The sequence below is a fragment of the Lissotriton vulgaris genome, chromosome 2_1, assembly GCF_964263255.1.
Source record: "Lissotriton vulgaris chromosome 2_1, aLisVul1.2, whole genome shotgun sequence".
NCBI lineage: Eukaryota > Metazoa > Chordata > Amphibia > Caudata > Salamandridae > Lissotriton > Lissotriton vulgaris.
In genome coordinates this window covers 1,843,546,323-1,844,123,038 of record NC_141687.1, presented here as the reverse complement: position 1 = coordinate 1,844,123,038, position 576,716 = coordinate 1,843,546,323, and the positions used below count along the sequence as shown (strand labels likewise).

Sequence of the window (576,716 nt, the reverse complement as noted above, 5' to 3'; positions counted from 1 at the left end):
GGCGCGCCTGCCCAACAAAGTGTGGTTCCCGTGCATGGATCTGGCTGTCGAAGAGTAGGTGCGCAATTGCCATTAATGCAACATCACAGGCCAGGACCCCGCCCCTCACCCAGTCATCACCGAGGAGCCATGCACGGAACCGTGGACGAAGCTAAGCATTGATTTTGGATCTTTCCCAGACGTAAGGCACACCTTAGTGTTAATAGACTCACACTCTCGCTTTCCCGTGGTGGAAATAGTGCCGTCCACGGCGTTCACCCACGTCAAAGCAGCGTTATACCGGACATTTGCCATGATGGGCCTACCCTCCGAAATACAGTCGGACAACGGCCCACCCTTTCAAGGGAAGGAGTTCCAAACATATTTGGGGACAAGAGGCATCCGCCACAGGAAGATCATGCCTCAGTGGCAGCAGGCAAAAGGCGAGGTCGAGAGATTCATGCGCACGCTAAGCCGAGCCCTTAAAATCGGAGTGGAAAGAGGAGAATCGGCAGAGGAATGTCTGTCGCAATTTCTGAGTGCATACCGTCAACGCCATACTGCACCACAAAATGCGCACCATCACACCTACCGTTCAGGAAAGCTTCCAGAGACTGTGTACCAGCCAGCCCCTCCTGGCGCCCGCCGAATTTGGATCAGAATGCCACACAGCTGAGCAGACAATGGGCCAATGAGAGAGCAAGCCAAGCCAGGAGAGCGAAATCCCGGTCCCTGGTAGTGGAGGACAAAGTGATCCTGAAGCACCGACACCACAACTGGAAGTATCTTACCGCATATGAACCCGAAGTGTGGGAAGTCGTCAATGTTCGGGGCACTATGGTGTCAGCAACCAGAGGCAACAGAGCTGTGACGCGGAATGTGTCCTGGTTCAAGCATGCTACAAGAAACGGTGAAGACGAGGAGTCCGCATCGGTGGGTGAAGATGGCGTGGCAGGAGGACAGAACCTCCTGGAGACGCCGCCGAGCCAACCGAGTGTGGACACTCCCTTGTGCAAGATCAGAGCAAGAGGCCACCGAGGGCAATGGAAGCACGACAAACCCGCCCCGGGATCCGACAGAGAATGCTGGAGGAGATAGAGAATGTCAGCGGAGTTGGAGGTATAATCTCCTACCAAACCCCACCCCGAGCCAGCGGATGAAGGACTATGCCTGGACACTGGGCGCAGTGCAAATGACCCCGTAAGGTGGACCTTGCATCTGTGAGTTTGGAGGGATGTACTGACGGAGCCGGTATAAATAAATGGGCGCGAGGCCGCTCGTGGTCTTCGGCCCGTAACTATAGCCAGTGTCTCCATTGCGTATTTGTACATCAGTGTAGTTTAGGCCCCACTCTGCGGCCTAGGTGTTCCCTACCCCTGTGCTACGACGCTACAGCTATTAACCTGTACCCTCACCTCCTCCCAGTATATATTTATATATGTGTTTAATTTAAAAAAATAGATGTATAATATAGAAATGTATTTATATATTATACACATGTTAATTTACCTTAATTTTAATGTAGTTATCTTGGGGTGTACCGACTCATGTTGTTGTTATTCATGCCTGTGATTTAATTTTCTGCGATGTTGTGGTGTCAATAAAATGCATTTGCAACCGCATTAAACTGATCCAGGGTTCGCCTTCATCCCTTCTACCAGCCAGCACTTCTTGGTCTGATACCCTGCTCCAAGAGGTAGTAGCGAACCATTGAAATGTTGAAACATTGGTCTATCTTCTGTACATCCTGTTGCATCCCGAAAACTGATTCTTATTCAAGTTGATCAAACGTTACAGAGAGAGTTTAGAATGCGTGGTGCACTTCTTTAGGGCACAAAATGTTGACTTTACCTCTGGGCGCAATTTTCATAACTTAATTTAGTCACATGATCGTCTTCATTTGTCTTCGGCAGACCCTTACTCGCATATTTGGGAGTCTCCGTCCCAGGACAGAAAATAGTCAAGCTTTTGTCTCAAAGGTTTTGCATGTGTGTTGGAGCCTGTTAACAGAAATCTAAACACCCGTCTTTTACACCAAATATTCTTGTTCCCCAAGCGTATAATTGTTGTTTTTCTCTAAAAATGTAATACTTGATCACACAAAGGAGCCCCAGATTAGCCTGGAGCTGTATGAGCATCATTCACCCTGTACACAGCTATTTAAATAGTATATGAAGGCTCTTTTGTGCTGAAATGCTTTCCTTAGGGATACTTATGTACACTAGTTTTGCTACTAAGTCCTGTAAGTATCTATCTTCTATGTAGTATTTGCATAGAAGGATCCTAGCCAAAAGGCAGCAGAGGAAGTACAGTCATGTCTTACATGCTACTGTATTGTTTAATATAAAATCCAAGGAAGACACATTTATGTATGCGGTATATCTGTAGCGCAAATCTTCGCCACCTTGTGGAAGACTGTCACAAGGGCCGGTGTTGACAATTAAGTGCTGAGTACCGGAAACCACCAACTCATACTAATCACTGCCTACCAAAAGAGGCAGTGGAGCGATGTAAAGGGTCAAAGATACACATTAAGTCAATTAGTGATAGGAGAGGTAACTAGTTTGTGAACTATTATTGAATTGCAATGTAGTGTTCTTCAAAGAGGTGCGTCTTCATCTCTTTCCTAAATTGAAGTCGAGATGGGGCGATCCTGATAGATATAGGGATTTTGTTCCAGATCCTGGGTGTAGAGATGGAAAGGCCTTCTTTTTTCTTTTTCTACACTCAAGTCTGCAGTCTGTTTCACAATTCATTATTGGAAGATTAAAACAAAACAGCGTATAGGAGAAGGCGAAACAGTAATACTATACTGTGCAAGATGAAACAAAGCGCTAGGTACATAGAATTTGGTGTTCACACAAGGCAGGGTCCCTTGAAGGGCCAGGAAGGACAATATCAAGGATGACATGCGGGTCTACCTCTGTACACAAAATTGCCAGCGGGGTGTGTTTGGGGGGAGGGGAGGGGGCAGCAAAAATGTAACATGACAAAAAGAAATGAATAGAGGAAAAGGAAAATGGGAATCCATACTCGCACCTACACGCCCGGAGGAAAAGGGAAAGAATAGGGAAAGGAGGAGAAAGCGAGGAAAAAGATGAGAAGCAAAGGAGAAGAGAGGTGTGGAAAAGGCAAGAGTGTGAGAAGAAAGTGAGGGAAGTATGCATGCACACTCCAGGATCATGACCAGATTGGACCTCAAGGGCAGTCTCAGGGTGATATAATATCTGGTCACCTTTTTGGGGACAGGAATGCTCTCAATTAAGGGCTAGTGGGCTTCATCCCGGAATGGCACCCAAGTGAGAAGGAAGTTTTTATACTGTAGGTTATAGATGCCCGCTCAAAGTAGGCTGTCTGGTACATTGTAGAGAGCCATTTATCATAGTGGGGGTGGGGGGACGCCAGTAGCGAAGAATGTAGATCTTAGCCATGGTGAGAGCCATATGCTGTAGACAGCCCTGGAGGTGAGAAAGGTCCGGGAGGTTGGTGGATCATGTAGAAGGATCAGGGGACGAGGCAGGGGTGACATGATTGGTAAGGTCTTACTTAGCGTGGTGCCGACTGCCTCCCAAAAGGGTTGTACCGAGGGGCAATCACAGAGGACATGTATCAGATCATATCAGTTGTGGACATAGCACCAGCAATTTGCATGAGGTAACAGGCCCGCTGTTTTACGGGAGTCCAGTGCCAGTCATGCAGTGACTTAGAGACGGAACTTCAATTGTGCCTCCCAAACCCCACAATCTAGTACCTCCAGAAGGTCCAACTTATCAAGGTTACATATTTTGATCTTTATAATGTTTAGAGTGCTGGGGTATAATGATATTGTAATGCCTCCAGAAGGTCCACCAAATCCCCCAGTTCATATTCTGTTTGAAGTCTGGTTTGCCATGTGATATGGAGGCTATTTAGAAGGGGCAGCGAGAAAAGATGATGGCTCAAGTGGCTATAGAGGGGAAGTGACCCCATGTTCTAAGGGAGGAGACTATAGAGGAGAGCAGGAGGACCCAGGGTGGCACACCCAGGCGACGATTGTGGCAATGTCGGAGCTGCAAATATTGCCAGGATTAATGGGATAGGAGACCAAATTCTTTGTGGAGTCCCGCAAAGGATTTAAGGGCACCCCTTTCAAGGACTTGATGGAGGCTGTAGAACCCCCATTTTCACCCAAGACCGTTACGAGAAAATTTCCCCTATGGGCAATACCTTCGCATAAGACGTATCTGCAGCAAGGTGGAGGACTCTCGCTCTCAATCCGGGGAATTTACAAAGAAACTCCGCAATGCGGTTAACTGGAAAGAATCCTGAATAAGAGCTGCAAAAGAGCAAGGAATCAGTCCAGGGAGGTCCTCCTTAAAGACTCACCCAGAAACACTGAAGAAGTTGCACTAAGTTGTGTTACTACCTATAGCGTTGAATCCAACAATATCTCAAAATCCATCAGAAAACATTGGCGAATTCTTGAAAGTAACAACTTAAAATGGGAAACACCTTTATTTTCTTTCAAGAAGGTAAGAAGTATCAAGGATACTCTAGTACATATATGCCCCAGGAAAACTGACACTGACGAAGAACCAGCGGTACTCAACGCTTGGGGTTTACCCAGGATTACAGGTCATTTCACCAGCAGATCATGCAGCGTTTGCCACCTGACCACATCGACAAAAACACTGGATCTGGAGAGTGGCAAGACATGGACACAATGCACACACACAAAGTGTAATTCAACTAATGTGGTCTACCTGATTACTTGCCCTTGCGGTTCAAGATACGTGGGTATGACCACACGAAAAATAAAACAACGGGTGTGTGAACATCGTAGCGACATTTGCTGTGAAATGAGTACCACAAAGCTGACTGAACATTTCTTACAGTCAAACCACACTACTAACGACATGCGTTGGACTGTGATTGAACAAATAAAATCTGGTACCAAGTCCTTGCAAATATTGTTCGAAAAGGAACAACGTTGGATTTATCGCCTTTCTACACATGTGCATGGACTCAATGATAATATACCCTGGGGTACTGTAATGAGGTGCTGATATTTAACTAAATTAAACATCTGGACTATCAGTCTGATAAGTCCATTACCTTCTGTACTGTATTTTGTCCATGCTTATTTACTGACATTACGGCACAATATAGAAATTTTTCAATATTAAATTTGCTGTTGAAACATCGCAAGTAACGCTGTAATATGTACAACTTTTAAGGTGAAAGGCCCATGTTTATCTCCTGATAATACAATTTATTTGCATGAGATGAACAATAGCCAATATGAAATACACTAGTAAGATTGTACACATAACGCTGTAATACGTGCCATATCAGATATTGTGTGCCGTGCATGATATCACTACGAGTCATCCCGTTCACCTTCCATGCTCAATGCTTAATCATATATAAATACTAGAAATACTGTATTAATATGCCCGAGCCCATCGAATTAAATGTCATCCTTTGTCTAGTGTTTAAATAGATAGATCAGGAAGACCTGCCCGATACGGTCGACATTACCATGTGAGAATTATTATTGAAGAATCGGCTTCTAAATAAAGCTATGGATGTTGAATTAATCGCCCTGCCTGTTAACATCAAGGTTAGCATTACAGCCTTCGTGTCTACATGCAAACGGTAACGTCATTACGCTATGCAGCGTATGGCACGCACGACATTCCGGCCACTCGGCCGTTCGCTTCCTTCAAATGCACCCCGAGCGGCCACCAGGGTATCGTTGGAAGTAACACCTTTGCCATTCTTTATCTAACTTTGTGTTACATATTCTCTAATCCTGACAGAGTGTGACTATAAGTCACCACCCCCACGGGTACCCATGACGTGAGGCTACTTGATACTTCACGTAAGACTTGCTTTTTAGGTCTCCTGGCGTTTAACAGCGCGTCAGCGCTGTGTCCGCCAGGAGATCTTTTGTCAGCGACTCGCAGTCCCAGGAGACAGGCCAGGTCACGCGCATCCTTCCAGGCGATTTGTAGCTGGAACGCGCGCTGTGGCCTGGCGCTGTCTCCTGGGAAGCGCAAGCACAACACACGCATGCGCATACACACACACAAGCGCCCATGCACGCACGCACATACATACATACAGAGACACCCCCCCTGACACATACACACACGCGCGCACACACACACACACGTGCACCGAGGCCCCCCCCCCCTCCCTCCCTCCCCCGCCGTCACCGTCGCACGCATACATACACACACGAGCATACACGCACACACACGAGCATACACGCACACACACACACACAAGTGCACCAAGCCCCCCCCCAGCCTTTTTTTGAACTTACCTGGCCAATGTCGGGGACTCTGCTCAGCACGCGGCGCCCAACCTCCTGCTGGCGCGGCCCCGGGGCTCCACACCGCTCACAGGAGCCCCGGGCCGCGAGACGCAACGACTCCGCCTGCCTTCTCTTCCGCTCTGAACGTGTCTCCGCCCCCGTCACAGGCGAACGTGCCTGACTTCCGGGGCGGCCGCGGCGGCATTCCGGGGGCATACTAGCTAGCATTGTAACATTGTAAAGTCTATGGCAGTAGCCAAAGCCTGAAACCAAATAATTTCTCCTCTTCATAGAAAAGCAATTGGAAAAACCGAACGTGGGTCCGGAAATGGTTTGGCCATTTTGCTGATGCTGGGAAAATATAACGGAAGCCCCTTTTAGTAATTCCACCGCTATTTTCTAATTACAAAAGTTAATGCCATCATGGCATTTGGACACGGTTATTACAAGATGATTTTTGGGATAATCAAAGAGGCCACAGAAAGAAAAACAGTTTATTTCTGGTAATGAAGAGTAGTCACTCTACATGATGGTGAAATAATTAATATTAGCTGAAGTAGCCTGCACTTCAAGCACTAAGCAACCAGAGGCTACACGTCCAGTGCAGAGTAGTGAGTGCAGAGTAGTGAGTGCAGAGTAGTGAGTGCAGAGTGCTGAGTGCAGTGTAGTAAGTGCAGTGTAGTGAGTGCAGAGTAGTGAGTGCAGAGTAGTGAGTGCAGAGTAGTGAGTGCAGAGTAGTGAGTGCAGAGTGCTGAGTGCAGTGTAGTGAGTGCAGTGTAGTGAGTGCAGAGTAGTGAGTGCAAAGTAGTGAGTGCAGAGTGCAGAGTAGTGAGTGCAGAGTGCAGTGTAGTGAGTGCAGTGTAGTGAGTGCAGTGTAGTGAGTGCAGAGTAGTGAGTGCAGAGTAGTGAGTGCAGAGTAGTGAGTGCAGAGTGCAGAGTAGTGAGTGCAGAGTAGTGAGTGCAGAGTAGTGAGTGCAGAGTAGTGAGTGCAGAGTAGTGAGTGCAGAGTGGTAATGCAGAGTGGTAATGCAGAGTGGTAATGCAGAGTGGTAATGCAGAGTAGTGAGTGCAGAGTGGTAATGCAGAGTAGTGAGTAGTGAGTGCAGAGTAGTGAGTGCAGAGTAGTGAGTGCAGAGTATTGAGTGCAGAGTAGTGAGTGCAGAGTAGTGAGTGCAGAGTAGTGAGTGCAGAGTAGTGAGTGCAGAGTAGTGAGTGCAGAGTGGTAATGCAGAGTGGTAATGCAGAGTGGTAATGCAGAGTGGTAATGCAGAGTGGTAATGCAGAGTAGTGAGTGCAGAGTAGTGAGTGCAGAGTAGTGAGTGCAGAGTAGTGAGTGCAGAGTAGTGAGTGCAGAGTAGTGAGTGCAGAGTAGTGAGTGCAGAGTAGTGAGTGCAGAGTAGTGAGTGCAGAGTAGTGAGTGCAGAGTGGTAATGCAGAGTAGTGAGTGCAGAGTGGTAATGCAGAGTAGTGAGTGCAGAGTAGTGAGTGCAGAGTAGTGAGTGCAGAGTAGTGAGTGCAGAGTGGTAATGCAGAGTAGTGAGTAGTGAGTGCAGAGAAGTGAGTGCAGAGAAGTGAGTGCAGAGAAGTGAGTGCAGAGAAGTGAGTGCAGAGTAGTGAGTGCAGAGTAGTGAGTGCAGAGTAGTGAGTGCAGAGTGCAGAGTAGTGAGTGCAGAGTAGTGAGTGCAGAGTAGTGAGTGCAGAGTAGTGAGTGCAGAGTAGTGAGTGCAGAGTAGTGAGTGCAGAGTAGTGAGTGCAGAGTAGTGAGTGCAGAGTAGTGAGTAGTGAGTGTGCAGAGTAGTGAGTGCAGAGTAGTGAGTAGTGAGTGCAGAGTAGTGAGTAGTGAGTGCAGAGTAGTGAGTGCAGAGTAGTGAGTGCAGAGTAGTGAGTGCAGAGTAGTGAGTGCAGAGTAGTGAGTGTGCAGAGTAGTGAGTGTGCAGAGTAGTGAGTGCAGAGTAGTGAGTGCAGAGTAGTGAGTGCCCAACCCACTCGCGGTAGCTTGCCTCGCTTTATGTCTCTCTCCACACGCCTAGCGGCCGCCACTTCTCACCTCCTTTGCAGAGTAGGCCTCAGCTAGCTTCGTGCTCCATCTACCAGTTCGGGCCGAATTTGCAATCGGCACCCTGGGCAGTTCTTTCAGGGCTTGCGGGTAGGTCTCTGTGCCCCACGGGGGGGTGGGGGGGAGAAACACCAACCTCAGCGAGCAGCTCCGACTTCACCCGATGGGCACACCAGGCCGCAGGTTGCCTCGTGGCACGGCCTACACCTCCTCGGGCTCGCGTGATGTTCCCAGGCGGAATGTCAATAACTCAAACTTTAATGCTCCGAGATCTATTGCACTGCAAATGCTGGTGAGGTGCCCTAGGGGGAGGAGGAGGCCGTTGTTTTGGGTTTGCGGACAGTCGCAGAATCGAAAGCAGACTTTCAGTGAGTGTTTTTTTCATTTATTTTTTAAATCGACTGTTATGACTATGCTTTTGTCCCTGCCTGTTCAGCTTCATTACAATAGCGATTGCGAAAGCTATCAATTTCAGTGCTACTTTTTCTTGCAGCATTTACCATCTTTATACAACAATTCAGAGTTTGATAACAAATTAATGTAACACATTGTAATATACAATGCCAATAGCTCAAACTTTAAAGCTGGGAGACCTATTGCATTGTAAATGCTTGTTAAACCATGTTTTTAACCCATGCTAAAAAAACTGTCCTAACCACTGACTGCAAGAATTTTATAATTTCTCTTACCTGAATGATGTAGTCATGTTCATTGTGTTTTTGAAAGTCACCTACCAGTAATACCTGTGTAAGCGTGCAGGGATTGAAGCGCGCCCCTCGTTTTCATGCTCACATGCTATACAGTTAACAAGCACACCTATAGAGCACCTGTGTAGCACAACGTGTTAGTGTCTAAAAAGTCACTTTTCACTGGCACCGATATATCATCTGATCTTTATCAGCGACATTGCTGCACTCTGAAGAGCACTAAGCAGCGGCATGAGGCACTCTGGATCACTATCAAGCACTTGAGCTACTATGTATTACATGCCATATGATTGTGTTGTTTGTCTGTATGTCTTTTTGCCTTCACAGATATTTACGGCTTTCAGAAATCCTGAAGGTTCAACCAACAACCAAGAGTTTATTCGGTTCATTTCGCCACAGGTTAGGGTGCGCTTTAGCTTGCGCATACTGCAGTGGTGTGCTGGTCCTGAAGAATGCTTCACTAATAACCTTCTGAAGCAGAAACATGTTGACCACTTTTCCTTTTTCACAGTAGGATGTATCTGGTCAATTTAGCCAGTTATTGAAAACATCCAACGCACTTATTTTTATTGGTGTCTAGTTTTCCACCATTAAAATCTTTTGGGGATAAAACAAAGGCACCTTTTAAATCACTTTTTCCACTCACTTATTGCACTCACGCCTTGCACCAAAAAACCTGCTCAGCTGTAATCACTCGGCCTCTCTGGTGGGAACCCAATGATGAAGCATGTCATCAACTAGGTTAGTGATTGAGGGTTCTATTTAAACAGGAGTGTTTTCTGTTGCTGGCTCTTTCTTTTTGTTGTTGGTTGCACTCTTTCGTTGTTGAAATGATCCCCGCAGAACAACCTGCCTCACTGTTCAACATCTTGTTACAAATACGGATGTCAGAGTTGCCCCATAACAGTGCATGGTCATGAAGAAGAGGATCCACACCGAAGAGTTGGTGGGCCTGCTGCCACGATTTGACCATAGTATGCAGTATTGAGTTGCTGGGGCTCAGCATAAGTGTCCCACTCGTGTAGCGTGGTGCAGTCCCTGTGGACAACTCAGCAGGCTGTAGTCTGCAGTCTGATAGTATCCTTGCTGTTGGTGTGCATAGAACCATCGAAAAATGGCGAGCCTGTCTTCAAGATAAGCAGGGGTGCTTTTACCAATGGTTTTGCAAAATATACAACTGGTTTTGAAGATGCTGCAGGCCAGCAAGGGAAGTCAATTGAATTCCATCAGAATGGGGTGGTGTTCATATTTTTTCATGGCGTGAATGAGACGTGCAGCAGTGTGCAACCTGTTCTTAAGGGGTGCCAGTCTGGAAGACCTTGGAGCAGGGCCAAAGCTGATTTGCATATGGCTGAAACTATTCTCCGGTAGTACTGTGGGCAAAAAAACATTAGACTTGAATGCAGTCATGTGTAATTACTTGTGGCTGAGATTAACTCAAGCCTTCCATTCATCACTTTTTTGTATTCTTTATTATTCGTGAGTAGAGGCCCAAGCTGCTCTATACAACAGATGATAATAACAGGGGACACTACTGAACCCTTGGGGCTCTGCAGATGATGGTGATCTTTTGGTACTTGTAAGTGTCCTTGTGAACAAGCTGGTGGTGATTGGACATGAAATGGGAGAACCAGATAAGGACATTGCTGTTGGGCTCCATTTGAGACTTCAGTGTGCATATATGTGGGTTGAATGGTCGACTATGTCACAAGCAGCTTAGAGGCCCAGAATTCACAGGAGGCAATGGCATCTTGATATGTGGTCGGAGGACATCGTCTATGATGTTTAAGGTACCAGTCTGCATGCTGCAACATGATCTGTAGTCAGGTTACTAGTCATGTAGAAGAGGGTTAGCATTAATTTAATCTTGGAGTTGAAAAGACTGTTTTTTTTGTTTAAATCTTGCGATGAAAGGTAGATGAGTGTGGGGCTGGTAGTTAGCGTTACCATCCAGGGCCTAGTATAGGTTTATTTAGGAGCAGGATGATCTGGCCTAATTTGAGAGTTTCTGGACCCCTCTAGTGAGGGAGGCATTGATTCTGGAGAGAGTCTGTCCACAGAGAAAGATTTGATGAAGGTACAATATTGTCTTCATAAGAAGTAGCTTTGACAGAGTTGAGAATGTTGGCGAGTTCTGTAAGAGATGGGGCTGAAGAATGACCATTATGAGATACTACAGGAAGGGGTGGGTGTAAGAGATCAGCTGACTTGGTGTTATAAGTGTACTGTGGATCTTCTGTTTTTTTGTTGTTGTGAATAATAGGTCAATGGCAATTTATTTTTCTGTGGAAAGAGCAATAGGTGGGTTTGACAGGGGGTTAATACATTGCTTGATTGTCTTGAAAAGCTCTGTTAGTTGTTTCACTGATGGTATTGTCATTTTACTTTGCTTTGACCAATGTGATGAGCTTGTTGTATGTTGCACTGAGAGACTGAAGTATCATGAGGTCATCAGAGGTTCTGATTTTCATCCATTTTCTTTCCGGTCGGCCGATGGATAGTTTAATGTCAGTAAGTTCCTTAGAGAACCAGGGTGCTGAAAGCTTTGGCTTCTGCAAGTGTGTTTTAATTGGGGATGTGGTCCAGATAACTTTTCCAAAAGGTGTTGAAGTTTAGAAGGGTGTTGACATTGGGTGTGTAGCTGATATGGTGAAAGATCAGTTCAAACATTGGGTTGTCTATTGAAAGGTCTACGAAAGATCAGAAGCTTTCTTCTTCTTACTTGGGTTGTCCTTAGTTTGTTGGTAGGATGCTGAGCAGGAAGAAATAGGAATGGCAATCAATGTGGTTGAGCCAATATAGGCATATGGGTAGTTTGCACTGGATTATTGGTAATGTTGAGAAGACAAGGTCGAGGATGTAGACTTTGGAGTGTATTAGTTGTGTGACATGTGGCACTGCATTGAGGGTGATGAGGAGATTGACAAGAGAGTTTCTAGCTATTGAGATTATCTTCTGGAAGGTTGAAGCCAGCCAGGAGGGAGGTGTAAGTATTTTGGATGAATGAAGTGACAAGGAGATCTGAGAATTCATGAATAAACTCTTTGTTCTGCCTGGAGGCCTGTTAGGTGAGATGGAAGGTGGGATTCTGAGTTACAGAGAGAGAAAAATGGCATATCAACAGCTCAATGGCATTGAGTTTTACTTGTTTGCCTATGGTGCAGGACTAGAAGGATTTATGGATGACAGCAAGGCTTCCACTATTCTTATATGTGCAATCCATACAATGCTATAGCTTATAGAAAGAAAGGCTTTCAAGATGTACAACGAAGTGGGGTGAACCATATTTCTCAGATGAAGAGACCATCAATATTGTGATAGGTGAAAAGGTCTGAAATGTCTGATCTGTGGAGTAAAGCAGAGAAAGTGTTAATGAGTATGAGTTAGTTGAAGGCAAAATTATCGGGGATGTTTAATTTGCTTCAGAGCCCGAGTTTGGACACTACCACTAGAAATAAGAAGCAACATAAATCTGAAAAAGCAAGCATTTTTAAACTTTACTCTAGAATGTTTAAGTTAACTGATGGATGGAGAATGGTCTTTCCTGATGAAAGAAAATTCGCTTGTTTCTCAAATAGATATAAAAATGCAACCAGTATTGGGTTTTTTCTGACTTCCCCTGCAATTAGGTTTAAATGATTAAATATGCTACCAAATAGGTTTTCAGATCATTCGGGATTAGAGATTGAAATTTCTGCATGTGAACCAAAGATGGGTTTTTAATAAAGTTTTTTTAGAAGGTAAGAACTGGATAGGGACCTGCAAAGCTGAGATTGAGAACGTCTGACAGCAGAATAAAGGTACCACTTCTATGACCATGGTCTGGCATGCCATGAAAGCCTCTTTCTTAGACCCTCTGATCTCCTGATACATATTAGATTATTTGGGGCAGATTAACAATAACTGGCGCATCCCTGCAGATCAGCAGTGAAGCACCAGTTATTTTGCATGACGTTAGGAACCCCTTACACCACCATGGATTTGCCGTATTTACAATGCGGAGCACCGTGGCACAGGGAGAGACAGATGCGTGACGCATTTGTTAGCGTATAGATGACGCAGTGCTGGAGTCGTCACTAGAGCGACGCAACTACAGCACTGCTCAGGGGCATCCTATACTTGCAAAGCTGCATCACTCCTTACGCCTGCTACAAGCAGGCGTAAATGTTTGACGCAGCATGGACGTAAAAATGACTCTGTGAAATCTTGTACAGCTTCCTGCGACTTAATGCCCACCCTGCATACATTATACCCGACGCAGGTATAATGTAGCGCAGGGCTTTACTACGTGACGCATCTTCATGATGCGTCACGTTGTAAATCTGTCACAGAATGGCGCAACAGCAGCGTAAAAGTGCCACAAGGGGCTTGTAAATCTGCCCCTAAATCTTTAAAAGAAGAGAACATTTAATAATGAATATCAGGAATTTCTAAGGGTCGGGTCTCGAGAAAATAAAATGACCCTTGATGAGGCAAAATGGGTGCTTTGAGACTGCTATTATGCTAAGAATTGTGTGCAGAATTCCACCTATCTGCAACAGATTTATGAAGGGAGATACATGGCATGGCAAGCTAAGGAGCACTACATACCCAGTGCAATGAACATAATTAAATGTCCTAAGACAGGTGCTATTACTACCTCTAATTTTGAGATCGGGAATATTATCTTGGATCATTTTAAGGATATCTATAGCACATTGATGCAGACCGGAGGAATTATAGGATGTTTTTAAAGGATATTTTAATCCCAGTTTTATCAGAGGAGATCCGGCTTTTTATGGACACTCCATTCTCACTGCAAGAATTGGCGGTAGTAGTGAAGAACATGCCTGGGGATAAAGTAGGTGGGCCAGATGGGTTCCCATCTGAATTTTATAAGATTTTTGTAGATATTTTCAATCCTTCCCTGTTGGAAGTAGCAAAAATTTTTCTGAAAGGTGGATAACCACTCCTGTCCTTTCAATAGGGGTAATGTGGTGTGTTTTTCTAAAAAAATTACAGATGATCTAGATCAAGATTCCTACCGTCCTATTACACTGCTTAACGCAGATTATAACATTATAACGAAGCTATTTGCAAATAGGTTGAATAAATTAGCACCCAGATTGATTCAGTAAGATCAGAATGGCTTTCTTGCAGGGTGCAGCTCAGCACGAGTTTAATAATATGTGTGCCACAAAACAGGTCCATGGAGCGTTTTTTTTTTTAATTAGATGCAGAAAACTACTTTTTCGAGTTCTGGAGAGTTATGGATTCTCTTCCCATACCACAGGAATTATAAGGAAAAGGTATACTAATGGAGCAGCAAAATTAATTTTAAACGCATCTGAAGCCAGTGTATTCAAAGTTTTACGAGGAACAAGGCAGAGCTGCCCCCTCTCACCTGTTCTTTTAGCCTATTTTATTGAGCCTTTGGCACAGGCCATCAGACAAGATGAAGGTATAAAGGTGCCTTTGTTTTAAATGTCCAAACATTGAATCATATGCTGATAATTTAATATAATTGCCACTTGGGAGGTTGCTGCAAAAGACAGTGTTTGAGATTTTCTAGACCTTCCATACTTTAGGTGATATCAAGTTAATAAAGCCAAGACAGAAGGTCATTCTCTGTGGCTGTTCAGTAGAGAAGCTGCTTCCTGAATCTTAGGCTTGCATAGACACTCAACCAAAATATTATCTGGGAGTCCTTTAATACAGAAGATATTGGTGGGTTGTACGATACGAAGTATATGCCTCTTTTCAATTAATTGAAAGAACTATTAAACAAGTGGATGCTATTACTCCTTATGCTTTTGGTAAGGGTAGCTCTTATAAAAATGGCAGTTCTCCCCTAAGTCACTATTTTTTACTTGCAGCAGTTCTCCGTACTCTTGGGGGCATATTCTCAAGAAAGTGTGATAACCATTGCAAAAGTAACTTAATGCAACTTCCAACATCGCAGTCTATCACAGGATAATTACGCTGTGTTAACAAAGCATTCTCAACACGACGGTACCATGTGATAGTCTCCAGGTAACTCGTCATCTGACCGCATTAAAATAAATATCACGCCACAAAAATGCAAAACGCAAATAATCTTGCGATGAGGCCAGTCGCGATACAAAAATCAGCGAAAACCAGCCACAGGCCTGCAATTCACAAGCGTCAGGTGGGATAAATCACCATAAAAGTAGGAAAAAAACAGACAAACAAATGCCAAACAACAGCGAAGCACAATGGATGTTGCCCGAGAAAATACGGAGGAGAACCCGAACCCCACTAGCCCCCCTGAGGACCTGCCTGGACCTCAGGGTCAGGGAAGGCCAAGGAGAAGAAGAGTAGGAAGAAGTGGTTCAGTCCGCAGGAAAACAGGATCCTGATAACAGAGGTGGTTGAACACCATCAACAACTGTTCGTCAACTCCACTGTGTCATTGGCAACCAAAAATGGACTATGGCAGTCCATCCTGGAAAAGGTGAATACAGTGGGAGTGCTGAAGAGGACAATGGAAGAGGTCAAGAGGCGCTGGAATGACGTCAAGCGCAAAACCAAGCTGAAACTCGCCAACAACGGGGAGGCAGCAATGCAGACTGGAGGTGGGAGTCCTGCACCACAGGTAGATGACATGGAGGAAATGGTGTCCACAGTCATCAGTGGGGAGACGATGGCTGGAGTCGGGGGACTGAACACTGCTCAACATGATCGGACACAACAGCAGCAGGGTGAGTAACGACCAGGGACTGGGGGGACGGCGGGAGATGGGCACAATGGCACCCATTCACAATTGAGCTGAGCACATCTGTGGACAAACCATTCTCCAGCCCTCAACCCCCACCAAGAGACCAATGTACCCAAGTATGCAACATCTCAGCACTGTATAAGCACAGAAGTCAAAGGCACGTCGCAGGAAAGGGATAAGGGGCAGCAAAATCAGAGCAGCAGGGGGCACTCCCCCAAAATGCAGCAAACACACATAACATGCAGAGCACATCAACACTGACAACAATGTCCACAACAGAAAACACAACACAAATGGTGCCGACTGGGTGTAGCACTGGCCAATCACAATTGGCATTGCAGGGAATTGGGAGTTAATAATGTACAAGTACAAACACACACACGTCTGTTGTCGAAATGTCCACTGTCCCCCATCAAATAGGCAGCTCCTCCCAAACAGCCATAAAGTACACAGTCTGTATGTAAACATGTACAATGCGGCACCATACATGTAAACACATTGGTAAATTGCATCTCCCCTTCACAGAGCGAATCAACACCTCCTGCAGAGCAGCCTGACCCTCTCGTCTCTGATGACGAAGAGGACCACCACAGCTTCGACTCCAACGTCCTTCAAGAGTTCATTGACAGCCTTGGCAGCCCACCTCCAGGACCAGGGCAGCCAACCTCCAGGACCAGGGCAGCCCAGCTGCAACGAGGATACCCCACCCTCTGCACAGACTACACAGTAGGCAGCACCCATCACCACAGCTGCCTCCCAGGACCCCCACAAAGAACACATGGCCTTCCAACACCGTGTATTGGGGTGCCAGGAGCAGCTGGCTGAACAGGTGCAGGTGGGCCTTGACCGCATGGCAGAGAAACTAGATGCCATACGTGGGTGTCTAAGTCCCACCAGGGACTACTAACGGATACTCACAGTCCACTCCATGCTCTCAATTTGAGCTGGTGCTTTCCGGTGCTCAGCGCCAGCACTTAATTGGTTTCCGGTGCCCGGCAGCAGCACTTAATTGTCAACACCAAACTTAGAACAGTCCATCACATGGTTGCACTGCTCATCTAATTTAGAGATAAGCAGTACAACGGTAGTTTAGGACTACAATATACATTAAATTGGCTAATACCTTCCTCCCCAGCCATTCCTTTAGCTTAGGGGACCTGGAATAATCTGAAATGTCGCATTTACATGTGAGAGAGATGGTGAGTAGTTGTTTTGGCAGTGATGACAAGGGCAATGGGTGGCGCAAGCTACAGTGGCCTCCTGGTCAGAGCTGGCACTTAATATTTTACAAATTAAGCACTGACCATGGCTGACATCGCTGGAGTCCTGACTCAGAGAATAGAACAACTGTTTACTAAGAGTGGCTCTAGCGATGTCACACAGGAGTTGGTAAACATGCGGAGGTTAATGGAGACCATGGAGCAGGCGAATGTCGAAAGAGCGGCTACCATGGCTGCACACCAGCGAGTGCTAGCTGGGTTCCTCAATGACCTCAAAACCATCCTCATGGAATTGCTGCCACAAGGCCTGGCGCTGGTGCATGCTGCTGCTACCACTACATCCACATCTCTGCACCCTGAAGTGTCAGTGCCACACAGTGCGGCAGACATTCCACCTCGGCCCCTGAGGTGTCACTGCCACACAGTGCTGGAGACAGAACACCACCACCACACGTGAGGCACATGAAACAGCAGAGGACGAAGATGCGGATGAATCTGCCATCATGGTAAGAAGCACGCAGTAGCATGCATCTCCCCCAGTAGCATGAATCTCTCCCATAGCACCTGTTTCTGCTTGGTTCTGCCCTCTGCATCATCACTTTCAACTGTCCTCTGATGCATCTTACGACATTCACCTTGGACCTCCACCTGGACTGCCATATTCTGTTTGCTCACCAATGACACAGCAACCAGACTGCGGACTGAACACTTCCTCTGCCTTTGGACTTGTCATTCCCAGACGGACTCTGGCTGGCACTCCACGGGCCAACATTGTAAAGTGGGGTTTGCAAGGCCCTGTATCGCTCCAGATGCAACACTCCACTGAATGTGCATTAATCACACAGATGTGTTGTGTCTATGGTCTTTTAAGTGTGGAAGTATGGATGAATGTATGGTCAGTGAATTCCTCTTACGTCCATGTGGCTCATGTCGTTGGACTTGGGTCACAGGGTGACACATTGCTGAATGTTGTCCATGTGGCGCCGACGCAACAACAGGGTCACACGCATTTGTTACTTCCTTATCCAGCCCCGTACAGAACAACGCCCAGAGCCCTGGGGTCATTGTTCAAACCCTTGCGCTGGAGTGGCATGTACCAAGCCAGCCTACTTCGCTGACGCTCACAAGGGGAGACGGCACAGCTACATGTCCCAGGTCTTCCCTGTAGGGATCTGCTGCTCACAGGTCTAGTTGTCAGCATGCCACAGCCACTCCCTCAAGCCTGGTGTACACCCACACCACACCCATCCAGCACACGCGTCACAGGACATGTGACCTTGCCAATAAAAAGGGGCAGGCGCACGTGCTCAACGCCATTTCCAACCTCTCTCGGGGTGTATCCTTGTGGTGTGCATGTAGGCATGGGGGCCCAGAGGCCTGCAACATCACATTGCGCCGGCCTGGAGGTGTCATGATGGTGTCCGCACCACGATACCCAATCATAGAGGGTCCATGACTTTCGGGGCACCGACTTGGTGGCACCGGATACACTGCGGCCGGCACAGGTACACCGTCACGGGACGGTGACTTTCGGTGCACTGAGGTAGGTGCTGAGCGGGTGTGCAGCCTGCAATGATGCGCCGTCCTGGCTGTCCGGACTGCTCAGGTTTTGTGTGCCTGAGCGAGCGGACAGCGGGGGCCTACCGCCATGTGGCATTGCCTCCTGGATCACAGAGTTAGAGGCACCTCGAGGGCTGAGCGGGTGTGCAGCCTGCGATGGTGCCGGGTGAACTGGTATGTCCACTGCTATGGCGAAATCAAGACCCAGAATCAAAAGTGAGACCTGGTGGCCTGCGGGGAGGGGCTGCATGATGTGGAGGGTGCCATGTCTGCGAGCCCCGGGCTTGTGGCTTGCAGTGGGACATGGTGAGCCCTCATTTCTACACGCCGGTAACGGAAGGTGAGCAGTGAGGCCTGGGTGCTCAGGGGCGGGCATGCTAGGGTGCGGGAGGGGCTAGGGTGCAGCTGGCTGGGTGGGCATGCACTGCTGGGTCCCGGGACGGGCTGGGGTGCAGCTGCCTGGGCACGCAAGGAAGGACAGACGAAGATGTTGTGTGCAATTGTATGTACTTTGCAATTCATGTATCTGGCCTCTGTTTCAGATGACGGATCTGTTTCAGATGTGGGACCTGGTGAACTGCACTACATGCCGGCATGTGGTTGGAGACACACCGGTGGCAGCAGGTGAGCAGTGTGGCATGGGTGCGCAGTGTCGGCGCTCTCTCTCCCTGTCCATCTCTTCTGTTATTTGTGTCTCTCTCCCCCCCTTCTCTGTCTGTCTATCTCTCTATCCCCCACTATGTCCGTCTTTCTTCCGCTCCCCCTCTTTCTCTCTCTCCTTCCCTCTCTCTCTGTCCTTTAATGCAAGACACACCTTCTCATCATGATTTTTGTCTTGCAGGCTGTGACCTACGGATTGTCCTGATGGGAGCCACCATGTCTTCCTTTCTGTTCAATGTTTATTTGAATACATTTCATTTGTTGATTCAAAGATGAATGTGTGATGCTCATTTTTGTGACGACACATGTCACAAGATGTGATAGTGCAAAATCAGGTGGATTATTTGGCACATGATTCCTTGTAGTTGATGTGGCATGTCTTTGGTGGAGGGAGGGGTGGTGCCCTGTGGGGGTTTCGGGGAGTGGTGGCGGTGGGTGTTGCGGTCCTGTTGGGGCTCCCAGCTGCATGATGAATGGCTCCATGGCATCTGTTGCCCTTCAGGTGTGATTCTGGGCTGGGCTCCCTTTTGTGGTGCAGGTTGTGGTCTGACTTTACACCAGGTTAGAGCAGGTGTTAATTTCCTGCTGCTAATTCGCCTTATCGCATGTTCTGTGGTCATATCGCCTATCTGGCTGGTCGTTGAGAATGTTGCAATGTGGTGTTGTTGCAGCTTTTTGCATGGGAACGCCTACTCTGCATCTCATTAGCGACAGTTGTGTAGGCCATCTGTGGCGATGTTTTTTGCGGCTGCTATTGCAGGTAAACTGGTGCTATGAGCTGTTAGCACTAGCTTGTGAATGGGGGTGATACATTTATTGTGACTTTGGCTGCGATAAAGTGCAGTTAACTCGGCGATAACTCATTGAGAATATGCCCCTTGATTTTTTAAAAAGGTTGATTCAATGATCTCGTCATTTCTGGGGATTAAATGCAGCTCAAGAGTAACGTTAGAAATTTTATATAGTAATACGGGGGATGGAGGGTTAGCTCTCCCTAGCCTGAGAACGTATGTTTTTGCACACTATGCTTTTAGAAAACCCTGTTAATTGGCTATTCTCTGGCAGGACCAGAGGCGAGGATTATGCTGTACTTTCCTTTAGTCCTACAGCCAGCAGTATTCAACATAAACATCTTTTTCGTTTTTTACAAAAAACTAGCATTCCCAAGATGCCTTAAGCAGTCCACAATGTACACCAGTCAGCTCCTTCCATTACTCCTGAAGGCGTGTGGTTCCCGGGTTAACCTCCTCTTTCTTTCCTGCTGCCAGCAAGTTAAGTAGCTTTTCCCTTTTCTCTCGTGATTTTTATAAGAAGTTCTCTGAGGATATTAGAGTGTTTCTATTTTACTAGGTATTGAAAGGTGTGCTGTTGTGTATTTAGACGCTGCGTAGCTGCGTTGCTTTGTGGTGTTTGGGCTGAGTTTACATTGGCAGTTACCACGACCGCGGATCGTGCATTGGCTTATTTCCTTTTTCGTTGTGTGGCGCTGTATCACCGCCCGCGTTTGCTTTTCTTTTTTCGCGCATTTGATTGTTTATCTCAGCGGGGCAGCAGGAGCAACGTCGGATTAGCTCCGCCCACGGCTCAGGACTCGGTGCAGTGCATGTCGACTTGCGGGGGCGCAGGTGCGAACACAATGATCTGTGCCGCTCCTGTGGTGGGCATCATCGAGTTTTGTTCGGGCACGCGAGTCCCTTGCAGTTTCAGCGCTTCCTGCACCGGGAACGGTCTGTGGAACCCGGACACCTGCTAGCAGGTCAGACCTTTCTGTTTGCCACAGCCTGACACCCATTTGGGTCAGCCTAATTGCCGTGAGGCAGTTTTTGCAAGCGCCGCAGTTAATTTACCACTTGCTTGCTATATTGGGGGCGGGCCCAGACCTTTTCGGCACCCAGTGGGTTGAGGGTGAGTCGCCCCTATTATTTTGACCTACCGCCGGGTGGGACAAAATTTAGTGCTTTGTGCTTGTTAACATCAGCTATCGTTGCCATGCGCCTATATATTTTTTGCACGCTCTGCGTTCGTAAGGTCCATTAAACTTCAATGAAGGCGGAATATCGAGTCATCCCCCTGGATGACGAATTCTGCGATGCAGTGGATACGTCTATTCACCGGGCAGTTGAGGCAGCGATGGGGTCCTTTGAACGGTGCATAATAAAGTATGCTTACGCTATTCAAGCCAAACAGGCCGAGAAGACCCAACGCGCAGGATAGCGCAAGTCATTCACAGCGCCTGCGCCAGATGCGATTGAATGCTTGAAATCAGCGTTCTTGGCAAAGTCTCAGCAACTGAAACAGGAATTTGCCACTGACGTGCCAGAGGAACCGCAGTTCACCCATGACGACGACGACGATGATGACTCGGCTGGGGATTCTCTGGACGAGGCAGGCCTGTTTGCTCCCTGGTGTCTTCCTGCTCTCCCCTCGGAGCTTTCTTCTCAACCCAAAGTGCCTTCAGATATGTTGGTACCGGAGGACTTGGTCCACCCAAGGTCCTCGGCCTGGACCCCTCTGCGAAGGTGTCGGCGTTTGTGGCCAGTAGACTGAGAAGGAAGTCAGGGCCTACCTTAGGGCAGAGTGCCCTAGACCAGCCCTGAGGTCGATTCCAAAAGGGCGACCTTCTTGCAAAAGTACGTCAGAGACCCGAAAAAAGGCATTGATCGTTCCTGGTAGAACTGCTAGGATAAGCTCCTGGACATGACTGTGCCTCTAACAAAGATATTGGAGCTGGCTGAAGAGGCAAAAGTGTCAGGTTCAACCTTGTCCCCGGACCAGATATCCAACTGGGCCCAACGGGCTATAATCTTTTTGGGTAATGAAAATTGCGGCCTCTCTATGGAGAGGCGCCGCTCCTTCTTGCTTAAGGTGGATCCTAACCTCATGGATTTGGCCTCTTCGGAGGTGGGCTCGGTAGCCCAAGGTGGCTTATTCGGGGATCCTTTCATTAAGGAATTGACTAAATTTGTCTCAACATTCACCTCTCTCGACAAGGCACAATCCTCTATCAAGAGGGTTTTCAACCCACATGTTTTTGTCAGTGTCGGTCGTGGCAGAGGGCGCTTGGCCGGCAAGTTCTTCACCCAAGGCCCTCAGAGAGGTGGTAAGAAGTCCACAGACTCAGGACAGCAGGAGTTCTTCCAATCTAGTCGAGGAGGCAGAGGTCGTGGTGGCAGAGGTCGAGGCCAACAGACGGCAGCAACAGGTGAGTGTCTCCCCTTCACGTCTACCCAGGGTGGGGGACAGGCTGATTCTTTTCGAGAGCAACTGGAGAACCATTACTTCAGACGCCTGGGTGTTACAGACTGTTTAAGGTTTTCAGATCGAGTTTTACGGGACGCCCTCGGAGACGGTTCGGCCCAGGCCGCTGGTTTTCGCTCAGGACACAGCCGCCCTCATCGACAAGGAGGTGGCCGATCTCTTGCGGAAAGGAGCGGTAGTTCCCACATCCTTACTCCCGAGGGGATTTATCAGCAATATTTTCGTGGTGGACAGAGCGGATGGCAGGCAACGCCCTGTCACAAATCTGAAAGAATTCAACCAATGGCTCGTTTACCAGCACTTCAAGATGGAGGGTATCCATCTTGTCTGTGATCTATTGCAACTCAGCGACTGGATGGTGCGTTTGGACCTGAAGGACGCATTCCTGACGGTGCCAGTCTATCCCCCACACAGACTGTTTCTGCAGTTTCTTTGGAGAGGTCAGGTTTACGAGTTCGCGACTCTGCCTTTCGGACTTTGCTCCACCCCGTGGTGTTTCACGAAAATACTCAAACCGGTCGTGGAACGCTTCGGGCGAGGGGCCTTTGGCTCATCGTTTACCTAGATGATATGCTGCTTCTGGATCAGTGCCCCTTACGGTTGACAGACCATCTCAAGGAGGCATCCAATTTGCTGCAACACCTGGGGTTTGTCATTCACGACAAGAAGTCTCTCTTGGTTCCGTCCAGGCAGGTCACCTTTCTGGGTTTCACCATCGATTCAGTGGCCCGTATCTTGAGCCTTCCCCCCAGGAAAATTGTCACAATTCGCAGAGAACTCAGACGCACCCTGGCTCGAACCTCCCCTCGCTTCGGCAGATAGCGAGAGTAGTGGGCCTCTTGTCCTCGTTGATACAAGCCATATTTCCAGGGCCACTCCACTACAAGGCATTACAGCGCCTAAAGGCCGCCCATCTCCGCGAAGGTCTCCAGTATGCGGATCAGGTTCCCCTCACGGAAGAGGTGCGCAGGGAGATGCGATGGTGGCTCGACCAAATGGAGGCCTGTAACGGCAGAGCCATCTTTGGTTCCGAGCCGGATTTGGTCATAGAATCAGACGCGAGAAAACTTGGCTGGGGTACTCGCTGCGTGGACTCCTTTTCCGGAGGAAAGTGGTCTGCCACAGAAAGTCAATTGCACATCAATTGTCTGGAATTGATGGCGGTGTTGGACTAAGGACAAAGTCTGGGACAATGTCCTTCTCAAGATGGACAATGTCGCTGCAGTGCGTTATATCAACCACTTAGGGAGCACGAAGTCCAAAGTTCTGGCGGATTTAGCCAAGGATTTATGGACCTTTTGTCTTGCCCACAATATCTCTGTGACGGCGGAATATGTCCCGGGGTGGTCAATGTAGTGGTGGACAGACATTCCAGGACGTGGACGGACAAGAGTTTGCGGCAGCTTCAACTGCAGGTTTTCCAGCAGTTGAACGACGCATGGGGTCCGTTCTCCGTAAACCTTTTTGCGTCCAGACTGGATCCCCAGCTCCCAAAGTTTTACAGTTGGAGGCCGGACCCTCTAGAGACAGCGACGGATGCGTTCCTGCAAGACTGGTCAGTGGATGTAAGTTATGCCTTTCCCTCCTTCGCGATGATCATGCGGCTCACGACTCGGTCCGCATACAGAAAGCGCGGGTGGTCCTGGTAACTCTGTATTGGAGGTCTCAAGTGTGGTTTCGGTTCTACTGGAACTTTCTTGGGATTCTCCAATCCTTCTACCCTGCGATCCTTTTCTCCTGAGGGATCCTCAAGGTCTCCCTCACCCCCTCCTCCAGCAAGGTCGAATGCCCCTTGTGGCCGGGCGGATTTCAGGCATCGCTGGAGAGTCGGTGGCCTATTGCAAGACGCTCAGCGACTGCTGGGAGCAGCGTGGGCAGATAGCACTCACAAATGGTACAGGTCAGCCTGGGCTCAATGGGTCAGTTGATGTGTATGGAACAACCTCGATCCCATGGAATGCTGTAGACATCCTCGATTTCTTGGCTTCTCGGACGACCCGGGGTTTTGCTTATAGGGTGATTAATTCATACCGTTCAGCAATTTCAGCTGGTCATATGCCAGTTAAGGGCCACCCTTGCATCCTCTGGTGTGCAAATTGTTGCGAGGTATTCGGCTGACGCTTCCTCCAGAGCCGAGGTATTCATCTCTTTGGACATTAACAAGGTTCTTCGCTTGTTTAAGTCCTGGCAATCTAATAGGTTTTTGTGCAGGAAAGAACTCTCGGCAAAACTGGCAAAAGAGGGAGTTGTGAAATAGGTTGGGATTTCATGAAGGGAATACCGAGCATAACAGAATGCGATCATTGCAAACAAAGATGGATTATTCCATGCGTTACAGGGAGGACAAACAAGGAGGGTAATAGCTTGGAAACCTTCCAGAATTGGAATTTGGGATTGATCAATAGCAGATCACTACCAAAACACACAACAGAACTCCGTCTATTGATAGAGGGCTCTGAATTAGATGTCTTGTTTTTAACGGAAAGTTGGCTTAATGAACATTCGTCCCCGGATATAGCCATGGCATTACCATCAGACTATGATATATATAGGTTGGAAGATTGGGCCAGATAGGAGGTGGAGTAGCTATTCTTCTAAAAAAAGAGTATAAATGTACTACGGAACCACTAGTTCTGAAAGGCTGCGAATGTCTCCTCTTTTCTATACAACTATCCCCTACATACACTCTTTCAGGCCTTTTAATCTATCCCCCCACCAGGTCCATATGGGGAGTTTTTAGAAGAATTACCCGAACTGATGGCTAGTCTGTTACTCAAGAAGTCGTATATTACGGTACTTGGTGACCTAAATCTTCATATGGAGGACAACAATCAACCAAGCGTAAAAAGACTTCTAACAGACTTAGAACGCCTACAACTGACTCAGCTGGTAGTATCAGCCACACATGTTAAAGGTCACTTGTTGGATGTGGTAATCTCCAATGACCCTGACCTGGCAGTAGCCACCCCCATACCGGTACCATGGTCAAATCATCATTTTATCCCTTTCAACATACGAAAATCAGGGAATGGAAATAGAGGCACCACCTCTAAAACTATAATAATGAAAAGGTGCTGGGGATAAGATCAATCCAGTAGTATGAGGAGATATCTTAATAAAATCCACAGGTTCAAACTCAGAGAAGGTGGATTCGGTGGATAAATGTTATTCACAATGGGAATCTTGGATTACGCAATCCCTAGATATAGCGGCTCCTAAGGTTGCCCATAAACCCAAGACCAGAACGCGAGCAGAAGGATGGTTTAAACCTCAACTATTAGGGCTAAAGAAAAATTGTAAAAAAATTGAAAGGGAATGGAGAAAAAATTATGATCCCCAACTCAAACTGAAGTATAAATTAGCTATCAAAAATTATCATAACAATATTAAATTGAGTCAAGCAAAATTTTATGAGGAAAGATTAATGGTGCACAGAATTCGGCAAGGGAACTGTATACAGTTATCAAGACCCTGAACAACTCACTCATTAAGAGCGGTCCCTCCGATACGTCAGAGAAAAGATGCAATAAGTTGGCCTCATACTATCTCTCGAATGTCACAGACATTTATAGCTGTTTCAAAACGGATGGAGACTATGAAATAGAACGGGAAATTAACGTATGATCTAGCCCTCTTGCAACAGGTAGTCACTGACTTCCCGTGTATGGAACAGAAGGAGTTAAGACACCCTTTTAGAGACAGTGAAGTCTGGATCGCCATTGGATCCAGCACCTCCACATATTCTTAAAATAGTAGCGCACATTATTGGACCCACCTTATTGGAGGCTATGAATCTGTCACTGGAAACAGGCACAGTCCCAACAGCATGGAAGCATGCAGTGATACAACCCCTATTGAAAAAAGCCAATACGGATCTGTCACAACTTGGGAACTTCCGCCCCATCTCCCTACTACCATTTGCTGGTAAATTATTGGAGCAATACGTTAACAGACACTTATCAGAATTTCTAGAGAGTAATCATCGCTTACACCACTCACAGATGGGATTCAGGGCTCAGCATAGTACAGAAACTGCCCTGTTAGTGGTGGTAGAGGAGCTAAGACAATAATTGGATCAGGGGAAACCAGCCGCATTGCTCTTACTAGATCTGAGCATGGCTTTTGATACGGTGGATCATTGTATATTATGCAGAAGGCTCGCAGACATTGGGATTAGGGGACGGCACTGAAGTAGGTGACTTCATTTCTCAGCAATCAAACATTTCAGGTACAGGAAAATGCAATCTTTTCCAAAACTTTTCCCCTGAAATGTGGCCTCCCGCAGGGCTTGTCATTAAGCCCTACACTTTTTAATGTCTATGTGGAGCCACTTGTTAAAATCGGATTGGAATTTGATATATCCATGACTTCATACGCTGATGATACACAGCTGATCATTTCCATTGATCCAAATAATTGTAAGGACTTTGAGAGACTATCCTCTTGTCTGGTAAAAGTGAAAGACTGGATGACAGCACGCTGTTTAAAGTTAAATGGCGATAAAATGGAGCTATTACTCCTTGGGAATAAAGCAATACCCAGACCTATCATAGACTGGCCTGCATGTCTAGGCAAACCACCTATTCCCGGAGAAACAGTAAAGAACCTAGGTTTCTGGCTTGAAACTGATCTTTCTATGGCGACTAAAGCCAAGAAGATCGCAGCAATGTGTTTCGGACTTCTTAAAAGCCTACACAAAATCCTAGACAGAATTCCCATACAACTACGGAGGACAGTGGTGCACTCTCTCGTCACTTCGCGATTGGATTACTGGAACTCATTGTTCTTGGGAGCACCCACATATGTCATTAAGAAACTCCAGGTGGCCCAGAATGCAGCTGCAAGACTGCTGTGCAACATTCCGGTACGGGAATCAGTGAGAAAGTATTTACTTAAATTACATTGGCTCCCAATAGAGGCCAGAATAAAATTCAAGACACTGGTCATTGCTCACACAGCACAGCATAATCAAGGCCCAAAAGAATTAAGAACTTAGTCTCGCCCTATATCCCGAAGAGACAGCTGCGGTCCAGCACAGAAGACTATTTAAAACAGACAAAGGTTAGGAGAGAAAAATGGGGAGGATGATCTTTTTCCCCTAAATTGTGGAACGGGTTACCATTGGAATACAGACGGATTGACAGGGAACTTCAGTTCCGCAAAGAAATTAAGACCTGGCTGTTCAAGCAATATCTTTAAGGCCTGGCCTGTCTGTACTTAGCATCCGACCGCTAGCGCTGGAAAGCCCATGGGTAGCCATGCGCTTTATAAGTCCCCTATAATAATAATAATAATGCTTTTATGCTTGGTCTCCTGTCGTAGAGTCTCCGACGTGCGGGCTCTGGATATCTCAAGCAGGGTCTACACCCTCAAGGGGTTACTTTTCGTGTGTCTCGTAGAACGAAATCAGATTCCAGAATCATTTCCTATCCAGCGTTCGATCACTCCCCTAAGTTATGCGTGGTCAGATGTCTCAAGGAATATGAGTCTATGACTGCAGAGACACGCCGCTGGGTGAGCGTCAGTTATTGATTTCCTTATGTAAGCCCTTCAAAGCAGTTTCACCACCGACTATTGCGTGCTGGGTCAGATGGGTAATGCAAGAAGCGGGCATAAATGTCTCGCAGTTCGGCACCCATTCAGGGCAAGGAGCCATGGCGTCCAAAGCCTTCTCCCTGGGGGCCAGGTTGGAGGACTTTTTGAACGCGGCTAACTGGTCGTCAGACTCCATGTTCAAGAGATTTTATTTCAAGCCAGTTGTGGATATGGCCTTGCTGGTGGTAGATAAGCTTTGAAGGAGCATAATCCTCTCCTCCGGTCCTGCCATAGAATGAAAATTTTCTAGTAAACATGACGGAATGTTTCAATTCTATTAAGGACGTGGAGGCGAGGATTATTCGCTCCCAGGGCTCTAACGAACTCCTGCTTCCCGCCCGGGTGAGCTTCCTTTGTAGGAGCGAGGCCTCGTATGGTATAAGTATCTTTAACTTTATTGTTATTAACGTTTCTCATGATGATGTATGCTTTTCTTGTAATCCTTATTGTTGGTTGGGTTTGTTTCTTGCTTGCTTGTTTCGTTCAAGGAAGCCGAGACATGGCTTCTGTTTTCTTTCAGGGTCTGATGGAGCCAAAAATGAGTGATGGTTTGAGTACTGGTTCTGGCCGCAGTCTCCAAAGAGGAGGTTAACCCGGGAAGCACACACCTTCAGGAGTAATGGAAGGAGCTGATTGGTGGACATTGTGGACTGCCTAAGGCATTTGGGAATGCTAGTTTTTTGTTAAAAAAAATGTTTTAAAAAGATTTTATGTTGAATACTGATGGCTGTAGGAATAAATGAAAGTACAGCATAATCCTCGCCTCCACGTCCTTAATAGAATTGAAACTTTCCGTCATGGTTACTAGGAAATTATTCAATCATCTGCAAACCGATCTTATAGATCTATTGATTACAGAGAAAAATATTCGGGCCCCTTACACTCATTGAAATATTGAAATCTTCTTAAAAAGTGAGATACAAGACTCTCCAATGTTTCTTTTTTGTTTGGAAGAAAAGCACTTTTTTTTCTTAGAAGATATGAACTCCACTACATAAATTCAGAACCTACTTTAGGACACATCAAATAGGGGAATGGGACAAGATAATGAGTTTGTAAAATTATAAGACTTCATGTTGAGGGAAAAATTGAAAACTTGGGAGGAAATTGAACCACTTATTGTTAGTAATAAAATATTGCTCCAATGGTCATATAGAGCTATCTACTGCTATTTACATCACATTGTAATTGGATTTATATAGCGCTTACTACACCTGATGAGGCGTCAAAGTGTTTTATGGCGAGTAGCACACTACTCCTGAACCCAAGGTAAGTAATTAGAGCAATGGTTATTGTGATTAGTAGTGTGCTCTCAAGAAAAATTGCATTTATTTACTCCAGATACTTTGTTATATATTAATACCAGGTAGGTGTAATCACTAGCGGGGCTATGTGGTTTCAGGTGAATGGTTGGTAAAATAGATAGGCTGTAAGAGATGATTTAATGTTAGATTACAGGGATAGCGATTTAAAGAGGAGAGGTTGTGCTCTATAAAATGAGGCATCAGCCAATTGCAGAATTAAAATAACAAGGATTGAGGGAGAAGGGCATGAAAGTGAGAGGAAGCAATACTCAGAAATAGAAGGTGTGCCGTGGATGGAAGGTAGGAAGAGGGTCACTCTGAAGAAAGAACAGAGAAGAATCAAGTGAGAGTAAATCAAGGTAATTTTTTCATGCAGTGTTTAGGAGTATGGTGAGAGAAGGTTTTCTGAGTTAGCAAGAAGTCGGAGAATATAATCTGTAGAGAGTAACATTTTACATAGTTTCCATATCCAGACAGCTTAAACATGCAATTCCAAGAATATACATTATTTAGGCATTAAGAGCCCTAGATATTGCAAAGAAATGTGACGCTTAATTGAAAGCGCTCCAGTGTCCCTGAACTGATATTGCTTTATATAAAGCTGTAAAAATAAAATCAGTATGCTTAGAGAGGGTGTGGCGCAATGATCAGAGCTTTCTGTATCCAGAGCTGGGGCCCAAGGCATCGACCCAACATCCTGTGACTCTGGGCAGATCACTCCATCGCCCCGTGCCTCCAAAAAATGATGTGTCCCTGTGCAATGCAACTGGTGCTCATGCAAAGCGCCCCAACGGCATGGGTGTGGGCGCATAGCCGTACCATTAAAATATAAGAGGGCTGGTATGAGAGACAAAGGGACGCTGAAATGGTTGCAGAGGGTGCCCTTGAAGGGGGCAGGGGGAGGTGAGATGGCATCCGAGTTGATTAGCTCCTTCCTCCCTCCAGTCTGAGCCCGGCTCAAACCCCCTTCGTAGGTGTGGAGGAAGCCCTGACACCCAATGTAAAAGAAACAGGGAACTAAGTGGGGACTGGGACAGGAAGAGTGGGCAACACCCCCGTGAGTGCTGCATATTCATAGCCTCTGGAGTCATGGGGGAGGGGTATTAATCCTTTCCAAATGGATCTCAGCCCCCTTGGCCTTGATCGGAGGCCTCGCCCCCCTGCACTAGGTCTAAGCGGCCCCATCTGTCTCCTGTCGTAAAGTTGTGGGGTGGGAGGTGTATTCCAAAAATGACCTCAACCCCTAAAGTTGAGGCCCAGTAGCCCCTCGTTTGCCCCATAGCCCTCAAGCCCCTCCTTCCTGAATAGAGTCCGACAACCTGCACTTGCATTTCATCCACAGCGTACATGTCAACATTTGGAAACAAAAAACAGAGAGATTTATAGACAAACTCATAGTAAAATAATTACCCCTTTAACTTGTATTCTTAGGTGTGGAGGGGGGTGGGGTGGGGGGGGGGGGGGGAGATTAAGAGCGAATAACATAATATAGCACACTTTTTAGCTCACAGAGGGGCATATATTTACACGCCCCTATTGCCTCCACAATGTCACTTTTAGCGACATTGTGGTGGCGATAGGGGCTTCGCCTTATTTACAAGGCAGCGTTAAGCCACTCAACATGCTTAACACTGCCTTGTAAATAAGGCACCCCTTCACGCAGTACTTAGCGTGAAAGGGGAGGGCAATGGGTGTTGCGGTGGTCGTTCCACCGCAACACCCATTGATTTGACGCTGCCCCCTATTTACAAGGTTGGTGTAAAGAGGAGGTAGCGCCAAAATGAATACCAGAGAAACTTGGTCTTCAACAGGCGAAACAAGGAGAAATGCTTTATTACTCTACGTTTTTGTTGTTTCTATGTGTGCTGTGTTGTGCAGCACACATAGAAACAGCAAATTGCCATTGATTTTTTATGTGCAGGTAGATGACCCTTCCTGCACAGAAACAATTTAAAAAAAGACGTTTTGTAACTTCGTTGTGTGCTTCTTAATGCAGCACACATACAAGTTGCAAAACGTCATTTATTTAAAGATTATTTATGTGCAGGAAGGGAGACTTTCCTGCACATGAACAATCTTCCCCTCAATACAGACACACTTGCACTGTGGTGGAAGGGTGCCCAGCAATGGCGCTAGGCTGCTAAGTTTAGCACTAGCGCAGGGGGAAGCCCTGCGTTTCTGGAATGACAGAGCGCAGCGGTAAGCCAAGGAGTCTAACATAATTCCCCGCAACTTCATTGTAAATATGCCCCATAATGTGCCTAAATTGAATAGTTCTATCCAATGGGAGAGGCTGTGGCTTTAAGGGCAGGGCAATGTGCTGAAGGTAGCAGCAGTGTGCGCTTCCTTCACACAGAAGAACAGGTAACCTACACCAGCACTCACCGAGAATGTCCTGCAGTTTACTCTCTATTCTATCCGGGAGACACTTAGCCCATAATTCCACCTTGTACGGCAGCCTGATGGCTGGTGTTTACCCATCTCAGCCAGCCAGGAGATTCTTCTCTTCATCGATGGACTACTGCCCCAGTGGACGTGGACGTCGTGGTGATGGTGGACGTGGTGATGGTGGTGGACGTGGTGATGGTGGCTGATGTAAATGTACAGGAATTTATATAGCGCAAATCACCAACCGGTTTCCAAGCGCTTGCTTAGGGAACCCGTCCTGGTATTCCCCTGTGAGATAACCATGGCAAGGGTATCCGCAAGGTGAAAGACAGGCATCCCGCCGCGAGGGGCCGTTGTGGAGATTAAGCAAGCTATTGCCCAGAGTCGCAGAGTGTGAACCCGTGAATCGAGTAGACACCGGAGCGAGAATTGTCGAGTCCATGGACATTTTAGGACTCAAGATCCCGCCGAGCCGGGAATTGAACCCTGGTCCCGGGCTGACCTCTGCTTCCAGGTCTGCCTCCTCTAACCAGTGAGCCACACTTCTCCACGATGTGGTGGTGAATGTGGTGGTGGGCGTGGTGGTGGATGAGGTGGTGGTGGGTGTGGTGGTGGTGGTGGACGTGGCGGTGGTGGACGTGGGGGTGGTGGACGTGGTGGTGGTAGACATGGTGGTAGACATAGTGGTGGACGTGGTGGTGGTGTACAAGGTGGTGGTGGTGGTGGTGGCGGTGGCAGATGTGGTGGTGGTGGACCTAGTGGTGGTGATGTACTTGGTGGTGGTGGTGGTGGATGTGGTGGTGGTGGACATGGTGGTGGAGGTGGTGGACAAAGTGGTGGTGGTGGATGTGGTGATGGACATAGTGGTGGTGGACATGGTGGTGTGGACATGTGGTGGTGGATGTGGTGGTGGTGGACGTGGTGATGATGGTGGGCGTGGTGGTGGATGTGGTGGTGGATGACATGGTGATGGTTGTGGACGTGGTAGTGGTGGATGTGGTGGAGGTGGACTTGGTGGTGATGGACATGGACGTGGTGGTGATGGATGTGGACGTGGTGGTGATGGACATGGACGTGGTGGTGATGGACATGGACGTGGTGGTGATGGACATGAACGTGTTGGTGATGGACATGAACGTGGTGGACATGAACGTGGTGGTGGATGTAGTGGTGGACGTGGTGGTGATGGTGAACGTGCTGATGGTGGACGTGGTGATGGTGGACATGGTGGTGGTGGATGTGGAGGTGGTGAACTTGGAGGACGTAGTGGTGGTGGATGCTGACATGGTGGTGGACGTGGGGGTGGACGTGGTGGTGGACGTGGTGGTGGTGGACGTGGTGGTGGTGGTGGAGGACGTGGTGGTGGAGGACGTGGTCGTGGAGGACTTGGTGGTTGAGGACGTGGTGGTGGAGCGAGCAGCGGCCATATGTTTGTAATTAACGTGGCCGCGCCGCTGCTCTCTCCCGCAAGGTGGATGCCGCAACGAGTGCGAGTGTCCAGTCAGTACTCCTGCTCATGCACAATCAACGCTCCTGCCTCGTCAATTCCGCTGTCCCCTCCCTTCTCCTGCCCATCACTTTTCCTGCCCTGTTCACTTCTCCTGCCCTGTTCACTTCTCCTGCCCTGTTCACTTCTCCTGCCCTGTTCACTTCTCCTGCCCTGTTCACTTCTGCTGCCCTGTTTACCGCTCCTGCCCTGTTTACCGCTCCTGCCCTGTTTACCGCTCCTGCCCGGTCACCGCTCCTGTCCGGTCACTGCTCCTGCTCATGCCTAATCACTGCTTCTGCCCCATCACCTCTCCTGCCCGGTCACCTCTCCTGCCCGGTCGCCTCTCCTGCCCTGTCGCCTCTCCTGCCGCCTCACTTCTCCTGTACCGTCACTTCTCCTGTCCCGTCACTTCTCCTGTCCCGTTAGTGCTCCTGCCCCATTCACCGCTCCTGCCCCATTCACCAATTCCTGCCCCATTCACCAATTCCTGCCCCATTCACCGCTCTTGTCCCGTTCACCGCTCCTGCCCCGTTCACCGCTCCTGCCCCGTTCAACGCTCCTGCCCCGTTCACCACTCCTGCCCCGTTCACCACTCCTGCCTAATCACCTCTCCTGCCCCGTCACCTCTCCTGCCCCGTCACCTCTCCTGACCCGTCACCTCTCCCGACCCATCACCTCTCCCGACCCGTCACCTCTCCTGACCTGCCACCTCCCCTGGCCCGTCACTTCTACTGCCCCGTCATTACTCCTGCCCCGTCATTACTCCCGCCCAGTCACCACTCCCACCCGGTCCCCACTCCTGCCCGGTCACTATTTCTGCCCACTCACCTCTCCTTTTCTATTGCCGCTCCTACTTTTCCTGCCCCGTCACTGCTCCTGCCTGTTCATTGCTCCTGCCCGTTCACCGCTCCTGACCCATCACTTCTCCGGTCCCATCACTTCTCCTGCCCGGTACACTGCTCCTTTCAGTTCACTGCCCTTATCCGTTCACTGCTCCTGCCCGGTTACCTCTCCTGACCCTTCACCTCTCCTGACCCGTCACCTCTACTGCCCATTCATTACTCCTGCCCCATCATTACTCCCACCCGGTCACCACTCCCGCAAGGTCACCACTCCGGCCCGGTCACCACTCCTGGCCGGTCCCCACTCCTGGCCAGTCACCACTCCTGGCCAGTCACCACTCCTGCCCACTCACCTCTCCTTTTCTGTTGCCTCTCTTGCCCGGTCACTGCTCCTACCCGGTCACTGCTCCTGCCCCGTCACTGCTCCTGTCCCATCACTGCTCCTGCCCCGTCACTTTTCCTGCCCCATCGCTTTTCCTGCCCCGGCACTTTTCCTGCCCAGTCACCGCTCCTGCCCGTTCACTGCTCCAGTCCCATCACTTCTCCTGTCCCATCACTTAAACTGCCCGGTTCACTGCTCCTATCCGTTCACTGCCCCTATCCATTCACTGCTCCTGCCCGGTTACCTCTACTGGTCATGCCTAATCACCGCTCCTGCCCCGTCACCTCTTCTTTCCCGTCGCCTCTCCTGTCCCGTCACTGCTCCTGACCCGTCACCTCTCCTGACCCATCACCTCTCCTGACCCATCACCTCTCCTGCCCAGTCACCTCTCCTGCCCTATCACTTCTCCTACGCTGTCACGTCTCCTGCCCTGCCACTTCTCCTGCCCGTTACTTCTTCTGCCCGGTCACCTCTCCTGCCTGGTCAACTCTCCTTTCCTGTCGCCTCTTCTGTCCTGTCACTACTCCTGTCCAGTTCACTCTGTGTACAACATTGACAAATTACACAAGGGGGCAAATTCCCCACAGTACTTTGTTTGGGGAAAGCTCCTCTGTAATCTGTAACTCCGATCTCACTGGCACATGACATGCTAAAGGCAGAGGGCGGGCGCATTGTCATTCGAAAGGGGATAATCAGCCTCAATCGGAATGACAATGGGCCTGCCCACAGCCTGTGAGAGCTCAGGGAGGGGCTGCTGCAGCCTCTGGAGCTCATGTAAGCTGAATGCAAAAATTATCATTTTGAAGTAGGACTATTCTTGCCGTCCCGGGACGATTTTTTTAAAGAAATAAGTAGGGGAACAGACTGAAATAATTTTTAAAAGTAAGGGCACGCCGTGCCCTCCCGTTCCTGCCCACTTCTACCACTGTACACAACTATATCTTACCTAGTAGGATTCAGTGGAACATATGTTTGGGCCCAAGGGCCTTCCGGACATCTGATAGAACGCGGGTTCACCTGCCCAGAATTTTACCATACTCACCTGGGCCCATAAACACTTACACACTTTGAACAGGTAAACCTACGCTTTAAACCAGTAAATATTACTTTTTAGGACCTATACCTTCTCTTATCAATCCTTGTCACCGGTACCTAGAGTCCTAAGGGATCAAGGGAGTTAGAATAATAGGCAGTATGTAATCATTTTCACTCATAAAATAACCACAGACTCTGGAAAGATTTAAACGCTTTATCTAATTAATGTTTTAAATGTCAATGTCCATACTAAATTAGTCAAGGCTTGATCAATCAAGAATAATATCAAATCAAGATGATGTGAGAGTATCATGAAACGTTCTTTAAGCATTGAAATAAAGAAAGGGTAAGAAAAGGGAAATAGCACAATGACATATCCCTCTCAGCTTTATATTTACCTAGAATGGTGTGAAGACCAACCCTGCCCATGGGCTGGGATAAAGGACAAGACCCCGAAAGTGCAGGTGCCAACAGGATAGAACAGGTGCAGAGCAGAATCAGGATAAGTACGGACCAAATTGGATCAGGACAGGACCACCGCAGGTCAAGACCGGCACCCACAGCTAAAGTGCAACGCCAGAGTCACACCCCTCTCTGCAGCTAACAGTCGGACCCTGATTTGGTTAGCGAATCTTCTCCCCCAGGAACCCCGATTGGGTGATCGAACTCCTTCCGATTTACATTTCTACGTAAAGGAACCTCAGAAAAGACTACATCAAAATTAGAATAATAATATTGTAATTTTCCAGTTCTACAAAACAGACTAGCTAAAATACTGCATGAAATACCATAGGTCAGAGGTAAATGATGGTAAGTGACCCCTTCAGCTACTGATGTGGGCAACTTCATGCACATTGATTTCCATAGCTTCTACATAATGTACTAACAGGTTAGCAAATACATTTAAATGAGTTCTATTTCTAGCTCTTTTATAATGTAAGTCTCCCTCATCTGGTGATTCTAAATCTACCCCAGGTGGCTTAAGACTAACTGCTTTCTCATGTGTATGTATATCTACTGTCTTAGGTGAATCTACTTGCTCAGGTATATTAGTGTTATTTAGCATTTCTTTGCACATTAGGTAAGGTATCGCTAATGTTATTCAAAACCATATTATAACTACTATTACTATACTACATGTACTTATTCTACAGCATGTCTTTAAACAATTTCTTTTCGGTCTTCCATTAACATTATAATCAGCCATTTCTGACTAAGGAGATTTTATCCCCTCTTTGAAACTTTTCACAGACTTTAACCTGTGATTCTTTTCTCAAGTTGGTCTCACTTCTTCATCAGTCCGATCAACAATCAGTTCGTCCTCACTTAGTTCTAGATTCTCGAAATCTTCAAGTATGACATAGGTCCACTCAGGTCCATTGAACTTGTTATGCAGTCTTTTCAAAAGTGGACTTTTCCTTCTGGTTTGCTCTGTGGACGGTCCAGCTTGGCTTGATATTTCATTTACTTGCTCTGGTTCTTCATTTATTGTTTTAAGGTGAAATTCCAGCCTTTTAACAAAACCAGGTCACTTATCTCCCTGTCTGAGTCTTTTAGCTGGCACTGTGCATCTCCTACGCCGACGACACCCAGCTCATCCTCCCCCTCACCAAGGACCCACACACCGCCAAAACCAACCTCCACGAGGGAATGAAGGCCATCGCTGACTGGATGAGGAGCAGCCGTCTGAAGCTGAACTCGGACTAGACAGAGGTCCTCATCCTGGGACCCACCCCCTCAGCCTGGGATGACTCCTGGTGGCCGACCACACTGGGAACAGCACCAACACCCACCGACCATGCACGCAACCTAGGATTCATCCTCGACTCCTCCCTCTCCATGTCCAAACAGGTCAACGCCGTCTCCTCCTCCTGCTACAACACCCTCCGCAGGATCTGCAAGTGGATCCCAACCAAAACAAGAAGAACGGTGACACAGGCCCTCGCCAGCAGCAGATTGGACTACGGCAACACACTCTATGCAGGAATCCTAGCCAAACACCTACAACGACTACAACGCATTAAAATACGCCTCCGCCCGACTGATCGTCAACGTCCCCCCGCCGCAGCCACATCACCCCCACCTGAGAGAACTACACTGGTTCCCCATCGACAAGAGGATCACCTTCAAGCTCCTCACCCATGCACACAAAGCACTCCACAACGCCGGACCAGCCTACCTGAACAGCAGACTCAGCTTCCACACCCCCACCCGCCAGCTCCGCTCCTCCAGCTACGCTCTCGCTGCTGTCCGTCGCATTCCTACGTATGACATACGGCGGCAGATCCTTCTCCTACCTCGCCGCCAAGACCTGGAACACCCTCCCTACCCACTTTCGGCAGACCCAAGACCTACTCGCATTCAGAAGACTCCTCAAGACCTGGTTCTTCGAACAGAGCAGCACCCCCATCCCCTCAGCGCCTTGAGACCCTCACGGGTAAGTAGCGCGCTTTACAAGTACTCTGATTGATTGATTGATATGCTCTTTTATTTTCATTCAGTTGTGGCACTACTTGTTCTCTGTCTACTTCTGAATTCCTCTCTATCTGACTAGGTCCAGGGCTTACTTTAGTTTCTTCTGCCTGGATACTAATATGGCCTTGTTCAGGAGTTTGCTGTATTTGACTTTGATTTTGTTTGCCTTCCTCTTCATGAACACACTTTTCTACACCTATCTGGTCCTGCTCAGGTCTTTGGATGTCTTGATTGTCTTCTGCCTGAGCTTTTGCCCTAATACCTATCTTTCCCTCCTCAGACTCTGGAGTACTGGCTGGATTTTCAAATGTCTGAGTACACCAACCTATCCCTATCTGGTCCTCCTCAGAATCACTTTTGACTTGGATTTCTATGATCTGAGTACCTTCTTCTATTCCTGTCCGTCCTCACTATCACTCTGTCTATCTAAGTAGGTTTGACTTCTGGTTCTCACAAAGTCTGCAGGTATGTCAACTACTGGAATCCATTCATCCTGACTGGTGCTCGGTTGTTCCTCATCAACTACTTTGAGATCAACTTCTTGAGACCCCTCGGCTGCACAACCTTCAGCTCCTACGTCATCAGGTTCAGTCACCCTTTTGGTGTGACTCACGTGGATCCAGTTTGGAATTCCCCTGCACTTTACAGCTGTGGTAGTAACCAATATCACTTGATGTGGCTCTCCCCACCTTGGTGCTAGGCAAGATTCTCGAGTATGTTCTTTTAGCACTACCCAGTCACCTGGATTCAGGTCAGGTGCTGGAGTTGATTGTCTGGCGACAGTATCTTCCCCAACCTGGTGAGGGATAGAACACACTTGGTCAGCTAGTTCTTTGCAGTACACAAGCACTAAATCATCAGAGATATTTACCAGCTTGTGTCCTGGTACCCATGCCTGCCTCATTGTTCTTCCCATGAGTATTTCATGGGGACTCAAGCCTGTGTTTCCGTCTGGAATGCTTCCGAGTCCCATCAGAACAAGAGGTAAAGCATCAGGCCACTCCAATCAGGTAGATTCGTACATCTTTCCCAATCGAGACTTGATTGTGCTATTTAGTTGTTCTACCTCTCCAGAAGCCTCTGGGAGGTATGCACAGTGTAGCTTTTGCTCAATTTGGAATGCTTCACAGATCAGACAAATAATTTCATGATTAAAATGAGTCCCTCGGGCTGATTCAATCGTTACTGGAAAAACGAAACGTGGTATGAGTTCCCTCAGTAGTAACTTAGCTACAGTGATGCTATCATTCCTGCATTTAGGGTAGGCTTCCACCCATTTTGAGAACAAGCAAACAATGACAAGGACGTACTTTAGTCCTCGGCAAGGGGGCAATTGGATAAAATTAATCTGGAGTCGCATGAAGGGACCTTCTGCCTTTCCAATCTTTCCTGGCAACACTACAGTTCTCTTACCAGGATTTATTCTTTGGCATGTTATACACCCTCTGGAAAAGACTCTCTGCTACATTCCTTAACCTCGCGTTAAACCAACTCTGTCTGAAATGTCTAATCATAGCATCTCTTACCTATGTGTGTATTTCCATGATACATCCTAGCCATAGGAGCAAGCATACAATCTGGTAACACAGGTCTCCCATCAAGGTAAACAATAACACCATCCTCAGCCCTTCTCTGACATACTATTTTCTCCCACTCTTCATTTTCCTCCATTTCTGCCTCATTTTGCAAATCTTTCACTTCTTCCCATGTTTTTACTCTTCCAAGCAACATAAGTTGGCAGCTGTTTCCATGTGCATTAATTTTCTTATTTATTGGCATCTTATGTTTGGCACAATGCTGGGCTAGTTGGTCAGCATATCGGTTACCTGCTGTCACTTTGTCATTTCCAGATGGGTGAGCAGCACACTTGACCACAGCCACTTCTTTTGGCAATTGAATTGCTTCTAGTAAGTCTTTTACATAATGTCCATTCTTAATAGGAGTACCTGAAGAAGTCAGAAACTCCCTTTGCATCCAAAGTTGGTCAAAGTCATGCACAACCCTGTAACCATACTGACTGTCAGTGTTTATGGTTACTCTCAAATTTTCCCCAAATTTGCAGGCTCTTGTCAATGCAACTAATTCGGCTACTTGTGTGCACTTGACTCCAGGTAAATAGGATTCTTCCACTGGACCCCACAAAGTACACACAGCATATGCAGCACTTAATCCTCCTTCCTCATGTCTCATGCATGAGGCATCCACAAACAGCTCAATTTCAAATGTCAACAATGGCTCTTCTCTTATGTCTGGTCGGGCTTTGTACTGTATTCTGTGAGGTCGATGCAATCATGCTCGACTTCCCCTATCACTTCTGCGAAGTGTGAATCAGGCAACAGTGTAGTTGGATTTAAAACAGTGCATCTGGCAACGGTCACGTTCCCTGCACCTAGAAGAATTTGCTCATACTTAGTCATCCGACTAGGAGTCAAATACTGAGTACGTGTTCTGGTTAACAGAATCACCACTGAATGTGGAACATACATGGTTTTAGGGTGAAAAATATGCCACAGGATGTCTCATTAAACCATGAGACATCCTGTGGCATATTTGAACAGACAATGCACAATTCTCGCGTGCATCACAGAATAATGCAAATTCTTTCGAATAGTCAGGCATCCCTAAAGCTGGAGCTAAGCAAAGGCAGTCTCTCAGCTTCATGAAGGCAGTCATCCCACTCTACTGGGTCTTTTGCTCTTTTCATTGTCATTTGTATCAGAGGTTTAGCTAGGACTGCAAATCCCACAATCCACTGCCTGCAGTAACCTACATCTCCAAGAGACATTCTGATTTCTTTCTGCACCTGAGGTAGATTCATGTTTCTAATTATTTTGATTCTTTCAGAGGTAAGTCTTCTGACACCTCTTTCTATTGTGTACTTTACCAATGTGGTGCAGAATTGCAACTTTTCAGGTGACACTTTATGCCCTCCTTCTGCCAAATGATTCAGCAATGCAGTGGTATCAACAACACAGTCATTTTGAGTCTTAGACGCCACCAATAGGTCGTCTATATATTGCACCAGGACAGACTGCGCGGGCAATACCAGAGATTCAAGACATTTTTTCAATATTTGATAAAAAATCTATGGACTTTCTGTGTACCCCTGAGGAACACGGGTCCAAACGTAGACAGGGTAGACAGGGTCGTCTAATTTAAACGAGAAACTATATTTGCTATCTGGATGTAATGGTATGGAGAAAAATGTATGACACAAATCTATTACAATGAACCATCCGGCGCCCCACGGTATCTGATATAAAATCACTGCAGGATCTGGCACAACTGGACAACATGGGACAACAATTTTATTAATTTTGCGTAGGTCTTGTACGACCCGATATTTCCCGCTCGGTTTCTTTATGCCAATTATGGGTGAATTACAGGGACTGCTCATTATTCCCTGTAAAATGCCATGTTCAACCAAACGTTTTATTTCTACTGCAACAACTGCTTTTATTTCCGGGCTCATTTTGTATTGTCAAATGTTTGGGTAAACTGCACCTTCTTTCACTGTCACTTTTACCGGGTCAACATTTGCCATTAATCCTACATCTTTTCCAGTGAAATCCCACACTTCAGGATTCACTGTACGCTGCAATTCTTTTGGGAGGTCTGTCACTAGCATCTTTTTTTTTCAGTTTCTTGTTTGGCCAACATTAATTTATAAATTCCATCTTCGTCTGGGGTTTTCAACACCACTTGGGGTGCAAAAGATTGTGCAATTCATTTTGCACAGCAAGTCCCTACCTAAAAGGTTCACTGGACTGGAGTCGCACACCACATATTTGTGCATTTCTTTAAAATTCCCTAATCTAATCTCCATAGGTTCTGTAACAGGGATACTAATTTGTTTATTAAAAGCGCCCACTACATGGATCGCTTCTCCCGAGAGGGGTAGGTTTGGAACGTCTGCTGTTCTTACAGTAGACATGGGTAGCGCCGGTATCCAACAAAACGGTAACATCATTTCCCTCAACTTTTCCCTCAATGTATGGACCCGACTAATCTACCGGCAAGGATGCGCAAAGCACACACTCCCAGTCCTCCCCTCTCAAGCAACGTCAGTAACTATCTACTTCAAAAAATGCGTTACTCAAAAGGAATTGTGATGTCATGGCGTCTCTCCTTCCACTTCCCTCCCAATTTTTGGTATCCACCTTGTAATTTGCTTGGCTCCCAGAATCTGGCATAGGTGCAAGTGGTAACTGGTTCTGTATTACATGTTGCTGTGGCTTCCTTGACACCTCATTCTGCGTCTGTGGATTCAAATTATCGTTTTGTACAGGATTATTCAATACAGCCTTACACTCGTTTCTCCAATGCCCCATTTTTCCGCACCCATGACATGGAAATTTCTTCTTGGCCTCCTCCCTATTCATTCTACCTCTTGGTTTACCTCCATTTCCATCTCCTTGATTCTGATTATTTTTCAATTGATTTAACTGAAGTTCCTGTTGTTCTGCTAATTTTACTTGTGCCCACATTACCTTTTCCTCTAAATTCTTTCGTTTATTGTCAAGTTTGTCCCCACAATATTTTTGCATACTTAAGTATTTCATTTATCGGCTTGGTCTGCCAACAGATTCTATGATCTTTAATCATTTGCGAAATTTCTGTTTTTAACCCTGACACAAATCGATAAATAAAATGCGTCATGTCTTTCGCATCAATGCTTTCCAAACCACTGTACTGCTTGAATACCTGTAAAAGGCGTTCATAATATGCATGTACTGATTCATCTTTATTTTGGGTAGTTCTGTATTTATTTATTTTATTTTAAAAATTTATAAAGCGCAGCTTATACCCGTGGGTGTCTTGGCGCTATAACTTTACTGAAGATCCCAGATTGGACATGTATCTACCATAAAAAGTGTTGTACTGAGCAGTTTATTGGTCAAATAACCGGGTTTTTATCAATTTCCTAAATTGCAGTAGCGATGGTGCCAATTTTATTTCCTTTGGAAGCGTGTTCCACAGTTTGGCAGCAGCGTTGATAAAGCTTCTGTCGCCCCATGTCACCGTCCTAGTGCGTGGCACTGCCAGTAGATGTCTCTGTTCGGAGCGTAAGGATCTTTTTGGTAAATAGTAGCAAAGTTTCTGTTTGAGAAATGCTGGTCCAAGACCCTTGAGGGCTTTATAGGTGAGACACAAGGTTTTGAATCTAATGCGATTTCTCACTGTTAACCAGTGGTAGTTCCTTATCGCTTGCCTGGTGGACTGAAACTTAGGAATGCCAGCTAGTAGCCTTGCGGCAGCATTTTGTATAAGCTGCAGTTTGGCCACCACCCGTGCCTGGGCATTTACAAACAATCCATTACAGTAATCAAGTGATGAGAGCACTAAGGAACTCACCACTGTTTTCCCAGTACTCTCCGGAAGATAGGGCAGGATTTTTCTAATGATCTTAAGCTTGTGGAAGGCAGACGACGCAACCTGGTTGGCATGGTTGGAAAAATTAAGGTTTTCGTCGAATATGATTCCTAAATTCCTGACCTTTTGCACAGGTTCTGGGGGGGCTCCGAGAGGAGTCGGCCACCAAAGAGTGGACCATTGCGGCGATAGTTTTCCAAAGATCATTACCTCGGTTTTCTCCGAGTTGAGGCGCAAGCAGTTCTCAGACATCCAGTCCTTGATAGCAAGCATGCCTTCTTGGAACCTGGCGGCAACCTCCTCACCATCATTCTTAATTGCGATCACCAATTGGGTGTCGTCAGCGTATGAGGTAAGGCTCATCCGGTAGTTCTTAATCACCCTTGCTAAGTCCGACACATAGATGTTGAAAAGTGTCGGACTTAGGGATGAGCCTTGCGGGACGCCACATGGGAGGGCGAGCTCAGTGGATTGGAATGCGCCCAGAGTCACTGCCTGCGTTCTGTTGGAAAGAAATGAAGCCAAAAGCTCCTTGGCCTTTGAGCAAATGCCCATGTCCTCGACACGGTCAATCAGGACAGCATGATTGACCGTGTCGAAGGCCGCCGAGAGATCCAGCAGGACCAATATAGCTGTTCCTCCTAGGTCCCTAATGGTTCTGATATCATCGGCAGCCTTAATGAGGGCAGTCTCTGTTCCATGAAGTTTCCGGAACCCAAACTGAGACTCATCCAGGAGGTTATTTTGTTCAATGTATTCAGCTAATTGGATATTCATTGCTTTTTCCACTATTTTAGCCAGGTAAGGCAAGCTGGCAATGGGTCTGTAGTTTTTGAGAGTTGTTTTATCTAGACCAGTTTTTTTCAGTAGAGGTTTCAGCAGCGTGTTTTTTAACTTATCTGGGAAAATCCCAGATTGGAACATGGCGTTGCAAATGGGAGTAATGACTTTGCTCACCACACCAATTACTGGGATGAAGATTTTAGGGGGGCAGGGATCTAGGGATGAGCCTGTTTTTACCTGTCTCATGAGATCTTCTATTTCCTGATTCGTCATATCCCTGAATCTAGTAAACGAACAATGCGGGCTATTTTTGGGTAATTTAGGATGTATACTGGTGCTAGATGTAGTAACTGAAAATTCTGCATATATATCGTTTACTTTTGAGAAGAAGAAACCTGCTAGATTATTGCAGAATTCCTGAGAGTGGGGAGGGTTCAAATCTGCCGCTTTCCCTGCCAGAGTCTTAACTACTTCAAACAGTTGTCGACTCGAATTTTTTGACTTATTAATTTGTTGCTCAAGGTAGTTCTTTTTTTCCTCCTGAATCATTTTTTTGTAGATGGTGAGTTCATCTTTATACTTGGCTTTGCCTATGTTGTCATATGTCTTGCGCCAGGTTCTTTCCTGGTTCCTGCAGATCTGTTTTTGCTTTCTAAGGGTCTCTGAGTACCACGGTGCTGAAGGCACCTTTCTGTTTTTTGATGTGGTTTTTAGTGGAGCATGCATGTCCACCGCATTGCCTACCCAGTTGAGATACTGCCCCACTGCTTCAGTAGGGTCAGACTGAATATTCGGGCAAGTCTTGGATAAGGACATCTTAAAAGTTTCATAATCGATGTCCTTCCATACTCTGAATTTATTTTGAAAAGGGGCCTGTTTAGCAGGTTTGAGTCGTTTAGACGGTAGGTGACAGAGAATAGCATGGTGATCTGTCCATGTGAGAGGCAGAATTTTAGATACCTCCAACTCACTGATGTTGGAAAAGATAGCATCCAAAGTATGCCCAGCGTCATGTGTTGGAGCTTTTATGTGCTGGTTTAAGCCCAGTGTGTGACATTCTGCTAGTAGCGATTGTGTATCCGCCTCATCTGTCTTGTCCAGATGGAAATTTATATCTCCTAATGCCATAAAGGAATCCTCAATGGCTAGGGGTTCCAACCAGGAGGTGAAGGTGGAAAGAAATTCTGAGCGAGGTCCTGGTGGCCTGTAGATAAGCACTCCCTTAAGGTTGTGTGAAGCATTCAGATTAATGACAAAGTGCAGCGCCTCACATGCCGGCGATGGTACCGGGGAAATTCTAACTGGGAAGATATCTCGAGTAATAATAGCCAGGCCTCCTCCTCTTTTTCCCCCCTGTCTGTCCCGCCTATACACCTTAAAGCCGTCCGGTACCGCTACCTGAAGGTCGGGCTCGGATGTGTCATCCATCCAAGTTTCGGTTAAAAAAAGGATGTCTATCGCGTGGTCCCCAATTAGATCAGCGATATCCTGCCTATGCTTAGCCAAGGAGCGAGCATTGATGAGGGAGATAGATATAGTAGTATGCTTGGCGGAGCCATTAGTCAGATGTTTAGCTTTGTCATTATTTAGGGGAATAATGGATTTGCAGCCCCTACACTCAATTTTAGCTTGATCTGAAAGATTATCTAGATTGTGGTGACTACAAGTCGTCAGTTGTCCGGGATTCAACTTACGTATTTCATCACCGGAGTAAGTAGTCCTTTCAGTACCCAAAAACACAGGGGGTATGGCGCTGGGCGCGTGTCCGGCGCGGACGGGCGCAGACGGGCTTGCCTCTGGCGCGCCTCCGGCGCGCCGCCGGCGCGGACGGGCGATGTTATTGTTTTTATACATACTTTGGGCGGGGCGGTAGGAGGGTGGGAGGGGCGTCGAGCTCTCCGGCGAGCCTGCCCAATCTAAGATGGCTGCCAAAGTTGTGTTGAAATGTTCCCTGCGCCTCAGTGGATCGACGCTGTGGAAAGGGGGTGCCCAGCGAAGTGATCTCGCTGTAGGGGTGTCAGGGAAGTTTTAAAAGCGCTCCAATTAAAATATCATACAATTTTTAAAACAATTAGCAATCAATCGTTTTTAAGGTAGAAAGGTGCAAGAGAGCACAATAAACCTCCGGCTTCCGCCTCAGAGGGAAACAGCAAGAGTTATCTCGCGGAACCGAATTACGCCCTGTTAAATAACCAGGGAGGGCGGGAGGGGCGTCGAGCTCTCCGGCGAGCCTGCCCAATCTAAGATGGCTGCCAAAGTTGTGTTGAAATGTTCCCTGCGCCTCAGTGGATCGACGCTGTGGAAAGGGGGTGCCCAGCGAAGTGATCTCGCTGTAGGGGTGTCAGGGAAGTTTTAAAAGCGCTCCAATTAAAATATCATACAATTTTTAAAACAATTAGCAATCAATCGTTTTTAAGGTAGAAAGGTGCAAGAGAGCACAATAAACCTCCGGCTTCCGCCTCAGAGGGAAACAGCAAGAGTTATATTCTTGTCCAGTCAGTTTCTTTTGGGGGTACCTTTACTTTCAAATATTGTACTACTTGATTATATTTCTTCATAACCTCATCTGATGGGGCTCCTGTCTTTGGGTCTCTAGGGTATTCATCATTAGGCCAATCAACCGCTATCTTACATTCTGTCCATAGCTCCACAGGAACCACAATGTCAAATAACACATCTAAATCTTTTAGCAGTACTTTTGAAACTTTTACAAATCTCTCAACTTGTCTGTACCACTCTACAGGTTTCTCTCCGAGTTTCGGGAAATCATTTGTAAATGATCAAATATCTTGTCGGGACCATGGGACATGCACATAACCCCTCCTGGTACTTCTCTCATCGGGTACAACCTTTCCACTTTTTCTGGTTCTTTTAATAAATATTCATTTGCAGTATTTTTCGCTTGGTCCTCCTCCTTTTTCTTTGCCCATCTAGCTTTCCATTTATCTAAATCACCCCACTTGTGCAACAATGATAGTAACTCCTTAATCTGCACTTTACGTCCTGACACATTCATGTTTTCTAAATCTTTGTCAGAAAATTCAGCCCGGTAAGGTTTCTGTAAAATTCGAGTTTCCTTTATATTTATTTCCGTGTACCTGACTTACCAATCCTCGAGAACAGATACCTAAGATCACCATGGATCAGGAGCTAGTTATGAGGTGCAAGCAGAAAAACACCAATACCATGTACATTTATATTTGTTTATACTTTTGTAATAACCACAAACACAAGAAGTTTTTAAAGCTTTATCTAATCCTCAAATTCATTAATATGCCATGAGAATGAAATTCACACAGATCAAAACATCTATCATCAAGATTCGAAAAATAGTGTAACTATGAATCAACATAAGGATCATCTAATATCCGGGAAAGTTAAAGGAAATGGGAAAAAGGGAACACGCTAATTTTGTCTAACAGATTTATCACGTTACTAAAGGTGGGTAAGAACAAGGGAACATTCTACTAAGGCTAATTTGAATATACCAAACGTTTTAAAAAAAGGATACTTTTCGAAATGTACTTATTGTCTATAGGAAGGGTAACAGTGGAACATACTAGATATGTAAAACAGTTCAGTGTTTGAGTAAGGGTAAGGAGAAAATAAGGAACATGCTAGAATAATACTTTTCGTGAGAGTCAAATGTCAGAGAAAAATCACATAGGCAAGTTTGCTTTATTAGGAAAATCAGAAGAGAAAAGATTTAGATAGACAAACACCCACAATTATTATATTTACCTAGGACAGAATGAAGACTAACCCTGGCCACGAGTCAGTTGGGAAAGGCGGGAAAGGACCCTCAAGGACTTGGAATGCCAGCAGGCGAGCAGGTACAGCTCACGGACACAGTCAGTACAGGATCACCCCAGGACTTGGATCGGGACTGGGCTCACCAAAGGGTACAACCAACACCTGCAGCTTCGGATGCAACACCTGCGCTACGCCCTCTCTGCAAGGAATCTGCCAATAACCCCGATTGGGTTCTCGAATCTCCCAGCAAAGTGCTTCGCCAGCACTTAAAGGTTTCTCCACCCCAGACTAAGTTTGTGGAAATTACGGACAGAGTGCTCCGCAGCTCTCTGTATTAATCACCTATAGAGTTCGTAGGGTCAGTGACAGGTCGGCTATTCGGACAAGTCGGACAAATTCTCTGGCTAAACCTAGGCCAGTTATACTGTTTTCGGGTCGATGTACCACCCACAAATGTTGCAAGTGAAAGGGTCCCCAACTTCGGATTGGACAAGAGGGGCGGTTAGGTCATGACACCACCTATAATTTGAACTTTCCCATAATAAATATTCAGTTTTCAAACCCACCCCTTACATTCCAGTTCCCATGGCATGGAAATTCAGAGCACAATAAGGCACACAAAAATTATTGCAACATGTAGCGAGTTCAGGTACAAATCGAAGCCTTCTCCTGGAGCATGGGTCACTTTCTCAGGAGCATCTTAGCTTCGGTAGCCAGCTGGCTGAGTTCCACTGCTGTACGACTCGCTTCTCCTTCATCACGTGGTTAGTACCACACGGGCTTCAAAGATGGAGTGGCGCACCGCTCCCAGGCCCACAAAGATCGATACATGAAAAGTAAGCGAAAACAATTTAGAAACACAGAAAAATTGAAGACACTGTATACCATGATTGGCTATACTACACCCCTTACTTTATAATATCTATAGCATTAGGAGTTAAGCAGAACAAAACAGCTGTGCAAAAGCAGCGGTGGCAAGCGAAGAGCATGTTAGAACAAAGCGGCCATATTTAGCTGTACTGCGCATGAGCGAAAAATTCCCTCCAGAACTGCGAGTGCGTCACATCACATGGGTATGACCAACGCATGCGCAGACTAGAATCCCGCATAGCAGCGACCATTTTAGCTGCAAGCGTAGTTAGGATTAGTAAACACATAGGCAAGCATCACTGGGACACCCGCGTGTAGTGTAAAAGTGCAATATTAATAAGACAAACGTGTTTATTATGACGTTAATGTTTATTCGAGGTTCATGAGTTCAGCAAGTAGCATAACGTGCGAATCCTTGCTCCATCAATCCCCTCTCTGATGATATTTACTATCATCACTATTAATGGAACCAGATGCCAACTTTATCTTTCACATTGTATATGTATATGTATGTATAAAAGATTTTATTACGCGCTCTGCTACTACAGAGTATCCTGGCGCGATATGTGAACTAGAACAGAGCCGAACCAAGGAAGAAGGGAAGCAACTAGATACTGAGATTAAAAAGGTGAGTTTTTAACCCCTTCTTAAATTCTGCCAGTGTGGCTGACGCACGCAAAGAGAGCGGCAGGGCATTCCAGGATCGAGCTGCTTGGACAGAAATAGATTGACCACCCAATCTCACATATCTGATTTTAGGCGTAAACATCAGAAGGAGATTAGCTGATCGGAGTGCACGGCGAGGGGAATAAAACGTGAACCTCTTGTGCAAGTATTGTGGTCCGTGTTGATGCAGGGCACGGAAGGCCAGCACCAGAGATTTGAACACAATACGATGGGCCACTGTAAGCCAATGGAGCTTTCGGAGATGAGCAGAAGCGCTAGTTCTTCTCGGGAGATGGAATAAAAGTCGGACCGCCGCATTCTGAATAATCTGCATTCGGTTGATGAGATATTTAGGAAGACCGCTAAAGAGGGCATTGGAATAATCCAGCCTATATAGAATCAGAGCACGCAGAACCGTCTCTTTTGCTTCCCTATGGAGCAGTGGAAGGAACCTTTTTAGTGACTTGAGGGTCGCAAAACAGGTCGCCGTAAGTTTTTTTAGATGTACTTCAAACTTAAGATCCTGTCCGAACCAGACCCCCAAGTTTTTGGCCGGGCCTCCAAGAGAGCTGGGACAAGCAAAATCAGGCGGCCAAATGAGATCCTTAAAATTGGCCGGAAAGTTGCCATAAAACAACAGCTCTGTCTTGTCCTCGTTGCATTTAAGTTGGGCTGACAGGAGCCACCGAAAGACATTGGATAGACAGGAGCAGACGACACTAGCATCTAGGCAATTCTTAGGCCAGGTAAACAACAGCTGAGTGTCGTCGGCGTACGCCATTATTTTGGCTCCCCACTGCTCAGCCAGATAGATCAGCGGGGTCATATAAACGTTAAACAACAGGGGGCTTAACGTCGACCCCTGGGGGACCCCTGTGCTGAGCTTATTGGGAGACGAGGCGTAAGGAGGCATCCAAACTTGCTGCGTCCGTTCCGACAGAAACGAGGACAGCCAAGCCAGAACCGCGCCTGACAGTCCCACCTCTGCCAACCGATTCAGCAGCAGAGCATGGGGGACCGTATCGAAGGCGGCAGATAAGTCCAGCAAAACCAGGACCGCTCTGCCGCCTCCGTCCAGACACTCCCTGATGGCCTCCGAAACTTCCACCAGAGCCGTCTCGGTGCTGAAAGCCGCCCTGAAACCCGATTGAGCCGGGTGCAGGGCCTGAGAGGACTCAATAAAATTATTCAGCTGCCTATAGACCACCTTTTCACAGACCTTCGCCAGTGCCGGGAGCAACGATATCGGACGATAGCTGGGCGTGGCTAGAGGGTCCAGGCCAGGCTTCTTAAGGAGGGGAAGCAATTTCGCCTGTTTCCAGCAAGGTGGCACTGAGGCAGAGGACAAAGACAAATTGACCACCTGAGTGGCCTCCTGATAAACCAAGCTCGCAGCTCCCCCCAGAACCCTGGCGGGGCAAGGGTCAGAGGGTGAACCCGACTTTAGTGACTTCAAGATGGCCAGCACGTCCGCTTGCACAGCTGGCTCAAAGGTGGTAAATTGGCTAGTAGATTGCTCCCCCCCAGAACAAGCGAAGGGTGACAAGGGCCGAAGAAGCCCACTGGAATTTTGGAGCTCCTCTTGAATTTTGATGATTTTATTATCAAAAAAGCAGGCCAGTTCTTCACACCAGAGATCGGAGGCCGGAAGAACTGGTAAGGCAGCACAGGGAGAAAGGAAACTCTGAACAAGGGCAAAGACTTCTTTGCCATTGTTGTCCGCCTTCTCTATCCTTTCTGAGAAGTACCTACTTTTGGCAGCTTTAATTTCGGCATAGTAAACCTTCTGCGCCTTCCGCAGATCACTCTTCAGATCAGGGCGGAATTCACGGCGCCAGGCTCGCTCCAGTTTTTTGCAGCCGGATTTAAGTTCCCTGAGAGCGTGGGAGAACCAGGGTTTAGAGGGCGATGACCTGACCCGTTTACTGCCACCTTTATTGGAGGGCACAACGGCGCTTTGTTTAACCCAAGCATTGAATAAATCCACTGCAGACTCTAGGTTAGACGGCAACGTTGGCCGGTTAGCCAGAAGCGAATCTGAGAAGGTGGTTACATTTATTCTCTGGGCGTGAGCTTGAGGGGCAGGCAAATCCCTCAGCACTTTAGAACCTAAGGGCCAAGTGAACAAAATTAAGGCATGGTCCGACCAGGTAACCTTCATAGGGGGTGACATAGTGATCTCAAAGTTAGAGCAGACCAAATCTAACCAATGACCAGCCTTATGAGTGGGAAAGTTCACCCATTGTGTCAGGTTCGCCAGCGCAAGGACATCAGCCAAACCCCTTGATTCAGGCAGATCCCCAGTGTCCATTTCTACAAACATTTTGTTGAGCCTTTTTTCTGCATCCTTATTAGGATGGTAATTCTTCATTTTCTTATAAATCTTATTATTCAGCTCTTCCAATTCAAGCTCATCAACAATCCGTTTCACTCCTCTCTTATTCACAGCATACTTCTTTTTGCATTTCTGACATTTACAGCAAATTATTATTATTATCACAATAAAACTTATTCCTGCTATTGACATCAGTATTTTACTCACAAGACTTTTACCTATGTTAGAAAACCAACTACCTACAGAAGACAGACCATCAGTTAGTCTCTTCCAGGCACTGTCAACCTCCAGTGGTTTGAGTTCCTTTTCCAAATTAGTTATGTTCCTCACATATTTCTTAATTTCAACACTCTTATCAGGAATGTAAGTGTAACAATGTTGCGCTTTCATCATTGTACAGACTCCGCCCTCTCTTGCCAATAAGGTATCAAGAGCAAGTCTATTTTGTAAAACCATTGATCTGATCGCAACCATGTCAGTATTGACCAGCAGGAAACCAGCAGCAGTGTCAGTAGATAACCGATCCACCACTGTAGACAATTTGCAAATTCGGTGTGTATTCAGAACCACTCCCACTCCAGGTATCAATGCACTAAATATATCACCTATAATTTCTCCTACACTTTCTCTTCTACTACGCACTAAACCATTAGTATTTTCATTGCTTCCAGCGGCGTCATTCACATGGTATATTTTCGGGAAGACAATGCCAAAATAGCAGCTTCCATACCAGTGACCCGGCAATTTGAAGTAAGCCTTGTTTGCACATATATAATAAATTCCGGGAAACACAGGTTCTGACCCATTTTTGAAACCCCAACCTCCAATTACCTTATAATTGTGTTCGCATTCACTGGAACCGATGAATATGTTATTATAATAACTGGTCTTTTCTCTATGAAGACAAAGTTTCCCCTTTCTTTTGAAATCCAGTAACAGTGCAGCGTTCTCTTCACCATTTAAGGTGCTTTCCATGTTTTCTGCCCATTTAGGAGTTTTCTGTCTTTTATCATTTGCCTTTCTTTGGAAACTTTCCCTTCTTTTCTCTGCCATGTTTAAAAACATTTTCTCTTGTTCATGTAATGAACAGGTCAAGTTATCTCTGTGTGCTTCACCTAAATCTATTTCACCTATAATCAGAAAGTATTCTCCCATATAACGAGTCACGTCACTCTTGGTGTGTACAATGTTCAGATTTCCCTGAATAGGAAGTTCAGAAAAAATTACATCAGAGTTAGAATAGTAATACTGCAAAGTTCCTCTATAAAATAAGCTTGCTAAAATACTACAGGAAATTCCATAGGTTAGGGGTAAATGGTGATAGGTCACACCTTCAGCTACAGAAGTGGGTAGCTTCATACAGACATAGCAGTCTTCTATTTCCATGGCTTCTACATAGTGTACTAAAAGGTTCACAAATATGTTTAAATGTGTTCTGTTTTTGATTCTGTGATAATGTAGTCCTCCCTCATCTGATGCATCTACGACCATTTTTGTCCGTCTAAGACTAGATGTTTTCTCGCGTCTTTCTACACTTCGTGGTGTCTCTTCTGTCGGCAGCATTTCTGAGTCTTTTGTCACTTGTTTAGTAGGATACAGGTTAGAGTCCTTACTGATCAGGAACGGTATTGTGATTGTTAGTCCTATCCATAATATCAGTACTTTTGCTACACTACACAAACATATTTTACAGCATGTTTTACAGCAATTCTGTCTAGGTCTTCCATTCACATTTGAATCAGACATTGTGGCTTAAAAGAAGTTTTCCAACCCCTCTTTGTAACTTTATACAGGTGGCTTACGCAGGTTAACTTTCAGGCTGGGTCTTCTTCTTCGGAACCCTGATCAGCAATCAGTTCGCCATCACTCTCGTCACTTATCTCGAGTTCCTCAAATTCCTCTAGTACCCGGTAAGTCCATTCGGGACTCCGATATTTTTCGTTTTGTCTTTTTATTCTGTCACTTCTTCTTTTAGGCTTGGCTCCAGCCTTTTCTTTTTCACTGGAGACCCTTTTTCTGTCTTCTAGCTTTTCCTCTACAGTTTTCAATCTTAGTTTCAGCCTTTTTATGTATTTTGGTTCATTTTTCTTCTTTTTAAGTCTTTTAACTGGCACTGTAATCTGGCTTTCCTCACGTGCTCTTTTATTTTCGTTCAGTTGTGGCACATTTATTTCAACGTTTCCTTCTTCCCTTCCTATCTGACTAGTCCCAGGTCTTACTTCAGTTTCTTCTGCCTGGTTTCTAAGCTGGCCTGGTTCAGGTGTATGCTGATTTTGACTTTCGTTTGTTTGAAGTTCTGTTTCCTGAACACATTCGTCTATTTCTATCTGATCCTGTTCATGCACTTCGAACCCTTGATTTTCTTCCGCATGAACTTCCGCCCTAATTTCTAACTGTCCCTTTTCAGTCTCTGGAGTTCTTGGAGGTGTGTCGATAACCTGCCCTGTCCCTATCTGACCTCCCTCCTCATCAGATCTGTCATGGATTTCGATTATCTGATTATCTCCTCCTAGTCCTGTCTCGTCCTCACTATCCCACTCTCTATCTAGGTAGATGTATCTTCTGATTCTTATTGGATCAAGAGTCAGATCATCTGCTGGGACCCACTCGTCTTGACTGGTGCTCCGCTGTTCGTCATCAGCTATTTCAGGACCCACGTCTGGAGACCCCTCAGCTGTACAACCTTCATCCTCAGTTGCTTCTTCTTCTGTCACTCTCTTGGTATGCCTGGCATGGATCCACTTTTGCACACCTGCACACTTCACTGCAGTTGTGGTGACAAGAATCACTTGCCTCGGTTTTCCCCACTTCGGTGCTAGGCAACTCGACCGGGTGTGTTTCTTAAGAACAACCCAATCACCTGGGTTCAGATTATGGACTGGAGTTGTTGGCCTGGCGACGGCGTCTTCCCCAATCTGGTGAGAGATAGAACGCACTTGGTCACCCAGCTGCTTGCAGTATTCTAGTACCAAATCATCAGAAATACTTAGCAGTTTGTGTCCTGGTACCCATGCCTGCCGCATCACTTTTCCCATTAGTATCTCATGGGGGCTCAGGCCTGTTTTCCGGTCTGGGATGCTTCTCAGTCCCATCAGGACAAGGGGTAAAGCGTCTATCCAATTCAATCCAGTAGAGTTACACATTTTTCCCAGTCTTGACTTTATAGTGCCATTCAGCTGTTCTACTACTCCAGAAGCCTCTGGATAATATGCACAGTGCAGTTTTTGGGTAATTTTAAATGCTTCAAAGAGCTGAGTTATTACGTAATTGGCAAAATGCCCACCTCTGTCTGATTCAACTGTGACCGGAAAACCGAACCTAGGTATCAGTTCCCTTAGTAACAACTTGGCTACAGTAATTGCATCATTTTTCTTGGCTGGGTAAGCTTCCACCCATTTTGAGAATAGGCAGACTATGACAAGGACGTACTTCATTCCTTCTCAACGGGGCAACTGTATAAAGTCAACTTGTAGTCTGATAAAAGGACCCTCTGCCTTTCCAATTGTACTTGGTAACACTACTGTTTTCTTCCCAGGATTAAACTGCTGACAAGTTAAGCACCTCTGGCAAAGCGCCTCTGCAATGTTCCTGAACTTCGAATTGTACCATGTTTGTTTGAAAACACGAACCATTGCATCTCTCCCTATGTCTGAGTCTCCATGTATCAGTCTAGCCATAGGAGCAATCATGCTGTCTGGTAACACAGGCATACCATCAATACAGACAATGACACCATCTCTATTTCTTGGTCGACAACCATTTTTCTCCCATCTTTCCTTTTCTTCTGGTTCTGCTGCCTGTTGCAACCCTTTCAGTTCCTCCCAAGTTGATACATCCTCAAACACCATAAGTTGGCAGCTGTTTCCGACTTCCCCCCAAAGTGATGTTCAATGACATTTTGTTTCGTGCACAATATTGGGCTATTTGGTCAGCATATCTGTTACCAGCTGTCACATCGTCATTGCCAGATTTGTGAGCAGCACACTTGACCACTGCCTATTCTTTTGGTAACTGGGTTGCTTCTAGTAGGTTCTGTACCACTTTTCCATTTCTGATAGGGGTACCCGAGGAAGTCATGAATTCTCTTTGCAGCCACAATTGGCCGAAGTCATGCACAACCCCGTAACCATACTGACTATCAGTGTATATGGTTACTCTTTTGTTTTTCTCATTTTTACAAGCTCTTGTCAATGCAACGAATTCGGCTACTTGTGCAGACTTTACTCCAAATAGGTAGGATGCTTCTATTGTTTTTTCTAGAGTGACCACAGCATAGGCAGCACTTAGACCTCCATCCTCATGTCTTAAACATGAGCCATCTACAAACAATTCACTGTCTTCTATGGGCAACGCCGTTTCCTTGATATCTGGGCGCGGTTTTGTGCTATATTCAGTCAGATCAATGCAATTATGCTCAACCTCTTCCCTGACTTCTGCAGCCAGTGTATCTGGTAATAGAGTTGCTGGATTCAGTATATTACATCTATCGGAGGCGTCCCCACGCCTCCGTTAGATCCAGAGCAGGTGTACCCTTCCGTACCCATCCCGAATGTAGCCGCGCCAGTAGACCCAGTGGGTTCAGTCTTGTCCGAGATTAGGGAGGCGCTGAAAGCGTTGGCCCCGTGAGGCCCGGGACCAGTAGTTACGGTCCCCCCGGCCCCGCTCCCACCGCAGCCGGTGGCCGCAGTGGCAGCCGTGGGCGATTCGTTAGATAGCTTGCTGGCATCGGTTTCCACATTAGTGGGCCAACTATCAGCTCCAGAGAAAGTAATGGAGAGAGTGAGCACGGGGACGGCGGCACGGTTGCAGGACATTCAAAGGCAGTTGGCCCTCGTAGTCGAGTCGCGCAAGGCGTTGCATAGTGTAGCAATCGGAGCCCATCCCCTTGCGACAGCGATAGCTGTAACACCTACAGGAGGTAAGCCTGGTGACGCTACAGCAAGGGGCAGCGAAGTGGGGGTTAGTCAGGGCAACCTATTGTTATGTGTTTATCTAGGTTCCTGATCGATACTGTGACCTTATGCCCCTATTCGGCTATAAATCCATTTATTCCCTATATTGGCATAACCGTTCAAGTGCGATTTTCAGAAAAGTCATCTCTGGCCTCACACGAACAGAGCCACATTCCAGCATAGCTCTCTGCCACTTCCTTTGCGACCAATTAGTGCAATGACAGGGCAGGAGTCATTATCTGATATTCCTAGATTAACACTCCGAGTTCTTCAACAAGATAAAAACTCAGCAAACCTGGAAATCCCCTCTTGCTGTGTTTTGATTAGTAATGGAACTCTAATGAGCAACTGATAACTATCACTTCCTAGTGACATCTTTAATTGACGTCTTATGTCCAGCAAACTTGCGTCAAACCCGGCACCTGTCAGGTATAAATATTACCAACGTTGCCTTAAGCAATAGCTCGTTGCTCGTTGCCTGTTGTTAGCTGTCTGCAAGACCCCGTGTTGGTGAAGCTAGCACCCTGTCGCTGCAGACTGCTGTCCCCTTGGTGGTGAAGCTACTGATACCATTATCGCTGCTAAAGCGCGAACGATGGTGCAGTACGCTTAGGAGCTGAACAGCCGTCCCTCTGCGAAGACATCCAGCAGATTCCAGCTGCCGCGGACGCTGTCCCCCGCCTCCTCCTCCTCGACGCGCTGAAGAGAGCCTCTGCCTTTCTCCTGCAGAGAAATCCAGCTCCAGCGTTTCCGGTCTACCCTTGCGGGTGACTGGGATACCGAGTGCCCCCTGAAGGAAATACCAGACTTCCATCATTCTATTCAGAGGTATGGTGTTGACTAAACCCTTAGATGAGAATTCTTGAAGCAAACCTTGGCAAAACCAACTTAACTTAAAGCTACTTACTTACTCCCCTTCCACGTGTTAGGCTTAGGTCAGGCACACTGGGGTAGGCGTAGTTAGAAGCACCAGTTGAGTATTTTAGCCTAATGTATATATGACTGTATATATGTTTTATTACTTTTAAACCATTGTATGGCTAAGAAACCATATCAATGCTTTTACAGTTCTATTTCGCAATCCTTATCTTACTGTACGTACTTACTTTTTATAATAACAAGTCTTGCAATTGTGGCAATACATTTCTCTTGTACGAGAAGAAAGACTGTTCAATAAATGTTAACCTTTTATTGACAAACGCCCGTCTCTCTATTCTCTACATCTCGTGAAAGTAAACTGCACTAAACTGACTGAGTGAAATACATGTCTATTGTTTCACACGACCCTAGAGATTGACTCTTGATCTGAGGAGCAAAGTTGTCATGTTGCACGGTTGTTGGAAAGCTGAATCCCTTCTTGTCTGTGCCAGGGAAGCTGATCACTTCCCATGCAGAGAAGAAAGTTTCCAGTGACCTCTGAGCTAGTTGGTAACACACCCAATTAAGTTTAGCATAGTCAGTGGAGGCCTGGAATATCCGCAGTTCCACGTCGATACTACTGTTTATGTTATTCCAATGCGCAGGACCTAGTGGGAAACTAGGAACTACACTACAGTATTGTCCCAGTCAGGGATGCTAGCTACGCATGTGAGCGGGAAATGCGAGAGAAGATTTGGAAGGGGGCATACGTAGACATATTCTCCCTTATCAGGCCAAAGAGAAGAGAGGAAGATTACAAAGACAGGGAGGGGAAAGAGCACTCCTTCCGAGATCGGAGACCTAGGATTGAGGAGACGATTACCAATTGGTTGTGCGGCTTTCATGTTTATATGACAGTGTTGTTGGAAAGAAGGCCAGAGTTGGCGATTCCGCTGGTGTTTTATACCAATAAGATCGTGAAGGCTCACTCCACGCATGGGGGTTCAGCCTGGTTGACATATGATAGGGAGTTTCGCTGGGCGAAGGAGGAAAACCCCTCCATTTGTTGGGACCAGGTTGAGGTCAATGCTTGTTTGGAGAGCGTGAGCACTAGGGAACACCCGGCTAGGCAGCCCTTTCGGGCTTCTCAGGGAGGGCCGGGCGAGAAGAAAGGTACATGCTGGGCATTCAATGGTAAAGGGTGCACATGGCCCCCCGGGCAGTGCAAGTTTAAGCACGCATGCGCCTACTGCGGTCACCCGTCCCATCCCGAACCAAAGTACAACAAGAAATCTAAAGACCGGGGGGGGAATGCCTCTAAGGATATCAAGCCTCCCCAAGTCTAAATTGCCTACTCCTGTTGATATTGAGAAGCTGATCTTTTGGTTGGACAGGTATCCAGACAGGGCAGCTGCGAGGATGTTGTTTGACTGTTTTTCCAGTGGTTTTCGTATCCCAGCATTGCATGTCCCCCCTATTACTCAGTTTATGAACCAAGTTTCAGCAAGAACTCATCCATCTGTAGTGGCCACAAAAGTTGAAAAAGAGCGGGCCTTAGGCCGAGTCGCAGGCCCGTTCCCGGCTCCTCCTTGGTAGAACTATGTGTGCTCCCCTCTGGGAGTAGTGCCCAAGAAGGAGCAGGGACAATTCAGAATGATCCATAACTTATCTGCACCGAAGGGTACATCTGTAAACGATGACATCGACCCGGCAGTGTGCTCAGTGACGTACTCGTCCTTTGATGCCGCGGTTCATAAAGTGAGGAGGTTAGGCCGTGGGGCGTTGTTAGCGAAAACCGACATTGAGTCAGCATTCCGCTTGTTACCGGTACACCCTGAGGATTACCATTTGTTGGGCTTTCAGGTCCATCGGCAATTTTATTACGACAGATGTATGCCTATGGGTTGTGCGGTCTCCTGCAAGTACTTTGAGACCTTTAGCTCCATGCTGCAATGGGTGTTATCGCAAAAGTCAGGATGTACAGATGTGGTGCATTACTTAGACGATTTCATGGTGATGGGGCCCGCATCGTCGGATGCCTGCGCGATGGCCTTAAGTCAGCTGGTGACTATGCTAAAGGATTTTGGGGTGCCGCTGGCACCGAGCAAGACAGTCGGCCCGACACGTGCTTGTCCTTCCTGGGCATCGAAATTGACACAGTAGCGGGGGAATGTAGATTGCCAATGGATAAGGTTAAGGCCTTTTCCCTAGCCATTGAGGTTGCCTTGGCGTGTCCAAAGGTGACGTTGCACCAGCTACAAGTGCTAGTGGGTCAGCTGAACTTTGCTTTGCGTATCATTCCCATGGGACGCCCTTTCTCGAGGTCTATAGCCAGAGCGATGGTGGGTCTTACCCAGAAGCATCACCGGGTGAGGTTAAAAGCAGGGGTTAAGGAGGACCTTAAGGTGTGGCGCGACTTTCTGGCAGGTTTCAACGGGCGAGTGGTATGGCCCGCGCCTCCGGTGTCCAGTGTGGAGCTAGGATTATACACCGATTCAGCTGGAAGTGTTGGTTTTGGGGCAATCTTGGGCCCCGCCTGGTGTGGGGTGGTTTGGCCAGCGGAGTGGCATTTAGCAGGTTTGACTAAGAATTTGGCCTTTCTAGAACCTTTTCCCATCTGGGAGGCAGTTACGGTTTGGGCGGAGCGCTTCAGGGACAGGGTTGTGACCTTCTGGTCGGGTAACATGGCAGTGGTTCAGGTCATCAATTGGCAAGAAGCGACTTGCCCACATGTGCTGAGGTTGCTAAAATTGTTGGTGTTGGCATGCTTGAAATTGAATTTGACCTTTAAAGCTGCGCATATACCTGGTGTTGATAACCATGCTGCTGACGCTTTGTCTCGTTCCAAGTTGCAGGACTTCCGGAGGTTCCACCCGCAGGCGGAAGAGCGCATGATGACGTTCCCTACGTCACTGTGGAAAATTGGAGCCCCACTTTAGTGGGGCTGGTAGGTGCCGCTCTGTGCGACCGCACCAAACGTGCCTATCAGTCACAGTTTAATGTTTACAGATCATTTGTGGAACAAGCTGGAGAGGCTAGGATCTTCTCAACTGAAACAATGTATGCCTTCTTACAGGTTCAGCGGGATCAGGGCAAATCAGTGTCCTATGCTAGGGCCTCCTTGGCAGCGATAGGCTTCTTCGCAAAACTGGTGGGGGAGCGGGACCCTGGGGCTTCATTCTTGATCAGAAAGGCCTTAGCGGGTTGGGCCCAATTGGACGGGCCACGGCGGGACTGTCGTAGGCCTCTGGATCTCCTGACCTTGATTGATATTTTGGGGGTACTGCCTGGTTTTTGCCAGTCACCGTTCGAGGGAATCATGCTGGGGGCGGCATTCTGCCTGGCCTTCCACGGGGCCTTTCGCCTGGGTGAGATAGTTGGGGCCTCCAAAGTAGACCATCAGGGAGGGTTGCAGTTCGGGGATATCTCCCTTTCCTCGGGGGGCCTAGTACTGCGGTTGAGACGTTCCAAGACAGACCAAACAGGAAGGGGGGTCACCATCCATTTGCTGCCAGCCCCAGGGATAGCGGCCTGCCCCGTATCCCGCATGCAGGCGTACTTGGCCCGACGCCCAGCTTGGGGGGGGGGTCGGCTCTCGTCGTCCACAAAAACGGGGATTGCCTGTCCCAATATCAATTTAAGGCAATATTTGGGTTGGCTTTGGGGAATCTGGGTCTGGGAGCAGTGGGCTATTCTCATTACTTTAGGATTGGCGCCGCAACTTTGGCGGCCGGGGCCGGTCTTGCCCCAAACGTGGTGAAAGGTGTAGGTCGCTGGACCTCTGACTGCTATAAGCGATATGTGAGGCCTGAATTGTTGTAAAAACATATGTGCGCAGTGTCTAACGGCTTCATCTCTCTCCTTTCTGATTAGTATGCCCGCTTTCGTGGTATGGATACTCGGGCACTCTTTCGTGCGTCGCGCGGCGGTGTGCTTGCAGCGAAGAGAGGTGGTGAAACCGACCGCATTGGGCGAGACCGAATTCTTATGGCACGCCGTTGGAGGGATGCGTATCCGACACTTGAGGCGGATCGTCGAGGAGCTCAGGGCACGAGAGCAAAAATCGCCGGATTGGATTATCCTGCATTTGGGTGGCAACGACATGGTCCACAGAGGGCGCTTGGCTGTCAAGGAAGCCTTACTAGCAGAGTTTGCCTGGCTGGGGCATGAGTTCCCATCGACGAAAATAGTCTGGCCTGGCATGATATCACGCAAGGCTTGGGGCCCAGGAGTGCGTCCTAGATCTTTGAACGTCTCGGTGAAGCGATTGAATGGCGAATTGGCAAGGTTGTGCTCAGTGAAGGGCCGCTTGCGCTACCTCCAGCACCGGATGATTTCCGGAGAAGCAATGTACCACCAGGATGGGGTGCATTTGTCGGACTATGGAACTGATACTTTTATCGGAGAACTTTGGTCATTTATTCTGAACGCAGGTGGGGAGGGTGGCAGACCTGTGGGCCTTGGCCACTCTTGTGGCGGAGAAGAGACCTGCGATCAGTAAATAGTGGCTGAACAAGATGGATGGGAGCCCGCCTGCCGGGCTCCATAGGCCAGCTCTGAGGGGGATATGGCAAGCTCTCCTCTGGGAGGAAGTGACCACCGGCTGGGGAGGCTAGGGCGACAGATTTCGAGCCTCCCGGGCGACCCCGGGCAGCCTGGTGGTCGAGAGGTGGGCCCCGGTAATGGCGGACAAGGATAGAAGGGCGGGACCCACCACTCTAAGGGGCAGGTGCACGTCACTTGGCGTAGGATACCCAGTTGCGAGATGTGAACCAGATGGTGTTCCTCCCTTAGGGTTGGGAAGGTGATGGAGCTGATATGCTCAAAAATGAAATTATGTTATAACTTGTGATTTTAGATATGCATGTTATTGCTTGTCATGTTTATACAATGTGGTGAATAAACATGGCCTTTTTAAACCCTACCTGAATCTCTGGTGATTTCAAATGTGGGGATCTTGCATGTCTAGGGTAGTTGGGCGGCGGGGGCATATCTGGAGGGTACGGGTCCTAAGACAAGCGCGGAGAATCACGACGCGCGCACTTTGGACCCGGCCTCTCCGGACCCCGCCCGCTCCTGGTCTCTGGTGGTTGGTCGGGCGGATGGCCCAATCGGCGTTCGTCCCACCCATTTCCGGCCTGGCGATATCGTGTGACCCGGGGGTCAGGGGGTGGAGACTCTGGGCCTATTTAGGGTCAACTCCCTGTGACTGGGGTCTCTGTTCCCGCTATCACTCCTGGATACCTGACTGCTCACGCCGGCACCTAGCAATTTTCGTAACCCGGGCCGGCTTTCCGAAACTCCGACCCACCCGTCCCTTAGATTAATGGTTTGAGGGGCGTTCTGCGGAGAAGAGAACTGCGATCAGTAAATAGTGGCTGAACAAGATGGATGGGAGCCCGCCTGCCGGGCTCCATAGGCCAGCTCTGAGGGAGGATATGGCAAGCTCTCCACTGCGAGGAAGTGACCACCGGCTGGGGAGGCTAGGGCGACAGATTTCGAGCCTCCCGGGCGACCCCGGGCAGCCTGGTGGTCGAGAGGTGGGCCCCGGTAATGACGGACAAGGATAGAAGGGCGGGACCCACCACTCTAAGGGGCAGGTGCACGGCACTTGGCGTAGGATACCCAGTTGCGAGATGAGAACCAGATGGTGTTCCTCCCTTAGGGTTGGGAAGGTGATGGAGCTGATATGCTCAAAAATGTAGTTATGTTATAACTTGTGATTTTAGATATGCATGTTATTGCTTGTCATGTTTATACAATGTGGTGAATAAACATGGCCTTCTTAAACCCACCTGAATCTCTGGTGATTTCAAATGTGGGGATCTTGCATGTCTAGGGTAGTTGGGCGGCGGGGGCATATCTGGAGGGTACGGGGAGTTTCGGAAAGCCGGCCTGGGTCACGAAAATTGCTAGGTGCCGGCGTGAGCAGTCAGGTATCCAGGAGTGATAGCGGGAACAGAGACCCCAGTCACAGGGAGTTGACCCTAAATAGGCCCAGAGTCTCCACCCCCTGACCCCCGGGTCACGCGATATCGCCAGGCCGGAAATGAGTGGGCCGAACGCCGATTGGGCCGTCTGCCCGACCAATCACCAGAGACCAGGAGCGGGCGGGGTCCGGAGAGGCCGGGTCCTAAGTGCGCGCGTCGTGATTCTCCGCGCTTGTCAGAGTTGCTGGATTCAGTATATTACATCTAGTGATAGTTACATTTGCTGCACCCACTAAAATTCTTTCATACTTAGTCAGCCGACTAGGTGTGAGGTACTGAGTCTTGGTCCGGGTCAGTAGGATTACTACTGCATGTGGAACATACACAGTTACCGGATGTCCCATGACAATGGATTCACTCTGTTCAAGACTCATGCAAGTTGCAGCTACTGCTTTCAGACATCCAGGTAATCCAGCAGCCACTGGATCTAAGGTAGCAGAGAAATATGCCACCGGACTTCTAATTAGACCATGAATTTGGGTCAGGACTGAAAGTGCACAATTGTCTCGTGTGTCACAAAACAAGGCAAAGTCTTTTGAATAGTCAGGCATTCCTAATGCAGGAGCTGAGCATAGACAGTTTCGTAATTTTATAAAGGATGTCATGCTTTCATCATCCCACTCGACTGGATCCTTAGCTCCTTTCTTGGTCATTTTTATTAATGGTTTTGCTAGAACTGCAAATCCCACAATCCACTGTCTACAGTATCCTACTACTCCCAGGAACATTCTGATTTCTTTCTGGGTATGTGGTAATTCCATGTCTCGAATTATCCTAATTCTTTCTGAAGTAACTTTCCGGATACCTTTTTCTATCTGGTGCCCTAGATATTTCACTGAGTTTTTACAGAACTGTAATTTGTCTGGCGATACCTTATGCCCTCCTTTACCTAGATGATTCAACAATGCAATGGTATCAGTAGCACAGTCGTTCCGACTCTTAGACGCCACCAAGAAGTCGTCTATGTATAGGACCAAAACTGATTCTCCAGGTAAGACTAATGATTCAAGGCATCTTTTCAAAATCTGATTGAAAATAGAAGGACTTTCTGTGTACCCTTGAGGAACACGATTCCAGACATAGACATGACTGTCGAATTCAAATGAGAAAATAAACTTGCTGTCAGGATGCAATGGGATGGAAAAGAATGCGTGACATAAGTCAATGACGGTAAACCATCCAGCATTCCATGGAATTTGGTACAAAATCACTGAAGGGTTTGGCACAATAGGACAACAAGGAACCACAATCTTGTTTACCTTGCGTAGGTCTTGCACTACCCTGTACTTCCCACTAGGCTTTTTAATTCCAATTATGGGCGAATTACAAAGACTGCTCATTACTTCCTGTATGATGTTTGCTTCTAGCAATCTTTTTCTTTCGATGGCAACTCCTGCTTTTACTTCTGCATTCATTCTATACTGCTTGGTATTTGGGTAAACTGCATTTGGTTTTATGGCTATTTGAATCGGGTCTACATTTGCCATACCTCTGGTATCACTGTCTGTTGGAGCTCTTCAGGTAAGTCTTGTATTGTCAATTTCTTAATTTCTGAGTCAGGCCTTAATAACATTAATTTGTACAGTCCATCTTAATCTGGGGTTTGAATTTCAACGCCTTTTGGTGTGCAAAAGATGGTACAGTTCATTTTGCACAGCAAATCACGTCCCAATAAGTTCACAGGACTAGAATCACAGACAACAAATCTGTGCATCTCTTTAAAATTCCCTATCGAAATCTCCATTGGTTCAGTTACTGGGGTACTAATTATCTGATTTGACACGCCCACTACTTGGATAGCTTCTCCCGAGAGGGGTAGGTTTGGAACGTCTGCTGTTCTCACAGTAGAACGGGTAGCACCAGTGTCCAACAGAAAGGTGACGTCATTTCCTTCAACCTTTCCTTCAATGTATGGCCCTGTTTGGTCTACCGGTAAGGAGGCGCTCAGCATGCACTCCTCGTCCTCCCCCCTCGGCCCCGTCAGTAAGATTCATCACAGAGGAATGTATCATTCAACAGGAATTGCGAGGTTGCTGCATTTCTATCCTCCCTTTCCTTCCCATACCTCAACCTCCTCATTCTGCTGAGCTTTGCTCCTGTAATTAGGTCTAGGTGCACGAGGCCACTGATTCTGTTTTACCTGTTGCTGAGTCTTTCGTGGCCCCTCTTTCTGCACCTGTGGATTTAAATCATTAATTTGTACATTACCATTCTGTAGCATTGGACACTCGTCTCTCAAGTGCCCTATGTGACCACACCCGTGGCAGGGAAATTTTTTTCTGGCTTCCTCTCGACTCATTTTAACTCAGGGTTTCCCCTCCTCCCCCAGAGCTAGTGTTCGGGGTATTATTATTCAATTTACCTAACTGCTTTTCTTGCTGTTCTGCCAATTTCACTTGAGCCCACATGACCTTTTCCTTTAATGCCTTTCATTTGTTTTCCATCTCATCTTCACAATACTTGGCGTACTTTAGGACCTCATCTATGGGTTTTCCCTGCCGACAGATTTTATTATCTCTAATCCACTGTGAGATTTCAGGTCTCAATCCCAACACGAATCGATAAATAAAATGGGTCATATCCTTCATTTCAATGTTATTGATTCCACTGTAGGTCTTGAATACCTGTAACAGTCGTTCATAATAGGAGTGAACAGTTTCATCACAATTTTGGGTAGTTCTATCTATGCGAGTCCAATCAGTTTCTTTGGCTGACACCTTCCCTTTCAAATACAGTATTACTTTGTCATATTGTCTCATCACCTCCGGAGAGGGAGCTCCGGTTCTTGAGTCTCTTTCATACTCTTCACTGGGCCAATCAACTGCAATTTTACATTCTGTCCATAAATCTACAGGAACTACAATGTCGAAGAACCCATCTAGGTCCTTCAGGAGACATTTTTCAACTTTGACAAATCTCTCGACCTGCCTATACCATTCAACGGGCTTTTCTCGTAATTTCAGGAAGTCATTTGTAAATGACACAATATCTTGTCGGGACCATGGTACATGGACATACTTCCCACCTGGCACTTTTCTCATGGGATACAAAGTCTCTGCCTTATCGACTTCTTTTAGGACATATTCAGAAGTCCTTGGTCTAGCCTTACTGTCTTCCTTTTTCTTTGCCCATCTGGCTTTCCATTTTTCTAAATCTCCCCATTTCTGTAATAGATTCAACAATTCTCTTATCTGTACCTTTTTCCCTGACACATTCATGTTTTCTAGATCCTTATCCGAAAATTCTGCCCTGTAAGGTTTTTGTAAGACTTTGGATTTGCTAACATCTATTCCCATATTAGCTGCGGTGTCCATTCGTTTCTCATGGAACACTCTGGTGTTTCGGGTAAGGCTTTTGCATATAAACAGTAACTCTTCCTCACTAAAGGTGTTCAATCTGTCTAATCCCACATTTCCAGCTATTAGTTCTTCCAGCTCTATTCTTAGCTTGTAAATTTCTAATGGTTTTGGCTGAGGAGTTTCCTTTTCCAATTCTCAAGTCCATCGGTCTAGCTCTTCCGGAGTCACTACTGTGGTGCTTCTAGTACCTGAAGTTGTTTCTATCAGGACTTTCTTTGCCCTAGTCTGAGTTCCTGTCCGTGGTACACTGCTTTCCAGTTCCCTTATGGGCAGATCCATCAGGGAGATCACAGATTCCCATTCACTTGCCTGATCATCCACTAAGAGAGGCTCCTTTTCTGGGCTGCGCTACAGCTGGTGTAATAACTGGTGTTTTTGGACTAGCCTGTCTATCCCCATAAAGAGGAACAACGGGGCCAATAGTTACTGGAATTGTCAGAGCTTCAGGACTGGGATTTATCTGAGCTATTGTATGAATGAGTTCATTTCGCTGTTTAATTAAGGCTTCCTTTTCTCGTTCGTGTAAAACCCTGTCAATGGATGTGTCGTGTAACACTTGCGGAACTAAAGGAGGATACAGACTCGGGGCAGTTGGGACTGTCATAGCAGATCTCTCCTCACCGAATGGCCTATAATTTGGGTTAGTTGTATCAGGTCTACAAAATCCATCTTTACTATTTTGCCTATTACCTATACCTGCTGTATCTGTTTCACTGGCACTTCTCCTTCTAGGATGTCTGAAGAATGGGTTTTTCGAACTCAGGGACCTAGAATCCTCATCATATGGGGGTGGATTTTTCATAAATAAATCCTCCAGGTATTCATCTTCCGAATCACCCATAGCCATTAAGTGTCGGGTTTTCTCTGTCCTCGACCATCATATTCTGTCTCCACTGTTTCATCTTTTTCTCTTTGGTCTCTCTCTGCATTTTCGGGTACCATTTACTTACTCCCTTATCCATTCTGGGTCTGTCTTGTTCTAAGGCCTCAATCTCCCATTCTTCTAAAGCCTCATATTGCGTTATTCTTGGTCTGGGATGTAAGTCATTCATTCGGGTCCTCAAATTAAACAGAATTCTACTATTAAAGGTGCCATCTAAGGGAAATGCTAAGATTCCATCTTCTTGGGTATACTTTACCCAATTCTCCAACCATACGCAGGTATGATAACCTTTATCAAACATTATAAATGATGCGGGAGTATTAGGTGGTGGAATAATTACGCCTTCTCTAGTTTTAATGGGCTTGTCCTTCTTGAAATAATTTTTGACTTTGTCAGCAAATGACATTTTCCTCTTGCTTCCGTACATATTGTAAGGTCTGCCTCTTAGCATCTGATCCTTGCGAAAACCTAAATGTTGTGGATCAGGTAAGAATTCGGGATACCACATAGACTTCGTAACCAGAAGCTCCGTGGTTAACTACGTCTTTTGTTTACAAATCCTCTTCCAATGCTTGCGCGTCTTTTGGCTCTTTCACAACCAATCAACACTGTGATTGCTTCTAGTACCTTAAGCTGTTTCTATCAGGACTTTCTTTGCCCTAGTCTGAGTTCCTGTCCGTGGTACACTGCTTTCCAGTTCCCTTATGGGCAGATCCATCAGGGAGATCACAGATTCCCATTCACTTGCCTGATCATCCACTATGAGAGGCTCCTTTCTGGGCTGCGCTACAGCTGGTGTAATAACTGGTGTTTTTGGACTAGCCTGTCTATCCCCATAAAGAGGAACAACAGGGCCAATAGTTACTGGAATTGTCAGAGCTTCAGGACTGGGATTTATCTGAGCTATTGTCTGAATGAGTTCATTTCGCTGTTTAATTAAGGCTTCCTTTTCTCGTTCGTGTAAAACCCTGTCAATGGATGTGTCGTGTAACACTTGCGGAACTAAAGGAGGATACAGACTCGGGGCAGTTGGGACTGTCATAGCAGATCTCTCCTCACCGAATGGCCTATAATTTGGGATAGTTGTATCAGCTCTACAAAACCCGTCTTTACTATTTTGCCTATTACCTATACCTGCTGTATCTGTTTCACTGGCACTTCTCCTTCTAGGATGTCTGAAGAATGGGTTTTTCGAACTCAGGGACCTAGAATCCACATCATATGGGGGTGGATTTTTCATAAATAAATCCTCCAGGTATTCATCTTCCGAATCACCCATAGCCATTAAGTGTCGGGTTTACTCTATCCTCGACCATCATATTCTGTCTCCACTGTTTCATCTTTTTCTCTTTGGTCTCTCTCTGCATTTTCGGGTACCATTTACTTACCCCCTTATCCATTCTGGGTCTGTCTCGTTCTAAGGCCTCAATCTCCCATTCTTCTAAAGCCTCATATAGCGTTATTCTTGGTCTGGGATGTAAGTCATTCATTCGGGTCCTCAAATTAAACAGAATTCTACTATTAAAGGTGCCATCTAAGGGAAATGCTAAGATTCCATCTTCTTGGGTATACTTTACCCAATTCTCCAACCATACGCAGGTATGATAACCTTTATCAAACATTATAAATGATGCAGGAGTATTAGGTGGTGGAATAATTACACCTTCTCTAGTTTTAATGGGCTTGTCCTTCTTGAAATAATTTTTGACTTTGTCAGCAAATGACATTTTCCTCTTGCTTCCGTACATATTGTAAGGTCTGCCTCTTAGCATCTGATCCTTGCGAAAACCTAAATGTTGTGGATCAGGTAAGAATTCGGGATACCACATAGACTTCGTAACCAGAAGCTCCGTGGTTAACTACGTCTTTTGTTTACAAATCCTCTTCCAATGCTTGCGCGTCTTTTGGCTCTTTCACAACCAATCAACACTGTGATTGCAAATATTCTCGACCAATGGGTGTGCGGCCTTTTTGCGAGACGCGGTCCCACGCTCCTGCACTCACCCCTCCCTTACAAATACCAGCTCCGTTACACACCCGCTGTTTCAACCAGTACCAGCGCGGCACGGAGTGACGTCAGCGCAGCTCTGCGACCAACTCCCTCCTTCACAAGGTAACGGAAACTTTGAATTTTTCTTAAAGTGCAAGTGCTCAATTTAGTTTACAATTATAACATTTGCCACTGTACGTGAGTGTCTAAAAGAAAGATTTGTTTCACTGCAAGTAAACTTCTCTTGTCTACTTTTCATACACTACGGATAGACCCTTCCGCCTACCCTTCATACAAGCATTAGAGAACCTGTTACTTCTTTTGACTCATCCACTCTTTCCTGGATATATACTAAGTCTAAAGTTTCACCAGCGAACTCCTTTGCTATCACTCAAGCTCCGATGAACCTACTACTCCTTTCTCGTGTGACCCTTACTAGGAAATATCACAACTGAAAATTCAATAGCGGACTCGTTGCTATCATTTATTCAACTGCTCATTCAGAAAGCCCTAATTAGCGCTTCCAGTTCTACCTAACTATGCACTAATTTTCCTCAAACTAGTGACCTCACTGCCAAGTGGATTCTCCTCACCACCCGCTATTCTGCTCCCGGGGATTTTTCCAGACAACCTATAACAATCACTAACAAATGGTTAATATAATAAAAACATCATATAGCAGCATTTCATAAAAACAATTTAAACATTTCATAACATTTCAAACCAATATTTTTGCAGTCGATCGATCTCAAGAAAAAAAATATTTTTAGCAGCACATTTAAATTTTCACGGTTTATCAACAATTAACCTATCTACCTGTCTCAACTAGTCCTAACCATCCTCTGCTACCAGAAAATTACTGATAGAGCGCGCAGGTCACCCGACTCATATTTTACCAAATATACACTACTGGGCCCATATCGTGTTTATCACTATATTTCATAAATCAGGTAACCTACACACTGCTATCAGTAATTCGAGTTTCCTTTATATTTATTTCTGTGTACCTGACTTACCAATCCTCGAGAACAGGTACCTAAGATCACCATGGATCAGGAGCTAGTTATGAGGTGCAAGCAGAAAAACACCAATACCATGTGCATTTATTTGTTTATACTTTTGTAATAACCACAAACACAAGAAGTTTTTAAAGAGTTATCTAATCCTCAAATTCATTAAAATGCCATGAGAATGAAATTCACACAGATCAAAACATCTATCATCAAGATTAGAAAAATGGTGTAACTATGAATCAACATAAGGATCGTCTAATATCCGGGAAAGTTAAAGGAAATGGGGGAAAAAGGGAACACGCTAATTTTGACTAACAGATTTATCACGTTACTAAAGGTGGGTAAGAACAAGGGAACATTCTACTAAGGCTAATTTGAATATACCAAACGATTTAAAAAAACAATACTTTTCTAAATGTACTTATTGTCTATAGGAAGGGTAACAGTGGAACATACTAGATATGTAAAACAGTTCAGTGTTTGAGTAAGGGTAAGGAGAAAATAAGGAACATGCTAGAATAATACTTTTCGCGAGAGTCAAATGTCAGAGAAAAATCACATAGGCAAGTTTGCTTTATTAGGAAAATCAGAAGAGAAAAGATTTAGATAGACAAACACCCACAATTATTATATTTACCTAGGACAGAATGAAGACTAACCCTGGCCACGGATCAGTTGGGAAAGGCGGGAAAGGACCCTCAAGGACTTGGAATGCCAGTAGCCGAGCAGGTACAGCTCATGGACAGTCAGGACAGGAACACCCCAGGACTTGGATTGGGACTGGGCTCACCAAAGGGTACGACCAACACCTGCAGCTTCGGATGCAACGCCTGCGCTACGCCCTCTCTGCAAGGAATCTGCCAATAACACCGATTGGGTTCTCGAATCTCAAAGCAAAGTGCTTCGCCAGCACTTAAAGGTTTCTCCACCCCAGACTAAGTTTGTGGAAATTACGGACAGAGTGCTCCGCAGCTCTCTGTATTAATCACCTATAGAGTTTGTAGTGTCAGTGACAGGTCGGCTATTCGGACAAGGCGGACAAATTCTCTAGCTAAACCTAGGCCAGTTATACTGTTTTCGGGTCAATGTACCACCCACAAATGTTGCAAGTGAAAGGATCCCCAACTTCGGATTGGACAAGAGAGGCGGTTAGGTCATGACACCACCTATAATTTGAACTTTCCCATAATAAATATTCAGTTTTCCAACCCACCCCTTACATTCCAGTTCCCATGGCATAGAAATTCAGAGCACAATAGGGCACACAAACATTATTGCAACATGTAGCGAGTTCAGGTACAAATCGAAGTCTTCTCCTGGAGCATGGGTCACTTTCCCAGGAGCATCTTAGCTTCGGCAGCCAGCTGGCTGAGTTCCACTGCTGCACGACTCGCTTCTCCATCACGTGGTTAGTACCACACAGGCTTCAAAGATGGAGTGGCGCACCGCTCCCAGGCCCACAAAGATCGATACATGAAAAGTAAGCGAAAACAATTTAGAAACACAAAAAAATTGAAGACACTGTATACCATGATTGGCTATACTACACCCCTTACTTTATAATATCTATAGCATTAGGAGTAAAGCAGAACAAAACAGCTGTGCAAAAGCAGCGGTGGCAAGCGAAGAGCATGTTAGAACAAAGCGGCCATATTTAGCTGTACTGCGCATGAGCGAAAAATTCCCTCCAGAACTGCGAGTGCGTCACATCACATGGGTATGACCGACGCATGCGCAGACTAGAATCCCGCATAGCAGCGACCATTTTAGCTGCAAGCGTAGTTAGGATTAGTAAACACATAGGCAAGCATCACTGGGACACCCGCGTGTAGTGTAAAAGTGCAATATTAATAAGACAAACGTGTTTATTATAACATCATCGGCTCCCACCACAAAGCAGTGTCCGGTATGTGATGCAACGGAGGAAACCGACTTGCATGTGGCTTTTTTCTGCCCAGCCTACAAGGTAGGAAGAAAATACTGGCTTCTCCCGTTGATAAGGAATATGGGCTGCAGGGAATACGCACCTATGTACAGGATTTTAAAATCTGATATTTCTGGCCCAACTGTTTTTGCTTTAACAAAATTTCTAACCAATGTTTGGCATACGCGTAACCGTATTTTAAAGGTGTTGGGTCCCTCTTAAAAAATCCTTTTAGATGCATTGTTTGTATAGCATTTTTTAGCACATGTATTCCAATGGTTTTTATTTTTTTACGAAATGATTATCTGTGATTGTATATGTGTATTGTGTATCTTTCATGGCCAAATGGCCGAAATAAAGATTGGAAATTATTTGTATTTGTTTATTATAACGTTAATGTTTATTCGAGGTTCATGAGTACAGCAAGTCGCGTAACGTGCGAATCCTTGCTCCATCAATACTTCGACATATAAACAACAATTCGTCCTCACTGATAGTGTTTAACCTGTCTAATCCCACATTACTAGCCATCAGTTACTCTAATTCGACTCTTAATTTAAAAATATCCAATACCTTCGGCTGGGATTTTGGCTTTTTTATGTCTCGGGACCATCTCTCTATTTCATCTGGGGATACTACAGTAGCACTTCTTGTACCTGAGGATATTTCCATCCGTACCTCTCTAGAAGTTCCAGGAGTGTTTTTCCTGACAGAATCACCCATCGGTTCCCTTATAGATAAATCCATCAGGGAAATCACTGACTCACATTCACTTGCTTGATCATCAACTATCAAGGGTTCTTTTCTAGGTTACACTACATGTGTAGTCAAAACAGGAGGTTTGGGACAGGACTGTTTTCTCCATATAATGGAACAACAGGACCTATGGTTACTGGAAGGGTCAAGGCTTCAAGACTACTATTTAACCTTGAAATTTTCTGAATTAATTCACTTCTCTGTTTATTTATGGCTTCTCGTTCCCTCTCCTGTAACACTTTTTCTAATGAGGTTTCATGAACTACTTGCGGAACCAAAGCTGGTTTTAAGAACGGTGCGCTAGGGTAACTCTATTTGCTTCTTCATGGTAAGGTGGCGGACATTTCATTTACAAATCCTTCAAGTAGTTATCATCTGACTCACCACAAGTCATTCCATTTTTCGTTGTCTCTGTGCATTTGCTTCCTGACGCTTCCTCTAAAGTCCTTACAGGATATAATCCTTCTACTAACATAGACTGTCTCCATTTGGTTATCTCTTGTCTCTTTTGGAAATCTGGGATAAAATTTACTCCAATTTCTGTCACTTCTGGGTCTATCTCGCTCGAAGGCCTCAGTCTCCCATTCCTCTAATGCTTCGTATTGAGTTAATCTAGGTCTGGCATCTAACTCATTCATGCGTTTTCTCAAATAGTACAAAACTCTACCATTAAAGGTACCATGTTCTGGAAATGCCAAAACACCATCATCTTTGGTATACTATGTCCAGTTCTCTAACCACACACAGGTGTGATAGCTCCTTTCTACCATCATGTATGATGCAGGCGTATTTGGTGGAGGAATAATAATCCCTTCTCTAGTTTTAATTGTTTTGTCCTTTTTAAAGAAATTCTTAATCTTTTTAAATAGTGACATTTTTCTCTCTCCTCCGTACATGATATAAGGTCTCCCCCTTATGTACTGCTTGTGCGCAAAACCTAAGTACCTCCTATCAGGTCTATTTCCTATAACTGTTGGATCTAAATGCCATATATAATTTGCACCAATAAATTTAATAGGCAGCTACACTCAATTGTTTACTAAATGCTTCACCAATACCAGCGCGTTTCTTGTTTTCGAGAACCAATCAGTGTTCAGAATTCAAATAACTCTTGACCAATGATTGCGCGGCAACCAATCAAACCTCCGGGGATGCATACTCCATGCGCGAGTGAAATAAAGAATGTCATGACGTCAATGGTTACATTAGGCAAATACAGCAAGTTTAAACAGTAGCAATATTATAACTATTGAACTGCTGCACGTGTGCACCCCAGCAGCACGTAGATGTATTATCCATTGATATATTACACAAACTATTAGTGTTCATCTGTCCTTATAATGAGCAACTCACTGTAGTAGCCTATCAGAGGCTAAATGTTTTCCTGAAAATCCATTTTCAATGAACCTTAATGAGCAGTTTCAAGAATGAATTGCAATATCAGATTTGAAAAAGAAGGTATGAAAAGGAAGGGAAAAAATGCAGCCTGATAGGCTTTCATTGAAAGGTGAGAAAAATAGTCCTGTCTAAGAATACAGGAACTTCTACTACCCATTATTCACTTTACTGAAAGTTACCTCAGAAAACAATTTGTTATGGTATATTGGTGATAGATTTATTTACATACTTGCCGTCCAGGACCCAAATGTACCCATCTAGGGAGGCAGTACGGTTGTTTATGACTTTAATGAAGATTCCTATGATCCAGAGCTATGACTACAAGTAAATAACATTTTCTTTTGCATTGAAGAATCCACATTGATAGTTATAAATACTAGAATAGAGGAGTAAACTATTTTTATCACCCAGAAGTTGGCATCTGGACAGCAGGTAGATTACAGAAAGAACATAAATCCTAATTCTACAAACGGTAGGTTCACAATGAAGAGATTATCTGTTTAAACAGATTTCTCAAAGTTTCTTGGCACATTCTTGCATCTGCTTGAGTATCTGAATCTAACAAGCATTTGCAATGCAATAGGTCTCGCATTATGAAAGTTTGAGCTATTGGTATTGTAAATGCCAAATTTTTGTGTTGTATTTAAGTGACTTACATGTATTGCTATTACAAATAACAATGGCTTTTAATTTTTTTAAATATTTAATACTTAAATAAAAGTTATTGTAATTTATAATGGCGATAGCTTAAACTTTTGTAAATAACTTTTGTGAAGATTATGTTCAGTGTATTTTATTGTGACGAAAATCCAAGAACAGAAGTGAAATATTAAGATCTTTTTCTGACATTTGTAATAAAGCTTGAAACATTGAGAGAACATATTTGAACCAGTGATGCTGTGGTGGTGCTGAGTGATGCTGTGGTTGCGCTGAGAGATGCTTTGGTTGCGCTGAGAGATGCTGTGGTTGCGTTGAGTGATGCTGTGGTTGCGTTGAGTGATGCTGTGGTTGCGCTGGGTGACGCTGTGGTGGCACTGGTGACGCTGTGGTGGCGCTGGGTGACGCTGTGGTGGCGCTGGGTGATGCATTCTTGGCCCTGAGTGATGATGTGGTGTTGCTGAGTGATGCTGTGGTGCTGCCGAGTGATGCTGTGGTGCTACTGAGTGATGCTGTGGTGCTGCCTAGTGATGCATTCTAGGCCCTGAATATTGTATTGTATTGTAATTGCATTTATATAGCGCTTACTACCCCTGACGAGGCGTCAAAGTGCTTTTTCAGCGGGTAGCACGCTACTCCGGAACCCATAGAGGATTAGTGTTGAATTAGTATAGTGAAACATGCAAGTACATTTTAAGTGGTGAATAGGTTAGTCAGTTATTTGGATTTGGAATGATAGCAGAAGGATAGAGGAGGACAAAGGTTTGTATTTATTTATCGCTCGCTGACGCATGCTATTCAGGAAGCCTATAAAGGATTAGTGGTGAATTAATATGGTGAAATATGAGGTAATTTCAGTGGTGGATATTATTCTGTTACTTGGAGTGAGAAGGATAGTGGATGGATAAAAGAGGAAGAAAGATTTGCATTCATATAGCACTTGTTATCCCTGATAGGTGTTGAAGCGCTTTTCTGGCGAGTAGCACGCCACTCCGGAACCCATAAAGGTTTAGTGTTGAAAATTAGTATAGTATAAATATGAAGTAATTGGAGTAGTAGATATGCTATTCAGTTATTTGGGCAGAATATTAGTGTAGTTGAATATGGAATGTGGAATTTGAGAAGTGAACATGTTAGTCAGTTAATTTTGATTGAAAAGGATAGTGGAGGGATAAAAGAGTGAAGGTTTTTTTTTATTGTCTTAGCGGTAGGAAGAGGCTTTTGGATGAGTAAAAAGGAGTTTTGGAGGGAAGGAGTCAGAGGGGAGTTTAGAAAGGTTTGTTTTATGGGATCGGTGTAGTAAAAAGAGGTGTCAGATGATGCAAGGAGGGAGGGGTAGAGCAGGAGAGAGTCTAGAAAGGGTTATTTTGGCGATCATAGTAGTGGTACGGGGTTTGGGATAAATGAGAGAGTGGATGTAGAGGATATATTGATAGATGTATAGGATGAGAGATAGGGTAGTGCATTAGAAGGAGTAGTAGAAGGAAGTTTGAGATGAGTCAGAAGGTTGGGCTAGAAGATATATAGAGCGAAGTAAAGGCTGAGAAATAGGCTAGTGCATTGGAAATGCTTAATTAGAAGAAAGTGATGAATATATAGATCCATAAGTACATTGAAAGTATATAGATACATAAAGGAAGTAAGTATATTTAGATTAAATATATTGATAGAGGCACAGGATGAGAAATAGGGTAATGCATTGGATATGCTTTTTCAGGAGAAAAGTAACAGACACACAGATACAAGTACATGGAAGGTACATAGATGCACAATGGAAGTATGTACATGTAGACCAAAGATGATTTTTATTTATTGATGAATATTATTATTAATATTATTATTTTAATTTTATTTTTTCTCTTAACAACATCATTATTTTACATGTTTTATAATGTAATACACAAAGATAGGTACATATTTATATTGAAAACAAATTCTTATATACACAGGGATATGCTGTAAATTTATTTTTCCATATGGTGCTTATGTGGGGAAGAGCCAGATCTTGAGTAGTTTTCTGAAGATAAGGTGGTTGTCGGTGGATCTTATGTTGGGGGGTAAAGGGTTCCATAGTTTGGCTGCGATGATGTGGTGTTGCTTATTGGTACTGTGGTGGTGCTGAGTGATATGTTGGTGGTGCTGAGTTTTACTGTGGTGGTGGTGAGTGTTGCTGTGGTGGTGCTGAGTGATGCTGTGGTAGTGCTGAGTGATGCTGTGGTGGTGCTGAGTGATGCTGTGGTGGCCCTGTGTGATGCTGTGGTGGCCCTGAGCGATATTGTTGTGTGCTGAGTAATGCTGTGGTGGTGCTGAGTAATGCTGTGGTGGTGCTGAGTGATGCTGTGGTGACGCTGTGGTGTTGCGGAGTGATGCTGTGGTGCTGCAGAGATGCTGTGGTGGCGCTGAGTGATGCTGTGGTAGCGCTGAGTGATGCTGTGGTGGCGCTGAGTGATGCTGTGGTGGACCTGAGTGATGCTGTGGTGGACCTGAGTGATGCTGTGGTGGACCTGAGTGGTGCTGAGTGATGCTGTGGTGATGCTGAGTGATGCTGTGGTGGTGCCGAGTGATGCTGTGGTGGTGCTGAGTGATCCTGTGGTGGTGCGGAGTTATCCTGTGGTGGTGTTGAGTGATGCATTCTTGGCCCTGAGTAATGCATTCTTGGCCTGAGTGATGATGTGGTGGCGCTGAGTTATGCTGTGGTGGCGCTGAGTGATGCTGTGGTGGACCTGAGTGATGCTGTGGTGGCGCTGAGTGATGCTGTGGTGGACCTGAGTGATGCTGTGGTGGACCTGAGTGATGCTGTGGTGGACCTGAGTGATGCTGTGGTGGACCTGAGTGATGCTGTGGTGGTGCTGAGTGAATCTGTGGTGGTGCTGAGTGAATCTGTGGTGGTGCTGAGTGAATCTGTGGTGGTGCTGAGTGAATCTGTGGTGGTGCTGAGTGATGCTGTTGTGGTGCTGAGTGATGCTGTTGTGGTGCTGAGTGATGCTGTGGTGGTGCTGAGTGATGCTGTGGTGGTGCTGAGTGATGTTGTGGTGGTGCTGAGTGATGTTGTGGTAGTGCTGAGTGATCCTGTGGTGTTGTTGAGTGATGCATTCTTGGCCCTGAGTGATAATGTGGTGTTGCTGAGTGATGCTGAGGTGGTGCTGAGTGATGCTGTGGTGGTGCTTGTTTATGCTGTGGTGGTGCTTGGTTATGCTGTGGTGGTGCTGAGTGATGCTGTGGTGTTGCTCCGTGATTTTGTGGTGGGCCTGAGCGATATTGTTGTGTGCTGAGTAATGCTGTGGTGGTGCTGAGTCATGCTGTGGTGGTGCTGAGTCATGCTATGGTGGCCCTGACTGATGCTGTGGTGACTCTGAGTGATGCTGTGGTGACTCTGAGTGATGCTGTGGTGACCCTGAGTGATGCTGTGGTGGTGATGAGTGATGCTGTGGTGGTGGTGAGTGTTGCTGTGGTGGTGCTGAGTGATGCTGTGATGTTGCCGAGTGAAGCTGTGATGTTTCTGAGTGATGCTGTGGTGTAGCTGAGTGATGCTGAGTGATGCTGAGTGATGCTGTGGTGGTGCTGAGTGATGCTGTGGTGATGCTGAGTGATGCTGAGGTGGTGCTGTGGTAGTGCTGAGAGATGCTGTGGTGGTGCTGAGTGATCCTGTGGTGGTGCTGAGCGATGCATTCTTGGCCCTGAGTGATGATATGGTGTTGCTGAGTGATCCTGTGGTGGTGCTGAGTGATGTGGTGGTGGTGAGTGTTGCTGTGGTGGCGCTGAGTGATGCTGTGGTGGTGCGTAGATATTGCCCAACCCCTCGTTGTTTAAAAAATATTCTGAGGTCAGACTGAATTTGTGGTAAGGGGCATATATCATAAACTGTGTGGACAGAGTGCGAAATCAGTATAATGTAATATATATAGAAGTACTGAGGTCAGAGATAGAGAATGAAACAGCAAGGTAAGAGCGTCTGTGTAGGTGCAAATAAATAAATATGCGACAAAGACAGAGCTAGTTAGTATTTGAGGAGAGCAATGGAATAGAAAGATACCCAGAAGGAGGAGAAATGTTGACAGAGAAAAGAGAAGAGAGAAAAAAATAGAATAGAGAAGAGAAAGAAAATAAGTAATTGTGTGTGTTTGTGGTCGAGAGACAGGAGAAGCGAGAGTGAAGGTAGGTACGTAAAGTAACTTTTCTTAAAAGAAGAAAGAGACGGAAAGAAAGATTTTGAACTCGACCTACAGGGCAGGTGTCAAACAGGCCACATCACAGGACCATTACATACCCACTTTCCAGCAGCAGAGGAAAAGCATCTGCCTCGACACCGATGCAACCTGTCCAATGACCTAAACTCTTCTCTGCAGTAGGGCGGGAGGAGGTCTGTAAGGAACATGAAGCACTCCAGTGACCAGTCAGGCCAACACAGAGGCGCTTTCGCTGTATGCCCTGTCCCATTAAAGTAGGCAACTTTCCTTGAAGGCTAATAAGAAATGTTTGTGGGGATTGGGCAGTAAGACGCAAGTCCCCTGGAAAAGTGCTGAGGGGTAGGGTAGTGTGGAAGACTTTGCGACTTGGGGCAATGACCTTTGCTATGGAGAGTAACCTCCGCTTCAACACCGGCAAGTTCTTAGAATATACAACCCAAGTCAACTGACCCAACTGCTCATGGATGCATGGTGTGGAAAATGGAGTAGGAGAGGCTCAGTGGAGAGCCTACCCCCTCACTTGTGACCCCAGATTGACCTTCAGATCAGAAAGCAAACAAATTACCTAGCTGCTCGTTGCCGCATTCATGACCCTTGGGAGGGCCAGAATTAGATTTATATTGGATGCAAGCCCAATTTCTTGCTTATGTAAGAGTTTGTAAAGTGCATTATATTACCCGCAGTGCTTTATACATAAACATAGAAGTGCAGGTACTCACTTATCAGAATACCTATTTGCTCTTGAAACCTGCACGTACTCTCCTGTTAAACGTATTACAGCAGTGGTAAGAAGTGTAAGTACGTACTCTCCCGTTAAAAGTATTGCAGAAGTGGTAAGAAGTGTAGGTACTCTCCCTTTCAAATTTAATTTAAGAAGAGCAGTTACTCCGAACCTACCGGCTTAAAGCACTGGAAGTACTGTAAATGTAAACTTTTGGGAACCCTTTCGTTATGTTAACTGTTAACTAAATGTTTCATAAATTACGGTTGTTTCTTTTAATCGAATACTGCAGAATATTCAAACCATATAGTGTGCACACGTCCAACGATCTGAATAACACACGATTGCAGTAAGCACATTATCGGGGGAGAGAGAAAGCAAATAACCACGAAATGGAGAAAGTGGAATGGGGGTTACATATGACAGAGTATTAAAAGAGACGGAGGGGAAAAGTAGAAAAGCAACAAAAGGATAGGAGTGAGAAAGAGTTGAGGGGAAAGGGAAAAGATGAACAATTAAGGGAAATGTGATAAAGTGGAAGCAAGTAGTAAACAAAAAATGTGCAGAGGCAAAACCTCATACAGAATAAACAGATTAGAGAAAGGTCGACAACCTGGGAGGAAAAAATGAGTAATTCCCTTGCCACAAGACTGTAGCAGCAAGTTTTCTCAGCTCAATGCTGTTTGGGAGGTGGGAGGGGAAGTAGGAGAGGGGGCGTGATCAGGATGAAAGCGCTAGCGGGTGCATGCTGGCAAATGGTGACCTGCAGAGCGCGTGGATGGGAAGAGCGACTGTGGGAGGTGAAGTAGGAGAGTGGTGGTGTCCGATGTGCATGTGGAGGAGGGGGAGCGGCAGCCTTTGAAGTGTAATGCGAGGCACAGGCAAATGGTGGTGTGCGAGCGGCTTGCTTTCAAGTCTGATTGGGGGGGCTGGGGAGCAAATGGCGAGCGCATGCCCGTCGCACATGCACTGGCGATAACCCGCATTCCAAAGCCCTCTTGGTAGGAATTTCTGTTGCCCCTCTATAGCTCTCGCCAGAAATGCCAACCGCATTGGCAGGCGAGACCTAATAAAAAGTGTCTTGTGTATGTGCGGATGGACTTCCATATTGCTGCCAGGCAGATGTCAGCATTTGGTATATTCCTGATCCAAGTTGTCTTCCACCAGTATTATGAGCCTAAGGCTTCCCGGTAGAGGGTTGTTCACTGGATGGTAGCATAATGTGATACATATATCCATCTTGAAATATATTGCTTGGCTTGGAATATTGTGGGCCTCGGGCAAGATGGCGGCTGCGTGACTGCTGTGAGAGTCGCTCCCTTGCCATGAACTAAACTGACTGCAGAAGAACTCCATTCTTCAGAGATAAAGCGTTTTTTAAAGCGGAATCCAAAGTCGATGTATTATTGGGTACATCATAAAGGCACTCTGGAGAGCTACACGAGTCTCCGGATGAGCACACTGCCAAGTATTGGAGCCCTTGTTACATGGACAGTAAAAGTGCTTTGTATCGGCGCGCAGTTACTGAGGCATAGTACGTGCCTCTGTCCCAAAAGGGCTCTTCGGATTCTCTCCAGTGCACCGAGAAGCTCAGGTGGACCGGGCAGGCGTGAGATGCCCCCCAAAGCTAAACCGCCGGTGAAGGACGGCGCCGGAGTAAAGGTGATCCTGGCAGCTCAGAAAATGGGAGTTCTGAGAGGCGGAGACGCTGCTCTCATGTTCAGCCAGGAGGGGGTGGAGATAGACGGCAGGAGGCCCACCGGTGAACAGCGTCCTGTCGACCCGGCAACCAGGCCCAAACAACAGACGGTGCCTGGGATGTTCTCCGGACAGGTAACAGGTGGAATGCAGGTAAAATCCCTTATTATTTAACATCTACGTCAGTCCCCTGGCTACCATCGTGGAGGACGCTGGGCTGACTATTTTTTCATATGCAGATGACACCCAAATTGTTTTCTCCCTTTCCAGCAGCAAGTGTAACAGTGTATCGATCTAGAAGACCGGAGTGTCTCGTGTGGCTGAGTGGATGCAGAGGCATCTCCTCAAGTTAAACGGTGACAAGACCGAGATCGTCATTCTGGGGAAGCATAAAGATCTTAGGGGCCCGCAACACTAGCCCAGTGACATGGGACCCCTCCCCCAGCCGACCTCTGTGGTTCGCAACCTCGGATTTCTTATAGACGACAAACTCTCTATGAGGCAGCAGGCCACTAAGGTGGCCGCCATCTGTTTTGCCACCTTGAGATGGCTCCAGAATATTCTATGGATGCTGCCCCATACCACCAGGAGAACCGTTGTCCAGGCGTTAGTAACATCTCGCCTGGACTATGGTAATGTCCTCTATCTTGGTGCCGACGCTGCTACCATTAACAAACTCCAGGTTGTACAAAATTTGTCGGCCCGACTTCTCTGTAACATCCCGAGGAGATCATCGGCCTCACAGGCTCTTCGCGATCTACACTGGCTCAGGGTCTCTAGCCGTATTAAATTTAAAGCCCTGTGTTATCTTTTTAAAATAAGCAGGGTTCAGCCCCAAAATACTTGCAGAGTCTTGTTCAACCTTACAAGCCTAGTCGCACACTAAGATCTTCCGCCAACTGCGACTTCGTTGTTCCAAGGTTCAAACTTGTAAAGATGGGGGGTCGGGCCTTCTCCCATCTAGGCCCCAAATACTGGAACGCGCTACCTATCGCCTTGAAATCAGAGACCGACTTATTTTGTTTTCGGAAAAAATTGAAAACTCTACTCTTTCAATAGATCTATCTGCCGCTCTAATTGGTCTATGGTACTGTTGTTGCGTCCTTCTTTCTACTTCAGTCTATCCCTTGCGCCGGAAAACCCACTGCGGGTAGCTGTTGCGCAATATAAATTCAAATAAATAAATAAATAAACCCCCAACTAGAGGGACAACTGTCAGCAAGATACTGGATGGTGGAATAGGCTTAGAGACATCTGAGGGAGGCTTGTCTGACAAATTAAAAATGATATCCAAATTACCTCATGAGGCAGTTGTTTCAGAAGTTCCCACCACAGATTTGTCTAACACAAACATTTCTAACGTAGAGCTTAAGGAAGAAATGAGAAGGGAGGGAATGGAGCCATAGATAGAATACAAGTTAATATTTTAGAAGTACAAGGAGGGCCTAACTTCAATGATTACAGTACTGTTTCCGCAAAGCCCATCAGTAAAAATACAGGAACTCTAGATGGAGAGTATTCCTTGACGGATGAGTCGGAGCACACTAATGCCAGTGATCTCGAGGACACGGAGCCCGAAGCTACAGGGAAGTACAGTGGCAGTCCCCATCCAAGACTGGATACTCAGAGGAGGGCACCACATCGAACTAAGAGAAGGAGCATCAAGGGATTAGTGAAAGATAGAGGCTCAAAGTCTGATAATAGTCAGGCTGGCCAACTACAATGGGACTATTCTGCTATCCAGTTTGGGATATAAACCGATGAAGAAAATATAAATGAATCTCTGCTCAAGGACTCTAATGCCACTGCGGGCAAGACATATACTCCTCCCTCTTTGGGATTAATAATAATAAAACCACTTTTAGAGCGCATGGTTACACTCAAGACAGTGTGTCCCCGCGCTTAGAAATGCTACTGCTCCCCGACAAGGACGAGGTCCGGGACTGGCCTGGATCCAAGGCTACAAAGAAGCTATTATTTGCGTGGAAAAAGATGAGTTTTTAATTTCAGTCTAAATCTAATTTCGGAGGGCTCCATGCGTAAATCAAGAGGAAGATTGTTCCAATGTTTATTTACTAGAAACCGAAAGGAACCACCTCCCATCCTAGTCTTGCGGACGCGAGGAAGTTGGAACAACATCGCTCCGGCAGATCTTAGGTTTCGGGTGGGACGATGGATGGTGAGAAGATTTCGCAGGTAACTTGGGCCTTTTCCCTGGGCAATGCGATGGGCGAAACAGAGTGCTTTAAACTTGATTCGCTCCTCAATAGGGAGCAAGTGAAGTTTAAACAATGCTGTTTTTCCTGATGCTCTGCGCGGAAGGTTGAGCACCAGTCGAGCGGCAGCATTTTGGACGCACTGCAGTTGGTATAAGCCTTTTTTGCTTAGGCCTAGGAGAAGAGCGTTGCCGTAGTCCAGATGTGGCGTGACTAGGGCATGAATAAGTGTTTTCCTGGCACTAATGGGGAGCAGGTCGAGAACTTTTCGGAGTGTATTAAGTATTCCAAAGCATTTTCCCGTGACTTTATTGATCTGATGCTTAAAGGAAAGCTCCACGTCCATCATGATTCCTAAATTTCTGACTGACTCCGCCGGGAGGGGGATCGTCCCTAGTTCTGTTGGCCACCAAGCCTGCGACCAGGCAGAGGGGGACTTACCAACCACTAACAGTTCTGTTTTGTCGCCGTTAAGGCGCAGGCAGTTGTTGTTCAACCACCCTGCCACAGAAAGCATGCAGTTGGAAAAGTTAGTGGCGTCCTCTGCCTGATTGTGGGTGAGTCTAATTATTAGTTGGGTATCGTCAGCATATGTGACGATATCCACTCCAAAAGCTTCCACAATATGAGCTAGGGGCTCCATATAGAGATCAAACAGCGTGGGGCTCAAACTTGAGCCCTGTGGAACCCCATGTCTGAGCTTGCGAAGGGAAGATTTGTGAGGGGGGCAGTACACCTGAAAGCTCCTGTTTTCTAGAAAGGATTTTATCTATTCCAATGCTGATCCCTCTACTCCCATGTCTGAGAGGCGAGACAGCAGCGTTGAGTGCAGCACGGTGTCAAAAGCTGCACTAAGGTCTAATAAAACCAACGCTGCCATCTGCCCCTCGTCTGCTAGTTGTTTCAGACATTCTGTGGAAAAGAGAACCGCCGACTCTGTTGAATGGCCTGCTCTGAACCCTGACTGTGTGGAATGGAGAAGGAAGTTCTCCTCAACAAATTGCATAATATACTCTACGTTCAAACAGATGCAGGCAGAATCCCGTCAAGAGCACAAGAGGGCACAGTTAGCAAACAAAAAACTCCAGGGGGAGATCCGAAAAGTGACAAAAGTTTGCTCAGAAATTGCGGAGCGTACTACTGCCTTAGAGGAACATGTGGTAGGGCTGGAAGCTGGGGTGGAGAGCAACGATCAAAAAATCGTTGAAATATTGGATGTGGCTAGATTCTGCCTGTTTTGGCCATAATTAACAGAGAGCAGCTTCATTTTTTCTCAGGTCTTTTGTTTGATCGAGGTAGAAGAAAAGGACTCGTCTAATAGTGAGTTTCTGTCTTCCAGTTCGGTAATGTTCCTTTCCAGTTGTATCAATCTTGTGTTGGCGGTAGAGTGTTTTTTAAAGCAATTCTGTTTATGGTCTTCCAGTATATTAATGCCAGACTCAGTTTCTGAGATTCTTGAGCCCAAAGAGAACATTTCTTGTCTTAATGCTCCTTCTGCATGGGTTCCGTGGTGGGTTCGGTAGATTGTGCAAGCAAATTTAACATGTCCAGTTTCTGCATAATCAGGTCTAGTGATGCAGAGTTGTCAGATTTGTTTTTTTAAAGGAGAGTCATGGGGGTTCTGTTTGGTTAAATTTTTGTGTCGGTTTTGGGTCTTTCGATCCTCTCATATCTCTACTGTCATGCGGCTTTGGGTCAGTCAGCGTATGCTAAAAGGAGTAGAGATTGTGATGTACTGTCTGTAACACTTACAGTGCTTACAAGGATGGCTTGTAAGCTATTTGTGTCCTTCAGATATATAATGGCAGTAGGTAGATTGGTATATTCAGACGCTCCGCGGTTTGCAAAATAATCGCAAAATCAGCACTTTTGTAAAAAGGCTACACTTTTTACAAAAGTGCATGTGAAATCAGGTCAAATTAGTACTTGGGCAGCAGAAAGCTGCAGCCGTCCTGTCCCCTGCAAGAAGAGCAGAAAGGAAAGAAACAATGGAGACCAGATCGCTGGCAGGTGAGCGGAGTTAGAGGTGCTTGCCCAGAGTGTATTAACTTTCTGCACAGGCAAGTTAGACCTTCGACGCACCGTGGAGTACAATACCTGCATTACCTCTACGTCCATCTTTTTCGACCCAGTCATAAATAATAAGGTATATTCCACTGACAGGAAACAAAACAGGGACATCTTTTAGACCCCACCCACCCTCCTACCAGGGGCTATAACCACATAGCCAGCAAAAAGAACTTCCTGTTTTGTTTCCTGTCGGTGGACGCTGTGGTAATTGCTGAGCACTTACCTTGCTACTGGATGTCCTTTACTTACCTCCTTTGGTGGGCTCAGGGGGTGCTGTTGTACCTTCGTAGGAGCAGCTGGAGTTGGGACGTGTGGCTTCCCGGACTCCGTAAGTGCAGTGGTAGAAGTGGGCGGGATCGGAAGGGCACGGCGTGCCCCTACTTTTTAAATTCAACACAGTCCGTTCCCCAACTTCTATACTTTAGAAATGCGTCCCAGGATAGCAGGAATGGTCAGAATTTAAAAAAGATTACGCGATCGTTCAGCCCTGTTTGTTAAACATTAAGGAATGCGTATGCAGTTGCCACGAACGCCTCCCCGTTCCCCTCTGTGTCTGGGGGCAGGGGCCTGCAGAGCAACACAGTAGGAGCAATCAATAAATCATCACGCGAAAACAGCTACCTTTGGTGGCCCTGCTGCTAGAGTGCGATTTACACCTCATATTGGGGCCGATTATGATTGCGGTTTTTCCGCATCCTCGGGGCCGGCGGAAGCCACCGCCGGCCCCGAGGATGCGGAAAAACCGCAGCGGACTGACCAAGGACCCACCGCCACATTAGGATGGCTGGTGGGTCCTGGTTTCCGTCCGCAGCTTTTCCGCCGCGGTCGGCTTACAACCGCGGCGGAAAAGCTCTGATATGGTGACGGTGTCTCTCAGACACCGTCCGCCAAGTCAGGATGGGCTTTTAAAAGTGCTTTTCCGCGGCGGGTTTTCCGCCGTGGAAAAGCATACGGATCTTCACCTAGGGGGCCCGTTGCGGGCCCCCTAGGTGAAGGGGGGGTGGGGGTGCACATGGGGGGTACCTATGGTACCCCCCTGCATTTGCATGCAGAAAGCGGCAGGCACTGCGCGGTGCCTGCCTCTTTCTGCATGCAAATGCAATGCGTGCATTTTTAACATTGCCGCGGGTGCAGCTTGAAGCTGCACCCGCTGCAATGTTAAAAATAGAGGATGTGACCGCCAGGGTGGCGGTCACATCCTAATCGCACAGGAGGGGACTCCGCAGCCCATGCGGACGTCCCCTCCTCCTCAATGATCGCGGACGGACGCAAGTCCGTCCGCGATCATAATCGGCCCCTTAGTGAGGAGCCCCCTTGCCTGCCCCCGCTGTGACCAATACAATGGTCACATCAGTATGCATTGTAGGCCGCACCCTTGACCTCATCTGCCCTTTATTTTAGGTTTCACAGAGACTGAGGATGCCACAAGGAAAGAAAAAGCACACCAGTGCAGAATTCCTGTCAGACTATGCCCAAACCTTGGTGCTCTAAAAAACAAGCATTTGCAAATGCGAGACCTATTGCATTGCAAATGCTTGTTGAAGTTGATGTAGGTGCAGAATAGAATTGAAGTGCCAGTAATACTGCTGACATTTCTACCTACCAAAACTGATGCACTCTAGGATGGAAACCTTACACCATTTGGAAAGTCGTCTGTGGGCCACCAAAGCTCTACAATGCCATATCAGGGACAGATAGCATAGGCAGCCACAGTTTTACCGGGTATATCTATATTTCCACTGTGCCTACATGCCACACTTGGAATATATGCCCCAGTTGCTGCCCTCGTTGGAAGGTATGTTCAGGTCTCTCTTATAAGGTGTGTTCCCAGGTATTTCCTGTAGCATGTAGATGCTTGTAATATTGCCCAAATAAGGTGCGCCAGTGTCTCTCTTTCCATCGCATGTTATGCTTTGTCTTTTGTTTCCCCCAAACCACTTATTTTGGCCTTCCAGCCTGCTTGAGCCCCTTTTGTGGAGCTCTCGCCTTGCCAACCTGTGGGCAGTCTTTCTTCAGGCTTGAGAACTCACCTAATGACAACTGATAACTTGGGAATAACTCTCTTCCCTCTTACCAAACTGTGCATCAGCAGGCGCAACCTGTAAATATATCATTTACTCTGACGGTATGTTTCTCACTCACCACATATATAATGTCTTTGTATGCGTGCAACTAACTGATACATTTAGTAGAAACACATTTCGACACTCTGGCCTGCATTGCCCCAGGGAACCAACAAATGTGAAACAAAATACAGAGCAAAGTTACAGTAGCTGGCATTTTATGCACATTTACATCGAGGAAAATAATCACATATAAAATTTGAGGTGTGTTTAGCAATTCAAAAACAATAGCTTTGTCATTTTAAAATCACATGAATAAACTGCCGCTAAACTCGAAAGGGCCATCGGAATAGTCATAGTTTTGAAAGGTTTAAGGAGGTGTGGGGAGACTGATATTAAGTGAGCGTGCAGATGGGTCACACACTGAAATTCTTTGAGGACATTTTGGGTTGATTGCTCTTCATTCAAAGGGTCATAAGCCTAGTATTCCACAGATCCCATTAAGGTTGTAGTCCATGATTTTCCTGCTTGACCCACAACTGTCCTGTGATCTGTCTGCCCACTTGCAGATGTTAGGGTCTGGGCCTAGATCGCAGCTACTTTGCGTCCATAGATTGTTGGGCCCCAACTTGGGTTGTGTGGAGTAAAATTGCCTTGAACCCTGGTGCTTATCTGCTAATTACAAACTAAGTACAAATTTACAGATCCGTATATGGGCCTGTGTGCATTCACCATGGGATATAGACAGGACCACTGGAATTATGCGACAAGGATGGAACAAATTATGCAACTGGGTTGACTAAATTATGCAGCAAAAAAAAGGCATGTTACGTTATGCGGTGTAAAACTGCACTTTTTGTGGCAGTTTTACTACAGGATTATGTCTTTTTGTGCATGTTAATACTTGGGAAAGGTTCCACCTCCTTCCTAAGAGTGTAGCACTCAAATACTGAAATAGACAATTAAAAGGTGACCAGTCAACTTTTACGAGGCCCCCGACGTACGCCAACACGTCTCCGTGTTTTTTTAGTACATTTTGATGCGTTCCCGATAGAAACAGAATTTTGTTTTGATAAAATCTGCAAGTTATGGATTATGTGGCTAATCCATAATTATACGGAAAAAACACACCCGCAGAAATGCATAGTTCAACCAGCTCGGGATATAAAGTCGAGGTCAACTACATTAATACTCAATCCAGTTCATTTTTGCTGGCTACTGTAAGTATGTGATTGTGCTGGTGTGGTGATTTCCCTCATAATTATGAATATGCTGCACTTGCATAATAATTGACCATCTCCGGCATAATATACAGGTATGACCCAAATCAATTTTGTTTCTAGCTCGATCGATATGAGATTCGTAGGAGAAAGCACCCAATATGGTGTCGCAATGTGTTAGATATATTGGAAAGATTAACCAATAATTTTTAGGTACTGATTGCTGCATTCGCATTATATTACACTGGTACTAACTAGTTGAAATTTACACCCTGGCAGTATTCATTAGTGTTAAAATAACAGCATGGGAAACTAATAATGTCACAAGATGAACTGTGTTACACCGCATAATTTCTCATTTTAATTTAGACAAGAATGCTTTATAACCCCAAACTCCTTCACCCCTCTATGCTGCTGTATCACCATAAGTCAGATGAGTGACGTCTTCTGCTGTCCTTCTGGGACACGCACTGCTTTCTTAACGCATCTTGGTCGCGGTTTGCAATACTTATAGTCACCCTCACTTGCTTAGGGAGACCAGCAATAGCCTGTAATCAAATATATTTAAAGGTGGGCCCACTGGGGGATAGTGAAAACTAGTCCAGCTGTATTGGTATAAACAATAAATGCATTCTGGGATCTGTAGTGCTAATATTAGCACTGCAATTTGGGCCTGCTTGTAAGTCCGTAGCGCATTGTGTCTAAGCTTGAATATAGGCGTGGAATTTTGGTGCCATTTTACCTGAAATTCACTATTTTTTATCATCATAAAATATTATTGGTCAAATGAATGTTATCTTCCCAGCCCAGCTGTGAAACCGGAATACATCGATGCTAAGAAACCCTGCACGGAGTGCAATTTGCAAAACGCACAGATAGAGTATTGCGTAACATTGTAGCATTTATATAGTGCTTTTACCACTCTGTGTGTGTAGGGGTGCTGCAGCATTTGTCCGCAGGCATGCCTGCCAGGCTGTGTGGGAGGCGGGGCTTGCAGCTGGCGAAGATGGTCGCAGCCTAACAGGGCTCCCGACCCCCCGCCCGATAATCCGTCCTTTTCTCCTGCCACAGCTCTGGGATCCCGCCGAAATCCGGGTGAGCCCAGAAGATACTCCTGTGCCTGCTCCGGTCGAGGAGGCGGGCTGCAACCGACACTGGTAAGGGGACGGACCGGCGACGGAGCCTCAGACTGCCGGATCTCAAGATGGCGGCGATCCCGTGGACTGCGATATGCCGATCGCTGACCCGCCGGCCCATCCACCCCTGAGACCTGCCAGCGAGGGCTGATCCGGCACCTGGCGAAGACCGGAGGAGCGAGCGGCTGCCGCTGGAACCCCTGACCCGGAGCTGCGCTCGTCACCACTTCGCGGCCCCAGCGAAGCTCCTCCCCCGCCCGGAGAGGGACAAATTGACGCCCCGGCTTCAGAGGGCCTACAGCGGCCGGAAGCACCGGGAACCGGGCTGAGCCGCTTTTCTCGCCTTCCCTGGCCACCTGGGTGCATCGAGCTACGGGGGCTGCGGGGGCACCGACTGCAAGCAGCGGCGACGCTCTGGATCTGCGGCAGCGCATCGCGCTCTCTGTAGACACTGGCGCTGCTCCTCCCCGCCTGGGAAACTGCTGAATCGACGCCCCGGCTTTCGGCGGCAGGGGGCGGAGGGGGGCGCGTGGGAGCTTCGAGACCGGCCCTGAAGTGAGGAACACCGACGCGGCTCTCTGGAGCCGAGACCCACGAGGACGGGCTGACTCAGGTCCGCCGGCCCACTGACATTGCCTGAGACTGGAGATGCTGGGGACACCAGCCTAACAACCCCAGCGAGCAGACACGAGGTCCACAGTGGGGAACACACACAGAGTGAAGGGCCCCCGCGTCTCCCCTTGGAGGAGAGGACGCCCATCTGGTGCCCTGGGTGTCAGCCCTGCCTAGGGAGCCACAACCTGAAAAGCGTCGGGCCCCCGCAGACTACACCTGCTCTTTGGCCACCACTAAGAGGGCCCGGACCAGCTCGGCAGAGACGGCGGAGGGCCGACACCGGTGAGTGACATACTGGGGGGACCCCTCCGGGTCTAGCCCTCGGTGCTTGCACGCAGCGGCCACCGGGAAGCGGGCACTTGCGCACACACCTTGAACGCTGCCTTGCCCCCACGGACGCCGACTTGGGCACTCATCATTGGTGGGGGTGCGGAGGCGACATCACCTGGCGGCCCCAAGGGTCAAGATAATAAGGAGCACTGGGAGCTGCCCAGAGGAGAGAGATAAGAAGCAGGGGCCTGGATATCTGGGGACTGCGGTGGGACTGAGGCCCTGAGTGGGAAACTGCGACTACTCCTGAGTGCACCGGCCTGTCGGCCCCTACTGACCGCGAGCCGCTTACCTTGCTGGTACGCGTGCCAACCACCGCCCTCTGTGTTGAACAGGCCCGGGACCGCGAGCAATAGCGCAAAATGGGCAAACCCAAAGGCCCGAAGGGAGAAGGGGGCACTAGCTCAGAGGCTCCTGACGATACACTACCGACCCCACCAGACCTACAACAGATGCAGGACCGAACCCTAGAAGCTATCGCCGCCACAAAAGACGCCCTACACCAGGACATAGCTCAAGTGGCCACGAGCCTGGGTCTACTGCGAGCGGACCACGAGAAATTGTCGGACGGGGTCAAGACCACGGAAGCAACCCTGAAAGAGCTGGTTCCCGCGCAAAAATCCATGGAAGGCCGTTTAACGGAAGCCCTAGACCGAATACAAGCACTCGAGCGGGGGGCGGAGGATGCAGAAAACCGCAGCAGACGCAACAATGTACGCCTCGTAGGCCTTCCGGAAAAAAAAGAGGGCCCTACCATTGTGGACTATCTGACTACCTGGCTGCAGACGGAAGTAGCACCTGAGGGACTTTCTCCTTTCTTCACCATTGAAAGGGCACACCGGGTACCAGCCAAACCACCCGGTCCGGGACATTCACCTCGACCAGTAGTAATCAAACTACTACACAACAAAGATAGGGACTGGCTACTGCAAAGAGCGAGAATGGCGGGCCCCTTCCAAGTAGACAATTGCAGGGTGACGTTATTCCCGGATTATACCTTCGAGACCCAGAAATTACGAGCCTCTTTCTTATCCATCAAAAAAGAACTGAGGACGGAGGGCCTGCAGTACTCGCTACTCTTTCCGGCCAGGCTGAGGGTGGTAGTAGATGAGAAGTCCCTGTTCTTTCCTACCTCAGCGGACGCATGGGCCTGGTGGGACACATACAAAGCCGGGACACGGATGAGAGAGGAGGAAGAGCGGCTGCAGCAACCGTTGCGAAGATCTCGAAGGGTGCGGGGCCGCAAACGAAAGACTGGGAAACCAACGGTCTCGCAGACGGAGAGTGAACGGAGGGCCGCACTACAGGCAGTTATTGACTTATCGGGCGCTGTCTTGACTCAATCGGAGCGGGCCTCTGGCTCAGAGGCTCGGACAACGGACTCAGAAACAGAACTTTCAGAATTTGGCAGCACGAAAGGCCCGGAGATCACACCGCAAACTTCGGGGGAGATTGTCGAAGGCTAAGAGTGCTCTGCCATCCCAGTACTACCCTTTGCTGATGGAACTTGGGTGACTTAGCGGCCGGAGCAGACAGATCTTGGACGATAATGTTGTGAGTAACACTGTTTTGGGGGCGGGGGAATGGGACTGAGGTTCAAGAATCCGTAGCCAGCTCGCGCCTCTTAGGGCCCCATAAGGCCTCCGCAGTGAAGACTGCGGATTAGGTGGGTAGAAGGGCACGGTTGCCCACACATGGTTTGGATGGGAGCGACTCTAGCACAGTTAGGTCCTGTTCTGGGGGAGGGAGGGGGGCCTGAGGCAGTTGGGGTAGCCAGAGGCACAGTTGAGGGAGGGGGGAGGAGGGTTATTTTTGCGGGGGGAAGGAATGTGTCATCATGAGCGACCGGGGATACAGATATAGTGCACAGTACCACACTGCATGGGGTAATGACTAATACAGGAATGATAAAGTGTGTGACTTGGAATGTGAGAGGGCTGCACACCATGACCAGACGAAACCAGATACACGCCTATCTAGTCCGCAGGGGGATCCATATAGCGCTGCTGCAGGAGACACACCTGACGAAACAGGAGGGAATAGCACTGCAGCGCAGGTGGAGGGGACACTTGTTTAATGCTACATACTCGGCCTTCGCTAGGGGGGCCTTAATTTGGGTAAGGGCGGGTACCCCGTTCCAGGTCACTCGGCAGGTGGTGGATCCAGAAGGGAGATTTGTGGCGGTGGAGGGAACCCTCAGAGGGCGCCACATAGTGCTTTGCAGCGCGTACGCACCCAATGTAGACCAGGCTGCATACTTTGCGCGGCTCTCTGGGGAACTGGCTAGCTACCTTGCAGGCCCCGTTCTGTTGGGGGGGGACCTTAATTCGGTAGTAGATGTTGACCTAGATAGGTCGCACCCTCCGTTACACTCATCCCCAGTACACAGACCGGCGAAGTGCAGGTTAGACTGGCAGGGACAGTGGGGATTAACTGATGCTTGGCGCACGCAACACCCAATAGGGCGAGATTACTCATTCCACTCCAGCCTCCACGACCTCCACATTCGTATAGACGCCTTCTTGTGCTCGTCGCGTGTGCTCCCTGCAGTAGCCCACACCGAATACCTAGCGCGCACGATTTCGGATCATAACCCCCTATTATTATCGCTTGACTGGATGACTGAAATCTCTAAGGTCCCGACATGGCAGCTCCGACCAGACACACTAGATGACCCACCATTCCGCGAGGCGTTGGGGGACAGAATCGAGCAATATTTTACGGAGAATGAAGGGTCCACCGACTCCAGAGCCACGGAATGGGACGCCCTTAAGGTGGTAATCCGAGGGCACTGTATCGGAAAATTCGCGGGGGCTCGCAAAACGTTGTTAGATGACTTGGACAGAGCGGAACGCAAGCTCCGGGAGGTTGAGTTAGCATGCCCAGACCGGCCTGACCTCCAGGGGGACCTCTGCGCGGCAAGAGAGGCGGTGGCGGTAGAACTGGAACGCCTTCGCAGTTATGATTATAAGACTTATCTGGTGAAAACGCACGCTGAGGGGGACAAGGCGGGGACCCTGTTGGCTTGGCTTGCCAACCTCACCAGACGCAGCCACCCGATTCTGGCCATTTCAGAGGGGGAAGGCCGCATGCGTACCACGCAGTCGGCGATCCTAGATAGCTTCAGGACCTATTATGAACAACTATACAAGAGCGAACTCGGTGACAAAGAGAGGGATATAGCTGCTTTCCTAGAGGACCTACAGCTGCCGCGGCTAGACCAGGACCAGGCGAAAGCCTTGGGTGGCCTGATAGAGCTAACGGAAATTAGAGGCGCAGTGAAGCGAATGGCCCGTAATAAGACCCCAGGTCTGGACGGACTACCGATTGAGTTCCATGGGCGATACATTGATCAACTAGCCCCGCGGCTTCAAACCATTTATGCCGAAGCCAAGATTAAGGGACGACTACCATGCTCCATGCGCGAAGCTTTAATGATTCCCCTACTGAAACCGCGGGGAGAGAGTACCGACACTGTGTCCTACCGTCCGCTGTCAATGTTGACCACCGACTATACGATTCTGAGCACAGTGCTGGCAAGCAGACTATTGCAACACATGCAGACACTGGTCCATAAGGACCAATCCGGGTTCATTCCCAAGCGTAACACCAGCCACAATATCAGGAGATTGACCCGCCGATTGGGCAGCCCACCGCCGGAGGCAAGAGCTTCCCTGGTATTGGCAGTAGATATAGAGAAGGCTTTTGACAGCCTGGAGTGGGAATACCTCTATAGGGTGCTGCGGTGCTTTGGGCTCGGGGAGGGCTACATACGATGGACGAAAGTATCATATACTGAGGCGAAAGCAAGAGTGAGAGTAGGCACCCTGATATCGGACCAATTTGAAGTGCTCCGTGGCACCAGGCAGGGCTGCGTACTGTCTCCGCTGCTCTTTGCCTTGGCAGTGGAACCTCTTGCGGCGATGGCTAGGAGGGGCGACTACTATGAGGGCCTGGCTCACAGTGGAACTCGCCATTTTATCTCGCTGTACGCGGATGACCTCCTCCTTTTCTTGGAAGACGCCAATGAGGCAGTGTCGGGAGCGGAAAGACTCCTTGCGCGCTTCGGGAAGATATCTGGCCTGAGGGTTAACTGGGCCAAGACCTGCCTGTTTCCCCTACGAAAGCATGAGATCCAGCCCTTCCTCCGGCCATTACTTAGATGGGAGCCTGACTGTTTGGAATACCTAGGAGTACATATTTACCATGGAGAGGCAGACATGCTAGGAGGAAACGTCGGACGCTGTATCCGTGCCTTAAAAGGCAATATGTCCTTCTGGGCCACTCTCCCGTTATCAGTAACGGGCAGCATATCTCTGCTCAAGATGATAGCCTTACCCCCATTGCTGTATTACTTCCGGACCTTGCCTGTTTGGATCCCAGCTGCGATTTTTCGACAGCTGCGATCAATGATTATCTCCTTTTTGGGGGGCACAGGCAGGCGAAGAGTTGCACTGTCCACGCTGATCCGCCCGAAGGACGAGGGAGGCCTGCCTGGCTGTCCCAGATTTTGAGCTCTACTACCTGGCAGCCCAGCTCCAGACCCTAACGCAAGAAATTGCGAGAGTGTACCGCGGTCCAGAGCAAGACCGAGACAGCGGCATCCCCCGACATGTGCTAGCCTTCATAGCCCTGCGACAGAGATTACCACTCAGAGACCTGTCCTTAGAGGAGAGAACTCTCCGCCTGTGCTGGAACCGCTCGTCGAGGCGTGCGGGGATTAAACACCCATAGGCACCCGAGATGCCTCTGGGCATGATGACGGCACTCCCGCACGGGGGAGATTGGTCGCACCTGCAGGGCTGGGAGGAGGCAGGGTTGCAGGTGGTGGGAGACTTGTTCGAAGATGGAGCATTGGTCCCATATCAGACGCTGCAGGAACGTTTTGACCTCCCACGAGGCGACTACTTATTGCATGCGGCAGTAGTGCGAGCCATACAGGGGCACTGGGGTACGGGGCTCGTGGAGCCGCCGACAGCCCAGGCCTGCCAGTACACTATGATGTCGGCAGGCACCTATAAGGCGGTTACGTGCCTATATTCGAGAATGCTGAGGGAAACACTGCAGCCGCTGACTACTCTGAAGGCCAAATAGGAATTAGACCTACAGATGGAGATCCCTGACACCACGTGGCTGCAACTGGTGGGACGGGCTAGGAAGAGCACGAGGAACGCACGTTTCCAGCTAATCCACTTTTATATTCTCCACAGGGCCTATCTTACTCCAAGTAAAATACAGAAATACTTTGGGGCGGAGGAGGCCGCTTGCCCACGCTGTAATACATTGGGAGCGGATCTGACACACATGCTCAGAGAGTGCCCCCAACTACAGGAATACTGGAGGGACATTGGCGACACCTTGAACGAAGCTGCAGACAGGGACCTTCAATATACTACGGCCGTCAGCATTTTACACTGGTTTCCGCACACACCCAAAAATAAGATGTCGAGCAGGTTCATTGATATGGGCTTCCTTTTGGCCAAACGGGAATTGACAAAGGGGTGGAAATCGAAAACAGGCCCGACACATCGGAGATGGCTCGCTGAGTTCTTGAAATGGGCGGCGAGCGAGAGCACGATTAGGTACCAGTTGGCACGTAGAAGAGCAGACGAACGGGCCTTGGAGGCGGCTATGGAATGGGAACTCTTAGTGCAAGCACTGCGAGATAGCACATTAGATGAGGAGGAGGATGAAAGAGACGCGACAACTGATGCCACCAACGAACACAGGATGACAGCACCAGCACCAGTCACACTCACACAGTAGATAATTAAGACCTCTTGCTTGCAGTCATACAGACCCACATTCCTGACCGGGAGCGATTGGTGACACTTTGGGGGGGGGGGGGGAGATCTGAAGGGAGCGGGGGGAATCTTTTACCAGTAGTGTAGTTGAGATGTTCAGTTATAGACACTACAGGGGGGAGGGGGGGATAGGGTCAAAAATTAAAAGCAGACAGTGGATCCCCCCACATGCACCGTACAGTGACTGCCGATTGTGAGGACTGCACCGATTTGTGATTTTTGCCGCCCGACCTCCGGGTCGTGGGCTGAAAGGCTGTGTACAATAGGTGGGGACATGATAACGAGAGGGGGGATCTCACACTAATGATACTTATCATGATTGACATATTATGTGATTGGATCTGCAATAAAAACGGTTTGATAAAAAAAAAATGCCTGCCAGGCTGTGTGGCTGATAGGCAGTCACGGCCAGCATAAATCGCGGGGCGTGGGGAATAGTGTGGGGAGGGGGTTAATGTAATAAAGTAAATGACTTGTCTCCAGACACGGACTTCCACAGCATGCCTCCTGGTCTCTCTGCTAACAGGAAGCAGCCATAGGCAACCATCCTCTCTTCCCCTAAGCCAATCACAACTCTGCAATAGCAGCATTGTGATTGGCTAGGACGCCATTCTTACACACGTCTAAGAGGAGGTAGTTTTCTTCATTGAGGCTGTGCAGCAGCCTATATGAAGAAAACGGAGAGTGCTAAGGCTGGTTTGCTCGGCCCTGGGGCAGACCAAACAATCAGTGCCCATAACATTGGGCTAGCCACTCCTCCCCGAGCTGCCCGCCCACAACCAGGCATACCCTTTTTTTTGCTTTCTCGCAGTGCAAAGCAGAAACGTAAAATGGTATTTGTACCATTTTACATTTCTGCTATTCGTACTGCGAGAAAGAAGTTGGGGGGCGCTCCGACGCCCACGTGGAAGAGCCGTCCCTGCTGATAGGGTGTGATCCTTGTTTTGATCCCACATGTGAAGTGCTTCCTTGTCATGGGTGATGACCTCAGAAGTGCGGTTACCCAGTTATGGGATGCAGGATTTAGCAGTGTGTCTAATGGATGAACAGTGAGAGAAAAGTAGCTTAGCCAGTGCCTGTTTTTATTCTGATGTTAAGAGTTTTGTTGTCATGTGTCAAATCCCTGCACGCACACAAAACTAAGGGGCATATATTCGAGGACCATGCATTCTGTTTGCACCACGGAACTTGGTAAATGCACAACGCAAATCTCCAAGTCATATTTATGAAGCCACTCATAGCCACTTTGCATAGCTTTGAATGGTTTCATAAATATTGAGTAATGCGACACAGTGCAAATCGCTGATTTGCCTTCCTCTGCACAAGGGACATGTTGCGGTGGGTGTTCCCATGCAACTCCCATGGTTTATGATGCATTCCTAGATTTACAAGGACTTGTGCACCTGGGAATTTATCAAAATCCTACGCCTCCCCAAGGGAGGCACAACAAGGAGAAGAACAATAATTACTTACCTGTAAACGGGTGGTTCTCCAGTATTGGTGTCTTTCATAGATTCACATGCCTGAATCATTCCCCGTCGTCGGAGTGGGAGTCCCACGGTACATAAAAAAGCAATAAAATACCATAATACATATAGCAAATATCAGAAGTACCCAACCAGGAAGAAAAGTAACACCAGCTACAGTAGAAAAAAACCTTCACAATCGTGACTATCCTAGTCATTATGTATTAGTCCAAACTGCAGCCAATCAGGCGACAGCACCCACCAGAATGTTCTCCCCAGAGGCTCTGGCTCTCAGATTTTCTCGCACAGGAGTGAAATCCCATAATGCCTGAGTGAGTCTCTGGGGGGAGGCGGGTGGGCTGCATGTGAATCTATGAAAGACACCAATACTGGAGAACCACCTGTTTACAGGTAAGTAACTATTGTTCTTCTCCAGTATTAGGGGTGTCTTTCATAGATTCACATGCCTGAATCAGAATAGTAAGCAGTACTCCTAGCATAACGCTCGTAGACGTCAGAGTATCAAATATATATATATATATATATATATATATATATATATACACAGTATAAATGAATAACAATAATCATCAACATCTGAATAACATCTAAAGAGCATAGAGGAGGAGGCTCACCTTATTTGAAAAGATTGCGCAGCACTGCTCTTCCAACCGAAGCATCTGCGTCGTCTGCTGAATCTAGACAGTAGTGTCTAGTAAAGGTGTGTCTGCTAGACCATGTAGCAGCTCTGCAGATCTGTCGAAGAGGCACACCAGCAAAAAGGGCAGTGGAAGAGCTAACCGCCCTTGTAGAATGTGCTCTTGGCAAGGCCTGTAAGGGTCTACCGGCCTGCTGATGACAAAGTCCAATTGTAGAGGAGACCCATCTAGCAATGGTCTGTTTTGAAACTGCACAGCCCTGGCGCTGCCTGCCATAAGCCACGAACAGTTGGTCTGTCTTGCGGATGGCAGAGGTTCTTGATAGGTAAAACTTAAGACATCTTTTAATATCCAACGAATGCAGTGCTCGTTCAGCCGGAGACTGTGGGGTTGGAAAGAATGTCTTGAGGACAACCGGCTCATTCAGATGAAAATCCAAAGGCACTTTTGGCATGTACGTTGGATTAGTACGTAGTACTACCGAGTCCATGGTGAATTGGATGAAAGGCGATCTAGATGTAAATGCCTGAATATCGCTAACCCTTCTAGCAGATGTTAAAGCGAGTAACAATTACACTTTCCATGTTAAAAATTTCAGGTCCACCTTATGGATCGGCTCGAAAGGGTGACGCATGAGCTGAGTTAGTACGACATTCAGATGCCATGTAGGAGGAGGTTTCCACACAGGCGGAAACATACGAAACAATCCTTTGAAAAATTGCTGTATGATCCGCACGGAAAACAAAGAATTTGATCCATCTTGAAGAAATCTAGAAATGGCAGCCAGGAAGACCTTAAGAGTAGAATGCGCCAAACCCAATCTGGCCAAGTGCAAAAAGAAGGGAAGAATTTGCTCTGGTTTGGCATGAATGGGATGAAGACCATTAGACTGGCACCATGCACAGAAACGCCTCCACTTAAATTTGTAGGTCTTGATCGTAGATGGAGCTCTGGCTTTCGCCAGTACCTCCTGGCAATCCTGTGGAATGTTTAAGTGTGCAAATTCCATGTGCTGAGGAGCCAAGCTGACAATTTCAGCGAGTTCGGGTCCGGATGGTACACCCTGCCCTTCTGGGTGGAGAGAAGATTCGGAATGCGAGGAAGTTGGATAGGGTTGCATTCCGAGAGAAGGAGTAGCTCGTGAACCAGTATTGCCGGGGCCATCGTGGAGCAATCAGTATCAACCGGCATGGCTGCTTCTTCATCTTCTTGATGACTTTCGGGATCAGAGGTATCGGTGGAAAAGCGTAAGCGAATATTTGATTCCAATTCATCGAAAGGGCATCCCCGCACGAGTCCTTGTGGGGAACCCAGCTTGCAAAGTATGGGCATTTCCGGTTCTGGTGCGTCGCAAACAAGTCCAGATCCGGATGCCCCCATGTCTGAAAGATGCAGTCTAGAGATGGTTGATGTAGTTCCCACTCGTGAGTGCAGCCTGTGGATCTGCTGAGAGAGTCCGCTAACACATTCACGATTCCCGGGACATGGACAGCTGACAGATGGATATTGTGAGTCAGGGCCCAACTCCAAATCTCTTGTGCCTGTTGCGACAGCCGGGTTGATCTTCTGCCTCCCTGCTTGTTTAGATAATGCATGCAGGTGGTGTTGTCTGTCCGAATCAAGACTGTGGCGCCTTCTAGGGTCGCCTGAAAGGACTTCAGGGATAGAAAGATGGCGTGCAATTCTAGCCTGTTTATGTGCCATCTCATTTGGATTTTGTTCCATTTTCCGCTGACCGTCATGCCTTGGAGGTGTGCACCCCAGCCTGTCATTGAAGCATCTGTCGTCACTATGAACCTGGGCTCTTCCGTGAGGAAAGAGCATCCCACTTGTATGTTGCAACCTTGACTCCACCATTGAATCGCTTCTCACATTCGAGGTGTTATTTGTATGATATCCTCGAAGGACCCCGACACCTGAATCCACTGGCGACTGAGCTCCTCTTGCAAGGGCCTCATCCGAAGACGACAGTTGGGGGTGAGAAGAATACAGGAAGAAATCATCCCGATGAAGGACTTGAACATGCGCACTGAAACGCACCTTTTTAACAACAGTGCCGCAGCCAACCGTTGTATCTTTTCTTGTCTTTCCTTTGAGATAAATACTTGGGCGAGCTTGGTGTCCAGTGTCGCTCCCAAGAAAGTCTTTCTCCTTGCTGGCGTTGGGTGCGATTCCTCGAACTTCACTGAGAAACCCAGGCTTTGCATCATTGACAGAGCTTTTTGAATGTGAGTTTTTACCATGTCGAAAGAACTGGCAATCGTCTAGATATGGATATATCTGTATCGACTGCAACCGAAGGTGGGCTGCCACCGGGGCCAGTATCTTCGTGAACACTCTGGGGGCTGAGCGCAGTCCAAATGGAAGAACTTTGAACTGGAAGTCCCTGCCAGCCACTCTGAACCTTAGAAACTTCCGGTGCCTGGGAAAAATTGGAACATGGAAGTATGCATCCTGAAGATCGAGTGTTGCCATATACTCTCCCACCGAAAGAAATTGGAGGATTTCTTGAAGTGTCAGCATCCTGAATGACAGCTTTTTGAGGAATTTGTTGAGGGCACGCAGGTCGAGGATGGGTCGCCATTCCCCCGACTTCTTGCGAATAAGGAAAAAGATTGAGTAGAAGCCTTTTCCTTTCTGATGATGAGGTACCCTTTCTATTGCTCCCTTCCGAATCATAGTGTTGATCTGGGCAAACAGCTCCTTGAGATGTGCTGGAGGCGGTTCTCTTGGGGGGGGAGTTTGGAGGAGTTTTTACGAATTCCAAAATGTGACCTCTGCCTACCACATCCAGAACCCATTTGTCTGTGGTAATCTTGAACCAATTTAAGTAATTTTGGGATATTTTTCCTCCAATTTGGTTCGGGTTGGGACAAAGTGGCGGCAGGATGCGTTTCTCACTTCTTATTGTCTCTTCCGCGATAGTTGGATTTTCCTCGAGACTGAGAGAAATTTCCTTTTCTCTGTCCGTAAGTCTGTTGACGATATGGCTGGTATCTTTGGTTTCCCTGGGCGGAAGTATAGGAGCGCTGTTGGTTATAGCCTCCTCTATTAGAGAAATTCCCTCTTCCTCTTGCTCCACGAAAGGAAGACTTCCTGTATTGTAAAGTGCCCAGCGAACATGCTGTCTCAGTATCCTTCTTGATGGCTTCCAGAGCATCGTCAACATGCTTTCCAAATAAATACTCTCCATCAAATGTCATATCTATAATCCTTGTTTGGACCTCCTGCCGAAAGGATCCTTGCCTCCTGAGAACAGCTGCACCCGCTAGCTGACGAAAACCTGTGGCAGCAACGTCCACTGCAGCATCAATCATCTCAGACGAGACGCACTCTCCTTCCTGAAGGATCTTCTTTGCTTCAGCCCGATCTGGCTCGGGGAGTTTGTCCACATACGGCGAGATGTCCGACCCCATCTGCCTATCGTATCTCCCTAATATGGCTAGAGAGTTAGCGGCTCTAATAGTTATAGCTGCAATTGTAGAAACTTTTTTCCCGATAGAATCTAGACGTCGCCCGTCCTTGTCTGGCGGAACAGAGACCTGAGATGTTGGGTTAGAAGACCTCTTTTGCGCTGCCTGCGCTACCACAGAGTCTGCTTTCGCTTGTCCAATGAGGAACGCTGGAGATGAATTTGGCGCCCTATATTTTTTATCCACTCTCGGGAGCACTGCTGGCAAAGAATTTGGCTTGGACATGATCTTCAGTCCTTCCTTCCATATGAATTCTATGATTGGAATGGTCCAACTCTGTTTTTGTGGCGTAGACTTGAAGTCATACAAGAAGCAGTCTTCTTGTTTTGACTCCATAGTTATCATGAACCTCCTTGTTGCTCTATCCATGATCTTGTGGAATGAGGCAATGTCCACAGGAGGTGACTCTGATGTTGTAGGTTCTGCCGGAGAGGGCGTGTTTTATTGTAATCCTCATACTCCGACGATTCTAACCTATTGTCTAATTCTCCTTCTTCTTGCTCCTCATGATCGGAGTACTCTTCACCTCCTGTTTGAGGAGCTGTGACTTGTGACGCAGACAATGCTGGACGTCCTTCCTCCAACGTCACAGAAACAACTGGCTGTGCCTGCTTTGAAAGCGGCGTCGCTATTTTAGGTCTTGGCGTAGATACCTGAGAGTCACCTGACTCTGAAGGTGGGAAACGCCTATAGTAGTCGCTGAGCATGTACTGTAGATTGCGAAATAATTCCTCAGGCATTTGCATGCCGGGAGCAGGCCTGTCCTCATGTGATAAAGGCTCCGTTTCATGCATATCTTCCTCCATATCTTGAATTTTAATTTGGAGGTCAGACGGACTTCTGGCTGCTCCAAAGTTTTCATCTTCATAGGATCCTTCCTCATCCGAATCCAAAAGTTTCTCTGGCACTACTAGCGAAGAAGGAATCGCCTCATTAGTAGCCCTTTTCTTTAACACCGTAGCTGTAGTTGCAGGTGATGGTAGCGGTATCCCCGATGACTGTGCTGACCAGACTTGTAAGGTATTGCAGCTTGACAGTGGTGGCGTCGATGGGATCTCCTCCGTCGCCGACGAACCTGCTTTTTGCTGCTGAATTGTTTGCTTCGTCGACTGTACCATCGTCGACGATTGATCTATCTTCGTCGACGACGACTTTTTAGATGATATCTTCGTCGACGAGGTCGTCGACGGTAACGTCGTCGACGGGGACGTCGTCGAGGTCGTCGACGGTAGCTTCGTCGACGAGGATTTCATCGTCGACGGTAACGTCGTCGGCGAGAGCTTCGTCGACGAGAGCATAGTCGGCTGCAAAATTTTCTTCGTCGACGGGGAGCCAACCGTCGACATCAGATTCGTAGACGAGGAGCTCGTCGACGGTACCTTAGCCGTCATCGACGGGACTATAGTCGACGACGAGATAGGCCTGATCTGCACATGAACCAGCGTAGGCGATGAGGCCGAAGACATCACTAGAGCTGGCTTTGGTGAGGAGAAAGTCATAGTGCAGGTGGTAGACGTGGCCACATGAGAGGAAACACAATACTTTTTTGACGTTGAAATTGTCAAAGGTGGCAACTGAGGAGGCACAGACGTTGAAGATTTCTTGGGAACTGCAGATTTCTCAGACTTCTTAGAGGGCGTACTATCCATCTTAACAGGTGGAAGAGTCTTTTTTGAATCACTAGGCCCAGAAGAATCCAGAGAGGATTGGGCCTTCTTTGTCACCTTCGCCCTTGGAGATGAAACTTCAGTTTCAGCCTTCCTCTTAATATAAATTAGTGAAGAACCAGAGGCCATGCTTCCTACCTCAGACAAAGGGTCCTCCTTGTCCTTGAGTCTGTTAAGCCACAACAGCAGTCGTCCTTCTCTGTCGCTGATGGTCTTAGGGGGGAAGGTCCGGCAGATCTTGCACTCCTTTGCCTTATGGTCAGGATAAAGGCAATATAAACATTTTTTGTGGGGATCTTCTTTGAATAGCCTTTGCTTCCCACGAGAATCACAGGCCCTGAACAGGGATTTAGAAGTAGACATCTGAAAAACTTGAAGAAACTAACTAATCTTGAAGAAAACTGAGCAGAGCTCAGGGAGACTCCCTTCACACGACATGCGGTAGAAAATCGGAGAGCCTGAGCCTCTGGGGAGAACATTCTGGTGGTGCTGTCGCCTGATTGGCTGCAGTTTGGACTAATACATAATGACTAGGATAGTCACGATTGTGAAGGTTTTTTCTACTGTAGCTGGTGCTACTTTACTTCCTGGTTGGGTACTTCTGATATTTGCTATATGTATTATGGCATTTTATTGCTTTTTTATGTACCGTGGGACTCCCACTCGGACGACGGGGAATGATTCAGGCATGTGAATCTATGAAAGACACCCTTAATACTGGAGAAATGTCTATTTCTCCCAGTTTTCTCATTCTATTTGTGCAGCACACTTAGAGAGAGGAAAAAGCCTCTCAGGATTGTTTTTGTGCAGGAGGGTGACCCTTCCTGCACAAAACCAATACTGCATGCAACAGGGTGCCTGTTCCATACAAAATCCCTATACCTCCTTTTTTGAGTAGACTGGACTTCTTCATCCCTGTTCCGGTGTCGAGAGTTGCGGATCTGCAGTGGAGGATGTATTCTGTGAATCTCTCCAGGGGTATGTGGCTGCACCCTATCCTGCCAGAGGTTGTAACGACAGATGCGGGTGCGTCAGGTTGGGGGGCAACTCTGAGCCAGTAGACTGTGCAGGCTTGTTGGCAAGGCTCGGACTCACACCAGTCCTCCAACTGAAAGGAACACTATGCTGTGGAGCAGACCCTTCGGTTCTTTCAGGATCGTCTATGTTGCAGTCCGACAACACCGTGACTGTTGATTACATCAATCATCAGAGCAGTACTCACAGTCCATCCTTGAATCTTGAGGGATGTGTCATTGCGAGTTGGGTAGAGCTTCATCTTCTGGCCATTTCTGCTCATTTCCTCTGGTTGCTCATCTTCACCTCCTGGGAGTGTCTCTTTCCCTACCTGGACGATTGACTTTTGCAGGCCCCTTCTGCCTTGGTGATGTCTCAGCATCTGTCTTTGACCATTCATCTGGGGCTTGGACAATGTTGTGGTGGATCACTGAGTCGAAGGTTTCCGTCCTCTCTGACTTTGTGCCTCTCTCCCAGGGTATTCCAGTTAAGCCCATGATTGAATTGTTCTCTTCCAGGACCAATGCTCTGCTTCCCCTCTTCTGTTCCTGGTTCCAGAACTGGGAGCTTGGGGGTGGAGGCCTTGTCTGTCCTGTGCCGCCCTTGGTTACTATATGCCTTCCCTCCTTTTCCTATCATCCCTGGGTTTCTGCTGAATGCACAGAGGGTGGGGGTGCAGGTGGTGGCTGTATTGCTTCACTGGCCCAGGAGGTCTTGGTTCCTATTGTTAAGGAGTCTGGCGGTGGGTCCTCCTCCTTGGATCTTGCCTCGCTGCCGATCTCCCCTGAGGTCTGCCAATCCTTCCCTCCTGGTCCCTCTCACTTTGGCGGTCTGGAGGTTTAACAGCTGTCTCTAGGGGGCCGGTGTTGGCTTGACCACATTATTACTGTGATGCAGGCCTCCCGTAGGTCCACTATCTTTTTATTCTAAGGATTGGGCTTCTTTCAACTCCTGGTGTTCTGAGCTTGGTCTGTCTTCTACCTCTTTCCCGGTCGCTGATATTCTGCAGTTTTATTTGGATGGGTTCCAAACATATTATGCTTTGTCTACCCTGAAGAGCCAGTGGGCTTCTATTCGGGCTTTCCGGGATCCGGTTTCCCTGCCCGATTCGGATGGGTTGTTGGTGTCTCATTTGTTTCAGAGTTTCTCTCTCTCCTCTCCTGCTCTTCCTTCATCTGTGCCTCCGTGGGATCTTTCCCTAGTCCTGGGTGCTCTGCAGTCCTCTTCTTTTGAGCCTTCGTGGTCTGTTGATCTTAAGTTACAGGTCTTTTAAGGTGGCTTTTCTGCTGGCCATTACCTCGGCTCGGAGGTTGGGTGAACTCACTGCTTTGTGTTGTTCTCCTCTCTTCTTGAGGTTTATGGACGATGCTATAGTCCTCTGTTTAGATCCTAGTTTTCTGCCTAAAATGCATTCTAAGTTTCATACTTCTCAGGAGTTGATCTACCCTTCTCCTTCCTCTCCTGCTGTTCGACTGTTGCACACTCTTGATGTTAAACATGCTTGGACCGTGTATGTGGACCAGTCAGTGGCTTTTCGCTCTTCAGACTCTGCTTATGCCTGGTTGTTGGATCAAGTCTGTAATTTCTTTGGCTTATCAGGGCTCTGGTTTGCCTTGTCCCTCTGGGGTACAGGTACGCTCTGTGAGTGGTGTTTCAGCTTCCTGGGATGCCTTTCTGAGGGTGCCCCTGGATGAGAGCTGTCGTGTTGGGACTTGGGCTTCTGACTCTACTTTTGTGAAGCATTACCTTTTGAATTGTGCCTTGAATGACCGTGTGATTTTTGGTTGTGGTGCTTTGCATGCTGTGGGGCCTGTTGCTCCCACTTCATTCTGTTATGCTAATAAACACTTCACTTTGGTGTGCTTCACACCTGTGTGCAGTCTGTTTTGTTTTGTTTGTGCTGGTGTGCCAAAGGCCTTTATGTGTTTTACTGCTTCAGTATGCCTCATTAGGTATGACTAGGTCGAGGACGAGGGACAGCGAGGTAATGCTCTGATTACTGACCGGTAATCCTCATTACTCCTAGGCCTACTCGTCCTCGACCTAATCATACTTCCCACCCACCCTCCCTGATTGAGGCTGTTTGTTCTTGGTACGCCAGGAAGTGCTTTCTGCTGGCTATGTGGATATAGCCCCTCACAGGACGGTGGGTGGAGCCTAAAGCATTTCCTGTTTTGTTTCCTGTCAGGGGAATACACCTCATTAGTTAGGACTGGGTTGAGGATGAGTAGGACTATGAGTAATGAGAATAACCGGTAAGTAATCAGAGCAATACTTCTTACATCACTATTCTTCCAACTCAAAAGTCATCTTCCCTGTAATTGGGCTAGTGAAGGGCCTGCTTGTGAGGAGAAGGGGGTAGTGGTGGGTGGTAGGTGGGGGCGAGGCAGCCAGTCAGTATAACCACATGTTCAACCTGTTGTTTACTACGCAGATATAAAGTGCATAAGCAGCTGGGAGAGAATCAAATTACAGCAGATCATGGGGCAGGCTTGTAAGCACGTCCGGTAGCGGGCGAGGGGAAGGGTTGATGCGACTTGACAGGGTAGGGGTGCCTGCACCCTGTTCCGGGGAGACAGTAGACAAGAAGTGGGGAGCAGCGTTGGGCACTAGCACATATCCTTCTCTTCTTGTTCAAGGACCCAGCAGAGCATGAAACACACCTTGCGTCATAATTGTTTCAAGCATTGCTGAAAGCAGTGGTGTGCTGAGCAGCACTGCTGGTGGCGGAAATGCTTACAGCTGTTGCTGAAAATGATAGCCACACTACTTTCGTCGTGGCTGGTGCATTAAACACTAACGTTTTCTGCATGATAAATGCTTGATGTAATATCACTTCTTACCAATCAGAAGCCACGTTGCCTTGGAGACTAGAAACGAGCATTGGCAAAGCCAAAAGGTCTGGTTTTAGTGTACCAAACAAATGAAAAGAGGAGCATTGCGTGCATTGTATGCATAAATGTTGTTTTATCACATTAAAGCCGGTCCTACTGACTTTGGTAATGCTGAAAAAAAGTAACAAAAATACTGCTCTCTGTTTTGAATGTATGTAAGAGAAAAATAACTGAACATGATAAACAGCACAGTTGTTTCTTTTTCACAATCTCCTCTAATCTAATGGAAGCACTTCCTGATTGGCAGAATGATACATTGCCAGCGAATAGAGGATATTATGTCTTTTCTCTGTGGGCAATAAAACAGGTTGGCCTTTATAACATGTATTAATACCCGGCAGGACTTTACGTACACACTGAAGAAAACAGGTTAAAGTGACGTTATAGTTGGATAAAAATGTCATTTTAACTAACAATTGTAACTAAAAATAACTCACGCCCACAATGCACAGCTGTCAATGATGCAAGTTCAGATATTGTATCGATTTTATCAATGATCATAGAATATGTAATGAGGAGTGATGCAATACATGAGGTCATATGCAGTGCATGGCGAGGGCAAGAGTTATAATTACTTTAGTAACTATCTATCTATCTATCTATCTATCTATCTATATCTATATATATCTATATATATATATATATATATATATATATATATATTGCCTTTTACGCTTGCAAGAGTGTCTGAGACTCTTACGGGAGAGTCAATTTAAAAATAGAGAGTTATGATATGCCCCAGGACCTTTATTTCCCTTGGGCCAGCTCGCTTCCATGAGAAAAATGTTGCTGCCAGCCAGTACAGGACTCAGGGACTTAGCATAGCAAACAAACACTCTCATACACTTTAAACATGCTTATTTGAAAGTGGAATACTCTGCTAAAACAGTTGCCATTGATTAAGGCTGAAAAGGAATGACCAATAGTAAAATAAAGGGCAGCAAAATTTAAATGTTTGTGCTGCAAAACTTGAAAATCTACGCCGCAATATCCTGGGGGTCTGTATATTGCTGATGATAGAGGTCAGAGTGTGGTGGGGGCTCTTTGTAAGGTTCTGATTCACTTTTGGAGCTAACTTGGAGGAAGAACCCTGGAGTTATGATCAGATTGTGAGACTAAAGACATGATGAGTAAATCTGTAGCTACCATTGGGAGATAAGCACAAAGTGTCACGATATATAAGCGGAACCAGATGCAGGGGTTGTATCTCTATGTGCTATTCTATCTCCGTGTGGCAGCTAGCCGTCATTCAAGTTCCCCCAATCGGACTCCACTGATTGCACTTTGGTGGGCAGTACAATATTAGAGAGGCATACAGGGAAAAGATACAAAGCTTCTTGAGTGAGGTCTTATGGGGTATCCCGTGGTTCTACTGAAGAACACGCTGGAATCTGGCATGCATCATGTCGTTGGCCATCTTAAGGTCAGGCACGAGGATGGACTTCTCTGCGTGGGCATTAAAAAAGTTGACAACTACTGTGGCAATGAGTAGATATGCCAGGAGTGTCAGTCGTATGGGGTTTTTCGTCCTGTTACTCATATAGGCTTGTCAGGGGGCATTCATCCTTTAGCAATGGCCATTTTGCAGTGTACTGGCTGGGGGCCCAGATCGTGTGCTGGCTGGGGGCCCCTCGTGAAGAAACCGGTCCTATGTTATCTGCACTGGCTGCACCCCAACTTTAGCAACTCAGGGATGTGTCATCATGAATTGGAAACGTAGGTCAGTGGCGATACAGGCCGATTTGGACCACAGGCGTGGGGGAATTCGCTGTCTAAGTGGTCATCTTGCTTGGGTGATAACTATGCTCTCCATCCTCAGCCCATATTGTTATGCAGGTTGGACCTCTGCACCAAGAACTTCCCCCTAGTGCCACAAATCCTGGACCACAGTGTGCATATCAGTTTCGTCAAGGCACTTGACTTTGTCCCTGACCGTCTTCTGTGATCATCCCATAAAATTCCAAGGACCATAAAGACTTTGTCTATTTTGAATTCGAAAGTATCCTTAGCGTATTGATCATTGCCAGAATGCGGTCAAGTTTAAGGCCCATCAACTGTGACCCAGACTTCCCCCTGCTTGCAGTTGCCATTGTGAGTTCATCCCCGTTTAGGAGGGGAGCAGTCTTCATTGGATCTGCTCACCCCATCTTTGACTGCACGATTCATGCCGATGATGGACATTTAAACTACGGTGGGGAAGGGTGCCACAGGATGCTCCCAGGGGTGCACTAACAAAATCACGGCTTCCCCTCTATCAGGGTGATCCACCTTAGTCCCAATCCTACATCAGGCACCCCAAGAGTACTACAGGAGCCAGTGACAAAATATTGTTACAGATGCAACCCAATGTCGTCTGAACCCTCCAACAGCAATAAGCAGCACCCCGTGGGCCTAAGGCATGCCACAGTGTTGTCTTGGAATACTCGTGGTCATGGCAGAGTCCAGCGTGTAGTAGTGGGAGCCTGATTCAGTAGGCTCAACGTGGGGAGTTCTCACCCAGGAGTAATGCGGCATGAAGGGGCCCTCCCAGCTGGAAGGTACTCAACAATAGTGTGGCGCAGCAGAGGTTCACTGATCTCCTTCCTCGTCCCAAAGTACGGGCAGCCAAAGACCACATGGGCGAAGCCGCCACAGCGGCCCTCTGCCCGGGAGAGCACAGGGCAAGCACGAGTCATAGGTAGAGGGCATTGCAGGCCTTCCCAGACAGAGCACTCCACACTCTCCAGTCGCCAATGTGTCTGCCTGGTCCTGATGCGGACCCTCACACAGGTTCTCTTCCACAGTAAGCAGATTGGAAGTCGAAACCGGTCAGGCAGACAGGAGCATGGACATCAGGAGGCCAGGCCCTGATCACGTAAATGACCAGGAGCATCTGCCTCCCAACTCGGCCTCGACACCATTCCCCTCGCCGCGGCCTTGGCAGACCTCCACAACAGTGAAACAGCAGTAGGCATCCAGTGCCGGTAGCAGTAGAGCCCTAATATGCAGGATGAATGGTGGTTTCAGGGGGGAGAATGGGCCCGGGAGCTCCTTAGAACACAGCCATCTTCATGCATTATTAGCCACTCCCCCACCAGCCTCAAAAGCATCATAGACAACAAATGGGACATGGCCACCCAAGTTAACGCTGTAGCCTTGTCCTGTTTCAGCACTCTAAAGATGCTGAATACATTCTTTGTGTGGCTACAAGACAACACCCAGAAAACTCAAAATCACCCAAGTCCTCATTATCAGCAGACTAGACTATGGGAACACCTTTTATGCAGGTATAATCAACCAGCGCACAAGACTGCAGACCATCCAAAAAGCAGCAGTCAGACTAGTTCTTAACCTCCCACACAGAGTTCACATCACACTCCACCTTCAGGAACTCCACTGGCTCCCGATACACAAGCGCACACACTTTGAACTCCTTGCCCACACATACAAAGCATTCTGCAATACATGTCCTGCCTATCTGAATAGGTGCATTCACTTCCACCACCCTTCCAGACACTCAGCTCTGCTCGTCCCTCATTAGTTCACACCCCATGCACACACACATAAGCAGAGCAGGATGTCGTGCTTTCTCATACCAGGCTCCTAACACTGGGAAAGACCTACCACAACACATCGAGTCTCCTCTTCTCTTCTGGACTTCTGCAAGAAGCTGAAGATCTGGCTCTTCGAGTTTTAAGTCCTCAAAGGCTGGTTTCACGTATGAGCTACATATATCCTGGATAGCTTCACAGGTGACAAGTGCACCATACATACACAAATAACTTACCAAGGTGAAGACAATAGGATCTACGAATATATACGTCTACACAGTATCCCATGGCTGCACATTCTATGGAATCAACTGCTACACTAACAATTAAGTTAGAAATCAATGAATTGTCATGCTACATTCAAGCAAAGTCTTGCTACCGCGGTTTTATCAAGTCATTTGTAAAGGATCGCATGTCCTGGTATACTTCCCTCTAATACCTTCTGAGGCGTGATATTGAACTTTTACTTCTTTAAACAGGTAGCGGCTGTCACAAAAACTTTTCTGGCAGTAGCATCCAGACATTTGCTCGCTTGCTCTGGTTTAATGTAGTTTCCAGAGATGAAGCATGCCTTCTTCTCACCAGTTACCATACCTGAATCCGGCTTGGTTTCCGTTTTCATGAAGTCTAGTTCCTATTGTAGTGTCTTATATTTTTCCACTAGGTGTGGAATGGCAAACTTTATACTGACAGGAGTAAGAAACGTTTCCTCTGTGATGTCAAGTAGGCCAGATACTTGGGAAAGCAACGGTTTCATAACTGCCTTGTCTGGAAAGTTTCTAGAATTACAGAAACTGTAAGATGCAGAGCCGTCAAAAGAATGTTCAGTTTAGCTGTTCCCTTGATAAGTACTTCTTGAAAGGTCGCAAAGCCTTCAATGGAAGAGACAAAATGGTGACGCAGCTGGCGAAGTTAGCGTATAAGATTAATTAGTATCATCTGAGTCTTTAATGGGAGACCAGGAAGGTCCTTTTTACCTTTCTCTCCTTTCTGCAGTACGATGTGAAGAGGCTGAAGAATACATAAGAGATGATCTTCTTTTGCGTAGTGAAGAAATTTAATTTGGTCTCGATATCATTTTTAGAGGCAACAACTATAAGGATTGCAAACAAACCTGAAGTAGATCCTCAAAGGGTTTTTTTGGCCAAATAGGCTTGAAAGAAAGTGGATGTCGATCTGGTGTGATTGGATGCAGCAGAGTCTTGCGGAAGTTTAGGTAACAATTCAGTTTTTTTGGGGTCAAAGATGAAGTTGAAAAACAGGGTGTCACATCAGGGGACACACCTTGTTGATAAGGTGATGCTAGTCGCAGTGAATGTAGAAGCAACATCGAGGCTAAAGACGTCATTGATGGAGATGGTGTACCAGTCATAGGTATTAAAGTCGTAGAGGATGGGGACACTTGTAGCCATTTCAGAGTTGAAGGGGACTTAGAATAAGTCCTATTGCATCTCTTAAGACATGGAGAGGTGTGATTGTGATCTGTCTTTAATGTCAGTGATGGGAATCCCACGGATATCAAAGTCGAAGCTGATTTAGATGCTGTTCTCAGCGTTGCCTTTAACGTCGAACTGTGACCAGCTTTCGTCGGTGAGCGTCTGAAGACTTCAGGTGTTGACATTCTCTCAATAATGTCGCTGAGAAGTAGACACTGAACCCTCCTTCAATGAACTGCAGGACAGAGGCAAAACCTTTGAAGTCAATACCTTTGCCGCCACTATGCCGACCCTTCTGAGAAGCAGGCTGTCTTTCAGAGAACGAATGAGAGGATGACTCTTCTACTTTTTTTTCTTCCTCCTTCTCTCCTACACTCTCCTGTCCGGCATCATTCGTCTGAGTCTGATGCCTTCTCAGTCCTTCAAAGTCCTGTTGGAATATATATTTTTTTTTTACACAGCTGTCACAGTGCTTGACCGATTGTGAGACCGGCAGACATACTGCACCGACTTTGTCTGTGTGTGTGGGGAGGGGGGAGGCGAGGTGGTCAGAGACAGCCTTTTCACTCCCAAAGAAGGGACATTTCTGAAAACAAAAATATATACCTAAGCTGAAAGCAGCATGTAATTACTCAACAGATCAATGTTAAAGACAAGACTGAAAATTATAAAATTAAGTTTAGTTATCAAAATTCAGTCAAATAATAGGTGTGAAACCCCACTTGTTCTCTGAGATCCTACTTACAGGAGCAAGAAAACAGAAATAGCTCTGTCAGGTAACTGCAAGCACAGTGCATCAGGGGTAGTGGAATCACCTGGACTCTTAAAGAGAGAGGAATTTTTGTCTCACCTTTCATTGAAAGCATATTGGGCTTCATTTTTTATTTCCCTCTCATACACTTTGTTGCCTTTCTGGCATATCAGATACAGCAATGCAGGTTTGAAACTGCTTATTAAGATTCATTATTGAGTTTCCAGGAAAACTTTTAGTCTCAGATAGGTTACAATAGGGTTTTGCTCATCATAAGGACAGATGGACACCGACACCCTAAATGCTGTTTCAATGGACAATACATCTATGAAAAGTGCTTTGGGGTCCATGCATGCTGTGGGGAATTATTCTAGCATCCATGATTATTAATTAAAGTATTACATTGCAGTATCTCCTTGTCATTTTTTCCCTAGAGTTTGAGAATGCCTTACTACTAAAAAAAAATGTGCAATTTTTTGCAATATCATTTATCATATATACACTGAAAAACAGCCTTTGACAATCTAATAGGGATTGTCCTCTTAGCAGTCAGTTGCATTACTTTTCCTATTTACAACTGCAGAGACTGAGGCTGGGTTCGCTAACATGTCTCTTGTTGTGGAAACAATAAAACTTGACACTAAATGTTCCTTTACAAAACAGGGTCTGGGCTAGGCACTCATTGTTCCTTCTCTGGACTCAAACGGAAATGTCAACATCAAGTCGGTTTATGTAAAAAGGGTTCTATAAAATCTTCACTGCATGTGTTTAGCCCCTTCCACACTCATGACGAGCTGGGCTCGTCATGGTGTAGCCTCCTCGCACACTGATGACGAGCCCAGCTCGTCATAAAATGCTGTAAATCAGAAAAGTTCAGCACCGGGGGGGAATTGGTGCAGCGGCGATGTGGTTAAGGTGTCTGAAAACCATTTGGTTCTCCTGTGTTTTGTGAAGAAATACAGAACTTACCACCTCTACTTAATGAATTAAGAGTAACAATATTACAGGGCAGCCTTTGCGGAGGACAATTCCTCTACAAAAATGTAAAACATGGAGTGAACCATTCCTAGACACTGAAGATGTTCAGACTCAATGTAAACTCTAAAACTTTTGAAGAGTAAGACCAACAACAAACTGCTCAAAAGTGGCGAGTGACTCCAGACACAGAAATATAATCAGTCCAGGAGTAAATCATACATTTTCTGGAATAATCTGGAGCTTAACAAAAGAAACCCTTTTGAGGATAACAGTACAATGGGTCTTAGACTCAATTCGGAGTCATGAATATATTTGTTCATAAATACTGCTAAAGAAAAAGGTTTTGGGTGGAGTCTCATGGTCCATTGATTGTGATTGTCTAACCTCAAAAGCAATTTGGCACAAAATGCACAATGCTTTTTCTGCAAATTTTCATTCACGAAACAGGGCTCTTTTCGATTTGTAACTATTTCATGTTATAGTACATTTCAGAAGAATTATCACTTGACCAAGCCGAGGTAGCAGTTTCAGGATGATCCTCTACTTCTAATTCCAGAAGATCGTGCAAAGTCAGTGCAAAAAGAGACATTGTCCTCATCTATCTCCCTGACAATTGTGGATTACAACAATGCACAATGGTGTCATTGTTAGGGGGTAGACAGCCAGTAATGATGCAGACAGTAATATTCTTAGAATTGCAAAATCTGAAAGGAGTGAACTCCATTTTGGAATGAGGTAGGAAAAACTGAAATAACACAACAAAGTACACAAAACAAGGCTAAAAATTAAAGTACTAAACCTTAACCCCTTCCGTGCTCCCGTCGGATTACCTCGCGGGTGCTGCCGTCGGCCGAGCCCCGCCCACTCGTTAGAACGCCTGCACCGCAGCGGAAAAACCGCTGCGGTTAAGGCGTTAAACCTCTCAAAAGATAAAGAAAGGAAACATTTAACATAGGATAAAAACTTTACTCTGAAAATAAATGAATAAGCAAAAACAAAATACGACAAAAGTGAAAGAAGTTGCATTTAAACAAGCATAAACAATCTACACAAAGTGGACAAAATAGTAATATTAAGAGACCCTCCTGTCATTACATCAAATGGACCCTAACAGCCAATTGGGTACGGATCTTTCAGTCTTCATGAGGAAATATTTAAGTCCCCCATCACATCACCAAACATTTTCTGTAAAATGTGCTCTTAGATTTTACCTCCGATAGCAGGAGATCTTTTAACAAACACAAAAATGTACAAGACATGTTATGTTTGAGATATATTTTAAGGACGCTTTTAAAAAATGCAGTGAATACGTTTACATATTTTCCCCAGAAAAGCTACGGTAATCAAAAACAACAAAAATGTTGGTTTGAAAACACAAGTTATAATACAGAAAAACATTTTCTTATGTTGTAGGAAAGAACAGATGACAGAAAGGAGTTATATATACCCCAGACAATAAATGTGGATTTCCAAGGCTTTCTACGTCACTTCTGCATTACATTTGATCATCAGCCTCAGCAATGATTAAGGATTTATACCAACAAGCCTACTCTATGAAGCTGCTTTTTGATTTTCCAGTCATATGTTATAAAGAGTTGAAGGACAAATGGTGATCTTAGCACTGAATACAGTGAACAGTTATCAAAATATCTGGAGGAACCAATGCGCCATATTCCCTTGTTTGCAATCACACCAAAACCAAAATAAATAACTATGATTTTTAGAACTTCCCATGCTCATGACGTAAATCATACTTTTGTGAATTACAGGAAGCAGCTCATAGCCGAGTGTTCTGCTACTGTAAGCACATCTGCATTTTGTGAGGTGCAGCTTTTACTTTCAGCTGTTTAATCTCCTGATACTGTTTGTAAAACGCCCATCTATTTCTTTTGCAATAACATCAAAAAGTCTGTCATGCTTTTACACAAATTTGCCAGCCATGTCACTTCTATTGGGATTAATTCCAAGTGGGGATTTGTGCATTAAAGGGGTACTACAGTGCACATTTATTTCTTCTTGAATTGCCCTAGTACTTGGAATCCATAGTTAAGTCATGATGTCTTCAAAACTCCACATTATAAAAAGCTGCCACAGAGCCTTGATAGAATACACATAGTAATATTAAAACATATTAGAAGAGAAATGCAAAAATAAATTGGATTACAAGCTTACATGTTATACAAAAGACATGTTACAGAAGCTTATGTATGGATGTTGGCTTTTTACAGCCAATACAGACACGGCTTAATGGAGTGTCTTGGAAGGTAATTCCCATCTCACAGAGATAAAAGGAACATATTTATCCCTATTGTGCATTTGAGCATACGTTTCTTGCCAAAGTGTTCAGTACAACCAGCTGGATTTCACAAAATACAGTTTGTTGTTTTCCTCCACTATTGGTCACATTCTCATAGGAAGCTGCTTTTTACACCACTAGAGACTTAAATGAAAGGACGTGTTAGCATACTACTGTTTTTCTTGTGCAATTCCTCTTGGAGGCGTTGCATGATGTGGTGCTCCGAGTCATTGCAGCCTTGCTTCAAGGGCATTTTTGTCTCTGATAGGCTTTGGTGCAGATACCGGCTTTGGATCCATTGTTGTCTTTGACCCCGATGGCTTAGGCACCCAGGCTATTTTTAGATCCAAAGGTGCTTTGGACGCCAATGGAGTCTTCAAAACAGAGGCTAGCTTTGCTACCGGTGTCGAGAATATCTTCGGCCTCCGCTGCGTCTTCGGACGTGATGGGGCAATGCCTGCACACCTGATCTTTCAGGTAAATGTTAATAAACAATTGCAAGCCACCATAAAAATCGCAACAGTACAAAATTTATAGGCACAAACCTTGTCAATAAAATTGGCAAACGGCATTATAGACAAAGTTATTTAAAAAACTGGACATTAAAAATCTATTGATTACATTAAAAAGGTATTCTGGACACTATGCCCATACATTATAAAAATTCCATAGCCAGCAAAGCATTTGACAAGACAATGCATTTCTACTTAACAACACAATTATATGTTGACAATACCTCAAAGCCATGAAAAATCATGGTGAATAATACATTTGGTCAAAAAAGTGAAGACTTTTAGGCGAACTACACAAGTTGCCCAAAGCATTAACGACTTATATTAGGTTTTAAGAAGAGATGTAAAATAAAAGTTGCCACTTGATACAAAAGGACCAGTGAGTTAATGCGCGAGAGATGTTAAACCTCCCCTCAGCACACTGGCAGGTTTATTCCTTGGTTGTGCTAGACAACCAGGAAATCTGCCAATAAAACGTATTTGGCACGTGTTTTCAATGATTTCATAGACCATGTGCCTCTCTGAGGTATTGCGCCAATTCCTCTGCTAACATGAGAATAAGTTTTGCATGTAGCACACTGCTTCTGATACGCCTCTAACAGGGGAAAAGAGATGTTCAGAACTGAAGGAGGCGCTGCAGTAGTACTAGTCACAACCATAAAGGTCTTTAACCCTTTTAACAGTTTGTGTAGTACTACTGAAACATCTGATGCTCCCAGGGGCAAGAAGGAAAAACCCTGTCAATAAGAAAGGCCTGATCAACAGCCCTCTCGAACAGGGATTGGTACTAATGCTGTTATTTTAAACAAAACTAAATCTAACAAATTGTTAATCTTTGCACTAGGCATCTTTTTAAAGTAGCACAAAACTGTGCCCGATTTTGACTGAAGTGCATAAAGAATTCTTGAGAAGATGTGGCTATTAAAAAAAATGCACTGCGGTATGATGCACTAGTAAAAATCAAGACTCCTGAGTAAGTGAGCCTGTCTTCTGGATGATTGATCTCCACTTCTGCATATGACTGTCAACCAATCTAGACAAGGCTATATGGATAACCAGCAGCACAATATACGGAGTATGAGTTTCTTATTTGACGCAAACGCCTTTCCTCTTGATGAATTAAATGGCCCATATTCATGCCACCGAAGTGCTAATCTCGTGTTTGTAAAGTGCCATTAGAGGCCACTAGTTGACATCAGCATTTTCTCAAAGTTCAACAATCAATAAATAGGACATTTGTGAGCACTTTGCATTGTTCTAGTGTTTTGTTTCATATGTTTCAGCCGTGCTCATAATTCACACCCAAAGAAAGATCCTTTATGATTCACTGGAGCAACGGAGGTTTGGGCTACCCATTTGTGTGAGAACTTTGTCTAGCCATTGTAAAGGTCCATTGAGGTGCAATTCAATCCAACATGGGGTGCTGGTCACAGTTTGACGCCTACAAGATAAAAAAAAGTGAAAACGTAGGGTTAATGATTAAGGAAAAAAATCTGTATGCACAAGCCTTTAAAAAAACAGACATCTTTGTAAAAAGACTGAACCTATATGAGATGCATGCTTGAACTTTAAAAAAAGTATTCTCATCCATCAGGTTAGCATTTTGATTAATGCGTTCTCCGACACAACCTCAAACCTAGCTGCACCCATGGGTGGTACCTGCTTCTATTTTAGATTGTATTTTGTTTTCCAGAAAATAAATCCATTTTGAGCCAATATGGGAGGAAAAGGTCAATAGCCCTTAAAACCACCTATGGAAACCACGACTAAGAAGCGTAATGTGTTCTGTTCCTCTACATTTATGACAGCTGGAATCAACTGTGTTCCCCTAGGAGCATTAATCGAATCAACATCTTTGCTTTCATGATTAATTATTTAACCTTCAAAGAAAAGCCAACATTTGTAGTAAGGAATATATTACTTACATTGTAAGTATCTGTTTGTCGCTTGTGGTGCTATAGATTCTCATGTTCTGTTTACTCCACCCATCTAGTCTTAAACCTGGACTTTACGTTTTTTTCTTTGAAGAACTTTTTCGAGCCACAAGTATATAGTGACTCTTCCCCTAGCTGGCAATGTGAATGGGCACCAACTTCATGTTAGATTTTTCTCAGCACAGCGGGTAAGAGTACCATCGAGTGTTGAGTACAAAGAGTGTGATGCTCATGCGTATTGCAAAAGGAGCTTAAATAGTAGATAGAAGAGATCTGAGATTAGAGCATATGCTTCCAGGGTGGGGCAGGAGTATGCGAATCTGCAGCACTACACGCTACAAACAGGTGCTTACATGGAAGTAACATTTTATGTGGGTAGCATGTGTTGCTGTAGACATACAGGCCCTATATAGACTGTAAAGCACTACCCTTCTACAAGTGGTGGCTAGCATGTGGAAGATACAGATCTGAAATAAGGTCCTCATAATAGTTTTTGGTGAATGGTTTGTGGGGTTGACCAGCAGGCTGATTCACATATGTCAGCTAGGGAAATGTTCCCTAGGAAGGGCACAGTCGCAGCCTTTTTTCGTGTAGTGTGTGCCCTGGGTTTAACAGGAAGAGCTGTCTTGGTTTTGTAATAGCAGGTCTGAATGCATTTAACTTTCCATATAGCAATACCTTCTCTGGATATAGGTTTGTGAGGCTTAGTGAAGAACACAAAGGGTTGGTCTGACCAACGGAAAGGCTTACTCCTGTCGAAGTGATATATGATAATACATGAGAGCGCATTGCACTGTTCTCTGTTACCGAGCCTGGTTGGGGAAAAAAAGACTGGAAGTTTAGAAGAAGAAGAGGGAGACACCTTGGGCAGGAACTTAGGGTTGGTTCTTAGTACTATGTTATGTTATATGAATTGGAAGCGCGCACGGATACTTAGTGTCCCGGCGCAAACTTGAAAAGGGGACCAGAACAGAGGCAGAGCTAAAAGAGAAAGGTTTTTCACTTTTTCTTAAAAGTCGCTGGATCTTGAATGCCACTCAGAGCTAGCGGCAGGGCATTCCATGCCAGAGCCGCGTTATGGGCGAAGGAGCTCCCTCCAAGCCTTTGACGGTTAAACCAAGGGATCTGTGCCAGGAGTTGCGAGGAAGAACGCAGATGTCTCAGAGGGACGTAAAAATCGAACCTCTTCTGTAAGTATATAGGTCCTAGGCCATGAAGGGTGCTGTGGGAAATAGTCAAAATGTTTATTTTATTCGTGCCTCCAAAGGCAGCCAGTGCAGAGTTCGTAGATGAAAGCGCACACTGCTCCTGCTGGAAAGACCCAGCAGGAGTCTGGCAGCAGAGTTTTGAACTACCTGCAGTTTGTTCAAGAGGTAGCCTGGAATTCAAGCTTATAGTGCATTGGCGTAATCTAGGCGGGAGAGGATCAGAGCGCAGACATCAGTTTCCTTAGCAGGTCCAGGAAGAAAAAGAAGACACTTCCTCAGAGATTTCAAAATTCCAAAGCAAGTCCCTGCCAGCCGCTTGACCTGGATCGAAAAGGTCAAGTTCTCCTCGAACCACAAACCCAGATTCTTGGCATGGTTACCCTTGGTGCTAGGCAGGGGGTAACCCGGAGGCCACAGCTTCTCTCTGAAGTTTGCAGGAAATTTGCCATACCGAAGGAGCTCGGACTTCTCCTCATTGCACTTAACCTGCGCCTGAGCGAGCCAGTGAAAGACAGAGGACAGACATTGTTGGACAGAGAGGACAGAATCATCATCCCTTCCCTAAGAAAACAGAAGCTGGGTGTCATCATCATAGGCTATCACTTAGTCCCTAATTTCTCTGCCAAGCAGACCAATGGGGTGACATAGATGTTAAAAAGAAGGGGGCAAAGAGGCGACCCCTGCGGGACACCTGTAATCGCTGGCTGGGGAGCAGAGGCACAGGGTGGCAGCCAGACCTGCTGCGACTGGCCTTCCAAGAAGGACCTGATTCAGCCCCACATAGATCCGAATATGCCAATCTGCAAGAGATGATCAAGAAGCAAGGAGTGAGGCACCGTATCGATTGCCACTGATAGGTCCAGCATAACCAATGTCACCCTACCGCCGGCATCCAGACACTCCCTGATCGTTTCCGACACCTCCAATAGTGCGGACTCCATGCTATATGAAGCACGGAACCCAGATTGAGCTGGATGGAGCAAACCCATAGCCTCGACATACTCAGTCAGTTGGTTAGTAACCACCTTCTCGCACACCTTAGCCAGACTGGGCAGGAGCGAAATCGTGGGGTAATTACCGGGAAATGAGGGGTCCAGGGAGAGCTTCTATAGGAGGGGGAGAATTGTAGCCTGCTAACAGGTCACTGGGACCAGAGCATCCCGCATGGAGGTGTTAATGATCATATTGATTTTAGGGTTCATAATTTCCGCAGCTGAAGCCAGGAGTCTGGTAGCACAAGGGTCAGAAGAGAACCTGATTTCAAACCCTGTGCTAAAGAACCTGAATTAAATGTTCCTTTAATGCGAGTGCTTGCATTCGCTAATGCAGCTGAGAGTGGTTATTGCAAATGTAGAAGCCACTTTCCAGGATAGGTACTAGAAAGGGCAAGAGTGGAGTGCTTCTGCATTTTTGCAAAAGCTTTTATTTAGCTGTAGCTTTTGTGGTTAGTTTGGTCTATGAGGAATCTTCTCAAATGAAGGTGGAGTAAGATGATACTTAATTGGCTCATTTGAACTAACAACATATTTTTCCAAAAGTGACTAAACATGAAAGTGCGTTTGAGTCGATCTATTTATCAACAATGCAAACGCTCTTCAACTGGACTGTGGCAAAGATGTACTCAAGACAAGAACACATATATTGAAATTAATTAACTTTAATAAAATGGGTAATAATTTATCTGTCTACCCTTGGGTAGCACACCAATTTTTCCACCAAAGGAAAGGACTGAAGAGGGAACAGAAAGGTAAGCCTTTCTACACATCAAGTTTTCTCACAGGGGAAACCCAATAAACCCTTGTAGGCTTGGGCAGTTTATGGTTCAAAACATAAGGTGCTACAAGGGACTTATTTCAAAGACGTTGACTCTTAGTCGACGAGTGGTATCTCAATTTCACACTCTTAAGTATCCAGAGGATATCAAATTTGTTTCAAACACAGCATAAATGCATGGAAGGTGGAGATAAAAATAGAGCTAGAGAAGGAAGGTTTGTTCAGAAATAAATCTTTACTTTGTAAAAGTGACAAGGGATGTAAACATAAATCAATTCAAGCAAAAAAAGTCATGAACAAAGAAAGACAACAAATTTTTTCTATGGTTCATAACCATGAATATCAGCTCCAAATAATTCAAGCAAACAACCCAAATTAAACAATAAAACGTGGTTGTAAGTTGGCGTCTAACGACAGCATTAAAGGAGATGATAGCAAGATGTCGACGTTTCGGTCTTTGTTGTGTTCATCGATAAGACCATCATCAGGACGATGTTATGTTTCAATGCTGTAAACAACTCCCTATGTAAAAAAATATCAATTGTTATAGACCAATTAAAAACAAGAGAGCTAAAAATCTTAGAGATAGGCTAGTCCATGCGTACAAGTATAAAAAAGACTCTGACATAGTGGACAATATGCGACAATTGAGTCCCTTACAGGGACATTACAAATGTAATCATTGTCTGGCCTGCAACACTACTTCCAACATCAAACAATTTGAGTTGAACAACAAATGCTATAAACTCAGGAACTTTTCAAACTGCAATACGACGAATGTCGTTTACTGCATTCAATGCCCATGTGGCATGAGGTATTTCGGTAAGACAACTCAACCTATCAAAAAAAGAATCCTACAACACCAATCGAGGATTCGCTGTCATACTGAATATGCTCCACTGGTGGAGCATTTTTCTCTTAAAAATCACACTGAGAATGATTTTCATTGGTGGATTATTGAAGTGATCAAACCCAATATCAGACAACCAAATGTTGATCATCTATTAACTATCAAAGAGCAACGCTGGATTTGCCTAGCCGATTCTGTCAAAAGGGGCCTCAATTCCTACACAGAATGGCACGCGTTGGCACGCCTTAGCTAAGAGTAGTAGGCAAACTAGAACTGTTCAATATGTCCATCGAATGAAGATAATCAATGTATGTTTAATCAATGTATGTTTGGTGAATTATATGCACTCTGTGTGATGATCGTTTTTGTCATCCTAATATCAGAATTTCTCTGCACTTTTTATTTGACCCACTGGATTAGATTGATTCCCATTCCAGTATGGCCCCCGCCTTTTAGCCATACGATATGTCCATCGTCAGTTTTTGGCATTGCAACCAGATCCAAAATGGCGACTTCCTTAGACGCGATCAACAGCCGACTTTTGCGATAAACAATTTGTTAATTGCTTCATGCTCCTTGCTCAACTAGATGTTTAAATCGTTTATTCACATTATTTAACATTTTAGAGCTATTTAGCTAGAGAGCATTTTTTTCGCATGTTATTCACTTCCGGGTCAGCCAGTATAAACAACCCCGACCCGTGGTTCAGTCAGTGTATCGAGACGAACCGATGGTGATTTTTCCGTGTTGCTCGAGTTTTTCTCCGAAGTAAGTACCTTTACAAGCTAGATGCGAGGTTTTGCGCTTTACATTAGAATCCATAGACGTTCAGTACAGAAAAACGGCGGCAGAGAATAACTTTTAGTCTCAGTTATATAAAATAAATGTACCCCTTTAAAATAACTTTGCTGAGTTTCAATTTTCCTTGACTTTATTTAAACCCGTTGAGCTCCGTTACTCTTACTTACTTAGTACTCGACCTGTTAACAACTGCGCAGAGCCTCATTTTTCTATCAGCGGCTTTTTGGTTACAAATACTCGTAAAATTATTATTTCTACGCGTTTCTTACTGGCCTAATACAAATCAATTTCATTGGTTGCAGATAGAACAGTGCATTATTCGGCCTGGACTAACCAACACATTCGAAAAACGTGGGCTTACATCCGCCTTGTTGTGAGGTAGATTTATTTTAGTCTAATTTAGCTTAATTCAATGCACCTTAGGTCTTCGCCATATAGACTGATGGGGTCTTTTTTCTCCCTGTAGATTTTTTCTCCCTGTAGATTGCCTCACAGACCGCTGGAACACCTAAACGCGGCCCCCTCTAAATACTCTTTGGTATGTCACTTGTCATTTATAATTACACATGCCCAGAGCTCTAGTTTAATGCTCTATGTTGTGAGATGAGAATGTGATTTATGATGACAACCTCGATTATATTTTTGTGCCATTATCTTGTTTTCTGGATATAAAAATGCAGTCTTGTTCCTAAGTACAGAGGATTTGTTCAGAGCTGTTGTAGTGTAATCTTTTAATTATTGCTAACTCACGATACTGTTGTTTTGCCTACATGATGTGCATTTCAAGAAGTGTGTCATTTGATCATTTGTGAAAATGTCCTGAAAAAGATGTCTTGATACATAAGGAAGAATGTACATGTACAAGTGAGTCCATCATGACACTGACTAAGGTTAAGTCTTTTCCAAGTCTTTGAATGATACAGAATTCCTTGCTTTTGATTCACCTAGTTGAGGTTATATACCGTTTTTTTTTTTTTTAAACTAAGATTATTTATAAATGTTTGATGGAGTGATTTAGTTAGGTTATTATACCTAATATCCGCACAAAACTTGTACTAAGTCATATTGACTGTTCATTGATTTTTAGACTGGATGGAGGTATCACCGGGAAGGGGTTGATACTGTCCCTAATTTTTATGTTATATGTGTCCAGAGCTTTTGTAGGGTTCATGAAATTGTCAATTTAATTTGTTTTTAATTGGTCTATAACAATTGATTTATTTTTACATAGGGAGTTGTTTACAGCATTGAAACATAACATCGTCCTGATGATGGTCTTATCGATGAACACAACAAAGACCGAAACGTCGACATCTTGCTATCATCTCCTTTAATGCTGTCGTTAGACGCCAACTTACAACCACGTTTTATTGTTTAATTTGGGTTGTTTGCTTGAATTATTTGGAGTTGATATTCATGGTTATGAACCATAGAAAAAATTTGTTGTCTTTCTTTGTTCATGACTTTTTTTGCTTGAATTGATTTATGTTTACATCCCTTGTCACTTTTACAAAGTAAAGATTTATTTCTGAACAAACCTTCCTTCTCTAGCTTTATTTTTATCTTCACCTTCCATGCATTTATGCTGTGTTTGAAACAAATTTGATATCCTCTGGATACTTAAGAGTGTGAAATTGAGATACCACTCGTCGACTAAGAGTCAACGTCTTTGAAATAAGTCCCTTGTAGCACCTTATGTTTTCTACACATCAGTCACACAATGCAAACAAGAGGAAGATATTGAGGATAATAGTAGTACGTGGTAATCTTATACACATGAACTACTTGTGTGTCATAAGGGGTCTCCTTGATTACAAGTAAATGTAAAATATGAAACTGTGAAAGATCAGTTTCAGGAAGGAGGGACAAAGGATGGGTTTCCCAGGAAGGTGCTCACTAAACTATGGATATATGGCCCCATCTCTGTTCTAGTCTTGGGACACGAAACAGTAGTTGGGTACTGGTTCGCAAGTTGCACAAAAGGACCTTTGTTAAATTTCTGAGAAAAAAAACGTTCAATATTCAGCAATAAACCTTTTATGTATGACACAAATTATGCTTTGGTGTACTGATATCATTATTAGAGGCAATCAGCAATTTGGTCGAACGTTCTCAGAATAAATATTGCTTTTTCGGCCAAATTCTCAATATGGAGCAGCTGTGATGCAGCAAATGAGAAATCAAAACATTTTTCACATGTGAGTATCTTTATGAATTTAAACAGAAACTGGCTGTCTGGATATTTTGAGGTTCCTATTCCTGTGATTTTTGTGGCACGCAAAAATGTCCACACAGTAGTGTTTTGTAAATATGAGTGGTGTTGACCAGGTAGCTGCCTTGCAGATGTCTGCTAATGAGAGGTTACATAGAAAAGCCCTGATTGCCCCCTTTTTGAATGTAGAGCATGCCCTGGCCGGTACCCTGAGTAAACATGTAGGTTTGATCTAGCAAGTCTGAACACACTCTATAATCTATCCTGCAATGCCTGCCCTGGAAATTGTATGTCCTTTGAGGGGTATAGCAAAACCTAAAAAGAGCTAGTTAGTTTTGTGGAAAGATTTGGTCCTGCCAATAAGGAAAATGGCAGCCTACTTTACATTTAAGGTCTGTAGCATCCTTTCCGCTACTGAATCTGGTTTCATAAAAAATGAGGGTGGCTCAATAGTCTTGTAAAGTGGAACTGTGAGACTGACTTGGTGAAGAACTTCAGATTAGTTCTAAGGACCTCCATGTCCTTGTGTATTTGACTGAAAGGCTCTTGAATGCTGAGTAATTCTAACTCGTTGACGAGTCAGAGCAAGGTTATTGGTACCAAAAAAGCCACTCTCCAGGACAGAAACTGTATTTTGCAAGAGTGGAGGGGTTCAAAAGGAGTACATATGAGCCTTGTGAGACCTAATTAAAGGTTCCACTCTTTGCTAGGCATTGTGGTCCGCTACTGCTTTTGATCAGCCATTCACTTGAGTTATGGGAAGATATAAATGCTGCCTCTGCGGAGAATCAGGACCACCACTGCTAGACACTTCGTGAACACCCTGGGAGCTGTAGTACCTCTAAAAGATAGGACTTTAATTTGGCAATGTTGTCCACAAAACCAGTGATGGGAAGTTTGGGTGAGGATATAGAAATCGGTGCAATTCACATCTAACGCAGTCATGAAGACCCCTAGACGGAGTCCTGCAGGGTTGTCATATGAAAGTGATCCAACAGGATGTTCAGTGGTTTCAGGTCTAGAATTGGGTAGAAAGAAGGAACTGTCTTTTGGAATGAGGAAATAAAGAGAGAAAACACCTCTGCCTCAGAGTTTTAGTAATTTGAAGTTTTTATATTGAGTCTAGGCGCCTGGACAGGTACTGAGGCACTTTACAAGGAACAAAACAACTTACATCAGCATGAGTAGAGGGAAAGAAATGGGATGAAGAGAAATGGGATGGAGGATGGGGTGTAAGATAAAAGGGGGAGGGATGTAGAGAGATGTAACATGGGGTCAACAAAGTAAAACAGATCAATAAAGGTAACATGAATGGAGTAGGAGACAGCCAGAAGAAAATGTGTGGGCCATGAAGAAACAACTTTACTATGTGGTTGCCCTAGACTTGGATACTCTCCTTTGAGGTATGATTTAAAAATATAAGCCTTGAGGCCTTTCATGAAAGACAGAATACCATGGCAGCATCTTGGGTCAAGGGGTAGAGAGTTGCAAAAACTGGGTGCTGCAACTGAGAAGAACTACTTTAGAGCTAAAGAGAACTTGAATTTAGGAGTTTATAAGGTTAAGGAGGTTTTGCTTCTTGATAGTTTTGAGCCTCCTGAAAGAATGGGGAGATTGGATAAATAGGTAGGTCTGTGGTTGTTAAGCTTTTTAAGTGATGCATACAATCTTGAACTGTATCCAAACCTCAAGTGGGAGCCAGTGGAGGTTTCTAAGAACTGGGGTTTTTTCTCTTTGATAAGTCAAGCGGTGGAATTGGATATGGTTTCAAGAGGGGCCAGTGCTGATGAGGATGGCATTACCTGTGCCGACGATACAGAGCAGAGGTGGTGCCCAGGCACATTATGGACAAAGGGAGGAGTCATGGCACATCCCATAACTCAATAATATCTTCGAAGAAAAACAAGCTGTAATCCCCGTTCCCAGAACTATATATCAGGCGTAAGCAGAGGATATGTATCTACACCCACACATGCTTTGAACCTTTCTTTAGCAAGGATAGTAGGAGATTTGTAATTTTCACTACAGAGTTTATCAGTGGAACGAAGGACATTTCAGAGTTAAGTAGTATTCACAGATTATTTACAGCTTGTGTATCAACCCTTGGCTTGTCCCATTTTTATGGCTTGTTGAAGGGAAGGTCTGGATTGCTACAAGCTTCACTTCCAGGAGAAGGGTCTAATTTTCTCCCCACCTCAGACACAGGAAGATACCCTTCATCCATCAAAATGTATTTGAAGCATTGTGTAATTTTTATTTTGGTCAGCTCAAAATCCCTCTCCAGCCGTAAGACATTCGAGTGTTGTCTGCAAACAATTTCACTGGAGGTGGTATAGGCTGATGACCTGGGCAAGAGAGCACATAAGGGTGACTGTAGAGGGGCGTGAATAACTTGAGTCTGAAACCAGCAAGCACAGGTCATCTTTAGCCACTGAAAATCCCTATTGTTGATTTGTTGGATAGATTTCACTCATGGTAGGAGGAGGTAAATGGAAAGCAGACACCCCACCAAGGTGGCTTCAAGGATTCTTCTCACTCATTGATCTGGTTCAATGACTTACTTCACCTGATAACAGAGAAAGCAAGATAAAAACACAAGCCTACCATTGATCAACTCTAAGCTGGAAAGAGTTTGATATTGCGTAGGAACTCAAGTATAACATCCATTAATGTAAAAAAAAAAAGGGGGGGAGGATCAAGACGAATAAGAAGGACCACCAGTGTTGGAAGAACATTTGTCAAAACCACAGTTGGACACAGGGACACTAAAGGAACTGGGACTGCTGGCAATCAACAATGGATGTTAATTAAGGTGCATGAAAGTTACATATAATGTAGGTTTGCTGAGCACATGAATGCTCAGGTGGCACAGTATGTAGAACCTGCGCTAGCACTGCCATTTTAAAAAATGGCACAGATTCAAGATCTAGTAGAAGTCAAAGACCTCCTGTTATAATCTTTCCAGCAGAAAAGATCAGATCAATATTGCAGAACATTTCGGTAATCAGGTTTATGGTGCACAGGGCTAGAAACTGGGACTGAATGATTGCAAGCACATGTGGGGCGAGTTCATGAGACAGTGATGGTATCACAGTGGGACCTGGGGGCTCCTGAAGTTATCAAACTGTTTTAATGTTAGAAATGCAGTAGTGTTGGATTACGGGTGTCAACTGATCGATTAATACAGAAACTCTCATCTGTAGGAATATTTAGCAATGTTTACTATTTTACTTGAATGCATACTGGACTAAAAGTCATTCTTACAACTAAAGAGTCCAAATCATGAAAGATGCAGAAAAGTAGTGAGAAAAAAAGACTGCGGAAAAGGGCATGTTCAGTCAATGTGAGCAAGGAGTAGTGGAATGATGGAACACTAACTCTGAAACAACATTGAAATGTTGCTATATTAACAGATACTACTTCATGCTTAGTACGACATACGACATATAAACGGCATTCATTTAGTCATGCAAATCTGTGTAATTCATTGCATTAGATGTTTTTTTTGTTTACAAAAACCATGAAAGGTTTACCTGTACTCCGCGCCCCAGCCCTTGACAAAGCTCATTCGTATTGTGCACATACGAGTCAGCTGATATACTGCCTCAAAGCCCTGATTTACAGACTGGGAAAGGAGTGCAGCAAATTCCTGGTTATTGAAAATCTTCAAGTTACATCCTTTAAAGAAAAAAACAATGCATATTAGCATAAATAGTTTAAAAGAAAATGAAAACTTAAACGGTTTGAAAAGCAAAGTGCAGCTGCATTAATATGTGAACCTTGCAGACCTTTGTCAAAGGCTTGCACATACTAAAAATTGAAGTAACAAACATCTATGTAGCAGCGTGTTTCCTTGATACTATCCTAAAGCAATAATGTAATGCACGTCTACAGCTTTGAGATCATGTATCAGTGACTCAGAGTATGAGTTAAAGGTATTTTAGTAAATATTACCTATACTAAGAATAAATGGCTACAATCCTAAAATCCCTAGAACTAAGGGAAAACACTAAAAAATAAAATTCGAACATTAGAATATTTGGGTACTCCATTGAAGACAATAAAGTGGCTCAGGGGCTGCTATTAGCACAAGGGGGAAGGGAGCACGCTGCTTCTTATCCCCGGCACTGGCCTCCTCATTCCATTTTGGTCAATGCAGTACAATTACTTCAAAGTTGCTGTAGGTTTTCACCAAAGTTGGTGCAGGTAGTGCTGTGTTATCTCTAGATGCGTGTTTCTGGGTTTAGCCGTCCATCAGTAGACAGCAGAAGTAGTAGACAGCAGAAAAAAATTATCTGGGGTTGCTGAAATGGACAAGTCTTCACAGGTCACAGTACCACTCCACAGGCACACAGGTGCATCCAGGTAAGCTCAGCAGCTCAATGGCTAATGGGAGCCTTTCAAACACAAACCTTCTGCTCCAACTCTAATGGAACTTAATACAGAGGATTATTCATCGAGAGATGGTACACTTTAGCACTCCCTTGCCCTTCTTCGCCCTAGAGAAACCCACAAACAGCTGATTGTCCACACAATGTTTTTCGGTAACAATCCAAGTAAAAGTGCTCTATTAAAGTCAAAACAATGGAGTCTTTCTTCCTCTTTCAAGAGATGAGGCAGAGCAACAAAGAAGATCAGAGGAATGGTGGACTATCCACCATGAAAAGGCCTCACCATATTTGGTAGGAAAGCAACATGAGTTCCTAACACTGGTTTGTCTGGAAAAAGGTGATGTTGGGAGGCTGGACCAAAAGGGTCTGTAGCTCACACACCTGTTGTGTAAATGTTATTGCAACCAGGAAATATGCTTTGAGGGTGAGCAGGCGCAATGGACAACTATTATTATGCACATTTGAAAGTGCATGGCTAGACCAAAGGGGTTTCCCTGTGCTAGAACAACAGAAAGGACTAAAGTAGAAGGATTAGAAAAAACACGTTTAGATGTTTTTTAATCATATCTGAAGACTTACAGGAACCAAGTGAGGCAGGCAAAGAATTCTATAGTTTGGGGCCCACATAAGAGAAGGAACAACTGTGGTATCTCCCGGCCTGGGGGAACACCTTCTTACTCCTGTTCTTTTCCCCCTTTCCTATCCTTTGCTGTTGGTTCTTCCCTAACCCATTGTTTGTGGGACAATGATGGTCATGGAATGTTGGAGTGAGGGGATTCTATGTCGAACCAGATCTTTTGACTGGGTGTGTTTGATTGGTTCAGATGCTCCGTCCATTACCACCCCCTTTTGTACCGCTTTTGGCCACCATAAGTGTGGCAGGGTATGCTCAGACGTGAGTCCCTTGCTCACTTTGCCACTGGATTCAAGCAAGCCGGGCTGAAGACGGCTGGAATGCCAGAAACCGGTCCTGGGAAGCTTGTTTCCAGTCCAGGGAAGGCATGGCTTGGCAGTTTGGTCTGGACTGTTCCCATGAGGCACAGGGTCAGACTGATTTGCATATAGCCATGTCTGAACTGGGGTGGCAGAGTGGGCTAAAGAATGGTGATGGATTAAACCCAGATCTTTTGACTGGGTGTGAGTGTTTGATTGATTCAGATGCTCCGTCCATCACCACCCCCTTTTGTTCCACTTTTGGCCGCCATAAGTGTGGCAGGGTATGCTCAGACGTGAGTCCCTTGCTCACTTTGCCACTGGATTCAAGCAAGCCGGGCTGAAGACAGCTGGAATGCCAGAAACCGGTCCTCGGGAGCTTGTTTCCGGTCCAGGGAAGACATGGCTTGGCAGTTCGGGCTGAACTGTTCCCATGAGGCACAGGGTCAGACTGATTTGCATATAGCCATGTCTGAACTGGGGTGGCAGAGTGGGCTAAAGAACGGTGATGGATTATACCCAGATCTTTTGACTGGGTGTGAGTGTTTGATTGATTCAGATGCTCCGTCCATCACCACCCCCTTTCGTACCACTTTTGGCCGCCATAAGTGTGGCAGGGTATGCTCAGACGTGAGTCCCTTGCTCACTTTGCCACTGGATTCAAGCAAGCCGGGCTGAAGACGGCTGGAATGCCAGAAACCGGTCCTCGGAAGCTTGTTTCCGGTCCAGAGAAGACATGGCTTGGCAGTTCGGGCTGAACTGTTCCCATGAGGCACAGGGTCAGACTGATTTGCAAATAGCCATGTCTGAACTGGGGTGGCAGAGTGGACTAAAGAACGGTGATGGATTAAACCCAGATCTTTTGCCTGGGTGTGAGTGTTTGATTGATTCAGATGCTCCGTCCATCACACCCCCTTTTGTACCACTTTTGGCCACCATAAGTGTGGCAGGGTATGCTCAGACGTGAGTCCCTTGCTCACTTTGCCACTGGATTCAAGCAAGCCGGGCTGAAGACAGCTGGAATGCCAGAAACCGGTCCTCGGAAGCTTGTTTCCGGTCTAGGGAAGACATGGCTTGGCAGTTCGGGCTGAACTGTTCCCATGAGGCACAGGGTCAGACTGATTTGCATATAGCCATGTCTGAACTGGGGTGGCAGAGTGGGCTAAAGAACGGTGATGGATTAAACCCAGATCTTTTGCCTGGGTGTGAGTGTTTGATTGATTCAGATGCTCCGTCCATCACCACCCCCTTTCGTACCACTTTTGGCCACCATAAGTGTGGCAGGGTATGCTCAGACTTGAGTCCCTTGCTCACTTTGCCACTGGATTCAAGCAAGCCGGGCTGAAGACGGCTGGAATGCCAGAAACCAGTCCTCGGAAGCTTGTTTCCGGTCCAGAGAAGACATGGCTTGGCAGTTCGGGCTGAACTGTTCCCATGAGGCACAGGGTCACACTGATTTGCATATAGCCATGTCTGAACTGGGGTGGCAGAGTGGGCTAAAGAACGGTGATGGATTAAACCCAGATCTTTTGACTGGGTGTGAGTGTTTGATTGATTCAGATGCTCCGTCCATCACCACCCCCTTTTGTACCACCACTCCTACACTGGCATATCCAATGTCTGGTACTAAATAGGTTGGCATGTAATATTATATACAAGTTAAAGACTATGACAGTCTTAGTCCAGCCCCTCAATTCTATCCTGAACATAACAATTTTGCACTCACAACCAGAGAAGTTGGGGGCTTGAGTGAAGAAGACGGAGTTGATGTAGTGGGGGCATGTAGGAAAGCTGTGGAATCTGCCATTTAAAGGCTTTAAAAAAAAAAAAAAGTTTTTATTTTTAGGATCTATTCATTTGCTCTAGGCTTGTACAATGATTGTTATGTCCAGTGGGTGCTACTAATTCGGTTAAAGGAGTAAAAAAAAAAAATCATAATTAAGATGACGAGTATCTATTAATCTGCCTATCACAGAATGAAAACTAGAGGAATTATTGTCTCCGTACATCTGCTACACAAACATGCAGGGCTAAAGTAATTTAACATTTTCAATAAACTTTATTTGCACTTTTTTAGAAGCAGCACTTTTTTTTTAGAAGTTCTTTGGGTTGAAAGTGTGACATAAAGTAAATAGATATACAGACAAAGAATACTGTTTGCAATTGTTCGTGTATTTCTACACAAGACTGAGAACTGTATAAAAGATGTTTGAGCAGTTCGTTACCTGGAGGAATCTTGCAGACGGTTGCTGGATGCCAGCCGTATCGTTGGTTACAGTTTGGAGACTGAACAAAAATGGCACTGTCACTGAGGCACTCAGCAAAGACTTCTCCACCAATGTAATACAGCCGCACACCTCGTCCTGGGAACATAGTAGGGATTCAGATTACAAGAGAATTGATTTTAGAAGAAACTCTTGAATCTACGTATGAATTTTAATTATGATTTTGTTTTTTGCATAAGACTATATATACACACACACATAACGAGTGGTTTTAATAACACCGAAGGAGAAAACACAATGAATTAAGTTGTCAGCTTGGGGTCAACTTTTGACTGAAATTACAGTATGAGCAGTTGACATATGAGAGCATGAAAAAATTACAGAACTATAACTTTATGGCGAATGTTACTCCTCATTCAAGATCATCATATTCCCAACAAAAGTGTATCCTACCACTTAGTAATTGAATTGGGAAACTGTTTCCCCAAGTTATTAATCAAAATTGTGCAAAGATGGCGCCACATATATGGCCATGCAATCTTCTTGTGCCCTCTTCTTCTATGCAGGTTTCAACTTCAGGCAATCTGGCAAAGTATATTGGTGTAAAGACCTAATGAATATCATCAGAATTGGTGGCATGGGTAGCCTTAGACTACAAGTAGTCGAGTGAACATATAATTATGATACCGCCCCCACTTCCTGACCTGCTCCATTTCTCAACCAACTGGTAGATTTGTTAGCGGAGGAAGAAAGTAAGGGATGAGAAAAAAAAAAACTAACAGTCAATATTTTTCGCAAGAATCCTTAGCCAAATGTCACATTATTAGTAGAGGGTGCATCATGTGCATGAGACTGGAACTCTTCCACAATCACGCAGGCTTGAAAGTCGGGGGGCTTCCAGATATTTCTAGGCCATTCAACCTTCATTAATGTAAGTGGTTCCACAGGTCAGGCTGCTATTCACACAACTAAACCTGCCAGAGCCATGTGATCTCCTGTCTGCTGGTCAGTCCTAGACTGTTCAGGTCCATTCATCCATCCTGCCTTTTGAGAGCTAGTTTTCCCATGCTTCCATACTGCATGCGTGCTTCCTCATCCAACTTTCTGGTCTTGGTAGAGTTAGAATCCTCTGAATTTGGGCAAGTGGTCCACACCTGGAATCATAACAAAGCTTGATAGTGCTGATGAGATACATACTTCATTTATAAATATTTGTAAAAAAATTTTGATAATCAATTTTTATTGATTTTAGAAAAGTCAGCAAAGAAAAACGATACCAGCTCTTAGTACATTTGTGAGTGCAAAAAGTGATCTTCTAGAATGTTCAATCTTCTACTACCCCGATCCACTTGCCCCACACTCTATGAAACTTCTTCGGGTAGCCTCGGGCCGCATACATGGGTCGCTCCTGTGCAGTGCACCAATCCACCCTCCTGCGCCAACGCGCCATTGTGGGACCAGTGGGGTTTAGCCAGTTGGCCGCAATATCCCTTTTGGCCACCATCAGAGCCGTGTTTAAACAAAGTTTCTCAGCTCTGGAGCCATCCAGTCCCTCGGTAATACCCAGGAGTACGTTTATCGGGCTAAGGGGAATCTCCCAACCCAGAACCTCTGTGAGTTCCCGTGTTACCGAATCCCAATAGCGCGTGATTGTGGGGCAGAGCCATACCATGTAATAGTCAGCCTGGGGGTATCCGCAGTGGGGACAGGATGCATCAGATCGGAGCCCAGCGCGGTGAAGACGCAATGGTGTGAGGTAGGCATCATAAAGGTAGTATATTTGAACTAGTCGGAGTCGTGCTTAGGCTGTGACCATTTTGGGAGCTTTCAGCGCAACCCTGAGCTGGGATAGAGAGTTGGGGGTGTTATTTGTGAGGGAGCGATAGATGCGGGAGATCACCCCTTTCCCCAAATTGCCAGTCATAACCTGGGCTTTGGGTGGACTATATTCGGGTAAGGAGGTCCCCTCTGAGATGTGAGCGAGGAGGGCGTGGCACAGCTGCAGGTAGTGGTAAAACTAGGAGGCATGGAGGCAGTACTGAGTTTGTAGGTCCGGGAAAGCACGTATGTGGCTCCCACCCCAGACATCCCCTAGCTGTGAAATCCCAATAAAATCCCAATCTCTAAAGCCAGAGAGAGCGGCAACGTCCCTGAGCCACGTTCCGCACCACAGTGGGGTATATCGGGTTAATTTGCCCGACCAGTTTGTGTGGGGCAGGGAGGCTTGCCAGGCCAGAAGCACCCCACGAGTGAACTCAGGCAGAGTGTGGGAGATAACGTTCCCATATAGCATCCCCTGAATGTTGGAGAAATCCAAGTTATGTAGCTCTAGGCGGTATGCCGGGTCCGACCAGCCACCATTAAACCACGGTAAGAAGCAGAGTCGCCAAATAATATAGATATAGGTTCCTCATTCCTAGACCACCGTCAAAGGCCGGGATCCGGCACTGGGTTTGGGCCAGCCTCAGTCTCCGACCTCCCCATAAGAATTTGGTGGCATAACCGTCGATCTCCCGGAACCATGACCATGAGAAGGAGATGGGTGTGTTCTGAAACATGTAGAGAAATCTTGACAGAACCATCATTTTAAAAAGGGCTATTCTGCCCATAGGGTTCAGTGGCAGTGTTTGCCATTTAAGGAGGTCAGCACAAACCCGTATCACTAGAGGAGTGATGTTGAGAGACCAGGCGAGGTCAGGAAGGAGGGCCACCCAGATCCCCAGATATTTGAACGACTGCTGGCGGAGAGGAATCAACGACTACCAATCAAAGCACTCTCTCGAAAGATGGAGAGGGACAAGGACCGATTAGGCCGAATTAAATCGGAGGACGGAGATTAGTTCAAAGAAGTGTAGGGCTCGGAGGCACCGAGGTCCCGATCGAGCTGGATCTGACAAGAATATCAGAACGTCGTCAGCGTAATGGGCAATCTTATCATCTTCCAGGCCGGGCCATTGCCATCCCGTGAGAAGCGGGTCAGTGCTGATAAGAGAAGCACAGGCCTCCGTTGCTAATGCGAAAAGGAGGGACGAAGGGGGCACCACTGTCTTGTGTCCCTCCTGATGGGTAAGGGGCGCGAAAGGGCGCGATTGACCATCACCTGGGCTCTTGGCTTACAACAGAGTGTCCTGACCAGGTTGCGAAAGGGAGTCTCAAAACCCATCTCCGACAACACTGCCTCCAGATATCGCCAGTCCACTGAATCAAATGCTTTCTCGAAGTCCACGAGGAGCAAGGAGAGATAGGGGGTCAATTGTTGCTGATTCGCAAAAGCGAGGTGGAGACGTCTAAGGCAGTGCCTGGTTCTCTGGGAAGGCATAAACCCACATTGGTCAGGGTAGACCAGCTTATCCAGATAGGGATGTATGCGGTTAGCCAGGACCAAGGCGAATATTTTGAGCTCCGAGTTAATGACGGAGATGTGGCGATAATCAGAGCAGTGGGCCGAGGGAGGCTGAGACTTAGGAATCACTACAATGGTGGCCAGGTCCGTCTCAGGGCGGAAGGAGCCGTGGTCAGCCGCTTCACGATACACCTCTAAGAGGTGGGGAACTAGCGTATCTCGATAAGACGCATACAACTCTTGCAGGAGTCAGTCTGGCCCCGGTGCCTTACCAGCGGCCATGCATGAGATGGCGTCATTAATTTCCTCCGGGGTGATCGGAAGACCTAGTTCCCCTGCCTCAGATTCACTGAGCTGCAGAAGGGGGAGCCGTTCATGCTGGAGGAGTTCCGGGAGTGTGATATCTGGAGGCTGCACAGAGTTGAGAGTAGCGTAGTATGTGGTAAAGCACTGGGCCACCGCCACGGGGTCGGTTGGCTCTCCCCATGTGAGTCAATCACCTCACGAATTATACGATTGGTCATAGGGTAGGTGGCCAAACGATGCAAGAGCTTCCCATTTTTATCTCCCCACCCGCGCTATATATTTATAAATAAAATAATAAATAAGTACACTCCTGCTACAGAGAACCTCCACAGCAGCTTAGAGGCCTCTAGGGCGGCCTGCTTGATCTCATCCCTCAGAAATGCCAGTTTCCGTACTGGTCCTCTGTTCTTTCCTCTGGTGGTTGGGTTTCAAACAGGACAGCCTGGGCCTCCAGAAGTGTGAGGCGGGAGTTCTGTTTTGTACATTGGACTTTGAGTTGGCATTTGGCAAAGCCGCGGATGGTGCCCTTACTGGCCTCCCATAGAGTGCCAGGAGATGATACCGAGCCCTGATTAGTGAAGAAGTAATGGCGGCGCTCGTCCCCTATCTGTCTCGGGAAGTCTTTGTCCTGGAGGAACCAGGTGTTTAGCCGCTAGATCGGGCGGGAAGACGCCGGGAGGTTGCCAGTCTGAATAGATACTGGGGAGTGATCTGATAAGCCCCTGGGAAGGATGGTGATGGCCTGAATCGACCGACAGTCCAAGGCTGGCAGGAAGAGTTAATCTAGCCTGGCATGCGTGTGGTCGGAGGCTGATGTATGAGTGTACATATGAGTGGTCGGTGCCACAGCTTCCAGGGATCTCCGAGGCCCAGAGTAGCAGCCCAACTCGAAAGGAGGTCAGACTGTGTAACTCGGGAGATGGAAGGGGCCGCATCAGTGTCAAGGCCTGGGTCCATAACCACATTGAAGTCCCCACCAACAACTGTCGTGCCCGGGGGTAGGGCAGCTACTAGCGAGGAGCTGAAGCATGGAGGACAGCAGAGGGGGGTGGGAGTATACAGCGTTTAGGTTCAGGGACCGGTCTCCAATGTTCCCTTCCAAGATAACAAAGCAGCCCCCAGGGTCATGTATTACTTTACGCGCCACAAATGGAAGAGCGCGGCCTATCACGACCGCCATCCTCCATGATCCTCAGGTAAAACCAGAGTGCCAGATCCCACCATAGCCCTAGCACGCTAGAAAGGGACAGTGGTTGCCTACCAGGAGGGTCTCCTGGAGCATCAATATGCCCACAGTGTGCCGCTGGGCATATCGCAGGACAGCAGTGAGCTTCCCCTTATCTAAGCAGCCGTTAACATTCCAGGACATAATATGAAGCAATGCCATCCGGGTATAGCTGTCAAACATTGAGAGACTGGACGAATGGTCGGACACCGGGCTTGGGCAATAGGCGAGGTGGTGGATTTGTGCGGAGTAACGGGTGCAAATGTACAGCATCGATCACTGCGTGTTCATTTCGCAGCTGAGCAGAAGTGCTGGTGCAATAAACAACAAAAACAAACAATACAACTCGGGACAACAGTCCTCCACTCCCCCCCTTCCGAACCCCCACCTTATTCTTCAGGAACGGAAGCATCTGTCACCCTAACAGTGGAGAACCAAGAGAGAACCAAAGTAGAATGCTTAGGAATGGGGATTCGTGGAGGACCCCTCCTCATAGCAGGATGAGCATCATCAAGTCTAGCGGGAATTGAAGTAGTGTTGAGCTGATACGTAGTCTCCGGCTGCGGAGCCAGGCATAGCAGGCAGAGACGAGCTCATGCGGGCCAGTGAGAAGCGTTTGACTACGGGAGAGGTCTGTATCCGGCAGGTCCAACCGCGATGGCCGAGGCGAGGCACCCCCAGGGTCCAAGCAGCCAGAGCAGCCAAATCTCCGCATGACCTGGGAGCCCCCGAGGAGCCGCCCAGGTGTCGACTGGTGAGAGTGGCCCAGTGGTGAATCCGAGCGCGCTCGCCTCTGACCGCCGCATCTGCGTGAGCGGTTGCGTAGCGGTCAGGGAGTCCGGGCATCGCAGCGGGCGCCTCCAGCTGCACTCATGAGCGATGAAATCCGGTAGTCGACCTGTGGGCCATGTCCATGCTTCCTCAGGAGTATCAAGGAAGAGGATCATGTTGGAGAACACAACTCGCAAGCGCACCGGGAAGAGGAGCCTGTATTGTATGTTGAGAGCGCGCAACTTCTGCCTGACCTCCCCAAACGAGCGGCACTGACCCTGGACCTCGCGAGTGTAGTCGGGGAAGGTCATGATCGTATGATTGTAATATTTTAGGTGTTGCTGCTTACGGGCCTCCGCTAAAACAGTTACGGTCTTTAAAATTGAGGATTTGATTTTGACCGGTCTGGGGGGTGACCCCGGAGGCGGCTTAGGAGCAAGTGAGCGGTGTGCCCTCTCGATATCAAACCATGGGGCGAGGGAGCCCTCGGGGATCCGTGAGCGCAGCCACTTCTCAACAAAGTCTGCTCTCCGGCCCTGTTCCGCACCCTCCGGAAATCTCACCAGGTTAAGGTTGTTGCGGCGGGACCTATTTTCTGCATCCTCTGCCAGCCGATGCAGCTCCTGGGTGTGAGACTGGAGACGAGCGACTTGGCCTTTAAGTTGCTGAACCTCATCCTCCACTGCAGAAATGCGGGATTCGGCTTCTTTAATCCGGCGGTGACTTCTCGAAGGTCCTGCCGGATGAGGGTCACATCGACCAGGACTTCAGCAATCTTGCCCTCCACGGAGGATTGCGAGGCAAGAAGGATGGTAGATAGGTCCACAGTCCATGTACACTCCAGTTGCTCCAGAGTCAGTGGAGGTGAATCGGTCCATTTTAGTCTGGGTGGCAGAAGTTTTGGTTGGCTTGTCTGGACCCATGGCCATCACCCTGTAGGGCAGGGGGCCCAAACGTGTCACCTACAGAGGGGCTACTGTAATGGGGGTCCACGGTCAGCGCCGTAAGCCACAGGAGCAAGTCAGCAACAGGGGGGCAGTGGAGGAGGCCCTCTCCCAGGACCTCACACCGCTCAGTGCATGCACCTCACACGGAGGCAAGTTACAGAGGCCTGGCCTCAAGGTCAGCAGCAGGGACCTCTGTATTGGAAGGCCCAAGGTCAGCACCAGGAGCCACGGGGCAAGTGGGAGGCAGGGGGGCGGTGGAGGAGGCCCCCTCCTAGGACCTCATGCCGCTCGTTCCATGCGGCCGGTTCCACCTTCCTTGGACGTTACTGCAGACCGGACGCAATGTAATAGAGGCCTGGTCTCGAGGTCAGCAACAGGGGCCTCCGCATTGGAAGACCCACAGTCAGCGCCAGGAGCCACAGGAGCGAGTCTGAGGCAGGGGGGAGGGCGGTGGAGGAGGCCCTTTCCCAGGAACTCACACCGCTCGTTGCATGCAGTCGGGTCCATCTCCCCTGGGTGTTACAGCACACCGGAGGCAACATACCAGAGGCCCAGCCCGAGGTCAGCAACAGGGGCCTCTGTATAGGAGGGCCTGCGGTCAGTGCTAAGAGCAAGTCGGAGGCAGGGGGGTGGTGGAGGAGGCCCTCTTCTAGGACCTCACTCCGCTCTGTGCCAGCGGCCGGTTCCACCCCCCTTAGGTGCTTCTTCGTGCCAGAAGTACTTTCATGGCCCCAGGCCAGGAGTGCTGAATCATTACTGAGGCCCAACAGGGGTCGGACCGGCAACGCGGGAGCATGGCAGGTGAGTATTAGCATCATTGGCCGGACTCCATGCCGCACAATCCAGGAGCCAATCTAGCTGCCCAGCAGTCAGCCTAAGCACATGGGGGGCCTTTCGCAACACAGACCTAGCCCCCCCGCCGCGGGGCACTCACCTGAACTCCGGGTCCACCGTGCACTGGATCCCAGATAGTCGCTCCGGCAGACGTGTAGGCTACAGAGCGCCCGTCGCAACCGGGCCCCAACCGAGACCAATCTCCGTCTCCCGCTGCCCGAAATGGCGGCCGGTCCCGCCGCTGCACCGCAGGTGAGCCAGCGGACCAGACCCGGGTGCCTCCGATTGTCGCAGGTCACGGCCAAAGCCCTGCGCCAGGGAGACCGATACCAACACTAAGCGGGCAGGAATTTGTCTGCAACAGGTCGCCAATGCAGAGTCTCTGCCGGCCTGGGGAGGGGAATGCAGGCAGGCGTCAGGTAGTGGCCAGTCCCCCGCTCGCCCGAGGAGCTCTCCTTCTAACTGTCAATGGATTGTTCGCTGAGTCCTCAAAATTCGTCCCCGCCAAAACGGACACACTGGCACCAGCCCGGGCAGCTCTCTCTAAGAAGTTTGGGTGCCATGACTCAGGGCACGGAGGCCGCCATCTTGTAGGTGAGGGACCCGGCAGGTCAAGTTCGAAAAAGCAGAATCACTGGTCACCCTATGGCCGGAATTGCTGCCAGGAGTTGCAGCAATGGGTTGGCAATGATTCTTTAGGCTGGATGGCTGCAGCGACAGACGAATCTTGGGCGGATAGCGGAGGGGTCCAGGAGCACTCTCATGGTGCGACCGCCATCTTGGCTCACTAAGCCACACCCCCAAAAATATGTTTAAATGTAAAGCAGTTCTCTTGTCCCTAACCTTCCAACCAGTGTTAAATCCGTGGAGGGCACAATCCCCTGTGTGGAGAAAAAAAAGGCACCTCTGCACCAGCTGGATCAGAAAGATCCTCCAGAGGTGAAATATCAGAGGAAGTCTGATCCACAGAGAAGTCAACTGAACACTTTGGCAGTAGCAAAGCAAGAGTAGTGGGCTTGAGCTTTCCTCTGTTGTGCCTCTTCTTTGTTAGGGGAATTAGTTACAGAAAGAGGAATCACAAGTAGGCTAGTGGTGAAAATTAGTCCTTACCTTGAGGGTCTGGTAGGACATCTCTAGCTTGAAAGCAGATTGTGGGGTAGATGGTACTATTCGTCTGGAACTGTAAAAGTTGCCCATGACTGCTTTGATGTTATACTGTAGGAGCACCTACTCCACTCAGCGTTCAAACACATTATTTACTTTCAGAAGAAGGTCCATGTCCTTGTTAACTGTGTCGTGCTTCATGTCCAAATATATCTGCACTGTTAGGTTTTTAAGTTTTAGTATGGAGACAAAAGTGGCTTGATTTTCTGAAAGAGTTCCATTTTGCAAAGTCACAAAGATAATTCACAGACCAAACCTCATGAAGAGGAAGGAATGAGATTCTCTTGGTTCCCATTTACATGATTCGTGAACTGGGAAAGGTAATTCAGGAGCCAGATACTGCAAACATTTTTAAAGCGACAAAGGAATCACAAGCTGCTTGCAGCTTAACTTCAGAGAAGGGGAAAGGGCAAGGGCACATTCAAGGGTTGAAAGACTCTCAATCCCCTAAAAGACGGATTAGAAAACAGAGTGCAGTTTGTGAACCAGAGTATGGTTTGTAAACCTAGGCTGGTAACTTAAGTGTCAAAAACAGTTCAAAAACATGGCCCACACCAAACTGAGTCGAATAAGGCTGATTGACCAAACTACTACCATGCAACGATGTTTGTTATTAGTGGTTCATGACCTAGAGAACCCAGTTTATGAACAACCAAAATATAAAGTTGCCTACCTTCAGTAAAAAAACTCTTTCCAGGCTTATCCTTCTGGACGATTACTTCTAATTCCAGATTAGGCACATGAGAACAAAAACAGTACCCTCCCCAAGGCGAGGCCTGTGGTGTAGGCTCAAGCCAAAATGTCTTGCATAACCGAGCAGGCACAATTTCCTTCCTGTTGACCTGGATGTCAAGACAATAGTTCTTTGTGAAAATATGCACAGAATCCCACAATGCAGCTGGGCAGATGTAATGGATAGCACCTCTCAAGCTAGAGCAGAGATAGCAGCCTTGGTAGAATGAGCTCTGACTCTCTAGGGGCTGTTTCTTATCCAGTGTGTAGCAGATCCTAATGCAGAAGATTATCCACCACAACAAGGTCCTTTTCTGCATAGCCTTCCTTTTCTTTGCACCAGAGGACCCAACAATAAGGTTTTTTAATCAATGTTCTTTCTTCAAAATAAATCAAGCTACATCACATGGGCATAATATAACCATAGGGGTGATGCCCTAAACATTGGAAAATATGAATAACAGTAAGTCCAACAGAGAATGGAGTATTTTCGTGGCTCGGTTGAGGTGGAGGCATTAAATACAGTCTTACTGAAGAGAACAAATAGAAACAGTAACTAGCCTGGTCCAAACCTGAAAGTAAATAAAATGAAAAACCATCATGTATAGAGCCAATATGTATATAAAGGGCTAGGGCCGATGCCAGTGGACAGGGGCAGCCTCCAAGTGAGCGGTCTGGGTCTTGGGGGGAAACTGAGCAGGGTGTGGGGGGCAGCAACAGGGAGTGCTCCAACAGTTGTTTAATGAGTGAGGTTGTTGATCTTGGCAGGCATACGAGTCACGCTACTGGAGTCTCATATCATCTTTGAGTCATATTCCTTAAACAAGAATGCTCTATTGCAGGTTGCCCCATAACCTGCAATAGAGCATTTTCTTAACCTTCTGGTTACTTCCTTCCTCAGGGAGACTGACTCCACTTCAAGTACACCGAAACATGTTAGCATGATGGTGGTGTACTCCAAGCAAGGAGAAGCCCTTCAAATACATGGTTATTGAATAGAAAGCTAGAAAGGCGGCTAGGTCAAGAAATCTACTAGTTATTTGGCAGATTTAGGGTGTGTAGAAAGTCTCAGTAGGCAACATTCTAGACTTCTAAATCTTAGCAACCAGTGGTGAATGTAAGTATAGCAGTACTCCTGTAGATGCTTACAGCTGGATAACCTCAGAATGTGTGTTTGATGTCTGCTGCAGGAGCAAGGCAACAAGGGCAGCCAGGATTAGCAGTTATATACACTTTACTCAACCATGCTGGGATTAAGTAAGCATGGTGCAGAATGTTGTGTTTAATGTACTGAAATCTGACATTACATTAAGTGGTATGGAGGTGAGAGAGCTATCTATCCCATTACTTCTGCATAAATAGATAGCCAGCCTCCACCTCCCATTACGTATGCTGCTCAGCTAGAGGAGTTTACGGTCTGACGGGGATAGAGCTCTAAGAAGCCAAGAGATAATTTTTCAACAAGCTCCTATAGTATTAAGAGTGTCAGGTGAAGAGTGGGTGGGTGGCTCAGTGTCGATTATATCCCATATTGTACCAAGTGCTGCAATGAGGTGTCTGTGTGGTAAAATTGGGCTCCGTCATGCCAAATTGCTCAGCCAAAGGGAATTAAGACTGTTGTGAAATAAATCAGCCACACAGTGAGCCCTGAGCTCTTCCACACCTCATGAGTGGATTGTAATGCTCCCTCTAAAGCAATGGAAACTGCACAAAGAATCCTACGTGCATAAGATATGGTGTTGAGTGAGACATTCAAGCCCTGCGGCATCTGTGCAGTTTACTGGAGTGTTTAAACAAGGCAACTTTGGGTGGAAAGTGCTGCTGAACTGCTGTTTATGTAAGAACCCCACCTCGGACAGATAACAGGCAACCAACCAACAGGAGGGCCCTGCTAGATAGAAAGTCTGAGATGGCTATTCCTCAATTTTCTGTGGGAAGCTTCATCTTGGATAGAAAAATCCCACACTGTTCATTGTTCCAAATCAAATCACCCATCATGCCGTCAAAGGAATGGAAGATGCTTCTGGGTACGTGTATCAGCAGACTAGACAAATAATAAAGTAACCTCTGCAACATTACCATCTTTGTGAGGGTCACTCAGCCTGGGACCGTCCAAGGTGGGAATTTACAAAATGTATTCTGTGCCCTGCGTAAGGACCCTAAGGACCCTACCGTCAGTAAGTTCCCATCACGCTGCTCCTTATTGGAATTTTATATATCGATACAACAGTTTTTGAAGGTAAGCTCTCCCATTTAACCAAAGGCCCGTCTATTACTATGTAGTGCCTGAGGCATTTGGGGCTCAATGAAACAGGCAACCCATTGTCCAGTTAACACCAACGTCACAGGACATCATGAAGATGTCCAGCATCTGTGCCACAGCTGATACGGGGATGCTCCACTCTTGAGCCAGCCGACGAATTGAAGAGCCAAGGGCACTCTATGGAATGCAATTAACAAGAGTAAGAGTGGACACCTTTGTTGTGTACCTCAGTTTATGGATCTGTTCTTACCGTGGATAACGGCTGCAAATACAGCAGCTTAATTGCATTATTTTGTTGCTGAGACCTATTCTTTGTAGCACTGTGAACATTTAACCCCAATAGAGCATATCAAATACGTTTTGTAAGTCTAAAACTAAGCAGATAGCAAAGGGCCACCTTGGCAGCCCCTCTTCCAGCAGGTAATGTAAGCAGGTAATGTAAGCAACATATATTAAGGGATGCAGACCTGCGGTAATAAAACCATTTTGGTTGGGATGAACCAACCTAGGCATAACTGGCAACTGCCTAATCACTAGAATTTTACTTAGGATCTTTTAGTAAATGTGGGTGTACTTGTAAAGCGCACTGCGACTCCATGGAGTATCCTGGCGCTGAAGACCGCTGGGGAACCCGTCCTGGTTTTCCCTGTGAGATGGTCCCGTTCTGGGTATCTCCAAGGTGAAACCAGGCATCTCCAGCGTCTGTGGGGGGCCATTGTAGAGATGAGGCAAGCTTAATGCCCAGAGTTGTCGAGTGTGTTCCCTGGTTAGAGTAGGCACCGAGGAGAGAATTATCGAGTCCGTTTTGACCCTGGTCCACGACCCTGCCACGTCGGGAATTGAACCCTGGTCCCGGGCCGTTCTCTGCTTACGGGTCTGCCGCCTCTAACCAGTGAGCCACACCACTCCACAGTCACTAGTCATTGTTAAGGATCTATAAGAGGTGACTTCTAAAAGATTGCCGACTACCTTTGGTAAGAAAACTAAAAGTCTCACGCATGGAGGGAGACATCACACCTTCGTGCAATGCTGAATTATACAACTTTGCCAATTTTGGAGCTAGGAGGTCTACATAGGTATTGTAACACTTAACTCAAAGGCTGTCCAGGCCAGGGCATTGGCACGTCACAAAGTAGTAAACTGCACCTCAAATTTCCTCTTCTGTGATCAGGCCCTCAGGGAATCCATGTACTCAGCAGGTATCCTGAGGAGAAATATTCCAATTAGGAACTTGGTGATGTGAAGTAGCAAGGGAGAGGGCTCAGGGCTATACAAGGCACAATTGTGGGAGTAGAAATAAGTATGGATAGCTGCCTGCGGTCGAACTATGTTGTCTAGGGTGAGCCGGATGGCAGAAATAAAGTTATAGCTGTATCCTGTTCAATCAACCAAGTGAGTAAGTGACTATATTTATCCCCCTCACTGCGTGACTTTGCAAAGGTGAGCTCTGTAATATATGCAGGGTAGTGATTCAATCAGGTGCCCATGATGTACTCTAGTCACTAACAGCACTGTTATTGCTGTGCCATAAGTAGGTGTAGCCTGTTCTAAATTTCCGAGGCATTGTTCAAGTTCCCTCCAAAATCATTATGCAGGCTTCTAATTACTGTTCATATACACTGCCCTTTCTATATTGTTCTAAACACATCCCACTTGACGAGGCTAGTGGAGGTTGTGCTGCTATTTTCAGAAAAGTAGTGTGCTATGGCCCTGAAAATGTTCTCACAGAAGACCGGATTCTCCAAGGCAGAGAGCTGCAGTCTCCAGTTTGGGCCTGGGGTGATATGCATAAACCAAGTAAGATGCAATATTAAAAGATTATGACACGAGACTAACCTGTCAAGATATTCAGCATTAGACGCCAGGAGGTGCAATGTAGTTGGACAAAGAAAACAGCCCAGGTGGATGTGGGAAACAATCTTTACCATGCATTCATTACCACACATTACCATTACCGTCACCATAGCCATGGCAATGAACGGGTACGGATCACAGCGTGAAGATTTCAAAGTGCAGTGCTTTATTGCAGAATTTACAGCATCAAACATTTAGGTTGAGCTGGAGAAAGCATTGCGAAGCATTGCGTCCAGCTCGACAACTAATGCTGCCCGTCTCCTGGGAATCTGAGACAGGGTCGGGCACGCACGGCGATTGGGATCTGTCCAGGCCGGCGCCGTGCCCATCTCCTGTCTCAGATTCCCTGAAGTGCGCAAACACACACACACACACCCACACTCACGCATGTGCACACACACACACACGCACACACACGCACATACACACACACACATGCACGCACACACACAGCCACCCCCAATCCCCCACTCACCTGGCTCTTTTGTCGCGACACCCCTGGTATCTCCGCCGCATCACCTGGCCTGTTCGAAGACGGGGACACATTGTAATGAGCCCCGCAGAGTCTCGGTGTCAGTCAGTGGTGTGGGGTGTCCTGGAGTCCCACGCGCGCCAGCCCTGGTGTCCATGCGCAGCATCCGTCACTATCCGGCTGCCTTTGACTGGCTAGACTTCTACTGCCGGTGGGCGATGCCTCGCCGCGCTAAGCACCGCCTTGTTGTATCCTAGCCATGGAGATTGTCTCTCCGAAGCGTAATATGCATCCAATTCTGTTTTTCTACATGAGGTGGGTGTGGAGGACCAGGTGTAGCGCTTGGATCTGTGAGGCGCTTAGAAAAGTGGGCTCTTCGAGCTGAGCCCTGTGTCAGCCACGGGATTAAGCGCAACTTCATCCTTCTTTCGGTGTCTTTAAACCTTGTATTATTAGAGGAACAAAAAAGAGTGTGGTAATGAAGCCACGTATTTAATTCAGCAGAGGACTTGCAATGCTAAGCGGTGCCTACACGTGTGAGAAATGAATGCAGAAGGCTCGTGGCAGGGTCCCCCGAGGCTGGGAGTAAATGTATGATCAATGAGAATAAAATCTTGCAGAACTGCACCCCTGCCTTTCAGATCTTCCTGCGAGTATTGCATTGCGTCTAGGCGCTTGGCCGGCAGTCTGAAGCTGTCCTAGCACGCCAAGAGGAATGTCTCTGGCCTGCTTATGATCGCTCATATCCCGTCTCCCGTGTTTAGACTTCATTACCTGTGGCCCAACGATGAAGTCGATTTCATCCATATTGCAAAGCTTTAATGTCCTGTTGCCTCGAGCTGTTATTTCACGATGGGATCGGGTTTAAGGGGACAGTGGGCATCCACAGCGATCTAAGGGGATGGAGTAACAGTGTAAGTAGTACGGGGTTAAAAAAACAACAAGTAAACCGTACATGTCTTGTGGAATATGCCCGACCAGGCGTGGGGGATTCCTGGTGACTGTCCCCGAGCAAGTGTGTTATCCTGGGCAACGGGGCGCACCTCGAGCGCTCTAGCGGAGGTGTAGGGAGCCCAGACCGGGCCCTCCGGATGAAGATGCGCCGGGCGGACCCTGGCACTCCCGCCCTGATGGAATATTTATTTGTCAGAGTGGAAATTGTCACTGGACGCCTCGGAGGCGCCGCCCTCGGAGTGGGGTCAATACTCGCATTCTCCTCCACGCTGTGTGATTCGATATAGCGCCTTTCGCCTGATCCTCTACCACGGCGGTCTTCACAGCAAGTTCTTGGGTAAAGCCACTTCAATGCCCTATACCCAGATTATACCACTTCGGCCAGGCGTTGATTATTTTATGTTAATCCTAACCAGCTGGTTGTGTGTGATATGCTGCTACTACACACCCTCCCTCGCTTCAATATTGGAGAATGTCGATGAACCAGAGGCCGGTCTGGTTTTGCGACCTTGAGCTCCCACTTTCAAAGGTCGAATTTGAATTCCAAAGGAAAGTTCCAAATGCTGCCATCAGCACTTAACGTGTTGACATTCTTGAAGCCCGAGCCGAAGTAATAAGCAGAGACTCACACGGAAGAGGAATGTGCCTACATGGTATCTGATCGGCGCTTAATCAATCAATCAATCAGTGACACTTATAAAGCGCGCTACATACCCGTAGGGTCTCAAGGCGCTGGGGGGGGGGGTGCCGCTACTGCTCGAACAGCCAGGTCTTCAGCTTCTTCCTGAAGGAGAGGTGGTCTTGGGTCAGGCGCAGGTCGGACGGGAGGGAGTTCCAGGTCTTGGCGGCCAGGTAGGAGAAGGACCTTCCTCCTGTAGTCGCTCTTCGGATGCGGGGGACGGCGGCGAGGGCGTGGTTGGCTGATCGGAGGTGGCGTTTGGGAGCGTAGAAGTTGACTCGGCTGTTGAGGTAGCTCGGGCCTTGGTCGTGTAGGGCTTTGTGTGCGTGGGTGAGGAGGCGGAAGGTGATTCTCTTGTTGATGGGGAGCCAGTGAAGGTCTCTGAGATGTCCGGAGATGTGGCTGGATCGTGGGATGTCGAGGATGAGTCTGGCTGAGGCGTTTTGGATCCGCTGGAGTCTCTTCTGGAGCTTGGCGGTGGTCCCGGCGTAGAGGGCGTTGCCGTAGTCCAGTCGGCTGGTGACGAGGGCCTGGGTGACGGTCTTCCTGGTCTCTGTGGGGATCCACCAGAAGATCTTCCGTAGCATGCGTAGGATGTTGAAGCACGCCGAGGAGACGCTGCTGACTTGCCTGGTCATGGAGAGGGAGGAGTCCAGGATGAAGCCCAGGTTTCGTGCATGGTCTGTCGGTTTGGGTGCGGTGCCCAGGGCGGGAGGCCACCAGGAGTCGTCCCAGGCGGAGGGAGAGGAGCCCAGGATGAGGACCTCCGTCTTGTCCGAGTTTAGTTTCAGGCGGCTGGTCGTCATCCACTCGGCTACCTCTTTCGCGCTACCTCTTACACACCACGCTTAGTGGCACGCCATCTATCAACCAGTTACGGGTGAAAGGAGGCGCTGCCCTAGTCGGCTTGAAACTCGTGCACTTACTGCTTTGGATGGCACACAAATGCCTTTTTTTGCGATTTTATATAGCGCGAACTGGACCCGAAGGTTTTGGAGCGCTTTATACGAGATCCATCTACGTTAGTATACATTATAATTTTTTTAGTAGGCACGGGGGAATTAAGGGGTTTGCCCAGAATCACAGGATGTTGAGCCCACACAGACTCGAACCTAGTTCCCCAGGTCCAAAGTCGGAGGCTCTGACCATTACTCCACATCCTCCCACAGGTTTGATTTTATTTGGCAATCTTTGTGAACCACTTGTGCAGAGCCAGCCCTCCCAGGTTTGTGATGAGGGCGGGCAGCTCTCCACTATCACATTTGTGTGACACTTTGCACGCCCAGAGACATTTGAAGACATTTTAGGGGTTTTATCCTAAACCCCCTTTGAATCAGTGCACCTGAAAAGATATTTAGCAGCCGCACACTGAGTGAGTTTAAGTGTGATCACACGATTGTCACTGAATGCGAGCTCCAATTCCCTTACCACCCCCTGGAGTAAGTCCAGACTGCTCTCTATGCAACTTCCGAGCGACAGCTTAGAATAACAAGCCTGGTGTTCACATGGATTTAATTAGTCTTAAGCTTTGAAACGCCAGTGGTAAAAATCATTATCCACCAGGCATACTGCGCAGCAACAACCTGGTGCCGCAGGCCCTGGTCCAGTGGGTAGGTTTTAGCCATGGAACTAAAGCACCTGCCATCTCATCTCATCTTTACATCTTCACCTAAATATAATGGAAATCAACATAGGATTCTAAAGGCTCCTCCTCACAGTGACATTTCCCTGGGAAGAGTAACCCCATGGCTTTGCTATCTGACTCGCTACCCCCGTTGTGGGCTAGTGGACTAGTTGGAAAGTGTGAGCTCATTAAAGCCAGGAGGTGCTGATGTTTCGAGGGCCACCCCTGCCTATTCTCCTCCCACTCAGGGTGGAGCTTGTCCCATTCTGTTGTGCAGATGCAAAGCGCTGCATAATCCTGGAGCTTTCTGTACAAACAGCACAGCGCCCCTCTGCTTGCACGGTGTGATCTTGGACCTGTAGCGTTCCCGATGTGGCTTAAGGTGTTATGCTGCTGCCTGGTGGGACCTGTGGGGTTCAAAAGTGCGATATCACTGCAGCCTTTGGTCCCTTGCTTGCCGTTGTGCGATCTTCAGCCTGGCTCAATGTGTGACCTTGAAACTGTTTCTCAGGGCACCCTCTAATCTCGAATGTGCTGTTGTGAGATCTTAGCCCTGCTCCTGCTGCAGCACTGTGTGATCCTAAATGTTCTTCCTTGTGTGATCCCAGGCCTGCTTCCCAGGAGGCTTGGACCTCTGCTGTCACTCTGTGTGACCCTCGACTTGTTCCCTGCCTCTACATGAAGATGATGAGTGAAATCTCCATCATGGTGGCCTATGATGCTCACGTTTTCAGCCAGATCTACGAGGAAGACATCCTAAGCCGGCTAGTGGCCTTGAGCAAGCCCAAGCCAGGGGTAGGTGATGTGCTTCATGGGTGATTTTTTCAGTGACTGGTAAAGTCTCTGTGTGCAGTGCATGGATTAGGTGAGATGTGCACAATTCTTACAGGTATCGGCAGTCTGTCTCTCTCTTTCTTTCTCTCTTTCTTATTGATTGGGATTTGCAGTCATATGTATAACGTATTATCAAACCGCAACTACAGTTCCCAGAAGTCTAAGAACACTCCTAGGCTGGGTGAGCTTCTCGCATGGACCTGGATTCTTGACAGCTTTGTTTCAGGGCTGCTACTCTATTTTTTTCTGCTACCGAGTACATTTGTCTGGTCTTCTCAAAGGGTCTGGGTGCACGCTTTTCTTTTCTTGGAGTTTTATTAGTGTCATGTTTCGAATTTCCTCCTACCATATCGTGCTCGCCCTCTGCTTCTTTACTTTTAGGGAGTCTTCTAAGAGCTCCTCATGCACTTTGACTGTAGTACAGGGGGGCTCGGTGGCCAATCGCAATTTATTTAAAAAAAAGTTTTCTATAGTGCGAACATGACCACCAAGGGTATCGGAGAGCTTTACAGTTTATACATCAAGAAGGATACAAGAGGTAAAAATAGAACACCAACGAAAAACAAAGAGAACAGTCTTGTAGAGTTGGCCGCCCCAGGGAGCCTTGGGAGCGAGGTCTCGAAGGCAGACTTTTCTTCATCCGTATCGTTTGCTTCCATGAAAAGACATTGGCGGGATTCACACTATGTAGCGAAAAAGGCCATAGGAAGAATCTTTTTACCCCCACAGAGCTGCCTGCTTAAATTTCTGGTCCATATCTATAGCGGGGATACTACAAGCGCCAAAATTCCAAGGTGCCGTAGCCAGGGAGCGAGGGGGGTGCTGGTTCTTTGGTTCATATTAGTTGTCGCTCTCAGCCCCTGAGTAAATCCCGCTCCCCCTTCGACAGTCCCGCCAACAGGAGCATGTAGAATGCAAATATTCCAAGAAGCAGGTGTGTTTACCTCACCCACGTCCCTTGGGTGAGCAGTGTGTTATCTCCTACAGAGCCCTGCATAGTAACAATACACAGAAGATGAAGCCACTGGTGGGGTGTGGGGGTGATGCTGTATATGTATGTTTGAAAAAAGTAGCAGTCTCTAAGATGGCGCTCGCTGCCGACATCTTGAAGGTCACAAGTTCTATCGCCCTCCCTCTATCTATCGCCCTCCCTCTATCTATCACCCTCCCTCCCTCTATCGCCCTCCCTCTATCTATCGCCCTCCCTCTATCTATCGCCCTCCCTCTATCTATCGCATCATGACAGCATCACTCAGCACCACCACGGCATCACTCAGGGGCACCACAACATCACTATGCGCTACCACAGCATCACTCAACGCCACAGCATCACTCGTCGCCACCACAGCATCAATCTGTGCAACCATTCAACAACAACTGGTTCAAATATGTTCTCTCAATGTTTCAAGCTTTATTACAAATGTCACAAAAAGATGTTAATATTTTACTTCTGTTCTTGGAGTTTCGTCACAATAAAATACACTGAACATAATCTTCACAAAAGTTATTTACAAAAGTTTCAGCTATTGCCAATATAAATTACAATAACTTTTATGTAAGTATTAATTATTAAAAAAATAAAAGCCATTGTTATTTGTAATATCAATACATCTAAGTCACGTAAAGACAACACATATTGCATTACACATGTTCTAGGTGTCACATTTGCGAAAGTTAAAACTATTGGAATGGTAAATGACAAAGCTATTAATTTAGCTATTTTCAAAACCAACACATAAATACGAAATTTGTCATTTACAATACCAATATCTCAAACTTTCCTAATGCGAGACCTATTGCATTGCAAATGCTTGTTGGTATTTGGTGTAAATCTGTTTAGTAGTTGTTGAGAAATGTAAGGGAATCCAAATAGGGATATCTGTGTCAACGACCATTTCACGAATAATAATGAGCTTGTGCAGGGAAAGGCAGAGCTCGGATTGGCTGTCAAATCTTCAACCAGGAAGTGTTGACAGCCATCTTGAGTCCCACAAAAAAAATGTGAAAAAATAAAATAAAATAAAAAATAGGGGCAGGGTAGGAATACCCTGACCCCCAAGCCTTGGTCTTGGGTTCCTAGAAAGAACCTGGCACGGCAAATATGCATTTTGTTAACATTTTTTTATTTTGTTATTTTTTTTTTGCGTTTTTTGTTTTGTTACTTGAAATCATACAATAGCAGTTAACACAGCCGTGTTACAGAACACACCTGACATGTCTCAGCAGCTGTCCATAGACAGTGACAGGTACAGTGAAGTGAAAAGGATAACAAAGCATAAAATAGCGAGGAAAAACATGGTAGGTCATTAGAGAGATGTTCAATAACAACTGTTCGCCAATCCGGTACGTCTGCTCCCTCACACTATATCACCCAAGTACCTGGTCATGAATACCCACAATGTAACATCAGTGGTATAGGACAAAATTAGGTATGTTTAAAGCACATTGATTACACTAACATAATGTGAGAGGTTATCTGCGGGTATCGTTACAGATATTAAACATAGGCCAAGGCCCCTCACAGTGTCAGCCATATCCGAAACATTTATGTGGAACCAAAATGTACGTAAGAGAAACTAAAAATGTAGGGGACTAGGAACTGGGCGATAACAAACTAAAGAAAGTGGGGCATAGATGGGTGCAGGTGTGTTTGTCTCCGTGTCAGTAGTGGGGGTCTTTCAACGTCGCTGGTTGTATCTGCGGCTAGGGGGGGGAGAGGGGAAGTGAAAGAGAGAGGAGACGGGGAGGGGGAGATCTCTGAATTAGAAGGGCGCATGAGAAGGAGGAGAGGTGGGGGAGGGGGAGGAAGGTCAATTCACCACTTAGAGGTAAAAGGGCAATCAGGTAATGCCACTCTGCAGGCAGGCTTGGTGATAGGCAGCCATAAGAATTTTGTCTAATAACAATTTGCAGCAAACTTAAACACAAACAAACAAAAAAAAGTGCGGGCTATGCGCTTGTTTTTTAAATGGCCCCTGGGTGGGCCAGGTCCAGGGGACATTATTTAAAAGAAGGAGTGGAGGGGCACACAGACCCCCCACATGGGCTCTATAAGCCCCAAGGACCACCACCTCCCTGGGGCTAAGAAACACCTAATGGGATGGCCCCACAGACCCCTCCCAGGCCCCGGGGACCTCTTTGTGGCCAAATACTTTCAAAACAATGGGGAAAGGGCCGCACGGCCCCCCTCCCAGGCCGTTCTTGGCCCTGGGGTCTACCATCTCCCGGGGAGGGGCCTTGAAAATAAAGGTCTGAAACGAGCAGAAAGGCAGAATAAAGGTCAGAAATGAGCAGAACGAGGCAGAATAAAGGTCAGGGCAAGCAGAAAGATACAAAATAACAGGCAGAATGTGCAGAAAGAGGCATAATAGAGGTGAGAAATGAGCAGGATGCAAAATAGATGTGAGAAATGAGTAGCAAGAGGCAGAATAAAGGTCAGGAGTGATCAGAAAGAGGCAAAATAATTAGACGAAAAAGCAGAAAGAGGCAACATAGAGGGTAGGAGCGAGCAGAGAAGAGGCTGAAAAACTAGGAGAAAACGAGAAGAGGAGGCACAAAACCGAAGGCAGCAGAGAGTAGCGGACTGCAGGCAAGCTGGACGGGAGGGTGGTCACAGGGAGCTGGCATGAGAACCTGCTCCCGTGTGGCCCCCTACTTTTGTTTTACTGGACATCCTCTGATAGACCCCACTCAGAGATTCACACACCCACTCACAGCCCCACTCAGACACCCATGCACTCACTCACCTACCTATACAGCCACTCACAAACTCGCTCGCTCTCAAAGCTTACAGTCAGGAAATGAAAAAAAATGAAAACTTTGAAATTCACTGAAAAACAAAGTTACAAGGACGTTACAGTCAGGAAACATAATTTTAAAAAGCATCGAAATTCACTGAAAAAAACACAAAGGTTAAAGTGACTTTATAGTTAGGCTCAGATTCCACTTGTACAAACCATCAAAATTCCGCAGTTATAGTTACCTGTACTAACTATAACTTACGCCCCGCAATGCACATCACTGATGACATCATCCATAGACCCACTCACACACTTGTGGTACTGCTTGCTGCAGTACCACATGGCGATGGTGTTGTCCGTTAGAACCTGCACCAGCCTCCCACTGGTGATTGGCAAATATATAGCATGTAGCTCAAGAATGTTGTTGTGGAACTGACTCTCCAGGCTGCAAGTTCTGACAGTAGGTTTCAACCGGAATGTGGGAGAGGCCTGCTCAACGAGGGTAGTCTCGAAGAACGCCAACTGAGCCGTATCCGTATGGCAGAGTCAGGTGAATCTCTCTGAATCTGAGCGGATGCAGGGAGTGCTATGTATGCCGGATTGGTGATGATTGCACGTTCCCGGCAGGGAGCTACCTCAAAGGACATTTGTCATCTTGGGACATTAAACCTAGCCCCAAAATCTACAAAAAGTGGATTGTCTACCTGATGTTTCTTGGTTCAATAGTTGTAAAAACACAGGGCCCTTTTGAGGTCAAACTGATGAAACCTTTCCTCCTATTTCAAGGGATGAGTATGAACAAGGAATGCTGGTAGAGTGATTGATTGACCAATTTGATAAGGAGTCACAACTTTCGGTAGAAGGACACCTAAGTGCTCAGTACCAACCGGTCCTGAAAAAAGGTGGTGTAGGATGTTTGCAAGGAAAGTGCCTGCAGTTCACTTATGTGGCAAACTGACTCAATCGCAAGCAGCTACGCATAAAAAAGCGTACACATAAGGAATAGCAAAACCAAGTTAAGATACCATTGTGGCATCACAAACAGTTCAGGGGAAAACCTAGATGTTAAACCTTTAATAAACCTGATCACAACAGGGGATTTAAACAAGGATGGCTGGCGCAACAAATGTAGAAAGGTCAAAATGGCCCAAAAATAACCTTTCACAGTGCTGACTACAAGGCATTGCTGGGCAATGGACAAAACCACGAAAATGACGTTGGACAGTTTTGCCTTTAAAGAGTTAGTATCCCGGGAACCACGCCAATTTACAAATTTGTCCCAGCGCCTGGCATAAATTGACTTCGTTGATAGGCGTCTGATGTCAAGGATGACCACCACCACTTCAGGTAGTAAATTGAAAGCAATCAATTGCTGCTACTCAGTCTGCCTGTATAAGGTGTAAGGTTTAGAGATTCTGGTAGAGGACCCTGCCCAGACTGCTAAGAAAAGAGTTCCAGCTGAGGTGGACGGAGGCTCATTCTGAGGAGTTCCAGTGTCACACTCTCCAGGCCCAAACGCAGGCCACTATGATGACTTGGGCCCAGTCAGCCTTGAGTTTTTTCAGAACTTGAGACAAGTGAGACAGTATCAAGATGGTGTACGGGATTCCCGTATTCTATTCCTAACGAGGGCTCTTGCAAACAGTCCAACATGCAACAGTGTTGACGCAATGTTTGGCGGAGGCAAAATAGATCTAGCCAGGGCACTCCCCACTGGTGGAAGATTCCCTGTGCTACCTCTGGGTGTAGACAACACTTGTGATCTGCCAGAAAACTTCTGCTCAGTTTGCCCACAAAGGTAGTTGCCAACAAGGAAGATGTCCTGGTAAAGTTGTACGAGATCTCAATGAAAATCCTACACTGTTCGATTAATTTATTTTGTCGACCCATTGTTGACTAATTTTGCTTTAAGAATGCCTTTCATCAGACTGAAGACCACTTCAGGGGTACCTCCCCTTGACCCCTGTTCCTTTTTTAGGGCCCAGTTTCCTGCGTTCCATACCCCACTTCTCTGCCTTTCATGACCCCTGTAATACCTCCCCTCTTGTTTTATGCCAGTGTTTTTTTTATAAAATCCTTAATCCCTCTCTCACTTTGCTCCAGTTTTTTTTACAACCCCCTTACACTTCCTCCCAAAATAGCCTTCTTTACACACCTCCCACTCCCCCCTTCGGCTTGTTTCCCATTTAGAAATCCATTACTACCACTGCACTTGTTTTAATAACTTTCTCCTCGTACTGCTTAACTCCCTTATTTTACAAACCCCTTACTCCCATGTACTCCCTTATTCAAAACCCATTACACCCCTTCCACCTCATTCTCTAAACACTCTACTCCCTTTCTCAATAACCAATTTCTTCCCTCCTACTTCGCTCCCTTTTATTACAAAACCACTTAACCCCAATCCTTCAATATTTTTCTAACAAGCACCTTACTCCCCTACTGATTTACTCACTTTCATTTATTTCTTTACTACCTCATTACAAACTCTCTCATAATACTTTATTAGAAAAAAGAACATTTACTTCCCCTTCTGCTTCACTTCCATTTATTCCCCCCCTTACTCCCACTTTATTGCCTTTAACAAAAAAACATTGCTCCCCTCTCTTTGTTACCGGTATCCTCTATACCAACCCTTTTCCCTCCTTACCTCTTTGGCACATTGTCCTTTCTTTTTTTCAACATTTACCTTTTCCAAGAAAATATTATATTTTAATGGAAAAGGTATTTGGTCATTTTAAGTTTACCCCAACATAAGGTTTCAGCAGGTTGTTTACCAGATTGACTGTCTTTATTTTAGTAATGTGTCAAAATGGCGGATTTCGCCATGCGCTCTAGCAACGTTCAGAGACGTCCCAGCACAAGAACCAGAACTCTACATCACCATACTCGCTGCAGTACTAAATGGCAGTGGGGTCTGTGACAACCTTTACCAGCCTCCCATTGACAGGATGAAGGAAGGCTTTAAGGGTCAGACAAATGGCCTGCAGCTCCAGAATGTGGATTTGAAACCGACCCGCCACTGGAGGCCAAAGGCCTTTGACCTGCTCCAACAGGTGCCAGTCCTCTGGAGTAGCCCTAAATTTACAAAACTGGTGCATAAATTGTTTTTCAACTCTCAACAGCCACACGATCATGCTGTAGCTCTACTGTCTTGAAAGTGGCCCACAACAGAGTGCACATTTTTGCCCAAGAGGTGGAACCTATGCAAGTGCATGCCCATCAGCAAAGCCTGCACATCTCTGGAGAACACAATGGGATTCATCCATGGTACCAAGTGCCCTGCCAAGACCATCTTCTGTATCCAAAGATGAGCAGATTACATACTTGGCCGCATCCTGCCCATCCCGTATCCTTTGGGTCAAAGAGTCCCTAAATCTATATGGGACTGCCAGCAAGATCTTACTGCCCATGTTCCAAAGGGCAAGGGGGTGTCAGACAGAAGGACAGACTGTGTTTACAGACCACAACGACAGACTGGGAGACAAAACATAAATTGACCAAAGTCACCAATCCTTTTGGATTCTGTATCCAGAAGTAAGGTTGGAAATGAGTGAGGATTCATCTTACAGGAAGAGGTATGTACAACAAGGTTCTCTGGATTTGGGTGCTTTGTGAGGAAATCTGGGTCACCAGGCGCAGGTATATGACATCTGTCAACCTGCCTGTTCAGAGGCAAGCTAGAACATGGTAGCCGACAGAGTATCTGTGAGGGCATATCATTTAACTGAATTAAAGGCTCAGATGTTAAGGACACAGACTATAGAAGTACTGTCAAAACATATGTTTCTGTCTCAATGGAGGGTAGCTGTAACTCTAGCAACTCACCTACCCTCCGAACTATCACTGTAAATGAGGCACTCTCTTCCATTTTTAGTCGATGTGGCAAGTCAAGCTCCGTCTCAGGACAGGAATCAAGTGTTCTGTAAATCAAGGTATAAGCCCCACGCGCTATCATCATCATCCATATCCTGGGGTGCACACTGCTCTGACACAGTATCAGAGTCAAAACAGAAAAGGTAATGGAGCCTCTGCTGATAGCTGTGATGCAGTAGAGAAACCGGGTTAAAGACAGTCTGCAGGACAACGGGTTGTGCTTTTGTTTTGTAGTGAAACATCGGTTGTGCTCGAGACAACGTCAGCTTCGTGTTCAACATGTGCGTTGGCACCGCATCATCCTCTACCACCAGTGGTTTTGGCACCGGCATATGGGTGTCAGGAACCAGCGATGAAAATGAGGCTGGAGTGGAAGTCTGTACTGGAGTCAGTATGGCTCGATAATGTGCTACAAAGAGATTGACCGGGTCAGGGGGAGAACCTCTGGCGGTAACCCACCTGGAGGCCCCTCCGGTCTGTGGGTCCTAATGGTATGCCAAAGTGAGCTGGAACACACTGAATATTTGCAACATCTCCTTTTTGAAGGCTGCGAACTGCTGCGGTGCCGACAATGAGCCGGGGAACTCTGGATGCTTCGAGACCAACTGAGGAATTGTTTTTGTGACCTCAATGGAGTGCAATTTATATCTTGACACCATTACAACTACTCCTTGGAGTTGGGGTGACTGGATGAGGCTAGGTTCCTCTTTGCTTTTTTATGCTTATGTTTGAACTTGGACTTCCCAGAGGAAGTGGAATGGTTGCAGGAATGGCTCTGTGACTGCGACAGAGACCAGGCCACTGACTAGTAACAGGAGCGAGACCTACACAAAGTTTGCAACTTGTTACTTGCACTTATCATATGACTTAGAACTGCGTCCTCATCCCAAGCACCAAAGACACACTAGGTGCCGGTCCGTGAACGACACCTGCTTCCTGTTGTCACAGTAAAGCTTGAATCTCATTCTCTTCAGTGAGGACATTGTTCCGTAGCACACTTTGAAAGAGTTCAGAAGTTGTCAGAAAACCACCTAACTTAGCAGTGGACCTATGGATCTGTGTCGGAAGTTATGGAAAGAAAATAACTGAAGTCAGTGAGCAGGGGTGGCCCTTAACTGCATCTCTGGCTTTTATTTACGGGATAGTATGGAGCCAATGCGAAGTTGCATAATACCACCGTGCGGCAATCTGTTGCATTGCTACAAAAAATATGTAGACATATAGTCTGGCACCAGGGTAATATTGTAAGGAGAGGAATCAGTTGTTAGAAATATCCATTAGAAGCCCTTGTGCCTTCTCTTTGGAGCAAGAATGGCGGCATGGGGTTGAATCTTGCTACACTTTCTTATGCTTGGACTTACCCTAGGACTTCGAGATGGAAGTGGAATGTTTGTGGGAACAGCCCCGAGACTGGGTGTGCAGCCTGGAGAAGGAGCAAACAATAATTCAAAGACAGATATATTTTGGGAGTAATAGGATGTAGGTGTTGGCGATAGTCTTAACTGGCCAACTTTAATGTAGAATTTGAGGGATGCGTATGCATGTGTGTGATTGTGGGTTTCAAGTCCAGTTGATGAATCAACCTGTTTCTGCTCATTGCCGATGCCCTTAAACTTTAATAATGTAAACAAGATACTTTTTGGGGCCAAACCACTAGATGTTGGTATAAAGAGCTGTCTGTGTACCTAGAATAGGCCTCTGTTGCAATACGCATTGGCAAAACGAGTAAGTCTTGCTTTTATTTAAACTAGTATTGCCAAAGCCAATAGGTCCGTCTTGCAACTGAACATTTGGCTTTAGTATTGCTAATTCAAATTGCGAGCCCAGTTCTACAAAGACTTTTGCATATATCAGTCACAGTTTAAATAAAGAGAAAACACAAAATAAAGAGAAAACACAAACATCGTTGGATTCCCATGCCCACAGTTTTAAAAAGCTGTGATCAGCACTACTGGGACTACAATAACTTAAGCTGTTAGTAGAGGTCCTTTGAGTTAGCGAAGTCAAATCTGTAACACACTGTACTACTTTAAGCCAGCCCTTGTTAGAGTTTTCATAGGCACCCCTGGCTGCCAATCCAACTCCATTTTAGGACACCAGAGTATTATGAACAAAGGCCTTTGGCATGGAAATAGTCCTTATTAAAGCTGGATGCAAATCCTCTATGCTCTGGAAGAAGTCACTACAATGTTATTGTAAGTATAAGCAGTGACTGTATGTTAAAGCTACCTCTATTCTGTATCTAGAACAGCACTTTAGCCATTTTCGAGAAGGTATTTGTGTAAGGAATGCCCATAAGCGCAAGCAGAGCAACTGTCAGCACGGGGGCCAGCATTCAAGCAAGGACAGGGAGCATGGACTTGTGGTATAGGGGCATGGGGTGTGGGAGAGCAGGAAACAAAAGTAAGTGAGAACAGATGGAAGATGCGGAATGGGAAAGGGAAACTGAGGTCCAGATGGAGCAATGCAGACAGAGAAAGCAAATGAAGATGGAGGCGGAGCAATGATGGAGGTCCAGATGGGCCGAAAGAGAAAAGAGAGCAAGTTTAAATGGAGGCTGTAATGAGGACAGCGAGTGAGGGAAACAGAGGGATATTAGAGGGGAGACCAAGTTTGTGGATGAATGTGGGTGATGGGGAGTGATGGATTTATGAATGAGGAGCAAAGTCAAAGTAATGAATGAGAGATGTGTAGAACTAATTCTTCGAGAGCATCACCAAAACCTAAGTGGAACAGTAATAGATCAATGTAACATTCCAAGAAATGGGTTGGGCTTCAAAGATAACACACCAAATGTTCATGTGAGCCTGAGTTTCTCATCTGTGGGACCACACTTAATAAAATGGGTGGTTGATGCCCAAATGGTGTGGCATTTCAGAAATCAAGTTCTAGTTGATGTAAGATGCTTAATCTTTACTTTTTTCTTAGTATATGAACTGTATCCCACTAAAATAACTTGGAAATAATTGTTTAATAATAAATTTAAATTCTAGCTCCTCAGCTACCAAATTTAGTTCATGCTCAGGAGAAAAATGTTGTATGTTTACCAAGAATCCCGATATCGCTAACTTGCCTATGAACCTGCTTGTTTATTCCATAGATATTCCATGGCGATGGTCCATATCAGCCAGATGACTAGTTTGGGACATACAGAGTTTGAGTTTGGCTGCAACGAGGGTAAGACATTTAGTGAAAACTTTCAGGACTATACTCAGTCTGATGGTACTGCTTTGAACTGATCGAGCTGATCGCCCACTCAAAATCGAATTTACTTAGTGTGTCATATGACTGACACGTGGCAATAAGCATCCAGGAGGTCAAACTGGAACAATAGAAAACATGTCGTCAGAAACAAGTCACCAGAATTATCAGGAGGCAGGTTTCACTGGAAAACAAATTCTCATGTCCCTGTGGACAAAAGCTAGAGTAAGCACTACCTGGTGTCTGTAAATATGTATGGGGTAGTTGTAAAGCACAAACCTAGCCAAAAAGGCAGAGAAAAGTGGTGCAAGGTAGCTGAGTAATTAAAGCCAGGAATCTTCGCATCTTTTTTATGCAGCATCAGGCTTCAGTCACCAATTTGAAAAACATCTGCGACAATTAGAACAAATAATAGATTTTTGCATCTCTGAAGCCTTTCTTGCTTTAACAATATATGTAATGACACTTTGGTAGGAAGCTTCTTTGGGTCTCCACAAACCTTTGTTGGGTGAACTCACAGGATCAAGATCATCCTACTGTCAATTCAGATGATGGAACATCACCTTCCTTTACAGATCATATGAACAGATCCCATCAGTACTTTAGGTCCAAGCTTGAGGGAGGGAGTCCCTTCTGGGGTTAGATCTATCTCTGGCAACATAAATGCAATCCACAGGTGTTTTGATCTCCTTTCTGTATGAACTAGGATAAACATAGGTGGGGAAAAATCAGCTGGCAATAAGACTGTCACTAAACCTTGTGGACAATTGTAATGGCAGATGTCTTTGAAAAGCATGCCATGATCTTCTAAGATGATCTCAACTGCAAATACCAGTGTGGCTTTGAGGGTTCTTTCGACAACATTATTGATTCTGGTTCATCAAATTGTCTCAATGATTCTAAAACGCTCAATAACAATGGAAGCACTGTAGTAGAATGGGAGATGGATGATGCTGACAGAGGACCAAAGTAGCCTGTGAAGCAGATTCCCAGCAGAAACCTTGGCTAGGGATGAGACACCCCTTGTTTTCTTGAGGGAATATTTAGATTTTCGTTTCCCCCCTTTACTTTGACACAAGTAGGAACTCAGCATGCAGAGGACAATAACTGTGAAGTGAAGGGATCGCAGGAAACAGGACTTCCTTCCTGGTTAGAAAGAAGCCTGCCTTCTTTCTATCAAAGATCGTTCCCTCCAGTCTAATGTAGACTTTACAACTATGTATGCCATGCTTTCAGACGGAAAAAAACAACCAGTGCTTTTGAAAAGAGGGTGGCAGTGGTTAGAGATGGAAATATAAAGCTTATTAAAATAACAACCTAAATCCTTATTGAAGAATAAAACAAAAGGATGGAGAGCAGCTGAGGGAACAGACAAAGCCCAAATGAAGACTAAGTGGCGGAAGTACAGTGGCCTTCCCCAGGTATCACCAAATTCGTTGTGCAGCATCTTCAGTAATGTGTTTATTCTTACAGAGAAATAAAATTACGTCATATGTTTTTTGTTTCCTAAAACATTTTAATTGTAAATATTTTTTTTTGTGATCAGGGACATGGAACGGTTACCAATTATAATGAAGTTCCCACGGTGTAGAATTATGAACAACGTTTTTTTTCACCGACACTAAAGTCAAAAGGCAAAAGAAGCTCGGCTAAGACGGTGTTCCGCTTTAGCGAGCAGTGGCTGGATATACACACAAAGGATCATCATGTGAACTCCAATGGGAAAAAGAATAAAGAACATAATTTGTTTGACAACTCGAGCCTGAAGTGAAGCACGATGTTGAACAATTAACAACAGCTACGCTCCTCTGCCTAACAATCATCTGTCTTTTGTTACCTTCGCCACAGCTGGTCCCAATTCAGCTTCAAACGAAAGCACAAGCTATTTGCCATTCTCGTCAACGAACGAGGAAAGCACACAGACAGTTTTTGACATGATCTTAAGTCCTTACTTATTGTGTACAAGCTACCGAATGAAACATTCCCAGAAGGTTGCCTATTGGTTTGCTGTGCAGTAGCAGGCTTTCTTAAGAATTATTTGGTATTTGTTCGATTTTTAAAATGCTTTTATTTTGACTTAAAATTTAATTTTGATCAGTCAAACTAATTTGCCATTTATGGATCAGTGCTACTTTTGAATAATGCAACATAAAAAAACTAGCCATTTAGCTCCAATTCTCGTTTTATCTAATTATAGTATCTGACATTGTTACCTTAAAGTCAATACTTAAATATGGATCACACAAAACCTAAAAACTTCTCCAACATGCCAAACCAAGTTCTCCTACACTCAATATGTTTAAAAACAGCTGTTTAACATTTCCAGATACTGCTCAAATCCCATAAACTCACCTGATGACTGTCAAATAATAATATAGAAAACAAAAATGGGAAAACTATCCACTATAAAGTGCAGTATCTATAAACCTTTCAACAGACCATTCACATAACTGTCTTCACTGTCCTACCTATCATCAAGTTACTTTAAATCTACAAATCAACACACTGAAGCCGTAAAAAAAAACATTGAAGAAAATACCTCTTTTTAACTCTGTTAAATTCAAGAAAAACATAGAATATAGGGGAAAAAAGCATCTGCTGCCGTACATTGTAAGGATATTGCAAGTAATTGAGGAGTTTCATAACCATATAGAGGAAAAAGGCCAAAGGTCTGGTTCCTTTATATGGTTATGGAACTCCGAGGTGATTCGCATTATACTTGTGTACGGGAAGGGGTACTTTATTCCATATAATACATGGTCACACTATCACCTTTCTCACAAACCACTTCAAACCTTGGTGCATACCTCTTTCAGAAAGAGAGCATTTTTGCAAAATGAAGAAAGAAAATAGAACCTCTAGTGCAAAATGAAACATCAAAAAATTATTAAATATTTATTGCAAAAATATATTAGAATCAGATCAATACAAGTCAGTTGTTTTTTTTCAAACAAGAAAACTGCAGTTATGTTATGTTATATGTTATGTTATAACCAATTTATAAAGCGCACTCAGACCAAGGTTTCATGGCGCTGTTTTGAGCAAATGTGAGTTAACTGTACTGACGTGACTTCTGAAGGGATGGTTACTCATGTGCCTGTATGAACAGCCATGTCTTAAGTAGCTTTCTGAACCGAAGTAGATCGGGGCAAGAACGGATTTCCCATGGGAGTGAGTTCCATAGTTGTGGTGCCAAATGTCCAAAGCGACACCCACCATGTCGTTTGCGTTTGAATTTTGTGCTCACCAGTAAATTCTGATGTTTGGAACGGAGATCACGGGTTGGAACATACCTCAGTATCAGATTGTTAATAAAAACTGGGCTATAACAATTTAGAGATTTAAATGTGAGGCAGGCGGTTTTAAAGGTGGCCCGCTGAAGCAGTGGGAGCCAATGGAGTTTTTTTTTATCAGAGCTCTGGCCGATTGCCACTTAGGCTGCTGATAAATCAATCTAGCTGCCTGGTTCTGTACAAGCTGGAGCCTCTTGATCTGATAGGAGGGGAGGCCTAGATAGATTGAGTTTGCATAGTCTAGGTGGGATAAGACTAGGCCAATCACAACTTGTATCAGTGCTGCCTGGGAGAGTAGGTGGTGTATCTTTTGGATCTTCCGCAGCTGGAAAAAGCATTTAGATACAACCGAGCCCACTTGAGTGTTTAGGGACAGATCTTTGTCAATAGTCACCCCTAGGCTTTTTACGGAAGAGGAGGGTTTAGGGAACGTCCCTAGTTCTGCTGGCCAGTAGTGAGGCCCCCAGGAGATACAACTATCTCCTATCAGTAGTACCTCGGTCTTTCCGGGGTTCATTTTAGGTGGTTGTGATCCATCCAGTTGCGGATGAACACCATGGTGTCCTGAAAGTTGGAGATTGATTCAGTGGAGTTGTCTATGGTAAAGGAAAGCTGCAGATCGTCTGCGTAGTTGAAAGTCGTTACTTTCCTCTGTTTTAAGGCTTTAATTAGGGGGAGTAAATAGATGTTAAACAAATGTGGGGATAGGGAGGAGCCCTGGGGAACCCCACATGTAATATTCAGCCCTGGCGCTGTAAAATTTGCCAGGCGAACAGCCTGTGTACGATCCTCCAGGAATGAGGTGATCCAACTTAGGGCCCTACCTTGAATGCCTGCACGCTCGACACGGTCCAACAAGATCTTATGGTCCACCGTGTCGAACGCGGCAGACAGATCAAGGAGAACCAGAGCCTGGGGGGTACCGGTGTCGGCCTCCCTGCGGAGCTCGTCCAGGACTGCCAAGATGACCATCTCAGTTGAATGCCCTGGGCGAAAGCCAGCTTGATGAGGGTCTAGATGTTCGGTTTGTTCTATAAAGGCAGACAAAGATTTTGCAACATGTGCCTCCAAAACCTTAGCTAAGTAGGGAAGCAAAGAGATGGGGCGATAGTTAGATGGCTCTAATAAATCGGCGCCAACCTTTTTTATCAGGGGGACCACAGTGGCACCTTTAAATGATTTTGGGACACAGCCTTGAGTAATTGATGAATTTAAAAGGGATAGAGCAGGTTGAGGAATGGTGGAAAAAACTTCTCTCATAATATATGGGGGGCAGCAATCCCGGGGGGATCCAGATTTGACCTTGGACATCAAGGAGATGAGTGAATCTGCATTGATAGTAGGGAAACAGTCCATTGTATGGGTATTCCTGACAGAGTCAGGGGGGATCACAGCTGACGGTGAACATTTGATGCTGGCTTTAATAGCTGTGATTTTTTCTAGGAAGAATGTGTTAAGTTTATCACATAGTTCTTGAGTGGGAGTTGGTTTAGGTGAGACTCTGTCAGGGTTGGAGAGTTCGTCCACAATTGAGAAGATCTCTCTCGATTTGTTAGTGGGCGTTAAAATTTTGGAGGAAAAGTATTCAATCTTCGCTACCTTAATGGCTTTGTTGTATTTTGCTTGTTCTTGTTTATAGAGGAGCTTATCTTCAGGGTCATAGCAGGCTCTCCATTTCCTCTCTTTCTGGCGAAGTAATAGTTTCATGTCCTTTAATTCAGGAGAGAACCATTTATGGGCTTCTGCTTTCCAGTTAATTTTGATCTTTTTAGGGGGGGCAAAGTGATCGCTTGCTGTTTTTAACCAGTCATTGATCTGTATGTCAAGGAGATTCACATTCTGGGCTGGACTAGGAGTGGATCCGGCCAAGAAGGTTGTGAATTCAGACAAGTCCACGGATTTCCAGCATCTGGCAGTTCCACCTTCGACCAAGGGGGATCTAGTTCGCATTGCCAGGGTGAGGTCAAACGTGACCAGAAAATGGTCAGACCATATACATGGGTGTACCTTCGTGGCAGAGATGATGGGGTTTGTTGTCCAGACTTGGTCCAATATATGGCCCTTATTATGTGTTGGCCTGAGGATATGTTGTGTGAGATTAAAATTTGACAAGAGGTTAGTAAATTCCAGGGAGTGAGGTCCACCGGTTTGGTCCCCAAAACCAGTAGTTGAAATCGCCGATTAGCAAGATATTAGAGTACTTGGTTGCTAAATTGGCTATCTGTTCGCTCAGAGACATGGGAAAGAGCGGCATAGGCTGAGGAGGCCTATAAACAACTACACATATCAGTGAAGTGTGATCCGAGTCCAGTTTAATCACTAGGTTGTCTACGCTAGTTAGATTGAGGGAGTCGATAGACCTAAAGTCATTTTACGATGAATAATGGCAGCCACTCCTCCTCCGGCTTTTCCTGAAGGCCGGTCAGCGTGTAGTATGTAATAGTCGGTCGGGAGTGCTGCTAGTATATCAGGGGCAGAATGAGGGGTTATCCATGTTTCGGTCAGAAACAGGATATCAGGTAAATCAGAGGAAAGTAAGGTGAAGATTTCCAGTTGGTGTTTGACTAGGGAGGTGTGTTTAAGTAAAACACTTTGAAGGTTATATAATTAGGGGTAATGGTTACCTTGTGGTTCCTTTGGAGACCTTGTATTTCCGGAAATGTGTCACGTTGTTGTAGGAGTCCTAGACTGTCGAGACGGTTCCTAGAGATTTGGTCTAACCGATGGTGTACTCCATGTATGTTGCATACTTCTATAGCGGTGTATTTCAATGACGGCACAGCGTGCCCTGCCCCTTGCCCCGTACTGGCGCGGACGGGCGCAGACGGGCTTGCCTTAGGCGCGCCTTCGGCGCGCCCGCTGCGCCCGTCCGCTGCGCTCCCTGAATGGGGGGGCCATCTTATACTAACGGGTGTGTGAGGGGCCGAGCACTAGACCGCTCGCCCCGATTCCCTATCCAAGATGGCGGTCGCCAGGAAAACGAGGCAGATAAGAGTATCCACGCAGCGTTTAATCGGCTGCAGTGGGTAAGGGCATGGGCTAAGAGCGAATCAATAAATTCCCAGCAATAGTAATTTTAAAATGCAGTTTTTTTAGTGCAAATAAGAAATAAAGGTGCAGTTTTAAAATGAAACGTAAATTCGGTCACAACACACCAGTCCCGGCTTCCGCCTCAGGACAGACACTGGCACGCTCTAAATCAGGGAAACGAGTGCTTTTAGCAGCGTTTTTATGCCAAAGGAAGCGTGAGGGGCCGAGCACTAGACCGCTCACCCCGATTCCCTATCCAAGATTGCGGTCGCCAGGAAAACGAGGCAGATAAGAGTATCCACGCAGCGTTTAATCGGCTGCAGTGGGTAAGGACATGGGCTAAGAGCGAATCAATAAATTCCCAGCAATAGTAATTTTAAAATGCAGTTTTTTAGTGCAAATAAGAAATAAAGGTGCAGTTTTAAAATGAAACGTAAATTCGGTCACAACACACCAGTCCCGGCTTCCGCCTCAGGACAGACACTCGCACGCTCTAAATCAGGGAAACGAGTGCTTTTAGCAGCGTTTTTATGCCTAAGGAAGCGTGAGGGGCCGAGCACTAGACCGCTCGCCCCGATTCCCTATCCAAGATGGCGGTCGCCAGGAAAACGAGGCAGATAAGAGTATCCACGCAGCGTTTAATCGGCTGCAGTGGGTAAGGGCAAGGGCTAAGAGCGAATCAATAAATTCCCAGCAATAGTAATTTTAAAATGCAGTTTTTTAGTGCAAATAAGAAATAAAGGTGCAGTTTTAAAATGAAACGTAAATTCGGTCACAACAATGAGGAAATATAAATATTGGTCAAGTTGTGTTCCCTAGCGTGTACCCCACCGTCTCCATGTACGAGTTAAAGTGCATGTAACTTCCCTCCTGAACCAGCTATGAAGACGCAAATACATTTGCGTCCAACGTCAACATGTCCTCTTTCAGACCCACCCTGAATGGGTTGGATAGCCCGTTCCTAAGTATACTATGCCAACGTCTTTTTGCAGTGTATTCTACATGTTTTTCAGCTCTGGCAAAGTAGGCCCAGAATATCTGCCATCGAGCCTTTTCTCCCTTCTGACTCTGGGAGCCTCAGACCAGGCTGCCCAGGCTGCCCCCGTTCCCGTGAACTCTGCCTTACTTCCAGCGCGTTCAGCTCAGCCTGCTGCCTGCCAAGATTGACTATAACCTTCGAGTTATCTGTTCCGCTCCTCGAAAATACATTCCTGCCTGCTAGCTTCAGTAAACATACCCCCTCAGCTACAGGGCCAAAGGGCCGACCTGTCTCCGTGCAAGTAATTCATAGCTTCTGTTGCCATGCTCCCATGGAAGGCCCATGCCCCCACACTTCTCATACAGACACTCAGGCGCTTATACACGCACTCACAGTCAGTATAGAATAGCTTCTGCCTTGGAGACCTTTCTGCCCAGATAGCTCAGTTCCTAAACACCAGATATCAGATATGATAGAAGCACAAGTTGATCTGACATGCCAGACTTCTGTCTCTTTCCGTCAGTGCAAATGTCAAGCCCCCTGCACCCTCCAGTTTCACGTCCATCACAATTCATGCAGCTGCGCGCGCATCCAAGCTTCCGATTTCTGCTGACATTGCAACATTTCTGTTTAGTGCCACCCCTTTTGTGACACCTATCTGTGACGTTTTCCAGCACACGCCTAGTCCACGCCTTCTGATTACGTACTAGTAACACGTGGCTACTGTTATCTTGTCTTCTCTCAGCTGTTACGCCTACTGTACTGTTTTCCATGTCATGAATTAAGTATATAAGCTATGTACTGTCAATAAAATGTAGCGCGCTCTCTCTATCCTTTCTTCCACCCCTGTGGTGGGAAGAATATGATATCCTGGTCTAGACCATTCCTTTTTAAGGAATAAAACCCCTAAGAACTCTAACACCACGGACTCTGTTTTCTTTCTTTCTGATTGAGTTATTATTGATTAAGTACTTACCTGCATAGAAATTACGACGGTAAATTATATATTTACATCATTTTGGCGCCCGAACAGGGACCCCTCCCCCACCTCACGCGCCGGTTGGTGCGTTGTAAACTCTGTCCCCTGCCATCAGCTAGAAGGAAACTACGCGTACTGGCAGGATTTCCTGTATCTCCCTCTGGCCCACGGAGGTGACGAAGATTACGATCAGTACCCAGACGAGGCGGTGAGGAGTGCGGAGGATCCCGACCAGAGCCCAGCCGAAAGAAGCAAGGTCCGAGGTGTCAAGAGGCCCACCAGTTTTCCGAAGTTTTCCGAAGTTTTCCGAGGTTTTCCGAAGTTTTCCGAAGTATCGAGTCCAGTCGAGTTTTCCGAGGCCTTCTGTTTCCGTGCTTCCCGGTGAGTACCATCGCTGGGACGTATCTAGACGGGTTTGGGTACACAAGTCCGGTCTGCACTGTTTTAGACAGTGTATCTGTACTGTTTAGCAGTACATCCGATATAGGGGGTAGTCATATATGTTTTCAAAATGTCTTTTCATGTGATTAATGTCGTGGTATGAGTGTGACTGTTTCCTAATGTGCATTTATGTTTTCTTGTATAACTAGCCGTATTCAGTATTAAGTAACAAGGATCGAGCATTCAGTACCAAGTAAACAAGATGCCGTTTTTCAACAAGTTAAAGCAGATAGGAACTAGGAAAGGGATACTAGAGGAAGAAATTCCTATCCCCCCTAGGGACACCCCAGGTAACTTTATGTACAACAAGCATGGCATAGATGCCATATTATACCTCGATTTATGGGCTGACTATACCAAGCATCTAGACGAAAGACACAGATGGCCCGTTACCGGAACATGGGATGCCGAGTGCATCATGAAGGTAGAGGAAGCACTATGGAAAAAGAAAGCCAGACAATCTCAGAAGGACGCCATAGAGTTTTGGCGTAAGGAATCACATAAACGTGCTGAAAGAACATTACGTAGAGAAGATAGACTTAAAGAATCAGAGAAAGCCCAAGAAAACGAACTAGTTACCGAGGGGATCCGAGTAAAAACTGAACAGATAGACCGCGCACGAAATAATCTCGTAAACGGTATGTATCTCGTGGCCGAGGGTTCACCTGAGGCCATTTCAGAAATACCGAAAGACCTACCGCCCCCATTGGTTCCAACTAAAGTAACTCACAGGACTACTAAAGACATATTCCTGAACTCCTATCTAGAGGATGTAGCACCCGCTTACACCAATCTGCCTGTCCGCGCCCTGCCTAACGACGGGGACGGGGGTGGTAACCCGCCCCAAAATCATATTCTACCAGTATCACAACAGGTTTCCCCTGTTCCACCAGCTCCACCACTTCCCGTACCTAAAACTGATCCACCGAAACCACTTCTACCTGATCCCACTAAAAGACACATTCAAGTTCAGGTACAGACTCCACAAAGAACTAATGCTCAAGCTTCCACCACAGGGGGTGCTACCGGGGGTCTTCACACCCCGCCACCGACACGCAGGTTACCGCTTGGGGACTTGCGGAATCCTTTTTCGTTCAAATCACCCCGTCTTGACGTGTTTAAAGAAACCATTTCAGTTTGCAGATATAATCCAGTACCCGGCAAAGACGATACAATGGTGATGGCATCATTACGGTTAAGATCTGCTACTGATTCCCTGCTGTGTTATGCAGGAATGAAGGAGCGCCTAGATAGAATATATGAGTTCATTCAGACTGGGAAAGACCCGACAGTATTAAGGATGCCATGGAGCGTCAGAAAGTTGACATTCAAGCACAAATACTACGTTTTTTCATAAATTGCCTAATAAGAGAACGAGATAGGCCTGGGACCGACCAGAGTGAATTAGATGCATTAACCAAGTGGGGTCAGAATATATCTGAAGGAAAACACGATAAGGGGACTTGCATAGCTAGTATGTACAAGAAAATTAGAAAAACAGTGATAGGAATACACCAAAAAGAGAAAGAGAAGGCTTCCTCCGAGGGGGAAGAAGAATGTGAAGAACCAGAAGAAACTCTTGACACTATAGCATATGTAGGTAAAGGAAATTACCTTAGGAAAGGCATCCGTCCAGAAAGCAAGAGAGTTCTTTTCTGTGCCTTAACAAACCCGAATTCTGCTGAACATCAGTTCCAGGAAACTGATAGAAGGCTTCGAGATCGAGTAGGGTACCATGTACTCAATTCTATGGATGAACAAGAACTAGCCCGGTCAGCCATATCATGGGCCGAAAATCCAGACATATATAATGATGACACTGTAGCACAGACATTTCTGAACCTCTCCCCAGACGAGCAGAAATTAGCAGGTGTATACATGATTCAGCACCTTCTCATAAAGTACAGACATCAGCATTCGGATCCAGGTCCCTTACCCGAATTACTAGAAGCGCTACTCATGGATAGATGGAGAGGTCTAAGTACCAAATTCATTCAAATAATTCTAGAACAACGCCGTAGATATGACACTTTCATAAGCTCTGAATATGTTCCTGCTCCGCCCCCAGAAAGAAAAACGTATCACATGCAATGCCTGGGTGGCATTGAAAGTCAGAACCCCTTACGAGAAGTACACCCAGTTATGGGTACGGACAATATCTTGAAGCGTGTATATGTACACACGCCATTGACCAAGTTAGAACTGTTAGAGATGAAGAAACTAGTCCCGAGCCATGATAAAGACCCTGCAGGTTTCCACAGAGAGCTTAAAGACATGTTACTGATGGGGGATTACACATATGATGATATCATGAAAATGTTAAAAGTACTACTGCCCACGGGCATCTACGAGAAACTAAAGGAAAAAGAATGGGAGGTGGGAGACACAAAGATTGCATGGGCAGAGATAGAAGATGAAGAGAACAAACGGGTCCCAGGGGTAGGCCTTGGGGACAAAACTAAAGCATTACCAGGTTTAATAGTACAGGTTCTGCCACGATTATTGGCAACTAGAAAAGAAGACTGGGATGCAATCTCAGCATGTAAACAGAAGCCCGACGAAGATACTAGTGACTTTTATTCAAGATTCGAGAAATGTTTTATTATTAATAGTGGTCTTAAACCAAGTAGCGAATCGTACCCGCATCTTTTTGTATCAAAGTTAGTCGAGAATTCCCTGTTAGCAGTTAAGAATCGTGTATACAAGGTGGAGAGTACATGGCAAGCAAATACGCCATCTCAGATGTTACAAATGTTACAATACCATCAGAATAGAATTAGAGAAGAACAGGATCAAGAACAGAAACGTATGAAAGACACAAAAATGAAAATGTTAGTAGCCCAGTCGGTCCATACCGACGGGAATAGAAAAGGTACGACCCAGACAGGTCACGCCGCAGCTCCCGTTAAAGGGACATGCAACTACTGCAAGCAGCCAGGTCACTACGTACATGAATGCCCCGTTCTGAAACATAACATAGCAACAGGTAAAACTAAGGAAAGGCCGCATCCGCCTAGACAAGACCATAACCAGCATCAGTCTTCACAGAACACACAGAATACACAGCCTATGCATGCTTCTCCACCTCCAGCACAGACAGTAGCGGTATCACAGCCACAGCCCATTGCCGCGTCCCAGCAAGTTTCACAACAGATGTACCAGTATGCCCAGTCCGCTTACCCTGATTATCAACGATATACATGAAACAGCCTAAAGAGGGAATTTGGCTTGCCTCTTATTGAAATTCCTGTAGATCAAGAAGGTCCTTATGTACACAGTCAAGTATTGGGAAAAGACAGAAAGTTTTTAATTGACACAGGGCCAAGCCGCACCACAATAAGTCATAATGAAGTCCCAGGGGCACCCCTCTCAGGCTCACAGAATGTTTCCCTTGGCTTTTCAGGACAGCCCATTGTAAATGAAGTATCAGAACCAGTCCCCCTGGCTGTGGGTCCATTATCACGTGTTACAGACTTGTTACTTACAAAATCATGTCCAGAAAATCTGTTAGGAATTAAAACATTGAAGGCTCTAGGAGCTATAATCTGCTGTTCCCCGGAGGGAGTTAGACTCTTTCTACGGGATTTCAAGGGTCATTATGTTTTGCGAGAATTCGATGTCAGATTGAAAAATGTACCAGACCACTTGTGGGCAAAAGGCCCAACTGATGTAGGTTGTATGCATATCACACCATACCGTGTTACACTCAAGACAGGAGTTGTACTACCCCGAATCAGACAATACAAGTTACCACCCGATGCTGTAGTGGCTTTACTGGAAATCATTGAAGAGCTTATAGCACAAGGAGTGGTCGTAGAGACCGACTCCAATATCTGTAATTCACCCATTATTCCGATTCTTAAACGTACTGATCCCAATGCACCGCCAGTATATCGGCTGGTGATTGATCTTCGAGAACTGAATAAATGCATTATCCCACAGTACCCTGTGGTTCCCGATATCTCATCCTTATTGACTGCTATTGATTCAGAAGCAACGTTCTTTACTGTAATTGACCTCAAGAACGCCTTCTTCAGCGTGCCTATTGATCCAGAGAGCCAATATCTCTTCGGATTCAGTTTAAATGGACGCAGTTTCAAATTTTCACGCGCACCTCAAGGATTCACAGAAAGCCCCAGCATCTATAGCCAAGCACTGAAAAGACAACTTGATTGTATCACAATGCCAGTTAACACCGCATTACTGCAATACGTCGATGATCTGCTGATCACCGCACGAAGTGAGCCCGAATGTGAACAAGCATCACTGACAGTTTTGCATTTTCTGGCCGACAAGGGACACAAGGTGTCTCCTTCGAAGCTACAATTCTGTGTTCAGCAAGTTGTGTACTTGGGTCACTTGCTGTCCAAAGTGGGGAGACAGCTCACTCCCGATCGCATTCAGTTAATTGCAAATATGCCACAACCGCAGACACAAAAAGAAGTGCGGGCCTTCATAGGCCTCACCTCGTACTGCAGACAATGGATTCCTCAATATGCATTTCTAGCTAAACCACTCATTCAGTTAACAACGCAGGAGGCAGCAACCTCGACTGTCCTTCCTTGGACTCAGGAACATACACAAGCCTTTGAGGAATTAAAGAAAGCATTATGCCAAGCACCAGTTTTAGCGACACCATGTTACAGCAAACCGTTTACACTTTTTGTTACAGAACGTGATGGTACAGCGTTGTCTGTCCTCACCCAAGATCAAGCAGGTTCACATAAGCCTTGCGCTTATTTTTCAAGTACACTGGATTCAGTAGCCCAGGCACTCCCTGCGTGCTTAAAGTCAGTAGCAGCAACAGCACTAGCAATCAGACAGAGCGATTCAATTGTTTTAGGCCATCAGTTAACCGTACAAGTTCCACATTCTGTTGAGGTTCTTTTAAACAGAACCCAGACTCAGCACTTGACTATAGCACGACTGACAGGTTATGAATTAACGTTATTCCAGCCACACATAGAAATCAGACGCTGCAGCATTCTGAACCCCGCAACACTGTTACCTACAATTATGACAGATCCAGCCCCGCATGATTGTATAGAAATCATTAATGCAGTAACAAAGCCACGACGAGACTTAACAGATGTCCCACTGACAAATCCAGACCTGACACTTTATGTGGACGGTTCATGCATGAGAACAAGTACAGGAGAATTAGTGGCTGCGTATGCAGTGACCACTGAAACTGAAGTTAAAGAAACACATCGTATTGACACACTGTCTGCTCAAGCAGCAGAGCTCATTGCTCTGACCCGAGCTTGTATACTAGCCAAGAACAGAAATGTTAACATATACACTGATTCCCGTTATGCGTTCGGAGTCGTACACGACTTCGGAATGTTATGGCAAGAACGAGGTTTCCTGACCTCTCATGGTGCCAAGATACAACACGGTCCCCTCATTCAAGCACTGTTAGAAGCAATACATCTGCCCTCAGGCATATCCGTCATGAAGTGTAAAGCACATACTAAGGTCACAGATTTTGTTTCCCAGGGTAATGACCTGGCAGATCAGACAGCGAAACATACAGCATTGACTCACACTCAGACAACTGACATGACAAAGACAATAGGACCAACAAATTGCATGACAGTTAGGGATCCCGCACTAGATGTTATCGATATTCAGACACATGCTACCCCAGATGAAATAAAGAAATGGATCGAACTAGGAGGGATCCAGACAGATCAAGGTTGGATGACGAAGGGAAAATCTACATGGTTTCTCCCTGACTCTATGGTTCAAGTCATAATCAATACAGCACATAGCCCAGCACATCTAGGAGAAAAAGCAATGTTAGATAGTTTACAGAATCTCTGGAGCAATAAACACTTACGAGCAGCAGCAAAACAGAAAGTGCGTACTTGCATGATCTGTTGTCAGTTCAATCCAGGTAAAAGCGTCCCTGTAGAGCAAGGTGGATTTCATCCTCCCGATCATCCTTTTGAAGTCCTCCAGATGGATTATATCCAGATGGACCGTTGTCGGGGATTTAAATATGTCCTCGTAGTTGTTTGTGCACTGTCCCGTTGGACCGAAGCATACCCAGTCCCAGATTATACTGCTCCGACCACTGCCAAGCAGCTGGTTCGTGAATTCTTCCCACGATACGGCATGCCTCGTGTCGTGTACTCAGATAACGGGCAGCCATTCTCATCCGAATTAATGAAGCAGGTTTCCTTGCTGCTAGGATATCAGTGGAAATTCCATTGTGTCCGACATCCCGAAGCCGCAGGCCTTGTAGAAAGGCATAATCAGACACTAAAGACACGTCTTGCTAAAATATGTCAAGAGAAAGGGGTCGACTGGATAGTCGCCCTGCCAGTGGCACTGTTCTACATGAGAATGGTTGCCCATTCGAGATCAGGACTATCCCCGTACGAAGTGGTCTTTGGTAGACCACCGAATATGTGGGGTACGCCTATTCCTAAAAGAATTACCGATGTTGATTGCAATATGTTGACCGATTACCTTGCCTCCTTGATGTCTGCACTCCAATCATGTCGTTCACAGGTTGCCGCTGCCTTCCCTGACAACACTGATGTAAAGCCACACAATGTCCGTCCAGGGGATCTGATCCTTATCAGGAACTTCGACCGGAAAAGTCCGTTGGAGCCCCGCTGGAAATCGCCGAAGACCGTTCTACTTACTACGAGGACAGCGGTGAAGGTTGAGGGCAGGAAGGGGTGGGTCCACATGAGCCATGTTAAGCTGTGTAATGAACTGAAATCCGACCCAGGCTCATCCACCCCTTCCAAAGACTGTATCGAGCCCAGTGACTTTGAAGTTTCCAAACGAGAGAAAACTCCTCAAGAGGAATACAGACTCAAGCTTCGGTCTAGCAAGTCAGACAGTTTAATTGTTTAAGTCCTCCCCTAGGTGAATCGGTTAAATAGTTTCTGACATGTATCCCCTAGATCGAAATAGAGAGAGAGAAAGAGAGTTCAAGAAACGTACATACTGCAAATCACTGCGTAGTCACTGTATAGTGACATTATTAATCATGTTTTTTCTAAGTATTCTGATAATTGTTGCAAGCGTTCTTCTCCCTATCTATTGCCCTATTTTCAAGAATGGACAATCTGCTTACAATGTTTCTGCTGAACACTCTTTTAGCGAGTTACCTCCACACGAACTCTCCTACAGACTTGCGCTGCGCAACAACACATTCATTAGTATGCTGCATCATTCCCATCAGACTAACAATGCTACAGACTGCTGGATATGTGGCCGACTCCCTCCCTACCAGAATTACAAGGGAGCTCTGCCCCTCTTTCCGTACCCATTCACTCACAATGGCTCCTGTGGGGCATGGTTTAAAATAATTAATTCCTTAGATCCTGATATTGCTGTTTTCGATGGGGGCTGGGTTTGGGGAAACTTGAACTTAGTCCTGCTCGACGTCTGTTACCCTGATAAGGAGGGACTCCCCACTCGAATAGGAACTGATCTAGAAAATGAAGTATATGGATTAGGTAATTACACAATTAGCCTTATGATCCTTACTGTTGAATCCGAGGCTGCACCAGTACTGCCCGCTATGCTAGTATTACCAGTCACTGGTAAATTATGTGTCAGAAAGAAAGGTTCAGTACACTTAGGTCATAGTAAATGCACTACTGTGGTCGAATTCAATGATCATGGTAAATCGTCCTTCAAAGCTATCAGTCACTCTTATTTTGTTTGTGGTCATACCGCATACATACGTCTGCCTCCAGATTGGGATGGTACTTGTTATATTGCATTCCTTCTGCCACCTGTTTTTCTAGCTCCTCCTGATTACCACAGAAACACAAATCTAGTAAAGAATAGACTCCGAAGAGATCTTCCGCTTGTCGACTATACAGAAACGGCATGGGAACAGTACACCGATTTTAATAAGGGATTCTTTTTCTTTTTAGGCCCCGTTCAAAACAGTAAATTAATACGTAGATTAACTAGAACACTTGAAGCTGTAGTACATGAAACTGCCTCCGCCTTAGGTAACCTAACAGAGGAGCAATCTGCTATGCGGGTTGTTGTCCTTCAAAATCGTCTTGTTATTGACGTCATCTTGGCAGATAGAGGTGGAGCCTGTAAGGTCATCGGGTCAAGTTGCTGTGTGTTCCCTAGCGTGTACCCCACCGTCTCCATGTACGAGTTAAAGTGCATGTAACTTCCCTCCTGAACCAGCTATGAAGACGCAAATACATTTGCGTCCAACGTCAACATGTCCTCTTTCAGACCCACCCTGAATGGGTTGGATAGCCCGTTCCTAAGTATACTATGCCAACGTCTTTTTGCAGTGTATTCTACATGTTTTTCAGCTCTGGCAAAGTAGGCCCAGAATATCTGCCATCGAGCCTTTTCTCCCTTCTGACTCTGGGAGCCTCAGACCAGGCTGCCCAGGCTGCCCCCGTTCCCGTGAACTCTGCCTTACTTCCAGCGCGTTCAGCTCAGCCTGCTGCCTGCCAAGATTGACTATAACCTTCGAGTTATCTGTTCCGCTCCTCGAAAATACATTCCTGCCTGCTAGCTTCAGTAAACATACCCCCTCAGCTACAGGGCCAAAGGGCCGACCTGTCTCCGTGCAAGTAATTCATAGCTTCTGTTGCCATGCTCCCATGGAAGGCCCATGCCCCCACGCTTCTCATACAGACACTCAGGCGCTTATACACGCACTCATAGTCAGTATAGAATAGCTTCTGCCCTAGAGACCTTTCTGCCCAGATAGCTCAGTTCCTAAACACCAGATATCAGATATGATAGAAGCACAAGTTGATCTGACATGCCAGACTTCTGTCTCTTTCCGTCAGTGCAAATGTCAAGCCCCCTGCACCCTCCAGTTTCACGTCCATCACACGTCATGCAGCTGCGCGCGCATCCAAGCTTCCGATTTCTGCTGACATTGCAACATTTCTGTTTAGTGCCACCCCTTTTGTGACACCTATCTGTGACGTTTTCCAGCACACGCCTAGTCCACGCCTTCTGATTACGTACTAGTAACACGTGGCTACTGTTATCTTGTCTTCTCTCAGCTGTTACGCCTACTGTACTGTTTTCCATGTCATGAATTAAGTATATAAGCTATGTACTGTCAATAAAATGTAGCGCGCTCTCTCTATCCTTTCTTCCACCCCTGTGGTGGGAAGAATATGATATCCTGGTCTAGACCATTCCTTTTTAAGGAATAAAACGCCTAAGAACTCTAACACCACGGACTCTGTTTTCTTTCTTTCTGATTGAGTTATTATTGATTAAGTACTTACCTGCATAGAAATTACGACGGTAAATTATATATTTACATCAACACACCAGTCCCGGCTTCCGCCTCAGGACAGACACTCGCACGCTCTAAATCAGGGAAACGAGTGCTTTTAGCAGCGTTTTTATGCCTAAGGAAGCGTGAGGGGCCGAGCACTAGACCGCTCGCCCCGATTCCCTATCCAAGATGGCGGTCGCCAGGAAAACGAGGCAGATAAGAGTATCCACGCAGCGTTTAATCGGCTACAGTGGGTAAGGGCATGGGCTAAGAGCGAATCAATAAATTCCCAGCAATAGTAATTTATTCCCAGCAATAGTAATTTGTGCAGTGGCTTGGAATGTAATAATAATATCTTTATTTGGATATAAAATATCCTTAAAAGAGCACCTCGGAAATACCAACAGCAAAACACATTATTAAAAAGGAAAAAGGAAACACGCCATAAAAACAGTGATTAGATAAAAACTTCCAAATTACATTAGGGGGCTTCAATAGCATATGAGTGATTAAAAAACAATGTGCAAAACAGCAATGTCAATATGGTGTTAAAACACAAGAGGTTTGTGGTACTAGCAATTAGCAATGTTGAGCTAGTGGATACAATCTAGTGTTCGACAAATAGCAGCAGTTTATGATAAGGTGCAGTCAGATGAAAACAGTTTTGGCAGCATAAAATTAAGTGCGATTTAGTATAGACTGTTTCTTAAAAGAAAAAGGCATTGGCGGGCCCTTCCGGTTACTAAGTGAAATTACGGTATGCATGACGTATAAAAATTGTAAGACCTATATTTAAAGCTGTATTTTCAGGAGTCAGAGCTGCGATAATTGCCTATCTACAAGTCCGAATTCCCAGCCTATTCCAGTCAGTTTTCAGTTTACGTCTGAGCTGTGACATAAGAGCGGGGCAAAGACATACTACATGCTCCAAGGTTTCAGCCGTCTTGCCACACCCTCTGCACAATAAATCCTCTGACGTACGACGCCAAGAGGGCAAATCTTTTAGAAATTGCCAGTCACCCAGTCTGACAGCCATGAAGCTAAGTTTTAAGTACAAGGGGTAAGTGTAGGACAGATAGAAAGCGGGAAATATCCGCCCGTAAGAATTCATTATTGCCCTTGCATGTCTGCGTTTAGCGAAATGAGCTTTATCAATAATTAGGGACCTCATTCGGGTACGTTTCTTAATGCTGGTTTTAAATACTGTCTTGCAGGGATTGAGGTCCCATAGGTCGCCGGCAGACATTTGCTGGATGGAATCCTTAAGAAAACGGCCGTAAGAGCCACCTGGGTTTTTCTGGGAGATATCTAACCAAACTAATGACTCCAGTGAGCCTGTGTCTGCTTGTCTAAATTGTGGCACAGATTTAGATACGTGCCAATGTTAGAAATTTCATAGTTTAATAAGCCCAATTCTAGTCTGATCTGTGCGGCAGAGGCGGTTTTAGGCATGTGGAGGACTTTTTTAAAATAAATTTTGGTCATATGTTGGTTTAAATTGGTATTTAATTTTCCCCTAAAAATCTTAATGCCAAACGACAGAGTCGGCCCGATTTTTGCTCTCATAACTTCCAATAGTAGTGATAGACTTGGGCCAGACAGATTTTTTGAAAGCTTAGAGAGGTTCACTTGAAGGTTCATGGCTTTTACTGAAATTTCATTGCGCTGTTTGGCAAAGTTACCCCTGGAGTCAAAGTTGACCCCTAAATATTTATATGCATTTCCTGTTGAAAGGCTCATGTTGTTATACAGCCATCCTCCGCCGAGGTTACGTTTTCTACCAATGATAACCACTTGGGTTTTCTTTAAATTAACCTCTAAGGTATTCATGGTGGTATAGCTGTGTAGTTTGTTTAATAGCCTTTGCAGCCCCACCCGTGTGAGACTGAAAAGGGCCAAGTGTAGAAATATGCAGAAAGATTCCAGCTTTTCTCTAACTAAGGTATGCAAAAAATAAACATGTTCTCAATGTAAGCTAGAAAAACAGAGCAGAAGAAAGAGAAGCATTGTTCAGTTGTGTTGCTTCAAACAGCTGCTTCAATTATGCTCCGCGACCTGCCTTTCAACCTTGTCTGCTGGCTCTGGGAGCAGGCATTATGATTTTAGAACTGGGCTGCAATACCTTATAATAGTTGAGTTATGATGTCTTTTCTTTATAATCAGTGTCTGGGTGCATCGCAAGTCGCTGATCATAAAGAAATTAGAAACTGGTGTTTATACAGGGATTACAGAATCACATGTATTATAAAGAAATTAGAGATGTACATTTTTACAGAGATTGCAGAATCCCATGTATTACAGTGGCATCATCCAAACGTAGAATCACTTTATTATAGTTTTGTCAGCTAGAAACACTAACAAATGCTTGGCAGTCACAGGTTTTGCTTGTTTGAGGCCAAGTCAGGAAGATGCAAATAACATTCAAGAGCAAGCTCTCTCAAAAATGGCATCAATAATGCAGTATAAAATTTTTGGGAATCTGAATTACCGATATGCCGTCTTGTGAGTTCAACAGCCGCATTGCGATTGACGTTGGAGAGTAAGCCGAGGCAAAAACGCTCTGAATTTGAAGGATCAGTGAATCCATCGACAGTCATAGAGGGCTGCGAAGCATGGAAAGTCTCCCCCACTCGTACATTTAGTTCATAATAGGAGATAGAGCACCAAAAAGCAGGCTCGCAGTATGTTACTGGCTGCAGATCTGAAAATAATTTGAAGAATTAAGAAACCTTCTGGGGCAGACGGAAGTTACAGAAAGCAGTTTAATCACAGAGAAATGTAATTCCACCAACAGCAGGAACATGCCTACCCTTACATTTTAAAAGATATGATACCATGTTCAGATATGTATATTAACCTTGAATATAGGCTTCATCCTTAAAGCTAAAGTCACTTTCTTATAGACAAGCTAATCGCAAATACTTACCGTACCTATATTTTTGCCAATTGCCGGTCAAAGCAGAGCTTTTCACTTTGTAAAGGTCTATGGTTTTGTCCCAGAATAGAAGTAAGACTTTATGTAATACTTTGAGCTGCGTATGTGGACCTGTGCCTCATACAGTTTAGCAGGCGCCCCTCTGCTGGAAGATGATAGCAGGTATCATACTGGTTTATTAACATTGTCTAGCCACTTTCGTATGAATTGCTCCCAAAATCTGCAACAAAGTCAACATTTTGAATTGGTTCTACTGTCCGCCCCAGCAGATCTATTAGTACAGGAAAGCTTTTCTCTTTTCAGAAATAGAAGGTATCGACAGTAAACAACCCCATATCGTTTTCTTCAAGAAAATCATTTAACAATAAAAGTTTTGAATATCTATGTAATCCCCTGAAGTAACTATGACAGATTATTTATGTGGGGAATGTATAGGATGGCAGACAATCTGGGAAGAATGGCTTTAAAGGGAGGTAGGATTATCTCCACGATATACTAGTCTGGGTTCAGAATATATAACTTAACTAAACCTCAATGAGGAGAGCAGGCATCAGTGTGGCTTTCTCATAGCATCCATGGTCAGAATAGATGTAAAGGTTGTAGAGGTTATGATCGAAGACCGCCTGAAAGATCTAGAGACGGCTTCAGGAGTGGACCCCGGACGCAAGGGAGACTTACAGGTGTGCAACATAGAACACGCAGAACTACTAGAGACACTGAGAGTCATTGATCACAAGGACTATCTGAGACGCCAGCAGGCGGAGGCGGACAGATCTGGGGCCTTACTAGCTCGCCTAGTCCGAGACAACCCTGAAGCCCCAGTGATTACGAAAGTTAGAGACGGGGAGGGCAGAGAGGTGACCACGCAATCTGATATTAACACTGCATTTAGGGTTCACCTGGAAAGGCTATACGCCCCTCCCCCAGGGGGCGGTGGGGATGAAAGGATGGAATTTCTGAGAGACCTCCTGATCCCAACCCTGACCCGAGAGGTACAGACAGAGATGGACGGACCCATTACGCAGCAAGAAATTAAAATAGCTATTGGCTCCCTTAACCAGGGCAAGACCCCCGGCATGGACGGCCTGCCTGTAGAATTTTACCAGACCTACTCTGCAACGCTAGTACCCATTTTAGAGAAAATGTATAAGACAGCTTACGAAGTGGGTCACCTGCCTGCCACGACGATGCAGGCCTCAGTGATCTCCATACCTAAACCCGGCAGGGATACCCTTGACTTGAGTAACTACAGGCCCCTCTCAATGCTCTCTACAGAGTATAAAATACTTAGCAAAGCTATCGCGCTGCGCCTACAGTCCCGTCTCCCTGCTCTAATACACCCAGACCAATGTGGTTTCCTCCCGGAGAGGAGCACTTCCCAGAATACGAGGAGGCTCCACGCCCTTATGTCAGCCACGCCAGCGGACCTTCCCCAGGCCGGTTGCATTGCCCTGGATCTCCGACAGGCGTTCGACTCCCTGACGTGGGATTTTATGTTCGAGGTCATACAACATTTTGGCTTCCTGGACTCCCTAATCAAATGAATCCGTCTATTATACACGAATCCGACGGCTAGAGCGCGCACAGGCAGGTATATATCCAACAGTTATGACATTTACAGAGGAACTCGGCAAGGCTGCCCACTATCGCCTCTACTGTTTGTACTGACACTCGAGCCCCTAGCAATAGCACTCCGGACCAGAGCGGGCGAGGTGGGTATCTCCATAGGGGGAACACATAATTTGATATCAATATACGCCGACGATATTTTAGTGTAACTATGGGATCTGAACGGGAACCACTCATCCCTGGCAACTATATTTGCCCACTTTGAGACCGTATCTGGCCTGGCCATTAACCCGACGAAATCCCTAGGTTATTATTTCCGCGAAGGGCAACGACCCCCTCACGTACAATTTGGCGACTGTCGGATTCACATAGAGCTGTCTACATTTAAATACCTGGGCATCAACGTATATAGACGACAGGAAGATCAGATTGAGGGTAACCTGAGGAGGGCCATTAATGGCCTCCGAGGTAGTGTAAACTTTTGGACGTCCCTGCCACTATCTGTCATGGGTCGGATAGCAGTTTCAAAAATGGTCATGATCCCCGCATACTGTACTACTTTGGAAACCTACCGGTCCTGCTCCCACAGCACATATTCACCACACTGAACACGATCCTAATCACTCTCATATGGGACCCAGGGAGACGGTGAATAAGCCTCAAGAAACTGCAACTGAGCACTAGACAGGGCGGCCTAGGTGTACCAGACCTATGAAGTTACTACTACGCAAGCCAACTGCAATGGCTATCACGATGGGTGGCGGGTAAGAATTTACATGAGATTGATTTCACTAAGGACCAACTAGCACGGGAAGAATTACATTCCCTTCTGTTACCCAGAGCCAGGATCCCTCAAGACTGCCATCCCCTGCTGCATACTGCCTTAATATGCTGGAGGAAGGCATTGGCATATACAGCAGGGACCACACCCTATGCAGATAACATTCTCCTGTTAGGGATCCCAACATCGCAAGGACGCCTGAAACAACGCAGGTTACAGCCCTGGGCGGTGGCGGGAGTGGATAGAGTGGGAGACCTGTTTGGAGACGACACTCTACTGGACCACGCCTCCTTTGCGCAGTCAACGGGAGCCCCAATGAGACTGTACTTCCTGCATGCCACAGTGACACATTATGTGCGCCGTACATGGGCCCGCAGCGTAGCAAACCGGCACAACATGAACTAGTGCATCTTCTCCATTATATGGGGACAGGGGGACACTTAGTTAAATGGCTCTATGTGGGCATTAGGGAACACGCTGCTCTGTCTCTTAACACGCTCAGGGACACCTGGACACTAGACACGGGAGAGGCTATGACGGATGGAGCCTGGAAGATTGTCCTGGAACATCATAGGAGGGTGTCCAGAAACGTCAAATTCAAATTCATTCAGGCTATGATACTACATAGAGCATATCTCACCCCACAGAGACTCCATAGAATGTTCCCTGCCTCCTCCCATAGATGTCCCCGATGTCAGGGGGATGAGGCCGACCTTCTTCATATGCTGTGGGCATGCCCGAGGATACGAAGATATTGGGGGACAGTCCGGCATACACTGCACACTATCACAACTCTGCAGATCCCGGAGGGAGCACTGCCTTCCCTGATAGGGCAGAGGAAAAGGACCAAGACCCACAAAGCGCAGCTGAAATTCTTAGGCTTAGCACTCTTACTAGCAACTAGAGTCATAACTATGAGGTGGAAATCAGCCAGACCCCGAGTGTAGAGGTATGGCGGTCTGATTCGCTAAAATGGGGCAGGGCAGAAAGTATGGTCCTGCGTAGAGAGGAGGAGAGAGGGCTCCGGAAGCATCCGATTGCACAGGACTGGGAGCGGATGCTGGTAGAGATAGAGGAAGAGGATCTCCCATGACCAGTAATACAAGATAGGACGAGGGAGGAAAACAAAGTGGGTATATAACCGCCGGAAGTACAGGTTAGACAGCCACTCAAAAATGCAATACTGGACAGAATACGGTTGTCAGGCCAAGGTTTACAGTGCCTCACTGATGGAGAAGCGAGGAGACACAGGGGGTGGGAGGGGGTTGGGTGGTATGGAGTTTGTTTAGAGGCGATACTATCATAAACTGCAATGTAATTCTTGTTATAATAACTCTGAGATAGACTGAATTGCTATATAAGGAGGGAAAGTTACATGTATATTAGCCGGAAGTTAAAGGGAGAAAATGTGAAAAGACTGCTGAACGATGATATGAATAAGTGTAAAATGTAATAACTGATACAGTCACGAATAAAGAGTTAAAAAAAAAAAAAGTTGTAGAGGTTATCCCTCAACACCTTTTTTTGTGTTGCTTCTGAGGTTAGATTGGAAGTCATTCCGCTGTTTGTATGGAGTAGTCTGCATTGTACAATACCACTGACCTGTGTAGAAAGGCACAGAAATAATTAAAAGCTATAAAGAAGGTACTCTGTTTGCCCTTGAGTCTGAGCAACCGTATTTCTAAATACACAAGAATCGTCAAAAGAGCTTAAAAGTGAACTTACCCGTTTCCTGCTGTTCTGATTTTTATTTGTGTCATCTGAACCCAGCTTATCAGGAACCCATCTTCCAGAGACAGGCTTCCATGTCCTCTAGAGAATGAGTAGAAGTGAAACGTGGTGTTCTCTTGAATGAAGGGAATAGATTCACTGAAGGATGTGAATAGATTCACTGAAGGAATTACATTTCGCAGCAGTGGACTGGGGATCATCTCTCCCCATACTCGCCAGCCACTCAGTTGGTCTTCTTTATAAAGTTAGCCCACTTTCTAACTGTGCCTGGCCTCAAAATTATATGTGGCCAAAACAATAGAAAGTAACGGTCAGGGCATATTTTTAGAGCTCCATGACCAGTTTGCACAATGGGGAGAGTATGCAAGAGAAGAACAATAGTTACTTACCTGTAATCTGTGGTACTCCAGTACTGGAGAACAACAGATTACAGGTAAGTAACTATTGTTCTTCTCAGGTATTGGGGTGTCTTTCATAGATTCACATGCCTGAATCAGAGTAGATAGCAGTACAAGAGAAAACAACATGCTCGTAAGACGCTTACAGTATACAGCAGATATGCATGCAAGGTAATAACCAATAACACGTTAGAAGCGTCTAAACAAGAGCATAGAGAAGGAGAGAGAACAGAGGCTCACCTTATTTGAAAAGATTGCGTAGAACTGCTCTTCCCACCGAAGCATCTGCATCACTTGCTGAGTTCAGACAGTAGCGTCTTGTAAAAGTGAGCCTGCTGGACCACGTTGCAGCCCTTCAGATTTGCAGAAGGGGCACACCAGCGAAAAGAGCGGTGGAAGAGGAAACCGCCCTTGTAGAATGCGCTCTTGGTAAGGACTGCAAGGGTCTTCCTGCCTGTTGATGACATAGCCCAATTGCTGACGAGACCCATCTGGCTATAGTCTGCTTGGATACCGCGCAGCCTTGTCGCAGTCTTCCATATGCCACAAACAGGTGGTCTGTCTTGCGAACAGTTGCTGTCCTTTGAAGATAGAACCTGAGACATCTCCTGATGTCTTAAGAGTGTAAAGCTCTTTCAGCCGGTGATTGTGATTTGGAAAAAATGTCTTGAGGATCACTGGCTCATTTAGGTGAAAATCCGATGGAACTTAGGGCATGTACCTTGGATTAGTACGTAGCACTACAGAATCTGAGGTAAATTGCAAGAAAGGCGGTTTTGAAGTGAATGCTTGAATGTCACTTACCCTTCTAGCTGATGTTAAAGCCAATAGCAAACAGACCTTCCAAGTAAGAAACTGGAGATCAATCTTATGGATAGGTTCAAAGGGGTGACGCATGAGTTGGGCTAGCACCACATTCAAATGCCAAGATGGAGGTGGCCGTCGAATTGGTGGAAACATACGAAAAAGACCTTCAAAAAATTGCTGGATTATTCTTGAAGAAAACAGAGAGTTCGATCCGTCCTGACGGAATCTGGAAATGGCTGCAAGAAATACCTTTAAGGTTGAATGTGCCAAACCCTATCTAGCCAAATGCAGAAAGAAAGGCAAAATGTGTTCTGGTCTAGCATGAATGGGATGCAGATCAACAGCTTGACACCAGGCACAGAAACGCTTCCATTGAGTTTGTAAGTCTTAATCGTTGATGGTGCTCTAGCATTAGCGAGAACTTCTTGACAATCCTGAGGAATGTTCAAGTGGGCAAATTCATTGTGTTGAGGAGCCAAGCTGATAATTTCAAAGAAACTGGGTCTGGATGGTACACTTGGCCCTTTTGAATTGTCAGGAGATTCAGTATTTGAGGCAGCTGTATCGGCCTGCAGTCCGAATGGAGGAGAAGCTCGGTGAACCAATATTGTCGGGGCGACCTTGGAGCAATCAGGATTAGGCGACATGGTTGTCTCCTCATCTTCCTGATGACCTTGGGGATTAAAGGAATCGGCGGAAAAGCGTACTCAAATATCCGACACCAGTTCATTGAAAGGGCATTCCTGCAGGAGTTCTTGAGAGGAATCCAGCTTGCAAAGCGTGTGCATTTCCGGTTCTGATACGTCACAAAAAAATCCAGGTTGGGATTACCCCACTCTTAGAATATTTGATCCAGGGTTGGTTGATGTAGCTCCCATTCGTGATTGCACGCAGCAGACCTGCTGAGGGAGTCTGCTAGTACATTGGCAACCCCTGGAACATGGACCGCTGACAGATTGATGTGGTGATCCAGGGTCCAATTCCAAATCTCCTGTGCCTGATGAGATAATCGGGCCGACCTTGTGCCTCCCGGTTGTTCAGGTAATGCATGCTAGTTGTGTTGTCTGTTCGAATTAGAACTGTAGAACCCTCTAAAATAGCTTGAAAGGATTTCAGGGCGAGAAAAATGGTTCGTAACTCAAAGAGGTTTATGTGCCATTTTTTCTGCTGTATGTTCCATTTGCCACTGATTGTCATTCCTTGAAGGTGGGCGCCCCAGCCCTCCAGAGAAGCATCTGTGGTCACGATGAATCTGGGCACTTCTGTTAGGAATGCACATACCGCCTGCAGGTTGCACTTTTGCATCCACCATTGAAAGAGTTCCTCATCCGAGGGGTTATGTTGATCACGTCTTCGAATGATCCTGCTACCTGTACCCACTGAACACTGAGTTCCTCTTGTAAGGGTCTCATCCTTAGGCGGCAGTTGGGGGTGAGAGGAATACAGGACGAGATCATCCCTAAGAAAGACTTGAACTTGCGAACAGAAACGCACTTTCTTGTTAGTAATGCAGAAGCCATCTTGTGAATCTTCAACTGCCTTTTCCCTTGATATGAAGACTTGGGCGAGTTTTGTGTCCAGCGTCGCTCCCAAGAAAGACTTTCTCTGTGATGGAGTCAGATGAGACTTTTCGAAATTCACCGAGAAACCTAGGCTCTGAAGTAGCGACAGACATTTCTGAACGTGCTGTGAGGCAAGAACTGGCCTTGATAAGGCAGTCGTCCAAATAAGGATAAAACTGAATTCCTTCCAATCGCAGGTGGGCTGCCACTGGGGCTAGCATCTTTGTAAAAACTCTGGGGGCTGACCATAGTCCAAAGGGGAGGACTTTGAACTGAAAGTCCCTGCCAGCCACTCTGAATCGCAAGAGCTTCCGATGTCTGGGAAAAATGGGCACATGTAAGTATGCGTCCTGAAGGTCGAGTGTTGGCATGTGATCCCCTTCTGAAAGAAACTGGAGGATTTCTTGAAGCGTTAACATTCTGAAGGACAATTTCTTGAGGTATTTGTTGAGAGCACGCAGGTCGAGGATGGGACGCCATTCCCCCGACTTCTTGCGAATCAGGAAAAATCTCGAATAAAATCCTTTTCCTCTTTGATGTTGAGGTACCCTCTCGATTGCTCCTTTTCGAATCATAGAATATATCTGGGAGAACAGCTCCTTGAGATGAGCTGGTGGTGGTCCTTTTGGGGGAGAATTTGGAGGGGCTTTGACGAATTCCAGAATGTGACCCCTGGATACCATGTCCAGGACCCATATGTCCGTGGTAATCTTGGACCAATTTGAGTAGTATAGGGATATTCTTCCTCCAATTTGCTTCAGGTTGGGTAAAAGTGGTGGCAAGATGCGTGTCTCACTTGCTCTTGTTGTTGTCAATCCCTCGATAAGAGGTTTTTCCTCTTGACTGAGAGTAATTGTTTCTCTTTTGACCATACGTTTGTTGTCGGTATGGTTGGTATCTTTGGTTACCCTGCGAGTTGTTGTAGGAACGCTGTTATGAATAACCTCCTCTGTTAGAGAAATTGCCTCTTCCTCTTGCTCCACGAAAGGAAGACTTACGAAATTTTAGAGATCCTAGTGATCGTGCAGTCTCTGTGTCTTTCTTTATAGCTTGTAAAGCCTCATCCACATGTTGTCCAAAAAGGAACTCTCCATCATAGGCCATGTCCATGATCTTAGACTGGACCTCCAGGCGAAAAGATGTAGATTTTAACCATCCCTGTCTTCTCAGAACAGCTGCACCGCCAGCTGTCTGAAACCTGTGGCTGCCACGTCCACTGCAGCGTCAATAATTTCAGATGAAACACATCCTCCCTCTTGTAAAATCTTCTTGGCTTCAGATCTATCAGGCTCTGAAAGCTTTTCAATGTACGGCGATATGTCCGACCACCAGTGGCGGCTGGTGACATTTGAAAGTGGCGGGGCGTAAAAGTGGTGGACGGCGCACTGTGGCGAGCAAGAGCAGCCAGCAAGCATGAACGCATCAAGGGTGCACCTCGCACTACTTCACATGACCCTTCTCCTGATGCCTGGTGGGACAGACATTAAACAGACTAAAAATAACCTCGAAATAAAGCCTAGAGTTGCAAATGTATATCCGTGATCTATAAAGACCTGGGCGCCAGGCACGAACAAGACTGGGACTATAATCACGATAATGGTTTGCCAGTCATGCTTGACAGCACGACGCGACACTCAATACAAAATTAGGCAGCTGTATTTTTCCTTTTTCAAAAATAAATCCCAGCATGGCACACATTGTTTTCTGTATATATTTATATGTAAATCGCAGCAACAAAAACACGGAAAACTTGAAGCCTTAAACACAGCAATTCACACTCCGTACACAGACACGGTCTTACTGTGAACAAGGACCTTGATTCTCCACAATAGGTCTGAACTTTTTCCTTGGCAATGTGCGCACCTAGGATCCGAGGGAATTATTTTGCCATTGTGACACCCTCTCATAGCCCTGCTCAGAAGAGCAGACCAGACACGTCCCCGCTAAGGCGCTGAAAGCACAGCAACGCCAATCCCTCGCTAGCCCATTCCTCTATGATGGCGTGTGAAAACACAGCCTCGGGAATTAAGTATTGGCACTGTCTTCCAAGCATCCTTGGCATAAATTAAAGCCCTGCAAATGTAAAGAAGTGATCAAACGAGACATCTATGTGCCGCTCTAGAGCTTTCACTTTCCCCACAGTAAAATGTCACAAGCTCTTTACCGGCAGAGAGAGACCTACGGGAGGAGACACTTTCAATAAATGTGAGCAATTTTACCACACAGTCGCGGCCGGCAATACGGGTGGGGGGGAGGGGGGTGGGGGGGGGGTTGAAATTGTGTTGTCGCACTGCTGAGGGGAGGGATGGGAGGGATGGGGGGGAAACGGGATAATTTTAAGTAAAATAATAAAACAAAGGAAGGTAAGGTAACTTACCTTACCTTCCCGCTGGCGCCTTCAAGTTAGTTCCAACTCCACACGTCCCGACTCCCGCCCTCCTGTTCTACTCGTCACGCAGGAAGCCAGGCAGCCTCCCTCCCCTCTACCACAGCACAGCGCTGTGATTCGTTCGGCCGGCTGCCCCAACACCACGTCATTTCTCTGTATGCTGCAGCATACGGGAACAGGGTGAGTGGGAGGGGTTACTCGAGGGCAGGGGGGAGCGGCTTGCCTGATGTTATTAATACAGTTAATACTGTCTGTGTGGACAGCCTCTCAGGCTGTCCATCAGACAGTATTGACAACAGTGGGGAAAGCCACTCCCCCCTGCACTCGAGTAACCCCTCCCACTGTCTCAAGAAGGAACTCCTGCTTTCTCTCCGTTCGAGAAGGCAGAAACAAATGGTAGTTCTCTACTATTTGTTTCTGCCTTCTCGCACGGCGAAAAAGCAGTGGGGCGGCGCCCAAACGCCCCCATGGAGGATCCGCCTCTGCCGACCACATCTGCCTGTCATATCTCCCAAGTATTGCAAGGAAGTTTGCGGCACGAACAGTAGTTGATGCTATAGTTGAGACCTTCTTTCCTATTGAGTCGGGGCATCTTCCCTCCCTATCCGGGGGAGCAGTGACCTGCGTAGATGGATTTTGGGCTCTCCTCTGAGCCGCCTGGGTAACCACAGAATCCGTTTTTGCCTGGCCAATAAGGCATGCAGGTGACGTGTTAGGCGCCCTATACATCTTATCTACCCGAGGTAGAACTGCAGGTAGAGAGTTTGGCATCGCCATTACCTTCAGACATTCCCTTCCAGATAAAATCCATTATTGGGATGGACCAACTTTGTTTTTGTAGTAAATTTTTAAAATCATATAGGAAGCACTCATCCTGCTTAGCCTCCATTGTGATGAGGAACCTCTTTGTTGCCCTGTCCATGATTTGGTGAAAGGTTGCGATGTCCATCGGCGGAGAATACGCCGTAGGTGGGCCAGCTGGAGAAGGAGTTTGTGCCTGATACTCATCCCACTCCGACAACACTGACTTGTCGTCCACTTCGCCTTCTTCTTGTTCCTCTTCCGGAGTATTATCACCCTGCGTATGATGAAATGGCCCTGGCGAAGGAGGTATTGTAGGTCGTATCTCCGTAGTTGGCAGCGGAGAAGCTGGTCTTGGAGGTCTTAGTGTTGTTGTAGATGTTCTTGGCACAGGCGTAGAGAAGTGAGAATCACCTGTTTCTGATGGGGGAAATCAACGATAATAATTGCTTAACATATATTGAAGATTATGCCACAGGTCCAGCGGCATTTGTGTGGTAGGCGCAGACACAGGAGCCCGACCAGAAGGCTCAAGAAATTGTTACTCCTCATCCTGCAGTTTTATAAGCAGCTCAGATGGGCTTCTGGCTGCACGGAAAGTGTCATTTTCATAGGATTCTTCCTCCTCAGAATCTAGTAATTTGTCTGGCAATTTTAATGAAGAAAGAGTTGTCCAGGATGAACCACGCCTTTCTAAAATTGAAGCTGTTGTAGACTGTGAGGGCAGCGGTATTGTGGATGGTTTGGCTGACCATGCCTGCATTTCCGTACAGGTTGACAGTGGGGGCGTCAACGGTGCCACCGTTGACAGTGAAAAACCTGTATTCAACTGTGGAGCAAGAACCGTCGACGGTAACATTGTCGTCAACGATGATTTCGTCGACGGTAACTTCGTCGACAAGGATGTCGTCGACGGTATCTTCGTCGACGAGGATGTCGTAGATGGTAGGGCTGTCTTCGTCGGCGGCATGATGTTCGTCGACGCTTGAGTCGACGACAGAGTAGTCGTCGACGGTACCTTCAAAATCCTCGTCGACGGTGGGGCGTCGACGATAGATGGTACTATCTTCATAGTCACATTACTTTGAGAGGCTGCTAGTCGAGCGGTCGCTTTATATTATTCTACCTTTTTAAAACTTTGAATTACTGCAAAACATTTATTTCCCTTGTGTCCGTTCCCCCCTTGCACATAGCGTTTCACGGATCTTAGCGTGACGCTATTATTTTTAACTAGATCGCTCCTACCCTCACTGCTCATTTGCACACTATCGAGGCAACATTTCTTACGGTCCCCACTTCTTGGGTGGTGCCTTAGTTGATTTTAGGATAGAGGCTCACCGGGTCCCGGGCTCGATCCGGTTTTGGCAGCCATATTAGGTGGGTCATCATTACGGCGAGCGTTTTAGTCGCCCCTACAAAAGGAGGGCTCAGCTACTAGGTCGGGAGATAGTCACGTTACTTTGAGAGGCTGCTAGTCGAGCGGTCGCTTTATATTATTCTACCTTTTTAAAACTTTGAATTACTGCAAAACATGTATTTCCCTTGTGTACGTTCCCCCCCTTGCACATAGCGTTTCACGGATCTTAGCGTGACGCTATTATTTTTAACTAGATCGCTCCTACCCTCACTGCTCATTTGCACACTATCGAGGCAACATTTCTTACGTTCCCCACTTCTTGGGTGGTGCCTTAGTTGATTTTAGGACTGAGGCTCACCGGGTCCGGGGCTCGATCCGGTTTTGGCGGCCATATTAGGTGGGTCATCATTACGGCGAGCGTTCTAGTCGCCCCTACATAAACGTCCACCCATGACTCCGCGCAGCGGACGCGTTCAGCGGGCGCGCCGGATTCGCGCCGGAGTCACGCCAGAGCCCAGCCCGTCTGCGCCCGTCCACGGCCGGATGGGCGTCGGGCTGGACTCTATGCCGGTTTGCATTACCAACAGGGTGAGCTATTCTCGTAAGGACCTACTTACTCTCAGACCTGCGAAAAACTCACAGTGCAACTACGTCTTAGAGACAGACGGACACTTTAAAAATTGTGCACTCTGTTGCCCTTATTCTTTAAAATTGACCGAGGCACCGGTCTCATACCCTGGCTTGAAACTAGCATTATTGAATTGTAGGTCGCTTCCCAAACATGCCCTGTTAATTAATCACCTCCTCCTTGACCACGAGCTAGACATCCTGTTTCTTACAGAAACATGGCTCACGACACATTCGGACTCGGATATGGTCATGGTTCTCCCTCCGGCTTTCTTATTCAGTCCCAATTACGCCCCTCTGGTAGAGGGGGCGGGCTGGCTATTCTGCACAGAGACCATTTTACATGCAGAATTAGCGATGCACAAATCATGGACTCAGAGAGTTGCCACTTTTCAATTCAATTGGCCCCTATCACCTCTCTCATGGGCCTTTTGGTGTATCACCCCCCCCGGGCCACTTTGGTCCTTTTGCCAGCTCGCTGCTAGAATCCATCTCAGCTCTGGCCCCCTCTACATCCAATTTCACTGTTCTTGGTGACCTCAATATTCATTTTGATGATCCCCTTGACACGGGGGCCGCTGATTTGAGGTTGGACTTGGCCGCCTGTGGTCTTCAATTGGTTAATAATGGGGCCACCCACAATCAGGGCCATTTGTTGGACCCTGTTTTTACGAATGTCCGTTCTATCCAGGCCAAACCCCCTTGTCCCCTCCCCTGGACAGACCACTTTTTGGTCTCCCTCTCCTGGCCAGGGGATTTCAGGAAACCTCATAAGCCCGTTACTTATACCCAGGATAGGGCCTGGTCTAGGCTCTCGATTGAGGATTGGTCCAGAGCACTGGAACTGACGACTCCCGCTCCTACTGCGGACCTTGTTTTGGCTGACAGCAACTTCAGGAACTGGATTATCGGTTCACTTGATTCCATTCTACCTATAAAGACCCGAGAAAATAAGAGTGGGAAGATAGGCTCTGCCCCTTGGTTCAATTCGGAACTGAGAGCCCTCCGCAAGGATTGCAAAAAATTGGAGCGTCTGTGGAGGAAGGACTGGCTTCACACAAAAAAAGACTCCTATCGGACGGCTGTTAGAGCCTACAAACTAGCCCTGAAATTAGCCAAGGCCTCTCACTATGATGATAGGATCAAAAATGCCACAAACTCCTCGAGAGAGACCTATCTCATAGTTAAAGAACTCTTAAAGATTCCGCAGCCCCCTACATCGGCCCTGGCTTCATCGGATAGGAGTATGGAACTCGCGAAGTTCTTTGAATCTAAAATTTCCAATATTTTGACCTCACTTCCTCAGCCATCTCAGCTATCTTGCTGGGATAGCGTGGCTCCTGAGACTTGCTCAGCAGAGGCTCCTCGACCACAGCTTAATGCCTTTAGGGCTGTATCATTGGATGAACTTGATAAGACCCTGGCCAAGATGAGAAGTGGCTCTCCTTGTGACCCCGCTCCCATGAGGTTTTTGAAACAAGTCGCTCCTGAGATTGTTCCTTCAGTCCTGGAGCTGATCAATTCCTCACTATCACAAGGTTCCGTCCCTCCTAGTTGGAAGGGGGCGGTAGTTAAAGCCCTAATAAAGAAACCCCAGCTGGATCCGGCCGATCTGGCCAATTATAGGCCGATCTCGCTCTTACCTGGCATTAGTAAAATCGCTGAAAAACTGGTTAATGTCCAGTTGTCCCAGTTCCTGGAATCTAACAAACTCCTGCGTTGCTCCCAAACGGGGTTTCGCCCTGGCCAGGGCACAGACACTGCCCTCCTCGCTGTCATCGAGGAGGCTAGGTGCATTTTGGATTCAGGGGAGATCAGTGGCAGTGATCCTCCTGGACCTAAGTGCAGCCTTCGGCACGGTGAATCACCGTGTCCTGATCCATCGGCTGGCCAGGGTGGGGCTCGGGGGCACTGCCTTAGCCTGGATAGAGTCATTCTTGTCGGGCCGCACGTTCCAGGTCTGGGATGGCAACTCTCGTTCTGACCATCTTCCCCTTCTAAGTGGGGTGCCCCAAGGCTCCTCACTTAGTCCCACCCTTTTTAATGCATACATGGCCCCTCTGGAAGATGTGGTTGCCCCCTTTGGTATCAAGATTGTGAGTTATGCAGACGACACGCAACTGGTTGTCTCTCTCTCACATCTTGACCAATGCTCAGATAATCTGCTACACTGCCTTCAGGAAATTCATCTTTGGATGTGCGATTCCTCACTCAAACTTAATGGGTCTAAGACAGAAATTATGCTGCTGGGGAAAAAATGGACAGCGATTCCACCATCTGTCTGGCCCGATCCTATGGGTGAGGTTTCCGCTCCCAAAACAGAAATCAAGAGCCTGGGGGTCTGGCTCGAACAGGACTTATCCATGAAAATCCAGGCAAAAAAAACAGCAGGAACTTGTTTTGGACTTTTACGCTCTGTCCGTAAGATTCTCCCTCTGCTTCCCCCCTCTGTCCAGGAAGCTCCTAGTCCAAGGATTGGTACTTTCACGACTGGACTACAGCAATGTGATTTACTTAGGGGCCCCTGAAGACACTCTTGGCAAACTTCAACGAACACAAAACGCGGCAGCCAGGATGTTGATGGGCCTTTCTTCTCGAGCCTCTGCTAGACCAGCGCTTAAAGCCCTCCACTGGCTTCCTGTGCGAGAGAGGATCGATTTTAAGGCTATGTGTATCGCCCATAAGCTTCTGAATGGGCAAGGCCCTCCGATTTTAGCGGGTCTGGTCACCCCGTACAAAGCCTCGAGATCTCTGCGCTCGGATAGTGAGCGACTGGAAACCGTCCCCAAGTTTAGGAAGGTACGCACGGGAGGCCGTCGCTTTTCTGTAAGGGCAGCCGCACGCTGGAATTCGCTTCCCTGTGGCCTGCGGCTGGAATCCTGCCATTTGCGCTTTCGCAAGCAGCTTAAAACCTTTCTTTTTCCTAAATAGGTTCTTTTTGCTTCCTTCTGCTCGTTTCTGACTTTTGACTTTATAGCGCGGGGATGCCTCCGGGTCACCAGGCGCTCTATAAATCTCTAAATAAATAAATAAATAATAAATCTTCGCCGACGAGATGGGTCGAACTTGGACCTGAACCAACGTCGACGGTGAGGAGGCTGTAGACATCACCATAGCTGGTTTTGGTGAGGAGAAAGTCACCGTAGATGTTTAAGAGGTGGCCACATGAAGCGATGGCGACGGTGAAGCTGTATTTGACGCTGAAGAGGTCAAAGGAGCAGTCTGAGGTAAAATTTTATGAGAAGCTGCTTTGGAAGATGTAGATTTTCCAGATTTTCCTTGAGGGCGTACTAGGTCCAGATTTAACAGGGGGAGAAGCCTTTTTTGAAGTAGAAGGCACGCCAGAATCCTGAGAGGATTGGGCTTTCTTCAACACCTTCGCCCAAGGAGAAGCTAACTCAACCTCAGCTTTCCTCTTCCTAGAGGATATAGAAGACCCCGAGGCTATGCTCCTACCTCAGAAACGGGGTTATCCTGGTCCTTTATCTTCTGGAGCCACAGGAGAAGACGACCCTCGCTGTCCCTGAAGGGTTTTCTGAGGAAAGGTTCTGCAGATTTTACACTCCTTCACCTCATGATCTGGACACAGACAATATATGCATTTCTTGTGAGGATCCTCCTTGAACAGCCTTAGCTTTCCACAAGAATCACAAGCCCTAAAACGGGATTTATAAGTAGACATCTTTAGAAGGTAGAAAACCAACCAAAGTAAGAATAAACTGAGCAGAGCTCAGGGAGACTCCCTTCACACGAAGTGCAGTAGAAAATCTGAGAGCCTGAGCCTCTGGGGAGAACATTCTGGTGGGTGCTGTCGCCTGATTGGCTGCAGTTTGGTCTATACAAAATGACTAGGATAGTCACGAGTGTGGGAGTTTTTTACACTGTAGCTTAGGGCTACTTTACTTCCTGGTTTGTTATTGCCAAGATTTTGGCTTTTCTATAGGCATATTATTGCTTTTTTATGTACCATGGGACTCCCACTCCGACGACGGGGAATGATTCAGGCATGTGAATCTATGAAAGACACCCCAATACTGGAGAAGTTAATTTTATTGTATGTGATATTTATAAAGCTCGGCTATCACCCTACAGGTATCTAGGCACTATAGTACGTGAATCATCAGTCAGTGGAAGATGCCAAAAAAGAGTTACAAAGAGGTGCCCTCCTAACTATCACATTCTAGGGAACAGCCACATTTTTAACCCTTTTCCTTGAAACTGCCTAATTTCCAAAGGAAGGCTGCTCCAAAGTTTGGCAGCAGCAGATCTGAACGCCCTGCCTCCTGACGTGGCTTTGCGAATTTTCGGAGCTCTCACCAGACAGGCTGTGGAGAAACAGAGACAACTTAATGGAGTATACCACACAAAGGTCTCCTGAAGGGGTTTAGATCCAACCCCATGCAGAGCCTTGAAAATCAAGCAGAGGGACTTAAACGGAATCCTCTGCCTTATTGGTAACCAGTGAAGCTCTGCAAGAGCCAAAGAACCTGATGCACACAGCGGTCTCACCAGTGCTAGTTTTGCCGCAAAGGTCTGGCCTCTTTGGAGACGTTCAACCAAAAATGTTGGGGCCTCCAATAGTAGTCCACCCTACTAAGAATGAGATTTCCAATGAACAACGCTCTGGCCGTCTTGGACGCCAGCAGAAGGATTTTTCTCAAGGCTCTGATCAAAGAAAAACAGTTCCCCATCACCGTATTTACATGCATTTCTTGGGGTAAGTTAGCATCGAGCATAACTCCTAAATTACGTACTGCTTTGGCTCGAACCAAAGTTGGGGCAGCTGAAGGCCAAAAATTATCAGGAAAAGGGGGAGGAAGTTTCTCCACCGGGCAGTGGAGGACCTTAGTCTTATCTGAGTTGAATTTAAGCGAGTTGGCTCTTAGCCACCGAGCAGTATCATGCATAAAATCATGAAAAGTCGCTAAAGAAATTGACTGATTCCCCTCTAAGGAGAAGAAGAGCTGAGTGTCATCAGCATAGTTCACCAACTTCACACCAAGTGCCTTTATGATTTCAATCAAGGGTCTCATATAGATTCTATAGAGAATAGGGCTAATCGCCGATCCCAGGAACACCATGGTGGACATTGGAGAATTTTGATTGAAATGGCGGAAGAGAAACCGCCTGACACCTGTCGGAAAGATACAAACTGAACCATTCTAATGCCTTCCCTGACACCCCAACCTCTTCTAGTTTGGTCAGCAGGATGCCATGGTTGACCGTGTCGAAAGCGGAAATACATCTCATTTGTTTGTTCAATTGGAACACCAGAGTCACGCTGGAGAGCTGTGGAACTTCACTACTAGGGCAGGAAGTCAATTCTGCACCTTCTCCTCTTCTTTAATTATGCAGACTAATTAGCCCTTCCAAGGTCTGCTAGGCCTCTTCGTGGATCTAGCAAGGGACAGTTCCCATGAAGCCCATCTGTTGGAAAAGTCATGAAAATCCTGCACCTTCACTTCTCTCCAAAACTGATCAGTGGTTACTGCGACTGAGAGAATTTAAGCGGTGTCTTGGTAGCAATTGCTGTATGGGATTTTTTGCCTTGCACTGATTAAGAACCCTAGTAAACAAAAGGAATCCCTGTCCTGTCAAGATGGGATTCAACATCTTATCCTGGACTTCCTGAGTGAATACGAACAAAGGTATGCAGTTCAGCCTATGAACCGATGGCACCAGAGTCATACTCATCACTCTGGGTCATACTGGTCCAAGAAGAAAACAAGTTACTTACCTGTAACTGTAGTTCTCCAGTATTGGAAGCTTTCATAGATTCACATACCTGAATCATTTCCCAGTCATCGAGACGGGAGTCTCCGGTACATAAAAAAGCAATGCTTAGTAGTATAGCCAACTGAAAAGAGGCTTAGGCCAATTTCTCTTTTGCAACCCATAACCTTTGTTATGTAAAAAAAGACCAACATTTTTCCCTTAGCCAATCAGAGCTCCTCACCCTCTAGAACCCTCCTGAGAGAACCTTCTGCCCCTCAGATTTTCAGGCACTTGTGCTATAACACCCTTTGTGCCTAATCTGAGGTGAACCTCTCAGGGGAGGAGGGTGGGCGTATGTGAATCTATGAAAGCTTCCAATACTGGAGAACTACAGTTACAGGTAAGTAACTTGTTTTCTTACTCCAGTATTGGAGCTTTCATAGATTCACATACCTGAATCAGAATAGCGAGCAGTAAAACATAGCACATTTTGTTTTGTCACCTACTTCTCCCAAATAGGCAACACATAATCTTCCCTCAGAGCAGTATTTGTATATAAATATGCATAGACAAATTATTCATAAATTATATACCAGACAGCATACAACAATAAAATGTGCTTCTGTTACCAACGAAGGAAGGAGGGATGACAAAGAAGGCTCACCATTACTGGAAAAGGTTCCTCAGTACAGCTTGTCCCACTGCTACATCGCCTCTCGCATGAGCGTCTAGGCAGTAATGTCTGGTAAAGGTATGCGTACTCCTCCAGGTAGCCGCCCTGCAGATGTCCTGAATGGAGACGCCTGAAAACAGAGCAGTAAAGGTTGACACCGATCTTGTTGAATGTGCACGAACACGCGCACCCAACGGCTTCCCCGCCGCCTGATGACAGAATTGAATGGCGTTTGAAATCCATCGTGCAATTCCCCGTTTTGACAACGGGAACCCTTTCCTAGGGGCACTAAAAGCCACAAACAATTGTGTCGATTTTTTGAAAGCTCTTGTTCTTTGCAAATAAAATTTCAGACAACGCTGAGCATCCAGAGTGTGGAGAGTCCTCTCTGCAGCTGTAGATGGTTGAGGAAAGAATCTTTTAAGGATCAATGGCTCATTCATGTGGAAATCCGTTGGTACTTTCGGAATAAACTTCGGATTTGTTCTGAGCTCTAACCTGTCCTCTCTGAATTGCAGAAAAGGTGTTTGCGTTGTAAGTACCTGTATCTCTCCCACTCTCCTGGCTGATGTTAGAGCTAACAATAGAGCCACCTTCCAGGATAGGAATTTTAGATCAGTTTTGTGAATTGGCTCAAATGGTGGTTTCATCATTGTGATAAAACAATGTTCAGCTGCCATAGTGGAGGTGGAGGCCTGATAGGTGGGTAAGCTCTAAACAACCCCTTCATGAATTGTTTTACAATCCTTTCCGACCACAGAGACGGACCCGATGAGTTTCTCCTGTATCTAGAGACCGCCGCTAGATGCACTTTAATTGAGGCATGGGCCAAACCTGACTTTGCCAGCCGTAGTAAATATGGGATGATCTGATGTGCCTCTGCCCACAGAGGATTTAAGTCGTTCTCCTAACACCACAAGCAGAATCTTTTCCATTTCATCTTATATGTTTTATTAGTGCTTTCAGCCCTTGCTTTTGCCAGGATCTCTCTGCATTCTGCCGATATGTTTAAGTGATGAAATTCTCTGTATTCAGGAGCCAGGCCGCTAATTGCAGTGATGTCGGGTCTGGATGCTGCACCTGTCCCTGAGCCATAGTCAACTGTGCTGGTATTGGCTGTAGACGTATCGGTTCTGTTTTTGATAAAAGGAGCAGTTCCGTGAACCAGTGCTACCTGGGCCACCATGGGGCTATCAGTGTCATCCTGCACGGCTCCTTCTTCATCTTTGTGAGCACTCGCGGTAGAAGGGGAATTGGCGGAAAAGCGTAGACAAAGATGCCTGACCATGCCATCGAAAACGCATTCCCCCACGATCCTCGTTGGTGATGCCAGCTTGCAAAGTATTGGCATTTCTTGTTCTGAGCTGTGGCAAACAGATCCACTGTCGGCATTCCCCATTTGCCAAATATTTCCAGTAGTATGTCCTGATTAAGTTCCTACTTGTGACAGGTTGTCTTCTGCCTGCTGAGAGTATCCGCTGTCTTGTTTGCTCCCCTGGAAGATGTACAGCTTTTAGAGTTACTTTGTGCCTTATAGCCCATTTGCATATCTTCTGAGCTTCTCTCGACAGGGAGAGTGATCTTGTGCGCCCCTATTTGTTTATATAGTGCATCGCGGTTGTGTTGTCTGTCCACAATAACATCGATCTTCCTTCTACTCTTGGCAGGAAGGCTAACCATGCCAAACCTATTGTCCTGAATTCCAATAGGTTTATGTGAAGGTGTTGTTCTTGTTTCAATTGGCCGCTGACTTGTAAGTCCTGGAGGACTGCTCCCCATCCTTCCAGAGAGGCATCCGTGGTAACCACTAATGGAACTGGTTCGGTAAGGAAGGAAAGACCCACCGAGATTTTGCTTCTGTGAGTGCATCAAGTTACCGCCTGCAACATTGGTTGCGTGACGTTGATTTTGTCCTCGAAGGATCCCTTTGCTTGGTACTTGGTAGATCTAACACCTCTTGTAATGGACGCATTCTCAATCGACAAAGGGGAATGAGTGGTATGCAGGAAGACATTGTCCCAAGAAGCGATTTGTACTTTCGGACTGAAAGACACTTTCTTCTCCTGAACTCCTTGGCCAGAGATACGAGTCCCAATTGTCTTTCTATGGATGGGAATGCCTTGTTCTGTGACTTGTCTAGGATTGCACCTAAAAACGTGATCCTTCTGGATGGTTGAAGAGACGATTTTTTCACATTTAAAGTCAGACCCAGATCTGCAAACAACTCCATGCATGCCGAAGTTGAAGATTGAGCCGCTTTCTCTGATGTCGCCTTTATCAACCAATCGTCTAGGTATGGGAATATTTGGTGTTTTTGTCTTCGCCAGACATTTCGTAAAAAGTCTTGGGGCAGACTTGAGGCCGAACGGTAGCACTCTGAACTGGTAATGGTCCCTGCCCACTGTAAATCTAAGATACTTTCTGTGGGAAGGATGGATGGGGATATGAAAATATGTATCCTGTAAATCTAGGGAGGTCATTTGGTCTCCTGGGTTTAAGAGTAGCCGAATATCTTGGAGTTCACCATTCTGAATGACTGTTTTTTGAGGTAGGCATTTAGAGACCTTAGATCCCGGATCGGACGCCACTTGAGAGCATTCTTCCAGATCAAGAAGAATCGGGAATAAAATCCTTTTCCTCTTTGGGAGTTTGGTACCGGTTCTATTGCTCCCTTTTGGAGCATTGCCAGAATCTCCAGACGCATCTGAGATAGATGTCTGACTTCCTGATACGTAGGTGGTGTGGCAGGAGGGAAGTGTAGAAATTCTAGAGTATTATGTGGAGGACCCATTTGTCCGATGTTATCCTCTGCCACTGATGTAAATAGTGAGTTACTCTTCCACCCACGGGAACATTTGGAGGGGTTGGAGCATATGAAACTGAACACCGAAGGTTGTATTGTCTATTATTGTAGTATTTACCTGGATGACCTCCTCGTCCTCTGGGAGCAGATTTAGAGTAGCTTCCAGACCGTCTCTGTCCGTACTGCTGCCGGTATTGCTGTGATGAGGTAGTATTAGAAGGTGTATCTCCCTTGTTGGTATCCACCTCTGTAAGATGGTTGTCCTCTTCCTCGAGCGCCTGCAACGTACCCAAGGCCTTCGCTGTATCCGTGTCCTTCTTAATACTTTGAAGGGTTTCATCTACCAGACATCCAAACAAATCCTCCCCATCAAATGGCAGATCCAGAATCTTATTTTGGACCTCCGGTCTAAAGGCAGTGGCCCTCAGCCAACCCTGGCACCTTAACCCCTTAAGTGCTGCGTCGGTGCGTTGGCCGACGGCAGCACTACCTCCCCAGTGCTGCGCACGACCATTGGACGTCCATTCAGCACTGGTTCCAATGGACAGCGCAGCACTGGGGAGGGATGTTTAATAGCATCTATGAGGTTAAAACTGCAGCTCCTCCTAGGGAGCGAAAGGCTGTGGTAGCGATGTCCATCGTGCAGTCGATGACTTCAGCTGAAGTCCTCTCACCTTCTTGCAGAACCTTCTTCTACTCCTGTTTACTGCCTTCCGGAAGGAGGTCAACATATGTTGCTATATAGCACCACATTTGCCTGTCATATCTGCCCAGAATGGCAAGGGCATTAGCTGCTCTGACTACGAGAGCTGACATCGAGCAGAATCTTTTACCTGCAATGTCCAAAAGCTGTCCATCCCTGTCTGGAGGCGCAGAAATAGGCGCTGACGGGTTCTTTGATTTTTGTTGCGCTGCCTGCGAAATTATAGAGTCCGGTTTAGGATGGCCCAGCAAACACGCTGGTGCGTCCGAGGGCGCCTTATACTTTTTGTCCAACCAACCATACATGGTATGGATCCGACTGATTTATGATAAGGCTCTTTCAAATCATTCATTTTCAATCTTTATTTCGGCCATTTGGCCATAAAAGATACACATATACAATCACAATGGATCAGCACATTTACAATATAAAACAGTGGAATTACATATTGCTAAAAATGCCTTAAAACTGTAAATCTTAAAATTAGGAGGAAACCAGCGTCTTTAAAATGCGGTTGCGGGTGTGCCAAACATTTGTGAGAAATTTTGCCAATGCAAAGACAGTTGGGCCTGAGACATCAGATTTTAAAATCCTATACATTGGGGCATATTCCCTGCAGCCCATGTTTCTAATCAGTGGAAGAAGCCAATATTTCCTCGCAACCCTGTAAGCTGGGCAAAAGAGGGCCATGTGTAAATCAGTTTCCTCCGTGGCGTCACAGGCCGGACACTGCTTGGTAGAGGGAAGGTGAAGACCAGGAGCTAGTAAAAGATCGAAAGGGCAATGTACCGTATCTCCATTGGAGAAACAGCTTTCTGGCAAGCACTGGGGAAATGGCATCCAAAACCCCCTCAAACCCATATAGGTCCTTACTTTGTACAAATACAGAGGATAATGACCCTTCAGCCTGGCTGTCTAGGACCCTAGCTCGTTTTTGTTCATGGTATGCATTGGCCAGGGATCTTTTAGAAATGTTAAGTGCGGCATTGGCAGGATCAGTCCATAAATCAGAGAACCCCAGTTCCATACAAGTATTTTGGATGTATTTTATCCAGGGGATCCGAAGCGCTTTCGGATGGGTCAATAGTTCCATCAGTTCCCCCCTATAGGCTGCAAGATCATTACTACTCCACAGCCTACGCCAGAAGGCTATGGGTCTCAAACCTATTTCTTCGGCTATTGGTCGTAGGCCCAGATCAAGCCTCAAGGGGAGGAGCGGGGTGCTGGGCAGAAGCGCGGCTATCTGTCTGATGAAATTATTCTCCGTTAGTGACAGACTACGACAGGATGTGTGTCCCCACAGTTCCGCCCCATACATGGTCGCTCCCCTGGCCTGGACCTTGTATATCTGGATGAGAGACCCCAGCGGACGGTATGAGGAACCATTCATCATCCGGGCGATGCCCCCAGTAGTTTGTGTCAATTTGAGGTTTGCCCTACTCTGATGGGATCCCCAAGATATAGTTTCATTAAGAGTCACACCGAGGTATTCGAAGGTGGAGACTCTCTCGAGCCGCGCTGCTCCTAATAGCGGGTTCGGCCGCAGTTTTTGGCTCGGATTCAAAACCATAAACTTAGTTTTGGCCGCATTAATTTCTAACCCCCTGTCAGTGCAAAAGGCTACAAATGAATCGAGGATCCTCTGTATCCCCATAGGGGTCCTAGATAGCAGCAGGGTGTCATCTGCAAACATAATTGCAGGCACCATGCTACCATTGAATTTGGGGGCGTCGGTGTAGTCAGTGGCATTTAGGTGGGCGATTACCCCGTTGACGAAGAGGCAAAACAGGGTTGGTGCCAACACACAACCCTGTCTTACCCCTCGGTCAACGGGGAATCTTTCAGTGAGTTCCCCGGACCTCCCACACCTCACTCGAGCATAATTGTTGTGGTGTAGCCTCTGCAAGATTAATAGGATGTCCGGGGGAACGCCCATCTCTGTCAGGACGCTCCAGAGTTTCCCTCTCGGCACCAGATCGAAGGCGGCCCGTAAGTCCACAAAAATTGTGTTGAGACTGCCGCCCTCGAATATTGCTGCCCTCCAGTAGATGATGTTCAATCTAAAGACCTGGTCCACTGTGGAAACTCCCTTCCTAAATCCCGCCTGGTAGGGACTAAGAACACCCACCTCTTCCGCCCAGTCCTGCAGCCGATTCAACAAAACCCTGCCAAATAGTTTCTGCGCTACATCAATTAGACTAATGGGTCTGTAGTTGGCTGGGAGGAGAGGCGAGCCCTTTTTGAAAATGGGCACCACCTCCGCCCCCAGCCAAGTACTATGGATTTCCATGCCGCTAAGAACTCCGTTAAAGAGAGCGGCAAGGTAGGGGGCCCAAACAATGGGCTCCTGTTTAAACAGGTCCCCGGGTAGGCCATCCAATCCCGGCACCTTTCCCGAGGAGAGTCCTGCTATAGCAGCAGTAACCTCGCCCAGTGTTATTGGATCCCCTTCATAGTCTGGCCACCCAACCCCAGTGTCAATAATAAATTATCCCGGCTCAGAGCTGTATAGGGACTGGAAATGTGTCTGCCACACCCCTGGAGCGATGTTTGGCTCAATTGCAGATTTGAGATTTCCCGACCCTCCACTCACTATCCTCCAAAACAGGCGGTGGTCTTTAATCGCTAGGGCCTTAGTGAGTTCTTCCCACTGGTTTTCCTCCCATTCGGCTTTAGCGTGGGCAACAAGTTTCTTATAGGCCTGTCTGCTTTCTCTTAGGTTATCCCCCCTAGACCCTCCTTGATAGATCTAAGGAGTTCCCCTTTTGCCCTTCTGCATGCTGGGTTATACCAAGGAGATTTGCATTGCCGCCCCCTACTTGGTTTCCGTATATTACTGAAGAGGTTAGGGGCCGCTGCTTTTATGAGGTCCTCATGGGCCTTACATAGTTTAGCCTGGGAGTCTTTGTTATTCGCCTCGGTCTCCAAACCCCCCACAATTTCCAGGATGGGAATTATCCCGTCGTAGAGCATGGGAAGTTTCTTTTTACTTGCAGCCAAATGCTCCCACCTGATTCTTCTCCTGCTATTTTCCAGGAGAAGCACAGGTTTGCTCCCCTCCAAAGCGGTCATGGGAGTATGTAGGCCAGGGTGAACAAGGTCGAGCTCGAGTGCATTATGGTCACTATCTACCCTTTCCGTTACCCTAAAGTCCTGAATGGTTGGCCACTTCACTATTTGGGCCTAGACATAGTCCAAGCGAGACTCTCTTCCCACTCTATTATAGGTGGTTCTGCTGGGTACGTCAGATCTCAATCGCCCATTACAGGCTCTAAGTCCGAACTTTAGGGTGAGGGCTGTGATTTGTAATGCAAGTGGGGTCCATGCCTTCGGGGGGGGAGCTTCAACCGTGGGCACTGCCCATCTAGCCTCTTCTTCCATTGAGAATCCCTCTAAAAGACCTGGCAATGGCTCAAAGTGAGAATTAAAATCCCCTACCACCACATAGGATAAATCACTGGGTAGCTCAGACAGATAGTTCGTGAGTTCATCTATGGTCGGTGATTCCTTGGCAAATCCCACAGGCCTGGAATAGATGTTGATTAAGACAAGTTTAGCTTGGTTTGGCCAAGATAGTAAGACCGCAAGAATGTCATCAGAGCTGACTGGTAGCCGTGTTGCCTCACAACCTAGGTGGGAAGCGACCCAAGTTGTGAGCCCGCCTGACGGGCGGCCCTTGCCCTCCCACCTTGCTGGGATAAAAAACAACTGATAGCCTTGGTGCCCATAGTCTTCTCTTGCCCAGGTTTCCTGAAACATACAAACGTCTCCAGTCTCAATGTAGTTTGCCCAGTCGGGGTCGGCCAATTTGTTAGCCAGTCCGGCAACATTCCACCAGATTAGTCTCAGATGTTCAGGAGTGTCGGTTGCCGTGCCAGAGAGGTGGCCAGAGACGGTTTCAAATATAGGATCAGTCAATGGTTCAGGAGCATTGCCAACAGTGGGGGCGGGTGGCTCAGGGAGTCTGGGTGAGCCATTATCCAGGGTCACAGGGTTGTAAGTAGGCAGTCAATCGACCCCATCCAGACCATTCAGGCAGTTAAAATGAAAAAAGGGTGTATCAGGTAATTGGAAATTTGGCCGTCGGGCATGATCTTTGCATCTGTGTCTACGTTCCACCCTTGTCCATTCTTCATGCGGTAGATCATGATGCATGCGAATTGGAGGGAAGAAAAAGGATACTGGCAGGGTCTGGATGGTAGAATCCAATGAACGATTCACCCCTTCACAGATATGCAGGACTGTACCCGGATCTTTGAATGTTACTAGAATGCAATCCCCTATTATTGTTTTTCTCGTCTTCCCTAGCCAGGGAGCCCTTCTGACCATAATGATCTCATTATTAAAGTGCAGTGGTAGGGGTCGATTCCAATTCAGCCATTTGATGACTTTTTTCTTCAGGGATTGGAAATCTTCGTTTTCTCCTCTTTGTAGTGGAGGGGCACCTGCTAACACCACCGTTAGCCTATTGGCTTCTGGAGGCAAGTCTGGTCTCCGTGGTCTTGGGGCGGGCCGAGCCGGAGAGGGAGAGGAAGAGCTAGCAGCTTGGGGGAAGCCAGAGTTAGTCCCTGTCTGTGAGCTAAGAGGGGCAGGGCCTGTTGGTTGTAGAGGCATATTGGTTGGGTTGTTACGTGGTGCCGGAACTTGAATAGCCATAAGTGGCTGCAAGGGGGGGGGCAGTGGGAGCGCCCTGAGGAGGGACTTTGGTAGGACCCTGCGAGACTCCTGTTTTTGGGAAGTTGCCTGTCGAAGGATTGGACCCCGCACTTTTGGATTGCTTACTAACTAAGGTGTTCAGGGTAGTAAGAGATGCCTCTAGAATGGTAAGCCTGATCTCGACTTTTTTCAAGCTATCACTAATGGGCTGCAAGAGTCAGCGAAATAAGAATTCTATACTCCCTGAGGTTGTAAGAGAGGGGGCTATATTAGTCGTGTTAACCACTAAGTTACTATTAGTGGTAACTGTGTTGGTATTTGAATCCTTAGAGGCGATATCGATAGGCGCCATGTCGTTATCCCTGCCAAGGGAGGGCACGGTTTTATGTTTTTTACCAAAATCTAGATGGGATAGTTTGGATTTTCCCTGCCCCCCCTCACCCCCCCTTGTCTTCCTTCTACGTTTACTAGGTGGAGGTCCGTGCAGCTCCACCACTACACTGTGCTTTGGCTTGCTTTTCTTATTTTTGTTCAGTGGCGGGGTTTGGGTGACCAAGTCCACTGCCATATGGGATGACGAGGATGGGGTGATTTCTATAGTCTTTTCAGGCAGGATACCAGGGATGTTTGGGGTTTCCCGTAATAGTAGGGGAAAGTCCTCTGCAGTTGGTAGATTTTGACTATCAGTGGGAGTACCCTCCTCTTGGGAAATGGGATACGGGATTATCTCGGTCAGGGGTCTGCTCATCATAGATTCGATTGAGCGACGACGCTCCGCCCTACGCCTCTCCAAGGAGTTTTCTTTGCCTCCATCTCCTTTGGCAGATTTCAAATAATTGTCCAACGTCCCTGTGTTGCTTCCCCCCGCCCTTGAAGGGGTTTCCCAGGGTGCCGGTGAGGGCATCTCCGTATTCAGTTCCTCAGTTCGGCTGGAGTTGGGGAGAATCAAATGGAAGAGGGTTGGCCCAGCCCAGCCTCTTACGGCCGCTGACGGCCACAGACGGTCCCGACGGCCACAGACGGTCCCGCCCTTGTCCCGGGCTTCTCCCGGCACGCTCCCGCTCGCTCCCGCGAAGCGGAAGCCCTAAGGACTGTTATACACTATGCAACTCTGTGATGGGCTGATAGGCGGGGGCGTGGTCAGAGGGGAGAGCAGCCCAGGTGTTACGAGTTGGGCGCGCAGGGACTCCTGGACACTGGAGTCCCTGCCAGAAAGCTCGCAGCCCCGCCGACGCACTTGCCTGCCCCGCGCTTCCCTCTGCGATGTCACAGGCACTCAGCAGAAGTCCAGGTGTTTTTTTCGAGCGCTGCGGGACCCGCGAAGCGGGTCCGGCGAGGCGCTAGGCGGCTCCATGGTGGACAGGGCACAGCAATCCACAGTCCTCTCTGGGGCAGAAGGTCAGTTTCACGCACTCCACAAGGGTCCCAGTGAGCAATGGGCCGAGCCCGCTTTTGCTCCGTTGGCGGGGGGCGTGGCCAGCGGGGAGAGCAGCCCAGGTGTTACGAGTTGGGCGCGCAGGGACTCCTGGACACTGGAGTCCCTGCCAGAAAGCTCGCAGCCCCGCCGACGCACTTGCCTGCCCCGCGCTTCCCTCTGCGATGTCACAGGCTCTCAGCAGAAGTCCAGGTGTTTTTCTCGAGCGCTGCGGGACCCGCGAAGCGGGTCCGGCGAGGCGCTAGGCGGCTCCTTGGTGAACAGGGCACAGCAATCCACAGTCCTCTCTGGGGCAGAAGGTCAGTTTCACGCACTCCACAAGGGTCCCAGTGAGCAATTGGCCGAGCCCGCTTTTGCTCCGTTGGCGGGGGGGCGTGGCCAGTGGGGAGAGCAGCTCAGGTGTTACGAGTTGGGCGCGCAGGGACTCCTGGACACTGGAGTCCCTGCCAGAAAGCTTGCAGCCCCGCCGACGCACTTGCCTGCCCCGCGCCTCCCTCTGCGATGTCACAGGCACTCAGCAGAAGTCCAGGTGTTTTTCTCGAGCGCTGCGGGACCCGCGAAGCGGGTCCGGCGAGGCGCTAGGCGGCTCCTTGGTGAACAGGGCACAACAATCCTCAGTCCTCTCTGGGGCAGAAGGTCAGTTTCACGCACTCCACAAGGGTCCCCAAATCATAAAGAAAGCATTCTGCCTGAGTTGTCTTCAGAGGCAACTGAAATCTTTTTGCAGCTCTCTCCATCAAGTTGTGGAATCCACCAATATCCACTGGTGGAGAATCCGCTGGCTGTTGTGTGGGTGATGCCGGAGATGGGATTAAACAGTCATCCCATTTATTGTGGGGCTCCGTTAGCTCCCCTTCTTCATGATCGTCCTCATCCGTGGTAACTGGATCCTGGTGATGTTGGACCTGAGGTGTTTGTGGAGTAGTGTCCAGTAGCGATTCTCTGCTGCAGACTGGAGTAGCCAGAATAGAACGGGGACGTGAAGGAGGAACTTCCTGAGGGACTACTGATGGAGGGAACCTCTTCTTATAATCTGCCAACATGAACTGTAAGTCCATCATCATGGAGGATGGCATAGCGACCATCTCTTCCTGAAGTCCTTGTTGGAAATGATGCTGTGAGAGGCTGTGATATTCTTCATAACCCTCTTCATCCTCATCCTCTTGACATTTCACATGGAGTTGTGATAGGTTACTGGCATACCCAAAGGGCCCCTCATCCTCCTCTTCATCAGATTCTTCCTCTTCCAAAAGGTGTGATGGAACTAGAGGAGTAATCTTGCTCGGGGAAGTCACTGCTGGTGTAATCGTCTTCTTTTGTTTTTCTGGAGTTTCTCGCCGTCGACACTATCGTTGACGTCGTCGACACTGCAGCAGAACCATTCCTCGCCGACGACATAGTAATAGTCTTCGGCATTCCCGTCGACGACCCTGTCGTCATCACCATCGACGATCGCGTCGTCAACATGGTCGTCGTCATCACTGCCATCGTTGATGTCGTTGTCGATGTTACCGCCGTCGACGCTCCCGTCGACGATGACGCAGTCAACAGTATAACAATCAGTGGCAGTTTCTCTACCTCTGTGGTCGTCACCGTAGACGATGATTTCTTCGTCGACACTCTCGTCGACGATCCAGATTTTTTGCTTTTCTCCTCAAGAATACTAGAGGATGGTTTCCTGAAGAATTCTTGGACCAAAGGTGGGGTCTTTGGAGGCTCAGAAGAGGCTCTCTTGGAAACTTTCTCTTTAAAAGTGTGTCCTTTGCTCTCCTTTTCTTTTGGCTGAGGAGATTTTGAAGGACTATGCCCTGAAGACCCATGAGTGGTCTTTTTTAGGGCCTTCTCAGGACGTTCCTCTGAGGAGTGAGCCTGAGGAGATCTTTATCTTTTTTTAGATCTCCTAGTTGTAGAGGAGGACTCCTGGTCACTATCACTAGAGACCACCTCCTTTCTGGCCTTGATCTTCTGAAGCCATATCAAAAGGCGTCCCTCACGATCTCGAAGGGTCTTGCTAGAGAAAGTGCGACATACTTTGCAGTCCTTGGCTTGGCGGTCCAGATAAAGACAACAAGTGCAGTCTTCATGTGGGTCATCAGTGTAGAGTCTCTTCTTAAAGCAGGTGGCACTTGCTCTAAAAAGACCCTTCTTCTCTTTCCCATTCTACAGAATGTAGATGAGAACAGCTCACAATAATCTCAAATCCAAGAGAAAAAAGATAGAAATCAAGTACCTATAAAGCTGGATATCCAGAGTTTGAGCAGAGCTCAAAGGAGACTCCCTAGCACAACGTGCCCGTAGAAAATCTGAGGGGAGAAGGTTCTCTCAGGAGGGTTCTAGAGGATGAGGAGCTCTGATTGGCTAAGAAAAAAGTTTGGTCCTTTTTTACATAACAAAGGTTATGGGTTGAAAAAGAGAAATGGCCCTAAGCCTCTTTTCAGTTGGCTATACTACTAAGCAATGTTTTTTTATGTACCCGAGACTCTCGTCTCGACGACAGGGAAATGATTCAGGTTTGTGAATCTATGAAAGCTCCAATACTGGAGTAAAGAGTTTGCTAATGACAAATACAAGAGGTGCTAGAAAACTACTTCAAACTTCTTGAGAGAGGATGTGTGTATTGGGACTTGCACTTCATATTCTGGTTGGGGTTCGCCAGCAAAGAATCCATATTAGTCAGAGAGAGGTCTAAAGAGGCCTTTTTCCAATGAATCAGACTTGGACTATGGAGGCGCAGAGATCATGTATATTGGACATTTGGTCTTATTGAAAGTCACTGAATCACACACGAGTGCACAGAGGTCTGAAGAAAAGCAAAAGACCTCCACAGCAGACACTATATTTGCTACACAACATTTTGTGCTTACCATATCCCTTTACGAGGTTGAGTAAATCTTGCAAACATCTTCGCAACAAAGAAATGTGGAATAGACCCCTCTACTTCCCAGATGATGAGTCTGCCAGGTTAAGTTCCTTTTTTTTTATTTTATTTTTTTAATATTTTTTATTGAGAATCCATGAGGCATAATAAGGAAACAATATACATAATTGAATGAAAGAGGCAAGATACAGCATAAACAAAGCACCTAAATTAACAAAAGAAAGGTAATGTAGAGGTCGGTTGTCGACTTACATAACTTAGTGTCTGACAGAATTTATTCTTATACATCAAGGAATAGTTAGTGTTTTTGATATAAATATTGTACAGTTTATGCCGGCTACAGCAAACAAATAAAAGATTAGAACAGAATATAACAAATAAGTACAATGCCGTAGCCATAGTCCTAAAGATCAATCAGTATACTACAATCTGCTAGCACGCCAAGCGGCTACTGGTGCCCAGGTCTTCATCCCCACTTCTCTTAATTTTTTCCCCTTGATTTCATACAGAGCCGCCTCTACATTATGTATTCCCAGTAGTCTAGACAGCCACATTTGGAAGGTTGGGGCCTCAGTGTCTTTCCAAGCTGCAGCAATTAAAATTCTAAGTACAGCTGTGGAAATAATAATTAAAGCTTCTGTCTCAATATCTAATTTCAGTTTGCTTTGGCATCCTATAATCATTAGTGTCAGACACAGGGTTATATGAGCATCTAGCAGTCCCGCCCAGAATGATTCAATCTCTGTTTTAATTGTTTGCCAGGTTAAGCCCAAAGGAGAAGGTCGAGCCACTCATAACGGAAAAGAATAACCTTATGCAGGCAAGTAATCTTCATATCACTACTCTGAAGCATTCTCAGTTTCTGCATCCCAATCATGGGATTTGCTGTGGCACCGATAAGCAGAAGAAATGATAACTGGTCCGCCCCAGTAATACGGGGAGTGTATGGGATTTAAGCCCCAGTACCTGTGAAGTTAGAGACACCAGAACAACTGTAAGTTACATTTGATTTTGGGTACTGGTTGATTAGAAATAAGGTCCAGCAAAGGTAGAGTAGGTACAGGAACATAAATGCTACCACAGAAACGGGTAAAAAGCACCAGCACTGGAGAGATGAAACTGTTACAAACTCTGTGCTCTTAAGTAGGAGCTCCTCCTGGAAGATCAAATCCAACACTCCGGTCTGATTGAATTGCAGACAATTCCTTGGTCTTATGTCCATGTTGATGCTGGATGGGATCCTGAAAGTAGAGTTGTTCATTCCCAAGGTCTATAGATAGGCATGACACCCCCCAGAAAAGCACTTCTTGAAGATGAAGGAATTGAAGACAAATCCTCAATGGAAGTCTAACAACGCCTCTCAAGGCAAATACTCATAATTCCATGAGTACTGGAATCCAAAATCAGTAACCCCCTAAGGGGCAATGGAAGTATACAAGTTCTACTCCATTGAGTGAACAATGTTAAGACGACGGACTCGAATTGATCAGAATGGTCCCATCTAACAAGGGAGGCTGCCAGGGAATGAAGCAGGCAGGGGGAGTCACGATTCAGTTAATTTCCCAGCTCCTTCTTTCTTGAGTGAGTCCTCTTTTTTATCTTGGACTCCCTGCTGGGGCTTCTTCAGTATGAATGTTGAGAACTGGGGGCATTGAGGGCTCCTATTCTCCTACAACATTGAGCATACACCATTGGTGACTATGTTACAAATGAGAAAAAAGTATTGAAGACACCTGGCGTAGACATAAATCTGGGATATGGATGCCCCAGAGATCCACCTCAGTGGTATAAGGTAATTTAGGCAATCTCTCAGGGTACATTTTGGTGTAAAACTGGTGAATTGATAACTTTAAGCAAGCTCTGTTGTGAAAATCACATGCACAACTCATAGTCCCCATGTAAAGGACCGAAATGCAGGCAAACCGTCTGCTGGTATGAGGGTTAGTTACTTTATTTTCCCTCACCAAGAGACCAAAAAACTCCTGTATCCTAAATACTGCTAAGTACTTCACCAGTATTTTTGTGAAGATGCACACTCAAAGAGTCACTTAAGGTAAGAGTGTGGGGTTCTGATACTTAATCACTGAATGTAGAACTTTTGAGAGTTATCCTTGGAGAAGTGTAATTTGCTAGAACCATTTTCCGATAACCCTAACTTGTCGAACACTGCAAGTAGAAAAACTGACAGGCGGGACCAAGGGACTATACTCAGTAATCTATGCTCAAATATGACCTGGAACCATGCTTGCTCCTCTACTAAGGGCACGCATTTCTGTGCAGCAAAGGTCGAGCCTTTGGTGACTTCTTAAAGGACAGGCATGCCTAACAGGTTACAGTATCTGTAATAGGTAGAATGTGATTGTCGACTAAAACAGTTATATACAATATCACTCATACTGGGGCACTGGGCTTTGGAGATTCACACAGCCTTTCGTTTTTTAGTAACTTGCTTGCATCAAAACACTCCATGCAACCCTTAAGAGAAGACCAATTTTACACAGTGCTGGACGTACAATCTTGGCACCTTTTAAATAAAAACATGCAGCTGTTAGCCAAATAATAATTTCAGCAGTACCATTAATCTTCGTATAAATGTATCTTACCGCATTCAATGATATTAGAGGTGGGAACAAATTAAGAAAACATTAGACCAATGTGAAGAAAACAAGTTACTTACCTGTAACTTTGGTTCCCCAGTATTGGTAACTTTCATAGATTCCCATGCTTTGTATCATTCCCCCGTCGTCTGAATGGGAGCCTCGGTAAATAAAAAATACCATAGCAGTAAGTACAAAGAGAAACTAGGCCTAGGCCCCATCTCATTTTGTAGCTTGTCCACCTCTTTTTGTAAAAGAGACCAAGAATTCTGTAACAACCAAATCAGAACAGCCTCACCCCTTAGAACCCTCCTGAGAGAGCCTCAGATTTTCGTAGCTGTTGCGCAACAGCCACTATCTCAGTAAAAAGGCCGAGCTTTCCCAGGGGAGGAGGGTGGGCACATGGGAATCTATGAAAGTTACCAATACTGGGGAACCAAAGTTACAGGTAAGTAACTTGTTTTCTTTCCCCAGTATTGGAACTTTCATAGATTCCCATGCTTTGTATCAGAGTAGCTAGCAGTAAGCCCTAAAAGCACATTTTGTTATAAGAATATCACTATCTTGCTACATAGATACTCACATTGGAAAATCATATATATATATATATATATATATATATATATATATATATATATATACACACACTTGTTAAATTAGCAAGGACCTCTCTGCTGGAGTAGCAGGTCGCGGGAAAAAAGACTTCAAAATCAACGGTTCATTCAGATGGAATTCAGGCGGAACCTTAGGGAAGAACTTTGGATTCATCTGTAGGATCAGGACATCCCGCTTGGATTGTAGGAAAGGCTCCACGATTGTCATTGCCTGGAGTTCGCTAATCCTTCTGGCTGATGTCAATACCAACAGAAGAGCTAGCTTCCAAGATAGGAATTTCAGGTCCGTTTTGTGAATGGGTTCAAACGGTTTTCTCATTAGCTGAGCCAAGACCAAATTAAGTTGCCAGACTGGTGGAGGAGGACGGACTGGAGGAAAAACCCTGAACAGGCCTTTCAAGAACTGCTTGATAATCCTAGCGAACCAAAGCGAAGGACCTGAAGACGTCCGTCTGAATCTCGAGATGGCTGCCAGATGAACTTTAACAGAAGAATGAGCCAACCCAGACTTAGCCAGCGAAAGGATATTTGTCAAAATCTGATGCGGACCTTAAGTGTAAGGGTGAAGATGTTTCTGATACCAGAGGCAGAACCTTTTCCATTTTGCCCTACAAGTTCTGTTCGTACTTGGAGCTCGAGCTTGAGACAAAATGTCCCTACACTCGTCTTTGAGATTCAGATTCTGGAATTCCCTGTACTCAGGAGCCACGCTGTCAAGTGAAGCGAGCTCGGGTCCGGATGGAGCACTTGACCCTGAGACCTCGTCAACAGAGAAGGAACCGGTTGCAGGCGAATTGGACGGTCCTGAGAAAGCAGGAGGAGTTCTGTGTACCAGAACTGACGGTGCCACGCTGGTGCAATCAAGATCATTCTGCACGGCTCCGCCTTGGCTTACCTGATCAACCTTGGGATTAGGGGTATCGGAGGAAAAGCGTAAAAGAATGCGCCGTGCCAGGCAATCGAAAGCGCGTTCCCCAAGGACCCCGGATGGTGATCCCTGCTTGCATAGAATCGGCATTTGGTGTTCTCCGGAGTTGCAAACAGGTCTATGGTCGGGGATCCCCAGACCAAGAACACCTCCTCCAGAATAGTTTGGTCTAACTCCCATTCGTGAATGATGGATTTCTGACGACTCCGCGCATCCGCTGTTATATTGAGCGAACCTGCGAGGTGTTCTGCTGTCAGAGCAATATTGTGAAAAATTGCCCAATCCCAAATCAGTTGAGCTTCTTTGGAGAGAATCTGTGATCTTGTCCCACCCTGCTTGTTGATATAGTGCATGGCCGTTGTGTTGTCCGTCTGGACCAGCACTAAACAATTCTGAATTCGTGGCAGAAAAGCCTGCAAGGCCAATCGAACGGCTTTGAGTTCTAACAGGTTGATGTGGCACTTGCGTTGAACTGGATGCCAGTGACCACTCACGTGCAGTTCCTGGAGCACCGCTCCCCAGCCTTCTAACGAGGCGTCCGTGGTGAGAACCATGGGAGACGGAGGAAGCGTGAATGTTAATCCTTTCGCGATGTTGTCTTTCACCAACCACCAGCCGCATGCTCCTTTCATTGCTGGAGTTACAGTGAACCTGTCGTCGAAAGAGCCCTCCGCCTGGTACCATTGCTTGTCGAGCTGCTCTTGTAGTGGACACATTCGCAGCCTGCAATGTGGAATCAATGGTATGCAGGATGAGATCGATCCGAGCAGGGACTTGTAGAGCCGTACTGACCGGGATTTCCTCTTTAGCAAGAGGCGAGCCAATAGCATCAATTTGTTTTGACGTTCCTCCGTTGGGCAAGCCTTGCAGCGTTTCGTGTCCAGAATGGATCCCATAAACCTTGCTGACCAGGATGGTTGAGGAACCGATTTGTCCTTGTTGAGCTGAAGGCCCAGGTGGTTGAACAGTTGGATGCAGGTCGTAACGGCCTTGGAAGTTCCCTGGAAAGATGGAGCCTTGACCAGCCAGTCGTCCAGGTAGGGAAAAACATCCAGAGATTGTTTCCTGAGGAATGCTGGCACCGGAGCCAACACCTTTGTAAATATCCTTGGTGCAGACCAGAGACCAAAAGGAAGTACTTTGAACTGAAAATGGCTCTTGCCTACTGTGAAGCGCAAGTATTGTCTGTGAGCTGGATGGATCGTCACATGGAAATAAGCATCCTCTAAATCCAGAGTCGTCATGTAGTCTCCTGGATTTAGCAGACGAAGAATATCCTGGAGAGTGACCATCCTGAAGGATAGCTTGATGAGATAGGTGTTGAGCTCCCATAGATCTAATATGGGGCGCCATTTTTTTGTTGTTTTGCGAACCAGGAAGAACTTGGAATAAAACCCTTTCCCCCTTTATGAAAGAGGTAAAGGTTCTATTGCCCCCTTGATGAAAAGTTGTTGGGCTTCGAGACGTAGCAGTCCCAGATGTTTTGGGTCGTTGGCACCAGGAGCTCTGTTTGGAGGAAGATGTTGAAACTCCAACGTGTGGCCACTCTGAGCGATATTCAGGACCCACTGGTCTGATGTTATAACCTTCCAACTGCTTATACAATGAGAAATCCTGCCCCCCACTGATGTCATCAGAGGGGTAGGAACAGTAAAAAGAGCGGTAGGCCGCTATTGTCGTTTGGCGTTATCCCGTCCTTGATGACCTTGACGCCCTCTCTGTGGTTGGCGAGAGAAAGACGCCGACTGGCCTTGGCGTTGATTGGAGTATTGGGGTTTGTAAGATTGGGAGGATTGTGAATATGATGAGTACCGCTGTTGGTTTCCACCTCTGTATGAGGAAAAACCTCTCCCTCTCGCACCTTTGAATGGAACTTTGCGGTAGTTCAAAGACCCCAAGGACTTCGCCGTATCCATGTGATTTTTGATGCCTTGAAGGGCTTCATCCACATGCTTCCCAAAAAGCATTTCCCCATCGTATGGCAAATCCAAAATCTTGTTCTGGACCTCCTGGCGAAACCAGGTTGCCCGCAGCCAGCCCTGGCGCCTTAACACAGCTGAACCTGCCAGGGCACGAAAAGCAGTAGTCGCTATGTCCATAGCACAATCTATTTCCTCTGAAGAGGAACGCTCTCCTTCCATCGGAACCTACCTGGCCTCATCTTTTGCTGCCTCTGGAAGCTGATACACAAACGGGGATAAATCACACCACATCTGGCGATCATACCTGCCCAGTATGGCAAGAGCATTAGAAGCTCAAACTAGGAGGCTAGCCATGGTAGAGAATCTTTTGCCCACATTGTCCAGACGTCTCCCTTTCTTGTCTGGCGGTGTTGTAAGCGGTGTCGATGGGTTTTTAGACTTGCTTTGCGCCGCTTGGGAAATGACGGAATCCGGTTTTAGTTGTCCAATTAGGCAAGCTTTATATTTCTTCTCCAGCCGGGGAAGAACAGGGATGACTGTGACAGGATTTTGCATGACCTTAATACCTTCTGACCATACATGCTCAATTATTGGGATTGACCGAATAGACTTTCTGTAAGGTTCTTTAATGTCATAAAGGAAGCAGTCTGTCTGAACAGTAGTAATCGGCAGACCAAATCTCTTAGACGCCCTCTCCATAAGGTTATGGAAACCTCCAATGTCAGCTGGAGGGGAGGTGCATCCGGATCTTGAAGGTCATCATCATCATAACCTCTATCTGGATCATGAAGAGGATCTTCCTGAAGATTTTCATCAGAGGAGACATCGTCATCTTGAATGGTCACAACCTCCTGGTAACCCTCTCTGGGTTCTGGTTCTGCAACCCGTGAAACCACTGGCGTCACTGCCGCCGCAGGAGTAGTAGGAATAGATGGAGAAGGAGGACGCTCCTGTTGTATTGCAGGTTGCGATGGAAACCTCTTCCTGTAACCCTGCAACATTAACTGTAAATCCGAAATTAAAGAAGGCGGCATTGCCACCATATCCTGACGCACTTTCTGTGGAGGCCTGTCCTGCTGGACATATTGGCGCCCTGCATTGTAATATTCCTCAGAATCTGTATCCTAACACTTAACTTGTAAGTCCGATGGGCTGTAGGCATCCCCATAAGGACCATCATCCCCCTCGTCGTCAAACTCCTCATCGAATAGCAGAGTGGGAGGCAAAGGTGTTACTCGCCTAGGAGCGGTCATCTCAGGGGTTATTTGTTGCTTTCGTAAGGAAATGCAGAGTTTTTGGATCGTCGACGACCTTGACGGACTCGTCGTCGACGGAAACTTTGGCGTAATCGTCGTCGATGGAACCGTCGACGGGACAGTCGACGAGGAATGGAGCTCGTCAACGGAGTTTTCGTCGTCGACCGAGTTCTCGCCGTCGACAGTGTCGTTGACGAGCTAGTCGTCATCACCATTAAAGCTGCCGTCGTCGACGTCGTCCTCACCACCTTCGCTGTCATAACCGTTGACGTCGAGAATGTAGACACCATCGTCGACGAGCAGGAAAGAGGCACTTTAAACGTCGACGAAGCCACCGTTGACGGAGCCATACGAGAACTCGGGTCTTTCTTCGAAGCTGTCGTCGACGTACCTGCTGATTTCGTCGTCGACGGACTTTGTTTCTTGTCAGGCTTTCCTTCCAGAGGAACAGTAGAAGGATTCTTGCCTTCCTTCTCCTTTTGAGATGGTGGAGAAGTAACAGAAATATTTTTTCTCACTTTCTTGGCTGTGTCCGTCTCCGCAGCTTGTCCCAGCCTCTCCTTTTCACCTCGGTGAGGAGATTTTATGGGACTAGCCTTTTCAGACCTATCAGAGGTCTTTGGTAAGGCTTTGACAGGGGGCTCAGCAGAAATAGAAGGGGATGACCTACCCCTCTTTCTGGATCTTCTGGAGGACGCAGCTGATGAAGAGTCCTCATCGTCAGATGAAATAACCTCCTTACGTGATTTCATCTTCTGCAGCCAAGTTAACAAGCGGCCCTCCCGGTCTCGCAAGGTCTTTGTAGATAAAGTCCTACAGATCTTACAATCTGTGGCTTTGTTGTCCGGGTCCAAGCAGTAGATACAGTCATCATGCTTGTCTTCCACAAACAGTCTCTTTTTAGAACAAGTAGCACAAGCTCTAAATAATGCCTTCTTCTCCTTGACAGACATTGCAAATTTGAAGAAAAAATTTAAAAGTATCCAAGTTGAAGATAAAAACTGAGCAGAGCTCAGTGGAGACTCCCTAGCACAACGTGCGGTAGAAAAATCTGAGGCTCTGAGGCTCTTTCAGGAGGGTTCTAAGGGGTGAGGCTGTTCTGATTGGTTGTTACAGAATTCTTGGTCTCTTTTACAAAAAGAGGTGGACAAGCTACAAAATGAGATGGGGCCTAGGCCTAGTTTCTCTTTTGTACTTACTGCTATGGTATTTTTTATTTGCAGAGGCTCCCATTCCGACGACGGGGGAATGATACAAAGCATGGGAATCTATGAAAGGTCCAATACTGGGGCAAGTGATACGAATGCCAAATTAAATAAAACACTGATGCTGAGAAAAAGCATCACAAACTCATAAAATTTGATATATGACATCAAAAGGCAAAATAGGTTGCTTGGGATGGTTAGTAAGTAGTATCAGACGATTACAGGCAGCTTTTTAAAGCATGTGACCTTGTCTTTAAAATCTAAATCACTTCAAATGAAACAAGTGCAAAAATACAAACTTATACAGCAAGTCATTTGTTAGCTGCAGATCTAAGTATTCAATGTAAATGCTTACCCAAGTTGCTGTGTGCTGGAGACACAGGATTTGGGGACACATTAGGGGAACCTGTTAAAAAAAAGGAAAAAAGGCGATGCTGTAAACTGCAGTTTTAGACCAAAACATTGGCTGGAAGGAAATGGAAGCAACGCACGCATTTAGTCGTCACCTGTATCCATGCTATGGTTCATCTGGTGGTCACTTGTTTCTCCATCTTCGCTCAAATAACCAGGAGGTGGAGTCTCTGAAAATAGGATAGACGTTTAGTTTCTCAGATGATTTGACACCTATAGAAGACTTATCAGATTTATCAGATTCTGGGGTCATTGATAGTTTAATATTATAGAGATTTTCTGCTCAGGCATTCCCTCATAGTCTCCTCTGAAAATCAACTGAAGTCCAAAGCAGTTTGTAAAGCAACACCCACACCCCTCTAAAAAGGCATATGAATGGAGTCGGGTTTACAAAGTTATGAAACTGGTACTTCAACGCATGCCGATTCTACATCAGGAGTCACATAATTTTTACTACATGTGAATTTAAAAGTTAAAGTTTAATATTACATATACAAAAAAGTGATGTGTCTACAGGCTTTATTGCTGGCTATGGATAAGGAAGCCTGGGTTATAATCTTGAATTCTCCCCTTGATTACATTATGAGAGTCTACGCATAACATTTTATCTTAGAGTCAGGTTACTGCTTGAACAAAGAGCTTTATAATACTTGGAAACAGAAACTACTCTTTGTCCCTCAGCCCCAAAATGTGAAGACGTCACACAGCAGAGTCCCAGACAATAAATGATCTAGCACCAGACAGAATCATGTGAGGGAATTGTTACTCCCACTCCTAGGCTTTACCATGTGGTAATCGGATAACTCTGTACCATCAGCTGCTGCTCTTCAATTGAAGAGGCAATCCATATTATAGATAGTGCAGAGTTGCGGGCATGAAAGATGAAACATTTAACTGATGAGTTAGAAGACTATGTTGCCACCTACTCTTGCATGCCGAGCACTTCGAGTCCTATGAACTTTAAGATTCCTAAGCATCAACTATCAATAGAAGGAAAAAGTTCATCATAGAGAATGGGGCAATTGGATAAATTCAGCAAACCCTGACCAAACTCAGCATATACCTTGGCGCTACTTTTCAGGGAGTAGTTTGCAAAAAGCATGTGGAGTAGTAAAAGTGATAGCTTTTTAATTGTATCAAAAGAAACAGGTCTCCAATATTAGCTCAGATTGCATTATGTTCAAATCAAGGAACGGTTTCCATGGTACACCATCCACATTTCTGAGGATTGACTTTGACAGATAATGAAGGGAAATCACTGCAAGACAAGCACCGGTACCATTAACTCATCACTGAAGGGTTGCACTATGTAAAACTGTCCAGAGACTCTAATGTTAAATGGTTTTATGGTGCTTAAAAACGATAAGGCTATTTGGGTCAGAACTTAACATAGTTAGTGTTTCTTAGTTTTGTCTGTAGTACATTTTTCATATGTGAATTAAAGTACTTTACTTTCATAACGTGAAACCATGATTGTGCACAGATCTGATATTAAGTGTAAACTGTGTCTCGAGGCCCTCATTACGAAATTGTTGACATTAAGTGTGGGGATACTTGGGGAAAGTGAGCGGGATTGGAATCTGATTCATACCAAGTGATTGACAATCAGGAAATTCCTGTCAGAGGCCAGCCAATGCCACAGCCAAAGAACCTCCAGACAGAGGGCACGAGATCTCACACTGTCCTGCTTTTTGCTATGCCACATGATGGTCATGTTGTCTGTCAGAATCTGGACAGACCTGCCCATGATCGAAGGCAGGAAAACCTTGAAGGTTAGGTAAACGGAAATTAGGTTCAGAAGATTGAATGGTTTCCGCTGATCCTTTTAAGATTAGAGGCCTCTAATCTCCACCTGGTCCAGGTGACCTCACCAGCCAAGAGTTTATGAGTCTGTTGCCACTGTGACCCTCGGAATGATGTCAAGTTGGTCTCGGTCATCCATCGCTGAAGGTCACGGCTGCCGCGTACGAGACATGTCTGTGATCCAACAAACACCCCTGGTGCTGAGCACCACAGCTTAAGATCTCACTGCGAACCCACATGGCCCAATAGGCATGAGGTACTAGCACAATGCAAGAGGGCAGAAGACCAAAAAGCTTCAGAAGGGCCAGTACATGGGCTTGTGAGCCAAACACAGGCATCGTATTTAGAATGTCCCTGATTCACTGATGTGCAGTAAAAGTACACTGCCCCACCATGTGCAGAATCGTTTCTATGAAGAAGATATGCTGCACAGGCTGATAGGTAGGACTACAGTTTGTTGATGGAAAAACCCAGAGCAGTCTGCAATGAAACTTTTGCAAGTAGGTGGTCCAAGACTAGCTGCAGAGTTGGCACCTTCGGGAGTCAGTTATCAAAGTACCCGAATACATGTATTCCCATCCTGCAAAGATGAGCTGCAACTATCAAAATTATCTTCATGAACACTCCAGGGCTGGGGAGGCAATGTAAAGCTGAAAGGCTGAACAGTGAACTGCTAATCCTCCACCCTGCTTGCGTCCTGGAGGTAACACGTGTGGCCTTTCAGTATTGGAACACAAAAGTACACGTCCTCCACATCCTAAGACCCGATCTATTCTCTGGGGACAGAGACTGACCGCACCTGAGCAAAGGCCACCATTTTTATCCTGTCTTTCTGCAGGTGAGTGTTCAGACACCTGAGGCACAAGATCCACACATTGCAGACTAGAATGTTGTGTCAGAAAGGGTCATCGGCCCCCAGAAGCAGGGCTGTGTTGGGGTGCAATTGGGTGGCTTCCTAGAGGATCAGAACAAGACTTGCACTAAGCCAAAGTCAGGTAATCAGTCATTAAACATATACAAGGCCTCAAAAGTAGAAGGCCCAGATTGGAAAATGTCCAATAAGACAGGCTTTATTGTCAACAGTAGGTAGCTGCATGCCCAAGACCTCCATAGTCAACTCTACAAGAGGGGGATGAGGGGTTAACAGAAAAATATGGTCATTGTCAAGCAGGTGCCTCAGGCACCAGTATTTTGTAAACCTAAACAGAAGCCTGTACAATGAAATGGGAGAAGCTATTCCACCTTCTCATCATTGTGCTGGTAGGTCTGCTTATGGCTCTGACTGGTGTCTGAATCTGAGAAAAAGAGAAGTAGAAGCTGTAACAAGGAAACAGATTTGGAGTCTTCGGTTGAGCTTTTGTAATTTCATACTGAGATATAGGCCAGGAATGCACCACACTCAACTTCACATCCGAAATTGGAACTGGTATGGAGACAGGAGCCAGTGCAAGGAGGGGATCTAGGAATATCTGACAGGGCCTGTGTCAAGGTTGTTAAAGCACAGATTGGTAGTGGGTGGCGGGGATAGATTATGGTTCCGTTTGGGTCAGTCAGGGAAAGACCTGTAGGCAAAACCACGTATTCATGCAGAAAGTGGCTTTCTGTGCATTTTGAGGCTGACTAGTCCAGCACGCGAACACATGATTCACAAAGTACTTGGCTCACGCACAGCTGCATGACACTTACCCTCCACCCATTGAAGAGAGTGGCCGGTTGCCTCAGCAACCGCTTGGCCGTCACATTACAAGGCGCATGGCTACTACCTGATCTACACTAAAGCTCCTTGGCAGACATCAATTCCATGATTGATTACTTGCTCTCTGCCAGTTAATTTGTTGGTCTGGAGCCATGACTTGTTTTCAGCGACATGTGACCTTGTTGTTTTTCCTCAGGAGGCCTTTACACATATGACAAAACGCATCTACATACCCATAGGAGCATGACCAATAATTACACAAAGCTACTTACCAACTTACACCTGGAGGAAACTGGTTCACCATTAATTGGACATTCACACTCCTTCAGTCTGAACATCCAATAGGATGTCCACATAGCAATTCCAATACGTGGACATCCTGATATTTAAAGACTATACAACAAGGATGGAATGCATCTGAATTGTGTATGAATACAGGCTTAAAATCGCAGAAAAAATAAACTGGGATTTAAATACTCTGTATTCATTTCAGAACTTGCTATGTACGAAGATTTAAATGCTTTGTTGCCTTGATGTGAAGGGACGTGTGCTTTATTACGTTATATAATCATATTTGGCTAAATAATAATATTGGTCCAAAAAGATTATGTAATTATTGTGGACTAAGCAACTGATGAATCTATGCCTATGCAGGACCCCTACATGTTATAGGGAAAGACCCATAAGCAGAATTCTTGTTAGAGTCCTCAAACTCTAGACGGGGAAGACATTCCCCTAGCACAATGTATGATTTTTAGGTCTCGTAGAGAGACCTTTTCCTATCCATCTACTTTTTTATGATGCAGATTCTCAACAGTTCACGAGAATCACGTGACCGCAAGCCTCTCGTGAACAAGCTCGCATTCCATCATCAAAGGCAGCCCAGCCAGCCCAGCCTCACTCACACAGCTTCTCCCAGCCATATGGTCGGTCGAGTTGCCCACCCCCACCCCCTCCCTCTCCAGCGCCTGCCTTCTGTGACTCGCATTAGATCATCAGAGGCATCCCAGCCCAGCAGGCAGCCCACCCCCCTCCCTCTCCATATGGGCAGCCCACCGCCTCCCTCTCCAGCGCCTGCCTTCTCTCTCGCATCGCCTCACTGGCCCGTTTGTTACTTGTTAACAAAGGTGCGAATTTAGGCTTATCTGCGTACTTGCTCCAAATGAAGTGGTTTATTGGGCCGCTTTTATTTCCAGTTTACTTCAAACATATGCGTGAATATTGCTGTAGACAACGAGTAAGACCAGGTCCTGAAAAATGACATCCATGCGCAGGTTTGTTACATACAGAGAAAAACAATGAATCTTTTTAGAACTGATCTTATGAATATAACAAAGATGCAGTGGCCTCACTTCTCCTTCTTCCACTGTTAACACAGGACTCATCATAAAGCTTTTCCAGTTTATAGCTGCAGATTTAAGCAACAATCCAAACAAGAAACTGAATATATTTGACAACACTTTGCCTTCCGTCAGCAGAAACTTTAATTATCCAGTGCTCAAAGGCTTCTGCTCCCCCTCACTCCCTTTCCTCCCCCCACTCGCTGGCCACGTCAAACGCGAGAGCTTTAAAGGGGCTTGCTTGAAGGCAATCTGCTTCACCGCCCCCCTGGTGTTTCTGGCTTTTCTCGCTCGCTAATCAGTTTTTTTCCCCTCCCACCCTTCCTTTGATGTCCGCCGCGTGTGGCCTCTGCCTGTCGCCTAACACGGTTGTTGGTATACCACTTCTCACAAAGCTGCATTTACAATTCTTGTTTAAAATAGGAATTGAGCTCCACCTACATTACCACTTACACCATTTAAACAGTCCTGAAATATGTATCACCAGTGCATATCTTTAAAAAAACCAGGAGCTTGCTGAACAAAAGTTACCACCCCAGACGATTTTTAGTCACTACTCTGGGTGGAACCGTTTATTTGTGATTGATCTTCAAAGCGCCACATGTTGCGTGCAGAGTGCTTCAGGGTGCTGATATCGAAAAACCTGGGTTACAATTTCAATAACTTTATGAAGGCACAATAAGTTATTTATTTTGCTTTTTAAATAGACATGGCGGATCTACAATGAGACCACGTCTGCTCCAAGTAAGTTATTTCTGCCCCCTCAGAATAATTCATTCTGATCCTACGTATTGTCCAATTCCTTCCATTTTAAACTGCTTTTTTTTATTTCTCTCACTTCTTGTGAGTGAAGGTTTTAGGTAGTGCACATATTGAAGGCTTACCCTTATTTGGCACTTAAGAGTGAATTTTGTCATTGATGCCTGCCAAGAACTTGAAACTGTTGTCTGTCTCCCGAGTGCTATAGCATACTTCACAATGCTCTTCTCTGAAGAGAAAGCGATCCTTTCATCTGTGTTCTGTATTTATTCGCTTCACCCTCTCACTTATCTGTTCGGAATGTACTCTCCACTTCCTGGTTTCTCCTCATCAATGAGTAACCTCTGTGGTCCATGTTCCCCGTGGAGGCACATCTTGAAGCATTTAGGACAAAGACCGTCGGTCTGCAAGCTCCCGTGGAGCCTATGTTTACATTCCGCTGTTCTCGGCGGGAGAGGAAATTACTAAGCAATGCTACCTTTATCGGTGGCTTTCTTTTCTTTCTTCGTGTTTGAGCCATGAAACGCACACTCAGCCTCATCGCAGACCCTGCAACTGCTTCTATGCGCTTCTCAGTCAGTGATCAGTCAGTGCTTTAAATGGACAGGCACTATCAGTTCCCCAGTACCTGCACTTTTTTAATTTGGAAGGAATAGTACCGGCACTTCTTAGCACTGCTTCGATGCTTTTAATGGGAGTGTACTGTCTCTTCTGAGCAGCAAACAGGTACTCTGGGAGAGGGAGCCTAAACAGTTTACTTCAATCATATGTGTGAATATTGCTGCAGACAACGAGTAAGACCAGGTCCTGAAAAATGACATCCATGCGCAGGTTTGTTACAAACAGAGAAAAACAATGAATCTTTTTAGAACTGATCTTATGAATATAACAAAGATGTAGTGGCCTCACTTCTCCTTCTTCCACTGTTAACACAGGACTCATCATAAAGCTTTTCCAATTGATAGCTACAGATACAAGAAACAATCCAAACAAGAAACGGAATATATTCGACAACACTTTGCCTTCTGTCAGCAGCAACATTAATTATCCAGTGCGGTTCCCCATGTCTAAGTAACTTACCGTATCCGCACAAAGCTGAGGTCCTACGAGCAATGGGCATTAACTGCCATCGCACTACCTCACTACCTCACTCTCTCTATCTACCTCACTAACTCTCTCTCTCACCACCTCACAGTCTCACTCTCCCTCACTACCACTCTCTCTCTCACTACCTCACTCTCTCTCTATCTCGTTCGGCCTACCTCACTCTCTCTCTCTCACTACCTCACTCTCTCTCTATCTCGTTCGGCCTACCTCACTCTCTCTATCTCACTACCTCACTCTCTCTCGATCTCACTACCTCACTACATCACTACCTCACTCTTTCTCTCTATCTCACTACCTCACAACCACACTCTCTCTCTATCTCACTACCTCATTACCTCACTCTATCTCACTACCTTACACTCTCTCTATCTCACTACCTCACACTCTCTCTATCTCACTACCTCACACTTTCTCTATCTCACTACCTCACTCTCTCTCACTACCTCACTCTCTCTCACTACCTCACTCTCTCTCACTACCTCACTCTCTATCTCACTACCTCACTCTCTCTATCTCACTTCATCACTACCTCACTATCTCTCTATCTCACTACCTTACACTCTCTATCTCACTACCTCACACTTTCTCTATCTCACTACCTCACTCTCTCTCGATCTCACTATCTCACTCTCTCTCTATCTCACTACCTCACTCTCTCTCTATCTCACTACCTCACTCTCTCTCTATCTCACTGCCTCACTACATCACTACCTCACTCTTTCTCTCTATCTCACTACCTCACAACCTCACTACCACACTCTCTCTCTATCTCACTACCTCATTACCTCACTCTCTCTATCTCACTACCTTACACTCTCTCTATCTCACTACCTCACACTTTCTCTAACTCACTACCTCTCTCTCACTACCTCACTCTCTATCTCACTACCTCACTCTCTCTATCTCACTTCCTCACTACCTCACTATCTCTCTATCTCACTACCTTACACTCTCTATCTCACTACCTCACACTTTCTCTATCTCACTACCTCACTCTCTCTCACTACCTCACTCTCTCTCGATCTCACTCTCTATCTCACTATCTCACTCTCTCTCTATCTCACTATCTCACTCTCTCTCTATCTCACTACCTCACTCTCTATCTCACTACCTCACTCTCTCTCTCACTACCTCACTCTCTCTCTCACTACCTCACTCTCTCTCTCACTACCTCACTCTCTCTCTCACTACCTCACTCTCTCTCTATCTCACTACCTCACTCTCTCTCACTACCTCACTCTCTCTCACTACCTCACTCTCTCTCTACCTCACTCTCTCACTACCTCACTCTTTCTTGATCGATCACTCAGCACCACCCCAGCATACCTCAACACCACCCCAGCATCACTCAGCACCACCCCAGCATCACTCAGCACCACCCCAGCATCACTCAGCACCACCCCAGCATCACTCAGCATCACCATAGCACCACCACAGCATCACTCAGTGCCACCCCAGCATCAATCTGCGCAACCATTCAACAACAACTGGTTAAAATATGTTCTCTCAATGTTTCAAGCTTTATTACAAATGTCACAAAAAGATGTTAATATTTCACTTCTGTTCTTGAATTTGTCACAATAAAATACACTGAACATAATCTTCACAAAAGTTATTTACAAAAGTTTAAGCTATTGCCATTATAAATTACAATCACTTTTATTTAAGTATTAATTATATAAAAAAAATTAAAAGCCATTGTAATTTGTAATATCAATACATCTAAGTCACGTAAATACAATAGGTGTCACATTTGCGAAAGTTATAACTTTTGGCATTGTAAATGACAAAGCTATTAATTTAGCTATTTTCAAAACCAACACATAAATAAAAAAATTGTCATTTACAAGACCAATAGCTCAAACTTTCCTAATACGAGACCTATTGCATTGCAAATGCTTGTTAAATTTTGAAGTTGGTAAACTACACCAACAAACTTGGGACCCAAGCTTTGGATAAGTGCAGAAGGACACAGAAAAACAGGTACTGTTCTCAGCACTTAGGGGGTGGTGCCCATAGAAAGCCTGGACAAAATCTCAATTATGCCAGCATAATTTCAGTAGTTTCAGGATTAGGCATTTTATGAAAAATTCAGAGAATTACACCACTTGACGTAATTCCATGCCATTCATGGTAAAGGTTTACTGCAAATGACGCAATTTTACTGCAAGTGCACAGGAACAAAAGAACCTGAGTGGCTGTTTGCTGTGCTTTTATTTAGTGCGTCCTTTTGCCAAAAATTGACACGAGAACGCATTTAATGCTAAAATATAGCATGAAATCACCGATTTACATTATGTGTAATTTTACCATAATTTTGCGTAATTATGCGAAAGCAAATTTCATGAATTTCACACAGTCCTAGCCTACATGCTGCTCCATGTTGTCATACCTGGAGGCTGTGAAGTGTTCAACGGAACCACCTGCTGGCTAGTCACAACCAACGTAGAAGATACAACTCTCCGGCTTGTTCCCTAGGCACATTCTGAAGAGAGTGCTGCCTGAACACTCAGATACGGTTATTGGGACTTGTACTTTGCCCGAAATACTCCTCAATTCAACCTATTGCACTTTGTGAACTGTATTCGATACAGGCAGCAGAAGAATGTTAAAAGTGACCCGATAACATGTTTCCATAATAACTGACTCGAGCCATTCGCAGCCCACATTAAGCACAAGGCCTGTTCTAAGCACACATTGTACATTTACTGGAAAATGAACTGCACTACAACAATTATTAGTTCAACTGAAATGTCTACCTTGCATTGTGAAGACACAGAAAATTGTGTACCTGGATAGTCAGTCAGGTCTCTCGTGCTCTTTTACACATTCCTCTAACCTGTCTTTTTTATTCCAAGGGCAGCAAAACAGCAAAAGAACAATCAGAATCAATGAGTATGCTAGGCCGGTAAACTCGGCTCCATTCACGTTCAATGAATCGGAGCAGAGTTTTTTCCTCGCTCGTGCTCGCCAACGATGAGTTGTTGAGCGCAAGCGAGGAAAATCCACTGCTAGACCACTTCCCAATGAGATTTCTCAAAACGGGCAGTCACGGATGTTCACGACTGCCCACGTTGTGAAATCTTCAGTTAGCTTTGAGGAAGCTGTCGGTCAAATAGAAAATCTACTTGAGCAGTAGAAAGCAGAGCCCTTTTGCGGTACACATGGGGCTGTTTGCGCTGATTATTCAACATGGGTCAAACACCCAGAGCCAAAAATCAGCATGAACGTCGCGATCTAACACACTTCATCGCTTGTGGAACTTAGTGGTAGCATTGCAGAGTTTTTTGTTCCCTTTACACAGAACTCTGCCCAGGCCTATCAATGAGTAAAAACAGCAATGAAGAAAATGGGAATACATTAATATAGGACTCCCCACCTCCAATCCCTCCAAAAGAAATAGTACAATTATCTCTTACGACTTGAGATGAAGGGTGGCGATTTGAACAGCCAGGAAGACCGGCGAGTGGATATTCACCAGCCGCCATGACTGGCGGTTAATTGTGAGTCCATCATGAGTCCAGAGAGACAGAAGCTGAAGGGTAGATTTAAGGCTTTAAGAATTTAAGATGTTAGAGAGTTAGAGTGCAGGAGTAGGATACAGCTACTTTTATGACTATGGCTACTCCTTTTATGTTGACTCTCACCCTCCCTCTCACACTAGAAGTATTTGACTAACACCAGCCACTCTCAGGACAGACTGGGAGAGATATTCACATATTTGTGGGAGCCCTCAGGTTTGCCATTAATTGGGACAAGTCATTATTTTTCCTGTTTGAGGGGGTAACAGTGCGAGGGTACGATTCCCCTACCATTAAGTGGGGAGACAGTCCATTTCAAATACCTGGGCTCTGAATAACACCCACTCCAGACTTATTCAATGAAGCAAACTTTGAACTCCAATTTAGGAGACTAGAACAGGAAGGGAGGCACTGCCAATCTCATTGCTGGGCAAGGCAGCAATGTTTAAGATGGTAGCGCTCCCGAGATTTTTATATATTCTCCAAAATAGCCCATAAAAGATTCAGGAGGAATTCTTTACAAAACTCGACTCACTGGTCAGGTCTTTGCTCTGGGTGGGAGGACAACCCCGGATAGCCTTGAGGGTACTCCAGCAGTCAAAACATGAAATGAAATGAAATGAAAATGAGTTTTGTAAAGCGCAGAATAGCTGCCCGGAGGCGTCCCAGCGCTGAAAGCTAACAAGTGTTATCAGTAGGGCTGAATACAAAAGGACAACTATTTATTGAACAGAAAAGTTTTTAGATGTTTCCTAAAAGAGGTAAGGTCCGAGTTGGACCTGAGATGAAAAGGGAAACTATTCCACAATTTGGCCGCATTCAGAGAGAAGGAACGACCTCCTGATCTAGACCTTTTAACCTTTGGCACAACAGCCAGTAAAGCATTAGTAGACCGGAGCTGTCTGCTGGGAAGATAGGGAGTAATTAAAGGGTGACTGATCAATGGACCAGTTTCCCAAAAGGATTGATGGGCAACACAAAGGGATTTAAAACTAATACTATCTTTCACCGGAAGCCAATGTAATCTTATCAGTCCGGCCTTCACAGAGGTCCTACGGGGGATTTGGAGCAGAGTCCGAGCCGCACAGTTCTGAATTACCTGCAACTTATTTAGTGTGGAATATGGGGCCTCAAGGTAAAGCGCATTTCCAAAGTCCAGCCTCGCAAGTATCAGTCCCTGGACCACAATTTGTCTTGCCTCAAACGGTAATAATGGAAGAATCTTCTTCAGTACTCTAATGAGGCCAAAACAGGTGGCAGATAATACAACGGCCTGATGGTCGAACGTCGGGGACTTTTCCAACCATACCCCCAAGCTCTTGATGGCATCCCTGGGGACTGGGGGGGTGCCCAGGCACGCTGGCCAGATCTGATTGATCGTAGATGGTGCTAGATGTCCCAACATCATGACCTCTGTCTTGTCCCCATTAAGTTTAAGACAAGACAGGGTCATCCATCTACTGACCTCGCTCAGACATCCCACCAGGTCCACTGTACCCACAGGGTCTCCAGCCCGCGTAAGGGAGACCACCAGCTGGGTATCGTCCGCGTAGGTAACGATCTTAATACCATACGGACGAACGACCCCAGCCAGTGGTCTCATATAAACGTTAAACAATGTCGGGCTTGATGAGGAGCCCTGCGGGACTCCGCAGTTCAAAGGCCTGCTTGTGGAGATGGTTGCTCCCTCAAAGACCTGAAATTGTCTACTAGATAGGAATGAACAGATCCACTCCAGCGCTCCTCCTTGAATCCCAATTTCCCGAGGCGCTGCAACAAGATAGTATGATTTACAGTGTCAAAAGCGGCACTGAGATCGAGGAGGATGACTGCCAACGATCCTCCCCGATCCAAGATGCCCCTTGTTTCCTCCAGGACCGCCAACAGAGCCGACTCCGTCCCATGCTTGGGGCGGAAGCCGGTCTGCGAGGGATCAAGGAGACTATTTTCCTCCAGAAAATTGGTCAGGAGGCTGTTGATATATTTTTCCAGTAGCTTACTGGCCCAGGGGAGCAAGGAGATTGGACGATAATTACTGAGATTGGTAACGCTCAAATTAGGCTTCTTAACAAGTGCCTTCACCCTGGCTTCTTTCCACTTAGGAGGAACTATATTGGTGGAAATTGAGGCATTGAGTACCTTCAGCATAACCGGAAGGATGGTCTGACTAACGGTCCTTAAAAAGCTAGGGGGGGCCGAGTCACTGGGGGAGCCCGATTTTACCTGGGTCATTAGACTGGCTAATAGGTCCGACTGCAGCAAAGGGAAATTCTCCAGTACTGGTGATTTGTTATCTATTACCTCATGATTGGGGAGGCCAGAGATGGCTACCTGATTCTTTGATTGAATAGTTGGAAAAGCAGAGTAAATACAGCCTATTTTGTTAAAAAAATAATCTGCCAGCTCATTACAGCAAACTTGTAAACCATCACTGTTTATAGGGGGCTGGGGAAGGACAGTAAGACTTTTTACTATCCTATATATTTCCCTCGAATTGGACCTAGCATCATTGATCTTTTGCGTGTAGTGCAGGGATTGAGCTTTTTTGATCTCTAGCTTATAGTCCCTGATGGAATTTCTATATGCGATTTTGTGGGGATCTGTTTAGCCCAGACGCCATTTTCTCTCCAGCCTTTTACACTTACGTTTAATCTCCCTAAGCTCTATGGTATACCAAGGGGCTGACGTCCTAGATCTTTTGGTCCCTGATTTTACTATTGGGAGAATAGTATCCAGTGACTGAGTTATCCAGCTATTGAAAGTATCATTTGCTCCTATAGGATCTGTAGTGATTAGGGGGATTGTGGCTTGAAGTTCGCGAGCCCACTCATCAGTTGACAGTTTCGGCCAATCTCAAGCCTCCCGTAATCCTGTCAAAAGAACAGGCGGTTTCGGGATGCACCAGGTTAGCGGGATAAGTTGATGATCTGTCCACGGAAGAACAATAGGGGGCTCTGTCACTAGACCCGGGCAGTTGCTAAATACTGGGTCTAGTAGATGTCCTTTCACATGTGTGGGTGAGGAGACAAGTTGAACCAGCTGTAGTGCAGATAGGCCCGCAATTAGTTCTTGGGCAGCGTGATCAGCAGTGTTTTCAAAGTGCATGTTTAAATCGCCCAACAGCGTGAAGTTGGCCGATGTAATAACCAAATCTGCAATTACTGCGGGCGCAGAGTCTAGAAACTGTCTGACCGAGCCAGGGGGGAGGTAGGCCAGGTTAGGTGATAATTCCAAATTGAACGACACGCTTTCACAGTCCAAAACATAAGGGGGGTATTGCCCTGCTCAACGTATGGAAATAGTATGAGGTGGTGCAAAAGAGTGTGGTTAATGAATGTGCGTACGCAGACTAGGAAGACCTGGCGTTCAGACGTGATAGATTGGTAATGGGAGGGAAGAGCTACCTAAACACACTATATGGAGGTAAAGTATCACCCACAATGTGCTCGGCGACAAGTATGGTAGTGAGTATGTGGAAAATTCAGACTATGGAAATGTGGTGGCAACACCGATTGACTTAGGCCAGTGACAGCGCTGCAGTGTTTTTCAGGCTGGGATGCAATTGGCTTATCTACTTTGCCAGATGTATGGGACGCAAATGAGGTGGTCCCATCCCCCCACCTAAGGCAAGAGCACCAAATGTTGGGAAACAGTGGCTTAATTATGAAAGGCTGCGCCACGCCCATAGAGGCTGTGTACCGCTAGAGGAGGAAACACAAGAGGACTCGCCACTGGAGACTAGGCTCCTAGATGGGCGGGTGGATAAGAAACTGATTATACTGACATATTGTATACGAACGAAGAACACCCAACCTACTCTAATACCACTGCAAGATACATGGGAGCGGGACCCGAGAGGCTTTGAGGAGGAAGACTGCAGGGATGCGCTGTTTTTCCTGCAACTGTAGCAATGAAGGCCAGTTTCAGATTGATCCAGAAAAAAATCTTACATAGGGTATACTACACGCATACTTTGCTACACAAGATGGGGCGAAGAGATTGTGCAGATTGTAGGGCACCTTCTTGCACATATTCTGCAGCTGCCTCCGCATTCAAACATTTTGGGAGCAGATAGCCACATCACTGGAAGAAACCACAGGGGTTTCACTGTAACTGCTGCCCAAACTGGTAACCTTAGGGGTGTGGGACCCAACTGACCACACAAAATATTTAAAAAACTACAGCTAAGTATGTGATGCGTAGTGGCAAAACATGATATAGCACAGAGATGAGGTGGGTTGGGGTCCCGGGTCCCTTCCTCCCCCTACGCACAGTAATTTGGAAACAGGAATTGACTATTTTTAAGGTTATAGAAAAAGAAATTTTTTATGGATCAATTTTATTTATTAAATTTGTAAGAAGATGGTACACAGACAAAAGCCTACAACCCCAAGGTGCCGACAGCATGATTTTATTAAAGAGAAAAGTGTACCCAGCTTTTGCCTACAACCCTGAGGCCGGTTGCAATTCTGAAATAAGCTATAATTATAAAAGATTACAAACCCCAGAAACAAACCCTTCCTAATTCTTCTGGAAGTGTAAAAGATGGATGTTAAAGATCAGCCACATCCAAGGTCGACGGGAGATAGAGTTGTTATCTCAGAGATGTTGGATGGAGATATGAATAGGTGGAGGATCACGTAAGAGCAGCACACGCAGTAGCTTCTAAAAGGAGGCGCAGGTCAGTTCGTTGAATTCTGTAGATAGGATGCGTATGAAGGGAGCCATTTTGTATCGTAATCATCTTAACTCTGATCTAATGTGAGTGATATTTTTTCCATTCCTAGGATAAACCAAAGTTTGTGCAGCAAAGCCATGAACTGAAGGCTCTTATCAGTTCCCCCAAAAAGCAAGAATTACATTGTGTGCCGCCCCTAGTGCCAGTGCCATGTGCTTTTCCTGGCATAAATAGAGGGGAAACATCAATGGATTAGGGAGCCCAAAGATCATGTATTTATTTATTTATTTTATTTATTTTACAGCATTTATAAGGCGCACAGCTACCCACAAAGGGTTTCCCGGCGCCGAAATCAGCAAAGACACAGGGCACAACTGGAGAGAGAGCAGATCCGAAGGCAAAGATTATTGATCAAACAACCAGGTTTTCACGCTTTTTCTGAAACTCCTGTAGTTTTCTTCTTTGCGTATTTGGGTAGGCAGTGTGTTCCAAAGAGTTGGGCCCAAAAATGAAAAGGATCTTCCGCCCAATCTAGCCCGTTTATACCTTGGTACCGCAAACTTCGCAGATGTAATTGAGCGAAGATTGCGGTTTGGAAGGTAAGGCTTGGCAAGGTCTTGAAGATATTTGGGAGCAGTCCCAGCTTTAATTTGGAACAAATAGTTCAGGGTTTTAAAGCGGATCCGATTTTCGACCCTAAGCCAGTGCAGGTCTCTGAGATGTTTAGTGATTCTGGCATATCTGGGAATTCTACAAAGCAGTCTGGCCGCAGCATTTTGTACCAACTGTAGGCGTCTTATTACTGCTTTATTTGCACCCAGGTACAGGATGTTGCCGTAGTCAAGCCGAGATGTCACTAAGGCATTGACTACGGTCTTCTGGGTGGTCGATGGTAACATCCAGACAATTTTACGTAGCCATCTGAGAATAGTAAAACAGATGCCAGACACTTTATTAGCTTGCTGCACCATAGATAAGCTGTCATCAATGATGACCCCAAGATTTCTGACTTGGGTGGCAGGGGTCGGGAGCTTGCCCAGTGAGGTCGGCCAATGGGAATCGCTCCAGAGATTTTTACTGTTCCCTAAGAGGAGGATCTCTGTTTTCTCCCCATTTAGTTTAAGTTGGTTGGCCGACATCCAGCAGAAAATTTCATGGAGGCCTGTTTTAAGTGCAGAAGAATCAGACGAATCGGATTTAGATAATGAGAATAGAATCTGAGAATCGTCTGCATAAGTCATCAAAACAAGACCAAAGTTCTCTGCAAGGGTGGCTAGTGGGCGAAGGTACAAATTAAACAAAAGGGGACTCAGGATAGATCCCTGTGGTACACCGTGCGGGGAATAGAAAACATCCGAACAAGCCTCAGAGGAGGTGATCTGGAAGGTCCGGGAGGATAGATATGATTTGATCCATTCTAACGCCTTGCCCTCGACACCACTCTCCCCCAGCCTGCAAAGCAGTCTGGAGTGAGAGATGGTGTCGAAGGCTGCGCTTAGGTCCAACAGGACCAGTGCCACCGTTTGGCCATCATCTCTGAGCTCTTTAATTTTTTCAGTGACTCCGAGCAGGGCAGTTTCAGTGGAGTACCCACTCCTGAATCCGGACTGAGAAGGGTGAAGTAGTTCATTATTTTCCACATATGTGGAGAGAGCTTCATGAATGTGCTTTTCCAGCATTTTGGAAAAGGCAGGAAGTAACGATATTGGTTGATAATTGGCCAATACCGTAGGATCGGCGGCTGGCTTTTTCAGCAAAGGGCTGACTATGGCGTGTTTCCATATCGCAGGAACTGAAGCCTGTTCCATGGACGCGTTGAGTATGTCCGTAATGGGCGTCAGGGTAGAATCCTCCAGTTGGCTGATAATACTGATGGGTATGGGATCACGGGGAGAACCCGATTTGATAGCTTTAAGAAGTTTCCTCGTTTTATCCGATGTTAAGGGGGGCCAGGCTTCGAGATGACAGTTTCCTTTAAAGCTTTGAGAGGTATCCTCTTGGTTATGAGAGGTAATACTGTTTTTATTAATATTAGAGACGATCTTTTCGATCTTTTCAGTAAAGAAGGACGCCAAGTCTTGACATTGCTGAGTACTAAGAGGGGGAGCCTCCGCTCTTGTGTTTTCTCCAGCCAATTCCTTCACCGTATTAAAAAGAGTCTGGGATTTATTAACCGCTGAATTTATAGTCGTGGTTACATAGCATGCTTTAGCTTTCATGCATGCCGAGTGATAGCTGTTTCTGGCCCTACGGTAGATCTCTTTTTGGTGAGCCTCATAGTTCTTACGCCACTGTCTCTCCAAGTTCTTACAAGTAGATTTTTCTTTCTTGAGGGCCTCTGTAAACCAGGGGGCCGGGGGACGATGTACTTTTCCCTTACAGCGGGATAGGGGCAGGCAGGCATTCACTGCATCACTTAGCCATGTTTGTGTAGCCTCAGCTATGCTTTCCATGTCTCCATCAAGACATGGGAGGTCTTTGTTCAATGCACTATTAAGGTCATCTAGATTTAATCTTTTCCAATTTCTCCTCAGAGATTCAGAAGAAGTAATAGAGAGAGATTTAGTGGGTTTAAGAGAGATAGCGAAGAGTATGAGAAAATGGTCTGACCAGCAAATAGGGATAGTGTTCAGCCATGATAATTCTTCCATATTAGAGATGATAGGGTCAAGCAAATGTCCTGTTTTATGGGTAGGACCCTTATTGCGCAGTGTCATATTCAACGCCAAGAGATCGTCAATGAGGTTTTTACAGTTCGTATTAATCTCATCCTCCAAATGGAGATTCAAGTCCCCGAGTATTGTAAAGTTTTGAGCTTTTAAATGGTGAGGTAAAATAAAATTTACCAAATTATCAGACCATGAGGGGTTATAAACTGGTGGTCGATAAATCAGTAAACCAGAAAAAGTGAAATTGGGGCTAAGGGTAATTTTAAAAGATGCTGCTTCGCAATTGGGAATATCTGCAGGTTCAAAATTGCATACAAAGTCTCTGCTGTAAATAATAGCTATGCCCCCTCCTGTTTGGCCAACGCGATCTCTCCTTACAATAGCATAGCTCGCGGGGAGTGCCGTAGCAACATCAGGGCCCGCACTATCATGGAGCCAGGTCTCTGTGAGAAATATCGCACTGGGCTTCTCTTCCATTAATAGATGGAAGATATCTAGTTTGTGTTGTGGTAAAGAACGACAATTTACCACGTAAAAAGTGAATTTATTAGAACAAACTTTCTACCAGGGGATGTTATGAGGGATACCATGCGGAATATCAGGATAGGGCTGGAAGTTTGACAGGGAAAGGGAACATGTTGGGCAGGTCTGTGTACCAGCACACAAGGGATTAAGAGTTGTACATTTGTCGTGTCTGGCAGGGCGTAATGCTATTAGAGACTCGCGCGTAAGCATCATACCTGAGTAATAGAGGGGCAGAGTTCTGAGCCCTAAGTCCCGGCCTGGCCCGGACGGGCACAGATGGGCTGACTCTGGCTGGACTCCGGCGAAGACGAGGCGCGTCCGCTAAAACGCGTCTGCTATCGCGGAGGACAACTGTTTCCTTTTATGTCGGAGACTAGCGCTCTCTCACCGCGCTGTCCCGCACTAAGATGGCCGCCACAGGAATCCCTAATGCTCGGTGCCTTGCCCTAACTCGGCAGGTATCGAGCGAGTGAGAATTCAATGGAGAGTGTGAGTCAGCGCCAATAGCTGAGCGCTAGTAAGTGATTTTTAAATGAAGGCTGGAAGAACAAGTTACTTACCTTTGGTAACCTTTTTTCTGGTAGATACAGTATCTGCCTGTGGATTCCTCACTGAATATCCCCTTGCGTCAGCAACATTCCGAAATTCTTTTTGTAGCTTTGCGCCGACGTGGACTTGAACGTCATAGAGACAAGGCATCGCTCGCGACTCTGCTGACGTCGCCGACGCCTACAATAGGCCCACGCCGGCGTGATGACATCAGTTCCCTTTTTTCCGCGTCATCGACGCTAACAGTTTCGGGATACTCAGTAGCTTTTGGTAACTCTGTTACTATTTTTCCTTGTTCTCTTGCCTCTTTGTCTCCTTAAAATGTCCACAAAGAAGACCGGATTTAAGCCCTGCAGGGAGTGCGGGAAGATGATGTCCATTACGGATCCGCACCAAGACTGTATTTGGTGTTTAAGCTCCGACCACGACGTGGATGGATGTTCATCGTGCCGAAAAATGAACCCAAAGGCCCTGCAAGAGAGGGAAACCAAACTTCTTGTAGCGAAGCTGAAAGCCGAAAAAGGTAGGAAGACTTCAAGATCCCGCTCGAGGAGGACGCAAGGAGATATTCACAAGGTGAGGAATCCACTGGCAGATGTATCGATCAGAAACCTAAGAACAGGTATCTTGAATGCATTATCAATGTCTTCCAGCACCTGATCCCAGAAACGTGAAAGTTTGGAGCAGTGCCATAAAAGGTGAAGTAGCAAATCCGTCCCCCCACAACCCCTCCAGCACCACTCTTAGACAACTCAGGTTGCCATGTACCGAGTCTGGCCGGAGTCAAGTAGCAGTAGGATATTATCTTATATGCGGTCTCCATGCTTGAGATGTTATGTGCAGTATGGTGTGCACTGAAGTATATGTCCGCCCACTCTCCATCAGAAAGAGGCCTGACAATCTCATCTTCCCACCGTTTTTGCCCTGGTGAGTGGGTGATTGTCTCCTCCCTTTTAAGGATGGCATCTATTTCAGTAATTAGTCCCCTATCGTTATCTTTCAGGACTAACCATTTTTCAAAGGAGGTCAGGGGTCTCTCTGGATTGGGGAAGACAGCGGGCTGCAGCACCCAATGCAAGACTTAGAGGTATTAGATATGATCCACCTCTTCCAAGTCATAATCTGCTTTATGCTGATCAAAGGTAATTATCCCTTGAAGGTCAACAGACATCCAATTCGTTTACAGCCCCTCTTCTGCCAGTGACAAAATCAATCATTCTGAAGTCCTGGAGTGAACTCTTGGCTATTAAGAATTGGCATCATCGGGGAAGGGAAGGTTGTTAGGCCAGTTTTAACCACCACATCCCATACACGAAAGACAGAGCACGTTCTAGGGGAAGAATAGAGTCCCAAAGCTTTGTGCCACATAAAAAGCCAGAGTTCCTTCCAGATATGGGAGCCGGCCACTGCCTGGTCCAAGAAACATCAAAGGTTCTCAGTAAGTGGTCAGCTCCATTCCACTAGGAACCTCAGTTGCGAAGCCTGATAAAACCGCAGAAGGGAAGGCCGCCCTTGCGTGTTAAATGGTAAATAGGGTATTTGTGTAGGCGGGGTACGTCCTCCCTCTATATAAGCCTGTTGATATCTATCTGCAGTGAATGAAATTTCGGTGGAGTCAGTGGTAGAGCTTGTAAAAGAAAAAGAATGCGCCGTTAATATGGTCATTGTAATGACTGCTATTCTGCCCAACCCGGAGAGGTCCTGAGGTTCCCAACTGCTTATGTCTGCCTTAATGTGCTTGACTTAGGTGTTATAGTTGAGGGAGATGGTTTTAGGAATAGAATTTGCAAGTTGAATTCAGAGGTAGGGAAGTGAGGATGAGGCCTATACAAATGGGAATTGGGCATGCAGTGTGACCTCAGTCACGAGTGAGTCCGAGAGAATCAGCATTTGCGATTTTTGCATACTGACCTTAAAGCCAGAAATGGTTCCAAAGGTTTGGAGCGCTGGGAGAGAGGTTAAAGTATCTGAGACTGCCAGAATCACATCATCAGCGTAGCGGCTGATTAGATGTTGTTCACCCCAAACTGAATGCCAGAGATACCTCGATGTGGATGTATATGTTGGGTCAGGGACTCAATGTTTAGGGCAATAAAGGAAAGGTGACAGAGGGCAACCCTGTTGTGTGCCCCATTGAACAGGAATGGATGAGGAGGAAAGCCCATTAACACATACCGCAGCCCTAAGGCAGCTGTAAATGCTCTTGACCCACCCAAGAAAACGGGCGCAGAAGAGTTCCAGAGTCCTGAAAAGGTATGGCCAGTGGACTTTGTCGACCGCCTTTCAACCTCAATTGAAAGGAGAGGGGCCTCCTGCTGTGTTTGACACTTTATCAACCAGATAATAGATACGGCAAAAGTGGGCTGAGTCGGTGTGCTAGGATGCTTGTAATAATTTAGCAGACATTTAGAAGGGATATGAGTCTGTAAGATCCACACAATGTTGGGTACTTGCCTGGTTTAGTGATGACCGATATGGAAACTTCTAACATGGAATCTGTAAGGGAACCAGTGGAAACAAAAGACGAGTTGTGTGAGGATTGAAGCCAATTTGCACAAAATATTTTATAAAATTTAAAAGGAAAGCCATCAGGTCCTAAGTTTCATGAGTTTAAGGCGGGCGATAATTCAAACTACTTCGTCAATATGTACAGGCTATCTAGGGATTTTGCGGTTTGTGGCGGTAGGGAGTGGAAGGTAGGAAGTGAGATTATCAGAAGGGTCGACGGATGCTCCAATTGGTTCTGCGTAAAGAGATTTGTGAAATTTTGAAAAGCTTCAGCGATCTGTGAATCTAAATGTACCTCTGTAGTTGGGGTGGGGCGGATTACCTGGATGGATACAGTTTGTATCTTGGCCCTTGGGCGATGAGACAACATTCTTCCACAGCAGTTGCTATCCAGAACTTATGTTCCAGGCGGACAAGGGCATATTCTGCTCTATCCAAGTCTAAGCATTTAAGGAGGAAACATGTTAACTCAAGAGCACTCCAGACCCGTGGGGCCTCAGTGTATTTGTGAATTGGCTCTAGTTCCATGACTTTCATTATGAGAGTCTTCTACTTCTCATTTCAGAGACAATTTTCTGAGGCAGATATGCCAATGAATTGCCCTCTGACCACCAATTTCAAAGCTTCTCACAGGGAGGTTAGTGCAATCTGAGAAGTGTCACAGGCCTATAAGTAGTCGACAACTGTCTTTCATACAGCAGTAACCGTCGAGGTGGACTGAATTAGTGAGTCCCTTAGGCGCCAGTGTGCGGAGTGTTCGCTTGCGAAGTGCAAATGCGTATAGTGAGAGTTCTGGGTGCATGGTAGGATAGGGGTGCAATAGCGGAATCACCAACTAGTGTCAGAAGGGCATGGGTTGTTAAAAAAGAATCAATCTGGGCATACGTTTTATGCGCTTCGGAATAATATGTGTAGTCCCTAATGTCAGGGTGGTTTACACTCAAAACACAAAGGAGCTAAGAGGGAAAAAAGGACAGGGTCGCCCTCCACTCATAAACTATAATTCAAAACAAAGACCCAGTCCGATAGCGTGCTATTATAATAGTGACAACAAGGGGAGTCTTTGTTTTGAATTATAGGGTGGTTTACACACCAGAGGTAAGCCAGTCTACTAGCTAGCGGATACCCAGGGGTGAAAAGGCCCCAGTTTGTTCTGAGCATTGGGCAGAGCGGCCCAGTCATTATCCATTATTATTTAAGTCACGCCAATCAAAATAGCCACATCTGGAGTCTGAAGTAAGAGGATAGGGCGTTCATGATAAAAGCTTCCTGTTGGTTGTTTGGAGTGTATATATATTTGCTAATGTGAATTGAAATGAAATATACCAAGACGAAGTCGATATGCGATAAATCGTCCCTTTATCTCAGTCACTTTGGAGATTATGTCACCCTTAAACCAAGTGGAAATTAAAATAGCTAACCCACCTCTTTTTGAGGAATTGGAGGACCACAGCGGTCGTGATAACCAGCGAGATTGCATGCAGTGTACATCCATAGATAATAAATGTGTTTCCTGGAGTATGCATATATTGCTGTCAGATCGCTCTGGGGGATGGAAAACTGTTTCAGCTAAGATCACTCAAAGAGGTCTGCACTATACTTGCTATTACGGTTCGCGACACAAAAGTTCACCACAACAGCCCACCAAACAGCAAGAGGTGTAAGAAGTCCCATTGCCAACGTACAAGAGACCCTTCTGTTGGTGTTAACCATGACCCCCCAGCCATGGCGAAAGAGAGACAAGCTGTGCTTCAAACACTGTCTGTGGATAGTGAGAAGCCTGAGGGTCCTGACGTCAAGGTAATTCCTTCTCTACAATTTTGTTATTTCAGGCAGTGGGGGGTACCATGGTGGCGGGGATGGAGGGTTGGCCGCCTCACACGGTAAGGACAGCCTAGAGATCCTGCTCTTACTGAACTGATGTACTCTATGCTTTTGGCTCTACCGACTATGTTGACTATTGTTGTTGATGGACGTCTTAGATTTGTTTTATGTATAATTTTACCTTTTTCTCACTGTTTTAGGGGCTGTCATTCCTTCTTCTTGCACAGCGTTACTCACACACTTTTGGGCTGGGTTTGTTGTCGTTTTTTTGCTTAGCTTCCCATTCAATGTTCCCACTTCCTCTTCTCTGTGACTTGTTTGACCCTAGCACTCCTGTGACGGATAGCTGTGAGAATTAAAATCACAAGCCTCAACATTAAAGCATCCTCCTCCTGGTCCTCCTCTTCCTCCTGGTCCTCCTCTTCCTCCTGGTCCTCCTACTCCTCCTGGTCGTCCTCCTACTCCTCCTGGTCGTCCTCCTACTCCTCCTGGTCGTCCTCCTACTCCTCCTGGTCGTCCTCCTGGTTGTCGTCCTACTCCTCCTGGTCGTCCTTTTACTCCTCCTGGTCGTCCTCCTACTCCTGGTCGTCCTTCTACTCCTGGTCGTCCTTCTACTCCTGGTCGTCCTCCTACTCCTCCTCCTGGTCCTCCTCCTCTTGGTCCTCCTCCTCTTGGTCCTCTTGGTCCTACTCCTCCAGTTCTCTCTCTCTCTTTCTCTCTCTCTTGATGGAAAACAGTTTTCCATCAAGACAAAATATGTTCCTGAATGCATGGCCCCAGGACTATGATTTACGATCCTCGCATAGGTGAGCTGTAATGGGGCAGATGTCACGACGTTTAAGAGTTATCGCGGAGAAGTCCATGATTAACACAGGTGTATGACCCCAAAATTGAATTGGGTGGATCTCCCGGGCCTTGCAAAGGATATTCTCTTTCACATGGAAGTCATGAACACAGGTCAGTACATCCACGAGGGGGTGTTATCCGGTTTCGATGGACCCACGCGGTGGATGCAATCAAGTTTTAGAACTGTGCCCTCAGAGTCTCAGAATGTGGTGAAACAGGGCACCCACATTTTCACTGAGGTCGAATTCTTCAGTGTGAGTCAGGACTCCTTTGATATGCACATCATTCCGCCAGGAGGGATTTTCAAAATCCTTGGCGTGGGCTTGTAGATGGACATGTTGTTCCTTCTAGAGCAGAACTTGTAATCATTTGATCTCTTAGTCTTGTCCAGTTTCACGGGCCCCCATTAGTGAACACCATGTCACCGATCTCCTCCTTTTTCTCCAACTCCCATAAATCGTCAGAAAGGTCCTTCCTCACCACATGTAAGTCATTGCGGAGAGATGAGATGAATGCTTCCAAAAAGAACCTTGTCACAGGCCCCTCTTGATCCCCCAGGCTCAAAAGTGTGGCCCACATCCTGCATGAGTGATTTGTTATCGCCCGTATATCTGGGAGATTTTTTGTAAGCATGTCCTGAGGGAGCGGTCCTTTTTTGACCTGACCACAGTCATGATGGCTGGATGTCAGGAAGGACGCCAAACCAACTTGGACCGTTAGTCAGGATTTCTACGGCACTGACCGGTGAGAACTGTAGACCCCTCGAGAATGGGGAAGAGTGTGAGGAAGAGGCCTTGTGCCGCTCCCTGAGACTTGTATGGCGACTGTGCAAAACACATAAGTGGAGATAATTCACTGTTTGCTACTCTCCAATCACTACTTGATGTCCAGCTAGAATCCTAGGTCTGTGAGGGATTAGCTTTGTTGGATTCACGCCAGGACAGCATGGAGTCAGGTGCATAGAGCATTTGAGAGGCTATGGTGCGCCTTGTGTGGAAAACAACTGATAGGCCAATAGGGTGAATAGGGTGCTAAAATTCGGTCCAGGGCCCCCCAGGAAAGGCAAGTCAGTGGCCAGTGAAGAAGAACTGGTGGGTCAGAGGACAGAAGTGAACTGTTGCAGTAGCCCAGGAAATGTCAGAAGCCTACACAGTTTTCGTCTCTTTATGTCCCAATAAAGTAGAGTAGCAGTCTCTATACCCCCCTCCTGATTTGGTAAGCTGGATGACTCAGGACCCGCTTTGGTGGAGGATAGTGAACTCCCAGGAACATCAGCAGGATCACAGACAGTGCCAGGCCAAATGCAAGTCACAGAGCAGGGAAAAGTATCTGCAGAGTAGGCCACCATTTGAGAAGCTGTCCGGTGGTAAAATCAGGTCCGCTGCAGGGGGAGGGGTGAGTGTGAAAATGTGTCACCGGCTGCCTCAGATCTCCGTGAGGCTCTGCCAAGCCCGGGTGGTGGGGTGGAGAGGGTGGAAGGCATTGCCTACTCCTCTTATGTGCCTCTGGGGCCAAGTACAGCACCTCTGCAAGGACCACAGAGAATGAGGTGAGGTATGCCATGTCCACCACCCACATCCAATAAGCAGAAGGGCCCTGGGTGCCCACTTACTGCTTGTCCAGAGGTAGGCCCAAAGGCCGACTCTTCTGTTTCGGGTGTCCCTAGGAGGCAGCATCCATCACAAGCTCGGCCTGCTGGGCCTCGAGCAGTAGCCACTAGCTTCCACAGGACGCTGCACAGGTCCCCAAGTGTGGTATACTCTGCTCCACCAGCAGGGATAGGTGCGGATGGGCCGATTATCATCGCCTTGCTGCGGCATCCGCCATCTTGCCAGTCGGAACAACAGTGCAGTCCTCCAGCCCGCGGTCACCAGTGTTGGTTCAGGGCTGAAAAGGGATGTCAGCAGGATCAGCAAGTACCATGGCAAGAGTCTGTGAGCGATCGGGGGATCTCAACGAAGCAGAAAGGAAGGGTGCTATGCATTCAATGATATCGGCAGAGGTGGAGAGACTAAAAGTGTCTCACACCCACCTACCATCTTGGCCACGCTCCTGAATAAGACATTTAAAAAACCTGAGGGTGTATGAAAAAATTTGAGAAAATATGGGGAGGGTGCAAGGGAACCGAGGGGCGTGTTTGGTGGACCAGATAATAGGGTCTTGAGGACAACTGCTCCAGCCAGCCTGGACTTCAGGAAGGAAGGCGTTGGAACAATGATGAAAGAAATTTGTGGACTAATTATGACTCTGGAGCAGAGGGAGATCTAGTGGGGACTGTATCTCCTTTTAAAGCGGTAAAAAAAAAGTTCTGGTACCACAAAATTGACGAAGTCTCCTGTTTTCACATAGTCAATGCGAAGAACTTTATATATTTTATTGATAAAATTGATAACATGCACACGGACCTTCAAAGAATAAATAAACCCAATATTAGAGCAGAAGTAGCAGAATCATCTAATACCAGAGAGGCTCTTGTTATATCCGATTCCTTAGGAAATCCTAGCTCCCCTCTCAAATTGTCTACCTGGGCCCCCATGGACTTCTCCTCTATTAATCGCCTGCTTTTAAATACTAAATCTAGATCCCCAATTGATCCTTTACCTCAATAGATTTTTGTCCAGCTGGATCCCTCCATTTTAGTAATGATAATGGAGCTTTTAAAAGCCTCTTTAAAGGATAGAATAGTCCCACATGGATGGAAACTTCCTATGGTCCTTCCCCTCCTTAAGAAAACCAATTACGATCACTCCATCCCGTCTAACTTCCGACGTATATTGCTGCTCCCCACTTATGCAAATATTTTGGAAAATCATGTTAATAGCCAGCTGACCTCTTTTGTGGAAGCCCAGAGTTTTCTTCACATCTCCCAACCTCTTTTGTGGAAGCCCGGCGTTTTCTTCACACCTCCCAATCAGGTTTTAGAGCTGGTTTTTCTACAGAAACCACACTGTTGAGGGTGCCAGAGATGCTAAGGCATCGCTTAGATGAAGGCAAAACTGCTGCACTTATTTTATTAGATTTCAGTCCCGCTTTCAACACAGCATCTCATAATATCTTGAAGAAAGCCGTACAATGATTAGGCTTAGAGGGTATGGCGTTAGAATGGTTTTGCTCCTCTCTTAGGGATCGGACCTTCCAGGTCTCTTCAGCCATGGCCTATTCGAATTCCCATACTTCCCCTTTTGGTGTTCGCCAGGGCTCAGTGCGGAGTCCGCTGCTATTTAATATATACGTCCGTCCATTAGCAGAGGTGGCAGAAAAAGCAGAACTGTTTCTGTTTTCCGATACGGACGACACATATATTATCTTTTTTTCTCTCCTCATCACAAGGACACATGCCCTCGGATCTTAACCTAGGACTGAGCAAAGTGGCCGCATGGATGCAAAATAACCTGCTCAAATTAAATGGTTACAAGACAGAAGTTAGGATCCCAGGCAAAAGACATGACCTCTGGGGTCCTCACATTAGTCCTATGTATTAGGCTCTCTACCCAAGCCAGTGAGCAATGTTCGGAACTTGGGTTTCATTATTGATGAACACCTATTGATGAACCAGCTAGTGGCTAATATCTCTTTCACCTGCTTTGCAGTCTTGGGCTGGCCAAAGAAGATTGTATTGCAGATTGCTCTCCCAGTCCAGAGAACTGTGGTCCAGGCTCTTGTTATTTCAAGACTGGACTACGGCAAGGCCCTCTATCTGAGAGCAGATAAGTCAACCATCCAGAGGCTACAATTAGTTCAGAATGCAGCTGAAAGACTACTGTTCCGATTGCCCAAAGTTCTCTTCCGTGCCAGGGTGTCTCCATGAGTTACACTAGATATTGGTGTTGAATCGGGTCAAATTTAAAGCGCTGTGTTATATGTTAAAAATCAAAACCGGTTTGGCCCCAAAATATCTACAAGATGTGATGAAGTGGTATGTATAGTCCTCTTCACCCCCTACGTTCTGCTATGCAAATTAGTGTTGTTGTTCCTGAAATCAGACGGGCCCGCATGAGAGGCCGGTCATTAGCCTATCTAGGACCGACCCTATGGAATACCTTACTCGCTATTTTGTGAGGTGAGACCTCGCTGCTCGCTTTTCGTTAGGGTCTCAAAACTTGGGGGTACAAAAATTAGTTTGATTTAGAACATTCTTTGCTAGCCTACCTTGCTCGGTGCCGGGAAACCCTTTGGGGTAGCTGTACGCCCTACAAATTCTAAATAAATAAAGTACATATCAAATACTGCAGAACGAGTGTATAATGGCTGTCATAATATGTATGTTTATTGTCAGAAAATTTACAACAAACAAAAAATATATATAAGATACAAAATACAAAGGCTGTGGCACAAGATGGATAGTTCAATTACATTTGACCAAAATCACCAGTCAAAAATCCATGGACTTGAAGCAAGCTCAGACATTGGGCCTACACACCTCCTAGTTAAAGGCAGGTTGTGCAAAAGGTTTTGTACAAAAGGAGTCGTTTGTAGAACTTTGACAAGCAAGATAGGTATGCATGGTAAAGGACAAATGATTGTGTGAGCCTGGAATAGGTCCTTTTGAGGCCTGTGACCCGACTGAGAAACAATAGTTCCATCTCAAGTTAGAGGAGCCCTAGGTGTGCAGGTTCCAGGACTGTCTCCATAGCTCTGAGTAGTGGTTTCATGGTTTGTATCTAAGATCCTGCTCTGTGATAATATCTCTCTTTGCTGCTGCTTCTGTCGTAGCTCCCGTTTGGTTGCTACAGGTTCCTGCTCTTCCATAATTATGGACATTGTTCACTCTTTCAAATGCAGTAGGACTGCTTGCATAGAATCCTCAAGGCGGCACCCTCTATGTGGCTAACACTGCTTTGACGAGCATGCACTATTCAGTTTAGTGAAAGTAGACAGCCAGAAGCCGGCCATGTGTAATAGAAACGGAAAATATGTACTTGCTGAAGGATTGTTCGGCTTTACTACAGGTACAGAAAAAAGTCAAGAGTCACATTATGAAACAGTTAAGAGATTGCCATATTTAAAAGTACACTAAAAAGTCATACTACCTCCTTAACAGAACTTGGACTTCTCAGCAAGTAGGCTATACTTTCTAGCAACTATACCAGAACATATACACCTTGCTGATATGCATCAAAGGAGAAGACATCATCACTTCTCGCCAAGACCATGTAATAAATAACAATAGGCATGTTAAGCAATTGGCAAATCTCAATGTGGATCAATTAACAATGGTTAGACCTTATTAATACTTTAAAGACCACTATGCAAGATGATTTTGAGATCTTACATTAAGATCCCTTTTGGAAAATAAAATGCAAAACAGCACATTAAAATCACATTGGACCAGGTTCATTGGCCAAAACATAATCATCTATAAATTCCACTTAGAACCTCCAATCACCTTCTCTCCATGTGTATCTAGCTCTCCTTTTGCTCCTTTAGCATCTCTCTTACTTTCTCTATTCTCTCCCCATTTCCTAAACTCTGTCCCAACTGCCTCTCTCAACCGTTTCTTCCCACTATCCCCCAATATTTGCTGCTGCATCCTTCTTCCCACTCCTGTCTTTTCTGCTCTATAACTTGCTTTTTCTATTTACCATCCTTTCTTTCAGTCTTCTCTTCTGTTATAGAACCTCCTTTTTCCATCTTCTCTTTTATATTCTCTGTACGTCTCAATATTTTTTATTCTCTCTCTACCGGTCTTCTCCATACGTATGGTAACTGAACCTTGCTCCTGGCTGTGTATGGAGAATAGTAGCTCCTGCCACTTTTTTAACCACTGCATTTTTGCTGTTCCCTACAACCAGAGGTCTACCACCTTGGGGGCCTCTTGGATCTGAAGAAGTTCCCTACAATCATGGAACAAAGAAGTTAGTGCAATGTGGTCATCATATTGCTACAGTTTCTTGTCAATTCTTGTTTGTAAAGACATCAGCCTGAATTAATTTGGAGGATATGAACTGCTTTAGGGCAGACATGCTTTAAGGTGGATTTCAATTAGTCATCTATAGTACTCGAAAAGAAAAGGTTTCTGGTAAATGCTTCCCACGAGTCCAGAGTCAGATTTATTTTGTTTAGCGGTATTGCGTAACATGCTGTATGCGTTGACATTACACAGCAAAACAAAAGTGAAAGGAGGCTGTGCTAATGAAATCTGCAAGGATCGACAAATGTCCTACCACACACCGTTCCTACACTTTTCTCAATAATAATAATACCCCACTTGGGTGACTGAACTATCGCCTGTAAATGAAAAAGCTCCCTATGCAGCCGAAGACGCAATGAAACATCAAGATTTTGCCTTGCAAATTGACCCATTCTGGTGCTGTGGATAGCTGCGGTATTTATACCCGAGCTAAGTTGGTACCCAGGAAAAACTGCCAGGAGCAGACATCTCTGAAAACAAGGTGCCTAGGGTAGTGTTGGTTCTGTAGCTTGCAAAGACCCCAATATCTTGTTTTGACCCAAACTTTGGCCAATTCACAGGATTTCCTCATATTTCTGTTATAGAAATTTCAGAAACCTGAGGATCTAGAAAATTCCTACCACCAAGCATTTCCACCCTTCTCACAACAAAAACGCTACCCCAAATATTCACCAAGTATTATGCATTTAGTACATTAAATATATAGAACCTCATAACAATTTGTTATGACCAAATTTGATAAAGATAAAGCAGAATCAACGGAGTCGATACATTTCAAAAACAGATTCGTACTACACAGATCTCAAATCATAATATAAACAAACCAGAAAATGTTAATCAATTTTCTGTGGGGATGTCTAGAAAGGTCAAATTTAACACGTGCTTTCAGCCTCAGATCCCCTAATTATGTTCTACCCGATATTTGGTTCAAGGAGATGAATCCTCAGCATATTGGCCCTAGCAGGGCTATCCAGATATTAAACACTTTTTTTAAGTTAGTCTGCTATAGAAACCCTTTAATACATTGCAGTCTTTTTCATGTCATTTATAATTAGATTCACACTACTGCTAGTTAGGGTACCTGTAGCAGTCTACAGCAAGCAAATTAACCTAACAAACTATTGGGATTCTGCAACCAAAATAAAGATCTATAGAGCAGATATCATTATATCACCAGGCTATTTTTCACAACAGGCCAGTGCAGGCTGGAGCAATGTCAGTCAAATGTAAGTCATACCTGATTTGTGATGACTCTGCCCCAGCACATTAGGGTAATCAAAGTACTATGCCATATTGGAATCTGGAGTTTCCTGATTGGACATTACTTCTGAAAGGCTGGTAGGTTTAGTGAGTGACAATTACTTATGTATCAGGAATAGGAAAGGACATGACAGTTGATGGATTAAGAACAACAGGACTAATGTCCTGTACAGTTGTACAATATTTTCACGCACAAATTCTTGTTTGGCATTTCATATGTGAAAGGTGAAAAAGGAGTTCAGCTAATGCTCACGGCATTATTGACCTCTCAGCTGTGACTTTGAATTAGTGATTGTACCACCTTTCACTTCAGCTCCTCCACACACAACACTGTGGCGTCCCTTGGGGGTCCACCATACCTCCTCAATTATTCAACACCGACATACCCCCCTACCAAACCTGATTAAATCATTCAACCTAACCTGTGCAGATGACATCCAAATCAATTTTTAAAAAGGATGGTATGGAAAACCACTACAATTTAAAACTTGATGACTGGCCTTGGGCCATAAACATATGGATGATAAATAACCATCTAAAGCTAAATACCGTGAAGACCGAGATTATGATCTGTGGAAAATGTCAAAAATATCAGACTGCCGCCTTATGGCTCAAAGAACATAAGGCCCCTCCAACAATATCAAGAGAGTCAGATTCCTAGGGATATACTATGGTTTCAGACCTATGTTTAATACCGCATGTTAACATCAAACAGAGTGCCTTCTACATAATAAAATCACTATTTTTCATCCTTCCATAACTTGAATACCAATAGAAACTGCAAGCCATCTTCACCCTCGTAATCTCCAAACTTACGCCAACATCCTATACCTTGGTGCACCCGTATTCATCATATGCATAATACAACTCATCCAAAATGCTGCTGCAAGACTTCTCTGCTTTCACCTGAGGGAACAAAGGACACCCAGGCTTGCAATCATTCCACTGGCTACCTATAGCAAGACGGGCAATGCTCAAGGCACTTTGCGCTGTCCACAGAGCCTACATGGAAAGGGACCACAATACCTATACATTAATTCAAGCAATACAAACAAAACAGGACTCTGCGCTCCAGGCTTGCATCACTTATCATGCCTCCTTACCATAAGAAATCCGTTGGAGGCAATGCTTTCTCAGCACAAGCCACAAAGCTCTGGAACTCACTAACTGCCAGCATTTGAACCATTCAAGAGCATACACTTAAGAAGACAGCTGAAAATGGCTATTTCCAAGACACCACCAGGCATTCTGGCAACCGAACCCTGAAAGATAGGTGCACACTCAAACTCAATCATCAGCTTACAATTCACAGATTCTAAACAATCCAGCCTTGAAACTACTTTCATTAGGCAGGTAAGGATTAGTTACTTACCTGTAATCCTAGTTCTCTTCCAGGGGTATACTCATTAAAGTCATAAGCACTGAATAATCTCCGCCCATGAGCGGGAACCCGGAACACATAACTAAATACATATATATATATATGTGTAAATATATAACAAGAGTACATAGTACTAAACAAATTATACACATATACATGTATACACTAATATGTAGCCCAACCATAACCTATAGGCTAATAAAGCCATAATTACATATTTTCTGCAGAATGAAAATAAACCATAGATAATGCAAGAAAAAGGCAGGAGCCTAAAATGCATTCCACAGATAGAAAAAACTTTTATTTTCATCAAGGAAACTGTAATAAAAGGCAATTAGCCTTTGTAGGCTGCATAAAGAAATAACATCCCTGTACAGAAAATCGGACTGGCACCTCGCCTTTAAGGCCTCAGAGAATCTGAACACTTTGCCTTTAAGGCGCTCCCATCGTGCCCCACAGGTGACAGTTAGGTCAGTTCTTTTGTAAGGTACAATAAACCTTGCAGGTATCTGCATATATAAGATCAAAACAAACATATTAAACCATAATGCTACTGCTCGCCCGGGGAGGCGGGAGGGTGCTTATGACTTTAATGAGTATACCCCTGGAAGAGAACTAGGATTACAGGTAAGTAACTAATCCTTCTCTTCCAGGGGATGCTCATTAATAGTCATAAGCACTGAATAGAATAGCAAGCTCATACCTACTTCAAACCAAGCGAGCAGAAAATAGAAATAATAACAGTTTGACACACATATTCTAGCTAGAAGAAACAAATAAATTCCTGAGCGATGCCTGACCAACCCGAGCATCAGCCTGTGTGTCTGAGTCAAGACAGGAATGGCGAGTAAAGGTATGAACTGAACGTCCTGTAGCTGCCTTACAGATTTCTGCCATAGAAACATTTCTAAGGAGAGCTGTAGTGGAAGCTTTCCCTCTTGTAGAATGAGCCTTAGGTCTTCCTGACAAAGATCTGTTTGACAATTGATACGATAGGACAATGCAAGACATAATCCATCTAGATATGGACCTTTTGGAAGCCGCAGAGCCCTTATTAATAGGACCATAGTTGATGAACAAACGGTCTGACTGCCTCAAAGTCTTTGTTCTGTCCATATAAAACTTAAGAACTCTTTTAAGATCTAAAGAGTGTAGAGCTCTTTCAGCAGGATTGGTAGGATTTGGGAAACAAGCATTGGAAATGCAATAGGTCTCGCATTAGAAAAGTTGGAGCTATTGGTTCTGTAAATGACAATTTTTTTAATGTGTTGGTCTTGAAAATAGCCAAATTAATAGCTTTGTCATTTACAATGCCAATTTCAAATGTGACACCTATAGCATTTGTAATGCAACATGTTTTGTATGTATGTAATTAAATGCAAAAAAAAACGAGAGACACAGCCCGCAAAAAAATTGGCGCGAAATGAAGACAAGGCACATGTAAGTGAGGGCAAGTTAGACCTTTCAGTGCGTCTAAACACTAAAACACACGATACTTTAGAGACCTAATGTGTTCTAAATTTGGAAGGAGCAATGTGTTTGGTTTCATGGTGTCAGGCTTGAATCCTAGTGGGTCCACTTGACCATTATCCTTCAGAGGTCGGACAAACATAGTGCATTGAGTTGGGTAATTGGAAACGTCTGTTATTTAATTTAACGCCAAGACACCCGAAGCCTGAACATGCGGTGGGCAGTAATTTAGGCAGCTAAAGAAGAGATAGCGAGGGGTCTGTTTACAGGGTGAATGGGGGGGCGAGGCCATCTAAATGAAGGATTTTTTTCCAGATAAGGAGAACAGGGTGGGTGATGACTATAATCCAATAGGCGGTCCCTCACATCGGGTCTGTGCGTTACGGGGTTGGCACCATTCCGACAATACTCAGACTAATTTAATGTTACAAACATAAGGAGAATACAGTTTAAGAAATGGACATAGCAGCCAAGGTTTTGGTTTGCTTAGTGTGACATTTTCAGTGGGGTGAGTGACGTGTTAGCCGCTGTGAGTGCTGCTGTCTGGCGGCAGGGGTTGGGTAGTGAAGTGGGTTTGTGAAGCGCTCCGACACCTTCGGGTAAAGTCTGCGCTATATAAACAAGTTGTGAGGAGCCTGGAACTAATAAATAAAAGGAGACACGGCCTGGCGGCCGTGAAACTTAAAGTACTGAGTCAGAGCGTGTGTGCAGGGAGAGAGAGGAGAGGTGCTGGCGGCTGGGGAGGGGGAGGAGAAATGCGAGTAAGGCTGTGTGAGGGGAGAGAGAGGGGAGGTGCTGGCGGCTGGGGAGGGGGAGGAGAAATGCGAGTGGAATGGAAGTGTGGAGAATACGGGAGAGTGGGTAATGTAAAACAACAAGGCTCAAGGTGTTTAAAAGCTCTGCCCTAGGAATATCAGGCTTCAGGCGTTAGTAGAGTTTGTCAACCTGCTGACACATCCAGGCCCGATACACGAACAAAGCGACAGTTCAGAGAGAGTGCGCACCAAACCTCCCACCCACCTCTGAAAATGTTATCTTTTCATACTTCTCATAGAGCGTGCATGATAGGTGTTTGCGGAAATCAAATTTCAAAAGAAATATATCAAAACAAGATTTGCTATGCAAAGCAGGTACCTGTAATCTGCACTGACACGAAACGCCAGGACTTGCTTCCTGCTGCTCGTGTTTCAGCTGCTGTGGTGTTTTTTTAGCTGATAAAATAGCTGACTGCGGAGCGTCGGCTACAGAGATGTGTGGGATCCAAACGTCACAGATTCAGATCTTGGCAGGGCACATTCGGGATCTCATCCTTCCGGTGATCGCTCAGCCAAATAACTTGCAGTATAAAAATCTCTAGAGGCCCGACTCGCAGATATCTTGTCTGTGAATATATCAGACTTGTTCTTCACATACTCCTCGATTTCGAGGTTTAAGTCATACAAACAGAGCAAGGAGTAGTGAATCGATATAGAATGTTTAACTGTTGTGCTTGACGTACAAACTTCCAACACCCGCCAATTGAAAAATCTCACATGAACATTTTATTGGAAATTAAACATATATATTTTGTAATTGTTTAAAGTTCCTCTTGATGACCGAAGCCAGAGGCCACGATTGCTTTGCCCATATGGAATGAACAGCAACACGTGAAACAAGCAAAGGACGAATGACTCACAATCCAAACAAGAAAAGTAAAATAAAGGGAGACACGGCCGTGAAACTGCAGGGAGAGAGAGGGGAGGTGCTGGCGGCTGGGGAGGGGGAGGAGAAATGCGAGCCTGGCGGCCGTGAAACTGCAGGGAGAGAGAGGGGAGGTGCTGGCGGCTGGGGAGGGGGAGGAGAAATGAGAGCCTGGCTGTGTGCGGGGAGAGAGAGGGGAGGTGCTGGCGGCACCAAGCTGGGGAACAGACGGCGATTTACTGGCGATTTGATGCTGTGCACGCGCATTTTAACTCATTGCACTTGCGCATTGAGCTAAAAGCGCATATGCACTGCATCAAATCGCCAGTAAATCGCAAGTCTAGATAAACTTCTGTTTAAGCCCCTATAGTCTCTCTCCGCTCAATGCGCATGCGCATTGACAGGCGAGACCTAAAAAGTCGGTAATGTTATAGTCTGATTAATGTGAAAATCTGACACAACCTTGGGCAAAAAGAAAGGATGCGTCCTGAGTAGCACTCTATTAGCATGAAACTCAATGAAACACAGAGCCTGGATCTTGCTCACTCTACGAGCAGAAGCAATGGCTACAAGAAACGCTACCTTCCAAGTTAAGTGTTGCAAGGAGGCCTTATGTATAGGTTCAAAAGGAGCACCCATTAACTTAGTTAACACCACATTAAGTTCCCAAGGTGGAGAAGGGGACCTGACTGGCGGATACACCTTTCGTAAACCTTCCAGAAAATCTTTCAATACAGGCATCCTAAAAAAGGAAGTCTGAGTAGGCGATTTCCTGTAGGCCGTGATTGCTGCAAGATGGACTTTAATAGAGCTAAACTGAAGACCAGACCTAGCCAAATGTAATAAATAAGGTAGAATCACCTGTTCTTGACCATGTATAGGATCAAGACCATTGTTCTCACACCACAGAAAAAATCGTTTCCATTTAAAACCATATGACTTCCTTGTAGAAGGTCGCTTCGCCACCTTAAGGATATGCATACACTCTGGATTCAACTGCAAGTGTCCATACTGGATGACTTCAGGAGCCATGCTGCCAGGCGTAGGGAGGACAGGTTGAGGTGGAACACTCTCCCCTTCTGCTTGGATAGAAGATCCGGGCGACACTGCAACCTCCTGTGTGGCACTTCCGACAACTGAAGGAGATCTGGAAACCACCATTGGCGTGGCCACTCTGGGGCAATCAGAATTATCATGGACTTCGTTTTGTACATCCTGTAGATTACTGTTGGTATCAATGGGATCGGAGGAAAAGCGTACAGTAAGTTCTGACACCAGTCTATCAAAAGGGTATTCCCTTGAGACCCGACCTGGGGAAACGTGGACGCGAAGATGGGGCATTTTGCGTTTCCCGCGTCTGCGAACAGGTCGATATCTGGAATTCCCCATGCTTGAAAAATACTGTTTGCGACTTCCTCATTGAGGACCCAATCGTGAGCCTCGACGAAGTCCCTGCTGAGGAAATCCGCCTGAGAGTTGAGGGACCCGGGCAGATGCACCGAAGTAATCGACAAGTCTTTCCCCAGTAGCCAATTCCAGATGGTCTGGGCTTCCAACCACTTTTAGAGTATCATGCTCCGCTTTCATCTAGGCATGAGATCCAAATAATGTTGACCCATTGAAAGGCAGATTAACTATTTTCTTTTGGGCATCTGGCCTAAGGCCCGTGAGGCGCAGCCATGCCGACCTCCTGGAGCATTTGCCGTGGGCATACCCATGCACTGCAAGATCCGGAGAATCACCCGCCGCACTTATACTCAACCAACCAAACCACCTTCTCCTTCAAACTCAAGGAAATCCTTCTGATCTTCCATAGGTTGCTTCTCCGCAAATCTAGACAGAGTCCAATAGGAGGCGATCATAGCGACCCAGTAAAGCCGCAGCACTGGCCACTCTGACTGATCCAGCTGTGTTACACATCCTCCGCCCCAAGGAGTCCATGTTTTTACTGTCTTTGTCTGGCGGAGCAAGTGAGACAGACGTAGCCGAGTAGGCCTTCCTGGCTGCCACCACTATAAGAGAATCTGGAGGTGGATCTGTATGCAGAAAAAGAGGATCCTGATCCACTGCCTTATACTTCTTTGCAATTCTTGAAGGCCCGGAGCCCACCGTAGCTGGCGTCAAGAAGGTCTTCATTGCTGGTTCCAACAAACCAAGCACCAACGGAAAAAGAGGTTTAGCAGACGATTTATGATGTAGCGTTTCAAATATGACAGAAGACTTCACAGGAGGCACTGCCATCGTTACATTGAATTTGCTTGCCCCACGGCATAATACCTCATTGAAAGTTCCCAGATCATCCACTGGAGATATCCTGGAAGGTGGTGTTGATAAGATCGTTGGTGAATAGTCTCTAGAAGACGAACTCGATGGAGAGGAAGAGGCAGGAGATCTATGCCTTCTCCTAGGAGTAGGAGACCAATGAGACCTACTGCGCTCCCTAGAATGCGAACGCCTCCGCACCGGAGATCTAGATCTTCTTGGAGAACCACCAGCCGGTGGCCTTGAAGATGCCAAAGTAAGAGGCCTGTCATTGGGCCCTGGCTGCATCTTCCAATGGCGTATGCTTTCCAGCCATCTAGGAGACATGTTCACAGGAGGCGTTCTACGCACCGGAGGGCCCTCCGCGGTAACCTGCACAATCTGAATTCCCATTGAGGAAGAAGACGCTGAAGAAGAACTCCGAATAGACTGCGAAGATCTTGAAGTCGCCTCTCTGGGAACCAATTGCCTGTCCCTTGACGTTGAATTTCTCGACGTCGAGCCAGAATGCACCATAATAGAAGATTCTTTATGCAGAGAGGCTCTTACTACTGAAGACCTGTCCACAGATGTCCTCGACGTCAGGTCTTTCGACGTAGACCTTGGAGGGTCAGCCAAAGCTCTCGACGCCGACTCCGACCTCGACAAAGACCTATGAGAGGTCTGAGAGGCCGATCCAGAGTGTCTCGACGCCGACCGTGAGGCAGGTGGCGGAGGCCTCGATGTCGACTTCCTCGACGTCGTTTGCTGTTTCAACGTCGACGGAGCCCTTTCAAGCCTCGAGCCTGAGGCATGTCTCGATGTCGACCCATGTCTCAATGGCGACTTTGATGATCTTCTTTTCTCAGGTCTCTGGAAGTCGATCTCACTCTTCCTCTCGATGTCGATCTCACTCTTCCTCTCGACGTCGACTTCACTCTTCCTCTCAACGTCAACCTCACTCTTCCTCTCGACCTCACTCTCTCTCTCGACGTCGATCGTCTCACTCTCGACGTCGTCCTCACAGCAACCGACACCAAACGCCTCGACGTCGACAAGCTTCTTGACGGCGACCTCGATATCCGCTTCGACGCTGACTTGTGCCTTAGCGGCGATAACTTCGACATCGATGTACTTCTTTCCACTGGTCTCGACGTCAACATACCCGACGGCGATCTAGATTTCGAGGTTGAACTCACTTTTTTTTTACGTCGAAGCTTCCTGATGTCGTTTTTTCTTGCTTTTACCTTCAGGAGAAGCAGACCTTAGACGTTTTGATGAAGAGGGGGTCTTCCAGATGACAACTCACTTCTTGCCCCCTTTTCATGATGCCTTACCCTCTCGAGAAGTCCCAAAAGTCGAATCTTCTCTCTTTCCTTTAAAGTTCTTCTGGAAAGCTTGAGGCAATGATAACATTCTTCCACATCATGTGTGGAAGGTAGGCAAACCACACAAACAGAATGGGGATCGGTTTTGACATCTTCTTCCCACAGGAAGGACAGTTGTAGAGTAAAGGTGGCATAACTGACCAAACAATTCTAGAAGAATTAGTCAGAAAGGGTAGAATATTACCACCACCTGCAAATACTGTCAAATAAGATGGGAAACAAACTAATTCTGACGGAAAAACAATCAAATTCAGCAGAGCTCAAGTTCCAGGTTCCTCACAGAACAAGCCGGAAAAAAGAACTGACCTAACTGTCACCTGTGGGGCATGATGGGAGCAGAGTTCACCTGGAGGCCTTAAAGGCAAAGTGTTCAGATTATCTGAGGCCTTAAAGGCTAGGTGTCAGTCTGATTTTCTGTACAGGGATGTTATTTCTTTATGCAGCCTACATAGGTTAAATGCCTTTTATTACAGTTTCCTTGATGAAAATAAAAGGTTTTTCTGTCTGTGGAATGCATTTTAGGCTCCTACCTTTTTCTTGCATTGTTTCTATGGTTTATTTTCATTCTGCAGAAAATATGTAATTATTGCTTTATTAGCCTATAGGTTATGGTTGGGCTGCATATTATTAGTGTATACATGTATATGTGTATAATTTGTTTAGTACTATGTACTCTTGTTATATATTTACACATATATATGTATTTAGTTATGTGTTCCGGGTTCCCGCTCATGGGCGGAGATTATTCAGTGCTTATCACTATTAATCAGTATTCCCTGGAAGAGAAGTAAAGGACTGCTGGGGTATTATATAGTTATGTAATTTCTAACATAACATTTTAGGCCCACACTAATACTAATGCCATGCCACTCAGCGGTTGGCAACTAACTGTGACTTACACTTCTTACTTTCACATAAGACATATTTGGTATGAGGGCTGTTCAACACCAGTACTGTGCAGCGAATAAACCAGCCATCAATAAATGAACAAGTTTGGAATAACTAAAGAGATCTGTCACACTCTGTGGGTCTATTGTATGGCTTCAATTTAGTCCACAACTGCAGGTCCAAAGGTTTCGGATTAGATAAACCAGTGCTGTAACTAGCTAAGCAAACTATAATCATAAGAAATTCCATAAAGTGACTTGCAGAACTGTTCAAAGCTGTCAGTGTACTAAAAAACCATAAACTACACGTCTCTGTCTCTCACAACTCATCATACATCACACTGCTAAGAGCTTTGTCCCTTAACAAGATAACTGCACCTCAGTGGTTATTACACACAACATGGAAACACTTTCCACAAAGGACCACAAAACAAAGACTATACATTTTCAGTTTATAAACTTTATTTCGATTTAAAAAATCACAAAAGTCATCACAGGACAACACAGAGACTAAGTTGGACAATACATCATGTCGCTATATCAACACACTTGAGTATGACTTGGACATATAATACTCATTATTAAAACAAAAAATAATTTAATACAGCTCTAATACGCTACCGTAACAGCGGCCTGGAAACAAATTTTCCTTTTTAAAAGAGCATCAAATCTATACAATAAAATTTATATACAATTAGAAAAAATATTAAATGATGAATAAGGGAGGAAGTTTACCTATACCTCCCTTCAGTCCAACGAATCACCCACACCCAGCCCAAGAAATTGGCTGTGGCAATCACAGTGGGACCATCTACTGCTGTTTTACGTAATCTGAAAGCCTCACTGTATACCCTAGTCCCCAAAGATAAACATAAGGGTTTCAACCAGCATTGCCTCGGATTGTTATACGCTGGACATGTAAACAGAATGTGGGCCACAAATTCAACCCTAACAGGGCAAAAAGGACAGTTGCTATTATTTGCATGCAAATTAGAACACTTCGAAGCAAAAGCCTTAGTGGGTATTGTTCCCACTCTAAACTGGTGGAATAATTTTCTGTCACGAGTCGATGTGATTAGATCCCAGTACTGTTTACATTTTGGTTCAAATTTAATTTCAAGAAAGGTGCTGGACAGGGTAAGACTTCTGGAATCTGAGAACTGCCAGGAATAAATCATGTGCCAGTAAGCTGTCTTTAACTCTGTTTTACTGGGAAACTGAATTCCCATGGGGAAGTCCACAGTCGACTCAATCCCAGCTCACAGAGAATATTTTTTACACTCCTAAACCACTCAATTTTATTATTTACATCCATATCCTGAATTTCTAACACAGCCAGGGCATAATTGGCTAGCTCGGGAGTCACCCAAAGTCTCATTCACTATGATACAAATCTATAACGGGCTACATCCCTAATGGAATGAGACCCCAAATCCAAATAAAGGGGGATCAGTGGGGTAGATTGTGGCAGGCCCATTAACGATCTTAAGAATTTATTTTGGCCCACCACTAAGGAATCCAGTGTTGCATGCGCCCACAACTCTGAACCATAGAGGATTGAAGCACCAATTTTGGAGTTATAGATCTGCAATACTGGAGCTATGGGTTTGGTATAGGAGCGTCTATTCTCCCTAAGCAACACACCCGAAAGTTGAGCATGTTTCACCATGAGGCAGTCTATTTGCGGCTTCCAGCTAATTTTTTTGTCTATGGTTACCCCTAGATATGAAAAAAAAAAAATCGCTGTTTGCTCAAGAACACCTTCCTGCATCCTAACTTCACCGATGTATTTGTTAGAGTTCTGGAGGACCATAAACTTCGTTTTGTCAACATTGACAACGAGGTCATGATCCGCACAGAACTCCTCAAATATTGACAGAGTACGTTGGAGGCCCTGTCTCGTTCTGGAAAGAATAAGAGTATCATTGGCGCACATTAGGAGTGGGATCTTTAATCCAGCTAGACTTGAGGCATCTGTGGGCAGTTTTTAAAGTATTTCAAAACCCCATTTATATATATTGAAAATAGGGTGGGTGCGAGTACGCACCCCTGCCTTACACCCTTCTCAACCGAGAACTTTTCAGTGGTGCGGCCTGCCTTATCCCACCTAACCTGGGCATAATTATCTGCATGCAATTTGACAACAAAAGCCAAGATGTCCAATGGCATACCCAACTTTAAAAGACTGTGCCACAGCTTAGAACGTGGAACTAGGTCGAAAGCGGACCTAAGGTCCACGAAAGCTGCATAGATAGAACTTCTCCCCAGGGTAACAGTGTGCCAGTATATGAGAATGAACCTTAAAACCTGGTCCACTGTACTGATACATTGTCGAAACACTGCTTGCAAGTCTGAGAGGATATGACATTCCTCCATCCATGCCTGCATTCTACCTAAAACCACCCTTGCCGCTACCTTCTGAATGCAATCAATCAGGCTTATAGGCCTGTAATTCCCTAGTAGGGAGCGATCCCCCTTTTTAAAAATAGGAAGGATTACTGCACCTGCCCAGGAACTGGGGATCTCCGCTCCCTTATCGATAGCATTCATTAAAAGTTGAATATACGTTGCCCAGGAGTCCAGATCTTGTAGAGTTCTGCAGGTATGCAGTCAAGACCTGAAGCCCTACCTTTAGGGTCCTCGAGAAGAGCGGATTCTACTTCCTTTTTAGTGATGCAGAGGGAAGGAGGAGAAGATGGCACTACAAAGGTGTCTTGAGCTCCTGGATCATTAGCGAATTGAGCTTTGAAGTGGCGGACCCACTGATCTGGTTCCACGTGATTTGTGGGAACATTTCTAGGATCCCCACTCCCCCATTTCACCAGATGCCAAAATCTCGTCATATCCCTCCCAGAGCATGCATTAAGTAGTTCAGCCCAATGAGCTTCATCCCAGGCTCTTTTTTGCTGGGAGTTTGCTGCCTTATATGCCTGCCCTTTCTGTCTTATAGAGAACTGTTCTTTACTCCTAATTGCAACTGACAAAGCTCTATATGCCAAGCGACAGTTGGAATTATACCAAACTGCAGCCTTGGTGTTGGGTGATACGGAACCTTCTTTATTTTTCATAAATAAAAAAACGTTTCAGTTGATTAAAAAGATGCTCATGTGCCTGGCCAACTCTAACCCAGTGTACCCCCAATTCAGAGTCTGTCTGAAGAGTAGCTATAGTATTAGCCACTTAGTTACTCAGGGTTGAGTGCAACCTTGGCCCACTTAAGACGACTTATATCATTTGACAAATGACCTTCCAACGAAATCTGGACAGTGTGGCAACTCTTAGTCATGGTTTGATTCTATAGCCTGCATAGAAACTAAAAGAGGATTATGGTCACTTTCAGGTCGGGCTTCAACCATCATGTCTAGCAATTTAGGCCAAAATTCCTAATTTATAAGAAAGTAGTCTATGCGACTGAAGCGATGCCCACTACTATATGTTGGCATCCCTAATTTATCAGACATCGTGCGACCATTTGCTGCTCTCAACCCATGTTCCTGACAGAATGCTTTTAATTGGAGTGCTGCTCTGGTCCAAGTTTTTATGGGTGGCAGTTCGAGGTGGGATTGACCACTGGTCATCCTCCTCCACACTAAAAATCATATCCTCACAATCAAGTGGTTCATAAGTGCACTTAAAGTTCCCAGCTATTATGATGTTCCTATTACCTCTGTGATTTGTTAAAAAAAACACGCCTTCCTGCCTTGCTGACACCTAGAGTAAACATTAATAAGTAAAACATCTGGGGATTGCCCTGTGATAGCTTAACAATGAGAATGTCCCGAGAGTCAATAGCAATCTCCTCTAGCTTGTAGTGGTGGAGCTGCCTGACCTACATTGTCAAGCCTCCCTTCGGTCTGCCCCTTTCACCCTGTACAGCAAACTTTTATTTGGGGGCCTTGACCGTACATTGGCAAATGGAAGGCTGGAACATTATCAGTGGAGTTACAGGGATGAAACGTGCTAATATGACGTGCCCCGGGGGTTAGAAGTGTACCCATACTACGAATGCATGACACTCGATTGCCCCTACCTTGCTCATCCCTTCGGGGTAGGGTCTTTCTGATGAGGATCGGAGGACCCAGTCAATCTATGTCCTCCAGATTAGTGAAGGATTCAAATCTATTAAAGGTTGGGACAGAGTACTCGTACATTCTCTGAGCAGGTGTTACAATATTACAATCAGCCCTTGATCCAGCCCGATCAAGGATTGTTTTAACTAAATGGGGGGACCCAAAATTCACCACCACACAATCGCCTCTGCTTGTTTTCTTTGATTTCCCTATCCACGCGATCCTACGTGCCATTTTAAAACCTCCTAATAAATATCCTCCCAGCCCTGTTTTGGCATTTATTAGATGGAGGGCTTTATTCCTAAGTGAAACCCAGTTTTCCTCAATGCCAGATTGGAAATGAGGTACATTTGTGAGTACAATGGTATAGGGCGTAGCCTCGGGGGGGTAGATTGAGAAATTCATTACAGTTATGACTATTCATACCTCCCTGTGGCATGCTTCTAGTGGTACTCCCGGGTACTTCCCTCCTATGTGAAACTATTGCATTGGAAACTAGTAAGTTACCCAATGTCAGAGGGCGCCGACAAAGGCTGCTGGGAGTTGCAGTCCTTCTCCTTGTCCCCCCTCGTCCCGACCAACAGTCAGGAAACGGCACAGCAGGAGGTGCGGCGATGTCGTAAGCCCCCGATGGCAGCAGCAGGTAAGGCGAGAGACACACTATGAGCTTGATAAAAGAGCCAAAGACAATACTCTTCCAACTACACACCATCCTATGTAGTGTAGCTTGCTGCCCATGTACATAAGCATGTCAGTACCACACATGGGAGAAGTGCAATACAAATGCTACAATATTTACCATTTGAGCATCACCAAGATTTGTTTTCATCCTATTAAAATCTTTCTTTTCATCACACTGCAGAACTACAAACCAAAATGTGCATTATGTCAGTTTTCAGAACTGATGATATATGTTGAAATATGTGTACAGCTCATTTGCAGGTATTTAAATTTTTGGGAATTAGAAACAAATTATATCCTACAGTCTTTCTTTTTTGTACTTCCTGTAAGCAGGGCCACGGAAATTATGCGATTCTGAGGCTGCGTCAATTTCTGCATAATTATGTATTTTGCCACATTAACTAGATAATCCATCATCTGCTGCTAATCTGATTTTAGCACAAAAAAAGTGTTTCTGGCTGAGGTCGAAATTGACTACAAACACTGCAAAGCGTGCAGCTGCACAGTAGAAGGTCCTTCACAAAGGTTGACTGGCCACCTTTCTGCTCCTTACAGCTGCATTTGGATGTGAACTGCTACTAAGGATTTTTCCAGGCAGAGCGAATGTGCAACATGACAGGATAATGATATTAGTAATACTATCACAAAATGTACCATTCAGCTGTTTAATTTGTTTTTTCCTGCAGCATAATTTAGTTAACCTTATTGCACAATTTGGGCCTCCCCTGCTGCATAATTCCAGTGGCTTCTCCCTTACCCCAGCAAGATTGCCACAAAGTTCACATTACAAAATCCTCTCACTTTGAAGTCAGAGAAAGAAAAGTAAACCTCTCCACTTAAAAGAATAAGAAGTAATTTGTCAGAAGACATAGCCTGACATTTAACCTCTGAGCTTGAACATGCAGCAAAAAAGAGCATTTTTATTGTTCATTCACTTTCTGAAAGAACTCCAGCATGTTGTTTTTCCCGATTAGACTGTATACCAGCGCTTTCCAAACTCTGTGTCAGGACACGGTACTGTGTCGCCTGCCATGGGGAGTGTGTCACATGAAGACGCTGGTACTGCGCATTATAAGGTCTGTATCAGTTTCTTAAGGACCTTGCAGTTCATCTTCTCCAAGCTGGTTTTATTAATGTATTTATGCTTTTACACAGCACCAGCTAGGCCCAAGGAAAATCGGAGAGCTTTTCACATAAAATGCAGTACAAATAGAAATGGCATATCGTTCACCAGAGATACGCGGAGAAAGGAGAGGGAGACCGTTAAGTGAGTGTGTGCGCTGTGTGCACCCAAGGCACATGCTCAGTACGGTCCGCAGAGGCGCCTCTGCTACTCATTCCCGGCAGGAGTGTTACCTGGGACGAGGAGGAATGGCGGGGGAGCACATTCTGGTGGCCGCCGGGCTCGGCTGCCTGTCTGAGCCCCGGTGGCACAGAGACAGGGCCGGCGCTAGGCATGGGCAGTGTGGGCAGCCGCCCAGGGCCTCGCGCTCGGCAAACCACAAGGGGCCTACACAGGGGGCCTCGCGCCCCCGTGAAAAATCACACGTTCACAGCTCACTACAGGGCCCCCTGCCTCACCTGATCACATTACAGGTGGGGGAACGTGCAAACAGAATGGGGGGCGGCACAACAGCTGGGCCAGCAATTATGTTGGCTCTCAATGTCAGGGGGGGGCAGCGCCTCGGTTAAGTACCGGCCATTCTAGGCTCTGTTTCTGCATTTTGTTTCCAGGCAACAGAGGCCCCTTAGTTTCTTTCGAGCACCAGCCGGACACAGGTAAGAGGAGGTGGGTGAGGGGAGGAGGGAGCAGCCAGATCAACTGGCTTTTGTTATACTTCGAATCTTGGTAGGGCAGTGTCTCTTATCTTAATTGAGCAGAATGTTTGAGACCAGAGGGTGGGGCATCTTGTTGTGTTAAGCAAAGGTGGACAGGGGCTGGGCTACCTTGGCAGGGAAGCAGCAGATAGCACAGGACTGGGCGCAGAATATAGGCTCTGGAACCAAAATAAAAGAGACCCCCATTAGCTTATCAGATAGCTGAAAGTGTGACTCGTTGTACATCGGAGCAGTTTTGAACTTGTAAATCCAAGTTGTGATGGAGTTTTGCACTGTATGGGAGACTGCACGCATGTGTGCTTGTTGCAGGCAATGTTTGAGGTACTGGGGAAATTAACAGTAAAATTCCTCCAGACCTTAAAACTGACCCCAAACACCAAAATAACTGGTCCGCTTACTGACCTGTTACACTAGCCCTTCTGGCACTGCTAGATTGCCCTGGTGGCCAGTCCGACTCTGGCAGCAGCTGCCGCATGTGCCGGCGATATTCGGGATTCTTCAGGGAAGCACAGAGCCTAGGTGCCTCGGTGAAGTAGCTGCTCATGCACACAGACTGGGGTCAGGGGCAGAAGGTAATACAAACCTATAGGGCCCCTGCAGAGTGTGTTAAGGGGCCCGAGTCTTGCATATCTCATATTTATTCATTAGGCTTGGGTAGGGAGGGGGGTCCTGAAGGGTTGGGGCCCGCGTTAGGTCCCCTTATCAGAGGCGTGGGGGCACACCTGTACAGTTCAAACGTTTCACCCACAATAGAATGGATTCCGACCGGGAAAGAAACAGGGGTATTTACATGGCGCCCTCCAGCGCTGTATCCTGAATGGATAAAATGATTTCATTTATTTTGTGGTAAGCTTTTTGGAGGGCTTGACGGCGCTCATTCGTATATTACTCTGATGCGAGTGACTTGTTACAAATAAACCTCTGGGTTCGGAGAATTTTTGTTCTGGTTTATGTGGTCGTGCATTCCACCAATCCCTCTTCAGAACGGCAAGTACTGATTTTCTCTCCCATTTGCTCATTTTTTTCTTATAAATGTCAATTCTACACAACGCGATTCCGTTGCGCATTAGAATCTGTTACCCTTCAATAACCCTCATTGTCACTCCTTTTTATATTTAACGCTTAAAGACGTATTTGAGAGTTTGAGTTTGTGGGGTACGTAGAGACGGGCTGAGGAATAGGTTAAATATGCTTGGTATGTTACATCCCAATTCGAAAAAAAAAAGTAGGCAATTTTGGGTACGAGATGGTGTTACAAATTTGCTTTTGTTTAGAAGATAATAAAAGCTAAACCAAGCAATTTATATCAGCTAATGCTGTTACTCAGTCCAAATGAACTATTCTTGTTTATTTTCAGAGGTTAAAATGGCTGATGTGGTCCTGCTGGCATTCAGATGAGTAGTGTGTAGTTACAAACAGATCACTGTAACAAGTGTTTTATGGCGGTGGGCTTTCTAACTTGTATCAAAACTTGTGACCGAAAGTTTACACACAGATCTCTGCAGCAGGTACACAAACCAGGCTAGTTACCCTACAGGGGTTGTACCTGTAACCTGTATTATGCATGGTAGAGCAAAAGACACAAGATGATGGACGGAATGATGCACAATGGCAAAACATTCACCCCAGTCACAGATCTGGGTATAATCCATAGTTGTTTTGCTCACCAAGCCACCCCAGTTTAAACATGGCCATATGTTATGTTATAAAGCCTTTTGTTATGCGCTCTATTACTCAAGAGTATCCTGGCGCGGTGAGTCAAAAGAGAAAAGGGGCAGCCAACATAACATACAAAGAAATTACAGAGTGATATTAAACAGATGGGTTTTAAGTCCCATTATATGCAAATCAGTCTTGACCCTGTGCCTCATGGGAACAGTCCAGCCCGAACTGCCAAGCCATGTCTTCCCTGGACCGGAATCAAGCATTTTAGGACCAGTTTCTGGCTATTAGAGCACACCTCTGCGAGCCGTATATCAACTCCTAAGCTTTAACTGGGCATGCATGTTTGCGTTATGCATGATACACAGATGTTTGCGATAGCACTCTCCGCACTGAACATTTTTATTGTGTATAGGTGTTTTATGGTGTTTGCACACATGCGTACCTACATGCAGCCAGTACATGAGCGCCAGGAGCACTGTTATGGGTATAGTATGTTGTGACCAGTAGGTGAGACTTTAACCCAAAGTAAACTTGCCGGGATCAAAATCGGTAAACGTCACTTAACCTCAGTTGCTCTGTAGCAGGTGCATTATCCAACCAAGACATTTTATTGGCATGAGTACGCATTGTGTGAAGTTTATACACACACATGCATGCGCATCCCTGAAGCAGGTCCAGGGTCTAATCGAGGAAGCCAACACCATGCGCTGCGTCTACATCCTGGACCCCTAGTTTGCTGGCTCTTCCTGTTATAGCATCAAATGGTTTCTCTAGTTCTATCCATTCGCTCCAGTGGTTTGTTTAGGAAGCTTTCTTGAAATAGAAAGAGAAAACATGGTACAGAAATATAAAAAGGAGCATGAAGTACAAATCCAGATACATGACCTTTCCTGAATGAATCAATATCAGGGAGCCACTCAACAGGAATAATCTAGAAAGTTGGAGTTACTCTATTTATGTTTCACTGGAATTGTGGTTTTATGTGTTCATTCTCTCAACGTTGTTTGATTGCAATATTTCATTGTATCTACTTTTTATAATAAATTGATATTTGCTCACCTGTTTTCAACCCCCTCTACTTTTTGTAAATGTTACTGATATCCACATTAGTTAGCTTCCGTGATGCCAAATAAGATCAATAGTACTGCGATGTCGCTTTCTGTGATGTCACTTCTTGTGACGCAATATGCAATTAGGGGGGCCTCGCATCTTCCCTTTCGCCCGGGGCCTCAGAAGGCCTAGGACCGGCCCTGCACAGAGACACACAGGTGCTACTGCCACCATGAGAATCGAGCCCTCCCCCACTGTGTGGCCTGACTGACCTGCTGCAGGGGTACACCGTGAAGATGCTGCGCCAGCTGGAACCGGACCTGGTAAAGTTTGCTGTACTTCAGTTGCTGGATGGCGGCTGCAGGCAAAATTCACACCAACTTCGAGCAGTAAAAAAAAAAATCATGAGTATCACTTCCTCATCACATGATGATTCTCTATAAATAAATGTGTGTGAAGTGTAGGTGAAGGTAAGCGGGTTGGTAATGGTAGAATTGATTTTTTGTGCTTTGTATTTGTGCGTTTGAGCTGACACTACACTATTACCTGTACAAATTATAAAACGCTCTTCATGGGCAGTGGCCAGCGTCAGATTGGTAACAGGGGTATTCGGGCAATGCCCGAGGGGCCGGTGTCCGAGGTCAGCTGTGGGCTGCTTTTTTGAGCAGTCTGGGGGGCCATTTGGGCGCTGTCTCTATTGCTGGAATGCAGCCAGCGGCCCAGTGGGTGTCTGAGTGGCCTTTCTAGGTGCAGATGGGGGCCCATTACCTCCGTTTGTAGCAACAGGCAGAGGTATCACTCCCTTCGCTGGCCGCCCCATTAATGTGTGCAGTAGAAGTGGCCTCACTTGTGTCACCAGTGTAAACTAACGCGTGCATTGTTTTTAACCCCCCCACCACCACCCTCCACTCCTAAAGTTTTTTTAGAACATTACGCCAAAGCAGTGATTTGAGGAGTGATTATGCTAATGCGGGCTGATTTTTTTTGGGGTCGTGCCCGGGCCGATTTTTAATCCCATTCCAACCCTGGCAGTGGCAACTCTGCAGCGTGCTTCCCTGGAAAAGCACGTTTTTCAACAGTTCGCACACAACGTCAGGCAAGACAAGAATGTCAGAGAGTTACCTCAGTTACTACAAATGTCTATTTTTATCCTGTTGCCACGTGACATCAGAGCCACAGGAACACGAGTCAGGTGGGAAGGAGGAAGTGGATCCACAGGTAAAAGTACAGTCCCTCCCAATGAGGAGCACGTTATTAGGGACTGAAACAATATCAACCTTGGTCTGCTTAAGAACTTCGCCCTAAGAGCCGAAAACCGCTCAGCTCCCACAGAACAGCCAAGTAAATTCTGGAAGACCATAAGGTCCCTTGAGGGCAGCACAATCACAGCAAATATATGAATAGCCCTCATGGCATTGCTTTCAGAATTGCCAAAGTTTAAACTCGGGTCGCTTGACATTGAAATGCTGGTTCACTTTTAATCGAAATGCTTTGGTCTTATATTTTTTGCCAGTCACAAGAAAATGATATTGGAGTTCAGGACAGGCTTGTGATACTTCAAGTAGGGCAACTTGAAAGCTGAGAAATACAATCAGTTGGGAGTTCTCTGGCAGTGAGTTCTGGAGCGGGTGGTGGCACCCTTCGAGTGCTGGTGGTGTGCAGCTGGGGGTGTACAGTTCTAGCTACATACCTAGTTCTGTTCCCAGGGAGGAAGTCTCTCTATACATTTTGTTATTTACAATTTATAATCTATGATATATGTATTTGTCCTAATCCCTTATATGCAGTTCATTTAACCTCGGGTGTGCTAGTAAAACTGAATTATCGTGTCGCGAAATGACACATATCTAAAAATGCAGTTCATTTAACCTCCGGTTTGCTAGGAAAACTGAATTACCGTGTCTCGAAAGGATGCTTGTCTAAAAAGTGTGTCAACAACATGAAAAGTTTGGAAAGCTGTGCTGTATACAGTCAAAGGGGAATGCAATTCATTAGATAAACGGAGTTTAAATTGAGTTTCCAATAAATACTGTGCCAGGTGCCTTGGTCATTTGGGAGGACCAGAGATTAATATGGGCTGGCCCGGCTCGGCCCTCAAATGAACCTGGACACATTCATATTCAAGACATTCATGGTGTGCCAAACCAATGAAACCTGACGCTCCACAAAGGTTGACCTCATTGTTTTCAGAATGTGCTATGGGTTCCCTCATCTGTCAAAAACTACCTCCATTGTGTGAGGGCCAGCATTTTATCAATCATGCATGCCCTTCATATAATATGGGTGTCCCCTTACACCAAACATAACCTACAATATGCTGTGTCAGAATTTTAAAAAGCCACCTATATAACTTATGTTAGAATTAGCTCTAGTATGTCATGGCCAGTATTATGTTATGGTTCCCCCCACCCCTCAATATGCCATGGTTTAGCTCTCATAAGTCAAGAAGTATCGCCAATGAGCTAGTGCCACAAGCGCCCTCATGCCATAAAATTCCTCAAGTATGCCAGTATTGTTCCATTGGTGCCTTGTATGCTAGTACCAGTATTTTACGAAGGGTGACCATTATGGCAGGAATTAACTCCAGCATGCGAGTGCCAGTATTTTCTCACAGGTGTTTGTCCTGCTAATAATTGCCTCCAGTATGCCAGCAGTTGCTTTCCTATGTGCCTGTAATAAGCCAAGACGCCAGTATGCCAGGGCCAACTGAATGTAAGTGAGCAAGGGTAAGAATGCAGTGTCTGCACTCATTAACACTATCTCATTCATTTTCACTCACATTCATTCACAACCACCGGTGAGAGATCCTTCTCCCACCTCGCCGCCAAGACATAGAACACCCTCCACTGAGCCTACGACAGACCCAAGACCTGCTGACCTTCAGGAGGATACTAAAGACCTGGCTGTTCGATCAGTAGCGGCCCCCCACCCCAAGCGCCTTGAGACCCTCGCGGGTATGTAGTGCGCGTAACAAATGACTCTTATTCACTATCTTTTCACTCTTACTCACTGATGCACTCACTACCGGTCACTGATTCTCACTCACATGGTCACACATACAGATGCTCACAAATACACATTGTCTTGCACACAGACTCTCACCCACAAGCATGCACACAACATATATTTATATTTTCTTTGTTTTCTTTCTTCTACATACATCAACCGCAACTTGAGCTCTTGTTCCAGCTCCATTATTAATACATTAAAACATGGGCAGAAAACAAGGGTGGAATACCAACGCCAATAAGAGTAAGTAGCCTCAGTCTTTTTGGCATGGACTTTGCTACCTCCGAGGCCAGGAGTCACAAGGAGGAAGCCAGGGGTCAAATGACATCCATTCAGGGCTTTAAGTGGGCCGGGTCTCAAGGGGTCTGAGCACCGGGAGTTGTTTAAAAGAGTCCTCGAAACGGGTCTCTATCGGGCTCTGTTTTGAGTCCTGGCACAGGCGGTCCGTTTTTTTCCCCAGACTGCAGAGACAGCAGTTTACGGTCAACGCAGTCCGGAAAAAAGTGCCAGGGCACAAAACAGCCAGTTAGAGACCCGTTTCGAGACAAGCACATGGATGTGCGCTGCCCACACTGCTCACATCTCACTAATGGAAAAGTTACAGCATCATGTCATGCCAGGTGAGCTTTGTGGGGGAAGGGAAATCCTTTAGAGAGAGTCATTTTCTCTCTGGATTTCCCTTCTCTTTCTGAAACGCAAGAGCAGCAACCTTATGGTAGGGTCACCAGGGCTTTAATTGGAAGCTTTTTCAATATTATATGTAACAAGATATAGTTGCAGCTTATTTATCTTATGCAACTAATAACCATTGACAAAGCCAATAGTCCTTACTTGTTGTAGGTATGATGTTACTTAAATGTGTGGTTTTCCCTGCCCATGATTGCCTTCATTTAGTGTTTTGAATTGTGGGATTTGCAGTCCAACTTCTGTAGTTTGTCCCTCTCATTCCTTGGTGACAAATCTGTTTTCCCTCCAAATGTCTCCTTTGCTCTGTGCTTAGGCCTGTGTGCTGAAACAGTGCACCCCCAGCCACCATTTTGTGTTCACAAGCCAGTGAGGCCAGCCCCCTGCCCCCCCCCTCCCAGCAACAGGGATTTTCTACATCAGAGGGTGCTTCTGTGAGCTGTTGAAACTGTATTTACTGGGGCCTGTGCACTTCGTTTTTTGGCCAGCAGGGGGAGTAAAGCTTTATTCAAACAGTATTGTTAGATTTCGAGTTAGTGAAGCCTTTACCTGCTGAAGTCCAAAGTTGTGGATTGAGTCGGTCTGTCTCCTAGGAGATTCTGAACAGGAGCAAGCAGCTGCCCAGACCCCACCCCCAGGCCAGCAGACCATTGGCTATTCAGCTACCAGGAGAGCCTGAGCCCTCCTCTCACACCTGCCCAGGCCCCTGAAGGCCTTGCTGGGTGCACCCCAAATCATTCTCCTCCATCCTGTGAGTTGCAGCCCACATGTGCCCCAGATTGCTTTGAGCAGAGTCCAGGAAGTGGTAAGGAGACAGACTAGTGCTGTCTCTTCCCAAGACAAAAAGTTATTTAAAAAACGATTTTCACTTTGTGTTTACTGTCTATGCCTGTGGTTGTTACAGTTAAAAATTGTAGTTTTAGCCTGCCTGTAATTGCATATTTTATCACCTGTGTTGTGTTTTAAATGTGTGGTTTTCCCTGCCCATGATTGCCTTCATTTAGTGTGTTGAATTGTGGGATTTGCAGTCCAACTTCTGTAGTTTGTCCCTCTCATTCCTTGGTGACAAATCTGTTATCCCTCCAAATTTCTCCTTTGCTCTGTGCTTAGGCCTGTGTGCTGAAACAGTGCACCCCCAGCCACCATTTTGTGTTCACAAGCCAGTGAGGCCAGCCGCCCTGCCCCCCCCCCCCCCCCCCAGCAACAGGGATTTTCTACATCAGAGGGTGCTTCTGTGAGCTGTTGAAACTGTATTTACTGGGGCCTGTGCACTTCGTTTTTTGGCCAGCAGGGGGAGTAAAGCTTTATTCAAACAGTATTGTTAGATTTCGAGTTAGTGAAGCCTTTACCTGCTGAAGTCCAAAGTTGTGGATTGAGCCTGTCTGTCTCCTAGGAGATTCTGAACAGGAGCAAGCAGCTTCCAACTCCCTGGCCAGCAAACCTTGTCTGAGGTTGCTGGGACCTTATATGGTGTGCTGATGGTTGGCACAGGTGTACACTGATTGGTGGTTGTATCTGGTGTTTCTATTGGGTTAGGGTTAATGTCCTCATTGGCTGGGTATTTGAGGGTTCTGATTGGTTTCTCGGTCTGTGATTCAATCATTGCAGGGTTTGGACTAGGGCTAGGGTTCGGATTTCTATAGGAAGTAGGGACTAGGGCTTTCCTATGTTATTGGTTGTTGGGAGTAGGGTGAGACTAGGGCTACGGTTAGACCTTTAATTGGAAGTAGCGATTTAGTGCTTCTGGTGTGATTGGTTGTTGGACCAGTTGTGGGACTAAGAGTAGGGTTAGGCTTTCTATTGGAAGTAGGGACTAGGGCTACTTGTACCATTGGCTGCTTGGACTTGGGTTGGGACTAGTGGTAGGACTAAGGCCTTTATTGGATGTCGAGATCAGGGTTTTTGAACTGATTGGGTGCTTGGACTAGGGTTAAGATTGGCTGCAAGGTCCTGGTCTCCTATTGGTTCAAGATGTTAGGGCTAGTGTTGTGATTGGATAGTGTTAGGGCTAGTGTTCCCATTGGCTGAAGGGGTCACCTGATTACTAGGGCTACAAAAAGGGCCAGGCTTAGGGCATCTCAGCCCGGGCGTCGAGGCTAAGGGTGGAGAGGACAATGGTAGTTGCCTGTTTGGGCCTGTTAAGGGTGGAGAGGACAAGGGTAGTTGCCTGTTTGGGCCTGTTAAGGGTGGAGAGGACAAGGGTAGTTGCCTGTTTGGGCCTGTTCGAGACTGGTCGGGACTAGGGCTTGAAATGCTGCCCTTTTTCTCTTAAAAAAAATAAATCCTTCACTCTTATCCCTCCACTATCCTTTTTCTATCAAAATTAACAGACTAACATGTTCACTTCTCGAATTCCATGTTCCATATTCAACTATACTAATATACTGCCCAAATAACTGAATAACATATCTACTACTCAAATTACTTCATATTTATACTATACTACTTTTCAACACTAATCCTTTATGGGTTCCGGAGTGGTGTGCTACTCGCCAAAAAAAGTGCTTCAACACCCATCAGGGGTAACAAGTGCTATATGAATGCAAATCTTTCTTCCCCTTTTATCCATCCGCTATCCTTCTCACGCCAAGTAACAGACTAATATCCACCACTGAAATTACCTCATATTTCACCATATTAATTCACCACTTATCCTTTATAGGCTCCCTGAATAGCATGCTTCAACAAGCTTTGTCCTACTCTATCCTTCTGCTATCATTCCAAATCCAAATAACTGACTAACCTATCCACCACTTAAAATGTCCTTGCATGTTTCACTATACTAATCCTCTGTGGGTCCCGGAGTAGCGTGCTACCCGCCGAAAAAGCGCTTTGGCGCCTCGTCAGGGGTAGTAAGCGCTATATACTGGATGCAATGACAGAAACAGCAAAATACAAGTTGAGCGGCACACTATACTAAACAAAGATTTTTAGCGCAAGTGTTTAAAAGCCACGCCCCTAATTAGTGGCCACGCCCCTTTGAGAGACACCCCCCCCCCCCGTTTTTTCATCCCACTTAAAACCCTGAATCCTTGCTTTACGCACCTAAGTTCGATGAGCTTTTCTGGGAAACAGCAATGACAACTCCCTTTCTTCATTGAAAAAAATACAGCAGAGTGGCAGCTGTAAAAGCTTCCCACTCTCACCTAACAGGTACAACTTGGTCAGCAGCAGTGTAAGATTTTTTATTCATACAACGGGTCCAAATCAGGCAGAAGCAGTGTAAACTTCACTTCGTCACAAAACCGGTACCGATTGGTAACAGTAAACAAGGTTCTCTCTTTACAGATGGAAGTTGCAGTACGAGAGTTCCTTCAGATACGGCACAGCAGCAGTAGTGCAAGTTTCCAGTGCTCGCAGAGCATGGATATTAAAGGCATCAGCGGCATATAGGTTATACACAGCAGGTGCTTAATCCACTGAGGTGAGGGTATATATAGATGAATGAGTGAGCAGAAATGTGAGTGCTACCACCACTCTGGAATCATTCTCTGTCCGTACACTTGCTGTCAGTCTCTTTCAGGCAGACTGGTTGCACTCACAATACTGTCAGTGATTTTTCTGTGCTATTAAGAAAGTCCTGCTGCGGTTAAGGGGTTCTGCTGTCATTGATGTAACTCCTGTTGCCATCACTTTCAATATATCTCAGTGCGACCGTTGTCTGCTGGTCGTTGCTGCTACTGTCACTGCATGCAAACCTTGATATCATAACCTGCAAGTCATGCTGCAGTCACTATTTGTAAATCCTACCGTTGCTTCCACTTGCTCAACATTTGCCAATGGACATTCAATTCCACAGCGTGGGGCCATTGCTATACCTTTACCGAGCCCATCCCTGCTTGTAATGTAAAAGGTTACATGCCATCGGGTACGTGTGTTCATATTTTACATAATAAGCAATCGAGATAAAATACTGCATAGTTACAGACATAGGCAGTTCAAAACGACGTATCTTTGTGAAGGAGCAGTGTGCATATGTGTGCCTACTGCACAAGTAGGATGATGTGTCTAATATAAACAAAGGCTATTTACAATGAAATATAAAACCTAGTAATTTACTAAGGTGAGTAATTGTACATTGGAGTTAAATTAGAAATATTGGAAATCTGCATCCCATCTACAATATTTCTAATTTAACTCCACCTCTGCAATAGGCACACATACGCACACTGCTCCTTCACCAATATGCGTCGTTTTGAAATGCCTAGGTCTGTAACTATGCGGTATTTTATCCCGATTGCATATTATATAAAATACGCACACACGTACCCGATGGCATGTAACATGTAATAATGTCTAAGCCATGTTAGGTCTGCTTACGTTTGCCTAACCAGTGCCATGTCCACAGTTGCGGCTTCATTGCCCACAATCTGGATGCACACAATATGTTTATAGGCGCTCACCCCTTGCGATCCTCAATTAGGGTACAATAATATCATGCAAACCCACTAATGCCGGATTAGCAACTCTAACATACCGGCTCAAACACAACACATTCGGCCAGCAGTAGTCTGTCTTCTATGTTGAGCTACTGCTCAACCAGCGTGAGAATCACGCTCGCAGGACGCAGATAAACACGTCCGCGCGGTTAGACCTGGCAGCTGTCAGTATCCCGGGCGGATTGCGTACGCAAGATATTTGTACCCACAGGTAAGGGAACCCAGGATCACGTTGTAACCCTTGATCCTCCCATCACCCCCTTGTAACCTTCCGGTATACCAGTTCTAACCCTGGGTTTTTTAACTCAATTTCCACTCCAGCATTAAGTGCCTTGGAACCAAGCCAGTACCTTACCCCTTCAACAATGGGTAAGTGCAGCATGGCTTTGATCTTATCTGGTTAGAAGTATAGTCATGCGCTTTAACACGCCCCAATAAGCCCCTTTACTTACAGATGAGGACGCTCATTGCGCCAACTGAAGTGGAGGATTCCCCAAATCCCACACAGGATTAGCGGGTAAGCCAAGTTGTGACTGGTCTAAACGAATAAACGAAAAAGAACATTATGTGCACAACCCTGACCACTTCCCTTTACCCAGCAGGTGTGTGACACAGACACCACATCTGCACTCAGGTGGCCCCACACCGTCCTGAGGAAGACCCGCAGGCCGAGGCACACAATTACCCCTTGAGCCCCAAGACAGGTGGAAACGTCGACGCCCATATTCATCCCACCTGGACCACAAGTCCCCGACTGTAACGTGCCACACAAGAATTTAATTGTGCATTTTAGAATCAAATGTAAATTTCTTTTTATGACAAAAAAGACTGAGAATTTTGGATCACTCTAACAAATGAACAATTTTAACCATTTCGTTTACCACATTGTCCGAATTCTGTTCACGCTCCCCACACAAGAGGACTCCATTTTATTGCACGCTCCCTTGGAGCAACCTCCCCCCTCTTTTCCTTCTGTCCAATATCGTCCATCGCAGTAAGGAATATTCTGTTGCGTTAAAAATGATGGAATAAAAACTGTTGTAAATCAAATATTCCTTGGTTGTTGCATTTTGATAGACCGATTGTATCAATTACTATGAGTCAATAGGTTCAGGGCTCAGGAAATAATTTGTCAAATAATTATTGTAGGTTGTGATTTGTTTCTTCTACTGAGAAAGGTTCAGGACCATTGTTTTTCATACCACATAATACACAGGTCCATGACCACTGGGTCACCCCATTTTCATAATGGCTGTGACGTAAAAGAGGCAATATGGGTGGCCATAGTCATTGTCTAGCAAGGCCAAGTAAAGGCAAAGAGCTTGATTTACAGTTTGGGAGATGGGTTACTGCACCACCAATGTCACCAATATCCTGTCTACCTTATGCATTATATCCTATGACACTTATAGTAAGGCAGCTTGAATATCAATCACATCTGTGATGGAGTAAGTCATCCGTCAAACTCTAAATCTGGCCCAACGTGTTTAAAGGGCAAAAACAAAAAATTTGCATGCTACCCTTCTGATTAAAAAAAACCCTCCCCAGCTCCCTTCAGTTCTCTTTAATACCGCTCTCATAATATAGATATTATTCTTTTTTTTTCGGTTCATTGTCTCAGCTGCTTCTTTTTTCTCGTTCTCCCTCCCTCTTGTGTTCACAACTTTACTTTACTTTCTCAATTGCTTGTCTTCCTATTGCTTAACCTTCAATTCTCTCACCTCCATGTCACTCACACACTTCGTTCATACCTGCTTTTTTTCTCCCACCCTACTCTTACGATTACTGTCACACTCTTCCCATTATCCCCATGTGTTCAATCCCACGGTCTCTCACGCATCTAATCTCTTATTTCACATCTTCTATGCCTATCTTCCTCTTCGTTACATTGGCCACTACAAGCTTTTTCTGCTACCCAATGTAAAGACATTTTTCTTTGCCACCGTTTCCAGCAAAGCTAGAACATCTACTGCTGATACGACATTACCTCCTAATGGATTTAGTAGCATCCCAGGTTAGTATTCTCTTCCCAAAAGTGTCCTTCTATTCCGTATATTTGACAATGTCCTCTCTTTCTAAAACTTCCTCTCGTGAACTTTCCCATCATTCATCCTCCTTCCTCTTAAAGAAGTACGCACCCACTCCTCCCCTCACCTCCCTTTTCATACCTGGCATACCCACCTCTCACACTCTCTCGTCTCATGGTTTACATTGGCACCACATCTCTCTCCTTCCCCTAACACACTGTTCTCTCCCGAACTCTCGCTGTACTCTAGTCTCTGACCATCATCTCACCTTCGTACCTCCTTCTCACAACCTTCCAAGATTCTACTCTGTCCAGCTCATCCCATTTACCGACCCCTCTCTCACAACTTTCTTCCTCAAGGATATGCTTCACTCAAACAATGGTAACATATAGCTTCTCCTCTCGCTAATCCTCGTTTCCATCACAAACCCCTATTACTTGCTCCTTACATCTCTTGTTTGCTCCTGTCTCACACCTTCACTTCTTTTACAATCTGTTTTTTTCTATCACACCCCTCTTTTTTTCCTCTTGCTCTCACACACCAAGAATTGTTGTGTCTTTTTATGCTTCCTATTACTGGTGCAAATATTGTGATCATTTTCCAAATTTACATCAGTGACGCTGATGCTGTGTACAATAATTAAACAATATTGACTTTAAAGGCAGGCTTCTGAACCCTGAAGAGAATATTCTATGTTGGAATGTAGACTTAAATCAGTTCAGTGACGATTTCAAACTAAAACATGGCATTTAGAAGTGAAAAAGAAGCACTAATAAAGGTAATTTACAAACTGCTTTATGTCATGCTGATCCTTTTTTTTTGTAAATTATATTTAAGAGTATCAGTTATCTGTTAGTGTAATTGGAGGAGCTCAGCCACCTGTTGCTGAAAGCCACTTCTAAGTATGTGTGCTGGGGGTCGAAGAAGCGTTGATCAACAAAATCACCTCACCTAAAGCTGTATTTTTGTGACTAGCTTATAATTTAACAGCTGGTGAAAACCCAGAGTGTGTTCTTTTTTAGAGCCACAGGAGAGGAGCTTAAGGGAATATGTTACTACCTTTAAATTTGTCGAGCTAAAAACCCTGACAAGGTGAATCTTTTCCAATTTGCAACCAGAACTGACCTAAGACATCTGAACGCTCTCCAAACATGTAGAATGGATTTCACCATCTTTATACAACGAGTCTTTCATTAGACCAGAAGGGACATAGACATTAGCTGAGAAAATCGAAAGTGAAGATTTATTCCCATCGCTCCATGGCGAAGCAAGTGTTGTCTATAGTCTAGGCCCGCTGTTACCAAGTGTAAATACTCCGAAAAATATCACCCTGCCTGGTCATGCAGAGAAAGCACTTGGTAGCAGGGGCACGGATTGTCTCTCGGCTTGACCATGTCAACATGATTTATTTGGAATTGCTTCAGAAGCGGATTAGCAAATTAAAGCTAGTCCACAATTCGGGTGCGTGCTTGGCTTCTGGCTGCTCGAGGTTCTATCATATTGGGCTAGAGGTGGGCAAGCCACTGAAAGCTTGAGTCAGGTTCGAGCCTGAAGCCTTGCTCTGGCTCAGCAAGAGGCCTCTTAGGAACCTCGATCCATTATGAGCCGAGCTTTGATGTGGCTTCAGTCAACCACCATTGCTCAACCCTCATGCACAAAGATTTAAAAATAAAGTCTTATCATTTTAGTTGAAGAGGATTAACAGATACTCCTATAGTGGCTTATTTGCACAAAAAGACTGGATTAATAGCGGCTCAATGCTTAACGAAAGTGTGTGATTTTAAGCGAATACTTTATTTTAACGATCTTCCTTTTTCTTCACCACCGCATATGAAAGCACATTCAAATACGCGAGTTGAGCACACCAGCTGTACAGAAAACTATTTTGTTTGATTTAATAGAAAATGTTGTTTTACCTATAAGAATGTGTGCTTCTTAGCTCAAAAATGGCAGTATCGGCAGGATGGTGGTGGGGCAGGATTGGTCTATGTTCATGTTTAAAAACTATCACTTTTAATAGGAACTTCTCAGTGCAGTGTTCTATAACGTGACATATTTATGAAAACGCCTTAAAAAGTGTTTGAAAAAAGACACTTTATGAACTGTGAAGACACTTAATCATATTTGACAAATGGAGTTGTATGATTTTTATTGTGAAATTTTCAGAGCTTGGCCCTCGGATCGGCTCTGGCCCAGCTCGCCCCATTAATTTGTAGGCTCGTTCCCCTCTATATCGGACCCATTTTGTAAACCTCTACTAGCTACCTACTAAACAAAGAATTCAGTTTAAAAAGCTTTGCCATGTCCACAAGCTCTTATATTGTGTGGACCCCAGTTTCATGAAGAAGCGGCAAGGGAGCTATCCCCTACAATGACGTGGAGATCTTCGGGGTGTCGTTTTAGAACGATTCCTAGAATTCACAAAGTCAGATGAGATGGAAGCAGTTTTTTCCTGTGTGTGCGCCCAGACTTTGGGATACTTTACCCAGTCATCATCTATGCGCTGTATTATCATTGTTAAAGACGAAGTTTAGACGAGGCCTGAAAACCTGGCTGTGTGATCTAGCTTTCCTCGGGTGTTGTATGTCTCCGGATCTCCTCCTCGTGCGCCTACAGTCCTTTAGTGGTAGTGCGCAATACAATGAAGCATAATATAACAGTTCCATCAGGTGGTTTACACAACACATCCAACAGCAACTCTCACGGAGCGCGAATGACTGCTGTGAGTGGTCAGCCTCGGGCAAAGTATTCTATTGCCCGATCTGAAGCAGTCGGCTGCTGTCAGGGACCCCAGGCTTCAAGGTACCCCGGATGATTTATTGATGTGCGGTCCATCTCGCCACAAGCCCTCTCACTGCTAGTTTTGCAACCTCCTTTTGTGCTCCTGTCCTGGAGGCTTGGACCCGTCCCTAAGTGAGTAGCAGCAAACTTTGATCTCCAGTCCCTGGAAGACGCACGCAGTCAAGAAAGCCACCGATTAGCAGTTCTTCTGTAATTTCATTACCGAGCTCGGCTCTTGCAGATAGTGTCGCGGCGGACCAGGTTGTTTCTAGCCCTAAAACTTCAAAGGCAGCGAGCTGTATGAAACGAGATGCAATTCAATTGCCTTCGGCTTCCTTTATTGCATCTGCACTTCCGATCTGATTCCAAAGTTCCACTGCCACTGGATTTACAATCGGAAATGCCGGCCCAGTAGGCCAATATGACAATTAGGCGGTACGTACAAGGCTGTCGCTGCAGCAGAAAAGAATGATTCCCGCCGAGATTAAAGGGTTCCTGGCTGGCCATGCTGGTTACTGCAACCAACAGGGTAACAGCATTATTGGTTCAACATCTCAAATACTTTATAATTAAACACAACATTGTGTTTTTAGAAAAATGTTTAAGGACTAGTTGAAGAAAACGGGATCCTCGAAAAGCAAGGGCCACAGTTTCTCCTATTAGGAAACAGCAAAGACAACCTGGAGTCTGGAGCGGGGCTCTCGTGACCTGCCGTTGAAAAGTAGCACTGCGGGCCTCCATGCAATCGCCCTTTTAATCCGCTGCCTCATCTGCTACAGAACTTGAGGAAAGCAAATGTGGGCCAGAGACAGAATGATTGTAGCCCAAGCAGCTCTTGATTTTGCACCGATGATTCAAAACATCTACAGGAAACACACTTTCGCCCATTACTTGAGTAAAGACTAAGTGGGGGCTACAAGCACGCTAAAGTAGTACCTGGAATGTAGTTGCTTTGTGGTTCAATTCCTGCTGGAAAATTTGTGTTTTCGGGAATCGAATGGCTGTAGTCGTCCAATGGGGGGAATTCAGCCGGAATTTCCGTGTGTCTCGGTACCAATACAGGAGGTAGAACTGTAAAAACAGAAACAATTAAACAAAAGGCAATTGGTCAAATTAAAGACCGACAAAACGCATCTATGAGTATAAATCAACATACATCAATAGTGTTTTCAGCCAAGCAACCGTTGCGGTTAAACAAGGCTACACCGAGGTCATCCTCTACTATCAAATTCAAGGGAAGTTGATCCGAGGTCAAAATATTTTTTCTTAAAGAATCAATAGAGAATATAATATACTGTGTAGCACATTCATCTTAATTCGATTACATTGTAAGCCTTCAATAGAATCTATCGTTGTGCTTGAGACAGTACCCCTGAGAGCACAGCAAAGCCGAAACTGCAGAGAGGGACACTTTAGCAGGTGTCTTAAAACGAGATGAACATCGAGAGGGAAAATCAATCAATCATTTGTACAAGGAGGCACTGTCACCCCTTGGGGTACTAGGCGCTGGGGTTCGAGGTCTCAATCGAAAAGCTAGGTCTAAGGAAACAGCAGCAAGAGGGAAGAAACGAGCAGGAAAGACAAAACAGAAGGCAGAAAAAAAACGAATGAGCAGAAAAGTCAAAATGAGGGCCGAAAAACTAGCAAAAAGGCAAAACAAGAGGGCAGAAAAGGCAAAACCGAAAGAAAAACGAGTAGGAAAGGCAAAACAGAGCAGAAGAGTGCAAAACAGAAGGCAGAAAACGCAAAACAGAGGGCTGAAAAACTAGCAGAAAAAGCAAAACAGAGGGCAGAAAAACTAGCAGAAATGGCAAAAGAAGAGGGCAGAAAAAGAGCAGAAAAGGAAAAACAGAGCAAGAAATTAGCAGAAGAGGCACAAACAGACAGCAACAGGCAGCAGAGGGAAGTGAACTGCGGGCAAGCTGGACAGGAGAACTGTTGCAGGGTGAATTGGTATGAGGACATGCTCATGGGGGTCACGCTGTGGCCTCCATCAAGTAGGTCATGGGGAGGGCAGGACACTGGGTGGCAGGAGGAGGGAAATGGTGGGAAGAAAAAGGCAAAACAGAAGGCAGAAAAAACAAGCAGAAAGGCAAAAAAGACAGCAGAAAAACAAGCAGAAAAGGCAAAATAAGCCACGTGGGTTGCAAAATTGAGACTCCTGAACAAGGAAAGTGCGATCTTCCTAACAAGATTAATTGAAATTAGATTCTGGGGGCGTGAACCCCAGCTAACCAAAGTTTTGTTACTTTTGACCACAGAAATCATTTGGAGGGGTAGGATTGACTAGGCTTATGGACTGCCTGGTTGACCATAGAAAGATTTAAATTTACAGTATCCTTTCAAATGTGAATCTACCTGGGCCCACACATTAATTGGCCAGGAACTCTAAACTCCCCAAATCTCTCCCCACAGCCACTTGTTTTCTGGAAAGCCAAAATAGGTTTATTCTCTGGTGCTCCAAATCATGTCTCTAGCTCGGAATCACAATCTATGCTCATCTGCACCATAGCTCTTTTTCGAGTATAAGACCAGCAATCATCTGTAGGGTAAATTCTCTTCAGGGAATATGAACCCTTTTGTTGGGTTCACTAGTCAGGGATCCCAAGAACTTGTCACTAGTAGAAAATGCTTGTGAACCCCAAAGCCTTCTTCATTATCAATGTCTTCGTAGGAAACCCACCCAAAGGTGGGTACAGCAGTCACTCACCTGAAGAGACACCTTTGACAGTCCTTCCTTAAACAAACCCTAGTTGTGCACATTTGCATGCACCTCAAGTTGCTGTGGCCCTTCTCTTAGAACAGACCACCCTGTTCCCCCCCGTCCCTTTGCCTTGGATAATGACATGCTACTCATGTGAACAGATACTAATTTATGCTTACTAAACAAGTTATTTTTGGTTAGAATCTTTTTACAATTATAATAAATGCACACTGTTTTCATTGCATGATTCTTGTTGTGCGGCCACTTTAGTCCTAGTCTGGCTCCAAGTAAATGCTAGAATGTTCTATGTGTTAAGCTCAATGCCAGTGTCTTCCCATAGGGTCTTCATCCTGCACCTGATGTAACTGTGGCAGAAATGTGAGTGATGCTTTGCTGCCAACGTTAATCACCTTAGTCCACTGTACACTTTCCTTGACCCAGCTAATGGGAAGATCAGGGGAGCTGACTGGAGTGAGGGGCTGGAAAAGGATTTTACCTAGTTTATCTTTTCATTTCAGACATATTCAAGACTTCAGTTAATTCTTTATTGTTTATGAGTAGGAGGGGATACATCATTTCCCTGCAATAGAGTATGAACACTCTCAATATTTTTAGAGGCCGAGAATATTGATCTTAAAGTGTATCTACCTGTGGGGAGAGAAAGGAGATTAAATGTGTTCAGTTTTGGTGTAGTGGCACTTTAGCGCCACTGCTTTTTAGGTCTCGACCTGCGTAGGCTGCGCTTGCCCAGTCTCGCCCGCGAGATCTTATGTTTCTTAGTGTGGGGCTTTAACCCGCCCCTCTTCTCCATTGGCTGGCTTCCTAAACGGAGGCCAGCCATTGGAGAAGAGGGGCGTCTGTATATTTAAGCCCCGTCTTTTTCGGATTCGGGGGAGTGTTTTTTCATCTTCTTTCGCTCCTCCTCCCATTGGCTGGAATTTTACATTCCAGCCAATCGGAAGAGGAGAGAAAGAAAACACGCCCCCCCAATCGGAAAATTACGGGGCGTTTCTCCGAGGCATTTCCGCTTGACCTGGGAGAAATATGGTGGTCCTTTCCCCCTTGCGCTGTTCTTGGGGCTCTCTGAGTGTCTGTCCCTCGGGGCCCGGCTTGTTTTTCATAGTAGCATTCATCAGAAGATTCACTTTCTACTTTCCCCTACTGAGGCAGCCATGCAAAGACAGGAGCGCGCTAAAACAAAAAAAGCATAATAAATAAGCCCCTTGCGCGAGATAGCCGGCGGCGCACGGGCCTTGCACAGTCCATACGCAGTTACAAAGGCCAGGCTGGACCCAGAAACAAACCTCTCATCTGTACTAAGGAAAGTGGTTCGGTTTGGCGCCCTCTCGGGGCTGAAAGTGAACTGGGCCAAATCAGTTGCTTTTCCGTTAACGCCGGTGACCAGGCCTTTCGAGATGGAATACCCACTGAAGTGGACCACAGACTCGGTCAGGTACCTAGGAATACAGCTCCACACAGATCCGGACGTACTGGTTAGGGAAAACTATGGAGTTGCGTATGCAAAGTTAGTTGAGGATGTGGACGCATGGTGCAGGCTACCATTGTCCTTAATGGGCAGGATAGCCATTATGAAGATGGTGGTTCTCCCTAGATTCCTGTTCCTATTTAACAACATTCCGGTAGTACTGTTCAAGGTCTTTTTCAGACAACTAACGCAGGTGCTCATTAAACTGGCATGGGGAGGTAAACAGCCTAGAGTCTAGTGGAAAACCCTAATGCTTCCTTATGAAATGGGGGGTCTGGGTGCGCCAGACATGGAAAGATACTATCGCATTGCGCAGGCAGCCCATCTGCATACATGGATACATGGCGACCCACGTATTCCACACGTTACCCTTGAACGTTTATTTGCGGAACCTTTCCCTTTGCTGGCCACTGCTTGCCTTCCGGTCGACCGTGCCATCGGCCAACTAGACTCCATCAAATCCACTAATCACGCATGGCACGCGTTGACTCAGGCGCGGGACTGCGGACTCTTGTACTCCTCACTAATGCCGACGGACTGGGCGGTGTGGCTGGCACCATTGCAAGAAAAAGGGGTCACAGTGGCACTGCAGGCACTGGGACTCACAAAAATTTGCTGATGGTGTGGCTAAAACCTGGGTGCAAATCTCTCCCTCGCAGGCGGGGGTTTCACTCTTACAGCATTTCCAATTCCACAGAGTCCGGAGTGCATTACTAGATTTATTGGGCCCTGATATGGAGGAGCCACCAGAGATCCCTGAGCTCACTTACATAATTTACTCCCCGACATCCCGCAAGCTGGTCTCTAATCTCAATAAATTAGGTGTCACACAGAAACAGTTCCAGTTTTCCAAAGCTAGGTCAGAATGGCAGCGTGACCTGCAAATACAAATAGATGATGAGATGTGGAAATACTGCTGCACTAGCACTAGAAAACTGTCCCTCAACGGAAGGCACAGATTGGTACACTTTAAGTTTATCCAACAGGTTTACTGCACCCCAGAGAGATTACACCGCTACGGGCTTAGGCAAACAGCGAAGTGTGAGCATTGTCACGCCCAGGTTGCAGACTTTATCCATATGGCGTTGTACTGCCCGGGCGTTCACAGATTTTGGACAGAAGTTTTCTCGGAAATCAGTCTAATCCTGGGCTCGGAGCTACCTCCAAAACAGGATCTAGCGCTACTGGGATACTCCAAGCCTCTCCCGGCCGCCCAGCGACGACTTGTTGATATGGCCCTTCTAATAGCCAGGAGGGTGGTCGCCATGTGTTGGATGAGAGGCCCGTTACCCACCAAGAAGAGGTGGGCCGGTGCTCTGCTTTACTGTTGTACACAATCGGAAACTTACAGTGAGCTGCTCCCGCCCAGGAGCCGCCCTAAAAACTTCTGGTACCTATACCAGACTTGCATACTCTCGGGGGAGGAGGAGGACCTTGAACAGGATGAGGCACTAGATGCCCCGGAATCCCTAGGGGAGCGGACGGAGCAGGAGCTATGGGGGGACTAACCACGGAACGGGATTATACCTGACTCCCTGGACCAGGCGGAGAGAGACACCTGCTAGCATGGGGACTTAGGAGCTGGAAGCACTTACATCCTTGAGGCCTCATGTGGGGGTGCTGGGCAGGAATCAGTACTATTACACACTGCGGTTCCTCAAATGCAGGTCGGGTTCTGAGGGTGGGACAAGCCCCCAGTGCTGGATGATAGTGGGAATTGAACAGCGGATAGCACATGCACAGATACATTCATAAGGGAGCACAACTGCTGGCATACAGGGGGGTGGGGGTTAGTTGGGGTAGTATGTTTTCTTACGGTTTAAGAATCTTATGATGACTAGACTCTCGGTATGTGACACACTAGGACAGCCAAGTCATGTGTATGTAGGGGTAAATACGTTCTTGTACTTACTATTTGTGATGTGTATAGTGCTTTGTATCTGCAAACGAGAACAAAGGGCCCTTCCTCACCTTGTGAATTGACTGCCGCCGGGCCCCCGGGATGCCGGCTAAATGGCTGTGTTACACATGACTACACTGTGATGTTGAGTAGTGTGTCCTCAATTGCCCACGCCAGTTTTTGTGCGTTACATGCCGTGTACCATGCTTTATGAAGAATAAAGGTTTTTTAAAATTAAAAAAAACAAAAAAAAAAAAAAACAAAGGCCAGGCTGTAGCCTGGTGCGCGTGGCTGCGCCGCCAGTTTTTTTCTCCCTCCCCTCTCTCCTCTCTCATAGGCGTCTCGCGCCCCCTCCTTTGCAATCGCCAGCGCCCTCGCACCGCTTCGCCTCGTGCCGGTATCGTTCTTCCCTTCGGAAGGCTGGCCCAGCACCCTCGCCAGCTCGCGCGCTCCTTCTCTCCCTCACATGACCCGAGTGTTTGTACCAGTGATCAGCAGCGCCGATACCCCGTGTCCCTGCGGCCCGAGGAGGGAGAGGGCGGGCCGCCTGCCGCCCTCGTGACTACTACAGCCTGACAGCAACCAGGAAATAAGAGGCGCCCGACCGCAGCGGGCCCAGCGCCCTCTCGCGCTCCCCCTTCCAGAAATTTCCACCGCCCCATACCCACCCCCATGGACATGCTGGATCCAGGCCTGGACACCAACTCCAGGGGAGTGCGGGGGAGGGCCCACTGAAAGCCTCTGGCGGAGGGAGGAGGCTGACTTTGTGAATAGCAAGCCGCGGGAGCTTTATTTGTGTAGCGTAAGACAAGGGGGATCAGCCGTGTATATCTAAAGAGAGTGATTTATTATTCTCGCTTATAACGCGTCGGTGTCATGCAATGGGGAGTGTAGCATGTACGTGCACACTGTAAATGCGTAGAGGTGAATAGTATTGTGTGCACTCACAATATTGGTGTACTATATTCTATGGGTTAGTATATGTCTGTTCGAATATAGGTACTCTATATACACACGAAAGTTATTTGTACGCAGGCCTGCACAATCTGTATATATGAACTAAAATAATATTTCCCCAAGTGGTTTTACCGTAATGAAAAATGCAAAACAAATACGCAACAATGTTTATGGTAAGTATTCTGAGAAACAATTTCACTGTTGTAGTGTCTAGCGATATGCCTGTTTGCTCCTTTCGTGAACGCTCTGTGTGTGTGGGTGGCGCTCTGTGTGTGTGTGTGTGTGTGTGGCGCTCTTTGTGTGTGTGTGTGTGTGTGTGGCGCTGTGTGTGTGTGTGGCGCTCTGTGTGTGTGTGTGTGGGGGGGGCTCTGTGAGTGTGTGTGTGGCGCTCTTTGTGTATGTGTGTGTATCTGCTAATACTCTCTACTACTCTCTAATGCTCACCTATTGCCATTGTAAATGACAATACCATTTACTTATGTTTTAAAAAATGAAAAAAATGCCATTTGTAATGCCAATAGCTCTAACTTTAACAAAGACGAGACAATTGCATTGTAAATGCTTGTTTATTACCCCAACAGGGTAATATTGTTCCTCACATTTTCTATCTTCACTAAAGAGGGTCTATCACGCAGCATCATGTCAGTGAAGATGGATGTCAGGATAGTGCACTAATCTTAATTGAAACAAAGGCATCAGAATAACAACTGCACAAGTGTTTGAAAAGGATCTACTCGTTCCTCGTAAAAGAAACTGACAGAATTCTCTCTTTCAATCCACTTTCCTACAACCCTGCTCATTTTTCATTCTCTGCTGCAATCCCAGCATGGCAGCAAAGAAGGGAATAATTGTGATCGGAAAAAAAATCCATCAATTTGTCAAACAATCACTGGTATCAGACACATGAAAAAACCAACCACAAGATCGGTGGCATCTGCTACAAAGTGGTTCTTATGACAACCTAATGGCATCCCGAAGATGGGAATTACCTCAGTCACATCCTGCCTGCCAACCAGAAAATGGCTACTGCCAGCCATTAGAACAGTTACAAAACTCAGGATGGGGTAAGTGCAGTGGATGGCACTCGTACATATATCGGTGGAAAAGTCCCTGTGGCAGCACACTGAGGAACTTACTTTTTGTTTGTTAATCTGGAATGCACAGAAAAAGCTAACAGCCAAGAATTCCTGGTGGAAAAGGGGCAGCAAATATGTAGCTTGCTGTGTTTATTGATCTCCTCATTAAACCGAATGATTAAGAAAATTTGTTATGAGTCACTCTGTTTGAAAAGGGGCATGCTTAGTCTACTTGCTTGAATAAAATAGAGGACTTTCAGAAAAATAAGTTTATATATTTAGAAAACCTTGGGGGAGAAAACACGACTGTGTGGGATTTCAAATGTTATTTCCTAAAATATGAATCATCAGAAAAGCATGGAGGTGCCAATGTTTATGGGTATGTGCTCTCACCTGGGGTCTCCACCCGTTGATAATGATATGGATTTACACACACTTCATCTTTCTTCATGTTGAAGGCATACTCGCATAATTCCACAGCTCGTAGCTCATGATGGCTATGGAGGTCTGGCCATCGCCATAGCCGGCAGTATATTACATGAGGCAAGCCCTTCCTGTGTGAGACCTGTAGACGCCCATCTAGTGACCTGTTAAAAATGCAAAATGGGAAGTGAATGTTCTTGAGCAAGAGAAAACAAATAATTTATCAACAGATGCATAGAAAAAGACGACAGGTTTTCAAAATAGTGACACTTGTATTTTTATACTGTACATCGTAATACCAACTTTTGGACAATGCTGCCACCTTAAAGTGGTATTAGTAGCAGATTCTCAAATATTTTACATCACAAAAACTTCATACAGCTAATTTTATGCATGCAAGTCAATCCAGGCCAGACCACAAAATCCTATTATTTCTCTTGTGCACAGCATGATATAACCATTCCTGGTAGCTCAGGGAGTTTAATATGGAAAAGAAGAGGAGACTTGAGGTTCTTCAGACATGTAGGAGTCTCTGTGCCCAGTGTTGACCACATAAGTTCACTACTGCACCCTTTATACCCATCCAAGTTGAATGGTCAATGTTGTGAAAGAGCAAGGAAATCCAGTATGCCAGAACTGCAAATCCAAAGCAGCTCGTCTAGAACGTCTCAGACTGCTTCCCCCATGATAGCCACTTTTATGTGCATCTGTATTAAAACAAAACATTCCCGGAGTCTGGTACAAAATCAGACATTATGTTTGTGGGTAACAAGTATCGGAGCACCCTACTCCATTTTAAATGTACTGCACTTCAGAAATGAAAGTAATGTGCTCCAGCTAGAAGGATAAGTAACAGTTTGAGCAGGTTTATGTGCAGTGTTCTCTAAAGCACCGTTCAAATGATTGCACACAGAATGAACACAAGATCAATCACTTCAATTTAGAACTGACGGATACATTAATATAACTAGCAGAAAAGAGGAGAGAGAAAAGGCCACCAGCCGACACCCTTCCTTAAGTCATCGGGACACGGAATAAAGGAGTTTTGTGGACATTACATTTATTTCGCATGACAAGTCTGAATTCTGAATGAGTCTCGAGAAACAGGAGCCACTGACACACAAATGTCGACAATTGGCATGTAAAATACCTGGAGACCATTCATCTTCTATTACCATGTGGCTGTGAGCGCCTCTCGGAATCAAGTCGTTGATTCCTCGAAGAAATCACTTGCTGCAGAAAGGGCAACAGTCAATGTTGCCCTGTGTGGTGCAAGGTGACCCTCATACACTATTGCCTGCAACACTACATACCTGCTAATTTCTCTTGGTTGATTGCATATTCTAGGTTAAATGGTATCATGCAGTCCTATGTAAGTATTTAACAATACTCAGCCCCTTGCACTTAGCTAAGTATTCCATGAGCTCATATGCAACACTACAGCTCCCATACCTCCAATGCATATACAAGGGTAAATAGAAGGCAGAATGAAGGTACTGGAGTTTAAAATTCTAAAATCTGCATCCCGAGACAATGTTCTAAAGAGGGGAAAATGTTATATGAGCATTTGAATCATTCCATTCTAAACGTGCAAGACTGGGTTCAACTTCAGGTACTCTGCACTGGCAGACATCACCTCAAGACATCAACACAACTTTACAGATGACAGGCTTTTTTAATACTCGGTGCATGAAATTGCGTAAACTCTACACGTACTTCATTTGTTCACCTTTCTCCCTTTAGCATTTAAATGTCTTGTAATCGCCTGATCTACAGCATTAAAGAGCTTTACAAAAAAATAACAAAACATGTCTGCTCCCAAGACCCTCGCAAGAGATGACAAGATGCATATTTCGTAAATTCCTCAGCAGCGAAATACTCTACATTCTCTGACTCCACCAGAGAAATGTAGCCAGTGCTTAATTTGAGGCGGTGGGTGTCGGTGGGAGGCACCGGCACTTATTTACTCATATAACACAGTTTAGAACGACGGAGAAAGAGAATGAATGCAAAACCGCAGCAACGAGCAGAAAAGGGGGAAGTGGCTGGGACTATCTGATTGTGGATGAAAGACCACCAGCCTTGGTATTCACCATGCCGATGTTTAATTGCACTGGGCGGCGACGTCTGAGCAGAGCTTCGGCACTGGCACCATTTATTTCACAAATTATGGAGGAGGGTACCTGGGATACATGAGTTTTCTATCCCGGATTAAGACAACTATGGTGGGCAGAAAGTTGGAAGCTTTTTGGGAGGCATGCTGCTGGCTGCATTTATGTAACGAAATCATTTGCATTAATCCGTGAGTTGGAAGGAAAAACTCGCCTCTCTTCTAGGGCTCAAACAGCTGCTAACTGTAACAACTAACCAGACAGAAAACAAGCATTGATAAATCCAACAGATTTCGCCTTTGAGACTTTTTGGATCTGTCCATGCTTTTTGCGCATGCTGTACAGCATAAGCATAAATGGTGATGGAATGCAGCATGAACAAAAGGGGAAAAAGGTGCAATGACATGGCCCATCTCATTTTGTAGGCATGCATATGTTTCACGGTTTAAGAGCTCAGCACATGTGCTTTACTTTATTTACTGATTAGAGCTGAAGTAAGAAGGAAGGGGTAGCGGGAAAGGTGGAGGAAGGGAATAGCATCACATGAGAAAGGTGGCAACAACGAGGGTGGGTGGAGACCCACTTAAGAGAGAGAACAGTAAGGGGGAGAGGCACATGGGCAAGCGCAACACGCAGCGTGAGGGGAAGAAGCACATGAGGGAGACAGCTGGAAGAGACATGCACTCTCATGGAGTGCTTAAGAAAAAAAGAAACAAAATTGTTCTCTAAAAGTGAGCAGTGAAACGACATAAGAAAAGCGGCATTGGTCCAGGGGAGGGACAAACACAAGATGGACTACACAAGCTATAGAACAAGAAACAAGCAAATGAATGTGATAACAAATCCAACAAATGGTAAGGAATTGGTGGGCGTTAAGCCCAATGAAAGTTCTTGGTAAGTGGACAATACTTCTTTTGCAATCGGACAGTACTTGACCTCATCAGGATACCTTATTAGTAAGGTAAACTGGCATTACACCACCGATGGGGATGTGAGCTGGTGCTTTGTTGGAATTCGGTGACATGAGATACATTCCTAGAAGACGGATTTATGGACTGCTGTCACCTGCATGGGATGATGTGCAACAAATTGGGGCCAGCCAGTCTTAGTTTATCTAGGGTAAGCCCCTCTCTCTTAAAAAGGTAATTGCACAATGAGTCAGACTTTTTCCCTCTGGTAAACGTAACCACCAGGGTCGGTCCAAAGTGAGTTAACACTAAGTAAAACCACCCTGAGGCTGCCAAGGGATTACAATATGTCATGATTTGCTTTTCTTCATCGACTATCAGATCCAGCTCTCTCGTTATTATTGCAGCCAGCTATGTTGCATAGAAATGGCACTTACAGGTTGTAGGTAACCAGGATAGTTTAACCGAATTCTGCTAAAATAAGAATAGCAGAGCTGGGTTCGGAGCTTGATTATTGTAACTCAAGGAATGCCTTAAACAGATATACTAGACAATCATAAACCAAAATTAATGCTCTTAGATGCGGTTTCTTTCCTGGACAATGGCAATGTGGAAGTTCTATGCAGCAATGCTATGGATGAACAGAGCTCTGCAATGGCAGATTTTAACAGGAGCTACAGATTCAGTCACCTGCACTGCGGTCATGCTGAATGAAGGATCCGACCCTTTCCTAATTGCCTTGAAAGGATTGAGCAGAAAGATATGTGGTGCAAACTCCGCAACTTCATGATACCGATTCAGCAGCTTGAGTGGAGGCAAGTGTGAAGCTGTTCTTGCAATAGAAAGAACTGTACTACAAAATAAAAGCACTCACATTATCTCGAAGGGCACTTCTGCTTCAGAGACAACAGAAACACACACACTGGATTACAGCAGAGAGATGCGGTGGCACTAAAACTAGGAGGAAAAGGGGGCGCTTTAGCACCCCCAGATACGCTTGAAAGAGTGCCAATAAGGAATGAGCAAGTAAAGAAGCCAATGAAGTGTTTCTTCCAGCAGGATTTGCTGTGTTTTCAAAGAAAGGCTGACAATTGAATATCGGACTACATCTTCCGACACAATGCTGCCAATTCGAGTAAAACTGAGATCTGTTTTAGTTTCCTTTTGTCGACCGCCAAATAAAGGAAGTTTGTAACTGTGATCTATGATCACAGGCACTGGGGTACAGAAGTGTGTGAAAGGAGAAGGCTACATCATGACGAAGAATTTTTAGCACACACATAAATACAACACAACACTTTGTTGCTTTACAAACCAATCTCTGCAGACATTTCTAAATCCGGAATCATTCATGATTAACTATTTGTGGGCTAAAGTATACCAGGATTCTTTAAGCTGACTTTCCTCTCCCAATAAAAAGTTAAAATCTGCATTAGTATTTCTCGGTTTTAATTACATATGTTTTCATTTTGAATTAACCAACATTGCAAAACCAAAAATGACGACAGGCCATTATGTAAATGTAAATAAATGTAAATGTACATGTATTTATATAGCGCAAATTACCCACATCGCAGGCATCTAAGCGCTTGCTTAGGGAACCCGTCCTGGTATTCCCCTGTGAGATAACCCCGGCAGGGTATCCACAAGGTGAAAGCCAGGCATCCCGCCGCGAGGGGCCGTTGTGGAGATTAAGCAAGCTATTGCCCAGAGTCGCAGAGTGTGAACCCGTGAGTCGAGTAGGCACCAGAGCGAGAATTATCGAGTCCGTGGAATTATTGAGCCCAAGCCCCGTCGAGGCTGGGAATTGAACCCTGGTGCAGGGCCGATCTCAGCTTCCAGGTCTGCCGCCTCTAACCCCTGAGCCACACTTCTCCACTGCATCTGCAATTGATCAGTTAAAGATCACCGAGTTGGAATGCTAACTGATTCACAAAGGTAAAGCAGTCCAGTGCGACAGCAAACCCCTTGGGAATTATGTCGGCTGCATCAAGGTGTGTTTGGGGAGGGGAGGAGGTGGCGGGTAGTGGGCTGGGACTGAGCAGCCAGTCAGTGTCCAGAGGAATTACTACATGATACTCCCAATATCTTCCCAAACAGGAAGAACATTTTTACTTACCCTATAAAAGCCTATACGTAGTGTGTAGTGCTGTAGATTCACATGCTTTGCATACTCCTGCCATCGAGTGTTGACCATGGAAATTGCACCTTGATTTGATTGAGTTTCAAATCTCAGGATTTTATATGACTCCTTCCATTGTCCACAAAGCATATGGAAGCAGACTCAATTTAAGACTGTTTTTTCGACCAGTCAGTGGAGTGGAGAGTAAGAGCGATATGATGTGCCCTTAGCCAGAATAAATGGATGAGTCCCTACTATGGATTATCCGGTGAACCAGACGACATGCAAAGTCAATACATTTTCTTTAAACAAAGTGATTTTAAGGTTTTTGCAAAAATAATCTGCTCTGCTTTTATTCAAGAACAGGTTGAAAGTATTCAAATGACTCAGACTCGGTTTATGAGAATACCTTCCCGTATGCTTATCGCACTTCAAATTAATAGCTAATTAACGAATGCTTCTTGAATGGAGCTTCCAGGGGCATCGAGGGGCCAGCTCCCACAGGCATCGTGGGCATGTTCAAAGATCACCTACGGCTCGGTACAGAAGACTTTGGATTTAATGTGGGCTTTCCCAGGTGCCAACAGAGTGCTAGTAAGCCATATCTGATGTACACAGGCTTTTTTAGGTACAGGCTCAGTGTAGGTGTCTGATTTTGTACTCCGTGTAGTTCATCATCCAGAGCAAAATGGGTAGATTATGGTGCAGTAATCCAACTGAGCCACATCTAGGCTTCTGATGAGAGTTACTCGGTGGCTACTTTAATACCATACAGCACAGAGTGAAGACCGTTTGACCAGAGTTAAAGGTTACCCCCAGATTTTGTATGTGCACAGAAATTAGTAAAGCTAGCCTGGGACTTAGCGGCAAGCCTGAAAGTATAAAGTGTTAGTCTATCTTTCACTGCAATGTTCCTGGCTGAAGACCTGAATTTTAGAATGGATATTGTTGGCAATGGCTCTGCTTTCCCCAAAGCAGACCACGGCTTCAGTATCCATTAGATTCAATCAACACAATCTGCTGGTTGGAGCCAGCATTCAGAAGGGGTCAATTAGGAGCTGTGCAGGACAGAAAATGACACCTATTTGCTTGTATTGATTTAACTGAAATGCCTCAGGCTCAGTGCTTAATTTGGGCCGGTGGTTTCCGGTGCTCAGCACCGCCACTTAATCATCAACTCTGCAGCTTTTCCTGAGCACCAGTTAAGGACACATTAATTTACTGGAAGAGTAAGTGATTTGCCCAGAATCACAGGATGTTGAGACAACATGGAGACTCGAACCTGGTTCCCCAGCTCTGAAGTCGGCAGCTCTGGCCATTATGCCACACTCTCCCCACTTTCGTGATTCGTAGTTGGTTCTGTTTTAGGCAACGCTAAAAGGAGGACTGGACTAGTGCAAGCTTCCTCCTTACAAGAGGCCTGATGCTTATTTATTATTTTATTTTTTTACACATTAACCACTGCTCAGGCTAGAGGCGAGAGCAGAGTTAATGGATGGGGGGTAGGTGAAGGGTAGAGGAGGAAAGGACCAGACAAAGGAGCTCGGCAAGGAAGTTATTTTGTGGAGGCATAAATAGAAAGTCTTTTCCACAAGGTGCAAGAAGAGCTGGGTCAACATTGAACAAATTGACAACTACCAGGTCGGTGCCATGCTGCTCTTCTCGCCGACATAATAGAAGTAGAGTAAGTGTCCCTTCACCACAATGTCTATTTTACTTCGAAATGTCAGTAGTTTGGTCTGCCCTGTTCCCATGATGCACTGGGCCTGGGTCAGACTAATTTGCATATAGCCAAGTTCTGAGCTGGGATGGTGCAGTGAGCTAAAAAACGGTGATGGATCAAGCCCTGATCTTTGGACTGGGTAAGAGTGGTCTGCTTAATTCAGACACTCTGTTCATCACCACCCCCCTTTTCTGAATCATTTTTGTCCACCATAAGCGTGGAAGGGTATACTCAGATGTGAGTCCCTAGCTCATTGCACCATCAGGATTCAAGCAAGCCGGGCCGAAGGCGGCTGAAATGCCAGAAACCGGTCCCCGGTAGCTTGTTTCCTTCCCAGTATAAGAATTGGCTTGGTAGTTTGGTCTGCCCTGTTCCCATGATGCACTGGGCCAGGGTCAGACTAATTTGCATATAGCCAAGTTCTGAGCTGGGATGGTGCAGTGAGCTAAAAAACGGTGATGGATCAAGCCCTGATCTTTGGACTGGGTAAGAGTGGTCTGCTTAATTCAGACACTCTGTTCATCACCACCCCCCTTTTCTGAATCATAGTGGGCAAATGATGCAGATGTTTGAAGCAAGGTCCTTAATACAGTCTGGCCAACCATAGCTTGTTGTCCAGGTAGTATGTCCAACAGTAATGCTTTGTGCATGTGTGGGAAGATGACCAGGTAGCTGCTTTGCAAATATCAGCTAATAGGATGTGACCTAACAAAGCTTTGGTGACTCCTTTTTATATACTTTGGAAATAGGGTGCTCCTTACAGCATAAGCAAACAAAAGTGGGTTAGTCTTGTGGAAAGACTTGGGGCCGGATTTAGAATTTAGCACTTCGAAATTCAGTCACAATCATGAATGTTATACCATCCACCTTACTGCATGGGCATTCAGAAAATAGCACCTGTAATAAGGTGGATGGGATAGCTCTCAGGTTTGTGACGGAGTACCTGTCCACCAAGTTTTAAATCAGGCCCTTAGCCGGGTCAATATAATACATGAGCATCCGTCTTAAATCTAGGGTATGTAGTTTTCTTCCTGTTAAATAACTGGGCTGTAGAAGGAAAACGAACAGCTCAATAGTCTGGATAACATGAAAATATGACACCATCTTAGGTAAGAACTCTGATTGGTTTTAAAGACTTTGTCCTTGTGTAACTAAATGACTGGTTCTTGAACAGTAAGCTTTAACTCACTGATGAGCCTAAACAAAGCTATAGCTACAAGCATGGCCACATTCCAGGAAAGGACCTATAAGTTTCAGGTATGGACTGTTCCAAAGGTGGTATTTGAAGAGCCTCCCCTTGTGAAGGGGTGGTCCATGTGCATAGGACAGTCATGCAGCCAAGATGTGTGCCCCACCCAATGAGCAATGCATTGGGGTGTGTAACACTTACAACGCAACTTTTACGTCGCATTCCGTTACAACGCAGATTTTACAACGCTGGATCCATTACATCGGATGCCATTACAACGCATGGCATTACATAGCAGATGCTATTACAACGCATACCATTACATCGTAAGTATTGGTAAGTATATAATTTTAAAATTTTTTTATTTAATATTATATAATTGATTTAATTATTATTAATTATAAAAAAAATATTTATTTATGTTTTTAAATATTATAAATTAAATATATTAATTTAAGTAATTTTTTTAATAAGTATGAGAATAGGAGTATATGTTTTGGGGTACTGAGGTATAAGTTTTGGGGTGTTTGGGTATTTTTAGGATTTAGGGCAGGGTTTGGGTTTTGGGGTACAGGGGTGTTTTTAGGTTTTAGGGCAGGGTTTGGGTTTTGGGGTACAGGGGTGTTTTTAGGTTTTAGGGCAGGGTTTGGGTTATGGGGTACAGGGGTGTTTTTAGGTTTTAGGGCAGAGTTTGGGTTTTGGGGTACAGGGGTGTTTTTAGGTTTTAGGGCATGGTTTGGGTTTTGGGGTACAGGGGTGTTTTTAGGTTTTAGGGCAGGGTTTTGGGGTACAGGGGTGTTTTTAGGTTTTAGGGCAGTTTGGGTTTTGGGGTACAGGGGTGTTTTTAGGTTTTTGGGCAGAGTTTGGGTTTTGGGGTACAGGGGTGTTTTTAGGTTTTAGGGCAGGGTTTGGGTTTTGGGGTACAGGGGTGTTTTTAGGTTTTAGGGCAGGGTTTGGGTTTTGGGGTACAGGGGTGTTTTTAGGTTTTAGGGCAGGGTTTGGGTTTTGGGGTACAGGGGTGTTTTTAGGTTTTAGGGCAGGGTTTGGGTTTTGGGGTACAGGGGTGGTTTTAGGGCAGGGTTTGGGTTTTGGGGTACAGGGGTGTTTTAGGGTTCAGGGGTAGGTTTGTGTTTAGGGATAATTAAATTATATTTACCATTTTTAAATTAATTAAAATATATTTAATAAATTAAATTAATTATTTTACATTAATTACATTTTTAAATTACATTAATTAAATTAAATAAATTATTAATATTAATTTAATTTCAATTTTAAAAATATGTACATTAAACTAATTTCATTATTTTAATTTATTTAAATTAATTACATTTTTTATTAAAATTACATTTATTAAATAGATATTATTTTATTAAATTAAATTAATGACTATTTTAAAATGTATTTTAATTAAATTGTTTAAATAAAATTATTTAAATTAACTTAATAACATTTTTAAAAAAAGGTATACTTACCTATACCTACGATGTAATGCCATGCGTTGTAATAGCATCTGCTATGTAATGCCATGCGTTGTAATGGCATCCGATGTAATGGATCCTGCGTTGTAAAGTCTGCGTTGTTCGGAATGCGACGTAAAAGAACGCGTTGTACTGACACCAATCCATGCATTGGTGGTGATGGTCACCTGTAGAAGACAGTCTGAGAAAGACCTAACTAACAAAAGGTTGATACTGTTCGCAGGAGAGCCTTTTGTCAAAACTAGGTCTTCCCATTGGCCCTGCGCTTGCCGCAATTTTTTCGCAAGGCACTGTTGGAGCGGATGCATGTCTAACCTGGTGTGAGGCACTATTGCTATTCAAGATGCTATCATATCCGAGAGCTTCATCAGAGTTCTTACAGTTAATTGACAACCGAACTGAAAAAAGGCAGCAGCTACTGAACTGTCTTCATCCTCTGCTGCTTTAGGTATGGTTTCACAGTGATAGCGTTTACGATGGAGCCCAAGAAGGGCTGGATCTATTGGAACAGAAGGTGAGCCCTCTTTGTATTTAAAGTAAACCCTAATCTGTGGAGCTGGGTTAGAATTATCCGAGAGTGTGCTAGACACTGCAGCCTGCTTCTGCTTTTGATCAGTTAGTTGTCGAGATATGGAAAGACGCATATGCCCACTCTGTGTCCACCACCTCTAGACACTTGGTAAAAATCCTTTGAGTTGTAGTTACCCTGAAGGGTAGTACTGTAAATTGGTAATGTTGTCCACTTACCACAAATCACAGTTACTGGTGATGAGCAGGGTGAAAAGGTATAAGCAAGTAGGCATCCTTGAGTTCAAATGCTGTCATGAAGTCTCCCTAATGGAGCAGTGGGATGATGTCCCGCTGAATTGTCATGTGAATGTGCTCAGACAGAAAGTACTGATTGAGTAGCCTCAGGTCTAAAGGCAACCTTTCTTTGGGATGATTACGTACTGTGAATAGATGACTTTGCCCCATTGGTGTGGGGGCACTGGCTCCTTCAAATCCTTTTGAACGAGCGCATGGACCACTACCTGCAAGAGAGTGTGATGGTCTTGGCTGAGGGTGGGAAGGTGGTATGTTGGGCATGGTGGCTTGTAATTCCAAGCAGCAGGCCTGAAAACTAATACTAATACCCACTGATCAGCGATGATTTCCTCCCATCAAGCGTCAATATCCTTTTATCTTTCTTTTGGCAAGTGATGGGAATGGAGGGGAGCATGGGTAAATCACTGCTTGGGAGCAGAGACTCGATTGCCAGAATTGCCTCTACCCCTGCTGTTACAACATTTGAAATCGCCCTTGAGTATTCCCTGCCTGCCTGGATCTCCTAAAAGGTCTGATAGGGGTGTGCATGGCTGAAGTGTGTGATCTTGGTCCCACCCCTGGAATGCGGTCTGTGAAATGAGTCCATGGGTGTAGCAAACTGCAGGGCACTTATGGACTTCCCAATCTTAGTATCCTTCTTGATTTTCCCCAACATCTCTTCCACTTGGGGCCTAAAGAGATATTCCCACTAAATTGGACATTAAGAAGATGCTGTTTAAACCAGGGACTTGACACCATACATGGCTGAAGAGCAGGATGCTGGTATCGACACTGCAAGTAGCAGTATCTGCGGTGTCCTATGCGCGACAAATATTTGTGTTGGAAATTATCTTTTCATTCACAACTAGCCTATCAATGTATCTTTGTCTGTGATTTTATGACTTCTCGCATGCATCCTGTAAAAAAAAGACCCAGCCTCCTGCTTATTGCATAGTTTCATTGAAATAACAGTTTCTATCACAGGTTCATGTTTCCGCTGGCTTCTATGGGGAATGAAGTGTATAAAAACCTGTGCAAATTGAATAAAAATAGCAATAGGTGCTCCAACTAGAATTTGAGGTGAAGCTGTGGCCTGTTGAATTGACAACAGTCACTTGTTATTTTGCTTGGCTGTTCGCATGTCAGACTTGCAAATTAGACTTATGTTAGCCTTTCGGCCTCCCGATATGCTGTGCATGATTTTACAAATGGTACATTGCATGCTGGAAGAAAAAATAAATCGCTGTGTAAAGAACACAGGAGCGCTGGATCGGACCTCACACGACAACCCCAGGTGCCAGAGGAAAGGAAGAAGCTTCTGCAGGGGGTGACTGGGATGAGGTACTCCCCAGCACTGAACTTGGGGAATTGGCTAAACTGTGATTAGAGAATATTTGCTTACTTGTTTGGCATGGCCTGCACTGTGCTGTGGCGATCAATATTTTCTCAAAAAGGGTGCGCACAAATGCCAGCTGGACAAGAAACAACAAGGAAAAAGTAAGTTGGTTGGATAGATAGGAATGGTAGGAGTCTGGTGAACAGGGCCATGTGTATGTGTGAATCCACTGTCTAAAGCAAGCTGGCTCTAGAAATAGTGCAGAATCGGCGATGACAGGCAGAAACCAGAGTAGCTGAAGAACAGGCCCTTATAGGATGAATTTTAGAGAAAAAGGGGACCTCTATTCCCTTCACCCAAACACCTTTGCGAACTTAACTGGGCGTTTGACCGAAAACAAAAAAAAATTGAACACAAGAGAAACTTTGGGGGTGAGGGTATGAAAGCTACCGGAGACTCAAAAGATGAACCACCAAGGAGTCAGGGGAGACCTGTCCTCTAAAGTAAAGAGGGTTAATGGAAGAGGAATTAAGCTTTTCTCTACCTGTGGCATGACCACCGTGGCTTAGACCAAGTCCTAAAAGTTGTCAGGGCTAACTTAAACATGCCCTTGGCCATTGGAAAGAACTGGGACAGTGCATTCTGTCTGAGAGGGTTCCCAGCAAAAAGTCATATTCATCCTGAAGGACCTGCATGCCGACTTCACGGCTGCTTGAATCATTAACTAAAAATATAAATGATAGTGGCTGCATCCTTTTGTAGGTGCAAGAAACATGGTGCATGAACCTAGAAAATGACACTTGTGGCCACACTAAAGGTTTTTAAATTCTTTAGCCCTGCTGTGCAGCATTGGCGATAGCTAAAGCCAATAGGTCCCAAATGCAAGACCTATTTGCTTTGACAATGTTCGTTTCACTTACTCCACTGGCGATTTTGTAGCAGAAGACCATGCAGAGCCAGGACCAGGAGACTGCGTTATCATACACATCATTTGCTGTGTCAGTTGAATCATGGAACAGAACGACCTCTTCACATATTTATTAATTTGTTGGGAGGGTTTATAATGGCTCACACGTTTCTGGTGGCTAATTCAGAGCCTGGGGAGAGATACTAGAGGATGGACAGAGTACAAGATGTCCACAATAGCCCTGGTGAAGTGCATCTGTCACTCTGTGGCAGACATTCCAAATTTAGATCTAGAAAGGCTGGGTCCTCGTCCGTTTTTCTGAATAACCAATGAGCATGTAAATGAATTCCATTTACATTAACTGTATATAACTATCTTATTTTGATATCAATCCTGAGCACTGTTCGACATATCCGCTCTACCATTTCTTAAGGTGTAAAAGTCATAAAAGGGTGACCATCTGGCTTAGTTTTGAAGTATGAAGTCAGAGGCTGGGCTGAAAGACTGGCTTTATAAAAACAAACCCCCCTAAGAGCTGTGGAGAGAGGCGGCTGTATTATTATCGAGAACATATGCCATTCAAAATGTTCAAACATTAAACTAAAACAGCAGCATCTAGTGTATGACAGGTGGTGAGATTCAATGTCTAGGCACGACCACTGTTCATTGGCCAACTAGATAATTTACTGAATCGAGCTGGGAATGAGCTCCAGGAGCCAAGCTACATTATGATACAATAACACTTGGAAGATAGAAGACACTAAAGCAAGAACGCGACTACGCTTTCAAAAATACATTTAAAAAAACCTGCCCACAGAGCGCACATGAAACAGAGTATTTAATTTAAAACTGTGATTCCGATCCAGATAGCACTCAGCACCTAATACCAGTTAATAGTAATAATACTTCAAGAAAGAATTGTCAGGCAACACAGACTAATATTTGAAACACATTAGAAACTCCAAAAAACACACAAAGTCATGTCTATTAACAGAGCCTTATTTTGAAAACTGCTCTGAGGTTAATTCTCACTGCAAAACACATTTTCCATTCTTGAAATCCAGGCTTGCGATATATCCTGACGCTTCAATTTATAATTTGTACCAAAGTGAAATACAGACGTACTTGAAGGCACACCATGGTAAGATTAGGACACATAACTCTAGGTGCATTTTGTCATGCCATTTCACATACAAGGACCCAAACCATCTTAAGACAAAGCTTAGACACAACTAAGAGGCAATCAAGTCATCATGGTCATGTAAAAACAAGGATTTAAAGTAGGTTTTTTACTCTAATTTTCATTCATGGTAAGGATGATGATCCTTGGATGATCATCAAAGCCGGTCAGATTTTGGAAAAAGAAGGGTTATAGAGCTGCCCTGATGCAGAGTGGAAAGGCAGATTGTTCAACTGAGTCCGTAGTGTGTTGTTGTTGGTCGACTTAAGGGGTCAGGCAGGAGTACAGAGTAGACTTAGCTATTTTTCGCATGAGGGTAGATGCAGGTGTTTTCTCTAAAGCATTTAAGGCCAGACAAAGATGGTAATCAAGGACCAGCAGGAGCTCGGTCAGTACTGGGTTGATGTGGTCTGCATTGACATGTTATTAGCTGTCATTGCAGGACAATGAAAATAGTCCATGGCTTAAGATGGTGGCGTTTGTAAAGGTATGTATCCTTTTGAGTAGGATGTTGGGTGACACATGTTTCAGTCAGGAAAAGTCATCGATAGGGTGTTTCATCAGCCATGGCAAGGAAATCCCTCCATAGTCACATTTGTGTTAGGCATTTTGGCTGCAATTCAGGTTAGCAGGGAAAGAGGATGTCGTAAATGTATTTTTTGCAGTTGATTGACTCTTTGATCTAAGATAATGGAGTACTAGATAGATATGTAATGAGTCTATAGCCGGCACCAGAGGTAGGGTCAAACAAATGTTTTTTTGAAGACCGATGTGAAGGTGTCTTGTCTGAAGGCCACCAGCAATGAGCTTTAAGCGAGGGAGCAGATGAGGATATCTATGAGTAGCTGGTCAAAGACTGAGCATACTCATTAACAAACACTGCTAAAGCCAATGGGTTGGCTGTTTGTACGCTACATAGATTGCTCCTACACAATCTGGTAACGGTAGAGCAATAATAGATTATGTAGAATACCGTTCCAACATGGCTGCTATGTTCATAATCAATCGGCAAGTGGCATGGCAAAAGCACAGAGTAAACAACCGCAAAGTAATCTGAAAAATGGATGCTACAGAAAACAAAGCAACCTGTTTCTTTCTGTAGCACTTATTTTTTAGATACACATGATAGGATTCACTCCCCAGAGAAACTGTGCTGCTTGCCTAATGATTTCAGATGTAAAACAATCCCTTGTGCTTTCCAATAGAGGTAGAAGGACACACCGAAAGAAAACAAAAAAAACTGTTAGACTAAAGTAATTAACTACCCAAAATATTTACAATATTTTAAGCCAATGGCAGAAGCTTACACGGCAGAAGAAGCCAATGCCTGAAGTAGGCTGACCTAAAGCCCTTTAAAGTAAATGTAAAATATAATATCCAAAGAATAGGTAACAATAGATATTTATAGACACTGTGCTAGACACAAAGGCATGCACTTCGAATTCCATATGTTACCAAACTGGAGCCTGTCGATGAACACTTTTATATATATGAAGCACCAAAACGTTGCACAGTAGTAAAAGACTTAAAAAATGAAGACTCACCATAAAGGAAAAATTTTTCTATAACAGACCTTCATTATTTATTTCAGTGATGTGTGATGGTCAGTTGGGTATCAGCCAAGACATGTTTCGTGGTTGTAGAACCTATTTTTCAAGACTCTAATACAATTGGATTGAAATGCAATATTTGAGTACTGTCTGTTGCAATACAGAGGTCCACAGCACATTCACAAGTTTCTTCTGTATATAATATAGAATACATAACGTTCGGCAAGCATGAAGCACATGGCATACATATATAACATAACAAGCTTTGGCAAACTCAATAGGTTTGGTCTTGGCAAATGTGTACATTTTAAAAATGTATTTATTTAAGGCAAACATTCTGACAAAATATAGATATATGAAGAAAGGAGTAGCCCAGGCACAGAGACTATGCAGGTGATCAGACAAAATGCCTTAGCTCACCGTGCAAGACAGCGAACGGACAAGGGGCTGATCCCACTTACCAATGCGGTAGCAGGCTGAAGCAAAATGTGAATGACACTTGAAAAGACGAATGGTTGAAGAGGGCAGACAGACAGCCCCTCGTGTATGTTTATATGTACATATTTGAAGTGGTTTCTAGGCCTGACCTAAAAAGAGTGGGGGGGTTAATGTCACCAAGTTTGCTGTAGTTATGGAAGGTTTCTGCGAGATTTTGGTGAGAAGTTTGTTTTAACTGGGCAGTGACTTCATTGGCAGCAGGATGGTGAGGAAGACCTGGGAGAGTCTGGCTTTGAACCTTTGATCAAGGTTTGGCTAATTTTATTTTTACAAAGCTCTTCGACGGGGCATATGCAGGAGATAGCACACATGGGTATGAAGAAAAACGGGACCATTGTGAAGAGATACAGGGGTTTGAGGTCGTGCCTCAGAGAAAGCACATGCATTTTTCTTCATGTGTGTGCAGGGAATAATTCATTTGGGGCAAATATGGATTTTTAGTAGCCTATCTAGGCTTGCTTGTGGGAGGTCTTGACAAATTTACGGAAGGCTTAGTTCTAGGTGAGTTCAAGTAAGTCACAACATTGATTGAGGTCTGTCAGAACCCCTTTCATAGAGCCACAGGGCATTCAGGGGTTACTGGGTCCAACCGTGGTGGTTTGAAGCCTTTTACCCCGGAAGTCCTGGTGCCCAACCTTCTATAGATTCTGCATAAATGGGCCAAGTATCCCTTCAGCACTTAACTCATAGTGGCAGCTGTGGTCGAGCAGTCAAGGCTCCCTCAGGGGGGGGGGGGGATGCAGATATAAAGGAGTGACCACGACTCATAACTATAAATGCAAACTGTACAAACAATAAATCAATGTCCAGCAAAGTACTTGCTTTTATATAAAAAAAATAGTATTTTAATTCTAACTCTATACATGCAACGAAGTAAGTCATTCAGAAACAACAAAACAATACCCCTTGAGGTTGGGGATTTAGTAATTGTCAGGTGAAGCCCTGTTCCATCCTCCTTCATGTAATGTGTTCATTGTTAGTCTTCTTTCACTGGTGAACGCATCAGGGAATGCAAACAATTAGGCCGGACTCAAGAGTTACCTTTTGACTCTTCAGAATTTCAGTCAAAAGTGTCTATGGTACTGCAGCACCTTCAGCAGTGAATATCCTGGAAACACAAACGCCCCAGTAGAAGTCTTAGCCGCTTCAACAGCATAGAGACGTTCGATGTTACAACGGGCGCCCGCAGCACGGGCACTCTTGAGATCCAGCTCTACTCGAAGTCAGACTGCTTGTGGTACACTGTAGCGTTCAGGTGTGCACAGGTTCACTCTATGGAGTGGTGCGCCGCTCGCCCCAGTGATTGGAGCAACTTCCAGCGATGCAGTAAGTCAAGTTCTCTCCGGCAGGGGAATTCAGTCCTTCGGCTCCAGACAGGAGTCCGGCGAGAGTGCATCGGTCTTCTTGGCATCCTCTTGTTCGATGGGGTCAGTCAGGGCAAATCCTTCAAAGCCGTTAATCCTACCGGTCACAGCCTCACTGCAGTTCTGGGTGACAGCCCAAGTCTGGCGATTTGGTCCTGGAAGCCTGCTCTCGGCATATGTGGTTGCAACGGTACCTTCTGGACCCACTGTAGACTCTTCAGCTGCAATTGCCGACATCATGGCAACCCCTCCTGTAGGCAGTGTGACAATCTCTGCCTATGGTGGGGAGCCTATACACCCTCAACCTGATCGCATGAACACTTGGTGCATTTAATACTATCACCTCAGTGTACACCCCCTTGAACTGTTTGTGCTCATTAGAGCGTTTGGACGACAGCATGTTCCGCTATTGTCCTTTTGGAATTTTGCCTATGTTTTCCAAGTTTATGAGACTGTTATTCTCTTGATGTGTGTTTGCGGGACGATGGGACTGTGCGGGCAATGTGGTGGACATGGCGTGAAGAATTGAGCCGTTGTGTAGCTGGGTGGGGCGCTGGGTGTGGGTGGCGGGGGCCAGGGGATGGGAAACGAAATTGCAATGTCTGCTGTAAAATTCTGCACCTGGAATGTGCGAGGTATGCATACCCCCTTACGCAGATACCAGGTATACTTTTACCTTAAACGACTCCGGGTGCAGGTGGCTTTCATGCAAGAAACTCACCTGATAGAACAAGAGACACACACACTGCACCGTAGATGGAGGGGTCAAGTGTATGCCACAGGATTCTCTGCATATGCGCGTGGGTTCCTTAATATGGATACGCCCAGGGGTCCCCTTCGCTCTCACTCATAGCACGCTAGATACTGAGGGCAGATATGTGATATTACAGGGCAGACTGGATGGACAACAGATAGTCATGGCCTCTGTTTATGCCCCTAACACGGAGCATGGTAACTTTTTTACACGTCTATCGACGGCACTAGCGCCATGGCCAGGTGTTCCACTCTTACTTGGGGGTGACTACAACTGTGTACTGGACATCCAATTGGACCTCTCATCTCCCCCACTGGCAAATGCTCCGATAATCGGAGCATCGCGATTGTTCGCAGACTGGGCGGTACAGTGGGACCTCCATGATGTCTGGCGTAGTCACAACCCCACTACGAGGATTTACTCGTATTACTCAGGTGCACATACACTCCATGTCACACTAGACAGGTTCATGCTGTTTAGCGAATTACTGCCCAATGTCATGGACTCCTGTTACCTGGGTCGTACCCACTCGGACCACAACCCACACACCATTGACTTTAACTGGGAGCGCCCACACCCACCGATACCCACGTGGTGCCTCCAGCCAGATGCCTTACTAGACTAGACGCCCCATTTCGAGAAACACTCTCAACACACATTCTTCAATACTTTGAAGATAACACTGATACTGCGTCCACACCGCAATGTGCTGACCGATAAAACGTTCTGAAAGCTCCCAACAGTTGTGGAAAGCAACCGGCGGTCGCACTGCCGTCCATGCAGATTTGGGTGGCGTGTGACGTATAGTCAGTGGGTGTGATTTTAACACGGAGCAAGCGTAACGTGTATCCTGGGACTTAAAGGGATACTGATACATAATGTGTGTAAACCGGATAAGTGGAAGCGAACATGCCACGTTGTTGATAAAACGTTCTGAAAGCTCCCAACAGTTGTGGAAAGCAACCGGCGGTCGCACTGCCGTCCATGCAGGTTGGGGTGGCGTGTGACGTATAGTCAGTGGGTGTGGTTTTAACACAGAGCAAGCGTAACGTGTATCCTGGGACTTAAAGGGATACTGATACATAATGTGTGTAAACCGGATAAGTGGAAGCGAACATGCCACGTTGTTATGTGTTTTTGTATAGTCGTGCAATAAAGTTTAAAATCATAAAGCGGCAAGCAGAACAAGAGCGGCCGGGAAACTGAAAGTACGGCCGGCCACCGGCCAGCCATGAATAATTAGGGGAAGAGAAGCCGCAGAGCACACGCTGGGAGAAGCCCTTTGATGTGGTGGCAGCCGTGAAAAAATACAATTAGGAGGGAGGGAGGCTGATGCGCGTGCTTGTTTGGTCACGTGATTCACGTGAACTCGAAGAAAACCGCACCAAAAAGCCCATGGTTTCACGAGTATTTTGAGCACTTGAATTCTCTCCATTTCCCATTCCTTCCGAATGGAAAAGGCGAGACCTAAAAATCATGGCAACCCCTCCTGGAATGCAGGGTACTGCTAAGGCGTTCACGAATCTTGGTACGCTGGTCACACAACTTCTTCACTGATGGTACCCTCTGGGATACGGGATCACCACAACATGGCAGTGTAGGTTTGACGCCCTCCACACAGAACTTAGTGCTTGGCACAGTCTGCAGCGGTCCTCTCCTGGCATACAGGGGTTGCAGGGAAAACAGTCTTGCACACGGACTTCGGCCTGATCGGTGCAAAGCCAAATCCTCACACATCAGAGTTAGAACTAGTGTGTAGGGCTCCCCACTAGATCTCACTCTGTCGTGTTTATATCTAGGACCCTAATTGGATATTCCAGATTTATGCCCTTGTGAGGTTATAATCAATAATATCCTGATAAAGGCATAAGCAGATCCATATTCAGTAATAGCCCATGCAGTCCAAAGCACAGCATGGCTACTCCCATCGACTCCTAGAAAGCACAACGTGTTCTTTAAACAAACCAAGCCTCCAGCAGCTCGGGAAAATCCCCCCTGCTTCTGTTTTGATTTCAACAAGAACTCCTGAAGTCCAGAAAGAACTGTTAGTTCTTAGTGACGTCTTATGTCCAACCTTACTGCAAACCCGGCACCTTCCAGGTATAAAATACCAACAGTTGCCTTAAGCAAACACACGGTGGTTTGGAGCAGAGCGGCCATCTACTTGCCCGAGAGCCCACGGAAGCCGCCCCCCCCTGTTTGACGCACTGAGAGAGACGCAGTCTTTTTCTCCAGCCGAGAAAATCCAGCTCCGGTGTTTCCAGCCAACTCTTGCGGGTGGCTGGGAGATCGAGTCCTGAGGAAAGAGATACCAGACCTCCCACAATCTATTACCAAGGTACGGAGCTGACTAAACCCTTAAGAGAATTCTTGATGCAGATTCTTGGCAAAACTATCTTAACCAACTTACTTAAACTGCTACTTACTCATCCCTTCCCAAGTATTAGGCTTAGGTCAGGTACACCGGGGTAGGCTTAGTTAGAAGCACCAGTTGAGTACGTTAGTCAATGTATTTATGTATGTATATATTTTATGCATTTTAAAGTATCATATGGCTAAGAAACCATATCAATGCTTTTACAGTATTATTTCCTAATATTACTTTTACTGTACGCACTTTACTTTAAGTATTGCAATTGTGGCAATTAATTTCTCTTGCATGAGAAAAAAGACTGCTCAATAAATAACACCTTTTTATTGAAAACGCCCGTCTATTTCTCTGCACTCTGGCGAAACTAAGTATGCACGGTTGACTGAGTGATATAGCTGCCTATTGTTTTCACATGACTCTAGAGATACACTCTTATTCTGAGGGAGCAAAGTTGTCATGTTTATGCGGTTGTCGGACACTGAATCCCTTCTTGTCTGAGCCAGGGAAGTTCATCCCTCCCTATTCATTCAAGAAAGTTTCCAGTGACCTCTGAGCTAGCTGGCGCAAACCTAAATTAAGTTTAACATAGTCAGTAGAGACCTAGAGGACCTCAGTCCTACGTCTACACTGCTGTTTATGCTATTCCAATGCGCAGAGCCTATTGGGAAAATAGGAACTACACTACATGGCGCCCAACGTTTGGTAAGGCGATAATCTAACGCAAGACACTAGAGTAACTCAGTCGTGCTTTTTCACACAGAACCCTTTTCCCGTAAAAACTCCAATAGAGGTATGGAGTGGGTGAAAGGTTAATATCCGCCGGAACTTAGTAGGAAGAGATTCCTATGCATTAGTTTTTTGTTTGATCAACGTTGAAGGATACAGTGTTCCAAAATATTGTGCACCGAATCTTTGTTTCCTTGAAACTCGATCTGCAACAAAAAACTTTCAGTCAGTAAAATGGCAGAAAGTGACGAAGAGAGAGAAAGAGAAGCCTTAGCAGCTCAACTCATAGCGGACGACACACTTCTGCAAAACACAGACCCGGATGCAATAATTATTCCGGTCAATATAAGAAGAACTATAACTCTTAAACTTATAGAAAATGGACTGACACCACAAGGTGATACAGTCATATTCGTGGTGGGGGCACATGAATATCGGCAGACAGAGGTATTCTATTCATGGATACATTTTCCAGCAGCACACGCTACGACAAAAGACTTCCACTATTACAAAACAGAGGAAACTCCGGGAGAATACATTCCTTTCGAGGAGATCGAAATCCCACTAAATTACCAAGAGCACCTGCTCTGGTTTAATGGCCCCCTAAAACATAATAATCACACCACCAGGCTCGGTCGACTAGGTAGACCAGAAGCAACGTGGCCGGTTCTAGCCAGCTACACACCACATCCAGACATTAAAAAAATGTCAGTTCCTGAACTTTTAGCTCAGCTAAAACTCTTAATTAAAATACATAGACAATTGGTTCAATATGTCATGCGGACTTCAATAGTCCAACCGACAATTAATATTCCACAGCTGACCCCTCATCAGGGAAACACAAACAAAATCACACCACAGAACATACAATTATGTCTTGGTAAAGTACCCATAAAACGGGAACAAATTCCATTCTGGTTAGCACAAAAAATTACTCAAATAGAGGCAGTATTTCCAGATACTACTCCTACTGAGAAACACAGAATTCTGACTGTCTCCCAATGGGGATCGCACCACATGTGGAGGACTGTGATACTTCGGGCACAGTTTTTGCTTCCATATACACAAAAACGCATGGTGTCCCGTCTTTGGCGGTCATACCAGATGTACTAAGACAGATTCAAAATGAACACAGTCCAGAACCTGCTTTAACTCTGGGTATGAAATTACTGAAAGACTTCAAGCAGGTCTCGGCTATATTATTAGCCAACATAAAAGGTGAAGCAGCATCTGTGGCGATCCGCCAGAAATTGAAGGAAACAGATATAGCAGACCAACCATTTGAACTCGCCAGAATCATAGAAAAATCCTATGAAGAGCTAGGAAGAGATAGTTTGGGTGGTAAACCGGTAAAACCCCAACTAACTGAAAATCCTGAAAAAACATTTATTAAAAATAATTTAAAAACTCCAAAAAAGAATTGGGATGGTAATAGACAATCCACTCCCAGGGAAAAACATTTCCAGTCCAGAGGAAGGTCTCCTCAGCGTAGAGAGAGATCTCCACGCCGAGAAGACAAGTCTCCCCAAAGGGAGCCCTCTGAAAAAAGATACAACCTTAGAGATAGGGATAAAATAAGAAAAACAGACATATCAAGATGTTGATACACGTCCCTCTCGATCATTCTCACTCAATCTTTCTCGATCTTCCTCACAGAAATCGGAAAGAAGAAGACGGTCAGAACACAGAGAAGGGCACGTCAAGTCCAAAGACAAGGAACCTGCTCATCAAAGTAAAAAATTAAAATTTCCCAGAAAGAAGGTAGCAAGTATTAAAATTAAACATGCCGAGAATTCTGAGGACACAACTGAAAAACGGAGAGTGGGCACAGACAATGCTGGACAGCGCAGCAGAAGTGACCATCGCTCGCAAGATCCTGATGAATCTTCTGGAGACAGTGGACACGAATGAATACATTCAGATGGAAACTGCAGACACACAAGTTAGTGTGCCCCATAAACTATATGAAATAACATTACGTATAGAGGGAGATAGAACCAGGCAAGGTGAACACATCACGTCAATGACTCAGTGCGTGTATCACGTGAGTCTTTCGTAGTTCTTTCTTTAAAATAACTACTTGTTCCCAAAGCGTTTTATGCTTTATTGTGGCACCTGTCATCTTTGTAACCGTTTTTGATCCATGTCTGCAAATCACTTTTGTATGATTTGACGCAGAAATACGAATCGCACACTATTAGTGAGGGGAATTCGCGATCGGCATTTTCAAGCGCCATCTTTAAAGTTCTTATTTCAGCTCGCTGAACATTTCCTGAGTGATTCAGTTTTGGTAATCATTGGTTTGAATTTACCAGAGAGCCAGCAACCTTTAACAATCGCGCACGCTGAATCGTAGGATTTCTTCTCTACATCGTAGTGTTGTGCAAATCTGCCCATATAGATTACGCAGTTGTATTGTTCTATAGGCAGAATTTCAGCTGGCAGAGGATATTCTCGTTCATATACTAGATCATCTAGTTTTTTCAGTTTTGGGTCAAAATAGTATTTCACGTCTTTTGTAGCAAAGGAATTTTCCCATTCTATCCATTTAGGATCTAAGACCAGTTTAATCAGATTACGTGGACTTGTTAACGCCTCAAGGGCTGGTTCTGATGAGAAAATAGCTATTCTTCTGCCTTGGGCTAGGGCTCTTTCTTTTGCTACAGCAGTTTGAACCGCAGTCAGAATTTTTTCTGTAGAACTGAATTTCATTTCAGCTTGAGTGTACAAATGTGATTTGTAAGCTATAAGTACCGTTTCTCCCTCATTAGAGGTCAGGTATGTGAATCCGTATCTTCCTGGGATGACTCTGATTACAAGATTGCGTATGTTTTCGCGAGTTTGTAATTTTTTTTTAGCTAACATGTCTTTGCAATGATCTCAACATCTCTGTGTGTTTCTGAGTCCAATTGATTTGTTTGAAATCTGGTCTTGTTAATTCATAGAGAGGTTTAACCCTCTCTGCATAATTTAGAATGTATGTTCTTCCGAAATTCAGAAAACCTAGTATTGATTGTAAATTCTTCAGCGTTTTTGGTGCTTGGAGTACAGCACATTTCTCTAAGAAATTGTCTGCCAGGCTTTTACCTTCACTTGATAATTCATATCCTAAAAATAGGACAGTTAGATGGGCAATTCATGACTTTTTAAAGTTGAATTTGTAACCCTTTGACGCGAACCCAAGTATTATGGTGTTCACCCTTTTTAAGTGAGTCTCCAGGTCATCATCTGGGAGATAGATGTCATCGACATATGATAATGCTTCATCATCATATATTTGTAGTAACTCTGTTACCCTTGCTGAGAATAATCCTGGGCTATTCTTGAATCCCTGTGGGAGTCGGCAAAATTGTTTTTGCGATCCAATTATTGAGAAAGCGGTCAAATACCTGCTTTCAGGTGCAATGTTTTGACAGAAGAATCCATTAGAGATATCTAATGTCGTTTTATATTTTTTGCGCACCATGTTATTCATTAGTGCTGCACTATGTGAGTTTTGTACTGCAAATGTTTTGCAACAGGAGTTAAGGTGTCTGTAGTCCAAAACTAGACGATATGAATCGTCTGGCTTGAAGACAGGAAACAAAGGATTGTTCATTTGAGAGGTGCATGTTTCGATCACCCCTTGATATTCAAGTTGATCTAAGATCTCCCTGACTTGCATTTTAGCTTCTTGTTTAACTGGGTACTGCCTTTGTGCAGTGGGCTGATTTTTTAACTGGATTTTGTGGTGAGGAGAATCCTCATCCCATCCTACATGATTTTTGTATAAGGCAGGAGCTTGAGCCACTGCCCATTTTCTTGCCAATGTGTATTTTTTATGAATCGGAATTTGATTTGAGAAGGCAGGCATAATCATTTCTTTGCCATAAGGGCACTCCCTGACAAACTCTGGTGGCCAGTCTTTCTCAGCTAACAGGATGTCATAGCCTTTAGAAAGTTTTTCCCAAAACAGACCTTTTATTTTCCTGGTTCTATAGGCATGCCTCACCATCCTTTTGGGGTAGCCTCTCTCCAGGAATTTGCTTTTCAAGGTTGCTGCATGTATGTCATAGTCCTGCATCGAGCTACAATTTCTTCGTAACCGAAGAAATTGTCCAAAAGGGATATTATTCTTTTGTGATGCAGGATGGTTACTGTCAAAATGCAGCATGCTGTTCCTATCCGACGGTTTCGTATATAATTCCACCGTCAGGTGGCCCTCTGTATGCTTAATAATAATGTCCAGGAATTCCACATGGTGTTTACTCGTGTGGGATGTAAATTTGAGATTCACATCTCCCAAATTTAGCCAAAGGAGGAACTCTTTCAGAGTCTCTATCTCCCCTGTCCATATAAAAAATATGTCATCTATATATCAACCCCATTCCGAGATGTTTTCATAGAATGGGGCGGTAATATTATAGATATGTCTGTCTTCAAATTTTGAGACATATAGACAGGCCAGACTGGGGGCACAAGTGGCCCCCATGCTGGTCCCCTTGATTTGCCTAAATAATAATTCGATATATTGTTTTTTAATGTTTTTAATGTTGTGATTATGTATACTGAATGTATCATATAAATAAAACTTGAACAGAGTTTTTACTAAACAATACATTGTGATGATTATTATTTTTAGTTATTAATACTGTTGATATCCTATGAGATTCCATATTGTTTTCCGACTCTCTAAACCCCCCCCCCCTTTTGTGACACTGTTGTAATTATAACACACCTTATTGTGCCTTTGCCTTTCTCGCCCACTTGATGGCATGCTGTCCTGACAAATATACCCCTACTAGTGAATATTGAAATTGGACGTATTCTGTACTGTCCTTGTTATTGGGGACCTCTTCCTTTTTAACAAAATGTTTCCCCCCAATCCCTTACTAGTCTGTGTGGGGCCCTCCTTTTCCTTTTGAAATTGACACGTTGCAAGGAATTCATTGGGTAACACAGCCACAGCAGAAGCGGTTCAACCGGCGTCCGTAGCCACTGAAAAGCGTTCAGAAAAACAAATAGATGGAGAAACCATGCTGGCAGAAAAAGCCTCATTAAAAGGCGATTATGCAGCATTACCTCTCAACTATCCACTCAGTAATACATACATAATTGATGCAAACTCCGTTCAGTTTGCTCGAATCCCTGGAGTGGGGGATAGAGTAATTCCAAACACGAAGCGGAGAATCTTCTTGCTACAAGAAGCACATATGGGGTGGGTCTGAGGCACCAAGAGATCCTGAAATCTCTGATGGAACTACAATCAGAGTACTGGTGGCCGGGAATGAGCGTAGATATCTACTATTTTGCAAAAAATTGTAAGGACTGCAACAGAGATCGCAATTGTGAACCGGACCAGCCTGTAGCCCAGATACCACTATTAAATAGCATGAGGCTATCTATATCTCAGAAATCCAGTCAGAGAAATGCGTCCCATAATGGACTTAATTCACTTAAAAATGTGGCCCCAGCACTCGGCTGGCGCCAGAACTGTAATAAAAGATTTGCGAGTCTTTATCGGCACATACGCAATTGGCATGCTACATTCTGATCAAGGTCCTGCGTTTAGCTCTTGAGCTTACAAAGTGGCCATGAACAGCATGGGCATCGCATTGCGGTACTCTTCTCCCTTCCATCCTGAGGGAAATGCGGTTGTGGAAAGAAAAAAACGGGACATAAAGCAATTTATAACGGCGAGGGTATTAGGTTCGGGTGATGGGTGGGTCAAACATTTAACAAGTGTCCAACGTAGTCTTAATAATCTGCCAAGAAATTCTCTAAAAGGTCTCACTCCATACGAACTATTGTTCGGCACTAGAAAGCTAATTCAGGACCTTGATTGTCACACTTCAGTGGTAGAAGAAAAATCCTTTGATATCAAAGATCGTTTGGCTGTTTTACAGGACTTAAATGAAACAAGAAAAAACCTGAGTAACAAAGTTGAAACAACAGCCGACAAGCACTGAAGAAAAACCACCTGTCCCAGCAAGACCTGTCTGGATTCTAAAGATTGGGGATATGGTCAGAGAAAAGATCGTGGTAAAGAAGGAATTTGGGCCTTCTTACAGAAAAGCAGTACCTGTCTTAGCTATCACAGGAACAAGATCAGTTGTACTACCGCCCCTTGCTGGTAAAAAGGAGAACAGAGTTGTATCCATCGACCTGGTAAAACCACAATCATGTGGCCAATAATAAGTAGTAGGCCAAGTGGACTCCCAAGAAATAGCAGAAAACCGAAATTTGCTACAATCCAAGAGGCTCATACTGAGAGACTAATCATATTTGATAAATCTGCAGTGAGTAACAAAGGTCTATGCAATAATGCCATGGGACTAGTGCCTCTTGAAACCCAAATTGCAACAGTTCGTCATGAAACACCAGTCTACAATGATGTAGCCCCTGACTATGCTAATGAAACAAAGAAAAATGCAAAAGCAAATGAAAATCCGGAAAAAATTCCAACAATTGACAGAACAGCATCTGGCTACTTCATCAATTTCGACGACTACTCTGAAGATCCAAGCGAGCATGAAGAAACGCCTCCAACAAAAACTTTCAAAGACAAAGTAATTGAACTTTTTCACCAACTGAAAGAAACATATCTGATTTCACCATGGATTGAATTTTGGATTGTGTTAGGTGTACTTACTCTCCTTCTTTGGCTCATCATGGTTCTATGTTTGGGAAAATTCATTGATGGAAAATATAGTACAATGTACACAGCAAGTCAGAACATCAACTTGGTCCTAAAGCCTCACACATCCTCCCACATTGAGAAAAGAGAACTGACATCAGTAAACATCTCAGCCAATCCAATACCCGGTAGGGTAGCATGGGACAGAACTGATTATGACATTTTTGGCCCGGTTGAACTCTTGAAATATCCACATCAGTTCAAGGTTTCATTAAGTGACTTTGTGACACTAAGTACATTCTCAGATGATTGGGACTTTGAAAACATAAATAATATGATGTCAGATTTAGTAATGTCAGCAAAATGATTACTTACAGGGTTCATCAAATTATGAAGAGTTATACTGTTATAACCATTATGGTGATCACTATTTGCATAAAACTGTTCAGCCTAGAAATGTTTTATCTTATAACCAGTGGGAACACTGTCCAACTCCACCAAAAGGCAGTTCGAAAACATTTTATGAGAAATTCCAGTACGGAGGAGTCAAGATGGCGGGCTGAAGCCGCCAGGTGAAGGCTGCAACATGGAACTGCACCGCCGCGACTCGGATACGATATGTTGAAACTCACTCAATTTGGCTGAATACGATAGCCGTTGAAGGGAAAAGGTGCACTGGGATTAGCGGAGCCACTTTGAAAATCGCCACCGCAAACTTGCTTGCTGAATTGGGCTTTTTCATCTCACGGCAAGATCTAACCTTCCTGACTGTGCTTTGCCAAAGCAGGGGTTTTCTGCGCTCCTGGACACTCGCCAGAGCTTGCTTCACTCGAATGCTGACGAGGCTGCTCAGTGGGGTGGGTCTCGGATCCTGTTCATCTCCCCTGCAGCTGTGTGCACGCCAGATGCCGCGCTCTGTGCTCCAGGCGCCGAACAGCTCGGAGCTCACGGAGCCGATGTCATCGAGGCAGACACGCTCTACAAGAAGCCGGAAAGTTGGTAAAACGGCGAAACAAGAAAATACAGGTACGATGGCAGCATTGGCGTCTGACGGTTCTAAAACGCCACTACTAGAGCGCTCGGCGAAGCTTAAATCAACTACGTGTGTTAGTAATATCGGTAAAAATTCACCTAAAAATAAAAATGAAAAACAAAAAAACTCTGACATGCTAGATCAAGAAATTAACAGAGAACTTGAAACAACGCCTGTGCATGACAAGAGTGCAGGAACAACTTTAACGGGACAAAAAGCGCATAAAGTGTCTGAGATAGAGGTGGAGGTAGAAGAGCAGGCAGATATAAACAAAAACTCAGCTAATAGCGCGAATGACGCTCAGATGGCAGCCGCTATAACAGAGAAAGTGGAAAATAGGAGCAGAAACAAGGGCTCTCATAAACTTCCCAGAGTGAATAAAGTAGTACTTTCTTTAGAAAGTCAATCAAATATAGAAGATGTTACAACAAACGAAATTCAAACCGGTAAGGAGACGACATGCGAAGAAGGGACTTCTGCCGAACACATTAGCCCGAAAAAGACGCAAGATAACAGGCCTAAAAAAGGAGGGGATATAGTGGAACTAAACACTAAACCCTACTTACAAACGGATAAGTGTAAAGCGGGGGGAAAAAAAGTAGGAGATGGCTCAATTCAAGAAAACATTGAGCTAGCAGACGAGGACTCCAACCTTGAATACGAGGAAATATCAGATGAGGAAGAAACAGACGGCACCCATAATACTAAAACTAATCTTGGCAAAACAATTGGATCAAGGAAAACTAAAATGAAGGCTAAAAACAAACAAAAAAATATAACCCACAAACCACTAACCAAAGAACCGGCCGGAAACAAAAAAAGTCGCTTAATTGATGATAGTCCACTGAAAAGATGGATCGAAGCAAAGGGTGGAGTAAAGAATATGGCTTTAAGACTTTCTGGCACAAGCCCCGAAGAAGAGCACAACTCTCAGGGGTGCAATAAAGTACGCATAACGGAATCCATAAAGAAACCAACATTTGCGAACCACGAATCAATAACTCCCCCATGCGAAGTTAGCGCTAACACAAATAATGAAAATAGAGATTGTGCTTCCTCGACTATTACCTCCACCTCTTCTGATAATATTGAATTAGACGAATCTGTGGACATCAACCCTCAAGATACAACTCCCAACGCTAATACGACTGGGGGGGACCCGGATCGTCTACTATCAAATCCAACATCAACTAAAACAATACCAGTGGTTAACTCAGTGGGACAACTTGACATGGTAAACAATGCGACTGAGGAAACAGATATGAGTACCTCTCCTTTGGATGTTAATAAATCGCTGGCAAAGATAACCCATATGGACCTTCTCAATCCAACACCACCTCAGGGTCAAACACAAGCCCAAGACACAGCATGATTACCAGACCTCTCAAAAACTATATCAAATACTATATCCATGGAATCAATTATGCAAACTCTTCTTGCACAAAGAACGGAGAGCCAACAACAATATTTACAACTAAGAGAAGACAATACCCAGATACAAGTCTGTATGAGAGAAATTTGTCAAAGTCTTGGTGGGGTTACAAAAGAAATAGAAGACTTAAAACAACGTATAGTAGAAGTGGAAGAAGGTGCCAGTAGAATAGAATCAACTGCAAAACAGAACTCCTCACGGGTCTCTAAGCTGGAAGCTAAAGTAGAGGATTTGGAGAATCGTGCTCGAAGACAAAATCTTAGACTTTTTGGTATCCCTGAAGGTATGGAGGGAGCCGACCCGAGATCTTTTCTAGTGAAACTATTCCAAAGAGCCTTTAGCGATCTATCTGATTGGGACTGGGATTCCCAACTTCAGAGAGTGCATAGACTGCCTCTGTTTAAAAAAAAACAAAAATAATAAATTCCCTAGACCATTTTTGATTTACTTTGGGAATTTTTTACTGAGGCAAGCAGTCTCACTCAAAGCCAGACCCAACAACCCAGTAACTATTGACAACCTGACCTTTTTTGTGAAGTCAGATTTAAGCAAAGGCACAATGGATAGACGATGGGAACTTCGGAAAATGATTGATTCTTTCAAGGATTTAGGGTGCATGGCCTATCTTCAAGAACCTGCTCGTCTCAAAGTTATACATAACGGCCAAGCTGTATTCTTCACTGAACCCGAAGAGGCAGTACAGGCTCTAGAAAAAATCACTTTGGAAAAGAAAAAAGAGGACAATTGAACTAGAACTTAAAATGTATTAATAGCGAGATTTTCTTTCTTGCTCGGCCGCATTGCTGATATAATACTTAAGAACCCTTGGCCTATCTTACTTTCCCATTTCTTTTATTTACCTTTCTCCTTTCTCTTTTGGTGTCTGTTTATACCTTTTTTACTTTGTGGCCAAACGTAGATACACTTATAAAGCGGTAGGGGAAGTTTACATGTAAGCTCCTTCACTATGCTGCCTACACAGCGGCAGCAAGATATAGAGGGGTGCTCCCCCTAAGGGACATGAGGGTGCGAGGGTGGTGGTGGGGTGTTGACATGGGAGGGGGTGGGAAAGGGCGGGGGTTAAAAAGGAGGAAAAAGTTTATTGCAAGAAATGAATTTGTTTTAAAGAACACCAGAAAATATTTGTTTAAAAAAAGTACCAACAGAGGGAAACTAATCACACAGGAGAGACTATAAAATATAAAAATGCTTAAATTAAGATTATTAAGTTGGAATGTAGATGGTCTAAATAGTAAAATAAAAAGGAGATTAGTACAAGAAGAGATTAAAATGTATAATCCAGATTTTGTGCTACTTTCAGAAACTCACACCAAGTACCAGGACAGAAAACTGCTGTCCCAGATGGGTTACCAATTGGTTGTTTGCTCTACATTAAATGCGACTATTAGAGGGGTCGCCATTTTAAAACAAAGAGGAAGTCGGTTTGAAACAATCAAAACAGCTTCAGACGCTCGGGGTAGGTGGGCAATTGCCCAGATACAATGCGATAACAAAAAATTTGTACTATGTGTGATATATGGACCCAATATCGATGATCCCAAAGTATTTGAAGAGTTAAGTATAGAGCTATTAGAATGGGAGGGAGAATGTATAATTACGGGGGATTTCAATTGTGTCATTAATTATAAAATAGATTCTACTGGGCAAGGTAACCCTAATAGGATGCACAAAGTTAGATCAGCAATACTAGAACTAGCAAGATTAAACAACCTGAAAGATATATGGCGTTCTAAATATCCTCTGATAGCAGGTTACACTCACTACTCTGCGCCACATAGATCTTGCTCTAGAATAGATATGATATGGGCATCAGACCAGATAGCAGATAATTGTGAATTGGAAATATGCCCAAAAATTACATCAGATCACAACCCTCTGCTACTTGAATTTGTAATGAGAGACCAAAAGAAAGAAAAACGAAACTTTACATTCCCAAGGTACTTATTGGCTGATGCTAGGTTTATAACATTATTGAAAAAACATATACAAGAGTTCATATTACTTAATATTAATACTGCTAATATAAATACAGTATGGGATACTTGTAAATGTAGCATCAGGGGGTTTGCCCAACAATATATATTGACATCAAATGCTGAGAACCGCCGAACTAGCAAGAGAATCACCTCTAACATATTACAAATCGAACAACAACTTGCCGAAACTACACGACACTCAAACACTGATATTGATGAGATTAGAATAAAGCTAGTTGAATTACAATCTTGTATTAAAAAAACTTTAAGAGAAAGATATAGTGCAAAAATCCATAAATATAAACTAGCTCAATATGAAGGTGGCGATCGCATAGGCAAAGTACTTGCATATAAGACTGCGGATAAAAAAGCTAGAACTAAAATCAAGGCAATAATAGGGTTAGATCAAGGCATCTATGAACAAGCAGACCAAATATTAAATCAGTTTTGCTAACTATTACCAAAACCTATACACTCCAGATAATATACCTACCAAAAGCACAATAATACAATACCTCAATAAATATTTAGCAACACAAAGGGATCTAAATATAGAAGTTTCTCAACAATTAAACTAAAAAATAACACTAATTGAAATAAAACGAGCAATGGACGCTTTACCGCTAGGAAAAGCAGTTGGTGAGGACTGTTTGCCTTTGGAGATATATAAAACCTGTGCCCAAGAACTACTACCACTTTTGGAAAATGTGATCAACTCAATACTCATATCTAAGAAAGCCCCACCATCTTGGAAAATTGCTAAAATAATTTTTTTCCTCAAAAAAGGCAAACCCGAAAAAGAGTGCGGTTCGTACTGGCCAATCTCTTTGCTCAACTCAGACGTTAAGATTTTCTCTAAGATATTAGCCAATCGCCTTGCTCCTATATTATGCCTGAAATGGTTAATTTACAACAACACGGCTTCGTAACGGGTAGAGACACTACCGCCCACGTAAATATGGCAATCACAGCTTTTGATGTTGCTGAGACTATTTACACTCCACTCGGTATGATCATGTTCGATGCGGAAAAGGCATTCGACCGAGTGGGGTGGGAATACCTGTGGGAAGTACTAAAGAAAATGGGTATATCCGGACCATACCTGGACTGGGTTTGCTCATTATACGATAACCCATTGGCCAAGATTAGTTATGGGGTAAAGACTCAGCTAACTTTAAGATAGGAAGAGGAACAAGGCAAGGTTGCCCTCTCTCCCCATTACTTTTTGCTTTATCTCTTGAACCTTTTTTAAATGCACTAAATGAGCAGGCTAATATCATTCCGGTAAACCATGGTGAAAAAACCCTCAAATTAACAGCGTTTGCTGATTATATTGCAATTTATACAACAGACATAAATAAAGCAATGCCTGAGATAACTGGTGAAGCGACAAAATTTGGTAATGTATCTGGATATAAACTAAATGTGAGCAAAACACAAATCATTGCTAATTATACCCCAGAAGAACCTATATATGATATATGCCAAAATGCTATATATTTAGGAATTAAATTAGCTGCGAACGTGGAGAACATATTAAACATGAATTATGAAGTTTTACTAAAAGAAACTGCTTTAAGTCTTAAAAAATGGCACAAGATACCACTTAGTTCAATAGGACGACTTAATTTGATAAAAATGAAGATATTACCCAAAATACTTTACTTATTTAGGGCTATACAACTACAACCTAATAAACTTTTTTTTTAAAAACTAGATGGCATATGTAGCAGTTTTGTATGGGGGTATAAAAAAGCACGAAGGGCTATCCAGTTTCTGGAATTGCCATTATCAATAGGTGGTCTCACATTTCCTGAGTTTAATTTGTACTTTCTAGCAACCTTTTTTCGTCGAATAAGGAGCTTAATGAAGAATGAAAATCCATTATTTTTCCATCACTACATGCTAGGGCCTGATAGTAAACAATTCTTATTTCGTGCACACAACCCGAACTATTACAAACGTGTTAAATTTAAGACGGCTAAACATATTAAAAAAATCTGGGACCAAATCTTGTCTGTTAACAAAAGTTAATTTTTTAATGCTGAACTTAGACTCTGGAAAAATCCAGGTCTTCCTGGTATCTTTTCTGATGGGACGGGAAGCCGATGGATTAGACATGGTATTAATACACTGGGAGACCTCTATGGATCAAAAGGAATCTTAGATTTTGAAAGATTGAAATTAACAAATGGTCTAACAAACGATATGTATTTTAAATACATACAAATAAGAGACTTCTTTTGTTGCAAAATGAAAATAACTGAAATAACCCAATCGGATGTACTAGATTGTTTATACTCTGAAAAAACAAAATCATTAATAAGCTTGGGCTATCCACATCTAGCTAAAGGCAAGGGTGACGACACGATCAAAATTGCAACAAAATGGTCTGGTAGACTTATCATGGATATCAATCCTACACAGATTGCAGCGGCACTATCCCATTTAAATAGTATAGTACATTCTTCCAATCTTAGATTACAATCCTACAGAACAATTATACAACTTTATTATACTCCACAAAGAATATCTACTTGGACACAGGGGAATTCAATAACAGATAAAACTAAATGTCCAAAATGTGACATATATGCAGCTGGAATAGAACACATGTTGTTTTCTTGTCCTAAATTATCTATATATTGGAATGGAATAATGGAAGTCTTAAAACACAAACAGATAATAACTCCTGTGCTTTCTGCACACTTAGTTCTTTTAGATATACAAGAAACTAACTGTCTTAACAAGGACCTCATAACTATACTCTTTACATGTGCAAGATTAGTTATAGCTAGAACATGGATATCTAAGGATCCCCCTAATGTTTCAGAATGGTGTGCTTTGGTCAGCGAAATAAGAATTATGGAACTCACATTAGCAAAACATAGAGGCCCAAAAGCCTTTAAAAAAAAGAAAAGATTTGGAAACACTTTTTTGAACCTTAAAAACTGGAATTTCTTACTTGTGACTATCTACTATTAGTTGGGCACTATATATAACTATCTAGAATGTACTCTTTAACTTTTCCTTTTGTTTTCCCATTTCTCTGTTCTTTTTACAGTTAAAAATGTAATTCAAGCTAATATTATGTCACTTTACTGTTACATGAACCGATGTATTTTTCTTTTTTCTTATCTTGCAATAATAAATATATTTAAAAAAAAGAGAAATTCCAGTACTTCTCAGGGTTTAATAACAGTGATCCAGAAACGTTTTATTTTAAAATGTTAAGTAGAACAGGAACGAAAACAATGTTGACAAATACTAAACTGATTTATTCTGAAACATTTTATGACAAAATGTCTACATTTGGTTTTGAAATTTGGAAAAACACCATTCAAACAAAAATGATCTGGGGTTCCAAAGATTGGCAAGTACAAGGTCTAGAAGCATTATTTAGGGCCTGCATGATCCCAGAACAAATGATATTCTTGAATGACACAATTCAACAAACTACTTGTCTTGGCCTAGCTAAGATAAAAGACTTAAATACACAGTCTATTCCGAAACCCATAACTGATAGTGACAGCACTGCAGATGTGATTGGAAAAAGTGGTTGATCTGGCCATCAGACACGAATAACTGTCAAGATAGATTCCTGAACAAAACACAGGGGTTCAAAATGACCAGACCAGACCCTAGATACTCCCCGAGACAACATCCAGGGATAGTTACAACATACAGTGTAGGGAAACTTTGCCTTGAGTGGCTAGAGAAATCCACACTGGCTGAAATTAAGCACCACTTGACTTTACTTAAAGACGGTGCTGACTTGCGTGATTTCATAATGGGACCACACAAACAGCATCAAAAACGTTTCATAGCGGCCGATATATACCCTGCGTATAACGCGGCTTGGAAAGTAATGCAAATTGAAACAGCAGAAAAAATACGAGAAATTGATCGTATAAATTTGGAAAAATCACTTTCTGTTGTGGACAATGGGTTAACGACTCTGTCCTCCAGAATATATTCACTGGACAGCATTGTATCATCTGCTTTTGATATAATAGAGCAGGACTTACTAATGTTACAGCATGGTCAGTCTCAATTACGTTCTATTGTACAGCTTGGTTGGACGTTGCAAAATCTGCGTTCAGGCTACGTACCATGCCGTTTATTCAACACATCGTCATTATTCGGTATCTTTAACCTTACAGATAAACAAATCAGTTTGGCACAAAAAGGTGCAGACTATACGATTCTGAGCATTGAAAAACTTGAGAGATTACCATTGACAAGGTCAGAGAGACCTGTCATTGAATGGATAATACACGGAACGATTACAATTCCGATAACAACTTTCCAGTTTAAATACTGTCAAGAGTATATACCTGCAGGCCAGTATGAAAGGTTGGGTAAAGAATACATCAATCAACGTGGGATTTACCTTATACACACACAGATGTTATAGTGAAGGGAACAAGGAGGTATTTCTTAGTGGTAAAAATTGTAAAAAATCACTAAGCGGTACACTTCTGTGTCAAGGTATTAATTTGCATGGAGCCTGCGATGGGCCTTCAAATAACCTTTCATGTCACCTGCATGGCACGCCTGCAAAAAGGATAGAGCCATTTTTTAAGACCAGTTTCTAACGACAGTTACGTTTTAATAAGTGACCACAGCTGTTGTGGCATGCTGCCAGGAAAAGCCTATCTGACAACTGTAACTTCCAGGGCCGTTTGCTGTATGTAAGTATTGTATCCACACAGCAATCCAGACATGGGGGCTGCGTTATGGCCTCGGTTGAATATCTCTTCTATTCAAATTGATACTTTAAGCAGAATGAAGTCTATTCTTTTACAGACAACTGTGCCTCTAACGTCATCAAAAGAAATGTATGATCTGCAAGTGGCAAGGACATCAGCAGAGATACATTCCCTTTTATCGACAAATTGCCCCTGCATTTCGTAGAAATACTAAGCCAAATCTAAAACATGTCTGATACCAGTGGCATCGCACATGTATTTAAGAATATTTTTTCGGGACTGTTAGCACCCTTTGAAACAGTTCTGGGCATCTTCCCGAATTTATTCCATTCTGTTTTTGGCGGCCTACCCTTAATCTTGGGACTTGTCAGGAATTTTATTTTTGCTCCATCTGCACCGCTATGGCAAGCCAATCCACAGACAAGACTCTAGCAACGATGGAAGAAACGATCCTAGCAATACGATACCGAGACCGTATCACTAAGGTCCTCGGATTGGCCCGGCTAAGAGATCGGAGTACAACCTGGTTTCTTTCATTCAGACCGATCTGGCAAGATTGCATCATACCTATGCTTCAATGTCTGCTATGCGGAGAAGAATGCTTGTTGGACATCTGTCTTACACTACAATCAGCAGTACCAATGGATATCGATACTTTGCTAGGCCCTGTAACGACTCATGCATCGTGTTGTGCCCAGTGGCTACCGATTCTGATGACAGCATTCGTTGAGACTTCACCACTACGAATAGGTGGCGGTGAGGTACGGGAGGAAAGCAGCACCAATCAGGTACAACCTTCTGTAAGCATTGCTGATCCAAACATCGATGATAGCAATCAGGCAGAGAACTGCACAGTTGCAGTATTTTCGAACTTGGTCGAACTTTCATCTGACGTTGTAGACCAATTTTTTGCGGTCTGTCTGAAATAATGTTCTCTCCAGTCAACAAGAATAACTCTTAATAAAAACAATGAGCACACAGCGTTACTTGAACTCTGAATTCGGCCTTCAGTTTTGGAAAACAAAACTACAGAAAATATTTTGAACTATTTTTTTCCCCTGAAAGCGAAATTGTTTTTGTCCATTTTCCAAAATATTTACCTTTTTTTGGCACATTATACTCTGCTTAAAGTAGAACTATTCTTAGAGAACAGAGCTTCTTTTTTAGGATACTAGAGACAGTATTTTACCTCAGCCGCTAGCACATATATACTGCATTTTGGATAAATATGTGATGGAATGGTCTCGACCTTCTTTTCTGTATTCAGATCCATTTCGTGTGTAATTTTCGCAATTCATTAAGCTGATATAAATGCATTTATCTGAATGATGACACTGCTTGAAAAGCGTACAGTACCAACACTCATTTTCGTGTATTTACCTTATACCATTTCAAATGTGAAATATGCATTTTAGGGTGGGTCGGAAAACACACATGCATCGTTGAATGTTTACTATTGCTTAGTTTTTTTTAGTAATGATGGACATCAATCCGTGGAGTGGGTATCGTGTTTATATCTAGGACCCTAATTCGATTTTCCCGATTTATGCCCTTGTGAGGTTATAATCAATAATATCCTGATAAAGGCATAAGCAGATCCATATTAAGTAATAGCCCATGCAGTCAAAAGCACAGCACGGCTACTCCCATTGACTCCTAGAAAGCACAACGCGTTCTTTAAACAAACCAAGCCTCCAGCAGCCCGGAAAAATCCCCCCTGCTTTTGTTTTGATTTGAACAAGAACTCCTGAAGTCCAGAAAGAACTGTTCGTTCTTAGTGACGTCTTATGTCCAACCTTACGTCAAACCCGGCACCTTCCAGGGATCAAATACCAACAGTTGCCTTAAGCAAACACACGGTGGTTTGGAGCAGAGCGGCCATCTACTTGCCCGAGAGCCCACGGAAGCCGCCCCTCCCGTTTGACGCACTGAGAGAGACTCTGTCTTTTTCTCCAGCCGAGAAAATCCAGCTCCGGTGTTTCCAGCCTACTCTTGCGGGTGGCTGGGAGATCGAGTCCTGAGGAAAGAGATACCTCCCACATTCTATTACCAAAGTACGGAGCTGACTAAACCCTTAAGAGAATTCTTGATGCAGATTCTTGGCAAAACTATCTTAACCAACTTACTTAAACTGCTACTAACTCATTCCTTCCTAAGTATTAGGCTTAGGTAGGTACACCGGGGTAGGCTTAGTTAGAAGCACCAGTTGAGTACGTTAGTCAATGTATTTATGTATGTATATATTTTATCCACTTTAAAGTATCATATGGCTAAGAAACCATATCAATGCTTTTACAGTATTATTTCCTAATACTACTTTTACTGTACGCACGTTACTTTAAGTATTGCAATTGTGGCAATTCATTTCTCTTGCATGAGAAAAAAGACTGCTCAATAAATAACACCTTTTATTGAAAACGCCTGTCTCTCTATTTCTCTGCACTCTGGTGAAACTAAGTATGCACGGTTGACTGAGTGAAATAGCTGCCTATTGTTTTCACACGACCCTAGAGATACACTCTTATTCTGAGGGAGCAAAGTTGTCATGTTTATGCGGTTGTCGGAAACTGAATCCCTTCTTGTCTGAGCCAGGGAAGTTCATCCCTCCCTATTCATTCAAGAAAGTTTCCAGTGACCTCTGTGCTAGATGGCGCAAACCTAAATTAAGTTTTACATAGTCAGTAGAGACCTAGATGACCTCAGTCCTACGTCTACACTGCTGTTTATGTTATTCCAATGCGCAGAGCCTATTGGGAAAATAGGAACTACACTACAACTCCCTCCAACACTCTCCTCTTCCTCACCAGGCACACTGATCTAGGCAAACAGGCAGGCGCTTGTGTTCCAGGCTCCAGGGCAGGTGGTCTTGGTTTCCCTGGGTGATGTCCACTCACCCAGCAGAGAGACTAGCAGGCCTTGGCCCCATCTCCATTCCTGAGATATATCCAGGCCCCTCCCTTATAATCTATCACTGAATCAAAAAGTAGTCTCTTGCAATGTAAAAGGAGTTTCTTCCTTTTTCCTCCCTACCCCGCTGACAGGTATGCAGCAATGCACAAAACTGTCTGCAAGATTTCTCTCCTCCTCATGTTTTTAATGACTGGGCTGGAAGGACTGGGCTTACCAAAATAGAACCTAGGGTCTGCCATACAAGGTTGGTTCAGCACTAATACCTCTTAACATTGTACACATGCATTCAGCACAGGGCTTAATTTGTGCCGGTGCTTTCCGGTGCTTAGCACCGGCACTTATTTATGAGGGCTGGGTCTATACTAGATTGCCACTGCCGCCAACTTACATTCAACAGCGAGCGTCAAAAAATGAATACAATCGGGTTTTCAGAAGATTCGCAGTGCGCTCTCACTCTGTCGCCCGTGAAGAGCTGAGCTGTGCCTTCATTTTGTGTTGCGATGGGTGGGGGTCTCTGATTGGGCTGAATTTGGTAATGTCTGGCTGCGACAGGCGGGGCGGCAGCTTGCGTGCGTGCGTAACCTTTTTTAAATGCCACCACACGCCGCAAGCCCTCCTTATCATCAGGAAGTCCGGCACTTAATTGAGCAAGGAAAGGAAAGAACCCTGCGGCTGGGACCCTCATGGAGGAGCCGTCCTCTCCTAGCTCTCTGCTCTAACAGAACTACGGGAATATCAGCAGCGGTCCCTGGGGGTCCCAGAGGTCACAGCAGTGCACATTGCGGCTGCCATGGTTTTCGTGATGTGCATGCTTCCTGCACCTTCCTTGTGTGACACTTTTGTACAGGTCTGTTGCGGTGCCCCGGCTGTGTGTCTGTCTGATCTCCTGTCAGCGATAGAGTTGTTTATTCTGTTTTACTCGTGAAGACTTTATCTTACTCCCACCTCCTCTGAATGCTTGTTGCAGTATGGGAACATTAATTCTCGTTGCTATGTGGTGCCACTAAACTCATTATTGTTTGTGGACATTGATACACATTCATTAGATGGAACAATGGATGCACAGACTGACAGTTGTTACAAGTACACATAACAGCTGAGGAAATGTGTGCATTTACTGCTCAAGATAATTCATTTATATACTGTCTGAGACTATTGGCACACGTTTTACTTGGATCCTTGATACCGGTTAATATGAGAGGGTCCTGACTCATAACTGTCTGGAAAAAAGATGCTCTTATGCACACTTGCTGTCTATTAACTGGCCCCTCTCTTGTTCACGTCCTTCTGAGAGGATTCCTTGCACAGTCGAGATGGCTTGGGGTAAGCGAGCATACTTATCATGTATACAGTAGGGTACCTGCTTAGCCACGCCTTTCTCTGAAACCCAGTTTGTCTTTGTTTGATGCCTAGGCCTTGGAGATAGGGACGCGAAGGATCCTACCAGTTGGAATTCTAAGTGCTTGATTTACTTTCTCATAGACTTTTTTAGGGTCCCACACGCCTCCATGATAATGAACGGCCCCACTGAATTTGACTGGGCACCCTCTAACCGAGGGTTTACTATTTCCTTTATAAAATGCCTACACTCCATTTTCTACACTTACACTTATTCCTTTTCCACCAGTTATTACACGTTTGTTAGCTAATAAATATTTCTATATTTTATGAATTTTGTTTGGACGTTCATGCTCGCATGTCCCTGTATTTTACACATCCCCAAAACTCTGCAATTTTGGAATTAGGGATCAGAGCATGCCAGCTGAGAACGGGTTGTCTCTCAGAAATATCAGCTCCTTTGACAGTGGCATATATTTTCTAAATGAACTGCGCAGTAATCTGTGTTTTAATAGATTTCAGCATTTTAAAAGATAGATTGTGTGTGATTGACTAAAATCTCAACATGTACTCACCACGGTATTCTTCTGAGACACGGACATCTTTCTCTCTCCCAATGCTATCCTCTATCTACTCATGTAGAACAAATTAGTCTGTTAATAATGGGGAAATAAATGAGACCAAAGTTCAACTGGATCACAACTTTGTCTCACACACCATAGCAAGTTCAGAACTTTGGTCTCATTTATTTCCCCATTGACTAATTGACACATGTATTTTTCACTCACTCCCAAATCTATATATTTACTCAAAGACTTCTCTGAATACTTTTTCATTTAGGAGTTTCCTCAATATTAGATAGTTGGGTTCCGCTCTCAAGATTGAATTTAATGTATTCCACAGCTTTGGGTCTTGATCTCTTAGTGATCTACCTCCTTATTTTTATCCTTTGTAGCAGTGCATAATTTGTGAAAAAATAAGTGCCAGGGTTCGCGTCAGGAGGCCTCTGCAGTTTCCAGCACCCATTATCCTGCCAGTGAGAGTACCAAGCCGGGTCCAGACTCCGGTTGTAAGACCACCGGCATGGGGACGGGGGGATATGGGGGAGAGGCAGCAGCTCCCTTCCATACTGATTAGATAGAATGTCCCACCGAACCGGTGCAATTGAAAGTCAGGCTCACTTAAGGCCCACTGGCCGTAGCGTGCTGGTGCTGGCGCCACACTGACTAGTAGTACTACTGTACTGGCCTGGCCTGCGCTGCGCTGCTGCTGGTGGTGGAAAATGGAGGAAGTGGGTGGAGCCAGAGAAAAGTAGGTGTGGCCTCCGACAAAGATTTGAGTACCTGCACTTCAAATTTTACAAATTAAGCACTGATTCAGCATACACAGTCTGTGCACACTGTTCAGGACAGACACTTTTCTTTCTTTAACCAGGGTGTGTTATTTCCAAACTCACTCTGTGCAAGTTGCACAACTCTTCACCCTTCATGTATAGCACACAAACACTGATACACTAAGCACATGTTTATCCACACATGCACTGTACAGCACAACATCTCTAATGCAATGTATCCCTCTCGGCATACATACACACAGTACATGTACTAACATTCACTGCACAGTACTTCTCTATCCTTGTACTGCACACATACAACTAACACAAAGTTACCAATCCTGTGCTATGTAGAACTGTATGTATGTATGTATAGGCATTTATATAGCGCACTACTTACCCGGCGGGTCCCAAGGCGCTTCGACCGCTGCGAAACCCTTCCTGGCTTCCCTGAGAGATGGTCCCTTAATGGGTATCTCCAGGGTGAGACCAGGCATCCCCGGCGGTCTGGTGGGGCCGTTAGTGAAGATGAGGCAAGCTACTGCCCAGAGTTGCCGAGTGTGATCACTGATCAGAGTGGGCACAGAGGCGAGAGAATTATCGAGTCCGCTGACCCTGGTCCAGAAACCTGCCGCGCCGGGAATCGAACCCTGGTCCCGGGCCGTCCTCTGCTCTCGGGTCTGCCGCCTCTAACCAGTGAGCCACACTACTTCACATCTACCTGATGTAGGCCATGGGTGAGTTAAGCAGACAGCAGCAGAACTTTTGAAAAGGTGAGTGAAACCGTAGGCCTCACTCCAGGGACACAGGGTAAATAGATCCTGTTCACCACTACTGATCAGTACACAGTATGCTGCCACCACCACGCTCATGCTGCTTAACATGGTGAAGGTTGTAGCCTTCCACCACTGAGCGTAGCGCTTTGGGCACTCCTCCCGATCCAACAAGAACGCAATTCGTGAGACAGGCCTATGTCATGGCACCAACGCATGATCTGTGTATGCGTATGATAACAAAATCAGCATTAGGTATCCAAACAGTACAGTCGGGCACTCTGGTACATGCATTTACCATGCAGTGGACTTTCCCGTCCCAACAAGGTCTGACTGATTATTGGAGATCCAAGGGGTGGTCCACGTTGGACAGGATTGTCGGCAGAATAGAAAAGAACAATCTTGTCAGTGATGAGAGTGAACATGTGCTTCAGGTGCAAGTTAAGGTGAAATTTGCAGAGGTGTATATAACAGGTCTCAAACATTTTTTCCCTTTGGAGCTCAATGAGTCACACAATTGCTTCTTTCACACTGTATGCCTGGTATATTTAAAAATGAAAGAGAAAGGGTGAATACTTCGCTTTTTTCAAGCTTTTCGGATACCGATTTACATAACTGAGCAAATGGCATGTTTCATAAAATTCCCCCTGCAAGCATGAACAAAAATCTTAACACACAAAATCTGACCTCCGAGCATGTTCATTGATATTTTAAACAGAATATAATTTGTAGCAGCATTTCAAAGCCAGCATATTTTATTAGAAGAAATGCCTGGGTGCGAAGACTTCAAAAGTTGTTACAACTCCATTTTTTTACCCAAAGCTATGTGATATAGAACACAAAATTCCATGTGCGAGGCCACCAAAATGACTTCGATCTACCCAGATATAATGAAGCACAAAGCAATTTAATTATTCCATGAAGTGAGTGAAGCATAAGGAAAAGTCAGATCTTTAGAGTACATCGAAATTAATTTACAAATGAAGGGCACAGTTTTGGGTGATGCACCTAGTAGCTCTAAGTAGCACAGGACCACGTGCAGCTAAATCCAGTACCCAAAACCACAAAGCCTTTTGCACATTTAATAGCAGACAAAGGGGGCAAATGAATGTCACCCATCAGCAACTCCCAAATTTGGAGCTCTGGTCTTTGAGTACTATTTCACTCTCATATACTATTGGCCGTCTTGTGCAACAGCAGAAGAGCCTAACTGCAGCAGTTGTCAAAATGACCCACTGATAATAACAAAGGGGGTTCTATGGACTTTATAATGAGGTCAGAAGTTGGAACTAAAATGGGGAATACCACAGAGTCTCAAGTGCCAAATATAAACCAAAGGAAGCCAAGCAGCCTGCTTCAGAGCCTAAAACCTTAGCTAATTGATACAAAGTTCCAGTGTGTGATGAAAGTGGTTTACTATACGGTGTTATTGTGCAACCTCACTATATAAAACACTCCCAAATCCATCTTGGGTCCAGTCAGGTTCATTTGCAAAACCTTTGCATAACCCTTGTTATCTGTGGATTCCAGCAGTCAGGTTTTGTCAAATGAACAAGCGCAAAGAATTTAGAAGTACCAAAATGGCTGAACAAGAAAGAAACAGACAACATAACACCAATTTATAAAAATAGCTTTTATTTTTATTAATTTTTAGACACCAAAATGTACAAAATCGTCTGGAGCGTTCTAGATAGATAAGTTACTTACCTTCTGTAAAGCCTTATCTGGTAGAGACATGATCTAGCCACAGGTTTCTTACCTTTGAATTTTCCAGATGCCAGACTGGATCTGGAAGATTTTTCTTCGAGCAATACCCTTGCGCGCCAGTAGGTGGCGTCGGTCAGCTACATGTGACGTCGTCTGCGTCGTCTCCACTGTTATTCGTCCGTATCACCTATATACTACCTCGGCCAGCTGACATCGGTTACTTTCATGACTTTCCAAGCCAGGAATACGGAGCTATAAAGTGCACAGACATTGGTGTGTTTTGAACTAGGGAGCAGAAAAGGAACAGCCCTGACCCTAAAATCCTGTCCGCAGTGCGGGTAGGAGGGGCGAGTCGGTAAGGAATCTGCAGCTAGACCATGTCTTTAACAGAGATGACTTTACCAAAGGAAACTAACTTGTCCATCTGATAGACATATCTAGCTGCAGTTTGCTTACCTTTGAATAGATACCAAGCAATACCATCCCCGGAGGAGGGACAGAGGACAAGTTTAGATCAAGCAGTCCTGCAGAACAGTGCAGCCATAAAGGCCATCCCTGTGGAATTGACTGTCCAGGCAGTAGTGCTTGGTGAACATGTGCAGTGATGACCACGTTGCTACATTACAAATGTCGAGGACTGGGACTCCACCTTGCAAAGCCGTGGTAGCAGCCTTAGCTCTGGTAGAATGAGCCCTTAAGCCTTCAGGAGGCTGCTGTTTGGACAGAGCGTAGCAGATTGTAATGCAAAGGACGACCCATCGAGCGATCGCCCTTTTCTGCACTGCTTGACCCTTCTTCACTCTCACGTACCCTAGGAAGAGTTGGTCGTCCTCCCGGAACTCTTTTGTATGGTCAAGGTAGAACAACATAGCTCTTTTGAGACCAGATGGTGGAGTCGTTGCTCTTCTTTAGAGAGGTGCCGAAGAGTGTAGCAATTGGGCACTCTGAAAGATTGCCGCCCGTGGAAGGGTGTTACCACTTTTGGTAAGAAAGAAGCCCTAGTGCGAAGCACAACTTATCAGGGAAGATAGTCAGGTAAGGAAGCTTAGATGATAGAGCCTGCAATGCACTCACCCTCCTGGCAGAAGTTATGGCAACTAAAAAGGCGCTTTCTGATGGTAAGCAGCCGGACGGGGCAGTTGTGCAGAAGTTCAAATGGAGCACACATCAGGAAGGTGAGAAACAAATTAGGGTCCCACTGAGGCATGATGAAAGGGGCAGGTGGAAACGTATGTGCAAGCCTCTCGAGAAATATATTTACAATAGGGGATTTAAATAAAGAGGTTTGGTCTGGTAGCATATGAGGCTGAAAGGTACCCTTTAAGAGTGCCCAGAGCAGAGCCCTGCTGGGCAAGGGTCAAAATAGAAAGGAGAACTTGAGAGAAGGAATCAGAAAGTGGAACAACAGATCTTTCTGTACAATGTTTTGAAAATTTGTTCCACCAGCAGGCATACATAGTCTTCGTAGAGGGACACCTGCCTGCCAAAATAACATTATAGACTTCAGGAGGAAGGTCGAATGCTATCAACTGCCGCCACTCAATCTCCACACAAGAAGGCATAGAGTTGACAGGTTCGGGGAGACCCCCCCCCCCCACTTCCACGCTGCTGCGACACAAGATCCTCCTGAAGGGGCAACCTGATCGGAAAATTGATGCTAAGTTGGACCAGCTCAGAATACCAGGCTCTCTGTGCCCAATCCAGAGCCGCAAGATTATCTTGGGCCCGGTCGCTCCTGATCTTCTCGAGCACTTTGGGCAGGAGTGGTATGGGCGGAAAGGAATATAGAAGGCCTGAGCTCCAATCGAGATGAAAAGCCTCTTTAAGCAAGAGCGGCCTTGGAAACTCCAGGATGCAAAACTGTTGACCATGCGTGTTCTCTGCAGAGGCAAACAGATCTAACCAAGGCTCTCCCCACTGTTTAAAGAGACCTTGTGACACCTATGGATTGAGATGCAATTCGTGATCCTCTAGGCATCGACGGTTGAGTTCGTTCACACTGGCGATCAGAGAACCTCCCAGTCAAAGGGTGCACAACCCCACCCCACCCTGTCTGTAGCAGTACCATATGACGATTGTGTTGTACATGAACACTTAAACCAGCTTTCACTTTATTGAAGGAAGAAAGGCTTTCAATGCCAAGCGAATCGCATAGAGCTCCAGCAACTTGATGTGGAGTCCGGATTCCACTGGAGAACAGAGTACTCTGATCTCCACCACATCCCAGGAGTGACTCATCCATCACTAGTGTGATCTGGGTGGGGAAGGGAGAGGGGTCTGCTTCTGAACCAATCGCGGTTGGCCAGCCAACACTGCAGGTGCTGCGCAGTTTCCTCAGGAGATCTGGACCATGTCGAAGAGATTCCCCTGATGCTGCAACCAATGGAAGTTCAGGTCCCACTGAGGAGCCTGCATATCTGGCATGTGTCACAAGCATGATTCAGGCTCGGCAGCATCAGAGTCATTCTCACTGAAATTCAGGATATAGGCTGAAACATCGGTATCATTGCCTACATTTACTGGACGCGCTGCTCAGGAGAATAGGCCCGGAACTCCACTGTGTCCAGAACAGCTCCACTGAAAACAAGCATCTGAGAAAGACTCAAATGTGTCTTTGGCACGTTGATAGTGAACCCCAGCAAACGCAGGTGGTTCACCGTAGTCTGGAGGTGGGAGACAACAACCTGGGGCGAGTTCGCCTTCAACAGTCAGTTGTTGAGATAGGGGAAGACTGGCACCCCTGATCTGCACAGAAGAGCTGCGACCACCGCCATCACCTTTATGAACACCCAAGAGGTGCTGGTAAGGCCAAAGGGGAACATGGTGAACTGAAAGTGCTTTTTGCCTACCGTAAACCCAGCCTGCCTGCCGATGAGCAGGCAGTCTGGGAATGTGAAAATTAGGGACCTGCAAGCCAAAAACTACTATCCTTTTCCTTCTTCGGGACCAGAAAGTAGCAGTAATACCAATCACAGCTTACTTCTGGTGCAGGAACCCAGTCTATGGCTCCCTTGTCTATGAGTCTCATGACTTCCTCCTGAAGCAAAGTCAGGTGATCCTCCGTCAGCCGATCGTAAGTTGGAGGCATGGCGGGATAGGTAGTTTCGAAGGTGAGGGAGGGGTAGTTTTGAAGGGGAGGGAGTAGCCTCTTCGGACTACCTTAACTACCTGAAGAACCCACCGTCTGACATGATGTTTTGACAGTGGTGGTGATGTCTGATCCTGCCAGCAACTGGCTGCCCATGTTCTTGAAGGGCCGGATTAGGAGGGTTTGGAGGCTGAGGTTTCGGGGGTCGAGGACTGACCTGACCTCTGGCAGCCCGACCCACGGGGTTGGAACAAGCTGCGCCCACAGCTGAGCAGAGGTTGCTGAACTTGTGCAGCCTTGTGGCTGGGGTATGGCTCGCGTGGCTGAAAGTCTTCCATAGCCACGAAAGTGGTGAAAAGCAGAAGGGGAACATGTGGCCACTGAGAAGCCCAAGGACCGGGGGTCCGTAAAGCGCACTAGGGCCATATCTGCTTTGTCTCCGAAGAGACGGGTGCCATCAAAGTGCAGGTCCAGGAGGGAAGCCTGGACATACCGAGAAAATCCAGAAGTTCTTTATCCAGGTGTGGCGTCAAACAGTCGTCGTCGATGACATCGCTCTGCCCAGAAAGTCGTTCAAGCCAAGTCAACAACGAATGATGAACTTTGCCTCAGCGCTCCTGTCTGATACTGCTTAGGAGAGGATAGCCCAATACTCCTCTGGGACATGTGGCAGCTCTCACACAACTGTTTCCCACAGAGAGTGGGAATAATGATCCAAAAGGCATGCAGTGTTCACCGACCACAACTCAAAGCTCATCAAAAAGTCTAACCCGAGCACACAAATTGTAGAACTAGTACCAAATGTGATATAAACAGTTCTTAAGTAAATGCAGGGATCCAATCATTAAACGTTCCAATGTCCATAGATTTATTACACTTTCTTCTATTCAAATGTCCTGTTGGTAGCACAGTACCGGATCCAAATCCAGAAATATGAATGAACAGTTCTCCAATTCATACAGAAAATAGCAACCAAATCCACAATGTGAATTGAAAGTTCTCCAATCCAAACAAACAGCACGCGTTTCGTCGTGCAGCGTAGTGCACCAATGACTTAAGGCTGCAAACCCAAAACATGAACATATATTACTTCTCCAAATCATACATGAACATATATTCCAATTAAATAAAGTTAGGATCTGATTAAATATTAATAGATATAATTACAGAAGACCAAAGCACTCCACCACCAAAGTTTAGATAAGAAATTATAGTGATAGCTGATGTTAGGATGAAAGTTAGTCACCTATTTCATCCCTAAACACTGAAAATTTGTGAGCGCCCAAGGGTAAAAGAGATAGACAAGATAGACTATTATTATTCTAATCACCTGAAATATTAACGATCAACCGTCACAATCGCCAAGAAAGGGGACATGTAAATCCCTCGTATAATGAAAGACTGCTCAATACCTGCAGGGTTAGATTAACTCATATCAGAACAGGAGTACGAAGAAATGATATATATATATATATATATATATATATATATATATATATATATTTTCCATTGGTAGCAGATTAACACAATTATTCAATTACCTAATCTTATAGTTATTGTAGTAATGCTCTCATATTATCTTTTATTATTTCTTTAGTGCATTTCCCTTCATAGAACTTATTACAGAAGCATTCTAGAGTTTACTAAGATTGTATTCGTGTTGCCTAGCGATATGAGTCCGTTTCATGCTGGCTGACTGGTGGCTAGGACGTTTGATATCCTTATCTTAATAAAGAAGATCTTTTCACATGTTACTCTGCATTCAAGTACTTCTTTACACTGGCGACGATCGTGGGAGTTCAAACAATTCTTCGTTATTCTACTTCTACATGAACCGGTGACAGTAAGAACTTCATCTCAACTTATCAAAGAATTTTAAATTTCAACGTCCTAGCACCACTGCACTGCTATTCAAGGTACAGTTTTTATCTTCAATATTCTTTACTCTGCACTACTTCATTGATTTATATGCGGTTGAACTCTTCACGTTCTGTGGTATATGTCTTCTGTTTCTGTTGTAGTTCTTTGCCTTTTCTTTAGTTCTGTAGTTCTATTACCTCATTTAGATTTCTAAGTATGTAATTCAGAATCCTTTTATTGTGTGTCCAGATTCTCTAGAATACAAGAGATGTTGACAGCTGTAAATGGTGCAAAGTTTTTCTCAATTATTGATCTTAAATCCGCCTATCATCAGGTGACTCTAGTAGAGGAGTCAAAAGATCTAACAGCCTTTATCACACCATTTGGGTTATATAGATTTCTGAGGATGCCTTTTGGCCTGGCGTCAGCTGCCAGCGTGTTTCAAAAGTTGATTGAGAGTCTTTTTCATGGTCTTAAAGGAGTACAGTCCTTTCAGGATGATATCCTAATTTTTGCAAAGACCATTTGTGATCACAATATTATCTTGGAGAAAGTTTTAAGCACCTTAAACAGCAAGGGTATGACAGTTAGTAAGGATAAATGTAAGTTTTTGGTCAGTGAAATCAATTATTTGGGTCACAAGATCACCACTGAAGGCATTTTTCCGAAAAAAGACATTATTACAAGCTTGGAGAATTGTAGCAAACCCAAAGACAAGGATACATTGCGCTCATTCCTAGGTTTGAGCGAGTATTATGCTAAATTTGTGAAGGGGTATGCTTTGGTTGTGGAGCCACTTAGATTATTGCTTAAAACAGGAGCTAAGTTTGTTTGGACAGATGTTCATGATTCTGCTTTTGTGAAGGTGGTTAATCTCATAGCTAAGGCACCTGGATTGAACACTTTTGACCCTTAAGGTGATTCATTTGTGACTGTTGATGCTAGTACCATTGGTTTGGGGGCGGTGTTCTCTCAGATTGTTGAAGGTAAAGAACGTGTCATTTCTTTCATATCTAGAGGTATTAGGGGAGCGGAAGCTCACTATAGTACCATTGAGAAGGAGGCCCTAGCCTGTGTGTGGGCTGTTGAAAAGTTTAAGAATTTCTTGTGGGGAAGACCTTTTACTTTGGTTACTGATCATAAACCGCTTGTCTATATGATGGATGGTGTGAAAAGTGGTAATGCTTCTTCCAGGTTAGTTAGGCTAATTGCGAGACTACAGGAATTCAATGTTGTCATTCAGCACATTCCCGGAGGCAAAAATGTTACTGCAGACTGCTTATCCAGGTTACCCCCTGTTGATGATTCCGGTGATGAAGTTGTAGACCTGCACGAATGTGTTGTAGCTTCAGTTGATGATTTAGAATTTTGTTGCTTTGGTATTGATGAGAAAGAATGGAATCATCATTTATCTAAAGATAGTGTCTTGCAGAAAGTCAAATTTTATGTTACCAATGGTTGGCCTTCTGTGAAGAGTTTAGAGTTACCTCTGAGAAGTTTTGCTCAGGTGTCTGAAGAATTGTCTATTCAAAATGACATTTTGTTGAGACAGGAATTGTTCATTCCACCTGCCGGTCTTAGAGACAGAATTATTCGCTTAGCACATTCTGGGCATCCTGGTGTGTCTGGGACTAAGAAGTTGCTGAAGTGTCATTACTGGTGGCCAGGTTTAGATGCTTCTGTTGAAAGGTTTGTTGATGACTGTTCAGTTTGCGTTAACTCTGATAAGCACTGGAAAGTTGCTTCTGAACCGTTGTCTTTAGTTAGTGGTCCTACAAGTCCTTGGCAGAGACTTTCTATTGATTTTTCCGGACCTTTTGAATGTTTGGGTAAGGAGATGAGGTTTCTTATTGTTTTAATTGATGATTTTTCCAAATGGATTTATTTTTCTTTTGTAGAACATCCTACCACTGATGAAGTTGTGCATTTCTTGGACAACATTTTTAGGGTTGAGGGGGCACCTATTTCTTTGATGTCGGATAATGGGGTCCAATTTGTTTCCAGTAAGATGCAAGTTTTTTTGAATAAGTTTGGTGTTACTGCTGTCAGAGCTCATCTTTATAGCCCTCGTTCCAATGGTCAGGTGGAGAGGGCCAATAGATTTTTTAAGGAGGGAGTTCAGGCCGCTTTAGAGAGCAAACTTGATGTGTTGGAATTTTTAAAGGAGAAGATTTGGAGTTACCACTGGACTCCTAATTCTTGCACTGGTGTTTCTCCTTATTTTTTAATGAGAGGCAGGGAACCAAGATGCATATTTATGCCTTTAATGGGTAATGCAAAAACTAATAAGATCAGTTTGGAGGATTCCATTGTTAAGGCTAGGGACAATATTGTTTCAGCTCGCTTGTCTGGTAAAGCTTATCATGATGTGTCTCATCATTGTAAGAACAAAAATGTAACTATTGGTGACTGGGTGAGAATTGTTAAACCATCTTTTACTCCCAAGGGTTCATCTAAGTTCTCAGAACCTTTTCTGATTGAGGACGTCACCAATTCTACTGTCTTGCTAAAGGACAAGGGTTGGTGGAGCAAGAGTTCTGTGATTGTTCTTAAACCAGGCCAAGAAAGTTTCTTTGCTAAAATGGGAGATGGCGTCTCATTTAATGACTTTGTTCATCCTAATGACAGTGCTGGCAAATGTTTTGATTCTGTTTCTGAATCACTTCATTCCAATGTCAATGTTGAGAAATGTCTTGACTCTGTTCCTGACAGTGCTTCTTTGCCTTCTTATGATCTTGCTGACACTGTGCTTGGGGATGATGCTTCTCTGGGTTCTTCTGTTCAAGATGTACCTATTTCATCTAAAAGGAATGTTAAATTGCCTAAGAAGTATTGTGATTATGTTTTAGATTAGTTTTGTTTTATTTTATTGGAAAAGGAACATGTGGTATATGTCTTCTGTTTCTGTTGTAGTTCTTTGCCTTTTCTTTAGTTCTGTAGTTCTATTACCTCATTTAGATTTCTAAGTATGTAATTCAGAATCCTTTTATTGTGTGTCCAGATTCTACTTCAGTGAAGCGGTTGGAGCGGTCCTGAAGAGATGCCTAGACTCTAGCACCAGTGGGTTTTAATACTGCTTTTAAAATAAATAATTTAAACCTAATTATTGCCTCCTGCCGCTCTTTACACGTTCTCTCGTGTTTTATGGTTCCCGCTTTCTCTGCGTCTCACAAGTTAATTTTCACATAAAGAAGGAAGTTTGTTTTGTGCTTTATGTGAGACAATTGTTATTTGGACTTTGGTCACACAAGTAAAACTCCGTTAACAACGCGCTTTGGCATTTGGCATCATTTGAATATTTACTCGAGACTTACCCGTCAGTTACATTCTCGGAGTCTGTGTTCCATTCTTCGTACCTGAGCTATACGTCATGCACATCAACCTTACGTCCTATTGGTGGATGTCTTCACGCTCTGTTACTAAGTGATAGTCCAGCTTCTTCACTTTGACACGCGTTTCTGCGTAACACGTCTACAACGTCAGTGTTAGACGCCTTTACGCTGGTCAATTCCAAGCCGCTGTCATTCTGTTGTCTAGTGACGACGTATCAACTCACTCCGATACGCTCCGATGCGCTGTTGCGCACAGCTGATTTATTTAAAGAAAGACTTATGTACTACTAATTGCAGACCAGAAACTAACTGCTTAACGTAAATGTCAATCACAAGGCGCTGATGCACAGGGCTACATAAAACAGCGCTGACATATATTCCATGCTTTTCAACTTTCAACATGTTGGATGCGATAGTGTGAAACTCCTCTACATGCTTAACGCTGATACGCACAACACTGCTTTATGAATGGTCTTGTATCCGCTTCTGATTTATTTCAACATTTGAATCGCGCTGACACACACTGCTAATTGACTCTTATCGTGTGATTTCCTATACTGTAATACACATCAACTCAGTACGGACTTGTACCCCTTAATTTTTATCTAATTACATCATGCTGACACACTCAGCCAACAGTCTCTTATTGTGTGTCAAAGTGTTTTCTACGCTGATCCACACAGCTTATACTCACAACTCATAAGTCTTCCCGCTGATATACACAGCAAACACATTTCTTTCACACTGATACACACAGCATTAAAATATATCAACTGGATTGGTTAGAAATTGTTTTACAATTACACATGCAATATTGAAGTTTTACTTAAGTGTATTTCAATATTTTATTGCTTTTCTCTTACTTTTAATACCATGCAGATGTTACTTCTCCGTTTTTCTTGTCCATCCTGGTGAGCCTAACATACGTTGGTCAAAGTGGAATCTTGGGTCTGTGGGGTATCCTGGAGTGCTGAAAGGAAACCAGCACTACTCATGCACCGTTTAGGTTCGGAGGGACAGGAGGTGTTCGAACATCTCCCTAATCTAACTGATGATGAGTCAGATAATCTTAATGAATTTGAAGTTTACCACTTTGGTAGGAGGGTACAAAAACCTGACGAATCTGTTGAAGCTTACATTACTGCTCTTCGTAAGTTAGGTGCCACGTGCAAAATTGATAATTCAATTGAGAAACGTATACGCTTATGTTAGGTAGCTCAGCAAATAAAATCAAAGATGAACTTTGGCAGAAAGACGATCCCAAACTTGACGAGGTTTTGGCAATTGCAAAAACAATTGAAGATTCTCTTGCTTGCGTTAGGTTATTAAAAAAAAAAGAAAATGGTACATTAGAAGAAAAAGTAAATACCGTTTCTAAAAAACCTTCTAAGTCCACATGGAAACAACGCAACTCTGTTCATGTTGCTAATTCTACTAATTCACAATCAAACAATGATTTCATATTGAAATATTACCGCTGCTATATGTCAGATCATCTTGCCAATGACAAAACCTGTCCTGCCTTTAAATCCAAATGTAAAAAATGGCCATTTTACTAAAGCTTGTAGATCTAAAAATAATAAATCTTATAGGAGAGTCAAAGAAGTTGTTGTGGAAAGTGGGAGTGAGTCGCTTTCTGATGATAGCGACTTACACTGCAGGGAAATTCGGTGAAATTCTTGCACCTTTTAAGAAGACCAAAACCAAAGGCCCCATTGACTTTGTCTTGATAAACGATTGTAACATCAAAATGCTGTTCGATTCTGGGGCAAAAATTTCTCTTATACCCAAAGTTTTTTCTATTCAAATTTATGTGGGAAGGTCTTGGTTTTTAAGCCTGATATAAAACCTTTAGCCTATGGAGGTCAACCGATAAAATTGTTTGGATACTTCATGGGTAGTATCGAGTATAGAGGGAGTTTGACTGCTGGGAAGATATACATTTCATGTAAGAGAGACAGCATTGTCAATTGGTTCCATCAGGCTGATGATCTTGGTGTATCTCTAGTTCCTGGCGCTGATCTATGTATAGTACTCGGAGACATCTCACCAAATTCAATTTCATCAAATCCTGTTTTGAATGATAATAAGACACTGAATCTAATCGTGATTTACTATCGAAATTTAAAGGAGTTTTTTGTACCCTTTCCATGCCCCATTTAGCAATCCTGTCCGGGGTATAATACAAAAAGAAGCATGTTTTATAAAACTGAGCTTGAAGCTTGGTAGACATAAGGATTGTTCGAGACATGTAATAGGCATAGTTAAATTCATCTATAGTTACACCCATTTTCCCCTGCCACTTCTGTGCCGTCTTTTCTAAATCATCCGGAAATCGTGTATTTAAGAGAGCATATATCCCCCCAATGGTGCTTTTTTTGGTGTGCTTTAATGTTTCTACTAAGGTTATTGTTTCAAGCGGAGCCCTTTCCCCCATTCGTCGTGATAAAATGTCTTTGATTTGCAGATATTTGAAAAAGTCCAGCCAGTCCAGTTGAAATTTTTCTCTAAGTTCCTCAAAGGAGTGTTACCCAACAGGGGAGAAGCGGCACCCAATATGAGTTATTCCTGCCGCATTCCTCTTGTTTATGCAGATATCTTTAAAAATTTCCGGCAAGACAGGGTTATCCCATAGGGGTGTATAAAATGATATCCACCCTACATCCAACTTTTTCCTCACAGCTTTCCATACCTTAAACCCCCGATCAGTGTTTTGAATTTAACTTTCTTATGGTAGCTATCTACAGATATAGCCAAAGATATCCGCTACTTTTACTACCCAAAATAACTGGAAGATAGATGGCACGCCATCACCATCACCAGGTATCGTCTCTACCCCACTGTTCTGTAATAACTTGTGACTATAAAGCAACACTGATGCCAAATAGTATGCCTTTAGATTTGGGAGGGCTAGACCTCCTCTTTCTTTTGAAAGAGTCAGAAATGTATAAGCTCGCCGGGGTTGCGAGTATGCCCAGATGAAGCTTGAAAAGGTTTGTTCCATAGCTTTGAACCAATGGTCTGGGAATTCTAAGCATATTGCTCTAAAAAGATATAAACGTTTGGGGAAAAAACATTTTCAATGCATTCGCCCAACCAATTAAGAAAGATGTAAATTATCCAGACGGCGGAGGTCTTTTTGCATTGAGTCCAGCACAGGCTTCATATTAAAGTCCACCAAGTTTTCAAGTTTGGAGGTAATGCATATACCCAAATATGTGGCTTTGTCTGTCACTCCAGGATCAGTCATCTCGCTTTTGCTGTTCAGGACCACCTGTGTTTTCCCCTGATTAAGTGCATATCCGGATACTAGCCCAAATTTATTAGACTCACTTTCGATGACCGACATAGCTATGTTTGGATCAGCAGTCACAACGGCTATGTCATTGGCATATGCCAATGTCTTTGCCCGATACCCTTGTGACAATATCGGTGCTATTCCTCTATTCCCCTCGAGTCTGCGAGTAAAGGGGTCGAAATAAATCGTGAAAAGTAATGGCGAGCATGGGCACCACTGTTGCATGCCTCCGGAAATAATCAGTTCTTTAGTGAGGTTACCATTAACCATTACCATAGCCCTGGGGTTGATGTATAGTTTTTGCACTGCCTTGATAAACCCCCGTTTAATTCCAACTCTAGGCATGGTGGCCCACAAATATTGCCAGGAGACCCTATCAAAGGTCTTCTCGGCGTAGAGAAGAACCAATGCCATAGGGTCTCCTGCAACTTCTGTACTGTCGAATAAGCTGATCACTCTTTGGATATGATTAGTAGTTGCTCTCCCAGGGAACAAAGCCATGCTGGTACTTAGAAATGACTTTGTGAATGATTGGGGCGATGCGAATTGCCATTACTTTCGAGTATATTTTAGAATCTGCGTTTATAAGGGTGATAGGGCGGTATGAACCTAACTGATCTGGAGGCTTATTTTTTTTAGGGAAGATTACTATTTTTGCCCCCTACCAAGAGTTTGGGGGCTGCCCCCCCCCCCATCTCAGCATAAAAAGTACTATAAAAACGCCAGAACGCATCTGTTATCAGATCTGGGTCAGATATCTGGCCTTCCACTGGGTTCTGTATTTCTCGTATAAGATTTATTGAAGACTGTTGCCTCATACGTATAGCCAACTGATGGCCAACTTGCTCATTTAGCTCATAAACCATCTGTCTATGGGCTGCTGCTTTTTTTACCAGCTTTGGCGGTGAAGATAATTGCGGCCTTGGCAATTGCCACCTGACTGGATTCTGGTCATTTCTTCTAGCCCTTGGGTCTCTCGGGTCGCCCTTATCAGTTCTTCTTCAGTTAGCAGCACATTTTCCTGCAGCTCCCTCAGGGACTCTCTAGCCTGTTTGTTAGCCTCCAGTGAGTATTGCATCGTTTCTCCCCGAATCCCTGCTTTTAGAGCGTCCCACACAACTTCTAACAATGCGCTCCGGATGTTATCTTTTACGAAGTTAGGGATCCATTCTCTCATGTGAGCGCAGTACTTTTCTTCTAAAAGCAGGGATTTCTCAAATGTCCATGATCTAGATGTGTTATTCCCTAGTTTTGTTTCTAGGGTACAGAATAGAGGGTTATGATCTGAGAGAATTCGGGGCAGTTTCTCAATTTGAGATTTGGATCTTAGTGAATTGGACATCAGAATATAATTTATTCTTGCATGTGTGCGATATGTGCTAGAGTAAAAAGTGTACCCAGGATCGTTAGGATTGAAGATCTGACATCCGTCTACAAGCCCATGCATACGACATATGTTTCATTGCCTTGAAAACTTTAGGTTTCCGACCATTGTACCGCCAGTCGTCTGCCATAGACCAGTCAGTGGGGAGATTGATATTAAGATCCCCACAGATCAGTAAGGGCAGCGGCCAGTGCGCGAGTTCATTGGAGATCTCATTGAAGACTGACGGGTCATCATTATTACTCCCATAAATTGCACAAATAGTAATCGTCTGTCCCTGTCCATCGTGGTATTCTGCAATGGCCCATCGGCCAAATTTATTAGTTTTAGAGAGGTTAAATGTATTCACTGACTCTTTAGCTAAAATAGCAACCCCTCGTAGTCATGGAAGAAGTTCCTAGTGAAATTGAAGGAGTAAAAATATACCAGGATGATGTTTTAATGTATGGCTCTGCTCAAAGTGAACATGATGCAAGGCTTAGATGTGTGCTTGAAAGTTTCAGCAAGAGAGGACTCACTTTACGTGAGAACAAATGCTAATTTAATCTTTCAGAAATTGATTATTTAGGCCACTGCTTAAGTAATATAGGTGTTAAGCCCAAGGAGCGTTTAGTGAACACTATTGTTGAACTTCCAATTCCCCAGTCCAGAAATGAACTAGTTACATTCCTGGGCATGGCGGAGTACTACAATAAGTTTATTCCTCGATTTGTTTGTCGCACTTCCGAACTTAGGGGTCTTTTAAAAAAAGGTATGAAATTCTCCTGCTCTGCTCAATGGTATTTGGAGTTTCGAAGGGATTAAGAAAGCTCTTTCTTCTTCTCCATCTTTAAAAAGCTTTGACATCCTTGAGTTCTATCTTGGTCACGAATGCCAGCTCACATGGTTTAGGCGCGGTTTTCAAACAGATCAAAGATGGGAATGAACAAACTTATACTGTTTCTTTCTAGAGCTCTTGTTGGTCCTGAACTACAATAGTCAGAGATTGAAAAAGAAGCATTGTATATTTTTGTTGTTCATTTGGACCACAAACCCTTAAAGGATGCGTTTTGCAAGAAGACATTGCATGCCATTTCTTCTCGGATATGCAAATGGGTCATAGCTCTTCAAGACTCACTTTGTTGTAAAGTATATTCCTGGAATTGACAATAAAGTTGCTGACTGCCTTTCCGTACGGTTCCAAAGATCGGAATTGGTATGTCTTTTGATTCGGAAGATAAATGGGAGATCGATGATTTTAAAGTCTGTGAGGTGGTTGAAGGAGTTGTTCCTGAATCTGAATGTAGAGACTCTTTCAAAAATGATCATGATTTAATTAAAGTCTGTAAACGTGTTTCGAAAGGATAGTCCGATGTCAGATTGTTGAGCGAAGGAGTTAAGACATTTTGGAATGTAAGAAATAAACTTTCTTTGAAGGATGATTTACTTTGAAGGGGAACTCGTCTTGTTCCTTCGACGTCTCTTAGGAAAAAGATTGTTGATTTGGCTCATGTGGGACATTTGGGTATCGCCAAAACCAAAGAAAGAATTTGTCTTCATTTCTGGTGGCCAGGAATTGACATACAGGTTGAGCGTATGGTAAGAGATTGTATTGAGTGTAATGCATGTGATAACATTTGTAAAACAAGGGTTCAACCAATGATCATAGGAGGCTCCTAAACGTTGTTCGCAGCATGTTGCCTTAGATATTTTGGGTCCAATTTCCTCTAAATGCAGCCATTCCTATGATTTAGTATTATTGGACATGTATTCTCGTTGGCCTGAGATCAAAATCACTCACAGTATAGAAACCAAGGATGTGACAACATTTTTAGAGAACATTTTCTGTAGGGAAGGTCTCCCTGAATTCCTTCGAACAGACAATGGCGTACAATTTGTGTCCAAAGAAATGGAAGCGTTTTTGAACAAGAAAGGTATAGTACACAAACGTTGCTCTCTTTACCATACAGAATGCAATGGGATGATTGAGAGATTCAACCGTGTTTTAAATTAAACAATTCAACTAACTATAGAACAGAATTGTGACTGGAAAACTGCTATTTTAGAGAGAGTTATGGTTTATCGTTTAACTCCTCATTCCATCACTGAGAAAGTTCCTCTTGAATTGTTCAGAGGTGTAGTCCCTAATAATTGTATTTCAGACCTGGACGAGAAAAGACCATTCTTTGAATGACAATGATGTGGACACTGACTGGTATTCCCATCAAGATCTTAAATGTGCTACGGGAAAAATCTATTTTGATAAAAGACATGCTGTCTCTCACACCTTTATTAGAGTGGGTGACCGAGCGAAGGCACTTTGCTTCAGAAGTGTGGTAGCACTAAATTCTCTTCTCCTCATTCTGTAACCAAATTGTTTCTTAATGCTGTTAGACTAGATGATGGTCGTATATGGAATTTAAACAGAATATCTCCAATGCGTTCATGTTCTGTTTTTGTCAAGAAGAAAAAACTTGTTCTTCTAAAGAAACTACTCCTCTATGTAGGAGCACTCACACTCTTAAGAGGCCACATAAGCTCCTTAACTATGTTTGAAATAATTTTATGTTTCGATCTCTCATATTATCTTTTATTATTTCTTTAGTGCATTTCCCTTTATAGAACTTATTACATAAGTATTCTAGAGCGTACGAAGAATGCATTGGTGTTGCCTAGCGATATGAGTCAGTTTCATGCTGGCTGACCGGTTGCTAGGACGTTTGATATCCTATAGAACGTATTACATGAGCTTTCGAGAGTGTACTAAGATTGTATTGGTGTTGCCTAGCGATATGAGTCAGTTTCATGCTGGCTGACCGGTGGCTAGGACGTTTGATACCATCATCTTAATAAACCTGTTACCCTGCATTCAAGTACTTCTTTACAGTTATCTTTCTAAAAACAGAAACAAGAACCAAACTAAGGGCCCGATGTAGGTGCCCTAATACCGGTCGGAAACGTCCGAATTCGGCCGTTTCCGACCGGTATTACGCTTTCCAGATGTAGGGCATGCATTTACAGAATCGGTATTTTACCAATTCTGTATTTACCGATTCGGTAAAATTACCGAATCGATAAATACAGACTCTGTAAAATACCGATTCTGTAAATGCAGATGTAGCTGGCACATGTCAGAGTGCCACAGGGCTGTAAGAATCGGTATTTTACCACCCAATGCTATTGGGTGGTAAAATACCGAATACAGGTGTGCATGCACATGTGTGCATGCACACCAGTGCCATGTGACACACAGACATGCCCTTAGGGCATGTCTGTGTGCCACATGGCACACATGCCTGAATTCAGGGTGCTAGAGGGTGTCAAAGTGACACCCCCTGCACCCTTGCACAAATCGGTATTTACTGAATCGGTAAATACCGATTCGGTAATGACCATTGATTCCTATGGGCTGCAATGCCCATAGGAATCAATGGGCTTTACCGATTCGGTATTTACAGAATCGGTAAATACCGAATCTGAACGATTCAGTATTTACCGATTCTGAAATACCTACATTTCCCCCCTTCTAATTTACCACTTCTTAAATACCGAATCGGTATGATTCGGTATTTTAGAAGTGGTCATTTAGAATTACCTACATCGGGCCCTAAGTATATTTGCAACAAAATCTCCTCACTTAATGTGCTCGGCAAGGCCAGACCTACTTAAAAAGAGAATAATTGCCTAGTTGTTAAAAATACACATATTCAACGAGAAAATGTAAAACGTAAAATAATCCCAGTATCATAAAGACGCACTGTACCCGGTTGTATCTTTTGAATGAATATAGCAACTGGAGCGATTCCGTTCAGCTCCCCAGAAATATGATAAACAAAGTTTGTCCAATATTGTCAGTGGCTTGGTGTTATATTATTCCAGTTGAAAAAGTATTGTTCAATAATCTAAAATTGAACAAACACATCGACTGGCTTAAATAGGTCCTCCTATACAAAAGACACAATAAAATACTCTTAAGCCCGAGATAGGTATACAGTAATCTCACCCTTAGCTGTGTTCGTCACTATTGGCATCTAAGTCTTTGCAGGTGGTGATAAAGTTAATATAAAGTATCACGCGTACGTGGTCTGCAAAACATGAAAAAACTCATGTTATCAATATCTCGTTAAGACAGGTCATACACTGTCCACAAAAGCTATATTCCGCAAACTCTCAATACAGTAGATATCTTACCGATAGTATTCTGCACCAGAGTGTCTTGCAACAGAAGAAAACGGCGTTCTACATGGGTGACTTGCAGCTGGAGTAGAAAGTCAGCCAACTGCCTCTTGGACTCACTTCTGTCTGGAGCTCAGAGACGTTTTTTCTTTGAGCGGGGCATGACAGGCACAGTCCCCTCTTTGTTAGCCCAAGGATCAGCAGTGCAGTCCAGGCTTTGGAGCAGCCTCTCTATGCTTGGTCCAGGGAAAAGAAGGGCAGTCCTCCTCCAGTCCTCTTTCCAGTGCAGACCTGATCTGAGGTCTGGGTGCCAGGGGGTGCTGCTTTTATGCCCAGAACTTACCCTCTGGGGATGAGGTGGCTACTAGCCAATAAGCTTCAGGGTCTCCTCCTACCGGATGACAACTTTGTCAGTTATGGCATCTAGCTGTTGTATCAACAAGGGGGAAGCAAGGAACTAGGACAATTTTTAACGGGGTCCAATGTATATGTCCCAGAAAGTCTAACCAACAACAAAAAATACAGAGTTCCCCGGGCAAAGTCAACTAAATGACTAACGTTAACCTCTCTCTCATTGAGTTCAACAGAAAAAGTGAATGTTGTGAACCCTTAACGGAATTTAGGGATACCTCACACAGGTCACCGGTTGGACGACTATTGTCATCCCACCCGGTGATCGTCCAGCGTCATCATCGGTATCCTGCCCCTGCGACAGACTGGCGGTGCAATGCCTGTCGGTCAACAACGGATGCATCTAGCTGTCCCAGGATGCAATATTCTGCCAACACTCAAGATGACAAAACCACTTTCGGTGAGTGGATCTCGATAGCCCAGCTAGAGATAGGGTTATCTAAGGGCTACATGCCCATGGGAAAACTGGTTCGGCAACTACTTCCCCCTCTCTGTCTCCGACGCCAACCTGTCTAACACAACAAAAAAAGCAGCTTCTCTCGTTTGTGTCCACCATTTCCCCTTCAAGGGCGGCTTCCCCATTGAAGTTCACCTTCTGGGCTCACACCAGAGTTTGGCCTTCCTGCAAGAAGAGATAACATATCTTCCAGTGGCAGGCTCGTTGTGTTTCTTCAGAGTGTCATTCACATCATCCCCCAGGAGGGCAGAAGGCAGTTTCGTGGCCGGCAACCATAAACGGTCAATGGAAAATTTGGGCAACAGAGTGGTAACTTTCTAAAAATGCCATTTACATAAAAGTTACGTTAAATTCGACTTTGATATGAAGTGAGTTTAATGTAACAATTATTTTGATACACTTAAGTAGCAACTTTAGTAGTTCAATTAAGTGAGCACAGCAGAGTTGTCAGCATTAACACTATACTTGCCAACTGGGTTACTGGCCTTACAATAGCAAAAATGACAATTTGGGGTTTTTACTATTAGGACATGTAAAAACACATGGCCCACTTTTTAAAATACAGCACCCTGTCGTATGAAGATCAATAGGCCTACCTTAGGGGGCCTTATGTATATTAAAAGGGAAGGTCTCTTCTCTGTCACTAATTTAAATGGCAAAGTCAAGTTGTGTTGTATACGGCTTTATTTCGATAAAAACATATCTTTAAAATCATAACATTATACAGTAACTTAATACTAACAAATGATACAATACTCGAGTTACAATTTAGTTAAAAATAATATACAATAAGAATAAAAACTGCATCAAAAAATTTGATATAAAAACACTGATTATATAATTTCATTAAGCCTTTTGGATTTGATGGACCAAGCCCATCTTAAAAATTTTGACAGTCCGCATACATACAAAGGCCGAGTGTCTGACATCAGAATTCGCAATGCTACAATAGGATGTCTAGTGCCTAGTTCTCTGCATATTGGTTTTAACCAGCAGTTCCTCAGTGATTTGTATGCTGGGCATTCAAACAAAATGTGAGCAACGGACTCTACTCTGATCATACAGATTGGGCACAAGGGTAAAGTTTGAAACGGGACTTTCCAGCGTGCAGTCAGTTCACGTACTGGGAGGGTTCCTACCCTGAATTTAAAATACAATGCCCTGTCGATTGGCTTCAAAATAATATCAAGGTAGGGTTCCCCAACTGCCACATCCTTTATCCTCAGAAAGTCGACAGTTGCTCTGCCATGTTTAGAGTCAGAGCTGCTTTTACTGGATACCCAGCTCCAATAAAGATTCTTCAGGACTGCTTTGGGGGGAGCAGATCTAGTTATCCAGGCATCCCTAAGCCCCAACACACCAAGCAAAAATCAAACATCTTTGAGCCACCTGATTTTGGACCAACCCGGCATCGACATTACTTCCAACAACCCATCCGCATAGTTGGCTAATTCTGGGACTCGCCATAACCGAGCCCATAGTAGGAGCGGATGGATTTGTGCCTGATCTTTGATCGAACGGCACCCCAAGTCGAGTAGCAGTGGTACCTTAGGGGTACGCTGTGGGAGTGCCATCAAGTCCTTAAAGAATTTGTTCTCGGCTCTGGATAACTGATCTATGTTGCATGGACCCCACAGTTCAGCCCCATAAAGGGCCGTGCTAACTCCTCTCGCCTTGTAAATATCAATAACCGGGCGATAGGTTTGGTTAAAGAAGAGCGCAGTTCCTTAAGGAGTGCCCCCACTACCCTTTTGTGGCTTAATAACATCTTCTGCAAGTGTAGGTTCCACTGCATTGTATCTGATATGCGGATACCTAGATAGTCAAATTACGCAACCCTTTCCAGGGGCACAAGATTCAGGGCCGGCGGTCGTCCGAGTGTTTTACGGGGGTTCAACACCAGGTATTTGGTCTTATCAGTATTAATTATAAGCCCTCTGCAAGTACAGAAGGTCTGAAAGCTGTCCAAGAGGCTCTGTAAGCCTACAGGGGACTTGGAGATAAGGAGGGTATCATCAGCGAATAGGAGAGTTGGAATAAAATTGCCCGCCAGGGAAGGTGCATCAGATGGTTTTTTCAGCAAGTGCTTCACCACTCCATTCACATAAAGTGAGAACAGAGTGGGGGCACGGACACATCCCTAGCGGACACCCCTATTCACTGGAATTCTGGCCCTGAGTACCCCAACTCACCTGTGCAAAATTTCCAGTATGGAGCCTCACCAAAATTGACAAGATATACGCGGGCATCCCCATTTCGGACAATACCCCCCACAAACAATCCCGGGGCACCAGGTCAAAGGCAGTCTTTAGGTCGATAAATGCAAAGTAAAGACTGCCTTTGCCTATTAGGACCACGTCCCAAAATATGAGCAGTAATCTAAATGCCTGTTCGATGGTCCCTGTGCCGGTCCTAAATCCTGCTTGATAGTCCGAAAGGATTTTGTTATCAACCCACTGCAACACTCTCCCAAGTACCACCTTTCCCACGACCTTCTGAGTAGAGTCAATTAAACATATTGGTCGGTAGTTGGCAGGGTCGTCCCGGCGCCCCTTCTTAAAAATTGGGACGACCTCTGCCCCCTTCCATGAGTCTGGGATTGCAGCTCTATTGTTGATGGCATTAAGTAAAGTTGAGCTAAGCCTCCCCAATTCGATAAAATTGAGACAGAGCAAATCCCCCGGTATCCCATCTGGGCCTGCTGCTTTATGTGGCACTAAAGATTTGATCACATTTTCCACTTCCTTTGCTGTGAAAAGATGGCCTTTGCGCTCCCCTATGGGGTCCATTAGAGTTGGTATGGTCGGCCCCTGTCTGTCATCCAGGTGGGTGGTATATATTGTGTTGAGAAGTGATTAAACCACATTTGACCAGTGATGTTGCACGTGATAAGGGTGTTAACGGGCCTATTCCTAGCCCTTACTAGGTTCCAGAAACCACTAGAACCCCTCCCCGCACTGGCTTCCTTTAGGGCTTGCCAGTACTGGTCCTCCCAATCTTTCTTTGCTTCAATTATAGTCAGCTTGTAGGCTTTCCTAGCCAGCTGGATCAGCTCGGAGGACTTGCATTTAACTGCTTTAATAAGTGCAGATTTCTTTTGTCTGCATTTTTTAGAGTACCAGCCCGGGTTACCCTTTGGTCTCTGGCGCTCCTTTTGTGACGCACCTCTGCTTTGTACTAGGAATAAGTTACCCAATGCGTTGGGACCACCTCTTTATCGGTTGAATTGGTAATGTGGGTATACCCCTCCTAGAGTCCTCTTCGGTGATATCAAAGATGTCCTCTGCCGCAAGGGGCTCAAATGTGCAGTTGAAGTCCCCCGCGACCAGGACATGCATGCTATCGAGACACTGCCTGAGTTTGTTTTCATTGATAGTGACTGTGGGAGATAAAGAACCACCTTTAGTGCCCCTAGCATAAATATTAAATATTTCTAGTGTTCGCCCTCTCTGAGGCCCCCTAGCTGAGATTCTTAATATATCTGGGGAGTTAGTTTGCTTTTGCAAAATTTGACAACCCAGAGAGATACTAACCCATATGAGAAGACCTCCTGAGGGGCGACCTCTCCCTGTAGGTGGGGAAACTGCTGGTACAAAGTAAGTGGTATAGCCGACCTTGTGGCAAGGCTCCATACTCCAGGTCTCTTGGAAGACATATATCGCAAAAGACTCTATCAGATTATTCCATTCAGGTAGATCTAGTTTCCTGAAGATACCCGCTATATTCCAGCTGAGAATCCTAAAAGCAGTGTCAGCTACAGCTGGCTCCAGGAAGGGCTGTGTGGCAAGCGTACTGGACCTAATTTGGGTCTCCAGTAACGGGCCCTCTGGCTCAACAAACCTGCGGCTATTCTGGGTGGGTGGAATATCAGACACTGGCATATTCACGGGGCTAAAGACATTTAAAGAAAAAGTACTGTCAGGGATGTGGGTGGGCCTAGGTGAATCGCTAGACTCCCTCAACTCTCTAAACCTAATCATATCCGCTACAATTGTTAACGTTTTGACAGGGGGGGTGATCGCCATGTCAATAGCCACGGACCATCCCATGGCCATCTGGGCCTCCGTTAGGAACAAAGGCCATATGGGTGTAGTAGTTGTTAGGGTAAAAACCGCCTTGCCTCCCACCCCAAAACTGGTGGCGAACATTCAGGGGACGTGCAGATTGCAAATGAAAATAGCTTAGGTCGTATGTGCCGATTCCTATACTACCATGGCCATACTGTTGGTTACAGATAAACCTTGTAACCCGGGCGTCCCTGAAATTAACCAGGATGCAATCCCCCGGAGCATCTTTGGTCCTATTGCCAACCCAACTGACCCTTCTAACAAAGAGAACCTGGCCGTCAAGTTGGCTTGGAAGAGGTCTATTCTCATTCAACCAATGCGTGGTTTTGTTTTTGAGCTCATGGTATGATTCTAGTTTGCCGGCCTTGAGCTGTGGGACTCCTGTAAGCACAACTACATAAGGCAGGCATTCTGGCGGTAGGTTAATATGAGGTGGGTTGGTGTCACCATTCACAACCGAGATGGGCTTTTGGGCTAATACAGGTAAATTACTACTATGTCCCGCTATTTTACTTGAGATGGTATTAGTTTCCGGTCTCTGCATGGGTACACTTTGACGGGGTCCTTTGGGCCCTTTAGCCATGGTCGGATTGGAGATTAAGCTAATTTGCTGGGCACAGTGAGTTGGTGTAACTGACACTACAGCATTCATTCCAGACGTAGGCCCAGAGGCTACCTCTGGCATTTTGGGTACCCTCGCCTCAGTGGATGTAAGATCCACCAGTGAGTTTTCCTTCGGTTCACACACATCCTGCCTATTTTTAGGATGTAATTTGATTAGTGTCTTGAGGGGAAAAAATTCTCTAGTGTGGCTTGCTCAAATCTGTCCAGCCTCTCCGTTAATACCTTCACCCTCTCGAGTACAGGAAGTATCAGGGATTTCACAATTTTCTCTATCTGGGCAATGGGTGGAATCTGAGGTAATGTGCCTCTTATAGAGGTTGGCTTTGGGCTAACATTTTCCAGCTCTATTGGATTTCGCATAGTCTGACTACCAGTCGAAAATGTTCCTCCTCCTTTAGTTGGCATTAGTTTCTCTGGCCTACCTGACCCCAATGATTTCTCGCTTCCTCTAAAGATTTTTGCCTTAAACTTCTTATAGGTTTTAAAACATCCACCCCTTAGGCCACTTGTAGCTCTTTTCCTTTTAGTGGGTGCTAATCTAGCACCTGCAACAGTCGCTGACTCTAATTGCACAGGGGAGCCCTCGGGGATTATGGGGTTGCTGGTAGAGGCGTGTTCCTCATTAGATGTGTTAGACCCCAATACAGACGGAGTAACCGACTGCCTAGGAGATTCTAGTACATTAAGCCTCTCCAGGCTAGCCCTTATGGTGCGTGGATTTGACCGGGCTTTACCAGGGGTAACACCTTCAGTGTGCTCGTCAGTATTAGCAGGGGAGACGGACAATGCTAGTTGCCCTAGAGATGAGCGCTTGTGATTAAGAGGTTCAAGTGAGAGGTGGCGTTCTGTGATGGTGATTTCCTTTTCAAGGACCGAGTATGCTCGGGTGATGAACTGGTCAAGTGTGCCACTAACACAACCTCCCCCCACCCGCCTACCCTTTCCGGAGCGGGTTGACATTGGCATGAGCAATACTCTTATCCTAATATGGCGCAGAAGTCCCAAAAAGCAGCAATATGGTGTAATGCAAAATACAATAAAGGTCGTCCAAATACCTATTAGATGTCCGTGGATTATACCGGTGGTTAGAGGGGTTGCCCAGCCCGGCTTACACCGGCCTCCGACGGCCACAGACGGCCCGCTCTTGTCCTGGGCTTCTCCCGGGACGCTCCCGCGCAGCTGCACAAGTAGGCAGCTAAATAGTGTCCGTGGGGAGTGGGCGGAGCTCAACGAGACAGCCAGGTGTCAAACTAGCCCAAGTACTCCTGGGACTTGGAGTCCTGCACTAGGGCTGCGACGTCTCCTCTTCACAGTGTCCCGCTCCTGGTGGTATTCAGCAAAGTCTTGTGGCCCCAAAGAAACAAGAAGAACAATAGTTACTTACCTGTAATCTGTGGTTCTCCAGTATTGGTGTCTTTCATAGATTCACATGCCTGAATCATTCCCCGTCGTCGGAGTGGGAGTCCCACGGTACATAAAAAAGCAATAATATGCCATAAATATATAGTAAATACCAATAAAAACAAACCGGGAAGTAAAGTAGCCAAAGCTACAGTAGAAAAAACTTCCACACCTATGACTATCCTAGTCATTTTGTATAGTCCAAACTACAGCCAATCAGGCGCCAGCACCCACCAGAAGGTTCTCCCCAGAGGCTCAGGCTCTCAGATTTTCTCGCAAGGAGTGAAGGTCAACCAATATAGCCTAAAAGCCTCTAAGGGGAGGTGGACAGGTTGCATGTGAATCTATGAAAGACACCAATACTGGAGAACCACAGATTACAGGTAAGTAACTATTGTTCTTCTCCAGTATTAAGGGTGTCTTTCATAGATTCACATGCCTGAATCAGAGTAGCTAGCAGTACATATCCGTGCTAGGCAGACGCCAATGGTAGTCAAGCTTGTCAGCATACAAGTCATATAACAGTGCAAACTAAAAACACACATATCATTTTAAGCATAGCAGAGTGCAATCATGTAAGCATGTGTAAAACAGAACATAGGAAGCGTCTGACAGCAGTAAAAGGAGGTGGGAAACAGAGGCTCACCTTAGTTGAAAAGATTCTGTAGAACTGCTCGACCCACAGAAGTACCGGTCTCGCTGGTTGCCTCCAGACAATAATCTCTGGTAAATGTATGGCCACTGGCCCAAGTAGCCGCCCTGCAGACCTGCTGAAGAGGGACTCCAGCAAATAAGGCCGTAGATGATGACATTGATCTTGTAGAATGCGCTCTATGAGCGGCTTGCAACAGTCGTCCTGCTTGTGCATGGCAAAAGGCAATGGCAGTAGATATCCATCTCCCAATAGTGTGTTTAGAACTGCCTGCCTCCTACGAATTGCACTGTAGGTGATAAATAGTTGGTCAGAACTGCACAAAGCGGATGTTCTCTGCAGATAGAATTTAAGACACCTTTTAACGTCCAGCGTATGCAACGCTCTTTCCGCCGGTGTTTGCGGGTTAGGAAAGAATGACTTTAGAATTATAGGTTTGTTTATGTGGAAATCCGAAGGTACTTTAGGAATATACTTCGGGTTAGTGCGGAGCATTACAGAGTCACTTGTAAACTGCAGGAAAGGATAGTGAAAGCCTGGATATCACTGACTCTCCTGGAGAAAGTTAAAGCCAGCAGCAGTGATACCTTCCACGAGAGATATTTCAGGTCGGCCTTGTGGATGGGTTCGAATGGGTGACGCATGAGTTGTGCCAGGACCACATTCAGATGCCACGCAGGAGGTGGACGGCGTACTGGAGGGAACATTCTAAAGATGCCTTTAAAGAATTGTTGTATAATTCTCGCAGAGTAAAGGGAATTGGTCCCATCCTGTCGATACCTTGAGATCGCAGCCAGAAAAATCTTCAAGGTTGCGTGCGACAGGCCTGATCTTGCCAATTGCAGGAAAAAACGCAGAATCTCCTCCGGCTTTGCTGAAAAAGGGTGAACCCCGGTTGAGCGACGCCAGATGCAAAAACGCTTCCATTTAAGACTGTATGTCTTTATGGTAGCGGGCGCCCGTGCCTTGGCCAGAACTTCTTTGCAGTCTTGCGGGATGGGCTAACTCACGGTACTCAGGCGCCAGGCCGCTAATCTCAATGATGTTGGATCCGGATGGTAAACCTGTCCGTTCTGAATGCTGAGTAAGATCGGGATTGGATTCAACTGAATCGGTTCGCACTCCGACAGAAGGAGTTCTATAAACCAATACTGGCGCGGCCATCTAGGAGCAATTAGAATCAGTCGGCACGGTTCCTTCTACATTTTCCGCAGGACCTTGGGGACTAGTGGAAACGGTGGAAAAGCGTACGCATATGTCAGAGACCAATCTATCGAAAACGCATTCCCCTGAGGGTCCTTGTGGGGATGCCAGCTTGCGAAGAATTGGCATTTGCTGTTGGTCTTTGACGCAAATAGGTCTAGGTCTGGTCGACCCCACAGGTAAAAGATGCGCTCCACTGTCTGCTGATGCAGTTCCCACTCGTGAGTGCAGACCGTCGTCCTGCTGAGTGCGTCTGTCAGGACGTTCTCTGTTCCCGGAACATGCACTGCTTGAAGATTTATATTGTGCTTTAAAGCTCATGCCCATAGGTCTTGGGCTTCTTGGGACAGGAGAAGTGATTGTGTTCCTCCCTGCTTGTTGACGTAGTGCATGCTTGTTGTGTTGTCTGTTCTCACCAACACATTGGCATCCTGAATGATTGCACAAAACGCCTTAAGTGCAAGACAAATGGCTCTCAGTTCCAGACGGTTGATGTGCCACCGCTTTTGTTGAGCAGTCCACTTGCCCCTGATTGTGAGGCCCTGAAGATGCACTCCCCAGCCCTCGAGAGACGCATCTGTAGTGATGGTAAGGCTTGGTGCATCTTGAAGGAATGCGCACCCCTGCTGGAGATGTCGCTTTTGTGTCTACCAGAGGAGAGAATATCGCATGAGCGGTGTGATCCGGATGAGATCTTCGAAAGTGCCGGAGACCTGTAGCTACTGCAAGCTCAGTTCTTCCTGAAGCGGTCTCATCCTGAGGCGGCAGTTTGGTATTAATGGGATGCAAGATGATATCATCCCCAGAAAAGACTTGTACAGTCGAACTGAAACTGACTTTCTTGATAGCAGATTCTGACCATGTGTTTTATCTTCATTTGTCTCTCCTCCGAGACAAAAGCTTGGAGCTTTTGGGCGTCCAATGTTGCTCCTAAGAAAGCCTGTCTTTGAGAAGGTTTCAATTGGGATTTGCTGAGGTTGAAGGACAGACCTAGAGACTGAAACAGGTGTAGACACTGTTGTAGATGATAATGTGCAACCTCGCGAGAACTGGCCTATATAAGGCAGTCGTCTAAGTATGGGAAAATTTGAATCCCCTCCAGCCGGAGGTGTGCCACCACTGGAGCCAAAACCTTCGTAAATACTCTTGGCGCTGACCGTAGTCCGAAAGGAAGGACTTTGAATTGGTAATCCCTGCCAGCCACCCTGAAGCGCAGGAATTTCCTGTGGCGAGGTAGAATGGGGATATGGAAATATGCATCTTGGAGATCTAAGGTGACCATGTAATCTCCCGCTGCCAAAGATGTAATATTTCCTGAAGCGATAACATCCTGAATGTTAACTTCTTTAAATACTTGTTTAGAGCGCGAAGATCTAGGATCGGGCGCCACTCTCAGTTTTTCTTCTTTATTAGGAAAAATCTGGAGTAAAACCCCATTCCCCTCATTTTTTGAGGTACGCTCTCTATCGCTCCTTTTTGGATCATCAATTTGATTTGGGCAAACAGCTCCTTCAGGTGAGCTGGAGGTGGTCCTTTCGGTGTGACATTTGGAGGAAATTGCTCGAATTCTAGGGCATGGCCCCTGGCCACAATATCCAGGACCCATTTGTCGGATGTTGTCGACAGCCAATTTGAGTAAAATTTTGATATTCGTCCTCCAATTTTTCCTCGAGAGTGGGGCAGTGGTGGTGGCAGGTGAAATGTCTCATCGGCGCGTATCCTTTCCGCAGTAATTTGCCTTCCCTCTGTTCTGGGTATAAGTAGACTTTCTCTGGCCGTAAGATTGGTAGCGCTGGGTCTGATAGCGCTGATTGCCTTGTCTGTAGGAGGATTGTTGGTTGTATCCACCTCTGTTGGAGGACGATCCCGTCCTCTCGCTCCTCGAAAGGGCGGCTTGCGGAATTGAAGGGTGCCCAAGGATTTCGCTGTTAACGTATCCTTCTTTATCGTCTGTAAGGCTTCCTCCACTTGGGGGCCAAACAGATATTCACCATCATATGGCATGTCCAATACCTTATTCTGGACCTCTTGCCTGAAGGAAGTGGAACGTAGCCACCCCTGCCTACGCAGAACCGCAGCACCTGCTAGTTGTCGAAAGCCAGTTAAGGCCACATCAACTACTGAATCAATAATCTCTTCTGAAATTCTTTGGCCTTCTTGTAGGATCTTCAGCGCCTCAGCCTTGGAAGGCTCTGGAAGGAGGTCAATGAACGGTGCGATGTCCGACCACATCTGTTGGTCTTATCTTCCTAAGATGGCCAATGAATTAGCCGCTCGAACAGTCGTAGCCGCCATGGTGGAGACGCGCTTCCCAATAGAATCTAGGTGTCTGCCATCTCTGTCCGGCGGGGCTGTAACAGGAAAGGAAGGGTTTCTAGCCCTCTTTTGAGCTGCTTGGACAATTACAGAATCAAGCTTCGCCTGTCCAATGAGGCACGCAGGTGATTTGTCCGGTGCCCTGTACTTTTTTTCCATTCGTGGCAAGACTGGAGGAATGGATACCGGGGGTTGCCATGACCTTTATTCCCTCCTGCCAAATAAAGTCAATGATGGGTATAGACTTGATCTGTTTCCTTAGGCTGATCTTTAAAGTCATATAGAAAACAGTCTTGTTCCATGTGTTCCATATCAATATGAAAGCGTTTAGTTGCACGCTCCATCAAAAGGTGGAAGCTATTCACGTCCACCGGCGGTGAGATTGAGACAGTCTGAAGTGAAGGAGAAGGAGTTTGCACCTGGTATTCATCCCACTCCGACTGATCCTCTACTTCTCCTTCCTCTCTTTAATCATCTTCATCCGAAGACTGTGGATCCACAGGTTGATTGAGCGGTGGAGGTGAAGAAGGATTTGCCGGTGGAAAAACTGGCAAAGGCGCTTCAGTAACTGGAGTAACAGGCACTGAGCCTGTAGATTCAGATGGCGGAAACCTTCTATAATAATCATCCAACATATACTGTAGGTTGGTAAGTAAAGCAGTTGGCACCTGTGAGACAGGGACACTGTCTACAGGGGACGCCATTCGTACAGGTGATTGTGTATCCTCCTGTTCCTCTTCTTGAAACTTTATATTTAACTCAGAAGGACTCGTGGCTGCTCCGAATGTCCTTTGAACCACCTCATCCTCACTGTCAGAGTCTAAAAGCTGGTGAGGAACCTGCGACGGCATCTTCTGAGGTGTAATATGTAGGGGCGAGAGCTGGAAAGCTGGTTCACGCCTTTGAACTAAAGACTGCTTTGGTGTTAAGAAGAATTAGTTACTTACCTGTAATCCTAGTTCTCTTCCAGGGGTATCCTCATCAAAGTCATATGCATTAGAATATTCCCACCCATGCGCGGGACCCCGGAGACACTATATTATATGAGCCCCACATATATATACATATATATATATATATCCAAAAGACAGTCCTGCTCCAACGAAGAAGAGGCACGTACATCAGGTATGTAGGTATAAGGCTTATTTATTCAAAGTCAGGTCTCCCACGACCCCGCAATGACAGAGAGAGACGCGTTTCGCCTGCGCAGCAGGCTTTATCAATCTAATTGGCGCCATAATATTTCAGATATATATAGCCCACCTCCTTCCTTCAGGTATGAGTAGACACAAAAGATAGACTTTGCAAAAGCAAATATAACTGGCAACACACACTTTTCTAAAGATATGTATAAAATGCAAACTGCAAAAAATTCATCAAAACGAATAACAGCATAATACATAGTCAGTTTGTATTGTCAGTAATTAAAGTGCATCAGCTTCCTAATATATGCACAGTAGAAATATTTGTAAGTCATCTGCCTCTCGATATGAATATGTCGTAATGGCCAGCTGAGGTGCTTAAATGTTTCTCTGAATTATGGTGCCAATACTCTCAGAACATGCTGCCTTACTGATGATAAATCAGATAATACTAAATAGAACTGCATAATTTAAAAGTATTTTGTATACAAGTCATGCTGCCAATAATAATAATACTTGATTGCATCCACCACATTGCCTCGTATCTAAACAAAAGAAAGCCTGTCCGGTTTTAACAATAATGTTACACAGAGTGAAATTTGAACTATGCTTCCAAATGCACGCAGGAACAAACACATGGGGTAAACAGATATTGATTGGGCTTGTAACAAGGCCACGGGGCTCTAATAACACAGGCTGTGTCTAATTTTGACCTAAATGCCGCCTCCGGGTAATTGCTACTCCTCCCAGCTGGACTGCAAGACCCATAATCCCCCTAGGCAGCCCCGCGTGTTCCCGTTTGGCTAGCGAGCATTTCATGTGGAAGCTCAGACCGAAAGTGCTCCTTGAACAGTCCGTGCCAACAACCGGACAACAGTGTATATATATATATATATATATATATACATATATATATATATATATATATATATATATATCCATACATATATATATATAAACATATATATAAAAAAACATGCAATAGCAGCCAAATAACATCAGAGCTGAAATATGCTGTGAAGAATTTCCACCATACATGAATAATAAGCATTAGAAACATGAGAAACAACACCAAAGATTGTTTAGAAACTGTTTTAATGCTCAGAAAGCAGTAGAAATTCTCATGACTCACTGGAAGCATAGAAAGCTCCCAGGCTGCATTGCAAACACACAGTCTAAAAAGACTGAAAAGCTAACCTGTAGCTGCATAGCAATAAACTGACACCGTACCTTTAAGGCACCCCTGACCCCCTGTATCCCATCATGCCTCAGGGGTGACAGTTAGGTCAGTTCTTTTCGAAGACTGAAAACACACCCAGTAACAAATAGGTTAACATTATCTCCTTATTAAAGAGTATCCTTTGCCTGGGGAGGCGGGAGGGTTGCGTATGACTTTGATGAGGATACCCCTGGAAGAGAACTAGGATTACAGGTAAGTAACTAATCCTTCTCTTCCAGGGGATCCTCATCAATAGTCATAAGCATTAGAATAGAATAGCGAGCCTCTCCTCTTCCCTGCGGGCAAAGGAATGATAAGACAGTAATCTCATCAACAAGTCTGAGTAGGCTATAGACTACCCAAACAGATTCCTCAAGGAGGCTTGCCCTACTTGAGTATCGGCCCTGGAATCAGATTTGAGACAGTAATGCCTCGTAAAGGTATGAACCGATTTCCAGGTTGCAGCCTTGCATATTTCTGACATTGGAATGTCATGCAAGAAAGCTATTGTAGCGGCTTTCCCTCTTGTGGAATGCGCTTTGGGTGACCCCAACAAAGGCTTACCTGCAAGCTGATAGGCCAATTTATTGCAAGAGACAATCCATCTGAAGATGGATTGCTGGAAAACCTATCCGCATTGAACCATAGTTCACAAACAGTTGATTCGTTTTCCTAATCCCTTTAGTCCTTTCCAAATAGAACTTGAGCACTCTCTTCAGATCGAAGGAGTGAAGTGACCGCTCAGCTGGGGTCGTAGGATTTGGCAAAAAACGAAGGGAGGGAAATGGACTGATTTATATGAAAATCAGAAATGACTTTAGGCAAGAAAGATGGATGAGCCCTTAGGACTACTCTATTGTGGTGGAAAACAGTATATGGTTCCTTCGCACAGAGCGCTTGTATCTCGCGTAATCGCCACCAAAAAGGCCGCCTTCCAAGAGGGATGTTGCAAGGAGGCCTTGTGGATGGGCTCGAAAGGAGGTGACATTAACCTGGATAAAACCAGGTTCAATTCCCATGGAGGAGAAGGGTTTCGCACAGGGGGATACACTTTTTTAACCCCTGGAGGAAGTCCTTAACCACTGGAACCTGAAAGAAAGAAATCTGATCAGGTGATTTTCTGTATGCTACTATGGCTGACAAATGCACCCTAATAGAAGTATACTTCAAACCAGCAGTTGCCAGGGAAAGGAGGTATGGCAAGATGACCTCCTCCTGCCCTTTAGTCAGATCTAAGTGATGATCCCTACACCATAAGTAGAACCTTTTCCACTTGAACGCATAGGACGCTCTCGTGGAAGGCCTCTTAGCCTCCTTTAAAATGTTCATGCATTCGGGAGGCAAGTTCAAACGTCCTATTGCAGGACCTCAGGAGCCATGCTGTTAGGTTCAGTGATGGGAGGTTGGGATGCATTATCCTCCCGTTCATCTTGCTCAACAGGTCCGGCCTGCAAGGAAGTCGTCTGTGTGGACACACAGACAGATGTAGAAGGTCCGGGTACCACCACTGCCGTGGCCAATCCAGAGCTATCAGGATCATTTCCATGTCCGACCTGAGGAGCTTGGATACTACCTTCGGAATCAAAGCCAGGGGAGGAAACGCGTAAGCGAATGTTCCTGACCAATCCATAAGGAGAGCATTCCCCTGCGTTCCTGGCCGGTGGAACCTGGACGCGAAGGCGTGGCATTTGGCGTTTTCGTCTGCAAACAAGTCTATGGTTGGACGACCCCAGCAATGAAAAAGCTCTTCTACCACTTCGTCGTTTAGCACCCAGTCTGGCTGATCTTCGAAGTGCCTGCTGAGTGCGTCTGCTTTTATTTTCAACTCGTCTGGAAGGTGCACTGCCACTACTGTGAGGCCTCGAGGGAGAAGCTAATGCCAGATTGTCTGAGCCTCTCGAGAGAGTGGGCGAGATCGTGTGCCTCCTTACTTGTTCTGAGAGAACATGGTGGTCGTATTGTCCATCTGAACAAGGACTGAGTTGGACTCGATCGCTGGAAAGAAAGCTTTGAGAGCCAGGAATACCGCTCTGAGTTCCAGCATGTTGATGTGGTATGTCTGCTCCTGCGCAGACCACTGGCCTTGAATTTGGAGCGGACCCATGTGCGCTCCCCAGCCTTGCAGAGAGGCATCCATCACTATAGACTGGGATGGAAGAGGTTGGTGAAACGGTACTCCCACCAGCACATTCCTTCTTCGAGTCCACCATTTGATGGCATCCTTCGTCGCTTGGGAAAGAGGGATACGATCTTCCCAACGCCCTGTCGCTTGGTCCCACTGGTCCTCTAGAGCCTGCTGCAGAGGACGCATTCTCAGCCTGGTGTTTGGGATGAGAAAAATGCAGGACGCCATGGAACCCAGCAGGGATGCTACTTATCGGGCTGTTGGAAGCCGAGACTCTAGCAGAATCCCACATTTCTGACTCATGGAAAATAGTCTCTCCTCCGAAGGAAACGCTTTTCCCAATCTTGTGTCCAGAACGGAGCCTAGGTAATGGATGGACTGTGTAGGCCGCTGGACTGACTTCTCCAGGTTCACATGGAGGCCGAGTCTGTGCAACTGGTGCAGGCAAAGTTGTAGATCGTGCGTTACCTGTACCGGAGATGGGCCTTTTAGGAGCCAGTCGTCCAGGTATGGGTAGATTAAGAGCTCCTTTTTGTGAAGAAAAGCCGCCACCACTGCCATGCATTTGGTGAAGACTCGTGGTGCGGACTTGAGACCGAAGGGTAGCACCTTGTACTGGTAGGGTTTGCTCCCTACGACAAACCTCAAGTACTTGCAATGTTGCTGAGCAATTGGGATATGAAAGTATGCATCTTGCAGATCCACCAAACACATCCAATCTCCAGCTTGAAGATGTGGGCATATTTGGTGAAGCGCTAACATGAAGAACTTTTCTTTGACGATGACTTTGTTCAATAGACGCAGATCGAGTATTGGTCTGAACTTGTCCTCCTGATCTTTTTTGGGGACAAGAAACTATCTGGAGTAGACTCCCTTTCCTCTTTGAGAGGGAGGAACTTCCTCTATAGCTCTTTTTTGCAGTAGAACTTTCACCTCTCTTTGGAGCAAGCTTAGCTGGTGAGGGCAAGAGTTCTTTGGAGGAATGCTCTTCGGAGGCGCACGGAAACGTAGTCTGTATCCATTGCGCAGTATATTCAGCACCCACTGATCCTTTGTGATGCTGACCCACTCTGCCAGGTGTTGTGAAGCACTTCCTCCCACTGGAGTGGGCAACGGCGCCAGAGGAAGCCATTGCTCATGCCTTACCATCTCTTGCGGTGTTAGAGGACTGTTGGTGACCTCCTCTACCTCTGTTGGCTTTGCCTCGGAACTGGGGTTTACCCTGGTTCTTACTTTGGGACCACTGAGGGGTTTGAAACCTCTGTTGAGCCCCTCTCCACCTGTTGGTCTTGAAGCGGCGTTTGAATTCTTTTTTTTTTTAAACCCACCGCTTTCACTGTATCTAGTTCCGTCTTCATACGGGTCATCTCTTCGTCAGCATGTTCCCCGAAGAGAGAGGAACCCGAAAAGGGAAGATTAAGGATGCGATGCCGAGCATCCGGCTTTAGACCTGTAAGGCGCAACCAAGCCGACCTCCTGCCACAAACCCCATGTGAGTAGGAATGCGCCGCAAGCACTGCACCATCCGCAGCTGTGCTTATCATCTGATTCGCCACCAGACATCCTTCTGTCACAGTCTCTTCAAAATCCTGCTGGTCTTCCGTCGGCAGTTTGGATGTGAACCTTTCCATGGAGTCCCATAAGGCTCTGTCGTATCGACCCAGAAGTGCAGCCGCACTGGAAACCTTCAGAGTGGAGGCAGCTGAATTGCAAACCTTGCGACCCCAGGAGTCCTGAGATTTGCTGTCCTTGTCTGGTGGGACTGAAGAGGAACCGGCAACTGCGTGCGTCTTCCTCGCGCTGCTACTATTACAGAGTCTGCTGGAGGGTCAGATTTTACAAAAACCGGGTCAGAAGAGGCCGGTTTGTATTTCTTCTGAATGCGGGCTGGCACCGCTCTGATAGCCGCTGGAGTTAGGAAAACCTCTTTGACAGGATCCATAATCCCCGGGACTAAAGGCAGCAGTGGACGAGAGATAGCTTTTTTGTGTAAAGTCTCAAAAATTACTGTCGTTGTAATCTGAGGGACAGACATTTCAATGCTCAGTTTCTGAGCTCCTCTTTGCAGGACATCCAGATAAGTTCCAATGTCATCCACTGGGGAGGTTCTGGACGTAGGACTGTCCGTCAACGTAGGGGAGTAATCCCTCTTGGAAGACCTGGTAGAAGAGGTAGATGAAGTAGACAGAGTTCGTCGACGCCTACGGTGACTACTGTGCCTCCTCTCCCACGATCTTTTTGAACGCTCATCCCTTCTAGGAGAGCGAGATCTGACCCGATCTTCTGAACGAGGCCTGACCGGCTTTTCTCTTCTGGGAGATCGGGATCTTCTGGGAGATCTGGTTGGTGTTCTCACAGGTGATTTGTGCATGGGAGGACTAAACTTGTCCATCTCCTCTACCAGACTCTGAAGAGGAGACCTGTGTTGTGGGCTGACATATTCTTGCATACGTTTGGCAGCCCCAGAATCTCGCCAATGGTCCAAAGACTTGTACCATCTAGGTGACAGCCTGACTTGCTCAGCCGAAGGATCTGGCTGACGCACAGGAGTTCTGCGCACAGAACTTCTGGACCTTGAAGATGCAGTTGAGGAGCCAGATGACCGTGAAGTGGAATGACGAGAAGCTGACTCCGTTACCATGATCACAGAGTTTCTTTCTGAATGTCTCGACGTCGAGCGTTCTTCTCTCGCCGTCGAACGCCTTTGGGGGGTCGGCGGGTCAAACAATCTCGACTTCGAATGCCTCGACGGCGATCGATGTGAGGATCTATGGTCTCTCGACGTCGAGCGGCGATGACCAGCCGTCAACGAAGTCCTCTGTCTCGACGTCGAACGGCGATGCCCGGCCGTCGACGGAGCCCTCTCTCTCGACTTCGAACGACAATGTCCAGTCGTCGACAGAGCTCTCTGTCTCGACGTCGAACGGCGATGACCAGCCGTCAACGGAGTTCTCTGCCTCGACGTCGAACGGCGATGACCAGCCGTCGATGGAGCCTTCTGCCTCGACGGCGAGTGCCTGTGCGACGACGGCAGAGGGGTATTGGACACCCTCGACGCCGAGACACTGACGGAGACTGCGTCCTCGACGCCGATCGACGAGTTACTGTCGATGGCGGAGGGGTCTTGGTCCTCGACGCCGAACGCCGCTTCTTGGACGACGGCGGAGGAGGTCACACTTCTCGACGCCGGTCGTTGCCTGGATGACGACGGCGGAGGAGTGACCTCCCTCGACGCCGATCGTCGCCTGGTTGACGACGGCGGAGGGGCCTTTGATCTCGACGCCGACCGTCGCCCTGTTGACGGCGGCGGAGTCACATCTCTCGACACCGATCGTCGCCCGGTTGACGAAGGTAGAGGGGATCTCCACGACGGAATAGGATCCTTCTATGTCTTCGACATACCTGTTCTTCTTTTCAACGGCGAGCCCGCCGTCAACGGCATTTTTGAAGCCAAACGATCCACTGGTGGTTCTTTCCACAGCGCCAAGCCTGACGCTGAAGCTGAAGGGATGGAAGACCTGTCTTTTGAAGATGTTTTAGTCTTCTTGGAACCCTTCTTCCCCGGAGACCTTCCTCTGGATGACCTATGAGCCAGGCCATAGATGCAAATTCTCTCCCTGTCTTTGAGAGTTCTTCCTGACAGGTGCTCGCAGTGAGGACAGGTGCCTGGATCATGTTCTTCAGGCAGACACAGGATACAAACATTGTGGTTGTCTGATTTTGCTTTCTTGTTGCCACAAGAAGGACACATCAAAAAGTGTAGGCATTTTCAGCTGAAAATGCAACTGACTTAAAAATGCAGTTCCTTACTTGACTAGTTGAAAAATGTCAAAGTAAGTGAAAAAGTTGTTCAAAGTGAAGTAATTTTCTGTCAGAAAACAGAAATTAGTGGAGCTGTGTAACCAGGATCCTTCCTGAAGGAGCCGGAAAGAACAACTGACCTAACTGTCACCCCTGAGGCATGATGGGATACAGGGGGTCAGGGGTGCCTTAAAGGCACGGTGTCAGTTTATTGCTATGCAGCTACAGGTTAGCTTTTCAGTCTTTTTAGACTGTGTGTTTGCAATGCAGCCTGGGAGCTTTCTATGCTTCCAGTGAGTTATGAGAATTTCTACTGCTTTCTGAGCATTAAAACAGTTTCTAAACAAGGTTTGGTGTTGTTTCTCATGCTTATTATTCATGTATGGTGGAAATTCTTCACAGCATATTTCAGCTATGATGTTATTTGGATATATATATATCTATAGATATATATATAGATATATTAAGAGCATTGCGGTTGTCGTGAGCGGTCTGGGACTGGTCACTGGCAGACCATAATTTTAACTCCAATTCACCTCTTAATCAAAGAAGATTGCCCGGACACACAGCGCTTGCTGGTAACGTGATCAAGCCGCAAGGGTGAAACGCGTCGTAACTTTTCACTTGCCAAATAAAGGTTACTAGCAGGCGCTGTGTGTCCGGGCGATCTTCTTTGATTAAGAGGTGAATTGGAGTATATATATATATATATATATATATATATATATATATATATATATATCTCACATATAATATAGTGTTTCCGGGCTCCCGCGCATGGGCGAGAATATTCTAATTCTTATGACTATTGATGAGGATCCCCTGGAAGAGAACACCGTAGACGGTGAACAGACCTGCAATGCAGTGCAAGATGACAATTGCGATGTCGACGGTGGTTCCACCGCTGCCGATGAAGCAGACGTCAATGGTTCCGTCGTCGACGGCAAAGACTTCGTCGATGAAATAGGCTTCGTCGAAGGCACAGGCCTCGTCGACGGAATGGACTTCGTTGACGAAATGGGCTTCGCCGACGTAATTAGCTTCGTCGACAGTACAGGTTTTGTCGACAATGTAGACTTTGTCGACGGGACAGGCTTCGTCGACGGGATGGCAGTTGTCGACGGATTGGGCGTCGTCGATGGTACAATCTTCGTCGACGCCTTCGTCGACGGTGGTTACTTCATCGACGGAGTGGAGCTCGCCGACGAGCCCGTCAACTGTATCTTCTTCATCGACGGTAGAGCCTTGAGAGGAGTCGACAATGGCCGCCGTCGACGAGAGAGGTCTAACAGATACATAGACCATAGTTGGTGAAGATGCCGACGTCGACATGATCATCTGGGGCTTGGGTGATGAGAATGTCACTGTCGACGTAAATCTAGCGCCGACGGAGGTCTTTGTTAACGATGAGGCAGAAGATAGCGTTGTCGCCGATAAAGATGAAGCCTGAGGCGAAACTTTGTCAGCTGCCTGAGGCAATCTTTTGGTGGACCGTTTTTGAGGTGCAGAAGAACCCTCCATGTCCTTGCCTGTGGGGGTAGACTTAGAAGTGTAAGGCTTGTCAGACCCCTTAGAAGGTTGATGTTTTTTAGCAACCTTAGCTCCAGGAGATGGCAATACCTCAGACGCAAGTCTCTTTCTAGACGCCAAAGTGGAACCAGAGGCAATACTGCCAACCTCAGACACAGGATTATCAGAATCCTTAAGCTTTTGTAGCCACAAAAGCAACCAACCCTCTCCGTCTCTGAAAGTCTTCTGAGGAAAGGTTCTGCAGATCTTACAGTCCTTGACTTGGTGATCTGGATACCGGCAATAAATACATTTTTTGTGGGGGTCCTCTTTAAAAAGCCGGAGCTTACCACAAGAATCACAGCCTCTAAACAGAGTTTTCTTTGAAGACATCCTTGAAGAATAGATCCAAAAGGAAGAAAGAGAAGTAAATTGAGCAGAGCTCAGGGAGACTCCCTTCACACGACGTGCAGTAGAAAATCTGAGAGCCTGAGCCTCTGGGAAGAACCTTCTGGTGGGTGCTGGCGCCTGATTGGCTGTAGTTTGGACTATATAAAATGACTAGGATAGTCATAGGTGTGGAAGTTTTTTCTACTGTAGCTTTGGCTACTTTACTTCCTGGTTTGTTTTTATTGGTATTTACTATATATTTATTGCTTTTTTATGTACCATGGTACTCCCACTCCGACGACGGGGAATGATTCAGGCATGTGAATCTATGAAAGACACCCCTAATACTGGAGAACAAAGGCTACAGTAACAGTTCGCCTTAATTACGATGCGGCACCCGCGAAGCGGGTGCGGCGAGGCACTTTGAGGTGTCCGTGGGGGGTGGGCGGAGGTCAACGAGACAGCCAGGTGTCAAACTAGCCCAAGTGCTCCTGGGACTTGGAGTCCTGCACTAGGGCTGGGGCGTCTCCTCTTCACAACGTCCCCCTCCTGGTGGTATTCAGCAAAGTCTTGTGGCCCCCAAGAAACAAGAAACAAGAACAAAGGCTACAGCAACAGGTCGCCTTAATTACGATGTGGCACCTGCGAAGCAGGTGCGGCGAGGTGCTTTGAGGCGTCCGTGGGGGGTGGGCTGAGCTCAACGAGACAGCCAGGTGTCAAACTAGCCCAAGTGCTCCTGGGACTTGGAGTCTTGCACTAGGACTGCGGCGTCTCCTCTTCACATCGTCCCCCTCCTGGTGGTATTCAGCAAAGTCTTGTGGCCCCCAAGAAACAAGAACAAAGGCTACAGCAACAGTTCGCCTTAATTACGATGCAGTACCCCAAAGTCAAGTCAGCAGTTCAAAAACTCCACTGACAGTCAGCAATGGCAGTCTTGGAGTCTTGCTTTCCTTTGTTACAGTTGTAGAGGCACACTAAGTGCTGCGCTCTACAAGGGGCACTTTAACATACAGATCCTGGGTACCCATGGTACCATATACAAGCTTATAAGTTACCTTATGCTAATTGTGGGTAAGTTAATCAGCCATACACATGTTAAGGGTCAGAGCATGGCAATGAATCCTATTTTGCAAGACTTAGTGCACCAGGAGTTGAAAAACCAGCCTCAGTCGAAAACTTTGGGGGCCATCAAGCAATAAGAAGCATTTCTTACATCGTGCAACACTAAGTAAGCATTCAACATGAAAACATAGTAATTTTTTTCAAATACAGTCTCAGTGGCAGGAGTCCTGAGCGAACTAGTAGAACTGTGTGATCAGAATTCATCCATTAAGGAACAACAGCCCCATGTTGCCAATAACTAAAACGTTAAAACTCTGAAAGTTCTACAAATGAAGTCAGTGTGAATGGCTCCACAGCATACAGCTTATTATTCAGTTACTCAAAATATCAAAGTCGAAGGACTTTTCAGTTGTTTGCATGTTTGTCTTGCTCAAAGGAGACGCTTAAGTCAACAAAAAATGTGGAAGTGTTTGATGTCCTGTCCATCTAACCCTTTTGATGCCTGCTGAGTGCACCTACTTATAGAGGCTGGTTGAACCTTGATGAGAGCTCCCTTGTCCCATTTAGAAGGAAATATTTAATCTCGCAATATTCAGTGAGCTACGTAAGGGCAGCCGCTCTAATTTAGGGCACAAGATGAAAATTGCTTGCCAGTATAATTCAATTTACCACGATAAGCACACTGTTCGTGTACTTCTTGTAGGAGCAAGCGAGGAATTGGAAGGCAAAAGGTAAGGTGCACATGTTACCATGCGGTAGCCACTGCTGTTAAATTATTTATTCAAATATTAGAACCCTCTCCTCCCCTATACATGACTCGTGCATATAGAGTACTCTGTTGCATGCCTGTCTGCCTCAATCTTGCTTTCTTTGAAACCATATCCTTGCAACCCAATAATATCAATTCATTTCATCAACCATTTGCTTCCCACATCATCTCCACTTATGCTCACACCTAGCTCATTAATGTTCCAAAAAAAAAACGGGGGTAGATTCCTAGAATGCCTTCCTCTGGGGCAACACTAATCCCAATAACCAGGGGACTAGCCACTAACTTTTGATTCAGGAGTAGCAAGCTACTTACCTTGCAGAGCTTCAACATATCAACGGGTTAGTAAATGCCATACAAATGCAACTTCAATTCACCAATTTAGCGTAGCTAAAAGACCTATATATTTCTTCTTCTGCCATGATCGAACACGTTTCAAAAAATGATTCAATAGAAGCACTAACATTTAATTTTAGTTTTTATAGCAGCATACCACAGAAAATATGCCTAAAAGCAATGAAAATTAAGAAAAACATATTAAGCAAAACGGGCTATAGTGTGCGTGTGTATGATTTAACGATCATATATCATAGCACTTCATTCACGTTTTACAGATCCTGGGAGCTTTAAACGTGTTACTTTTACAAAACATATCTTTTCTTAATTTATGGAGCTTAGAAGAGCGGAACGCCGAGTTGACCTATCAGTGATTAAAATTTGTGAGCTGACAGACATCAGAGGTCCCAGCAGTGAGTGTTGGAGTCACTGAACCACCTAACTGGCGTAATAATAGATGCAAATCATAGTGTTTGCGCTGGTCAAGAAATACACAACCAATCACGCACATTAACTATCGTTAACTTTACAAGGACTTTATCCAGTCAGATGGATGCAGGAGATGTCAACTTCATGTCAAGGAAACCAGCATTTCTAAAATGGTGTCCTTATGCAGGGAATACTATTCATAGACACTAGCAAGTACAGTGTTTTTGTTAAAAAATAGATACTTCTTTTTCTGAAAGAAGAAAGGATGCTGTAAAACAAGTTCGCTGAAATACAAACCTACTACACTTACTTATAACCTTTAACCCAACATCTGCTGTTTAAAAGCGAAGTAAAAAGAGTGTCCTAGACCCTAATGAAAGCAAGGATAAGGAGCTGCATATCCGCTGGTTTGACATAAAAAGCAGCTACGCTGTAAGAGAGTGGAGTGAGTGGGGAGAGGAGTTGGCCTAACGGCTAGGGCGGTCAACCTTGAATCTGGAGAACCGGGTTTGAGTTTCGGCAATGGCGCTGAACATCCTGCGATTCTGGGCAAATCACTTAATCTCCCCGTGCCTAACAAAAATGAATGTGTTCAGTGTGGAGAAGTGTGGTTCAATGGTTAGAGCGGCAGACCCTGATCCAGAGGTCTGGTCCGGGACCAGGGTTCAATTCCCGCCTCGGCGGGTCTTGGGCTCAATTTCCACTGACCTGATAATTCTCGCCTCAATGCCTATTCTAATCATGGGTCCCACTCTGCAACTCTGGGCAATAGCTTGCTTAATCTCCACAACGGCCCCGACAGCGCTGGGATGCCTGGCTTCACCTTGGGGGTGCCCAGGAGTGGACATTTCACAGGGAAAAGCCAGGAAGGGTTCCACAGCGGTATGAGTTACAGCGCCAGGACACCCCAGCTGGGGTATAAGTGCGCTTTACAAGTACAAATTCTTCTTCTTCTTCTTCTCTTACAAGTACAAATTCTTCTTCTTCTTCTCTTCTTCTTCTTCTCCTCCTCATGTAACGCAACTGGTGGTATGTAAAGTGCTTTGATGCCAGATACCGGGTCAAGTTCGCTCTATATAAAACTTCAGAAAGAAAAAAAAGTGGGCTGCTCAGACCAAGGGCCCTGGTGCCACAGCACCTGTTGAACTATTAATAGCTACGTCTCAGCAGTATGGTGTTTGTGTTAAGCGAAACCACTTACATAAAAAAAAATGTCATGATGAAATGATAAACTTCCACCCAATGGTAATGGCGATTGTATACACACACTAAATGTGGGTTAAGTTATTTGTTTGCATGCTACAAATACAGGATACAGGGTACAACTCTATGCATTTTGTTAACCATTAAATGACGTATAGCAGACTGAACAACTAGCACCACAATCTCGACACATTCTTGACAAGAAACCAACTAGGTTAGTGGCTTTGGCTACACTAAAATACTTACACCCACTAGCATTTACTTTATTATTTGAACTTTGTGGTCCAGAAGAAAAAAATAGGAACAGAAATAGCATGGGAACATTTAAGTGTACCACCAGCACAACTGAGCGGCCATTTTTTAATCATTTCCTTTCACTGAAACAGAACCTCAACTTAAGAATAAAAAAAGGTTTCTTATGAGCTTCAGATTCCATGCTATTCTTGCATAGGCTAAGTGCATACAGTTTATAAATTATATTCGCTATCCGCCACCCAACATCTGTTGAATAAGTGCAGCAGACCTTGGCTGTATTTTTCCTTGAGGAGAAAGGAACAATGAAATCTGGTGAAACGCTTTAAATCAGAAAACCCACGTATTTCCATGGCAAAGATCACTGCTGAACTCATGCCAAAGCATTCCCAAAAGTCTCTATCTAGGCAAATGCAGCTATAAACTACACATGTGTGCTATAGCCCCGCAGTGGCACGGGCGCTTTAGGCTCTGCTTTCCAGAGTAACTTAGACGATGCATTTTTTATAAACAATTTTGAATGCTCTCCCCACCCACCCCCCCTACAAACAGACGAAAAGAATCTTGAGTAACGAGAAAACAAAATACTTTGACAACAAAGTTATTATTCTCCAAGCTCCCGGTGTTGCACTCTGACAAACGAGAGTGTCCAAGTGAGACTTCAAATAGATACTGGCTAAGGTTCAACCAAATGTAATTATTCGGCTAAATACGCTTTGTTATTTACGCAGCATCCGATACAGATAATTCGAAGCTGTCGCACATCAACTGCAGACTAAGGAAAAATAAATCACTTTAGTTCAGCAAATGAAAACTAGAATTCAGATTGGGGGATGAGTGTTTCTGCTGAATAATTTTCTGGTTTTACAGACAAAACTAAGGAATTTATGCAAAATCAATCAAACGGCATTTTTTGCTGATGAAAATACATAAAAAGACATGGAAGAAGATGTAGGACAATATTTCTAGTGCTTTTATGAACTGCATTCATGTTACCTTGAACTTTTTTCAATCAAAATTATTTGAGTCCATATTTGGATAAATACTTGGCAAATTATTCCACACAACACTTAAATACATAATTTTTCTCACTTCACCCATCATAGACAGATCAAAAGCGCTAACCATCTTTATGTCATTTAAGGCTGAGGGCACCTGCCAGTTATTGTCAATCCACCGAGCTTTCGCTACGTCGTTACTGATTTTATAAGATAGAGTTCCCTTATCGCAACAGCTTTCCCTTTCTTCTCCTGTTCACTAGCAGTCTCCTCTCTCCGAAATGATTATGATGGACCACGACTTTTCCTCCTGAAGTGAATGCGAGAAATTGCTAAAGCAAAGCCCTTGTAACTGAAGAGATTTAATGCCAAAAGGTTCCTTAATACTGTACTGAGGAAGAACAGACTCGGAGTAAAATTGCTGGTTGCATAGGTCCTTGAGAAAATGGTCGACTCCCAAGAATCAGGATCAAATAACTCAATGGAATATACAACGGTTACAAACATCTATATGTAACCAGCAAGGTACAGTCTGATTCCTTGCATGTTTGAACTTAATATTTTATTCTTGTAAGAATGACACACTGAGTGGCTTAATATTTTAAGTAATTCATACCTATTGAGTTATAGAAACATTTATTAGTATAATTACACCAACAATCATACCTATAAATACATATAGTGTGCATTCAACAGACATTCTTTTTCTCTTCCATCTTAAACATAAGATGAAAAATATCGTGCAGCAATTTCACCTGTACCTTATTCTTCACCTGTACCATATTCTTTTATCATCATTTTCTTCGCTTTTCCTTTGCAAGTCCATTGTCTTTTTAGATGGCTTGAAAAAGTAAAACACGTTCATATCTCGGCTTATTTCTTGGCCACATTTTGAGCATGCAGACAGCATACAGGTTTCCCTTGGTTGGCTGTGGAGTCTAGAAGCAAAATCTGACTGGGTGATTTACCCGGGAATAAGTTGCTTCAGGCATACAAATTAGCTGCTAAAATCCATCTGGCTGTCTGGTTACCCCACTACAGTAGCCTTGCAGTGGTTCAGAGTCAGCTGTATCTAAGTTCTAACTCGACCAAGTGGGAAAGCACTCTGCAACCCTACTGCTACCCAAAAAGAAGGTCATATGAATTTGCCAATGCTGTTGGAGTGAAAAAGTAGTCTGAAATTAGAAGCCTGCCAAAGTCTTTGACTCCAGTCTAAGAATTAGTAGTCACCAAAATATGATTCACACACAGTTTTGGTAGTATATCATCCTCCTTTGAGATCAGAGGTCAAATTTAAGAAAATATAGAGCAACTTAAAGCACATGAGATTTCCCCCAGTTCGAGAGCTCGGTGCCCTACCAGTGCTGATTTCCTCTGCCCACCCGTGAAGATAGTGTGACTGAAGGGAAATAACTTGTGTTTTTGGTCTTCAGGTGAAGCCTGGCTTGGCAGTTAATTACAGTTAGAAGTAGAATTGAGCCCTGCCAGCAGATGTCAGGCTACAGCTGCAACGTAAGGATCTGACATAAAATAAAGAACTTACCTCCTACCTGAGTGGCTCCAGACTTTGGTGTGAAGACTGTGCCCTGTAACTACAACATTTTGGTGATGAGATTTTGAAGAGGACTTGTATGGAGATGCATCAAGACTCTGGCAGCAGTGAGAGTAGATCTTAGCTGCAACTAGGAGAGACTAGCTCAGTGGAAGCCTCACCTCCAGAACATTCCCCAGGCACCAAACTAGATCTAGAAGATTTTTCAGCAAAGACCCTGTGCCACTGTAAGAGGAGTCATGCAGTTTTGCATTAACTCTACTCTGCCCCAGAAGTGACGACTGGATCTACCTATAGGCGCTACACCAGCATGCAGAGGGCAGTTTCTTTCAGGACATCATCCACACCGTGGGATGCAGAGCTCAAGAATTAATTGTTTGGGCAGATCTCCAACTTGGAGCCTTTTTTGATTGAACAAAATCCATTCCAGAGATCAGGGAAGTGGGAGGGCGGTAATGAATTTGTGGTTAGCTACATCATTCACTTCGAAGGGCATTAACAAAGGTAAGTACCTTGTTCTTTTGATATATATTTCAACTTTGCAATAGATACCATAGCAGTACTTTTTGGGTGGTTGGTATGACAGATATCCAAAACATGCACTCCAGGTGCTAACACCGTGCTAGCATACTTGACCCTGATTGGAATGGGCCCTCAACCCTTCTGGAGACTGCTTCTTAGCCACTATGCAACAGATCTTAATACAGAGATTTATACACCAGGAAAAAGTCGTTTTCTGCACGTTTTTGCCTTGCACTATGCTTTTTTTGGGGGGCCCAGGAAACCCCACAAAGAGTTGATCTTCCACCTACCATCTTTGGTACGGTCAATGTAAAAGCTAGGCATCGTTTAGAGGTCCCAATGGTGGAGTCTCTTGTCCTCTTTTAAGGGGTGAGGTGGCCAAAGAACATTAAAAGGTTGATGGACTGTCTGATGTGAAAGGTAGTCATAACTTTCAGCAGAAAGGCCACCCTGATCCTCAGAACACATTTGGACAATAAAGCAGAAAGTAATAGCTCAATTGAAGACAATGTCCAAAGCAGGGTGAAATGTTGGCTCAAAAGGATACTATCCTTGATTCAGTGTTTTCAAAGTTTCTTGAAGAATAAACTTATCTTGAGCAGGAGCTTCCAAAAGGTAGCTCGAGAACTTCTGGTAGGTCACCAGTACGCTGAACGTAAGTTCTTGAAGTGCAGCGCAGCATAGCACACAATACAGAAGGTCAGCCATATTGAAGAAGGTGGCACCTACATATCTCTGTATCCTTGGATTGAACTCCAGATAAACCACTAGCAGGGCAACATGCAGACACACAACCACACAGTGACAAGCCTACAGTACCTGCCACAGGACCACTTGTTTCCACTCTCAATTTAGCAAAATCATAGGGTCAGTCAGTCAAAATTTCTTTATTCGATTAATTAAAATCATAAAAGAAGAACAAGCAATACACGGTAACATGACACAGTAATACATATCGAAAAATTTATAGAAAACCCTAAAAACACATTATACAAGAATAAAATTGTACCATAATCTTAAAAAAATGTAAAAATCAATAAAATATAGAAGGTAATAGTTAATCAGGGACAGAGTGCCTAGTGCTAAAACGGTGCTTATTTATACGTGCACCAGCAACCAAAAAACTAGCAACATGAAATGCCACTTTTAAATTGGGTAAAAGTTGCAGGAATAGCATAGCTGGTTTTACCTGTGTAAAACCCATATTGCACAGTATAGGCAGAAAGAATTTTTTTCTACTCTCTTTGTAATGACCACAGAACAGGATAAAGTGCGTCGTGTCTTGAATAGAAAAATGGTCACAATCACAGGGATCAGCATTTTCAGGTCTAGACCACTTTTTAAAGTTGCCCAAAATAAAAGGAATTAAATCAAGGCGAAATCTTGTTAGGAGGAAACGATGGTATGGTTTGTGTACCGAAAAAAGATATGGTTCCATACCTAAAACAGTTATTATCGTACAATATTTCCTAACCGTGTGTTTGTTCAACTCTGTGGCTTCCCTCTCCAGGACATAGCGCTCAGTCAAAAGACTTTTGACTGTCTTTACGTCTTCTAGATTTATCAAATGTGGAGAGGAAAAAAGTTCAGATCGGCCAACTAGAGTTAACTGCATCTTGACATATTTTAACCAAGGGATGTTATAAACATTATCCAGGGCTAAACAATCTTTAAAAATATGATGGTTTAGAGTGAGCTCCTGATTGAGCCACACTTTCAACCAACCAATGACTGGGGCTGCCTTCAAAATATCGGTAATGTAGCCCAGGCCGAGCTCTGTGTGTGTTATGTATGTAGAAATTGACTGGGGGACAGAAAGCAGGGTTCTCAGGAATTTATTTTCTACTTTCTGTATTTTATCATAGTCATGATTAGTGTAACCCCAGATAACAGAGCCGTATTGGGCAACCGATAAACATTTAGATTTATAGACCTTTATAATGCTTTCCATGGGGCGAGCACCAAGCTTTTTAGCAAAACCCAGCAGCCGCTCTTGCTACTGCGTTGCTTTTAGCCAAAAGCTGGGGGCCCCACTTGCCTTTTTCGTCAAAGATCACGCCTAGGTAGGGAAAAGATGGGACTCTCCTGACCTCCTTCCCTGAACAAAAGAAAGTTTTAGTCTTTCTTTTCCTGCCTGCGGCTCCTGCTATCATTACGTGGTATTTTTCTACATTAGTTTTCATGTCCAGTGAGGACATGAAATCCCCAAAAGCTGAGAGTAGTTTGTTCAGTGCCACTCCAGAGCGTGCTAAAAGGACAGCGTCGTCCGCGTACAGGAGGACGGGTATCTTTGTTTCTCCTGCACGTGGAATATCCGTATGGGACGCAGCCAAAACTGCCTCAAGACCATTTATATAAAGTGTAAAGAGAAGGGGTGCAAGGATACATCCCTGCCTAACCCCTCTCCCTGATTCGAAGTGGCAGGTACATCTTCCTTCCCTGGTCACTCTGACCGACGTCTTGAGGTCTCTATGTAACTCTGCCAAGTATCCCACCAGTGGGGCATCAAAGCCCATGGCCAAAAGACCCCCCACAGCTTAGCCCTGTTGACCAGGTCAAATGCTGAGGAGAGGTCCATAAAGGCCATGTACAGAGAGCCCCCCTTGGCAGCCACATATTTACTTCTGATCAGTTCTAAATTCAAACACTGATCTAAGGTTCCCCTTTTGGCTCTAAAGCCATATTGTGCATTCGATAAAATGCCCTTTCCTTCTAAGAGCTGAGTCAGTCTTCCTAAGAGGACTCTTCCCAAAATCTTGACACTTGAATCGATTAGGGAGATTGGCCTTTAACAGGCTGGGTCTGTTCTTTGTCCCTTTTTAAAAATAGGTATAATGGTAGACTTCGACCAGCTAATAGGAAAAACTAAATCTCTTGTGGCATTAAAAACGTTGGTAAGAATTTTGGCGCTTAATTCAGGGGCACTCTTAAAAAAGTCAGCGGGGACCCCATCGGGGCCCGGAGCCTTTTTAGAATGTGTGTCGCTGATAGCTTTTTTTACCTCTTCTATGCTAAAAGGGGAAATGGGAGGGGCTGCTGGTGTGGATTGTAATCCACAGCCTGAGATCTTATCAGGACAACTGTAGATATATCTGAAGTGTGTGACCCATTGATCATCCGGTATGGTGCAATCTGCTCTCTGCTTATCTAGATCGACAAAAAAGGGATGATTTATTATCGCCCAAAATTTTGAGCTGTCTCTCTGTATGTCGGGCGACAGCAAGTCGTTCCAGGCCTCACGTTTAATCTCTGATTTTCTCTTTCTGATAGCGTCATTATAGTTTTTCCTTAGCAACGCTATCTGTACTTTATCTCTTGGCTCAGCTTTTAAAGCCTTTAGGAGAGTTGAGTGGGCCTTTGAACAATCTATGTTAAACCATTTTTTGCCTCTACATGTCCGGGCCTTATTCCTTACAGTCAGATCTAGATCAACCTGGATGCAGATAATGTTAATAGCCTCTAACAAGGTACTAGACGAATTATTATTATCCAGGCAGATTGCAACCTCACCCTCAACTTTGGACAGAGTGTCCTGTATGAAAGTGATCGGGGTAACTTGATCCCACTTCAGCCTACGGTTCTGATCTCCCAGAACTAAGTTAGTCGCGCATAAGGCTGCAGCCTCTCTCTTTCCAAAAACTCCCTGAGATAAAATCTCTAAAATTACTGGGTTGTGGTCACTAAAGACTGAGGTTACTACCTTATAGGTTGAAACCTCAGACAAAATACTAGACGACAAAAAGATATAGTCTACTATTGTGCCAGAGTTGTTGCCCACAAATGTCGGTAACCTCAAGTCTCTGTTGCTACTAGAAAATTCATAAAGGTTGAAAGTTGCTAAGAGTGATTCCAATGCCTCCCCACGCGATGAGTGTTCAAAGTGCGGAATACAGAGGTAAGGGGGGAAATCTTCATATTCCTCACGGCAATCCATGTCGCATGGGTGGATATTATAATCTCCCATGAGAATCACATCAAAGCCGTGGGCGCTATTCTCGCTGTGGGTAGACAAGAAATCCTCTAAGGTTACCAAATGCTCGTTAAGCAATTGACTGACAGGAGAATTATAAAAATTAACTAATAAAATAGGCTGTGAGTTAAATGTAGTTAATTCAACCGCTAGTATGTTTGTTGAGTTAGAGTTAATTTGTCTTGGCTTTCCCTGGACATTCAAGGAAATATATATAGCCAAGCCTCCCTTTGCCCTTCCAGATGTGCTAGAAACAGCAGGTACAGAGAACTGGGAAAAGCCGTCTAGAGCAAATCCGTCGGACGTCTCCCAAGTCTCCTGAAATACAAGAATGTCATATGATCTAACCATTTCCAGCCAGTTCTTATTACTAATTTTAGAGCCAATACCAGCGACATTCCAGCTCAAGATACTACACACCCTGTTACTTTTAATTTTTAAATCTGAAAGTACAGGGACGGAAAAAGAAACAGGTAAAAAACCCTCATTGTTGGTATCTTCTATAGGAGCGAGTCAGTCATTCTGATCCATGAAGGACAATGGGGCATAGCGATTAAATAACTGAAGAGGTTCAACAAAAGAGTTATGCTGTGGTAAAAGGGGATATTGGGCAACAGAGTTATGCCTTATATCCTGCCCCCGTCTGGGGTTAAAATCCCAGGGTCTATCCCACCCAAACGCTGGAGTCCTGGGATACGTGACATTTTGTTGCTCCCCATAAAAAAACTTCAGAGTTAGAGGAACAACAGTGCCTTTTCTGCGTTGGGGGGGGAATAGATTGGCCCGTATGTTAGGAAGAACATCTTGATTCGAGAGGGTCACTGCCACACAGTCCCCCTTAAACTTTTTCGGGCGGTTTCCCAACCAGGGGACCCTGGTCGCAGACTTAATGACATTTGCCAGATGATGTTTTCCCCCTGGGACTAACAGCATGTTGTTGGTTAGCCAGTGCAGAGCCTTGCTTGTAAGGGAGGAAGGGCTTTCGACTGTTCCCCCTTCCAAAAGGGGTACGTTTGCAAGCACCAGGACCACCGGGGTGGCCTCAACTAAAAATTGGTGGGGGACCGTAGTATGGGTAGTTGCTGGGGGTGGTCCGGCAGAAGGGAGATCATCTGTTGGGATGGTAACTAAAAGAGGGCCCTCAGTGATGGTAAACAAAGGTAGTAATGGCTGGGGCAATAAATTGTCAACAGGTAACTGAGTCCCTTCATTATCACAAAACACTTCGTTAACCACATCTCCCCCTATGTTATTGGGCAGATTAGTGACTATCTTTGTGATATTTTCCACCCCATCTGCTACCTTAGTACTTAAGCCACCCATCCTCTTAACCTCTGCATGCAATTTGTCTAATTTAGATATTAGGGGTTTAACAATGGCATTGATTTTTTGTTCAAGAAAGTCAGAGATCCTTTCGAAAAAAGCATCCTCGGAGATATGACTCTGATTGTCCTCCACGACGTTTACTTGTTTAGTCTTTGGAGTGGTGACCCTTTTCTTTCTTGCCCCTAAACGCGGGCCACTCAACTTTGGAGGATTCTTGGTGCATAAGCGTCTTGGCCTTGTTGCACGCCCTTTTGGTGTCATCTCCTTGGGTGCAACTTGTGCATGTCTCTCTTGGTCAGAGTCATTGTCAATATCAATACCACCCTCGGCCTGTATGTTAGAGGTCTCAATAGCCATAACTGCATTACTTAAATCTAGGAGAATGGGGCCGCCAATTACATTCTCCTGACTAGTTTCCTGCAGAATAGTGTCATCAATCATAGTGGAAGCAGTAGGTGACAAACAGCGAAGGTCTGGGGATTGACTTAACCCAAGAGAGTCTCTCCTTTGCATATTGATTTTCCTAACTGTCTGGACAAGATAGTTATCAAGGGTGTTCTGTGGGGCTTCCTTCGTTTTCGCAGGCATACTTTTCAATGTACTCACAGCCAACGTTGTTACAACTTTCGATACGTGATATATATGATATATTCAACAATGTAGCTTACTTGAGTGTAAGTCCTGTAGAGTTTCTGGCCCTGCCCTGCCTCCTCGTGCCGATGAGGGCCGTAGAGGGCCCGCCCTTTGCCCGGGCTTCGCTCCGGGCGTCCCGCTCGCGTCCCGCGACGCGGGGCTTCTCCGACCTTTATCGTCCCCGTTGGCGCTCTCTGGCGCGTGTGCATCACCCTAGACGCGCCGCCGCGTGGCCTGCCGGGTGCTGTAGTCCCCCGGAGCGGCGGCGCGGAGTCAAGTGCCTTCCTGACTCTTGGCGGTGGCGGCTGAAGCAACAGGATACCTTCACTGCAGGTAAGTGACTCTCGGCGGTGGCGGCGTTTTTTAAATGTCTCCCCCGCTCTGCCGGACTTCTCCGACCTTTATCGTCCCCGTTGGCGCTCTCTGGCGCGTTTGCGTCACCCGCTCCGGGGGACTACAGCACCCGGCAGGCCACGCGGCGGCGCGGAGTCAAGTGCCTTCCTGACTCTTGGCGGTGGCGGCTGAAGCAACAGGATACCTTCACTGCAGGTAAGTGACTCTCGGCGGTGGCGGCGTTTTTTAAATGTCTTAAATCATCACCCTATGTTTAAATCATAGGGTTAATGGTAACTTTGCAAGTCCCACTCTATCAGTCACAATAAAAACTGGGTCAGAAAGTGCCAGCAATAGCCAGATTGGAGTCGCTAAAATGTGGGACTGCAAGGGACACAGTGGAAGTGTGAGAACCATACATTAGCAGCCCTGTAGCCAAGGACAGCAAAGGCTACTATGAGAGTGCAGACAGGTAATTGCATTGTTTCAGATGGAGGGAGTGGTGTGTGCATGTGAATTTGTTCCAGTGGTTCTGTGCCCATGTCTATGCATATGTGTGCATTAATATATGTGTTTGGCAATGTGTCCCGCCTTGAAAGATGCGTCTCTTCCTAGAAGCCAGTCCTTGTGCCAGATAACACCAAATGTATCTGGTGCTCATAATTATGTCTATTTCTGACATAACGTTGACACTGGTATAATAATGGTTACCCTTGAAAGATGCTAGACAGTCATGTTCTCACTAGTGAGTTGAGTAATCTAAGCTCATCAATTTGCGAAGACTTTGAACTGTCCTTCTTAGGTAATATGAAATGGGCTCTCAAAGATATCATGACGTCCTTTAGGGATTACAATTCGATTATAAACCAAGATGGTTTTCTGTTGGTACAATAATCTATCTGCCGTGATCATAACCGCTACACTTCCTAGTAAATCTGGAACTTGTGGCAAAAATGGATCTAAGATAACAACATGATTCATGGTGAAAGCTTTTTCCATATGAACCTAATATTTCGTCTATCAGATTTCTGCACAATACAATAACAGGTTTGAAAACTGAACGTCATGGACTTATGATGGGGTATAACATAAAAAGTAAAAAGGTTTACATGCTTTCACAATAGAAGGAAAAGACAGAATTTAATATTTGGATTTCGTTAATAGGAGGAAATGGGTTGCACTAGTACACCTTTAGCTATATAGTGGTCATGACATTCTGAGAGGTGTAACAGTTATCATTAACACTGTGTTTAGTTTTTCCTTATTTTTCAATAAAACCACTCCTCACAACACACTGGTGCTAGTCCGTTTGTTTATTGAAGGACTGCTAGGGTTTGTTGACATGAAGCATCAAATTGTTTTCAACCAACAACGCTTTTAAATTGCAGTATCCTTCACAGTTGATGCGGTTATACCACCTCATGTATAATTATATCATTGCGTGTGTGCCAATCCAAAACCCAATTTGTAGAAAATAAACCTCCAAGACTTTTTTCTGCGTACTTAAACAGCACACACCAGATAAAATAACAGCATAACCCTGTACAAAGTGAGCATGTACACAGTTTCACAATGTGATTCACACATAACCATGCAGACGCAGCAACTGAGCTATTCGATGCAGCTGTAACTGTATTGTCTGTTCTGCATTAGTATGTTTTGTGTAAGAAGTTCATTGAAATCATTGCAGTCCTTCTCATATTTTGTCAGACATGTCAGTGATTCAGATATAGAACAGGATTGATAATACTCAACCCTATCACTGTCTGCTTTGTATCTACTTAAGTTTATCGAGAAAGCTTACCAGACAAGGTCTGAATGCACAGCAGCTTTCCTTTCACAGCTCGGTAATCAGCGAACATTTGTTTTCTCTCTTCAATAGAGCAATAGATCCAGCAATGTGAAAGGGCTCTCCTATTCTTCACCTCAAGCCTCCAACACAGACATTTGACTCACTGCTGAACAAATCACATCCTGTGTGTAGGCTTCAAGGTTTTTGGTGCAGGCTGGAATCCTCACAAACTGTAGGATGACAAATAAATCGTAATTGCTACAGAAAACAAACAGGGGTGGAGGGGAAGGACTTGAATGAGTGCGCCAGGAGAAGAGGCGTGAAGGACAATTGTTTGTGACGTGTATTTGCTGGGCTTCCTTTATGTTAGTCATCAACAATGAATAGGAGAGCATTCTTCAGTAGCTAGTAAGCATCTAGTACGGTTTTATTGCAGCTTTGAGATCAAAATGCTAGATAAGACATGTCAGGCATTAACCTTTATGAGAACTTGCATCAAAGGGAGCAGATTAAAAATGCCACACTGAATCAGACAAGCTGCGTGAAAGAAAGACAATCATCCTGCTTACGGTTTACCCTGCACAGTGAGTGGTGGTCACGGTTATGGACACCAATGCAGAATTCATTTCTCTTGTCAATTGTTTAACATGTTTACTAACCAAATGCAGATTTTATAATTGTCAGAAACAAGAACAGTGAGGAGTAGTAATATTAGAGGCGTTGAGGTAAGACTGAAAGACAAATATCTTTGTAAGAGTTTGTTGGTGTTTAAATGGAGAGGTGACTAAGCTTTCCCAACAAGCAAGGTGTTCAAGGGCGCGTACCCCATTTATCTGATATATTTATCGACCAAGTGCTGGAATGGCTAAGCAATTGTGTAAAAGAAGTACCTTCTTTAGGAGGAGACAAGATCCTTAACCTAGTATTTATCAAAACGACCCTATATGAATCTTGCACCCCATTGGTAATTCAGAACTTGTTTAATAGCTTTTAGAGTTACTGTAATAAGAAATCACTGTCGACCAGGCTAAACTAAATTTCATGCCAGCTGTTCTGAGAGCGGTGAGGTTTCTAAGAATGGGAGGGCATAACCCCGTTGGGCGATTTGGAGACCCCCTATCGTAAGAGGTTATTGGTTGCCAATGGGGCAGGTGGTGCCTGATACTGTCGACAACAGGATAACGGTGCTGTATTGAGGACATGCATAAGTGGTTTTGAGGATGTGCGAGCCGGAGGGATAGGGATTGGATATTTCAATGGCTTAGAGTCCCAAGGCCTTTGTGGGAGTCACATTCATGGCCATAAAAAGCTGGGAAGCCTGCTGGCCTTGGGGGTAAGGGTGGTGTGAGAAGTTGGCCTGATAGATGATGCTCACTAGTTCTAGTGATCACCTTGTATCAGTCCAAACAACCCTTATGGTGATTGGTTGTAAGTCAACCTTATAGACCAGCTATCCTAGTAGCGTGGACAAAAGCAGTCTTTAAGCTAAACTCTAGAGGGCGTGTTAAGCCAGCTGTTTTACCATCACATATACCCCTTGAACACCAAGTGAAAGGACACCACACAAGTTATTATAAAAATATTTATTAATAACAAGTCTACCCTGAACTCTTTATGAGTCAGGGAGCTAAGCACAATACAAAACTCCTACGAAAATACTACAAGTTGCACAAATAACACAAATGCCCGAGGGGCACGAAAAACCATACACTCTAAAAGTGGAATGCGAAATACTAGCAGGTAAGTAACACGATCCAGAGGCTTCAGGACCGCTAGGACTACCTTACTGAACCCTAAGGTTAGGAGCAGGAGGCCTAGGGAACTCGGGTGCAGAGTGTGAACTCTTACGCGGGATGCGGGACAAAGTCTATGGATGCTAGTAATTCTAAAGTTACTGTTTCCGGACGAATCCGACTAGGTAGACTAAAAACGAAAAAGGATCTGGACACTAGGTAGTGAACCTGCGTTGGAGCACCGAAATGCTCGGGTTACCTAGCCCAGGGGCTGCGGCTGCATAGGGTTCAAATGACGTCGGGAATCCTCGTTGTAGTCTATGGAGCCTGAAAGAAGATGTTGCTGGCAGGCGACCAGTGAAGATGTTCGGTGTGATCCAAGGCTGGATCAGTGATGAAGACGACCTGAAAGCAGAGGGGACTCAGTTCTCAATCACTAGCCAGTGATTGTGGGGGCACCAGGATGGCACCGGATGAAGTCACCGCGATCAGGTGAGTGGGTGACGCTGGACTCTGCAGTCACACGGACCAGGAGGCATTGTCGGCGTCCAGGCTGGAGGTGTGAGCTGTCCCACGATGGTGTCTGCTATCGGCGATGCTGGATCCGAGATTGGAGCAACAAGCCTTGGCAAAGGCAAGCCTACGCGGTGGAGTCAAGATGGCGTCTGGAGTAGACCAGTAGGGTCCAGGGCACTTCTTGTTAAACAAGGAGCAAGGGCCAGTCTAGAGGAGCTAGACCAGCGGTGAAAACGTTGGGTATACACCCGTTACAACGCATCTTTTACTCCGCACTACCATTACAACGCGACTTTTACAACGCATACCATTACAACGCATTGCGCTGGGGGGCGCTCTAGGATAGGGAATAAGTATAATTTACTATCCAACACCTTCCCTAGGGTCCACGGGGACTGGAGTTAGAATAGTAAATTATACTTACCACTATCCAGCACCTCAAAGCGCTATGCGTTGTAATGGTATGCGTTGTAATGGTCGCGTTGTAACGGTAGGTAGTTGTAATAGTATGCGTTGTAACGTCATACATCCAAAACGTTGTGGTACGTCGTCAGGAGGGCCACTAGCCAACGGGCAAGTGACCGGACAACGTGGCAAGCAGCAAAGAAGCAGAAGGGCCCCATGCAGATCTCGTGGATGCTGGGGGGCTGGACTTCGGTGCTAGAGCTGCTCAGGGTTGGGGCTTCTCAAACCCCAGTGCACTCACTCGAGGATCCCTCGGCAGTCGTGCTGGTTAAGCGTCGAGCAGGTCTTGAAGATGGCCGGTCCCACAGGTCTCATCGCACCCACGCATCTCAGCTGGGCTGATGATGCAGGTAGAGGTCAGAGATGGCAGGGAATCCGGGTCTCGTCGAGCTGGTCAGTCTTGATCCGGAGGATGGACATGCAGCAAACTGCAACCGCTTAGGTGGTGCCTGCTGGTGCAGGGTGGCTACTCCTTAGCCACAAGGGAGAGTCTTTAGAGAATGTCAAGAGTTCCTTTCGTGGAAAGTAGTTCAAGATTCAAGATTATCTAATTTGGGAAGGGGGCCCACTCCTACCTTTATCCTAAGAAAAGGGGCTGGCACGCGACTAGGTCCTGCCCATGGGTGGGACCAGGAGGGGGGTGGTTACACCCCTCTCCTTTATCCGGTCTCTCCCCAGCTCAGGGGCTGGGGTGCCCCTGGAACTAGTTTGAGCCGGCATATGCACAGTGAGCACCGGGGTGCCACTTGCAGTCACATTCCTCTCAGCCCTGCCTACCTGGGATACACAAAATCCTGTCTGGGATGGTGCTAGCACCGCCCCTGACAGGAAACCCTTTGTCCGAGCCCTCCTCGCTGGAAGGTCTCCCAGCAGCAGGAGGTAAGACTTGTGTCTGTGGTGGCAGCATCCATTTTGTCATGCTGAGGCTCGAGTTAACTTTAACCGGGGTTCACAGTTACATACATGTCGTGTCCCTCTAGAAGGGTGGAATGCTAACCCCGTCGCCAGAATTGGCAAGGGGTTAGTATTCCAATTCGTATGACACCTTACTCGACATGTTTTGATAATGCTATGCCAAAGTTAGCATTTGACCTCGAGGTACATAATGCACTTAAGAGTATATGGTATACAGGTGGAGGAGAGGGGTCGGCTGAAGAGGCCGTTGTGTGGTTGTGCTGGTGGCGACTGACCGGGCCCGGTCTGGCGGCCCGGGGGCTCTGTGGCGGGGCGCGGCCCGCCTCGGACGGGGGTAGACCGTACAGGAGGCTTGTCCCCCCTTTGTTGTCTTGGCCGGCCATCTTGAAGCCCTTCGCCCGGATTCGGCGGGCGGCGCCCGTGGGACGGTCGCGCCGGCGACCCCTGTTTTTTGGTGGCCCATCTTTCTGTACCAAGATTGCCATTACTGGGGCTCGAGGAGACTCCGGTGGGCCTTACTCGAAAGCCGGTCCAGAAGTTGAGGAGCGGAGAGTCGCTGCTGCACTGGCAAAATGGCGGCCGGCGCCCCGGGTCCCGGACCTGCTCGGGGCGGCGAACCTGGTGTGTCGAAATACACGATGGCTGAGGCTTGTGGGCGTGAGCCCACGATTGGTGATGTCTTTGCCGCCCTATGTTCTTTACGTGCAGCCATGGCCTTTGACGCTGTTATGCAAGACAGCGGTTCTGCCGCCGTGCCCGTTGGCCCGTCCCCCATGAATGCGGCTCGACTGATGGTGTGTGCTGCTTTGCCCCCCTCGGCTGCTGCGAAGAGTACTGCCGCGGTGCATTTACGAGACTGTATGTCTGCGGCCCCGAATCTCCAGGAAGCTTCGACTGTGGCGGACATGAGCGAGGCCCCATGTCGGGGCCCGTCCATGCCAGTCTGGCTGGGGAGCTCGGCGGATGTTCGATTCGAACTGCTTTGGTGACTTCCCGCGGCTGCCCCGCGGGGGTCAACTCGCTTTTTTGGGCGGCGGGACCGCACCCAGTCTGTTTGCTGCTCCTGATGTTGCTATTTGACAGTCTCGTCTGCCGCAGCCACTGCTTGCTTTGCTGTTTGAGACTGGGGTCCTCTGGACTACATCCTTGGCCTGCCTTGTTTCGATCCTGTGTACACTCCATGCCGAACTGCTTGCTGCCTACCACTTTAATGCGCACGAAAGCTATGATCAGGAGAGGACAGGGGTGAGACAGAATTGCCTCGGCGGACTACTGGTTAATGTATGAGATGAGGACTACCCGCAGCTGTGACAATATGGCCGATTCCTTTTCCTGTTCCTGATATTTGAGGTTGTGTCTTTCTCGCTTTGATGTGGGTTTCAGTTGTGTTAAGGCGGGGGGTAGGAGCTGAATGTTCGATTGCAGCTCTCCTCTCCCACTGGATATCTTTCCCCTCTCCTTTTTCTTTTTGTCTGTTGTGTTCTTTTCTCACTTTCTGATTCTTCTATATTTCGGGTTCTACTTAGGGCGACAGGCACGCTGCTGGGGGGGTAGGCCGTAGCCTTCTGCAGGGGTGCAGGGTGGTGTGGGAGGGACGGAGTCTTTATATTGTTCGTTTTTCCTTTAGTTCTATGGCTCTTTTGTATCCCTTTATCGGGACGCTGTGTCTGCGCGTGTCTTCCATGGAGTGTTAGCTGGTAGTGAAGGGGATGACTTTCCCGCTTCCACGATATTGACTGCCCATATATCATGTCTTACATGCCTTGACACCAATAGCGGGCCCTCCAGTCCTGCGTGCTTTATTCGCCGTGGGGCGCGTGCAGTGGCGCTGCATTCTTTCTTTTCCTCTTTCTAATATTCTCTTCTCTACCCCTCCCCTCTTTTTCTCTTTATTTGGGTTAGTATAGTGGATGGCTATCTCTACGTTGCTGTTCTGATTCCTCTGATTTGTGCCAGCACGCATTCAGGTGGTGATGGGTGTGTGGCGGGCCGTGGTTGGAACTGATCTGAAACGGGGCGACTATAAGTTGATTCCTGTCAATTGCTGCTATTACTTCCATTTATCAATGCCCCTTTGTATTGATGCTTTACAAATAGCCCGCCACGGGAATTCAGATGTCAAAAGTTGCAACTGATCCTGCTATACTTCCTATTATATTATAAAATTAAGCTTATTTAATCCTGCTTCTAGCGGTTACATTCGGCCTTTTAATGTTGGATTGCTTGCCTGTACACTACTGGGTGACTGCCGGGGAACTTCAGTGTTGACTCATGTGCGTTCATAATGTGTCGTGGCCGGCCTGATTGGTTGTAGGCCCGTATTTGTATGCCTCTATTTGCACAATAAAGGTTTTATTAAAAAAAAAAGAGTATATGGTATAGCGTTATCATGGAACAGCTATTAGGACTTGGTTCCGCAAGCTGCAAATGGGCTCAGCTCATGCCAGAGCACCATCTCACATAATTCCAAGCACTCTGCCTTCAGGATTGATAAGGCCTGCCATAGGAGTGACTGATAGGAATATATGTGTCCATTTTAGGGTTAGATATAGGAATACTATATCTAAAGCAAAGGGTGATCACACCACCTTGCCCCAGCTGTCGTGCAGCCAGTTGTGTCAGATTTGGGTGGCCAGCCAGGGGTGGCATAATACATGCTTCAGCCCCTGGTAGGCCCTGGGTACACCTATGCCCTGGGTACTTATAGTACACTGTACAGGGACTGATAAGGTGGCCCAGTACCAATTGGTAAATGCACCTAAGGTACATGGAATCCATTTTACAGAGAGAGCAGTGGGCCTGGGGTCCTGAATAGCAGGGCCCCAGGCCAACTAAGTCGAAAAACCAGCAAAAAACCAGGCAAAAAATTGGGGGCAACCATAGTCAGATATCCACCTTCCTACAGGTGGTACTACAGTGTGGTAGGAGCAGGGCCAAGGAAAGTCCCATCGACCTAGCAGTGACCCGACTCTCCCGAAAATGCTTGATCGTCATGTCAGCCTTTTCGCCGAACAGGTAGGAGCCATCAAATGACATGTCCATCAGAGAAGACCGGACATCCCCAGAAAAGCCAGATGATATAAGCCAGGCGTGAAGGCAGACTGCCCCCATAGAGGGAATGGCAATGTCTAGCAAGTCAGTGGTATCCAGTTCACACAGAATGGTGAAGATCAGCAGCACCTTCAGTATGGTGTGGGCCTCCTTCGCGACAATGGGCAGCACTTGCGCAACAGAGTCTAACAAAGTGTGAACATACCGGCCCTTGAGACATGCAGTGTCTGACCACAAACCTAGGCAAGCGGAAGAAAAAACCCTCTTCCTGAAAGTGTCCAGCCTCTTGGATCCCCTGTCCATTGGAGTGGTGGGGAACGTGCTAGGGTAGACTTGTGCAGTCAAGGTCTGCAGTACCTGGCTCTCGGGAGAGGAGTGTTGGAAGAGGAAAGCTGGGTGCAGGGTGGTGTCCAAAGGTGCAGGGCAGTGGCAGCGGACAATCATATTGTGTACTAGCCCCCTGGTGCAAGGTTTAGCCCAGGTTCTCAGGAGAATGGCCATGAGGGCTTCATTAATCAGGAAGTAAGGGGGGCGTGGCCAGGCGCTGGTTAAGATGGCCACCTGACCCGAGAGCTCCGTGTCACCGAGCCTTCACCCCATTAAAATCCGGCCAATATCCGTCGATTCCTGCACTCCTGCGGCAGTGCTGACTCGGCGTCTGGAAGGAGAACTAAGCGGCCCGACTTCGGCCCTGCTGTCTGTCTCTGTTACTGCGCGGCGCCCACGTCATCTGAGAACCGAGCGCCGGCTCGGTGCGTAGGTGCCGCGCGGGCAGCCTGGAACATCAGGCGAGCGCCCGGCTTTGCGGCCGAGTCGGGGCGTGGCCCGCCTCGGCCTCTTTGGCGGGCCTTCAGGGGGCACGATAAATATGACGCTGCACCTTTGGGGCCACATAATCCTCCCTACATCGCTGTCGGTGGACGCTGGGGGCCGGCGTGGAGATCAAGCCTAGGCCCATGAGAAGCACGATCTGAGGTCGGTGTGGATTGGAAGGGAAGCTACATGCCCAGCGGCTACCTCGTCCTGGGACACGGCAAAGGACAGCAACACAAGGAGCAGTAAGGGACACCACCCACGACCCTACAGAGGTGCAGGGGCCACATCGCTACCGAAAGTGGGGACCTAAAGGGCCTGAGAGGCGGCGGTGAAATCCAGTCGGGGAGGCCCTGGCAGCCCCATCAACCAGGTGCGTTGCCCTCTTTGTTGAGGATAGTGGACAATAGTAATAGCGTCTGCACAATCATTAAGGAGCCTCCGCTGGGTAGGAAGCTGGTCGGAGAGTGTTGGTGTACGCGGCATACGTCCCTCCGGCGAGGCGGTGCCCAGGGGTAGAGGCGGAGTGTGGCGACCACTGGCCCATAGCGGTGAACATATTGAGTGGACGACTGAGGGCCGGGAGCCCGGACAGCTGGTATGGAGGGCCCAACATACCCCTTGAGTGACCTGGGTGACGGTGCGGTGGAGCGGCTGAGACACTTGTGGGGTTCCGCATACCAACGGAGGACACAAGCAGTGCTCCCGGACGGGACTGTGTACTTCACGTGGCCATGACATACGGTTGGGATACAGCCGTCATGAGCCCCAAACAAGGTAAGACCTCCCAAACCAATAAACTGGATAAGTACACGGTCCAGAAGGGGACTCCACAGGCGGTGGTTCCAGCTGGGGATCAGTCAGGCCCGAAAGAGCCGTAGTTGGCTTCCATCATGGCGGCCATCCAGTCACTTGGCGCCAACCTGGAGACTAAAATCGACAAAGTCTCCATAGAGGTCAACCTCCTTCGTGCTGACCTTAATAAAACGTCGGAGCAGACCAAAGCCATTGAAGCAGGTATCAAGGAGCTACAGACGTCTACCAAGGCCCTGGAACAGCGCGTAAACCATCTGGTGCACCAACACTGCCAAATGGCCCTACGGAGAGCAAGGCCAAAGAATACTTAGAATCTATTAGTGGAAGGGTGTAATAAGAAAGGTGTATAGCGCATATGCTAGAAGACTTAAGACTTGGATATGGTACGACTATGTTTATTTATGAATATCGATGTTCTTTCTTCCTGGGCAGACTCGGAAAAAGGAGGCACGGTACTCCATATCATGCAGAGACTAACAGTCCCTGGGCCTCATGTGGGGGAGGGGGGGGCGGGGTGAGGGGCGGTTCGGTGGGGATTGTGGGGAGGGAGTTGGTGGGGGGGGGATCAGAGGGGGCCTGTGGTGGCAGCATTAGAGCACAAGTGGGTTTTGAAGGCTCAGAAGTATGAGAATTATATTTTTTCGCTAATCTTTTTAGTATTGAGAGAAGAAGAGGTATTGTCTAAGGGCAAGCTGCTGGGGATAGAATTATTATTTTTTTTACTTTTATGATGAATAAAAAGGTGAAAATATGTACGTTGAACATTGCTGGTATGAATAATGTTAAGAAGCAACAAATGTTGGCAAAAATTGTTCAAATACTGCAAATTGATATATTATGTTTGCAAGAGACACATGTGCCTTGGTTAAAAAAAGATCTTTTGAAGAATCTGGGTATGCAATTGGTTGTTTGTTCTAGACAAACCGGGATAAAAAGAGGGGTAGCTCTACTGATGAGACATGGATTGGGCAAGTGTATTAACTGTGCTGCAGATGAATGGGGCAGGTGGTTTATAGGAACGTTAATGATCGAATCCAGGACATTTACTGTCTGTAATATTTATGGGCCAAATCTGGATGACGCGGAACTGTTACATTTTATTAACGAGGAATTGGCCCAATGGCCACAATCTGTGATATTATGTGGGGACTTGAATATAAACATTCCTGCTGCTTTAAATGTTAGATCGAACCACAGATATACTGGGAGAAAAACTCTGATGTATAGCGCCTTACGTGGCTTAATGATAGATCAAGGCTTGTATGATGTTTGGAATGCTTTATATCCTGAGAATCCTGGTTATACTTTTTTTTCGGCACCCCATACAAAGTTTGTTAGATTAGACTAATATAGTTATTCATCCGAAACTGGTCTCGAATCATAACCCTGTGATTTTAGAGCTTGAGTTGGAATTGACACAAAAGATACAGCAGAGAACTTGGACTTTTGATAGGAAGGTATTAGGGGATGAAGACTATTGCCAACTAATGGTTAATCGAATTCAGAAGTTTTTTTAGATATATAAGGGCAGGGCTTCGCAAGGGGTAGTATGGGATTCATTTAGGTCGGTTATTCGTGGGGAAACACTCAATTTTTCAAACTATAAACGTAAACAATGGTTGAGTAAACATCACCATGATTTTGCAGAGGTTACTCGGAAAGAACATAAATTAGCGGAAGTAATATATCAAGGTGAAGACTCAGAATCAATAAAAAAAGCCCAACAAGATCTAACTGTTATAAGGACACTGGCATATTCCAATGTGGCTGAGCAGATAGCGGAAAAATATAAACAATACAAGGAAGAAGCTTATGAGTATAGTGAAAATACGGGGAGATTCTTGGCCGTATATGGTGATATTGTTAAAATTACAGATATGAATGGGAGGCTACAAGAGGCAAAAACTGGGATACTTCATGCATTTCATGAATTTTATCAAGCATTATATTGCGAGCCTGGAGATGGAATAAGTGGTGAGGATGAGCTAGATTATCTCTCTCCTCTTGTAGCGTTCTAATCTAGGACCCTGATCGATACTGTGACCTTATGCCCCTATTCGGCTATAAATCCATTTATTCCCTATATTGGCATAACCGATCAAATGCAATATTCAGAAACTCGTCTCTGGCCTCACACGAACAGAGCCACATTTCAGAATCACTTTCTCTGCCACTTCCTTTGCAACCAATTAGTGCAATGACATAGCAGAAGTTACTATCTAAGATTCCTAGATTAACACTCCGAGTTCTTCAACAAGATAAAAACTCAGCAACCTGGAAATCCCCGCTTGCTATGTTTTGATTAGTAATAGAACTCTAATGAGCACTGATAGACGATCACTTCCTAGTGACATCTTTATTGACGTCTTATGTCCAAAAACTTACGTCAAACAAGGCACCTTTCAAGTATAAATATTACCAACGTTGCCTTAAGCAAACGCTGCTAGCTGCCTCAATGCCATCGCTGCTGTCTCGCTGCTGCTGAAGCTGCTGTTATGCTGATGATACCATAGCTGCTATCGCTACTGCTATCGCTGCTAACTAGCGAACGATGGTGTGGTGAACTTAGGAGCTGAACAGCCGTCCCCCTGCAAGAGCCCAGCAGATGCAAGCTGCCCGCGGACGCTGCCCCTCCTCCTCCTCGACGCGCTGAGAGAGACGCTGTCTTTTCTCCTGCAGAGAAATCCAGCTCCGGCGTTTCTAGTCTACCCTTGCGGGTGACTGGGATATCGAGTCCCTGAAGGAGATACCAGACCTCCATCATTCTATTCCAGAGGTATGGTGTTGACTAAACCCTTAGAGAGAATTCTTGAAGCAAACCTTGGCAAAACCAACTTAACTTAAAACTACCTACTTACTCCCCTCCCAAGTATTAGGCTTAGGTCAGGTACATTGGGGTAGGCGTAGTTAGAAGCACCAGTTGAGTATTTTAGCCTAATATATATATGAATGTATATATGTTTTATTCATTATAAACCATTGTATGGCTAAGAAACCATATCAATGCTTTTACAGTATTATTTCTCAATACTTATCTTACTGTACGTACTTTTTATAATAACAAGTCTTGCAATTGTGGCAATTCATTTCTCTTGTACGAGAAGAAAGACTGTTCAATAAATGTTACCCTTTATTGACAAACGCCCGTCTCTCTATTCTCTACATATTGTGAAAGTAAACTGCACAACCACTGACTGAGTAAAATAACTGTCTATTGTTTCACACGACCCTAGAGATTGACTCTTACCTGAGGAGCAAAGTTGTCATGTTGCACGGTTGTTGGAAAACTGAATCCCTTCTTGGCTGTGCCAGGGAAGCTGATCACTTCCTATTCAGTCAAGAAAGTTTCCAGTGACCAATGAGCTAGTTGGTAACAAACACAATTAAGTTTAGCATAGTCAGTAGAGGCCTGGAAGATCCGCACTTCTACGCCGATACTACTGTTTATGTTATTACAATGCGCAGGGCCTATTGGGAAAATAGGAACTACACTACACTCTAGTGACTAACGTACTGGCTGAACATCATAGGGTAATTCTATCTGCCCCACCGGTTTGGGAGGAAGTGGAAGCGGCGTTAATGGGTTTAGCACAGGGAAAAGCTATGGGTCCGGACTCTATCCCTCTGGAATTTTATAGGACGTTTTGTAAAGCAATTCAGAAAGAATTATTAGAAGTATGTCAACAAGCCTTTAATGGACACGGACCAGATTCATGGTCGCAGGCTACAATAGTTATTTTCAAAAAGAAAGGGAAAAATGCATTAGAAATGGGCTCATATCGGCCCATATCTTTATTAAACACAGATAATAAGATTTACTCAAAAATTTTAGCCAACAGGCTGAATGACCTGATGCCAGAGTTAGTGTCACTATGCCAACACGGCTTCATACAGCTCAGAGATACTACGGATCATATTCGTAGAGTAATAGCAATACTGGACTGGGCTCAGAACAGTAGATCACCGGTCGGAGTGGCCCTGTTGAATGCCGAAAAGGCATTCGGCAGGGTCATCTGGCGGTTTTTGTGGGCAGTTCTAACCTGGAAGGGCTTCCCTTCTGAATTCATAAAAGCTATACAAACGATGTATCTCCATCCAACAGCTGCACTTCGGATAGGGGGTAGACTATCGAAACAGGTGTCTATAGCAAGGGGCACTAGACAAGGGTGTCCCTGCTCCCCGCTCTTGTTTGCGTTATATATCGATCCCTTTATTTCTATACTAGAGGCAGATAATATTAACCCGGTACAGATCAGGACACAATGTCATAAAGTTTATGCATATGCGGATGACATTGCGGTTGTTACTGCTAATATAACTGAAGCACTTCCCCGAATTATCCAAGCGGCGGAAGCCTTCGGGCGATATTCAGGGTATAAATTAAATGTTGCAAAGACTCAGGTGATTCATTCACAGGCTGGACGACCTGAGAATATTAATCTAGATTCTGAGGCAACATATTTAGGCATAAGAATCACAGCCGATGTCGAGGATATTATTGCTAAAAATCTCGACCCTATTATATCCTCGTCAAATAAAACACTGCAAAGAATTAATAACCTCCATTTATCTTTGTATGGTTGCAGCAATGTTATCAAAATGTTGATATTTCCGAAATTTTTATATGTTTTCCGGGCCATTCTTTTTTTTAATACCGGCAGTATATTTTTCTCGTATTGAGAGAATGTGCTCACGTTTTATATGGAGCTACCACCGGGCGCGGCGAATTGGTGTATTCTGCCACTGGAAAGAGGAGGTTGGGGACTACCAGATTTTCAGCTATATCATTGGGTTGCAATCTTACAAAACATGGGTGTGTTATTGTTAGCGGAAGATACAACTCCTGATCACGCGGCGCCCTCAATTTTATGAGATGCTCTTGGGCCAAGAATCGAAGCAGTGTTCAAGTCGTATAATTAAGCCTAGTTATTTCAAAAAGACGAGGTTTAAGCCGGTAATAGCAGCCTATGTAATTTGGAGGAAAACTAAAAAGAGGTTAGGTATTGGTCAGAATTTGAATATATACATTCCACTACAAGGCTGCCCTTTATTACCCACAATATTTGCTGACCCGGTTATGAAAAGATGGTATAATTTAGGAATTCGTACTTTAGGGGATTTATTTGTAGGATTACAATTTATGTCTTTTGAAAATTTACAAAGTAAATTCAATCTACCGCGAGGGGATTTCTTTAAATATCTCCAGCTGCGCAGTTACTGTGAGGGGAAAAAAGCTCAAAACGCAATTATTTTACGGAAAATTGAGATCATGGAGCTACTTAAAGCACGAGGTAAAATGGGTCCTTTGTATCAGTTATTCTTGAGCGAGGTTAAAGATGATTTAGAGCTTCAGGAGGCAAAATGGGCTATCAAATTGGGCTCTGAAGGGGTCAATTTGACGAGAAGTATTGAAATGTCACTTAATGTTTTGTTTAATGGCCCGTTGAAAAGCCAGCACTTCATGGCAATTTTTGAACTTTATTACACTCCGGGGAAACTGGCTAAATGGAACACAGGTAGAGGAAGTAGCTGTAGTCGTTGTGGCCAATATGCTGCTGATTCGCTCCATATGTTTTTCAATTGTCCTAAACTCAAAAACTTCATAAGGGAAATTCAGACCTTTATACATGTCAGTTTGGGAATCCCAGTACAAATAACTGCATCTTTGGTAATTTTTGGATGGCAATGCAATGGGCGACTGGTTGATAAGGAGGGGATGATATTCATATGCATGGCTCTGTATCGGTTGTGTATAACTTCGCAATGGCTTGATGCTAATCCTCCATCTTTTGTTAATTGGCAAAAAAAGTTGCTTGTAATATATCATCTTGAGATGGCATTGTGTAGAACTAAGGGTCGACGGAAAAAAAGGCAAGGCTGTCAAATTTGGCAACCTATAACTACGTGGCTTGGATTTTAGGAATGTTATGTAATCAGGAGTGTATATAATTGTCTAAGATATTCTTTTTTCTTTAAAGTCTGTGCTTTTATTTATTAGTGCTGGCTGTTCTGCTTTGTTTTGCTTTCTGTATATATATGTGGCTGACGTATGTAAATTGTATTGTGTGCTCTAAGTGCTGACAAAAAAAACTTTAATAAAAAAAATTAAAAAAGAGGCCAACCTCCTTCGTGCTGACCTTAATAAAACGTCGGAGAAGACCAAAGCCAATGAAGCAGGTATCAAGGAGCTACAGACGTCTACCAAGGCCCTGGAACAGCGCGTAAACCATCTGGTGCACCAACACTGCCAAATGGCCCTGCGGCTGGAGGACCAGGAAGGAAGGGCCTGAAGGAGCAATATCCCTTCAGATGATTCGACCCCCTAAAGCGATAGGGACATTGCTCCGATTAGTAGACATTGTTGAGGGCCCTCCCCTTTCCTCTTACTTCGTGCTCCAGTGGCCAAACAGTCCTGTGACGGGTTGGAACAATGCCGAACAGGGTGGGCTGCAGACTCTAAATGGGTATCATCCAATTGTCACGGAGTGTAGGAATTAATGGTATACTCTTATTATATATGGGGGGGGACATGGGTGGCGGGTGGAGCTGGAGCCGGTGCACGCTCCTTGCAGGAGGTTCACCGGGAAGGGAAGACAGGGGTTTTTGATTTGTTGGTTTCTTCCTTTTCCAGGTTTAGTATTGGGCGAAAGGCACTCTGCTAATTGGGGATGTGGGTAGTTCGAAGCCTATGGAGCAGGGCAGCAGGGAGGGGGGCGGGGCTGGGGGTTGTTGGGGGTGCAGTTGGGGGGTGTGGGGGACGGTTGGGAGCAGGGGGAGATGTTTGGTATGGTCACACCAGGAATGTAATGATATAGTTGGAAAATCTACCAGTTCACACAGGGCTGCTTTTTCAGTAAGGAGTGGTTATGGCTAAGAAGTGGGACAAAAGCCTCAAGGTATTGAGCTGGAATGTCAACAGGTTGGGGGACAAGCTTAAAAGAACCATTGTATTGCAATTTGTTAAACGACACCTCCCAGATGCTGCATTGTTGCAGGAGACTAACTTGTTGGGCAACACGTGCCACGCATTGAACAGATGGGGGTATTCTTTGACTATTCACTCCGTTATCACCTCTGGGTCCCGGGGGTGGGAATCCTTCTCCATCGTAGCTTCCCCCTCATCATTGACCATACAGAAACCGGCCCACAGGGCCGCTTTGCGGCTGTATCGGGAAAATGGGAGGGGCGTAGGTTGAACCTGGTATCGACCTATATCCCGCCGGGTCTCCAAACTCAGTCCTATCAAGACGTGGGCAGGCTTCTCCTTTCCCTCCCGGACGGTCAACTCCTAGTTGGGGGCGACTTTAATGCAGTGGTAGCAGGGGACCTTGACAGACACCCACCCAGGAACATACCGCTGGGGCGCCTGTGGTTAGCGGATTTCATTGAGGCATTTGGTCTGGCTGATCTCTGGCGTCTTAAACACCCGACAGACAAACAATACACCTTCTTTTCGGGCCCACACCGCTCTTTCTCACACTTAGACTACATTCTGGCACCTATGCATCAGGGCACCATAATTCAGGAAGTCACGCACTTAGCAAGGGGTATTTCGGATAACTCCCCGCTGTTGGCCCACCTCACAATCGGTGATCCTCGGGAAGGGTGTATTGCACCGATCAACGCCTGGTACCTACATAGCGAAGAACTGAGAAAGACGCTAACTCTTTCAATTGACTGATACTTTGAGAGCAATGATGGCTCTGTAGAATCCTCGTACTGTGGGAGGCCTTCAAGACCGTCCTCAGAGGGGAGGCCCTAATCGCGATCGCCGGCCGGCGCAAAGAAAGGGAGGCGCAGATAGTAACTATTTAGGTTGATCTTATTGGGTTGGAAAAGGCAGCGCAGACTGACGGTGACCCAGGGATTATTCACCAGATACAACTCAAAGCGGCGGAATATAGGGCCCTGGCTACTGACGCCGCCAAGACTTTAGAAAGAGACAGAGAGGGCAGAATATACGACTAAGGCGATAAGGCGGGTAAGCTCATTGCCTGGCTCGATAAAAAACAGCAGGCACAGAGAGTAGTGGTCGAGCTTAAGGCTGAGTCAGGAGCTGTCGTTACAAAACCCAGCGAGATAGTTAGGGAATTTGCACAACACTTCCAGCGGGTATATAGCAGAGGGTCTGACTGACCGGAGGAGGACTCAGTGGCCTTATTGGCTGACATTCAGATGCCGGCTCTCTCGGAGGTTGAGAGACACACTTTGGAGGCGCCACTCACCATAGATGAACTGGGGCGGGCTATTAGGGATCTTCGCCCGGCTAAAGCCCTTGGGCCCAACGGTCTTCCGATCGAGCTGTACAAGCTCAAACCTGATGGCCTTAGCCCTTACCTCAAACGTATGTTTGAGGAAAGTAAGGAGAGGGGAGTGTTACCGCGAGATCAACGTATTGCCACAATTGTAGCCATCCCAAAAGAAGGGAAAGGAATTAGTTACTTACCTGTACACTGTAGTTCTCCAGTATTATCTTTCATAGATTCACATCCTTGTATCTTCCCTGTCGTCATGGTGGGAGTCTCACGGTAACAGAATGACCAAAGCAGTATCATAGAGAAGAAAACTGCATAGAAAAGCCCATAGAGACTGTACTTTTTGGCAACCATACTTCCTCATTGTTTGGTACAAAAGTCAGCCAATCAGCATTGCTGCCCTGCCCTCACACTCCCCAGCAGAACCTTCCTGCCTCAGATTTCCAGCCCCAAGTGAGAGACCTGGATAAATACTGAGAGAACAGGTTCTGCCTGAGAAACGGGGAGGTGGGCGGGCGCATGTGAATCTATGAAAGAGAATACTGGAGAACTATAGTGTACAGGTAAGTAACTAATTCCTTCTCCAGTATTACATCTTTCATAGATTCACATGCTTGTATCAGAGTTGTAAGTAGTACCCACAAAGCCTGCAGCGTTTCCAGGATAGAACCCAGAAGGAAGAGCTGCAGTTGAAATATTGTTAAAACATGATCTGAAAAAACACAGGGCAGATAGGAATAAAAACCCCAACACCCCTTATTTCATACAGTGCAAGTTCTTGAAAGAAATACATTAAACCATCCATAACAACAGCAGACTTAATATAAATATATACTGTATAGAGTATTAACGTAGAACAAAAGAATACCTTATTGAAATAGACGCCTCAGAACAGCTTGTCCGTCTGCGGTGTCCTCTTTCCACGCAGTGTCCAGACAGTAGTGCTTGGTAAATGAATGCACATTCTTCCACGTCGCCGCTCTGCAGATGTCAGGTAGAGACACTCCTGCAAACAAGGCTATTGATATCGCCATCTTTCTTGTGGGATGGGCATTCACTCTGGAATAAAGCGGCTTCCCAGCTTTTTCATGACATTTAATGATAGCCGATGATATCCATCTGGCGATACTCAGTCTTGACAGAGGGAGCCCCTTCCTCTGTCCTTCAAATGCAATAAACAGCTGTTTAGATTTGCGGAATGTTCTTGTTCGCTCAATGTAGAATTTCAAACATCTAGCAATGTCCAAGGAGTGCAAAGCTCTTTCCGCTTCAGACAATGGATTGCTGAAGAAAGTAGGCAAAATAATTGGCTCATTAAGGTGAAAAGAAGTAGGAACTTTGGGAATAAATGAAGGATTTGTCCGTAATATAACCCTGTCCTGTCGAAATTGAAGAAAAGGCTCTTTCACTGAAAAGGCTTGTATTTCGCTAACTCTCCTCGCCGAGGTGAGCCCTAGCAGCAGGGCTGTCTTCCAAGACAGGAATTGTAAGTCTGCCTTGTGTATAGGCTCGAATGGTGGCCTCATAAGTTGCGCCAAAACTGTATTGAGATGCCAGGGTATTGGCGGTCGTTGAATGGGTGGGAAAGCTCTTAAGAGCCCTCTGACAAACTCCTTTATCAGTCTGTGGTACCAGAGAGACGGCTCATCTGGTACTCTCCTGAACCTTGATATTGCTGCCAAATGTACTTTCAACGAGGCATGTGACAGACCTGCTTTTGATAACGACAACAGGTAAGGTAGAATACCTTCTGGAGGTACTGTCAACGGGTTTAGACTATGACTGGCACACCAGTGACAGAAGCGTGCCCATTTTGCTTTGTATGTCCTGTTAGTTGACATAGCCCTAGATTGCGATAGTATTTGTCTGCAGTCCTGCGGAATGCTCATGTCTTGGAATTCCCGCTCATGAGGTTCCATGCGGATAATTTTAGCGGGGCTAGGTCTGGATCCAGAATTTGGCCGTTGCTCATGGATATGAGGCTCTGGAATGTCGGGAATTGCACTTTGTTGCCTTTTGACATCTGCAGCAGATCTGAAAACCATGCTTGCCTCGGCCAAGCTGGTGCTATCAGAATGATATGACATGGTTCTGATCTCATCTTGCAAAGCACTCGCGGTATTAAGGGAATTGGGGGGAACGCGTAAGCAAACATTCCCCTCCAGTCTATGTGTAACGCATTTCCTTTGGAATCCCGCTGAGGGTACCTGGACGCAAATTGATCGCATTTCGAATTGTCCCGGGTTGCGAACAAGTCGAACGTTGGTGTGCCCCATCTTTGAAACACTCTGTGAAGCTGAGTGTCGTGCCGTTCCCACTCGTGCGACACGCTCGCCGTGCGACTTAGGACATCTGTGTGTTGAGGATGCCCTGTATATGCTGCACCTGAATAGAAATGTCGTGGCTTATCAGCCATTTCCAAATCCTTTGCACCAGCGCAGAAAGTTGTTTGGATCTTGTTCCTCCTTGCTTTAGAAGATAAATCATAGTCGTGGTGCTGTCCGTCTGAATGAGCACAGACGAGCTCTGTATTCTGGGCAGGAAAGCTTGAAGTCCCAGAAACACCGCTTTGAGCTCCAACACATTTATGTGAAGGTGTGCTTCCCACTCTGACCAGTGGCCCTGGATCTCCAGCTCCTGAAGATGCGCGCCCCATCCTTGCAACAAAGCGTCCGTCGTCATCACATATTTGTGATTCTGAGGTACAAAATTCAGACCCTGATTCAAGTTCTTCTGAACCATCCACCATGACATGGCCACCTTCATACGGTGAGTGATGGTAATCCGAACTTCGAAGGTTCCTGTGGACTGAACCCACTGCTCGTCCAGATGTTCCTGCAAGGGTCTCATTCGAAGACGGCAGTTTGGAACCAGTGGGATGCAAGAGGACATCATCCCCAACAAGGATTTGTACATCCGCACAGAAGTGAACCTTTTTGTCTGAAGGGATGTTGCTAGGCCCATTATCTTTCTCATCCTTTCTTCGGACGGGCATGCTTTTGTTTCCTTGGTGCATATCCATGCCCCTAGGAATTGAATGCCCTGAGCTGGAATCAGTGAAGACTTTTCCAAGTTGGTTCTTAGGCCTAACCGATGGAACAGGCGGATGCAGCACTGAAGGGACCTCCTGGCTCTTGTGAATGATGGACCTGTCACCAGCCAATCGTCTAGATATGGGTAAATGCAATGCCCTCTTAACCTTAAGTGGGCCGCCACTGGGGCCATGCATTTGGTAAACATCTCGGGCCGATTTGAGGCCAAATGGCAACACCTTGAATTGGAAATGGCGACTCTCCACAGCAAATCTTAGATATTTTCTGTGCTTCCGATGAATTGGGATATGGAAGTATGCGTCCATGAGATCCAACAAAGCCATGAAGTCTTTCCTCTTTAACATTAGGAGGATCTCTTGCAACGAGAGCATTCGGAAGGGAATTTTCTTTATGTATCGATTTAGATCCCTCAAATCCAATACCTGTCTCCACTTCGTAGTTTGTTTCTTTTTGATGAGGAAGAAATGCGAATAGAAGCCTTTCCCTCTGTGTTGTTGAGGTATTTCTTCTATAGCCCACTTCCGCAAGAGTGATTGGATTTCCTTTTGCAGTTCTTGACGATGTGGATGGTGTCTGAGCACCGGGGGGTGATCTGGTGGCATTTGTACAAACTCTAGGGTATGGCCTCTGCTTATTACATCCAAAACCCATTTGTCCGATGTTATGGACATCCAATTGTCGATGAAGAGAGACAGATAGTGGTCGTTTTCCGGGATCTGCTGTGTGGGGAGCGCCGGCATGAGATCATTGTCGTCTGTTAGATTGTTGATTCTTTCCTCTATTGGAGGACTTGCCCCTAGATTGCTGCTGGAAAGAGGAGTTGGAAGGCCTATATTGATTGCCTGTATTTTATTGCCTATATCCTTGCTGGTTATAGGGCTGATATCTGTTGGATGGATATGAAGATCTCTGATTAAATTGACCCCTTTCACCTCTTTTACGAAAGGACTGGAACCTTCCTTGCTGAAAGGATCCCAGCGCCCAGAGCCGGTCCTAGGCCTTCTGAGGCCTTCTGAGGCCCCGGGCGAAAGGGAAGATGTGAGGCCCCTCTAAGTGCCTTACTGCCTGCGCGAGTGCGCTTTTCCCTACTCTGCGGGGCCGGCAGGGGGCCCCCTGAGCGCGAGGCCCTGGGCAGCTGCCCATACCGCCCATGCCTAGGACCGGCCCTGCCAGCGCCCTAGCCGTATCTGTATCTGACTTGATACCCTGCAGCGCTTCGTCTATGAGTTTTCCAAAAAGATTTTCGCCGTCGAATGGCATGTCCACAATCTTCGCCTGCACCTCCGGACGAAAGGATGTTGCCTTTAACCATCCCCGTCTCCGAAGTGAAAGTGCTCCTGCCATCTGCCTGAAAGCCATAGAGGAAACATCCATGGCAACATTAATGGATTCCGAGGCCGACTTTGCCCCATTGCGGAGGATAGCCGCTGCCTCCTCTTTCTTATCCTCCGGTAGTGCAGCCAGAATGGGTGCCAAATCCGACCCCATTTGCCTGTTAAAACGGCTAATTAGGGCCATAGTATTGGCTGCTTTAATAGTAGAGGCTGCCATGACCGCAAACCTCTTCCCAGCTCCATCCATCCTTCGTCCTTCTTTGTCTGGCGGCACTAGCGAAGTAGAAACCGGATTCTTTGAATTCCTTTGTGCCGCCTGCGTCCCCACCGACTCCGGTCTCGGGTGTCCTATCAGACAGGCTAGAGAAGACTCTGGTGCTCTATATTTCTTTTCGATTCTCGGAACCGAAACCGTGATGGAAGCTGGTGTCTTCAACATTTTTAGGCCCTCCTCCCAAATGTGAGGAATAATTGGGATTGAGCGAGCAGATTTCCTGGCGTCATCTTTGAAATCACATAAGAAATATTCAGTTTCTTTAACCTCCATTTCCAGATCAAATCTCTTAGCTGCTTTTTCCACACTGTCATGGAATCCTCCAATATCCTGAGGAGGAGAAGTGGTTGGCGGCGGAGTAGGTGAAGGGGCCGACGGCAAAATGTACTCATTCCATTCCTGACCTCCCGTAGAATCTTGTATAAGTTCCCCTTCCTCAGGTTGTTCATCATCAACGGTGTCCGTCAGATCGTCCCTGATCATTATCACTGGTGGAGATTTCACAGACTGCTCGTGAGGAGTAGATTGGGTCTTCGGGGGCTGTGTTGTAGTCGCCGGCGTAGATGACAGAGGCGCATTCGCCTCTGGAAAACGACGATAATAGTCGTTAATCATGAACCTCAGGTCAGAAACCAGAGATACAGGTATGGAGACTGACTCTTCTCGCGACTCCTCTCACGATTCTTCTTGTTGCTCATCTTCCTCACCAGAGTCACAAGTCTCCTGGAAGGATTCATATCTTGAAGATTGAGAATGAGCTCTCTCAAAGGAAAACACTTCCTTTTCATCTGTGTCCTGGCTTTTTATCCTAAGTTGTGAAGGGCTATAGGCCGCTCCGGACGATTCCTCCCCTTCTGAATCCTGCTCCAGTAAAGAAGATGGGGGTAGAGGCGAAATCTTAGTCCACAACGTGAATTCTGCAGATTTGCTTATGGTCGCCGAATCCCTCGACGACTGAAATGGGCGAATGGAGATCAAAGTCTTCGACTGTGGTGATTTAAATGCCTTTGCAGTTGAAATTACTCTTCGTCGACTGAGTCGTCGTCGACATAGCCTTCGTCGACGAAGCCGTCGTCACCATAGCCATAGTCGACGGACCCTGCCCCTTTCTGACCTGATGGCTTCTTTTTTTTTATATATATATTTTTATTGAAAGAAGACAAACAAGAGGAAATATTACACATATCAGGTGTCAAACAATAGAATAATTACAACGTGAGTAGGCGAATAAGCCAGTGTGGTAAAATCAATGCACAGGAGTGTGGGACGTCAACATGAACAGGTATATGAAAAAGGAGAAAGAGTACGATCCACAACCCCGTTAAGCTGACGCCAGCAAGGTCCGTCCACCCACGATTCAGGATAATTAAGACCAGAGTAGACACCCAGATATGTGAAAAAGATCGACTCAGGATAAGCAACCCACCTCTCATAAAAAGGGGAACGGAACGAAAAAGGCCATAGAACTAAACAAAGACAAAATAACCCCCCCCCATTCCTCCCACCCTTCACCCCTGCAATGGCTACGGCCTAACCCCACTAGCAGCTTGCCTGTCGCCCAACAACTAAAACCTAAAAGAAGGAAAAGAGTGGAGGAGGAGATGTCATACAGGCTCCCGGTCCCACTCACTCCCTGCCAGAAGCAAACCACCCCTAAATATAGTCAAAACATTGTGAAGCAGCAATTACAAAACAACCGGGGGAGTTTGTGAAAACCGCCCGACTCCCGCATCACTATAAGTCCCGTATCAAATGAAGCCTTTTTATCAAACCCAGACAATCAAACTCAACCCTGGCCACTCCGATTTTTCATGCGGGCTCTCTCCGCTCGAACCACTATCTCGACAGGAGAACCAAAACGTTCAAGAAAGTCAAAGTCAGTACGGTAGGATTGAATCCAAAGTATTAGTACTCGAAATCCACAAGTCAAACAGAGATATCTGTCCACCAACAGTAGGTCACAAGAACGTAGTTGAACCAACTGGGAGGAAAAGAATGATAAATCAATCCGATAGTCACTGAGAAAATTATCCTGGAGTATAAGATCGGCTGTGTCCATCTTGGGCGGTATCGGCATTGAGTATGATGAGTGTTTGGTAGTTCCAGGCTCGCTAGCTGTTGTTCGGGAGTTGACAAAAAACACCAGTTCTGGTTTCCGCACGGGGCCCTCTCAGGCATGCTCTGCTTTGCCGGTAACACAACATGTTTCAAATCTATCGAAGGGTCGTAGTCCGGTCCCAGACCCATATTTTCAGCTGTTACAACCATTTTATGGATGATGGGGAGTGAAGCGCCCCAATGGCGGCCATTACGGTCTGCAACGACGGCGTACATTCCACCCGCTCCATATCCTCCCGCGAAGCGACAGATCAGATCTTTGACCCCAGAGGTCGACTACTCCGGGGTAACAGGCACAAGCGGGGCAGACGTTAACGGTGGGCACCCGTCATTCTCGCGGTCTAAACACAGTCGCCGCCAGCGAAGATCCAGGCCCGTCGACCCTGGGGGCTTAACAGGGTCTTTGGGCAACGGACCCCCGTCCACAGCAACCGGTGCGTCTAGCCGCCGTATCCTTGGAATCAACCTGACCAGAGTATCACCATCCAAACCGGTCAGGATATTCTCCACTTCGGGAGACCGGACGCCGCCCAAGTCCCGCGGCCGATGTTGTTCAACTCCAACCCGGATGGGTTAGAAATCGAGGCCTCGGCTTCCACGCTGGGTTAGGCCGAGAATGAAAACACGGCGTAGCTTCATCATTCGAGAAGATGGAAATCTCGGGATTACACCTTTAAGCTCAGCAACACTTCAGCCACACGGGAGTCTGGTGCGGATTCAGGATCAATATCAGGATTTATGAGCTACTGGCGGAGGTCGGCGGAGCAGGGAGCTTACGCGGCCATCTTGGTTGCTAGCGTAGCTCCTCCCACCTGACGGCTTCTTGAGGGGACTATGAGGGAGAGATGACACCTCCTTCCCCTTTGATTTAACCTTCTTAGGCTCCACCCTTTCCTCAGAATGTGAGGCATTTCTCTTTTTAGGTGTCAAGGTAGCAGACTCCTCACCAGAATCAGAATCTGATGCGGCCTTCTTCTTTTGAAGCCACACCAGCAAACAAGCCTCTCTGTCCCTCAGAGTTTTAGCAGAGAAGGTTCTACAATATTTACAATCCTTGGCCACATGCTTTGGATGAAGTCAATATAAGCAGTCCTTGTGAGGGTCTTCATAGAAAAGCCTAGCCTTTCCACAGGATCTGCAAGGCCTGAAAAGCCCCTTTTTAGAGCTTTCAGCCTTAATGAAAGAAATAGGTACTCACAATACCTTAATCCAGATGATAAGACAGTTGAAAAATAAAAGGTCAATAGTTCACACAGGAACAGCAAACTGAGCAGAGCTCAGGGAGACTCCTTTCTCACACGAAGGCGGTTAGAAATCTGAGGCAGGAAGGTTCTACTGGGGAGTGTGAGGGCAGGGCAGCAATGCTGATTGGCTGACTTTTGAACCAAACAATGAGGAGGTATGGTTACCAAATAGTACAGTACCCATGGGCTTTTCTATGCAGTTTTCTTCTCTATGATACTGCTTTGGTCATTCTGTTACCGTGAGACTCCCACCATGACGACGGGGAAGATACAAGCATGTGACTCTATGAAAGATGTAATACTGGAGAACCGAGGGATTCCTGTGCCTCCTATAGGCCCATATCTTTACTAAATGCAGAGCCCAAAATACTGGCGAAGGTCCTCGCCAACAGGCTCAAGCCAGTCTTAAATACACTACTCCACCTGGACCAATCGGGCTTTATGCCCCACCGCAACACCACGCTCAACCTCCGTCGTCTTAATGGAGTGATGGGGCGATGTCACACTATCCAAGAAGCTGCGGTTGTGGTGTCACTCGACGCCAAAATGGCATTCGACACACTTGAGTGGCCCTACATGATGGCAGTCCTTCAGAAATTGGGCTTTGGCCCCAGTTTTATCAGATGGGTGCGTCTCCTTTACTCAGAGCCCCTGGCCCAGGTCAGAGTAAACAATAAAACCTCTGAGACTGCACTGGGAAGAGGGACGCGACAGGAATGTCCCCTCTCACCTCTGCTATTTGCCTTTTCTCTTGAACCACTCGCTGCCTGGATTAGACAGGATGTTTCTCTGAAGGTGCTCCGGTGGGCTGACGGCTGGGAGGACAGGATCTCACTCTACGCGGACGACATCCTCCTTTATCTCTCGAGACCTCGAAGGTCCCTCATGGTGGCCCTGGACATCTTCACCAATTTCGGGCAGAACTCAGGCTATAGCATTAATTGGAGTAAATCCCTATTGTATGTCCTCCATGGCGAACCCCCGGTAGTCCCTAGAGGCTGCCTGATCAAGGTGGCCACGGATGGGTTTAAATACCTGGGAATCTTCATCTCTAAAGATAAAGCCATCATGTACGAGAGAAATCTTCTGCTGCCCTTACAGCGGTTTAAACAAGACTCCGCAACCTGGCAGAAGTTCCCACTGTCCCTGCTGGGCCGAGCAGCACTTATTAAAATGATGGCGCTGCCAAGATTCCTCTACGCCCTACAAAATTACCCTGACCTGGTTCTGCAGTTGTACTTTGCGGCCGTCGAGGCCGCACAAAGAGATCTCCTTTGGTCCGGTACACCCAGAATATCCCTACAGAAATTGACACTGGGATGGTTTGATGGGGGTATAGCGCTCCCGGACATCCGTAAGTATTATTGGGCCGCACACCTCTCAGCCATCAACCAAGGCACCTACTGCGAAGGGAACGACCCAGGATACGAAATGGACCGATGGCTCCTTCCGGGCGGTAACTTTGAGGCGGCGCTTTACTCAAAACCTGGTAGATTCTCGCTCACAGAGCCAACACAACACTCGGTCCAACTATGGCATATTGATCAGCGCAAACTGGGATGGGCCAATACTCTTACAATGGCTACCCCACTATGGATCTCAGAGAGGTTAGGCAATCTGGGCCGCACCAAAGGGTTCCGCAACTGGGATCTAATTGGCATCTCCCACGTTAAAGACCTATGGGGTCCGGACGGAGTTATGCCATTCGCCTCATTCCAAAGCACATACGAACTCGCACAAACAGAATACTTCCGATACTTGCAGGTTAGGCACTCCCTTCAGAAGAATATCCCCCCGGGGACAAAACCCCCAAAAGATTCCCCCGGGAGGATAGATTGTTAGATGGACACCTCCCAGAACATGCAATTTCCCTTACGTATAAAAAACTCATCAACAACTCTCCGGACCCGTTACTAGCTCTCTAAGGGAAGTGGGAGGCTGACGGACTAGAAATAGATGACGAGGAATGGAAAAGTGCGCTTGCTTCCCCTAAAGAAGAGGCTATATCAGCCAGGCTCAGACTTGTCCAGCTTAAAATACTCCACAGGGTGTACGTCTCTGGCACCAGACTGAAGCTGATGGGTCGTAGTGAGGAGGGACTCTGTAGGAGGGGATGCGGGGAGGTATGAACAGTCATTCACATAATATGTATGGTAGTGCCCAGTGTTACAGATCTACTGGAAACGAGTGCTCCGTTGTATGAAAGAAGTGTGGGGGTGGAGCTGCGTATGGAGGCTAAGAGGTGCCTTTTAAACATACCTGCCAGCGAAGGAGAGGCTAAGGGCGACGCTAGGACAAGCAGTGGCGAAGCGAACCTTGCTAGGCTGTGGGGGGCAGTAGCGCTTCCGAAACTTAACTCCTGGAAAAAGAATATGGACTTGCGCATGCTCCAGGAAAAGACAGTGTACATGGCGCGAGGGTGCCCCAAGAAATGGGTGGCGGTGTGGTCAAACTGGAACGAATACAGAGGCGAAATATGTGAACCCCCCAACCTTCACACACTGACAGGGCGGCTGAAATGTGACCTGCTTTATGAAATGCTGCTGTAAACACTCTAAAATTGACCTTGCATTGTGAGCTCTGTGTTCTCTATGGTACAATGTAATAATTATATTTAAAGTCTGTGTTTTCTAAGTTGCTAATAAAAAGAATAAAAAATAAAAAAAATCAGGGAGTAAGGGCTCAAAAGAGCTCAGCCCCAGCTGAAGCATCTTAGACATTAATCTTGACTGTAACGGAAGGAAGCTGCAAGTTGAGGACTCCTGGAACCCTTCTCTCTACCATGCGAAGAAAGCGCCTTCCTCCATGGCATGTCCCTGAGGAGAGACCAAGCCAGAACCTGGAGACTTGTCCTGTCCAATAGCATCTCCCAGTTACTCATACCAGTTGTCCTCATGATAGGAATGGACCAACTAGTCAACTGGGTCCGTGAACCTATAACCATCATCACCACCTCCTAAGTCGGAATGTGTCTGTCAAAAGAGACAGGCAGTGTGTCCTAGCCATACGGTTGGCACGGTCTGACCGGCGCGGATGTTGACGCTGAGTGGCGCCATCTCTGAGTTGGACAATATAATGGGTCAGGCATAGGGTTCGAGGCCAGAGTCAGCACAGATCTAGAGGGTCCTGCTGGCATCAGGGGTGGACCCAGCTGGGGCCCATCTCAGCTCCAAGGTGCGCCAGAGAGAGTTGGTGGCCCAAATATTGACTGCATGGCTTCATAAAACTCCAAACTGGGCAGGTGTCACTCTGGTTCTAGGGAATTCAGGAAGTCACAGAACGGACGCAGGTGCCTGTTCTGCAAGTGGAGTGCGGGAGCAGGGCCACAAAGCATGAGGCAAACTAGGAAAGCAGAGGAGCACTTTAACTTATTTTTGCGCTTCTTGAACGTACCCAACTTCAATGACTACTTAGACTTTGAAGAAAACCAGCAGCGAGACCGGGCTAGGGAGCTTTCCTGGGATCACGACCGTGAATGACGCTGGGCCTTTTTATGTAGCGTGGACAGAAGCTTCAGGGCTCGTTGTGAATTGCCTTTGGGTGCATCGACTGACAGACGGAATAGGCCCTGGAGTCCAGTTTTACCATATACATGAAAGGCAGACCAAATGGGGATCAGAGACAGACATCTGCCTGTGACACTCCTCACCAGGTTTAAAACCTGAAAGTTTGTTGGAGACATGTCATAGCACACTAGGAGCAATTGCTCAAAAAAGGTTGACAAAGGTGAAACAAAGTTATCAAAAAAATAAGCAAGGTAACTATCCAGATTCGCACTGTTGCTGCAGAAATAAAGGACAAATATGGATACAATGTATTACTCTCGGGATCTTGTTCGTGCTATATAAAACTTTATAAATAAATCTTTATAAATTAACTGATATCAGAGCACCGGGGTGGCATTTATATAGGCCCCACGCACGTCAGACCCAGAGCAAACGATGCTGATGCAGAGCCAGCGACTACACCTAACGGTGCACAGAGGTACTACTAAAAATCCCAGATCCAGCCTGACACCTGGGGAATATTCTATGGTGAGGAATTTGCAGTTAGAAGTCCTTATCAGAAGCACAATATAAACATTCAAACAAAAGCTGTCAAAGAGCTATATGCTTCTGCGATTTTACAGGGAGAAAGGAAGCAGGGAATAGAAGAGCTCATACAAGACAAGTGATTTGGGAATCATTGTTAACCAAGGCAGTTGAAAGCAGGCTACAAGTCTGCAGAGTGCAGGTGAAATAGTGTGAACACACTCAGAAAGTAGGACACTTGTCCCCAGCTGCGCTATGAAGTTCTGCCAGAACACTTTTCAAGCAGAAAGGCAAGTTTGTGAACACATTTTTACCACCATTTATCATCTCTAAAGTGGAATATGAACGAATGCAAGCTTCCCTGTTCAGTTTTCACAAGTAAAAAGAATGCAGAATTTTATTTAGCCAATTATAAAAAACGAAAGAAATGCAAATACAATCCATTTAGGAAACCTTTCATGCGTTAAATAAAAGTAAGTAATCAACTTTATAAATAGTCTATTTCCTTTTTGTAACTATGAGATATAAAAGGTTTTATACAAAGCTTAACTGTGTTTGGTTATAGTAACATGTACACAAAAAACAGGCAATCACAAAACGATTTGCGACCATATAGCATGGAGCTCAACACCCATCAAACTCGCACATCGGATATAATTCCAAATTCTTGCTAAATGCTTATATAAAACTTGACCATAAACCATTGAGAGATATAATAAACATCGTTATAAATTTGACTTAGAAAATAGTTCAGAAGGTAATAAGTACAAATTATAAGCGCCAATTCAAATCAATACACTGTGCAAACATCCATTAAAAGCTTGGTGAAATTGTATAATTTGTAGTTTTCACACGAAATCCGAGATCAAATATATCAGAGGACCAAGAGAGGAAGGTATGGCATCTTCATCAGCAGTTCAATTTGAGGTTTACCTGGAATATACTGAGGGATTCCATTCTAGACAGTGGTGGTATGAATATTACAGAGAATGGTTGATCAGTTGGGAGTAAAGAGTTGATGTAGTTGGCAGATGAAGCCTCATCTCTGATTAAACGGATTCATTCTTATGTGGATGCCCTAGGATGCTTCTGTAGCCGAAGTGGCTTTCATAATAGTAATGAATGACAACCCTGGCTTTCATCGACTACTGCTCAGAGACCAACCCAAGAAGCTTAATCTGAAGTCTTAAAAAGATTACTTCTGATAGTGATGCACATTGGACTTTATTCTTTCCATGTTCATTAAAGGAATTTCATAAGTTGTACTGTTATTGTCCCTTCTGTCTATCTTCATACTTCCACAAACATATGACGACCTTCTCGGAAGTTCTGCCAGTAGAGAGCAAGCGTCCCTTGCATTCCTCAGGTTCTGTACACAATTGTCAATGAGCACCTGCTAGGAGCATCACCAAAAGGATGCTCTCTCTCTCTCCCGCCTCCATGCCTTTACTACACCAAGCACCCATTTCCAAGCATAGTTCACTGAGTGCTCTGTTCTAACCTGGCATGCAATCCAGCTCAAGTACCACAAAGTTCTCAGGTGGCTGTCACAAAGTTTTGTTCCCTGAATGTCATTGTACACCCACTTTGTCCAGCTTGTTCTCTGCCCAATGTGCGGTTTCCCTAATACTGTAGTCCACCAACCAGATTCTGCCTTGCGTGAAGAATCCTTAGACATCGTGTCTCTTGTTGGATTTCATTTTTACACTGAATTCTGTGGAAGACAAAAGCTCCATTTAACCCAAGAGCAATTGGAACACGAAAGGAAAAATAATCATTTACATTGTACTCTGCAGGATGGAGGAGTATTGGACTTGAGAAAAAAAATGGACTTCTTTTCAAAGACTTATTTAATTCTTTCCAGACCTGGATATAAAAAAATAAACTTAAACCGGTCATTTTCCTTTTTGAAATGCATCCCGTTTTCCTTTAAAGAAAACGGGGTTAATTAACAAACAAAATAACCAGACTGCTTTATTAACAAGCATTTGCAATGCAATAGGTCTCGCAGTAATTAAGTTTGAGCTTTTGGCATTGCTAAATATTGCAACACTAATTGCAACAAAAGTCAATAAATTGTAGGGCAAAAAAACGTGTATTTATTTTTGTAGCAATGGTGGAATGCTGCACTTTAGATGATTATGTTTAAAAGTAAAGTGTGCCATACTGTGATTGCTGCAATAGTTAATTGTGGATGCGTTAACAATTGATGTGTGCACTGATGGCTAGTGGTGTGTGTGCCTGTAGAAATTGTGCACTGATGGCTGGTGGTGTGTGCCTGGTGGAAGTGTGCACTGCTGGCTGGTGGTGTGTGTGCCTGGTGCAAGCGTGCACTGACAGCTGGTGGTGTGTGACAAGTGAAAGTGTGCACTGACAGCTGGTGGTGTGTGTGCCTGGTGAAAGCATGCACTGACGTCTGGTGGTGTTTGTGCCTGGTGAAAGCGTGCATCGACGGCTGGTGGTGTTTGTGCCTGGTGAAAGCGTGCACTGACGGCTGGTGGTGTTTGTGCCCGGTGAAAGCGTACACTGACGGCTGGTGGTGTTTGTGCCCGGTGAAAGCGTACAATGACGACTGATGGTGTTTGTGTCTGGTGAAAGTGTGCACTGGTGGTGTGGTGGTGTGTGGTGGTGTGGTGGTGTGTGTGTGTGTGGTTGTGTGTGTGGTTGTGTGTGTGTGGTTGTGTGTGTGTGGTTGTGTGTGTGTGGTTGTTTGTGTGTGTGGTTGTGTGTGTGTGGTTGTGTGTGTGTGGTTGTTTGTGTGTGTGGTTGTTTGTGTGTGTGGTTGTGTGTGTGTGGTTGTGTGTGTGTGGTTGTGTGGGTGTTGTTGTGTGGTTGTGTGTGTGTGTGGTTTTGTGTGTGTGTGTGTGTGAGTGTGTGGTTGTACGTATGGTTGTGTGTGTGGTTGTGTGTGACGTGTGCTGTAAAAATACAGAACAAAAAATGTCCAAGACTGCCAGGATTTCAGAAGGGAAGTTATTTATTTATTTATTTATTTTGTGTCTTGTATAGCGCAGGAATTCGACCCCCAAAGGGGTATCTCCGCGCTTGCGTTCTTACCACAAGCTGGTTAGCATAAATACAATCAGGCAGGAATGGTGTCTTTAGACATTTCCTAAATGCAGTCAGATTGGAGTTTAGCCTGAGGGTGAGGGGCAGGGAGTTCCAGAGGGTGGGGCCTTTATACGATAAAGCTCGGCCTCCTTGTCTCTCTTTTTTTATCCTAGGTATCTGAAGTAGAGCTTGATTCTTAGAGCATAGGGAGCGGCCTGGTTTATAAGGTCTGAATATTTCAGATAGGTATTTAGGACCAACACCAAACAGGCATTTATGAATAATACAACAGATCTTGAATTTCACCCTCTGATGAACAGGCAGCCAGTGTAACTTGTTTAATAGGGGGCGAGATGGAGACCTGGCTGGTACATTTAGAATTAATCTGGCGGCTGTGTTCTGGGTTACTTGTAGCCTGCCTAACTGTTCTTCATTAGCGGAAATAAGCAGCCCATTACAATAATCTAACCTCCTGATTACCAATGCCTGCACTAGAGTTTTCCTGTGACTATCCGCTAAATATGGGAACACTCTCCTCAATAGTCCAATGACCCTCATACAGGATCCCGTTACCTGGGTAGCATGGTCCTTGAGTATCAAGGATCGATCAAGCTTGACCCCCAAGTTTTTCACTGTCTCCCTTGGGCAGGGAGTAGAGCCTAAATCGGGCGGCCACCAGTCAGGTGACGAAAGGAGCGGGGCGTCTCTGAAAAGCATGACCTCCGTCTTGCCCACATTGCACTGTAGGCAATTGGAGGTCATCCACTTGGATATGGCTCTCATTCCTGTGGCAAAGGAGCTTTTGACTGCTGGCGTCATGGTCTGGAAAGGGAACAAAAGCTGGGTGTCATCAGCATAGGATATAGGTGTGAACCCATATTCCCTCACAATTCCAGACAAGGGGGCCACATACACATAAAACAATGTGGGGCTTAGGCATGAGCCCTGAGGCACCCGCTTGGTGAGCTCCCTAGAGATGGCCATATGGGAGCCCAATCGAACACTCTGTGAGCGGCCAGTGATAAAGTTCTTTAACCATGAAAGAGCCATTTCGCCTATCCCTACCCTCTTCAGACGACAGATCAGAATGTCATGTGACACCGTGTCGAAGGCAGCGGATAAATCTAACAGCACCAGAATCATGGAGCCTCCTCTATCCTGTGCCATCCGGATGGTATCCGTAACAGAGAGGAGAGCTGTTTCAGTGCTGTGATTAGGTCTGAACCCAGATTGGGAAGGGTCCAGACCGTCCGCTGCCTCGATGAACTTAGACACGTGGGTGTTACATGTTTCTCAGCCATCTTCCTCAAATGGGGCAAGAGAGAAATCGGACGGAGGTTGTTAAGGTCTGACCATGGTAACGCCGTGTTTTTGCGAATAGGGTTCACAACTGCCCTTTTCCAGACACTGGGCACCAGCCCTTCCTTGAGGGAAAGGTTAATCAAAGTTTGAAAACTCGGGGCCAGCAAGCTACCCAGAGGGGCTATCATTTTTGCAGGCAGGAGGTCTGTAGGTGATCCTGATTTAATTTGATTGTACAGAGCGGTAACTTCGGACAAACTAATTTCCGGAATCGTGGGGAGACAGCAGCTTTCACTCTTTAAAATCCGAAGAAGGGGAAGGTCAGCCATACTATTGTTAATGTGTAATGCCCTGGTGATTTTCTCATAGATTGATTCAATCTTGCTCTCAAAAAATGTGGAAATATCATCGCATAAGGTTTGGGTAAAATCATCAGGACTTTCACAGGCAGAAGGTTTGACAAATAATTTGAGAATTTTGTAAAGTTCTCTAGTGGCATTACCTGCTCCGTTATTTGTAGCGCTAGACTATTTTTCCTGGCCAGTTTTATATTTTTATGATACTTGGATAGGGCCTCCAGATAAAACTTTTTACTACAAGGTGTATGTGCTTTCCTCCATACTTTCTCCAGTTTCCTACATTGCTGCTTTTCAATTCTCAAATCTTCCGTATACCATGCTTCCTGCTTCGATTTAGGACGTTGTTTAGACAGTTTCAAAGGTGCTAATGAATCCACTGCCTTCAGGAGCGCTTTATTAAATTTATTCAGACCTGTTTCAATGTCATCATTCTCCGAGAAGGTAGGTTTAATCCATACCTTCTGGAGTCCTTCAGAAGTGATATTATGCCATTTTCTTCTCCGTACAGCAGGAGGAGGTTTATAATGAGGCAATTGAAAACCTAGTAGAGTGAATCCCAATACATAATGATCAGACAAATTAATAGGGGTAGGAGGGCGACATTTTATTTTAGAACAATTAGTTAAAATTAAATCGAGTGTATGTCCACCCGAGTGTGTTGGACCACTGTTCTGGATTGAAATTCCTAACATTAAAAGATCAGCAAGCAGGACTGTGGTATCTGAATGATTAGGTAAATCAGTGTGTATATTAAAATCTCCAAGGGGAACAAAATCGTCCTTGGCTTTAAAATATGGAGCTAAGAGCTCCATAAGGGTAAGTGAAAAACCTGTGCACGGGCCAGGGGGTCGATAGAGTAATGCTCCCTTCCAATGCATTTTAGAGGAGGAAGAGATTTTGAAGATCATTACTTCCATATGAGTACTATATCTTTGATCAAGTACAGAGACTTTCAGGCTTTCTTTAAATACAATAGTTAGTACCTGGCTCCGCCCTAACAAAGGATGCGTCAGCTCACCTACCAAAAAGCTAATTATTTTGCTAACTAGGAAAGCATGGACATATTACTGAGGACCGTTCTTACATAAGAAACCGAACCTTTCCTGCTTGAGAATGGTAGCCCTAATAACAGGCACAGTTACTTCCCACCCTACTTCAGCCTGTGAGCGCCTCGTGCCAGGCGCGGCTGGCAAACAACGTCCGGCGTGTTTAAACCGGGAGGTGGTGGGAACCGCTCTGGAGGTACCTACGCCCTTTCTGTTCTTAGCTGGTGCTCGCGCGGGGAGTGTATGTGTATCGATACCGAACGGCGGAAGACGCCATCAAAGTATTTACATAAATTGAAAAAGTCTAGTATAACAATTTATCGGATATTGTACTGTAATATCTTTATTGAATGTATAATAACGCACCTCAATGTAGCGTACATACCAGATATGCGGCCCCAGGGCGAGAGAGCGGAATGAGCGGAAGCAGGAATAGACGTGCGCGTGCACTGCCGAAACCTGCTTTGGGGCGGGACTTCCGTTTTCTGCTGGAAGCCCGCGCCCACGGAGTGCCCGGCCAGAGGAGCAGTGGTGACGCGGGGCTCCCATGCCCGAGGGAGAGCCCCGCGGTGACGGCTGAAGTCCGGAGTTGCGCCGATGAGGTGAGTGGGGCTTAGTTGTAGTGGGGGGTGGCGGCGGGGAGGGGGGTGTCTCTGTGCGCTGGTGTGTGTGTGTGCGCTGGTGTGTGTGTGTGCGCGCGCGCTCTCGTGTGTGTGCGGGGGGTGGGTGGTGGTGTGTGTCTCTGTATGTGTGCGCTCGTGTGTATGCGTGTATGTATGTGCACTAGTGTGTGTGTACGTACGTGTATGTCTCTGCGTGTGTGCCTGTGTGTGTGTGCACGCGTCTCTGTGTGGGTGTGTGTGACCAGCCTGACTGAATCGGAGCGCGTGGTTGTGCGTGCCACCCGCTCCGATCCGATCCTGGCAGATGCGCGCGGCCAGGTCTTGTCTCCTAGAAAGCTGTGTCGCTCACAATAGGTCTCTGGCGAGACCGCGCTTTCGCGCGGTTAACGCACCGAGACATAAAAATCAATCACAGACATGGTGTTCTGCTGAACCAAGCAGGCCTCCGTTCTGGTAAAGGCGGAGATTCCTAGTGGGTTGCATACTGAGACCTCCCTCATTATTATTCATGAGAAAGGCCAAAATGTGACACACTAAAAATCACTATTTAAAAAAAAAAAAGTTTCTCACATTAGGAAGAATGATTTCCTAATTGCGACTCAGAGATGATCTCAATTAGGAAATTACTATTCCTAATGTTAGTACAAATTGGTTCTTCGTGGAGTCAGCCATTGTTTAGGTCTCGCCTGACCCAGCGCTTGCGCTGATCTGGCGAGACATTTAGTGAGGGCTCAAGAAATGCTACCATGGCCAGCCTAGAGCTATAGTGCATGTGCACGGGTGCGTGCTTAGGAGCCAAAATGCCAAATGGCAAACCTTGTCATACTCATTAAGCGCCCGAGATCACTTTAGCCCGTGATCACTTTAGCAGCGCCCCTTTGATGTTCTCTTTCAAAGAACATCAAACATAAAAGAACATGTTGTTGTCTTAATGCTTTGCTGCACGCTTTTGACTTGCAATGTGCTTTCTCTTTCCACAAACTCGATGTTTGTGTTCCTTTATTTTGAGATGCTTTTAGTATTACTGTCACACACCCAACCACACACTCAACCACACTCAACCACATGCATAACCACATGCATAACCACATGCATAACCACATGCATAACCACATGCATAACCACATACACAACCACACACACAACCACACAACCACACACACAACCACAACCACAAGCACAACCACACAACCACACACACAGCCACACACACACACCCCCCACACACAACCACACCCAACCATACACACCACAAGAACACACAACCACACACACAACTAGACACAGACTACACACATACAATCACAACCACACACAATCACAACCACACACACAATCACAACCACACACACACACACGCACACACAACCACACACACAACCATACAGCCAACCACACACACACAACACACACACACAACCACACCCAACCACAAACACAACCACACACAACCACCCACAACCACACCCACACCCACAACCACACCCACACCCACAACCACACCCACAACCACACCCACAACCACACACAACTACACCCACAACCACACCCACACCCACAACCTCACCCACACAACCACACACAACCACAAACACACACAAACACACACAACCACACACACAACCACAACACATACACCCACAACCACACCCAACGACCCACCCACACAACCACACACACAACCACAACCACACCCACAACCACACAACCACACCAACAACCACACACACAACCACACACACCAACCATACACACAAACACCCCCACACACGGACACACCCACACACAGACACACCCACACACAGACACACCCACACACAGACACACCCACACACAGACACACCCACACCCACACCCACATCCACACACAGATACACCCACACACAGACACACCCACAAACAGACACACCCACACACACCCACACCCACACACAGACACACCCACACACAGACACATCCACACACAGATACACCCACACACAGACACACACACCCACACTCACACACCTACACAACCACAGCCACACCCACAGCCACACACACAGCCACACACACAGCCACACACACACACATCCACCCACACAACCACAACCACACACACCAACCACACACACACAGACACACCCCCACACACCAACCACCCACACAGACACACCCAGACACACCCCCACACACACACAACCACACACACACACAACCACCCACACCAACCACCCACACAGACACCCACCCACACAGACACACCCACACACAGACACACCCACACACACACACCCAGACACATACACACACACCCAGACACATACACACACACACACATATACACACCCCCACACACACACCCACCCACCAACCACCACACACAACCACCACACACACACACAACCACCACACAACCACACACAACCACACCAAGCATTGGCATAGCCAATAGGTCTCGCCTTTGGGACCTTATAAGTGTTTAGCCATGCAACAGTTGATGTGGTTGCACCAATGATATTTTGCTGCATAACTAAATACTTAGAAGGTCCCAAAAGCGAGACCTATTGGCTATGCCAATGCTTGGTTTTTTATAATAGCTAAACACACACAACCACACCCACACGGTGTCTCTTCCCCCCAAGGTCTTCTCACATTTTTCACATGCAAAGCACCTGGCACTTTCTAGTTTGGGATTTTCTGTTTTATCACATGTCCTTTCCACCACTTAATGCATTGAGGAAAAATGTATTAATGTAGCACCGAAATGTGTAGAAATTAGCATACTAATCAGTGGAGCGCTGGTCCCTTGAAATGGCAATTTTCACTTGAATATTTTTGATGCCTGCTATCTACTTTTGCATTAAACATATACATAATAGACTTGGCTTCCTCAAGTGTTTGATTTCTTTCACAGAACAAATATAGCCAGTGTATGTCTGGCTACATCCATCGTTGGGGGATTCTTGCACTGCCAACTTGTTCACTCACCTGGCCCACTTTCTTCATGAAGACCTTTTTGGTGTTTTCAGGTCCTACCTCTGCAACTTGTTTAGCTGCTTGCTACATATGTCTCTCCACTTATTACTTCAGCCACAGCATTAGGAGTCAATCTCCAAATCCCACCTAGCTCAGGACTAATAGTGGTAGGTGCATTTGTTATTGAGTTATCCTGAATACTGACAAGTGGTTACTGTGGTATTAATTCCTTACTAAACAGGAACTGGTATGCTTACTTAGATGAGCTGCCAAATCAAAGCTGTTTTTGTCTGTCTTCACTAACCCTTCTTACTAAGTATTCCCTTATTCCACATCCCCAAATTCCGCAGCATAAAAGGGGTTGATAGCAAAGGGAATGTGGGAGGTTGTTGAATAAACTGTGCAGTTCTGTTCGCTGGTCATAACTACACAATGTAGAACAGACAATCTGCTGTCTGTCTCCAAAACCTGTGCTGCATCGCAAACAAAGGTGCATATTCACAAAAGCACTTCTGAGTATATTACACAATACTCTTCAATGTGGTCTTAAACATATTTGTGAATTAGCCCCAAAACATTTAAAATGGGAATAAAATGGGAACATTTATATACAATTAGCACAAACAAAAATGGCTATACCCTGCTCGCGCTTTAACTAATAGGGATTTTGACATTTTGAGGTTGAATCACTCCTGTATTATTACTTCCAGTACTAGTAAATGCTATTGGAGTCAACCTCATAGTGCTAAGCATACAAGAAACTTTTTTCCTTTAGCCATTTACCTTAAAACTGATCTTCTCAGATTCAGATAAAACTATGAAGACACGTGTTTTTTTTTTAAGTTTGAGTTTATTGAAGAAATAAAGTAGGGAAGGAAAGGGAGCTTGCCTATCACGCTTCTAAGTCCGAGATATCTCTGAAACGGCTTATTGATGCGAACATTTCCTTTAATAAATTCACAACTGATGATTGAAGACACGTGTTTTGACAGTCTTGCGACACTCATGTAATTTATTTGTGAGAGAAATTGAAAACAAACTGCCCAACTTTGATCACGATATAATTCTTATTAAACACGGTTTTCCTCTCCAAAAAAAGTGATATCGATAGGCTTTGAGCAGGATCAGTGCCATAAAAAACGTTTAAGCAATATAGATGTAATGTTCTGCAATGCAAAAACAAAAGAAAAAGAATGCTATCACGTTGACTTAATCTTGGGTATTTTCCAAAATGCCCAGCTGCACTAAAACTTTGGAGACCCACAACGGTACAACTAATGATTAGTCTAAACAAATTTGAAAATGCTCTATACTGGCAAATTTAGGATTTACAGTTGACCACATTTCCCAACTGTAACCCCCCATTACACAATTGCAGTCTTCTGCTCAAAATTTACCTAAGAGCTTTAGCTCTTAGTTTCATGCAAGATCATATAGTTATATAAACTCTGTTTTCACACGCAACAAATTCCCCTTAACTGAACAATCCCTATTCAGTTAACTGCCTTAATGTTTCACTTACAGATATTATAAAAAATATGTACATACAGCAACAGAACCTTCCTCCAGAGATGTAAAAAGTACAAAACCAAAACACAATAATATATCTAAGCAAAAACAGGAAAAATATTCCGCCTTCACGCACATTCACAGAGCCACGTAGCGATGAAAGGGTCATGGTTTCTGAGCCTGCACACCCACACAAGTTACTCTAAAATAGAACTTCATAAATAGGTCCCTCGCTAGACACGTGAACTGAAAAACATTAGAGCTTTGCATGAGGAGTTTTGATGACGATTTGAAGCTTGCCATCATAACAAACAAGTGACTGAAATAGCACAACCATGCCAATTTCTCTCCCCAACCTATCACTCTGTATTTGATGAGTTCATTTGAAGCGATCTCACAAATATTCTGTGGTTTCACAACTGGGTGAGAAACCAATGCTATGAAAAGATTGTTTATCACCACATTGGTGCACGAAATTAAAATTATTATTATGAATATACCGAGTGGTGCACAATTTTGCAAGATGGTTTATGTTTTACAATCAGTGCATTCACAATCTAAGCTGAGTTAGGAAATCAATTTGCAAGAGAAAGAATTTGAAAACGAGTAGCTGGCAAATGTATCATCGCGGTAAACTTTTAACAATCAATTAAGGGAGATATTGCAATTTTGGGTGTCTTTAAAAGAGCTTCCGTTTGGGTAGCGCATTTCCCCAACCCCAGGTTGAAAGAAAGGGCGAGGGGGGATGAAAGTGAGAGATAATAGGTCAAGTACAAAGCAGAAGAGGGGACAAAATGGGGTGTGTGGTGAGAGAAGAATTGTGGCGGATGAAGTGCTCTTCCCCAGAATGCTAGTAGCTTAGTGGACAAAAAAACTGTGTTGGAAATACTGTGAAGGAGTTGAAGAGGTTATAAATAACAGGAATTTGGAAATGACAAGAGTCGATAATCAGTAATTTTATGGGGAGGACGAGTGAGTGCAATCTAGGCATGAGAGAGATTCAGAATTCATAGCACTTTTTTTTAGATACAGGGTAGAGAGAGTCCTTTGCAGGTAGGAGATGGCCTCCTCCGTCCTGTAGTTTATGAGACCTCAGACATCGTAGACCACGCCGAGTGCTGCCCTATGAGCAGCACCGTGATGCGAAACCAAAGCCCATGGCAAGGCGGCAGCAAAACGGTTAACCTAGTACTAGAGAGAAGATTCCTCTCCTCCCCTGCCTGGAAGAAAAGCCACAAAATTAATATTTTGCTTCCTGTAATAAAATGCTTTGCTTCAGCAGACACGGGAGTGTGAATGATTAAAGGAACAGCAGGAAGCAGAGTGCCTTGGCCCCCGCGCTACGCACACACCGCATTCCCGGTGTCCTCAAACAGCGTAACACAGAGGGCATTCTTCGGCTCTTTTTAAAGCAACACGTAATTAAGCCTCTTGGTTTGGATAAGCCCGAGCTCTGACCAAGTTAAGTCACTCGAAGGCTTCCTGCTCTGGAGCAATCTTCACGCTGCTCGGACTGCCCCTGCAGACAGTGAGGAGACCCAACTGGCCCATCCATCACAGGCACCCTTTCTGCTCCGGCCTTACCGCCTACGTTTACACTTCATGGCTCAATTTGTTGAACGTGGATACCATGTAAACACTCAATACTAATCTACAATTTTTCTCGTTAAATTTGCTGTAGGGAAATATTTGTTAAAAGTATTCTTTAATAACACAGAGGAATAGGTGAGGAAAGGATCTGAATGTAGGAAATGCGGCCCCACAATTCCAAACCAGATTACTTTTATTTGTCTTGAAATGTGTTTAATTTAATCCGAACGAACTGTGACAACCAAAGGATATTGGAAAATAAATATGTAGGCAAAAAGGTGTGCCAAAAGAGTAGCTCATGGTTAGTGACATTGTAAATAAAAGAAAATATTAAGAACGCGTTACTGGAAATAAGGGCTGGCGATTATGGCTGAAACAACTACCCCAACTGTTACTTTTTACTTCTTTTATGACTTATTAGATACTTCTCTGAAAACTCTACACTAAAATCACTCCACAAACGTCCGTCGGTTCTCTTATTTTGTGCCACCTATCCTCTCCAAAGGGGTCTCACGGGTTTAATGATTACTAAAAGTGAAATTACGTGCCCCACACCCACCAACAAAGAGTGACATCGAAGTATATACCAACACCACCCACGCATGGGACGAGGCGTTTCTGCATGTAGGATAGCTGGTAAAGAGATCCCAGGCAGTCTGATTACACCTACATAAAAGGGGGTAGGCGGGGGCAGAGACAGCATTTGATTCCTCCCACCCATACTCCAAAGCACCTTTTCTTTCGAGACAGCTATACATTCCAAGGCGTTTCTGCTCAGTAAATCTTATCTTCTGCAGCGCTTGTGTAGTTAAATTTATACAGCAAGCCATTGAGATAACTTGCATTTGCATGCTCGACTTTTGCAGCTTTGTTTATAAACCCCGATGACACCACGAGGATTATTTGTTTTACGGGCTAAGAAAGGATTGTTTAAATGAATTCTACAACTGCTAGGCTTTTCAACAAACGTGATTAAATGTCTGAGCAAATAAAGCTGTTGGCGCCTAGATCCAAAATAGAGGGCCGCTCAGAAATACCAATCTTTGACAAGTGTTTTAAAAAAAAAAAAAAAAAAAAAAGATGCATAAAAAAGGTAACCAAAGCAAATAAAAAATATGAATAAGCTAAAAGTTTACAGCTTACAGGGTAAAGCTCCGGAACACTCTTCTAAAAACACAAGTATCAGCATGCTTAACATATTTCCAGCACTTGCAGTCGTTTCAAGTAATTAGGTGTTCCCTACCACTTCCTTACCCTGCAGCCACTTTCCAAGCAGTTATTGCATCCCCTTCTCGGATAATGCAGTCTTCTTATCCTTTTGCATTAATCTTAATGACCCCTGGATCACATCATCTATCACCAACGTTTGGACCTGGAGATGGCTTTTTGGAGTCCAACAAATCGGGCCTTGCTTGCAGAAATGGCTTAAATGTTAGGTGAGGATTAGGCGACGAAGTTCACATTCTACGTTCCCCATTTGATCAAGCTGTGCAACCCTAAGCAATTACCTGTAGACTATCATAGTTTTCTTCTGGAAAGAGTACTTGGAAAAAGGCAAGTTGTATAAGAGCTGAGCGTCTTCTTTTGTTTCCTGACCAGCTGAACCCTTGATTCGAGGTGGAGCAAAACTGGCATGGAAGACAAGCCACAATTCTACGGCTTCCCCATCATTTATGTATGCATTTTATGAATTCTCTACAAGCACGTACGTCGTCAGGCTGCCAAATGGGATAGATTTGTGACTGAGGTACACTAGGTCTGCAAGACTGGTCCATGTCTAGAGGATACTAATTTTCTAATCCTGAGCTGTCTGTTAACTAATCAGTGTATTAACCCCTTCCGTGCGGCCGTGATTTTCCCCGTGTGCGGCCGCCGGCCGAACACGGGCGGGCCATGACGAACCCCAGCCGTCATCAGCACACGAGCACCGTAGTGCATGACGGCTGGGGTTCGTCACCAGCATCGAAGGGGTTAAGGGAGACTTAGCCATTGTTCACTTTAAAAGGCCCATTCTAATAAATCTAAAAACTAAAAATATATGAAGTTAGTGCAGCCCATTAAGCACACTCCTTTCTGCCTGTTGGAGTCTAAGAGCTATTTTAAGGGACACATTTCAATTCAAAGGCAGACAAAAAGCAGTTCTCTTAATTTCTCTGTCTGTTAAAGAGTGAAGCTAACTGAACAAGTCGCCCTACAGCAGGACAAGCACAGATCAGGGTTTAATCCATCACCGTTCTTTAGCCCACTCTGCCACCCCAGTTCAGACATGGCCATATGCAAATCAGTCTGACCCTGTGCCTCATGGAAATAGTCCAGCCCGAACTGTCAAGCCATGCCTTCCCTGGACCTGATTCAAGCTTCCTAGGACCGGTTTCTGGCATTACAGCCGTCTTCAGCCAGGCTTGCTTGAATCCAGTGGCAAAGTGAGCAAGGGATTCACGACTGAGCATACCCTGCCAACTTATGGCGAAAAAAGCGGTACAAAAGGGGGTGGTGATGGACGGAGCATCTGAACCAATCAAACACTCACACCCAGTCAACAGATCAGGGTTTAATCCATCACCGTTCTTTAGCCCACTCTGCCACCCCAGTTCAGACATGGCCATATGCAAATCAGTCTGACCCTGTGCCTCATGGAAACAGTCCAGCCCGAACTGCCAAGCCATGCCTTCTCTGCACCGGATGCTACACTGGCAGCCACGTAGAATATCAATTAGTAGGTGGATCAAGGTTTCCAGATGGCAGTTAGAGGACATCAGACTGCCTTTGCAAAACTGACGTCAGACTGCATTTTCAAAATGGATTGGATTGACTCCCATGAAAGCTGGTCGAGCGTAGCACATCTTTAAAGTGCACTAGAGAAAAGGGCCTTCTGGGCTCTGTAATTTTTTTTACAAGAAACTGAAAGAAGAGTAAAAGCGATCTAATACTAAATAAGTAATTTCAAAAGCTGAATAACCCTTGAACAGAATAAAACCAGCGAATATTGTCAAGTAAAATAACTTGATTAAACTACATGTTCAACTTTGTAGAATATGTGGGCAGTATGCACTCGCCTGTTCTTGTGGGACTAGAAATCCCATAACGTATGCCTCCGCTGATGTGTGGTGTGATTGGTTAAACAGGCTGAATATTAAATTACAGTTTAACTGCAGCGACGGCTCAGTTTCTGTTTTTGGAATTGAATCGTTAAACTTCTAACAATGACCTCAGTGCAGTGTAAGCCAAGAATATGCTATGCTTCTAAGTGTGTGAGGCTCCTCTGAGGACAAAATTTAACTTTGGCAGGATTCCAAAAACCTCCACAAATTACTGTGCTCGCATGCCTGGCCGGCGCTTGCCAAGCGTTCAGATTTTGGATGGGGTCAGAAAATATGAAACAAGGATTACTGGACGTGTACTAAGTGTGATACAAGCCACAACCTGCAAGGCTGAGCAGTAATGTCGGCACACCAAAGACTACCAGGGTGTGAGAGCATTCCTTCTTTTGTATACTTCTATAGCCTACATTGATGAAAACAGAAATGTAACTCTAGAACAAAACAAGAAATACACTTAATGACAAATGTACTAAGTTGTGATGCTTTTTAGTTTAATTCCAACATATCAAGCCTGGTCAACGCTAACAGAACCCAAAAGTAGACAGAATCAAACAAGCATAAGCAAAACTGAACAATAACGCCCCCTTAATTAACTGAAACTAAAAGCCATACTATATTGTCGTCAAGATTATTCTCGGTAAACCCTTCCACACTATGTGCAGTACAAGTCACTCTGCATCACCTGACCTTCACTGCAGAGCATGAGCATTCGCTTAAAAGCCAAAATAAAGTATTTACCGCCAGTGCTTTCTGCTGCGCACAAAGGCCTTTCTTTCCTTAGCAAACTGCGACTTGAATCTCTTCCTGATGTATACAGTGCTTGACTTATAAAACTGAGTACCGGTCCCCGAATTTTTCTTAAGAGATAGACATCTTTTTCTTCCTCCTGCTTTCTTCCTTAGTAGGTCTGGGGCAAATTCTTATCACGAAAACAGCACTGATTAAACAATGGATGTATACAAACAACCGACGACCCTGTGCAAGCACAGCTATAAGGGACAAAACCTAAGCTCTAAGTGGACATAATGTGTCTTCTTTATATAAACTGCACCAATCCCCATCTCAACCATAACCATTGTTAGCTTATAGCTTACGTTACAAGAAGACATTGGTAGTTACTTGTCCTAAAAAGCCCTACAATTTTGAATGATTACAAAACAATGACTTTATGGATGTTGGTGACTGCAGTGGCCAAAAAAACCGATAAAATGCACAATTCTTCATGAATGCTCCTTCACATCTGGTATTAATCATTTTTGTCAAAAACACAAGAATACAATGTAACATGAGAAGTATAGAACGCTCATTGAGCGAACATTTGCAACCCAGGCTTGCTTGCAGAAAAAACAGAGAAAGCTCAATCCATCAATCAAGGTTTTGTAGAGCGCACAACTCACTCATTAGGGTCTCCAAGGCCTGAGTGGTGGGTGTGCGCAGCTCCGTAGGGGTAGTTGGAAAAGCCAGGTCTTTCCTGAATTGGTGCAGTGTCGGGCTTCGCCGGAGTTGAATCGGAGATCGTGCTAGGTCTTAGCTGCGAGGTAGGAGAAGGACCTTCCACCCGCTCTGGTCCTGTAGAAATGTGGGATGGTGGCCAGGGAGAGGTTGTCTGAGCGGAGGATTCTCTTGGGGGCATAGAAGGAGTGGCAGTCATTGAGGTCCGATGTTGTGGAGGGCCTTGTAGGCGTGTGTGAGCAGCTTCAAAGTTATTCTTCTTTCGACGGGGAGCCAGTGGAGGTCGTGGAGGTGTTGGGTGATGTGATTTTGCCGTGGGATATCGAGGATTAGTCTGGCTGCGGCGTTCTGGATGGTCTGGAGTTTGCAGAGGAGTTTTTTGTTGATTCCGGCGTAGAGGGCGTTGCCATACTCCAGTCTGCTGGTGACGAGTGCGAGTGTGAGAGTGACCATTTTCCTGGAGTCAGGGGGCGGGAGGGGGGGGGGAAGTGGGTTGGGGAATCCACTTGAATGTCTTACATAGTATGCAGAGGGTGTTGAAGCATGCGGAGGAGACGGCGTTAATCTAGTGATTCATAGTGAGTGATGGGTCCAGTATGATGCCGAGGTTACGAGAATGGTCCGTCGGGGTGGGGGTGTTTCCGAGGGTGGGAGGCCACCAGGTGTCGATCCATGCGGAGGGGGCGGAGCCAAGGATGAGGACCTCTGTTTTCTCTGAGTTGAGTTGAGTTTCAGGCAGCTGTTCTTCATTCAGGTTGCGACAGCTTTTATCCCATTTCGGAAGTTATGCCTGGTGATGTCAGGGTTCCTTGACGAGGGAGAGGATAAGCTAGGTGTCATAGGTGTAGGAGACGTTGTTGAGCCTGTGGTTTCTGACAATGGTTGCGAGTGGGGGGCCATGTAGACGTTGAAAAGGGTGGGGCTGAGGGAGGATCCTTCGGGCACTCCGCATCTGATCTATGTCGGTTCGGAGATCAGGTTTGCAGTCTTTACGATCTGCACTTCTACAAGTGACACATCCCGCCAAGGCGGGTAATTGAACTTTGAGTGCTGCTGGAATAGCAGCCTGTTCATGGTATTATTATGAGCTTTCAAGATCAGAGCTTTCCAAAGTATGTGTCGCGACACAGTACTGTGTCGCCTGACATGTGTGGGTGTGTCGCAAGATGGTGCTCTCTAATCAAGCATGTACGTCTGTCTTAAATCTTTAAGACAGACATACATTCTCCTGCATCAGGACGTCCGCGTTGCATACTTTGGAAAGTTCAGTATACAGTTTTTGCAGCAGACAAAGAGACTGCATGCCCCTCTCCCTCACTTTCTGTATGCTAGTGAGTGTTTGCATTGCCGACTCAGAAGATAGTAGGCTTTTGTCCCTCTGGCAGGCTCCTAGACCGTAGCTTGTACAAGGCCTCTGCTTCTTCGAGGCAATGATTACTTAAGGCAAAAAACTGATCCTAGATTGTGGTGCAAGTATTTGTAAAATATCCAAGATTCTAAAGAGTGGACTTCCTGTTCTAAAACTGTGTTCCGTCTTGCAGCATTCATCGACAGCGGGTACCCAGTCGTGCTTGCTGCTGCTAAATTTGCTTGGGCACTGCTTGTTTTTGTAAGGTGTCTTCACTATGGGGCCAACATTTTAAGGAGCTGCCAGGCAGAGTGGAGTTTCGGAACAGAGTTTACCTTTTGATTTAGAAACTTAGATAATTTACAAATATCTTTACCTCAATCTAGGATCAGTTTTTCGTGTGGTCGTCCTCGACCCATGCCCTTCAGGTGTACCACACTTGTCCCCCAAAGTGTTATTGGTGAGCTTTTGTCGGACCATGTTAACAACAAAGCCCCTTAACTTTTTGGAATTCAGCTTACTGCCCCAGCGCCATCTGCCCACTTTAGGTGCTACAGGATTTGGTGTTGGAGTGAAGGATTGTTTCTTTTATAACTTTTAATACTATCAAAATAGTACAAAGATTTGCACCTCAGGTATACGGTTGTGTTTAGTGCTTAGAGCACAGGTTCAGATTTGGCAGCACTAACTCGGCATTCCATCCCACATAGGTCAATATGTCGGTGCCACTGGGCTGGATAGCAAACACACCTTTCATTGCAAGATGTGTGATGGCAAATGATATATAACAAAATTACCGTACAGTAACACGTTTCGTAACGTGACTAGGCTGCGATTAGTGCTTAGATCTATTGTTCCACAGCTAATGTTTAATGTATTATTCTGGTTTGTCAGTAATTTGATAAAAACTCACAATAGTAGTAATGTGAGATGATATGTGCTTGAACAGAATATGAGGTGAATGTCTAGAGCCATTGGTGTAAGTTAACTGAACTCAGGGAGCCAACGAACACCAGGGGGATGGACCACTCAGCTATAATTGCTAATTTATACATAATCCTGCTAAATCTGTGACAGTCTTTTAAATAATACAGCTTGCCAGTTGTGTGAACTCGGCTATGTGTGCCTCAGGCTTGCCCAAAAATGTCGTGCTGTGACTGTCCAGCCGACAAGTCAGCTGACTCTAGACAATCCACTGTAAAAGTCTGTATAAAAACCTTTGATGCTGTATCCATATCCCCTTGCATCAACAGTGCATTTCGTTTATGGCATACTTTGCCAAACACCCACAAGTGTAAAATGAAGATAGGGATGTACCATCATCTTTGAGGTGAGCGTAATCAAACTTTATCAAGAACCTTTTCTGAGACAGTCTTTGCTCATTTATTTATGACATGGAACGGACATCTGTTAATATGCATCTTGAGCTAGCACCTGTTTGTGCCAGGACACAATAGGAACTTGGTAACATCACAACCCACACTACTAATTCCATTACAGCACAACAAACCCCGAAAACAATGATTTGCAAAACAAACATCCAGGGCTGCTGGGTGATTGCATATTTGGTGCCACAATCACTTAATAACCTCGAATGCACCACAGGCCAACTTCTTGTTTCAGGGCACAGAGCAGGCTGAAGTTTCTATGTTCAGTCTGATGGAGCACGTGTGAGAGCAGCGCTCGCGGTAGCTTGCTGTCTGGCAAATCCACGGGCGGGCGTTCAAGGCCCTTCCAAACTCCCGCTTTGTCTCGCTTATTCCACCAGTCAGACGGGGTCTGTGCATTTCTTAGGCTGGTGCTGAGAGCAACGGTGAGCAGCATGGGCCTTTATTCAAGCCCGGGTGTCTAAAAGTTAATAATAGTCTTCACAGGCCTTTTTACTAAACAAGATTCTTTAAAAAAGGGTAAGTGGACAAACATTGTACTGCCAGAGACTTAAACGTCAGTTTTAGGAGGAATCAAAACTCTACAAACATACCTTGGTTGCAGCAGAGTTCTTTGCATAAATAGGAAGTTAGGGAACCGATTCAAGATTGTACACAATCAGGACACCTTTTCCCACGCAATTGCATGCTTTATAAACTCATTGAATTCACTCATTCATTGGACATGGAGGGAAAATGTGGCGTCTTAGCTGTTTGGGACTGCAAGAACATTTTGAGATGAGAACCTAAATAACGACCGAAGTGCTCTTTGAATAGATGTTGTCTTTAGGTCTTTTCTGACCTGTATGCATCGTATGTTGAGCCTAATATGCAGTGGCATGTTGTTCTCAATTATTAACACGCTTGCTGTTGTGTTTTTTTTCTTTGTTTTTTTCAAGGATTTCTTGACTAGCAGTCTGGAGATGCCCTGACTCATTCTGCTTGGCTCTGGAGGTGTTCAGTTTGTACCAGTGGTATTATCAATGCCAACTAGTAGGACATCGCCACATCTTATACCATAACCAGCAGCGTTTCACCAAAGCTGTTACTCCTGCACCCCTGCTTGTACATCTTTCTTCATTATTGCGTATGAAAGCTCCTCCAGATATCTGGGTTCAGACTACCAGTTGTACAAAAATATCACTTAAAAAAATACTTCTAATTAGTTGCTATAATGTGCCTCTTAGTGTCAATGTCTCCACGTTAAAGAACAGTAAATGTTAAGCACCCAGGATAATGCGCTGCATGGCTAAATAATTATAAGATCCCACAAGCAAGACCTATTGACTATGCCAATACTTGGTTTTGTTTGCAGTGTTATTTGGTGAACTTGACCGAAGGTATTTGAGCGCTTTACATGAGCACCAGTTACATTACACAAGGTCACAGGAGGTCAGCTAGAGCCTCAGTTCTTGCTCCCACCAAAGAGAAGAAGGTAACTGGGAAAGATGGAGGAGGTCATTCCACTGTGTCATAGTTTATGCTTTAAAAATGAAGTCTTGTAAATTAAGAAAATTAAAATTGCAAATTACGAAGAGCTTAACATTCAGAACGAGTTTAGGCTGCAGTTTGATGCAAGCTAAGGAGAATCTGGGCAGATGGCATGATCTCCCAGTGCCCTATTATCTAATGTCCATAGAGTTCTCAGCAAGTAGTAGTCACTTGCCCCTGGCCTTCTTCATCCTCTTGTGTGTTTAAGGAGGAGGGTGTGTGGTGGTATAGTTGCCAACTGTCACCTGTTCAGCCTCATCTGGCCGCCAAACTGCACATGCCAAGGAGGAATGGGAAAGCTGACATCTGCCCTGGCATCCAACGTGAGACAGGGTGAGGGTAGAGGCGTGAAAGTTTCTACTAGGGGTGTCAAGGCTGTTACTTTTTACTCTTTTTAGGCCGTGGTAGCCTGTTCGTGGGAACTTTATTTAAAAGGTGTTTTTTGGTTCAATCACTTATTTCTTACTTAAATATGTATACTGTGTATCCTATACCAGAGTGTTTGCTTGTAGGGGCTGTGTTGGTGGACCATGATTTTTTGATGCTATGTTCAATGGGTTATGCTGCTATGTGTTTCTTTCATGGTGTCCTAAGCTGCCACTCTGAATGCTGCATTTCCCTTCTGCAGCATGTGTGTCAATCGATCTGTGCCTCTCCACCCTTCGTAACCCTTCTGTGTGTCTGCCACCTCCTCAGTATCAGCTTTTTCTGCCTTACACCCTACTGAAGTTCGTATATGTGCCCCTTTCCCCACTGCAGCCTCTCTGTTTTATCTATCTCGGCCCTGCCGGCCCTCTGAGCCCCTCCACCCCCGAACCTCCTGTGTGTAATTGCCTAGCCCTAGCCTAGCCTGTTTAACTACCTGGCCTGCTGGCCTGCTGCCCCTTTGTATGTGCTCTACCTCATCTCATCAGTGCAGCCCCTCTACGAGCTAACTGTAGTGTTTATGTGTGGCAAAGTTCTCTTGCAAGCCCTCAGTATGCCCCTGCCCACACGTGGGTCAATACCTTGTTTCCGCTGTCCCTCTGTGTGACCACGACTCCTGGATATCCAATATGACACTCATCATCCATTCTGCCTTTCCGTGCCACTCCGCTTCATATGTCTGACACCAACCTTACCCCACCAGGTCTTTCATATATCGCTCTCCCATTCATTTCTAAAGCTGCACACTTGAAACACCATGTTCAAATAACCTGTGTTACATGCTAACCATCCCATGACTGCTCAGTTACCTGTGCACTAAAGTGAAGCTTGCTTACTGAAAGATGGATTGAGATGTTTGTAACAGTCACTGTCTTTGTTAGAACAGATTCACAATTGGTTTAATCACCTTCCTGCTTTCTCAAATTTGATTGAAAATGCATCCCTATTATTTCAACATTTTCTCAGGGGGAGAACCCCCCCCCCCCGAACCTCTCTTAGGTGGTTCGAGCTCACTCACTACGCTCACTCGCATTACTGTGCCACTAAATCAGAAATGTCTAAGAAGTGTGTCATCAACAAGAAAAGTTTGGAAAGCTGTGTTCTAGATACACAGCATTAGGACTACCTCCTAGGACACATTTGCCTTCCAGGAGGCAATACATGTGTGGAACAGAGAGAAGAGCCACTGTAGCATAGCCTTAAATTGTGTATTAGCTATTTTGTTGGCTGAAAAGTCCTTGAGGGACATTAATAAAATGAAAATGCCGGGTTAACGTAGATCGGATTGGCTCTAAAACAAATTTGTGAATGCTGAATCATTTGAAGATTGAGCCCATAAAAATCTAGAATTTGTAAAAAAAAAAAAATATATATTTTTAAAATACAGACGTTCATAAGCCGTTTACCCCGCCGCAGTGTGGGGTATTCTATTATGTGGGCGGGCTAGTCGGCCAACGGACGTGCGCAACACTACCAAGGTAGTGCTCGCGACGGCCGTTGGCCGACGGCAGAAAGGAAAGGGTTGAAGACACAAAACGATGACTGTATATGAAACTCAGAACCAACTAGTGAAACCTCAAATTGTACAGAATATACACTAAGTTTGACGTGAACAGAAAAAAAGCAAACATGAGCAAACATGAGACAAAAGGGCATAAGGCTCGGTAGAGCATGACAAAAAGAACTGAAAATAGCAATGGGAGTGCACAAAAGCAAACCCTGCCACGTGCATGCTTCGATTTTAAAACTTTTAATTCATTTGTTTTCAATAAGACGGGCATATTACTCAAATGAAATCACACTGAATCATTCTAAAGAAAAACAGAACTAACACAGAGAAAAATGTCAATCAATATGTGCTAAACATTCTTGTCAAATAACAGTGTTAAAGTCCACATCACTAATGGTGCACATTATTTTATTTATTTTGTTCTTGGTACAATCAAATCAAAACCCTTCACAACAGCATGCAACTGCACATTCCTTATGGGTCATCTTGAATAGCTTAAATCTTGAAAAAAAAATGTAATATACATAGTGTCCAACGATACAGTTTTCTTGTATAGAACAAGAGACAATACTAAGAACATTTAACAAGCATTTACAATGCAACAGTCTTGCCTTTGCCAAAGTTAGAGCTATTGGCATTGTAAATGACAACATTTTTATTTATGTGTTGGTTTTGAAAACAGATAAATAAATGGCAAAGTCATTTACAATGTCAATAGCTTAATCTCTCGCAAATGCAAGACCTATTGCATTTGCACACACACACAGCCACACACACAGAGCCACACACAGACCCACACACAGACACAGAGCCCCCCCCACACACACACACAGAGAGCCACACACACACACAGAGAGCCACACACACACACACACACACACAGCCCCCCCCCCCCCACACACACACACAGAGCCCCCCACACACACAGACACACACACACAGAGCCACACACAGGGAACAGAGGCCAGAAAAAACTATCACAACGAGGGAACGGGGGGGGGGGCAGAAAAGCAAGCAGAACGAGGGAACGGGGGGCAGAAAAGCACGCACAATGAGGGAACGGGGCAGAAAAGCAAGCACAACGAGGGAACGGGGCAGAAAAGCAAGCACAACGAGGGAACGGGGGGCAGAAAAGCAAGCACAACAAGGGAACGGGGGCAGAAAAGCAAGTACAACGAGGAAACAGGGGAAGGCAGAAAAGCAAGCACAACGAGGAAACTGGAGAAGGCAGAAAAGCAAGCACAACGAGGAAACGGGGGGGGGCAGAAAAGCACGCACAATGAAGAAACAGGGGGCAGAAAAGCAAGCACAACGAGGGAACAGGAAGTGGCAGAAAAGCACGCACAACGAGGGAACAGGGGGAACAGAAAAGCACGCACGAGGGAAAAGGGGGGGCAGAAAAGCAAGCACAACGAGGGAACGGGGGGCAGAAAAGCAAGCACAACGAGGGAACAGGGGGGCAGAAAAGCAAGCACAACGAGGGAGCAGGGGGGCAGAAAAGCACGCACAACTAGGGAACAGGGGGGGCAGAAAAGCACACACAATGAGGGAACTGGGGGGGGGCAGAAAAGCAAGCACAACGAGGGAACAGGGCAAAGTGTTAATTAACAATTCTGGGAGCACACACAGGACACACCCCTCACACCAGAGTCCGACTATGACAGGCAATATACCTGGGGATTAAAATAAAAGTGACCCACATTAGCCATGAGATAGCTAAAAAAAGTTCCTGACATTTACAAATCGGGCAGTATTGAACTTATAAAGACACTATGTAGGTGTTTTTGTTTTTCAAGGCATGTGTGCAGCTAATGTTTGATGTAGCTTCGGGGAAATCAATAGTAAAAACTGGCCCATGAGGCCATAAAACAATCTCACAAACAAGGCAAAAAATGTATACCATGCTTAAAACCTACCGAGTGCTGTATAAAGGAGGTAGACGGACAGATCTGCTCTAAAAAACGCCAAGTTCAGTGCGAGAAAAGTACAGGCACTGTGCTCCTCTAAAAAACCGCAAAGTGGATTGCGAGAAAAGTACAGGCACTGTGCTCCTCTAAAAACCACCAAGTGCAGTGCGAGGTATGTACACGGAGGGTACCCCTCTAACAAACGTAAAGTGCAGTGCGAGGGATGTACACTGATTGCACCCCTCTTAAAAACGACAAGTGCAGTCCAAGGGAGGAACACAGACATCTTAAAACCCCAAAGTGCAGTGCAAGTGACCTGCATGTTTACATCATGGTGCAGAAAACAATACCTCGATCATGGCTGCAGATTGCTGCACACTTAGTGCCGAAATTAATCTCGCTCTGACACTAACCTTACATTTTAAAAATCGTTGTTTTGCAATGTCGGTATTCATTGAAAAACGCTGTGTTTTGTTTTCAGATGACCGGTGCTCGTGCGTGTCACTTTAGGGATGTGAAATGGTGCCAGTGTACCAGGCCTTTGTCATTTACAGCGCGAGGGGCCCTACCCAAAGTAACCCTGTCTTGACAGACTTGTGCTCTATGCCATCTTTTAAGGGTACGCATGAATAGACCAGGAGAGCTACATAATGTGAGAAGTCAGGGTGCAAGCACGCCCGGGAACAGCTGCAACCCAACTCGAGCCCCCCTGGTGACCTCCAGTTTACCCAGTACTTGAAATGGGAAAATAGAAGTGCATGTATCATGTACCGGACTGCCTGCTTGCTTCAGATAAATGCTGGTACTCTCCAATCTAAAGTATTACTTAAATTTTGGAAAGTGCAGGTACTCTCAGTCTCGAAATAAAAAAGTGACGGTACTTTTTTTACGTACCGGCCCCTTTAAACCAATGAGTTTACCTTAAAGAGACGCGCTCCACTTTCTAAGCACACGGGGCTTGTGCGCCATCAAATGGTGTCACCCACGAGGGGGCGGAAGTGGGTGCCAAGACGAAAGTTTAGCAATAGTTCCGGCTGCTTCCTCGCGTTCCTCTGAACGCCAATCACGGCGGCACTGCTCATTAACCAAGCCAGATTGCTTCCTGGACTACTGAAAAGTAAACAGTGGGAGCCGGCTCCGAACAAACTATTGGCCGGTCTGTCAGAGCACGAGAACTGAAGGTGCGCTCGTATCCGCGTTTCAGTGAAAATAATGTACAGCGTTAACACATTATTTGGGGAAAGCATAATGATAAATACAGGTTTAGACCTCGTTATCACCACAGTAGGGGGTAATGGACTGGTGAGTTATGCTATGCATGCAGTTAGCTGTAATGTGTAGTCACTGGCCTGCGATGAATTATTCACCCACTGCCTTTGTTGGCGGAAGCTGCCAGGAACCCTCATAAATTAATTTATTTGCACTTAAATACATATTTAAGATGCCAATATACATACATAGTATACTAAAAACCATAATCAGGGATTAGCCTATTATAAGACACTATCCTTCTTATTTATGCAAAAAAGACAAATGTCAAGGTGCAAAGTATGCAAATCTTAAGTGCAAAATATTTGACAAAACTGCAAACAGGGATTTTCCCTGTAATATGACAATATCCGTATTGTTTGAGCAAAATACAATTTTTTAGGTGTAAAAATATAATTATAGCAGACAATAGAGGAGAAATAATCTTCAGTGGCGTTGCAGGCATATGATAATGCATTTATCACACCTGAGATCTTCCTTCCAGATGAGGACAGATTTATGCCTTACACAGGCTTGACCTGAACACGTGTGAATCGCACTGAAAGACTGCATTTGGCAGCTGAGTCTTGGCGAGATGCTGTTGCACACGCGCTCCTGTTGTTTTCCAGCACACACATGATATCTGGGCTGTCGCCCGTGGCATGGTGGGTACGCGTCACACCAGGTGTATCCTTTACCTCAGAATCTCCCGGCAGTGCAGATGTCCATGTCATGGCCGTCAGAGCTTGAGATGTCGCCTCAACCCATTCCCTGGACTTTTTACGGGCCTGTCACTCCCAGTGACGAGAGGAGCTGGCTTCAAGCAGCTGACGGCAAACATCTGCTCCTCCTGTCAATCCTTCGGAGTTTCCCCGCTCAGCAGAGCATTTCAAGAGTAATAATCACCCCTCCTGGTTTCTTCCAGAGGGAGCTCCTGACTAAAGTGTGCAGCCATGTGAAGGGGAGAAAGAAGGAATGCCCCCTGGGCCCGTGGAAGCAGCTGCAGCGGGCCCGGGCCTCCCCCGGGCCCTCACTTGGCCTAGCTGGTGGTCGTTAGCCGGGGTCAGTTCTGACATGCCCCCCAAAGTCACTGCTGCGTACCCCCGGCCACTCCTGGACACAATGTTTGTTTCGGATCCTTATCTGATCGAATCTATTGCTGTTATTGGTTAGTGCGTGGTTATTTAATCATGTTCTCGCGCGATAAGGGGAAACCGCAGTGTTTGAGCATTTTGTTTGCTGTGATATTAATCCAACATGACGAGCTCAAGAGAGGCAGCATTTGAAGAGCCCCGAGGGAGCAGCTGTTGAATTGCAGTTTAAGTGAAGGCTGTGCGTGCACCAGGGAATCCAATTCGGTCAGGCATGCTCTAAGTCACAGGCTTCAGAGCATGTCAATTTATTTCTTGTAAGTGCATACAACCCCCTACACTGATGTGTACGCACACGTACCTCTTTCCTGTGTTGTCTTCTCTGCTAATGAGATTTTTGGAAGCCTGCTAGTCCAGAAGAGGGGAGCCCTACCTGGTTAGGGCACTCTTCTCCTTGCACATTTGAGATGTTCACATGTGACCCTGGCCAACCCAACCACACGCACTCCACTCAGATCGGATCAGTGATAGCTTATTTGCAGTTTCTTTTCCTCCAAACTAGGTTTAAAAAAAAAAAAAATCTGTTGCAGCCTTGTTTTGATCAGAACAAAATACAGGGGCAACTCTTGTGTTTGTTGTCTGGGCAGCCTGCAGGCACCGTTATGTGTCAGTCGAGGCGAATGCTCTTGCGATTTGTGAACACATCAACAACAAGTCGGCCTGGAGCGCGCCTTGGAAGAGACTTGGGAGGGCAGGAGCGTGACGCCGTGAGCGTGCACGTTGGCGTTCCCTGCAGCTCGCGCGTTCACAGACCGGTGTCTGCTCGTGCACCGGTCTGTACCACTTGGGAAGGCAAGACGACGACAATAAGGCTCGCTAGCAGCAGCGCTTTGCGCTGCAACGCCAGGCGAGCCCTAAAAAGGACACATGCAGACACCCAACATACACGGTTGACAAAGCAGTGAATCGCAAGGGGTACTGAACCCAGTTTACTTTGTTTTCCTAAAAATTAAAAGGAATAGAAAATCTTAACTCGTGTAAGTGCATACAAATGATTAATCACTGTAACTTTTGACATGAAGCCAGTCACCTCACTGAGCACCAGAAAATAGTCACCCACTATAGCCCAAAGACCAAGATTAATTCATGTTATAGGAAAATGTTTAAAGCAAATGTTTGGAATAGGCCCACAACTGATTTTGTCATCCTGAGTCAGCATTTTTCAAATACTTTATTGCATAACTTTATTGACTTGCCAGTTTGTGGTCAAATATTTCAATAAGCGTTGATTCTGAGATTACCCTAATCTGCCTATTTGTGACACTGTGCCATGGAACTAGAGTTTTAATTTTTCCCTAAATAAACAGATTAATCTGATACTAGAAAGTAAAAAAAAAATAACTTAATAAGAAAAGCATTATAATGACCAAGCTCTGAGTAAAACGACTGCAAGCAGCACAATATAAAACGCATCTTCTTAAGAATCACTTAAGAAACAAGCACTGGCAAAGCCAATAGGTCTTGCCAACGAGAGCTATTTGCTTGGACAATGTTTTGAAGCCATGCTCTACAACAGCACGGACGCTTTGCAGTGTGGCTAAACGGGATTTTAAAAAGTGCTACAAAGCAGCCAGGGCCAATGCAGTCTTTTAAAAGTACATTAGCGGTAGATGCATCACAGTACTTTTTTAAAATGATTTAGCCATGTTACACAGCAACCACGCTGCTATACAGCATGGCTACAAATCATTGTGAAAGTCAGCAATGCCCATGATGTATAGTAGAAACAAAAAGCAACAACAGACCCAACATTCTCAAAGACGAGTCCATTTGGCTTTGCCAATGCTTATTAGGTTTCGGCACAGCACCCCTGTGATTAAAGTAAAATCAGTTAATCTCCCGATGCGTGGAAAAGAAACAAAAATATTACATATGGTTAAAAAAATACTATCATATAAAAGAAAACAATTGCAACCATGTCCATGTCTTAGGGAAAATACATTTATAAGCAGTTAACATCCGCTGTCACAATAAACATTCATTTCAAAGGAGAAAAGGGTTTCTTGGAGTTGTGTGTGGCACAGTTAAACATAGCTATAAATCGCAAGAGGTTCAACAAGGAAAACAGAGATGAAGACAAAACATAAGAAGTACCTATATCACAGCGTGATCAGTGGCAGGACGGCAATCAAGCTGAAGCAATCAATACTTGTTCCATGCTCCAACCGAAAGCGGAGGAAGTGAATCCAGCATGCCAATTAGACGGCAGCAAAAAAGAGTGACAACTAAGGCAACAAATGTCAAGCAAATGGGTAGGCAGCAAGCCCCTTGCTGTATACAAGATCTCTCACAAGCGAGAGTACATGTGCTGTCACAGGCAAGACCTAAAAGGAGGGAAAGCATTGTTGGGGGATTGATTGAGCATAACAACTGGATATAGCAGAAACATCATCTCTTTTACTTCCACAGAACGGAAGCCAGATTATATCCTTTGAAGCTTGTTGGTTAGTTAATAGTTTGGTCACATTTATCAAAAATCTTTGTAAGAAACCTAATATCAGTTTTCATACTTTTCTAATGTGGGACTGGTTTAAGTTTTTTATTTTAGTCATAACAGGTGGTTCGACTATGCACAAAGGCATAAGGTGTCCAATTACTCCATCCACCTTCGCCAACAGTCTGTCGCGCCCTTCCCGATCAATGAGATTTACCTCGGCATTACTAGAATAAAACTGTTCAAAATCAAAGACGGTGTCTTTCTACCATGACATCTTGTGGTAGACTCTCTTCCTAACCGTTAAAAAAAAAAGCAGGTTGAACTTGCTATAAAGCAAAAACAAAATATTTCAAACCTAAAGGGCCACAGCAATATATTTAATGACCTGATGTTCTGCAACAGACTATTATTAAACTTTGTACAAGGCTGCCCACTCCTCCTCAAACCTCTTAATCTCTATTACCACAGAGGTCCGATTTCCGTCTATCGTGATCAGTAAGAGAACTATTTAAGGCTGCCCTATAAATATGATAGCAGGCAATTATGGGTTCACTGATGGTCACTCTGTTAGACTTTGCGTGCTCTATTATCTGGACTGCCAATGTCCAGATTATGTGTATTTATTTCTGGTAATCTTTATTTACCTTTGGAGCATTCTCCTACCCATTTACATTTAAAACATCAAACTAAAACAGCAAATGTTATGAGTGCTACGTTTTGTCGCTGGTGCAAAGAAGATTCAATACTGTGTAGCTTTGCAATGAAATGAGAAACATGCTTTCAACAAAGCACACTAGATAACTGCATAAAATCTGAAAAACTGATCCTTTCACACAGGGTGCTGGCATTCGAAATTAGTCTATGAGGCATGCTATAATTTAGAGAACAAGTACATATAGCTGGTACGTTCTTGAACTAACTTACTTCAAAGTAAGAACCACAAAAACAAACAAACATAAACTACACCTAAGATGAAGCATGCATATGCGTTCCAAAGCGGTGAACAACAACTGCTTTTCAGCTGAAAAGTGTTGCCTATTTCGCAACAGGATGGGAACAGCCCTACCTTAACCAAGGATAAATATGCAAGATGTGAAACTTCACTGCCTGACTTTTTAAACAAGAATACCTGCGCTCTGATGGGTTGGTTATATAAGAGAACCTGATGGGTGTATGATGCATATCGAGACATATATAACTAAATTAAGAAAAGTAAATAGAACCTCGTGCTGCACTAGGGACATAAACATACCATGATATAAAAGCAACTTAGATGCAATAGCGTCATTGGAGAAATCAAAATGGAAACCTAGGATGATGGCTCAAGTGATCAAAGTCCAGACTAATTCCTTCTTTCCTGGTCTCTCTTTTCCATTTCAACTCCCCCGCAAGACTTTAGAGTGATGAATATAATAAACCATACGAATTCCAAACATAAACTGTGCTAACAATTTGATGTTCTTGGAAAAGGGTGGTAAGAGATAAGTCAGAAAAGAATAGCAAATACGTTTCTAATCACTGCTTCCTTACTGATAATATATACTGTATAAACATCAGACTTGGAGCCTACTGTAGAGATCACATTTTCAGTAAAGTGGACAAGTGTGGAACATAACAGAATACAGCAATACTTGGGTATGGCTCGGTACTCCCAGATTTCAAGAACTACCTTTATGTTGAGATATGGCACTAGATCCACGAAAAATACTACAAAAAGGGGAGTGTAAATTGTAGCTCAAGAGCAGTATGCATTGCGTGAAAAAAGGCAGTTTTTTTCACATTTATAAAAAATGCTAGGCCAGACAATAAAAACTTGACTTCCAAATTCCCTTTACTAATGAAAGTGTGGCCAAAATCTTCAATAAGTTATTGCAAGAACTAAACATCTTTTTGTTCTTACTGATTAGGTTAATTTACTCTTTTAAAAAATACACACCGACTGTTCACGCAACACTTGCTTTTATGTAGCTGTATTTCTCAGAGTAATTGCACAGTATGATCAATTGAATGCTTGTACAGCACTTTATATAATTATAATTGACTACTTTATAAATAATATACACCCTTATTATCAGGCGGGTGTTAAGAGATATTACCACTTGTCCATGCATGTCTAGCATTCCAGGTAATCCTATCCCTCCTCGTTAAATAAGTGATTCTCCACTGGGTAGCAATTTTAAGCATGGCTTGAAATTATTGCTTCTTTGTGCTTAGATTGCTCGAGATAATATTTAATATCGTCAATGTGTGATCACTGTGGAATGCAGCTGAGATCTGGTCCATCATGCAGCATCTGCTCTATTTTTGTACTGAATGGAAGATATAAATACTAAAAGAACAAGAGGGTCTAACATACGCTCAGGATGGCCATGATATATTTACTAAACAATTCCAAAAAGGAAAAAGTCACAAATTCAGAGGTTGTCCAGAACCCTAACCACCAGACTTATGTTGAATACTCATGTACTAGAGGACTAAAGAGAGTAACATAATCTTCTGGCAAAGTCGTCCTAACACAGGACTTACTTTGGCCTTCAGCATTGTTTAAGTTGTATTACTGTTATTAAATTCGGATACTTAATTCGTACGTTCTGTGTAACGTTGTGTCTCTATCCAATTACTTCAGTGCTCAAGCTCTGGCTTAGCTACAAATATGGGTTCATAAAGATAAAGGGCGATAGATTCTAATGGAAAGGTGGGACCTTGCAATGACTAACATGCTCCCTTATATTTGTCAGTCCGTTATTTACTTACATCAACAGTAGTTTTGCAGGTTTCCGGTGCAAAACAATAAACTGACACGATCTCCCAAAATCATCTTTCCTTATGCAGTAGGTTTGTGTATTTGACTGCAGAACGGGGGCTCAATGGGAAAACAGGCAACGTGTTATACTTGAGTGGCACAGCACAGTGCTGGATTAAAGTTGCCTGGCTCATTGAAGCCATTTCAGGTGTTACTCCCATCATCCACAGGGCCAATGTCACACCTAACTAGGACCTCTTCAGTGCCTCGTATCATAGATTCCCACTGTCAGTGGGCAGGACCATGGGCTCTGTTGTCTTTGTGTACTGTTAGCTGTGATTTCCCACTTTCATGTTGGTGCTTATGGCACTCGAACCACAGAAGCTGCCCCTGCCTGATCGTGCCACAGCCAATTTGTGCTTACAAGGAAGCAAAACATAGGCGACTAGAGAGGTTAAGCAAAAGGCCCGCAGCTGTGAGCTATGACCAGGTCGCTAAGGCTTTCTTGCCCTCTCTTCTTTTCCCAGGGTGTGGTTGGGTTGCAACAAAATACACTGGTACAGGACAGGCTGACCAGTGTGTCCCAGAATCAAATCCTGTATGGGTAACCAGACTTCAATAGTGCGGTTGAAACCGCCACCACTGTGGGTACAGAAGAGAACGTCATGGCGCATTATTGGTGAAAATGTACCAGTGCCAACAGACTCATGCAGCTTTTTTTATTTTGTTTTATTAATAAAATACATAAGGTGGTGCCCCAAAAACAGACAGTAACAGGACACTGAGCAGTATACATTATTAACCAGTGTGGTGGGATAATGCACCCTATGGGGGTCGGTTTGTTTCAAGACCATACCCACATCGTGCATCAAATCAATTAACTAATGCTACACACTGAAAAAGGAATTACCTCTAGATGTTCACAACTATTCATAGATTATAAAGCTGAGACGGAGACTTTGTCTTTGGATCAACTAGTTTGGTCCAGTACAGAAGCTGGGATTCAGCCTAGTTGTTCTAGTCCGGAGTCTAAAACGTAGAAAATAAACATTTACTCTGTATAGGAGCGCTGCTGAGAATGGGATAGGAAAAGTAGGGGAGATGTAATAATTACAATGGCTAATTCTGGCTTCACCTCAACTTCTGTCGTCTCCCCTTGCACCCTGACCCCCCTGCTCTGTCTGCAACTGTTAGCCCACGCCCGCTCCCCAGTGTCTGGTACACGATCAAACAATAGAAAGTTTTGGAATGTCTGCAAGGGCTGCAGGGTTTTATTCACCAAGATGAGTTGTTTCAGGTTCTGTCGGTTAGTATGGGAGTATCTGTGGGGAACTTGGCGTTTGTTAGTGGCTGTGTGGGGGCCTGCCGAGAGCCGCGCAAGGTTTTGAAACACAGCACGCCAGCGTCACGAAGGCTCAAGAGAGAATCCATTAGGAGCTGGGAGGATCTTGACAATCCCTTCTGTTCTCAACTTTGCTATCACTCTGTTTACTTCTCCCCTCATTCCTTCCTATTTTGGTCTCTTCCTCTGCCTTCTACCTCCTGCCGTGCTTTTGTTAACCTCTTCTGTCAACTTCTGCCTCATTTCCGGTCCTCCTCCTCCTCTTGCTTATGAGTGTAGCCAAAAACTACTTGATGGAACAAAACAGATCAAAAGAAGGCCATGTCAGCACAGCTAAAACAATACTTGGAATCACACTGCGGGCAGTTCTCTTACTGAAAGGGACATGACCAAAAACACTAGAAATGACCCTTGTAATCGCTAGTTGAATGAAGAAAACTGTTTGGAAATAAAATAGTAACACTGTCACAAGAAATATAAAAGATACTTCCAAAACCACTGTTACAGTAAAAGAATGGTTATAACTAACGACTTCGAGGGACCTGTGTTACCACTGAAGATGCAGAGAGCATGCAGGAAGGAATTGACAGTCCTCAAATGCCATCATAACAGGATTCTGTGCATTACTAAATAGCATTAAGAAACTCACACAAGTGTCAACCTGAATTCCAGATCCCAATCATACATAAAACATCAGCAACGGGGCAAACGAAAAGGTCTATTTTTCTCTCACAGAAATAATGGCAAAACCAGAGTCATACGTTTGTATTGCAATCTTGTTAAATCCTTTAATGCTTCCTTCATGATGATTTCAAATGATGAACAGGGAATTCTTGCAGAGCCACCCTTTGAAGCTCAGTAAGGACAGAAAAAGACCCACTGCCTCCAACACTTTTCAGACAAGAGAAAAGGCTCCGAAGAAGGCATCAGACTAGAGTACCTGAATTTGTGGGATTCAGCAAAATTACAAAACAGAGGGGGCTGTGCTTGGGCTCAGGAGGCTGGGAAATCTAATAAGGAGGTGCACCCGAGAAAGCATCCTGCTGTAACCTCCAGGGCAAAAGCTCCTCTGCCTGCCTACAGTCAAATGGATTGGTGTCAGTCTCGTATGTTATGTTACAGCAATTTGTTAAGCGCACATATACCCCGGGGTGTCTTGGTGCTGTCTACACCTGGGCAGGAGGGAGCCTAATTGTTAAAGAGCCATTTTTGTTAGTTCTTTCCTAAAAGATAGAAGGGTGGGCCAGGCTCTAATATGGGATGACAGATTATTCCACATCTTAGTAGTTCCCACAGCAAAGCTTCTGACTCCCCAACTGGCCCTATAAAATCTGGAAGCGGTCATAAGGTTCGCCCCAAATGATCGAAGCGGCCTACCCTATAAATCTGAAAAGAGTGTTTTGCCAATATTGTACAATGCCTTATAGGCTATGCACAAAACTATGCACAATGCCTTAAATTTGAGGTGGCTTCTTACAGGCAGTCGTACTTTGTGCTGTAGCATTTTTACTGTGCTCCAGAGGGCATGGTATCCACTCCCCTGTTTAAAATTTACACCAGCCTGCACTCATGACGAGACCTTCCTTCAGATTCCCTTTAAGTGTTGCGGTATAGCAAATATCTTGATGGCATCACTCATTTAGGGATGCATGCATGCATTCATACAGCTCTATGGATGTATTTCTATTTCCCTCTAAGCCACTGCCAGAATGCAATTTGATGGCTAGAAGGAGTTCTTCTCCATGACTTGCTTGGGCCTTGAATACACGTATTACCTAATCCAGCCAGTTTGCCCAGGAGGGATCCCATGAAAATGCCCTCTTCTCCAAGAGGCTGGTAACCTGAACTTACAAAACAAAAGATCCTTGCAGAATGTTATTTGAAGTACGATAGCCTGCACACCTGCCTGGACCTCAAAAGTGCTCCTGGAACGTTGGTGCAGTGTAAAGCACAGTCGCCTCCAGGTGGAAGCAAGCTGTCCATAAGCTCTTCCCGGTTCGACCTGTACTTCCTCCCTATTTGATGTTCTGGTCTCTAGACCAAAAGCACCTGCTAGCCTAAGGAGATCATTAGGTTGCCCCCAGAACAAGCTGATTTGCCTCGTGACCCCAGAGCAGTCCAAGGACCCAGAATCACTGTGCTGACTGGACAGGCTGGTGAAAAGGTTAAGGCAATCCAGAATAGCCAGCATACCGGGCATGCACCGTCAAGCTGTACCAATTAATTTTGTACCCAGTCACTCCTCCAACACCTTTCCCCATAATAACTCCCTACTTGTGTGCTTTCCAAGAGTGCAGACACTTGAGATTCCAGATTTGATCTCACACAGTGGTCATGAGCTGAGGCTGAAACCACCAATCTCTGAGCTGAAAGTGAGTTCAAAGGCCCTGGGAAGGGAAGGGGAGGGGGTGTGGGATCCTGGGACAAGTAGCCCTTCAGTGGAAACAATGATCATTAAACACTAATGATCTCACACTAAAAAGATTCCCATAGTCTCGTGCAATACGCAACTAACTATGTGATACTGGCCTCTAAAGCTTCAAGACACCACAGATCCAACTGGGAGGTGCAAGGAACCAATGTAAAGAAAAGACTCATTTGCAACGTAGTAACTCAACAGAAGTATAGTGCATCTTATTTTTTTATGTATTCCTCAAATACAATTAGAAGCTGCAGCAAACACGTTTAGTTAAGTAAGACTCAATACTGTACCATCTCGGTGAAGGACATCTGGTACGAAATGTACTTGAGAGTATGGAATACATGTGGCTTAAATACATTAGTCAATAAAAATAGTGATGAAACAAATATGTACTTGCTCTGTCCAAGTTGTAGCAGTTCTTCGTTGTAATTCTGTACTTTAAATACGCTCAGCAGCACAGATTATTGAGAAAAACCCTTCTGCGCAATGGAAACAGGCTTGTATTTAAGGAGTATAAATCCGCGTTCTAACCAACAACCGGGAATGGCAAGTCTGGTCTTCAGGAATGACTTACTTAATATTGTGTGTATCGTTCGAGAAATTAAAATGAAAATAAAAACTTGCCAATTCCCCCACCACTAAAACTTCAGAAAAGTTGAACCCTAGAATAACGTGAAAACTTCAGACAAAGTTCACCTGAATGTGTCTCCTCGGTTGAGGTGGGGCAGTTTGTGGAAAAATCCATTCCACGTTTTTTTTTAACGTAATGACTGAAACTAAACAACTTTAACGGAATGGACTGGTTCAAGAGAAGGAACTGCCCGACTAAGAAAAAAAATAGTAGACAGGGTACAAAGAAGCTTTGACCAGTCTCCGGGACTGTCATGATCCGGCTCAAGGTTTGCACAAGCTGGCAGGTGAAGGAGTCAGACAACAGAGCCCTGTTTGCATCTGCACTCACGAAATGGTCAACAAGCTAATGAAACTACACAGTTATCGACAAATGCTATTTCAATGGGCACAGCTTCCTTCTGCTCGGATGAGGAGTAGCCTTGCAGCTATGTGAGGGGAGTATACGTGAATCACATCAGCAATGTTAACTCAGACTTCTACGCGGCAGACATGACTCAAAGAGTTTTCTGCAAAAATTCAAAGTTGCTACGTGCCAATACATGAATCACTATGTGCGCAAGGCTAAATTGTAGATGAGTAGTATTTGAATAAAAAGACACATTTATTAGGTATTCCAGCTAAGTATTATCCACCATATTTTTAAGCAGGCCCATATTACTTTTTCAAATCTATCCAATACTGTTTTCAAAGCAGAGAACATATAGCTCAGGGCAATGAAGGATTAGAGTGAGCCACGCCCGCTGCTGCTTGCACAAAACACCAGCATTTCAATGTCCAAGAGGCACAATTAAGGAAAGAGCAGACTTGAAGGCACCAGGAAAACAATGTAACAACTTGAGTCACTACAACGAAACTGCAAAACATTTGTTCAGAAATCACACAACTGCACCCGTTTTACAGCCCCTGTTGTTAAAAAGACGATCTCTTGCTAAAAAAAGAACTCGATAGTCTTTATTTAAAACGTCCATGGAAGTGTTTTTATCAACAATTTAAACATATGCTCGCATTAAAGTTCATACAGTCTGGGTGGTCCTGAATCTCGTTTTGAGACGTGGAATACCAGACAGTACCATATAATTTCCCATGTATTTCTGAATAATGGTAATTTTAGAGCATTGGCATACATTTTACTAAGCGCCGAAAAGTATGGTATATGGTGTGACTGGTAGTCACATTGATGCCAGCGGGATGGGAGTCAGTAAAGGTGGGGTGTAAGGTAGGCAAAGGTGGGAACAAAGCAGGTAATTGGTGTGGACTGTAAGCCATGAAGTTATGTTGAGGGTTTTTATTCTATACTGCCTTCTAAATTACGCCCCTCGTCTCGGAAACTAAGATTTGACAAAACTGTCATGCTGTATCTGAGTTGCTATTTCTCTACCACACCCTAGAGTAAGCCTTCTCTACTTGCCATAGCTAATTCTGGTGAGACAAGTGTATAAAGGAAGTAACTTGATAACTGAATTGTATTGAAATCTAATCTTACTTCTCACCATCTCATTATGCTTTTAGCTTTTTAGGTCTCGACCTAAAGCATTGCTTTAGCAATGCTCGTTTGTCGAGATTTCTAGTAAGCGGTCCGAAAAGTCTGTCAAAACGGCAGATTAGCCACAGTTCATGTGACCTATGCACGTGCACAAACCAGCCACGTCACAAACCACCATTTGTCTGTACCTCGCATCAGACTTCAAAGCTGCCGCTCCCCAGCCCGCTGCATCAGACTTCAAAGGAATGCGCTCCCGCTCCGCTCCCCCGCCCACCCGCCACAGCAATGCTGAGAGCTTGTTTTACAAAGTAAGCACTGCATTACTCCTGTCTTCCTCCATTAGCGTTCCTCTGTTCCTAACTCCGTTCCATCTTCTTTTCAGTTGCCGCAGGTCCTCGCCTTCCCTTTCATTTCCTTCTGTTCGCCATAGCACCCACCCCTCCCCCCTCATTCCACATCGCTTCTGATCTCTTTTCCTTTCAGCAGGCATTTTACATATTTTACCTGCAGGATCATTGCCGCTTTGCCTGATGATGGCAAGAGCGGCGCATACCAATTAAAACAATACATCTTTAGCATGAGTGCTTGTTTTATTTTTACAAATTAGGCACTGCATTATTCCTGTCTCCTCCATTAGCCTTCCTCTGTTCCTTACTCCTTGCCATCTTCTTTACTCCTCCTTCCTTTCTGCTGCCTCAGGCCCTCACCTTCCCTGTCACTTCCTTCTGTTCGCCACAGCCCCCCCCCCTCACTCCACCTCACATATGGTCTCCTTTCCTTTCAGCAGGCATTTTACATATTTTTCCTGCAGGATCATTGCAGCTTTGCCTGAGCCAAGAGGCCTATCAAAATGCAGTGCTAATCATTCGGTACTTCTCAACATCATACACTTACCATACAAGTGCCTACGGTGCATTGTATGCGCTGCAAATAAATCACTACTTCTCAACAGCATCCTGTTCATGCAGGCGCCTAGAGCCCATTCAGTATGCAGTGCTAAAAAATTACTTATCAGCATCACACAATCATCATACAAGTGCTTACAGTACCATGAGCGAGACCTCTCACCAGCACCCTGTTCATAGAAGCACCTAGAGGACATTCCATATGCAGCGTTAACAGCAATGCAAGCTCAATCACCTATAGGCGCTTGCATTACCCCACACAAACAGTGCTGCTGTTGACACACACCTCACTAAGCACACCAGTTACAAGCCCACACTTGCCCGGCTTGCGCTCCTAGATTTCCTTAACTCCCACACTGTGCATTTACAAATATTTCAACAGAGCACTGAAGAACTTTGGCGAGGAGGGACGGTGTTATCAGATTTCGCATCAGACACTTCAAAGGCTGCCGCTCCACCCGCCCCCGTGCACATCGCACACCACCATTTGCCTGCTACCCGCTTTCTTTGCTGCTTTCGATCTCCCACCCATGTACCCCACTCTCTGTTGCTTCTCTTCCCACGTCCGATTCTGCCTCCCCCGTTCGCCCTTTCCTCACATCCCCGTTGTCTCTGTGCATCTCTCTTCTGTCTCTGTTCCCCTGCAGACGTTCCTTCCGCCCCCTTAGCTCACTCTCTCCCGCTCACCCTCACTTACCTTCACGCCCTCACACCCCCTCACCCTCCCTCACCCCATAGCCCTAACCCTCACCCACCCTCACACACCCTCAACTTCACACACCCTCAACTTCACACACCCTCACCCTCACACACCCTCTCACACCCTCTGACCTTCACACCCTCTCACCTACACACCCCCTCACCATCATACCCCCACACCCCCTCACCCTCACACAAAACCTCACTTACCCTCCCATCCCCTCACGCTCCCTCCCATCCTCTCACCCCCCTTCACACCCTCACCCTCCCTCACACCCCCTCACCCTCACACACACCCTCACTCACCCTTACACACCCTTTCACCCTCTCACCTTCACACCCCCTCACCCTCACCCTCCCTCCCATCCCCTCACCCTCCATCCCATCTCCTCACCCCCCTCAACCTCCCTCACACCCCCTCACCCTCCCTCACACCCCCTCACCCTCCCTCACACCCCTCACCCACCCTCACACCCTCACACCCCTCACACCCCTCACCCTCACACGCTCACACACACCCTCACTCACCCTTACACACCCTTTCACCCTCACCCCCCCTCATCCGCACCCTCACACCCCCACCCTCACACCCCCTCATCCTCAGACCCCCTTCATCCACACCCTCACACCCCCTCATCCTCACCCTCACACCCCCTCATCCTCACCCTCACCCTCACATCCCTTCACCCTCCCTCACACCCCCTCACCTCACACCCCCTCACCCTCACACACCCTCAACCACCCCCTCACCCACCCTCTCACACACCCCCTCACCCTCACACACCCCCTCACCCTCACACACCCCCTCACCCTCACACACCCCCTCACCCCCACATCCCCTCACCGTCCCTCACACCCTCACCCACACCCACCCCTTCACCCTCACACCCCTTCACCCTCACACACACCCTCCCCCACACCCACACACCCCCTCTCCCTCTCACACACCCTCACCCTCTCACACACCCTCACCCCTCTACTGCCCTCACTCTACCACGCTCTCTACCGCCCTCTCTCACTCTACCGCCCTCCCTCACTCTACCGCCCTCCCTCACTCTACCGCCCTCCCTCACTCTACTGCCCTCCCTCCCTCTACCTATCGCCCTCCCTCCCTCTACCTATCGCTCTCCCTCTATCTATCGCCCTCCCTCTATCTATCTATCGCCCTCCCTCTATCTATCTATCGCCCTCCCTCTATCTATCTATCGCCCTCCCTCTAGCTATCTCCCTCTATCTATCGCCCTCTCTGTATCTATCTATCGCCCTCCCTCTATCTATCTATCGCCCTCCCTCTATCTATCTATCTATCGCCCTCCCTCTATCTATCTATCGCCCTCCCTCCCTCTATCTATCGCCCTCCCTCTATCTACCTATCGCCCTCCCTCTATCTATCTATCGCCCTCCCTCTATCTAACGCCCTCCCTCTATCTATCTAACGCCCTCCCTCTAGCTATCTCCCTCTATCTATCGCCCTCCCTGTATCTATCTAGCGCCCTCCCTCTATCTATCTATCGCCCTCCCTCTATCTATCTATCTATCGCCCTCCCTCTATCTATCTATCGCCCTCCGTCTATCTATCTATCGCCCTCCCTCTATCTATCTATCGCCCTCCCTCTATCTATCTAACGCCCTCCCTCTATCTATCTAACGCCCTCCCTCTATCTATCGCCCTCCCTCTATCGCCCTCCCTCTATCGCCCTCCCTCTATCGCCCTCCCTCTATCGCCCTCCCTCTATCGCCCTCCCTCTATCGCCCTCCCTCTATCGCCCTCCCTCTATCGCCCTCCCTCTATCGCCCTCCCTCTATCGCCCTCCCTCTATCGCCCTCCCTCTATCTATCTATCGCCCTCCCTCTATCTATCGCCCTCCCTCTATCTATCGCCCTCCCTCTATCTATCGCCCTCCCTCTATCTATCGTCCTCCCTCTACAACCTCACACACACACAACCAAACACCCAACCCCACACCCAACCCCACACACACACAACCACACACACAACCAAACACCCAACCCCACACACACACACAACCACACACACAACCACACACAACCAAACACACACACCCAACCCCACACACACACACAACCACACACACACACAACCACACAACCAAACACACACACAACCACCCACATCTGTCTATCGCCCTCACTCAATCTATCTATCGCCCTCACTCAATCTATCTATCGCCTTCAATCAATCTATCTATCGCCCTCACTCAATCTATCTATCGCCCTCACTCAATCTATCTATCTATCGCCCTCACTCAATCTATCTATCTATCGCCCTCACTCAATCTATCTATCTATCGCCCTCACTCAATCTATCTATCTATCGCCCTCACTCAATCTATCTATCTATCGCCCTCACTCAATCTATCTATCTATCGCCCTCACTCAATCTATCTATCTATTGCCCTCACTCAATCTATCTATCTATTGCCCTCACTCAATCTATCTATCACCCTCACTCTATCTATCTATCGCCCTCACTCTACCTATCTTTCGCCCTCCCTCTAGCTATCTATCGCCCTCCCTCTATCTATGGCACCACAACAGCATCACTCAGGGGCACCACAGCATCACTCAGGGGCACCACAGCATCACTCAGGGGCACCACAGCATCACTCAGGGGCACCACAGCATCACTCAGGGGCACCACAGCATCACTCAGGGGCACCACAGCATCACTCAGGGGCACCACAGCATCACTCAGGGGCACCACAGCATCACTCAGGGGCACCACAGCATCACTCAAGGGGCACCACAGCATCACTCAAGGGGCACCACAGCATCACTCAAGGGGCACCACAGCATCACTCAAGGGGCACCACAGCATCACTCGGGAGCACCACAGCATCACTCGGGGGCACCACAGCATCACTCAGGGGCACCACAGCATCACTCGGGGGCACCACAGCATCACTCGGGAGCACCACAGCATCACTCGGGAGCACCACAGCATCACTCGGGAGCACCACAGCATCACTCGGGGGCACCACAGCATCACTCAGGGGCACCACAGCATCACTCAGGGGCACCACAGCATCACTCAGGGGCACCACAGCATCACTCGTCGCCACCACAGCATCACTCAGGAGCACCACAACATCACTATGCGCTACCACAACATCACTGAACGCCACAGCATCACTCGTCGCCACCACAGCATCACTCGTCGCCACCACAACATCACTCAGCACCACCACAGTATCAATCTGTGCAACCATTCAACAACAACTGGTTCAATTATGTTCTCTCAATGTTTCAAGCTTTATTACAAATGTCACAAAAAGATGTTAATATTTCACTTCTGTTCTTGGATTTTCGTCGCAATGAAATACACTGAACATAATCTTCACAAAAGTTATTTACAAACGTTTAAGCTATTGCCATTATAAATTACAATAACTTTTATTTAAGTATTAATTATTAAAAAAAAATAAAAGACATTGTTATTTGTAATATCAATACATCTAAGTCACGTAAATACAAAACATGTTGCATTACAATTGCTCGGGGGGTCACATTTGCAAAAGATAAAAGTATTGGCATTGTAAATGACAAAGCTATTAATTTCGCTATTTTCAAAACCAACACATACATAAAAAATGTGTCATTTACAAGACCAATAGCTCAAACTTTCCTAATGCGAGACCTATTGCATTGCTGATGCTTGTTATCTATAAAAATTAGGAGTGCATAGAAACCGTCTCTTTTATGGTAGAGCGCTATAAAAAAAATACTTTACAGAGACCATCCAACCATATAGCAACACTGTAGATGAATACAGGAATTTGAGGAATGAATGGAAACTTGCCCTGCATTTGGAGAAACAAAAAATTCGATGATACCGTTGCATGACTTGTTGTTATCCAATTTTCAGTATTTGTTTGAAAAAACTGGACCAGTGACTCCTGTTAGTAATAGGCCATAGGGAAAAAGCAGAAGATATGCAAGTGTGCACTCAAACTCTCCATGTCAGAGTTAGTATGATATTGCTGTGACATTATCTACATGCTGCAATGATGAAACTTAGGAAAATAAGTTAATAAAAAAAAAGACAGACACTCCAAGAACGTGTGCCATTTACTGAAGTAGGCAGAAACAAACTGATGCTGGTTGTGAGTTCCGTATTAAGAGTATGGGAAGATTCTTCAACACAGTCGCATTTCTTTGGTGAGAGCAGTCCCAGAGTTTCACCATTTGAACCACACACATCCTAATCAGACTGGCCAGCCAGGAAAGCGGGCAAACCACCGGCATGCTCGAGCCCCTGGAGGCCTGTTTCAGTCCCCAGGAGGCCGGTTTTTGGTTTCGGTCCCCGGAAGTGGTGGTGTGAGTTACACGGAACCACAGCAACTTGTAAGCTGCTGTTTGATTTTTTTTAGAGATGATTTCAAGGTGAATGTGCTGGTCATGAACAGGTCTGCACTTCTGCACCGCTAACAGATATCTTGACGCCAGCCCACCTTAACAGAGCGAACGCGCACAGGAGACATCAGAAGAGAGGTCGGAGAAGCACATGCAAGGTAGTTAAAACAGCCATGCACTCCTGCAGCATGATATTAATGTCATTGTGTTTGGCTATGGGAAGAGACACTCTACATGAACAACTATACCTCCTCCTCATGCTGTTTCCAATTGTAGCATCCAGGGTACTTTTCATGACAGAAGGAAGGTATTTGCTCTGGTTCCCGAGCATTTATAAACTCCCCTAGTTATTGTTAATGACTACTACTCAGAAGTCAACAAGAAAAAGGAAAATGCTGTGTGTGCAGATACGGGGACAGTGCTTTAGGTTGGATGTCTATGAGGCCGATTAAAAGTGTAGACTGTTGGAAATATATTGGGTTGAAATGTAGTTTCCTTTATTCTTTGGGAGAAGCCTTTCTCTTCTCTAGTCTGGCTGTCCTGGCGAGGAGCAGAGGGCTTACTATTGTATCATATGCTGATGATAGACAGCTGGTGGTCGCTCTCTCGGACGTCACCGTGGTGGCAGCATCCAAGTTTCAACGATCTTACGGCTGTCGTCGAGTGGATGACTGACAACTGTCTCCTGAACTCCAGCAAGTCAGAGGTTCTGCTGGTAGGAAAAGATCAAGAGCTGTGGGGGGGGGGGGGGAACGGTGGTTGCCGGCCATACTGGGTTGTGAACTAACCCCTAAGCAGGTGGTGAAAGAGTTGATTCGGCTCTCAGCTTTCAGTTTCATACCAAGAAAGTTGCAGGGACTTGCTTTGGCATACTTCAGGGTCTCAAACCGTTGCTTGGGTTTTTCGACCCATCCATCAGGCAAATTATTATTCAGGCCTCCATTTTATCAAGACTGGACTATGCCAATGCACTTAATTTTGGGGTAAACAAAACCGAAACCCTGAGATATATCGAGTTCAAAACACTGCAGCAAGATCCCTGCTGGGTCTCCATAGAACCTGCCCCACCTCTAGGGCAATTCGTCCGCTACATTGGCTGCCTGTTGCTAGCCAAGTGAAATTTGAGGTCCTTTGCACTGCGTTCAAAATTCTGAAATCCTCCTCTCCTAGCATCATGTCAAACTTGCTTTCACTCTATTCTCCTACGTGCCAACTTCGCTCGATGGGTTAACATCTGGCGACTGTGCCTCAAATGAAGAGGGTGCGGGCGGGTGCTATCTCCGTTTACTGGCTGCCAAGCTTTGGAACGCTTTGCCCTAGTCCATTCGTACCATACATGGCCTTTCATAGGGCCATCAAAACTCGTCTTTTTCCCTCTCTCTAGTGCCTCCTTCAGGTTACCAGCCTCCATGTTTTTGCTTCAGCACTGGGACGCCTCTTTGCTGAGGCAGCTGTGCGCTATACAAAACATGCTAAAATAACATTTGTACCTCAATTCCAATACAAATGGGGAAACGTGCAGCCTCTTTTTTAACTTCACCAATGTACGTGACTGTCGAGAGAAAAGGTAAATAAGAAAATGTTTCCTTCTAATGGGAAGAGCAGGCTTTAGACAAGAAATGCAGTAGCAGCCGTCGTTAGGTGTAAAAAACCTTACTTACAGCCGACTCCATCGTGCTCTTCTGCTCCTCTCCTCTCCTCCGCAAGCACAGACTCCCAGATTCCACAGTAGCCAATCCAGACGCTGCTCTCATGTCATGAGAGCAGCGTCAAGATTGGCCTGAGTGCTCTGAATTTGAAGACCCATTGAGACTGGGAGCCTGTGCCTTCGGTCTCCAACCTGGCAATGCAGCTCGGGTTGTAGACTGCTTCAGTGGACATGACGGTTTGGCAGACCTGAGAGCAAATTCCCAGTCCTGCATTCGTAAAGTAGAGAATTTGCAGAGCACTGGTATTGCAACACTTAGGACAGATGTATGACCATTCCATTTTGTGAGTTACAAATTGCAAAGTTTTGAGACTCGCATAATGAAATTTGTAAAAGTGTGTAAAACGCTGTTTGCGATGCCAAATGGGGGCGCTAAAGACCTACCTCATTAATATTAATGAGGTAGGTCACAATTTGCAACCTCTTAGGAATCTCAAATATCACAGGGATGGTGGCCTGCTGGGGACAGCAGACCACCATGTCTGGGTTTGCTTTTTAAATAAAGCAACTTTTTTTTTTCAAATGCAGCCCGTTTTCCTTAAAGGAAAACGGGATGCGTTTAAAAGAAAGAAAAGAAAAGTTTCATTTTAATTTTTTAAGGGCTGGGGAGCACTGCCTGCACTTAAAAATATTTTTGCATACATTCACAAAGGGGAAGGGGTCTCCTGGGGACTGCCATTTGTAACTGGCTTACCACCTCTGTGATTGTTTTGCGACTGTATTTGCAGTTGCAAAACAATCCTACATACCAGTGATGCTTGCTATTAGGAAGGGACGTCCTTAGCACGCCCCTTCCTAATAGCGAATCGCAAATCCCATTACGCGAGTCAGTAATTGGTTACCGACTTGTAAAATAGGGTTTGTTCATATCACAACCCTTTTTAGCGGTTGAAAACGGCCGATTGCGACTGCTAAAAAGGGCTGTACATCTCGCCCCATGTCTTAAAAAGATCTGTGGTTGCATTACCAACAAGCATTGGTAATGAATCAGTTTTGCCTATGTAATGAATAAAGAGTTGTTTTCATCAATGTTCGTCTGGTAGAAGGAACGAGCTTCCTGACAGATAACATGGGAGTGGAGAGTATGTGGCACAGCGAACTGCTGACTCAAGAGATGGGGATCCCGGTTCGAATATCGGCAGCGGAGCTTAACATCCTGTGATGCTATGCAAATCACTTAAACTCTCTGGGTGATAAATTGTTATATAAATATGTTGCAAGAGTAAAAGGTAAAACTTTATGAAAATATAGTTCCACCAAAGCGGATGTTAACAGTATTTCGACTGCAGGAAACTGATAAGAGAAGCAGACGAAGGATAAAAATTGGTAAATGCAGGAAAATATGCTACAGCCAATAGAAGTAGAGGAAGGGTAAGTGGCACACACAGGAACCAATGAGAATCCAGGAAAGAAAGGAGACTGGATGTAAGTCCCTTTTAAGTTTATATTAAAAACAATAGATTTCTCAAGCAGGCGAAACCTAAAAACTGGCAGTTCACCTATGGAACATGGGGGGGCGGGGGCACACAACTTTTCATGGGGCTTCTGGGTGCTCCCTCCTATGCCAGCAGCTGCCACTGGCACAGTGGAAGCAGTTTCTTCCAGTTTCTACTACGTAAAATAAGCAGTTGTAAACTATCGACACATTTTAGGAGGAGTGAAGAATTGTCTCTTTACGGACCCCTTTGAGTTTCAACTCTTAAGAACCTGCAATGTTCATAATGTCAATTGCAACTTATTTGCAGCTCAGTGTATAATTTTGACATATTGGGTTTTAATTTTTCCTCCTCACAAAGTCTGCTTCTTTGCAAAGGAGAAAAGGCTTAATACTTTTGGCCGTGGGGAATTTATTTTAACGACCAGTCAAAAGCAAAAAAAACAAAAACTGTGCTAGAGGTGAAGCAAGATGGCCTTTTCATTCATCTGAAAGAAGCAGTGGCACAATTCCCACATACGAAGGAAAGTGACACATGGATGATATGCACAACCATGAGTTAGTGGTATACTTAAGAATTTTTCGAACATAAACATCTGCCCATCACTTAAGACACATTGGGAGGAGCGTAACGCTCAGTCACTGGCAATTCCTGCAAGATGTGTAGGACACAGACTCCTATTTTGAAAACAAAAATAAACTGTTAGGTTTCATTTAAATAGAGACAGGAGCACTATTGACTGAAAAAAATGAATGTATGGCTGGAGATTTAGGTCTGCCCTGAAAGTACTTTTATGTTTCTTTGGAATTCACCTAAATACCCACTGTATGTCCGAAAGTGGAGGCAGGCGCAGGTTTCGGGGTGTAATAAGGGGATGTCATGAGTAATGCCACAGGCTCATATTTCTGCTGTGCAGCGTTCATCATAGCACATATTTTTAAACAGGGGGAAATGAGCCTACAGTACAAAGGCACTTTATTCTTTTCTTTCCCTCCAGGGGCAAAATATGTGTTCTCTTAAAGAAAGCTCTTCCCCTCCATCCTAAGCACATCCAAAGGAGACCCATTCATTTTCATAACCTGGAAGGGAAGTTACTGTAGGCATTGGCTGCAATAAAACTCCAACCCTCTCCAGGGTGAAAAGTGGACAGAGAGAAGTTTGTAAATGCCCTAAACGTGTTTTTGGGTGTTCCCCAACTACCAAGGCAAACCACTTCATGGAACACTAAATTCTCACTCCATGAGTGTGAATTACTACTCACTCCATGAGTGTGAATTACTAATGTGGATTCAGCACACTAATGACATCTATACCTCCGAGTAATCCCTTTGTGAATTCCTGACAGGGGTAAAAGGAGTATTTTCAGCTGTAAACATATGTATGTTTACAGGACTGTGCCAAAAGGTGTACTGAATGGGATAGATACCTGCTGCAAGTAAGGAAGATAATAGGCCGCTATAGCAACCTGGCATAAAGTCTATTATTAATCTGGATCATGTGTGGAAAAATAGTACATGCCTCCAAAAATATATGATATTTCAGGTTCAAATGCCTCAGGTTGGTATGTTGTTGAACCATGTGTGCTAAAATTATAGCACACCGTACTTTGACTGAATGTATTCATGCTATGCTATAACAGAGAAGATCTATTTGGAGTATGCGAACACCATCCCAAGTTGGTTAGCTGTAAAAGGTACTTACATTCTAAAATTTTAATTCAAATATTTTGAAACAAGCATTTGCAATGCAATAGGTCTCGCATTATTAAAGTTTGAGCTATTGGCATTGCTAATAATAACGCAACACCAATAGCTCAAACTTTAATAATGCAAGACTTATTGCATTGCAAATGCTTGCTAGTTGTAGGAATAGGAAGTTCATGCAGAATTGTCCCACTCTACAGTGAGTGTTGTCACACGTCGTGGCACTCCCCCCTGCCTCGGGTGCTTTAATCCCCCATCCTCTGATTTTAGCGAATTGAATAGCCTTTGCTCCAACCCCCATGGCCTCCCTATAACTAGTTGTATTCACCTGTGTATTCCTCATCAGACAGGACTGCAGCCAGGACGAGCACCATGAGAACGTTGCCAGCCCACCTGACGAACGTACGACATCACCACCCTCCACGCACTCAACACCGGCCGGAACCCCGCCTGCCACCGAGCCACCCCGAAGCGCACCCACGGACCCTTCATCTGCCAAAACTGCAAATTCACCTGCCTCCGAGCCTGCACCGCACCCGCCAAGCCAGGCACCAGCAACAATCACCTCAAGTGCATCCTGCTCAACACCCGCTCCGTCCACAAGCACGCCGCTGAACTCTGGAACCTCCTCGACACAACAGCACCAGACATCGCCTTCCTCACAGAAACCTGGATGAACGCCTCCTCAGCCCGAGACATCGCCATAGCCATAGCCATCCCGGATGGCTACAAGATCGCCCGGAAGGACCGCGTCAACCAAACCGGAGGAGGCATCGCCATCATCCACAGAGACACCATGCGAATCACGACCTACTCAGACGACACCCTCACCGCCGCCGAGCACCTTCACTTCCAGATACACACCGACCCCAAGACCACCCACAGAGGCACCCTCATCTACAGACCCCCAGGACCACTCACACAATTCAGCAAAGCCATCGCAGACTTCGTCAGCCCACACGCCCTAACCTCCTCAGACTACATCCTCCTAGGAGACCTCAACTTCCACTTGGAGAACAACAATGACAGCAACACCGTCGCCCTACTGGACAACCTCGCCAACCTCGGACTCAAACAACTGGTGAACACCCCCACCCACTACGCTGGCCACACGCTTGACCCCATCTTCTCCTTCAGCAAGCACATCTCCTTCAGCCACTCCACCGGACTACACTGGACAGATCACAGCTGCGTCCACTTCAACTTCAGGAGAACCACGACCCACCACTACCCACAACAGGTTCCCGGCAGAAGCTGGAGCAAGATCACCGCCGACCAGCTCAGCACCTCCCTCAACCAGAACCCTCCCACCAACACGACTGACCCCAACGAAGCAGCCCACAACTTCACACAGTGGCTCACCAACTGCGCCGATGACCTCGCACCACTGAAGAACTCCCCCAGCAAACTCGGCAGCAAGAAAGCCTCTTGGTTCACCAACGACCTCAAAAACTCAAAGAAAACCTGCTGCACCCTCAAGAAAGCCTGGACCTCTCAGCAGCCTTCGACACCGTATGCCACCGCACCCTGATACAGCGCCTCAGCAACATCGGAATCCAAGGAAAGGCCTTGCAGTGGATCATCTCATTCCTCGCCGGTATAACCCAGAGAGTCCTCCTCCCCCCGTTCCGGTCCGCGGCCACCGAAGTCATCTGCAGCATCCCACAAGGATCCTCGCTCAGCCCCACCCTCTTCAACGTCTACATGAGCCCCCTCGCAGCCATCACACGCCAACACAACCTTAACATCATCTCCTACGCAGACGACACCCAGCTAATCCTTTCCCTCACCAACGACCCCGCCACCGCCAGAGCCAGCCTCCAGGAAGGTATGAAAGACGTCGCGGAATGGATGAAGCTCAGCCAGCTGAAACTGAACTCAGACAAGACGGAAGTCCTCATCCTGGGAACATCCCCCTCCGCCTGGGACGATTCCTGGTGGCCCCCTGCCCTGGGCACCGCACCCAAGCCAAAGGACCATGCACGCAACCTGGGCTTCATCCTGGACTCCACCCTCACGATGACCAAGCAAGTCAACGCCGTCTCGTCATCCTGTTTCAACACCCTGCGCATGCTCCGAAAGATCTTCCGGTGGATCCCCACCGACACCAGAAAGACGGTCACCCAGGCCCTCGTCACCAACCGACTAGACTACGGGAACACCCTCTACGCTGGAACCACAGCCAAACTACAGAAAAGACTCCAACGCATACAGAACGCTTCTGCACGACTTATCCTGGACATCCCCTGCCACAGCCACATTTCTCCCCAGCTGAGAGACCTGCACTGGCTCCCTGTCAGCAAGAGGATCACGTTCAGACTCCACCCACGCACACAAGGCTCTCCACAACATGGGACCCAAATACCTCAACAACCGCCTCACATTCTACACACCCACCCGCCAGCTCCGCTCCGCCAGCCTCGCCCTTGATAGTGTCCCAAGCATTTGCAGAACCACCGCCGGAGGAAGATCCTTCTCCTACCTGGCGGCCAAGACTTGGAACTCCCTCCCCACCTACCTACGACGGACCCAGTACCATCTCTCCTTCAGGAAACATCTCAAGACATGGCTCTTCGAGCAGTAGCGGCTCCCCTCCCCCCCTCCTCCCAGCGCCTTGAGACCCTACGGGTGAGTAGCTCGGTTTACAAATTTCCAGATAGATAGATAGAAGGGCCAGCAGCATAGCCGCTCCTGGAGGCCAAGGCCTGCCTAGTACCTCCTCTCCTGTGATGTCGGCTGGCCCAGGCCAGATTGGTGGACAAGGCGTCCCACGAGGCCCCTTCCTTTCCAGCCTACCTCTTCGGGGGTCACCAGGGGTGTATTCAGCCCATAAAGATGCAGATACAATTCATCAGAGTCCGTTCAGCCGTCGGAAGAGCAGTCTCTGGGCCTTTACCACCACCACCACGAAGGTGTCATTGAACAGGCCCAGGGGTGCTGCACAGCGCAAGCCCTTCGACTCAAGTGATCTCAGGTGCTCCTTGTAATCCTTCTGTCTGCACACAGATTACCCCCGACGTTCAGCAGCAAAAAAAAACCCAATTTAAGGGGATAAAAAACGTTTAACGGCCCGCTTCCATGGAAATGTCTTCCCATAGCCACTAACTTTGCATCAGGCCCGAAATCCCTTTCCATGCAATTTATAGCCCTGAAAAAAAGAAAACAGGTTGATAGACGTCACTGAGAATAAGTACACCCTACTCAGTGCACTGAGAGCGGCCAGTTCTCCCTTTAACAAGTGGAATGAGCATCGCCGCACCCAGGTCCAGGTTCCAGCTCTGCGGCCCCGCCCCTCGCGCCGCATGGCTCACTTATGTCACAATATACGTCACACTCGTACAAGGAGACTCAACAGGGCTGAAGGGGAGGTCGCTTTAATGGAGTAGGGCTGAAATACAGAATAGCAGCGAGTAAAGCGGATTTACTCCACTGTCCCGAGCCTAGCTTCCTTCTGCGCGTGGATCCATTAAGAGCCTCAATATTGGGCAGCCAACTGGCATGCGTGCAAATTCAGGACGGTAAGTGTAACAAGAGACTTGTGAGGAAACAATTTTTTGTAGCCCTGAAGAGTCGCGGGAAGACTGTCCCTTACGCGACGAAACACGTGTCGGCTGGTTCTTATGAATATTAAAGACACCTTTTTCCGACAACTGTTTCCAAGAATACCTATTATTTGTCTCTAAGTGAAAGGCTTGTGTCTCAAATGTCTTGTATGTCCAAATTGACACTACTGTTCAATAATTAGAGTGTGCATAGGTGTGTGTCTTGTACCATACGTGGTGTTAGCTTGCTGACACTACATTAGGGGGTTACAGGGCTTATCCCCTCTTCTCTTTTTTGCACCTCACATTTGACCTGATATCCCTCATTATATTTGCGCTACTACTTAGCTGTGCGCCCTTTGCTTTAACCCGACTAAAAACCCTCCTTCGGACTCTAATAACTTTTGCGGCTCGTCCCCAGTGGCGGCGGCACGTGTGGACTTCAAAAGCCGCCGTACTTTAATAAGTGCTGCGCTGCTTGTGCCACCCAGGGAGGGGGCCGCCTAAGCGCCCAAGGCAAAAAAAAAAAAAACAGAAGTCCGGCGGGAGCCCACCCCGCCTTCATGAATGCTGCATGGTGCTGCCAAGGCAAGATTTCAGGCGGGGATTCTGTGAGCAAGACGGAGCCCCGCGTGATGCTGCGGTGAGCGCTGAAGACCCGAAACCAGCCGGAGTCCCCACAAGAGCTGGTAAGTGGGGCATGTTGTACGTTTAAAGCACGCAGCACTCGGAGCACCCGTGCACATTTAAAAAAAAGTAATTGCATTCTATACATTTAAAGCGCTCGTGCGCATTTAAAAAAAAATACATTACATGAGGCTGGTGAGGACGGAAGGGGGACATGAGATGTGCACATCGCGCGTGTTCACAGGCTCCAGTCACCAATCGCGTGCCCATCTCCTGTCCCACATCCGAGGCAAGTCAGCAACAATAGGTCTCGCTGGCGACAGCGCTTTCGCGCAGCGTTCGCCAGGCGAGAGCTAAAAACGTATGTATGCTTCCATAAAACCGGCTAAGCATGGCTACAACGTTATGCAGTGAACTGCAATGGTTGCTCTTTGCTAACTGCAAAGGAGGACAGATCAAAAGTTAAGGGGGTGGAAACTACTGCTGCAAGGGCTGCAGGAATGTCAGTTTTGACCCTAAACCAGCCATATAGCACAGTTATAATTAGCACGTGACGCATATAACAAACAATTAGCTAAAAGTAAGCGGCTTCAGCACCCTTCAGTAGTGCAGGTTATGAATTTCTAAACATTTTCTGCAGGTTTTGGTTGGACTCAGTTTTTGGGGGGATGCTTCAGAAGAATGGGTATGTCAATTTTAATAAGTTTGGTGAATGAGAACGGAGGAACGAAACAAACAGATGTGCGGAAAAAAATAAAAAATAGTAATACATCTTTAAGAGTCAATAGCAACAGACATTCCAGAAAGTTTCTTGGTTTGAGGACCTTGGGTGTAATGACCTATTGTGGCATTCACTGGATGGCTCGATTAATACCAGTTTTTTTAAAACAAACTTTTATTGTGTTAATGCATAACCATACAATACAATAGCAAATGAGGCATATATTATGAATATTCAATTCCTTACACACTGCATTAGTAGAGTAAATCGGTTGAAGGTAACCTTCCATCATACAAAGCCAGGATGCATAGAATATTTTAACATAGTATATGCTCGAATCTGCTATTAATAAACAAACTCCTCCACCCGACTCTCCTCCTGCCCTTTACTCCCTGCCACGTGGACTTTTGTAGAAACTAGGCCTGGGCTGTAAATCCGTTCCGCTCGCGGAATCTGGGTAATTTTGCGTTCTGTGGAGACCGCGGAATTGCCAAAAATTCGGCGATCCGCGGTTTTGCAGTTTTTTGCTTGCCCACGCTTTCAAAATGTGTGTTCGCAAGATATTTCCCCCCCCCACCCCACCCCACCCGAGCGCGCAAATGCTCGCAAACTGGAAAAAAGCATTGTGAACGGGCGGAACAAGCAATTCCGTGTGTTCACGGAATTTCTGCGTGCTCACGGAAATTTTTTGCCGTTTCGTGGGGTTTTGCATAGAGTGACTACGCAAATTCCGTCCGGCTCTAGTAGGAACCCATACTGGGTGTTAAGAGTCTGGATCATCCCCCATGTGATCAGATTTCCGCTCGTGTTGTCCGTTCTGGGTTTCAGAATACTCAGGTGCTTTCTCTACCAGAGTCCTTATCAGATGAAAAGGAATTATTCAGCCTGTCAGTGTCTAGGGCCATAAGACTATCCACCAGTTGTTCCTATGCTCTTTATCAGTTGTTACCCGTCCTTTCTTCAATTACCGGAGCACCACTGCACCCTCAAGACCTGACCATTTAACCTGTTCTTCTCGCCATTTAACTAATCTTGGTCCCCCAGTAGCTTTCCAATGCTCCATTAACTCCTTTTTCGCAGGTATCAGTGGCATGTCAGTAAATCTAGTAGTGGTTTTGCATTTATTTGGGCATGGGAATCCTCCAAGGAGGCAAGCCAGAAGTGTGCCAGGGATCGCCGGTTTGGTAACATTGTTGACACAATTCTCTGTCAGGACCGGAGGCGAGTATTATGCTAATTCTTTCTTGGCATTTAATAGCAAAATTCAAACAGCAGCTTATAACGATCTTGTAACATAAACTACATTTCCCACAAAACTAGGGAAAGAAAAACAATCTCTTATTAAGTCTTTCACAATGTTCATGACTCTCAACCAATAAATCATCTTACCATTTCCTGCACATCCTCTTTCTTCGCTGCTCGGCAGCTAGAGTTAAGTGCTTTTCATTTATCTTATTGTGAGGCAGTGTTTTCTCTTGTTTGGGTTTGCGTTTGGTGGGGATCGTTTGCCTTGTGTTTTCTCCAACAGATCCCCTACCTGCAGCAGGAAAGCTTGTGCGCTCCTTACGCGGCGCGGTTTCCTTTTTACGGGGCTGCAGTGCGGTCCTCCACCCGCTAGAGGGGGCTGTGGGGGCGACGCGGTGTTCTTGGAGCGCGTTTCAGTCAGGAAACAAATGAAACGTGCTCCGGTCCCCCCGATACTGTCCGCGCCCATGCGGCCTGTAAAATCGCCCAGTATTCCTGGGTCAGTACTGTTCCCTTGGCATTATTATTTCACGCCCGCTTTGCGGGTCGGTAGTGGTGCGGTGCGCCGTGAGAGTGTCTTCTCATCACGCCCGGTGTTAGACGGGTAGGTAGCAGAGTGTGTTGGGCCTCGGGCCTGTTAACATGCGGACACCTGTGGCAGTCAGCTGATTCCCTGTGTATTTGTGGGCGTTGTGGTGTCCTGGGGTTGATTGCCCCATTAAATCTGTGCCTTCGGCCATTCTATATTCCTGAGAGACCTTCATTTATTGATCCCTCGCGCTACATGCGAATGTGCTCCCTGGTGTTGCCCAGTGTCTAGTCTACGCTCACTATTAATATGGTACAAAAGGGGGTGGTGATGGACGGAGCATCTGAATCAATCAAACACTCACACCCAGTCAAAAGATCTGGGTTTAATCCATCACCGTTCTTTAACCCACTCGGCCACCCCAGTTCAGACATGGCTATATGCAAATCAGTCTGACCCTGTGCCTCATGGGAACAGTCCAGCCCGAACTGCCAAGCCATGTCTTCCCTGGACCGGAAACAAGCTTCCGAGGACCGGTTTCTGGCATTCCAGCCGTCTTCAGCCCGGGCTGGACTAAAGTGTCGCTCACCCCTGAGATCGAAGGGAAGATGGCTACTTTTGTGGCTAAGTTTATTAAGGACCCCACGTGGCGCACGTGTCAGGACAAATTGTTGTACGCCATTGGTCCAATGACGAAGAAACTGGACATGGCGGAGAAGGCCCGGGATTCGAGTTTCCTGATTGACCCAGAGGTCCTGTCGGCTTGGGCGCAGCACGCAATTTGCTTTGTGGGCAATGCGAATTGCGCCCTCTCAATGGAGAGGCATAGATCACTTTGGATAAAAGTTGATCCCAAACTTGGTGATCTAGCATGTTCGGAGGCGGGGGCATCAGCGCAAGGGGGTTTGTTTGGCAAACCTTTTATTAAAGAACTGGGAAAGTTTGTCGCCACGTTCACGTCCTTAGATAAGGCACAGGCAAATATCAAGAGAGTCTTTAGTCCTCGGGTTTTCCGCGGGGCCGGTCGGGGCAGGAGCCGCCCGGCCGTGCTCAGAACCAGCATCCCCAGGGCAGGGGGCAAAGATCCGGACGGGGACAGTACCAGACAGACCAGCGGTTTAACAACTTTTACCCGACCAGAAGGCAGCGCTTCCGAGGCAAAGGAGGCTACAGGGGCAACGAAGGAAACGCCAACGATGAGTGTTCTGCCCGCTGCGAGTTGAGGGCAGGCTGGCGCAAATTTTCCCCGCTTGGGAAGCTCTTACTGGGGACGCTTGGGTGCTTCAAACGGTAGGAGGGTTCCAGATAGAGTTTTACGGTTCCCCCCACCAGGAAGTCCGTCCCAGTCCAATAGTTTTCTGTGTGGCAGACACGGTTATGGTAGACAAGGAGGTGGCAGAGTTGCTCCGCAAAGGGGCAGTGTGCCTGACGGAAGTTTCCCCGCCAGGTTTCTCAGCAACATCTTTTTGGTGGATAAGGCCGACGGGGGTCGGAGGCCGGTCATCAACCTTCGGGAATTCAACTAGTGGCTTGTGTACAGGCATTTCAATATGGAGGGCATTCATTTGCTCAGAGACGTACTCCTGCCACTCAATTGGATGGTGAGGCTAGACCTGAAGGATGCGTACCTGGTGGAGCCGAATTTTTCCACCGCACAGGTGGTTCCTTCAGTTTCTTTGGCGGGGATAGGCTTACGAGTTCCGATGGCTTCCGTTCGGGCTTTCTTCGGCCCGTGGTGTTTCACCAAGGTCCTTAAGCCAGCAGTGGAATACTTGAGAGAGCACGGGGTCCGCTTAATCGTCTACTTGGGCGATATTCTTCTCCTGGCCCAGTACCCTTTACAGCTGCAGGGCCATCTACAGATGGCAGTGTCCTTGCTCAGGATTTGGGATTCGTAATCAACAAACAGAAATCCCTCCTGGTCCCGATCCAGAAGGCTTCCTTTCTAGGTTTTGTGATAGACTCCATCTCCGCCACGCTTAGTCTGGCCTCCAGGAAGGTGGCAAAGATCCGTCACAAAAATCCGTCAGACCCTGGCCAAGCAGGGAACTTCCTTACTGCAGATAGCCCTCCAGGTAGGTCTCTTCTAGGCCTCTATTCAGGCGATCTTTCCGGGACCCTTTTGCGCTTAAAAACGCATTATCTGCGGAGGGGCCTGACGTATTCTCAGGTGGTCGCTCTGACGGACGATGTACACGAGGAATTGGAGTGGTGGCTACCCACATGGAGGCCTGGAATGGACGAGCAATCTCCGGTTCTGCTCTCGACTTGGTGATAGAGTCCGATGCAAGCCGGGCAGGCTGGGGAGCGCGGTGTGGGGATTTCTCCACCGGCGGAAGTTGGTCTCCTCAAGAGCAACAACTTCATATCAATTGTCTGGAGCTTCTGGCGGGTTCCTTTGCGGTCCGTTGCTGGACCAAGGACTGTGTACAAGCTTCGGTTCTCCTAAAAATGGACAATGTGTAAGCGGTCAGGTATATCAACCACCTGGGCGGCACTCGATCCAAGGCCTTGGCAAACATGGCAAAGGAGTTTTGCCTCTCCAATCAGATATCGTTCACAGCGGAGTATCTGCCAGGAAGAGAGAACTTAGTGGCGGATTGGCATTCCCGTTATCTCCGAGATGTCAGTATTTGGAAGCTGGATCCGGAGATTTTTTGGTACCTGCAGGAACACTGGGGTCCGTTTTCCATCTACCTCTTTGCTTGTCGCCTCGACCGGAAACTTCCCCGGTTCTTCAGTTGGAGGCCGGATCCTCTGGAGGTAGCATCCGATGCGTTCAGCCAAGAGCGGAGTCGGGAGAGCGGATATGCGTTCCCTCCCTTCTCGATGATCACCCACGTGGCGGCCCAGGTTCGCAGGCAGGGAGCCTCCGTGGTTCTGGTAACGCCGTTTTTGAGGTCGCAAGTCTGGTTCCCGGTTCTACTGGAACCTTCTTGGGATTCTCTAATCCGACTCCTCCCAACTCCCCATCTCCTGTTGAGTCCGGAGAGGATTCCTCACCGGCTGGTGGAGGAAGGTTCACTTCAGCTTATAGCCTGGCGGATTACAGCCAACCCTGGAGTTTGCCGGGCTCTTCAAAGCACACTGAGCTCATATTGTCCAGAGCTTGGGAGGACGGCACGTTCAAACGATACAAATCGACCTGGACATGATGGGTATGTTGGTGTATGCGACGGGAAGTGGATCCCGTGGTCCCAGATCTGACACATGTTCTTAATTATCTAGCAGATTTGGCTCAGAAAGGCTTGGCATATAGGCCAGAGAACACAGTCCGTTTGGCTATTTCAGCGGGGCATGCTCCAGTGGATGGGGCCCCTTTGGGGGAACATCATTTTGTTTGCAAACTGCTCAGAGGAATTAGATTATCATTACCTCCAAAACCCCGCTATTCTCTCCTTTGGGACGTGAACCAGGGTTTGAATTTATTGTTATCTTGGCAACCAAATCTTTCCTTTCCAGAAAGGAGTTGTCGGCCAAATTGGCAAAGCTGCTATGTTTGGTGTCGTGCAGGAGAGTATCAGACGTATGTGCTTTGGATGTTACAGAAAGGGTTTTCTCCCCCGAGGGAGTTACCTTCACGGTGAGTAGACACACTAAGTCTAATACTCGCACGATTTCTTATCCTGCTTTTGTAGAGTTACCGAAGCTCTGTGTGGTTCAATGCTTAAGAGCCTATGGAGGTAGCTACGGAGGAAATCTGCCCTCCGGGCGAGCGACAACTACTGATAGCCCTCAAGAAGTCTTTCAAGGCAGTTTCCTCCCCCACTATAGCCCGCTGGGTGCAGTGGATCATGCAAGAGGCGGGCATTAATACGAGAGCTTTCAGTGCACATTCAGCACGAGGAGCGATGGCCTCGAAGGCATTCAGCCTTGGTGTGCGTTTGGAGGACCTTATGAAAGCAGCGGATTGGTCATCGAACTCTACCTTCAAAAGGTTCTACTTTAAGCCGCTGCTGGATATGGCTCAAGTGGTCGTGGACAAGCTTTAAAGGAGCATAATCCTTGCCTTCGGTCCTGACATAGAATGGAAATTTGCCTAGCCTACGAGAAGGTAAGTTTCAATTCTATTAAGGATTCGGAGGCAAGGATTATCCCTCCCAGCAAGCTTGTGGTTTGCTGTCCCGTCCCGTATGGATGCAAGTAATCATTTTTCCATTTCAAAAAGTTTCATGACATAAGACTGGCGGTTTTTTATGCGGAGCTAGTTGTTACCTTTGTGTTTACAGTTTTGAATTTTCCATGGTAATTGAAGTTGCAATTTGGTTTGATTTGCTTTTCTGTGGTGATAATGCCGCGATTAATCGGCGTGGTTTCTTTCAGGAAACGAAACTGCGAAATAGAATGCGTAAACATGGGAGAGATCCTGCAGCGAAGAAAGAGGACGTGCAGGAAATGGCAGGACGATTTATTGGCTGAGAGTCATGAACATTGTAAAAGGACTTCATAAGTGACTGTTTTTTTCCCTAGTTTTGAGGGAAATGTAGTTTATGTTACAAGATGGTGATAAGCTGCTGTTTGAATTTTGTTAATAAATGCGAAGAAAGAATGAGCATAATCCTCGCCTCTGCGTCCTTAATAGAATTAAAACTTACCTTCTAGTAGGCTAGGCAAATTTCTATCCATAACTGCTTTCTAGAACTTCACCAAGGAGGGGCAGGTCTACACCATATGGAACATTTCTGCCCCAGGTTCCCCACATCTGAGGCACTCCTTAAATAGAAGTGAACTGCATATTCTGGCTATGTTGTTTATATGTTCAGAGTTCTCTCTCAATGGTTGGTGCTGTAAGGTACTCTGTGCCAAGTACTGGTGAGCAAAAGTGCTGCAAAGTTCTCTCTTATGTGTTTTGCATATTAGGAGGTTGGATTATTGTTGAATGCTCCTGGAGCGAATTACCGACATTTAATGCCTAGATGAGCTTTGTCGAGTGCGTGTCCTAAGTTCTGCTGCAAGTGAATTGTTGGACTAACCTTTGGTACATCTGAAAGAAAGACCAACATCATCCTAACCTTAAGGCATGGGGTGTGTAGAGCGGCATCGTCAGAGATATGCAAATGTAAATCATTTCTGTCCCCATCACTTTTTACGTTTGTTGCTACCCTCAAGACTACGCAGTGGCCATTTACTTAAGCTGCAGCAGCCCTTGTTCGAATCATGGAAGGATGCGTTTTGATTCTAGGACTATAATAATTTATTCATTTAATTACATGGTTTAATTTATGGTTAATTAGAGCATATGTATATAGCTACTCTGTGCAAGTATCATCACACGATAGAGGCAGTGTGCTTCCCCTTTAAAATTTATAGCATATCAACATTAATTTACATTACTTATATTGAGCTATTTATAGTTCACATAAGAAAAATAAATCTATGCATCTATCTTTTAGCGACAAGATTCTTGTATAGAGCTAGCTAAGATTAGTTTGTAAATTCAATGAAATTGTTCAAGCACTAGATAAGGTTTTCTCCATCCTAACTTGGTATGGTAATAGGATGGTATACTTCTCTTTGATCCTTTTTATCGAGTGTTATCTTAGGTCTATAGTGATAGGTAATTCTTTTCCATATTAGCAATAATTTACTGACTGACAAAACCAGGCAGACACAGCCATATAGTACATTTTAAGTGATTGGATTAAGACATGCAAGCATTCGGCTGATATATACCAAGAAGAAAAGACTTGTCTAGTATACGATGGCAGACAGCAAGACAATGAGCCTTGTCCTAATCCAGAAATGAATTTACAATTCCAGTTTATGGTTAATATGCTTGTCCTTCCAGGTAAGGTAAGGTATGATTTGGTCGTCCTAGCCTTTATCAGCTGAAGGAAATCTAGGATGATTTAACCAGTTGTTAAGTGAACTAACATGTAGAGGTAATCCGCTGGTCCTTAGCAGATTTAACAGTCGTTCCCTGTTGAGAAGGGAATGTCCCCTGCATGGTAAAAAGGAGAGTGTTTCTTGCTTGAGTGCCCGACTGCAAGTGAAACAGGTTTTCGGACCTTTATTCTGTCTCTGGTGACAAATTAATCTAGCAAATATTGGGAGGCCGCGGCCTGTCCTTGACAATGTATGGTCCAGAACTTGTCCTGTGACTGGAGCGGTACACTAGTGAACCCTTACAGTAGGCAGTAGACTACTATCCATGCCCTGGGTGGATCACATTAAGCAGTAGCGCTGTTTAAAAAAAAAAACAATTCTTTATTGCTTTTTTAAAGCTAAATTTTCTGAAAAATGCAGAAATGGTAATGTACATGAACCAAGAAGATCTTGTTAAAATAAACGTTAAGAAAAGAAACATGCATTGTGGAAAGAGAAAAGGAATCTCAGTCGAAATCAAATTGACCAAAGAACCCTCGAGGGCAATAATGCCTATGTAAATAAGTGTTAAGCGATGGTTCTGGATAGTCTCATACTTTGTTGTGTCTGATGCCCTCCCGACAACCACTCCCCGAGATCGTCCACCTAAAGGCAAAGTCATGGTCATGCAACTGGTCTTGTGATTAGATAGCCTAAAGTTGTAGCATATTGGCTGGCGCTAATCATCTCGAAGTTTGTTTTAACATCTGTACCTCATCTGGGAATGGAATATTTATGGGAAACCCTCGCAGCTGGGTTCATAAGTCTGTCAGGAGTAATTATAATAGTCCGGGTGGTACAGCTGCTGGGACTCCCAGTCATGTGATTTTAGTGTGTGGATCAGCAACTAACGCATCAGAGGTGATTATATGTGTAGGAATATACTCCATATGTCCTCAAATATCAGCATTTGGTCATTCAGTTTAAATATATTCTTTTCATAAGTCACCAGCATGTGCTTTTCTGAAATCCATGTTCAATATGATGTTGGCGTAGTGGATTTCCAGTGGTATACATACTATATGTTTTTGAATTGTGACCAGTCAGTTTTTTTTTACTGGGTCAGTGTGAGTGATGTCTCCTGGGAAATTTTAAGTTATGCGGTTATGCCAAACCAAGATCCTGGCACCGACATTCAGTGTGCATGCTGAGTAAGTGTATATGCAGTCCAAGTGTAGCACATGCATGGTAGTAGGACTATATGTTGTATGAGTGAGTACAGGAGCCAGAGGGATCCATTTTGGATGTGCTTGTTCAACATGGAACATGATGGAGGATAAAGACAGCATCTCCCACAGCGGCAGTGTATTTATTATCTGCATTCTTTCAGATGGAGGGTGAAGACCCAGACACTGAAGGGAAGAGGATGGAGACAGGGCTCCCTTTAGAAATTCCATGGGGGGCCTTGTTAGCAAAGGGCTGGTTATTAGAACTTTCTGAGCATAGACATTTGGTAAATTGTAGGGGTGAGTGGTGTGAGTGACCTTTGTTGTTCAAGGTGAGGAGGTTTCTAGGCAGGGCCTGCCTTTTTGTCTTTCTCCGATTGCCATTTCAGAAAGATTGATGGCATTCAGGTACAGAGAACTCACACTTGATTGTGCCCATGTTTTGTATATTTCTAGTTTGAGCCAGCCCAATTGTTACCAGCTGTGAGAACCATCTCCGTGCGTTAAGGCTGTGTCTGTTGAGCAGCTTCAGAGTGACATTTGAAAGAAAATATCACTACGATTAAAGAAATTGCTATCTCCAAACGTCCCCTTTCTACAGACCCGCCTTGGCTGGTGAACCGCCTCCGATTACTGTACCATGCTGGTCATTTTGTTTCTAGAGTATATAAACTGCTCCTCCCCCTGCCCAAGAAGCCACATAAGTTGTCCGAAACCAAGTGGGAATCAGAGCCTAACTCCACAGGAATAGTGATCGATTGGGAGGTCATACATAACACCGCACTAACAAACAAGGTTTCCCCGATCCTATGCCAAACGAAATATATGTTGTTGAACAGAGTGTTCTGGACCCCTCAGAAACTGTTTAAATGTAATCTGAGGGACACGCCTAATTGTTGGAACTGCCGAGAAGCGCCAGGTGACTTGGCACACATGCTTTTTAACTGTTCCCTACTGCGTCCATTCTGGAATAAAGTATTTTCATATATTAAACAGATATTTGGAATAACTCCTACTCAAGAATTTATATATGTCATTCTGGGCCCTCTGGAGGAACAATTGCCAGAGACTCATGATAGACAATTGCTTGATATCATGTTAACATTGGCGTGCAAGGTCATACTTTACAAGTGGAAAAATTTTGCTGAAGTCAACTTTAAAATGTGGCTGGAATGGCTTTCCTTTCTAAGAGGGGCGGACAATCCTGCGCTACAGTCAGCCACTTGGAAGCCTTCGAATAACAAACTCTGGTCATCCCTGGATGCGTCATCCTGCCACTTTGAACCCCCATGAGGCACATCTCAATGGTCAACTTGTTCCATAGAATTGTTATTGAATTTTAGTGTGTTCAACCATATATGCTTACTGTATACTTCCTAATACATGCATGCCGAACCAGGTTTGGGTAAACTGGTTATGACCGCTCTATGGATACACCTGTCCTCTCTCTTCTCTACTCTCTTCTCTTCTCTTCTCTCTCGTTCCTCCTCTCCTTTTCTCTCCCACTTTTCTTCTATCTCCTCTTTGACTTGATTTGATTACTGTAAGTGTCTTGGTGCCATCATTCTACTCATTTGTACCTTGGAAGAGTCATTGTATTGTTTTTATTTTCAGCTTTGTTCTTCAATAAAAAAGATTTGAATTAAAAAAAAAAAGAAATTGGTTTAGTCAAAAGACTAGCACTGGGCTGGACAATACTTCATTATGTCTAGTGGATGATATTGGAGTTGAGTTATTGACCTCTCCCTACCCCTCACTATGTATTGGAGAAACCTGTGACTGCTCACCCTCGCTACTCTGAAAATCAAGTGCATAAAGATTATATTTGTCCAAGTGAGCACAGACCCATAAAACCAACGACTATCTATCTCAAAACGCCATAGTTGGTGCACAATGACCAGTCTGCCCTGTGGCCCCCTGAGCAGTGTCTGACATTCCCAGTTAGAATATAATAATTTGGCAAGAATAATTAGATGTTTATGCTTTAGGTTACTTTCTTAAAGGAAGTAAATCTATATGTTCATAGACACAAAGTAGAATGATGAAAAACCATAACAGTGGAGATTAGACTCTTCAAAAAATAAGGACCAGGGGTCTCAAACCACTAGCTCATGAGCTACTATAGCTCTTCAGCTACCTCTGAATAGCTCACCTGTGTGCAGCCCAGCTTAATAAATTAGAAAGCTTTTGCTTGGTTGAATTAATAAATATATAAAAAATGGAGATTATAAAACACTAGCTCTCAATGCATTTCATTGAACATAAGCAGCTCTCAATACAGAAAAGGCTGCCCATTTTATGGACAGAAGGAAGGTATCACACAGTCTTATATTCAGGGTGACATCATTAAATATTACGTTCTGAAATAGTAGCTAAGAGTATAAATTTCGATTCAGCAAGTACAAAACAGATGTGAACTTCAGTATCCAGTAGGATTATGCGGACCCATAGATGAAATACCAAACCCATGATCATAACACAGAACATGAGATTTTAAGTTTCAAGGGTAAGATGAGAATTCGAGTAGAATAGTCTAGAAAAGAAAAAATGTAACACTTCTAGAGGAGTAGCATCACTTTTCTATTTAGCGTGTGCTTGGAGTAGAAAATATAGTGAAATGTAGCACCTCGCATGCAAAGGTAACACTTGGACTGGTAAAGACACACATATAGTGAAAAATGCAGCTGCTCACTTGTGATATTGCTCCGAGAATGCTGTTGCAGTTCTGCGTAATCTGCTACCAGCAAGGCCAAACAACTAGCTTTAATTGACCTTTATGGCCTACAAAGACCAGCATGCCAATACATTTTTGAATTTGCAGTTTCAAACAGAGGCCCAAGCTTTAGGCTACTTTGTGTTAATGTAAAGATACAGTGATGACCCCTTTAATGTCGACATTTTATCTCCAGCTTTTCATCCAATGGCTTGATTGGAACTTATCAGACCAGTTACCTTGATCCCAATACAAAATTGCTTATTGGCAAAAAATGTCACAACCAAAGAGATGCTCTCAGTCAAAGGTACTACACACAGTATAGGAAATTATGCTTTCATCTGTGCTTAGAGCTACTTACATGTCATATCTGACCTCATCAGTGCTTAATTCGTCTACAGACACAATTAGTTACACTACAACTCTCTCACAAAGTTGATCTCAAAGCTAATATAACAATCCAAATCTCTATCATTCTGTCAAACCTCTATATTTTGCGATGTTTCAATGGTTGTTTACTATTCATACCTGCCATCAATTGAAACATTCTGAGAAATTGTTCTGAGGAGCAACCTTGACCTGTACCCAAGATGTACTTACCTCTCTAACAAGGACTTGCCAGGCCTCCTGAAATGTTATGACTTTCAATCTCATTCCACCAACTCCGATCTCTCCAGTCTGGACTATACTTCAACTTCAACCATTCATGGTGTCTGAGTATAGACCTTTACACAATATAAGAATTTAAAACCATATTAAACTAAATACCATCTTACATATTCCATTAGAACCTTTGCTACACTTTGGGCTTTTACATATCTGCAGTACGGCCATGAAACACAATCTGAGTTCACTGATTCTACTGTTAATCTTGATATAGACTACTAGTTCTTACTGAAACTTAAATTCACCCCAATTCAAAAAAAATTCTATAGTATATCAACATTAAATAGGATCATTCTAATAACATGTCAAATGCCACTAACCTTCCACAGACGCAGACTGACAAAGGCTCCCAATGTCTCCCTACTGTTGCCAACCAGTCAAATGTTTTTGAATTGGACTAGTTGGCAACAAGTCAGGGGAAATAGAAATGGGATTGAAAAGAAACTGCTCCTAGTCTTCAATTGGGCTTCTTCCACATCTGTCTACATTCTAATTTTAACCATCGAACTTAGTTCTCTCATCTACTTCACCCGAAAACAGTTTTAATACATATGTAATACACTTAATTCATCAATAATAATACAGTTCTATATTACAACATTAGCTTATATGAATCATTGTCGATTCAAGTACATTAAACATTAACAATGAAACTGGCTGCTTTTTGAGATGCATACCCCATGAGTAAGAGACAGACTCTTCACATTGAGAATTTTCAAATATGCAGCATCAATAGGAGTCACTGTCCAAAAGTAGACTAGTGTAGTCTCAATAGTAACAAGATAAAATACTTTAAGACATGGATGTAGGTATAAGAGGACTCAAATTACTTGAGAAGTCTGTGGCAGTGATGGTTTAAAGGACCTTCCAAGATGGCCACCAGTTTAACATCTAAAGAAATTCTGGATGCAGAACAACATCTTACGAGAATTCCTTTGAACATCTTCATTGAGCGAGCCAACTAATGCGCACTTCAACTGACCTGGGAGTATGGAGAGTAGTGTTCATGTCCGGGCCAACTCCAGTCAGCTCTCAGTGGTTATCCCCCATAACCTTTGTCGGGTTATTACACATTTTCCTTCCCTTCTCTTTTCACCCCTCAGGCGTCTTCGTCCCTCTTGAAGTGAAACTTGAGTAATGCAGTTCGTCTCTTGGCTAAGTATTATCTACGCTTTGAGGCAAGCAACTTCAGATCAAAAGTAAGCCTCCTTTATTTAGGCATAAAATCAAAGGCTACAAGTTGTCCGAGAGCCAGTTTATCTTCTGAACTCGATTCTGATAATCTCTTTTTTGAACTTTTCAAATTAAATAGAGTTTTGAAAAGTGAGAGACTCTGACTAATTGCATACTTGAAAATTCTCTCTACAAACTCTGTACAGTACCTTGGCTTGGTATGTCTCACTGTGTAATGAAAATGAGCGAGAGGGATGAGTAGGTAATGTTTCTATTACTTATCGGCAACTGCTTTAATCCGAGTCTCACTCTCGCTCATTTCTATTACTGCCCTCCCTCCTGGTTGTCAGGCCAACTGTGTCTAAGGCGGCTTGGGAAGAACAGGAGATGTGAGGAGGGCGTGAACATTTTATAAGGGTAAGGGTAGTGTCTACGAGCCACAGGGGCCTTACTATGTAATGGCAATGAGCGAGAGTAGTACTCAGAGTAATGCAATTACCTGTAAGTAATAGAAGCATTACTAACTTCTGTTCAGAAATATTTCCAATCTAACTCCATCCAGCTGCTTTTGTGATCGTTATCTTTTACTCACAACTTTTCCATAGACACTCCCAACTTTCTAACTGTATTCAGCCGTGTTTCTTCCCTCTCTTCTCACTTCTGTTGGCTGTTTATTCTACCTGTTCTTGATTGTCTCTTATACAAAAAGTTGTCTTGATTAAACTAGTTTCTTTATCCACACTTCTCAGTGGCTCTCACTTCTTTTCAAACTCCCATATTTACTCATTAACTCTTCCCTTTTAATGTGTTCCTTTCAATATCGACTTGTTAAGGTACCTGATTTTGGTACTGCCCCTCAACTGTACATCTTGCCCTTAGTTTTCCTTCCTCCTGTCATTATCAGGTATACTATAATGGCGCATCTGCAATTTGCTTTAGGTTTGTTTTATTATTTTTCTCTTGTATTTTTTTTCATGTAATTGTAAAAAGCTCCAACACCCTTGTGCAGGTTTTGAGCTGTATACTATTACAAAAAGAAAAAAGAAATAGGAGGAGATGAGACGCAAAGATGTGATGATGTTACCGGATAGATTTCAGGATTAAAGTCTTACTAGTTCTATGCAAGTGTCAGAATAGTGCAGGAAGTATAACCATCCTATGTTTAGGGATAAGGGGGATACGCACTCACAAACTCTTTAGGAATTCACTGAATACATGATGTGCTGAAGTCGCACACTTCCATGAAGAAAATCCACTTGACAAGCATTATTCAATTCAAAATGCCAAAAATAATCACATAAATGAAGTCAGCAAAGGACAAAAGTCACATGCTTTTCAAAATGTTTGAATGAAGAACCTAACATTTTTTTTTTAAACTCTTTTTTATTGATAAATCGCATAGAAGACACAGCACTCCGTACCCCGGAGGAGCAGCAGCAAGTACAGTACATCATGATCAGCGATTCATTTAACGTTAGAAAACATGCCCTCCAACCCCTAACCCCCTTTCCCAACCTCCCTAACCCCTCCCACACGTTGCACAGCGTCTCTCCGATACCGCATAGTTGAACAAGTTACTTACCTTCGGTAACGCTTTTTCTGGTAGATACAGTATCTGCCTGTGGATTCCTCACCTTGTGAATATCCCCCTTGCGCCAGCAACGTTCGGAAAATTCTTTGTAGCACGCCTGCGTGGTCGACGTCATAGGAGCACGGCATTGCGCACGACTCCGTCTGACGTCACCGACTCCTCATAAGGCCCACGTCGGCGTGATGACGTCAGTTCCGCCCTTTTTTCCGTGCCTTCGAGGCACCCGGACGGACCAACAAATATATACAAATATACAATGTACACAGTACATGCAATCCAAAAACCCACTAAAAGTGCATAGCAAAAGCATAAAATACCAGAAAAATAAGTACATAAATACATAAGCACATATACCCAGGTATAGCAGAGTGGACAACGGGGAGGCGGGTGGGTCAGTGAGGAATCCACAGGCAGATACTGTATCTACCAGAAAAAGCGTTACCGAAGGTAAGTAACTTGTTCTTCTGATAGATACATCTGCCTTGTGGATTCCTCACCTTGTGAATAGAGTCCCACAGCAGTCCCCACTCCCGGAGGAGGGTGTCCACTCTGCTACACCAGGAAATCTTGGAGGACAGAGCGCGTAAAGTGGCCGTCCCTCCTCACCTCAGCATCCAAGCAGTAGTGCTTCGCAAAAGTGTGGAGGGAGGCCCATGTCGCGGCCCTGCAAATGTCCTCAACAGGAACACCTCTAGACAATGCAGATGTTGCAGACTTCGCTCTAGTTGAATGAGCTCTAATGCCCTCAGGAGGGTCCTTACCCGACAGAGTAGCAAATCTTGATGCACAGGATAATCCATCTGGAAAGTGTACGCTTGTGCACCGCTCTGCCCTTCTTGCAGCCAGCAAAACCCACGAAGAGCTGATCGTCAACACGATAGTCTTTAGTCCTATCAAGATAGAAACTAACCGCTCTCTTCGGGTCCAAGCGATGAAGCCTCTCCTCCTCCTTGGAAGGGTGTGGGGGAGGATAAAAGGTAGGAAGGGTAATGGATTGTCCTAGATGGAAGGGAGTTACCACCTTAGGCAGAAAAGCAGCCCTGGTCCTGAGGACCATTCTTTCTGCATGAATGGACAACAACGGGGGCTTGGAACTAAGAGCCTGAAGCTCACTTACCCTCCTTGCCGAGGTAATTGCAACCAAGAAGACTGTTTTAAAAGAAAGAAGCCTCATGGGACACTTGTGCAAGGGTTCAAACGGAGAACCCATCAGATAAGTTAACACAAGATTCAAGTCCCAATGAGGAACAATAAAAGGAGAAGGAGGGAACTTATTAGTGAGTCCCTTCAAAAATCTTAACACTACAGGATACTTAAAAAGATAGCGCTGATCGGGCAAACAGAGAAATGCCGACAAGGCCGAAAGATATCCTTTGACCGTAGCAACAGCAAACCCTTGCCGCGCCAGAGAAAGAGCAAACAACAAAATGTCAGACAAATGAGCCTTCAAAGGGTCAACATCCCTCTCCCTGCACCAAGAGACAAACTTAGACCACCTATACGAATAGATGGACTTGGTGGAGTCGCGCCTGGCAGAAAGAATGACATCCACCACATCGTGAGGGAGAGAAAAGGAATTCAAGTTGCCCCGTTCAATCTCCAGGCATGAAGGTGTAATGTCTGGAGGTGGGGGTGTAAAACTTGCCCCTCCACCTGAGAGAGGAGGTCTGCCCTGAGAGGGAGACGGAGCGGCGGGCGAGAGGAGAGGTGGAGAAGGTCAGAGTACCACACCCTTCTTGGCCAATCCTGGGCGACCAATATGACTTGGGCCCGGTCTTGGCGAATCTTCCTCAGAAACCGAGGAATCAAGGGTATGGGGGGAAACGCGTAAAAGAGCTGACCTCCCCAGCTCAACTGAAACGCGTCCCCCAATGCTCCTTGCATTGGATACTGGAGACTGCAGAATGACGGGCAGTGAGCATTCTCGCAAGTGGCAAACAGGTCCACCCGAGGAGTTCCCCACATCTGAAAGATGTCGTGAACAACCTCCGGGTGAAGCCTCCACTTGTGGTCGGCAGAGAACTGCCAACTGAGAACGTCTGCACGAACGTTCAGAACTCCGGCCAGATGATTTGCCATCAGACAAATTGTTTTCATCTGTAAGTCTTATACAGAGGGTTCTGTCGCTGCTGCTGCTGCTTCTGACCTTGGTTATAGGAACGAAAAGTGGATCTGCCAAATCCCCTAAACTTCCTAGTTGCAGAACCTCTTGCCTGAAGGCCCAAAGACCTCGCCGTCGCCCGGCTGTCCTTGAATCTCTCCAAGGCCACATCCGCTTTCTTACCAAAGAGGCCTGTCCCATCAAATGGCAAGTCCAACAAGGTAGACTGTACATCAGATGAAAAATCTAAAGATTTAAGCCATGCAGCCCTTCTGGTTGCAACAGTAGAGCCCATAATCCTGGCAACAGAGTCCACCGTGTCCATGCCACTCTGTATTGCCATACGGGCTGCAGCCTGAGTATCGGAGACCACTTCATTAAAGTTCTTCCTATCATCCTCTGGAAGTTTAGATGAGAGTTGTTTCACAGAGTCCATCAATGCATGAACACATCTCCCCAACAGGCAAGTAGCATTAGTAGATTTAAAAGCCATGCTACCCGAGGAGAAAATCTTTTTCGCAGACTGGTCCAATTTTTTAGAGTCCTTGTCTGCCGGCACCTGAGGGAATGAACCTGCAGACCTGTTGGAACAAGCGGCCTGCACCACCAGACTCTCCGGAGAAGGATGTGAAGAAAGAAACTCAGGGTCACCAGGAGCCACCCTGTAACGCCTTGCCACCGACCTGGAAACTGCAGGTGCAGTCAAAGGCCTCTTCCAAACCTCCTTTATAGGCTCAGTCAAAGCGTCAGTGAATGGAAGAGTAGGCTCTATTATAGAAGAAAGCGAATGTAAAACCTCAGTGAGGATGTTGGGCTTGTACTCAACAGTGGGCAAAGTCAAACTTAGCAAATCCGCAGCCTTCCTAATCACAACGTGATAGGGAGCAACGTCCTTGGATGGTGTATCCGAAACGGATGGCAGACCCCACTCAGGAGAAAGTTCCAGGCCACTAGCGCTTTGGAGGTCCTCAAAACAATCCCCCTGTTCTTGTAGCTCTCCTTCCTCAACCTCGGAATCCATGTACTCCTTTTCCTCCAAGAGGCGCTGAGCCCTGCGCCTCGACCATTCCATGCGGACCGAAGTCGATGGATCCGGCAAAGACTCCGACGGAGCCGGAGCCGACGTCGAGCGAGGAGCTGAAGGACAGGAAGCACCACGATCCGAATCACGAGGTCGATCTGGAGCCGGCGAAGCCGCATGTGAAGTCGACGACCTCGGCGGCGCCGTATCGAGCCAAGGAGCACAAGGCGTCGGCATAAACGGCATAAAGGGGGCCGGGGCGTAAGCCTGAGGTACGCCTAAATTAAAAGACAATGGACCCATGGGACCAACCGGTGCGCCAGTGGGGTACATTGCCCTCGCATAAACACCAAACATGGCATTTAGAAATTGCGAGGGGTCCTGACCTGGACCAGGAAAGGGAGGGTACGAACCCAACGGCCGCTCCGAAGGAGGCTGATCCGGCAAAGGTGCACCCTGGCCCTCTTGACTTTCAGGCTCCACATCCGGAGTCGGAGCTCGAGGAACCTCTTCTTCATCATGCACCGAAGAATGGTGCGACTCCAGATCCGGTTCCTGCTCCTGAACAGGAGAATCTTCACGAGACTGTGCCGGAGAAGGAGATACGAAGTCCTTATGATGCTTACGAGACTTCTTCTTCGAATCCGAAGACTCCTTGCCAGAGTGATGTTAAGAGCGATGCTTACTCCTCTTGTGCTTCTTCCTCGAGGAGCTCGAAGCATGACCCGAAGCCGACTTGGATCCAGACCTCGACCTCTCTCTGGATCTCGACCTCGCTCTGGACCTCGATCTCGAAGCCGACCTCGACTTCGACCGCGACATCTGCCTCGGCGCAGCTTCTCTTTCTTTTACCTTCGCAAGAAAAAGCTTCGCCTCCCGCTCTCGTAAGGCCTTGGGGTTCATCTTGAAGCAGGAACGACAGTTCTTTACATCATGGTCCGACCCAAGACACCACAGACAATCGGCATGCAGATCAGTGATCGACATCATTCGGGCACAGGAACCACACTGCTTGAACCCCGTCTTCCTCGACGACATCCTCGACGAAGAAGAAAATCTCAAAAGAGAAACAGTTACACAAAATAGCAACAAGATACTTAAAGTATCGCAGAAGATCCCAGAAACCATTAGCGTCGACGACACGGAAAAAAGGGAACTGACGTCATCACGCCGACGTGGGTCTTATGAGGAGTCGGTGACGTCAGACGGAGTCGCGCGCAATGCCGTGCTCCTAGGACGTCGACCACGCCGGCGTGCTACAAAGAATTTTCCGAACGTTGCTGGCGCAAGGGGGATATTCACAAGGTGAGGAATCCACAAGGCAGATGTATCAGAATAGTCCTATATAAAACAGTGTGTACATCCTCGCCCCCATGTACCAATCACACCTGTCCCTCCACGTCTCCCATCGGTGCTGGAGGTTCCAGCCACAGGCCCCTGTATTCTGCCCACCTTTTCCATATTTTATAGTGTTTTTTGGGACAGCCTCTGGCTTCGAACACCAGTCGTTCCAATCCCTTGCAAAAATCAAGTCCTTTTTTCCACCCAACCACTGTGGGAGCTCGGGGGTCCTTCCATGCCTGAGCCACATCCCTCTTTGCCAGTAGGAGTAGGTGCCTTTTGTAGATGTTACCTCCCACCCCTTCCAGAACATGAAGTAGGCCCAATTTCGGGGTACGAGGGAGGTCCCACCCCAGCAACTCCGACAGACAGTCCCACACCCCAGTCCAAAATCTCACCAGGCCACTACAGCCCCACACTGTATGTAGGAAATCGCCCATGTCGTGGCCACATCTCAGACACGCTGGAGACTCAATCAGGCCTGCCTTCCACAATCTCTCTCTAGTATAGTAGGCACGGTGCAAGTACTTAAACTGTATTAGGCGCAAGCGCACGGAGATAGCCGCTCCCCTGGGGGATTCAAGAGCTTCTCGCCAATCCTCTTCCTCCAGCTCCCCCACATCTCTCACCCAGCGATCCCGTAGTGGCTGTAGATCAGAAGGACAGTGTGTGACTAGTGTCTGGTATATACAGGATATTTTCTTCTCCCCCAGGTCCCCCATGAACACCTTCGCTTCTATCGGGCTAAATTCGGGCAAGGCATTTAATCCCTCCAGTATGGGTGTAAGGGCATGCCGTAACTGTAGATATCTAAAGAACTGTGTGCGGGGAATACTGAATTCTTCGCTAAGTTCTTGAAAAGATTTAAGTGTTGTGCCCTTCAGGACATGGCCTAATGCAGAAATTCCTATTGAGTCCCAACCTCTGAAGCCCTGTAACGACGCCAGTGTCGGCAACTGCCCATTGTGCCAGAGTGGGGTCTCCCTCATCAGTTTCCCCCACCATCCCATATGACGCAATGATTGTAGACAGAGCTGAAAGACCACCTGGGTTGCTCTAGGCAGCCCCTTTCTCAACCTTGCCGAGTACAAAATAGTGTGCAATGTGTCCGGGTCCATCAGGTACCTCTCAAGGGCGTATGCTGGGTCCCCCCTGTCGCTGTACCACCAGTCATTCAAGACTACGAGATGGGATGCTTGGTAATATGACAATATATCGGACGTCGCCAATCCCCCACAATATGTGGACAAAAAACAGGTACGTAGAGCCACTCGCGTCCCTCCCCCGGCCCATAAAAATTGTCCTAGAGCGTAGTTAACTTGTCGAACCATTGCAATGGGATCGGGTATGGGTGATTCTGTAGTTGGTATATCATGCGGGGGAGGGCGACCATCTTAAATATAGATGACCTGCCGTAGACATTGAGGGGCATACGGGACCAGCACTTCATCTCCTGCTGTACTTTATCCCACACCGGGACGATATTACGTTCCCAAGCAATTGCCGGCGAGACCGTCAAGAACACCCCCAGGTATTTGAGACCCCCAGCCACTATCTGTAGTGTCGATGCCCATGTCTCAATCCCAGAGCGGTCACCCAGCATCCAAAGCGTGGACTTCCGTGGGTTTAGGTACAGTCCTGATACTTCTCCAAAAATTCTCATTATCTCTAGGACCCGCGGCCCGGACCGATTCACATTTGTAAGGAAGAACAGAACATCGTCCGCATATAATGCGATTCTGTCCGAAGGTCCTGCCTCCCATTCAAAGCACCGCAGCTGTGCATCTATCCGGACCCATGCGGCTAACGGCTCCATAGCAAGAGCAAACAGGTATGGCGAGAGGGGGCACCCCTGTCGGGTGCCCCGCCCTATTGGGAAGGCCGCTGATGTCTCTCCTGCCACCCTCACTGAGGCTGTCAGGTCGGTGTATAGCAGCCGAATATAGGACATAAAATGTGGCCCTAGATTGAGAAGTGGAAGGAGCGCGAACAGATAGGTCCAACTCAGGGAGTCAAAGGCCTTGTCAATATCTGCAAATAGCAGCGCCGCCTGATCCCCGGTCCTACTCATCGCCTCCACTGCCATGTGTGCGCGTCTAATGTTGCGCCTCGTCGCTCTTTGGGGCATAAATCCGGCCTGATCTGGGTGGATCAGTTCCAAGATATATGGGAGTAGTCGATTTGCGAGCGCCTTGGCCAATATTTTGGCCTCAATGTTTAAAAGGGAGATCGGTCGATAGGACTCGTGTCGGTCCGGGGGCCGTCCAGGTTTGCAGAACACCACAATTTCTGCATGCCTCCAGTCTGCTGGCAGAAGGCCATCTTCTCTCGCCGCCTCCAGGGCAGCCTTGTAATGAAGCCCTAGCTGGAGGTGATATCGTTTGAAGAACTCACTTGGAAACCCATTAGGCCCTGGGGCCTTACCGGTATTAAGCTCCCCCAGGGCTGTGCCCAGTTCCTCAGCCGACAGCGGGGCTTCGAGACGCTCTCGTATGTCGTCTGGGAGCGCGCGGGTGGAAGGTCAGATATGAATTTGTCGACGTCCAGCGCCGGAAGGGAATCCTGTGGAGCATATTGGGCCGCGAGGTAGCGAGTGAAGCTATCCGCCAGTTATGCAGAATCTAACATTTTGATGCTCAACGTGTGGATTGCAACCTAACGCTCCACTTTTTAAATTTTTTTTTCTTCCATTTACTTTTTTTAAGACATGGTACTCCAGAAAAAAAACATACCACATACGAAGGAAAGTCACATTCCAATAAATACATTCATAAAATAATGTGACACCCCAATCGTCTTCTGCAAAAAATGAAAAGAAAATAGTCAATTACCATGGCTTTAGGCTATAGAAGGGGAAGTGTGCCGGTGCTCTAATGCTATATTAGTGTTTTTTAGCAAAATGTATTTTCTGTGCCTCACGCTCCCAGTCATTAGGCTGGACAGGACTTGGCTTAATCAGTCTAGATGATAAAACCCACCGAGAATAATACCAGCTGAGTACTCATCAACAGCTTAAATCGCGATTCCCATGGACACAAATGAGACACTGCACTTCAAGAATTCTCTAGTGAGTTTACAGTATCCATCAGGTCAGAATTACCAGACAGCAATTTCTCAACCAACTATTCTTTGGTTTTCAACTGAGCAAACAAGTAGATCTCCTCTTGTAATTGTACAGTTTGAAAGGATTATAGATCTTCACATTTCATCCTGAAATCCAGCATTGCCTCTTTCCTGTGCGTAAGTACCAGAACAAGTAACATCAATGCGCATTCATCCCTCACTTCCTCTACTTTAAAGTGTTTCTTTCCCACATACTGAATTTCATCTCTTAAGTTCAATGTAGTTCCCTTCTTGTGGCTCATTTCTCATTTCTCTCTCAAAGGTCGACAAATTACTTTCCTAAAAAACAAAAGAGGTCTTGGTCCACCTGAATTAAACCCTAGCTGCGGTGGCTATTCCGCCGCCGTGCTAAGGGGGCCACGCGGCGCTCCCGTGCTCGTGACGGAACCACTCCGTCACGAGCCTCGGGTGGGCTGTGCTTGTGATGGAACCGTTCCATCACGGCCCGCCCGCTTAATAGAACGCGACGCGCAGGCGCAAAATCAGCCCCGCGCAGGCGAGGAGAGCGTGCCGTGACGGAACCGTTCCGTCACCAGCACAGCCCACCCGAGGCTCATGATGGAGCGGTTCCGTCACAAGCACGCAACCGGTTAAAGAATTCTGAGAGCACCCACTAATCAAATGCAGTCGGTAAATTCAAAAGATAGTTTGGCAGTCAATCAACTGGGATAAAAAAAATAGACCTCTCTAGTAAAAGGTTTAGCTGCTGCTTCCTATAAAGTTCACATTCACTTAGGTGGTGGTAAGAATTATGTTTTTCTTATCTCTATTGTAGCCTGGTCCTCATATTACGATGCTCCAAATGAGCAACAAACAGCGCATACCGCATAGTCGCACTTAAACCTGCTTTATATTGGGGCATAATCAGGGCTACTTAAATTATGCAATTGTGCGGTCACTGCATTTTTCACAAACTTATGGAGCTACCTGATTTGCCACGTTATCCATCATCTGCTGTACAATCTGCAGAATTCAACAACAAAAATTCCTAGCTCACACAGTTCAAAAGTTACTAAACATTCAGCCACCTGTTTTGCAGCGCATTGTCAGCCCCTTTGCAAAAGTTGACTGCTCACCTTTCGGTTGCACATTGCTGTGTTTGGGTGTTAAACTGGTACTAATGAGACCAAACCTATGCACAGAGAGTGTTAAGAAGTGTAGAAAATGACAAAATAATGAAGTAATGCAATCAAAAACTGTGCTGCATTACGTTGCATAATTTGCGTTTTCTTGCCGCATGATTTAGTCAACCCTGCCGCATAATATGGCCCTTCCCTGCCACATAATTTCAGTGGCCCTGGGTAGAACAAGGATACATTCCTGCAATGAATTGTATTCATTTTAAGGAATACTGTTAATATCATCCCTTGTGCTGGTTTAAACATAAACCCAAAACCTTGAATGCTGCGTAGAGTAAAAATCTATAGGTAAACTTATTGGCAATTAAAAATACAATAAGCCTCATAAAAGAGATTTATTGGAATCAGTGTTAAAAAAAATTAATATAATGTGTTAATTAGGTATTTTTCAGAGTACAGGAAAGCTGCTAGGAACAGCGCAGCGGGCAGAGATCTATTGGAAGCAGTGTTAATGTGTTTAAATGGGTAGAAAAGGGAATAGGCTTGCAGATCTCTACCACACAAGGTAACTGAAAGGCATGCACATTGCTTTGTAGTAGCTCACTCATTTGAAATTGGACCTCTTAAGGCCCTATTACGAGTCTGGCGGTCCATGGACCGCCATACTCATGGTGGGGCGGCGGACCCAGCCACCGCCTCACCGGTGGTCCGACCCCACCATTAGGAGTTGGGTGGTCAGACCGCCCTGGACCCGCCAGCTCCTCCAGGGAACCACCATTGGAGGCCGCAATATGATTGGCGGAACCGCAGTGGTCCCGTCAAGCATACTACAAGTTTCCTCTCCTCCTGGGTTTACATGGAGTTTCTTCCTCCATGTAAACCTTGGAGGAGAGGACACAACGGGGGCCCTACAGGGCCCCTCTGTGCCTCAACTGCATGTGGATGCGCACAGGGGGGGGCATAACATGTGCTCCCCTGTGTGCATGCACATTGGTTGCTGCACTGCATGGACTATTGAGTCCATACATTGCAGGAACCTTGTAGTGCGATCCCATTGCGGTGCCTTTTTTCAAAGACACCGCAGACTTCAAAAGAGGCACCGCCACAACACCTACTTAAAAGTCGTATTCTGGCAGGCAGTCAGGGCCGACCTTCAGCAAAGTGTTGGCACGGAGGATTGCACCGACGTGCCACTGCTCTGCCAAAAGTCGCAATCGGTCCCTTAGTGTGGAGCGCAGACTAGTTTAATTCTCATAAATATTGCTATTGCAAAATGGACAAGACTGACAAATGGTATGGGATTGTGTGACTCTGATGGCCTTTCACAAGAGACAATAAAGCATTTTTTCATTTGGCCATATAGAAAACCTTCCCATTATCATTACATCTTGACTGATATCTTTAACAATAAAAGATACAGAATAATTAATTCTATTTCATCAAGCTAGTCCACTGCTCATTAAGCATCCCATAGCATCACCAACCATGAGACTCAGATGTGGATTAAGGCCATCACTGCCTTAAACCACCCGTCGACCATTGTGGACTCGGCCAAATCCCTCGGAATAACCCTTTACTGCAACTTGAACATGCAGGCCACATGAACCCGATGGCCAAATCAGCCAGATTCCACCTGAGCTACCTAAGGAAATTGAAACCCTTCCTCGAAACTCCCGACCTAATAATTGCAGTCCAGGCACTAGTCATCTCCAAACTAGAATATGGCTGCTCTACTCTCTCGGGCTTACCCAGGCACCTTTAAAAGCCTGCCTCAAAGCGCCCACCAGACTATTAACAGGCTTAAGGAAATTCAACCACATCTGAAAGCTCTGAATTGGCTTCCTCCACAGGCCAGAATCCAACTCAAATTGACATGTATCACGCACAAGGCATTATACTCAAACTCCCCTGCATATCTTGCCCAGAAACTCGTGTTATCCGGAGGTACCAGAAACTACCGGTCCACCAGAGATCTCTAGCTCCAACCTGCACGTTTGCGGAAAAAGAAAACTTACAATCGGGCCTTTCTGGGGCCGCACCTTGAATATGGAACTCACTCTCACCCGCCATTAGAAGAATCCCTTCTATGGCTCGTTTAAAAAAAAGACGCGAAAACCTTCCTAATGGGAAAATTCCTTGCCTAAATCTTGCCTTCTAATTTCCCAAAGACCTTGCTCTACCTCCGACTAGTGCATCCCCTGGAGTACCGAGTCACTATCCACCCGGCACCTCCGGGCATTCCACAGTGGAACTTGGAACCTTGCATTTCTCGCAAAATGTGATTGTAAATTGTACATACTTGCCCTTTATCCCTTATGTATCCAGCCCTACCCCCTAATCTTTTGTATACTACTGTTGTTTACTGTAAGCGCTCTAATACCCTAACGGGTCAAGTTCACCCTCTATAAAACTCAAAATAAATAAATAAATAAAAATCACTTCATTTCGGATCTCTGTATAGATGAAGAAACATAGGTCAGTGTAGCAGCAATCCAGCATAACCTGTAACTATTATATTTCACCGACAAGATCTGTTCTGCAATGCATGTAGAGCAGTTTTCTTGATTTGTATTCATACATGAACTGTTGATATACGTATTACTACTTGCATTACATCGTTTTTTGTGCTTTGGCTAAATAATGCAATAACATTTGATGTTAATGGTCATGGGAGCTGCATTCACTCGTGTGGTACACCATACGAAATGGCACAGAATATGGATTTCCGATCTGCATGGGCTGCACTACCTAGTTTATCTAGTTTCTTACGAAGCCTACTGTGTCTCAAATAATTTGCCCTGCACCTGTCCACAAGTAAATTAGTCTCAAATTACAACTATAGTAAATGGCAGAGAATGTTATGACTAACAAAGAGGATAGCAAGAAATAGCAGGATTAAACAGTTAAAACCTAAGGCTCATTTTGGAAAGTACTTAGCAGTAGTTTTAAGTATCTGTGCTAGTGGATGCCACATAGCTGGGCATCAGAGTCCGCAACAGAAACAAATGTCGCACTACTCCAACATAAGGTCCTTTGGTCACCCATAGATTACAAACATGGTGGTGGTACTGAAACGATCACGACACTCCAATCAAAAATAGATTAAAACATCAATTCATTTTCATCTCCACCAACAAATGGTTAAACACTGGCCACAGGTTTGAGTCACTCAAGACAGAACCTTGTTGCTAACTATAGACTTGAGTGCCAACTATATTTTTGCAATATAGAATTTGCTTTCTATTTTAATTGGTTTTGGTTTAATGAAAGTGCATTCCGCTGAGCACAACCTGGCATGAAAAACAAACCCACTCACTAGAGCAGAACACCAAACCACAGTTCCCAAAGCATTGGCTTGTTTATGCTTTCTATGTAAACATTGAACAAAAACACAAGATGTGCCTACACCCAACGTATTTTCATAAAATTCTTCACTTGAGGATCAAACACACCATTATTTAATCTGATCCGGTATTTTTATTTATACCCATCTATCTTATAGTATTTTTAAATCTTATATGTTATCTCTCAAGCAGAAGAGGAGAAACTGTACATTTAAATACAATTACATTAATATACAATAATATTTACACACATGTATATACATTTCAAAAAACACAAGTAACATACATCCAAAAAACAAACATCAAACATTTCAGTTTTTCATTATGTTGAATCAATCTATATCCAAAGTAAAGGACAAAATCAACGAAAGAAGCAAAAAAATGAAGACAAATTTTGACTAGCAGCTGCTAGTATGCACTTTCAATGCTATTGCTTGCTCCCGCAGATGTGCACCTCTGCGGGAGCAAGCAATAACATTGTTACGATGGAGCATGTTTTTTACATTCAATGCAAACCCTTACTTCGTGACATGTTTGCTACGGATGACGCAAGTAGTTTTCTCTACATATGTGCATTTTCTACTTCTAATTGTAAACTTCTCATATTTTTCGTTACAAAGTTATTTTTTAATACTGCAACATCCTCTGGGTAAAGCATTCTTAGTTATTGTTAATGGTTAATAAATACCAAAATATATAAACATATGAATAAACAATTCCTTCCATGGATACATGTTTAACAAGCACTCTGACCAAGCTTTTTAACTCTCAAATACTATAAAGTCCCAAAACAGCATTTCTTCAATTATTGTTTTTGTACTCCAGTGGTTCCCTTGTAGGCATTGGAGCGTTTTTGGTTCCTGCAGTTGTTTTGATTTGTGATAGGGATTTTATTTCACCTATCACAAATAAAAGTTCAACCACCATTAGGACGTACGTTTCCATAATAATCATTGTGCTGCTTTAAGTTAGGGTTTAGTTCCTAAATATCGAGCATTGGGGTAGTGTTGCCTGTCTCAGATGTATTTTACTATTAGGCAGGAGAAGCACTGCCCATATGGCTTCAACATGGTACTAAGGAACAGACTGATACTGTGGATGCTCATGTCAAAAAGAGATGATGGTGAAACAGCATATTCCACAGGTCTAGGGCCAGTTTAGAGATTGGATGCGGACTGCTTTCTATCTGCAAGGTCGTTTTGCCTCTAGTAAGCAAGCTTACATCGAGAAGTGGTAGCATTTAATGTTTCCTATAATGGATCATTAGAATCTTTCCAGGGGCTAATTGGATCAAAGTTGAACAGCCTCCAGTAGTTAAGTATGACCTATGCTACTACTATTGCACCTATGGCTTTCAGTCACAAAGTCTCTTCTAATGTTCTTGGTTCTGCACCAAGACATGCCAGATCTCATCTAGCAAGAAGGGAATTTGCAAACAGCTAGTACTTCTACTAAGTCAAATGAACTGAGGTTAATGCATTGGTTTCATGACATTGGCATGATCAGCACAGAGTACTTGTGGGATGATATCAACTGGCAATCGGGGAACATGCTTAGGCTGGAGAGGTTATGAAATATATAGATCTGACCGCATTTCGGGCAGGGGGGGCCTAGCAATCATCCATAAGGATATATATAGGTGTCGATCCCTACCATCTATGCTTGAGGGTTGTGAAAGCATGGCCTTCTCGACTGAGTTTACGTCTATCAGCACCTTCACTGGTCTGCTGATCTACCGACCCCCAGGAGTCCTAAAACAATTTGCTCCTAAGCTTATTGATCTGGCTGCAAATTCAGAGCTGGCTTCGGCAAATTTTACAGTATTGGGTGATTTTAACATACATCTAAATGACCTTTCTAAGTCTACAGTTAGCGACCTCCTATCAAGCCTCAAGGCGATTGACCTAAACCAAATAGGCTTCCTTTCGACACATAATAAAGGACATCTTTTAGACCCAGTTTTCAGTAACCAAGATAACCTGAGTACTGGGGCTCCAATTCCTCTCCCATGGACGGATCATTACCCCTTTACTCTGGGTCACGAAGACGGGTCTGTCAGACCAGAGTCATGCCGTGTGCTGGGGAAGGAAAGGGTCCAGACTTCCCGTGCTGGATTGGAAGACAGCTCTTGAGGCCTCAAAACCCCAAAGGGAACTTCCATCAATGAGGCTAATAACAACTTCAATGACTGGATACTGGAATCGCTTGACTCAATTCTTCCCAAGTTCCCATCTCAGCTAGAATTAGGTAAAATAATGCCCCTTGGTTCTCTCCCAAGTTAAGAACGCTGAAACAATCCTGCAGGAAATTAGAACGTAGTTGGAGACAAGCTTCTTCACAATATAAAAAGGATGACTATAGGAAGGCTATTAGGCTGTACAAAACCGAGATTAAAATCGCACAGGGCCACTTCTACGAGACAAAAAATTAGCTTAGCAGCTAATTCTCCAAAAGAAATCTTTAAGATAGCGAAATCACTCATTACTCCTCCTCAAAAGCCCATACAGATAGAAGGAGCACTAACAACTTAGCGGTCTTCTTTCATCAGAAAATCCAAGCCATTTATACAGCTTTCCCCCTTAATCCCCCAGATCTGATGGAAACTGAGATAGGCGGCCTAGTCCCACTCTGGAACAATTCCATTCTCTTGACAGTGACTCACTAGATTTGGTGATCTCAAAGGTTTCCTCAGGCTCTCCATTGGACCCTGCCCCGCCACAACATCTTATCAAAGTCATTGACTATGTTGGTACCACAATCCTTCACGTCTTGAACTGTTCAATCAGCTCTAGTACAGTTCCATCCCACTGGAAATGTGCCATGGTCAGGGCTCTCTTGAAGAAGCCAAATCTGGATCAATCAAATGAATCGAATTACCGTCCAATCTCCCTTCTGCCCTGGTTAAGCAAACTGTTGGAAAAACATATCAATAATATTCTGGTTTATCATTTAGAATCCAACAACCTTCTGGATGCCTCACAAACTGGCTTCCGCCCCCCACATGGGACGGAAACCTCATTGTTGATGGTAACTGAAGAGGCCAGAAAGCTGGTGGATGAGGGAGGAGTGGCTGCCGTTATCCTTTTGGACCTTAGCGCCGCGTTCGACAAGGTCAATCACACCATCTTGACCCAACGACTTAGGAGCATCGGAGTGTCGGGCGCGGCACTGGCTTGGTTCTCCTCCTTCCTCAGTGACCGCTGTTTCCAGGTCTTTCAGGGAGATGTGGTATCCGCTAGGCTCCCCTTGAGCTGCGGGGTACCGCAGTGCTCAGCCTTGAGCCTGACGCTCTTTAATATTTACATGAGGCCGCTAGCAGGGGTTGTCCAGCCATTTGGCATAAAGATTGTCAGCTATGCGGATGACACCCAGTTAGTGGTGTCTTTACACCACGATGAGGGTTCATCTAACACCTTGGGGCCCTGCCTAGAGGCAGTGGCCAGATGGATGGAGCTTTCCCCTCTTCGTCTTAATGGAGATAAAACAGAGATTATGCTGTTGGGTAACGTTTCACCTGGTACCTCCATCTCTCTGTGGCCGTCATGTCTGGGCTCTGCACCCCTCCCGAAGCCACAGATAAAGAGCCTCAGTATGTGGCTTGATAGCACCCTCAAATTTGCGTACCAAGCAACAGCTCTCTCTTCAGTCTGTTATGGACTGATGAGAATGCTTCGCAAAATGGTTCTGCTCCTTCCCTTTCAGGCGAGAAGGATTATGGTTCAGGCGATAATACTGTCCCGCCTGGATTATGGGAATATTTTATATCTCGGAGCTCCAAAGACCACAACCAACAAGTTGCAAGTGATTCAGAATTGCGCCGCACGGATGCTCCTTCAGATTCCACGGTAGCAGTCGGAAAGACCAGCACTAAGACAGCTGCACTGGTTGCAGATTTTAGCCAGGGTACAATTCAAGGCTATGTCTCTGGCACACAAGGCCATTTGGAGGATGGGTCCTCCTATCCTACATTCATTAATAACTTCCTACCTTCCGCCAAGAACTTTACGTTCTAGCTCCTTTTATCTGGCTACTACCAAGAAAATAAGTAAGGCAAGATGGGGAGGTCGTTCCTTCTCATTCTCTGCTGCAAAACTGTGGAACTCCCTTCCCCAGGGTTTGCGGGGGGACAATAATCTGTTGGCCTTCCGCAAGCTCTTAAAAACGTACTTGTATGGAATGCCTGTGTAGCACCACAGACTGACTCTTCTCTGCCCTTCTCTTTCAGCGCTATGAGGCCTCCGGGTAGTTAGGCGCTATATAAATACTCTTTCATGCATTCATTCATTCAAGTTGGTGTAACTTGAAAATGTAAGCACAGGTAAAAGATTCTAAAGTTTATTGCCATTTAAGACCAAGAACAAATGGCCATTGGAGACATACACTTTCTAACATGAAAATATCAGATGTAAAAAAGATGCTAATTTGCTACCACTTTACTGACCAATTAAGCTAATAATTGTAAAATATACTATGTCAAAATTGCCATTTAAGCACATAACTATAATATATCATCAGTAGACACGTGTATGGCTTGGTTTCTCCATTAAAAAGACATAGGCCCATTTCTCTCACAGATTGTAATAGGATGTTTGTTTTTCTAATTGATTAAATGTTCCTCTGAGGAGTTTCTTTTACAGGTAGCACTTTGGATAATTGCTCTTAGTTTATTGATTGGTTTAGCTTTTTGCCCTGTATTACGTTTGTGTATGTGTATTTCATAGGTGTGCCTTTTCATATTGCCATGGACCTCTTGAAGTTCAAACATTTTAACACTGTGAATGATGAACTCCTTGATTTTTATCTGGATGGAAATGTGCAGGAATGACAGAATACGTGAAGCCCTAAAACTGAAGGGATGGTTCCATCAGTATGAACTGCTTTTAAATGTACTTGAAATGTAACTATTAAACATTACATTAAGAACAATTTTTGAATGCCAAATTATAAAAACCTAAAGTCCTTCTTTGTGTAGACACAATGCACTTTTCTATATTTTATTACTATATTTTAAATTCTAGGTGATGCTATGTATGTCATCTCTGCTAAGTAGGAAACCAATAATATGAAAAGTCTTTGTTCTATAAAACTGCTTATTAAATAAATGAGAATTTTAACATTCAAACAGTATATAATCATTTAGGACTGGCACTCGGAGCCGAAAATTCCTCAGAAAAATCTGGGCTTAAAGTTTGAACCTTTCAGAAGCACAACCTCCATATGAAGACTGCCTGGGTTCAACATCCTGTTCCCTTTCAAGACAAATAGCTAAATCCTCAACAGCTTTCGTAACAAGCATTTACAATGCAACGGTTTCGCCTTTGGAAAAGTTTGAGCTATTGGCATTATGAATGACAAACTTTTTATTTATGTGTTAGTTTTGAAAACAGATAAATAAATGGCATTGTCATTTACAATGGCAATAGCTTAATCTCTCGCAAATGCGATTTGTATTGCAACTATTTCAGTTAGCATTTTGCACTACAATGAAAACTGGCTTGTGCATTTACTCCTGCAGAAGAGTATCAAGAGGAGAGGCCCTGTTGCAGACCCGTGGAGTTTCAAGTATCTGTTGTGCATCACCTCATAACAAACAGCATAATTGTAAACGGGACTGAGAAAACTTTTTTTTTTTTTTAAGAGGAGTGCCCCTCTAAAAGAAAGGCCCCGGTCTCTACTGCTTTCTTTTACAAGGACGCACTTGGTTGTTGTGAGGCGCAGGTTGAAAAGAGAAATTGCGTTGTCAGTCCTCGCCCTGGTCCAGTCAGCAGGGCCACATTGGTGCTGCCATACCCAACCTAGCGCTGCCAACTGCATGCCCAATGAACTCAGAGCAGCAACGTGTGCCCACCCTCATGCTAAAGCAAGCCACCCTGTCCTGAAGGCAGCAGCCCTGGTTCCGCCGCGGTGTCGCCGCCCTGGTCTCCCTGGTCTAGCGGGTGTCTTCCTGCTGCGCCCGCTCTCTTATCGACCAGTCAGCCACTTTCCCTCATCCGAAGCCCTGCTCCGTGCTGCACGTGTTCCTACCCCGCTGCAGGTGCCCCTCACCCGGGGCAGCTGCCCTTCACTCCTTCTGCGGATGCCCCATTTCTGTCTCCTTGTGCAGCTGCCCTTCACAGCCCCCCCTTGCAGGAGCCCCTTTCCCTGCTGCAGGTGCCAGTGTCTATCTCCCTTGTGCAACTGAACACCCCCACCCTGCTCCCCACGGTGGTACACCACTCGCCCTGGCGAAGGAGCCTCGCTGCCTGACGCATGTGTCCTGCGCCCCTCTTCCGGGTGCACCAGCCCCACTCCCAGGTGCCTCGCCCTCATCCTGCTTCCCCTCTGCATCCCCTGAGCCCTAGTGCAGAAATCTCACTCCAGGCCTCCCTCTCTCCAGCGCAGTTAGCCCTGCCCCTGGAGAATGTGCCAACTCTCCCTGTGCCCTTGGTCCATGCTGATGTAGTCCATCTCGCCAGTAAACGTGTGTCAGTCTCTGAATGCAGCTGTCCCTCATCTGCACGCGGCAGTCTCTTTTTCCCTTTCGTGCAGGCCTCCCTTCACTTGTGCAGCTCTCCCTCTCAAGGTGGTTCTCCCCATGAACGGGCCCCTCTCTCTAATGCAGCAGCTCCTACCCCACAGGTCTCCCTTTCCTGGTCGAGCGCTCCTACCCCCTACTGGGAATGGGCCCTTCTTCTCATATGCAACACCCTGTCCCCGGAGCGGTAGTCTCTCGTCCATGTCTAGCACTCAGTAACCCGCTGCTTTATGCCCCGGCACGGCTCGGCCCCGGCCTCTGAGATCATTTACACGCACTTTATGGCTCTGCTGGGCCGGGCGCATGTTCTCATCAGGAACAGGGTCAATACTGTTTGCATTAGGGGGTGGGGAGAGGATCAAGTGAGCAGAAAAACGAGGATGGATTTAACCCAGATGTTTCGTAATTCAGTAAATAATTTCCTGTATATTTAGCAGGTGTCGGTAATACCGAGCAGGAATCCTGTAGCTCACAGAATCTTTTTCAAGCAGCAGTGAGTGCTGGAGAAGCACATCCTTGATGTCCGATCATGTTGCTTTCATCTAGGATCTTTCTTGTTAAATTATTGCCGTTTAGACCTTGGTAATTATTTTGACTGCTCCATATATACACGGAGAACGGTTAAGTTTGCGAGCAATCATTGAACCTGGGCACTGTGCATATTGCTTTTGTGGAATCGTTTGGCCATGGCTGTCTCTGACTTTTTGGCACTCAAATATTTAAAAGTCCCTTGAGAATATTGATTTGAACTTACTTGCTGTCCTAGATCAGTTTAGTGCATGCAAGAATAAATCAATTTAGCTGTATATTTCCACAGGCCCACAAGCCTCTCGGTGACGAGTGGCAGTTATTGTTCAAGCCCCGCTGCCCCAGCACCGACGGCCAGGTGCACTTCTACACGGAGGACTTTAAAAATCCTTTAAATTACTTGAATGTATCCCGGGAGAGTGCACTCGTCTCGGGGCACGACAGTGTCACGACAGCCCTCGTGCAATGGGTGCCCCCTCCCCTACACGCACATATATGCACACCCAGGCGGACACACACAAACAATACACACTCTCACACTGATACTCAACACGTAGATACATATGCAGAGACATGCAGACGGACGAGCTGACACGCACAGGCACACTCACTCAGACATACACAATGCGCAGACAAACATACACACATGAAGAAACCCGCACAGACCCACGTGCACAAACACACAGGCGCATATACATAGTACGTTCACACTGTTGAGCTTCACACGATACTCCTGATCTTATGTGTCTGTTTCCAGTTTGCCGAGGCAAAGACTACAGGGAGCAGGAACGGCACACGGACAACGGGAGGGGGGGGGGCGGGAACCGCACACGGACAACGGGAGGGGGGGGGGGGGCGGGAACCACACACGGACAGCGGGAAGAGGGGGGGGCGGGAACGGCACACAGACAGCGGGAAGCAGGAACGGGCACTCACCTGGACTTCTTCCGCTTGCACACATTTTGCGAAATACAGTGACATCCCGTAATTTCTATCTTCCGAAACATCGGGATCAGCTGCGGCTCGGGAGGCGGGGATCTGCTGTGGGAGGGGAGGGGGAGAGCGGAGGCCGTGTTACAACGGCATCGGGACCGGCTGCGGCTCGGGAGGCGGGGATCTGCTGTGGGAGGGGAGAGGGAGGAGGGAATCTGCTGTGGGAGGGGAGAGGGAGGCGGGAATCTGCTGTGGGAGGGGAGAGGGAGGCGGGGAGAGCGGGGATCAGCTGCGGCTCGGGAGGCGGGGATCTGCTGTGGGAGGGGAGAGGGAGGCGGGAATCTGCTGTGGGAGGGGAGAGGGAGGCGGGGAGAGCGGGGATCAGCTGCGGCTCGGGAGGCGGGGATCTGCTGTGGGAGGGGAGGGAATGCTGCAAAGACAATGGGACACAAGGGTTGTTTTGCTTCTGTGGGAGGGGAAGGGGACACGGACGGCCGGCGGGAAACGTGCACAGGACAGCGAGGAGGGGGGAGGGGGGACGGCGGGAGGAGGGACACAGAGTAAGGCAGGACAGCAGCAAGCACGGCCCGGCCGGACCAGATTCGGGGGCGTTCCCGGCTTTTGGCTGACGTATCATGACGTAGCCAAAAGCCAAAGATTCTCGGGAACGCCCCCGAATCTGGTCCAGCCATGACGGACGCCTCTCTGTTCCAATGGCTAGCCTCCATTTATGGAGCTTGCCAATGGGACAGGGGGGCGTATTCCAGAGTCACTACTGAAATCAAGAGATTTCTCTGGAGGCGGAGCTTACAGCTCCGTCCCCCAGCGAAACCTAAAAAGGGGATTTGTTGATCAGAGGTCTTTACACATAGTATCCAGATCAGCTTCCTTTGTACTTATAATGTATTTCTACAGTGCGTTCCCAGCCACATGGGCAAGCGAGCAATTTATAAATAATTACAATAGGAAATATATTAGATCAGGTGTTGCAAACAGTTGAGGCAGAAATTAAACAAGCATTTACAATGCAACGGTCTCGCCTTTGCAAAAGTTAGAGCTATTGGCATTGTAAATGACAACATTTTTATTTATGTGTTGGTTTTGAAAACAGATAAATAAATGGCATTGTGATTTACAATGCCAATAGCTTAATCTGTCGCAAATGCAAGACCTATTGCATTTGCACCCACACACACACAGAGCCAAACACACACAAGAGCCCCACACACACAGCACCACACACTTACACACACAGAGCAACACACACACACACACACACATAGAGTCACACACACAGAGCGATAGACAGAGCCACACACACACACACACACACACACAGAGTCACACAAACACACACAGAGCCACACACACAGAGCAACACAAACACACACAGAGGCACACAAACACACACAGAGCCACGCAAACACACACAGAGCCACGCAAACACACACAGAGCCACGCAAACACACACAGAGCCACCCAAACACACACAGAGCCACGCAAACACAGACAGAGCCACACAAACACACATGAGACAATGACCCAATACCTGAGTTTGCTCAGTCGGCCCCTACAGAAGTTCTTTAAGTGAAACTAACCCAAGGAAAATATACATTAGATTCGGTGACCCGGGGCAAGGGACACTCCATGTATGTAATACAAAACTCCATATTAAGCTCTAGCAATTTATTCATTTTATTCTGAAGAAAGAAAAACAAACAATACTCAGAGTATTTGTAGAGCGCGCTACTTACCCGTGAGGGTCTCAGGGAGCTAGGGGAGGGGGTGCTGCTACTGCTCGAAGAGCCAGGTCATACAGATAAGAATGCAAGCACAGGGGGGAGACAGGCAACAGCTGTCACAGAAAGCAGTATGGGGAGTACAGGGAAGACAGACAGACAGTGACAGAGATACAAACCTAAGGCCTACCACTGGCCACCAGTGATGAGGCGCAGGTGGTAGCCCGCGGGTGGAGGAGGGCCTCAACTTCTACAGCAGTGGCAGCTGGGGCAGGGTCAGGACAAACAGGCGGAGCTGTGTGGTGGGGGAGCGACCTACCAGCAATGGTCTGCAATACTATTGCAGACCCTAGTCACATAGTTAAATGATCAATTTGATTACACATTTTCATTTGATTTTCTCTGTGGCCAGAAAAGTGGAACTACAATAATCCTATATCAGAAGTATACATCAAATGCTCCCAGTAAGTATACATTTTCCTTAGTATAGCTCAATTGCATAGTTGTTGATGTGCTGACTTAAGCACGAGTTGCCACTGTTGAATACTTTTTAATTGGCTCATGATGCATACGCCATGTGTTACAGAGGGTGTGTGTTACAGTGTGTTAGAGAGTGTGTGTTAGAGAGCGTGTTTTACAGTGTGTTCGAGAGTGTGTGGTAGAGAGTATGCAGTAGAGAGTGCTTCCCAGGTAGGGTGTGCTGGTCTGCACTATGAGAAGGGCTTCTGTGGAACTGGTGGAGTTCAGCAGCACATTACCATACATGTTCCTGTCTGGTGGTCCTCTCCAGGTCATGCAGCCTCTCTCTCTGTCCCTATGTTTGGAACGGGACAGGTCCCACATGGAAGTCTCCCATTCCCCCCATTGTTTAAAGCCACGTCGAGCACAGTTGTGTGGTGAGTTTAGTCAGCCTCTCCCTGTCGTTTGGTCTGCAGTTGTCTGAAGCACTGGTATCCGCAATGTGGAGATAACGAAAATCAAATAATTCCTTTGTTTAAGATTCGCTCTCCCTGGTGCCCACTAACGCGGTTTGTTCAAGCCGTTAGCGCTCATTTGACAACACATCAAAAATCCCAGAACACTGCCTATCCCTACTGACGAGGGGTGATACCCCAAAACACGTGTCCAGGGATGGCGAAGACAGCGAAGATAGCAGAAGATCGAAAGATGATGCATCGCGAACACGTTACTAAATTGACCAGAGTCCTTAGGGGCGACACCGCTGGTGTGTGAGTAGTGTGCGACCCCACCCCCATTTGTAACATCAAAAAGATGAACGCGAGTTGGCCGGACATGCCTCTGTGAGTGGGCTGCGTGTGCGCACGCCGCGGAGCCCTCCGTCGGCACACGGCAGGCGCCCGGGAGAGGTGGTCACAAATCACTCCTTCCAAATGAACACTGCTGCAGAATATCGTGACCGCTTCCCAAGTCACTCAATCAATATCGACCCGGAGATCCGGAAAGCAATCAGACCATCGTCCACCAAACCAGACTGCCCCTCATGTGCAGCATTTAGCCGAAGCCCCAGAGGCAGCGCCCTGCAGTGCCCGCGTCCTCAGAATGCAGCTCCTATGTGGCATCCGTGAACGTCCTGCTTTTGTTGCTCGCACCGCAGCAGCTTTCCGAAGCTTCCTTCACTTGCTGCTATTTGGTACAAACAGTTGGCAGACTTGACTTCTGTCCTTAATATTTGCACAAGTTCCTCAAAAGTATGTTTGCGCCTCCGTCGCTGCTGCACCCTGATCCAGGCGAGCTGTTAACTGAGGCTGGAATCCCTCTCCGCGCATAAAATGTGTAAAGCATGTGACTTGAAAGCCCCTAAACTGTATCGCCGCCGCAGCGTCACTCGGCAAAGTGCGCAGGAAAGCTGTGTACCTTGGTGCTGAATGTGTCTGAAGACTGCGAAATGTTCCAGTAGCTCGAGATGAACAGAAAAAACAAGCATTTGCAATGCAATAGGTCTCGCATTAGGAAGGTTTGAGCTATTGGTATTGTAAATGACAATTTTTTTCTATTTATGTGTTGGTTTTAAAAATAGCGAAATTAATAGCTTTGTCATTTACAATGCCAATAGTTTTAACTCTCGCAAATGTGACACCTATAGTATTTGTAACGAAATATGTGTTGTATTTACATGACTTAGATGTAGTTATATTACAAATAACAATGGCTTGTAATTTTTTTAATAATTAATACTTTTGTGAAGATTATGTTCATTGTATATTAATATGAAGAAAATCCAAGAAAAGAAGTGAAATAATAACATCTTTTTGTGACATTTGTAATAAAGCTTGAAACATTGAGCGAACATATTTGAATCAATTGTTGTTGAAGGATTGCACAGATTGATGCTGTGGTGGCGCTGAGTGATGCTGTGGTGTTCAGTGATGCTGTGGTAGCGCATAGTGATGTTGTGGTGCCCCTGTGTGATGTTGTGGTGCTCCTGAGTGATGTTGTGGTGCCCCTGAGTGATGCTGTGGTGGTGCTGAGTGATGCTGTGGTGGTGCGATAGACAGATAGAGGGAGGGCGATACATAGATAGATAGAGTGAGGCCGATAGATAGAGTGAGGCCAATAGATAGATAGAGTGAGGCAGATAGAGTGAGGGCGATAGACAGAGTGAGGGCGATAGATAGACAGACAGAGTGAGGGCGATAGATAGATAGATGGCGATAGATAGAGGGCGATAGATAGGATAGAGGGCGATAGATAGATAGATAGATAGATAGATAGATAGATAGATAGATAGAGGGCGATAGATAGATAGAGGGAGATAGATAGATAGATAGAGGGCGATAGATAGATAGATAGGATAGATAGAGGGCGATAGATAGATAGAGGGCGATAGATAGATAGGATAGATAGAGGGCGATAGATAGAGGGCGATAGATAGATAGAGGGCGATAGATAGAGGGCGATAGATAGATAGATAGAGGGCGATAGATAGATAGATAGATAGATAGATAGAGGGAGGCAGATAGAGTGAGGGCAATAGATAGAGTGAGGGCAATAGATAGATAGATAGAGGGCGATAGATAGATAGATAGATAGATAGATAGATAGATAGATAGATAGATAGATAGAGGGCGATAGATAGATAGAGGGCGATAGATAGATAGATAGAGGGCAATAGATAGATAGATAGAGGGCAATAGATAGAGGGCGATAGATAGATAGAGGGCGATAGATAGAGGGCGATAGATAGATAGATAGAGGGCGATAGATAGAGGGCGATAGATAGATAGATAGAGGGCGATAGATAGATAGATAGAGGGCGATAGATAGATAGATAGAGGGCGATAGATAGATAGATAGACAGACAGAGTGAGGGCGATAGATAGAGGGCGATAGATAGATAGAGGGCGATAGATAGATAGAGGGCGATAGATAGATAGATAGGGGTCGATAGATAGATAGAGGGAGATAGATAGATAGAGGGCGATAGATAGATAGAGGGCGATAGATAGAGGGCGATAGATAGATAGAGGGCGATAGATAGATAGAGGGCGATAGATAGATAGAGGGCGATAGATAGATAGAGGGCGATAGATAGAGGGCGATAGATAGATAGAGTGACGGCGATAGACAGAGAGAGGGCGATAGACAGAGTGTGGGCGATAGACAGAGTGTGGGCGATAGACAAAGTGTGGGCGATAGACAAAGTGTGGGCGATAGATAGATAGAGTGAGGCCGATAGATAGAGGGCGATAGATAGATAGAGGGCGATAGACAGAGTGAGGGCGATAGACAGAGTGAGGGCGATAGACAGAGTGTGGGCGATAGACAGAGTGTGGGCGATAGACAGAGTGTGGGCGATAGAGTGTGGGCGATAGACAGAGTGTGGGCGATAGACAGAGTGTGGGCGATAGACAGAGTGTGGGCGATAGACAGAGTGTGGGCGATAGACAGAGTGTGGGCGATAGACAAAGTGTGGGCGATAGATAGATAGATAGAGGGCGATAGATAGAGGGCGATAGATAGATAGAGGGCGATAGATAGATAGAGGGCGATAGATAGATAGAGGGCGATAGATAGATAGAGGGCGATAGATAGATAGAGGGCGATAGATAGATAGAGGGCGATAGATAGATAGAGGGCGATAGACAGAGAGAGGGCGATAGACAGAGTGTGGGCGATAGACAGAGTGTGGGCGATAGACAGAGTGTGGGCGATAGACAGAGTGTGGGCGATAGACAGAGTGTGGGCGATAGAGTGTGGGCGATAGACAGAGTGTGGGCGATAGACAAAGTGTGGGCGAGACAGAGTGTGGGCGATAGACAGAGTGTGGGCGATAGACAGAGTGTGGGCGATAGACAGAGTGTGGGCGATAGAGTGTGGGCGATAGACAGAGTGTGGGCGATAGACAAAGTGTGGGCGATAGACAAAGTGTGGGCGATAGACAGAGTGTGGGCGATAGATAGATAGATAGAGGGCGATAGATAGAGGGCGATAGATAGATAGAGGGCGATAGATAGATAGAGGGCGATAGATAGATAGAGGGCGATAGATAGATAGAGGGCGATAGATAGATAGAGGGCGATAGATAGATATAGGGCGATAGATAGATAGAGGGCGATAGATAGATAGAGGGCGATAGATAGATAGAGGGAGATAGATAGAGGGCGATAGATAGAGGGCGATAGATAGAGGGCGATAGATAGATAGAGGGAGATAGATAGAGGGCGATAGATAGATAGAGGGCGATAGATAGATAGATAGAGGGCGATAGATAGATAGAGGGAGATAGATAGAGGGCGATAGATAGATAGAGGGCGATAGATAGATAGAGGGCGATAGACAGAGTGTGGGCGATAGACAGATAGAGGGCGATAGATAGATAGAGGGCGATAGACAGAGTGTGGGCGATAGACAGATAGAGGGCGATAGATAGATAGAGGGCGATAGATAGATAGAGGGCGATAGATAGATAGAGGGCAATAGATAGAGGGCGATAGATAGATAGATAGAGGGCGATAGATAGAGGGCGATAGATAGATAGATAGAGGGCGATAGATAGAGGGCGATAGATAGATAGAGGGCGATAGATAGATAGAGGGCAATAGATAGAGGGCGATAGATAGATAGATAGAGGGCGATAGATAGAGGGCGATAGATAGATAGAGGGCGATAGATAGATAGATAGAGGGCGATAGATAGAGGGCGATAGATAGATAGAGGGCGATAGATAGATAGATAGATAGAGGGCAATAGATAGATAGAGGGCGATAGATAGATAGAGGGAGGCAGATAGAGTGAGGACGATAGATAGAGGGCGATAGATAGAGGGCGATAGATAGAGGGCGATAGATAGATAGGATAGATAGAGGGTGATAGATAGATAGAGGGCGATAGATAGATAGATAGGGGGCGATAGATAGAGGGAGATAGATAGAGGGCAATAGATAGATAGAGGGCGATAGATAGATAGAGGGAGGCAGATAGAGGGAGGCAGATAGAGTGAGGGCGATAGAGTGAGGGCGATAGATAGATAGATAGACAGACAGAGTGAGGGCGATAGATAGATAGATAGACAGACAGAGTGAGGGCGATAGATAGAGGGCGATAGATAGAGGGCGATAGATAGAAGGCGATAGATAGAAGGCGATAGATAGATAGAGGGCAATAGATAGATAGGGGGCGATAGATAGATAGAGGGCGATAGATAGAGGGAGATAGATAGAGGGAGATAGATAGAGGGCGATAGATAGATAGAGGGCGATAGATAGATAGAGGGCGATAGATAGATAGAGGGAGATAGATAGAGTGAGGCCGATAGAGTGAGGGCGATAGACAGAGTGTGGGCGATAGACAGAGTGTGGGCGATAGACAGAGTGTGGGCGATAGACAGAGTGTGGGCGATAGATAGAGTGAGGGCGATAGATAGAGTGAGGGCGATAGACAGAGTGAGGGCGATAGATAGAGTGAGGGCGATAGATAGAGTGAGGGCGATAGATAGACAGACAGAGTGAGGGCGATAGATAGAAGGCGATAGATAGAAGGCGATAGATAGAGGGCGATAGATAGATAGAGGGCGATAGATAGATAGATAGAGGGCGATAGATAGATAGGGGGCGATAGATAGATAGGGGGCGATAGATAGATAGGGGGCGATAGATAGATAGATAGAGGGCGATAGATAGATAGAGGGAGATAGATAGAGGGCGATAGATAGATAGAGTGAGGGCGATAGATAGATAGAGTGAGGGCGATAGATAGATAGAGTGAGGGCGATAGACAGAGTGTGGGCGATAGACAGAGTGTGGGCGATAGACAGAGTGTGGGCGATAGACAGAGTGTGGGCGATAGACAGAGTGTGGGCGATAGACAGAGTGTGGGCGATAGATAGATAGAGGGCGATAGATAGAGGGTGATAGATAGATAGATAGAGGGCGATAGATAGATAGAGGGCGATAGATAGATAGAGGGCGATAGATAGATAGAGGGCGATAGATAGATAGATAGATAGATAGATAGATAGGAGGGCGATAGATAGAGGGCGATAGATAGATAGATAGAGGGTGATAGATAGATAGAGGGCGGAGTTGGAGGGTGGAGGTGGAGTTGGAGGGTGGAGGGTGGAGGTGGAGTTGGAGGGTGGGGTTGGAGGGTGGAGGTGGAGTTGGAGGGTGGAGTTGGTGTTGGAGGGTGGAGTTGGTGTTGGAGGGTGGAGTTGGTGTTGGAGGGTGGAGTTGGTGTTGGAGGGTGGAGTTGGTGTTGGAGGGTGGAGTTGGTGTTGGAGGGTGGAGTTGGTGTTGGAGGGTGGAGTTGGTGTTGGAGGGTGGAGTTGGTGTTGGAGGGTGGAGTTGGTGTTGGAGGGTGGAGGGTGGAGTTGGAATTGGAGGGTGGAGTTGAAATTGGAGGGTGGAGTTGGAATTGGAGGGTGGAGTTGGAATTGGAGGGTGGAGTTGGAATTGGAGGGTGGAGTTGGAGTTGGAGGGTGGGGTTGGAGGGTGGAGTTGGAGGGTGGAGTTGAGTGATATGGTGGTGACCCTGAGGGATGTGGTGGTGACCCGGAGTGATGTGGTGGTGTCCCCGAGTGATGTGGTGGTGTCCCTGAGAGATGTGGTGGTGTCCCTGAGAGATGTGGTGGTGTCCCTGAGAGATGTGGTGGTGTCCCTGAGAGATGTGGTGGTGTCCCTGAGAGATGTGGTGGTGTCCCTGAGAGATGTGGTTTTGTCCCTGAGTGATGTGGTGGTGTCCCTGAGTGATGTGGTTTTGTCCCTGAGTGATGTGGTGGTGTCCCTGAGTGATGTGGTGGTGTCCCTGAGTGATGTGGTGGTGTCCCTGAGTGATGTGGTGGTGTCCCTGAGTGATGTGGTGGTGTCCCCGAGAGATGTGGTGGTGTCCCTGAGAGATGTGGTGGTGTCCCTGAGAGATGTGGTGGTGTCCCTGAGAGATGTGGTGGTGTCCCTGAGAGATGTGGTGGTGTCCCTGAGTGATGTGGTTTTGTCCCTGAGTGATGTGGTGGTGTCCCTGAGTGATGTGGTGGTGTCCCTGAGTGATGTGGTTGTGTCCCTGAGTGATGTGGTGGTGTTGTGTGGCGTTCAGCAGTGTACGGCAGCAGTGTGTGGCATGCAGTAATGTGTCGTGCAGCAGTGTGTGTCGTGCAGCAGTGTGTGGCGTGCAGCAGTGTGTGGCGTGCAGCAGTGTGTGTCGTGCAGCAGTGTGTGTCGTGCAGCAGTGTGTGGCGTGCAGCAGTGTGTGGCGTGCAGCAGTGTGTGGCGTGCAGCAGTGTGTGTCGTGCAGCAGTGTGTGGCGTGCAGCAGTGTGTGGCGTGCAGCAGTGTGTGGCGTGCAGCAGTGTGTGGCATGTAGCAGTGTGTGGCATTCAGGAGTGTGTGGCATGCAGGAGTGAGAGTTGTGTGGTAGTCTGCAGCATGCAGCAGTATTGTTGTTTATACCCAAATGTCAATAAAGACATTTCAGGGGTGGAGGTGATGTGCACCCAGTAGTAGATGCTGACGAATGAGACAAAAATAAATAACTATAAGGAGAAATAAGCAAATTAAAGGAAACTTGTAAGAACATTTAAAATAAAAGGACTCGACAAGCAGCCCTGGCGGTGAAAGGAACACCATTTCACGCAGTTGTTTACAAGTGTTTAGGCAAAACACTGACTCAGCAAGAGAGCACATGGCTTAAGTGGGCTTCCTTGCACTCCATGTTGGATGTAGCGGAGGGTGGAAGAAAATTTTATTGATACTGGAATCGACCTATGGTTTTTGAAGGTTCACCAAAGGCCCATAACGGAAGTACATTGAACTATTCATGTATGCTTTGTGATGGTTTTATCACAAAAGCCTAGCACACAGTTAAATGTTGTCAACATGACTTCCCTAAAAGATCGGTATTTTCCTTCGAAAACAATGAAACCAACGTAGATTGGCATGTAATACTATACTTCTGTAGCTGATATACACCATAATCCCACTACTGTGTGCAAAATATTAAATAAATGTAACTTTAGAGGCACCTTAACACTTCTACTTGTGACGAAAAATCTGGCGTCCGTAGTTCGGGAATTAGAGGTACGGGAAAGGGCGTGTAGGATGAGAAACGGGAAAACACTTCACCAGCACACATGCGCAGACCACACAAAGAGCCTGCAATCAGAGAAAAGAAAGTCGCAAGCTTCACGGGAAAGGGCGTGTAGGATGAGAAACGGGAAAACACTTCACCAGCACACATGCGCAGACCACACAAAGAGCCTGCAATCAGAGAAAAGAAAGTCGCAAGCTTCATTGTGAGACTGTACTCGTGACTCCGATGACAGCGCGTGCGCACAAATTAAGGTAGTGACATATGCGCAGGTACGAGTTGCGTTTGGGAGTTCACTCGCCTGCGTAGTTATCCAGTTTGGCTTTTGAGCTTGCGCGCTGTTCTCAGTTGGTGCACAAGCTGCTGTACCCGCTCTTTGGTTGGCTCAGAGCGGTGGCGAGCGCGCGGGAGAGAGGGAGAAAGTAGCATGAGAGCCCAAGGCAATGGTGGCTGCAGAAGAGCGAGGGAGGCGTTTTTATATAGCGCGGACTTAACCCGAAGGTGTCGGGGTGCTTCACAATAGGAACAGTAGTGATACATGAAGCATGTTACAAAAGCAAACGTTACGTTACATGAGGCAATAGTGACAATTGTGCAAGTATCAAGAGCAAACAAAATACAAGAGGTAGCAAACGATATGTTAATAGAGGAAACAAGCTTCTCGGCATTGCTGTGTGGGGGGTGGGTGGGTGGGTGGGCTTGGGTGTGGGTGTGGGTGTGATGAGCGAGACGCGCGCGCTGGAGAGGCAGGGGGTGGGATGACTGGGCAGCTGAATGCAGTGTGCACAAAGTGAAGAGCCAATGAAAGCTCTTGAAATATAGGCCCGTGGGGAGGATGCGCAATGGGAGAGAGGCTTTGGGCTGCGTGTTGGCGTGCTGGAGAGGGAGGGGGTGTGATGAGCGAGAGGCGGGCGCTGGAGAGGGAGGGGGTGGGAGGACTGGGCAGCTGAATGCAGCGTGCACAAAGTGAAGAGCCAATGAAAGCTCTTGAAAAATATGCCCATAGGGAGAATGCGCATGATTGTGTTCACATGAACTGTACTAAATCCGCAATGGTTCAAGAGCTTGTTTTGCCTACTATACTCTCGTCTATTTATCCCTGCAGGATAGAATAGTCGAGACCTAAAAACAGCTATCGCCCTTAGTACACGTGAAGGCTCAAGACTCACGTAGGAGCACTGTTAGTGATATAATCACCCATTGTGCTATGACAACATGACCCAAATCACGCGCTCACGCGCTCCAAGTTCTTTTCCACACTTTATTTTTTATTTTTATGGAAGCGTGCTTCTCCCGCGTAAGCAGAATATGCCTCCACAGCCTGGTAATTAGCATGTTAATTCATTTCACCAAATTGCCTTTAGACTGCCATTAGGTGTGGGCTGGTTGCCAGCTTTACTGTGTAATCCCTCACTCTTATGCGTTCCGGATACAACAAGCACACAGCCCTGAATTACATTTAAACAACTGTCTCGCTTCCCTCTCTTTGTGCTGATAGTTAAAACAAAGCCGCCGTCTGTCCACTCGATGGGATTGATAGCAGCGCACAGTTCTAACAGCTTGCAAACGTATTCTCTCGTATACAGCGCTGACTTACACAAAGGACAACACAATGCGCAAGAACTACACCATTTTACCCAAAAAACCGCACGCTGAACATCAGCCTATTTTGCCTCGACATCTCAAGCAACAAGCAAGCCATGACACCACCATGTTTCTCCAAGGCCATGCAGAAATGCCTCGGAGAAACGCAGCGTCATTTTCGGATTCGGGGGCATGTTTTTCTTTCTCTCCTCTTTCCATTGGCTGGAATGTAAAAATATACAGCCAATGTGAAGAGGAGAGAAAGAAACTAAGAAACACTCCCCCGAATCCCAAAAAGACGGGGCTTAAATGGACAGACTCCCCTCTCCTTCAGTGGCTGGCCTCTGTTTAGGAAGCCAGCCAATGAAGAAGAGGGGCGGTTTCAAGCCCCACTCTGAAAAACATAAGATCTCCCCAGCGAGACTGCGCAAGCCCAGCCTACGCAGGCCGAGACCTAAAAATGTAGTCCATTAGTCTAGCAGATGTATTTAAGAGGTATATTTCTTAATGAAAGATAGGAGTTTAAAGAGATGTGTCTTAGGATGCAATGCCACCATCCGGGATTTGGTATAAAATGGTTTTATTTACAGTCATACTTTTTTGGCTTTTGGGATTTCATTTCAAGACCAAAGGCATCCATTACGTATTACATCCTTTAATGCTACTCCTGCAGCACCTTTAAAGAACCTTACAACAATTAAAAACACTAGAACTAGAACCTTCTAGGCCATAAATAACCATTTCACTGAACAAGCCTCCTCTTTTACTTGCTGTTTCTGAGGAGATATGTACCTTTTTATGTATTTTTATATACAAGTAAGATTTGTTAAATGAGAGATGGTTATGAAATAGGAGTTTAAAGACAGATGAATGATTGCGGTATAAGCCTAAGCTTCTAATTTAAGGATCTGTGTGTGGCAGTTATTTAACTTTTAGCAATTCAATAATTTATAGGATTAGTTGTTTTTAAATTAATAAAGTTTTTTTTTTAAAGCAGGAAAGTATATACTTGTAGGGTTAATTATTTGCCTGGTTTAACTTATGCTAAATGTGCTGCAGGAATACATCATTTTCAAATATCGAGGCTTCTTCGATTTAGCGTCTCATGACGTCGGCTTGAGACACAAAGTCTATTTCAATTGATGCAGGCGCAGGAGAATGCGGCTACTCCCTAGCGGGATCTGCAGTTTTAGAGAAGCACAAGCTTGGCCCTCATGTGGCGGAAGGCAGCAGTGAGGACGTGAGCCATGTGGACTGCGAGGTGGAAGCCTGTGGTGAGGAGGCTACGCTTGTGAACCACTGACGCAGCAGATCGCGCATGGGCAGCGCGCTGACTCAGGCATGGGCTGCGCGAGTAGAAACAAACGAGGCTTCTTTTGCGCGATGACAGCAGCATATTTGAATTGGTTAGTTTAGATAGGCAAATAATTAGTTTGTGGAGGCAGTTAAATTGTCAAACACGTATCGATTGGCAGAGGCATACAGTTTGAGCTTGTGTGATGAGAGATAAGGTTAGTTGTTGAGTTTTCTTAAATTGAGGATATTTTGGTGACCTTATTAAGAAATATTGTTCTTCAGCAGTTTGTACAAGAGATCGAAAACGAGCAAGACACTGGTTTCACTGTGACTGGAAATATAGTTAATGAGGAGGTTGCTAAGAAGTTTATTTAATATGAAATGAAAAAGCAGGTGAAGGAGACTGTGGAAGGCATTCTGAAAAGTAAGGAGAGTAAGGAGAGGAATTGTATTCCTTATCAGAAGGAGAGGGAGGAAGAGGTGATGTTGCAAGAAAGAGCAAAAAAGACTAGGCGTGTTGAGGACATTGAAATGTCAAAACGAGACAAGATTGGCTTTCATGCCATTTCAAAGAAAGGTGTCCTCAGCAGCACAAAAAGATCAAGTGTCCCTAGCGGCACACATAGAACTGATGCTTTTGGTGGCACACAGGAGGAGGAGGATTTTGATGGGGAAATGAACATGTCTGGCATAATTAATGAAAAGATATGGATGAATACCTGTTAGATTTACAAGCGGATTAATTCACAGACAAGTTTGAAGATATTGAAGTGGAGTATTCGTCAAATCAATTTGGGATCCTTTTGGAGGAGACATGTTCACACCCATAAATATAAAGCATCCTAGAAGTGGTGATTGGTGGCCTATGGATCATGTAGGTATATTTGCAAACGCATGGATTCGCAAACCCTTGGATAGGGAAGTGCGGAGGGTGATGAGAGCCTAGTGCTCAAGGCCAATAATAGATATGAAGGTGTGTGCCACACCAAATTTCGACCCAGAACTCATTAGGTTTTTGTTTTGCTTAGGCAGGGACCCAAGGAAGGGATTGAAGAGATTCTTAAAGGTTTGCTATGATAAAGTCTTGGATGTGTATGCTAATCAGGAGCAGTAGATTTGGAGTTACTAAGAGGATGGAGCCAGAGGACTGTGGCCTTACTAGGGAATGCAAATGCCAGTTTGTTGCAAGAAAGGAGAAGAGCAATTCCAATGAAAAAAGACCAAACTGGGGGACATGCGGCAGAAAGAAACTAGAGAGGATGCAAAGGGACTACATTTCAGAGAAGGCCTTGTGAATGGTGTTGAAAAGTAAGTAAATACTTTCACCTCTTAGGATATAGCATAAGGTAACATGAGAAAGGTGTTTGGAGTTTTTGGCAGGGCCAGTAGGAGGGGACCCTTTACTGGTTGTGGAGTACAGAGGTCTCAATAAAGTTCACAATACAGTTCCCAGAATAGCAGTTTAGAGGAAGAGGTTTCCAAACAAGCTCAGGTTACCAAAGGAAGAACAGGTAGACAAAACAGAAGATTGTCGAGACCTTACACACATTTGCATGCTTTGACATTTTAGCTCTAGCTACACAACAAACATTGCAACATTGTATAGTTTTGGCCAACTGAATTTTGCAGGACACCTGTAGCACACTCAAATCTCTGTTTCTTGACAACCAGCCTGCATTTTGTGCATTCTACTCATCCCCTAGGTGTTCCCTATGTATTTTCAGGCATCCACACACAAGTACGGTGCGTGAATCGTTGCAAACGCCAGTTTTCGATGGTGTGCCGACCCGTACACACGCACGCACCAGTGGGGTACGCTCCACATGTGTATCGGGTATGGCCACAATGCAATGGTGGGACGACCCGTACACACGACACGCACCAGTGAGGTACGCTCCACACGCGTATCGCGTATGGCCACAATGCAAGGGTGGGACGACCCGTACACACTCACGCACAAGTGGGGTACGCTCCACACACGTATGGCCACAATGCAATGGTGGGACGACCCGTACACACGCACGCACCAGTGGGGTACGCTCCACACGCGTATGGCCACAATGCAATGGTGGGACAACTGGTACACACGCACGCACCAGTGGGGCACGCTCCACACGCGTATGGCCACAGTGCAATGGTGAGACGACCCGTACACACGCACGCACCAGTGGGGTACGCTCCACACTTGTATCGCGTATGGCCAGAATGCAAAGGTGGGACGACCCGTACACACGCACGCACCAGTGGGGTACGCTCCACACGCGTATGGCCACAATGCAATGGTGGGACGACCCGTACACACGCACGCACCAGTGGGGTACGCTCCACACGCATATGGCCACAATGCAATGACGAGACGACCCGTACACACGCACGCACCAGTGGGGTACGCTCCACACGCGTATGGCCACAATGCAATGGTGAGACGACCCGTACACACGTACGCACCAGTGGGGTACGCTCCACACTTTTATTGTGTATGGCCACAATGCAATGGTGAGACGACCCGTACACATGCACGCACCAGTGGGGTTCGCTCCACATGCGTATGGCCACAATGCAATGGTGGGATGACCCGTACACACGCACGCACCAGTGGGGTACGCTACACACTTGTATCGCGTATGGCCAGAATGCAATGGTGGGCCGACCCGTACACACACACGCACCAGTGGGGTACGCTCCACATGCGTATGGCCACAATGCAATGATGGGACGAACCGTACACACGCACGCACCAGTGGGGTACACTCCACACGCGTATGGCCAAAATGCAATGGTGGGACGACCCGTACACAGGCACGCACCAGTGGGGTACTGGGCGTCTCACATGCTCTAGTGAATGCATGTGTTCAGTGCGTTCCAGAAGCACACACATGGCACCATTACTATAGTGATAACAGGAAAACACATGGCAGGGATGTGGCTGTGAGGTCATAATGAGGATGTCCATGTATGTGTTGGCATGGCATACTTACATGAACAGGCCCTAGGTGTGGCACACAGTCATATAGCAGAGGGAATGTGATCTACTGGCACAGTTGGCGTGTGATGGGCTGTGGAGACATGACATTTGTGATGGACCACTATTTGGTTCACATTACCCTGACACTTGTCACATGAGTAACATCATAATAATAATAAAAGCATTTATTAAGCGCATGGTTACACAGGACAACAGTGCGTCCCCGCGCTGTGAATGCATTCCGTCAGAACTCCAGAGCAGGCCCCCTAGAACAGGAAGGAAAGAACAAGAGGCACCCAATACAACTAGACCTTGGGGAACAAATGTGTCTTCAATTTCAGCCTCAAGCGCGATTCCGAAGGTTCCATCCGAAGTTCAATTGGAAGTTCATTCCAGTATTTGCTTGCTAGGAACCTAAAGGACCGTCCTCCCATCCGTGCTCTACGGATACGAGGGACCACCATCTACATGCTGCCCATGGATCTCAACAACCGTTTGGGACGATGTATGGTCATCATACTTTGGAGGTAGGTAGGACCACGGCCATGTGCGATGCGGTGGGTAATGCACAAGGTTTTAAACCGAATGCGTTCCTGCATGGGAAGCCAGTGCAAGATTTGAAGGGCATGTTGTCATGGACATGTTATCATTCACATGAACACTGTGATTGCACACTCTTCATTACGGTCATCTGCCAGGGACAGGGGCACTGTCTCACTTTACCAATTGACGCTCTGCATGACCCTGTGTAACAATGTAATGTGTGTGCCATGTAATATATTGGACATGCTGTTTGTATCGGGTAAACGTAATCCTCTTTTGGTGCATCTATGATGGGTCTGTGTCGTGATAGCAAGTGTCTCACATGTACGCACACCATGCCACAGGGGCAGTTCAACAGCTCATATGTGTGATGGCATCATAGAGCCAGACCACAGGCCACAGACATACAGATCTGCATTCAGAGGATGGCTGTGGTGTACTTTAGTAAAATGCACAACTCATGCACAATATCACTGAAATGTTAAATATGTAGCACATGTGACGTGGGTGTGTTCCTTGCAGTCAGCTGTCTGGATGTGTTGACCACCTTCTCATGCAGGTCACGTGACGTGTGTCACTGACGCAATACATTGTTCTGCTAACTCTGACATGCCCAGATGATCATTTGTGTGCTTGTCATGTCCATTTCACAGCCAACAGGGGAATCAGTTTTGTTGTAGGAGTGCCAACTAGCAGGCATAAGTGTCCATGATGTATAGCCCACGCCAGATTCATAAGTGATTTCATGTATTTAGGCAGTGTTGATTGTGCTATGTACATTGTAATTGTTGTTTGCTGATTGTTGTACACCTTTTTACCCACACATGTCGTGCAGGGCACCCCCTCTGCCAAGGCCGTAGCCTGACTTGGATGCCATGAAGGAACGCGATTGCATCCGCCGCTACAGATTCCCACAGGAGTTGATTCAGAATTTGACAGACAGTCTGGAACCATATCTACAACCGCGACACAGGTATCCAACTGCGCTGACACCCAAGGTAAAGGTGATGGCAGTCCTACATTTCTTTGCCACAGGTACGTTCCAAACCATAGATGATGTGGGGGGGGGGATGTCCCAGACCATGTTCAGCCGTGTCTTACGTGATGTCTTAGCTGCTATGTTGCAGCACATTGATGAATTCATTAAGTTCCCTACTCCACAAGAGTTGAACAATGTCAAGGGTGCATTCTATGTGCTGGGACACATGCCACATGTAATTGGGTCCATTGATGGGACACATGTTGGACTGGTGCCACCACAGGCTCAGGAGCAGGTCTTCCGCAACAGGAAACATTACCACTCCATAAATGCCCTGGTAGTGTGTCTTGCTAAGATGATGATTTCCCATATTTGTGCTCGTTTTCCAGGGTCCTGCCACAATGCATTCATCATGAGGCGGAGAAGGGTACCACAGATGATGCTGCAGCGGGCATGTCTTGTTGGTGGGTAAACACTGTTTCTCATGTATGTCTCAATGTAATTTTGCTCTCTCATGGCTTCTCATTGCACACTCATTGACATGATGTATTGTTGTAGGAGACGCCGGATATCCGAACATGCCATGGCTCATGACTCCACTACGCAACCCCAGAAGTGCCGCAGACCAGCGTTACAATAATGCACACGGCCAGACCAGGCGTGTGATCGAGCGTACGTTTGGACTCCTGAAGAGCCGGTTCAGGTGTCTCGACAAGACAGGTGGATCCCTACCATACTCCCCGCTCAAGGTGTGTGACATCTTCACCGTGTGTTGCATGCTGCACAACATGGCAGTGGAGGGGGACGTGCCACCCATCCTGGATCCTGATGAGGACCATCCACCCGCTGAGGACGAAGGCCTTGGCCAGAATGCTAGCTATGAGGAGGAGGATGATATCCGGAGTCAGCTCATACGCAACTTCTTCTCATAACGTTGAGTACCGGTAAAATAGTGTGCAAGCTACTACCATAGAGTGACATGTGTAGCATACTGTGTGTCCAGCAGACTGTACACAAAGTCACATTGATGTTTGTGGTGCAGTGTCGCACAAGTGACGATGTCATGCCACACACGAGCGCAATGCTTGAAGTTTGAATGTACAAGTGTACTACATTGTTAGTGTATTGTACATGACCAGGTCTGAAAGAATATATTCAGTGCATGACCCCTTGTGTGCCTGTCCTTTTCAGGTCGCCCTGCCTGTTGTCTGTTTGTGTCATCTTTGTCCTCCTGCAATTCCTCTTGATGATGGCAACGTCGGATGAATCTGCGTACCCTGCACAGACATGTGGAAATGTCACTTTGGGTAAGGATTCCAAACAGGCAGTTTATTGTTGGTATGGTTTCTGATTGTGTAGAAACTGTTTGTGCACATGTTGTAGGCCCATACATACATGTCACATTACCATGTATCAAATTTCATGTTGCGCCACTCCCATGACAAGACAGTCACCTTTCTTGACAGTCATCTGTAGTAGAGTTTTGACTTTGGTGAATGCATCAATGTGTGTTAACATTGACCCTGACACATTGCGGAAGGCACGGGTTGCCATTGTGTGTGACATCACAAACACAGGCTCTGTGGACAATTGCAGCCTCACTGGATGCAGCAGGATGTGTCTGAATCATCCACTCAACCTTGTGGGCCAGTACAGTTAGATTTCCAGTGAACCATGTTGTGCCGGTGTGGGCCAGTGTATGTCCCACATGTTCTGTCAACTGTCCTGTAAGTCTGTTTGCATGGATGCATTGCCCCTTGTGGCAGTATGTCATGTCACTGTCATGTCGTTACCTCAGTGCCGGTGGAGAACACTGCTTCGCTGGCCTTCTCAGTAAGTTGATGTTGACTTTCCATTCTCATGATGCCAGGTATGTTGCGCTGATTACATCACAACGTTGGGCTGTAGCAAATGTTCACAGTTGCATGGCAACAGTCTGGTGAGCTCATTGCCGGAATTCTCTTCTGCCATGCAGCATATCCTGGTCACTGTAGGGTTGTATCTTTTTGCATTGTTCCTATTTACTCGCTGTAGAGTTTGGTTACACATGCTTGTCCTGTCTAGCATAGTAAGGCACAGTTGCAAGAGGTAATGACTGGCCCCTATGGGGCTTCCTGGTGTTTAGGTTATTTCCTTCCTCATGTGAGGAGCTGCTTACAGCTCTAGTGGGTGATGTCTACTTTCCCTTCATGACCCTTACTGATTCACAGGGCTGACTACGGATTGTTGGCTTTGTGTCATTTGCACTGCTATACGTCATAATTACTGAGATATCGAGCATCAATCATACACTGTGACTTCGTTCATGACTGCATGGTTCTAATTGCATTGTAGCAGCCTAGTGAGCGTCATACATGCTCCATTTTGGTCACAACCTCTACTAATTCTCATGTGTTTGTGTTGAAGGATCTGATCTAGTCTCATTGCAAGATCTGTGATTAGTAATAGGACACAGTGGCAGTGGTTACACTACACAGGTGTGAGTGGTACAGTCTAGGTGCCGAGGTAATCTGGGAATCTGTAACAAAAAGTATGGAATCCTTATGCTTGGTTTGCTTTGTTTCAGATCTCCCTCCCTGCAGTTCCCATCCTCACCTTCTCTCGCCTGATCGCCCTAATGTGTCTGTCATTAGTAGTCAGAGCAAGGGGATATTGGGAGATGGAACCCTTCTAGCATTACACCACTCTGATGGTCACAGGTACGGACAGTCCCTGGCAGTTGTGTGGAGAGTGCATCACCAGCATTACAGGTAACATCATTGCATGAGTGTTATTGTCGTCAGAGCAATGCCACTGGGCATGTAAATTGGCTCATGCAGCATGGCCTTGCAACTAACTTCTTCCTATTGCGTAGGAACTGTGTTTCACACTGTATATTGTGCCTCATTGCTGTCCCCGCCATTATCTTTACAGTCTGCATGCGTTCAATATGGCATGGTTTACAATGATTCTTCATATGTGGTCATGTGTACAGTGACAACAAGCATGCTGTTCGTAATGGCTAATGGACCATATTGTGCATGATGTACATGGTTGTGTATGTGTTCTGTTGCTTGCTACACACAACGTGCGGGCTACAGCTGCTGACGCAGTGTGTCCTGTGCCCCGCTTGGCATTATGGTGACTCGTTCTGTGGTCGGGATGTTTGGTGACTGTTCAAACATTTTCAGGCAGTGACCCATGGGTAACCAGCCACTCCAGGCTCACATACACATCTCACTTATTGCCTTGCAAGAATCCTTGTGTTGTGTGACTGTTTAGCATGTTCTCTCGCCCTTTCTGCCGTCATGTGTTCACTCCTCCCGGCTGCAGCATCCCCAGCCACAACGCTGCACTGCGTGGCCCAATCCAACCGCACACACACCTATGAGATACTCCTCCATCCATCCATCCATCCATTATTGAAGCATGCCGCAGCTTTTCTGTGCCACTGTCGCACAACCGCCATGACAAAGGCAGATCCGTCAGCATCTGCAACATGCACACTGCATGACACTCAGCTCATTTGATGACAGATGTGACAGCATCAGTAAAAAAGCGTTTAGCTAGCAAGTCCCTCCCCTTTTTAGGTCGAGCAGACCTACTCTCAATGCGTGAGCATTGAGAGTGTCTGCTTCAGACCTTTTGTGGCCCGTATTTAGGAATGTGGACAGCTACCAGACGCGCGCTTTGACGAGGTCAGATTTCACCTCGGGAGCGAGCGTCTGGTAGCTGCGCATGCGCGGTGCAAAGCCCTCACACACAGACACAGGCAGCCCCCACCCCTCTGCATGCACACACACACACACACACACACACACACACACACAGGCGCGCGCATGCACACGCAGGCATACGGCACACATACAGGCACACTATCCCCTACCTCGCATTCTCTCTCAATCACACACAGTCACGCATGCGCGCACACATTCCCACACGCACACACGCACGCACACACACACTCCCCCCCCTGCGCCCCCCCTACCCCCCCCAGGCATACACACAGGCACGCACGCACTTCACATCAGCCCTGGGCCCCACTCACCGACTGCGCTCTTCCGGCGGGGCTCCTCACGGCGCGGCGCGTCTCCTCATCTGAATCGGGGCTCCCTCAGGTCAGAGGAGCCCCGCAGCAGGCGCCACACTCCTCCTTCTCCCTGACCCCCTCCTGGGGACCCGGGCTACACCGGACGGCAGGGCGCTCCATGCGCCGGCAGCTCGCGGACCTCGGGAGGCGGGACTTCCGGTCGGCCGCGAGCGGATTGGCCGGCCGGGCAAGAGCTTCCGGGTCGCCGCGGGCAGCGCGGCGGCACCCTTTAACATTTTTGTTTTAGGGAAATGTGCTCCCCTTCCCTGCCGTTCAAAAATCAGTGGGCGAGTTCCAAAACCTAAAAAAGTGCAAGCGAAACTGAATATGCTTGTACAATGCTCCTTTAAAGCTTTTTTTTTAATGTCGTGAGTTTGTTTTATATTACTCGTCTTGCCTATATTTCCTGACACAGAAACGTTTACCCGCTCAACACACATCACACTTAATGCTACAACATTCTGTGTGATTATGTCCACTCCATGCAAAACAAAAAAAACACCAAAATAATAAATAAACAATCATTATAAAAATAGTCAGTGAGGCTTGAGCCGACCGCAGCCTCCGGGCACCGCTGTGCAGGCATATTAGGAGAGTTTAGAGCTTGTGTGGGAATCCCGCATAAGGCTGTGCACACGCACACTTCTTGGAGGCCAGGAACTCTGAATGGCAGGGCCGGACCCTGCCACCAAGCACTGCTTTGCTGTTTATAGGCACGTATACCAACCCCAGGAAAGCACCATCCGAAAACTATTTTAGGGACATAGCTGGAAAAACAGGGCTGGTAAGGTTTCAAGGACAGGTGACAACCCCTATAAGCACATGCACTGCAAACACGCCCCCAGCATGGGGGCGCGGACTACTTGACCGGGAACCTAAACACAAAGACGCACCCGTGTTTTTTGAGAAGGCGGTTTGACCTCCCCAGGGCAAATATGTATTTTAGGTTTCGAACAGTTCCTATAGCCCGATTCCTGTCAGGAGAGGGGCAGAGTACACGTTGCAAGGTCATTTCCTGTAGGGAAACGAACTGCCTTTCTGCAGCATGAGCCGGGCGGAGCTCGCAGAGTAACGCGTGAGTGCAGCTACATGAGGAGTGGGTTGTATACATCACGTTCGCTGATCTGAATATAGCACATCGTAGGAGCGGCCTATCCATAGGGTAAGAGGGGACTATAGCAAAATTATGTTTGCACGAGCTTTAAATATCCCCAGCGTGAATCTGCTGTTATTTTTTCACAACTGCAGACAATAACGTTGTAACAATCCATAAGATTACTCATATCACAAACACTGCAAATGACAGGAGCATAAAACAGGCATTTGGAATTTACTCCAATATCGGGGAGGCAACTGTATCCCTCCCCCCGCACCCCCCGAAAAGTTATTGTTTTTCCCAAGAATGCAGAAAAGCCGTTTTCTGCGAGTACATTTTCAGCTCCTAAAATAGTGATTAAATCACGTTTTACACTAAATTTGATTCACATGTACAGGATAAAGGCGCACCGACCGGCATCTTCAGGCAATTTTAGGTTAAGTTTCACCAAATATGGAGCCATATTTAAAAAAAACAACTCAATGTTCTCACACATAGATCCCTTCAATCTTTTATAGAGACTCCTAACTCCATCCCATCTTGTGCATATGATTAAATGTAGGTCTACTGAAATGGACGCACGATTTTAGATTGCTCCGCCCACTATTTGAGACTTTAAGAAAAAAAAAAAAAAAAAAAAAAAAGAATATTGACACAGGAAGTGCTAGATACCAAATGTATCTTCTTCACATGAACATTGAGATAAAGAAGATCCAACATGGTAAACGTCCCAGTTATTCAAACAAAGGAAAACATGGCAAATTGGGTCTTGGAATTGTGAGAATTGTTAAACTTTTCCACGGGGCAGTGAGGGGTCAAGACACTTCTATGAAGATACAGGGGAGGGCGTACAAAGCATAAAGGTGGAGGATTCAAAGCCGGCACTACACAGAAGAGCCCGACGACCTGCTGATCACAGCGCAGGAAATATGCCATGGTATATATGGGGAATTGTTTTAAATAAAGCCCCAGGCTCGCTAAAATCTCTGCCGATGTGTACCAGAGCTAGATAGGTATCTGGAGCTCATATGTTGCACGTAAATACAACACATATTGCATTACAAATGCTATAGGTGTCACATTTTCGAAAGTTATAACTATTGGCATTGTAAATGACAAAGCTATTAATTTTGCTACTTTCAAAAACAAAACATAAATAAAAAAGTGGGTCATTTACAATACCAATAGCTCAAACTTTCCTAATGCGAGACCTATTGCATTGCAAATGCTTGTTAATAGTGGTGGCTGATTGTCTTTTCCTATCATAGGGTTTGCAGGTGCACACACACTTTAGTTTCACCTTAATTGATATGAGGGGACATAGTGGTTGTTTATTTGTGCACAATATTTATATTAGTTAGGTTATCACTATTTGTATTTTCCTTTTCGTTCTTTACTCACACGAAGAGAGAGTGGCCGATGATGAGAGGTGGCTAAACTGCAAATTGTCTGTCAGGAACCCCCTCTGGCGTTGCTACCATGAGGCACTCTCTCTTTGCTCATTTCATTTTCAATTTGTAGAGTGGGATCAGACCTTGGTGGAAATTTTATGTAAACGTGAAACACACCATGACCATATGGATTAGTGTCAAGGTACACATCTGAGGCAGTAGTATAAATTGCCCATATAACTCGGACATTCGTCGTAAGGAATTTGGTGTGAGGTGGTTTAGGCCTTTTTGTTGTTGAACAATGTCTGAATGTGGGGTGGCATTTTCTCTTTGTTCCCCCTTGTGCTCCTTTTGAAGGAATGACACATGTGACACAACAGACTCATGCCCCAGCCAATCTCCACACAGTGAACACCAGAAAATCATCCACCTGTTCACACGCTACCACAAACACACCCATGACCTGCCTCTCAGGCTGTGTGTGCAACTCATACTGACAACACGATGCAGACACACTTAACAGTGCAAGTACGTACAACCAGGTCATGTGCCTAGTACTGCACACACACTACTTCCAGCAGCACCACATTGTAGTCTATTACCTCATTAACATAACAGCACCACATATCGCCTCAAATGCTTTCACGTGGTAGTACGCAACCTCAGAACACCACTTCTGAATAGCCATCACAAACGGATTGTCAAAATCCCACAGGGATCACACAACCAATCCAGGATTATGATTGGTCAGAATTAACGGGGTAAACCTCAGAGTCACATCCAACACCATGGACACACTCTGCATTGTCAAACATCTGCACAGCCAGTTTCACACCAGCATCCTGACCAGCCCCATTGTAACGATCATCTACAGCTCTCCCATCCTACACACAAAATTTGGCAAAGCCATCTATCAATCAATCGATTCATTGGTAAAACGCACTACCTACCCTCGCCGGTCTCACTGCGCTGGGGGGGTGGCTGCTACTGATAACAACACCCTGGGCTTGAGAAGTATTGTGAAGGGCAACAGGTCATGGGTCTGTTGTTGACTTGTAGGGAGGGTGTTCCAGGTCTTTGAGTCGGGGTAGGAAAATGGTCCGTTATTGGTCTGTGTTTTTCCCGATGTGAGTGACAGTGGCGAGAGCATGGTTGTTAGAGCAGAGGCTGCGGGTGGGTGTGTAGAAGCTGAGTCTGTGGTTTGGTATGGTGGTCCTGCGTGGTGTAGAGCTTTGTGTACGTGGATGTGGATTTTGAAGCTGATGCTGTTGTTGACAGGGATATTTAACAACAAGGGGTGGTGATGGACAGAGTTTCTGAATTAAGCAGAATACTCTCACCCAGTCAAGAGATCAGGGCTAGATCCAACACCGTTTTTTAGCTCACTGCACCATCCCAGCTCAGAACCTGGCTATATGCAAATTAGTCTGTTCCTGTCCCAGTGCATGATGGGAACAGGACAAACCAAACTACCAAGCCAATTCTTACACTGGGAAGGAAACAAGCTTCCGGGGACCGGTTTCTGGCATTTCAGCCGTCGTCGGCCCGGCTTGCTTGAATCCTGAGTTTGCAGGAGACTGTGGCATTTGAATACATTTGACCTCACAAATGTATTGGAATCTGGGTACATACAAATACATCAATGCATTTTGTGCTAGTTAGATTTATTTTTGACTCTTGTGCGTGTAACATGAATAGGTGCTGTACAAGGGGGAAATCCAAAGTTCACAGCAGGAGATGTGATGCCTTACAGTATGAGTCAACAAAGTCCAGGCCACAGTGCTTGGCATCATTGGGCACACTGCGACCAGCAAGTCCATGTGGGAAAGTCTGAAAGTCAATCGGGTGATGCTGTTGCCCTCGAAGGCAAGATGCCATACCAGGTGACCTGGTATGGCAGGTTGAGTTATGCCTCTCAACGTCTGGACCGTGGACGACCCACCTTCCTTGGGAGACCCTCACGTGCAGGCCTTGACAATGCATGGGATTCTCCGTCTGACAATTCCTCCTCCTCCTCCTCCCTCCCTGTGCCTGTTGTTGGTCTTTGCCTAGATGTGTCTGGCCTTGTGACACAGGGAGGGCGCTGCATGTTGACAGCGATCAGACGGAGTGATTGGTTAATTTCCCTATGCACCGTCAGGAGCTCATCTAGTCTTGCCTCCATCCATCCCTGGTGTTGTTCTTGACTGGCATGTAGCTGGGCCTGCTAATCTGTCATTTTGTTGAGGGCCTCCACTACCAGGCTGAACTCCCTGGTGTCCCGCCGGTGTACATCCATGATGTCTCTGAGTTCTGCCATACCGGGCCCTGCAGCTGGGTGGTCAGGTTCTCGCCTCCACCGTGCGCCACTCCCACCACCCCTACCCACACAAGCCGGACCTGCGTTTTTGGGCACATCATGTCGACGGGACCCATGAGTGCTGGCAGTGGAGGTGTTGTCTGCCACCTCATGGGTGCCCGGCGAACCATGTCCCTCATTGTCAGACTGGCTCTGTTGTGGATCATGGGCAGGGCTCCGAGCTGTCTGCTGGGATGTGGCGGGAATGGGTATGGTGGTTGGAACAGATGTGTCTGTTCCACCTGCTGTAGGGGTTTGGGATCCAAAGGGGCCTGGTTGGTTGGAGTAATCCACAGTGTGTTGAGAGGGCTCGCTGACGGTGGGGTCAGTGCCGCGCTGAGCCTGGGACTGGGCTCCATCTCCCCCCTGGTTGGGGGTAGTTTCCACACGTCCACCTGTGGGTGTGAGAGACAAACACTGTTAATGCACTATCATGCAACATCCATATTTAATATACATAGTCGTTAGCAATGTTCCCCCTGCTTTGGATTGTTGAAATTGTTCACTTGTGTATGTGTATATTGTGGGGTGAGATTGACGTGCTCATGGATGCTTGACATGTTGGGTACTGTTGACGATGACTGTCATAGCCATTGCTGTGGCTTGTGTCGCCAGCACCACACAGATCCAGCTGTGCTCTGTGTGGCCCAATCTTCACAATGCAGTGTCAATAATTATGCCTGGTTCAAGCATGCACAGGGTTTTAATGCAGCATGTTTATGATGGCGACTGAGTGGAATTTTGCTGATTTCATTCAGCAACTTTTGAGAGGTGTTGCTGTGCTGTGACAGCCACCCACTGCCAACCCCAAAGGACTAGTACACCCACTTCAGGCACAGGGCTTTAGGACGTGGTACTTCTGAAAGATGCATTACCGTGTCAATACCCAGGTCCATGGTGCTACTTGAGTGCATCCACATTATCACAAAGCTGTGGCAACAGCATTGTGATTCAGCACTGTGCTTTATTTGTTTGGATACGTCATCAGATCAGTATTTTTGAGGTTGTGTTACATGACGATTGTGACAGTGGTGCACTCCATTGCCTGTCTGTAAGGGGTGTGTGCGACAGGCCATGCTAGTACTTTGAGTGCGATTGGTGTGTCTGTCCCCCCATGAATCATGCTGCCATGATAGTTGTTGTGAGTTTCTGTGCAGGATATCTGACCTTGTCCTGGTGTTAGTGTTTGCACTGGTCACAGGAGGTCCTTGTGCTGCCTATACCAGGGCCCAGTGCCAGCTATCTGGTCAGTACTTTCACACTTCCTGTGCATTGAGCATGCTGCATGGGTGTGTACCTGGGCCATATGGGTTGAGTGCAGCCTCATCCCCTACACCTTGCACACGCACCCTCCCCCTTGCAGCCTTCTGCCGCTCCCCTTATACACAACCCACATACTGCTGGGAGTCATGGCCACACCCCCCCAAATCCCCCTACTGTTAGGCACTGCTGGGAGTCATGGCCTCACCCCCATACTGTTAGGCACTGCTGGGAGTCATGGCCACACCCTCCCACAACCCCAACATACTGTTATGCACTGCTGGGAGTCATGGCCTCACCCCCCTACTGTTAGGCACTGCTGGGAGTCATGGCCACACACACCCAAACCCCCCCTACTGTTAGGCACTGCTGGAAGTCATGGCTACACATCCCCCTACTGTTAGGCACTGCTGAGAGTCATGGCCACACCCCCTACTGTTAGGCACAGCTGGGAGTGATGGCCACACCCCCCTTACTGTTAGGCACTGTGGGAGTCATGGCCACACACCCCCACAACCCCCCCTTACTGTTAGGCACTGCTGAGAGTCATGGCCACACCCCGCCATGGTTAGGCACTGCTAGGAGTCATGGCCACACACCCCCACACCCCTCCCTACTGTTAGGCACTGCTGGGAGTCATGGCCACACACCCCCGCAACCCCCTCTACTGTTAGGCACTGCTGGGAGTCATGGCCACATCCCCCCTCCTGTTAGGCACTGCTGGGAGTCATGGCGACACCCCCCCACAACCCCCCCCCTACTGTTAGGCACTGCTGGGAGTCATGGCCACACACCCCCCTACTGTTAGGCACTGCTAGGAGTCATGGCCACACACACCCACAACCCCCCTACTGTTAGGCACTGCTGGGAGTCATGGCCACCCCTCCTACTGTTAGGCACTGCTGGGAGTCATGGCCACACACCCCCCTACTGTTAGGCATTGCTGGGAGTCATGGCCGCACCCCCCCTACTGTTAGGCACTGCTGGGAGTCATGCCCCCCACATACTGTTAGGCACTGCTAGGAGTCATGGCCACACCCCCCCCCACAACCCCACTACTGTTAGGCACTGCTGGGAGTCATGGCCACCCCCCACATACTGTTAGGCACTGCTGGGTGTCATGGCCACACACCCTACTGCTAGGCACTGCTGGGAGTCATGGCCACCCCCCCCAAACAACCCCTACTGTTAGGCACTGCTGGGAGTCATGGCCACCCCCCCAAACAACCCCAGCTGTTAGGCACTGCTGGGAGTCATGGCCACCCCCCCACACTGTTAGGCACTGCTGGGAGTCATGGCCACACCCCCCACATCCCCCCTACTGTTAGGCACTGCTGTGAGTCATGGTCACACCCCCCCCCAACCCCCCTACTGTTAGACACTGCTGGGAGTCATTGCCACCCCCCCCTACTGCTAGGCACTGCTGGGAGTCATGGCCACCCCCCCACATACTGTTAGGCACTGCTGGGTGTCATGGCCACACCCCCATACTATTGGGCACTGATGGGAGTCATGGCCACACCCCCCCCTACTGTTAGGCACTGCTGGGAGTCATGGCCACACCCCCCTACTGTTAGGCACTGCTGGGAGTCATGGCCACCCCCCACCTACTGTTAGGCACTGCTGGGAGTCATAGCCACATACCCCCACACCCCCATACTGTTAGGCACTGCTGGGTGTCATGGCCACACACCCCCACACCCCCCACCCCTACTGTTAGGCACTGCTGGGAGTCATGGCCACACCCCCCACAGCCCCCCTACTGTTAGCCACTGCTGGGAGTCCACCCATGTTACATGAATTGTTTGTATACTTCCTAGGCTCAACGGCTCCTTCGATTCCGTGAACTCCCACCGGTGGTAGCAGGGCCATGACTTTCTTCTCTCAGGGATGGTATTGTGCATGTCTGCGGGAAGGGCCACCTCCAGTGTGATGAACGTTGGCGTAGTCCTCATCCATCTTGCGATTGACCATCCGCCGCAGATCATACCACCTGTTCTGACAAACCACTCTGGTGAACCTGATGGGTGCAACAGCATTGACCTTCTCGACGATCCTCTCCCACAGGCGTGTCTTTTCAGCTATGCTGGTCTGTCTGACCAATGCACCAAACAGCTGTGGAAAAACTCGGATGACTTCATCTGTAAGGATCTCGATCTCTGGGTTAGTGAACTTTGGATTCTTTGGTGTGGTCATGGTGTGGGGTGTATGTTATTGGGGGGTTATGGTGTATATGGCTGAAGGTGTGTGGGTCTGATTGTGAAGGGGTGGTGTGTGAATGAGATGGGTGTATGTGTGAAGGTGTATGGCTACAGTTGTTGGTGTGCTGTCAGTGTCTTTGCACAAATAGGTATGTTGCAAAGGATGATGGGTTATATGTGCGGCCCCTTTTATTGGTACATTTGTGGGTGTGGCTTATTTTGAATTTTTTGTGGGTGTGTCATAAGGGGTGGTTGTGACTTGGGCCCTCTGTTTGCCTGTTTGGATGTGGTCAGGACATTGTTTTCCTATGGTGTGTACACTGTAGGCTTGTTTTGTGGGGTGTGCGAGCCGTATTTGTTGGTACGAGTCGTATTTGTTGGTGCGGCTGGCAGTTACAGTAGTTTTTCGGGCCCGGGGTACGTGTACGCTTGATTGTGGTGTGTGTGAGTCGTATTTGTTGGTGAGGCTGGCAGTTACAGTCGTTTTTCGGGCCCGGGGTACGTGTGCGCTTGATTGTGGGGTGTGCGAGTCGTATTTGTTGATGCAGCTGGCAGTTACGGTTGTTTTTCGGGCCCGGGGTACGTGTACGCTTAATTGTGGGGTGTGCGAGTCGTAATTGTTGGTGCGGCTGGCAGTTACGGTCGTTTTTCGGGCCCGGGGTACGTGTACGCTTGATTGTGGGGTGTGCGAGACGTATTTGTTGGTGCGGCTCGCTCATACACAATGTTTTCCATACGAATCGTGCTTCATGCGGGACTACGTTTGCCCGTACAAATCGCGTACTTGGTACCTGGTCTGGATCGTACTAGTTAGTTCGTACGGCATGTTTACAAATCGTACGGTTGGAGTTCCGACGCCATTTCATATGGGTATTCGATTGTGGTTCGTACGGGTCGCTGATATTCGGACGTATTTTGAGAATTGGGATCGTACTACCCAATTCGGACAGACTTTTATCAGTCGTACGGAGACGGCTACGAATACGAATCGTACGACGGATTTTTATCCTGAATCGGAATCGGCCCCAAGGTTTGTATGCACTAAAGAGCTTCAAGAAAGAACTGAAAGGACAGTCTGTGTTAATGAAGATGGACAATGTGTCAGTGGTGACTTATGTCAACAGATGGGGGGGATGAAATCCCGAGGTCTGGTGGATTTGGCAAAGAATTTCTGGACTTTTTGCTTGGAACACTGGATAGTAGTGAAGCTAGGGTACCTACCTGAAGATTTAAATTAACCGCAGTTTGTAATTCAAGACATTTTTAATCTCAGCAAATAAGGACTTCTAAGGAATGCAAAAGGAGAGGCACATCCTTTAGTTCAGAGCAAGGTACTGAACCTTCTTCTATGGAAGGTATCGGGAGATCAAACTGTTTCAAGGGACTGTCGAGCAAGGCTGCAGAGTTGCCGGAAGAATCCTGGCTCCAGGAACTAGAAGTAGGTATAGAGGGATTTGGAGAATATGGCTTGTTGGTGAATGAAAAGGAGTTTGGATCCCCTTGAGGCTCCTGTGGTTGAGGTGATTATTTTTTTTAGTAGAGAAGTTTGAATAGGGGTTAGAGTACTGGACAGATAATTGCTACAGGTCATCGATTTCAGCAAGTCATGCACATGTAGATGACAGAACAGTAGGCAGAAGTGTTATGGTATGCAGGGTTCTAAAGAGTATGAGGTTGAAAAAGCCTCCTAAGTCAAGCTACAGTGTGTTGTGGGATGTCAATGCTGTGTTGTTACTATTTTTGACATGGCTTGCAAATAAATGCTTAGTTTTGAAGAGACTTTCTGAACAAATGGCAACGTTATTATGTTTAGTGTCATGCAGGAGAGTTTTATTTTTTTTAATATAAACTTTTATTGTTTTATGCAAGGAGAAAAAAAGAACAAAGCACAGTCTGATTTCTAAGCATGAATACAGCACAATATTGACTAAATACATCAAGAAAACTAATTACATTGCCAAGTTTCTGATTTCGATATAAAAAGAAATCGAGAATAAATACAAAAAAAAATAAAGTAGTGACCCTAGAAAAATTGAAAGAAAAAAAAAAAAAAGAACGAACGATAAAGAAATAACATTCTAGCACAGCTGTCTATATCCACTCAGTAATTGGGGCCCAGATTTTTTTCCCATTTCCCTTTTTTTCAGGCCTTTCATTTTGTAAATTGCTAATTCAATATTATACATAAATAACAGTTTTTCACAGCAATTGTGTTTCTGGACTGGGCCCAGGCCACTAGATTGGACATCGGACTAATCCTGTTGGACGCTGAAAAAGCGTTTTACAGAGCGACCTGGACCTATCTATGGGATATCTCATCTAGAAAGGGTTTTGGCGCGGGATTTTTAACAGCTCTTGGTACGCTGTATGTTGACCCTAAAGCCTCTATTCAAATTAATTCTCAAGTTTTGCCTTTTTTTCCAATCACGCGGGGTACTAGTCAAGGGGGCCCGTGCTCCCCTTTACTTTTTGCATTTTATATTGCTCCCTTAATTGACCGGTTTAATAGGGAGGAAAGAATTAATCCAATTACTTTAGCTAACGTTAATTATCGGGCGTTAGCATACGCCGATGATATTGTCGTCGTAACAACCGATGTGCAGACAGCGTTACCTGCTATTAATGACTTAGCATCTCAATTTGAAGGTTTTTCAGGGTACAGGCTTAATCTGTACAAGACCCAGATTTTATATTCGGGGGAAAATCCTCCGGCTAATCTATCCCTGGCCTCTGAGGTGACGTACCTGGGGATTAAGATCTCTTTGCCGATTTCGAATATTCCTGAACGGAATTTCAATCCAATCCTTGCCAAAATAAGCTCTCAGTTAGAACGTTTAGATCATTTTCATTTATCATTGTATGGAAGAAACAATGTTCTTAAAATGCTGGTCTTACCGAAGGTATTATATATGTTTCGCACAATCCCGTTAGATTTTCCCACCTGCTGCTTTAAGAACTTGGAAACAGCAATTTCTAGATTTTTGTGGGGGTACAAAAGACACAGCAAGGCCTTTAAAAAAATTATCCTCAGTAAGGAGTATGGGGGTTGGAATGTTCCACACTTTCTTTTTTATTACATTGCAGCAACCCTTCAGTTTATTAGTCCACTGATTATCGGGGATGGGGCCAGAGTTTCTCTCTGTAATACTTATTTATTAATTTATAACACTTGTAAAGCGCACTGTTACCGTACAGTGTCCTGGCGCTGTCTTGATAGCTCCTGAAACTAAATCCCCGGATTAATTTACAAAAAGCCATGTTTTTAGCTTTCTCCGAAAGGTCATCAACTCAGGGGACAGTCTGAGTGCCACTGGAAGGGCATTCCAGGCGACCGCCGCCCCTCGGCTAAAACTCCTGCCTCCCCCAACACACTTTCCTAATCCGTGGGGTCTTAATCAGTCCCAGAGTGGCTGACCTCAAAAGTCTACTCGGTTTGTACAAGTGAAAGTATTGCCCCAGGAATGCTGGACCTATACCATGGGTCGCCTTAAAGACAATGCACATGCTTTTAAATTGGATCCGCTTCTTTATCCCCTTAAGTGCTGCCGTCGGCCAACGGTCGTCGCGAGCACTACCTTGCCAGTGCTGCGCACGACCGTTGGCCGACGGGCCAGCATTCGTTCTTCGAACGTTCAGCACTGGACACTGAACGTTCGACGCAGCTATGAGGTTACTGGCAACCAATGTAGTTTCACCAGTTCATGAGAGATGGACGCAAACTTGGGCAGGCCTGTAAGTAGGCGCGCTGCTGCATTCTGCAGTATCTGTAACTTGTCAAGTACTCCTTGTTGGGCTTCAAGGAGCAAACTGTTGCAGTAATCCAATCGTGAGAGCACTAAAGCCGTCACAACTGTTTTTTTACATTCCCCTGGAAGAAATGGAAGAACCTTCCTAAGGATTTTCAATATCCAGTGGATGGACGAGGCCGAGGCATTTACCTGAGGTCTATAGGAAAGTCTGTCATCAATAATGCCCCCCAGGTTCTTGACCTTATTGACGGGAATAGGAAGAGTCCCCATCTCTTCTGGCCACCAGCTCGGGCACCAAAAATTGACTGTAGAGCCGAACAGTATCACTTCGGTTTTAGCCGAATTGAGTTTGACAGTTTCCGGCCGTCCATTTGCTCACAGCCTTCATGCATTCCTGGAACTTGCTGGCCATGTCAGTCTCCCTCCCTGGTAGCAGTGACACCACAATCTGTGTGTCATCTGCGTAAGATGTAAGTTCAAACCCATGGGAGCGGATGACTGGGGCCAGGGAGGAGACGTAGACATTAAACAAGGTAGGGCTAAGTGAGGAACCCTGAGGAACCCCACAAGGAGGTTGAAAGGGTTTCGACTCAAAGTCCCCTAGCGCTACTACCTGGACCCTATTGGTCAGAAAAGATCTCAAAATGTCTAAGGCCTTCCCCTGGACCCCACATTCCTCCAGCCGGTCCACCAAGATGGCATGGTGGACCGTATCAAAGGACGCAGACAGATCCAGCATAACAAGGTCGGCACGACCTCCAGAGTCCATCACCCCACCCATTTATGAATTACTCATGGGCGAGGGAATTAAAGCTAGCTTTCTTAGAGTGATTGAACCCAGTTACTACAATAAAAACGATTTAAGACTGTTAAAGCAGCTTTTAATGTCCGGCAAAGAGTTCGGAGACACTTGGGGGTAACAAAACTGAATGTGTTCACACCTTTTTCGGCTTCTAGTTTTTTACCAGCCCCCATTTTTTCTGATTTAGTGGCCATGAGTGGGGTATGAAAGGAATTAATCATCTAGGGGATCTGTCTGATGAAGGCCAAATGGTCTCTTTTTCTGATTTACAGACTAGGTTTTCTTTAACCAAGAATGATTTTTTTAAGTTCTTACAAATCCGCAGCTTTCTACAAAGCTCTTGGCAAGCAGCAGATAGTAATATGAGGAAGATTCCTATGTTGGATTTATTGGGGAAAGTAACACCGATTGGCACATTGTATCAATGCTTGATACAGGAGTTCCCGGACGATTTACTGAATTGTCAACTAAATTGGGAAAGAAAGCTGGGAACTTCAGAAAATAATATATATAAGTCAGTTATCTTGGCTAGCAGTTGTCTGATGCAGGAGAGTTTTAGATGTAAAAACGTAAGAGGTAAGTAATGGTCCCAGAAGGGGTGTATTTTGAGGTCTGGATGAGGACAAAAACAATGTCAGATTCCATTTTTTATCCAGTTTGTGGAGGAGAAGTTGTGTGTAGTGGATTGTATGATGGAGTATATGAGCACAATTTTGAAATTTAGAAAACATGGGGAAAAATCAGTTAGTGATATCTTACGTGAAACCTTATGGTGCGAGGAGTACAACAACGATTGCAAGATGAGTGAAAGATGTTATGAAGGAAAGTGGTATTGATATAGACAAATTTAAATCACATTCTTTACGAGGAGCAATCTGCAAGAATAAACCCTCGTACGGCTGTAACTTCAATTTAAGCTGGTTTCCCTTAAAAGATGACACTCACGACAAAAAGCAGAAGCAAAGTTTCTGAAACAGTGGGTGATGGCAAAAGAAAATATTCACAAATAGCCCCATGTTATAGGTCAAATAATGCAACGAGATAAAAATCTTTAATTAGCCTACGTGGTCAGCAAGAAGGTAATGGTAACAATGACTTGTTTGTTGAAGAAGTGTCTGAACACACACTGAACACACTTCATTAGCATAACATACTTCTATTCTACTGCAGTGTTTTAAGTAAGGGAAGATGGACACGGTGTGTAATTATTACAGTAAGAGTTAAGCACCAAACACTGTCCTGAAGAAGACTATTGCAATATTCAGTAAGGAACACAGATAGCCCAGAGGAAAGGCTGCAGCCCTTACTGTGTAATCTGGCAGTTGGTGGGAGGGGGAAATTATTATGCATTTTATATATATATATATATATATATATATATATATATATATATATATACACATACATATATATATATATATATATATATATATATATATATATATATATATATATATATATTCTAAGACAGACGTAAAGGTGGTTAACTGGGTGCTCAAATTCCAAGGGAAGTTAATGTATGTGAGTGAGGATGATGCAGGCCTATCTATGATTAAGACTTTACTCCAAATTACCATTACTGAAAATACACCAATTTCCAATAAAGAGAGTTAGGTCAAGAGCTCTTTGCAAAGAACCTCTCAGTAAGTGGAAAAAGAGAGAGCGAAAGGTGTTGAATAAGTATTGTAGAGATAAACCGAGGGAACCAATACCAATCAAAATAAAACCACTATGAGAGAAAAATATTGAATATCGGTGATCATATTTCCTTTTTGTTACATTTGGGAAGGCCCACTGACGCTGGATTGATGGTCAATGCATTACTTGAAATCAGAGAGCACAGAGGGCAGCCAAAAGAGAGAAGCCACAGAAAAAGTGGGGCTGCATTATGTATACTCAACCAAGATGGGAAGAGCATACAGGCTTATTGCAATTAAACATTTCATCATCAGCAGTTGAGTGGATTTGGGCAAGTGCCTGACTGTGTGACCAGTATGGTATGATATCCAGAACCATAGCGTGAAAATGTGAGGAGCAAAAGATAATTGGAGGGAAGCTTGATGAAAAGGTTGGTGCTGCTCCCGGCTTAGAGTTTTCCCTTCGTATTTTTAACCTGGTTTTTGAACAAAGTGTGTTTCTTCTACAAAAGTATGTGCTCTGACTTAAGCTTCTTCATGTGACACACTATGATGTTATGATTACCGATTTCTTATTAAAGTTTTTTTTTTTATCTTTTATCCAATTACACACCAAAGATTAATTTCAGTGGTTCAAGGAACACGTTTAAAAACCATGGTAAAGCTGTTCTAATAGAACAATTATTCTGTGACGGTTTTTATTGGATGTAAATATAGGAGCCAAATTTAGCAAATGGTTTACACCCTTCTTGGGGGGTGGAGGGTAGCAAGCCTACACAAAGCATGCCCATAGTTGGTGACAGATGGTGTGTAGGAAGAGTGGGTATCTGTTTTTTTTTACAATACACCCACACAAGACAGAAATTAATTAGGACCCTTTGTGTGCTTCATGCAAAATGACAGTGCACTGTTACATCCAAATCTAAGACATGCATGCAATTGCACTCAACATAAAATAAAGATTGGGGAATACGATCCGATTTCAATTTAATTCAAGAACTACTTGCTCCTATTTATTTAATAAAGTATTTCATGCAGAATAATGGCAATGTAGCGCAAACAGTAGTACAATTGTCTAATAAATTAAGAAATGAAAATTAATGGTTGCTTAGTCCATTAAACCTTGTTAATTGTGCTTGTTACGATAGGCAGGTTTACATTATTAAGCCAATATTTATTTCATGAAAAAAGTCTATTTTAAATTGGATCCCTGATGTGACCATACTGTGTGCTATGAGTTTCTTAATTTGATTTTTGTTTCTTGCATTTACTACCCATTACACTTAATAACTAGAAACAATGTGATTCTTTTGTTCTTGAAAATAATTGAACAGCTTTGAAATATCTTTGCAGCTTTTGAAATCAGCATAACCATTGGGTACAAATTTGGGAAGTTTTAGAGATACAGTAGGGTTACACGACTTACTGATACTATAGGGCCTTTCACCTTCCAATCACCGATCATTACCCTAAGGAGTCCAGCTGTTGCATAAATTCCCTTAGACCACACAATAGGAGAAATGTAAGCAGGCGTCTGAGCTCCAAGATGCAGGATTAGTAGATCAATTCGAAAATTTCCATAACAGATGGAAACTTTATTTTCCACCACTAGGATCTTAAAACTGCTGCATACCATATTTTGGTAAAGGTGACAATTGATTGGGATTACTCTCTCTTACTCGATAGAACACAAATTACTTGATGAAGCTTGTGAGACATCACTAGGTTTCTAAGTTGGAGAAAAGGGTTCTTTGCCATATCCTGAGTGTGTATAGGTGTGGATATTTTATTTTTTATACTGAGTACACGGACTTGCTCCAACTTTCCACGATCCAAAACACATCTTGGACCCTGTTCCTACCCCAACCTTTTAATTTACAATCACACTTCTATGGCACCGCGGTGAGCATAAGTGAGAGAACTGTGGCAATTAAGGTGAAACGTTAATTTCTAAAAGATAGGGACAATCTGCAGTTAAGAAAATGTATGCATATGGCTGAGATACCCGCCACCCCCTCTCAACACAAATCCCCAAGGATGGGAAGACGGAAACGGTTCTGAGCTTTTGGAAGGCGGGAGGGAGTTACCCTTCCCGGCCGTATTTATTAAAATATGAAACAAAATTAAAACATTAAAATAACAGTTTCATATCATGTACAATTTCAGTTACACAGTACGATGTTCATGGCTGACCTTAACACATCTCTAATACAAAGGTTCTCCTAGCCGATACTAAACATCCTGCAAATGCATTTCTGAACATTGAAATTGTACATCCTAACGTTACGGGCCAACGGCAAGGTCGTAACCGGTGTCAGATCCCCACTACCAATTCCCCCCTCACTTGTGAGGGGCGGGCGCACAGAGGACTGTACCTCTGTGCCAACTTCCAATTTCCCTTGCCTAAGCGGGGGCCCCCTGTTAACTCGACGCCATCTTAGTGGTCGTCCGAGGACTCGTGTGAGGTGTCTAGAAGGTAGCGTAGACCCCCCCCCCACCCCACACAACTTACCACACCTGCCGTCGCAGATGTCCGGGCCCCGGGAAATTCCAAGGAGGGGTCCGTATCCCCTCCTACCCAGTGAAGGGGCCTATGGCCGCCTTCCCTTTCGGCGTCCCATCCTTAGATGGGACCGCCTCCCGTTTGAGGGGCCAATGGCCGCCTCCCCCCGGGCGCTCCCATCCGTAATGGGTGACGCCCAAACCTCTAGGGATCTTCCAATTACTGCTCACCGATCATGACCTTACCGCCCGACCAGAAATAAATACGACATTTTAAACTAAGCTAATGAAAAGGACATTACATTCAAACGATTTCACGTAGACTTCTACTGAGCATTACCATTAAACTTATTCGCAAACGTTTCAGCTAAGAAAACATGTTAAAACGAAAATCATCCTTTATTATACACACATTACTAACTTCATTCCAAGATAACCTGTAAGAGAAACCAACTCTACTGAGCATCATCATCCTTTATTATACACACATTATCAACTTTATTCCAAGCAACCTGTAAACGAAACCAATTCACGTCAATCAATTTTATTCCAACAAATCGCTGTCAACAGGGGCTGGTGGGTGGGTCAAAATTGGCTCTTCGTTCCGTCTCGAGCTCACGTGCAACGCGGGGGTGCAGCTTCAGAGCACAGGAACAAGAGGATGCTTCCTTGGCTTGTCGCTCCTTTTATCCTTCGTCGGGCGGGCGTAGACCCTCCTCCAATCCGCCCTCCGGGCGTGGCTGGCGGTGTTGGTGTCTAGGACAACCCCTTCTTGGGCGGGAAAAGGCGCGCCAAAGCTACGCCGCTTCGGGCATACCAGCCGTGACACGCCTCCCGCCCAAAATGGTTTCCCGGGGAGATCGGGGTACTCCACCATACGTTCGGGGGGACCGAGTGGTCGCCCCTTTCCATGATCCTTGTAACAAAAGCACAATGAAGTGTGTTTCTGACTGATAAAAATACATTTCATTCGACAGGAAGGAACGTTGGCCACGCCCAGCACACTTATGGGAAAACTTAATTTTGTCTGTGATGAATGTTATGAAAATAAACCATGTATTACTTCCATTCCTGGAGCACCATCTTAGAGAACCCATCAAAATTATAGGAGGAGAACCTCCTGACCCGTGCAGGCAGGCAGTGGTCCTACAAATGTGATTACTCAAAGGCCTCGTGCAATACCTAGCTATCTTTCATTTCTCCATCTCAAATTATTCTGGGTATGTCCTTTTCATCTGGAAAGTTTTGGATTCTTTGAGTCAGTTTGCAGTGGTTAGTTCTCTGTTCTGTTTCCCCAGAAGAGATTAAAAAACTAATAGAATACTTTGATTAAATGTCAGCACTGTTTTCACAGGGGTCATTCCTTTTTCTATGCATATTTGCATTCCAGCAGCATATAGTACTGCCTTTCCGCTTTGCCTGACTATCACCATATTATGGCACAGGATCAACGCAACCCTTCGTAAAGATATAAGTAGCATATTTTTTCAAAGGACATTTAAATTTCTGTCAATTTTAGGCCGCAATACATGCAATTCACTTTACAAAAAAATGCTAAAGAAATTACTCAGGCATTATAGTAATTAAGGGATGCTAAAATACTTCAATAGTATATGAAAATAGTTTTGAGGATTACGTGGTTAGATTGCAACCAAACCTGGTCAGACTTTGCAGTTCAAACTAAAGGGGCCCAAATGAAAAGCACAATATTCCTGTGGTGCGAGAGACCACAATAGGACGATAAAAAACTATCCCTGTGTCATAATGAATGACGCTACTTTTTCTTGCAAGTGAAGATGCATTACCAAACAAGCATTTGCAATGCAATAGGTCTCGCATTATGAAAGTTTAAGCTATTGGTCTTGTAAATGATTTTTTTTTATTTATGTGTTGGTTTTGAAAATAGCTAAATGAATAGCTTTGTCATTTACAATGCCAATAGTTATAACTTTCGCAAATGTGACACCCATAGCATTTGTAATGCAACATGTTTTGTATTTACGTGACTTAGATGTATTGATATTACAAATAACAATGGCTTTTAATTTTTTTAAATAATTAATACTTAAATAAAAGTGATTGTAATTTATAATGACAATAGCTTAAACTTTTGTAAATAACCTTTGTGAAGATTATGTTCAGTGTATTTTATTGTGATGAAAATCCAAGAACAGAAGTGAAATTTGTAATAAAGCTTGAAACATTGAGAGAACATATTTGAACCAGTTGTTGTTGAATGGTGCACAGATTAATGCTGTGATGGCGCAGAGTGATGCTGTGGTGGCGCAGAGTGATGCTGTGGTGGCGCAGAGTGATGCTGTGGTGGCGCAGAGTGATGCTGTGGTGGCGCAGAGTGATGCTGTGGTGGCGCAGAGTGATGCTGTGGTGGCGCAGAGTGATGCTGGGGTGGTGCAGAGCGATGCTGGGGTGGTGCAGAGCGATGCTGGGGTGGTGCAGAGCGATGCTGGCGTGGTGCCGAGTGATGCTGCTGTGTGGTGGTGCTGAGTGATGCTGTGGTGGTGCTGAGTGATGCTGTGGTGGTGCTGAGTGGTGCTGTGGTGGTGCTGAGTGGTGCTGTGGTGCTGCTGTGGTGGCGCTGAGTGATGCTGTGGTGGTGCTGAGTGATGCTGTGGTGGTGCTGAGTGATGCTGGGGTGGCGCTGAGTGGTGCTGCCGAGTGATAATGTGGTGGTGCTGAGTGGTGCTGTGGTGGTGCCGAGTGATGCTGTGGTGGTGCCGAGTGATGCTGTGGTGGTGCCGAGTGATGCTGCTGTGTGGTGGTGCTGAGTGATGCTGTGGTGGTGCTGAGTGATGCTGTGGTGGTGCTGAGTGATGCTGTGGTGGTGCTGAGTGATGCTGTGGTGGTGCTGAGTGGTGCTGTGGTGGTGCTGAGTGGTGCTGTGGTGGCGCTGAGTGGTGCTGTGGTGGTGCGGAGTTATAATGTGGTGGTGCTGAGTTATAATGTGGTGGTGCGGATTGATAATGTGGTGGTGCTGATTGATAATGTGGTGGTGCTGAGTGATGCTGGAGTAGCGCTGAGTGATGCTGTGGTGGTGCTGAGTGGTGCTGTGGTGGTGCTGTGGTGGCGCTGAGTGGTGCTGTGGTGGTGCGGAGTTATAATGTGGTGGTGCTGAGTTATAATGTGGTGGTGCGGATTGATAATGTGGTGGTGCGGATTGATAATGTGGTGGTGCGGATTGATAATGTGGTGGTGCTGATTGATAATGTGGTGGTGCTGAGTGATGCTGGAGTAGCGCTGAGTGATGCTGTGGTGGTGCTGAGTGGTGCTGTGGTGGTGCTGAGTGGTGCTGCTGTGTGGTGGTGCTAAGTGATGCTGTGGTGGTGCTGAGTGATGCTGTGGTGGTGCTGAGTGATGCTGTGGTGGTGCTGAGTGATGCTGTGGTGGTGCTGAGTGATGCTGTGGTGGTGCCGAGTGATGCTGCGGTGGTGCTAATTGATAATGTGGTGGTGCTGAGTGATGCTGGGGTAGCGCTGAGTGGTGCTGTGGTGGTGCTGAATGGTGCTGTGGTGATGCCGAGTGATGCTGAGGTGGCGCTGAGTGGTGCTGCTGAGTGATGCTGTGGTGGTGCCGAGTGATGCTGTGGTGGTGCCGAGTGATGCTGTGGTGGTGCCGAGTGATGCTGTGGTGGTGCCGAGTGATGCTGTGGTGGTGCCGAGTGATGCTGTGGTGGTGCTGAGTGGTGCTGTGGTGCTGCTGTGGTGGCGCTGAGTGATGCTGTGGTTGTGCTGAGTGGTGCTGTGGTGGTGCTGAGTGATGCTGGGGTGGCCCTGAGTGGTGCTGCTGAGTGATAATGTGGTGGTGCTGAGTGGTGCTGAGTGGTGCTGTGGTGGTGCCGAGTGGTGCTGTGGTGGTGCCGAGTGGTGCTGTGGAGGTGCCAAGTGGTGCTGTGGAGGTGCCAGGTGGTGCTGTGGTGGTGCCGAGTGATGCTGTGGTGGTGCTGAGGTGGTGCTGAGTGATGCCGAGTGGTGCTGTGGTGGTGCCGAGTGATGCTGTGGTGGTGCTGAGGTGGTGCTGAGTGGTGCCGAGTGGTGCTGTGGTGATGCTGTGGTGGTGCCGAGTGATGCTGTGGTGGTGCCGAGTGATGCTGTGGTGGTGCTGAGTGATGCTGTGGTGGTGCTGAGTGATGCTGTGGTGGTGCTGAGTGATGCTGTGGTGGTGCTGAGTGATAATGTGGTGGTGCTGATGAATGAATATATAATGGGGTGTTTGATGAATGAATATATAATGGGGTGTTTTTGTTGTGTGTCCAATTTGGCCGTTTGCATTCTCCCGCCAGCATTTTGGCAGCCTGTGCAGGCGCTAATTGTGCGTCTGTACGCCCCAGCATTACATTTGCGTTTGTGTTTAGTTTGCAATGCAACTGTTGTTGGAAAAACCCAGAAATGAATCCGTATTCCTGCTTTCCGGTCTGAACTTTGGGCTTTGGGTCGATGAGTGCCCCTTAGGTGGGAAGAAAGTTTTGTGAGAGTGGCCCATATTTCTAAAGTGCGAGCATCACCAGAAACTAGTGAACACACAAGCTTTTCCATGATGCTTTCTTGGCGCTTGTTTTATCTTAATAAACTTTATTGCACACCAAACGAAGGGAGCTTTTTGTCAAATAATTAACTATAAACAATGATTCTTCGCGGGGAGGTGCATCCGAATATGATTAGGAAAAGAAAGAAAGAGGAGCTGAATCCGCTTTTATCCCACAGTATAATGTAATCATGTGCTTTTACAGCGCTGTGCAGCGAGACCAGGCTGCTTTAGGGCGCGTGTTTGTTTATTTTAATTTCGGGGTTTGACATAACCCTGAGACGCTTCCAAGCAGCAGCGGGGCTCTACAAAGCGCTATTTTATTGTAGCATGAGCTTTATAAACTGTAAGTGCTGTACATAAAACTATATTGTGTGGTGTGGACGGTTTAATCCTGTGTGTGGGAGGGGGGCATGTACTTGAGACAGTACTAAAGAGCAGAGCTTTATTTTGAGATCACACATACATGTAAATATTACCGATGCTAAGTCTGCGTCTCGTGTTTTTAGTGCAGTGCTGGATTGAACTGTCAGTCAAATAATTGATCCTTACCCGTGGCCTTCTTCGTGACTTGGTTATTTTGAACAGTGACGCAGAGCGAATATATCAGAAGAGCAGTGATGCTGTCAGGGGAAAAGCCCACTTCTCTAGTGGGACTAATAGTGCTGCGTGTTTCACATAGCGCCTAGTACTGTGCTAGTCATTATCACTGGCTCAAATGCATTCAATGTATCAACAACAATGAAAGGAGGAAATGGCGAGAGTCAGACTCTGCACGTGTTTCAAAATACTATGAGTGTTATTATGAGGTTAGAAGAGGGGAAAAACTAAGAACGTGAATGAATACCACGAATAGCTAATGTGTTACATATCAGCCTCAATGAATGTATGTCTCATTATCTACTAAGAGGAATGTAGAAGTTTTCCTACGTCATTTGGTTTCAGCTTTGCATCTGCCGGCTGCAAAGATCAATGGCTGCGTGTTTACCAGCACGAGTGTCACAATGTATAGACTCTTCGGCGTCACGAAGTCCTCTCCCTGCGCGTGGTAGCTGAGTCACGGTTTTATAACAGGCCCACAAAGTAAAACCGTAACAATGAAAACAATTATTGGCTGCGCACAAAACAAGGGGAAAACGAGTCTAACAGGGGGCAGAAAGGCACAAAAAACGAGTCTAACAGGGCAGAAGAGCACAAAAAAGAGGGTCTAACAGAGGGCATATTATATATAAAAATAATGAAAAACGGCCGGGAAATGCGAAAGAAATAATGAAAAGCGGACGGGAAATGCAAGTGGCCGGGAAATGCGCATTCCTTTGTGCTGGGGGGGCTGGGGAGCGGATCCCTTTGAAGAGAAGCTCACGGCCTCGCAGCCGTGAAAGTGAAAGCAATTAGGGGTGAGGAGAAATGCCTGAGGCCGAGCACATGCTGGGGGAAGCTTCAGATGCCTGTGGGAGGGAGGCTGATTGCTTTGATGTGGACGCGCGTTCCGGCCGAGTGCACCAAACGAACTGGACGAAATCCGCTATGGTTTGAACCTTGGTTTGCTCACTACACTCTCGCCTATTATCCCTTGCGGGATTAATAGGCGAGACCTAAAAATATTTGGTTTGGGGATCACTGTGGCTATATTCCTGTATTGCACCACTCCACTCTGCCTGCTCCTCTCCATCTTGTCCAGCTGGCTTTTGCTTTTCTTAAACTCTAATGTTAATTTATCTTTAAAAAAAAAACATGGAAAAAAGTGTCACATATTGAACTGTAATTCCCAAATGCACCCACAACCTCATCACTAAGGCTAGTTTGCTGGCTTACTTCTCAGGACTCTTAAGCACAATCCACTACCCACTCTCACTTCGCATAAACCCAAGGATACCGGCGGACTTTGGGCTGCTACTAACATTCTTTCTTCATCTACCTCAGATTTAGACATAGACTTTGTACAGCCTGAATTTATGTTTAGGGCTACTAACAGCCTCCCGTTCCATATTAATTGAAACAACCCTACATTCCCACACAAGTGAGGCAGAAAGAAGAGGGACCATACACTCTTAAAATGCCATGCCACTCACTAGCACTCTTTCAGCTCTGCAAGAGGAAGATAAGTCTCTTTTTCTCCGAGCTTAAGTGAAAGCTCACAGGTAAGCGTCGGACAAGCCCTTTTTGAGTGCACTAGTCAGATGTTTATTAGCAATGGATAAAATACAACCCATCTCTTGAAGCAGTGGATTCTTTTTACTGCACTAACCAAGGATGTAGCTGGCACAGACTTTTACTCTTTGTCCAGCAAAGAAAATGCCCATTTCCCTCGAGATTGCTAGACTTTTCCACGCTCTTTCAGGTGGTTTTTGGTGCTGAAGATTAAATATTCCCTGATGATCTGTCTTATTCTGCCAGCTTTTCATCAAGGTGCGCTGCTGCCTTCCACACGTTTGCAGTCAGTCGATTTCTCATTGCTGCCACTCGTCCTAGGCGATTTAGGGTTTTATAACTTCGAATTTGTGGATTTTTATAAATCATTTCTTGATGGCACTTACATCAAGGGTCCAATTATATAATTAGCGCCCCTAGGATGATCGCATGGATTTGCTCCCCTCAGAGACTGATACGTCGACTTTGACTTCACCTCAGTCTCTTGAAATTATGCGGAACTCTTGTACTCTTGTCTCTGTGATCAAACTGAGTGGTGTTTTACACGGTCTTCAAAATATTTAATGGGTTATGTGCTCTTGTTTGTGTACTCTTACTGATGTGATCCTCGACATAACTTGTATCTGACAGAAATTGGACTATGTGTATTAATGTGAAATTTAAATAATTCTACAATTGTCTGTGGTCTGTGTTGTACATAAAAATAATTATATTTCACTAAATAAAACACATCTTAAGTGCAAGAATATGCTCACTGATTTAAACGTTTCTATAAAAACAATTGTTTTCATTTAGTGGCAGTACTATGGTCCGTATCTTACTGACCGACCTAAAAAAACCCAATCAATTCAATGATAACATTCTCATAAATAATTCCTTCAGAAGTGTTCTACTATACAAATAGCTTTTCATCAACAACATTTTCATGCTGATCAAAACTTTCACTGCTTGGGAAGCACTAAATAAACAATAATCACACTGCGCGAAAATTGCCCTTAGTAATTTTCGGTTGTCCCCAATATAGCTCAATATATGAAAGTTGATCAACAAATTGTTATGGGTTTCTCCAGGACAGCATTTTGGGGATATATAAATAAATAATGAGCAGTGGTACATGGAGTTACCCGTCAGAAACTCATGATGGCAGAGTGAGCGGCAAGCACGCGTGGAGGAAAAAGAGTCAGTAGAAAACCTCAAATCGTCAAGTGGGCCAATTGAAACCTGCAAGTCAATTGGCGCAGGAGTTATCTGGGAAGCTAGAAGACTGTCTTGTAAAGACTGCAGCAACAACTGTAAGCCTTTTTGGTGTGGGGTTGGATGAAGGCAGGGCTCTTCACAATTATGAGCTAGCTGCTTCCCTTATGCTCCAAAAAAACAGGAGAGAGTTGTGATGCCAGGGTGGGAGTAAAGAACTGCTTTCAGAGTTGCTAGAAAAGAGCAAATCAAACTTACCTTCTGTTAGACACACATGATTCATTTACACTTGTGTGTGTTGTAAGAACCTTTGAATGATTTTGCCTGAAGATTCACTATGACAATAAGAAGCTTAGTGGTCCTATGGCTCAGGCTGCTGAATGCATGAATATGTAAGTCCAACTGGTCCACAGACTGTATGGTTTGCTGGTTCCTTTTCATAAGACAAATTCTGTGATGGTCTGTATGATACAAATAACTATCCAGACCACTGTGGTGTTTCTTAGTGAAAGCTTAAATCCTCTTGTTCTTCAGTTGCCTTCAGAGACATACCTTTAAATAGAATTTTGGTTGGTATGAATCCTCAAATTGTCAGGGATTTTAGCAGCATGCCTTAAAAGTTCTCCTATGACAGACATGGCAACCTTGCCAGTATGAACAAGGAACTCAATCTATTCTTGGCTAATGGTTTTAGCTCCCCCTTTCAAAAACTACCTATTAAACTCACCATCAGTTTGTGCTCCATACTAATTCAGAGAGCATACCACATCATAACATAGTCCAGATGCTGAGCCATTTGGGCTAACCAAGAAAACTAACACCTCATCCATTTATATCAGCCACTAGATTTTAACCCCAGCGTGTCTGTGGGCCAGTAGATGCCTACACAAATTAGAGGCTTCGGAGTCTCCACACAGAAATGGGACCAACCAGTTCATCTCTTTCCATGGAATCTAGTTGTATATTTCTACCACCACAAGTTGGTAAAATGAATCGAGCATGATGTAGAAACAGACTTTATAGTTTCCGAGGCACGCTCAGTCCAATGGAGCAACATCCACAAAAACCTGTCTGGTCTGGGAAAGACTGGGACATATCCTTTTTCCGAGCAGATTCATTTAATGTATATACCGCCTACTTCAAGCCTGGTGGTCATGCTTTCTTGCACATGGAAGAAATGGTTTATACTTACAATCATGGTAAGTTCTCAACCAGCAACAAAATGATTTATCATTGTCAATGTCATTGATATACTGTCATTTAACGCTAAGCAAGTTTCTTTAAAAAATACGTAAGGGCCACGTCATGTAGCTCAGAAATAGACTTCAATCTATAAAAAGTTGAAAGAAATTGATAAAATGGGATGCATATTTTGTCGCAGTAGCAAAACATTAAATTCTTAAACACAGAAAAAGTGAAACAATGAGATTATTATAAACTCCAGCACTGGCATTTAAAGGAAAGGTATTTTAAAATGTTGCGAAGCTTGCCACATTGCACAGGATTTATGAAATGCAATGTCTGCCATTTATAGTACTTGTTGCCCAGGGACCTGTCACGGTTCCCACAGTATTGTGGCTTTCTAGTTTAGAGTTTACCTATTGCTGGAATCCTGTCAGGGTTTGGAGTCGTATGCCTTTCTCTAAAAACCCATGTATATATGGAGTGAGTAATGTGATCAGTAGTACTGGGTTTCGCTATGGTAGGGCCTCCTTGGGGGGTAAGGGAGTGGGGGGTTTACATTCATGTGGCTTTTCCAAATACTGTGTGTGTGTGTGTGGACAATGGCCCATATGCACGGCACAGACCGTTGTGTAGAAATAGCATTTTTGTTACTTTACCACTGATTTTGGCTCTTTTGTTAAATATTTAACATCTTAAAATTCCCAGAAAACAATCAAAATATGAGAAATGACAGACGAAGGAGGAGCAGCCACAGTGGGAGCCAATACCTTAAACTAGCAACACTATAGCACGGACTGAGGTACTCAATTAACTTTAATAGTAGCTGAATTTGCATGTCTGTACAATGGGGACCTTTAGCAGCAAAGTCAGGGTGAAATAGACCCTAAAGCACCTCCCCTTTGGTTATACTGCATAATGGGGGTCTTCAGTCACCCGAGTTACAGTATCACTGTTCAGCTTGCACTTCTGACAGGTATACCCCTTGGCACACACAAAGTATGTGTTACGAGGAACGCTACCAAACCCAACTCCATCAGCCTCTCAGTGACTCAATTCCCTATTATTAAATGCAGCAGCATGTGTACAAAATTGAAAAGGAAGCCTGATGAAAGTTTTCTGTGGTCGGGAAGTGTGTGGGAGACAGAGACCTTGACATCAATACTCAAACTATAGCTTAGAGAGATGTGTGTGAGCGTGACAGAAAGTCTTTACATTTCAACAAGCTTGGTTAAGGTATGCTGAAAATAAATACACTAAGTGCAGTTTGAGGTACTTTTCTCATTTCTGACTTTGGCCTAAGAACAATAATATTAGTTTCCACTACTACTTCAGCTGAATTTACTTATGTCTCCACATACATTTGAAACATTTCCCACACATCTGGGCAGTGGTTATGGGCGTCGCAGAGCGCCGTTTGTGGTACTGTTAGTGTGTGTAAACAGAATGATCTGTATTAAAGCTAAGTGGGTGGCTGATCCTGCAGTGATAAACACACAGGTTGGGGACTTACAATCTTATCCAGCACTAATGATTTCAGAGGCTCTTACATTTTAATAACCCCTTTACATGGGGGATTAAAAATCAAACTCTACAACCAAACGTACTCCCAAACATTCCACTAAAATAACAGGAATGCACACCTATATCTCAGCAGAGGTGCCCCTTTTCACAAAAGGCTGAAATCTAATAGATTCAAGCACAAGTAATAAATAACCTCCGAGCCCTATGCTTTTATGTCCTACGCAGAATAGAGAAACAAGGTATTCCTTTGCAGCAGACAGTAACACACTGACATCTTTTATATCCCTCATTAGCTTTATATACAGGATGAGCTTAATCCAGGCACTATGTAAATACCACAACAGATGGTAAAACAGAAGAAGGTGACAGGTGGTTTCTACTCCTGCCTTAGATTCGTAAAGCAAACCATTAAGGGTTGTTCACTACATACTTCCAATTAGCTTCTAGAAAGAGCTGGCAGCGATCAAATATGTTGTCAATCTGAAAGTATGCAAAAGGATGAAAGGTTGATAAATGACTTAAGTCTACCTTTCTATTTACTTTTATTTTAAAATAGGATATTGCGTGCCTGATTTTCACATCTCGAGCAGCATTATGTCTTCGTTTCTGAAAATTGTCGTTACTACTGCAGAGATCGACTGAATGTTATCTGCGGTGCTGTGAATGTTTCCAATATTCAATAGGCGCAGGGTTCGCAAAAAGTACACAACTAACTGTATAAAATATGAACCACTTATGGTGTGACCTTCAGCCCCCTATTCAATTAGAACCCCAGAATAAGAAAGGTCATACTTCCACTTGCTCACTGGTAAGGTGAACCCCAGTCTGCTCTGATAAGATGAACCCCCGGCCTGGCCGAACCTGGTAAACAAAGTACACAAAAAAATATTCTCTACAATGTACAACAACTTTATAGATACAGAGAAATGTTCTGCCTAAGGTCACGACTGAATTGGGACAAGACACTGAAATGTTGCTTTCCAGAACTGCAAAGCACTCTGACTTCCAGTGGCCAGGCCTAAATCATTGAGCCTCCGTGCACAGACCACGAAATTGAAGTGTGCGCTTCTGACAGTGAGCTATCAGCCCAACCTAAAATAATTATTGTAGTTAAACTGTTCTCATCCTACATCCTGCCTCTTCTGAACCTCCTAGAAAACCGCACTATTATCTGCAGCGGTTATGTCCTGCTGAGACTACTTTAATGGCATCTATTAGGACTCTTTAAGAAATCTCACTACAAGTAATGGAGCATCATGCTACTAGACTGATATTTAGTGTGACATGGCACGATCACATCATACCGGCACTAATGTCCCTCCCCTGGCTACGAATAAATGACAATTCACAGTTTAAAATCCTCTGCCATGGGGCGTTCCTCACCGTTTCAACCTTTTAAAGTTGTTGCACACCTGATGCCACTCTACTGCAGATGATTTGCCAGCCCATAAAGACAAGCTGAGGAGGCAGGACACTATTACACACAACTATCTCATACACTGCTACCAAGGCAATTGGTTGGACTACTAGGCCACCTTGCCTCCATTATGAAGCTAGTACGGAAGCTGTACCGTCAACTCCAGATTGCCTTCATCAGGGCCAGGTCTATGTACAGCCTGGATTACTATTACAGGATTCCACAGCAACAGAATCGAAAGGTACACATATTTGGTCCTGGGCTGCATGTACACGGCCCTGGTTGAGTGCCACACTGTGAACTGCTAATTAATAGCAAGATCCAGATTTAACAGATTGGATCTAAGAAGAAACATTTAGGTAGGGCTATACTTGAATCATGTAACTAGAAACATAGTTTTGCATTACGACATTTACAAGGATCATGTTAACGCATTAATAAAGTAAATTATGTTTTCTAGGTCAGTGACGATGCATTTACAAGCTTCTTCATCACAACCAGTATTCTAAAGAATGGATCTTTGCAGTCACCTCAATGGATCTTTGCAGTCACTTCAAAGTATCGTAATCAATAACAGTCGTATTTATTTCAAAGTCAAACATGGTAAAGCCATGGTAACGCTTATTCTTGTACCAAAAGTTGACAAATACTGCTAGGACTGGGCAGACAAGCAGCTGGTCCATCTGGGAGCCAGCGCTAAGGTGATTTCCAGCTGCATCACACTCTTTACAAAAACACATAATAAATTAGCAAACACTACCAAAAATCAACAACTGGGTCTCAAACACGTAAGTATTAAGTTAGGGCATAGCATGGTCACTAATGTTCTTGTTTTCAATTCTTCAATCACAGTAAATATGTAGCTATGCGTAGGGGCTTGGTGATTTGCGACCTTTCACAGACATCACACATCAGATGTCACTGCTCGCGCTAGTACTAATGTTTAGCAAGTCGGGGAAAGGCGAGCTGGTGGTGGCTGTGCCCCACTTGGCATGCCTGTCTGAGGCAACAGATGCTGCTTTGTGTCACGGAGGACCCATTAACCGCTCTGGCTTTCCAGAAGGCAGTGGAGTCTGAGGCGCTGACTGTTTTACATTAACCTTGGCCTTTCTTTGATAAAGAAGGAATGCAACATGTTTTTTTCGTTTAGGCTTAAAATTCAATGAAAATGCCATGAAACCTATGATCATTATGCATAAAAAGAATACTTGGCTGCATTTGCACACAGGATATACTTAAGTGACAAAGTTAATACTAAGAAACAGAGAAAACGGCGAAAAAAATTTAATGTACTGAGCATAAAAAAAATAATCGATTCACATTCAGCTTTGTGAAACAAATGGAAAAATTCACTATTTCTGCACTACACGCAGCTACATTGCGGGTGATTGTGGCCTTATGTGCCTGCAGGTTGTGTTGCAAATTAAAACTACGGGTCTCAAATCGGATTAAATAACAACCATACAGTCAACAAAAAGTCAGTGTTATACTACTGATCGCAGCATAAAGTCGAGGTAACACGTGCAAGAATGAATACAATGCTTCAATGGACAAACACGATGTGTTTTAGTTTGCGGAACCGAAATATTTAAAAACATATCAAAACCTTACCAAAAAGTGATTTTCGAATGTATTTACCAGAAATACGACAAACATATACAAAGACTAAAACAATCAGCGAGTGTTTTCTTCATGTGAAAAAAATATATGCGAAGTAGCGTTTGCACCAATTGTTTAAACTTCCTTTGGAAAAGAGCAATATATACACGTAGGGAGAAGTTATATAAGGCCCCTGTCCACTCTCCCACCAGTGTACCACCAGGACTAAGGCCCATCAGTCTTCATCATGTGGCTGAGACCCCAGTTCTCATCTGTGTCGGGGAATCCCCAGTTGTCCCGCAGTGCCCTTGTGCAACCTGATCTATATACTTATGCAACCTATAACTGGGAAGGTGAGGATCTAGCTGGTTCTGTCCTGGTGATATCCCTCCCCAATTCAGGATCTTTAATAGGTTGGTGATTTGGTGATGCCACAGTTAAGGCGCTGCTGCACCAGAAGATTGTGATGCACTGGGTCCCACTGATAATGCCCCCTTACCTGGGGATGGTGATGCACTTGGTGCTTGGACTCTGGCTGGTAATGGCCCTCTCCAACTCTTCAAGCTGTCCAGATTTCTTCAGTTTCTTCACCAGGCTCTTAACTGCCTTCTCACTCCACTTCTCCTCCTGCCCACCTGGTACTCCCTGCTCGCCTCCCCCACCCTTCTTCCAACCAAGGAGCCTCTTCACTATAGGGGGGGTGAAGGGCAGGATGGACATCTTATCCCCAGGAAAGGTAAGATGTAATAGGGGTCTGGAAGCTGTTAGAAAGCTGGGGGAAATCCGATGGTGTATTCGACCTCTGATGGTCCAATTGGGAGAGGACAGTTAGTTTGAAACAGTAGTTATGGGGCCAGTTGTTGGAAAGGCAGGATTGGCATCTTACCCAAAGGTTGGAAGGGTGTACCCAAGATAGGCAATGATGGATAGTACAGGTTGCGGAAACGTGACAGTTTGAGGAATCAGTGGCTATGTGGGCGCAGTTCTTGGAAGGGCAGCTTCGCGGAAGAAGTTCTTGGAAAGGCAGCTGCGGGGTCGAGAGTTCTCGAAGAAGTTGCTACGAGGAGAAATGAAAGGATGAAAATTTCGGGGAGGAACTCCAGGACGTTCAGATGAAGAAGTTGGGCGGGGTAGCCCCGTTGTAATTCGGGAGGCGATGTAGGGGCTGTCGGCGTGGGAAATATTGGAACAGTGTGTGGGGTGGGGGGGGGGGTATGGGAGAACTTAAAGAGGGCTAAAAGAGTCTTTGACGGTTATAGTTCTCCAGAGGAGGGCACCGAGTGTGGTCAAGTCCTTGATGGTTGGCCTGCGAAGCTGAAGGGTCTGGGCATGCAGGGGGCTTTGAAAAGAAAGTCTCTCGCTCAGTTCCGGGTAGGCAGCGAGGGAGCTGTTCCGGACAGTGAAGATGAAAGCAGGAGACCGTTAAGAACGAGGAAAGAGTCAACCGTCTCCGCGAGCACCTCTGCCCTGCCAGATCCAGGTGGATCCTCCTGTCAGTCGCAGGCTTGCCACCTCCAACCCAGCGCGCAGCCTGCTGGTCAGTGGTCACTCTCCGCGCGCTCCCCAACGGTACCCTGTCAGCTCCCGGCTCGTGCCTTGCTCCCGTCCGCGTACCCCGTGGTCGCGCGCCCTCACACTGTGCACGCGCTGGCCTGTCAGCGCCGTGCTCCCTCTCGCCCCTCTCGCACCGGTCACTCGCTGCACGCGCAGGCCTTGGTCACGCCCCTCAGTCTCACACTGCGCGCGCCACCTCCTGAGCTGCCTGAGCAGGCACGCGCTTCCTCCTCCTCGGAGCCAACTTCAACTCCAAGCACCAACTTCAGATGCGGATGACGTCAGTGGGAGGGGCTCGTTCGTGGGACAGTTAAGTCATAAAACGGTAAAACCTCACATTGAGCTCCTTCTGGTTTCACGGGAGGCACGGAAAGGAGACTCTGTCACCGCCCTTTCACTTTTGTTGTTGTTGAAATCTTTGTTTTACAGTCATAACCTCATCAGCCTGCTGCCGAGGGGGACCCCCAGCGTGAGACACAGGAGGCGTCAGAGTCGCCTTCCATCATAGGATCCCCGAGGAGACCTGAAGGGACCCGCCCACAACAGGCCGACCCTGAAACCATGCTGGCTAATAAGCCGGAGGGTCTTTGTTCCCGTAAAACACCCCCGGGCAGGCTAAGAATGAGCTTAGAGGGGTGGCTGTGTGAGCATGTTTTGTAGTTTTATTTAGCGCAACCTCGACTTGAGCGTACTGGAGCGCTTTACAAGAGCAACAGATTACGCTACCTAACGTCAGATACATTATTATCATGATTATTATTTTCGGGACGGGAAGATGAAGTAATTTCTGATTTGCCGAGGATCACAGCATTTACCGCCCCCGCCCCTTGTTACCCCTCCAGCCGCACACTAAGAGCTATTGAGAGGTCTGTATGCAGAGTAAACCCTTCCAAGACAATGACAACAGGGGTCTACTCTTTGTGCATGCTAGTAAAGGCTCCCTGCCCCAACCGAGATTTGGGTGTAGGAAATGCGGGTTCATGCAGCACAGCGGCCTGCTCCAAAGTCCCGATTCACTTGCATGGTAGATTTTTTAGATTGATGTGGAATGTTATCTTTTCTGAGCAGTTGCTCCTGTGAATTTGGCTTCGTTAAATTTCAAATGATAATGCTAGAGTGTAAGAGTTCATGTCTTTTTTTAAAATTAGGACAGCTTAGGCCTCATCATCCATCTTTTCGTGACGTTGGTGTCTAATATTTAATATTTAACTCGAACTGCTGCTTATCCTGTGCAATAATAAAGATTTGTAGAGTTCACAAATATCGAAAATGATTTACTGTAGCCACCTAAGCCGAGTGTACTTTACCAAGGACAAAGCAACTATGTCAAACTGAATAACATACTATGTAACATTTCATGTACTGACAACTGATGTAAACCCTAGCATTCCATGCCAATCAATCAAGGATTTGTAAAGCATGGCAAATCGCCCATGAGGCTCTCCAGGCTTGCATGCTGCATCAGGGTCATCTGTTCACTCCAGCCAGGTCTTGAGTTCTTTCCTGAATTGCCAGAGCGATTCCTAAGGTGCAGGGAAAGGTTATTCCATGCTTTGGCCACCAGGTGTGAGAAGGAGAGTCCTCCGCTGTTGCTTCAGCAGATGTCTGGTCGATTGGTGGAAAATCATGCGTTTGTTGATGTATGCAGGTCCTTTTTAGGTCTCGCCTGTCAATGCGCATGCGCATGGAGCTTGCGAGACTATAGGGGCTTAAACAGAGTTTAACTAGACTGGCGATTTGATGCTGCGCCCGTGCGCTTTTAGGTCAATGCGCAAGCGCATTGAGCTAAAATGCGCGTGCACATCATCAAATCGCCTGCCATGTGTTCCCCAGCTTGGCGCCTCCGCTCCTGCTCTCTCCTGGCTGCTCCTCCCCTAATTATTCACAGCCGAACGGCCGTACTTTCACTTTCACGGCCGGTAGGCCGTGTCTCGTTTTATAATTTTTTTTCTCAGTTTGTTTGCTTTGCCAACATTGTAGACCAACTCGGGCTGCCTCCTGTGGCCGTACTTTCACTTTCACGGCCGGCAAGCAGTGTCTCATTTATTTTTTTTTCTCAGTTTGTTTGCTTTGCCAACATTGTAGACCGACTCGGGCTGCCTCCTGTAGCCCTTGAACGCCAGCTGCCCTTTCTTAGTGCTAAGGATGTACACGCTCTCACCCATACAAGATTCCCTGCATGCCGCCTGCCCTGTTGACACAGCTGCTGCAGTAGCATGCCCTTCTGGAGGCAAGTAACCTTACGCAAGGACGGCACTGATCGGACCGGCACATTGGGTTGGGGGGGGGGCTTTTCTCTCTTGTTACACTACTGCTTTGTGGGCATGACTGGCCCTGTGCTCATCGCACCCGAATCAGTGTGTTATTTGTTCTTTCGTCCTGCGTCTGAGCCCTATAATGTGCCTTTGTTGAAGCTGCTGCTCCTCTGTGTTCCGACGGCCCTGCACTTGATTACGCTTTTCTGAAGTGCAGAAGACTACATGTCTTACTGTACCTGCTGGGTTGTTCATCGTCCCTTACGGGAGGAAATGCGGTATTCACCTAAATTTCGTTTCTTCGGTACATCTGGCCTTTAACCAACGCTCACATCCTCGCCCCTTGTTCCCTTAATTGTCACAGAACTGTTTGTATGACTTTAAATAGTTTCACTCTCGATTTGCTTTTTATTTGTGTATTTGGAAACAAGATTTGCTCATAGGTTACTCCGGATAATGTGGCTTTTTGTAAGAATGTATTTTGATCTTTCTACAGAACTATCAATTGAGGAATTTGAGTGTGTGAAAGAGTGTAATTAACTCTGCCACACACACACACACAACCACAAACACACAACCCCACACACAACCCCCCCACACACACACAAACCCCTACGCACACACACACACACCTACATATAATGTCCCCACACACACAAACCCCCCCCCCACACACACAACCCCAGACACACACACAATCCCACACAACTCCACACACGGATAATGTGGCTTTTTGTAAGAATGTATTTTGATCTTTGTACAGAACTATCAATTGAGGAATGTGAGTGTGTGAAAGAGTGTAATTAACTCTACCACACACACACAACCAAACACACACAGCCACAAACACACAACCCAACACACACAACCCCCCACACACACACAAACCCCTACGCACACACACCCACATATAACGCCCCCACACACACAAACCCCCCACAAACACATAACCCCACACACACACAACCCCACACACACACACAATCCCACACAACTCCACACACAACCCCACACACACAACCCCACACACGCACAACTCCACACACAACCCCCACACACACAACCCCCCCAACACAGAACCCCCCCAAACACACAACCCCCCAAAACACACAACCCCCCACACGCACAACCCCACACACACACAACCACACACACACAACCCCACCACACACACAATGCCCCACACATACAAACCCCCACACACAAAACCCCACACACAACCCATACACACAACCCCAGACACACACACAACCCCACACAACTCCACACACAACCCCCCACACACACAACCCCCCCACACAACCCCCCACACACAACCCCCCCTACACATACAACCACACACACACAACCACAAGCACACATACAAGCACACACACAACTACACTCAACCACACAACCACACACACAACCCCACAACCACACACACAACCCCAAACACTACACACACACAAACCCCTACACACACACACCCACACATAACGTCCCCACACACACAAACCCCCCACAAACACACAACCCCACACACACACAACCCCACACACACACACAATCACACACAACCCCACACACACAACCCCACACACACACAACTCCACACACAACCCCCACACACACAACCCCCAACACAGAACCCTCCCAAACAGAACCCCCCACACGCACAACCCCACACACACACAACCACACACACACAACCCCACCACACACACAATGCCCCACACATACAAACCCCAACACACAAAACCCCACACACAACCCATACACACAACCCCAGACACACACACAACCCCACACAACTCCACACATAACTCCACACACAACCCCCCCCACACACACAACCCCACACACACACAACACAACCTCCCAAACACAACCCCCCCACACACAACCCCCCCTACACATACAACCACACACACACAACCACAAGCACACACACAAGCACACACATAACCACACTCAACCACACACACAACCACACACACAACCCCAAACACTACACACACACAACCCCAAATCGCCCTCACTCTATCTATCTAGCTATCACCCTCACTCTATCTATCTATCTATCTATCTATCTATCTATCTATCTATCTATCTAGCTCCCTCATTTTATCTTTCTTTCTATCTGTCTATCTATCTATCTATCTATCTATCTATCTATCTATCTATCTATCTATCTATCTATCTATCTATCTATCACCCTCACTCTATCTATCGCCCTTGTACATCTCTCTAGAGATGTGGCCTAACGACCAGAGCTGCCATCTAAGTCACGTAAATACAAAACATGTTGCATTACAAATGCTATAGGTGTCACATTCGCGAAAGTTATAACTATTGGCATTGTAAATGACAAAGCCATCAATTTAGCTATTTTAAAAACCAACACATAAATAAAATATTTGTCATTTACAAGACCAATAGCTCCAACTTTTCTAATGCGAGACCTATTGCATTTCCAATGCTTGTTTGTGCTAGGCTTTGTTTGCATGGGTCAACATCTTTAACTAACATCTCATCTGGATCGGGAGCCAGTGTCGCTGTAAAGTGGTGATTCATGACATAAATAAATCCACGGAAAAATTGAAGAAATATCACGAAGAAGTTTATTCCAGTTCAAAGGCAAAAACACCACGGGAGTGCGTCCTTCCTCTCCGAAGTACAAACGGAAAACTGACATGTTTTACCGTCCATACTACAGAGTCCCAAGCCGCACTCACGAGAATACACTTTTAATAATAAACATGTTCAAAACAACACTAGACGGCATGCGCACCTAACAGTAAGAGTGCGCAAGCAGTAACAGGCAGAAAATGACAAGATGAACGCGATGAGCGCGTGAACCATAAAGGACATGAACACTGTTACAAAGCGCAGTGAGCGCGTGAATAATAAAGCGCACAGATATCAGTACAACGTATTACATCAACCTCCCCCTTTCATAAACAAAAATAAAATAAAGTTAAGATAAATAAAAATCTTTATACCTTGAAGGAAAATAACTATTTCGTGTTGGTCTTACTGTTTCATTGTTAGAAAGTGTGACATCATCATGTAAAAAACAATTTTCAACCATTGAATTTGTAAAAGAGTCTTGTGAGAATTGATTTTGATAATTTTGATTTTGAATATTCCCGCCAGTAGAAAACTCATTTTGTAGATTAAGATCATCCAAAAAGTGTGAAAAGTGCAATTCATCATGCAACATTTCTTTTTTTTAAATATTCTCTCTCGCTTGATCAGGTGTTTTTTTACTAACATTCTCTTACTCCACCAACCTTTCTGACCAAGAAATAAAGATCCTTTTGAAATTTTCAAAACTCATACAGGAAGAGAAAAATTTGATAAACCTTTCTTAACTCTCATCGGAGATTTAATCAAAACCCAGTCTCCAATTTTGAAGTTACAAATATAATTGTGATTCTTACTGTCAAAATTTCTCTTTTTCACAGCTTGTTTAACAGAAACATTTTTAAGCATGTTTTCTTTATCTTTGCAAACCAAACAGGAATTATTAGTTTTTCTCAAGGTTTTAATCCATGAAGAACAAAGAGTGCCATTAGGATCTCTTTTCCTAAGAAGCCTAAAAGGAGAAACACCAGATGTTGAGTGTGGAGTAATAAGATATGACCAAATCTTCTTCTTTAAAAATGTGTCTACAGGTACCTTCTCAGATATGGCCGTTTGTATTCTTTCCTTAATAACTTCATTCATTCGCTCTACTAAACCATTTGCTGAGGGAGAGTATAATGCAACCTTTAAATGCTTAATGTCATGGGTAAACACAAAGTTTTCCATAACTGTTGAGGTAAAGTGTGAGCCATTATCTGTGACCAGCTCTTTAGGAAAACCCTCAGTAAGAAAAATCCTGGATAAAAATCCAATCACCGAAGAAGAAGTGGGAGAAGAACAAAATTCAAATTCCACCCATTGTGAATAATAATCTACTAAAACTAAAATGTATTTTTTGTCAGTAGAGAGTAAATCAAAAGGACCTGCAAAATCTAATGCCAACTTCGTCCACGCCTCTTCAGGTGTTGGTACATTATGTAATAGAGGTTTTATAGTTTTCCAGTGCTTATCAGATAACAGACACGTACTACATGCATTTATCCAATTGGTGACATTTGACTCTAAGGCAGGCCACCAAAAACTTTCTTTTAATTTTCTAGCAGTCGCACCTATGCCCAAGTGCCCCTCATGTGCTATATCAAAAATTCTTTTACGTAATGATATGGGAGGTACCGCTAAATCTCCACGCATGACTAAACCTTCAACTAAAGAAAGTTCTTCACTGACTTGTGCAAAAGATTTAAGAGGAGCAGGTAAGCAGCGTTATTCAGGCCACCCAGACACAATCATGTTTTTTACAGCTTGAAGAATGGAATCCTCTTTGAAAGCTTTAAGCCAATCATCCTGAGTTACATGGGGTAAATTTGTGATGACATCCTCAACTGTGGCCACCACACATTCTACATCATCAAATCTGGATGATGAAGAACTATCCTCTAAAGATAACCTTGAAAGACAGTCTGCTCTTGCATTACGACCACCTGGTATATATTTAATAATAAAATTATACTCATGCAAACGTGACAATAACCTTACTAACCTTGATGACGCTTTACCTGTGTCATTACCTGATAATAAATGGATCAAAGGTTTGTGGTCTGAGAAAATTTCGAACTGTGTACCCCAAATAAAAGTTTTAAAGTTTTCCACAGCCCACGTGCATGCCAAGGCCTCTCTCTCTATTGTACTGTAGTTTGTCTCTGCAACTGAAAGAGATCTTGAGGAGAATGCCACTGTGTTTTCTTTCCCATTGACCCATTGACACAGTACCGCACCTAGGCCTTTCTGACTCGCGTCAACAGACAGGACACATTTATGACCAGGAGTAAATGGAGATAAAGCAGGAGCCTGAAGAATTTGCTTTTTCACCAATTCAAATGCTTTCTGTGCTTCATCATTCCATTTAAAATGTGCATTTTTTTTAATAGAACACAAAGAGGTTGAACAACTTGAGCATAATTAGAGATAAATCTTGAATAGTATTCTGTCATGCCTAGAAATGACCTAAGTAGGTCCTTGCTTTGAGGAACTACATCTCCATCAATAGCTTTTGTCAGGGAAAATTTAGGACTGATACCAGAGGCTGAAATGGTGTGACCTAAATATTCAAGTGATTGAACCATGAACTTGCACTTGTGACTCCAAACTCCTTGAATTTTTCAAGAACCTTTCTTAAGGTTATGATATGATCACTTCTGTCTTTGGAGTAAATCAACACATCATCCTGATAAGCCTGTACTGACTCAATGCCTGCTCATATATGGTCCATAAACCTCTGGAACACGCTTCCCGCAGAGGCTAAACCAAAGGGTAGCCTAAGGTACTTGTATGCCCCAAAAGGTGTAATGAACGTGGTAAGGTCAGTGGAAGATGTGGCTAAAGGAATCAGATGATACGCCAATTTTAGGTCTAGGATGGAAAAACAAGTGGCTCCAGAAATGTTAGATAATAAATCCTGAATTTTGGGCAAGGGATTACAATCCACTATTATATTCTTCTTCTGTGTGAGCGTAAATCAGCACACAAAGGAATAGAATTAACTTTTTTTCTCACGATTACAATTGGACTTACCCATTCAGAAGATTCGGTAGATATAATTATCCCTTCTGCAACTAACTTGTCAAGTAACACTTTCAAATCACTTCTTACACTTAAAGGAATGGGCCTAGCCTTATGTGAAACGGGAATATCATTTTCTTTTAACTTTATAAGATGCTCGACTTTTGTAATCTTACCAATACGTATCATGAAAACTTCAGGAAATTCATTAAGTATTGTTTATGTGGGGGGGAGGAGCTTCGCGGGCAACCAAGATGGCCGCGTAAGCTTGGAGCTCCGTGGACCGTCCGACCCACCGCAAATATCCTGCTTGAAATCCTGATCCACGTTGGTGGAACCTTATTGCTGGTGGTCTGCTGAGGCTGGGACTGCCCTCGGCTTCCAAATCGGTGGTTCCTGTGCAGAGTTACGCCGAGCTGAACTCCGCGCCGGGACGGTGCCATTGTCCCTTCGGACTTCGCCACTTCGCACGATTGATCTGCGTAGTGGCCGCCTGCTGTCCTCACTGGCGGAGTGATAGTGTTTCCAGTTTGTGCCTTCTACACCCTGGTTTTGTCTCCTCGGCCCTGCCTGCCTGTCGGCTGAGGACCCGGACTTGAGGGGCGCCTTGCCTTTGTTCTCTCGAACCCATCATGGCGGGCAGAGGCGACTCGGACAGGGCATCGAACAAAGGTGGCCGGGGCAAGTCGCAAACGCAACAGAGTCGCATTGAGCGCTATGTGAACCTAAAGTCACCGCCTACATCGGGGGCCGTGTCTAAGGGGCCCCCATCGACGAGCCCGCCGGATGGATCGGACCCTACCCTCGGCGACATCATGGGCGCCATCACGAGTTTCCGGGCCGATATGCAACAACAGCACGAAACTCTGAATCACAAGGTCGACTCAATGGCCGTTGATATTACTCTTATAAGGGCCGACTTGGGCAAGACCAACGAGCGTGTGAAGGCGCTAGACATTAAGACCTCCAGCCTGACCTCCGACGTTTCCGAGTTGCAGACCGAGGTCCGCAACCTGCGGATGACCATGGACCTGTTCTCGAGGCGGCTGGAGGACTTTGAGGGGCGAGCCAGGCGGCAGAACGTCCGCATAGTCGGCGTACCGGAGGGATCCGAAGATGCTGCGACGGACCTATTCGTGGAGGACTTGATCAAAACCCATTTGGCACCCTCTGGACTGAGCAACTTTTTCTCGGTGGAACGTGCCCACCGGGTACCAGGTGGCCCGCCAAAGACAGGGGTGGCGCCAGGGCCGATTGTGGCGCGCCTCCTCAACTTTAGAGATCGGGACGTGATCCTGCAAGCTTCTAGATCGCATGGGCCACTCCACTACCAGAATGCGGAGGTGCACTTCTATCCGGACTTCACTAGGTCGGTACAGCGCCAACGCCAGAGCTACGCGGGAGTGAAGAGGCGCCTCAGGGAAATGGGCTACAAATACTCGATGATGTTCCCCGCTAAACTCCGTGTTGAACATAAGGGACGTGCCCTTTTCTTTGACTTCCCTGAAAACGTCAGTGAATGGTTGGACACAGTCTCGCCTCATCGGGATGAACAGGAAGACAGAGATGGAGGTGCCTCTGGTGGAGCGGAACAGTGAGACTAAATGGGGGCGGGTGGCACCCCCGCCTCGAATGACTGCCGGAGCTGGTATCCGTAACTTAACCTGACTCTCCTTTCCTTACATGGTGGGTGGCGGGACGGGTTCATGGAGATTCCCTACTCCTCTGGGTCTTTCGTAGATTAGTTAATGGGGCGACAGGCACTGCTGGTTGGGAGGGCTTCTTAGTCTGATGCAGGGGTGCAGGGTGGGGGGTATGTTGGGAAGAGTTATCTTGTTTGCTGGTTTTTTCTTTCTTTTCTCTGTCTGGCAATGGGTGACTTATGCTCCTGAACTGTATTTGAGATCGGTGTCTTCTGGGACTGGGTGGGGCGGGCTGCGGGGTGATGGGGGGTAGGAAGTTAAGAATTCTCAGTTGGAATGTCAACGGGTTGGGTGACCGAGTCAAAAGAGGGGTGGTGATACAGCTGATCAAACGCCATATGCCTGACATTGTCCTCCTTCAAGAGACACATCTGGTGGGTAACACGTGTAAAGCTTTGAATCGTAAAGGCTACAAAATGGTGGCTCACTCGGGGTTCTCTTCCGGATCCCGGGGGGCGGGTATCCTTATGCGCGCGTCCCTTCCCCTAGAGATAGATGTCACCATGATTGACGACAGGGGGCGTTACGCTGCCGTGGCGGGTAGATGGGAAGGGCGTTCCCTTTCGTTGTTTTCTGTATACGTCCCCCCGGGGTTGCAATCCAGTACCTTTCAGGACCTTGGTGGTGCCATTTTGTCTATGCCGGATGGCTTGTTGATAGTGGGGGGTGACTTTAACTCGGTTTGCTCTGGTTTGCTTGATCGCCAACCGTCTCGGGACATCCGCAGCTCACAGATGTGGCTTCCCTCCTTTCTTGAGTCCATGGGCCTGGTGGACGGCTGGCGCCTTCTCCATCCGACACTCCGTCAATTTTCCTTTCTCTCGGGTGCACATGGGAGTCTCTCCTGCATTGACTATATCCTTACACTGGCATCGCACGCATCGGCCGTTTCCGAAGCCCGCTACTTAGCGCGGGGCATCTCTGACCACTCCCCTTTGTGGGTCTCCTTTGACTTTGGCGTGGTCTTGTCGGAGCGACCGGCGACGGTCAATCCGTGGTATTTTCGCAACATCAAGACCCGCTCCCTCCTGGCCAAAGCCATTGACCTTTATTTTGCTGAAAACGTGGGCTCGGTTGGTTCGGCCGCTACGCTGTGGGAGGCCTTTAAGACAGTGCTCCGGGGCGAGGCCCAGGCGCTTATTGCGGAGGCCCATCGGACTAGGGATGCCGACTTGCTGAATATTGAGCAGGAGGTCTTACGTCTCGAGTCCCAGCTGGGGCCCGAGCCAGACCCCTCGGTTTTGCATACCCTCTCATTGAAGCAAGCGGAATACCACGATCTTGCCACGAATGCCGCACTTACTCTGGCTAAAGAGCAGCAGGGCCGTATCTATGATGTAGGAGACAAGGCGGGGAAGTTGCTGGCTTGGTTGGACAGGAGGGAGATGGCCAGCCGAGTGGTGCCTGAACTCTTGGGAGACGACGGAGTGGTCCTTACGGACCAGAGTGCCATTGTCGACTCCTTCGCTGGTTACTTTCGGGGGGTCTATGAGTCCGCTTCGGACTTCTCTGAGGCGGACTCGTCGGCTTTCCTCTCGGGTATTGAACTTTCCTGCCTTTCCGAGGACGAAAGCGCAGATTTAGACAGAGAGATCACCGCTGACGAGATTGCCTTGGCGATCCGTTCATTACGCACCGGTAAGGCCTCGGGACCTAACGGTATCCCGGTTGAACTATATAAAATCCGCCCGGACGCGGTGTCTCTGCACATGCGGAAAATGTTCCTGGAATCCTTTGAGAGGGGCCGTCTCCCCCTGGATCAAAGGCTGGCCACTATTGTGGTTATCCACAAGGAGGGTAAACCACGAGACGTCTGCCGCTCGTATCGTCCTATCTCTCTCCTGAATGTGGAACCCAAGGTCCTGGCCAAGTTGCTCGCCAACCGGCTGATTGGTGTCATTGGCAACCTTGTACACCCCGATCAGTCGGGCTTCATCCCCCACCGGAATACCGCCCTCAATCTACGCCGCCTTCACGGTGTCATGGCTAGAGCCCACGCCCTCGA

General features: G+C 45.7%; 1 protein-coding gene and 1 pseudogene across 2 annotated transcripts; both read right to left on the bottom strand.

Moving 5' to 3' along the window:
* Positions 1 to 116,402: 116,402 nt before the first annotated feature.
* Positions 116,403 to 565,290, bottom strand: SMAD3 (SMAD family member 3). 2 transcript variants are annotated; one of them, XM_086958005.1, is made up of 9 exons: positions 564,071 to 565,290; positions 294,938 to 295,131; positions 287,358 to 287,492; positions 224,229 to 224,303; positions 224,078 to 224,128; positions 183,869 to 184,081; positions 134,593 to 134,730; positions 130,577 to 130,721; positions 116,403 to 119,706 (listed from the first exon to the last, which is right to left on the bottom strand). In XM_086958005.1, the coding sequence occupies exons 1-9, from the start codon at positions 564,289 to 564,291 to the stop codon at positions 119,583 to 119,585; spliced, it is 1,296 nt and encodes a 431-aa protein (XP_086814131.1). In that variant the 5' UTR covers positions 564,292 to 565,290; the 3' UTR covers positions 116,403 to 119,582. The 2 variants fall into 2 exon arrangements, with proteins under 2 accessions (XP_086814131.1, XP_086814133.1); XM_086958007.1 differs by having other exon boundaries at positions 564,458 to 565,271.
* Positions 537,392 to 538,710, bottom strand: LOC147733387 (uncharacterized; annotated as a pseudogene).
* Positions 565,291 to 576,716: the final 11,426 nt, after the last annotated feature.

Excerpts from the sequence above, each read along its gene's own strand:
- SMAD3 (XM_086958005.1), bottom strand. The coding sequence starts at position 564,291 with ATGTCCATCCTGCCCTTCACCCCCCCTATAGTGAAGAGGCTCCTTGGT. Across the intron at positions 287,493-294,937 it reads TCAACGGGTGGAGACCCCAG|TTCTACCTCCTGTATTGGTA; the intron begins GTGAGAGCACAT and ends CTGTTTTTACAG. Across the intron at positions 224,129-224,228 it reads GAACCATAGCATGGATACAG|GTTCCCCTAATGTGTCCCCA; the intron begins GTGACGACTAAA and ends TTTTTTTAACAG.